This window comes from Girardinichthys multiradiatus, chromosome 18 (assembly GCF_021462225.1).
Source record: "Girardinichthys multiradiatus isolate DD_20200921_A chromosome 18, DD_fGirMul_XY1, whole genome shotgun sequence".
Classification (NCBI taxonomy): Eukaryota; Metazoa; Chordata; class Actinopteri; order Cyprinodontiformes; family Goodeidae; genus Girardinichthys; species Girardinichthys multiradiatus.
The window spans coordinates 24,036,314-24,613,029 of NC_061810.1; the positions used below are offsets into that span (position 1 = coordinate 24,036,314).

At 39.3% G+C, this 576,716-nt stretch overlaps 14 protein-coding genes, 3 long non-coding RNA genes, 2 other non-coding genes and 1 pseudogene across 33 annotated transcripts; 14 read left to right on the forward strand and 6 right to left on the reverse strand.

The window, feature by feature from the left end:
* Positions 1 to 7,449: 7,449 nt before the first annotated feature.
* On the forward strand, positions 7,450 to 21,432 carry LOC124883715. 4 transcript variants are annotated; one of them, XM_047390970.1, is made up of 8 exons: positions 7,450 to 7,621; positions 8,001 to 8,136; positions 8,294 to 9,654; positions 17,828 to 17,975; positions 18,089 to 18,274; positions 20,293 to 20,489; positions 20,563 to 20,798; positions 20,857 to 21,432. In XM_047390970.1, exons 3-4 carry the CDS (start codon positions 8,572 to 8,574, stop codon positions 17,861 to 17,863), a joined length of 1,119 nt encoding a protein of 372 aa, XP_047246926.1. In that variant the 5' UTR covers positions 7,450 to 7,621; positions 8,001 to 8,136; positions 8,294 to 8,571; the 3' UTR covers positions 17,864 to 17,975; positions 18,089 to 18,274; positions 20,293 to 20,489; positions 20,563 to 20,798; positions 20,857 to 21,432. The 4 variants fall into 4 exon arrangements, with proteins under 4 accessions (XP_047246926.1, XP_047246925.1, XP_047246924.1 ...); XM_047390969.1 differs by having other exon boundaries at positions 20,293 to 20,798; XM_047390968.1 differs by lacking the exon at positions 20,563 to 20,798.
* Positions 21,433 to 22,745: 1,313 nt separating this feature from the next.
* LOC124883523 (P2Y purinoceptor 3) lies at positions 22,746 to 42,329 on the forward strand. 2 transcript variants are annotated; one of them, XM_047390656.1, is made up of 3 exons: positions 22,746 to 23,492; positions 37,171 to 37,598; positions 38,845 to 42,329. In XM_047390656.1, exons 1-3 carry the CDS (start codon positions 23,481 to 23,483, stop codon positions 39,515 to 39,517), a joined length of 1,113 nt encoding a protein of 370 aa, XP_047246612.1. In that variant the 5' UTR covers positions 22,746 to 23,480; the 3' UTR covers positions 39,518 to 42,329. The 2 variants fall into 2 exon arrangements, with proteins under 2 accessions (XP_047246612.1, XP_047246611.1); XM_047390655.1 differs by lacking the exon at positions 22,746 to 23,492 and adding an exon at positions 31,126 to 31,232.
* Positions 42,330 to 47,029: 4,700 nt separating this feature from the next.
* LOC124883882 (rho guanine nucleotide exchange factor 17-like) lies at positions 47,030 to 129,142 on the forward strand. Its single transcript, XM_047391323.1, has 24 exons — positions 47,030 to 52,515; positions 101,828 to 101,905; positions 106,332 to 106,514; positions 114,432 to 114,548; positions 116,563 to 116,655; positions 116,770 to 116,946; positions 117,160 to 117,210; positions 117,381 to 117,490; positions 117,586 to 117,671; positions 117,824 to 117,942; positions 118,942 to 119,149; positions 119,389 to 119,462; positions 119,632 to 119,715; positions 119,798 to 119,901; positions 121,884 to 121,993; positions 122,621 to 122,740; positions 122,822 to 123,089; positions 123,316 to 123,402; positions 123,546 to 123,613; positions 123,714 to 123,862; positions 123,973 to 124,147; positions 125,202 to 125,297; positions 125,583 to 125,765; positions 125,944 to 129,142. Exons 1-24 carry the CDS (start codon positions 47,503 to 47,505, stop codon positions 126,150 to 126,152), a joined length of 7,962 nt encoding a protein of 2,653 aa, XP_047247279.1. The 5' UTR covers positions 47,030 to 47,502; the 3' UTR covers positions 126,153 to 129,142.
* Positions 112,109 to 112,181, forward strand: trnam-cau. The gene has a single exon. It is a non-coding gene; the product is annotated as a tRNA-Met (tRNA).
* Positions 129,143 to 136,634: 7,492 nt separating the features above from the next.
* On the forward strand, positions 136,635 to 176,519 carry relt (RELT TNF receptor). Of its 3 annotated transcripts, none has more exons than XM_047390910.1 (11): positions 136,635 to 136,807; positions 162,628 to 162,702; positions 162,784 to 162,876; positions 164,098 to 164,282; positions 164,377 to 164,429; positions 164,519 to 164,773; positions 168,558 to 168,638; positions 170,397 to 170,469; positions 173,738 to 174,118; positions 174,325 to 174,453; positions 174,646 to 176,519. In XM_047390910.1, exons 2-11 carry the CDS (start codon positions 162,661 to 162,663, stop codon positions 174,647 to 174,649), a joined length of 1,296 nt encoding a protein of 431 aa, XP_047246866.1. In that variant the 5' UTR covers positions 136,635 to 136,807; positions 162,628 to 162,660; the 3' UTR covers positions 174,650 to 176,519. The 3 variants fall into 3 exon arrangements, with proteins under 3 accessions (XP_047246866.1, XP_047246868.1, XP_047246867.1); XM_047390912.1 differs by having other exon boundaries at positions 164,522 to 164,773; XM_047390911.1 differs by lacking the exon at positions 136,635 to 136,807 and adding an exon at positions 161,250 to 161,459.
* A 5,472-nt stretch (positions 176,520 to 181,991) lies between these two features.
* Positions 181,992 to 198,538, reverse strand: p2ry2.1 (purinergic receptor P2Y2, tandem duplicate 1). 2 transcript variants are annotated; one of them, XM_047391562.1, is made up of 5 exons: positions 198,259 to 198,538; positions 183,928 to 184,278; positions 183,453 to 183,621; positions 182,944 to 183,289; positions 181,992 to 182,862 (listed from the first exon to the last, which is right to left on the reverse strand). In XM_047391562.1, the coding sequence occupies exons 2-5, from the start codon at positions 184,259 to 184,261 to the stop codon at positions 182,671 to 182,673; spliced, it is 1,041 nt and encodes a 346-aa protein (XP_047247518.1). In that variant the 5' UTR covers positions 184,262 to 184,278; positions 198,259 to 198,538; the 3' UTR covers positions 181,992 to 182,670. The 2 variants fall into 2 exon arrangements, with proteins under 2 accessions (XP_047247518.1, XP_047247520.1); XM_047391564.1 differs by lacking the exon at positions 198,259 to 198,538 and adding an exon at positions 195,315 to 195,412.
* Positions 198,539 to 198,678: 140 nt separating this feature from the next.
* On the forward strand, positions 198,679 to 287,877 carry LOC124884000 (F-BAR and double SH3 domains protein 2-like). Of its 2 annotated transcripts, XM_047391560.1 has the most exons (22): positions 198,679 to 198,994; positions 206,639 to 206,736; positions 221,140 to 221,185; positions 238,931 to 239,010; positions 239,681 to 239,825; positions 239,938 to 240,071; positions 240,740 to 240,794; positions 241,217 to 241,345; positions 245,783 to 245,905; positions 247,526 to 247,621; positions 249,454 to 249,528; positions 257,557 to 257,673; positions 257,763 to 257,867; positions 262,675 to 262,764; positions 262,969 to 263,031; positions 270,111 to 270,245; positions 270,333 to 270,416; positions 270,504 to 270,681; positions 278,949 to 279,169; positions 281,648 to 281,840; positions 281,931 to 282,028; positions 283,230 to 287,877. In XM_047391560.1, exons 1-22 carry the CDS (start codon positions 198,974 to 198,976, stop codon positions 283,320 to 283,322), a joined length of 2,379 nt encoding a protein of 792 aa, XP_047247516.1. In that variant the 5' UTR covers positions 198,679 to 198,973; the 3' UTR covers positions 283,323 to 287,877. The 2 variants fall into 2 exon arrangements, with proteins under 2 accessions (XP_047247516.1, XP_047247517.1); XM_047391561.1 differs by lacking the exon at positions 249,454 to 249,528.
* trnam-cau lies at positions 217,704 to 217,776 on the reverse strand. The gene has a single exon. It is a non-coding gene; the product is annotated as a tRNA-Met (tRNA).
* A 3,034-nt stretch (positions 287,878 to 290,911) lies between the features above and the next one.
* LOC124883701 (NACHT and WD repeat domain-containing protein 2) lies at positions 290,912 to 298,907 on the forward strand. Its single transcript, XM_047390940.1, has 6 exons — positions 290,912 to 291,306; positions 291,657 to 291,805; positions 292,018 to 292,374; positions 292,509 to 292,610; positions 292,901 to 293,690; positions 295,362 to 298,907. Exons 1-6 carry the CDS (start codon positions 291,198 to 291,200, stop codon positions 298,457 to 298,459), a joined length of 4,605 nt encoding a protein of 1,534 aa, XP_047246896.1. The 5' UTR covers positions 290,912 to 291,197; the 3' UTR covers positions 298,460 to 298,907.
* A 4,350-nt stretch (positions 298,908 to 303,257) lies between these two features.
* Positions 303,258 to 318,368, forward strand: LOC124884112 (probable E3 ubiquitin-protein ligase HERC6). Of its 2 annotated transcripts, none has more exons than XM_047391770.1 (23): positions 303,258 to 303,486; positions 304,205 to 304,361; positions 304,442 to 304,518; positions 304,594 to 304,821; positions 304,930 to 305,021; positions 305,125 to 305,252; positions 307,994 to 308,148; positions 308,398 to 308,456; positions 308,538 to 308,629; positions 311,906 to 311,965; positions 312,083 to 312,179; positions 312,342 to 312,522; positions 312,714 to 312,865; positions 313,178 to 313,297; positions 313,380 to 313,478; positions 314,690 to 314,866; positions 315,126 to 315,266; positions 315,398 to 315,564; positions 316,291 to 316,357; positions 316,467 to 316,537; positions 316,742 to 316,925; positions 317,183 to 317,285; positions 317,380 to 318,368. In XM_047391770.1, exons 1-23 carry the CDS (start codon positions 303,273 to 303,275, stop codon positions 317,598 to 317,600), a joined length of 3,042 nt encoding a protein of 1,013 aa, XP_047247726.1. In that variant the 5' UTR covers positions 303,258 to 303,272; the 3' UTR covers positions 317,601 to 318,368. The 2 variants fall into 2 exon arrangements, with proteins under 2 accessions (XP_047247726.1, XP_047247728.1); XM_047391772.1 differs by having other exon boundaries at positions 308,401 to 308,456.
* A 2-nt stretch (positions 318,369 to 318,370) lies between these two features.
* Positions 318,371 to 324,994, reverse strand: yif1b (Yip1 interacting factor homolog B (S. cerevisiae)). 3 transcript variants are annotated; one of them, XM_047391775.1, is made up of 8 exons: positions 324,837 to 324,994; positions 322,678 to 322,780; positions 322,415 to 322,544; positions 322,214 to 322,318; positions 321,736 to 321,872; positions 321,065 to 321,220; positions 320,885 to 320,978; positions 318,371 to 319,612 (listed from the first exon to the last, which is right to left on the reverse strand). In XM_047391775.1, the coding sequence occupies exons 1-8, from the start codon at positions 324,871 to 324,873 to the stop codon at positions 319,457 to 319,459; spliced, it is 918 nt and encodes a 305-aa protein (XP_047247731.1). In that variant the 5' UTR covers positions 324,874 to 324,994; the 3' UTR covers positions 318,371 to 319,456. The 3 variants fall into 3 exon arrangements, with proteins under 3 accessions (XP_047247731.1, XP_047247730.1, XP_047247729.1); XM_047391774.1 differs by having other exon boundaries at positions 324,828 to 324,980; XM_047391773.1 differs by having other exon boundaries at positions 322,678 to 322,795; positions 324,828 to 324,955.
* Positions 322,808 to 331,483, forward strand: LOC124884113 (annotated as a pseudogene).
* Positions 331,484 to 357,084: 25,601 nt separating this feature from the next.
* LOC124883669 lies at positions 357,085 to 374,740 on the forward strand. Its single transcript, XR_007042266.1, has 2 exons — positions 357,085 to 357,283; positions 369,091 to 374,740. It is a non-coding gene; the product is annotated as an uncharacterized LOC124883669 (long non-coding RNA).
* Positions 374,741 to 391,487: 16,747 nt separating this feature from the next.
* si:ch211-136a13.1 (HHIP-like protein 1) lies at positions 391,488 to 420,821 on the forward strand. 2 transcript variants are annotated; one of them, XM_047392470.1, is made up of 16 exons: positions 391,488 to 391,797; positions 392,148 to 392,214; positions 394,118 to 394,527; positions 407,374 to 407,638; positions 407,745 to 408,024; positions 408,156 to 408,281; positions 408,355 to 408,498; positions 409,085 to 409,197; positions 409,407 to 409,547; positions 411,020 to 411,094; positions 411,245 to 411,371; positions 412,099 to 412,244; positions 412,809 to 412,890; positions 413,332 to 413,414; positions 414,387 to 414,653; positions 418,701 to 420,821. In XM_047392470.1, exons 3-16 carry the CDS (start codon positions 394,216 to 394,218, stop codon positions 419,420 to 419,422), a joined length of 2,883 nt encoding a protein of 960 aa, XP_047248426.1. In that variant the 5' UTR covers positions 391,488 to 391,797; positions 392,148 to 392,214; positions 394,118 to 394,215; the 3' UTR covers positions 419,423 to 420,821. The 2 variants fall into 2 exon arrangements, with proteins under 2 accessions (XP_047248426.1, XP_047248427.1); XM_047392471.1 differs by lacking the exon at positions 392,148 to 392,214.
* An 8,470-nt stretch (positions 420,822 to 429,291) lies between these two features.
* On the forward strand, positions 429,292 to 430,258 carry LOC124883875. The gene is made up of 3 exons (XR_007042342.1): positions 429,292 to 429,373; positions 429,924 to 430,036; positions 430,146 to 430,258. It is a non-coding gene; the product is annotated as an uncharacterized LOC124883875 (long non-coding RNA).
* Positions 430,259 to 430,329: 71 nt separating this feature from the next.
* Positions 430,330 to 457,110, forward strand: LOC124884746. The gene is made up of 2 exons (XR_007042494.1): positions 430,330 to 431,988; positions 451,861 to 457,110. It is a non-coding gene; the product is annotated as an uncharacterized LOC124884746 (long non-coding RNA).
* An 18,712-nt stretch (positions 457,111 to 475,822) lies between these two features.
* bloc1s3 (biogenesis of lysosomal organelles complex-1, subunit 3) lies at positions 475,823 to 478,380 on the reverse strand. 3 transcript variants are annotated; one of them, XM_047392270.1, is made up of 5 exons: positions 478,265 to 478,380; positions 478,019 to 478,137; positions 477,748 to 477,934; positions 476,968 to 477,068; positions 475,823 to 476,376 (listed from the first exon to the last, which is right to left on the reverse strand). In XM_047392270.1, exons 2-5 carry the CDS (start codon positions 478,133 to 478,135, stop codon positions 476,188 to 476,190), a joined length of 594 nt encoding a protein of 197 aa, XP_047248226.1. In that variant the 5' UTR covers positions 478,136 to 478,137; positions 478,265 to 478,380; the 3' UTR covers positions 475,823 to 476,187. The 3 variants fall into 3 exon arrangements, with proteins under 3 accessions (XP_047248226.1, XP_047248224.1, XP_047248225.1); XM_047392268.1 differs by having other exon boundaries at positions 476,968 to 477,071; positions 478,265 to 478,379; XM_047392269.1 differs by lacking the exon at positions 478,265 to 478,380 and having other exon boundaries at positions 476,968 to 477,071; positions 478,019 to 478,258.
* A 15-nt stretch (positions 478,381 to 478,395) lies between these two features.
* trappc6bl (trafficking protein particle complex subunit 6B, like) lies at positions 478,396 to 484,838 on the forward strand. Its single transcript, XM_047392267.1, has 7 exons — positions 478,396 to 478,658; positions 478,920 to 479,016; positions 480,871 to 480,938; positions 481,030 to 481,147; positions 482,535 to 482,618; positions 482,778 to 482,871; positions 484,373 to 484,838. The coding sequence occupies exons 1-7, from the start codon at positions 478,534 to 478,536 to the stop codon at positions 484,402 to 484,404; spliced, it is 618 nt and encodes a 205-aa protein (XP_047248223.1). The 5' UTR covers positions 478,396 to 478,533; the 3' UTR covers positions 484,405 to 484,838.
* Positions 484,839 to 491,418: 6,580 nt separating this feature from the next.
* zgc:114130 (uncharacterized protein LOC570332 homolog) lies at positions 491,419 to 498,527 on the reverse strand. Its single transcript, XM_047390651.1, has 2 exons — positions 498,205 to 498,527; positions 491,419 to 494,109 (listed from the first exon to the last, which is right to left on the reverse strand). The coding sequence occupies exons 1-2, from the start codon at positions 498,256 to 498,258 to the stop codon at positions 492,907 to 492,909; spliced, it is 1,257 nt and encodes a 418-aa protein (XP_047246607.1). The 5' UTR covers positions 498,259 to 498,527; the 3' UTR covers positions 491,419 to 492,906.
* Positions 498,528 to 527,861: 29,334 nt separating this feature from the next.
* On the reverse strand, positions 527,862 to 530,449 carry zgc:162730 (uncharacterized protein LOC564559 homolog). Its single transcript, XM_047390588.1, has 2 exons — positions 530,304 to 530,449; positions 527,862 to 530,114 (listed from the first exon to the last, which is right to left on the reverse strand). Exons 1-2 carry the CDS (start codon positions 530,334 to 530,336, stop codon positions 528,894 to 528,896), a joined length of 1,254 nt encoding a protein of 417 aa, XP_047246544.1. The 5' UTR covers positions 530,337 to 530,449; the 3' UTR covers positions 527,862 to 528,893.
* Between the last annotated feature and the right edge of the window lie 46,267 nt (positions 530,450 to 576,716).

Here is a 576,716-nt window from a genome sequence, read left to right on the forward strand (position 1 = left end):
GTAAAATAAAGACCCACTTGGAATATACATTCCTGTGTCCACAATGCTTTTACTGCTCGGTCCCTCACAATCATTAACATCAAGTATCCCCCAGTTCTTTACCTAGCTGATCGAGGACCTGTTGCCTTTGAAGTCTTGTGAGGCTCCCTCTGTGTCTACTTCAGTTACCTCTCTTTGTGGACATCCCGAGCTACATATGTTTTTAATCAGTTATAATTAGTCTGCATAATAAAGACGTATTATTGCATTCAGAGTGTTTGAACAATGCAGATGGTTCTGGATTTATTGAATGTCTAGAATCCAGAAAACAGGATGTGGTAATCGTTACAACCCTCTTAATGAAGCTCAGTCGTGGCACATGGGTGTAACAAAAAACAAGGAAATAATCCCTTAAGCAGTTGAAGTCAGTGAGTTAAGATACGATTTATCTTACAATGTTGAAAAGGTAAAATTACAAACATACAAAATTTTAACACACTGAAGCTTTAGGCTTCAGGGTCTCCAAGGCCAAAAATACCTCTAGCTAAGAGTAGACTTAAAAGTACAAAGGCTGAGCTCCCTGCCTGACCACAAAACAGGAGAAAAAGTGTTAGAACAAAAATGGCAGAGAACCCCTACCAGCTTCCACTGTGAGAAGAACAAAAACAAACTTTCCTTTTCAGTTACCCAATAACAAAGTACCCACACAAAACTACTGTACAGCTTTTCAAAATACACCACACAAACAAGATCACACCAGATCATGGCCCAGAGGAAAAGAGGGGCAAGGGACGCTTCATCTTCTTCTTCGTCTTCTTCTCAAAGTTTTACGGCGGTTGGCGACCAACTTAATGGTCGCCACCTACCGTTCCAGAGTATGGGTCAGACACTACCTAAACCCTCCAATAGATCCCTGTATCTTTTAAAAAGGACACCAATACCTGAAATTGTGCTCTACTTCCCAAACCCAAAATACTTTTCAAAGTGAACTCTTTTAATCATAGTTCCTTCAATCTTTCCTTCAAAATCTCCCTATATACAATTTAAAACTACATGTTCAATTTAACCCTCATTTCCACTGTACTTTTTTTTTTTAGAGCTTCTTTTGCCAGTTTATCCACTTTTTTATTCCCATTGATCCCCACATGTGCTGGCACCCACAGAAACTGAACTAAACTCCCCACTGATGAATTCTGAGAATAACAACAAGTATATCATAGAGAATATCATGTCTACTGTTTGAATGGAATGATCTTACACTTCTATATAGAGGACTGAAGTTGAGTCTGAGCATATTAACACCTTGTTTAACTTTGCAAGCTCTACCCATCGTAATGCCACCAGGATTGCCACCATCTCTACAGTAGAAACCCCCAACCCATCTGGAGAGCATCTATTACTCCCAATTCTCCTTGCTGGAACTGACACCCTAAAACCTGTCACTCCTGTCTCTGGATTCTTGGTTCCATCTGGGAAAATGTGAACATAATCACAATATTTGCTTTCCACATAATGGTTAAAGGTGATAACAAGATCTTCTTTTCTTTCCCTATCTCTCTTTTGTCTAAGCGGTACCAATCAACCAAAGGGCATATCATTAACCAGGGGGGCTCATCTGGGTACACCACCGCAGGACAAATCCATAGACCATCTATTTCACATTCCTTAGCCAATCAGTTCCCCACCTTCCCAAAGTGATCCGTCTGACACTTTCCATACTCCCAGCAGTTTTCAAGCACTTGTTTAGTGGGGTGAGATTTGCCATGACTGCTGAGATGAACCCAATAGTTTGCCATGATCTGTTTTCTCCTCAACTTTAATGACATTTCTCCAATCTCCACCTGCAAAGCATTCACTGGGGAAGTTTTAAAAGCACCACAACACACTCAACACCTGTGCTTGGATCACATCAAATTTTTTTAAGAGAGAAGAAGCTGCTGTTCCATATGCTAAACACCATTAATCTAATGCTGACTTAATCATACCATGGCATTTTCTTTTTAGGGCAAGGCAACTTGCTCCCCACTCCCTTCCTGCCAAACACCTCATAACATTTATTATTTTTTTGCATTTTCCCTCCATCCTGTCAATATGATCTCTTCATGTCAAGCGTGCATCAAAAATCACACCCAAATACTTGAACGATCCAATATTTTCCACTTCCTCTCCATATAACTGTAGTTTGAAGTTTTCATTCAATTTCCTCCTTGTAAAGAAGATTGCTTTAGTTTATTCAACTTAAAAGAGAATAAGAAAACTTAAACCCCCAGTCATTCCCCCATTCAATTACATAATTTATAGCTTCTAGGACCTTATTTAATATATGTTCAATGTTTCTCCCTCTCTTCCATAGTACACTGTCATCTGCAAAAAGAGACTGACCAATATACCCTGGAACAGCAGAAAAAATATCATTGATCATGATAATGAAGAGCAAAGGACTGATGCAGCTTCCCGGTGGAGTACCATTATCAACTGTGTATTTGCTAGGCAAACCTGAATTGATTCGAACCTGAATCTGTCTACCAAAAAGAAAGTCTTTGACCCAATTAAAAACCCTGACACCAACCATCAACCTATGCAATTTAATTAAAAGGCCTTCCCTCTAAATCATATCATATGCTTTTTCAATATCAAAGAACACTGCAATTACAGTTTCCTTGTTTACCTGGGCTTTCCTGATTTCATTCTCTAGTCTAATAATGGAATCTGTGGTATTCCATGCCTTCCTGAACCCATTCTGGAAACTGGCTAACACTCCTCTTCTTTCAAGCTCATATGATAGCCTTTCTATGATCATCCGTTTCATTATTTTGCACAAATTTGAGGTAAGTGCTATTGGACGATAGTTATTTGGTTTAGATGGATCTTTTCCTGGTTTCCTAATTGGCACAATTACTGCCTCTTTCCATGTAGCTGGAAGCTTACCCACAATCCAAATTCCATTATACAAAGCCAGCATCTTTGTGAGTGCTTCATTACCCATGTTCTTTAACATTAAATAGCAGATCCAATCCTTTCCAGGAGATGTAGGTTTTAATCTTCTAAGTGTCCTGTTCATTTCCTCTATTGTAAACAATGAATCTAATTGATGGTCTGTTGTTACCTTATTAATTAGGACGTCTTGATATCGAGCCAATGTTTGTTCCTTTCTCATTTTTGGCTCTTCTGACATGTTATCAAAGCTATGAACCTTAGCAAAGTTTTTGGCTATGATCTCTGCTTTCTCACAATCAGATATTGCTACCTCCTGTTCCGATATTAAAAACAGGATAGTCCCATTCCCGCCTTTCTCCTCCGATCCTCTTTATCATTCCCCAGACTTCCTCCACCAGAGTATCCCTCCCTATTCTTGAACAAAAGGCTCTCCAGCTAGACCTCTTTTCCTGTCTCACTGTTCTCCTGACTACTGCCTGTGCCTTTTTATATTGCATAAGATGCTGCATATTATGAGTTCTTTTAAGTAATCTAAACGCTCTGTTTCTGTTTTGAACAGCTTTCTTACACTCATCTGCCCACCAGGGCACTAGTAATCTGTTTCTTTGGAATTTGCTAATCGATATAGATCTTTCTGCTGCCAACAATATTGCTTGCTTTAACTGATTGTTCAAAATAGCTACACTATCTGAAGTATCAACCTCAACCATAGCTTCTTCACACAAACCTCGGAACTTATCCCAATGTTTCTGCTCTTATGTCCACCGACTGACTCCAGCTAGCATATTAAACACCGTAGGTAGGTCTAACACAGATTCCGTACCATTTAATACATTAACTCTGGTCCCACTCCCAACATTAAGGCACACTAAACCTTGGTCCTCCATCAAATCTTCAATTATTCTGCCATTACAATTAGTATGCAAACTCCCCCAAGCTATACCATGGGCATTAAAATCTCCACACCAAACCACTCTGATGTTGTTTTGTTCTTGGATACAAAGAAGGTTCTGTAGCTCTAACCTGTTACATGGATTATAGTAGTTTATGATTACGGTTGCCACTTTGTTGTTCCAAATTTCTATTACTATGTATTCCTGATTATCTCCCTTACCTAAAATCCTGTAAGGAATATCTTATTTGACAAACGTAGCACATTCACCTCCAATCCCATTTTCCCTATCATTTCTAATAACCAAATATGCATAAATCTGAAAATCAAGAGACGATTTAAACCAAGTTTCCGAGACACAAATAACATCAGGCAAAACTGAAAATTCTTTAATGAAATGCTTAAACGTCTGGCCATTGGCCAGTAAACTCCTTGCATTCCACTGAAGAATAAACACCATAATGAGAAAAATCATAATGAATCCTGACTAGACTGATTAGTGAGACTATCCCTCACCTCTTCCCGTGTCAGTCCTGTTACACCAAGATGCCTTTACTATAAGCTGTATTTTCTCATTTTTTGATTTGATTTCTGCAGTACTATTTATTACACCAGCAATAAATGTCACTAATTAAACGTTATCAATGAGAATATCATTCCTTTCTTGATGTTGAGGTATTGGCATATTTAATACATCCTGCCTATTCATCACATTGTCCTTTCTTGTCACTTTCACTGCGTCTGCATAAGAGATTTTCCTCTGAACCCTCATTTTTTGCACCTGCCTTTCCTTTTCCATAATCTCACAACCAGCAAATGCCACACTATGAGCCCCTCCACAGCTACAACACTTAGGTTGTACTCCTGACCCACACTCTCCATAATTATGGTCCCCACCACATCTGGCACATCTCCTCTTATGAGTACAGTTTTTTGCTATATGACCAAAGCGCTGGCAGTTGTAACATCTCAGTGGCTTAGGTACATAAGCTCTGACTGGATAACTCATGAATCCCAGAAATACTTTCTTAGGCAAGATTTCTTCCTGAAACTCTACAATGGTCTCACTATCCCTTTTTACACTGTCCTTGGTGGAAGTCATTCTAACTAGATTGGTCACTTTTCCTCCTTTATGGTATTTTTTAAGTTTCTCCATTCCCACACTGACAGGCACCCCTGTGATAACTCCCTTACTTCTACCACTTTTCTGAACCCCCACCTGCCCTGAGCTATCAACTTTAAATTTTCCCAACTCTCTCATGTTAAGTGCTTTTTTGAGCTGATCTTCGTTTGCACAATGAACAGGTTTCCATCACTAAGAACTTTAGCAGACATTATATCTCCTAACTTATTTGCCAGTTCTGTTGTCAAAGTAAAGGGATTCATCTTTTTAACATTGGCCTGTATCTTTTCCTTGAGTATCAAAATAACAGTTTATCTGCTTTAAATTTTTCCTTCTGAGAAGGTAAGTCAGCTTCACTATCAGATTCACTTTCATTTCTAACCCGCTTGTTGCACTTAGTTTGCCTGTCAACATTCCTTTGCCCATTCTGTTGCCCCAGATTAACTTCCTCATCCACATCAATCATATCCCTCCAACTACCCACCCCTGACCCACTCACAGAACAGTCGCGCTCAACCACCAGAATATGAAGATCAATGTTGATATTTGAATTTCCCACATTCTTTCGATTACTACTTCTTCCAGCTGACGCCGCTGCCATCTTTTCCGCCAGTCCAGCAGGCAAGGGACACATATGAAGTGAAGCTATATATGGATTAGCTGATGAGCTGTAATACATCACACCTGTGGCAGCAAGGTAAACCTGAAACACACACACACAAAAGTAAGGTCTCTCCTGAGTCCCCCTAGAGGCCAGGGACCATAACAGTAATAGAGCAATTGGGTATATTCCAGTAAATCCAGTACAAGGCTAGTTATTAGAATGTACCATTAAGTGAAGTTTGAGTAGTGGCTTTTCACTTCCAGCATAATTAGAAGACAAATGTGAAATGTTCTAAAATAATAGGCACATGGCAAGAGAATTGACTAAAAAATAAAAAAGAGGCACCTTTAAGATGACCTCCCTCAAAGAAAGACTTAGACCCTCCTGCATGAAATAAAAAGATAATGTTTCTTGTAACTGTACATATACAATAATTTTAATACACTTAAAGGTGGAAAGTGGAATCTTATTTTGGGAGACTCCTCAAAATTGGGTCATAACAAGAAAGCCTGCATTTTTCACTGGTGTCAGTCAAACTTTCCATTGAGTAAACTTCTGTAGACATACAGAGGAGCAACAATCCAATATATACACACTTTTCATGAATACCTTTCACAAATCGAAGCTGTGTTTCAAAGAATCCGTTACCAATTCAGAGCAATGCAATCGAGATGTAACTCATTTATATGCTGAGATTTTCTTTCACAAAACATTTTGAAGTGGGATTAAGGCACCTTTAAACTGTCTCTATGTATTCTGTTAAAAGACACATGTGGCAAAGGGGGCTGGAAATCCGCCTGCCTTTGTTTCGTCCCTGACTCGCCAAGCTCTGTAGACACACACTTGCATCAGACGACTTGGATAGAGGCAAGCCGCCTTCCTGGGACTGGTGCAGTGATGACATATGGTTTATGGCCCTCAAAAATCATTTCCAACAAGAAGAGTAAGGAGATGAAATATTAAATAAAAATGTTAACCATTTGCTTGATTAACAACAGAATCACTACTTTGAGATTGCCAGCCATTATTGTTTTGATGAGAATGGTATGGGGCTACTTATGAGTTTATGCGTGGTGCTGATGTCAATGCAGCACAACACCTCCTGTCATCATGCTCTGCAGACTATATTTTTGTAAACTCATGTCTGTGAGTGGCCAGAGGCAGCTCAAAGCTGACTCATCTTTGCAGGTTTATGACAGAAATGTTTTGTGAAAGAGGCTAAAGATGATAGTGATCCTACAAAAGCATCAAAAAATGCGTGTCTTGTGTTTTTTACAAATAGAAGTAAATGTAAGCAAATAGAAAAATGTGTTTCAAAAATTCAAAGTGGTATAGCAAAGAATCTGTGTTCAGTGTAGAATAATACTGTTTAGGTTACACCAGAAAACATATTTTTCTGGAGATTTATACTACAGTTGATCCACAGATGTAGATTTCATTGAATCTTTGAAGTTGCCCATTAGTTATCCATCAACTAGGAATCTTCAAATCACATACCAGCTCAACACAATTAGCCATTTGCAAGGTAAAATGTTTTTTTTCTTACAGTGCAAACACTGTGCAACACAGACAGAACATGTGTAATATGTAATTGCAAACCTGTCAAGAGCACAACTCATTACCTAACTTTTTAGCTTTAATTATTGATGGTGCCACCCCCTGACAAAAGGCAGCCCTGAGTGGTGAGCCATATTAAAAAACACAACTCCTCACACTCCTTTTTTATTTATACATCTTAGTTTTAGTTACATTTTTGCTACATTATAACAGACCTTTGCCTAATGTCTAAAAATAAAGAGGTACACTTGATATCAAAGGGAAAGGGGCAGGTGCACCAGCACCAATTACCACCCCCTTAGCACATTCCTGCTTACTTCAACCGTTGGATGATTAAGATAGGTGCAGCGTGGAAAGCCCACTAACCAGTTTACTAACAGAACAGGCTAGCTTTTAGAGTAGGGCTCCTTGGATCATATGTTTATGTTGACAGACTGTTCGCGCGCTTGTTAAACCGCTACCTTTAGCTGCGTGAAGCTGACACCCCACCAACTTGAAAAATTCCGGCAAAAGTGCTTCATTTGTGCAGGTTTGTGCCGTTGAAATTTTCGTTTGTGCTGTTTTGGTTTCTGAGATATTAAAGATTATTTTTTAGGTCACCATCCCATTTTACCCCGAATTGAACCGGAGTGGGCTCATTTTTTAGTGCTTCGTTTGTGCTGTTTTCTTTTTCTTTTTTGATTTAGTTTATTGATGGTTGGCAAGGTAATTGGTGCATTACCGTCACCGACTGGTATGTTGTGTGAACCAGAATGTCACTCAAGGGTTATATGTGTAACTTTGGATAACAAAATACTCACTGATAATTTTTCATTTTTTTGTATTTTTCCAAATAGATCAACTAAATCTAGTTTTACCTTAATTATATTTTGTGCTGCTCACCGGTCAGTGTTATGTTTTACTTTCAGGCGATAGCATGACTTCACCTAAATAGGAGACAATAAATTTCACCTGCTGCAGGCTGTAATTACTGTTTTGGTTCAGCGTCACCAATTCAGTCAGTGTGAAGTTGTCGGATGTTGTAAACGCAGAAAAGGACATACGGTAAGTCTTTTATTTCTCTTCGTTGAAAAACAGTGACATTACAACTTTTTTTAGTATTTGTTGAGTACAATGTATGCCACTGTTATATTCTTTTGAGTTGGCACTACTTTGTAGAATGGAAGGTTACACACTATGTCTCCTGTGTCTTATGTATCAGAGTAAGTTAGACACCTGAGAAGATGTCTACACAAGCTGGAGATGATGGGGAAGACTCTGTATCTCCAAGGGTGAATAATGAGAGACCCGCTGCAAGAGAGTCAACAGGTTATGGGCCCAGACAAGTTCCAAGTAGAACGATACATGGAAGGGGACTGCCGCCGCGGTTTGACGGAGACGAAGCACGCTATCACATCTGGGAAGCAAGGTTTTTAGCGTACTTGAAAACCATTGGCCTCAAAGATGTCATCCTGGGACGTGAGTTAGCAGCGGAGGCTTATGCACCAGAGGCTGAGGAAATTGGTAGGAAAAATGATATGGCTTACGCAGAATTGTGTGGTTGTTTGGACGCTAATCCTCTATGAAGCACCTGATGACGGCAAGAAAAGCCTAGAAATATTGAGGCGCCATTTTGAGTCAGAAGAAAAGCCGCGTATTGTCGGACTGTACACAGAGCTAACAAATGTGCAAATGGCTGATAGGGAGGCATTAGCAGACAATCTAGCCCGTGTTGAAAAGATAGTGGCCGCATTAAACAGAGCTAAAGAGACCCTCAGTGATGCACCACTGACAGCGATGGTACTAAAAGGACTCGTGGAAGAATACAACCCATTTTCTGTACACGTCAGTCAGACGAAGGAAACGTTGACCTTCAGTGAGTTCAAGGCAAGGCTGAGAAGTTTTGAATGCACCTTGCGCTACTGCAATAAGCCCCGAACAGATGAAATAATGACAGCTAATTACAGAGCATCCAGGCTTAAGTTTAAAGAAAAGGAGAAGAAGTATTTCAATGGAGAATGTTTTATTTGTGAGAAAATGGGACATAAAGCAAAAGACTGCAGAAACAAAGACAAGAAAACTCAGCGGAGAGTGACCAGCACACAAAATGGAAGCAGGGGGGCCACCATTACAGACACTGGACAAAGAAGTTTTCGTGTTAAAGAGAGGCATAGACCCATAAATGAGGAAGAAGTGTTTGTGCTCCGGGTGAGTGAATGGGAACCCCACGGCACACAGCAGCAAGGTCTACTGGTGGACAGCGGTGCCTCTGCCCACATCATGACCAACGAGGATGCCTTCATCAGATTTGACGAGACATTCCTGCCCAAGAACCATGTGATGCAACTGGCAGATGGGACACGGATTACTGGCAGCGTCCTGAGAAAAGGAGACGCACAAATAGAGCTGATCAACTGCAACGGGAAAGTGGTGAGTGTCAAGCTCACGGATGCTCTCCTGATTCCAGAATACCCACAGAACATCCTGTCTGTGGATGCAGCAGTTTCGAAAGGTGCAAGGTTCAACTTCGAGAAGAATAACAACAAAATGGTTCTTCCTGAGGGCACAACATGTAAGATGAAGGTAAAGGACAGAGTGTACTATTTGGACATTGTCACAGAGAAAGATGTAAGCAGTGAGGATTCCTGCAATGTATCTTTTGATCTAAAAACATGGCATGAGATAATGGGTCATTGCAACTATGATAATATTGTAAAACTTGAAACAGTTGTAAATGGGATGGAAATCAAAGATAAATGTGCAGACCCAACCAATGTGAAATTTGTCTAGAGGGTAAATTTTCTCAAAGAAGAAACAGGCAGAGCGATGTGAGGGCCAAGGAGCCTTTAGAGCTAGTACACACAGACCTGGGTGGACCTATTGCACCAGAGTCTCTTGAAGGGCATAAATATGCTATCACTTTCACAGATGATTTTTCAGGTGCCATTTATGTGTACTTCCTTAGGAACAAAAACAAAGCAGTTGAGGCAACTAAGCAGTTCTTGGCAGACACCGCACCTTACGGTAAAGTAAAACGTCTGAGATCAGACAATGGAACAGAATTTGTGTCAGAGGAGTACCAGTCATTGTTGAGGGACAATGCTATAAAGCATGAGAGGTCAGCGCCCTACTCTCCCTATCAAAATGGGACAGCAGAGAGGAATTGGCGCACATTCTTTGAAATGGTCCGATGTATGCTGATTGAGTCAGGTTTACCCAAGAATCTGTGGCCTTACGCAGCCAGGACAGCTGCAGTTATAAGAAATAGGTGTTACTGTAAGAGAACAGGGGAAACCCCCTATTTCCTTTTCACTGGAAAGAAGCCAGATCTGTCCAAAATAAATAAGTTTGGTTCTGAATGTATGGTGTATGAGCAAAACAAGAAGAAGCTTGATCCTAAAGGCAAAAGGGGAATTTTTGTTGGTTTTGATCGTCATTCACCTGCTTACATGGTTTATTTTCCAGAGACAAACAAAGTTCAGAAACACAGATTGGCCCACTTCATTACAAGGGGTTTGACTGAGAAGCATACTCAGACCGACTGGGACCGAACAGAAGACCACTACATAGAGTGGATAACTACACCAAGTCAAACTAGTCAGCCACTAACCAAAGAAACAGAGCTGACAGACACAGAGAGAGACTCAGAGCTGAAGAGTGACACAAATCCAACTAATGACTCCCAGGCTACTCGTACTACTGGTAGAGTCAGAACGAAACCCAAATACTTGGAGGACTATGAATGTGTAGTGCAGAGTAGTGAGTTAACCATTGATTACTGCTACAGAGCTACAGCTGGACTGCCACAGACCTTTAATGAAGCTATGGCATCGCCAGTATCTGATAGGTGGAAAAAGGCGATGAGAGATTAAATGGTTTCATTTAAAGAAAACAACACCTTCTCACTTTTACCATTACCAGAAGGTAGGCAGACAGTGGGGGGAAGGTGGGTATATGCTCTCAAAGAAGATAATAAAGGGAACGAGACATATAAAGCCAGGTATGTAGCAAAGGGATACAGTCAGGTAGAGGGACTTGACTATTCAGAGACGTTCTCTCCGACTGCAAACTTAACATCACTACGTATGCTGATGCAACTAGCAGCACAGCATGACCTTACACTAAACCAGATGGACGTTAAGGCTGCATACTTACATGCGCCCCTTGACTGTGAAATATACATGGACCAACCCGAAGGTTTCCAGGTTAAACCAAAGAACGGTGTGCAACTCGTGTGCAAGTTGAATAAATCTATTTATGGGCTCAAACAATCCGGGAGGAATTGGAATATGACGTTGCATGAATTTCTGATTATGAATAAGTTTGTACAGAGCCAGGTTGATCATTGTATCTATACAAAGTTGTCTGATAAAGAAAAAGTTATTTTATTAGTATAGGTCGATGATATAGTTTTGGCTGCAAGCAATGAGATGTGTCTAAGAGAGGTCAAGGAGAAACTGAAAAGTAAGTTTAAAATGAAAGACCTTGGGAATCTCACCCATTTTATTGGGATTGATTTCACACAAAAAGAAGGTTCTATCAAAATGAACCAGTCCAGGTACATAAAGAGAATACTGGAAAGGTTTGGTATGGCTGAGTGTAAACCCAGAGCCACCCCTAGTGAAATCAAATGTGACCTAATGCCTGATGGGGAACAAACTGATCAAAGAAAGTACAGAGAAATGTTGGGCAGCCTCATCTATATAATGACTTGTACTAGGCCCGATATCAGCTGGATTGTGAGTAAACTGTCACAGCATATGTCAGATCCAAGGGAGAAACATATGACAGCTTTAAAGCATGTGTACAGGTATTTACAAGGAACCAAAGCCTATGAGTTGTGTTATGAGAAGTGTGACACCAAATTAGAGCTCATAGGATACTCCAACGCAGACTGGGCCAATGATGTCATTGACAGAAAAAGCACAACTGGCTACTGCTTCAGCCTAAGTCATAGCGGTGCTATTGTTTCATGGAAAACAAGAAAACAGCAAAAGGTCTCATTGTCAACATGTGAAGCTGAGTATTTAGCATTGGCAGCTACTATTCAAGAAGCGCTCTATCTATCTAACTACTACAGGACATGGACCACAGTTTTGAACAAACAGCTAAAGTGTTTGAGGACAACCAAGGGACTATACGCCTTGCAAAGAATCCTGTGAATCGTCAGAGGAGCAAGCATGTGGACATTAAGTATCACTTCATAAGGTCAAACGTTTTACAGGGTAAAATTGTTTTGGTGTACTGTCCTACAGACAACATGGTCGCAGATGTGTTCACAAAATCTGCCACAAGGGCCAAGATTGAAAAGTTTTGTTCATATATGTTTGGAAACTAGTGTCATGGCTGAAGTGAGTGGCACCATTGAGTGGGGGTGTTGAGTACAATGTATTCCACTGTTGTATTCTTTTGAGTTGGTACTACTTTGTAGAATGGAAGGTTACACACTATTGTAAAAGGTAATAATGGCGGAGCCTCCCCGGCGTTCGAGTGTCAGTGCGTGTTCGAACCAGAACGGGGCAGTGTGGTTACCATTTCAACAACAGAAAATGTCTCCTGTGTCTTAAGTAAGTTAGACACCTGAGAAGATGTCTACACAAGCTGGAGATGATGGGGAAGACTCTGTATCTCCAAGGGTGAATAATGAGAGACCCGCTGCAAGAGAGTCAACAGTATTTTACGGATCCAGTCCACCCTCCCACAGCATTTTTTTTTTTTGGGTGAAATTAACCACCACTCAACTTTATTGATATAGATTTTTTCGGTGAAATGTTTCTTATATAATACGTTTCAAGTGTTATGAGTAGCCTATGCCTTTTCTAAGCAATGGACGTTTCCACATTCGTGTAGATAAAGGAACATTCCACAACTGCAAGGCATGAGGTGGGCACATGACCAATATATTCATAGTTGGACAGTATTTCCCATCCCATGCATGAAGCTAGTAAAGACATGGAGAGGTCCTTTAGCCTAAGTGAAGCTTTACCTTAAGTGGACAAAAGTACTTTTTTCATGCCAATATTGAAGTTTTTATCTGATCAAGTGTTTACATAAATGCTGTCACCACTGTCACCTGATTGTTCTGCACGTCAAATTTAATATATATAACCTATACCTTACTGATAACTGCACAGTATTGTATTTTTCCTCTCCTTTACTGTAATTCCTATTCAGCTTTTTGTGATTGTTTTTTGCATTTGTTTCTTATAGCTTTTAGTTTGGGTAAGTCTTCTACTTTTTTAGGTAAATATGAACTTTCATTGCCTTATGGTTTGGTGCTGACACACTCAAATGTTCCTATTGTGGAACAATAAAGGTTATCTATTCTAATTAATTGAGAGAGGTAACCATGACTTCTGAGATCACGCATAACCAAGTTACTGTTTGAAAATGTAATCTACATTATACTTTCAAAGAAGAATAAACACTTCTGATTTGGAAAATTAACTTTATGTTATAAATCACCACAGGTAAAATATGGCATATTTAACCATCTAGGAACTTGTAACAAAGAACATTAAAATAGAACCTATTTCTGGTCAGGAATATAAAACCATGGCAAAATGTATTTGCCTTTTGATCTGGGCTTCTCAGAAATTTTCCCCCAAAATGTGTTGATTCACAGCATTCGGTCTGCTGTGTATAACACTGCATGTGGTTGTATTGTCTTCTTTTCAGACACAGTCTTCACTATACAGGTCCTTCTCAAAATATTAGCATATTGTGATGAAGTTCATTATTTTCCATAATGTCATGATGAAAATTTTACATTCATATATTTTAGATTCATTGCACACTAACTGAAATATTTCAGGTCTTTTATTGTCTTAAAACGGATGATTTTGGCATACAGCTCATGAAAACCCAAAATTCCTATCTCAAACAATTAGCATATTATAAAAAGGGTCTCTAAACAAGCTATGAACCTAATAATCTGAATCAACGAGTTAACTCTAAACACCTGCAAAAGATTCCTGAGGCCTTTAAAACTCCCAGCCTGGTTCATCACTCAAAACTCCAATCATGGGTAAGACTGCCGACCTGACTGCTGTCCAGAAGGCCATTATTGACACCCTCAAGCAAGAGGGTAAGACACAGAAAGAAATTTCTGAATGAATAGGCTGTTCCCAGAGTGCTGTATCAAGGCACCTCAGTGGGAAGTCTGTGGGAAGGAAAAAGTGTGGCAGAAAACGCTGCACAACGAGAAGAGGTGACCGGACCCTGAGGAAGATTGTGGAGAAGGGCCGATTCCAGACCTTGGGGGACCTGAGGAAGCATTGGACTGAGTCTGGAGTAGAAACATCCAGAGCCACCGTGCACAGGCGTGTGCAGGAAATGGGCTACAGGTGCCGCATTGCCCAGGTCATGCCACTTTTGAACCAGAAACAGCGGCAGAAGCGCCTGACCTGGGCTACAGAGAAGCAGCACTGGACTGTTGCTCAGTGGTCCAAAGTACTTTTATCGGATGAAAGCAAATTCTGCATGTCATTCGGAAATCAAGGTGCCAGAGTCTGGAGGAAGACTGGGGAGAAGGAAATGCCAAAATGCCAGAAGTCCAGTGTCAAGTACCCACAGTCAGTGATGGTCTGGGGTACCGTGTCAGCTGCTGGTGTTGGTCTACTGTGTTTTATCAAGGGCAGGGTCAATGCAGCTAGCTATCAGGAGATTTTGGAGCAATTCATGCTTCCATCTGCTGAAAAGCTTTATGGAGATGAAGATTTCATTTTTCAGCACGACCTGGCACCTGCTCACAGTGCCAAAACCACTGGTAAATGGTTTACTGATCATGGTATCACTGTGCTCATTTGGCCTGCCAACTCTCCTGACCTGAACCCCATAGAGAATCTGTGGGATATTGTGAAGACAACGTTGAGAGACTCAAGACCCAACACTCTGGATGAGCTAAAGGCCGCTATCGAAGCATCCTGGGCCTCCATAAGACCTCAGCAGTGCCACAGGCTGATTGCCTCCATGCCACGCCGCATTGAAGCAGTCATTTCTGCAAAAGGATTCCCGACCAAGTATTGAGTGCATAACTGTACATGATTATTTGAAGGTTGACGTTTTTTGTATTAAAAACACTTTTCTTTTATTGGTCGGATGAAATATGCTAATTTTGTGAGATAGGAATTTTGGGTTTTCATGAGCTGTATGCCACAATCATCCATATTAAGACAATAAAAGACCTGAAATATTTCAGTTAGTGTGCAATGAATCTAAAATATATGAATGTTAAATTTTCATCATGACATTATGGAAAATAATGAACTTTATCACAATATGCTAATATTTTGAGAAGGACCTGTATTTGCTCTTCGGCAGTATGCAATGTAATGTCCCAGACCCTCTTTAGTCAAGCTTCCCTTGAAAGCGATGACTCCTCTCAAAGTGAATGTCTTTCTTTGGAAAGCCACAATGAAGGGAAATTGACTCAAAGGAAACTGAGTTGTGTTTGCAAGGTCACTGTCAATCCATGCTATTTCTCCAATGCTGTAGCTATGAGTAACAGTTCCAGCACAGAGCATTTTTCCTGAGGTGCTGGCTCCTGCTTTGAATTCAACTGGACATTCTGATTCCTTCGGTAGTGGGCGAAGGCAGGGAGACTCCGGAAGGAAGAGTCTGTTTTCTACTGAAATGTCAAGCTGAGCCATGCCAGAGTCCATCAGCACAGAAATGTCAGGAGAAACAAATGGTACTTCCCTTGTTGTTCCTTTGTTTAGCTGGCAGAACTGTGAAGAGCAGTGTTTTGAGACGTAAATGCTGGATATACAGTACAGACCAAAAGTTTGGACACACCTCATTCAAAGAGGTTTCTTTATTTTCATGATTATGAATATTGTAGCTTCACACTGAAAGCATCAAAACTATGAATTAACACACGTGGAATTATATACTGAACAAAAAAGTGTGAAACAACTGAAAATATGTCTTATATTCTAGGTTCCTCAAAGTAGCCACCTTTTGCTTTGATTACTGCTCCGCACACTCTTGGCATTCTGTTGATGAGCTTCAAGAGGTAGTCACCTGAAATGGTTTTCCAACAGTCTTGAAGGAGTTCCCAGAGATGCTTGACACTTGTTGGCCCTTTTGCCTTCACTCCGCGGTCCAGCTCACCCCAAACCATTTCGATTGGGTTCAGGTCCGGTGACTGTGGAGGCCAGGTCATCTGGAGCAGCACCCCATCACTCTCCTTCTTGGTCAAATAGCCAATACACAGCCTGGAGTTGTTTGGGGTCATTGTCCTGTTGAAAAATAAATGATGGTCCAACTAAACAAAAATCGAATGGTAATAGCATGCTGCTGCAAGATGCTGTGGTAGCCATGCTGGTTCAGTATGCCTTCAATTTTGAATAAATCCACAACAGTGTCACCAGCAAAGCAACCCCACACCATCACACCTCCTCCATGCTTCACGGTGGGAACCAGGCATGTAGAGTCCATCCATTCACCTCTTCTGCGCCACACAAAGACACGGTGGTTGGAACCAAAGATCTCAAACTTGGACTCATCAGACCAAAGCACAGATTTCCACTGGTCTAATGACCATTCCTTGTGTTCTTTAGCCTAAAACAAGTCTCTTCTGCTTGTTGCCTGCCCTCAGCAGTGGTTTACTAGCAGCTATTTTACCATGAAGGCCTGATTCACACAGTCTCCTCTTAACAGTTGTTCTAGAGGTGTGTCTGCTGCTAAAACTCTGTGTGGCATTGACCTGTTTTCTAATCTGAGCTGCTGTTAACCTGCAATTTCTGAGGCTGGTGACTCGGATGAACTTATCGTCTGCAGCAGAGTTGACTCTTGGTCGTCCTTTCCTGGGGCGGTCCTCATGTGATCCAGTTTCTTTGTAGCGCTTGATGGTTTTTGCGACTGCACTTGGGGACACTTTCAAAGTTTTCCCAATTGTTCGGACTGACTGACCTTCATTTCTTAAAGTAATGATGGCCACTTGTTTTTCTTTACTTAGCTGCTTTTTTCTCGCCATAATACAAATTCTAACAGTCTATTCAGTAGGACTATCAGCTGTGTACTGTATCCACCTTCTGCACAACACAACTGATGGTCCCAACCTCATTTATAAGGCTTGAAATCCCACTTATTAAACCTGACAGGGTACACCTGTGAAGTGAAAACCATTTCAGGTGACTACCTCTTGAAGCTCATCAACAGAATGCCAAGAGTGTGCGGAGCAGTAATCAAAGCAAAAGGTGGCTACTTTGAAGAACCTAGAATATAAGACATATTTTCAGTTGTTTCACACTTTTTTGTTCAGTATATAATTCCACATGTGTTAATTCATAGTTTTGATGCCGTCAGTGTGAAGCTACAATATTCATAGTCATGAAAATAAAGAAAACTCTTTGAATGAGAAGGTGTGTCCAAACTTTTGGTCTGTATTGTATTTCTCATTATTTTTCCAATGACTGTGGAGATATTGCACTGGGCATCGATTTGATGGGCACCAAACCTCAACTGGATTTTTTTCAAACATTGCACTTAGCAGCTCTGCCCTCTGTGAATAGATCTTTGGGGTCACACCATCTGTAGCAATGGCTTTTACCAGCAGTAAGATGGGGTTGTCACTGTTGTTCCTGACAACATTTTGAAATGGTGAGCTGTCACAGAAAGCACAGCATAAGCACTGACAAAACGCATCAAATGCACGTGTTCAGAGCAGAGATTGTTGATGTCCCAACTCTAATCGGTTGATGCAGGTTTCCATTTTTTAATAGTCCCACTTTCACTCTTTTTGCCCCAAAAGATGGATCTGCATGGAGCCATTCAGTGCAGGAAGTGAGATAAGAAGTTCTCTTCCTTTTTTTGGGTGGAAGAATTGGTCCCCTCCAGTTTTCAACCACGTCTTCATCTGTTGGAGGAATGTTTGTGGTTTCATCGGATTCCACAGAATGGTGAGAATCCATTCTTCTCTTGGCTTCAGCACTGTGGGTAGTCATGGATACAGAGTTTGTGTCGGAAACTTTTGCTAATCCAGATGTTTCCTCATCATTTTTCGCTTTTGCAGAACAAATCCGCATATTTCCTTCAATAAAGGAAAGATGATGAGAAATAAAGCGATCAGCTCGAATGGGTAAGTTCTCGTGTTTAAAAAGGCCATGCTTTACATTTTTGAATTCTGCTTCAACAGTGGCTGAGCTTGCTGTGAGGTTGGTGCTTTTGAAAAGGGGGACCATTACTCCTGTCCAAAGTGGTAAGTAACTTGCTAGTCTTATTATGAGTGGAACAATATCAGGGAGGAAATGGATTTTATCCGTATCCCCATTGGCTGCAGCGAGTGACCTGCTCTCCTCGCATATACAGGTCCTTCTCAAAATATTAGCATATTGTGATAAAGTTCATTATTTTCCATAATGTCATGATGAAAATTTTACATTCATATATTTTAGATTCATTGCACACTAACTGAAATATTTCAGGTCTTTTATTGTCTTAAAACGGATGATTTTGGCATACAGCTCATGAAAACCCAAAATTTATATCTCACAAAATTAGCATATCATTAAAAGGGTCTGTAAACGAGCTATGAACCTAATCATCTGAATCAACGAGTTAACTCTAAACACCTGCAAAAGATTCCTGAGGCCTTTAAAACTCCCAGCCTGGTTCATCACTCAAAACCCCAATCATGGGTAAGACTGCCGACCTGACTGCTGTGCAGAAGGCCACTATTGACACCCTCAAGCAAGAGGGTAAGACACAGAAAGACATTTCTGAATGAATAGGCTGTTCCCAGAGTGCTGTATCAAGGCACCTCAGTGGGAAGTCTGTGGGAAGGAAAAAGTGTGGCAGAAAACGCTGCACAACGAGAAGAGGTGACCGGACCCTGAGGAAGATTGTGGAGAAGGGCCGATTCCAGACCTTGGGGGACCTGCGGAAGCAGTGGACTGAGTCTGGAGTAGAAACATCCAGAGCCACCGTGCACAGGCGTGTGCAGGAAATGGGCTACAGGTGCCGCATTCCCCAGGTCAAGCCACTTTTGAACCAGAAACAGCGGCAGAAGCACCTGACCTGGGCTACAGAGAAGCAGCACTGGACTGTTGCTCAGTGGTCCAAAGTACTTTTTTCGGATGAAAGCAAATTCTGCATGTCATTCGGAAACCAAGGTGCCAGAGTCTGGAGGAAGACTGGGGAGAAGGAAATGCCAAAATGCCAGAAGTCCAGTGTCAAGTACCCACAGTCAGTGATGGTCTGGGGTGCCCTGTCAGCTGCTGGTGTTGGTCCACTGTGTTTTATCAAGGGCAGGGTCAATGCAGCTAGCTATCAGGAGATTTTGGAGCACTTCATGCTTCCATCTGCTGAAAAGCTTTATGGAGATGAAGATTTCATTTTTCAGCACGACCTGGCACCTGCTCACAGTGCCAAAACCACTGGTAAATGGTTTACTGACCATGGTATCACTGTGCTCAATTGGCCTACCAACTCTCCTGACCTGAACCCCATAGAGAATCTGTGGGATATTGTGAAGAGAACGTTGAGAGACTCAAGACCCAACACTCTGGATGAGCTAAAGGCCGCTATCGAAGCATCCTGGGCCTCCATAAGACCTCAGCAGTGCCACAGGCTGATTGCCTCCATGCCACGCCGCATTGAAGCAGTCATTTCTGCAAAAGGATTCCCGACCAAGTATTGAGTGCATAACTGTACATGATCATTTGAAGGTTGACGTTTTTTGTATTAAAAACACTTTTCTTTTATTGGTCGGATGAAATATGCTAATTTTGTGAGATAGGAATTTTGGGTTTTCATGAGCTGTATGCCAAAATCATCCATATTAAGACAATAAAAGACCTGAAATATTTCAGTTAGTGTGCAATGAATCTAAAATATATGAATGTTAAATTTTCATCATGACATTATGGAAAATAATGAACTTTATCACAATATGCTAATATTTTGAGAAGGACCTGTATTTGATACCCAGCCACGTAGGTCAGTCTGGATCTTGTCAAAAGGATCCACTTGATGCATTTCATTTGGATCTTCATCTGGAATGATGATGGAGTCTTCTGTGATCTGGGTTTTTAGATATTTTTTGCACATCTCTGATTCGAGAGGGACTCCAGAACTATCATTACCCTCTGCCTCACCGAGGGCCACAACAGTGATGGCATGTATTAGCTGTTTTGCATGGTCCAAGCACTGTGATTGAAGAAGCTTTGCTATTGCCCTGACAAAGAAATCTTTGACACGTTGTGACTTGTTTTTCAGGCAGTCCCACTGACAGATCATCTTTATGCAATGTGCCACATCAACCCTGATAAAACAAGGAGGAAGTTTTGTAGACTGGTTTCCAAGTAGCACACGGAAGCATTCGTTAATGTATGTCTTCAGATCGGGATAAGGAGTGAAGGCCTTCACCAGAGCACCAAGAATAGCCAGAGAAAAGTCACTCACGGCTTCCTTTGGTATAGCAGCACCTGTACAAAGCCATTCTGTCAGCCATGTTGCAGTTGCATTAATGTCGTGTCTCTCTGACAGCATTTGCACAACTGGGACTGAGCAGTTGTCCCCTGTCAGAACACCTTGATATAAGAAGATGTGTCTAGATGTACCATTTGGTCTCACCAGTCTTCTCACAACTGAGCCAGTTGCGTCAAAGCAAACTACTGAGGGGCATTTTTTGGACAATGCCTTATACACATGTAGCTGTGTTTGACTCCAATAGTGGCAGAAGAACTTGTCTAGATCAATGTCTCTTATACTACCACTGTGAGGTGTGCTATATTTTAATAACTGCAAAGACAAAATGGGATCTTTGTCTCTCCTGCTTAGCTTTTCATAGGGTGGCCAAATTTGGAAGGTGACTTGGCTCAGCATCTCCAATATCCATCAAATCTGATGCCTTCGCTGACCTCCATACAGTCGGCTCCATCCTGCCCTCACACAGCTCTTTTGAAGTCTGTGCACGAAGGTTTCCAGACATGAACCTCTTGGATTGCCCAGTGTGCAGGGAGATATCAGTGTCTTCGATGGAACACTGAAGCAGCATTGGGCTGTTTACCGTTGGCTCTCTAGCACAAGTCATTTTAATATGGCCTTGACACTCTTTACTGAAGCCTTTGATATCTATGTAGTTACTTGTGACAGTTGGATAAACTTTTGCTCTCTAGACCACAAATGTACATGTGCTTTTGATCTTTTTCCAAATCAGATGGTTAATTACATGACTCCAAGTGCCAGGCTTCAAAATCATGTATTCCCTTTTGCCAGATGATGAAAACTTGTCATTATATTCCACTTTCTCAGGTACAAATTTGATCCATTCCTCAAAAGGAACTTCAAGCTGAAAACCTGAGCAGTTGTCTTGTCCAGGAGAAATGGAGCCAGAGTCAAACTCTGTGCCCACACTGCTCTCACGATCACTTTCCTGCTCACTGATCTCCAAACATGACCAGATGTTGTGTCTGTTAGACTTTATAAAAGTGTACAGGGCTTTTGGAGACATCTTGTTTTCCAGCTGCTGACTTAATTCTGTCCAAATAGTGGCAGCTGGTGTGGCTATTTTGCCATTTAGGATAGCCTCTTTTGAACTGCAGAGAACTGCAATAAGGGAATCCCTGTCTATTGATGGCTGTCGAGGAATCTAGTTAAAGAATGAAAAGGCTTTGATTAGCATTAATCAAAATATTATTCTGGCCTATATAATCTCCCAAAGTCATAAAACATTGATATTTCAGCATTCTATCACAACTCAAAAACTTAATTTGAATTGTTTTCTCAAATCTGTAAGCCATTTATGCTGTGTTGTAATTATAGTATGTTTTTATTTTATTTTAAATGTTGAATTTTTTACTACTACTTGTCTTGTGAATTTTCAATTGAAGTATATGTTCAACTTTAAAAATGTGTCTTAGTTCTGTGGAGTCTACTGATGTGCCTAAACATCGATGACTGAATATGAATGGAAAAGCTGCAAGACAAAGCCTTGCAGAATCTTTGTTTCAACATTTTTTAAAAGTCTGGACTTAAAATGTAATTGAATTGTGGGTTTACAGAAATATGTATGCAAGGCATGCAACCATGAATCCCTCTCTGCTAATCGGGGCCTGGATTGCAGTAGCAACAGTGTTTTATCTAAAACCTAAACATTATTAGTTTACTTACCTTGTACAAGTGTAGTAAAAATTCTAAGGATGTAGCCTACATTTTTCATAAAAACACACTAATCGAGGTTTTTAAAAGATATTGTTAAGTGAAAAATTTTGAACAGGAAGTTTAAATTACCGCCAAAACAAGATCAGTGGTGGGAGTCAATACGTGGGGGGAGCCAATCCCTGTGACATTGCGTGAGAACTTCATATATCAAAGTTGCCAAGCGCTCAATGCTGTTTTAAAAATTCTTACATTTAATGTCAGAAATTAGAAATTAATGCTTGACACATTTTTTTATTTTATTTAAACAAAAGTAAATTACTTGGTTGTGAACTTTGAGCCAATGACCTACTCGCACTTCCGCTTTTGTCCAGCGCACAGCTGAATTAGATTATTAAAACCACCTTAAAAAATACTGTTATAACACAGAACAGTTAATGAAATTATAAACATTACATCATAGCAGTGGCAGACCATGTGTTTTGGGCAAGGAATGTATAGCCTGCAGCTGGTGGTTTTTTTCCCCATTTGTGAGAGGATAATATTGAATTACTGTGTAGAAAGCTAAATATATTGTTGACTTAGTAGACATATTTAAAGCAAATTTCTTTGAGACCAAAAAAGCTTCATAATCTTTAAGGAATAAAGTGCAAAACAATATAACAAGGCATACATTTTACAACATCGGATAAAAACACAATTTAACTTGCATGATGAAAGAAAAACACGAAATTAATAACTGCTTGCTTTGCGGTGATGATGTTCAGCGCAGGCCATAAACGTCATCGATTTAAGTCGTCAGTGATCGCCTGAAAAAAAATTATATAGCTCGTACATAAAAGCGGCACAAACATTAAAAAGGCAGACCACTCCGGTTCAATTTGGAGCAAAATGGGGGGATGGTGACCTCTGGATGACCTAAAAAAATATTCTTTAATATCTCAGAAACCAAAGCAGCACAAAGGACAAATTTCAACGGCACAGACGAAGCACTAACCATTCTGTCTATTTGCCGGAATTTTTCAAGTGGGTGGGGTGTCAGCTTCACGCAGCTGCTGCAGCTTTTGTGTCGTAAAGCTCAGAAAGCGCGCGCGCTGCCTCACGCGCTGGTGCAGGAACAACAAAGCGTGCACCGTGCAGTCGGTAGATCCGGGACGGACAGGGGATCTGCTCACACCCCACTACAGCTTCCAGTGTGCTCACACGGGCTTGTCTTCAGCGTCGGGTTTTCTCCACGCTGTGATACAGCAGAAAGGTCAGGACGAAGAAACCGTGCCCTCATGGCCAGATCGAGTACTTGTTAAATGCTGTTCAGGGTAAGTTCTGCTTGTTTATGAGTTACTTACATGTTTTTCTTGCTTAAATCAAATAAAAACTGCCTGGTTGTTAACACTCCTTTGTTGACTTTTTAATATTGTGGTTAAATATTATGTATTTTATAGCAGATTGTTTTAATTATTATGGCATTAGAAACTGATAGTAAAAGTAATATGTACTTGAAGGAACAAGGTTTCACTGGGATCAGCTCAAGTTTTGTTTTCCTGTTATGACAGACAATCTATTGCACACGACAAGTGTCTCGTGAGAGTATTCATACCCCTTGAACTTACATATTTTCTCACATTACAAGCACTGATTTAAATGTGTTTTCTAGGAATTTGTGGTAGATCAACACAAAGTAGTGCAATGGAAGGAATGGATACATTTTCAACCATTTTTCCAGATAAAAATCTAAAAAGCCTGACATGCATTTGCATTCAGCACGAATGACTAAATACTTTGTAGAACAACATTTTGCTTCAGTTACAGTTGTAGGTCTTTTGGGGTACTGTTTAACAGTTTTGCACATTTAAAGACTAAGAATTTTGCCCATTCTTTACTCAAGCTCGGTCAGGTTGCATAGAGAGCATGTGTGCACATAATTTTTCATGTCTTGACAGTTTCTCATTTAGATTTAGGTCTGGACCTTAACTGGGTTACTCTAACATGAAAATGCTTTGATCTAAACCAGGGGTCTCGAGCTCCAGTCTTTGGGGCTGCTGTCCTGCAATGTTTAGATGCTTCCCTGGTCCAAAGCAACTAAATCACATGGCTGAATTATCGCTTCAACATGCATCCAGGTTCAAATTATTTCATCATGTTGTGCTGAAGTCAGATACACATGTCCCATAGGACTGTTGTCCTCTATAGGCTGAACCTTAGTATTTTGTAGCTGCTAAAAAGTTTTGTTTAAAAAAAAAGGCCCACAGCATGATGCTGCCACCATCATGTTTCTCTGTGTGGATGGTGTATTTAAGATGTGGCGCAGTGTTAATTTTACATAGAGGCCAAAAAGTTGCATATTTGTCTTTATCTGACTGTCTCACCCTCTTCCACATATTTGCTGTGTCCTCGTCATGGCTTTGGGAAAATGAAAGCAAGATCTCATACATCTTTCTTTTAAAAATAGCTTTTCTGCCACTCCACCATAAAGGCTAGATTTGTAGTTTGCATTACTAATAGCTGTCCTGTTGACAGATTCTCCCACCTAAGCAGTGGATCTCTACAGGTCCCCCAGAGTCACCATGGGCCTCAGCCGCTTCTCTTATTAGTGCTCTCCTTGCCTGGCCTGTGAGTTTAGCTCGAGGGCCAGTCCCTTCTGTTGTTTTTTTTTTTTTTTTGTGCCATATTTTTTATAATTCTATTTTGAGATGTTCAAAACTTGGGATGTTGTTTTATGTCCTAACCCTGCTTTAAACTTCTCCATAGCTTTCTCTCTGTTGTGTTCCTTGGTCTTCATAAAGCTCTTTGTTCTCTAATGTTCTCTTACAAACCTCTGAGGCCTTCACTGAACAGCTGCATTTATACTGAAACTAAATTTGTCACGATTCGCCTGTGTTAGGTGTTTGAGTTTCTTTGTGGTTCACCCTGCCTCTGTATTTAAACTCACTGGTTTTCATTGCTTCTCACACTGGATGCTCCTGTTTGTCATGCCGAGCCTGTCCACGACTGTCTGTCTGCCTGCCTGCTTCATGCCAGTTGCTACTCATGCTACATGTCCTGTGTTTCCATGTAAGATATCAGTTCCGTGATTAAACATCTTTCTACTTACCAAGCGGCTCCGACGCTCCTGCTTGCGGTTTGGTCCCGCAACACCTCAGCACATCATGACAAATTACACCCAGATAGACTCTATTTACTAATTAGTTGACCTCTGAATGCAGTTGGTAGCACTGGATTTTATTTAGGGGCATCGGAGTAAAAGGCGTGTGTGCAAATGCAGATGACACACGTAATTTTCCTGTACTCTGCGTTGGTCTATGGCCTAAAATCCCAGCAAAGTACTTTGAAGCTTGTGATTGCAATGTGATTTATCGATACTTTTGCTAAACATAACAGATTTATATGAATGCATCAGATTTACTGAGAACCCAAGCCACTGTAACGTCAGGCTAAACAGGCTCCATTCTTTCAGTGAGCGCTGCATGTTGGTGCACAACAAGATCTGACGTAAAATGATATCAAGTTTTCAAGGTCATTCTTTAAAACCAAGCCAAAAATTTAAACAGGAATGTGGCCATGAAATTATCACGGGTATTTGCCACAGTGGTTTTTTTTGTTCATTTTCATGTTGCATGACGACATGGAAGTTTACGCTTTTAAATATTTAAACCAGTTTTTTTAAATACAATAACTAATCTGTACTCACTAATAGGGAATGGACGTATATAGCACTTTCCTAGTCATACTGACCTCATAGGGCATTTAACACTATAGCCATATTTACCCATTCACTGTTATGATTTGGGGTTGTTTGGTTTTTGGTTTCGGGGTTTTTCCTTATGTTTTTCACAGTTCAAGTTTTGAATCATGTTTCTGTTTATTTTCCTGGTCATGCTTTTGTTTTGTCGTCTTGTTCATGTTTTGTCAAGTTTGGTTTTCGGGTCTGGTTATGCTTTTGCTTCATGTTTTTCTAGTTTGTGTTCAAGAGTCTCTGTTTTGCTCCATCCACGTTTTGTTAATTAAGTTTATTTGGTTCACCTGCTTCAAGTTAATCTGTCTCCTTGCTCCACCTGGTTTTCACTCCATATATACACACCTGTTCAGTTAGTCATCGCGGAAACATTTTTCTCAGATCATGTCTTGTTTTTTGCTCATGCCATGCCTGTCTCGCCTGCCCGTTTGTTGTTTTGTTCCTGCCTCCTGCTGTGAGTGAGTTTTTTTGTTATTAAACCTTTTTGCACTTACCATCCTGCTGCCTGCTCGTCTGCATTCTGGGGTCCTATATCTTGCAAGCCATAACATTCACACTCATTTACATTTTCATACACCGATAAGCAGATTGGTGGGCAGCTTGGGGTTGTGACGGGATGTGGCAAAGGAGGAAGCTGGAATTAAACCCGCAACCCTTCAACTGCAAGACGACTACCCTTCCCATTAGGCCACATTCCTTATGAATGACTTAACTGCAATGCAGGAAAAAAGAACCTACCATGGAGATTATGAATTTTCACAGCCTTCACGAGTGACTTATTTTTTGTATGGAAAATGTCCAAAAAAACAACCATATCTTTGTGTAAATGAGGAAAGAATTCAGAGTACAGAGCTACACATAAATTCACTCACATTGGCACATCAAGTGTCTGGTAGAGTAATGGCACAAGTGAATACAAACATTCACAGGGATTCAAGAGAGTGTTATGGAATTTGAAATAGACATTCTAAAATAACTTGATGTTTTCAAACACTATTTGTTCTTTTTTTTTAGAAATAACTTGATAATTTAGTTTTTAATTACGTTCTTAATTCTTTCTGATTAAGATTTTTACATTATAGTGTCCGCCTATAACTTTTTAGGTGTTGTCTTGTAGCAATGAGAGGCTGAGTAATTTTATACTTAACAAGCCATCTGGAGGACCTGCCAACTGTGATTGTATTGAAGATTACTTTCTGCTTGGCAGTGGTTGGGCTCATGTGGGCATTTTGTCTGGCTGACTTGGATGAGTAGAATGCAGCTCCGGTTTGGTGCTAAAGTACTGTGAAGGTGAGAACAAAGATTCAGAGTTAAATTTGGTGCGTAAATAGTCCTAAGTTCTGCACTTAAACTTACATGTCAAATCAGGTATGTTAATGTCTGAAGATAAATTGTGCCTCTCTAGTGGGTGGTGATTTACGAAGACCGCTGTTATTCCCCAGGACTGTCTGTCAAAGATGAATTGAGGAAGCAGTCAGTGTCAAAACTGAAGACATTTCTTTTGTTTGTTTTTTTTCACTTTACGCACTCTGCTTTCACCAGGCTTGCATTTTTCTGCTGCCTCTGCAGCAGTCTCATGACAACATCAACCACACAGCATCTATCTGGAAGCCTGTAAAGCCTCTGATAAGCTGCGTGTCTGGCCAAATGTGTTTGTAGAAAGGTTACAGCAATCCGCAGCAGCAGAAGTTAGGCAAAACATGTTTTTTTATGACTAGATTACATCTGAACAATAATAATTAAGACAGAAAAAAAACAAGTTCCCAGAGGATGGTGAAGGTTGAAAATATTTGTGGATTATCATCAGCAAGCCAGTAACGTATCTTTATATTTCTAGAGATGCACTCACTCAGCTACAGTTCAGATCACCCAAATTGGCCTTGAAAAATCAGATTTATTTCCCCCTATTCATCAAATGAATTAAGTGTAAGAAGTCAAAGCATTTTTAGTCTATAAACGGATCAACCAATAGGGTGCACTTTTAAACAGTTTTTATGGATCAGATCAGATTTAATACCTAAATCCTTAATTATTTGTTGGATTGAATCTCTATCAAGCAAGCTGTAGCACACTTTTTTTTCCTGTCATGTGTTTTAGTCCTTAGAGGGGAAAACAACCAGTAAAAAGCTTGTGAAAATCGGCATCGCCCATGAAAGCCAGATTGGTGCATATCTGCTTAGTTTAAACATGTTTTTGTGAACAGTTGTTTTTGTACATTTATCATGGAGATCAGAATCAGAATCAGCTTTATTGCCAAGTTCGTGCATACAAACAAGGAATTTGCCTCCGGTACACTTTGCTCTTTTATTCTGTTTTTGCATTACAGAATATACAAATTTACAATTTACAATGTACAATATACACATATCTAATAGAAAAGGTGCATTTGCAACATCTGTATGCTGTTGTTCTGTACTCTATTGAATGTTCAACAGAGAAACAGCCTGGGGGAAAAAACTGTCTCTGTGGCGGCTGGTTTTAGTAAACAGTGCTCTGTAGCGACAGCCTGAAGGTAAAACTCTAAACAGTTTATGTGCAGGGTGTGTGGGGTCGGCAGAGATTTTAGCAGCTCTTTTCTTGACCCTAGACCTGCATAAGTCCTGGATGGAGGGAAGGTCAGCTCTGATTATTCTCTCTGCAGTCTTGATTATTCGTTGCAGTCTGGACCTGTCCTGTTTTGTGGATGAGCCAAACCACACTGAGATGGATGAAGACAGGACAGACTGAATGATCTGTAAGAACTTAGCAGTGCAAATAGCCAATCCAGCTTTGTGTTGCTGTTGTCCGTTAAGTTTGTCATTTGAGATAATGTTTTTCAGAGAAAGAAACCAATTTTCTTGTAAATAATTCTTGAGTAGTAAAAATTGTGCCTCTGGGTTATTACTGTGTGTGAGTCATCAGATTAAAAAGAATAGGTGTGTGTTCTCAGCTGAGTGATGTTTTCGTGAAGAACTTTTATTATCACGCCAGCACCACACTTACTAAAACCACATGGCCGAACACATTTCAAATGTGTGTTGCAATTCAGAGCGCTGCCTATAATTGCAAACTATAAACATACATAAAAGACAAAAATATGTAAAATATGATAGAAGAACACTGAGGTAAGTTATTCTACAGTACAGAAGCAGTAATAGAGAGCGTGCTGCTACATCAGAGCTTCCTCCTAGACCTTGGTATCTGCAGTAGCTGCTGTTTGGCTTAGAGAGGCACGGCCGGGCAAGGTCGTTCAAACACTTAATAGCAAAAATAAGAATTTTAAAATTAACTCTAAAATGCACAGTGTTCAGGTTTTTGAGCACCGGTTGCCTAAAGATGAAGAGGTACACGTTCCTGGTTATTTCAACCATTGAATGGACGTTCTGGGGAAACCACTTAAGATATGTGCAGCGTAGAAAGCCCACTAACCAGTTTACCAACAGAACAGGCTAGCTCTTAAAGCACGGCTCCTCGGGTCATTTGTTTATGTTGACAGACGCTTGTTAAACCGCTGCCTTTGTGTCGTAAAGCTCAGGAAGCGTGCTCGTGCTGCTGCACGCACTGGTGCAGGAACAACAAAGCGTGCACCACGGAGTAGGTAGATCTGGGACGGACACACCCCGCTACAGCTTCCAGTGTGTTTACACAGTTTAAAATATGCTGTAAGGGGTCCCAAATTAACAGTGGTGAACTCACTTTGGACACTTGGTCCAAACACTATCACCTGTTTTCTTTTCATTAGAACTGAAAACGTTTAGGTCCAGCCAAGCTTAAATATCCTTCAGCAATCCAATAGTGCTTTGATTAAGAAGCCGTCATTCTGTTTTAAGGGCAGATAGACCTGACCATCGTCAGCATAAAAATGGAACGCAATTCCATATCTTCTAAGTATGGAACCTAGAGACAATAGATACTATAATAGTATTGAAAAAAGAAAACTGAGTTTCACGTGTAGATACTTGATTTTACTTTTTAATTATCCAAAGAATGAAAGTGATAGTCTCTGAAAAACAGGAAACTTTGAAATAAAGCCAATATAAATTTGTACACATTAGGTCATAAGCTAACATTAGCATAGTGCTGTATCTTGATTTCTGCCACATACAGAAAAACAAAACCTATAATTGTTTTGCACCCAAATGTTCTAGAATATTATTAAATCTTACAAAATGTAGAAATTCAAGTCTAGACAAAGAAGGAATTTTTGAGAATTTTAAATTTGTAGAAAAAACTAACTTCTTTCTTTGATAATGATCTTCATCATGTGTGAAATGTTTCTGTAGTGTTTAGTTACAGACTCGTTTATTCTGCTTTTCAAGATAGCCATGCTGAGAGAAGGCTGTTTTTTTCCGTGCAGATTGAAATTTTCAGTCCATCTACTTAAATACAACACCAAACCTTTGCTTTCCCTAGACGTTTCTTAGGGCTGCTGGCTTTAAATAGAGACACAATGCACTGTTCTCGTGTACTTATTTTAATGTAACCCGAAGTTAAAATAAAATGTTACATTATTCCAAAGACAGCCTCCTGTTGCCAGGTAAAACTGATTTGGGGGGGAGAAGCGTGTTAACAAGCAATTAGGGCACATGATTACAATTTAATCTCATTTCTCCCAAGCTCAGCAGGAAATTATCTAAAATGAGCACAATATCCTGCTGAAAATAAAACCAGAGGTGCAGATGTTTGATTATTGTGCCAGAGGCATCATTGTGACCTGTCCACATGCAGTGTGCAGACTTAAAAACCTGAAAGGGGTTTTTAGAAGAACGGCTGAGCTGCTGCTTGTTAGTCTTCCTGTGCCTAATAAATCCATCCAGATTCTCACAGTGACAGGCATCAACATGTTATGACAAGTCACAGCAGAGTGCAGCGGGTTGTCAAAGCATTTTAAAAGTGATTTAAAGACAGCATTTTCTGCACAATGTTTGTATTTCAGAAATGCACATTTTTACTCTTCAGGTATCTGCATTTTGTCATGCAAACTCAGTCTGACTAGAGCAGGAAGAGCAGGTGTGCCTTGCCTGGACAGATGGTTGCCAGCATTTTTTTTACAAACCTAAGGGTGTTTTTATTACCTTGATGCCATATGGTAAGCATCGTGCTCATGTCAGCACCCCAGCCCTCTTCATCACCTGTCTATCTATTTATGGAGCTGCTGATTTAGTTTAAAAAGTTCTGTGCAAAGGCCCGTCCTCACCGCTACCGACAGAGTGTTCGCTTGGATAATCAGAGTGTCTGTTGATCCTGATTGAAACAAGAAGTGGAGCCATGTGCAGCGTATAGTCGTGTGTCTGCTTTGATTTGCTTGCTTGATCATTGCAGATTCATGTATGATTCTGCAGATGTAAGTGAATCTTTTATGCATTCTCTAAAGTGGGATTTTTTTTTCTTGCATGTCAGCTTTATTCTAGATTAAGAAAAGACTAAACATGGGTGCCACAGAGTGCAATAGTGGCCAAGGTCAATAGAGATCTCGAGAAGGAACATTAGCAGAGCTGAATAATTCCCAGCTTACCCCCATGAACTCTTTATTTTCTTCTGGTCATTTACATTTCCTGCTCTGTGAGGAGTCTGTGAGCTCAACGTCATTATTCGTAGCCTTACGTGACCTTTCTTTGTTAGATAATGCAAACTGCTTCTGGTTAGAGGGATGAGGAGTGGCTGCTGAAGTCTTTCAGTGTTGTGTGACGTGTACCATGCTGATATGTTGGTTTACACTGGCTGAAAAGTTTACAAATTGAATATTTGTTGCTTCAGACGTACCTTTCTATTATACATCAGCAACTCTGCTGGTTATCCTCATTTCTGCTGCACACATTACAATTTTTTTTTTTTTTACACTCACTTTCCAGTAATCAGAGTTGAAAGTCCTGATGTTAACATAACCACATGCTTAGCAATCAAAACAGTATCAAGCTCTAAATTTACAACCTATTTATGTTTAATCTTCATTCTGCCATATTTGTACTGAGTTGCTCCCACAGACGTGTGACTTTAGTTTAAAAATAAACTTGTGTCACTTTTAGCCGTGCCTGCTGGCAGACCTCAAAGTGAACAGTATACACTGCAGCAGCATGACTCCGGTGGGAGCACGCATGTGTGGATGGAAGAGATCAGCAGAGTGCAGAGAGAGGAAGCGACCCTGGCTTCGATTTGTAATATTACCCCTACAGACAGGACTAATGCGGGTCCCCCCCCAAAACCCCGTATGATCAAGTGTTTTCTCGACCGTGCTGTGAGTGGTGGAATTGGCTCAAATATTAAAACATATCTACAAATATCTGAACATATGATCCTTGATCAAATTATTTGCACGATTTTTGTTTTTGTGGAAACCGACAACAGCTGCTCCTGCTTTAATAATTTTTTTATGCGTTTTCTCATAATGACAGAAAAAATAACTCTTTATGCAAGTTGTTTTTGCTCTGGTAGTTTGCTCAGCATTTGCTTGGGGTAGAAATGCTTTGTTTTTTAGCTGACAAGATAAATATGGTTTAAAGATCATCGTTCTTGTTTTCCATTCAGTTTAATCATTCAGTATTGCTGTGCTTCAGACTAGTTATTCAAAATTTGTGCTTCTTTTGATTCTTTTTATGGATTCTCATGTTTACATGCTTCATACTGTATTAAAGATTCATCCTTGCTCTGTTATTGTTAGAGTTTATCTGTTTTAACTATTTTGTTGTTTTTTTACTATAATGAATAAATGTCAGCACTATTGAACACAAGGGTTCTCCCTTAGTGGGTTTACCAAGGATTAAATAGCAATAAATGAATGAATGAGTAATCTATACTAACCTGCCTGGGAGAGACTCATCTCTTATCAGAAAATTACTTTCAGTCAAGCTCCTAAAACATTTCAGGTTCTTCTTACTGTGTTTTAGTTTTATTAAATTATGAAATCTGGTCAAAACATTAAGCTGTTTATATTGATAATAGCTTAACATGTACTATAATCATAAAGAAAATAAGAAAACTGTTACTGGGAAGAAAATCTAGAAGCTTGCAAATTCAAACCTTTCAAACTGGTAACCAGATCAACATGACCAGCAGGATTATGGGCAGCAAATCTTGAGTGGTAAATGCTTAGTCTAAACCCAGCCAAATAAATGAATTTCTGTTTGGAATGTTGTCTGATATTTCTTATCTGTATATCTACGTCAGTCCAGGTTGATTTCACTTTTTACCTCCATGATATTAAAGTAGCCAAACACTGATGAAGAAGGGCCACCCTATCTGATGAAGATGTAGGTTGAAACTTATAAGCCTAACTTATTTTGCATCCCTTTACTTTTTCTGCTTGAAATCTGTCATGAAACGTTATTAAACTCTTCATGCTGACGCCATATTGAACAGACGGTTTAATATTCCTTGTGCATTTGCATAAAAAACATCTGCTAAATGATTATATGTAGAAGTAAACAAAAAGTGAATAGTAGTAAGTTGGGTACGTATTTTACTGCAAGTTTGTAGAAAAGTAAATAAATCGTCAAGAGCTTTCAAACTGGCTGACTGAATCCCTAGTGTAGTTGATTTTAGCTGTCATCTACAACTGAATATGTTCATATATCTGGAATGCAGCAATAAATAAGTGGCGATTAAACATCTACACTTCACAAGATTTGGAAATTGTCCCATTGGATTCATAATCAGCTGAAAAGGCAGATTGATACAGCCAGCATAAATCAGCGTAGTAGTGTTTAACCGCTCAAAAAATCCAGAGATTCTCATCTTCCAAAGTGTTTAAAAACAGAAGTATGACAACATAAATCAAACAAGCACGCTGCCAGTTTCAGAAGCACATGGTTCGGCGTAGACCAGGTCATCACACAGAAATAACACAGTGCCGTCACTGGCAGGGTAACAAGAGTTTCTTTCCTGTGTCTGTTTCTTCCAGTAAACTTTTCCATTTGAACACATCTGCGTTAGTTGTTTGTCTCTAAGCTGTAATTTAAAAACAAACTAAATTTCAAGTCATAGGCATTGCTCTTCAACTTTAACAATGAATGAGAAAGATAATCACCACCTTGTTCCTGTCTTTGACGTGTAACCTTCATTTATAGGCCGATCTTTTTTTTTTTCTCCTTTCTTGTTTTCTACTGTAGATTAAAACATTTCCTGCTTTTGTACTCAACACGCCTGACCTAGCGGTGACCTTCGCTTTAGAGATGAAAATATTGCACTAGGTGTTACCTTTGTTTGACTCCCTTTGTTTTAAAGCACATGCATGCAAACTTCACTGCTGCGTAAAAGTTTCGCAAATAGAAGGGAGTGTATTTAGATGCTTTTCGATGATAAGAAAATTTGCTAATTAACGTTGGTCAAATTGGGTGTTTGAGGGAGTTTTGCGCTATGTTTTATTTTTTCGTAATAATTGAGGTGAACATTTATGGTGAACTCTTATCTCCTCCCCCACCAGGAAATCTGACATTATACGTCAGTGTTCCTGCACCCACTCAGTGGGATGGGTCTGAGGAATTCACAAACTCTTAAAAAAAGTTGTAAAACACACAAACCTGGGCAGTTTTTAAGCAAACCTCTCACTTGTCCTTACAAATACCCTGTTGTGAAATGCCGTGAGTCATGCTTTTATGCATGTGGAGGTAGCAGCTTAAGCAAATCACTTGCTCAACTCGATGCGACTGATGTCGGAGGGGTTTCATTATTCAGGATTGTTGCATTAATCTCTGTCTGTTCCAGACGGTGTGCGGTCTGAGTAGGAGTCCAGACTGTCTGCAGTGGTCTTTATTCCAAGAGTTTTGACACAGATTAAAGCATCATATTTTATACACCCAGGCTCCCGGTTGACTGTGTTTATACTTGATTTCGGTTTTTTTCTGTGACAATAGTTAGGGTGCTTACAAAAGATCTTTTATACTCCTCGAACGTTTTCTCATTTTTAACATTACAACCATAAATTGTAGTGTATGTTGCTGGGATTTTGAGTGATAGACCAACGCAATGCAGTGCTTAATTGTGAAGAGGAAGAAAAATTATATAGGATCTCTCTTAAAACATCTGTTAAAAAGCCTAAAAAGTGTATTGTGCATTTGGAATAACCCCCTATAAGCCAATTCTTTGTAGAACCACATTTTACTGCAGTTAAAGCTTCCAAGTCTTTCTGGATAAATGTATTTACCAGCTTTGCACATCTATGTAATCTATATAATAATAGATAATACAGCATAGGTGGTGCATAGTGAATTTACTCTGTTCATTTCAGTTTGGTTTATTTTTTGTGGGATTTCATTTTTAGCACCAAATGTACATTTTCTGTATTCTGGAGATAAATTAGGACCATGCACATCGTCATCATCTTTTAAATCCCTAAAAGAAAGACATATTACACAAATGAATCTTCCACATTTAACTCCCTTATTCAACTAATTTTGATGTCAAACTGCATGCGGCATCATTTCAGTTCACTGTATTTTGCTATGTATTTTTTCCCTTTAATGTAGAAATTGTCTGCCCTCTGGTGGCAAGTTGTTGCATCTTGAATGTGGAGTCATCATTAGCTCATATACAGGTCCTTCTCAAAATATTAGCATATTGTGATGAAGTTCATTATTTTCCATAATGTAATGATGAAACTTTAACATTCTTATATTTTAGATTCATTGCACACTAACTGAAATATTTCAGGTCTTTTATTGTCTTAATACGGATGATTGTGGCATACAGCTCATGAAAACCCAAAATTCCTATCTCACAAAATTAGCATATTTCATTCGACCAATAAAAGAAAAATGTTTTTAATACAAAAAACGTCAACCTTCAAATAATCATGTACAGTTATGCACTCAATACTTGGTCGGGAATCCTCTTGCAGAAATGACTGCTTCAATGCGGCGTGGCATGGAGGCAATCAGCCTGTGGCACTGCTGAGGTCTTATGGAGGCCCAGGATGCTTCGATAGCGGCCTTTAGCTCATCCAGAGTGTTGGGTCTTGAGTCTCTCAACGTTCTCTTCACAATATCCCACAGATTCTCTATGGGGTTCAAGTCAGGAGAGTTGGCAGGCCAATTGAGCACAGTGATACCATGGTCAGTAAACCATTTACCAGTGGTTTTGGCACTGTGAGCAGGTGCCAGGTCGTGCTGAAAAATGAAATCTTCATCTCCATAAAGCTTTTCAGCAGATGGAAGCATGAAGTGCTCCAAAATCTCCTGATAGCTAGCTGCATTGACCCTGCCCTTGATAAAACACAGTGGACCAACACCAGCAGCTGACACGGCACCCCAGACCATCACTGACTGTGGGTACTTGACACTGGACTTCTGGCATTTTGGCATTTCCTTCTCCCCAGTCTTCCTCCAGACTCTGGCACCTTGATTTCCGAATGACATGCAGAATTTGCTTTCATCCGAAAAAAGTACTTTGGACCACTGAGCAACAGTCCAATGCTGCTTCTCTGTAGCCCAGGTCAGGCGCTTCTGCCGCTGTTTCTGGTTCAAAAGTGGCTTGACCTGGGGAATGCGGCACCTGTAGCCCATTTCCTGCACACGCCTGTGCACGGTGGCTCTGGATGTTTCTACTCCAGACTCAGTCCACTGCTTCCACAGGTCCCCCAAGGTCTGGAATCGGCCCTTCTCCACAATCTTCCTCAGGGTCCGGTCACCTCTTCTCGTTGTGCAGCGTTTTCTGCCACACTTTTTCCTTCCCACAGACTTCCCACTGAGGTGCCTTGATACAGCACTCTGGGAACAGCCTATTCGTTCAGAAATTTCTTTCTGTGTCTTACCCTCTTGCTTGAGGGTGTCAATAGTGGCCTTCTGGACAGCAGTCAGGTCGGCAGTCTTACCCATGATTGGGGTTATGAGTGATGAACCAGGCTGGGAGTTTTAAAGGCCTCAGGAATCTTTTGCAGGTGTTTAGAGTTAACTCGTTGATTCAGATGATTAGGTTCATAGCTCGTTTAGAGACCCTTTTAATGATATGCTAATTTTGTGAGATAGGAATTTTGAGTTTTCATGAGCTGTATGCCAAAATCATCCGTATTAAGACAATAAAAGACCTGAAATATTTCAGTTAGTGTGCAATGAATCTAAAATATATGAATGTTAAATTTTCATCATGATATTATGGAAAATAATGAACTTTATCACAATATGCTAATATTTTTAGAAGGACCTGTACAGTTTGTTGATTGTGTGTTTACGCTGGAAGAGAAACCCACAGGCCACTCCTGACTGTTTTTATCACCAGCATCTTAATGTCCTCTTGTATAAAAGTAAATATTAAGTCTTATTCTAACATTTCATTCTGTGTCTGTCCTGCAGGATGTGAAGATGCAACATTTCTTCAACTCCCCCCCTACTGAGTCGCTAATCTCAAGACAGTTCCCTTTGGACCTGCTCTCCACCAGTTTAGAACCCACAGAACCAAACACCGCAGGCATCTCAGTCAGTAACTTCAGCAACTCCAGCTCTTTACGCTGCACCTATAAAGAAGATTTTAAGCGCATCTTGCTCCCTGCGGTGTACAGTGTCGTCTTTGTGCTCGGCATTCCTCTCAACGCGGTAGTCATATTGAAGATATGGAGGACGAGGCCCCACGTCTCCCGGAACAACGTCTATATGCTCAACTTGGCCATAGCTGATTTTCTGTACGTGATGTCACTTCCTTTACTCATCTACAACTACGCCAGTTATGACTACTGGCCCTTCGGGGAGTTTGCTTGTAAACTGGTCAGGTTTCAGTTTTACAGGTAAGTTATCTGCTGTGTTTTGGCTGATTTTTACTCAGAATAGGGACTTAATGTGGTGCCACAACAAGAATGGTTGATTTTATTAAATTACTAAATACTAACCTGTTAATTTATCAAGCATAAACATATCAGGCTCCTATATTAAAAACTTTTTTTTTTTTTTGGGCTACTTAACCTTGGCCTGTTAACCATAGAGATACAAAAATGGTTTTCTACTGAAATGAACTAGTCTTAATCTATGAAAAGTACCAGAGATAACACAGTTTGACAGACAGGAAATAGTATTTTGTCTCCAGCAAGATGATTCTCACAGAACCATGGTAGATGATCCTCAGGAGGCTGATGCCTCTCTCAGGTCCTGTGCTGATTTTTTTTTTTTTGCCTTTTCAGCTTCTTACATTCTTTACAGATATGACATTTCATGAATTTAGGAATTGGTGCAGATTTTCACAGAAGTGTTAAATTTTCTTAAAATGGAAATTGTTAGATGGCACACAAAGATTTTGTCTTTTATTAGCCGTGTTTATGTTTTGCTTATTTTTTTACTTCATAGAAAGAGGGATGAAAAACATCCAACGATTTTTACCAAAGAACAGACTTAAACACGTCTATTCATCAAACATGCCAAATTACAGCTACCTTTTCAAAGAAAAAGTTACTCGTATTCCATTTATGTTGATAGAATATACTGAAAACCTTTGTAGGCCAAAACATGCTTGGTTTGTTTTGTAACTGGGCTGAAACATTGTGGGCTAAAGCAGTGCTTATTTCACTTATCCTTTATCAGTTAGCTTTTTTAAACCAATCCTATGCACTAGGTGTTTTCAGAGCCAGGAAATCAAAAGTGCTTCTGTTGCTGTTTGCAAAGTAACAATGTGATTCAAGCACTGACATAGTCAACACAATAAAACAACAACATTTATAATATTTATCCAACTTCTTTTGAGAAATGAAGACAGTTTTTTGGGGCTTGACATGCCTTGTTTGGTCTATTATTTTCTTCATTTTTTAAGCACAAAGTGAACAACATACTGACAAAATCAAACACAAAGACTGCACAGAAAAGTTGTTAAAAAGCAGCCAAAGTCTCGAAAACACGATTAAAACAAGTAGAAGAATGTCTGGCTTCTTGGAAGGTTGTAGAAATAAGGTCTGGTTGAACATTTTAGCACAGTTCTGATTATTTATGAAAATGCACAAATCTGCACAGTCTAATGGTTCTGACGCATTTATTCTCCTATTTCAGTAATCTGCATGGCAGCATCCTCTTCCTCACCTGCATCAGTGTGCATCGCTACATTGGGATTTGCCACCCCTTCGCCATGTGGCATAAAGTAGGTGGCCGCAGGATGGCGTGGGGAATCTGCGCAGGAGTGTGGGTGGTGGTTGTCTTCCTTTGCGCACCAACCTTTAACTTTGCCGCGACAGGAATCCAGCGCAACCGCACAGTGTGCTATGATCTGAGCACACCAAAGCGCTCGATGGACTACTATCCCTACGGCATGGCTCTGACCTTCCTCGGCTTTTTGCTGCCCTTTCTGGGTCTGATGGTCTGCTACTGCAGGATGGCCCACGTCCTCTGCCGTCCCGTGTCCTACCACGGGGTCTCGGTAGCTACGGGGGAGAAGCGGGACAGGGCCGTGAGGATGATCCTCGTCGTGGCGGCTGTGTTCTGCGTTAGCTTCCTGCCCTTCCACCTGACTAAAACCATGTACCTGGTGGTGCGCACACTGCCCGCTGCCCCCTGCGAGATGAGGAACTTGTTCGCAATTATCTATAAGAGCACAAGGCCATTTGCCAGCATGAACAGTTTCCTGGATCCTATCTTGTTTTACTTCACCCAACCACGTTACCGCAGGAGCACCAGGAGGTTTATGCTCAGAGTGACCACCCTCAGGGACAAGGGAACCACTGTGTGAGCAAGTCCCGTTTGGTCCTGTTGTTCTTTTAGCATTTTAAAAAACCATTAAGTAAGGAAGCCCTTAAATATGCAACATAAAGGCTAAAATGGAGTGAAATGAATGGTAAACTTTAACCAAATTCTCAACTACACCCAACCGACCCTGATTTTCAGATAACCTGTGACTGATCAGCTGTGGATGATCAGATCATTAATGGTCAGCATTGTCCCTGTGAGATGTTTGCTTCACTTGCCACTATGTAAATTTAAAGGAGACATTCTCTTTTTGAACCCACATGGCGCCACTGTGAAGCTTTGTAAATAGTTTTCCATTTTAGTTCTTCCATTAAACGAAGGCACACGGCAAATGCTGCAGATATGGTAGAAGTCGTTGTCTAATATGATTTAAACCCCACACAAAATAATATGATTGTTTGCATTAAGTGGTTATTGTGTCATTGCACTCGCAGTAGTAATAGAGACTAAAATTGTAAAGTGTTTTTGACGCTTAGATCATTTTCTTATGAAGATCTGTACATTTATTTAGCTCTGAGTAATGTTGAAACTGTAACAGATGCTGTTTCATATTTTCACCACTGGAGGGTGTGTGTACTCCACTGCACTGAAACACTGGCTCTGCAATGAATGTAATCCATATGATTTATTCAGGATGGATCACATTTTCTGTGCTGCAGTTAACTATGAACTGATTACAATCAAAGTCCAGAATACAGCACACTGAAGTTGGGTTTGGAAAATATTTAATGGAACGTGCATTTTAATGTTGAAGGTAACATTAATACATCACATATTTGTTAATCTAGTAAAAGTTGTTCACATGTAACAAAAAGGGCCATTTATGGACCTAAACGTAAGTCTAAACTATCTGGTTCTCTTCTTGCTGTGAAAGTAAAATCCCTTCCTGTTAAAATGGGGTTTCAGTTCTGAGAACTGGAGGAAGCTTGTTGGAGATTGGAGACTAAAATAGTGAGGGTTTGTCAGTCAGTCAGTCATTTTCTACCGCTTATTCCATAGTGGGTCACGGGGGAGCTGGTGCCAATCTCCAGCAGTCTATGGGCGAAAGGCGGGGTTCACCCTGGACAGGTTGCCAGTTCATCGCAGGGCAACACACATACAACCATGCACACACTCATTCATACACCTAAGGGCAATTTAGAGAGACCAATTAACCTAACAGGCATGTCTTTGGACTGTGGGAGGAAGCTGGAGTTAGTGAGGGTTTGTTCATTTATATTATCTGGTAGAGATGTGTACTGCGCTTTAAAATAAATTAATTCAGACACTCTTCCAGCTCTTCAACACTAAGCCTTGATCATTTTTTAAAACCTCCCTGTAGCCTTGTTTGTCACAGGTAGTAATTTTAAACCTTTTCAGTACCTGTTTTACCAGAGGTATGGTCAGGTTTGGGTCTTCATGTAGTCATTTTATCACTAATAAAGTTTAGCACACTTCTGTCTACCTTTTTGAATGGCATGATTTCTTGTCTTACCCATTTTGAAGAGTTTGTATGAAAAAAGTACCTCTGTACCATTTTATATTTGCACTTAAACAAAACAGGAAGTTATGAGTTATAGAGACTGTTATCAACTTGAAGAAAGTATGGTATAGATTAAAAAATGCTTCGGTTAGATATGTTTTATTGGAATTATTAGGTGTTTCATTCATTGTGGCACCAGAGATTTTCTAACAATACATTCGTTTCTTCACTGAACAAATGTTCTCAAATTAAAAATTGGATTTTTTTACATTTTTTGCGTGAGATAATCCTACTTCAATAAAATCTGAAATCATTTGAAGGGGCTGTTTTTCAACGCGGTTGGTCATGTATCACTAAGAGCTCTTAACTCTACCAGAGATAGTCTGGAGAAGGAATGCACTGCTTAGCATATCACTGTTTTAATAGCTCTTCTTAAGAGCTTGCTGGATACAGTCTAAATTCTGTACTATATTTAAATTTGAAACATTTGTAAATTCCTTTCATACAGCGGATTAAATTTTGTGTTTTTGCTTGTTTTTGAACTGTGTGATTTTCGATCGTCAGACGCTTTTTGTTTTACCATGCCAAAAGTTAAACAAATGCTTTTTATGATGTTTTGTTGGAAAATGTATTTTGAAATGCAGAAACTGTGAATCCGTGTGTCACAATGAACAGTATAAATCAATGATAAACCAACAATGAATTTGCTGCACATCCATTCTCCCAACAGGTTTTTTGTTTTGTGCTAACTCCCTATTTTGAGATTCCCATTGAGGTAGCTTGTGTTTTTATTTCATCTAAACTGTGTGCTTTGTATGTGTTTAGCTGAGATGATAATAGAGCTCCAGTTGACATTGATTTATCTGTGTTACACTGAATGTGAAATGTGTATGCATTTGAAATGCAAGGTATATTTTAAACACAAATATGAAGTCATTTGCTTGAAAGTTTTGTGTTTGGACAAAGTGCTTTTTTTTAGTTATATAATAACATAAGTTATAATGGGCCCCCTTCTATGCACTAAATGCGAGGCCTTATCATTTGTGTGATGTGATGGTGGAAACCTACATTAAATCTTTACTGTGCCAATATTATTGTGCCTGTTCGTATTGTTTTGAAGAGTTTTGTAAATTTTTTGGAGAAATACTGTAACACAGATGTGTGTCAAGAAAAAGCTTCTGTATTAAAAATGTTTTTGTGTTCTAAATGTTGCCTTTATTGTCTTAGACTCCGTTTGGTAGTTTTCTGTGACCAGGTGTTGGAATGTTACTGTCATAATGTAAAACTAACTAAACAAAAAAAAGTAAATAAAGACGCCATGCAAACAACTGAACTTTTATGGGGTATGGTTTAAAATGCTCCCATCATGGGCATGAATGTCAGAGCAATTTGGAATCGAAAGATTACAAAACAACAACGAACAGGAATTTAGTGCATGCGAGCTGGAATTAATTGGAAATTGTCTCTAATCCTCACAGGGTCAACCTCCAATATTTGCATGTCCCCCTACTAATACAAAGACAAAGCCACACAGTCTTTATAGCTATCAGCAAGATCCAGCCATGATTCTAGTTGGGTGTTTCAACACTCTTCTTGACAGAATATGTAGAGTCCATTTAAATTGGTTGGTTTCCTGACACTGATGTGGCTGTAAAGCATTGCTGATATACAGGTCCTTCTCAAAATATTAGCATATTGTGATAAAGTTCATTATTTTCCATAATGTCATGATGAAAATTTAACATTCATATATTTTAGATTCATTGCACACTAACTGAAATATTTCAGGTCTTTTATTGTCTTAATACGGATGATTTTGGCATACAGCTCATGAAAACCCAAAATTCCTATCTCACAAAATTAGCATATTTCATCCGACCAATAAAAGAAAAGTGTTTTTAATACAAAAAACGTCAACCTTCAAATAATCATGTACAGTTATGCACTCAATACTTGGTCGGGAATCCTTTTTCAGAAATGACTGCTTCAATGCGGCATGGCATGGAGGCAATCAGCCTGTGGCACTGCTGAGGTCTTATGGAGGCCCAGGATGCTTCGATAGCGGCCTTTAGCTCATCCAGAGTGTTGGGTCTTGAGTCTCTCAACGTTCTCTTCACAATATCCCACAGATTCTCTATGGGGTTCAGGTCAGGAGAGTTGGCAGGCCAATTGAGCACAGTGATACCATGGTCAGTAAACCATTTACCAGTGGTTTTGGCACTGTGAGCAGGTGCCAGGTCGTGCTGAAAAATGAAATCTTCATCTCCATAATGCTTTTCAGCAGATGGAAGCATGAAGTGCTCCAAAATCTCCTGATAGCTAGCTGCATTGACCCTGCCCTTGATAAAACACAGTGGATCAACACCAGCAGCTGACACGGCACCCCAGACCATCACTGACTGTGGGTACTTGACACTGGACTTCTGGCATTTTGGCATTTCCTTCTCCCCAGTCTTCCTCCAGGCACCTTGATTTCCGAATGACATGCAGAATTTGCTTTCATCCGAAAAAAGTACTTTGGACCACTGAGCAACAGTCCAGTGCTGCTTCTTTGTAGCCCAGGTCAGGCGCTTCTGCCGCTGTTTCTGGTTCAAAAGTGTCTTGACCTGGGGAATGCGGCACCTGTAGCCCATTTCCTGCACACGCCTGTGCACGGTGGCTCTGGATGTTTCTACTCCAGACTCAGTCCACTGCTTCTGCAGGTCCCCCAAGGTCTGGAATCGGCCCTTCTCCACAATCTTCCTCAGGGTCCGGTCACCTCTTCTCGTTGTGCAGCGTTTTCTGCCACACTTCTTCCTTCCCACAGACTTCCCACTGAGGTGCCTTGATACAGCACTCTGGGAACAGCCTATTCGTTCAGAAATTTCTTTCTGTGTCTTACCCTCTTGCTTGAGGGTGTCAATAGTGGCCTTCTGGACAGCAGTCCGGTCGGCAGTCTTACCCATGATTGGGGTTTTGAGTGATGAACCAGGCTGGGAGTTTTAAAGGCCTCAGGAATCTTTTGCAGGTGTTTAGAGTTAACTCGTTGATTCAGATGATTAGGTTCATAGCTCGTTTAGAGACCCTTTTAATGATATGCTAATTTTGTGAGATAGGAATTTTGAGTTTTCATGAGCTGTATGCCAAAATCATCCGTTTTAAGACAATAAAAGATCTGAAATATTTCAGTTAGTGTGCAATGAATCTAAAATATATGAATGTTAAATTTTCATCATGACATTATGGAAAATAATGAACTTTATCACAATATGCTAATATTTTGAGAAGGACCTGTATATTTTAATATCAGGTTGAGGTCAGGGCTGTTTTAGAAGGTTAATGTTAGCCGGCTTTATCCATTCCAAAGCCAGAGATCATTATCCTGCTGGAGCACCCTGCTGTGTCCAAGTTTCAAACGTCTTGTTGGTTTGAGGGGAAGTAAGAAAATAAATAGGTAGTCCTCCTCCTATATGCTCCACCTGGTCTGTGCAATGCGCCAGCACGACTTACGGGTAAAACATTCCCACACGATAATGTCCATGTTGGACAGTCTGCACAGTATTCTGAATTTTGACAGCCTCACCATGACTCTTCCAGATGTACTGTGTTATTTTGGTCAAACAGCTCAACCTTTTGTCTCATCTAACCACAAAAATGTTCTCTAGAAGCATTTGTTTTCTCCATGTGGGCAGCTACAGGTTGTTAAACAGCATCTCTGTGTTGGTGTTCAACTTGTCATTGAGGACAGTGACACTGGTGTTGAAGCATGTTCCAGTTTACAATTGGCTTGAACCTCAGTGGTTCCTGGATTGATTCTCAACATTCTAACATATTATCTTTCCTCTGAGGTAGACAGTTTGGGTCCGATGTGTAAAACCTGGACCCAACTGGGTGATCCAATAGGACAATGATCCCAAGCATGCATAAAATCTGGAATAAATAAAGCAGACAATCATAAAGCCCTTTATATTGAAAAATGTATTGACTATACTTAAGAATCAGACAAGGAATCCAACCAATTTTAATGTTCTCTTTTAATTTTGGATAATATCTGTCCAGAATTAAGCCAGAAACTTGTTGGTGTCTACATAAAAGATTTCTCTGCAACTTAAGGAACATTTAGCCAAATAACAGTTGGGGTTGAATGTATTTTTTCAAGCTTGTATGTATAATGTTGAGCCTTTGAGGATTATAGGACACCCATGGGGTGCCCTTTTATCCTTACAGAGCCTCAGGGGGGCTCATGACTGTCTCCATCGGTCAAAAATCCATCACAGACACTCAGGACAAACAATGATGCACGCACACACACTCAATCTTAGGGGTAATTTATAGTAACCAAATGGCCTTACAGTCATGTTGTTTGGAATGTGGGAGGAAGCCAGAGTACCTGGAGAGAACTCACACATGTCCCAGGAGAACATGCAAATTCCATGCAGAAAGAACCTAGGCTAGAATTTAAACCCAAGTCTTTCTTGCTGCAAGGCAAATGTTCTACTGTGCGAACCGGTTTGGAGGGCACTCACAATAAATTCAAACTTGTGTGCACCTAATTGTTGTTTTTAAGAATCATTGAAGATGTTTCTTGAAGAAAACCCCATTCTTGAAAAAAGCCTATTCACATTTTCTTTTTCTGTCTGCTGCAGCTTTTTTTTAATTCCTTTTTTTTTTTTTTTTTTATCTTTTGCCTCAGGATATGCAAAGGTCTGGATTTAGAATGATGTGGGCCCCTGGGCTACAGCCAGTTTTGGTTCCTCTACACACACAATTGTTTTTGCTCTAAATTTTTAATAATAATCATCTTTATTGGTTATTGCACATGTACATTACAACAAAATTTGTCCTCTGCATTTAACCCATCCCTTACAGGGAGAAGTGGGCTGCCTTTGTGCAGCACCTGGGGAGCATTCTGGGGCTGAGGGTCTTGCTCAGGGACCCAGAGTGGCAATCAGTGGGATACGAACCTGGACCCTTGTGTCCCCTCTGGAACACAAACCTCCTGTTCTAACCACTAGGCCACCACTCCCCTTTGATAGGAAGACCTGAACATCATCGGGCATAAATAGACACTAGTCTGTTTAAAACATCCTGTGGAAGATGGCTCCATTTTATTCCTTAAAAGGTGTACCATTACTTCATAACATTCAAATACTTTAGCATTGTTTGTATTCGTGAAAATCCAACAATATTAAAACCATCTACCTGATATGTGCTAATGATTTTTACATAACGGACACTGTTTGCAAACATGCATTTATAAAAATTATTTAAAAAAAACATTTGGGGCCCCCTAAAAACTCAAGGCCCTGGGTTACTGCCCTTGTAAGCCCCTTCTAAAGTCTGCCTCAGGACATGCATACTCTACCTTGTTAAAGGGCATTTAACTTTTATTTTAAAACTGTGAAGAACAGTTGCATATGTTAAAATGACAAACCAAACTCAGCACGGGTCCTACCAAACCAGTGGCATTTCACCAAGTTCTGTCCTCCAACTCAGATCCGAAGATGTAGGGAGCCGACCGGTGGGGGGCGCTGCAACAACAACCCTCCCCTTCCCTTTGTGAGGGATTGGTGCACAGAAATCCCCTCTGGAACAAAAGGACCTGTTAAGCAGACAGCCACATGGGAAGCACCACAGAGAGGTTATTGTGCAGGAGTGAAAACTTTTATCTTTGCCCCCCTTCCTACAAATGCTGACACGCAGCTCCTTACTGTGCCATGACTGTTGTGAAGTATGCTATGATCTGTTGTTTTTTTTTTTTTCTTTCTAGTTTAGCTCCAGTCAGTATAATGTTAGAAATCTGTTCCGTTTAATAAAGGCTGCTTCTTTGAAAACTTTTTCTGAGTTCTGACAGTCCTGTTGTGTTTTTCACAAGGGAAGAGGCTATAATTACATCCAGTTAGTCCACTGTATCTCCCTTCTATCAACAAGAAAAAAAGCCTTTCCTCTCAGTCCCCCAGGGGGGTTATGACAGCCCAAGTACCCCCCTAGTCCCGCCCACCCCCTCTGCCCTATCTCAAGCATTAACATGCACACGCAAAAAACACAACATAAGTCAAGGGAAAGCAAATGATGCCAAAATAAGGAATCCACAAACAGTAAAAAGTGGCCTGTGTGCTGGACCCGTGCAGGAGGATGTGCGCAGAGTTACAAACAGCAGGAATAACAATGGACAAGTTGTGTTTGTGAGGAGGCTGGTTGGGGAGGTTTTTGGCCAAAAAACCCCCTCTGTTTCGCATTTCTTTCTTGCACGGATGCGGTTTCGGCAATCGATCAAGTATGTAAGTTTTTGATCAAGAGGCCTGCCCTCACCTTTTTCCCATTGTATGATCGTTTTTGGGTTTTTTTTTTGTTGTTGTTTTTTTAAATCACAGAGCAGCTTGGTGTTTTACAAACAGTTTAAATGAAAAAGTGGTTGCCGTTTGGGGCTGGTTGCGGTTGGATTGTAAGAAGGGGGGGGGGGAGAAGAAGAATGGAGCCAGAACTAGAAAAGGTGCTTTGAACTGAAACAAAGAAAGACAAGAACAATGGCAGAAAGAAAAGAAAAGAATGCGGCCGTGTATAGCAGCGCCTCTTTCAAAAAGTTGGGCTCCAGTAGGGGTGAGGAGCAACACAAATCAGAAGGTTCGGAGGTTGTCGGCATCGCCCTCCCCCCGGAGCCCAGCCGAGCAGAACAGTCCTGGGCAACGCGTAATGTCAGTGTGTCAAGAAAAGTTTCCAAAATCTCCGCCACCGCAACCGCAGAGCCAAAGAGAGGCTCCTCTATTTCTCCATCCATCCGCCAGCTCACGGAGAAGTTCAGCAGCAGCAGCAGCAGCAAGAGGAGCGGCGGATCCACCAGGACGCACCACGCTTCACCGGGAGATGGTGCAGCCCTGACGCGGGGGAGCAGCACTCTACCCCAGGCCCGAGGAGACAGCAGAAACGGATCTCCGTGTCGTAAATCTTTCCACGAAGACAGCGGTGAGAGGAGTTTCCTGGAGAGCGATCCGACCAGCGCGGAGTCTACCTCGGACAGTAAAACGCCGAAGTTTCTCTCTGGCACCGATTCTGTATCGGGTTCAGATTCGGAGAGAAAAAGCGATAAGTGGATTTTTCGGCGTTTATCAGCGGAGAGCAGCAGCAAGTCTGGTAAGAGAGATTATTCTCACATCAATGCCGCTGATGTGAGAAAGAGTTTGACTACAGACGAGGAAGAGGATGTTAACAGTAAAGAGGCTCCCCCGCCTTGTAAATCTCACAGAGGTTACCTCCACATCCCCACACATTCTGAAAGGTGGCCCAGTGTTACCAAAATCCGACAACTTTTCGACGAGAAGGCTTCGCCGCCACTCAAGACTGACACATGTGAGGGTTTAAAAGCAGCTGCCAGAGGGTATTTACATGAGCCCAGCTGCAGTGAAAGTGACCAGCAGCCAGCATGCATTTCTGTTTTTCATAAATGCATATCTGGAGCACACAGCAGGGAAACCTGCTCCTTTAAAGAAACTTTATGTTATGGTGCAGACTTTTATTCCAAAACTGAACATCCTCAGAACTCGAATGACAAGGAAGGGGAAATAGAAAAAGCTGAAGTATCTTCCAGAAGTCGTTTTCACACTGGGTCTAATTACCACAGGATTAACTCATCTACATGCAGATCTCAAAGTGCCAGTGCTGACCCAGAAGCTGCATGTAAGTTCCCCGGAACAACTGGATTGACACCTGACCCTAAACCTGACCTTCAACCCTGTGCTGCTCCATCTTCCAGGCAATCGGTGGGCTTAGACACCTCCTCCTGCTCCTCCTCTCAACCACAGCCGACAGAGAGGGAGAGAAAGGATAGACAGGGGGTCGGGCTGCCCAAGGATAGTTTACATTCCTCACATAGCTCCTCTAGAGCACCAGCCCCCACCACCTCCTCCATCTCCTCTGCTCCAGATAAAGCTGTTACCTTCTGTTCCTCTGCTATAGCTCTTCCCTCTGAGTCAGGAGCCCTTACAAAAGTTAGTTCTCCCCTTGGCTTCAATTGGAAATTAAGCTCTGGAGACGAAGAAGAGGTGCACATCAGGAGAAGGAGGGGAGGGGCTTTGGGTTATCCCTCCTGTCCTGCTCCCTCTGGCACTTGCAGGGGAGGGGAAAGGAGTGCCACTGAGCGAGGGGGCAGCTATTTATCCCGCAATAAAAATGGCCGTTGGGGTGCAAAGGTCATTGGCAGGTCCTCGGGCAGCGAGGAGGACAGCCCTGCTTCTTTAGGCCCCCACTGTCGAGAGGCAGTGCGCCGTCGGTCTCTAAGAAAGAAGAAGAAGTTCAGCGGGGCTGCTCCAGCAGCTGGCCGAGATGATTACAACGATCAGTATGGTGAATCAGAAGACAGTGACAGTGACCCAGCCCTGACCATGGATCACACAGAGAGACATCACCAGCAGCAGAACACTGGAGAAGTTATATTCACGATACATCAGAGCCACTCAACACGAGAACCTAGTGGTCGTAGCAACAGAGCCAGGGTGCAGCACTGGGAGCGCCTCTCCTCACCTGTGATGTCCACCACACTTCCTGCTTTATCACGAGTGTCAAAGGTAAAGATACCCCCTTTTGTTTCTAGTCCTGATGATACATGCTGCAGTAGCAGATACTCCAGTACTGAGACACTAAAAGAGGAAGACCAGGGGAATGGTGGCAGCTCCAGAGACGATATGCTCTTTAACACAGGTGGAGCAGAAGGCCATACAAGCAGAACTGCTTCGTCTTCTGTGTTGAGTAAAACTTACCACGGGAATTTCACCATGTACAGGTTCCCTAGCTTTGGACATGGAGACAACTTTTCCAGGGCCCCTGTCCAAGTGCGCCCCAAGATCTTGCCGACAGTAACCTTCATACCAAGTTTAATGTCCAGAGAGCGTGGGGGATCTTCAGGAGTAAGAGGTCCTGACACTGTTGTATTAAGGAAAACAACGGGGAGGGAGGCTGCAAATAAGGATAACAAAATTTCTATGTCCAACCCAGATATCACATCGGAAACTATGACTCTGTTAAACTCATTAAAAAAAGATGTGCCAAAGCTCAAAATGCGAAGACCAAGTGGGGGGGACCGAAGTGTGGCTGGGGAGGGGTTGTCGGAGTACAGTAGGGACCCTCATGGTGGGATAAATCTGCCTTTGGCTCGCCGCCCTTCGCTGAAAGACCTAACAGCCACCCTAAGGCGCACAAAATCCTTCTCTTATTCAGACAAACCTTCAACAGGTGCAAGGTCTTATTTGACAGGTGGTACAACAAAGAGGAGTTCCTCTGAGCAGCAGCTTGACTTGGATGATGAGAAGATTGAGGGTAGGGTGGTGGTGTCAGACAGAGAAGTAGAAAGTGATGGTGGGGATTTTAGGTTTGGACAACAAAATCTGAGGACTTGTGGACTGGAGGATGACGATGATGAAGTGATGCCAACTCCACTAGAGGAGAGGTGCTTGCAGGAAGCCAGACAGGTTATTCAAGATATCTGCCAGATGTGCACTAGGGACGATGATGATGTAGGCATAATTTCATCTGATAGTATTTTAGGGAATAAAGGTTTTCGGGTCAAGCAAACAGATGAAGGGAAGGAAGAAGCAGGAGGCATTATAGATGAGACAAGAACAGCTCAGGAGTCTGAGAACACAAAAGACAAAGATAAACATGAGCAGGAGAGAGAGAGCAGGGAGAGGAGTGAACCAAGTATGCAGCTGGAGAAACTAAACAGTAGGGGTACAGACTGCTGGGAGAGGTCCAATAGACAAAGCAGAGAGCTGGAGAGAGCATTACTGAAGGGCGATTCGGAGGAAAGCATGCACTATGACCGCTCCATGGATGAACTTTCAGGCCATGACTCCAGCTTAACAGATGAGGGGATTGTGACAGAGCCCGAGACTGGTCCCAGTGACCCCTCAGAGAGATCCTTCCTAGGATCAGCTGGTGTTCATTTAGGATCAAGAATAGCAAGAGATGTTCTAGGGCAGCCAGTGACTGAATGGAAGCAGTCAGCTATCCATGAGGTGGAGGGCTTCAAACAGGAGGAAAAAGCAATGCTAGAGAGCGGCACGAACTGTACAAACCGTCTGAATGAGGCTCGTTTTCTTCACCCTTTGACTCATTCTGTATGTACGGCTCAGACTGACAACCATATTATGGATATGAGTGCTGCTGCTTTTATAAACAAACACAACTCTGAGGGAATCCACACCAACAGTGCTGTGTCAACAGGGTCCACGTCAGCTGCAGGATCAGGCGGAGGATTTGAGGCTCCTGCAACCCCAAGTGCAGTCCGTCGAAGGCGCAAGTTCTCCCCCTCTGGTAACAACAACACAGGGTCCGATTCCAGTAATGGCAGTCATGCAGAGTCAACAATAGCAACTGTAGGAAATGGGGAGTCCACTGTCTACCGTTCTCTTAGCGACCCCATGCCTCAGCGGTGCTGTTCTGTAGCGGAAGAAGGGAGCAATAATTTTTCTTCAGTCGACAGCAACCTTTTGGGATCCCTGTCTGTCAAAGGGGGAGGCCCTCCTGAGTCCTCTGTAGGATCTACACAATCAGAATACAAAGGCAGCGTGGCAAGTGACCTGTCTGTTTACAGTGATGGCGGTTTACGTGATGACAGCATTCAGGATTACAGTAGGGTCATCAGAAACATTGTAGCTGAGCCTGGTGCAATGGACAGGATGATCACAGATGATCATGGCAATGGCAAGGCCCCCAAGAAGAAGTCTTTTAGTGACCCTAGTCGCCGTAGTGAGGCCCCTCCATTGTCCCAAACTGACCCTCAAACTGGCAGCATGCATCAAATCAGTGAGTTGGATCAATCTGGACAGATTCCACCTTCCAGCAGCGAGCCAATTCTCAGTGAGCAGAGAGAGGAATTGTGGGAATCAGAGTCTAAGCCGACAAAACTGCTTCAGGCTGAGATGGCAGCCTCCCAGCCAGAATGCAGTGCTTTCTCTGATAACCCAGAGAATGAAGATGATTTGATAGATCATGATGCAAAGGAGAAGTTTAAATTGGATCTCACGCTTGCTGAGGTTCTGTCTCCTAGAATAACACGTCGGCTGGGTAAAAAACGTCCTAACAGGTTGCAATCTTTTCCTGACAATGGCCAATTTCAACCCATTGAACTGGGTTCAGAGGACCAGGAGGAACACACCAACCAAAATAAGCTCATCTCCTCTCCTCCAGCATCACCGCTGAAATCCAAATCCAAAACCAAACCCAAGCACATTCGCCACACCAGCGAGCCCACCATGTTCTTGCCCATCTCCCCACCCACACAGCTGCAGCCCCTGGAGGAAGTGGACTTTCAAGCAGTGCCTCCAGGAGATGAGGCCCCATCTTTGGAGGATGTGACACAGAAATATAATCTTGACACTGAGGCCAGGCCTGTTCCTACAGCAAGTAACGGAGCTCAGGGTTTAATTTCTAGTGCAGAGGGCTCCGGTGGGACCAGCAATGTTGGACTTACTGAAGTTGGACCTCAGAAGGTTGGCACAGAGGACACGTTATCTGTATCTGCTCTACAGAAGAGCAAACCCAAAGTGGTGAGTTCAGATTTTTTCCCCCTCCTTCAGTGTGCTGTTATTGTGTTTACTACTGTGTGCTCTGTGTTTAGGTTCAGATGGTATAAGTTGAAGTATGCATACACAGTACAAAACACACATTTGGTATGTGTATTGTGGTTTTATTCAGTCTTTATTGTAGAGAAAGAAACTATAAAATATCCTGATACCGCCTTAATGTAATAAATTAAAAATTAAAAAAACAGCAAACCTAATTGTTATGGTTTCACAGTACCATTCAGTGATTGTGTTTACTCCCTACATAAACTTGCATGGTTATTTTCAGAGGCCGTTTGTGTCTCGGAATTACAGGGCAGAAGCTATTAAAAGGCTGAGCGGTGTTAAAAAACAGTAGAGGATGTTATTAGTTTGATTAAACAAAACTCACACAAAAGACATTAAGGGATGGTCAAAGGCCTGCTGTTTGTTTTGGTTTGTTTTGCCCATCATTGATTGTGACTGTGCCAGGGTTACAGTCATGGAGAGGGGATAAAATAAACAGTTCATCCAGTCAGAGTGTCTCAGTTTTTAAACATGTTATGCCATGTTTAAAAACAGAGAGATTTATTTTGTCTTATTTGCTAAAGCAGATATTAGGGTGGCGCAAGGCGTAACCCAATATTTGTAGTCTGTAATATAAATATAGAGGTGCTCTGTTTTGTCATGTTTTTTTAACAGTAGCTTATGTTGAGTAGTGGCTTGTTTAATAGTGCAATAACAATAACTTTGACCTGAGTCAGGTCAAAGTTATTATAATTTCCAGTCATGGATGTGACTGCTGGGTATGAAGAAAGTAAAAACAACCCTGGGAGCTTATTCAGGAAGGCTGCACCGAGCACCCTGTGCTTACGGTTATCTGGTGGTGAGGCTTGCTGTTGGCAAACGGGTAATATTAGCGTGTTTTGTCTGTCATTTTTTAACTTTGGCACTATCATAACATGCTTAGCTGCTAAAGTCACTCCCTTCCATTGCTCTGGTGTTCATTAGCTTTCCCTGCCAATTGCTGCAGTGACTGAAGCAGTGGCTGCCGAGTGACCTTTCTGAGCAGGAAATGGGTTAAGGGAAATGGGAAGTTGTTGCGGTAACTGGAGGGTTTGATGATGTCCAGCACCACTGGCACTTATTGCTCTGTGTGTATGTGTGTGTTTGTGCCATAAACTAGTTTCCCTTTTCTTCTGCTTTGTGTGTGTGCATGAACCTTTGTGCATACGGTTTGCCTGGAACATGTCATTGTTATGTTCGGACGTTTGGAGCCAGCACATTCGGTTTAGAGCGGTTCCCTGCAGGTCTGGTGAACTCTGACAGCCTGTGTGATTTGGACCGAGTGTAATAATGACTGTGCCAGGCTAAAATTATCCACCGGAGGCTGGGGAGCATAGAAACAAAAGGGAAAGACAAAATTAAATGTAAGACAGATGAGGGATGGATTTCTATCCTTCTCTAAGGTCTTTCACCTTTACTTTACATACTTTTACCAATTCTTTTTTTTTTTCTACTCCAGTGTTATCTTTTTAATCTAGATCCAATCTCCCTCCCTCTTCCAGATGTTTTTGCCAGTCAGTCTTTATTGTTTCCGTGCCTGTAAACCGTGCCAGCGGGTTGCCTTTTCACATCTCCTTTTGTCTTTTCCAGTCTAATTCCCCCCATATACCACCTCAAGTTATCTTATTCTCTCTGCTGTGTCTTTGGAGCATTGCAGTGAAGTGAGGTCATATCTTTTAGGGTAGACCATCCTGACAAGCAAAAAAAAAAGAGGGAGTTGGATGGAGGAAGCGTTCTGGCTTAAAAAAGTAACAGGATTAAAATAGACCGGAGACGGAGTTAAAGAGTGAAAGAGAAATGAAAGAAGGGGAGCACATGGAAAAGGAGTCTGGCCTTTAATAGAAAAGTAAAGGAAAACTGTTTAATTGTTGGTCTGTTTTTGTGGTTCATTCAAGGAGCGCAATACTTCTCAAATATCTGCTCCCCCATTTACAAGCAAGTTTATTAAATTCAGGTCTTTACTGTATGAACGTGTTCACGATATGTGCTTCTTAGGGACTGAACAGGCAGGTTTGAACCAATAGTACCATAAGGTGTTGCTGTAGCCAGTGGTGTCTGTCATTTGTTCAAGAAATGTCAGCACACACATGCTGTTTTGGCCCCTTGTTGTGATGGATGGAGCTTTCTCTTGAAGCGTGTTTGTATGTGCATGTCTTCTGCTCATATAAGCAGTCTTCACTTTAACAGGCAGCAGGAATGTGGTCCATCTTCATTTTCATCCTCTCATTTTGTGGCATAACAGCTCTCAACTTCCCAAAAGAGATAAAGATTAACAGTGTGTGTGTGCCATGTCATAACGACCTTATTCTGTTATTGAACATTTCATGAGTTAGTATTATAACATATCGTTCTAATTCTAAAAATAAAATGTTCTTTTTTTTAATAGTTTACTACTCATAATCGTATCAGGGTGCTCTACAGACATGATTTCTTGCATACTTTTTGCGATCTCTTTCTTAAGACCAGGCATAACTATGTACCCCATTGTTCATTATCATTTGATTGATGAGGCCAGGACATGTTGACAGAAGGTATGAGTTGTAGTGTTTAAGGAAGATGGATGGCTGTAAATGGGAGAGAAAAGCTGGTTTAGATCAACTCCTCATGGATTAGGTTTTAAAGCAAAGTGTTTATAACTATAGATTTATGGCTGACTTTGCTTCATCTGACCACCCACATTAAATCAAATACTTTCTATCTACTTCTTTTTTTTTTTTTTTTTTACAACCACTTTCTGGTTATACTAACCAGATTTAAAAGAATGAAAAGGTAACAGACTGTAAGCTCATTTAAAGTTGAGTTCATAGTGTATGTCATTAAGATGATTTTTCCTGACTAATGTGATGTACTTTGTGTTTAGTTTAGAAAATGCTTTGATTCAAAAACGGAATAATTGTTATTCTTCATTCTTGAATGTTGGATTAAAAAATACTACCTTAACGTGCAACTAAACTCTAAATCGACTTTTTTTGAAGATAAATTGGGTGCTACCTTAATGTTATTGAGCTATTCTTTTACATTTTTATGTAAACTTGTTTAATTCTTCTATATTTATCCTAAAACTGTCTTAGTGCTGCCCTCTTTGGGTTGAACAATGGCTACTGCTGTTTAATTTTCCTATTGGTTCAAATGGTGCAGCTTGGTACATGTCTGTCACAGGTGTAAATCCATCTCACTCAGACACACCCTCGTAGCGAGTCAGGAGTTGGAATTGCAAGCATTGTTCATAGCGTTTTCTGCTTTATACCTTCAGTCACTTTTACTCAAGATAATATAAATTTACATTTTAATTTAAACTTTATGAAAGTTTGTTACTGCTTTGAACATTAGCCCATGTTAGCAATGATGCTGCTAACATGACTTTACCATTTAGAAACTGGACTTGTTCTGTCCTCCACTGCCTCGGCAGCACTGGCTTCGGGCATTGCCGAGTCAACGCCTTGAGCCAGCGGCTCGAAGTGATAAGGCTCAGGGCTACTGGGCTCCACAAAGCCTCCCTCAGCCTCCTGTGACAAGGGGGGTTGAGAAATCCTCCACCTCAAAAGAGCGTCGCTTTGCTCACTCTTCATGTTTCAATATGTCAAACTAAGCTAGCTGCCACTTTCACAGGCTGTTTGTGATAACCAGTCAGCTCTGCTTCTGCTTCTTCTTTATCGGTGTGACCCGTTGCCATAGCTGCATCAGTCTTTTTTATTGAAGAAGGCTCCCTTAATTTTGTTTTAGCTTTGTTTAGCCTCTACATCATCATTAGCCTCTATACTGATGGCTGCTGCGCTATTTTTGAAGCTCAAGTTGGTTGATACATTTGGCAGAATGTTAGCTCTTCATGGACAAAGATTGCTACACAGTTTCATCTTGGTAAACATTAACTCTGCATGAGAGGTATAAATGACAGTAGCCAGTTTAAGATACTGTCATTTATTATATTAGACTATTATCTTAATTATTAGATAGAAAATAGTTTTTTCTTTATTGTTGTATTATAATATATAAAAACCTATGAAAAACATCAAAAGGAAATGAAAAAACAAATCCATTAATCAACTTTCTTTAAAAGCCAACTTGAAAGTTGAATGAAAGGCCACATCACACAGTGAATACTGAGCTGGTGCAGGGAGCTCTTTCTTTACATGCAAAGGTCAGCCGAGGTTTGTGGTCGTCTAAAACGTTGTGCAGCTGAGAGAGGTTAAAATGTGCTGGAGAGATGAAAGGTTTAGGATATGGTTTGTTCTTGCTCTGCAGATGAGTGGGAGGAGGTGGGATGAATCATAAGATAAAAGATGATACTGCAGATATCTGTGGTATCTGTGACACATAGGTGGTGTCTGCTGGGGGACTTTTTACGCTGAAAACGGTTCCAGAAGGTTCTAACCTGGGAGAATGAATCACCAGATTGGCTTTTGGCTGGTATTTGCAATTACCCAAGGCACCTAGACAGGCACCTACAAATCCTTGAGGTCTGATTACAATGTTCTATCTTTAGTTGTGGTTCAGACTTTCTGATGAAATCTAAGACGTATGCAGTTGTGTTCAAAAATAATAGCAGTGTGTTTAAAAATGTGAGTAAAGCTCATAATCATTACAGTAATTTTTATTTCCATGCACTGGGAATACCGCAGATAATATTCTAAATCAAACCATGAAGAAGAATGGATCAATCTTTTAATCACTTTACAGAAGAGGAAAAATAAACATTGGGCTGTTCAGAAACTAGCAGTGTCTGCATTTTTCTTTACAAACTTAAATATTTACTGTACAAATTAAAAAAATATTTTGGATATATCCTTGCTGTGAATTATTGTTTCCTCTGTTTTTCTAGGTTTTGCCTAAGAAACAGCATTTTTGATGTCACCCCACAAGTTTTTAATCGGATTAATGACCAGGGATTGGGCTGGCCACTCCATACCTGATTTTGTTGGTTTGGAACCAAGATGCTGCTCGCTTACTGGTGTGTTTTGGGTCGCTGTCTTGTTGAAACACCCATTTTAAGGGCATTTCCTCTTCCTGATAGATTAGCTTCAACTAAATGTTACACTACTCACCCTTAACTCCTGACCTTTTTGATCATCCTGGAGCTGATCATCGGCTGAGACTTCGCCATTCTGGCTATTCTTCGATCCATTCAAATTGTAGTCTTTTGCTTTCTTCCACATCTGGAGCAACCTATCATTATCTGCACTTCCTTATATGTTTTCCGCTCTCCAGTCAAGGTCTTAATCAAAGTGTGCTGTTCTTCTAAACAATGCCAGTAATTACCCGTTTTTGTCAGGTTTTTAGAGAGAAATGCATGTACAACATCTGGTGGCATCATCCTTAAATAAGTACCACTTGATTGACACCTGTTTCTTCTGAGAATAAATGACCTCAGTAATTGAACTCCACACAGCTATTATTTTGAACACCCCTCTTTCAATCAAATATTCAATTACACACACACACATAAAATGAATTTTGGTTCTATTGGTTTTCTATGGCTGTACTACACCTACTAGTAAATTATTTGCCATGTAATATGATTTCTACCAAAAAAAAAGTGATCAGTCTGGTTAGTCTAGTTGGATTGCTATTATTTTGAACACAATTATATGTACATAATTTTTGTTCAAAAGCTCTCAAAGCTTTAGTTGTCCTTTCAGGAATCAACCGATTCTGTACCGAAAGGACCCCACATTCTTCTAAGTTTAAAGTTTAAAACCCAAACAGACAAAATGCAATAATCTTTTAGAATTGAAGTGTGATCCCATAGTCACTAAGTTTGTGGGTATTAATTTATGCACAGCTCTTGAAAGTCATTCCACATCATAACAACCAAGTTCAGGTCTGGATTTTGCCCCCGGGACATTGATTCTTTTCTTTTTCCACTAGTTGGTAGATTTACTGCTGCGTTTGGGATCATCCTCCAGTTTCACTGTTTGGACCAACCTTAAGCTGTCAGACAGATGACTTCACACCTGACGCTAAAATGTCAAAGGGGGAGGCTAAAATGACAAACAGAGGAGGTAATGGTCGACTCAAAAACTGCAAGGTGCCTAGATCCTGTGGCGGTAACACGAGCCAGGATCATGACCCCTCCGCCTCCATGCTCGACAGTTAGAATGAGGTATTTGTGCTATGTTTTATGGTTGATCATCTCTACTTTGGTCTCATCTGTTTAAGGGACAGTGTTCTAGAAGAGTTATTGTTCATTTTAATACAGCTTGTGCCATGTTTTATTTAGTAAGAAGAGGCTTTTTTCATGACAGATCTTACAAACAAGACCTATCTTTTTCTGAATATGTTGTTACAAAACAAGCCTGGGGCCCAGAGAGTCTGACATGGGGAGCTTGGGTATTTTTTTAAATCTTAGGTCCACTCCTGAGATGATGGGCAATTGTTTTAGATTCTTTTTGCCTTACACTCCCTTTCAGATTGATTTGTTGCATACTTCAGACAAGCAAACTGCCAAAAATCTCCTGCTGATACAGTAGTGGTCACACCAGTGGATCAAAGAGGCGTGGAAACAGCAAAGGTGGACTTATTTGTTTTATGCACAGCTTTTCTGGGGATGCACCTTCTTTTTCAGTCTGGGAGTTTTCCAGCTTGACTTAAAGGCTTCTCTATCCTTGAATCTTCTCCAGTTCGGGCATCCCACACAGCCTCTTCATCTCTGTCCTGCAGCTCTGTTCTTTAGTGCGGCTCAGTTTTCTTCATGCTGAAGTGGTGTGCAACAGGAACTCGTGTATCATGTGAAAAAGATTTAGATAATTGTTCTTTTCTTAATACATGAAGGCCTAATATTTCATACTGAAAGTCAGCTGTTTTTGCAGAAAATTTACAAGTAGTAGCCAATGCAGTAATTGTTTTGATGTTTTTGTGGACTGATTTTTATTTATTTATTTTTTTAATTTACCACCCAATATGGCAGCAACAATACTCTTGGCCACGCTCACTGCACTGACATCCTGCACATCAGAAAGCAGGTATAGGAGTACATTACAGTTAGGTTTTTTTTAGACTATTGGCTGTATTAAGCTTTCTGTTACTTGTTATGATAAAACCTTTGGAGCTACTTTTTATTATTCTGATTATGTTCTTCTAATCCCTGGTGGTAATTTTGAATGGTTTTCAGCCATGTTTGGCTTATCTTTAGAGAAATGTAGCAAAGTTCAAGCACTAACAATTGACTGATTAAAGTTTGTCTGTAGAAGCCATAAAAATGGACGTGTAGTGTCTCTCCAGCAGTAGTGAGGCTCCATCTGGTTTCTCACAGTGAACATGTGTATATAAAAAACATCTGTGGGAAAACAGTGCTGAATGTCCTTCCTGGGGTAGTGACAGTCGCACTACGCTTTGAAAATCTTTAGCATCTCCTTTTAAGGAAAGCCTCCCTTGGTTTTTGTTTTGTTTTCAGTATTTCAGATTTTTTTTATTTACCGTTGCCCATGTGAAAAAATGAATCTGTTTCAGTGTGGTTGCTGGTCTCTGTCTGTCTTCGTTTTCCTGACTGCTGTCCCTTTCTAGCTCTCCTCGCTCGGTTGATGTGGATCCACCCAGTGTAATTACAGAGCAGTTTGCTTGTGTAAGAAAAGCCTCTCCTGAAACAGCACTTTCTAACAGACTTGCCATTTCAGCTGTTTTGTGTTCACAGAAAGATTTTGGCACACTTTTTATATGCAACTCAAGAAAAAAAAGGGAACTTTCACCTGATTCTAATAAACAGGTTATGCTTTGCAAGACTGCTTCTTCTTGGGTACGCAGGACATTATGAATATCTGTCGCATGCCAAGTGAAATGTTAGTCTTCCTTTTTGGTTTCTCTCTGAATCGGACATTTGATGACCTTGTGGCTGCAAATTATGTCAACGTGAGAAACATAGTATTCAGTCACTGGATGACTGACGTAATGCTCACTAACTTGTGCCAGCTGCTGTAGATTAATTTTTCCAACCTATTCATAAAAAATGCACAATGCTGATTTTTTTTCTCCTTCTAAAACTATTCCTTATATAATAAAACAGCAGGTAGTCAATGCCCTCTTGTTAGAAACGCCAAAGATTGCAAATTAACTCAGTTAAGCATTTACAGATAAAATGGTTGTTTTAACTTCTCTCTTTTTTTCCCTCAGTTTATCTTTCTTTACTGTAACAAAACCCTGTATGCAGCTGAGATTAATGATGTTAACCTAGTTTTATCTATTACAAAGTTGCACTGGAAAGCTCCACCAAGTTAGTCATTTCTATACTGTTACAATGTTGGATACTCGTCCAGGTTTCAATGAATGACTTAAAAAGTGGGGTTGCACTGGTCACCATGGGCAAGTGCAGCATGCATTTGTGTTCACCACCCTTTACTTTGATACCTCTAAATAAAATACAGATTCTACCAACTGCTAAATAGTGTAAAAGTGTGTAATTTTGTACGTGGAGACCTCAGAGGTTTGTAAGAGAACTTTAGAAGGTGACTATGGCGAAGTGAGAAGAGTGGTCGTCTTGCAATCCAAGGGTTGTGGGTTCGATTGCGCGTTAGTGAGTGTGTCTGGGTGAATGTGGCTCTAGTGTAAATCGCTTGGAGTGGTCAGTAGGACTGGAAAGGCACTATATCAGTTCAGTCCATTTACTATTTAGGGAACAAACAGCATATTAAATGCCAAGGAATGCAACACATAGGTCAGTGATAAGGTTGTTTCAAAGTTTAAAGCAGGGTTGGGTTTTAAAACAACATTGCATGGATTAGACATGTACCGGTATAAGAATCTCACGGTATATTTGTGCCGTTAAAAATATATAAAACAATATAATTGCTTTTATTTGGAAAAGGAAACGCTTTAACTGTTTGTACTGCTGCTAGATAATATATTGCTTATAGTAGTATTTTGATATATAAAATCTATTTATTTTGCAGGATTAGTCATATTTGCCACTCTAAAGCCAATAAAAGACTGACGATTAATGAATTGGTCTATCTGCTCAGGAAGCTAGCCTGCAGTCAGCTGCTTGTCATATCTTGCAAACAGTTGATTAAAAACACCCTTACCTTAATCAGAGCGATGGGGGCTCTAGTTTGGCTTTTGTACCATCACTGTCCACATTTTTCATGACCAGAAATATTTCAAAGTAGCCAAATTTGTCCTTCTTGTCAGTGAGAGAAAAGTGTTGGAACCTTCTTCCAGCCAGCTGGCATGCAGTGTGCAGCAGCAGGTTTGTTTGGCATCTACTTAAAAACAAAACAGTTTTAACCGTAGGAACAGTATGATGTGAAATTTGTTTTGTTTTATTAAATAAATGACATAAGCATTCAGAACGTGGGTGGCTGCAGTCACATCACCATGCATCTGTCTTATTTCTACAGGAACTCATTGTTAAAGACTTGGTGCCCATGTCTTTCACACAGTGCTACCACTGTGCCCTCCTTGCATCATACTGCATATTACATAGCGTGTTTCAAAGCGTGGTTGGAGCCAGGCACAGCACAAAACACTCATACATAGACGTCAGGCCTTGATCTAACTGTGGGTTGATTTGGCCATTGAGAGTTCCCTCATAGCTTTGTCAGCCAGAGAAATATGAAAGATGCGGGTCTACTCCTCGTTTCTTTGTCTCTTTATCGTTCACTCACCTTGTCCTTCGTCTGTCTTATGGCATCTCTCCGCCGGTTTGGCTCGTGCTCTAGCTGCAAGTTAAGAAACGCACACAAAAACAGGAATGAGAGGCACCGGAAGTGTCGTAGTGCTGTTCCCGAATGGCTGCTGGGCTCACGGATTAAAGCTCAGGGAGAGGGAGATGAAGATGGCTGCAGAGGAAAGGTGGGAACACCTAAGACCAAAGATACCCCGCAGGCAGGTGGTGTTTGTTCTTTGTGTTTCCAGAACATATTTAGTTTACAACTTAATTGCCAGTTTCAGTCTCACTTTTTGTTTTCTTGATATTTTTTACTGAAGATAAAATTTGGATCAACATGAAAAGTGGACTTTGACATTTTATTAGTAAAATATCTTGTAATATTTGCTGTCATCTTATTACTTCATCAACACTGTCGTGTGGATTTCACGTACTGTCATAACATCATTCACAGCATGTGAAGCAGTGACATTGAACACTTCATTTTAACAATATTTCTTTGAACATTCACTCAACTTTGGCCTCTGCCAGCCAGTTTACATTTGCTACCAGCTTATCGACTGTAAATACACCAGTCACAATCCTTGTTTGGATCTTAAACTTTTTACAGTTTTAAAGTCGGATTTAAATATGAATAGATGAAGGTCCTATTTCTTTTTTATGTTAAATTGCAGAAGTTCTTTATTATTATTATTATTATTCAGACTACATAAATTTGTCTATAAAAATATACCAGGCACAAATCTGCTTAATATTTGTCTTAAACACTTTAAATGACATTCTAGGTGTAGATAGTCATGTGGAGAAAACAAATAACGCACCGTATGCCTGTTTGTGTTTCGTTTTTTTCCAAATACTTAATCGTATGGATATTTAATTTCAATTTTTGTAATATTGAAAAATTAAAATGGTTTACATAAACTACAAAAACTGAAGGAAATACTTTATTATTCTTTGGGAAATGTAATAAGAAATTCAAAGCTCAGTTTATACGTGGTGTCACACAATAAACTGCTTGGTGGGAAAAAGGCTTCACATCGAACTGTTTCATTGAGCAAAAATAGAAAAAAAAAAAACATTGTAATTTAAGATTTATTAAAGGAGGTAATTAGTTCTACACATAGGGTAAAATTTAGGCATATTTGTTTCCGTAATAAATATTAATCCTGATTTGAAAAATGCTTTTTATATTTACTCAGGTTATCTTTGTCTAATATCCAAATTTGTTGACGATTTGAAACATGTAAATGTCACAAAAAGCAAAAACAGGAGAAATCTGACATTTCTTTCACAAATTATTATTATTATTATTTTTTTAATGTTTTTTGAGTCCATTGCATCTGTGCTGTTACTTTGTCCCTGGCTGTCACTCACACCCATTCAGCAAAGTGGATATCTGGCCAAAAATAACAGTCGTAATCGCTATGTCAATGATGATGGTTAATGATGATGACTGCCATTTATCTGACTACAGGAATGTGCTTATGGTTGCATCCCCCCCCCCCAAGACATGCTGGAAGGGTTCACACGAGGCTCCCATTGCCCGGTGACAGCAGTCAGGGGCTTGTCGCCAATCGGCTCAGTTTTTCCTGAAACAATGTAGTCCTTCTTCAATGCTCAATGGGCTTCTTATTTTCAAGAAGGCCTCAGCATTTTCCCTCTTGAAGTATTTTATATGGATTATCAGCTTGGCAGTTCTGTCTATGTTGAGGATGGAGAGAAATGATCTAGGTGTATGTCAATCACAATTAAACTTTACTTGAAAGCAAGGTTTCCAGTGAATGTCACACAAACACTGTAATATGGTTACTTGTGTCAAGTGTAAAGCAAATGGACGATTTTTAACATGTAGGGATGTAGAGAACAATTTGTGGAGCAAAATCAATTGTCTGGATGACAGTTCAAACACGCCGGAGACAAGAATGAGGAAAACTGCTGTTTTTTCATTTGTGGTTTATGACTAATTTTACTGTGATGCTTGGTTTTCTGTTCATTGTATCGCTGTTATCTCATTCATAATACTTGTGCATCTACATTTTTCGCTGAAATGTTACAAGACTCTGGATAAATGCTGAGCAGGCAAAAAGTTATGATAAAAAGATGCCAAAATCCTAAAAATAGTTCAGAATCTAAATTTGCAGTTATTTTTTTTTCTTCAGGAAAAGTCAGAGGGAAGTTGTGTGCGCTTCTATATCTAGTTTTCTTTCAGCTTTCAGCTTTTTATTTATAATTTTTGTTTTTATTCGCCCGTAGACTGCTGGAGATAGGCACCAGCTTCCCCGCGACCCACTATGGAATAAGCGGTAGACTTAAATGACTGACTGACTGACTGTTTTTTTTTGTCTGAAATTGTGAGATTGACTCTTTTTGGGGTTTTTGGGCCTACCTCCACTATGAATTAAGCGTAATCAGATTATTTAACTCACAAATGTTTTTTGACAAGAACCCAAGAAAGTTTTGGCTATATAAATTCATTTATTTCATTGTTCATTATAATAGAGAGTATGTGAAAGTTATAGTTTTAAAGTAAAATATATCTTTACTTGTAAACTGCCTTCAAATAAACATCACATTTCTAACTGTAGCTACACATTGGGAGAGGAAAATAAACTAAATGTCAATGATGAACCAGTATTAACAGAGAATACGAGGCATAGGCTGGTATAAGATTCTTTTGGTAGGATAATCGTAAATTAGAAATACCATCGAGCATTCACATAAAAATTTTAAATGTATTACATGATCTAAAACGGATACATCTAATGCGGCAAAAGTAACATAGCAGCGATTGTTATAGTTTTAATACTGTTACCCATGACATGTTTTTGGTATTTTATTTCTGATTATATAGATTTAAGCACTTGTGAAACTTAGTATTGTGCAGAATATTTTTGACTTTATGCCACTCTGCTCTTTATAGAGTAACGATTTCAGCTTTTTATTTAGAGTGCCTGTCTGGTCCCCTAACTAGCCTGCTGTCTGCTGCTTAACAGACATGACTGCAAGAAGTGGTGTTGTGGGAGTGCTGCTGTACTACCTGTCCCATACAGCCAAAGAACTCTTCCGTCAGTCTAGTACCATCTCTGGATCTTATTAAAAGGACTGAATTACTTGTTTCGTAGACTTCTTTAAACCCTTTAAACCCTTTAAACCAGACAAATGAGCGGCATCAGACAACCTGTTTTATCTCACTGTGATGTTCACCCTTTTCAACAGAGAAGCAAACTAAACTAAATTTGTGAGATTTAAACAGGGCAAACCTGCCTTAAATGCTGATTAACAAATTTCTAATCACATGCACCTGACTTGATCCACCTGTGTATAATTTTTAGCCATTTTGAATGGTAACAAATATAAAGGGGTCAAAATTTACACCACACCAGAAATAGCAACATTATAACAATTTAAAAAAGATATTTTTCGAGATTGTTAAAATCGACATTAGATTTGTTAGAAAAACAAACAGCCTGTCCAAGGATGTTCCAGTATTTTTACATGACTGTAAATTAAGTTTATGACGGCCTTTTTATGCCAGAGTGTTGATAATGGAGACATGCATGATGTGAAGAGACAGCAGAAAAGCAAATGTAAAACAGGATCTGGCTTGTTAATAATAGAGCAATTTCATGTAACCAGAGTTTGTGTTGCTTTGGTGGTTTTGCAGCTGGCAACGTTTCACAAACGGCTTAAATCTGTATCTACTGGATAAATCAATCTGTTGTAGCCTCTGTGTTTATTCTTTCTAATCTGGTTTCTAATCTGGCGCATTTTGATCTGTGCACACTGTAGTTCACTTTGCACTAATTTATTTCAGTTCCAAGTAAAGTTGCATTTAGATTTATTGTAGTGAAAACACATATTTTAATTAAACTGAACACTGTGCTTTAGTCTTTTTAAATCCAGTCATAGATCCACATTACCACCAAGCCTTCAAAACCGTTTTACACTCTTCTCAAGCATCTGCAAAAACAAAGAATTTTATATTCGAAAACTTGCTGTATTGGCTTTTAATTTGAAAAATGTGTGCGGAGGTGAAAACACCATGAATCCTGCCTTTTAAGGAGCTATTTCTTGCAAAAACCATAATTGTCTTCATTGAGAGGGCAGGGCAGGAAGTGGGTTTGGGGGAGGCATTTTCAGAGCATCGTGGACACACTCATGCACACACGCATAAATGCACACCAAACGGGTTGTGTATCTGGCGAGAGGAAAAAGAGAAAAAGGAGATGTGGGGAACTTTTTCAAACAGCTAATACGGAAAAAGGTCTCTTGGAGAGTTGTGAGCTTTATTTGGCTTGTGAAAGTTGATGGTCCCTCTTTTGTGTATTTTTTTATTTATCATCCATGGCATCAATATGTGTATGTTTCCTTAGGAATGTGGTGACATCAGAGAGGCTAAAGTTTCACCTTAAGTCAGAGAAGTTTAGCAGAAAGGAAGGAAACCTTTTCTATTCACCTGTACTTCCCTCCCAGATTTATCCTCTAATATCATTGTTACTGTTTTGCTTACTTTATACCTTGTTTTGGTCTTTTTCGTTTTCCCTCCACTTTCACCCCTCTTCCTCTATTTTTAACTCCTCTCCCACCAAGTACACATCTGGATCTTATATACAGAGGGAACAGACTTTCAGCCATAAAAGACTGTGTGTGCATGTGCCTTACAAACATGTAGTGCTCCTAACATGAGTTATGTACCACAACATGGACAACCATATTTAAGCAGAAGCTTAAAGTTGTTCATCACATCAAGGAAAATGAAAACCGCCTCTTCTACCTTCTCGCGAAACTTTCTTCTGTCCCTTACTGAGACGATTTGCTACTAAATAAATTACAGTTGGTGATCAAGCAAGTTAAATTTTAGTTGTAGGCATTCTTTTTACTTATTTTTTGTTTTGCTTTAGGGTCGTCAGTCCCTTTTTCTGTAATTTCATTGTGTATAGATGACAAATTTAGCACTAAAACGTCCTTGCTGTAGTTATGAAGGTTTTCTCTGGATTTCCTCCAAATTAAAATTAAACCTAGTATTGACTATGACTCCACAAATGAGCAGGTTAGGTTGAGCAGCATGCATGAAGGCATATGTAAATTTCTGAATTTTTATGTAACAAATTTCCAGGAATGGATTATTATGGAAAACGAAATACAATATGAAAAATTGTTGGTATTAAGATTTTCTCCCTGTTTCAAAAATGTTAAAATTTCTAAAAATCAATGCTCTTTCTTCACTGCACATATCCGTCCGTCCATCCATCCATCTATTCCTGTCCCTCCAGAAATTCTGCATTTTTCTCTAACCTATGAGGTTCCACAAGGTCCACTTCTGGGTTCATTGGCATTTTCTTTTTACATCCTTTAAGTGGCACCATTCACACTTTCTCTAATATTTCCTACCCCACCACAAATGACATCTGTTATGTCTTCCTTATTCCTATAGCCCATGATGCTTTGCGTAACTTGTGTTTGTGACTTACCAGCAATCTTACATGTACACAAATAGTCTCTGGAAGAGCAAATATAAATAAAAAAGATGTGGGATTAAGAACCTATATGGTTAAAATGTCATAACAGAATCATCGTTGCAGGATTGGAAGGATGACATGAAGAAATGGACTCTGATTATTTACATTAGCATATCTAGCTGTGCTGTCAAGTCCAAAGGAGGTCAAAATATAATTTTAGTATGTAATTTAAGCCGCACCAGTTGGATAGGAGTTTCACCATTTTAGATTGTTTAACCTGGATTTGTGACTGGATCTGCTGCAAGCTTCTTTTTTCAAATACCAACAAGACCGAGACCCTGATTGAAGCTTCTGCTGATTTACATTCTATAATCAACCAGGCAGTTATTTCTTTTGCTAAACAACTGAGTCCAGGGTATAAAATGTAAGAAGTATGTTTCATTCCTCCTTTGGTTCTCATGTTAGATTAGTCCTTCCTATTTGAAACAGTTCTGAATTCTGTTATATGGTTTCCCCTACATACCTAGAGAAAATAATTGAAGCATTTTTGTCTCCTCACTGAGATTGTCATAATGCCCTGTTTACAGATCTGGAAAAATGTTTAATGTTATGCCTGCAGGTCTTTCAGAATGCAGCAGCCAGATCTCTCGCTAAATCCAGTAAACATGTTATATTATGCCCTTACAACTGGCTCCCAGAAGATTTTAGATTTTGGTTATTAAGTACTCGCCTCAGATCCTGAGTATCTGCATCAGCTTTTTACCAGACATACTGCTGCTCACACCCTTCAACCCCAGGCCCAGAATCTGTTTGTTGTTCATCATACTAGGCTGAAAACTGCCTTTCAGTCTATGGATCCAAAGTTGGAGAGTAGACTCTGGGGACACTTTTACAGGCCAGTTAAAAACCTTTTTGTTTCATCAGGCTTTTAATAATGATTTTGTGCTGTGGATCCTTTTTATTTGGTTTACACTGTGCCTAATGTTTGCTTTGTGGTGCTTTATAAATGAACTCTGAAAAACCCAGTTTCACCAAGGCTAATGTCTTATTTAGCAGCTTCAATAAAAGCACCCTCAGTCTAAAGTAAAATTTAATGGGTTTATTCTTTGTCCATGTTTTAGCTCTTCACCTTCAAAGGCAAGTTTTATAAAACTTGCCTTCGAAGGTTTTGTGTAACAAGTTTTTATTTGAGCTTTAGACTTGTCATCATACTGTTGTCTTTTAAAATCATCTTTGTCGACATTACAGCCTGGCCTTCAGTTTAGTGGTCCACAGAACATCATTAAGCTCTCATTCACCTCAGATGCTGAGCTCTGAAAAACTCTTCTCATTGCCATCAGAGTGTAGTATGGTCCACCAGATCTTTTAACCTCTCAATTCTGACACAGCAAAACACTGTTCCTACCCAAACTATGATGAAATAGTCGTTGACACAATGACCTCTAATATTCCTAACAGTAGGCTGTATTTCTCACAATAGAAAAATACACCTAGTACAGGCAGAAGGGGAACTGAAAACGCCCTGACCAACTGACTTTGTTAATTAAACAACTTGAGAAGGCTTTCAGTGTTGGACCTGGTCTGTGTAGAAAATAAATCAGTTTAGTAAAAAGCTGACCTGCCAATTCTGATTAGTTAATCTTTTATCACCTTTTTTCTCTGTGCGGGTACAGATTTTCTGGGTGTGAAGAACTAGATTACCTTCTTGGCATTCAGAACACCACCAATGCAACTTTACCTACTTTAGTCAAAAGGTCCTGTTTATTTGACAAACTGTATTGTGAAAGCAAATTTCGACCGTCAAAAAGTGACAACCCCAGTCGAGCTAAGTGGCCAATCATAATTGGTCTTTCGGACATTTTAGTTTTTGCCTGGACAATCACCAGTCAGGGTTAAAATACGTGTTTTGTTCGCTGAAAACAAATATAACTATGTTTGTTTTCATCTGCTGTGTACAAGATAACGATATGAAATTTGGCTTTCAGGTTCTGTAGTAATTCCAGTGATTGAGTGAGGAGCTGTTGTTTGCGTTGGGTGTGTGTGTGTGCTCTAATAATAGAGAAAGGAATGGTGTAAGCCTGGGAATGTTGTCCCCTCTGAAAAAACAAACGTTTCTTTCCTCCCTTTTTGTCCCCCTTTCTGTCTGTTGCTCTCCATGTGAGATAGGGATGACATGATGGGGAGATAAGGAACAATGACAAGATGGAGAAAGATTGCTTGAGAGAAGATAAAAATGGACACGGGTTGTATAAAAAACAGTGATAATGGGTAGCTTTGTTATTGCTTAAATGGGTACTATTTTTTGTTTTATATGTTTAAAAAGGGTATTGGGTCTAAAATACTGTCACCAGTTAGGTAATCGGAGGAAATAAGGAATTTCAATATGTCAGAATCCAGAATCCTTAAGCAAAAATGTTTTCTCATACTAAAGTAAATTCATATAAATTAGCTTAGCTTAACTTAGTTAAAAATTACATTCTGGATCCTGTATCTTCTGAGCTGCAAGAAACAACGTTTCTCTAGAAAAGGACAAGGAACGTGTTACTGCTTAAATTACCAGATGATGTTTTACAGTACGTCCTGTCATAACAGTGTTTCCTCTGACTTAGATGAAAAGTGTACTCAGTGTTTACTCATACAAATGCGGCATCTAAAATGAACCACTCCATCCTTCCACAAAGGTCCTGAGAGTGTTGAGAAAGTGTAAATGCTTTCTTTGTATAATAAAGAAATGCAATCTAAATTACCATTAGTTTTGCAGAGTTATATACTGAAGCACAAACAAGCTTCACAAAAAAGTGCAAAATGTGTATAGATCTGTTTAGATCTGAACCTTGAAGCTGTTCTAACACATAAAATGTGTTGGAAGATTGAATCTGTCTCTAGTATTTAGTAGACAGTCAGTGGTATTGTTCCAGGATTACCCTATTTTGGCTCCATTCACTTTCTCATCAACTCTGACCAGCTCTCCTGGTAAAAAAAAAAAAAAAGCAGCCACACAGCATGACGCCACCACCGCCATGTTTTACAGTGGGGTTAATCTGTTCGAGATGATCAACAGGCTTGGTTTTCCAACCCTTTTTCCACTTGTTTGCTGCCATGTCTTGTGGCAAAGTTGTAGCAAGACTTCTCGTGGCTTTCTTTCAGCAACAGCTTTCTTCTTGCCACTCCTCTGTAAATGCATACTTGTGGAGCGAACAACTTTTAGTGTTTCTGTTGATTGATTCTACCTACTGAGCTGTGAAGAGAAGTAAAAAAGCAATAGCACAAATGGATGTTGTGTGATTTAAAGTAATGAACAGAAGGACATAAAGATGAGCAGGTAGGATTTCCTATTAATCTCAAATTCAAGCATATGGTTATTTTGAGCAGGATACATTCATCCCTGGTCCAGAGTGCCTCTGTGCCTCCACCTGAAACTCTTTGAGTGGAAGAACGTTATTCTGATTGATGGTGAAGGAGCAAGGGTTTGTAAGAGTTGCTTAAAGAGAAGTAAAAGCATACAGGATCATAAAATTTATAGTGTATCTCCAGCTGTGAGTCTCCCTGTTTTTGTTCCCACTTATGGAAATCTGACTCTGAAGTAACATCGATCATCCTGTTTGCTCAGGTTTTATGTCAGAGTTGGGACAACGCATGCAACGCATTCCTTTTTGTGGAGTATGTGTGGATGGATGCATTGTTTGTGAATGTGTTTATGCAGACATGCTACCTGGATTCCTGCATTCCAGTCCAGCATTTGGGCTCAGGCTACAACATTCTGGGGAGCATGGAGGAGGGAGGGGTTGAATTGAAACTATAAGGGAGGAGAAGGAGTGAGAGGAGTTGAGTTTCTTCCATTCTGAGGCAGAGATCCCAAGGAATACTTCTGTCCCTTAAACAGACTGATTGTGATGTAACTTTCATAGTTTTTGTAGTTTTACTTTCTAGTCTACTAGACCATATGCATGTTTTGTTGAATTTTGTCGAGTTTAATTTGGTTACAATACTAAAATTCTAATCCTGATTAGGTTGCCTAGTTTAAAAATAATGAATTTAAATGTTTTTTCTTCATCTCAAATCTCTGAATTTCCTGCAGCAGTGATGAGGAGAGCAGCTTCGGTTTGAGTTTAGTTAGCATGTGTTTGCTGATCTAATCGCTCATTTTGAGAGCAACGCTGAGACGCGCGCACACACGCACACACACACACACACACACGTAACACTGCCTTATAAGGAGAGAGCAAGAGGGAATAGGATAAGTTTCTTTTCTTTACTTTACTCCCCCCAGCACTTTTTTTTAATGCTGTCCTGCAGTCGTTTTGGCTCCTCTCTGCATTTAAACTTTTATTTTGACTTGTTTTTCTCTTATATACTCTTTTATTCTTATAATTTCTAGTGCGAATCAGTTTGTCTCTTTCTCTTATCAGACGGTGGATGCACATCCAGTTTTATTGGAAAGTTCTTTCACTGCCATTGAAATTTTTTTCTGCCCTCAGCCTTTGCACAACCTTACACATTAACTAAATATTCCTCATTGATACCAGCCGAGTTCAAAGAGAGGGTTTGCCTAAAAAGAAATTCCTCTTCCACAAATGGTGTTACTGTTTGTATTGACAATGCAGCATTAGACTGAGCTATGCCGGAAGCCTGATGTGAATTTGACATTTCATGTTTTAAGTGGCAATTTGTATATCACTTTGTGCTTTTTAGTTCTTGGCATAAATACTAAAATTTACCATTGTTTTGTTTTTAAGGACCTCATAAGACTTTTTTCCCAGTGTAAAAATGAACATTGGTCATTTCCCCACTTTGATTTTTCTTGCCTTTGTTATTTTGGTTGCTTCTTACCTATAAAAATCAGAACCGGAAATGTCTACTATGGGACAAGTTTCATGTTTTCTTTGACAACCAACAATTTCAAGTGATTTTCTATGATTTTTATGATCTATGATTGATTTAATGTCAGTGGCATTAAATCAAACCATTGGAGGGTTTGTTCTAAATCAGTGTGTTTTTAATGCATAACATTATGTGCAATGTTTTCACTTCTGGACCCCACGGTGTGTTGAGGAGGAGTCAGAAAGTGGAGTGTGACACATTTGGTAAATATTTTAACAAAGCAGTAGTTAATGTGTACAGTTCAGGTGATTCAGCGCAACCCCCTGCGGATTATATGTATTCTCTGTGTGTGTGTTTGGAATGCAAGTGTTTCATTCTCGGTTATAAATGGATCCTTTTTCCTGGGAGTATCCGGTGTGTGTGTGTGTGTGTGTTGGTAGTTGAGATAAAGAACACGTTTCCTTTTTTTACTTAAGAAGGCAGGACAGAGGTATTTGGTAAGATCCTCCTCTGTCTCATACGACAGCACGCTTCCAGATGCTTATGTAAATCTAGTGCTTGTTTAGCAAGTGATGCAATTGCTGCACTTAAAGAATGAGCCAAAGCAAAGTTAATTACCTTAGCAATCATATTTATTGGTGCCTGTTACCTCTATACCTACCAAATCATTGTATTTGGTCAGTCGATGTGGACATATAATAAAAACCTTGTGTTGTCCAATGCACATCCCATCCCCAATCAATGACCAATCTTTGTGCCATTTATCATAATTTTTTTCAAATGCTAAAAGATTTTTCTAATTCTAACCAAGCATTCAGAGGTCCTTGATAATTAAGTAAAGCAAAACCGACAATGTTTTTAAGGTTGGATGTCTTGCAGATTTCATCCACTGTTACCAATCAGAGTGAGAGTGTATGTCACCAGAGCACTTTTCCCTTAAATCAAATAAATCGATGTTGAAGAAGACTAACTAACAACCTTGAAAACCACGTTGTCTAACCAGCATATTGGTGGAGATGAATCAACATCGCATATGATGCACTTGTTTTCAGAGCCACACTAATTCATACTTGGTTTTTATTATCTTCTGACCTTATTTCTCACACACTGTTGCTGCATTTAATGACCTAGATCCTTGTAAAAGGCTTCCCCCAGGTATCTGTTTCCATCCATTTACTGTACTGTATCTTTTGTGTGTATCAGAGCCAGTTATTGGGGTACAATGGGGCACATGTTGTCCCTTGCCGGTTTGTGATGCAGCTGCATTGCCTCTAATGTGGCGCTGCAGTGTTGTATTGTTCGGGACCCCATGGTAATAACAGGGGTCCTTCTTGTTTTGCTGTTTTCTGTCTCATTCATGCTTTTTGTACCAATCAGTTGTTTCTGTGGTAACCAGAGTTACTTAGTTACTGACCAGCCTGTGACAGATGTTGATCACTCTGATTTTCTTCTTTGTGAGTGTTGTCTTCCTGTATGACATTCAAAAAATCTCTTCTGCAGTTGCCATGGCTTGGCTTTTTAAAAGGAAACATGCCAACTAGCTGTATTTTACACCAACTCCAACAGCATCGGTATAGGTAAAATGTACATTTTCTGAGCATGCTAACATGAGAAGTGACTCTCTCTCACATCCAGGCGCTGCTTCCAGGTTGTCCGCCAAAACAGTATTCAGGATTTTTGATAAAATGAGAAAGGCAGCATCTTTATCTCTAAAGCCCTAACATTTTTCATGTTGCTAAAATGAGACTATTCATCTGGCAGCACTTCCTCTTCTTGTGGTGTGGAGGAGCAGGCTTATGAAAGGACTTTATGCGTTTTCTAAGACAATCTTTGTGAACTCTGCAGCTTTTCATTCACTTCCACACAACATGAAGCTTCTGCTGCTGTGCTGCTCAGATTCAAATGGGTGATGGTTTGAGGGCAAAGCAGAAAAAGTCGATGACTCACAGATGCAGTTAGCATTACTGAGAGGTTAAGACTGAGTGGATATGTAACAACAAATGTATTTCTAAAAAAAATCTGTCCCTCAAATCAATCAGATAATTTCTAAATGTTTGGTTCCTGCCTTAACTACTGTAAAGGGAACTATGACGTTATTAGTGGATATCTAATCTACAAAGTAGATGAAAACTCAAGGTGTTTATGACCTATTTCTTATCATTGTATTTGGGTTTGTTTTGCTCTCACCTGTGCTAGTAACATCATCCCAGCTATTTTTTCTGAAGTAAATCTAGTTGCTACCTCTTTAAATGAGCTTATTAAAACTTGAGTAGCTCGAACTTAAAAACTCAAACACAAAAAGAGGCTGGCCTAATATTATACTATACTGATCTATTAAAATGGCTCAGACTATATTAGTCCATTGGGGTGTTGAATCTCACTGTTTTTCCAAATTTGGAAACATTTCCCCTACAGCACTGTTGCCTTGCAGCTAGAATGTCCTGGGTTCGACTCTTGGCCGGGGGTCCTTCTGCATGGAGTTTGCATGTTCTCCCCATGCATTCATGGGTTCTCTCCAGATACCCCGGCTTCCTCCCACTGTCCAAAAACATGACTGTAAGGTTAATTGGTCTCTCTAAAGTGTCCTTAGGTATAAATGGGTGTGTGGAAGGTGGTTTGTCCTTTGTTTCTCTGTGTTGCCCTGCGATAGACCAGTGACCTCTCCAGGGTGTACCCTTCCTCTCACATATAGACTGCTCATACACAGCTGCTCATGCACCAGACCCTGTATGGAAGAAGTGTATATAGAAAATGATTGGATGTATGGATGTTCCTCTATTTTAAAATACGTGTTTTGTTTAACTCTAACTGACCTGAAACAATACGTTTTGCTGGATTTACAAGTGAAGAGGAGTTTAAATATTTTAAAAATATTGTTGCAGCAGACAGAAACCCCATTTCATCAAAAATTTGACTTTTCAGGAAATGGAGAAAAAAAATCGTCTTACCCCTAAATGTAAAATCACCCTGTTTAGTCAAAGTTAATGTGCTATTTGTGATGTCTACATCACTCAAGATGTATCAATAGAACCAAAGGAAAACATAAAAGGTGATCAGCTGAGTGGATTCTTACAAGAATAACTAAAAAAAAAAAAATCGAGATACAAGGTTTTTGTCCAACATAGACCACATTTTGAGGTTCCAAGCACATTAGTGTTCTTAAGGCTTTTATTTTGAATGTTTTTAAGACGTTGTTCCTCAGTTCAGCTGCTGTATTGACACTAATAATGTATGCGGGCGTAGTACTGGTGTGTAAAGTCTTATCATTTTGGCTTTTCCCCTAACTACAAGCTGGTAACTAGATAAACAGACATGGTAGACCAAGATGATGACAAAGAATATGTTTCTAACAGAGCCGTCCCACAGTCTGGTTTTCCTAGTAATTCCATTTTAAAATGGGAATACTAATCGTCAGACATTTTTTCATGGTAATCCTTAAGCTGTTTCATTCCTTAGAAATACTGGCCATAATTTGCACTTTTAACTCAACAGGTGCTTGCAAGGAACAGCACACTAATATTTTTTTTCTAATATTTTCAAGATGCACAAAACTAAATCACAAGCTAAACTCTTTTCAACAGATGCACACGCCTTATTCCTCAGGCACTTTATTTCACAACATTACAAACAACAACTACATATGTGAAATGGAAAACAAGCTGACAACAAGACATAAAAGACTCTATGCTAGTTTTTACAAATGCTTGATGGCACTTTTATATTAATAAATGTCATCATAATTTGAAAAGTTTTTTGTGTTTATTCTGGGTATCTTTATAAAATTAACATTTATTTTGATGATCTAAAACAGTTGTGTGACAAAGGAAGCAAAAAGAGAAGAAATCTGTTATCTTTCCTCGACACTGCAGATTATAAGATTCAAAATACCATGTAATATTAGATTGAAAAACATTCTTCTCGTGTGGTGTTTCATGTCTAGTTCCCCTGGTTTGTTCTGACAGTGAGGTGTCTGTTTACACTGCTTTTAAATATTTTTCTCTGGATTAAACTGAGGAAACCCCCTCATCACTCACTCTTCTGATTCTTCCTGTCCACCCAGAGACATCTTCTGGTTTAATCTTTCTTTGATTTGTCACAGGCTTACTCCCATTCTGTCTGATTGTTTATGGTACACCAAAGCTCTGTTTAAGCCTTTTTAGAACTTGCATGTGCAGAGACGTGATAAGAGAATGAGGTTCTTTGATAGATGCACAGAGATGATAGGACACAAGGGGTCAGGAATGTTGTGGAAAGTGGGATAATGATGGATAAATGGAGATAACAAGGGAAATGGGTGAGGAATGGGCAAAAAAGGGGAACAAAGAGTGAAACGTAGGGCATGAAGGTAGAAAATAGAAAGTGACTATAATGGACTGAATTTAAATAGCTCCCTTTCCAGTCATTTTGACCACTTAAAGTGCTTTATACCAGAGCAACATTCACCCAGTCGCACTCACATTCATATAGCGATACTTAGAGCGGTAGGCAACCTGGGGTTAGGTGCCTTGCCCAGGGACACATCGACATGTGACAGGAGGAAGCTGGAATCGAAGCCACAACGTTTTAGTTGGAAGACATCTACTCCTCTCCCTACTGTCGCCCGGAATCACCGTACAGTTATGTAAAATCACCTACTTTATTAGGCTAACTCTTTGTTTTGCTTCTATTAACTGGATTGATGACTCATTCGTCACCATCTCCTCCTTTTTCATCTCATCTCATTCCTATTTCTCCGTTTTAGTTTTGTATAAATATTGCTGTCCTTGTGGGAGGACATGTTTAAGTGGTGCTGAAGAGCCAATTCGTCAATGAAAAATCCAGCTGATGGTGCCCTTTTAAAATTTGTTTGCATCACTTGGATTTTCAAAAATAACTCAACAGACAGGATGGAGATTTAGTTGTGTGGGAAGAACTGCGACAGACACAAGGGGAGTTCTAGAAAGTTCAAGTCAAAGGAAAAAGAGATGGCAGAGGGCATCAGAAAGGACAAACTGGGTGGGAAAGACAGACACAGTGAAGGTATTTCCGGAGCGCTGTTGGGCTTAAAAATGCTTTGTGTCACCGATGGCTATCACTGGAGCCCGTTAAACTGAAGGACCGGGTGCTGCACAGGAAGTGGAAGGGATGTCAGATTACAGCTTGCAGTAAACCTAGAAACTGAGGAAGAAGATGCTGCTGGGTGGATTAAAGGCTCCTCCTGGTGTATAACAGCAATGCTGTCCTCTTCAGAGGAACTTTATCAGCATCTTTGCACCCACATTCAAGTGAGACAAAAACAGTAAACTTTCATGCAAATTATGTTTGTGATTTATTTTGATCTGAAACCAGCTCCATTAAACATTTGTTTTTTAAAAGGTGCTGATTGGTTTGAAAATATTTTGACGTTTTGGTGATGGATTTTAGTCCAACTTTAACTCCCTGTTTATATGTTCCACGTTAAATTTTTCTTCCTACGAAACTGGGCTTAAGTTCCAGTAACAAATTAACAAGATATTGATTTATTGTTAACAGGAAAGTGGCATTCTGTTAAGAGGTTATGAGTAGTCAGTATCTGCAGTAGAATCTAATTTCTTTGTATTAACACAACTCCTAGGAATTTTAAACGATGTGTGTTGAGTAAAGATGACTTAATATGCTCATATATGTTATATAACCAGTTATCAATCCTGCATGAGACATCAGCATGCTTATACATGTTAAAGAAGAACAAAACATGTCAAATGTACCCTGTTTCGAATTATGTTACAATGTTTGTAAAACCTTTTTCTTTTGATTTTGTTTTCATAATGTGATGCCATTGAACAGAAAAGTACTACTTGACATATAGCTGTTCCAAACAACAAATATACAACATTTTACATATTCTTGGAAAGTACTGGCGATTAATCTGACTCAGATATTTCATTATTGTACAAAGTACAATAATGTTTCACTATAGTGCAGTTGATTAGAATACATTTTCTTTTGGTGACTGTGGTAAGACACCTCCCCTGCCTTGCCTGCAGATTGTGGCCTGGTAGCCACCGATTGTATGGCAGCCCCACTTCTGCCAGTCTGGCCAGAAGTGGGTTTGTCCCCCGGGCTTGATAAAGCGCTATACAGTCGCAAGCCGTTTACCATTTGCTCCGAAGAAAAACACTGGAATGTGTAATTTTAATGCATAGCACTTTTTGCTGGTATGATAAAATACTTTGAATAGGTTATATCAGATGTTTGCTAACCTGCTTTGTGCTGGGCAGTCTTGCTGCCGGTGCCGGGGGTCAGCTGGGTTCATGGTGTGTCTTTGGCATGGGGGCTGCTGCTCCTGTGCTGCCCTGACGACCTACCTCTGGGGTGATACCTCGTGTCTGCCTGGGGCTGTTGCGGCTTTCTGGAGCCGAGTCTATTTTTGCTGCTCTTAGGTGCTGTGTGTTGCAGGCTTTCTGTCGTTCTCACCACTCTAACAACTGTGCGCGTACAGGTCAACAACTCGCTTACATACTCCCACTTAACACAAATACACTCATTTCTATGTTCACTCACCTGTGGGCATGTGAGTGGACATAGAAAGGTCCAAGCAGTTCTTTACAAAAGAACTGCTTGGACTGCTATAAATATCAGCTAATTATATGCATTTAGGCTCTCAATGCCAGTAATATATTTGATGATGTTTGTTGTTTAGTGCACCAGAACATGTTTTAGAATGTCTTTTAGATGCTCTGATAATAGTCTTTAAGAAACTAAATAATGAATTTAATTTTTTCCAGCAGTTGTAAAGACGTCCCACTATCCTGTATTATTTATTTATTCCAAGTCATATCGTTTTTTGCGACATTCACCAACAATATCACACATTGTATTTTCTTCTAGTATGGTATACCTCTATCATATAGATATATGCACCTATTAGCAAATAACACTCCAACATTGTGTTTCAACACATTTTATACTGTAGCATATGTAATTTGATCATCAGCTAAGCAAGCAGATGATTTTGTGGCACCATATATACCTCACACTTCTGTAAAATCATGAATGCTACTGCAATGTCTCAGTAATGACCAAATAATAGATTTACATAATCACATGGTAAACCAGGCAGATACTTTGTCTGTGCCAAGTTCACTTACCTTAGTATGCCACATGCTTGAAGTGGCTGACATGGTTTACTGATTAATTCATCTAATAATTGTTTAATCCTTTGGGGGGAACTTAAAGCATTGAACTTTCATTCCCAGATGGTCAGACAAGGACAACTAGCAATGATACCGAATGTAATGTATATACAACAACATAGATGTAACAATTGTTAGCAATATTTTAAACAGAGAAATTCAACTTTGTTATTTTACGTTTAAAAAAGATCAACAGTCATACCAGACCTAATTTATGTATTATATTAAATAAGGTATTACATTGGTTGCTGGCAATATATTACTTTTAATTCAAAAATACTTTAGTTCCTTTGCTAGCGCATCTAAGTGTATAATTCCCTTTGCCTTCTTCCCCTAGCACATAAATGAGGATTCACAAAAGGGATAAAAGACTAAATTGCAAAGACAAGAGGCAAGAAATGAGTCGCCTCATAGCAATACACAGAGCGGCTTAATTGCAATGAGAAGTTATTTACAATTTTACTTTGTGGTTCGGTAAATTTTCAGGTCATTAAAAGCCTGACAGTGTTCGAGTTTCCTGAACATTTACTCAGAAACCTAATAACCAAAACAATACCAAAACTACCATCATAACAATAACTACTAGGAACTAAGCAGAAGGCAAGTCTTTGCTTTGATATCATCCCGGTTTACTGCTTTATTGAAACGTAATATCAGGTGTTTTCACATGTTTGGACGGGAGCAGGGGAGAGTCCTCGGTCTGTCTGTCTGTCTGTCTGTCGCTAGTGCTGTCCTTGTTTAAGCCTCACCTCTCAGGGACAAAAGACTCTTTTCACCACATCTCTCTCAGCCACACACACTTTGATGCACGCCATCCCATAAGGGTGTATTTGGAGCGCAGGAAGATCTAGTTACCTGTGAATTCTCTGTAATATACAGAATACAAACAATGCTTTCTGTATTGGTAGAAGCTACGTTTTGTGGCTAAGCTCTGTTCCTCTTGTGTATTCTTCTCCCAGTGACTAATTTGCAGACTTTGTGTTTTATATTACCCTTATTATCGAACAGAAACTTGCAGAAATGTTTCCAGATTACAGTGGGTTTATCTTAGTATTTTTTTTTCTAAATTACCTTTGTAATAAATTTGAGTGAGACTGGTTGGCACACTGAAGAAAAGAAAACTTTGTTAATTAAAAACAACTGCTTCTTTTTATGAATGCTGCCCCCTTGTGCTTAAGAGCTAAAATAGATTACGGTTGAAGCCCATTGCTTAAGGTTAGTCCTACTCCTATTCCCTTTGGCACTTTATTCAGGTAGTGGTTAAAATATTCCACAGAGAAATACGACACTCTTTCCAGGAGCCGATGTATCATCAGTTCACTTGTGCTACATAAACATGTGTGACTTAATGTGTTTGGACGTGTGGAGTAAACGGTTATCAATCCTAGAGCAGATGTTAGCATTCATTATCTTAAATGCTTGTTAATGAAGAACAAAAATGCCATGTGCAACATGTAGTCAGATCTACTTTAATCTGCAGTATTTAAAATTAGTTTAGATTTTTGAAAATGCATGTTACACTACACTAGGAATATATGCTGTATTTGACAGGAAAAGCCTTGGTCTGCAGAGAGCTTCCATATTATGAGAGGGATCTGATCATCAAACGGGATCAGTCACAGTTAAGACAGTCATCATCACATGGGGGAAATATGGTGCAACAAATACATCACTAAGAGATGTCTTCCATCAAAATTTATTAAAGGTTTATCATTCACCATGACAACCACCCAAAGCATACGTCCAAATCAACAAAGGATTGGTTCACCAGACGAAGATTCAAGTTTTGAATGACCCGACCAGAGCCCAGAGTCTGATGGAAAAACCTTTGAGGTGATCTGAGGACTGTGCACAAGGGCTGTCCTCGCAATCTGACAGATTAAAGCTATTTTTAGAAGCTGCTAATCTAAAACTGATGTCTGAGATGTGAAAAAGCTGTGGTTGCAGTCAAAATGAGGGTGCAAATGACGAGACACAGTTGGGAAAAAAGTAGTTTTTTTTTCTAATGCTGAAATCATCTGCCGAGTATTTCTGTTTCGTAGCACCAACATTTAGAGAAAAATGGCCACGACACACCAACAAGCTCACACGGTACAAGCTGTTCGTCTGCGCAGGTGTGGGATGAAAAATCTGTTTTGATCTGCTAGGTCAACCCTGCGTTGAGCTCTCCTGAGGTGACGCTCAGTGTCTCACAATCACACACACAAGCACATGTTGACCATTATGTCTGCTGACATGTGTCACCATTGCTGTCACGTTTATCAATGACTCCCCTTCAGAACGACGCAGTTTTGGGGTGGTGGCAGATCAGGGGCTGTCACTTAGCAGCTCTGGGTAACACTGACGGACACCATAAGGCAGGGCGGCCTTGCAGGAATTAAATCACACACAGATTTCCAAACAGGGTGAGGAGGAAATATGAGGTCACACCATAATTCTTTCAGGTGGTTGACTATTTCCAACTGCTGTTGAATTTGCTCTCTGTCCGTAACGAACCACCAACGCAGTTTCCTCAATGAATCTTTTTCTTATGAATGTGTTAACTGAAAACGAAGCCAGCGCCTCTAACTCACCTGCCTTTTCTATGTTCCTATAAATCTCCTCCCTGCCCTCTAGCATTCAGCTGAAATAATCAGAACATCCTGTTCACTTTTTGAAAAGGATGCAGTAATCTTCAGTCAGCCATGTAGTTGCAGCCTGCGTGAAGGATGAGTGTGCGAGAGAGAAAGTTAAAGATGGTGAATACACACCACAAGGAAATCTGGGTCAGCTCGCCACGAGCAAGTAACACAGACTGTCTTCTCTGTCTTTATCTTAGCTTATTCACAATCTCTCACTCAAACACACACACACTCACTTACTCACACACACACACACCTGCATGCCTTTTTTTCTCTCCATCCTCCATGACCCAGCAAATACATTAGTCCCAAACTAAACAGGAAATGTTGATGAGTTGCTATAGAAACCAGACACCACTGACGCTGATGGAAACAGGTTTTGGCAGTGAGCATTTCTTAACAAAATCTGAACACCAGGCAAGTAATATTATTTTAAGACAAGCATCAAAATGTAAAAAGAGAGAAAATAAAAAAAAGAATATTCCCCTTTCTGAACACTGCAATGAAACTAAACCAGACTGTTCATCATTTGATCAAAAACAATTAGCCTTTAAAAGTCCATATCTGCACATAAATCTGACTTTCATGTCATTTTCTTGGCATTCCCATTTCTCTGACCCCTGTGACAGCAATGGAAAAGACGCTTTCTGTCTTTGAATGTGGAGTGATTGTTGAGCTGCACAAGGAGGAATTCTAGCAATGTGTCAACGCTGTTAAGGTTGGATGCAGCAAAATGTCTTAAAAAAATCTTTTAAATTTCCTAAAAGATCCTAAGGGTTGTGGGATTAAAAAGTCTCAAAGTAAACCCAAAATATTGTCAGCAGTGCAAAGCCAGAGGAACCAGCGGTTGTCTATGAAGACACAGGCAGATCCTCGATCCAAATCTATGCCCTTACTAATGCTGACTGCAGTTCAATAACAATAACACGGCATATGCACGAGAAAAAAAGCTTAAAGTACAAAAAATGCAGTCAAAGGCCACTTCTCCTTGCACTCTACAAACTTGGACATTTTAACTTTTTGCATGGGACCAACAACTTGACTTGACAAGGACGTGTGTAGTGAAGATGTTTCCAGTGGGGCACAAAGAAAAAGCATCTTTGTGATCTGGGAGCTTTTTCTTTCTACAGGGCCGTCAAACTGCAGCTGGCCATGTGACGTTACAACTGTTAACTGATCCTGTGAAATCTTGCTAGGGTTAGGGTTGCAAAACTAGTGGCTTCCGGGGGTTTTTGTGGACACTTTCCTGTTGCACTGTAGTTATATGGTTGTGCAGAGTGATCAGATTTCTCATGATTTATAGCAAAGAACTTCATTAACTTTAACATATGTATCGTTCTAAATCAGGGGTGAATCAGGGGTGAATGTGTTGGCAATCAGTCTTCTTGTGTTAGCAAGAAGACTGATTCATCAAAATGTTCTCACATGTAAGAAACCTACTAGAAATGTTGCTGTTTTACAAAACCTCATGAATGTCAAAGAGACAGTCCATCAAACGGATTGGACCGTCTCCTATTCAGAATTGTGCTACAGAATTTTGTTTCCACCGCTGCAGAGCTTGTTAATGTTTGCATCGGATGGTGGCGAGAGCAACAATGATGACACCTCTGTCCGACTGGATCATGGAACGTGCCGCTGCAGCTGTCTTTGCATGAGTCCAGATCACAAGCAGAGCTCCACCACTTGTTGTTCTCCCCAGATCAGCCTGTATGATGTCAATGGTAAAGGGAGATTTGCGGTTATGATTAGGGAGTTCGACTCTTTACACCGATTTGATATTTTTTGTTAGCCTTTTTTTTATTGTGCTCCAATACTCAATAAAAAAAACAAATGTCTGTTTTCAAGCCACATCACAGGATTTGTGTTGCTTAAAAAAATTATACCATTGCTGTACACATAATGGAAGAGTAGAAGAAGCTGACATCAGAAGGGGGTGATCAGTGAGTATTTACATCTGGAAATATTTAAGCTGGTTGGCATAGTTTCACGTTACATGTAGTTTGTTTAGGCAGTCTCAACCATGAGCTAAATCTGTGTGTTAGACCAGTACAAAAAGATTGTCGCCAGACCTTAAAAGCTGCTGTGATGTCCCTGTGGCTCCAGGGATTAAAGGCCATTTTTCCTGTCATGAACTTCACCTTTATATGTCTCTCTGTGACCTTTTTGTTTATTCACCGTCTGATCTCAGCTGGAGGAAAGAGTCCTTTTTCATATTAAAGCCGCTTGAAGCACACCAGAAAAGTTACTTATTTTACTGTTTTTGCTAAATTATAAATAAACTGATTATATACATTTGTGCACTTGAGTTTACCAGTAGTGCAGTGATCAAAAGCACACCATCTGGTCCACCTCTCAGAACAAAAGAAGGTAGAGTAGCCTAGTCAACGCTAATATATAGTAAAAGACTGATTAATTGCGAAGGCTTGGTTGCACTTGTTGCCTCTAAAGGACAGCACAACCAGTTAATAGGTTTAGGGAGCCATTTTCCAGTTTTTTTTTTTTTTGTCTTGATAAATTAAATCGTCATTTGAAAACAGTGTGACAAAAATGCAAAAACAAAAGAAAACGGAAGGGGGAAAACCCCTTCATACTTTTTAGTATGAAGGAAGGGTAATACTATTGGATAATTTTCCGATGATGATATCAGTTAAATATCCATATTTTTAGCCCTCATTTCTTTCTCATCTGTGTTTCCAACACTGTGACCTTTAGCATCTCAGGCACCATCATCTCTTCTTGGTGTGGGCATCTACAGCAATGAGATGTCATCCAATAGACTGAATATTATATTAGCATGTAGAGTTTTAGCTCCAGACACTTGGGATATAATAGCCAACAATTATTGCATCCCAAATAGCCACACACTGATATTGTAAGGTGATATTTTTGGTATATATTGCATATATATTGAGGCGACTGTGGCTCACTAGGAAGAGTAGTTGTCTTGCAATCGGAAGGTTGTGGGTTCAATTCCAGCTTCCTCCTGCCATGGGCAAGGCACTTAACCTCAAGTTGCCTACTGATTTGCATATCAGTGTATGAATGTGTGAGTGTTAGTGAGTGCAATTGGGTGAATGTGGCTCTAGTGTAAAGCGCTTTGAGTGGTCTGTATGACTGGAAAAGTGCTATACAAGTTCAGTCCATTTACCATACTTCTATTGTTTATTTTCAAGGTCTTATGTATTAAGCAGATGGACAAAAACAAATCTTGCAGCCATGATGCTGGACTCTAGCTTAGTCCTAAACATTCAAAATATATCATTTATATTGCTTAAGTTAATTCTATGCAATTTTATCCCTTTATTATTCACCTTTTTTCCAATTTCACTGCCAAATGTGTTTTATAAAACTGAAATGTGATATAAAATTGTCTTCTCAGAGCCAGTTGAAAGTACAATATTAGTTTTTATGACCATGAGTGTATGTAAACGTGTGACTGGTCCTGTTAGATGCCAGCTGGATGGATCAAACTGAAACTCTTCTCACTCTAGAGTTTGCTGTTGGCTTCCAGTAACTTAACTAGCATGAAAACAAAAGAAACAGATAAACATGCTATACTAAATGTTTTTCAAAATGAAAAGTCACCTGAGCTAGAAGAGGGGGATCTTAGACAGTACAATCACTAATATTCTGTGTGTGTGTGTGTGTATGTATGATATAAGGGCATTAGGGGGATTTCTTAAGCTCCTCCTCACCTTTCCCTTTCCCGATTCAGCAGATCCATTACTTTTCTGATGATTGGTTGGGTCTGGCTGGTGTGAAGTGGAGCTAAGCGCTGTGAGCGTCTGCCCTGCTTGCTGCCTCTCATTATACACACACCAAGAGAGAGGGCTGTGACACACACTCACACACATCCACACACAGACACACATGCTGGGCGTCTCGCCTGTGGCACACACACACAGACAGACACCTCGACGTGTGCTCCGATTCTGCTTACATCACCCATGCAGTAGAAACAGTCTGAATGTTTGCTGTTGTATTTGCTTTTATTCATGAGGATTGTGTTCTTGTATCAGTCTGTCATCCTACTGAAGCGGCAAGGTTTTCTTTCTTTTTTTGCTGAAGTGCGCTCCTTCGCCTGGCATTTGGGATGCGTTTGTGGAGCAGGACACATGCTTTGTTTTGAGAAGAGAAAACAAAATCAGGGAACATGCATGGTGCGTGTAAGTACGAGGAGAGGTGTTAGTTCCTTCTACCCTCTGTGTCAGTGTCTGATTTTTAGTTTCGCTGCCTTTTATAGACACAATGGCTGGATCTGTGTGCATAAACAGTTAGATTAAAACCTCATTACCTTGAGTTTGTTTTAAAGTCTGTGTGCCAACCCAAGGGTGCCTTGGGACACACGGAACGGTCCGTATGCTGCAGATGGTTCGGACCCTAGCCCAGTTCAGCATCGCTCTGGAAGAAATGAACGAGAGCGGGGAGAACACAGGAGATGAAGGAGGTGGTGGTGGCGGAGGAGGAGAAGAAATGGTGGACAGAGATGCAGCGGATCAGTTCAGAAACAACAGCAGCAGCGGCAGTTTGAATGGAAACGGACTTTGCTCCTGGAGCACTGGTGGAGAGGTAAACCAGATCACCCATTAGGATTTTTTTTTCTGCGTGTGACATCCTCCTTTGGTTATCTGGGAAACCACTACCTGCCTGTCCAGTTCAATTTAGATTTTACTAAGTCTAGCCTTCTCCTCCCATTAGGTCCAATTTTCTCTTCTCTCTCGCTTCCCTCATCCTTTTGACTCTCTCATTTTCACCTTCCTCCTTCTATTTACATGCCTGTCTTGACCAGGTAATGTCTCTCTTTCAGGTGTTCTGTTTCTTTTCCTGATGCCTGTTCTTTATATAATTAGCGCTGAGTAAATCAGATGATAATCTCCAGCTCCTAAATGCTGAGTCCTCAGTAGCCTCATAGTTGGTCCTTCCACGCTCCTTCATAAATCTTTTAGTTAGCCTTCACAAAGTTCTGTAATTTGTCTTGGATGCTTTTTCTTTTTATATCAAGGTTGGGTTAAGTGTTCCTGTGATTAATCCACATTTTGATCACTTTTCGCTTAATTTTTTTTTTTGTCATCAAGAGCTTCAGTGAGCTTCATTATCTTGGTCAACAATATCTATATCAGGTGTGGGTATCAAGGGCAGTATACAGTTAAGCCCAAAATTATTAATACCCCTGGAATATTTTGATTTAAAATGATTTTTATTCAACCAAGACGTTTTTGACAGGAAATGAGCCAGCCGCTGCTTAAAAGATATATAAAAAATATAAAAGAATATTAAGTTCTGAAAAAAACCGCAATTTTTCTTATTAAATTGTGTTTCGTTACAAAAGTGGCATGTCAAATAATTTATACCATTCTCAATGGTTGGTGGAAAAATCTTTATTGGGATTATAGCAGTTAAACGCCGCTAATAACTGTTGGTTAGGATTTTGACAATTTATCTTTGAGGTTGGATGACCTCCTTGCCATCACCCTAATCTATAGCTCCCTCCATCAGATTCTTTGTCAGATTAAAGTCGGGAACCTGACTGGGCTGCTTCAAAATGTTGATATTACTTTTAGTCCGAAGAAACGTTATGGTAAAATGTAAGGATTATTGCAAACCTAAATGTCCCAAAAGGACACTGTATGTCCATCCAAATATCCAATTTCTTTATATCAGTTGAGCATAAATACATGTCAATACATGCCATGCAAACGCTGCATCTAGGCAGTCCCTTGTTCTGATATTGACGATAACGACTGGGATTCGATATATTGTGCAGCTCTTGTGTGGCTTAAGAGTTTGTAGGTAGAACCGAAGATTCATTATTTTACACAGTTCATTTTATTAAAAAAAACATCTTTGTTTATTCATGTGTCTTTTGACAGTTTAAATATCCTATTAAATTATCAGACTATTTGTATCATAATCAAGAAGAACTGGAAAATAATGTGCAAAAGATTCAGATGTTTGTTTGGGGCAAGATGGACAACATCTGAGCTATGCTAAATCTAAAAAAAAAAAACAGCATTTAAATGACTGATACCTGAAAATGGAAAAATGTTATTTCGTGTAAAGACAAAAAGATGAATTTGGTGAAAGTGAGATTAATATCGATATGGTTTTGTAATATTATGAAAAGGTTTGGAGATTAATGGAAACAAAATATTCTGCAGGGTTTGTGGTGTGAGTTTGAACTGATTAGTAGTTTGGGTTCACGACTGTTTGTAAAACTATTGATCAGTACAAGCTGCAGCTAGGAAGTTCGTGTATTTCAAGACAAATATTTTTCCCCATCTTGCATATGCCAGTCAAAAACTCAAGATGGAGTTAAAGATTAGGATTCTAACCATCAGCCACGGCCGCCTCAAACAGTCTGGGTGTGAGTTTTCCAGAGGTGGAGGGGTGAATAGAGAAAGCTGTGGGTGATGTGTTTCTCGTTGGACTAAGAGGCAGCCTGTTGCTGCTTTCGCCAAGCTGTTGCCAGGGGATACAGTCGCCAGTAAGGGGAGGAGAGAGGAGAGGGTGAAGGCGGAGGTGGGAGAGGTGTGACAAGAGCAGCGACAGGAGGATGGAGCATTGTTTTAGTCACTGATGCTTTTGGTAAAACGTTAGCCAAAGTCTGTATTCCTTAGAGGATGCCTCAGTGAGTATTACCTGCTTTACTCACACCTTTATGTGACGCTGTTTGTGGTGTGATCTGCCAGAATGGTGTTTGTAGTCCTATAACAAGATATAGTCCAAATATTTCAGCAAATATTTAACAAAACTAGTACAACTGTAAAAAAAAAAAAAAAAAAATATTCGCTTTAAGAGATTTTTGCAGGAAAAAAAACCAAAACATATTTGTAAGGCTCTTTATAGCAGTGTTTTTGTAAGCGAATGACTTAAAGTGAGAGTATTTATAATTTTTTACAGTGTTCTGTTGATCAATTACAAAACAAATGTTAAGTTCCAAAATTTGTCAAAAGAGAAAAATATTGTTCAAAGTGCCCCAACACTCCAATAATAATTGCTTGATCGAGAGAAAAATAATTGATCCAATTTCAAAAAAAATAATCCACAATGATTCTTGAGGGTTAAAAATGTTAAATGGGAGTAAAAGCAACATCTGTTCGAGCCAGCAACAGCTTTGTTGTACATCGCTTCGCCTCTGACACCGGATGCCCATCTTCATTTTATAAGCACATATAATATCATACCTTTACACGTAGTTTGGTGGCTTTTGAGCTGTATTTCTGAGTCAGAGTGGCTGCTCCTCTGTTTGAATATTTTAGAGTGATTTTGGTAACTCAAAGACAGACAAAATGAAGCCTGAATCTTAACCTTGAATGTCTACGACTGTTTTGGAGAGATTGTGTACACACAGCTGTCTCCTATAAAGGCACATGCAATTCATGGATCTTTTATGCTTTAATACAACTATAAAGGGAAGTCTGATGGGGGAAAATGATGCTTTGGTACCAATTACAGTCCATCATAAGTGCCATTTGGTTTTTCTTTATTAATTTTATGCAGAAATTGCGAAGCTTCAAACATTAAGTACAACAACACTACAATATTAAATGTTTGCATAAAGTTGAAGATTTTTTAATTTTTTTTAATATTGACAAATTAAATGCATCTTAAACCAAATATTTACATACACTGTATAAAAAGACACTTTATTCTTCATTGTCTACCATTAAATGAGACTAAATCGTTTTTTTTTGTTCAGTTATGTTTACCAAAATTATTTCTATTTGATGTCAGGACTTTGTAATCTTTACCACAGTAGAGTTAAGCGAAGGCACACCTGTGGATCAATTTTAAAGCAACACTTCAAGCACACTTTTCCCTTGTGTAGCGCAATGGACAAATCTAAAGAAATCAGCCAAGATAGGAGGAAGAGAGTTGTGGATCTACACAAGTCTGGTTCAGCCTTGGATACAGGTTCTTGAAGAGTGAAGGTGCCACCTTCATCTGTTCAGACAGTGTGCAAGGACTAACAACATGGAATGTCCAGCCACAATGCAGTTGTGGAAAGGCAAAGATTAATACTAATCAATTTTATTTTTATAATGCACTTTTCATTCCAAGGAATCTGAGTGCTACAATAAAAACACAAGAAAAAAACACCACTAGATTCTTTGTCCCAGAGATGAATGTGTTTTGGTGCCAAACCCCAGAACAAAGACAAAGGCTTTAGAAATATGTTGGTTGCAGAGTGTCTATGCATAGTAAAACAAGTCCTGTACAACATGTGGCAACAATACCAATTTTTACATTCGGAGGAAAACTGAAGAAGCTTGCCAGTCTTTAAAAAACATCCCAACTGTGAAGTACAGGAGTAGCAGCATCATGTTGTGTGAGTGTTTTGCAGCTGGAGGATCTAGTATTTTCTCCAAAAACAAAGTGGCATCATTGGAACAGATAATTATATAAATACTTTAAAGCAAGGGTGCAAATGGGTCTTCAGAATTAAGAATGACTCCAAGTATACCAGCAAATTAGTTGCAATGCTGTAAAGGTGTGTGTATAAGGTAGCCTCCGAACCTGACTCGGTTACACCAGTTCTATCAGGAGGAATGGGCCAAAATCCAAGTGAGCTATGGTGAGAAACTTGTGGAACGATACCCAAAATGTTTGACCCAAGTCAGTTTAAAGGCCAGTTCTACCAAATACTAAACAAATGAATGTGAACCTCTGCATGCGAAGAAAGTAAAAAAACAACTCATTATTCTGGCATCCAGGAAATATGAATAATTTAGGTTACCCTAGCTTACCTAAAACAGGTTAAGTATGATTAGATGTCAGCAAAAAACGTAAAATGTTTTTTTTATTTTTATAACATCTATGTAAATATCAGGTTTAAACTGTAGAAGCTGTTTGAGATTGCTCTCCTATGTTGGCCATCCAATGTTCACACATTCTCAGAGTATTTGAGGGTAAAATTCTATGTCCTCTATGTTCACAACATCGTTAAAGCTCATAAGAGGATATGGGTAACCTTCAGAGTACATGCTGGTCTAATACACACACACAGACTGTGGAATGAGCTTAATGTCAGTCATTGTGGCCGTGTTGGAGAAAAGAAAAATCCAATGTGTATCGTTTCACTGCTTTACTCGTGCATGTGAATCCCCTCTCAGATGAACAGACAGTGATGTACGGACTTGCCTTTCCAAAATGATCACCGCTCCTCTGTTTGTGGGGAGATTGAATTACACAAACAGAATCTGTCTTTAAAGCCACACCATTCCTGAGATGTGCAGTGTTGAGATGATGAAGGTTCTCCGATTTCACTTTTAAATTGAAGATGACTCATTAGTCCTGTTGGGTGTGTTTTAATTTAGATGATGCTGAATGTGACACACCTATCTATTTTGTGTTCAACTTTAAATAGGATATCAGAGAATTTAAATAATACTTTTTTAAATGTGTTTATGTTGGGCATTTAGAGGAAAAGAAATTGCCTAAAAGTAAACAGTATGGAAGACGGTGTGAGCTTTTTTATATGCTCTTAGTTCTTTTCGAAGCTGAGAAAATAAAGGACTCAGTGAATGATTTCAGGTTTTAGTGTTATAAAACATTTTTCTAACTGATCATTTATCAGGAATACTTACTTGGGTGAAGTAAAGCATTTACTCGTACTCGTACTCGTCGTCTTCCGCTTATCCGGGACCGGGTCGCGGGGGCAGCAGACTCAGCAGAGACGCCCAGATGTCCCTCTCCCCAGACACCTCCTCCAACTCCTCCGGGTGGAGCCCAAGGCGTTCCCAGGCCAGCCGAGAGACATAGTCCCTCCAGCGTGTCCTGGGCCGTCCCCTGGGCCTCCTCCCGGTGGGACGTGCCTGGAACACCTCCCGAGGAAGGCGTCCAGGAGGCATCCGGTATAGATGCCCGAGCCACCTCAACTGGCTCCTCTCGATGTGGAGGAGCAGCGGCTCTACTCCGAGCCCCTCCTGGATGGCCGAGCTCCTCACCCTATCTCTAAGGGAGTGCCCAGCCACCCTACGGAGGAAGCTCATTTCAGCCTCTTGTATCCGGGATCTCGTTCTTTCGGTCATGACCCAAAGTTCATGGCCATAGGTGAGGGTAGGAACGTAGACCGACCGGTAAATCGAGAGCTTCGCTTTTCGGCTCAGCTCTCTTTTCACCACAACAGACCGGCACAGCGCCCCCATTACTGTGGCAGCCGCACCGATCCGTCTGTCGATCTCCCACTCCATTCTTCCCTCACTCGTGAACAAGGAGGAGCTGATCTTCATCCCAGCCGCTTCACACTCGGCTGCGAACCGCCCCAGTGCATGCTGTAGGTCTTGGCTAGATGGGGCCAGCAGGACCACGTCATCTGCAAAAAGAAGAGATGAAATCCTCTGGTCCCCAAACCAGACCCCCTCTGGCCCTTGGCTGCGCCTAGAAATCCTGTCCATAAAAGTTATGAACAGGACCAGTGACAAAGGGCAGCCCTGCCGGAGTCCAACATACACCGGGAACAAGTCCGACTTAGTGGTTGGATCCGGCAATGCGAACCAAACTCCTGCTCCGCTTGTACAGAGACCGGATGGCCCATAGTAAAGAGCCACCGATTCCATACTCCTGGAGCACCCCCCACAGGGCATCACGAGGGACACAGTCAAATGCCTTCTCCAGGTCCACAAAACACATGTGGACCGGTTGGGCAAACTCCCATGAACCCTCGAGTACCATGTAGAGGGTATAGAGCTGGTCCAGTGTCCCACGGCCGGGACGAAAACCACACTGCTCCTCCTGAAGCCGGGGTTCCACTATCGGCCGGACTCTCCTCTCCAATACCCTGGCGTAGGCCTTACCAGGGAGGCTGAGGAGTGTGATCCCCCTGTAGTTGGAACACACCCTCCCCACCCCAGTCTGCCCCAGTCTGCCAATCCAAAGGCACTGTCCCCGTCCGCCACGCAATGTTGAAGAGGCGTGTCAACCATGACAGCCGCACAACATCCGTAGACTTGAGGTACTCAGGGCGGATCTCATCCAACCCCGAAGCCTTGCCACCGTGGAGCTTTTTAACCACCTCGGTGATTTCAGCGTGGGTGATGAAAGAGTCCAACCCCGAGTCCCCAGCCTCTGTTTCGACCAGGGAATGCGTGATGGCAGGATTGAGGAGATCCTCGAAGTACTCCTTCCACCGCCCGATAATGTCCTCAGTCGAGGTCAGCAGCTCCCCACCCACACTGTAAACAGTGTTGGCGAAGCACTGCTTCCCCCTCCTGAGGCGCCGGACGGTTTGCCAGAATTGCTTCGGGGCCAACCGGTAGTCCTTCTCCATGGCCTCACTGAACTCCTCCCAGGTCCGAGTCTTTGCCTCTGCCACCGCCCGGGCCGTGGCACGCTTGGCCCCACGGTACCCGTCAGCCGCCTCAGGAGTCCCACAAGCCAACCACAGTCGATAGGACTCCCTCTTCAGCCCGACAGCATCCCTTACTTCCGGTGTCCACCACCGGGTTCGGGTATTGCTGCCGCGACAGGCACCGCAGACCTCACGGCCGCAGCTACGGGCAGCAGCATCGACAATGGATGTGGAGAACATGGTCCATTCGGACTCTATGTCTCCAACATCCTTCGGAATCTCCCAGAAGTGAGAGTTGAATACATCCCTGGCCAAGGGGTCCGCCAGACGCTCCCAGCAGACCCTCACTATGCGCTTGGGCCTGCCAAGTCGGTCCGGCTTTCTCCTCCTCCAGCGGATCCAACTCACCACCAGGTGGTGATCAGTGGACAGCTCAGCCCCTCTCTTCACCCGAGTGTCCAAAACATGCAGCCGAAGGTCTGATGATACGACAACAAAGTCGATCATTGACCTCCTGCCAAGGGTATCCTGGTGCCAAGTGCACTGATGGACACCCTTATGTTTGAACATGGTGTTCATTATGGACAATCCGTGACTAGAACAGAAGTCCAATAACAAAACACCGCTTGGATTCAGATCGGGGAGGCCATTCCTCCCAATCACGCCTTTCCAGGTGTCACTGTGGTTTCCCACGTGGGCGTTGAAGTCCCCCAGCAGAATAATGGAGTCCCCAGGAGGGGCACTATCCAGCACCCCCGACAGGGATGCCAATAAGGCCAGGTACTCCACACTACCACTCGGCCCGTAGGCCGAAATGATAGTCAGAGACCTCTCCCCAACCCGAAGGCGCAAAGATGCGACCCTCTCATCTACTGGGGTAAACCCCAACACGAGACGGCTGAGCTGGGGGGCAACAAGCAAACCCACCCCAGCCCGCCGCCTCTCCCCGCGGGCTACTCCAGAGTAGAAGAGAGTCCAGCCCCTCTCGAGGAGATGGGTTCCAGAGCCCACGTTGTGCGTGGAGGCGAGCCCGACTATTTCTAGTCGATATCTCTCGAACTCCCGCACAATCTCAGGCTCCTTCCCCCCCAGCGAGGTAACATTCCACATCCCTAGAGCCAGCCTAAGCATCCGGGGATCGGGCCGCCGAGGTCTCCACCTTCGTCTGCCGCCCAATCCTCTTTGCACCGGTCCCTCACGGTTCCCCCTGCAGGTGGTGGGCCCACTTTATATTTTGCTAAATCCAAGTCTTTGTTACTGTTCAAGCCAATCTAGGTACAAAAAACAGACATGATTTGTTAGAAAAGTTTCTTTCAGTTTACGCCAATTATTGCAATTTGTTGTGGTGGTCTTGATCAAATTTTTTTTAGGCTTTCTGAAGGCATTTTAATGTTTTATTTGGACTTTTGCTGCTTTTTTATTTTATTGTCAGTCCAAAGCTTTTTGTTAAGGATCTCTGACCAATACATTTATGGATACAAAGGACTCAACCAGACTTAACCAGCACTGTGGTACATTTGTGTGAAAGAACATATTTTAAACAGGATCTTTAGACTATTTCTTACTAAAAGTATATTCTTAAGTGAAACCTGTAAAAGGTAAAGATGGATATATGTGTCCCGATCTGAACTTTTGTCCTCTGAACCAATTATTTGAGGAAAGGTATTCACTGAAATTGAACCCAAGTCTGTTACGTTAAAATAAATGGCACATATATGATTGAAGTAACATTAAAATGCAGTGAAATAAGATCAAATGCTCTACATTAGTATCGTGATTATGCTCAAATTCATTCATCAATGGTTATCCGGACAATGTCGCAGTTTTCTGGAAAGCTAGGCCAACTTTAGCATGGTCATTCTCTGTTTTAATTCAACTTGTTGATAATTTGGCTCATAACTTATTCAGAAACTTGCATTTTGCTTTGAATGCCATTGAATTTAACTATAACTGCTCGGAAAACTGTGTCAAAAGACTCAGTGCTCCGCATTATAGGGAAAGAAAAACACTTTTGTTAGATACAGCGCTGGAGAGGGTTTTGGTTGGATCCATACATAACTTTCCATGGCTGATGGATCACTGATGTATTGATAGATGGACATGGCCCGCAATAACTAGAAGTTCCCTAATATTTTTGTCCTTCATTTATTTACTGGCTTCATTTCTTCAAGTACACGCTAGATACTGCTCAGCTCTGTTTGTTACCCTCCTGGCTTCTTCACAGTGGTTCTGTACTTTTCTTTGTGCTTACCAAAAAAACGTGTCAAGTTGTGATGAATCAATGTAGAAATCGAAATGTTCAAATATTAGAAAATTAAATAATGTTGTTCAACCGCCTGTCACAAATATTCTCTCTCCTCCTTTTCTATTTCGGTATTTTCTTTTTCTTTGCCTCCTCAGCTCCGTCAGCTGAACAGTGAACGTTGACTCTCCCAGTGTAATGATGGTTCCAGTGTTTTTTGCTGAAGTTTGACAGAAACTGGGCTAAGCGTAGGTTTACTTTGGTCCCACACTGCTGACAACTTCACTGCGAAACTTGCCGTCGTGTGATTCTTCAGCCTCTCAGCTGGGGCTGCTATGGTAACTTGGCTTATGAAATTAAAAGTGACATTCCAAGCATTATTTCACAATGTTCCTTGTTCTGATGTTCGTGTGTGTGTGTGTGTGTGTGTGTGTGTGTGTGTGTGTGTGTGTGTGTGTGTGTGTGTAATCTAATAAAGACAACCAAGGGAAAATCGTAGAACATTCCTGTCTTTGGAGAAGTTCCCCTCTTTTTTTCTTCATAGGTAAACATATCTTACTGTATTGCTTGTCTTGTTTTTGGGTCATTCAGTCAGCAATATTATCACCTTAGCACTTCTTAGAAGACATCAGCAAATCCTACAGCTGCATGTGTGAATTACTGTTAATATATGCCGGCCCTGAATAAACAGCAAGTAATCTAAATTTCAGTTTAGCTTCCATGAGAAAATAAGCTGTGGATTTGTTGATGTAATCATTGTAATTTAGGCTTAATTCAAATTAGAAATTCACACAGAGGCAACTGTGTTCCTATGAGGTGTGTAATTTGTCCATTTGCATTTTGTGTGTGTGTGTGTGTGTGTGTGTGTGTGTGTGTTCCTGTCTTGGCATCACAGTGAGAACCAATTTCCTGATTTCACCATCAAATTGAGGACCATTTGTACCAAAGTGAGGACATTTTGCTGGTCCTCACGACCTATTTTGCTAACGGTTAGGTTTAGGACTAAGGTGTGAATTGAGTTTAGGTTAAGGTTAGGGTTAGGCATGCACTGGTAATGGTTAGGTTTAGGGTTATTGTCAGGGTTAGGGCATAGAAAGGGTTGAAAATGACTGAAAATCAATGGAAGTCAATGGGAGTCAACACATGGTCCTCACTACATATAGCAAAACAAGAGTGTGTGTGTGTGTCGTACATACATTTAACCAACTGTTAAATCGGAAGACTCAGAAACATGATTTTAACTGGTTTCGCTCCCACTAATCTCTATAATGTCCCCTTACATGTTGCTCCCCTGCCACATTTCCACTAGCTGTATTAAAGCTGCTGTCATAATTCCCACTGGGTATTCGACTGCTCTTCCTGGCGGAATTGGTTGGTTTTCTTGTGGTCTGATCCAAGCCCACTTTTTATCACTGTCCAGAAATTATGCAGATGCTTTCATATAAACTTGTCATATCCATTATAAAACAGGTTCTGATGTGTCCAAACACTGAAAGCCTAAAATTAATTAGCGCTGCAATTATTTATGAAGGTATCTGAGTTTTTAATTTTCAGTTTTCAAGTTGTTGATCTGCTGGGCATATAGAGGACACTTGTGCTCCAGATAAAGTTGAAATCTCTACTTTGTGGGATTCAATCTTGGTTTGTAACGGTGTGATAGACATGGAGCCTAGTTTGGTCTGATTTGGTGAACCTTAATTTCTGCAAAAAGCTTAAAAAATAAGCCCCTTATTCAAATTACACAAATAAAAGTTACTTTTTTGAGATCGAAGCCAAAAATATGTACAATGCCGTGAAAAGGAATTTTCCCCATATACTTAATACCACATTATCCCATCTGTTGATGGCAAGAGCTGATTTCAAGCCCTTGTGATAAATGACAATTAGTGTTTTACATTACTGTGGGGGAATTTTGACCTACTCTTGTTGGCAGAATGTTTTCATTTAGTCACACTGAAGGGTTTTCAAGCATGAACAGGACCTCAAGCAGACCTCAGTTTAGAGTTTGACACTCCATAACCTTCATTTTAAGACATTCATAAGCAGATATTGTGGGGATCTTTAGATCATTGTTCCAATGCATGACCTAAATGCGCTTGGGCTTAAGGTCATGAACTGATGGGTGAACACTCTCCTTCAGGATTTTCTGCTAGAGAGCAGAATTCATGGCTCCATCTACTACAGCAAGCAAAGCATTCCCCGATCTTCACACTACCCCAGACACGTTTGTCTGGCACCATGATGTTGTTTTTATGAGAGGATGTGTTAGTTTTTACACCAGTTGTAACAGGAAGTACACCTTCCGACAAGTTCCACTTTTTTCTCACCAGTCCACAGAATATTTTCCCTAAAGTCTTGGGGATCATCCAAATTTTATTTTATTTTTTTGAAAACTGCTTAATGAATTACTTAGATTGAAATATTTAAGAGTAAAATAAAAAATCCAAAAAATATCAGTGATGGGGAAAATTCTATTTCACGACCAGATTGTGACCAGTTGAGTAATTCTCGAGGGAACTGATTAGGGTAGACACCTAACATTAGTCCTTCTGCATGATATAATGGGGTATTTAAGCATGAATTATTCTGAATAACTCCCCACTTGCACTACAATTATGGAAAAAAAAGAGTTGATGATTACTGTGTATTGTGTGCTTTGCTCTGTAGCCTTGTTTAGTCCTGTTGTTTTTTTCCTTCACCATATGTTTGTGTTCATATGACAGTTATTAGTGGACTGGAACAGTAATATTGAGCTAAAGAAAAATTATTTTGATAAAAGGGATAAGTGGGTGCAACTTACTCAACAATAAAAATTGAAACACCACCTTTCAGCCTCCTTTGGATCCCAACAGCGCCCCTGGGACCTCTTCAGATGCCAAACACTAAACATACCCTTTCTGGGAAGTTATTGTTAAGGTTATTTATAGGGCACAGTGCTGCTGGCAGAGCAAAGCAGGCTAAGACGGGGAAAAAAAAAACAAACTCCTCCTCTGTGTATTTTTATGTGACCTCTCAATCTAAGATGGCAAGAGGGAGAAAGAGCTGCTGTGGTTGTAGAAGCACAACAGGATTCTGCCTGTGGCTTGCTCTGATATTTATGTCCTGTTTGGTACCAGAATATTTTGGGAACCTCCCCTGAGACCCCCATCGAGATTAAACACCCGACATGTTCCTGAGCCCCCCCTTGTTGTTCTCACAAATCTGTTTTTGCCTGCTGTAGTCAAACCAACACAAACAGCATCAGAATCAGCTTCATCAAAGCAGATTAAGGGATGGATTGAACTGTTTTTCATAAGGAGCAAATGAAAACTGATTAAACCGCTAGTGATTCTCTTACATTCAACAAACCTTTCTATGATTTAGATTATTCTCACGTTATCTATGATTGTGAAACACAAGTACAATTCCTTTTAGTTTTAAATTTGTACAGTTTATGTGATAAACCTATCTAATCACATTGTTCTTACCGGGTCTTTAATGTAGGTATCTACCTACCATAATGCATAAACGCCTAAATTGTTTAGAGACCTCTAGCCTTAAATTGGGCTGATGTTCAGTAAATGTCTAATAGATGTTGAAATTTAGCAAATTATGTTCAGCCAAGGATTACCTGAATACATTAACTGTTAAAAGTACAAGTTGATTCTGCTGTTATGAATATCTTATTATGAATATCTTAGCATTATGAGTTATATGGAGCTCCTTGCAATAATATTTCAAACCCCTGAAAATGTTCACATTTTGTCAGGTTACAGGAACACAAACCTGTGTGTTTTAATGGGGTTTTACATGATACCAACAAAAAGTAGTGTCTAATTTTAAAAAGCTTATTCAGATTTGATTCAGAACATCTTAACAGCAATTTCTTTGATCTTGGCACACATTCTCTATCAGATTAGGGTCTGGACTTTGACGACAGCAGTTTTAGCACATAAACAAGCTTTGGTCTAAATCATTTATTTGTAGCTCTGGCTTTATGCTTACGGTCGCTGCCCTAATGGAAGGTAAATCTGTGCCCTTAGTCTCAAGTGGTTTGCAGGACGTAACAAGTTTTCTTCCAGGGTTGCCATGTATTTAACTACATCCATACTCCAATCATCTCTGGCCGACATCATTCTGATTGCTGGTGAAAAGCATCCCCCAAGCATGATGGTGCCACCACCATGTTTCACAGTGGGAATTGTGTGTTCAAGGTGATTTATGGGCTGCACAGTGGCACAGTTGGTAGCACTGTTGCCTTGCAGCAAGAAGGTCCTGGGTTTGATTCCCGGCCGGGGGTCTTTCTGCATGGAGTTTGCATGTTCTCCCCGTGCATGCGTGGGTTCTCACTGGGTACTCTGGCTTCCTCCCACAGTCCAAAGACATGCCTGTTAGGTTAATTGGTCTCTCTAAATTGCCCTTAGGTGTGTGACAATAGAAATTTAACAACATATTAATTGATTAGTTTTAAATACAAAAGGCTTAATAAAGATAATATAATATATTATGTAATATACATAATATACTGCCATCTTGATGTTTCTTGTTTTGTGGCAGAATTTCCTGCATTCCTTTCTTAATCTTTTCGATTTCCTTTCTCTTTGTTCTCATTTCCTTCCTGATGTCATTGTGTTGGAGCAGGTTGCATCCAAATATCACGTTGAGGCACATTAAAGGTGTTTACCTGAGTCAGATTTTTCGCCATTAATCTTTTTTTTTTTTTTGTGTTAAAGTCTTTAATCTATGGCAAACTATTCATCACTATTTGACTTGAATAGATATTTAGCAGGAAGAAGATAAAATGCTGGCTTTTCCCCTAAACTCTTTACGTAGATGTAATTTGAACTTATATTTTGTAAAAAAAAAAAAACACTTTTTTTTGTTTGTGAGGATGAGCATGAAATAACAGCTGGGATTTGTTAAATTTTTCTTTTTGTTGTCTGATTTTATAGAGGGACCTACAGAAGTAGAGAGAGGAGATTTGGCTTAATATAAGAAGAATTACCATGTAAATTAAACTTTTAATAACCTTGATGCGGTCCTTTACAATGCAGACTACAGAATTAGTTTTCTAAATGTCAAAATTGGTAAATGGCATTTTCACCTCTTTCAAAACATGAACACTTCGCAACCAGTGATGTCTTGTTGTTAATTTCATTGTCTCTGTCTTGTTTTCTTTCATACTCCCAAATGTGCCACATATTTTCATGTGTTTATTTTTATCTCATATAATGATTTTACAAAGACACGTGAGATCCCCATGGTATGACTTCCTTTAGTAAAATACCAGTTTAACAACATTTAAAATTTTAAACAAAAAATGTAAAACCTGATCTAATTCTTTTTATTTAAAGCAGAAAAGAAACAATTTTTGAGCAGCTGCTCAAATAAATTATTCATTAATTCAGTTATGCTAATGTAATAAGATTTATTGTTATTTTTATTTTGATAAAAAGACTTATGTATCAAAACACAGATAGACTTATATGTAGAACAAACACATCCTCAATTTAGTGGTAGTTTTCAAATGCATATTACTTGGAATGTTATACCATAATATTTAAATGGGCTGCACTTCATAAAGTAAAAAGACATATCAAGCCTATATTAGGTAATTAATAAGTCGAGCTGCCTGCTTAGGCCACCCACTTCGAACTTGCTGCTTTACATAGTTTGCAAAATGGTGGTATCTGAAAAAAGTGATGGATGGCTCTACTCTTTTTCAAATAGTTGGATATTTAAGAGTTCCCTCACAGTTTTTAGGTTATATTTTACAAATGCTTTTATGTTTTCTTATCACTGAGAGATCTTGTTCTGTATATGTAAAAAAAAAAAAAAAGAAAAGAAATTGTAAATCTGACATAGGCGATAAATACCTTGTGAAAAAATTCAGATATTATAGAAATAATCTAACAAGAATTTCCTGTGAGCTGGAAAAATGTGTCTGCATGCCATGGTTTAATGTGTTTACCTACGTTTTATATTCTAAGTAGTAGGTTACCGTTACATGAATCAGCATTAATAATTGTTTGTGAGAAATTAATTCAATGGTTAATTTGTATTTATTCATCTTGTTCCTTTGCCTTTGTAGGACATGAGAAAACATGTAATGATGACCCTCCTGGACACAGAGCAGTCATACGTGGAGTCTCTACGCACTCTTATTCAGGTGACAGTCTCAAACACTCCCTCATCTGCAGATATTTCTCACCTCATAAACAAGGATTGTTCTCACAAGCACATTATCTGTACACACATTTGGCAAAAACTAACAACCAGTTTGTAAACTCAGAGCACTGAGACAATGAATAACAAAGTAGGTAGAAAAGGTATTATGTAATCCACTTACTGTCATTCATCGGGCCAGGATTATCTGCTAACCTTATCACAACTCGCTGTCATCAGCAGTATCTGCCCCCACACACACACACACACACACACACACACACACACACACACTAACATAAACACACTCTCCTGTATATCCCACACCTGTCTGTGCTCTAATAACTAACCTTTACCCCAAATCTTCAGCAGTAGGATTCCTCTGTCCCTCTAGCACAGTTACACACACAGATTCACTTGTTAACTCGATCACCTGGTTGTGCAGCCTGTCACTGTCCGTTGTGCATGTGTGCGCAACCAGCCTGAAACGTGTGTGAGAATTGTTTTTTTTACATCCCACATGCACAGTGACTGCCCTCTTCTTGCTCATCTATTTCTGAGTTTGTGTGTGGCCACAAAGTGAATAATCCTCAGCTGTGTTCCCATGACGACACTGGGAAAAAGAAGCGTTACCACGGAGACTGCAGAGACGGTGCAGATCCTTGAGGGAGGGTGTCTGATGTGGTTCACTTTAGGCCGCACTGCAGCAGCGCTGGCCAGGGCTGAAATCTGACCCACTGGACTTTCTTTATTAGGGACTTTTTGGAAAACGTTTTGTGAATAACATGTTCATTTTGAATATTGTTCTTAGCCATGATTGGATCAGATGTCTGTCCTGACATGAGCTGTAACCAGGGGGTTTTATTTAAGCCTCTCCTCTTAAATTTAGTAAATTTTGATTTTAATGTTTTTTGGTAAAATTGGGTAGAAGGTTTGCACTTTCAAAAGATCCAATAGAATGTGTCAGACTTAGATCCATCATTTATATAACACCATTATAATGGTAGGTTGCAGATTGCTAAAAGGCTTTAAAGCTAATAACTGTTGCATTTTTTCAGCCTAACTTAGCTTGTACTTGCATTTTTATTGAGAAATAGAAAGATATCTGTATAAGACAGAATAGAACAGAGAAGTACAACTGTTGGTTCGAGAGGGAACTGAGAGACAATTGAGAGATAATGGCAGAGAGAAAGAACACAGTCTATCCTAGTGATGCAGAGGCAATAACCATATTCCACTGCCATTACATCCCGACTCCCATTTCTTCCCAGATTTCTAATTAGATAAACTTCATCATCTAACCAGTTGTCTAACCATATGTCAGCACTTCTTGGCCAGCCTGTAATATTGTCCAACATTTCTCTATGTTCCAAAGCTGTGGCATTTTATTGGCTTTTCTAGTTTTTTTCAGACATAAAAAAAACAAAACACCAGAGAGACCTGATCCAAAGGTTTAATAAACTCTTAGTTGTCTCCATGCCATATAATGACAAATCTTAGCTTATGAGGAGGACTGATACAACCACCTACCTCAGCACATGACGTTTGGATGGTGTTCAGTTAAAAATAAAAAATTGTCAAACTAAACAGCATTCTAGTGCACTAATATAATGTTGTATTTCACTATTTTAATTTGAGTTGTTTCAGGAGGACATCTGTTTAGCTGGATGCCCTATACCAACTACCTGCCAACCTTATTGCAGGAAGTGAATTTTAATGTCTTTCTAAAAACTGACTGAAACAAATTCTGTCTATTGGAGGTAAAGTATCGTCTATAGATAATGTAATGCCTGATGACATATAACTTTAGCTGCAGTCATGATTGTAGAAGGTGATGCGGCACAACTTAAAAACAAAAAATAAAACATGTAAACAGAGATTTGTGTAATAAAATGTTAGGTCCATGTTAAGGAGACAGATGATGGTATTTACATTACGATTCATAATTATGAATATTTAGAGGAAATTTCGCCAATATTAATTTCTATCATTATATGTTGCAGTCAAATTCAATATGTATTACTGTATGTATTAATTGTCATCTATGTTTCATCACACAAAAACAGGATGCATAGTGCTCAAATATAGTATTGGACTATAATTGAAGTGTTTGCATCTGCATTTGTTTAGTACTGTTTGCATCCTATATGAAGAAGGTTAGCAGATAGTGTGTGCAACAAATGGGTTAAAACGTTTAGTGAATTGCATGAATTTTGGTACATTTAAAATGCTGTCGAGAAGAAAAGTTAAAAGGAATCAAATTATGTTGAGCCAATCTTCACAGTCTGAGTTTTATAAACAGTTAAATTATCCATAATTATCCATTAGATGTATGTGATTCATAACATGATTCATTACAAGCTAGTTAAATGCAACACTTCTTTTTTTTTTCTCATTAAAATGCCTGGAAATTCCAGCAAAACGCAGAAATCATATGTTACACATAGTAAAAAAGTGCAAGCTGAATCTGTTCTGCATAGAAAAGAAGTTCAACCCTGTCTTTGTTTTACCCATCTTCATTTCAAATGGCGTAAACTGCAGATTGAATTAGTCATAAGCTGTCATAAGGCACAAGCAGCAGCTCCTGTTTCTGGGGCCTGGGGATCATATCCAGCTGAGTCCACTTAAACTAAACTCCCTAATTTCCAAATTTTTGCTGCAGTTCTCTGACAGTTCCCAATATTTGTCTCGCTTCAGCCATTAGAGTGTCTGACTCAAGCTCATTATGACTGTGCAATCACTAAAAGTGGGAGAGAAAAGAAGGCATATTAAAGGAGGTTCAAACATAGTTCAGGTTAGTTTAGTTGTGGAGAAGGGACTCTCAGTCGACAACTCAGACTCCGATTATTAGCAATCCAGACCACAAAAATCAGAACTACTGACAATGTGGCTGTTAAAGATTTTATTGCTTATCCTGACAACAAAGTGCAACCCAGTATGTAGTACAGTAAACCTTCCCAACAGTAATCAATTTGAGTCGGTAAAACCACATAATATTAATGTTGATTTTTAACGCTTCTCAACATTTAGTAAAATTCATAATGAGAGAAAAGGAGAGAAAAGACATGCATTAGTTTATATGTGGATGCGGGCTCCCCTGAATAATCCCCTAGTCTAAGAAACAACTGATTTAGCCCATTGATCTGTTAAAAGAGAATGAAAGCACCCTGTAGTTTATGCATAGCTCTACTGTGCTTTTAGGAAAACAAAACATATCTGCAACCTATGTCTTTACAAAAGATTTAACAGATATTTGGTATAACATAATTAATGGCGATAATGACAGAAGTACATGCAGTGTTTATTTGTGATCTTGCAGATGAGCTGATTTTCTACCTCTGAACCGAGTTAGTCTTTATTGCTGCCTCAGACCAGGAGAATTTTGGAGAATTTATCAACCTTCAGCTGTATGTTAGTCCCGTAATCAAGACTTTTCTCTTTAGTCATAAAACATCTGTCATCGAACAAACGTCCCATACATTGAGATACATTTCCACATTTTGTCATATTGCAGCCACAACATTCGATGTGTTTTGTTGGGGTTTTATATGATAGATCAACAAAAAGTACCATATAACTGAGGAGATACATGGTTTTCAAATGTTGCTACAAATACTAAATGGAAACATGTGACGTGCATTTATAGTCGGCCCCCTTTACTCTTAAATACCCTTAAATAAAATCCAATGCAACTTATTGATCATCTAATTATTAAATAAAATCCACCTGTGTGTAATTTAATCTCTGCATAAAAACAGTGGTTCCCTGGTGGCTCTATGGAATGGTCGAAAGAAGAAAGCCATGGTTGAAAGAAAGTATAGCAACAATCTATGATTGAATTCCCAAAAATGTGGCCAAAATCTGGCTATTTTGCCTCTAAGAGACTCATCTGATCTTTTTGTGGCTACCTGAATGCAAATCTTATTTCTTTTTTTTTTCTAGTCAGACCCAGGTCACTTTGATATGAGGTTCTGAATTGGATGCATGTCGGATCTTTTTCAAAGCCATTTTAGTCTAAACGGTCATGTTACGTTTGATCCTATGTTTACATTATTGCGTGTGACACACTTACAGTTTTGTGAGGACACGGAAGGAAGAGGCTAGATCAAATGTAAAAAAAAAATAAATAGGCAAGAACAAGCCTGGCAGACACATTGATGGAGATGGTCATAATGAAAGAGATCATTTTGTCTGTTTCGATTCCATAACAGCTTCAGAAATTAAAAACACACTCTGACATGTATGCTGACATATGTTCAATAAAAGTACAGACCTAATGCCATGATTGAAGATGGTGTAATTGGTTAAAAAATAAATATTATAAAAAAACAAGCTTTTCAAATTGCCAAAAACATTTTAAAACTTTCCTCCAATCCTCCTCATATTATCTAAATTCTTCAGTTATTCAGTTTTTCCTTTTCTTTTATCAGGGCTACATGCGTCCTTTAAAACAACCAGATGGCAGCTCTATTGTGGACCCTCTGCTGGTGGACGAGATGTTTTATCAGATCCCAGAGATCCTGGAGCACCATGAACAGTTCTTGGAGCAGGTTGCAGGCTGTGTCAGCCAGTGGCACGACAGGCAAACGGTTGGACACCTCCTCATCTATTCAGTAAGTTGGATTGTTAAGGTTAAGAAATGTAAGAAGCTAGGTACAAAGACACAGAAAAATAGCTGATACAACAATTTCCAGTATCACAGGTGAAATTTTACAAATGTCAACAAGTGAAAAATGTGAAGGATCAAGACTAACCTTTGGTTTTCACTAGTGCTAGGAGCCTTGCTACAAATCTGAGATGCACTGTGTAAATCTACACAATGAACTTATAGTATCTTTCAACATTTCTTGCTCCTCTGAGCAAGTAGTTCCCAAAGTTGGGGTTGGGACCCCGCTTGGGGTCACAAAGATGTGTGGGGTCTTGGGATGCTCTTGGGAAAAAAATCCTAAATACCAAAAATAGCAATCAGAAAGCATATGCATGTTTAAATGTTGTAAAAGAAAAAAAACAAGACTTGAATCAATAAAAGCAACATATTGGTCACTATATTGGCTGTTGCTCAACCGAGAGTGCACCAAATAATCAACGGTGGCGGAAACTTCCCGGTTTTCAGTTTGAATGATCTGACTCTTGATCAGAGTGTTATTGCGCCCTACTAGCATTACAAGTGGCCTGCTGATGTAGTTCAATGCAGTCCTTTCTTTACAAGAAGATTGATTTGCGCTGATTAATTATCAAGGACCTGTAAATGTGGTGCTATAGGACGATCCAAATGCAAGCTTCTCATGAAAAATGACTCACGGTTTAAAGGGCTGAGCAAAGCCTTGGCCCACATGATGCCACTTTCTGATTGGATGCAGGTTGATCACAAACAGTAGGGGTAAAAAGACCAGCATGAACTGTTCATTCTGTTGGACTCACAAAATACACATTCCTGCTGAAGATTAAAAAAAAAAAAAGAAAAAGTCACATTGAAGTGATTGCAGCCTGGAGTCCTTACAATTATGTTTAAATCTGAGTGCCTTTGTGTCCATGTCAGCTGTTAGTGAGGGAGGAGCTGCGTCCTGTTTGCAATGCAGCTTTGTGAGAAGAGGCATTAATAAAAATGATGTTTTAATAGTGATTAGTAACCTTTTTAGAGAGCCATTATGAAGTTTTTGTGTTTCTGTTGCCATATTTTGTATTTTATATAAAATGTGGCGGCAGACATTTTTTAAATATTATATTTTATTAAGTAGAAAAGAGGTTTAGATGGTGTCCACTATGTTACTATAAAATGATTTATTGTTGTCACTGATTGCAGCCTGACTAATACACCTGGGAAACACAGATTTTTCTTTTTTAAACAATTGATAAAGTGATCAACCACGGCTTGATTTTTACTTACATAAGTAACTTTTAAAGCCCAGTGCCACTTTTGCCTAAATCCCCTGTTGGCCTGTGCTGCTGGAATTCATTGTCCGAATCTTAACCCGGTTAGCTGCTGTATGTAGAATGTGGACTGACAGTGTGAGACTAAAACCCCTTCCTACCTCTTTCTATTTCGCTTAAGAGCTTGGGAAGCAGAAAGGATGCAAAGTGTGCACTCATTTAATCTGCAGATTCTTATCAACAATGCCCAGTTACATTTCTCCATTCATCCTGCCATTATACGAGGTCTGCCTGTTCCATACTTTGTGAGACACTTTTTTGTTTTTTGGGTGATGTGCAGAACCATTTTTCGTCCAATCATAGTGCGTGCAATGACATCCAAAGAGTTCTGCTTTGGCCCCATCTGACCGAAATACATGTCAACTGGGTTTTTCTGCAGCAGTGGAGTGCATTGTGACTGTGCATAGAGGTCATTAAGGTTGGGTGCATTGCTTATTGTTTTCATACGACAAACTGGACCTGCTTCTCCGGAGTTTTTTTTGTTGTTGTGCTTTTTGGCATTTAAAGAAATGCTTTGATTATTATTTTGATTCCTCGGTCAGAGATCTTACAGCACCTGGCCGTGGCTGGTTTACACTGAAATAATGTTCTTTCCACTTCTAGATTATGGCCCCACTGCTCTCACTGTAACATTGAGAAGTTTAGAAATGCAGCTTTAACCACTGTCATTAGTATGTTTTGCAACAGTAAGGCTTCTTTGATTTTACCAGTTGTACTACTCTGTGCCATACTTTAGGAACATATTCAAATGTATTTAAATTTTTTCCTATAATTATTCCTCGCGTCATTTCAATTATTTACCCATAACTTCATTTATGAACCAATTTCCTTTGACTTCTTTATATGTGTGGTGTGGGTTGTTGCCGACATCTGTTGTAAATTTTATGTCAGTGGCCCCATTAAATTTATTTAAAGTGAGAAAAACGTTGATACGTCCAATATATATTTTACCCACTGCATTTATGGAGGTTGAACTATATGTTATGCTAGTTTGAGTGATTTTCAGACATACTCTGGCCAGCTTGTTAAACCTAAAATACCACTATCTGTTGCAGTTCTCTTACAGAGAGCTTTGGGGATGTTTTACTTTTCTTACTATACTCCTGATTGTGTGCAGTGGCAAGACAAACTCGGGCTCAGCAGTTGTTTTAGACAAGTTTAGGGGAGAAGCTATTTTCTTGTTGAAGATCCACACAGAATGCAAATATTAGCTTAAAAACATTATTGTCCATGCATGTCAAAATGTCTCTTTGGCTTCACCCACTCAAATTACACACAACGTTTTTGGTCATCATCCTTCCTCGCACATTATCACATAAAATATAAAAAACAAACACTATTAAATTTTTGTGCAAAAAGATAAGGATAAAAACAATATAAACTGTATAGTTTAAGGGGACCTGTTGAAGGGGAACAAACAGGCAGTTGATGGGATCAAATGTAGTAACATCATTTAGCACAAAAGAGCTTTTATACACAATATGTTTCTAATTGCTGCTTTATTTCTCTAATTTTTCCTTGACAGTAATCATGCAAACTTTCTGTGCAATAGGTGGAAATGATCCTTAGTAATTCTCTTCCTAACATGAATAGTAGTTTTTTTTTGTCTTTCCAACATTGAGGTGCATTTCTCTTAGATATTTATCAGTTATATTTTACTCACTGAATTCCCACTGAATACAAGTTTTTCAATGTGAGACTGTGTTAATTCAATAAAAGCTGACTTTTACTAGGGATGCCAATAAATATGCAGGACACTGTAGATTCGTGTGTTGCCCTGTGATGGACTGGCGACCTGTCCAGGGTGTACCCAGCCTCCTGCCCATAGACTGCTGGAGATAGGCACCAGCTTCCCCGCGACCCACTATGGAATAAGCGGTAGAAAATGACTGACTGACTGTAGATGACTGACTGTAGATTTGTTTATTTAGAAAAGCTATTTAAAAAAAATAGTTTAACTTGGTTTCTAAAGACCTTGCTGTCTAAATTTATAGTGTTTAATATCTGTTATGAATATTTTGATCTTAGTGACTAGGACAAATGTAATATGCATACATCGGCTGTACCTCTGAAACAACTGTTTAAGGGATGAGAAGCTGGAACAGAGAGGGACTGCCAACATGTGGCAACATATCAGCACTTATTTTTCCAGTGGCCGCTCTGTGCCCCTTTTTAAAATTTCCCATGACCTAAGGATGGCTCTAAACCTAGATGTTAAACAAACACTGGTCCAAAAGGATCGACGTCAGTCTAAATGTTAGGTTAGATCTTTGAGAAAGGCAGTTAAGAAAAAAAAACTGAGCCAGCATGCAGGCAGATGTTTATTGTGTTATAGACGGATCTGAACGTTGTGCTGTAGATTTCTTTTTTCCTTTTTTAAGCCTTTGAGTAAAATGATAACCCACAGCCTTGATGAATTCAAATAAAATCAGCCTGTTGTTTACAGGTGTAATTCCAACACTGTACCTCAGTTGTTATTTCTTTTAATAGATTTTGTTTTAGACTTTTTGATGCAAAAATTGAGCTACATACAGAAACAGTTTCCACAGTACAGGTCCTTCTCAAAATATTAGCATATTGTGATAAAGTTCATTATTTTCCATAATGTCATGATGAAAATTTAACATTCATATATTTTAGATTCATTGCACACTAACTGAAATATTTCAGGTCTTTTATTGTCTTAATACGGATGATTGTGGCATACAGCTCATGAAAACCCAAAATTCCTATCTCACAAAATTAGCATATTTCATCCGACCAATAAAATAAAAGTGTTTTTAATACAAAAAACGTCAACCTTCAAATAATCATGTAAAGTTATGCACTCAATACTTGGTCGGGAATCCTTTGGCAGAAATGACTGCTTCAATGCGGCGTGGCATGGAGGCAATCAGCCTGTGGCACTGCTGAGGTCTTATGGAGGCCCAGGATGCTTCGATAGCGGCCTTTAGCTCATCCAGAGTGTTGGGTCTTGAGTCTCTCAACGTTCTCTTCACAATATCCCACAGATTCTCTATGGGGTTCAGGTCAGGAGAGTTGGCAGGCCAATTGAGCACAGTGATACCATGGTCAGTAAACCATTTACCAGTGGTTTTGGCACTGTGAGCAGGTGCTAGGTCGTGCTGAAAAATGAAATCTTCATCTCCATAAAGTTTTTCAGTAGATGGAAGCATGAAGTGCTCCAAAATCTCCTGATAGCTAGCTGCATTGACCCTGCCCTTGATAAAACACAGTGGACCAACACCAGCAGCTGACACGGCACCCCAGACCATCACTGACTGTGGGTACTTGATACTGGACTTCTGGCATTTTGGTATTTCCTTTTCCCCAGTCTTCCTCCAGACTCTGGCACCTTGATTTCCGAATGACATGCAGAATTTGCTTTCATCCGAAAAAAGTACTTTGGACCACTGAGCAACAGTCCAGTGCTGCTTCTCTGTAGCCCAGGTCAGGCGCTTCTGCCGCTGTTTCTGGTTCAAAAGTGGCTTGACCTGGGGAATGCGGCACCTGTAGCCCATTTCCTGCACACGCCTGTGCACGGTGGCTCTGGATGTTTCTACTCCAGACTCAGTCCACTGCTTCCGCAGGTCCCCCAAGGTCTGGAATCGGCCCTTCTCCACAATCTTCCTCAGGGTCCTGTCACCTCTTCTTGTTGTGCAGCGTTTTCTGCCACACTTTTTCCTTCCCACAGACTTCCCACTGAGGTGCCTTGATACAGCAGTCTGGGAACAGCCTATTCGTTCAGAAATTTCTTTCTGTGTCTTACCCTCTTGCTTGAGGGTGTCAATAGTGGCCTTCTGGACAGCAGTCAGGTCAGCAGTCTTACCCATGATTGGGGTTTTGAGTGATGAACCAGGCTGGGAGTTTTAAAGGCCTCAGGAATCTTTTGCAGGTGTTTAGAGTTAACTCGTTGATTCAGATGATTAGGTTCATAGCTCGTTTAGAGACCCTTTTAATGATATGCTAATTTTGTGAGATAGGAATTTTGGGTTTTCATGAGCTGTATGCCAAAATCATCCGTATTAAGACAATAAAAGACCTGAAATATTTCAGTTAGTGTGCAATGAATCTAAAATATATGAATGTTAAATTTTCATCATGACATTATGGAAAATAATGAACTTTATCACAATATGCTAATATTTTGAGAAGGACCTGTAGGTGGTTAGCGGTGGTATTTCTCCCTGTCCAGCATGAGCTGTTGCATCACTCTTCCCAGTATGCACCGCCCTCCCCCGACTATCTAAACGGCAGCAGCTGCATTGTGCTGCAGGCCTCGTTGGCGCAGTAGGCAGCGCGTCAGTCTCATAATCTGAAGGTCGTGAGTTCGAGCCTCACACGGGGCAGAGCTTTTTTTTCTCCCCCAGTTATTTCGAATAGCACAACAGTCATTTTTATGTTGTTGGTTTCATCTTTGTCATTCTGTTAGAAGCAGACTTGTCTCATCTCATAGTCCTTTATGAAATCTCAATACATAGTGTGACAGAGTAATCCTTTAGTTGATTCTGACTGTTAATTACAATATGAATCCTTAGAAATATTGACACATATTGTGTTTTAATGTGTTTAAGTAATCTAAATTCCCTTTCAGACCTGGATTCGCTGTGATAGCTAATAGATTAGCGAGCACAGTGGTATTTTATTAATGATTTAAATACTTTGATGACATCAAAATGAACCCTAATTTGGAAAGAGGTATTGTTTTATTCAGAATCAAAGTGACAAATGCGATAAAATTTGGGTTCATTTCCCTAAATATTTTTCAAATTATGACTTAGGGATACACTTGCAGCACTATTATTTAGTTTGGGTTTAACTTCTCCATCCTCCACCTGTATCACTCAACACAATGTGACTTCTCGTCTTTTTGCCTTATCGTTCACCATTTCTATTATGATTCTGCACAGGGGAATTATGCCGAGAACTGTTCTATAATTTGTAATGTTACAAGCTTCAATGTATTTTATTGGGAATTTCTGGGATAGACCAACACACACACACACACACACACACACAATAGTGCAGAAATGTGAAGACGGAAGAAAATATTATGACTTCAAATATTTTTTTTTTTGACAAAATCACCTTGAAAATGTATTCTCACTGTAGCTTTAATTGCAAAACTATATTGCATAGAGTTTATGCAAGAAAAAATAAGGAATAAATGAATGAATCAGAATTTTTAACAATCAAATTTGTAGTGGAAGTAACTCCTAAATGAAACCCTAAAGCAGCAAAAAAAAAAAAACATTTTACTTTCCCTATTATACAATTTAAAACTGAAAATTATTCAGGAGTAGAAATAGCATTTTCAAAAGCTAGAACTTGCATATTAACAAGATAAAAGCCCACAGCTCAAACACGTTTTGAATCTGAAAGTTAGTGCTTAAAGAGATTTCTTTTCTTTTTTTACCGTATTAAGGGTGCAAACATCAGGGGGATTAAAAAGTTGAACACAATTGTGTTATCAACTCTCTGGCAGCACACAGTTTAATCTTCCTGTTAACGTTTAGACAAGTGGACACTCTTAATTAAAGCTAAGTAAAGATCAGAGTGAACTATATTTAGAAGAAAAAATCTGCTGGAAAAGAACTTTTTACCTCGTGTGTCCTCCACAACTCAGGCTTTTGTTTTGACGTTGCCTGTGAGTTCTCAATGTCTGAGAATGGCCAAAGTAAAGAAGGGAGGGCAGTGAGCATGAAGGCTGGGAACAGAGAAAGCAGAAAATCTGAGATAATTAGGAAAAGGTCAACTCATATTTGATCGGATGACAGAAATCTGTTTACTCTGTAATCATGTTAAATAACAGCCACCCCCCACCCTCCCGTTCTGTTTGGATCCGTGCTACAAGTTCAGCTCTCTCTGTCTCCCTGTTGGTCTTCTACCCTCTGAGGCAAAATCAAGTCAGGCTGAGTCATCTGGGTTTATGTCTGTGATTGATGGAGGCAGAAAATACAAGGTAAATAGACAAAAGGATTTGTTTTTTATTTTTCTCAGAAGCCTGGCACATTTGGCCTTGTGAGAATGTGGCATATGTCAGATGTTGTTTATTTGCTCTAGTTAGTGTTCTTGGAACTGGTTGGAAGTCTTTTTTTTTTTATTAGCATAAAGGGAAATTAAAATAATCTTTACATTTTTTAGTAATAATAAAAAACAGCTTTAACGCTTCTTATACCAGTTTTTCTGATGATGCAATGACAAGCCACAAACAGCTACATTTCAGGTGCAATATTTGGAATTTTCTTTTGGTTTACAAAATATTTACCCTAATTTTCTTATAGTTTGAGATCTTGAGATCAATGTGTTTTGTTCTTGAAAAAATAGAATGTTAACCTGTTGTTTGTGGCTTTATAATTGCATTTTGAATATGATTTATATATTTTGAAGCAAGGCATATTGTTTTTTAATTTTTTTAACCAATTTACCTCATGAATATTCATTTTCTAATTGCAAATATATAATCACTATTGGTGCTTTTTCTGTGTGTGTGTTTTTAAACACCCTTTGGTCCACAGGAACTCATATCAGATTTATGTTACCTCATAGTAGATAAAGCTGTTCTCAGTATGTCATCAGGGATCTTTCTCTTCCTGTAGTTCTCCAAAGATGCTCTCGCTGATATGTATTCAGCGTACATCGACAACTTCCTCAACGCTAAAGACGCCGTGAGGATCGCCAAGGAGGCAAAACCAGCGTTTCACAAGTTTCTGGAGGTGACTGTTTGACCAAGTTTCTGGTGGTTCTTTTGTGTGTTTCACCAACTGCTCTTGTTTGTGTAATTGCTGGGTAAATTAACACAAGGTTTATATTCTCTGCTTAGCTTTTTTAAGTCAAACCTCTCATCTGAAGCATGCTTTAATGATAAATGTTTTTTGCAGATACGTTAACAAGATACACTGCTCAACAAAAATTAAAGGAACATTTTGAAAACACAATTAGATCTCTATGGGAAAAAAAACCCATCATACTGGATAATCTATACTGACATGGAATGGGTAATGTGTTGAGAACAAAAGAATGACAGATAATTTCATGAAAGTTAAAATTATCAACCCACAGAGAACTTAATCCAAAGTCACGAAGAAGTTTAAACTGAAAACTAAATTGCTGAGAACTTAAAATGGTACTCTGTAGTTTGTATGGCTCCCAGTTGGTTGTATGCATCCCTGACAACATTGGGGCATGTTTCTAAAGAGATTGATGGATGGTGTCCTGGGTTATATCCTCCCAGATCCTGATTAGGACATCACTGAGCTCCTGGACAGTTGAAGGTGCAACCTGGTGGCGTCAGATGGACCTAAAGATGATGTCCCAAAGATGTTCTATTGGCTTTATGTCAGGGGAACATGGAGGCCTGTCAGTTCCTTCATCCTCCAGGAACTGCTTACATACTCATGAAGCCATACCACATGAAGCTGGGGATTATCATTGTTGTCTCATTGTTTTCCCCTTAGTGCACTTGTTGTTTTCATTAACACCAAAACAGCTGACACTGATCAACAACCCCCTTTACTACTGAACTGACCAGAGAGATACTCCAGAAGTTTAACTGACTAGATATTATACTGATTATAAAACGTTCCTTTGATTTTTCTGAGCAATGTGTTTTACCTTGTCTAGCGTTGACTCAGCACTGCTGTCAATTGTTTTGACAATAGAACCAGTTCGCCATCTTGTGGTGAACTTCTGAACTTCACCAAGGATCCGACCTTTTAGTAATTATATGTCACCTGCAATAGAAAACCATCAGAGGATCTGAGTTTGCAGTCAGGCCATTGTTCTCACATGGGAGTTAATCTGGTAGCTACTCAGAGGTAGGGCCCTTCCTAACAACAAATTTTACTATCAAAAACTAGTTCTAGGTCGTTCTCCCGTTTTGCACCATTAAACAATCCATTCACCCATATAGCCACTTAAATTATTGCAGGCCAGTTTTTTTTTCTTTGTGGTTAAGGATTTCCAAGTTAATTATTGTAACTAATTATTTAAAAATTCAAAAATTCACACATGATGAAAACCAAACCTAAAACCATTTATTCATTCATTCGTCCATTCATTCAATAGGCAAGCCCTGCCAATAAATCTTTATTTTTATAATCCTACAGACCAGAAAAGGCCATTTATTTACACAATTACTGTCATTTATTTTACAGCTTAGTGTCTGTCACATGTAGACTGACAGACCTTTACCTCGAGTGCTGGATTTTTAGCAACCGCTGTGCAATCATTTTAGCAACAAGGATGGTTCAGGAAATAGTCGCAATGTAAACAGCTGTCTCATACAAAAGTGACAGGGTGTAAAAAATTATTTAAATGGATTCCCCTGAGCTGCCATTAAAGTTTTGATTTAAGCTTTTTAGTCTTAAATGGTCCTGCTTTCATTACAGGTTAACTAAACTCCCCTATCAGTCAATCAATTGAACAATTATTCAATCAAACTTTGTTTGCGGTGCAGTTTTCAGACAGACAAGTGCTTTACAGATGCTACAAAGGTTAAAAGCCCATATAAAAACACATTAGTAATGTTTACTTGTTAAACTAAGTAAGCAAAATGAACTGAGATGACTCTGATGGCTGTTTACTGCAGGTAGGACACTGAACTCACATAATTACCCCAAACAACCCCAATAAAATCTTTTAAAGCAGACCAGTCCTCCTTTCAAATATATTTTCAATGTTCTTTATTGTGTCTGTGTGTCGTTCATCTCTCTCCCTCCGATCCAAAAGCAAAACATGCGTGAGAACAAGGAGAAGCAGGCTCTGGGTGATCTAATGATCAAACCGGTGCAGAGGATTCCTCGATATGAGCTGCTAGTTAAGGTGACTTCTTCAAAGCACGTTTGTTTTTTCTTCTTCGTTGTACAGCTAGAGGTGAACGTTTAGCTACACTAGGGTAGAATGAAGAGAGGTTCACGTATCTGATGCTTGTTTAAGGACCTGTTGAAACACACACCGGAGGATCATCCAGATCACTCGTTTTTGCTGGACGCTCAGAGGGACATCAAGCGACTGGCGGAGAAAATCAACAAGGGGCGCCGCTCCGCTGAGGAGGCAGAGAGGGAGGCCAGGGTTATCCAGGAGATTGAGGCACACATAGAGGGAGTTGAACATGTAAGACGCTTTAGTCACTTGAAGTTAAATATGATTAGAATCCCTTTTTTGCGACTGTGTTGCCGTGTATGCGATTACAAACATAGACTAGTACTGGTTTGATATAGCTGATTTTAAGAGAGTGTTTCTTTTAGTGGAGTGGATTTCTAACTTATAACTCGGTATCATGTATTGATATTGCATAAATTAATTACTGTATGTTGTTTGTGTCAGATTCTGAATCCACAGAGGAAGTTCTTGAGACAGGAAATAGTCATGGAGGCGGTAAGAAGCATATGTGAAATCAGTCACAGCATTACAAATAATGAAAGCAAAACTCTTTTCTAAGCAGTCTTCGAGTTATAATTAATTCAATAACATCAAACAAACACTATGCAAGGTATGTCCAATCTGGTATGGTCCAGATTATCTGAGCTTCTCCTGTCTTTCTGTAGAAGACTGTAGGGGGTAAGAAAGACCGATCCCTCTTCCTCTTCAGCGATCTGATCATCTGCACCACTCTCAAGAGGAAGTCTGGCTCATTAAGGCGCAGCTCCATGAGCTTGTATGCAACCAACCATGTACACCATCAGAGCACTGCCCCCTGGTGTTGAAAGAAATTATTTAACTTCTCTGTGTTGCTCTCATTTCCCCTTGCAGATACTCTGCTGCAAGTGTGATTGACACCTCTAGTAAATACAAGTTTTTGTGGAAACTTCCTCTAGAGGATGTGGAGGTGGTAAAAAGTAAGACTTTTGTTTTTATTTATATCATTACATTAAGTTGCTGCATGTATGATGAGGAAATGTATACCACATGAATATTGCTCATGTCTTGAAATTTAAACTTTATTTTTACCTACCTAAGCTTTTTGACTCTTTCTTCTCCTCTCCCAAAGGTTCTTCTCAGGCAACCAACAAAGAGAGCATCCAGAAGATGATTGCCCGGTTGGATGAGGATCTCAGCACTTTGGGTCAGATCAGCAAACTATCAGAAACCCTCAGCTTTCCACATCAGGTACTGTCCACGAACACATGTGGGTACGCAGAGTCTGCACGTTGTCTTGAAAAGTGTGGAATTTGCTTTTAGTTATTTTTCAGCTCTGGAAATAAAAGTTGAGAATCTAAAAACATCAGTTTTATTTTCTTTTGCTTTTTCTTAAAGAAAAAATGAATCTTAAAGGGCTTTTTGCGTGCTGTTGTTGAATAGGCTATTTTTGTAAGCAAAGGGGTACAAATGCACAACTGAATAATTGTAATAATTATGGTCATTATTGTGATTATTTTGTCAGCTTTTATAAGAATAAGGAGAAAATAATCAATACATAATACATACAAAATGCAGAATTTCTTAAAAACTGCTCATACATGCTGAGCGCTTTTTAGATTCTCCAGATAGAAAACGTGGATATTAATAGCTTTAGTCATAGTTTTAATTAATTTCATAAATATCTTCATACAGATAAACCATTTCCTTTTTTTTTTTAATAAACCTGTTAACCTCAGCTTATTATTGTTCCAAGGCATGAGTAATTGTGGTGTTGTATTTAAGAAGATCACATATAAGACCATAAACTCATTAAAAAAAATTAGAGATAGTATGAATAAACATTCTTAGCTGTTGTGTTTTTTGCATTAAAAGTTGCATGTAAAAAATGGCTGAAATATATTTGAAATGTGAGTCTGGAATTCATCTAAAGCAAAGATGAATGTTTCAACATTACTAGTTTCTTCTAACAGGAGCTGCACAGTCATCATAGTATCAATGTTTGCAGTCTCAGTCGATTCCCTGGATGCATTTTTTTGTAGTATATTTGAGATACCATGCATTCACCCTCTTCATGCAGCTAACATATTTGGCCAGCTGGATGGTCTCTAACTGCCCTTGATGTCCACACCTGATGGACATTCTTACGTGTGTGACCCAAAATTGGTGTTTTCTGTAGTTTATTAATTTTAATCTTTAACTTTTTTAACTACAGTCATCTTCTTCCATCTTTTCATTTGCTTGTTTCAGTCCCTAGATGAGGTCATAAAAGATCTGATGGCATCAGTGCACAAAGAGCTCTCAGAAAAGCAGTCTTTGGCCTTCAGCATGACTTTCCTGCCCACAAAACTAGAGTTCACCACGGCCTCCGCTGAGAGCACTTTTGTCTTTGAGTTCAGCTCGCCTGACGCTTGCTCAAGTTTCGAGCAGGCCTTTGAGGATGCCAAGAAGAAGTTGGGTCAGTGAGGAAAACGTATAATGTGACATAAAAAGCCATCCTGACAGAAACAAGTTAAAGGGGATGTGATTGTTCCAGTTAACGTGTATGCATACCTATATTTAGAAGCCTTTTTTCCTTTGAGTTTTATAAAGTCTAATAAAAATAGTTTCTTGTATTTCATGGTTTAAATGAATCAGACTAGCCTAGATCTACTAGCATCAAAAAAACCTTCCTGATTATTTTTTATGTGCTTTTAGCTATGAACAAGGACCAGTGGGACCCAGAATTCCTAAAGGCCATCCCTATTATGAAGACCCGCAGTGGGATGCAGGTGAGCTTCTTTTTTACACTTAAATCAGACTACTGGTGTGTTTGTCCATGGTTGGATTTTCCAAATTTTGTTTATCCTTAATGGTCAAATAATAAAAAAACACTTCATACATATCAAAATCATATTAACAGTTATATAAAAATATTTTTTCTGTCTTGTTTGTCTCCAGTTTTCATGTGCCTCGCCCAGCCACAGCTGTCCTGACAGTGGCTGTGAAGTTTGGGTGTGTAACAGTGATGGATATGTGGGACAGGTGAGAAGACGTAGAAAATGCTTATTTTACAATACTTCAGGATTTTGCGGCCAATTTGAGTGACGTGATGTCTTCACTCCAGGTTTGCTTGTTAAATATCAGAGATGAGCCCACGGTGGAGGCATGCATCGCTGTCTGCTCAGCCAGGATCATTTGTATTGCTGCAGTTCCAGGACTCAAGGGAAGGTTGGTGTGCTCACACAACTACTAACACCGAAAGGAACCTTGAAACAGTTAGTTGTTTCTCCTTGCAGTCTTATACAATGGATTAAAATGTTTTATTATGTCCAATTTGTTTTCAAAACTTCAATTTACCTAAATGCAGGTGGGTGATTACCCTACAGGCAAAAAAAATACATCATCTATCAATGATTAAATCTGACACTGAACATGTTGGAAAGATCCACCTTTTAATCTGAGTGCATTTATTCAGCAAGGAAGAACATCCCATGTTTAGAATTAAATGTTTTTTAACAAACCACCTCACACAGTGAGCAGGATGTAAGGGAGGTAAAAGCTTACTGTTACAGACCTGCAGCAATGAGAGAAGCCTTAGGGACTCTGCAACAACCATTAGATCTACATTAGATCTATTATCTTCATGCTAACCACAATGGGTCCTGTCATCGCTATCAGAAACATTTGGTGTTTGCGATTGAGGCATTTTAAAAAGAGGATCCATTAAGATCCATTAATCATAGAAGTTACATTAGTGAATTATGATTTCTGTCCTAATCTTTACATGTTAGGTCGGCCTAACCCATGGATCACATTGTAAGACCGCTATCCAGCTAGGAATAGACAAGTAAACTTAATGTGAAATATGTAATAATGAGAGAGAGGAAACATGCAGAAGGTCCAGCATTCTTAGATTGACTACAGAGCGAGATAAAGTTGCAGCATTTAAAAGAATCTTGTACAAATTGATAAATGAGACTGAAAAACATGAGATGCGGGGTCCATTTTTGAGATCATATTCTCTTGAGAGTAACTGAAATGTTCATGTTCACTTTAATCAATTTGATTTGCTCATTACTGATTGACACAATGATGAGAACAGAGGTGGTCTTGCTTGTTTACTGGAAATGTATCTATGGACATGTAATCTCACAAGGGACTTTGAATGGACAATGGGTGGCAATGTCGTATTATGGCCAATATGTATTAGCTGTCATGGACTGATGTTTTGCTATTACATTTGATATTTTCAGCTCAGCTTATAAGATTTAACATTTTAATTGTGACCTGTTAGAGTGGGATGCTCTGCCTTTTCTACCACCCTCTTATAATTGGTGTAAATGTTAAAAAGTTCAGAACTAAATAAAGTTTGGTACATACAAAATATATGGCTTTAACTGGAGACATGTTCTACAGTTAGAGGGCACTAAGATTGAGCTTTTTGGCAATAAACACTCCAGGTGGACCTGGTGTAAAACAAGAAATAAATATAATAAAAAGGGTCTAATTTCCACTGTTAAGTATGGTAGAGTGTATGTTATGCTGTGGGCCAGATTCTCTTTTTCAAAGCTGCTGGGAAATGTGGTAAATGTCTATGGCATTCTGAAATCTTTGAAATACCAGGACATTTAAATAAAAAAAATTGGATTAACTCTAAATTGAAAATGGGTCATAATTGGGTATTTTAACAGGACAATTATAAAAAATATCAAATTAAGGCAGAAATTCAAAAACAAAATCAACCTTTTTCTTTCACCTAAGCTCACAGGGTAAAATCCCATTGTAAACCTGTGGGACAAGCTGAACAGAAAACAGATTAAGAGACTGATGTTGTGAAGAAGAACGACTACTCAACATCGGATGTTTTTATATGTCTTGAGGCCAATGTTTCTGGCAAAAGAGGAGCTTATTTTCTTTTGGAGCAATGGGCAGAAATGTGCCCAAACAGTCTCATTCCAGTTTAAAACAACAGAACAGGTTTTAAATTCAAAACGTGTCAGATCAGAAAACAGAGGCGCGTTCTTATAGACTATACGTGTATAGAGGTATATTTTCTTATAGATGGCTCCAAGTTTAAGCTGTGAAATAATTCTGAAAATTAACTGCATTTACTACAGGTATAGAGTCCCAGGATTCATTTCTTGATAAAGCAGAAACATTTGAGTACAGATCTGGGTGATTGTAAAGCTTTAACTATGTTGGCTTCTCAGGGATCGTGTATCAGAACCCACTCCGACCTCTGGACCTCCGGGTCACCCCCAGCAGCAGCTCAACATCTTGATCTCACCTTCGACTCTGGAGCTAATAGAGCAGCCTACAGGTCAGCTCCTGCCACAAAACCCTCTTGCAAGTTGCTTAAAGCCTGTTTGAATTGTACTCCCAGTTTGTGTGGGGGATGGGACAACTTTAAGGTTGATAGCAACCACAAATTTTAGTTAAGATAAATAAAATAAATGCATGATTGCTAACGGGTTTATTTGTTTGTTGTTTAGATGTTAAGAAATGCAATTGCTTTGCTAATTTATTGACCCACTTACCCTATAATGTGTTCTAAATATTTTTTATACCCTTTTTAACAAAAAGGGCTCTGAAATCTTTGAGAGGATTTTCCGTAAACATTGACCAACAGGCCGAGCGGAGTAGAGTAGCGCAGAGCTGGAACCGTCAATGGCAAAGGGGCTTTAGATAATCTTTCAAGCCTCCTCAGCATCCTGGTGTGCTGATAGATTTCAAAGAACCAAAAATTATGTTTTCACACATTATCTCAAGACAAATGAGAAATTAAAGATACTAAACCTTAGATCTGACCTGATCTTATCTGCTTGAATTTGACCTTTGAGAGTCTGTAATAGTCGTGCGAACTCAGCTTGAATTTTCATAGTATGTGGTCAAACCTTCAGTTGTGAAAAACATACATTAATTTAGACTGTTGGTTTATAATTTCCAGGACCAGGGACGGAGCTTGTGCCATTTGACAGCGATGACTCGGATGATGAGGATTCACCTAGTCCTTCTTCCACTTTGCAGAGTCAGGCCAGTCATTCCACCATATCATCCAGCTATGGCAGTGAGTAATTGTTTCAGGTTAGGCCAGTTAAACTGTCAGTTTTACCAGTTCATTAAGCTGTCTTCCCTTCATATCTTAAAGTTGACGAGGGTCTGAGCTCCAAGGACATGGCCACGGAGACCACCAGCAGCGAAGAGGAGCAGGAGTTCCCTATTCCAAGCTCCTTTGGTGCTCCAGGGGTTCTAGGAGTAGGTAGAGGAAGTCGCCCCCACACAGAGAGCACCATGGACGGCCGGGCCATGCGGCGATCTTCCAGAGGGTCGTTCACCCGAGCGAGTCTGGAAGATCTGTTGAGTATCGACCCGGAGGCCTATCAGAGCTCAGTGTGGCTCGGCACAGAAGATGGGTGGTAGGAAAAGAAACTATTCACTTATTCCTTATCCCAGTGTCTAAATGTGATTTTCTTTCTTTCTTTCTTTCTTTCTTTCTTGCTTTCTTTCTTTCTTGCTTGCTTTCTTGCTTCCTTCCTTCCTTCCTTCCTTCCTTCTCCAGTGACCATTGGGCAAGATGCAGGGTACAATCCTGGAGAGGTTGTTTGACTCCTTGATTAATTGTTATATCTCCGTTTCTTTCAGCATCCATGTGTACCAGTCCTCAGACAACATCCGAAACCGTAAGAATAGCATGAAGATGCAGCACTCAGCCTCCATCCTCTGTGTACTGTAAGTCTGCCTTTTCAGTTACAGCTTATGAATCTTTAAATACAAAAGTCTGATGTTTGATTGTTAGTTTAGAAATACAACTTGAGTCACTTTGAAGCTAACTTACGTTTCTTGTCAACTTTGGTTTTTTCCTCTAACATCAGGTATTTAGACAACAAAGTGTTTGTTTCATTAGCAAATGGAGAGGTGATCGTCTATCAGAGAGAAGCGGGTGAGATAAAAAATTAAAAATAACTGGTGTAAAAATTTATTAAAAAAGTTCTGAATTGAGATTTTCATATTGCATCTTTCATTTTAAACTGAATCTCCAGGTAGTTTCTGGGATCCTCAGTCTTCCCAGACGTTAGTTCTTGGTACATCAAGTAGTCCAGTTACCAAAATGGTTCCCGTTGGAGGGAAACTGTGGTGTGGCTCACAAAACAGGGTTCTTATCATCAACACTACTACACTGGTACAGGAGGTGAGTTTAGCAAAGCTTTCGATAAAGTCTTTACAGAAATAACACAATAGCAAACAAGAGTAAAGTGATGGTCCACTGGTATTACCATTGCCATTCCCCCTCCTTTCCAGCACTGGTTCCAGGTCGGCACCGACAGCAGCCGCTGTGTTACGTGCATGGTGGCGTATGGTCAGGGTGTGTGGTTGGCGCTGCAGGGCAGTGCGCAGGTCAGGCTGTACCACGCTCAGACCTTGGAGAGTCTGACGGAGGTGGATGTGGCCCCGGCTGTGCACAAAATGCTTGCAGGTGAGAACAGACAGAGGGTTTCAGTTGTACACAGGGCCTTGCAAAAAGTATTCATTCCCCTTGAGCTTGGTAAATGAAAGAAAAATGAGGTATTGTTTTCTGCAAAGTCTGCAAACAAAAACGCTGGAAAAGTAATACACCATACCTATGGTAGATTGTGGTGGTGGTGATGGCATCATGCTGTGGGGAGGCTTCTCTTCAGCAGGTACAGGGAAGCTAGTCAGAGTTGGAATTTGTCCATCCATTCATTTTTTTATACCCACTTAAGCCTTGCAATGTCACAGGGGTGGCTGCTGCTCTCTCCAGTGATTAGTGGGTGAGAGGTGGGGAACACCCTGGGCTGGTCAGCAGTTGATCACACGACAGAAAACCATACACACAGTCACACCTAAGAGCACTTTAGAGTGACCAATTAACCTAACCTTGATATGGACTCTGAGACAGTCAGACCTAGAACTCTGATAACATGGTTTAGTTCAATATACTCATGTCTTTTAAGGGTTCAGTCAAAGTCCAGACCTAAATCCAATTTTGAATTTGTGTCAGGTATTGAAAATGTCTGTTTACAGATGCTCTCCATCAAATGTAACGGAGCTTGAGCTTATTATTATAGAATGTAAATACCTACCTGATAATGACTTGCAGCTTTAATTGCTAAAAAGAGGCTTCTACTAAGTATTGACTTAGTGGGCAAATGCACCCAACAATACTCGGATGTTTACTTTAAAAAGCTATCATTTTCCTTCCATTTGACATTTATGCATTACTTAGTCTTTGTCTATTACATACAATTTCAAAAAATCCAAGTAAAATACATTGAGGTTTATGGCTATAACCTGACAAAATGTGTTAAAGTTCAATGAGTATGAATAATTTCTGCAAGGCACTGTATGTATGACCAAAATATTAACTGAACATGACTTCCTGTTATTATGAAAAGCACAGAATAAATGCATTTCAGGTGTTTAGATTTTTGGTCCTATTCACCCCAAAAGGCTATAAGTTTGGCCCTCCAACCCGTATCTTATTTAAATTTTTTTTTACCCTTATTCAGGTGCAGATGCAATCATTAGACAGCACAAAGCTGCCTGCCTCAGGATCACAGCCTTGTTGGCCTGTAAGGATCTGCTTTGGATCGGCACCAGTGCAGGTAGCACAACACTAAAAATACAATAAAGAAATAAATAAAGCAGGAATTTGAAGAATAGAAAAACAACAAATTAAACAACTGATAAAAAAACACAATAATAACCACAAAATAACCAAATACTGCAGAAAGGAAAAATTGGATTGTTTTTCATATTGTGTTGTGTTTTGCAAGTTTACGTTGTGGTTTTAAATTGTGATTCTACAATCAGCCAACATTTGTAGCATACATTCACAAATCAAAATATAAAACTTAAAGAGAAACATACATTTAAATATTCTTCTACAGGGGTGGTCCTGACACTGGCGATCCCAATGGTGAGCACAGGAACTGGTGCTGGTACTCTGAAGTCACCTCTGGTTCCAATGGGATCGGCTCATGGACACACAGGGCACGTTCGGTTCCTGACGTCAATTGAACTACCAGAAGGGTTTGATATGAACTTCCCTCCAACAACAACGGACTCCGCAGGTTCTGACATTATGTCCTGTTTTAGCAAAAGATTCCTCCACTTTTACAGTGCAGTGAAAAAGTATTTGCTTCCTGTACATTTTTTTCGGTTTTTACTTTTTGTTGCACTTAAGTGTTTCAAATCATAAAACAAAGCCTAAAATCAAACAAAGTTAACCCTGTTCCTTCTGAACTCTAGGCAATCAGTCTCAGAGCAGCAGCATAGATGGTGGGAGCCTCCAGAGGCGTGACTCCACACAGCGCAGAGCCTCCACCCACATCCCTGCAAAGACCAATCATCTCGTCATTTCTGGCGGAGATGGCTATGAGGACTTCAGACTGACCAACAGCAGTGAAACCGTTGGTCGAGACGATAGCACCAACCACCTTTTGCTTTGGAGAGTCTGAGACAATCAAACTCCCAGTCCGACCAATCTCCGTCTAGCACTTTTTGGCATTGTTGTTTTGGTGTTGTGCTCGGTCCACCAGTCTCTATGTGCGTGACACGGCTGTAAGTTCGCTCCTGGATTTATGAATGAATATGACCACATCAAACTGACCGCTATTGTTGTGTTCCTGATGGTGTGCACATCTTTGCCTGTTTTATTTTAATCTGAGTGTTTTCCAGTTTTTGTTGAAAGAGACCAAAAAAAAAAATAGAAGTTCTTAATTAAATTTGCAAAGATGGACTCATTTTCAAACTGAGGACCAATAAAGAACTTAAACAGGCGGATCTGGATTCTTTAGAGGGTTAAAAGGTTTGAGTAATGTGAGGTGATTATTGAGGCATTGCATGTTCTGTTTTATGGAACTTTAAACACTTCAGTCCATCATTATTTTATCTTAACTTAAATCAGGAAGCCCTCAGATGAAGATCAGAGGTAACAATGTACAATAAATGTAACATAACTCAAAACGGTAGTTTTAAATTCTTAGCTATATATATATATATTTTTTTTTATTTTTAGTCTTATTTTTCAGCTAAAATTCAAAGCTAGCCTTAAGATCAGATAAGGTGAGATTTTTCTGATTCCAGTAAGGTGGTGATCTGTTGCACAATGGCTGATCATAGCTGTGAAACTGCCAATGTCACCGTTCCTCCAGCAGAGGGAGCAAAAGTAAGAGCATATTTTTTTTACAGTGCAACATTGCACATATATGATGCACGGCCTTATTAAACAATAGAAAAAAAATATATGATCTCTGTAGAAAATCACATTCAGTTAGCTCCTTCAGATTTAGTTTTGCTGTCAGTTTAAGTTTAAACTATGTCCCACTTCTGGTTGGGAAGGAAAAAGAAGTGCATTCCTCCTTAACACAGTCATGCCAAAGCCTTGTAGATGTTAAAGATATTATTTTGCCATGAAAAGTCAGTTAGTTGAGGATCTGCCTCTGGACGGAGCCTCTTCATAGAAGACGCTAAACTGCGGTTGCAGAACAAGATAGTCGTGTACAGTATTTATGCTTTTAATATTAGCGCCTTCTTTTACTGCACTTAATTTATAGAAGATGTAGCTTTCACTTATTCTGTTGGAAATGATGAAAACCGTGTCCCTCACTTGATTATGAGAGTAAATTAAAGTATGTGGTTTAGCTCAGGCCATTCACTCTTGGTTCATAACAGTTCACAACACAGGGTTCTTGTTGTTTGGACTAGACCAAACTTATCATCACTGTAGGATATATGTCCAACGGTTTTGCCTTGTATAGTATCTGGAAGCAGATTTTGGATTGTCAGAGCACAGTCACTCCAAGGCCTGTATGTGTGCCAAGTTTGCTTCATATTTGAGTTTTGCATCAGCTCTGTGTCATGTGTTGGGTCTTATTAGCTTACAAAAAACACCATATTCAGATGGAATTTAACACCTGGTATTTACAGGTGGTATTTAGTATTTAGTATGGTATTTAGTATGTCAGTAGGACAAATGCGTAGTGTCTACACCTGCCTTCAGAAGGCTAAAGGTTAAGCTACTTCACACAAGTAAAAGTCAGTTGACCTTCATTTCCTGTCCTTCCACACACACTCGTAGGAGTTAACCTCGGGCTTTGGCGGTTAAGCGGTGATTTTCTTTGATCCCTCAAAGCCTTGTAAACCTCATTGCACTTTATCAGCCATCTGGGGTCTTCACCTCAGTATTCCCACTTCTAAATACATCGCCATTAAGCTGTTTCTCCCTGTAAAATAACTAAGAGGATCAGCTATCTGCTGTGATAGTCGCTAACTAGCTAGTGAGCGTCTGTTAACTTAGTGTTGGATTATTTTCCTCAAGTCCATTTGTTATTAGGGTAAAATGAACACAAGGAAATGCCTTTTTTTTCTCATTCCTAGCACAAACATTTGCTTTCAGAACAATCCATACAGCATCCTTAATTGGTAATGTAGACAAAACGTGTTCATAAATTGCATGATCAATCTAAACTTTGACTTTTGTGTTTTCTGTGCAAAAAAGCTGCCACTTCAAAAAAAACAAAAAAAAAAGCTGTACATTTATGCTGTAGGACATTCACATACTGTTCTTTTAAATGAACTTCTCCACAAACTGGGAGCTTGGTAGCAGAAAAGCCCTCAAAGGTGGTATTGGGTTTTCTAATGTTCTCTGATGAGAACCGTCGTTTTGGCTGATTATGCATTGAAGTCGTAATGAATAGTTTCAGCTGAATGGTTTCAATAGGTTTAAATGTTTTAAAAGAATTTGTCAGAAGTAACACAACTATAAAAGATGTATTTTCCAAAGAAGCATATCGAACCGAGTGAAATGGACATACTCGGACTCTTTATTAAACTTTAGAGCTTAAATATGAAGGTATGAAGCATTTTCTATATTACTTTAAACATGATCAAGAGAAGGAGGAAAGTGGTAATCGGTATCATCCCAACATCTCCATCACTCTCACTGACTAGTAGGAAACTACATGTGAACTAAATCTTATTGATGTAAATATTGGTATATACGGCTTTATTTCTGTAAATAGTACACTCACATTCCTCAACTGTTGATATAAATCATATGGCATATTTTTATATGTTTGTGTAAGGTTTGTCTCTATATTTTGCCCCCTTTCCCACTCTGCATGTGCTTTCAGTCATAAAGAAAGTGTGACCTGTCACAAAGTAAGAAATATATTGCCCCTGACGAAATAAGGGTGATAGTTTTTTGTTTTTTTATTCATGCAGTTGCATTTACAGTACCTTCAAAATGTACTTGTGTTTACTTTGCTGCTAATTTCAACAGGAAAAAATGGACAATTAGTTTTTGCTCTGCCAACTTTCTGTTTTTCTCTGCCTCTGGTTGACATCTCGTCATGGCTGCAATCTATCAGAGTTACCTCCTGTATTTAGCTGTTCTTGTTTTGTCACTGTGGGTTCCTCTTTGTAAAATAAAATCATTTCACTGGGACCAGTTTTTGCTTGTTTTTTATTCTTTGTTTATTTGTTTATTTAAGGATCCCCATTAGTCTGTACCATAGTAATGACTGTTCTTCCTCGGGTCCACACCACAAACATTACAATGAAATCATGCTTTTACAAACATTATAAAACACATAATAAAATACCTTAAAACACAAGCAAAATCAAAAACACAAAAATTCTAATAAACTGCCTAAACATTTTACAAACATTACAAAATGATATTACAGAATACCTTGATACACACAAATAGAATAAAAAATACAAAAGATTTTTACAATTTCACAGATTAATTAAAAGCAGAGCATAAATTCACCAATTCAATTTATTCAATAATATTTCATTATTTTATTTTTTTAGATTCTTTTAAAAATTTGCATGATCAGCAATTAATGTAATTATAGAAGGCAGCATGTTCCAAATTGCTCTGTACACAGCTGTTTTTTGAGAGCGTTAGTTCTAGGTAGAGGTGATATAAAAGTAATAGAGGCTCGTCTAGTATTAAAAGCATGTCTATTGTAGGTGGGTAAGAATTGTGAGACAAGGCCAAACGGTTTATGTAATGTCCAGGTATGGTGTAAAGAGAGAAGTCTGCATGGTAGACTTTCATCCATGATAGGTATTGATGCATGAAATTGACATCTGTTCTAGAATGATATCCGATTGCTAGTCGTGCAGCTTTATTTTGAACTACCTGCAGTTTATCAAAATGTTTTTTGAGGCACTAGACCAAATAACTGAACAATATTCAAATTGAAAAGTACCTAAAGACTGCATGCGACAGTCTCCCCCTCACTAGGGGCATTTCATCTCTAATCCCATTCACTTTTCCTAAGTAATCATCATTAAAGTAATTTCAAATTTCACATGGCTAAGTAAGAACTGTTTCATTCACTTGAATGTAGGGGGACCTATAATTTACTTTACCTCTACTCATTAGTTCATACAGGGGTTGGACAATGAAACTGAAACACCTGTCATTTTAGTGTGGGAGGTTTCAAGGCTAAATTGGACCAGCCTGGTAGCCAGTCTTCATTGATTGCACATTGCACCAGTAAGAGCAGAGTGTGAAGGTTCAATTAGCAGGGTAAGAGCACAGTTTTGCTCAAAATATTGAAATGCACACAACATTATGGGTGACATACCAGAGTTCAAAAGAGGACAAATTGTTGGTGCACGTCTTGCTGGCGCATCTGTGAACAAGACAGCAAGTCTTTGTGATGTATCAAGAGCCACGGTATCCAGGGTAATGTCAGCATACCACCAAGAAGGACGAAACACATCCAACAGGATTAACTGTGGACGCAAGAGGAAGCTGTCTGAAAGGGATGTTCGGGTGCTAACCCGGATTGTATCCAAAAAACATAAAACCACGGCTGCCCAAATCACGGCAGAATTAAATGTGCACCTCAACTCTCCTGTTTCCACCAGAACTGTCCGTCGGGAGCTCCACAGGGTCAATATACACGGCCGGGCTGCTATAGCCAAACCTTTGGTCACTCATGCCAATGCCAAACATCGGTTTCAATGGTGCAAGGAGCGCAAATCTTGGGCTGTGGACAATGTGAAACATGTATTGTTCTCTGATAAGTCCACCTTTACTGTTTTCCCCACATCCAGGAGAGTTACGTTGTGGAGAAGCCCCAAAGAAGCGTACCACCCAGACTGTTGCATGCCCAGAGTGAAGCATGGGGGTGGATCAGTGATGGTTTGGGCTGCCATATCATGGCATTCCCTTGGCCCAATACTTGTGCTAGATGGGCACTGCCAAGGACTACTGAACCATTCTTGAGGACCATGTGCATCCAATGGTTCAAACATTGTATCCTGAAGGCGGTGCTGTGTATCAGGATGACAATGCACCAATACACACAGCAAGACTGGTGAAAGATTGGTTTGATGAACATGAAAGTGAAGTTGAACATCTCCCATGGCCTACACAGTCACCAGATCTAAATATTATTGAGCCACTTTGGGGTGTTTTGGAGGAGCGAGTCAGGAAACGTTTTCCTCCACCAGTATCACGTAGTGACCTGGCCACTATCCTGCAAGAAGAATGGCTTAAAATCCCTCTGACCACTGTGCAGGACTTGTATATGTCATTCCCAAGACGAACTGACGCTGTATTGGCCGCAAAAGGAGGCCCTACACCATACTAATAAATTATTGTGGTCTAAAACCAGGCATTTCAGTTTCATTGTCCAACGCCTGTATATGTTTGGGCATTATTACTACACTGCTCAAATTTTGTTTGATAATATTGCTTTTTCTTTTTCTGGTTTATTTAATTTTGTTACTTTATTTCTAAGTGAACAATAAATTTTCCAATCTGCACCATTTCCTGTTATAACGACAATCCTTTTCATTTCATTACTATTTCTCATACAGTTTCTTAAGTGATCATCTAACCAAGGAGACCTTGAGGATCTTACAGACAATCTTCTAATTGGAGTATGTTTATCACAAACAGCAGAAAATAAATTGCAAAAGAAAGTTAATGCTGGTTCTGCATGTGTTATCTGTAATATATCATCCCATTTTACACATCTCAGGTCATTTATAAAACTTTGTCAGCACAATTTGAATACACAAATACATGTAAAACTTTGTACACCATTTCTATTAATACAAATTCTAGTTTGTACATTTATTACTTTAGAAAGATTGCAAATAGAAGTCATATCTATCAAACACTATTGACAGTTACTGAAAAACCAATCTATGTTCATATCTGCTAAAATGAACCATTTGTTATCGGTATCCGTGGCTCTCTCGATCATTGTGGATATATTATTCAAGAATTCAGTATGTGAATTTGGTGGTCTATAGCAACAACAGCTTTGTGAGGCTTTCTCTTGGTACTTGGTTAGAATTGAGAGAAGTACTGAGTACAGGATCATGAGTATTTTCCTTTTGTAAATTATTTATATTTTTAATTCTGAAGATGCTCTTGTTATTTCAAAGATGATACACACCATTTGTCAATTCTGCCAGGACATAAACTTCTGATCATCTGTGAAAAAGCCCTCTGCTCTGTAATAATTTGTAAAGCCCCCATAAGTAATAGTAACTTGATCTTATCAGTCTTTCACGTCAATTTGTGAGAATTCAGTAATACTTTCCATGTTGTTTCATTTCTATTCAGTTATTTGAGTTTTTGCAGCATTTGCTTTTGCACAGATCTGTTAATTTCAATTTAAAGCATTCTGAGCAGGTTGAGCTCTAGACTTTGACTAGGTCATAAAAACAATCAGGTTCTTTTCTTTGTCTATTTTTCTGCTACAGATTTGCTGCTGTGCTTGGACAAATTGTCCTGTTGCATGACAGTTTTGGGGGCCATCAGTTCTCCAGATGTTTTTGAGTACAGTGGATGCTGGGCTGGCCCGATGACTTTAAGGTGCTCAAGTGATGTTAAAAAAAGCCCAAATCATCCACCTTCCCCCACCATGCTTGTGTTTGCACTGCTATGAATCATATTTATACAGCTCTATATTTGGCTTGTTTTACTTGTAGATATTCAAAAGGTCTTAAGGTCTTAAGGTATGTTCAAATGTAACTTTAAAAAGTGTATCCAAATAAGGTATATACATTTCAGATCAGGAATCTAGTTTAAAAATAAAGCTACTGTTTTTGGTCAGCCCTCGGTTTGTATATTTTCTACTAATTAATTTAATTATTTTCAAGATAAAGTGATGGGCACCTAACTCTTTCTGGATTCAAATGCTTTAACAACATGATGTCTTTCCTTCATGGCATTGTGTTAAGAGACATCTGAATGCTCAAGAACAGCAAACTGACAAAACATCACTTTTTAACTGTTAAAGGGAAAAAATCACAATGCCTATGATACACAGATATTGCTATCATTGCAGAAAACATGATAGCAAAATTTGTTTTCATGCATGTGAACTTTCTGTTTAATGGAAGTTTTAAAGAGCCTGGTATGATAACTTTGTTTTTTTCTGGTGAATCTAATTTCTAATATGCCCGAACATTGCAATTAAAAGAGGAAGTAATTATTTTCTAGCAGTAATATATACTGAAACTAGACATACTTAAAAAAGAAAACTATTAAGTTGATCAGGTTTGCTGCTTGTAAGACCTCTTTCTTATTCCTTACCAAAATCCATCCTCACATTTATCAAGAGGCAACTTGCACCTGCACACAAAGTTACTTCTGTGGCTTTTTCCTTCAAAATTACTCAGCAAAACCTTTTACTTAAGCCCACTGACCCACAATGAATTTCTTTGTAATATGACAGTCCCTCAGTGTATGTCTGAAAACAAGCCCAACAGACGACATGCAGGCACAAACACAACCATTCCTTCATGAAGACTCACACATGCTCACAGTGAAGATCTGTATGATGGCTAAATGAGGCAGGAAAAACACCAGCACAAAGCTTCATCTGTGTCTCACCAGAATGACCGACTGGTATTGTAAATCACTCACTGGGAGTGGGAATCTTGATCAACACTGAAATGTGAAGGGGTCCTCTTCATCTATGCTTCATCTCAGTAGTAGAAACTTTTATATTTTCGATAGAAAGACCAAATTACTGAACGTACAGGTCGCCCCTGCCAAAGTAAGGGGTGATGAAAACTTCAATTAGTTTGAAGTGAATTAAAACATTTATTTCAAAGATTTTTAAAGGTCAGTGCAGGTATACCTGAATAATTCGCAACATCATAAAGTAATGATGTCAGTAATGCAATTCAAAAAGGAAATTCTTGTATATTTATAAGTTATGTTGGCTACATCTAAACCTTCAAATGTATGTTAGACCTTATTCCAACCAAATTATTCAAAAGTGTTCCCTTTGATTACCAACCCAATTTTGCATTTGATTAATTCATCCTTAGCAGACATGTACCACAGGTGTAAGGTTGCTAATTAATTTCTGACATAATTATTATATTACATCTTTGTTGTTTCTCTTTATTAAGGGTAAATCCGGCCCCGTGTTTTTTTTTTAGCTGTTACTTGTTCCAGATAGGGGCCATCAGGTGAGTTATTCCTGCCAATAACTTCATGTTCTCTTTCTACCGATGACAAGCATGACCCTGTCTCTCTGTGTTTGACCCTGCCTTTCTCCTAGTCAAGGTATTAAAGGAGCTATCGATGTGACTATCTCAGTTATGTTCTCTGTTTTTAATGGCATAGATTTTCCTATTAACTTAAAGCTTATATATTTAGCTGTGTTTCTCTACAGATGAAGCCACTAAAGGAGCTGCTGCTTCCATTAACTTCATACTTTTCCTTTAGTATAGGAAGTACCTCTGTGTTTTTGTGTATCTGCTCTGTCTTGTCAAACCCCTGTTGGTTGATGCAGATGTCCATTGAGCAAAGTGCTGCTGAAGGTGTCTTCTGGTAAAGGGGAGTTCTCCTCTTTATAAAAGACAGCGGATTAGCACCAACAGATGACATGGCTCCTCAAATCATCACTGAGGCAAAATTTCTCACAGGATCTTAACAAACTCCACTCTTGCTCAAGACTCTGGGATCTTGCTTTCTACATGAAATGCAACATTTACTTTCTTTTGACAAGGACTTTGGACCACTAATTAACAGTTCCTTCCAAGTCCAGGTCAGACACCTCTGACCTCTCTGTTTCAGTACCGAATTAGAGGAACGTTACAGCTGTAGCTTATGTCTTGTAAACATTTGCTCTGGACGCCCAGCTCCAGTTTTTGCATGTGATTCTCCTCCAAACACTTGAATCTTTATCATTGTTACTTGTGCGCCTTTTTCTCCCGTACTTTTTCCTTCCACTTAACTTTGTATTAATATGCTTGGATACAGTGCACTGTTAATAGCCCAATTTGTTATGAATATGTATAGTGGTGATAGAACATACCTTTATAGTCTGATAATTGTAAACCACAATAAATAAGAGCCATGGACATTTGAATAAACACACACACTTTTTAAGCCAGTTTTTAGGTCTCTTTAAATTCTATTCTTTGTGTATGAAACATTTAGAGCACATGAGGAATTAATATGATTTTGACCAGTTAAAAAAGATGCCAACAACAGAGGGGGATTCATCTAGCTTTATAATAAAGATTTTACAGATCAAATAAAGGTTTCACAAATCACAAACTGGTTTAGAAATACTGTACTCTTAGTGTAGAGTAGAATAATCTAGTCCAGGTCTGTAGAGTCTGGATTGTAGTTTTTAAGAGCGGATTAAAAAATGCTTATGGTAGTAAAAAATGAGGTGGAAATCCCCTTAAAGCCACTATTTCACACTGATCAGGAATAACGCGAATTGCCAAGAATTGCTAAGATTTGTACGGAGCACAGCAACTGTCAGTAAAAAAAAAAGCGTGCATGGTAAAAAAAAAAAAAGATCAGATCTCAGATCAGATGTCACGGGGTCATCTGCGTGCATAGATTGCAAAACGGAGCACACAGTTTAAATACAACCATGATGGTGCAGAAACTGAGAACACCGTCTTGTAATCCATGCGCGAAGATTGCAAAACTGACAGCACAGCTTAGTAAAGCGTCGGCACGGATTTCCACCTACTTTGTTTTCTTTAACCTGCTGACACTTGCCAGGCTCTGTAGATTTGAGAGGATTCTTTGAATTTTGCAAATATTCAGGTCAAATTTGTGAAGCTGTAAGATTCAGTTATTACACAGGTACAATAAATTAAGACAAATCGTTAGATTCGGCTTGATTCACACAAATATGTCAAGAATTCAGTACGATTTACAAGAATCTGTGAAGAATACTGCATGAGGTTGGGAATCACTTAGGAACCAGTTAATATGCCTCAAGCATCTAAGAATCAGATATGACTGAATTTAAATTCTGTACTTTTCTGGGCAATTCGTGAGAATGTCAATCAAGATATAATAAAAAGTAATGAGTGACCATAGCAGGAGGGAATGTCATTTGTCCAACATGTTTCAAGTGAATTGATTGTTTTTGCCAATAAAATGTAAAAATGTAAATGTTTGTTTTGGACCTAAAATGTCAGCTTAATTAGAAAATTGTTTTAAAAAGAATTATACTTTGTTTTATATATTTTATTTATTAAAAAAATATTATTTCGTTTTTTTAATATTTTTTTATTAATTATTTTCCTTCCTTAATTGCTACATCATTTCCATAAAATGTATTTCTTTTCTTTTTTTACTTTTTGAATATACTCCAATTGTAATTATATGCATGCTATCTGAATCTCAAACTTTGGCTAAATTTGAATATTTTGTTGATATTGAGCTTCTGCGTCTGTGTGACAAATACAAGCTGTCTCTATGCGACAGACTGTGACCCGCAGCCACCTTGCCTGGGAAAGATCCCGACCATCAGGGAAGCTTTACGCACAGTTGACGGGGGTTTCAGCTTGCAACTGTGACGCACTGTGAGCTCGCTGACTGTGAGCCAGCTCAGCGTTTGTGTCCTCTCTTTCTTCTACACACACACACACACACACACACACACACACACACACACACACACACACACACCAATAGCAGAGAGAGAGAAAGGGAGGGGGTATCCTAGCTTACACCGGCTTTGTGGTTTTCATCCCTATCAAGCGTTTTAAACGCATCTGCCAGCTCAGCCCGGTGGAGCAGACGACCATGATTATGCTCGTTTTTAACTGTTAATTTCAGCTACATTCATTCACCGAACCGGTAAGTTTCCTCGAAGTTCTCTTTAAACATAGGAGGAAGCAGCTAAAGGGCTGCTGAAACCGGTGGGTTAAGTTTTCTCCTGTGGGATGTAACTCTCCACAGAGTCTGCGCTGCAAAACCGGCGTCACCGCTTTTACGCACGGTGGTGGTGTGATTTTTCTTTAGATTGCACGGCTGTAACGTAGCTAGTTGTAACAGTGATAGTAATGGCAAAAGGCTGATATTTGCCTTTTGACACAGAGGCAGCAAAATGTTATTTGAGGCCTTGAGCAGCTCCTTTTTTGGGGTGGAATGGGGTTCTGCATGGGGTTGGGGGCTGTCCATGCTTGATCATTTTTGCATTCTGCATTTAACAACTTGTTTTACAGTTAAGTAGTAACCCACTAATTACTTAAAATGACTATATAAGAGAATGTGTTTGTGCGTCGCATCAGTTCTTTCATATTATTTTTAGAAAAATAGAACTTGGGATGAAACTCTAATTTTAAACGTTTTTTATCTTTCTTTGTTCAATTTTCTATCTAATTTTGGAAAGCTTTCATGACTCTCCATCATTTCAGCCTTTTTCTTTAAATCGTTGTTTTTAAAACCGTTCATTTTAAATTGTGTTCAGGCACATTTCTTTCCATAACTGAAATTGATAAATATATTAAGCAAAAAAATGTGTGATAAATGAGTGATTAGGCAACCAAAAACATAACCAATAGTTGCAGAAGAAGGATGATGTTACATCTAGGATGTCGGCAGCAATGCATAACAGCAGGGTCACCCAATACAAAAGTAATGATGGTGAACTTTAATGCTGAAACTAGCATTGTTACTCTTATCCCCTCTGATTTCTCCAAAAAAACCATACCACTAAAAATACTTTATATTAGGAAATCTTGGAGTAGTTATGTCAGTCTCACTTTTCTCCACATAACCAGTCAGTGTTTTATTCATAATAGCTTAATTTCACCACAGTAATATGTCAGATAAAACATGATTCTGAGGCCAACCAGTCAAACTCTAAGTTCATTTCTGGCTAGTGGAAGGAACGGAAGTTAAATACATGTTTTATCCTTCATTTGGTGAAGACACAGAATAAATGCTGATGTTAAAGCTAATTGTTAGTAAAAGAAAGTCGTTTCTTACCCTCTAAATGTTTCTTAACTTTAAGTTGGTGATTCAATTAAATAAAAATGTTTTTAAAGTGTTTTCTTGTAGAGGGCTTTGGTGGATGAGGAGAAATCTATCCTTCCTTCCACAGAGCTCACCCACTTTTCCATTTCAAGATGATTAGAATTCAGCTCATTCGAAGAATTTATGCCCTGCTTGTGTGTTGTGCTTGTTTTACCTGCTTTTGACAGTTTTCATTTGTTTAATCTTACTTCTACTCCTTAGTTCAACAAAATAAGTTAAAAGCAGAAACATTGAATAGTTTACTTACATTAACAGTATGTGAAGAAACACATTTTTAAACTTAATACTTTCAAAATAAAAATAAATTCAACAGGGATCTAAAAAGATTTTTTTTAAGTGAAAGAGATTCTGAGATTCCAGAGTAGCAAGGGGTGTACTAAATTATTACAACCTGACAATAGCGTCTGAAAATCACAAACATTTAACTTCTTGCTGATCTCATAATAAACAGTTAGATTGTATGAAATGTTTACCTTGCTCAGATACATGCAGCAGACAACATTACAATAATACACAAATACATTCTTTGTGATATAATAATTGTTTCTCCAGTAGTTCTTTACCACGAGTGCACTCCCCACGAGGTACTCTCCAATGGTACATTGATATGGCCAGTCTATGTGAGGACCTCACAAGCCATGTGATCCTCCTCCTCATTTTTTAATGATGGTGTAGTCTAGTCCAAACTTTAGCACTGACTGTATTGTCAAGTTTCATTGGCTTAAGTGCGTCTAATCAGTTTAGTGAGGCCAGCTGTTCCAAAAATTTTTTATTGTTTTAAAAATATAATAAAAAAGAATCGTTAGCTAGTTTTTTTCCAAAACATTTTAAACTCTTGGAGTTAATAACTTACTTGTGTCTCATCATTCGTCATTTCATTCTGTAGTGGTTTTGGGATGATAAACCACTGACTTTATGAGTGTCCTCACACTCATAAATCCATCAGCACCCCAGATGAGATTGTCATCTTTAGCGGAGGGCATCCATTGTCTGAGTCCAAATTCCAACACGCTGGTTTCAATGAGATGCTTTGACCTCTTTATTTCACACATGCACACATCTGTAGGTACACACACAATTCACACGCATCCATCAGCAGAGCTTCAGTGACATACTGGATTTTTATCCTGATGTAGCCATAAGATTTCTATTGGATTGTTTTGGCTTGAGGATAAAACAATCATCACAAAATTTCCAATTTGACCATGTGTGAGATGGTTGATTGCAGTAAAAGCTCTTTTGAAATAGCCAGCTTAATCTGAAAGGATTTAATTTCATGCTATTACAATAGTTTTTGGCTTATAAATGTGTTTTTGGTAAATATTTGGAAAGTAGTAAAACAGGACAATGGTATCATAGTAGCTTTGTAGTAAAATAATTAAGGATTTGTAAGTTATGATTAAGTCCAAACAATGTGAGAAAGGTGGGTAGAAGCCTTTTTGCTAGCTGCAAGTTAACAAATTTAGTCTCATATGTATCTCATTTATTGTGCTGATGATGGCAGAAATCTATCCATCAATCGTCTGTCTGTCCATTACCTTTTGATAAATTTCTCGGGGATAGCCAAGGATTCCTAGGCTAGAAGGGATAGTTCTCTTCAGGGTCTTTCCAAGGGTTTTCTCCTAGTGAGATGTGCTAAGAAAACCTCCAAATTAGGACCCCGGCAGGCATCCTGATTGGATGCCCAAACCACTGCAACCGACTTGAGCTTTGGCTGTTTTTCAAGCTCCCCCATCTCTCATTGTGAGCCCAGCAACTAAGGAAGCTGAATTCTGCAATTTGCATAAGTGTACTTGTTCTCTCGGTGACCATGACTATAGGTGAGTGTTTGGACTAGATGGACCAGCAAATCAAAAGCTTCACGTTTTGGCTCAACTTTTTCTTCACCCCTATCGAGCGAGGCATTGCCCCCATTACTGCAAAGTACCAAATCCTTCTATTCATTTCTTGCATCTGTCATATTGTTTTTAACGGATTTGACCCACATGCAGAAAGCAATTCAGGAGACAGAGTTTTACGGTAAAGTGTTTGTTTACAGTGTAGTGAAATGGGCAGGGGAACTGGAACCGGGAAACCAAATGTAAAATAAACAGGATGGTAAGCAGGGAATACTCAGGGTCAAAACTCAAGAATAATTCAGCCATACTGGGTTGGTGGAATGATCAGCCAGAGGGTGAAGCGGAGAGACCAAATAGTTGTTTACCCGTGAGACAGATGATGGTAGAATAATGGTGTGCCAGGATGATAAGATGGTCCAGGGTTTTCAGAAGTTGGTGCAGTGGAAGGAGGAGGGTGGACAGGGTTCTTGAAGGGTTATCCAAGGAGCGAAGAATTCAGGAGGCTGCCAACCGGTGTGGTCCAATGAAGTAACGAAAGGCTAGAGTCTTTGAACATGGAGCTGGATAGCTTCTTTCCAGAAGTGGTTAATCCAGGCTGAGTTCCACACAAAAAGGCAAGGTCAGGTTCAGGTAATCCACTAAGGGACTCTGGCAGTGAGTAGCTGGCAGCCTCCTCCTCAGCAGGTAATCAAGGGAATGATGAACACCTGTCACCTCTCCTCCAGGTTCCATGCCATCCAGGGGCTAAGCACAGTAAAAGCACCAAACAAACAGACAAAGCACAGATCCTGACAGCATCGTCCTACCATCAATTGTTAACAAGACACCAAGATACTTGAACTCCTCCACTTAAGACAAAATTTGACCTCCAGCCTTGTGGGAGGATTCCCATTATTTTCCTGCCTCAGATTCAGAGGAGCTGGCTGATGGAAACAAAGATTCACTTGATGAAGGAGCATTTAATGTGTTTTGGTATGTTCAGTAGATGTACAATATAAGTTTAAGTTGGAAAAAAATGTTGTTTCCTCACTGCTCAATAGTTATTTTTTGAAAAAAAATAAGAAAGGATGTGAAAAAAACCAAGAAAGAAAGTTAAAGATTGTTTGAGTAATATACACAAAATAAAACAAATAAATCAGTGACTCATAATAAGGAAGCCCCTGAAAATGCATTTAAAAAAAGTAGTGCAAATCCAGTAAAAGTGAATTGGGTTATTTATTGATGAGACTTTATATTAGCTCTCTCTGATAATCTGTGCTATCCCTAACTGAAGAAAAAGAGTTTGTGAGGTTGGAGATGATCATTAACTTAGGCGGGCCTGTATGCACTGCCTCACCTCTGTCTGAACGTGTGCGAGGGCATGTATGAGTCAAAGACTTGAGCTTTAATTAAGCCATCAATCCTGTCATTCGTCTGTACAATCTTTTGACCAGTGTGGTTTGGAATTATCCCCGACGTCCTCCCATTTCCGTGCCTCAGCTGCCTGCCTCTCCTCTGTGCCAAAAGACATTCCTTCTACACTACTAGTTAACAGATCCTGATCCAAGCTTGCCCAGTCAGCATCCATGCATGGAGAAGGGTTGTATAATTACAGCAGGACAACCTGAACAGTCGCTGCCATGAGCATGCAGACAAGTTCAACTCCTGATTTTCAACCTCATAGCACACATGCAGAAAACACACGGGCTTAATTATAACTGTGATAAACCTCTGGCGCAAATTGGGATCGTGCATTTACATTCTTCTTCACAGGGCCTTACAGAGGCACCACTTTTATTTACTGTATGCATGTGATTTTCCTTTACAGTAGGTGGGGAAACTGCAAGTCATTCAGCAGAGGGTTTTCGCCATTGGCTGTGAAAAATGAGTAACTTCCAGGATGTCTGTTTACCCACACTGAGCCTGTTGTGTTTTGACACATTTCACCGCATGTTTTCTTGAGAAAAACATAACAGCAGCTGCATTCAAAGGAAGATGTTTGCTCTTCTCATATACTCAAAATAATACAAATCATACAAAACAATTCCTTCTAAATTCTGAATCAAATTCCATAAGTTGAAATGTACAACCCCTTATGCTTTTTGTACCCATCAACAAGTCTCTGGCATAAATCCTCATGGATATTTGACCACTCTGGTTTACTGGCACATATCTAACTTTAAGCATATTCATACGTCTATGCATTTTCAATAGGGTTAAAATGAGGGCCATTAAAAAGTTAAATGTTTGTCTGCTTAATTCATTCTAAAATCAGGTTTGATGTGTGTTTGGGATTGTTGTCCTGTTGGTAGAGCCAATAATCTCCATCTATTGCCCTGTTTATGGGGGTAGTTGAAGAATTAATCTATCCTCTTAATGTACCACCAGCGGCAAACTAGACCCTCGGCATGATGCTGCCATGACTATGCTTGATTGTCAGTGCAATCTTTTTAGGTTTGAAATCCTTACCTTGACTGCTCCAAACATGCTTTTTGTGATTGCGTCCAAATAGCCCAATCCTTGTTTCATTTGATACTGAAACCTTTCTCCAAAAGGCATGTAGCTCGTTCACGTGGGCCACAGCCATTGTCAGTCCAGCTTGAAGATGTCAGTTTTGTAACAAGGCCTTTCTTCTTTGTTATCCTCTCAGTCCATGGTGTTATAAACTTACTATATTGTGGGCCATAACACTGGTGTTCCAGCATCTTCCAGTTTTTGGTAGGTTTGAGCCTTGGTTCATCCTAAGCTATTTCCCCTTCTCTTAGAGTGACAGTTAAATGTTGTTTTAAAACAGATACAGCAGAAGCTTTTGGAAAGGTGCCTGCCTTATCCTTGTTGAAAATGTATGGACTATACTTAAAAGTTAGGTCCTTCGCACTGCAAAAGATCATTTTAAATAAGCACTACAATGTCTGATAAGAAGAGTGGTCAGATACCCAGCCTAAAAACCTAGCTAGGTGGCAATATATATATATATATATATATATATATATATATATATATTTTAATCATTCAGCAGTTCAGATGCATCATGAAAAGCTCAGAACCAATACAGCAATAATATATATGATGACAGCATTTCATTTTCAGGAAAAGTTTATTTTATTCACTTAAGAAATAATGTGAATAATGTGTACACAAAAGCCATTTACGACTCAAGGAAGCATTGATTATTTTTCTGCTTGTTACCTCCGGCAAGGAGGTTATGTGTTTGTTGGCTTCTATCTGTCTGTCTGCAAAATATCTCAAAAGGTTATTAACGGATTTGGATGAAATGTTCAGACAAGATACGTATTAAGACAGCTGACAAAAGGTGGCCCGAAGACCTTCAGAGTATAGCTCATCAAAAGGCTGAGTTGCATCAATGTCTCTATTGCCTTGGCTCTGTGTTCTGAGTGCTTTTCTAAATTTTTCTTGTTTTTTGTTTTGTAAAAAGAAAAGAAAGATTATATTTCCTAATTAAATTTGGCAAAAAAACATGAGGATTCCTCCCACATAAACAACTGTCAAAAATGAGTTATAGGCTTTTTAACATATCTAATATTTTAAAGATCTGTAATTACAAAACCCAAAGTAAAGTCGCAAAGTAAAACTTTAGGGTTGGGAGGAGAGGAAGAGAGTTTCTGCAGCAGTTTATACACAGTGAGGAAAAATGTGTGGTTAATTTTCCTTTTGGTAATAAACTCTGATTAGTTGCACCAGACTGCTCTATAGAAGGAAATACCCCCCATACTTTTAAAATTATACATAATTTTTTTTAGCATAAGGGTTTTATTTTTTTAGACTGCATTACTATTTCTGATGTAGTTCATAAGTTGTGAAGTAGTTCTGAAACCTCTGTAACCAATTCCTTCAGAGTGAAAGCAGAACTTGCTTGGCCTTATGACCTCTCCTTTCTTTTTGATCCATCTTCCCTGTCATGGTCTACTGATGCTCTTGACTAACACAGTTATTTAAAAAAAGAAGAAAACGCAGACTCTGGTAAACAGCAGGCAGTTCTGGGAATAACCCCAATATCCCAAATGACCTGCTAGTGATCTGCTGCCGACTTTTAGCTGCCAGAGCAAATCATATAGCATATCCAGACCAGGCTCTTTGACAAGACACAAGTGAGTGACAAAGCCAAGATGTGTGTGTGTATGTGTCATTTTTTGATGAGTATGCAGTCCCTTATATGTGAAGTGTCCCAGATAGCCCACGAAGTAATGGCAGTGTAGCAGAGCAATGCAGGAAACAAAACCTCTCATTTGTGTTCGCTAAAATTATTGGATCAAATTCAAAGTAGTCCATTTAAAGAACTTTCAGTATATTTTAATATAAATGTTGTGTTTGTCTGTGGTTGTTTTTTGCATTTTGGGGACAAATAACAGGGTTGTAAAATTATATTGCTTTGCCTCTGTCAATATTATTTAAATCAGATACATTTGCTTTTGATAGTTCTTCTTTTTTTGAGGACCATTGGCTGTCTTATCAAAAACAGCAGATTTATCACAGAGGAAGAAGTTACTAATTGAGGTACACTGATAAAGGTTTAAATTCTGTTGGTTTGATGACTAGAACAGAACAGCAAGTCTTGTGGTATTTTTCAGCAGTTGGTGCCTAAAAAATGGCCCAGTGGAGTGCAACTGATTGGCAAGACTGCATTAGGAAAATCCAGGGTGCTCCTCTGAAAGGATTTTCTGACCTATATGGTGATTGGCTCAGTAGCTGCTTTAGGTTTCCAAGAGCAGTCTCGTTGGAACTCTGGTTGGTGCTGGTGCCTTCTTTGAGTGGGGCAGGGTGAGAAACTTTGCACTGCCCGTACACATACTGCTGCTGACCGTACTGGAGTTGATAGCAACAGAAGCATTATAGAGGTAGCATTGCTGGGGTGACTGTGGCTCATGTAGTAGGTTCTGTAACCAGTGGGTAGTTGGTTCGAACCTCCCTCCGTCCGTTCACCCGCCTTGCCTGCTGATGGTGGTCAGATGGCCCGGTGGTGCCAATTGAATGGCAGTCCCACTTCTGTGTGTTTCCCCCAGGGCTGCTGTGGATACAGTGTAGCCTACCACTGTCAGTGTGTAAATGTGTGCATGAATGAGTGGATGACTGATTGTAGTGTAAAGTGTTTTGGAGTCCTCAGACTTGGTTTATCACGTTCCTATACAATGCAGTTGAACAAGCCAACATTAAAGCGCAATTTACAGCAAGAGCTGTGTTTCCTGATGCACTGGATCAACTAACTGCACCAACATTTTATATATAACCAGTATCATAGGATGAATATCTTGATGTTCACAGAAGGCATGTTCATTCAAAGTTCATTCATTGTGATGAAATCTATGTTTTCGTATAGACTAGAAGCCAACATGATGCAGGAGAGAGGTTTCTGGACGACTGTGGCTCAGTGGAAAGAGTAGTCATCTTGCAGTTGGGGAGAGAAATGTGCATTCAGTTCCACCTCTTCCTCCGCCACATGGTAATGTGCCTCTGTTCAAGGCACTTGTTCCCAAATAATCTACTTGTGTGCATATAGGTGTATACATTTGTATGTGGGTCTAGTGTGAAGTACTTTGAGTGGTCAGTATGACTAAAAAAGCACTGTATAAATCCATTCCATTTACAATTTAAGTGCATTAATTTGTCCCAATATTATTCCTCATGGCAAGACTCATACCCTTTTACACCCAGAAAAGATTAGCAGTTGAGTAATAGTTTGGTAATTATCTCCTATTTTTCTGCACTTGACTAGAAATAAATGGAATTTAAAACCTTTAACTCTGCAGATCTTGTTCCCATATTTATTTTGCTTCTCCTTTGTAGTTCTGTTTCAACCACATGTCTGTTTTCAGTCTTTTAAAACTTACAGAAGATTCAGAGATCGATGACTAATGGAGATGACATAGTAAAAGTCCATGTGTTTTCTTCACCTGAGGTCAACTTCTTAAAAAGATTTCTCTCATGACTAAAACAATCATTAACTATATCCTTCATGTTTGTTTCACAAACTGAGACAACAGGCTTAAAAGTCTGTTTTCACATGTTTTGCATGTAGGAAAACAAGATTTGTTTTGTGAACGTGTCTTGACATATGCTGTAATTGTGGACTGTGAAGGTCAACAAGAGGAGAGCTGATTTACATCTTCATTATTTACATTGATAACAATGGTGTTGATGGAGGGTAAAATACCAAACCGTGAAAAAAGTTGGTTATAGAGAATAATATTCAGTCTCTCAGGCAGAGATTAGTTTTTTATTTTATTTTATTATTTAACATTTGCCTCTCTTCATTTCAGTCATTATTTGGGTATATTCATTAAACAATCTAATTTGCAATCCACTTCTTTGTATATTGCCTTTTATTAATTCTAATTCACTTAAAGAGCAAAAAACATATTATTTTAATTAGTAAGGTTAAAAAGTGACAGTTTTACACCTATTTAAAATAAAATTTGAAACAGGACATGCACACTATGCAGTATATTATGTACGTCAATGTCATCAATGTAATTAAAAATAAATTAAATGAAACTGATTTCCCCACATTTCATGGTAAATAAAAATTTCTGTGCAGACCAGGACTAAATGACACAAAGCAGCACAGATTACTGACCTTAAGATTATGACATTTATTCATTCATTCATCTTCTATACCACTTCTTCCATAGTGAGTCACGGGGGAGCTGGTGCCTATCTCCAGCAGTGTACGACGAGAGGAGGGGTACACCCTGGACAGGTTGCCAGTCCATCGCAGGGCATTAGGGCAGGGCAACACAGAGACATACAGGACAAACAACCATGCACACACTCATTCACACCTAAGGGCAATTTAGAGAGAAGCCAGAGTACCCGGTGAGAACCCACGCATGCATGGGGAGAACATGCAAACTCCATGCAGAAAGACCCCAGGGCAGGAGTTGAACCAGGACCTTTTTGCTGCAAGGCAACACTTCTAACAACTGCACCACCGTGCAGCCGATTATGACATTTATACAAGTGTAAACTTATAACATCTAATATAATGTAGAATCTGCTTTATTAATATTATTATTATTTATAATTATGAAAAGTCAGGAAATTTTTTGTTAGTGTTGTTTGTTTAGTTGGCATGGTGCATGTTACAATTTGAACAATGGAAACCAAGGCATCTCTTTTTCTGCAGTATTATGTCTCCAATGTATGTTCTACCCTTACCTGCTCCACTACTCTCTCCGATCAAATCCACCTCTTTTGTTACAGCTGGTGATACAAGGCAATATGAGCCAACAACACTAGAGAAGGCCCATTTATCAGTTTATACTGGTGCATAGTTGCACTGGAAATCGTGACTGATGCCACACAGGCCTAGGGACAGAGATGAAGACTAGCAGTGAGTGATGACACCAGCCCGTTTATCAGACATGCTTCCCATAATGAGACATTGTCTAAGCACCAACGTACAGAGTGTTGGCGTAAATCAGCCTTTCTTTTGCCAATAATGGGCACCTCCATGAAGTCAAACAGAGGGTATGGTTCTCCCAATCACGTCGTTGTCATACATGTGCATATTATCTTCACGCCCACCAAATGTCTGATGAATGGCGGAGTATAATTACCTTAAACCTTTCTGTTGCCACCTCAGTTCTTTTCCATTGTACTTTAGCACTTTGGAGAATAAGATCATTATCATGTGCATCACAAGGAGGTGTTCCCCAAGGTTATGACATTGTATGTGAGTGAGCTGATAGGTGAATTAGGTAGCCTTCACCGGCGTGGTCTGACCTACATACATCATAGGTAAGAAGGAAAACTTTCTGATGACATGAAAGGTCAGATAAATGATAGTTCAGCATTAATCTTCTTCCTCTTTCTTAGCTTAGCTAACACTAGCCATTAGCATAGCTGCATACATATGTGCATTTATTTGCTTAATATAAAGGATTTTGTGACCCTTTTTGCATGTTTTAAGTGTAAATCTGTGTTGAGGCCTAGGTGGCATGAGGGTTTGAAGTTTACCTGCTACCTTGGAACCCTAAATTATTGTAATAAATGTTGTCTAAATGCAGCCTGAAAACAGCTGGGCATTGTGATTTCTCTGTCATGGGTCCAAATCTATGGAATAGTCTACCATTGTTGACTCTATTGTTTAAGTCCTCCTTGAAAACTTGCATTTTCTTCTAAGGTTTTCTGTTTAACGGAACTATGATTAGCTTTTTATTCACTGTCATGCTTAACTCACCACTATTTATATTTTATATTAGTAAGTCCTTTTCAGTTGCTCCCTTATTCAGCCACAGCAAGTCCTACAACTTGCACACATACGCGGTAGAGTTTTGACACTGGATGCCCTTCCTGATGCAACCAGGATTCAAACCCGGGTCTCCCGTATCACAGATGTGAATTTAGCCCACTAAACCCCCACTGAGAGTCCATGTTATATTTTATATTGCTTCTGTATTTCCAGTAAAGCACTTTGTGATATACAGTGGTCCCCAAAAGTACACACTCCTTTTAAATACTACATTTTTATAGTAAATGATACCCAGGATAAATTATGTCGTATTGTACAAAGGCCAAGATAGGAGCAAAAAAGAAAATGTATAGTTTTATATATGAACCATAGCACAGTAAAGGTATTTGTTTTATGCCAAGCAACTAAATCCAGTGTAAAAAATATAGTTATATTTGGCTCCTCGCTAGGCTTTGACTCACATATTAGATGATTTTATTTTTTTTTTTAAATTAAGAAACATTTCTAAAATTGACTCCCGGCCGGGGGTCTTTCTGCATGGAGTTTGCACGTTCTCCCCGTGCATGCGTGGGTTCTCACCAGGTACTCCCACAGTCCAAAAACATGCCTGTTAGGTTAATTGGTCTTTCTAAATTGCCCTTAGGTGTGTGAATGAGTGTGTGCTTGGTTGTTTGTGTGTTTCCCTGTGATGGACTGGCGACCTGTCCAGGGTGTACCCTGCCTCCTGCCCATAGACTGCTGGAGATAGGCACCAGCTTCCCCACGACCCACTATGGAAGAAGCGGTCTAGAAAATGACTGACTGACTGATTTCTAAAATTTGAGACATGTTCTCTCAAGCAGATCTGGAGAACATAATTCATGCATTTAAAAATGCATGAATTATGCATTGCATTTAGAATACTGTAATGCTCCTTTTACCAGTCTGGACAGATCATCAGTTTCTTACTAAATCCAGAAAGCACTCTCGTATTACCCCAGTCTTATATGCACTATACTGGCTCCCAGTGGATTTTAGAATTTGGTTCAAGGAATTGATCTAAATGGGCTCTAAATGGCCAGGCTCCTGATAATTTGTCTTTTATTCAGCTTTTAACCAAACACTCTGCTGGTCGTAGCCATCAATCTCTTGACCAGAATCTCCTGACAAGGCTAAAAACTAAGGCTTTTCAGTCTGTGGCTGCTATACTGTGGAACATTTTGCCCCTGCAACTTACCTTTACTGACTCTGTGGGCATTTTTAAAAACCAATTGAAACTTGTTTTATTCTACCAGACTTTTATGTCATGATTTTATTGTGCTTTTTATGCTTGATTTTCTATTATGTATTTGTAGAAAATCAATGGGGGTCGTGGTAGCCTAGTGGTTATAGAGCACGGCATTTGCATCCAGGAGATGCCATAAGTTCCCTGGTTCGAATCACACAGCCTGCCACTCTGGGTCCCTGACCCTTAGCCCTTGAATCCTCCCCGGGCGCCGCACAATAGCACCCCACTGCTCCCTAAGGGATGGGTTAAATGCAGTGGACAGTTTCTCCATTGATAGGTCAATAAAGTCCAAATTATTATTATTATGTAAAACCCAAATGTGATTTATATTGTACAGCCCTTTGTGACTTTGCCACTGTAAAATGTGCTTCATAGATAAACATGTTACTTACTTCCTTACTGAAGTAAGTAAAAGACACTCAGAGGCGTTACCGATAGTAACACTAAAGAAACCTGCAGGGGTTTCTGATTAGGGCTGTTCTGCATGGATCTAGAACAAACGTCTGCAATATTTACAGTCCGAAGAGCCATTTTAGTGCTAAGTTCAGCTAAAAGAATTTGTATAGAGCTATGAATATCTATTATAGAAAATTTGTTGTCATTTTTAAAGAACCTCCATTTTATTTATATTTTTAGGTTTTAAAAGTAAAAAAAAACTTTTGCAAACAGAGGATGGGCATACACACGTGGACAAAATTGTTGGTACCTCTCGGTTAATGGAAGAAAAACCCACAATGGTCACAGAAATAACTTGAATCTGACAAAGATAATAATGAATAAAAATCCTATGAAAATGAACGAATGAAAGTCAGATATTGCTTTTCAAACATGCTTCAACAGAATTATTAAAAAAAATAAAGTCATGAAACAGGACTGGACAATAATGATGGTACTCTTAACTTAATATTTTGTTGCACAACCTTTTGAGGCAATCACTGCAATCAAACGATTCCTATAACTGTCAATGAGACTTCTGCTCCTCTCAGCAGATATTTTGGCCCACTCCTCATGAGCAAACTGCTCCAGTTGTCTCATGTTTGAAGGGTGCCTTTTCCAGACGGCATGTTTCAGGTCCTTCCAAAGATACTCAATAGGATTTACGTCAGGGCTCATAGAAGGCCACTTCAGAATAGTTCAATGTTTTCCTCTTAGCCATTCTTGGGTGTTTTTAGCTGTGTGTTTTGGGTCATTATCCTTTTGCAAGACCCATGACCTGCGACTGAGACCAAGCTTATAGGACACTGAGCAGCACATTTCTCTCTAGAATCCCTTGCTAGTCTTGAGATTTCATTATACCTTCACAGAATCAAGACACCCTGTGCCAGATGCAACAAAGCAGCCCCAGAACATGACAGAGTCTCCTCCATGTTTCATATTAGGGACAGTGTTTTTTTCTTCATATGCTTCATCTTTCCGTCTGCGAACATAGAGTTGATGTGCCTTGCCAAAAAGTTACATTTTTCTCTCATCTGTCCATTGGACATTCTCCCAGAAGCTTTGTGGCTTGTCAACATGTAGTTCGGCAAATTCCAGTCTGGCTTTTTTATGATTTGTTTTCAACAATGGTGTTCTCCTTGGTCGTCTCCCATTAAGTCCACTTTGCCTTAAACAACGTTGGTGGTGCGATCTGACACTGATGTTCCTTGAGCTTGAAGTTCAACTTTAATCCCTTTAGAAGTTTTTCTGGGCTCTTTTGTAACCGTTCGTATTATCCGTCGCTTTGTTTTGTCATCAATTTTCCTCCTGCGGCCAGGTCCAGGGAGGTTGGCTACAGTCCCATGGATCTTAAATTTCTGAATATGTGCAACCGTAATCACAGGAACATGAAGCTGCTTGGAGGTGATCTTATAACCTTTACCTTTAACATGTTTGTCTATAACTTTCTTTCTAATCTGAGACAACTCTTTCCTTCGCTTCCTCTGGTCCATGTTGAGTGTGGTACAAACCATGTCACCAAACAGCACAGTGACTACCTGTAGCCCTATATACAGGTCCTTCTCAAAAAATTAGCATATTGTGATAAAGTTAATTATTTTCTATAATGTAATGATGAAAATTTAACATTCATATATTTTAGATTCATTGCACACTAACTGAAATATTTCAGGTCTTTTATTGTCTTAATACGGATGATTTTGGCATACAGCTCATGAAAACCCAAAATTCCTATCTCACAAAATTAGCATATTTCATCCGACCAATAAAAGAAAAGTGTTTTTAATACAAAAAACGTCAACCTTCAAATAATCATGTACAGTTATGCACTCAATACTTGGTCGGGAATCCTTTTGCAGAAATGACTGCTTCAATGCGGCGTGGCATGGAGGCAATCAGCCTGTGGCACTGCTGAGGTCTTATGGAGGCCCAGGATGCTTCGATAGCGGCCTTTAGCTCATCCAGAGTGTTGGGTCTTGAGTCTCTTAACGTTCTCTTCACAATATCCCACAGATTCTCTGCGGGGTTCAGGTCAGGGGAGTTGGCAGGCCAATTGAGCACAGTGATTCCATGGTCAGTAAACCATTTACCAGTGGTTTTGGCACTGTGAGCAAGTGCCAGGTCGTGCTGAAAAATGAAATCTTCATCTCCATAAAGCTTTTCAGCAGATGGAAGCATGAAGTGCTCCAAAATCTCCTGATAGCTAGCTGCATTGACCTTGCCCTTGATAAAACACAGTGGACCAACACCAGCAGCTGACACGGCACCCCAGACCATCACTGACTGTGGGTACTTGACACTGGACTTCTGGCATTTTGGCATTTCCTTCTCCCCTGTCTTCCTCCAGACTCTGGCACCTTGATTTCCGAATGACATGCAGAATTTGCTTTCATCCGAAAAAAGTACTTTGGAACACTGAGCAACAGTCCAGTGCTGCTTCTCTGTAGCCCAGGACTGGGGAATGCGGCACCTGTAGCCCATTTCCTGCACACGCCTGTGCACGGTGGCTCTGGATGTTTCTACTCCAGACTCAGTCCACTGCTTCCGCAGGTCCCCCAAGGTCTGGAATCGGCCCTTCTCCACAATCTTCCTCAGGGTCCGGTCACCTCTTCTCATTGTGCAGCGTTTTCTGCCACACTTTTTCCTTCCCACAGACTTCCCACTGAGGTGCCTTGATACAGCACTCTGGGAACAGCCTATTCGTTCAGAAATTTCTTTCTGTGTCTTACCCTCTTGCTTGAGGGTGTCAATAGTGGCCTTCTGGACAGCAGTCAGGTCGGCAGTCTTACCCATGATTGGGGTTTTGAGTGATGAACCAGGCTGGGAGTTTTAAAGGCCTCAGGAATCTTTTGCAGGTGTTTAGAGTTAACTCGTTGATTCAGATGATTAGGTTCATAGCTCGTTTAGAGACCCTTTTAATGATATGCTAATTTTGTGAGATAGGAATTTTGGGTTTTCATGAGCTGTATGCCAAAATCATCCGTATTAAGACCATAAAATACCTGAAATATTTCAGTTAGTGTGCAATGAATCTAAAATATATGAATGTTAAATTTTCATCATGACATTATGAAAAATAATGAACTTTATCACAATATGCTAATTTTTTGAGAAGGACCTGTATAGGCCCACTGACTGATTACAAGAATGTAGACACCTGTGATGCTAGTTAATGGACACACCTTGATTTAACGTGTCCCTTTGATCACATTATTTTCAGGGGTACCATCATTTTTGTCCAGGCCTGTTTCATGAGTTTATTTTTTTAAATAATTCTGTTTAAACATGTTTGAAAAGCAATGTCTGACTTTCATTTGTTCATATTCATAAAATTTTTATTCATTATTATCTTTGTCAGATTCAAGTTATTTCTGTGACCATTGTGGGTTTTTCTTTCATTAACCGAGGGGTACCAACAATTTTATCCACGTGTGTATTTCTACAATGGGATGTTGATATTTGAGTTCAGAATCTGAGAGAAAGGCTATCTGCTCATGTGAAGAGGACTGTGGACAAGAGATGTCCTCACAATTAGATGGACTTGCCACGTCTAGTTTTGGAATGCTGTTGGACTCCTACTGTAAGTGAGTCTAAAGTATTAGTTTAATGGTGTGCACAGTGATACAAGTTACTACAACTTTTTTACATTTTTTATGTCATTTCTTTAACATATTTGTGTTTTTAGTTAGATCATATTGACATTATATTTGGAAAAAGTTTAGAAATTTTCTTTCATGTTCTTATTGTTTCATGTTCTCACAAACACCTGGCATTTTACACAGGGGGTGTGTAAACTTTTGAGATCCACTGTTTGTTTTTAAATGTGCTCTAGAAATAAAGCTTTACTTACAGGCTTTACTTACCTTTTCTTTATCGAATTACAAGTGATCTGTTTAGACATACTCATTTTATTAGCTCAGACGCATTTCAGTGTTATAGCTTCAAGAAAAAGTCCCAAACAGACATAACTAAGATAAGTGGCAAATGCAACTCTGCTCTATAACTGTCATCTTTAAATTTCCTCGCAAGGTATCAACAACCTAACTGATATCTTCTGGTGTATAATTGGAAAGTAGGAGGAGTTGTTTTTGTATTACTGGGCACTTTTGTTTGTGTTTGTCAGTGTTAGGTAAGCTGATTCACCAATCCAAGGTAAAATATAGGCTCTAAATTGGGTTCTCACTAGACTCCTCACCTAACAGATGTTGTTAGACATAACCTTTTTGGAAATATCTTCTGGTATGCCTAGAGTTGACACCAAAAAGTAAAACAGTGTGTCCAACCAGTCGTCTTGTCTGCCTGACAAAGACAGCTCAGTGCTTTGGAAGCCAGCAGGGTTTTAGCCTGACCCATTGATCTTCCCCTGCTACTCTGTCACCTCAGACTCAAAGGTCTGGAAGTTCCACTCATTCTTGTGTTTCCTCTTCTGTGGTTTCTTCCCTCCTTCACAGCTTCATCCAGGAGGATTTCTCAGCTCATCTACGACATGACATCAAGGAGCCAGAAAAAGCTTCCAAACACATTTGGCTTGTCCTCGCCTCCAAAGCCACCACAGAATGGAATAATGTTCCTGTTTTTGTCATCCTGTTGACCAGTGCTTCTTTATTAGTGATATATTTAGCTCTCATGAACAAAACAGAAAATTTGACATGTCATCTGACGTTGTAGTGGCTTGTTTGGGTCAAACAACAGAGCAGAAGGTGTCAGGTAATTACTATTTTAACTTTAGGAAAATTCATCACACTCTGCTCTTCCTCCTTAAATGTGTTTTTTGGAATTTTGAATCCTGTTTTGCTGTTTTTGTCCCGTCTCATAAAGTGACTAGACCCATGAGGGTGTTCTTGTCTTTTGGCATTTTTGTTGTGTTTGCTGAGATATTCTGAGAGGTGCTAATGCCCTTGTCGCATCCCTCTTCTCCGCCTCCTCTCACATTGTTTCCGTCGCTTTTGTTTGCCCACTCTTCCCTTTCCTTCGTCTGTACCCCCAACCACATACCCATATGACTGCGCCCTTCAAACCAAAGCACATGGCAGACCCGGGTGTAACTGTCATCAAAGGCATTGCAAAGAGAAACGTGCAAACAATAAATTGCAATTACAGGACTGACAGCACATCCTGGCCAGTAGGGACTGAAAAGGCACGTGGAAGACGAGTAAACCAGTTCAAAGATGTCAGACGATGCTATAAGAACCAGAAAAAGAAGTTTAACCTCTTTGATTATGTAAGGTCTGTGCAGAAAGCTGTTGAAAGTTGGTTCTTTTAGTCATACTTCTATTCATATTTTACCTGCAATAATAGCCATTTGTTTTATTTGGACAGTATCTTTCAATAGGTGGACCTGTGAAGGCCTCAGAGGTCTGGTGAACAAATAGTATCACAAAATACCAGGAAACACACATTTGTGGAGAAGCATAAAGCAGAGTTAGGCTATAAAACAACATCCAAAGAAGAATATTTATCAAAGAAGCAGCCAAGTGGCTGAAGATAACTGAAGGAGTTACTGAAATCGACCGCTCTACCTATTAGTTATGCCCTCCACAAGTCTGTACTTTAGGGAAGAGTGGCAGAAAGAAAGCCATTTATGAAAAAAAAAAACTTAAGAAGTCCTGTTTGCAGCTTGCCACAAGCCATGTAGAAGACACAGCAAATACGTGGAGGGTCCTCTGGTAAGATGAGACCAAGATTGAAGTTTTTGGACTATTTGCAAAACTCAATACGTGGAAGAATACTGCACAGTACAATGAGTATACCATCTTCACCTTGAAACAAGGTGGTGGCAGCATCATCATGCTGTCATGATGCTTTTCTTGAGCAGGAACAGGGAACCAGGTCACATTTTGGTGTCACGGAAAACAACAGATACTAAGTACAGGTCTTTCTGCAGCTTCACCTTCCTGTTGGAGAACAACTCTAAACATTCAGCCAGGGCTACAATGTCATGTACTACAGTGGCTCAGTTAAACTCCAGACATAAGTTCAATTAAAAATCTGTGGAAAGGCTTGGCAACTGATGTTCACATATGCTCTCCATCCAATCTGACCAATTTTGAGGCATTTTAAAAAGAAGAATGCGCAAGTATGCAAAGCTGGTACAGACATACTCCAAAACACTTGAAGCTGTAATTGCTGTGAATGGTGGGTCAACAAAGTATTTACTCTACCGAGAAGGACTCTACCGAGAAGGAGGCCTTGTATGTATCTCAGAGATGATGCTGGCTTTGATGAAACCATCAGTTCCGATGATAGAAACGTTAAATCATACTTCTATTTTGGTTTCAGCAAATATTACATGACACAATATATGCAAGTTTCTAATGTGGAATACTTGTTTCATTTGAATGAAGCATGAAACGTACAGGGTTGGACAATGAAACCGAAACACCTGGTTTTAGACCATAATAATTTATTAATATGGTGTAGGGCCTCCTTTTGCGGTCAATACAGCATCAATTCGTCTTGGGAATGACATATACAAGTCCTGCACAGTGGTCAGAGGGATTTTAAGCCATTCTTCTTGCAGGATAGTGGCCAGGTCACTACGTGATACTGGTGGAGGAAAACGTTTCCTGACTCGCTCCTCAAAAACACCCCAAAGTGGCTCAATAATATTTAGATCTGGCGGTACGCTTCTTTGGGGCTTCTCCACAACGTAACTCTCCCGGATGTGGGGAAAACAGTAAAGGTGGACTCATCAGAGAACAATACATGTTTCACATTGTCCACAGCCCAAGATTTGCGCTCCTTGCACCATTGAAACCGACGTTTGCATTGGAATGAGTGACCAAAGGTTTGGCTATAGCAGCCCGGCCGTGTATATTGACCCTGTGGAGCTCCTGACGGACAGTTCTGGTGAAAACAGGAGAGTTGAGCTGCACATTTAATTCTGTCGTGATTTGGGCAGCCGTGGATTTATGTTTTTTGGATACAATCCGGGTTAGCACCCGAACATCCCTTTCAGACAGCTTCCTCTTGCGTCCACAGTTAATCCTGTTGGATGTGGTTCGTCCTTCTTGGTGGTATGCTGACATTATCCTGGATACCGTGGCTCTTGATACATCACAAAGACTTGCTGTCTTGGTCACAGATGCGCCAGCAAGACGTGCACCAACAATTTTTCCTCTTTTGAACTCTGGTATGTCACCCATAATGTGTGCATTTCAATATTTTGAGCAAAACTGTGCTCTTACCCTGCTAATTGAACCTTCACACTCTGCTCTTACTGGTGCAATGTGCAATCAATGAAGACTGGCTACCAGGCTGGTCCAATTTAGCCATGAAACCTCCCACACTAAAATTACAGGTGTTTCAGTTTCATTGTCCAACCCCTGTAGTTGCTCCATGTAAATTATTTTACTTACACATGTGATGGCAGTTCCAACCTTATTATCCATCTCTCATCAACCTCTGAGGAAGTGTACTCGCAAAGTGTTATTATGTTTTACATGTTAAGGATTTCTGCTGTTTTACATCTGAGAGGTGATAGTTTGTGAAAGTAAAGAACGATGGTTTTATGAAGGCATACGAGGACACGAGAGCCCTCACGTGCCCTTGAGGCCAACTGTAGTCCACATGTGGCAGTCCTTTGTAGTGGGTTTGTTGGGAAAACCTCAGGCAAACTGGTTTGTAAATGCATCACATTTACAGACACTGGAGGCAAGAAATGCCTCCAGTGTTACAGTGGTTGAAAAAGTTGACTTTCAAAGACAGTTTTTGGGCATCTCTGTACATTTTTGGGGTTTAAATATGCTTTAACTGGATGTGTTTTTATTGCATTCACCTTCTGACACCTGAATGACTAGCAAGCGCTGTAACTCACTGTATTCAATCACTAGGTTGCAGTTTAACTTCAGCTCCCTTGGTGCTCTGTTGGAGGCCAAGTGGGGCTCTTAAGGGAAAGCCAGCATTCCTCAACCCCTGTAACAATGTCCAATTTGTTACTTGACACTTTCCAAAAACAGAGGCATTTAATTGTGGGTCCCATTTTTGTTTTGCTCTCTCTATCATTGTCGTTTTATTGATCCGTTTTTTTTTTTAATTTTCAGCTGTGTGTGAAGTGGCATGCATGGAGTTGTGGGTAAGCAGATGTTGATGTATGTGCACATGTCTGACTTGTAATTAGGCTCGTGCTCTGGTCTGTATGGCATTTTAACAAATGCTTCTATATTTATTTATATGCCCATGCTATCAGACTGATGTTTTAGCAGAGTAACTTCTTGCCAGCCTCTATCTCTCCATCCACCTCCTTCGCTTTCTGTCTCTTTGGATTTGGGCTATGTTTTTTTTAAGCTCTGTGGTTTCTTTGTTCTTCATTTATCTTTATTCAGTTCTTAAAATTTTTTTAATTATATCTCAGAAACATTTCACTGGCACAAGGATCTTGTTTTCCAGACTGAAATCATAAAGTCATTATAATTTTTATTTTGTTGTTTGTGTAAGACAGTTTGGCGTTGGTGGACGGCATAGCATTCAGATGTTCAAGTGTGTCTGCATATGTCTTTCTCCTTTATTAACAAGTCACATCAAAATCTAATGTGGTGAAGACCTAGATACAGACTAGTTACATGTATACAACACTGTGACAAGTTTTAAACCACTCCTTTTTTTCCAAGGGGCCTCACTTTCTTGTAATCTTCATAAGGTGGTCCCTAATCAATATATGTCCATAGTTTCTTTGGACTTTGACTTTTTTTAGGTTGGTTTCTCTTCAGTTTTTATACCAAACCATTATAGCATCTTCCTGTAGTTTTTGCTTAAAATATGAGGAAAATTGACTATTTACAGCAGAAAAACACATAAAGTCAAGTTTAAAAGAAACAGGACCATGCTTATGCTTTAGTTTACCGACTACTGTATGCCAAGTATTCAGGTAGTTCATATTCTGTAAGAATCAATTTTTAGGTGCTAAAATATTGGTTTATATCTTGAAAATTGTGTATTATTTGTTGTTTGTCATTAATTTAACTAACACAGTAAGAAAAATCAATTTAGGAGCATATTTATTCCTGAATGATTCACAGATTTTATTTAGGGAGAAAACATTATGTTTTTATCACCCCCCAATGTGGTGCCTGCAGAACCGGCTGGTTTGACAGATCTCTAGGACTTGGGCTGCCGGCGGTGGGGTCGCTTTTCTTTGCTGGCCAGGGTCTTCCCGGACTGCTCCCTCTGGGGTCGGAGGCTGCTCTGTGGGGGCTCCCTTGTAGTGTCTTTGGGGATCTCTGGGGGGTACCTGGCTGTGATTAGCACTGGACTGGTTTGGGCGCTGCCAGGACAAGGGGTAGCCAGCTGGGGAGCTGGCACCAAGTGGGGATTTATGCTGCTGCCTTGGTGCCCACCCCTTCATTCCTCACACATGCAATACCACACAGCAATACACCTTAGCCACAACTCAAATTTTAATGTACTTTAGACATACATCTCTGGATTCAACACAGCACTTCACTTTACCCCAGACACACACACAAACACAATGTTCTCGGGGGGGAGGACTATGTGGTCCCCTGGCTTTTGCCATGGAGTTCCTCGCGTTGAACTGGCATAGGATGTGATAATGGCCTGGGTGCCTTTGATTGCACCTTGGGGGCCCCAGGAGTGGGCTGCCCACCTTGGTAGAGTGTCTTTGTAGGTTCCCCCATCTGTGGCCTATGGCTCCTGGAGGTGTATTGGGCTGGTTGAGGGCCACAGGGGCGGTGCTAGGCACTGGTGGTCCCGAGGGTGAAATACAATGAGCCCCTTATACCTTGGTCCCTCTGGGTTCCGGCCTGTCATGCTGGGGGCTCTGGGGTGGCTCTCCTGCTTGCTGCCAGGTGGTCTTCCTGCCGGGGATTGGTGTGGGCCCTGTGCCGCCTAGGGCATTGGTTCCTGGGCTTGGCCTGCGCAGCTGGGGTTGGCGGTGTGCTTAGGTCTAGGGGGGCTAAGTGCCATACATCTTGTTTTGTGATTCTTTAGTCTATGGGCTGCTGCTCAAGTGCCTTGCTGGCGGCCAGAGCCGGATCTTCCGGTCCTTTGCTGCTCTTCGGTGCCTTCTACTGATCTCGCCACACTTACAAATGTACACTTCCAGGTGACAAATTCACATCTACAAACACCCTGTCAACACAAACACACTTATTTCTACACATATGCTCAGCCAACCTACCCACACACACACACACACACACACACACACACACACACACTCTTGTTTTGCTATATGTAGTGAGGACCATCTGTTGACTCCCATTGACTTCCATTGATTTTTAGTCATTTTCAACCCTTTCTATGCCCTAACCCTGACAATAACCCTAAACCTAACTATTACCAGTGCATGCCTAACCCTAACCTTAACCTAAACTCAATTCACACCTTAGTCCTAAACCTAACCGTTAGCAAAATAGGTCGTGAGGACCAGCAAAATATCCTCACTTTGGTACAAACGGTCCTCAATTTGATGGTGAAATCGGGAAAATGGTTCTCACTGTGATGTCACAGGAACACACATACACACACACATACACAAACATACACACATCGACTCTGTTGAAAGTCATACAAACACAGGTTACTATAACATTAATGTGGCCTGCCTACTTTGATGCTGGATTGAATCTGGAATTAAAGTTAATCATGCAATGAGGATACTCTGTTGAGATATCCTTTTTGTAGAGCAAATCTGCCGTGGCACATGTAGGCAAACATCTGCTCTAAAATATTCACCCGCCTTGTTTTATATTTTATTTAAAATAATACAAAACATAAAACATTGCCCCCAAGATAACTGGGGTACTAAAATGCCTCCACCACGTTAATGTGGCAATTCTACAGAAACCAGAACCAGACATGGGTGCATTGCTTTCTCAAGGTTGGGACCCTTTCTCAGCCTCAAGCGAAGGACCTGGAGTATCATGGGGTCTTGTTCATGAGTCATAGTAGGATGGAGCTGGAGATGGATTAATGAATTGGGGCTACATCTGCAGTAATCAAGGTGCTGGTTCATTCTGTTGTGGTAAGAAAGAGATGGGCTTTCTGGTCACCAACTAATTTCTTGCTAAATAATTGAAAAAGGAGCTAAGTCCACAGAACACTTTGAAAGATCTCCAGAAAGACTGAAGGACTATTGATGAAGAACACTTTTAGAGATAACAAAACAGTAGGGCTCCTTGGAGCATGACTCAAGACTTTTGCCCAGAACTGTAGCTTTAAAAATAAAGTATAGGTTAATGAGCCTGCCAGTCTGATATATGTGTGTGTTTCCAACAAAGAAAAACAGAATAAATAGATTAAAGTACAGTGTTGATTTGTTGAGTTTTGTGTTAAGTAACACAATGCGTTTTTCTGCTTGCTCAAAGGTGAAGAGCATCATTAAACAAGCATCGCCCACACACATGACCAATGTGCATGCAGGTTGAGTTTTTTAGCAGTCACAGAAGGGGCATGTCCTGTGGGTGTGAGGGGTGTGTCTGTGGGCAGACTGACTGTATAAGACACATCTAGGTATGCCAATATTTTCATTCAGCTACACTGAAAACAGTGGAACTCAGCTCATTTCTGTAAATGTTCAAGTTTTATTTCTTTCATTTGTTCAGTTTAAGTTAAAGTTAAGGTTTTATTTTCAGTGTCACTCAGAACCTTATTTAATCAAGTGATTATGTCAGAGAGAAAGCTACAGCATATTTAAGTTTAGTTGTAATTCAGCATTTGTAGGGAGTCAAGGATCCTTTCTGAGTTGCCTCAGCAACTGTTTGGGTCAGCTGCAAGTCTGGGGTAAGTATCCTGCTCAGTTGGATCTTTCTGCTCTCCTTCCTCTGCATTATCTCTTCAGTTTTTTTGTCTAAACTTGGCTTTTGTAAGAGTATTATTTTGGGACCTACTACTCTGTCATTTTCAGATATTTTGGGAAAGTGCAAATAGAGAAACATGCTTCTATATTTATCTCAGTCTTGACCGAAACCCGTATTATTTTTCAAATTGCTTGTGCAAAAAAAATCTAATAAAAATGTAGAAATCAGTTTGCATGTCTTTTGGAGTAACAAACCACAAACTACCTAGCTGTTCTGTGGCAAGTTCAGGTCCACCATGATAATGCTAGGGTTGTGCAAAGTCACAGTCCTGTAATTGTGGCTATAAAGGAGAGTGCTATGCGGAGGAAATTCCTGCGGCAAACCCTCATTTTTTCTCTTGACATTTTTCCAAATGATTGATGTTTTAGTGCACAGTATGGAACTACAATAAAAATCACATTGAGCAATTCCATCACTATGACATTCTAATATCAGCATGTCATCATTTAACAATAAAGTTTGTTATGTGATTAACCAATGGCGGTATATGTATATGAATCACTAAAGACAATGCTTTTGTAAGACATTTTCCAGCTTTAATCATCACTGGTTTGCTTATTAGTACTTAAAATAAACACACATATTGCTTTTTTCCATTAATCTGTCAGAAATCTCTGAATCTCAAATGTCTATGTCTGCAGCTTAATGTCAGAAAACACTGTTTTCAGTGTCAGCTGATGTCACGTGTTGAGAAAGTCAGCATGTTTTGGCAAATGAATGTGTTGTAGCATGAGTCATTGCATGAACTTTATGTGTGTGTATTTACCGTCCAAATATAGCTGCAGAAAATCCCACGTTCATTTACAGGTGAACACATAAAGCTCCTGAATCATAGTAAATGTTATTTACAGCTCTCAGAAGTGCATTCTTAACTCTCTGATGCCAGAGTCACTTCACTTTTGATTACTCGCAAAAATGACTCAACTGTTTTTTTGTGAGAATACATAAACGTGTGCTGTTCTTGTATGCATGTTTGCATTGATGGGGCAGTTGTGTTTCACTGTGTCTTGTCAACTTTATTCAATTCTTCATTTCATATATGGAGTTTGCAAAATGGCACATTTAGATTTACTTTGTTTGCTCTCCTGTAGATCATATGCACATAGAAGAATACATTGAAGAAGATGAGGAACCACCTTTGCTGCTCAGCTCTTGTCCTCCTCGCGGTAGATTACATGACATGCATGTGTTTTAATGTGGGCAAATGTGTTTGCAGGTCCACTGACTTTGATTTGTCCATCTTCCAGGTGTTTGGCTGTGGTGGGACTGCAGTGGTGCAGTGTCGGTGGGGAGAAGGTTGTGTGTGTTTGCAATGCCCACCAGGCCAGGAGCCATCCAAGGTGAGCAAATGAACCAAAACAGTTATCAAGCCTTCTTTTTTTGAAAAAATGCTTTTAATTTCCAAAATAACTGTGACAAAATGTGCAGCTGACCTGTGGATGTTCACGTTGTTATCCTCAACATTTATTGAAAAAGCAATGGTTTATTCACAATAAATCAGAAAACTATTTATTTAAGAAACATATTTTATGAAAACCTTACATTAATAGTTATGTTATCTAACCAATCAACAATAATTAAAGTAATGCCTCTAAAAGTCAAAGAATAAATGCCAGTATGTAAGCTTGCTTTGTGGTAAATGTATTGGCACAGTATCATTCAAAGGTATTAATACCACTTTAACGTTTCCACAGCTTGTGATGTCACAGCCTTAAACTTCACTAGCCACCCTCACCCACCACCACTCTCAGAATCAATACTTTGTCAAACTACCTATCACTGCAGTTACAGCTGCCAAGTCTTTTAGGGGTTGTCTCCATCAGGTTTGTACAGAGACTTATATTTTTAGCCATTCTAACAAAATAAGAAGAATACTTTGATTTGAACCATCCCATCATAGCACCAGTTTTATGTTTGGAATGTGGTCCTTTGCTCTAGTTGCAAGTCTTTTGCAGGCTCTACCAGTTTTTCTTTCAGGATTGCCATGTATTTAGCTTCATCCAACTTCCCATAAACTTTGACCAGCCTTGCTCCTGCTAAAGAAAAGCCTCATCACAGCACCATGCTGCCACCATTATGCTTAACCATAGGGATGGTGAATGGGTCATAGTTTTCCTCTACTCGTGGTGTTTTGCACATAGTCTAAAAAAGTTAATTTTTGGTCTAATCCAACCAGAGCACCATCTTCCACATATTTGCTGGGTCTGCTACATGGCTTTTGACTAACTTTAAACTTGAGTTCTTATTGCATTCTTTAAACAATAGTTTTCTTATTGCAACTTCTTAAAATAAAATATATTAAAGGTGGGGTGTATAAAATGTGTCTCCATAATATTACAAGATATTGTATGTTTAAAAATGATCAACTGTTGATGCCATAAAATACATGTTAAGTGCTTCTAAGCATTGCCAAAAAAATCTATAAGGTTCACTAAGTAATATAAAAAATATAAAACAAAACCTTTTATAGCTTATCTTGACTTTAGACAGCACAAGAACGGGGATTATTGTGTCTTTTTCAGTTCTCTCTCAGAATGTTGAAGTGTTTTCTTTCTCCTCAGCCTTGTGGGCAGATCCAGAGTCCAGCTGAAGAAGTGAAATGTCAGTCCTGCACACCTGGAAGCTTTTCAGATGCAGTCGGCTCTGAGCTCTGCCATCCACACACATCCTGCGAGGTCCTGGGAAGAAACGTTGCAGACTCTGGCACTCTGACCTCAGATGCTGTCTGTGGCAACTGTCTGTCTGGGTGGGCTCTGCTGCTTCGGCCTCTCACTGCTCCGTCTGCACCTACAGTTTAAACCTGTATGACGTTTCTCATGTTTTTGTTCTTTCTCATCCAGATTTCACTGCCCTGATGAAGGACAAATTAACACTCAAAGTCCCTGCATGAAAAGTGAGATTCTGCACTGCTTCATTTGCTTCCAATGATTCGATGCATCTGTTCCTCTAATCTGTTTTGCTGTTCTCCTCTTCGTTCTTCAGCAGAACTGCATGTCAGAAAGATTCGCACAGTGGTAAAAGGTTCATCCAGTGGGGCAGGAGGGCCGGCCAACAGCACTGTGGTTCGGAGCGCGGAGGAAAAGACGGCAGAATATGCTGTTTTTGCCTTGGTGCCCATCTTCTGTGTAATGGGCTTGTTGGGCATCCTGATCTGCAACATCCTGAAGAAGAAGGGATACAACTGCACTGCCGAGAAGGATGGAAGAGATGAAGAGACTGCTACACATCAGAAAGAAGGTGAGAAAGACAGAAAGTGCAACTTTCACCACATTAATGCCATATAATATAGAAATGCATTTGGTGCTGTAAAGTGCCCTAAAGGTCAGAGGTAGTGGAGGCTTTTTTTATTCATAGACAGGAGTCAGTTCAAGAGTCAGCAGAGCGGAAAAGCAGAGGAGAAAAGTCAAACAAGAGTTAGATATAAATCAATAAAAAGCTATTAAAAGTTTAGTTTGAGAAGGATTGAAAAAATGATAAACAAAGGGAGACCAAGCTCTAAAACAAATATTTATTCATCACACCCACTCTCTGCACGTTGTACTGTCTACTTTTCAAAGACCAACCACTTTGAGACCCACACTGCGTTGCACATAATGTTGCAAATAACATCCACTTTTTTACTCTCCTTTTATATTTGGCGTACAGAACATGTAAGGACAAATGCTGAAAATTTTATTAAGAGTTGATTTTATGCCAGTTTTATCTTACCTAAGCAACAATGAAAAGGTTTGGATTTTGTACAAACTGACTCATGTCAGAGTTAAGATACGTTCAGCAGCCTTTTTAATAACAGAAATCACATGACAAAGTTAATCAATCACCAATGGTTTTTACTAATTCTATATGTTTCCCAGAAAGAAAGAGAGGACATTTAAAATGTAAGCCTAAACCGATTTAAAGCCGGCTAAGCTGGCTTGTTCTGCTCTCACCTGATGGGGCAAAGCAGTGCCAAAGAAGCATTGTGTGCTACCAGGAGCATCACCTGGGAACTCAACAGGCCCTGTTAAAATGCTGCTTATGTCTGTGCTACATCTGTTGCTTCAGGTTTCTTACATCTGTCTCACCTTTGCAAACTTATCTGCCTTTCGTTTCTATGGACTGTGAATATAGACTGCTTTAAGTAAATAACTTAAGAGAAAACTTTCTGCATCTTGTAGTGTAGCATTTTCAGTTAGATCTCCAGCTAGGGCAAGTTGCTTCAGGATTTTTGCTAAAAAAGATATGAATTTCACAAATTGATACATGATGCACATATGCAACACTGTTATGGAATTTACTTGAAGTAGGAGGAGTAGGATCCCCACAAACTGTTCCCACAAAGTTGGGATCGCCATATTGTTCGACAATGTCTTGATATGCTGAAGCGTTAAGTGCTCCTTTCATTGGAACCAGAGAAATCTGAAGGCCACATGAAGTTTGGAGCTTCTTATTCTGCAAAAGGTTGTCAACTTTTGTGCACTATTCCCCTCAGCATCTACTAACCCTCCACAGGGAAGTTATGAGGCTTCCTGGCTGAGTTTCCGTCATTCCCAATCACTTCAACTTGTTATAGTAGCACTAACATCTGGCTGTGGGTTTGGTATTGGGTCGTGGAGTTTCATGACTAGACTTATTGCACATCTAGTGTCCCATTACATGCTAGAATTTAATGATCTCCTGAAGGGAGGCCTATCTTTTCACTAATATTCGTAGAAGCAGTCTGCATGCCTGGATACCGGATATTTGTAGCCATGGGCGTGGTTGGAACTTCTAAATTCAATGTCAATTTGTGTCTTTTATGTGTTCTGCTATGTGACAGACCCAACTATAAGCTTTCTTGTTCCCTACAAACTTTGACAAAACTGTTTACTTAGTTAGCTCACTGTCTGATAAATGTGGTTGAAGGGTGTCATCAAATAATAAGTGCTTCAGGTATTAATAATGTCTTATTTTCGTGTTTGTGTTGCTGGTGCCTCAAAATGTTAATTGTTCTTCTTGCTCCAAGGGAAACTCCCTGAGCTTTGTTCTCTCTGCAGCTCCCTTAATCCCTCCGTCTCCACTTCATTGATCCAGTTTTCTGACTCTCATAAGGTTCTGCTCCCCTCTCATGTGGACATGAACATGATACCGCCCGGCCATCTCTCCTTTCTCAGCCAGATCAATTATTCAATCAACTACTTTACGTCATTGTTAATGTCCTCAGTTTCACTCTCCTCGCCCAGCACTCTTTTAATTGCTTTCTGTTCTCAATTCTAAGACTATTTCTATTGGCTTTTCAGTAACAAAAAAAGCTGCTAACCTGGATAACTGGATATTTGAGTGACACAATGGAAAGTGGGAGCAATAACTTGCCTATTTATTCCTTGAATGAACTAAAATCAGGCTTGTATTCGATAAAACAAGGATGTTATAAATGATTTTAAACCTCCTATTGCATTTGTTGCTCTTCCTTTTTCCCTTTCTGCACCCCTAGATAAGCTTACGGTGCAGTTGTGTATGAATACACCGAATTAATGTGCTCATCCTAGTGAGATAAAGTGCTGGAGGGGGGTGCCTATGCAGGGTGTCAGGTGAAGATGATGGAAAATGGGAAAGGCGAGAAAGTGATTGACTGATGCTGGAGAAATTCAGAGCATGAAACAGAATGTCTCAACAACAAAACTTGTTCCTGCCTGTTTCTTTTCCACTACCACTGCATTATGCACTTGTTGTGATACTCTGTCTGTCTAGTGCTGTTATTTCTTAACTAAAGTTAGAGAAATGTCTTACTCCTGCACTTTTCTGATCAACTTCTCCAGGGAGAACACCCCAGAGGCTAAATTACAGCAAGTCAGTTGCCTTGCAGGACTGAAATGGACCTGCTGTGGCAGCTCTGACTACCTAGATGTACAGGGAGGGAACAGTTTCAGGTGTAGTGAAATAATGGAAGTCATGTCTCTAACTCAGTGTTCAGGCAGAGGAAGAGCGCTTTAAAATCTCGTGTTCGGGCAGTTCTCAGTCAGATGCTACAGTTAAACTTTACAGAGGAATCTTGCCGTTAAAAGCAGATAAAGATTTGCACTCTGTTATTGTCCCATAGCAACAGCATTTGTAGAGACTGAGCTATTGTTATGTTCCAACAAGAGTCTAATGTTGCTGATGCAAGAGCCAGAAATGAAACACACTCATACACACTTCCAATCAATACAGTTGCAGTTCACACTAGGCTCAGTATCACCTGGCATTTCACACTACAGTCCTGCAATAGTACCAACACACTGAGCTCTGTGTGCTCCAGCAGTGCTGAATGGAGGATAGCTGCTGAGTGGGTCTGTTTTGTTACCCCCAGGCCCTCATTGCCTTCTCTCAGCTGCCTCACTGTCCTCATCTATTCTGGGATGATGGGGGGTTGCCATGGAGTTATTTCTATTCTATGCTCTTAATTCATCCTGGTCCATCCTCATCAGTTGCTGCTGTTGTTAATACTGAATTCACAGACATAGCAAATGAACATCTTAATCTATGTGAATCTGTGCATTTTGGTTTTCCTCTTCAACTATGTATACATTTGCTTACTGTTATCCTTCCTGTATGGGAAAACTTTTTATACATGATGCAAAAATGACAAACGTTATTCAGATTATAAATACTTCAGAAGGGTTTACATGTGATTTTATTATGTTAACTGCTGGTTATAATGGTTGCAATCGTCAGTGTGGAAAGTGGATGGGTTGCCAAAGCTGCAGGACCCTCTGGTGGTCGGTGAAGGTCATAGCAACTTTACTCAGCTAATTTTACACAATAAGCAGGAGCATGAAGACTATTGTTTCTTTTATGTATAGATTATCTATAGCACTGTTGTAGTGAAAGAAATAAATGAAAAAAAAAATAATGCTGCTGAAACTGATTGTCCACTTGTCTTGTTTACATTCAGGATAGCTGTGGAACTGCAGCTGTGCTAGCAAGAAGAACATTATTTTAGATCAAAATAAATAAGTAATAAACACTGTGTGCTTACAATTGTAAGTATGGCCTAGTTACTTGTATTTCCCCTTTCCTGTAGGCAACAACTGCCCCTATATATCTGATGACCTGAATGAAGACACAATCAGTGTTCTGGTTCGCCTCATAACAGAGAAGAAAGGTACGTCTTGCAGTCCTGTAACATAGCTGATGTGGTCTGAGCTATTGTCATCTCTTTAGGCCCATGTGGAGGAGTTTCACAGCAAAAATGCCACAGATATAAAAATATGTCTGTTCTGACTGGTGCAGCAGCTCCTCTTTTACATTTTATGTTCATACTTTCTGTTAAACTCTGTGTGCAATTTGTTTCAACCATTTTTTAGATATTAAAAAGCTTACTAAGCAAATACCAAAACATGGCAGATTTCTTTAGTTTGTTTTTTTTTGTCACACCTAAATATTCCAGATCTAACAAATGTGTAATATCAGACAAAAAACCTGACTAAATTCAAAATACAGTTTTCAGATGATGATTTCATTTATTAAGGGAGAAAAGGTCAGCCTGCAGGCTCTCTGTGAAAAAGTAGCTGGCCTAATAACTCATTGTGTTCCCCTTGGCGGTAACAGCTGCAATTAGTCGTTTACACAATTGTGGAGGACTTTTCTGGCCGACTTTCTTTTCAGGATTGCTTTAATTCAGCCACACTGGAATATTTCTGAGCATAAATTACCTATTTAAAGCCATGCCACAGCACCTGAATCAAATTAAAGTCCTAACTTTGACTAGGCCACTCCAAAACCTTCATTTGGTTATTTTTTAACCATTGTTGATCATTTTCCTGCTCACATAACACAGCTGTAGCTTCAGGTCACAAACTGATGGTCAAACATTTTTTGCTAAAGAGCAGAATTTATGGTTTCATCAGTAACAATAAATTGTCCAGAACCTGAAGCATCATAGCAGCCCCACATCATCACACTGCCACTACCGTGTTTTATTGTCAGCATGATGTTCTTTTTTTAAATTACAGATAACAGGACAATCACCTTCCATATTGTTCTTCCAAATGTTTTTAAAATTGTACCTTCCACTTTTGTCTTGACAGTCCAATGAATATTTTCCCCAACGTGTTGAAGATCATCAAGATGTCCTCAAAACATTTGTGATTACTATTTTGCATAGAACTGGGCTCATTTCCTTAGCTTTTTCCTAAATATATAAGATTGCCATTGAAAAACATCTTTCTTTATCTACTTCAATTAAATTTGTCTGATATTAAATTATTCTGATGATTTGAAACATATGAGTGTGACAGAAAAAACAAAACAGAAATAAATCTTTAAGGGGGCAAATAATTTTTTGCAGCAATTCATACTTGTAATTCACTTTTTTTTTTAAACGTTAAAATAATTTAATTTGTACGAACCCCGGCAGGTGTCAGCGCGTGAAAAAAAAAACAAAGCCGGTGGAAAGCATGTGCACGGATTACTAAACTGTGCTCCATTTTGCAATCCATACGCATAGATTACTCAGTGACATCTATCCAGATTTTGAATTCAAGTTCAGTGGATCTGTTGTCATATATAAACTTAAAGCAATGCCATGTTTTAATTAGCACACTTCACAGCTTGTAATGTGACTTTATTTTTGTTACACTGAGATATCTCAATAGATGTCTCTGAGTAATCTGCATGCACAGATTGCAAAACGGATCACACAGTTTATCAAACCATGCAGACAGATTGCAGAAACTGAGCGCTCAGTTTAGTAAAGCGTGTGCACAGATTTCCACCGTTTTTTGTTTTTTTTTCACCTGCTGACACCTGCTGGGCTCCATAAATTTGCTTTCAAGCAGAGTGTCATAACTCCAGCTTCTGCTACCAAAAACATGAAGGGGTGGTGTTATAATAATAAAGTGGTATTGTGTATGTATTTTAGAAAATGCTGCTGCATTGGAGGAACTGCTGCTGGAGTACGAGAGCAAACAGATGAGCAAAGGCTCGTCAATCAAGTACGTAAAACACACTCTATCACACACCTACACATCATTGCATGCTTTCACTAAGTCATACTCCTTGAGATCAGATTTAACAAGGCAACTTCACTGCTGTAATTCTGTCTCTGCAGCCTTGGAAAGGATAATTTATACCTTGCACTGAGGGCACATTAACATGGCGCTATACTATAATCTTTCTCTATCGGACTGTGAATCCTCATTTAGGTCTAGCACAACTTAATGCTATAAGAATGCAATTTGTAATTTGCAGTTTTCTTAAACCTTTTTCAACAAAAGCAAAAAGTTTTCAAAAGCAGTCTCCATACATCAGACTGCGGCGGATGCATTTTTTGAGCTGTGGTAGGGATCAGTTTGACTCTTGGCGGTGACTCACTCCCACAGGTCTGCAGTGAACTTCCTACACACTTATAAAAACTGTCCACTTATGAGACTTCAACAGTCAGTGGGTCACTGAGCTCACTGGTGGTCACATAATTTATCAACGTCTCAACATTTACACAACTGAAGGTGGTTGTGGTTGATAGGTTGGTTGGAAGCTGTGGCTTTAAAAATTGCTCAAGTGGTCAGAATTGAATTTAACCTGTTAGTTTGCACCACTGTGCCTCTTCTCTTACATGAGATATATTGTTTATCTTTTTATATATATGTTAACATTTAAGCTACGAACAATTTTCTAAAAGATCTAAAAGGTATGAACGTAATTTAGCTCTGAGCAAAATAATCACGGTACTCTTTTAGTACAGAATGTTGGATATTGTTCTGCTGAAAGACCCAAGCCCTTTCTGGCCTATGTTGGTCTAAATTCTGCATACATTTTTAAACATTACTGATTCCAAGTTCACCCAAGTCACGAGTTAACCTTCTACTTTTATGCATAGAATATAGTTTAATTTCAAAACAACATTTTTTAATCATTTGGTTACATTCAGATTTGTTTTTACTGCAGCAATGTTGCATTTATGAAATTATATTTCCTGTTGCTGCCATTGACAGCTTTGATGTAGCGTTTATGAAAGCTGCAATTCATTTGTAGAGCACATTTCAAATAATTTCAGTTGCAACAAAGTGCTGTTCAGACTGTTTGTAAATAAACCTAACAGAATAAATTAAGAGGATGGATAACAATAAAAAAGAGATAATAAAAAAACTGTCAGCAAAACAATGTGCAAACCATTGACCTAAATAAAAACATGTGTATTTTACTCATCTCTGAATTTTGACCTACCCCACATTGATTGTGCACTGATTTTTATCCAATTCCTTTCAGTGTGTAAAACCATGTGGTCTCAGGGGCCGGTGCCAGTGTGCTGTTCCTCAATGGGACCGCAGAAACACAGTAGCTATAGGTTCAGGAACATTCTGACACACTCACCAACTCACACAATTTCCACACACACTTTTGGAAACCTTTCAGATAAGCGGCTCAGCATGGGGCGGGGGTTACCTGGGGTCAACTACTTGCTGTAATAACAGAGACAAACAACTGCATTCATCTCATTATCAGCGCTGTATAACAAGGAAGACATCTTACCTTCTTGTTTCAGCTTTCACATTGCTTTATGTCAACATAGTTAGCATATAGAAACTGAGATTGTTACTGGAGGAACTACTTGACACTTTTAAATGTTGCATTTATTTTATGCCTTGTTGTTATGCAAGCAGTGATTAATGTTTTTGCATCCAGCATCTGTAGATAGGGCAGGCTTTTGTCTGTTTTTACCTACATAGGCAAATACCACAAGGAAGAAAGAAAGGTAAATCTGCATCAGAATTGCATTATATCACAAAATGTATTGGGTCACCTGTCCAAATCATTGAATTCAGGAGCCAAATCACCTCCATGGTCACAGGTGAGGGAATCTAGCATCTTGCCATGCAGACTGCTTCAACAAACATCTGTAAATTAATAGGTTGCTCTCAGCAGCTCAATGAACTCCAGCATGATAGTGTAATAGGATGGCACCTGCATATGCAGAAAGTCCGGTTATGTAATTTCCATGCTCTAAATTTTCCAGTCAACTGTCCTATCAAAACAAAATGGACGCAGTTTGAAATGGCTGCCACTCAGCCATGGAAAATCACAAAGTGTTGGACAAATAATGCTGAGGTGCACAGTTTGCAGAATTCAACACCTTTCTGCAGAGTCAATAGCTGCAGATCTCCAAACTTTCTGTGGCCTGCAGATTAACTAAATACTGCTGCCTAGAGAGATTCGTGGAATGGGTTTTCATGACTAAGCAGTTGTATTCAAGCCTTACAACAACATAGACAATGCAAAGTTTTGAACCACTCGGATGCAGTGGTGTAAATTGCGCATACATATTCTCCGGCATGAAGAATCATTCCTCCTTGTCTTCCAATCCAATGGACTACACTTGGTCCATTGTTTGGTGGAGAGAGTATTATGGTCTGGGTCACTCTTTAAAGAGTTAGACTCAGTCCTTTGGATCCAGTAAAAAGAAACGCTTAATGCAATAGCATACCAGGACAGTTCCATGCTCCCAACCTTGAGGGAACAACTGGAAGATGACCCCTTCTGTTCCAATGTGACTGCCCACTGGTGCACACAACAAGGTTCATAAAGACATAGATGAGCGGGTTTGGTGTAGAAAAACTTGACTGGTCAGCAACCCGATGAAACACCTTTGGCGTAAATAAGGGGCAGAGACTGTGAGCCATCACTTCTGTTCAACATCATTGTCTGACCTCACAAGTGCTCTTCAAGAAGAATGGTCAAATATTCTCAAAAACACATTCATAAACCTTCTGGAAAGCCTTTCCAAAAGAGTTGAAGCTCTTGTATCTGCAAAGGGTGGGCTAACACCATATTAATTTCTTCTGTCATTAAGATTGGGATGCTATTACAGTTCATGGGTGTGTAAAGACAAATTACCCATTTGTTTAGGCAATAATGTGTTTTATTGTCTCCTACATTATTTGGACTTTATAGGTGTTTTAGGGATGTTAGCAAAACAGAAGTTAAACAAAAAAGGTCTGTCTATAATCACCCCCCTGAGCAAAATCAGCTGATTGACCAAAGGCGACAAAATTTTGCTGAGACGGAGAATAAAAGGAGTTGACCCTTCATAAGATGGAAATTTGTATTTAGGATCACTAAAAACAAAGCCAATGTGTAAAAACTCAAACATGGAGCTAAAAATTAAAGATGTAACAGTAGGTGATTATGATTATAGCTTTCTTGTGGTTAGACCTATGTTCATATAAGTTGCCTGACTGTTTTTCTGTCCTTTTTCGCCTACAGGTTTCCGATGCTGTCCCCCTTGTCCACCTTCCGCTCCATCCCCAAGTCTTGCCCCCATCAGTCCCACCTGCACACAATCTCCGGGCTCTCCGGTCTGGCCCCCAAACATGGCTACCGCTGCTCCCGCTGCGCCCAAAGAAAGTGGCCCCCCGTTCTCATCCCTCCTTTGGATTCTTTTAAAGACCCGCTGAAGCCCCCGCAGAGCCTCATACTGCCCTCCTTGGACACACCTGTTGACCAGCAGATGAACCCCCTACCACGGCGGGTTTGTGTGGACACACACCGCACACAAGCTGCTGTTGTGCCAAAAACTGTTCAGAGCAAAGTGGACAGCAATGATGGGAGGGAGAAGAAGGAGGGAGAGGTGTTGTCTGTAGGAAGGTGAGCCCAGCTAATCAGTGTTACTAAAATAATGTGGTTAAAGTGACGTTCTGAACCAATGCTAGTTTTTGCACTTGATTTCTTTTAAACTGTTTCTAATTTAAGATTAAAGTCTTCCTTAATATGCATGTGAAGGTTTCTTTTGGTGGATTTCCATTGGTCTTTCTGACGCTAATCATGGATAATTTTCTGCTATTGATTTACAGATTTCAAGTTGCTCAAATACCCGAGTACAGGCCCATTGCCATAGAAACAAAAGCATCCTCCCAGGAGCAGAGGAACTCCCTGTTTGGTGGGAAACATTTTCCCTCCTGTTCATCATCTGGCTTCAAGAGGTACGGAAAAAAACCAACTTCTGATTCTCTCTTTAACCTATGTTTCTACTGTTTCTTCATACTTGCACACTTGAATAATGGTGAACGTGTGGTGAAGTAATTGAAAGCTCTTCTGATCATCAGTTGAATGAGTTTGAAATAAATTAAATGTTTATATACACTGGATAAAAAGACACATAAACCTCTTCCTAGATGAAGAAATACAGTGATGCTGCATGATCATGCTACCTCGTGGAAGAAGACCTCGTCATCTGATGGCAGCCTAAACGCCAGGATGGAGATGTTCTTCAGAAAATCTAACCTCCACCTGCTGGCAGAAGAAGGAATGGCTTCTCATTAGACGATAAGATAATCTCATGACAGCTTGATCTTAATTCTACTTAAAGTTCTGGATCCAATCAGCAGCAGAGCTGGAAAGCTAATGAGATTAATGCAGGAGGAGGATTAGTTGAAACCAAATATCACTGACGCTAAAGATGCTAAATCACTTATGGTTACTGATCAGAAAATTGTGGTTCTGCCTCTTTGGCAAAACTTTTTTGTCCTGTTTCTCCCATTAACCTTGGAGGAAACAGGGCATCAAGTCAAAGAAACATAAATCATCTTTGCAACTGAGTGCCACATCCATTGGAAATATGAATGTGTTTAACAATGGATTGGTTCTTCTCTTTGGCATATATAGAAATTACAGATGAGGTAAAGTTTTAGACTTTTAATCTGTTGAATGTATTAACAGAAACTCATTTTATGCACTGAAGTAAGTTATTTAGGTTGGAAGGTTAAAACCTGAGCTCTGATTTTTACAGCTTTTAGGCTCAATATTTTCTCATTGCCTAAACTGTGTGAAATCTGTTACAATCCTAAGGAGAACTGTTTCTTGTGCTATGTAATTATGTATGCCAATGCCAGATCAACAAAATCATTTCAGTCTTCCAGAATATAACTAAGTGTTCAGCATGTTCCAGAGCTCCTAAGGTAGCCTGTGAATGTATTTTGAAATTTTATATAATGTCTAGAGACACATTTTTTCCTTATAAGATCTAATTTATATTGTAGTCAGACACAGAGCTATCTCAGCCTGAAAAACAAGCACAGCCACGCAAACTTTATATCGGATCACATCGAAGCAGCTTTTGTTATTTCAATCACTGATCAAAGCCCAGATTTTTATAAAAGATTCATTTTCTATTTAACCCTTGTATATTTGAGATGTTTAGAGGTATCATTTCAACAGTTTCTGGTATACTGTAGCTTTTAGAATAGAGTCCATTGTGGACCCAGCTCTAGGTTTAAAGTGGCTTCTTGTATATTTTCTCTATATTTGAATGATATTGCAGCGCAAATGCTTATTGCAGGCAACAAATATCATTTAGGACCACAGGTGAAAAGCTAAACATTGAAAAAGATCGCAAAAAAAAAACAACCATTGTATTTAGGTGTAAATATGTAAAGAAGGCTGAGAGTATAAGGACGAAAACTCTTGCTTTGTTTTATACTCTAACACACAGTATGTATGAGGTGATTCGGGGGTGAATAGCTGCACTGCACCAGTGACAGGACTCTGTCATTCTTATAAGCTGAACTGCTGTCTGAAATGATTTTCTACCCTTACTGTAGGGTTAAACATATCAGTGTTCTTCCTCTGATCATGAGCTACACCAACTCACATATTATCCTTTGTAGTTCTTAACTAGATAAACTAACAAACAACTGATTTTTCAAACCCTCATGTAGGCTGTAGTTTATATTCTTATATGTTTCTAAGTGTGCACTATTATCAGATTTACTTACTTTATTAAGTTCATATTATGCTGTTAAGAGAAATAACACAACATATTTAGAAGACAGGACATTAATTACCCCAAGCTGATGATTACTTGTTTTTGTTTCAGCTGCTTTTATGCTACGGTATTGTCAGCATTAAATATTTTCAAGCTAGGCAGGAAGGAAGAACAAGATCTCATCAGATTTTTTGTATTTATTTATATCGTGCTACATTTTATTATATCACATCTATTTCTGTATGCTGTTTTTACTTATGAAATAAAGATGAGTTGTATTTTTAACTGTCTTTTATTGTTATTGCAGATATATGTTTTTACATCTATGCATGTGAAACATGTTTGTTATTAGTGTGTGTGAGAGAGACAAATCTGGAAGAAAAAACCCACTTGTTGTCATCTTGTTTGCTGCCAATCTTACCCACATGCAGAGAACACAGAGAAACTGGATCAGTTTAAGAGTTTATTGCTTGATCACAGGAACAAGGTGGAATAGAGCCAGGACAGGAACCACTCAGTATTCTGGGTTCAATGATCGGTCAGGGGAACTTGATGCGGTGTCTGGGGATGGCTCAATGTGAATCTGGAGCTCGGTCTAGGCGGAGGTTCTTCTGGTTCTCCCTCCGGAGTAAAACCAGATTCTGGTCCCGCTCTTTTCCTTAGGACTAGTAGGCAGTCTTGTTGGAGGGTGGACAGGGTTCGCTCAGTGGTCGCTGGAGGATGGAGGATCAGTGGCTGCCAACCGGAATTTGGCTTGAAGATCTTTACTGAAGTCTTGGTTCGAAGAACAGAGTAGATTGGTTCTTCAGTGGAACTTGATCTCAGTCTTGGCAAAATACCTGGAGAAAGAGCAAGGACAAAACGTGTTAGACTTGGTCTTTCTTCACAGATAAATGATCAGGGAACCCAAGAGCAGTCCTCCGGACTGTAGTCTTCCCAGTCGACGAGGTACTGCCAGCCTCTACCCCACCGACGGGAGTCCACGATCTCTCGGACCGCATAGACGGGGTGCCCCTGAAAGTCCTGGGCGGGTACACATTGCAAGAACTAAGAGTATACTCAATTTAGTCTTTGGTGCAAGTACTGCTGCTGGTACTTGGGTTGCCTATAGAGGTAGCCAGAATAAATGTAGTAAATGTATTAATTATTTACACATGTGCAGATTAACTGAGATATTGAGCAAATAAGCACCAACAGCCAAAAATATTTAGGTACACTGACAGTCATCAGGAATTCAAACAGAAAGAAAATATCGACAATACCCAGTTTCACCATGATCATGTTCCAGGATCAAAACCAGTAGGATTTCCTAGTTGACTATATACAGTACAGACCAAAAGTTTGGACACACCTTCTCATTCAAAGAGTTTTCTTTATTTTCATGACTATGAATATTGTAGCTTCAAACTGAAGGCATCAAAACTATGAATTAACGCATGGAATTATATACTGAACAAAAAAGTGTGAAACAACTGAAAATATGTCTTATATTCTAGGTTCTTCAAAGTAGCCACCTTATGCTTTGATTACTGCTCCGCACACTCTTGGCATTCTGTTGATGAGCTTCAAGAAGTAGTCACCTGAAATGGTTTTCCAAGTCTTGAAGGAGTTCCCAGAGATGCTTAGCACTTGTTGGCCATTTTGCCTTCACCCTGCGGTCCAGCTCACCCCAAACCATCTCGATTGGGTTCAGGTCCGGTGACTGTGGAGGCCAGGTCATCTGGCGCAGCAACCCATCACTCTCCTTCTTGGTCAAATAGCCCTTACACAGCCTGGAGGTGTGTTTGAGGTCATTGTTCTGTTGAAAAATAAATGATGGTCCAACTAAACGCAAACCGGATGGAATAGCATGCCGCTGCAAGATGCTGTAATAGCCATGCTGGTTCAGTATGCCTTCAATTTTGAATAAATCCCCAACAGTGTCACCAGCAAAGCACCCCCACACCATCACACCCCCTCCTCCATGCTTCACGGTGGGAACCAGGCATGTAGAGTCCATCCGTTCACCTCTTCTGCGCCGCACAAAGACACGGTGGTTGGAACCAAAGATCTCAAACTTGGACTCATCAGACCAAAGCACAGATTTCCACTGGTCTAATGACCATTCCTTGTGTTCTTTAGCCTAAAACAAGTCTCTTCTGCTTGTTGCCTGTCCTCAGCAGTGGTTTCCTAGCAGCTATTTTACCATGAAGGCCTGATTCACACAGTCTCCTCTTAACAGTTGTTCTAGAGATGTGTCTGCTGCTAGAACTCTGTGTGGCATTGACCTGTTCTCTAATCTGAGCTGCTGTTAACCTGCGATTTCTGAGGCAGGTGACTCTGATTAACTTATCGTCCGCAGCAGAGGTGACTCTTGGTCTTCCTTTCCTGGGGCGGTCCTCATGTGAGCCAGCTTCTTTGTAGCGCTTGATGGTTTTTGCGACTGCACTTGGGGACACTTTCAAAGTTTTCCCAATTGTTCGGACTGACTGGCCTTCATTTCTTAAAGTAATGATGGCCACTCGTTTTTCTTTACTTAGCTGCTTTTTTCTTGCCATAATACAAATTCTAACAGTCTATTCAGTAGGACTACCAGCTGTGTACTGTATCCACCTCCTGCACAACACAACTGATGGTCCCAACCCCATTTATAAGGTTTGAAATCCCACTTATTAAACCTGACAGGGCACACCTGTGAAGTGAAAACCATTTCAGGTGACTACCTCTTGAAGCTCATCAACAGAATGCCAAGAGTGTGCGGCGCAGTAATCAAAGCAAAGTATGGCTACTTTGAAGAACCTAGAATATAAGACATATTTTCAGTTGTTTCACACTTTTTTGTTCAGTATATAATTCCACATGCGTTAATTCATAGTTTTGATGCCTTCAGTGTGAAGCTACAATATTCATAGTCATGAAAATAAAGACAACTCTTTGAATGAGAAGGTGTGTCCAAACGTTTGGTCTCTACTGTATATTTCTCTAGATATTGTACTTTCAAACACTGTAGCAACATGTTCATTGAAGGTGGTATGTGAGGATACAATAAATTACAAATCCAAGTGCTGTTGTTATTATGAATATATTATTTAATATTTTCATATTTTATTAAATAATATTTCGGTCTGTTAAGGGTTGTCCTGTGAATACCAGCCCAATAAGGCAGTGGTATTAGGATAAAATTGAAAGGGATGAACCAAGCTCTGGCATTGTTGAACAGCAAAACTCTGCACACACATGGAATAAATTCACACAATTTCTTAAATACAAGAATTTATTAGCCAAAATAAGTCAACTCAAAGTCAAACATATTTCAATCAACAAACTCTTTACTATGCTAAAACAATCCAACTAAACTACCAAGCAGAATGAAAGAATAAGGAAGACTAATGGGCTACGTACAATATAAACAAGTTGATCAAAGATGGTTGAAAACCATGACCAAAAGAGTGATGCAACATTACCATGCAATGTTTATGTTTGAGAACCAAGGATTATCTTGAAGAATCTGGAATTGAAATTAATTTAGTCTTGGGACTAACTTAGGCAATAATTGGCATACCTTTCAATACAATTAAATTCAGTTTTATTTATATAGCGCTAATCCACAACTTTCGACAACCATTCACAATGCAAGATCGGATAAAATATTATTTAAATAAGATAATATTTTAAAGAATGATTTGCTAACTGAAACCAACCTTCTGGATGATAAATTCTCAACAGTGTTTAATTAGCTCCCTTTATTTATTAAAATAATATTTAAAGAAATATTATTTTGAATAAGAACCAAATCTTTGAGAAATGGGCTTAATTGTGTTACTTAGTTATCAGGTTTAGTAAAATAATATTTAATGAAATATTATTTTACTAGATTGACAACTAAAAACCTTTTTGGGTAAATAATCTTAGCAGGCAAACACGTGTTCTTAGCTGTTAGTAGTTAAAGCTAAAAAAAGAAGCTTAAAGCTTATCATCCGAATCAAACACATACCTTTAAAATAGCATTAATAAAAGGGTTAAAATGCATAAGCATGGACGGCGCGTTATGGCCAATCTTCTGTTTAAAATCACCCTTTAAATAAAGTTTGTCTCAACTTAAAAAAAAAAGAAAAACAAAACACACAAACTGAGCACATGTGCTGAGCAGATAATCTGCTAGCACTAAAATGGCTGAGTTTCAACAAAAACAAAAACAAACGTCATAAAACAAAAACTGTTTAGATTATTTCATTCTAAACTACTTCTCTCTGCCCAAAACACAACCTCTTACATGAACCGTGCTGAGGAAAAGTGGTCTGGGTGACGAAGTTGAAGAAAACATCCACAGAGAACAAAGGGTTAGTTTGCAGCTAACCTCTGTAGCTGTGGGGAGGGGCGGCTCGCTCTGTCGGCCGGCCAAACTGCACGTTGCTGCTGTAACCATGATGATGTGGTCCCGTTGTCCTTCCTTCAGAACGGGAAAACCGCTCCACTCAGCGTCGTAGAGACAGGGTCTCTGCTGGGAACTCTCTGGAACACAGTTTGCTTCTGTAGACCTCAGAAAGAAAGTCTAGCAATGCTTCTACCTTAATTACCCCCGTTCATGAATGAATATCGAATACACAAACACCAATTCATTCCTACTGAACTTAGTGCATATGATCGTATGACACTCTTGGATCCAGTTTGAAGAGTTATGTCTGTTTGCCAGCAAAGAGATATTAGCGCGCTGTGTCCCTCCGTCCAGTTCGCTGGAGACCTGCGTGGAAGAGGTCCGTTTGTTGCAAACTGGGTTTTTATTCGGACAATGACGTCACGGGAAGTCCACTGTTACCCTTTTTCCTGGCTCTGCTGGAAGTAGATTAATGCTATTTATTTTGAAAGTTCCAGGAAAGTCCATACAGGCCTTTCATTTTGTAGCCATGGCTGGGGTCCCAACATTGCAAATAAGCAGTTCTTTGCTGCAGCTGTTACTAAGTTGTGCATATAATACAGCCATAATTGATTTTGAGGTTTGACTCAGGAGGGAAACCCTTCTAGTGACTGTTTAACAATCTGGACAAGCCAACCCCTGTTGCCAAAGGCACCCTCCGCCATTCAACACATGCAGGCAGAGGGAGGCAAGCCAAGATTATTTGTATGGCACATTTTGACAAGACAATTGAAAGTGCTTCACATGATGAAAAATTATACATTGCAGTGGCATGATAAAGGAAAGTAATGAAAAGTTAAAAAAAACTTGGACTATAGACTGAAATTGATTAATTCACTCTTTCTTAACACTTTCTTAACATAAAATCATGCGTCATGCATCATGAGTCAACTCCTTAGAACTGTTCTGACCCATTATGTGTTTCAAAAACTAAATATTCCTTTAAAATCTCACCCACGTCTGGCCCCAGGTTTAGAGAATTCCTGATGCTCTTTACCTTGCTCCTAACTTCTTCTAGGAGAGCCCAGCTTAGCCACGGACTCTCAGGGAGGGATCTTTTACAGTGAACTGCTTCTCACTGTGGGCATCAGGGTCCTTTATGCTGTCTGTTCCAAGGTGGAAAATACTTATTGACCTTTATCCTTAACTTGCTAAGTTGCAGCCAAGTACTGGAAATCAGTTGCATTTGACCTACCCATTGTCAACATTTTGTTCATTGGGTGTTGATCTGAGCTATTTAATTCTGCAGAGGAAACACATCAGCTGAGCTCATATATGCAATTGTTTCTGCTCATCAGTACATAATTAATAATAAAGCCATTGGTAACCTGTTATAATACCCAATAAATAAACTCATTTAGAAATAGAGTCCAGGTGAGTGTAATTTATTCCGAGTGTAAATCTAAAAGTTCTCAAAGGTTTGTTAGAGAACATTAGTGAACAAACAACATCATGAGGACCAAGGAACACAGCAGACAGGTCAGGGAGGAAGATGTGGAGAAGTTTAAAGCAGGAAAATAATATTTCAAGCTTTAAACATCTAACAGAGCTCCACTAATCCATCATCTGCAATATGTTAAAATGGGAAGACCAAACCTATCAAGACATGACTGTCCACCTAAACTGACAGGCAAGGAGAGCATCAACCAGAGAAGCAACCAAGGGACCCATTGTAACCCTGCAGAGGTTACCTTGGAAAGACCTAAGAGAAAATTGATATTCATAGATGCTCTCCATCTAAACTTTCTGAGCTTAAGCTATTTTGCAAAAAAGAATTTGGAAAATGTCAGTGTCTAGATGTGCAAAGTTGTTAGAGACGTAATTCAAAAGACCTTATACTGTAATTGCAAAGAAAAGTAGTTCTACTAAGTGTGGACTCCACAAACACCACACTTTTCCGATTTTTATTTGAAGTAAATCAATGGTGATTCAAACCAGGGAAAATATACCGGTAATTCTTCATGAAGATGTTCCAGTTCTCAGAGCTGCTTAACAGGCTATTTAAGATTTAGAGGTAAATCCACTCAAGTCTTTGACAGGAGATCAGAGTTTTGTTGCCAAGCACCGGCTCATTGTGGGTTTCTGTGAGGACAGTTGTTTCTTCTTGGTGAGGTTGCTGCGAGCATCCCGCCCTGCCAAAAAGTAAAGAATGGGGTCCACACAGCTGTTGGCACTGGCTAAGGGTCGCGTCACCTTGTAGGCCATGCTGGCAGTCTCCAGCAAACTGCAGCTGATCTGATGAACACATATTGCATATCTAAGGAGCATTAAAGACAATGTAACGGAGTAAATATCTGAAACGTATTTGGGGCTTACCTTTGATGGATTGACCTGTCTCAGGTATCTAAATGAGTAGTAAAAACTCCTGGTGAGGTGGAAAGGAAGGAAGCACAGCATGAACGCTGCCAGCACAATAATGATCATCTTCACCGACTTCTGCTTTGACCGTTGGGCCGTTGGACCACCTCCTTCACCTTCAGCTCCCTGGAAAGACCCCCAGCCGGGCTCCAAAAGCTTCCGTACCATGAGGCCGTAGCAAACCATCACCACAATGAAGGGCAAGACAAACATGAGCACTGACACAACTGAGCTGTACACCAGGAAGTCATCAAAATGCTCCGGGCTGGTGGTGTCATAGCAGATTCGTTCTGTCTTTACATCCCTGGTAGAGGACATACAAAAATACATATAAAGCTGCAGAAACAGAAAGGCAGGCTGTCAAATTGTGGGTGAGTAGGCTGTCAGTTCGTCCAGTTTTGACCCATTTAGGCATCATAAGATGAGAAGCCAGGCAGGAATTGCAAAATAAACAACAGTTTAATCACCTTGTTCTTGAAAAGTAGAGAATCGGAGCCTGGCATAATAAAACACAGGCCCACACCCCCACAGACACCAGCCTGGCCCGACGAGCACTGACCCAGCTCAGCGAGCGGACAGGATGGCAGATACCAACAAACCGATGGAGACTGATGCAGCACAGGAACAGAATAGAACCTGCCCAACAGTTAAATAGTTTAAATTCTTCATTTATATTTGCATGGGCAAAATTCATCTCCTAAAATTTATAAAGAAGAAAATTCTAAAGACAAAGAACACAAGAAGGTTTGATCAATGGAAGGCAAACATAAAGAAATCAGAGTAGCATTGAAGCTTCTCTCTTGTGTTGAATCTTTTGCGGTGGTGTTTAAGACTAATATTCCCTTTTATATGATTTTCCTTTGCACCACCACCTACTCTGTGCATTACATTTCAGATTCATGTGTTATGCTGTATCATAGGTGTGTGTAGCTTGTCCAGTACCATACAAGTTGGCATAAAACAGGAATCGTATCAGCTTGCAGAACGGTTCACTAAAGGGCCAGTCGTTCTCGTCGGCATAGTAATAGATGAGGAAGGGCAGAGTAAAGATGTAAAGCGTGTCGCACATCGTCAGGTTGAACATGTAGATGGTGAAAGGCTTCCAGCGCTTTGTACGGAAAACGATCACATAGAGAGCCATGGCGTTCATTGCCAGGCCAATGACGAAGACCAGGGCATAGCTGACAGGAAGGAGGATGAATTTAAAGTCTTCATTAAATACACAGATGGAGCTGGAGTTGGTGCGGTTATTCATGTTGATGTCAGAGAAGTCCATGTTGATGGTGAGAGCACCTGAGGGGAAGATTTACAAAATGCATGAGTTCACTTTAATATTTAGGCATTATTCAGACAGGAAATGTGCCGTCATTTTCTAGACAGCGTAGACACAGGAAATGTGCCGTCATTTTCTAGACAATATAGTTCACAGGAAATGTGCCGTCATTTTCTAGACAGTGTTTCAGGATGCTCATTTTGTCATTCTTCAGCTGCGCAGTTCAGAACAAATCATGCAGAAGCATGGTCAAAGTTACTCAGTAGAGCTTAAGTCATTTGATTGCCTACTTCCTTTGAGCTAGAATTAATGAGAGAAAAAAAATTGAAAGTCATATAGAATGGGGAAACAGAACAATATAATAATGTTGAATATGAATGATAAATCTGCACTTAATTAAATTCCATTATTGTTTTTTCCTGAATAAGTACAAGCATTGGTAGATTGTAAGATGTGGGTTTTATAGAACAGTTTTAGACAACATGTAAAACCTTTCTCTTCTTATTGATTCACGCTGTTTATAGTGTTGCAACACAATGTTTACTGGAGCTGTATTCATGTGCAAATAATCAGCCCTCATCCTCACAAACTTAATGCCTAAGTCTTCTGAAAACTCACAGCTGTGAGCAGAACAGAGGAATGACTTTCTAACTCAAACCAGACTCTCAAAGCTGTTTGTAGATTTTCTCTCTTGCAAGTTGTCCCATTGCCTCACTCAGCCTCAGTTGGTATTTCTACTCACTGACAAGCTCAAATCAGTCACGCATTAACAAAAACACAACTTTTTTAATGCAAATTTAGGGGCAAGCCTAACTAGATTCTCGGATTAACAAAAACTTTAAATTTTCTTTGTCTCTTTCTATTTACTTTGTAAAACCTGTGGCTCCTGTTATATATTAGCACTCACCTCTTGCAGTTTCCTCTTTGGAACTGCTGCAGGTCAACTTTCAGAGATAACAGTTGAGAAGTATGGGGTTCCATTTGTGTCAAAATTAAGTACATGTAATATGTGCAGATGCTGTTGGTCTATGTTGTTGCTGTGTCTTTGGTTGATGTCTATTGTCTTGATGTTTTTGCCACGTGATGTTGCTGCATGCATATGTCCATCTTGCATATGTGTTTGATGTATATGTCCATCTTGCATATGTGTTTGATGCATATGTCTATGATGCATATGTGTTTGATGAATATGTTGCACATAGGTGTTGCATATGTCTGTAGCTGCTGCTGTGGTTATTACTCACTGCAATCTTGCCAATTCATTTCCAGTTAACTAGAGTACATCTTGCATTTGTTTTATGACGCTGTGGCCCCCTGTGGTTGGTTGATGTAGTTGTTTGCATGTCTGTAACTTCTGTGATTGGTCAATGTCATTGCTCTCTGCTGTTGGTCCATGCTGTTGGTTCATGTCGTTGGTCCTTGTCGTTGGTCAGTGGGGTTGTTGCCTGTTCCCCTCGTCATTAATAACTGTTGTAGTGCGCCATGTCTGATCTATGTATTTAGATATTACAAAAATATTGTTTTTTCAACATCAGTGGTTTCAAAATCTTTATATTTTGCCCTTGCTCTATTTACTTCTGGCATTAAATAGGCCAGCACAGCGAGAAGATGGCGTTCTGGCGCAAATAGCCTCAGGATAATGATGGAGGGTCATTTTATAGGCCTAAAACTTTTAAATAACACCATGGAGTTCAGTCTAGTTAATGTGTATAAATGTGTGCCCACATTAGCAGTACTCAGGAGTATAGATCGGGCTCAGTGAATCCAGCTCGACCCGACCCGGGCCGGGCCCGAGGGTGTAAAAAGCCCGAACCGAGTTCGATCAGCAGATTTTAATTATGGGCGCAAGCCTGAAGGAAACCCAGTGCTACTGGATGCAGTCAGTCCATGCGGTGCCCACCACCGACTGATAGCGGTGTAACCGAGCGTTCCTTCAGAGTGCAGTGGGCTCCAAAAATAGTTTGAAGCCCAGTCCTGTAATGATCTATAGTTTAAAATATAGATCATTACAGGACTGGGCTTCAAACTATTTTTGGAGCCCATCAAGTGTTGAAAATGGGACTATGTTGGCCCTTTTAAAATAAGGCTTACTGAAACTTTCAAAATAAAAGCCTCAGTCTTCCAGAGTTACTCGTAATGTTTAAGCTGATAATAGCATACATAATGATTTTAGAATAGCCAGCAGATATATATAACTAACGGAACTAACCCAGACTTGAAAGGACAACCATGCAGGACTTCAAAAGATGACCTAGACATACTTTACAAAATAAAAGTATTCAAATTTCACACAGTGATAATTGCAGCATTAGTCTTAACATTACTGCTGGGACTCAGTAATGGAAATTGTTCTTCTTTATCCTTTCAAAATAAAATTTACTGATCTTTACAAAATTAAAGCCTCAACATTCCTTAGTTGGGGCTTGCCATAGCAACAGAGGGAGAGAAGTGAATGGGCTTGCTTCACTGCCTCCAATGTTATTGTAAAGAGTCACCTATTATTATCCACGTCTAAACTGGATTGTTTATTATGTATATTTATTGGGACCTACCATGGCATTTCTTCTTCATTGATAATACAAAAGTTTAATTTTGTCTATAAAATCTTGCCTGTTTTGTTTTACAGGAACAATTTGGATTTAAAATGTACTGTCATATTTAGCTAAATATCACACTGACTGTATTAATCAAAGTGAAGGGGAAATTTACTTTGTGCCTGTCATGACCCCTGGCCCTTATGCTACTTAAACATTTGAATGTATGAAATCAGATCTGATTTAGCCCAAAACTTTGTAGTGACTACCCAGAGCCTCTGATCAAAGACACGAGTGGCATTTTCATAATTTTTAATCTTAGAGTCTTCCAAGGATAACTGTGTATTTTCAATCGATATTAAAATAAGTGGCTTTCATAAAAAAGGGAAAATAAAGGTTAGCATCCATTGGCCTATTAAGCCCCCTAGTGTCAGAATAAAATTTCAATTGGTTGAACTATGATTAAACAATCCAGTGGTCCAGACACTAGATACTGGAGTTAGATTTTAAGCCTGGTCGGGTCGTGCCTTGATGTCACGCAAGACAGTCGGGTCGGATCAGGCTCAAAGCTTAGTCTATTTAGTTGTACTGGATACAAAATGTGGTTAAACGTAGTATAAAATAGAGGACTCGTATTTTAGTTGTTGTCTACTCTTTTGTGAAAAGAGAGGGACAAATAGCACATCTGTCTGCTCTGCCCCGACCTGCACGACACGCCTGTTTGGGCCGGACCTGTGTGTGATGGGCCTATTTAATGCCTGAAGTAAATATAGCGAGGGCAAAATATAAAGATTTTGAAACCACTGATATTGAAAAACCGATATTTTTGTAATATCTAAATACATACAGGTCCTTCTCAAAATATTAGCATATTGTGATAAAGTTCATTATTTTCCATAATGTCATGATGAAAATTTAACATTCATATATTTTAGATTCATTGCACACTAACTGAAATATTTCAGGTATTTTATTGTCTTAATATGGATGATTTTGGCATACAGCTCATGAAAACCCAAAATTACTATCTCACAAAATTAGCATATCATTAAAAGGGTCTCTAAACGAGCTATGAACCTAATCATCTGAATCAACGAGTTAACTCTAAACACCTGCAAAAGATTCCTGAGGCCTTTAAAACTCCCAGCCTGGTTCATCACTCAAAACCCCAATCATGGGTAAGACTGCCGACTTGACTGCTGTCCAGAAGGCCACTATTGACACCCTCAAGCAAGAGGGTAAGACACAGAAAGAAATTTCTGAACGAATAGGCTGTTCCCAGAGTGCTGTATCAAGGCACCTCAGTGGGAAGTCTGTGGGAAGGAAAAAGTGTGGCAGAAAACGCTGCACAACGAGAATAGGTGACCGGACCCTGAGGAAGATTGTGGAGAAGGGCCGATTCCAGACCTTGGGGGACCTGTGGAAGCAGTGGACTGAGTCTGGAGTAGAAACATCCAGAGCCACCGTGCACAGGCGTGTGCAGGAAATGGGCTACAGGTGCTGCATTCCCCAGGTCAAGCCACTTTTGAACCAGAAACAGCGGCAGAAGCGCCTGACCTGGGCTACAGAGAAGCAGCACTGGACTGTTGCTCAGTGGTCCAAAGTACTTTTTTCGGATGAAAGCAAATTCTGCATGTCATTCGGAAATCAAGGTGCCAGAGTCTGGAGGAAGACTGGGGAGAAGGAAATGCCAAAATGCCAGAAGTCCAGTGTCAAGTACCCACAGTCAGTGATGGTCTGGGGTGCCGTGTCAGCTGCTGGTGTTGGTCCACTGTGTTTTATCAAGGGCAGGGTCAATGCAGCTAGCTATCAGGAGATTTTGGAGCACTTCATGCTTCCATCTGCTGAAAAGCTTTATGGAGATGAAGATTTCATTTTTCAGCACGACCTGGCACCTGCTCACAGTGCCAAAACCACTGGTAAATGGTTTACTGACCATGGTATCACTGTGCTCAATTGGCCTGCCAACTCTCCTGACCTGAACCCCATAGAGAATCTGTGGGATATTGTGAAGAGAACGTTGAGACGCTCAAGACCCAACACTCTGGATGAGCTAAAGGCCGCTATCGAAGCATCCTGGGCCTCCATAAGACCTCAGCAGTGCCACAGGCTGATTGCTTCCATGCCACGCCACATTGAAGCAGTCATTTCTGCAAAAGGATTCCCGACCAAGTATTGAGTGCATAACTGTACATGATTATTTGAAGGTTGACGTTTTTTGTATTAAAAACACTTTTCTTTTATTGGTCGGATGAAATATGCTAATTTTGTGAGATAGGAATTTTTCATGAGCTGTATGCCAAAATCATCCGTATTAAGACAATAAAAGACCTGAAATATTTCAGTTAGTGTGCAATGAATCTAAAATATATGAATGTTAAATTTTCATCATGACATTATGGAAAATAATGAACTTTATCACAATATGCTAATATTTTGAGAAGGACCTGTAGATCAGACATGGCATACTTCAACAGTTATTAATGACGAGGGGAACAGGCAACAACCACACTGACCAACAACAAGGACCAACGACATGAACCAACAACATGGACCAACAGCAGAGAGCAATGACATTGACCAATCACAGAAGTTACAGACGTGCAAACAACTACGTCAACCAACAACAGGGGGCAACAGCGTCATAAAACAAATGCAAGATGTACTCTAGTTAACTGGAAATGAATTGGCAATATTGCAGTGAGTAATAACCACAGCAGCAGCTACAGACATATGCAACACCTATGTGCAACATATTCATCAAACACATATGCAAGATGGACATATGCATGCAGCAACAACACGTGGCAAAAACATCAAGACAATAGACATCAACCAAAGACACATAGCAACAACATAGATCAACAGCATCTGCACATATTACATGTACTTAATTTTGACACAAATGGAACCCCATAGAGAATCAGACATTTTTTTAAAGTCCGTCATGTCCTCCTAACCATCAGTGTGAAAAGCAGGACAAACTGAACACATGTAGCTATACAGCAACATCCTGTAATTTTCTGCTGAAGTGGCTCTTCACAAAGATCCATAAAACTGATCAAACGTTGAAAGATACTCACATCAAATGAGTGTTTTAATGCAGCCGCTCCTAAGCGGTGTATCCTCAGTGCTCTGTTTTTGGCTGAGTGCACACATAGGAACTTTGGGTTGGTTAAGAACTTCGAGGTGTGTGCTAGTCCGACAAGCTGCAGCCTGCATTCTTTATCCTGAGGGCTCAGATACTACTGTATTTGTCAAATGAACAGCCACCTTAAACTGTTCAAATGTTTAATCTTTCTGGCATAAAATTTCACAAAATTATCAAATTCAAAGTCAGCTTTATTGTTCATTCCGCCATTTGCCGAAGACACAGGTAGGCCCCTCCTTGAACCGTCACCTTAACGTGGTGGAGGGGTTTGAGTGCTCAAATGATCCTAGAGGCTATGTTGTCTGGGGCCTAAATGCCCCTGGTAGGGTCTCCCATGGCAAACAGGCTCTAGGTGATGGGTCAGACAACGAGTGGTTCAAGAATCCCTCATGAAGAACAAAATATCGAGGCACGTACCGGGGTCCCACCCTGGAGCCAGGCCTGGGGTCGGGACTCGTCGGAGAGCGCCTGGTAGCCAGGTTGCTCCTCGCGGGACCCGGCCGGGCCAAGCCCGAACGAGAGACGCGAGGCCATCCCCCAGTGGGCCCACCACCTGCAGGGGGAACCGTGAGGGACCGGTGCAAAGAGGATTGGGTGGCAGATGAAGGTGGAGACCTCAGCGGCCCGATCCCCGGATGCTTAGGCTGGCTCTAGGGACGTGGAATGTCACCTCGCTGGGGAGGAATGAGCTGAGCCTGAGCTTGTGCGGGAGGTCGAGAGATATCGACTAGAAATAGTTGGGCTCGCCTCCACGCACAGCGTGGGCTCTGGAACCCATCTCCTTGAGAGGGGTTGGACTCTCTTCTACTCTGGAGTGGCCCACGGGGAGAGGCGGCGGGCTAGTGTGGGTTTGCTTGTTGCCCCCCAGCTCAGCCGTCTCGTGTTGGGGTTTACCCCAGTGGATGAGAGGGTCGTATCCCTGCGCCTTCGGGTTGGGGAGAGGTCTCTGACTATCATTTCAGCCTACGGGCCGAGTGGTAGTGCAGAGTACCTGGCCTTCTTGGCGTCCCTGTCGGGGGTGCTGGATAGTGCCCCTCCCGAGGACTCCATTATTCTGCTGGGGGACTTCAACGCCCACATGGGGAACGACAGTGACAACTGGAGAGGCGTGATCGGGAGGAATGGCCTACCCGATCTGAATCCGAGTGGTGTTTTGTTATTGGACTTCTGTGCTAGTCACGGATTGTCCATAACGAACACCATGTTCAAACATAAGGATGTCCATCAGTGCACTTGGCACCAGGACACCCTAGGCAGGAGGTCGATGATCGACTTTGTTGTCGTATCATCAGACCTTCGGCCGCATGTTTTGGACACTCGGGTGAAGAGAGGGGCTGAGCTGTCCACTGATCATCACCTGGTGGTGAGTTGGATCCGCTGGAGGAGGAGATTGCCAGACAGACTTGGCAGGCCCAAGCGCATAGTGAGGGTCTGCTGGGAACGCCTGGCGGAGCCCTCGGCCAGGGATGTATTCAACTCCCACCTCCGGGAGAGCTTCGACCAGATCCTGGGGGATGTTGGAGACATAGAGTCCGAGTGGACCATGTTCTCCGCATTTATTGTCGATGCTGCTGCCCATAGCTGCGGCCGTAAGGTCTGCGGTGCCTGTCGTGGTGGCAATCCCAGAACCCTGTGGTGGACACCGGCAGTAAGGGATGCTGTTAAGCTGAAGAAGGAGTCCTATCGGCTGTGGTTGGCTTGTGGGACTCCTGAGGCAGCTGACGGGTACCGTGAGGCCAAGCGTGCTGTGGCCCGGGCTATGGCAGAGGCAAAAACTCGGGCCTGGGAAGAGTTCGGTGAGGCCATGGAGAAGGACTACCGGTTGGCCTCGAAGCGATTCTGGCAAACCGTCCGGCACCTCAGGAGGGGGAAGCAGTGCTTCGCCAACATTGTTTATAGTGGGGGCAGGAGACTGCTGACCTCGACTGAGGACATTATCGGGCGGTGGAAGGAGTACTTCGAGGATCTCCTCAATCCTGCCATCACGCATTCCGTGGTGGAAACAGAAGCTGGGGACTCGGGGTTGGACTCTTTCATCACCCAGGCTGAAGTCACCGAGGTGGTTAAAAAGCTCCACGGTGGCAAGGCTTCGGGGGTGGATGAGATCCGCCCTGAGTACCTCAAGTCTCTGGATGTTGTAGGGCTGTTATGGTTGACACGCCTCTTCAACATTGTGTGGCGGTCGGGGACAGTGCCTCTGGACTGGCAGACTGGGGTGGTGGTCCCCCTTTATAAGAAGGGGGACCGGAGAGTGTGTTCCAACTACAGGGGGATCACACTCCTCAGCCTCCCTGGTAAGGCCTACGCCAGGGTATTGGAGAGGAGAGTCTGACCGATAGTCGAACCTCGGCTTCAGTAGGAGCAGTGTGGTTTTCGTCCCGGCCGTGGAACACTGGACCAGCTCTATACCCTCTACAGGGTGCTCGAGGGTTCATGGGAGTTTGCCCAACCGGTTCACATGTGTTTTGTGGACCTGGAGAAGGCATTCGACTGTGTCCCTCGTGATGCCCTGTGGGGGGTCCTCCAGGAGTATGGAATCGGGGGCCCTTTATTAGGGGCCATCCGGTCCCTGTACGAGCGGAGCAGGAGTTTGTTCCGCATTGCCGGCACTAAGTCGGACCTGTTCCCAGTGCATGTTGGACTCCGGCAGGGCTGCCCTTTGTCACCGGTCCTGTTCATAACTTTTATGGACAGGATTTCTAGACGCAGACAAGGGCCGGAGGGGGTCTGGTTTGGGGACCAGAGGATTTCGTCTCTTCTTTTTGCAGATGACGTGGTCCTGCTGGCCCCCTCTAGCCAAGACCTACAACATGCGCTGTGGCGGTTCGCAGCCGAGTGTGAAGCGGCTCGGATGAGGATCAGCTCCTCCAAGTCCGAGGCCATGGTACTCGACCGGAAAAGGGTGGCTTGTCCTCTTCAGGTTGGAGGGGAGTTCCTGCCTCAAATGGAGGAGTTTAAGTATCTCGGGGTCTTGTTCACGAGTGAGGGAAGAATGGAGCGGGAGATCGACAGACGGATCTGTGCGGCTGCAACAGTAATGGGAGCGCTGTGCCGGTCCATTGTGGTGAAGAGAGAGCTGAGCCGAAAAGCAAAGCTCTCAATTTACTGGTCGGTCTACGTTCCTACCCTCACCTATGGCCATGAACTTTGGGTCATGACCGAAAGAACGAGATCCCGGATACAAGCGGCTGAAATGAGCTTCCTCCGTAGGGTGGCCGGGCACTCTCTTAGAGATAGGATGAGGAGCTCGGCCATCCGGGAGGGGCTCGGAGTAGAGCCGCTGCTCCTCCACATCGAGAGGAGCCGGTTGAGGTGGCTCGGGCATCTATACCGGATGCCTCCTGGACGCTTTCCTCGGGAGGTGTTCCAGGCACGTCCCACCGGGAGGAGGCCCAGGGGACGGCCCAGGACACGCTGGAGGGACTATGTCTCTCGGCTGGCCTGGGAACGCCTTGGGCTCCCCCTGGAGGAACTGGAGGAGGTGTCTGGAGAGAGGGACGTCTGGGCATCTCTGCTGAGTCTGCTGCCCCCGCGACCCGGTCCCGGATAAGCGGAAGACAACGAGTACGAGTACGAGTACATGTAGGAATTTAAATTATTCCTACTCAGCCTCATGGTGTTAAAAAAGGGACAAATGAAGACCTGCAAGAATTGCATGAATATGGATGAGTGGCGATGAGTGGCATGCACAAAATATAACAAATTAAGGTTATCTTAAAAAAATTTAAATGTGGACATTTATTTTAATTTTTGTCATACCACAATTCAGCTACTCTGTAACGGATCTTTTCAGTTTTTGCTTCTTTGTTATAATATTTTTTCATCCAGGGATAGATTGTTTGTTTGTATATTTCTCCTTAAAAAGTAAAGTATCAAATAGTTTGTATTTGTACTCGTACTTGTCGTCTTCCGCTTATCCGGGACCAGGTCGCGGGGGCAGCACACTCAGCAGAGACACCCAGACGTCCCTCTCCCCAGACACCTCCTCCAGTTCCTCCAGGGGGAGCCCAAGGCGTTCCCAGGCCATCCAAGAGACATAGTTCCTCCAGCGTGTCCTGGGCCGTCCCCTCGGCCTCCTCCTGGTGGGACGTGCCTGGAACACCTCCCGAGGAAGGCGTCCAGGAGGCATCCGGTATAGATGCCCAAGCCACCTCAACTGACTCCTCTTGATGTGGAGGAGCAGTGGCTCTAGTCCGAGCCCATCCCGGATGGCCGAGCTCCTCACCCTATCTCTAAGGGAGTGCCCGGCCACCTCATGTATTGGGGATCTCATTCTTTCAGTCATGACCCAAAAGTTTGTATGTGAGACTTTTATTAAGACAATTAAAAAAAATTTAGTTATAGACATCAAATCTTATTTGTTAGGAATTTGGCATTAGGTTCCTCAACCAGCATTTGTTACAATTCAGGTAGTGTCGTTGTGTTGGTAATTCAAAAACAAACGTTACACCCAAGTTGATCCCGCAAATGTTTGATGGGGCTAAGGGTAGGACAGCCGGCAGGTCATTCTATCTTCTCCGCTCCCAAAGTCTGTAGGGGGTCTCTAATACACCCTGCTCTGTGGGTGGATGTATGAAAACTTTGGAGGGTTTAATTTAGTCCCTGAGAGTAAACATATGGGACTGCCCTATTTGCAGAATCTCATCTTGATATCTCTCTGCGTTGAGATTGCCTCCAATGATAAAGAGACTTGTTTTTTAAGTAGGCTTTGGTGGAACCCCACATCCACATACTGCCCCATCCAAACGTTATTTGGCATTGGTAGAGAGAGTTTGGTAAAGTTTTCCATGGGAACAACTCACATACCCATGGCATTTTCTTACAAATATTCGTATTATTTCACAGGCAATAAATAGCCTTGTCAACAGTAAAGATTTTTTTTTGCCAAGAAGCATTGTTACAACAGAGATAAAATCCACCAAACAAACATTTCTTTACTGTTGGGCTACATTTATATATATTTATTAGCGTTATCATTGCAGATTTGTTGCTTATATATTGCATTCTATCTTCTTTTTTGTGTAAACTTGACAAAGTACAGTGAATGTGTTTATAGTCAAATGAAGGAACTCCAATCAAAGCCAGAACTGCTTTTTCTTATATGAGCCCTGATGGCAAAAAGATGATTATTCCTGACTTAGGCTTCTGAAGTCAAATCATTTCAATATTTCCCACATTTATAATACAGAACGTTGTTGTCAAATATCAAAACATTTTAACCAACACAACAAGATGTTTCATTTAATGTTTTATAAAATGGATAAATCTTTGGCAGGCAGGTCAGACTTTTATTGCTAACTGTCTGGAGAATGACAGGTTTGAAGTAAGAGAAACTATGCCGAAATGTACCTTAAAGAATCTGTTTTCTTACCTTAATTTAGGCAAAACAACACAAACCATGCATCAAACTAATCCTCTCAGTATCCTTGTGAAATACAATATCATCAAGAAATGAATGTCATCCAGTTTCTTCCCTGCCTTAAGCACTAACTGTGAATGTGTTCGGCTTCAATACGTTGCCTTGTGTGGGTGCATGTGAGGTGTTATATTAACAGGAAAGGTGAGAAGAGTCGTTTAATGTCTTACCTGCTCCACAAACTCTGTGTATTAATCATTAGCTGTCCCTTCGACTTACATATAGGGAACAAGAAAGAGCGTTCTTGCCCTTCCAGACACCGTGCCTTCTCCTCGGTTCGCCAGCATTATCAATGGAGTCATACTAACTGTTTAAGTAATTTGATATGTACTTTTCTGAGTATTCTTTAACCACATCTGCTCTAAAAACTTTGAAATTAAAGCAATTTGCTTTGGTAGGGGTGGAGTGTTTCTCAGAAGCAGTTATACATGCGAGTTCCTTCCATTATTACCAATGTGTGTTAACTTTGAGATGTTTAGACCATTTCCTTTGCCAAACTTACAAATTTCCCTTCTTAAGGCGGAGAAAAAAGGACGGGATGGGAAGATAGGTTCAAACTGTACTGGGGCAGAATAACCAAGTAATCCCAACTATGTGGATTATATACGAGAGACAATTTCTTAAATAAAAAACTTGCTTTAGATGTACTTTTACATGTATTAGCTGTATTTTTATTGCCTTTTTGATTATTTGTAAAATAACAACTTGCATCCATCCATCATCCTTTTGGGGTCGCAGGGGGGCTCCAGCGGTCATTGGGTGAGGTGGGGTACACTATGGACAGCTCGCCAGTCTATCACAGGGCAACACAAACACACACACACACACACACACACTTCTATCGGAAATTTAGAGAGACCAAATAATCTAACAGTCATGTTTTTGGACGGTGGGAGGTGGCCAGTGACCTATTTATTTGACCCATACGTTCTTCTGACCGGAAGTACAGGTCCTTCTCAAAAAATTAGCATATTGTGATAAAGTTCATTATTTTCCATAATGTAATGATGAAAATTTAATATTCATATATTTTAGATTCATTGCACACTAACTGAAATATTTCAGGTCCTTTATTGTCTTAATACGGATGATTTTGGCATACAGCTCATGAAAAACCAAAATTCCTATCTCACAAAATTAGCATATTTCATCCGACCAATAAAAGAAAAGCGTTTTTAATACAAAAAACGTCAACCTTCAAATAATCATGTACAGTTATGCACTCAATACTTGGTCGGGAATCCTTTTGCAGAAATGACTGCTTCAATGCGGCGTGGCATGGAGGCAATCAGCCTGTGGCACTGCTGAGGTCTTATGGAGGCCCAGGATGCTTCGATAGCGGCCTTTAGCTCATCCAGAGTGTTGGGTCTTGAGTCTCTCAACGTTCTCTTCACAATATCCCACAGATTCTCTATGGGGTTCAGGTCAGGAGAGTTGGCAGGCCAATTGAGCACAGTGATACCATGGTCAGTAAACCATTTACCAGTGGTTTTGGCACTGTGAGCAGGTGCCAGGTCGTGCTGAAAAATGAAATCTTCATCTCCATAAAGCTTTTCAGCAGATGGAAGCATAAAGTGCTCCAAAATCTCCTGATAGCTAGCTGCATCTTCCTCCAGGCACCTTGATTTCCGAATGACATGCAGAATTTGCTTTCATCCGAAAAAAGTACTTTGGACCACTGAGCAACAGTCCAGTGCTGCTTCTCTGTAGCCCAGGTCTGGGGAATGCGGCACCTGTAGCCCATTTCCTGCACACGCCTGTGCACGGTGGCTCTGGATGTTTCTACTCCAGACTCAGTCCACTGCTTCCGCAGGTCCCCCAAAGTCTGGAATCGGCCCTTCTCCACAATCTTCCTCAGGGTCCGGTCACCTCTTCTCGTTGTGCAGCGTTTTCTGCCACACTTTTTCCTTCCCACAGACTTCCCACTGAGGTACCTTGATACAGCACTCTGGGAACAGCCTATTTATTCAGAAATTTCTTTCTGTGTCTTACCCTCTTGCTTGAGGGTGTCAATAGTGGCCTTCTGGACAGCAGTCAGGTCGGCAGTCTTACCCATGATTGGGGTTTTGAGTGATGAACCAGGCTGGGAGTTTTAAAGGCCTCAGGAATCTTTTGCAGGTGTTTAGAGTTAACTCGTTGATTCAGATGATTAGGTTCATAGCTCATTTAGAGACCCTTTTAATGATATGCTAATTTTGTGAGATAGGAATTTTGGGTTTTCATGAGCTGTATGCCAAAATCATCCGTATTAAGACAATAAAAGACCTGAAATATTTCAGTTAGTGTGCAATGAATCTAAAATATATGAATGTTAAATTTTCATCATTACATTATGGAAAATAATGAACTTCATCACAATATGCTAATTTTTTGAGAAGGACCTGTATATTAACATTTCCGAGTGCCCCAGCCTGAGTCCAGGCCCAATTTTGATAGAGAATCTGTGGGGCAAGCTAAAGGTTAGGGTGATGGCACAGAGGTCTTCCAACATCAAAAGATTTGGAGCTCACCATCAAATACGCAAAAAGCTGGTCAGCAATTATAAAAAGGGTTCATTATTGGAATGCCAATAAAGATTTTTACACCAATTGTTTTGTTTTTTTCTCAATAAACTATAGGCCCTTTGCAGGCCTATTGCATTTACATGTTTCCATTATCTTTAACAATTACTGCACACTTGTCTAAAACCCGAGGTATCTTTACTTTCCAAAAATTTTATTTAAATTGGAAAATGTTCTAAATTACCTGTGTAAAGGTGAACAAACAGACACATTTCTTTACTCAGATAATGCTTCGTCTTAATAGAGTAAGCTTAAGGAATTTCAGCCCTATATTATATTATATTATATTATATTATATTATATTATATTATATTATATTAAAAAGAGAAGGTAAGCACCCTTTTCATTGTGCTTTTAAAGACGATCGATTTTTCCTTGATCGACTGCGGTTTCTTGTTGCTATGCGGTTATGGTCTGTAGCCTTTTCTTTTTGCTGGTGGCACTTCGGGAAAAGAATACTTTCGTTGGATGACCCCGACAAAATTTCAGCCATCTCCATCAGTCGCCTTGTCTCCGTATTTGCTTTCAAAGACCTCAGCGGGCGTATTAATAAAACCATGTCGACACTGGTGAAGAGACATAAAGATGATCCTCTGCTTTCTTCCCCCCCCCTCCTCATCGGATACCATCCTTGTCCACATGGTGGCGCCGTTGAACTTAATTTGCTGCGCGGGCTCCCCTTTAACACCCCCCCCCCCCCCCCCTCTCTCTCCTTTCCTCTGCTCTTTCTTTCTCTGCTGCCTATAACAGTACAGTAAACGCTCTCGTAGTGGCAGCAACCAGCACCAAGCGTGTGCAGTGCCTCCTCGTAGCTTCGGCTCTCAATAAAACTGGCTATTTATCATCAATCATGGCCGCCGGAGTACAGATTTAACTCCCCGTCTTCTACTCCCTGACGACTTTTGAAAGGAGAAAGGGGAGGGGAAGGGCGGGAGGGGATTTCTGTTTGCGGAGAAGAGGAAATATTATTATTAGTCCCACACGGATTTGGATTTCCTCCTGGAATTGCAGTGCATCTCGCAAGGGAAATACCATTCATGTCAAATCTCCAAAATGCAGCCGCCGCCGAGGAAGGTGAGTGATTTCCAGGGTCCGTTATGTTTTTTAGCTGGCTGCACACACAATGACATAACGGTGTCGTTAACCTCAGATGGAGGTATTTTAATGACCACACACAAAAAGCATTGGACAACGCACACAGTGGTGCTAGCATGGCGAGTTAGGAACCTTTATTGACATGAACGGGCATCTGTCCAGCCGTTAAAACGCCAAACAGCGTTAGCTAAAAGGCGCTAGGTGGGCTGCTCGAAGACGTTTTAAACAAAGCATCAGTATGTTGTACTTACTGTAATACCGATGCTGTCATTTTGACGCGCGTTGTTGCAGAAATAACTTTAATTTGGGTGTTTATTTATCTGGCAACGCGTTGCGTTTAGGTTCACAGTTCAAGCTAAACCCAGTGTTGTTATTTCGCTAATTTATGTATGCTGTCAGATTTGTGACAGCTTTTGTTTTCAGACAACAACAACAACAACACAAATAGCTGTTAATTGTTCAATGTGAGGCATCATCTTTTTACGTCAGTGAAAGAGCTTAAATCTAACGAGGTTGACATTGTTTCATCTGTAAGGAAGCTGAGCTGGCAGGAACTAAAAATCACACGCCAGAGCCAGGTCTGATGCTGGCTTATTGATTTGTGTTTGGCTCTAGAGTAGAGCAGCCTCTACAGTCTCTACAGCACAGCTGTCTGGGAGCGTCACATTCAATCTGAAAACTAACGGGAGGTGCAGCTATAAGTTCAATAAGGAGCTTAAATCCACGCGTTTGAGTGGAATATGTTTTTTTTTTTTTTTTTTTTACAAGTTATGAGGTCCTCTCTTCATCTAAGAAAACAGGACCTTCAGTTCAATGTATTTACATAGCACTAATTCACCAAAAAAATCTTTCAAAAGATACAATCCAGTGCATCCCAATGCAGTCAGATTGAAATTCAGATTTAATTACAGATAATTCAGTTGCATCTGATTATAATATAGCACTGTTAGATTTTATTTATCATATCTTGCCAGCTAGAAAACAGTCTGTATTGAACTTTCACTAATATGCCCTCCCAGGCCCTGAGAAGGCACAGGGAGACAGTGGAGGGGAAGGATTCCCTTTTAACAGAAATAAAGAGAAGGAGAACCAGGCTTTGGATGGGCAGCCATCACCTTGACCGGCTGGGAGTTGAGAGGAGGGGAAGGAGACCCCTCCTGTTCCAGGAGTACTTTATATGGGAAAGAAAAATATGGAGTTGGTATCATCAGTAAAAACTTTGTCAAAGGCTTTGGCCATGAATGAAACACAGAAATACTGGACAAGGCATACTTTCTATAGGAAATAAAAATAGAGGTGTTAATAGTTCATCAATGACTTTTTCAGACAAAGAACCTCTGCCAAACAATGAAAGCACTGGGCTAGGAGTGGGGAAAAAAAGCCTAGAAGGATACACATAGTTAATGGCATCTACAGCTTTATTGAAGGGTTGTCCAATAATCAAAGACAGTTAAATACAGAATAACTGGGCCTATGAGTAGGTTCTGTAGAAAAGAAGAAATAAAGAGTATACAGAGAGTTAATGTGCAGCAATAAATGAACAACTCGTAAATGGAGAAAGAGTAAAGACAGCAGAGGGGAGAAAGGGTCAGTAGTAACTGCCTAACTATAGATATAACTTTAAGCTTTACCAAAAAAGAAAATTTTAGGCCCAGTTGTGAAGTTAGACGGGGTGTCTGACCTAAACAAAGACAAACAGCTGGTTCTACTAAAAAACAGCGTGATAACTGAAAGATCATCCTCCAGATTCTGGTTTTCAGTTCTCAAGGGTTTCTTGTTTCGGTAGTCTCTGTTGGCATTATATACAGCCTTCTCAGTTCGTTGTATACTGTCCAAACTGTGTTTTCTGTAACAAACGTAAAGGTGGAAATGTTGAATAAATCGCAGAGGTTCACTCTTTCTCCTGGACCGAATAAAACTAAGCAATCATTATCAGTTTGTTTGGGTAAAAGCTATTGTGAGGCAGTTTTAAATATCATAACAAGCGTGATCATACTTGTTGCAGTGATGCAATAATGCATCTAACTGGGAATTTCACTATCCACCTTTTTTGCTTTCGAAAGAGAATTGTTTTATTTTTTTAAAACGCAGAGAAGCCCACTTTGACCTTTTACTAGAAGTTAAGAAGTAAATATCTGGTGTAGATGAGAGACAGTGTGTGGAAGTGTGTGTCTCACTCCTTCTTGATTTGTGGAGTCCTAAAACAGATGCTTGGGAAGCAGCGCTGCCCTGTAAGCCTCTGTGCAGATGTCTTTTAATGATCACATATCTCCCCCCTGTGCTTTTGACGTGCTAGCTTTCTACATGTCACGTCATGTCCTTAAAACTCACCCACTTTTCAAGCTTCCTTCAGAACTGAGGCTACGGCGAGCAGAGGCCATTCCTCGCTGTCTTTTTCATCAGTTTCAATGTTACAATGCTACACAGAATCAACACAAATTAGTCAAAATCCTGATGTTTTTTTTTTTAAACGTTCTGCCAAGGTGGCTGACACACTCGATGCACTCGGCCTGCAGCGCCACAGCCAGTGTATCAGTGTTTGGCTGTTAGATACAAGTATTTTCTCCCACCCACAGCGACACATCCAGCCCCTTAAGCGTTTTGTCTGTGTCTCAGCCCGTCTGCTAACAAGCAGCTCGTTTGAGCCCCATATATTAGTTTGATGGGGCCTAAATTATACATGCCGCTCCTGGGTTAACACAGACTTAATAGATTAAGGCTGAACTCCACTGCTTTTTTTCTTGAAGATATGTTGTATTGATTATATCTTGTTTTGCATGTTCTGTTCCAAGCGATTTTAGCAACACATATTTATACATTTTTCAAAAACGTCCAGTTTTGAGAAATAAAAATAAGGAAGCAAATACTTGCGTAGTACCTAAGATATGCATCTGGCTTCCTTCAACCGAAAGCTCCTTGGAAATCACCATCTGTGGTATTTTTCATACTGTGCCCTGCAGAAGGCGCGGTGTTTACTCCCGTTTCAATTGCAAACTTTGATGAACACTTTAGTGCTTAATACTGAAGTGGAAGGAAAATAGTTCTCTGATTCAAAAACACGAATAAAACCTACCATTATTACCATTATTGTCATTTGACTGTGGGAGTTATCTGCTTATAACATGGAAACCCAGAAAAACTACTTGTTTATTTCACTTCATGTTTAAAACTGCTGCTCAGTTCTACACCAGTTTTGTGTAAAGATATTAGCAGCTGCTGAGGAGGAACTGAAGGGCTACATGTGTTGAAGTTTATTGGACAGTCCGGACACAGTGAGACAGATGTGGAAACATTTTCTAGTGCAGAGATTGAGTGAGCGCCTTCATAAAGTGGTGTCAACGTCATTGTTTCTAATAATCTTAGGATGTCCAGCCCTCATGGATTCAAAAATGTCAGCAGTCTCACTCAAAACTCTGTTTTGCATGGGAAGTAGAAGTGGACCGGGCCTAGCTAGTATTGGTTTATCAGTGTGGTTCAGAAGTTTACATATAAACGGCATAAATGTCATAATAATTTGTGGTTTTTAATGGCGCATTTGAACCATTGTTTGGGTTGGCCTGATGATCCAACAAACAACTTCACAGATTTTTTCAAACAAAGACATAATTGCAAAAGTGTGTATTTATTGTCCGCTCTCTCTTATACACATGGAGTAGAAAATATACATAAAGGCTCAAATACCTACATATACCCCCACTAACACCTGCTTCATCCATATCAAAAACCACCTTTGATGTATGGGATCATCCTCTTGATGATTTACCCTTTAAGCTATTTGGCTTCTCTGGTAAAATTAGTCCACAAACTATCACAGTTGCTTCTTCCTCATCGGCCTTGTTGACGTACCCTGAACTCACACTGGATCTCGAGAGGTTTTGCGAGATTTCCCGTCTGACATCTGAATGTTCGTCAGTGAAATTTGTCCATGTGTGGTGTGTTTGCTTGTCATGCGGCTGTGCACCACGCACTGTAGAACCAAACCTGTTATGTCTGCTTTTTTATATCATCATGTGTGGGCTCTCGGGTTTTGAAAATCAACCGCCAATTTTAAAATCTTGCCGTTTGAACCAGACATTAGACACTGATCCCAAACACACATTAAGACAGACTCTGGAACAGATAAAGAAGGCTAAGATTAGCCCCAACTTCAACTCTTTGTAAATTGATGCTCAAAAGCCGGGTCTTATCAAAAATTTAATTACGTTTCTTTTTTATAAATTTTATTTTATTAAAGTGGTCAAATAGGCACCCCTAATTATGGCTGTTAATGGTTTCTCTGTAACGTATCCATGTATCAGTGGGGGTTTACATATGTATTTGAGCCTGTATGTATCATTTTGTTTGTTTTACTTACTTTCCACCCTGGAAAAATAACTGAGCAAAATGAATACAACATCATCACAGATGACGAGTGTATGTAAACCTCTGAGCACCACTATATATACACCAATGTGGATGTTAGGTTGGATCAGTGGTTATGTTGCAAGACTGCAGAGTAAATAGACGTGCTTCACCGAGTGCTGCTTCTCCTATAGCTTACATCCTTCACATTAGTCCCTTCTAAAAGTATACATACTAAAATAAGCAGGTATTCAAACTATTAAGCAACTTTTTACACATTCTTACTCCAGTGTCAGTGACATTTATTTTAAACCAGGTGGGGGAAAGAAGAGTAAAATAAATAAATCATTTAATAACAAGAAAAACACTGTGTTTTTCTAAGCTAAAGAGCACGTTTTGCTTTTAGGAGCATTAAAAGCAAAGAAGCTAACATGGAGGAATCAATGTGTTGGAAATTGTGCTCCTATTTATTTTCCCAATACGACTGCCAGCTCCGTTAAGATCATCTTTAATGCACACATCACCTTCTTCCGGACCACCACCCATCGCTTTTAGCCTCGCCATCTCATTCTCTCTTTTTCTGTTCTCACTCTCATTTCCTTCCTCGCTCTTCATGGTTCACCTCCTTGTCCTCTCACACCCAGCTCTCCTCCCCCTGGCCTCCTGATCCCCATATAGCCCTGTGCCCATCCCTCTTTACGCCTCAGTCCTCCTGTGGTTCCCTCTGAGTGAAAGGAGGTGAAATCAAGTGTTTTTACCCTGATAATGTATTGAACTACTCTCTCCTTATCTTCAGAGGGGCAGCTAATGAAAGAAAGGAAGTATCCGCTCTCTCTCTCTCTCTCTCTCTCTCTCTCTCTCTCTCTCTCTCTCTGTGTGTGTGTGTGTTTGTGTGGATGTCGCTGATTGTTTTGTCTAGAATCGTCATGAATTTGCCCACTGTTGCCCCCTTGAATGGATGATGATATACAGACCACAATGCCCGGTGACCTTCTCTGTTTGGCAGGAGATGCGTGGATGTATGTAAGGGTCTGTCTCTGTGGCAGTTTTTAGCACAGAACAGTGTGAATGAATCCAGCTTAATCAGCGAAGCTCATTTGTGTGTGAGATGAAACTTAATTTTTTATCTTTTTATAACACAAGGGTCGGTCTGTTTCTCAGTGCAACCAGCCGAGTAGCCTCAGTCACATCTAATGGCAAATAAACTGCGATTACATTTGTAAACCAGATTTTGTTGTTGCTTCATTCAGCAACAAAATGACTTAACAATGCAATGTACCGAGCTTTTCCGTCATGAACAAGCATTACTGTATTTTCTTGATTATAAATATTAGAGGTGTCCCCATATGGGGCCGCACAATGTCAGGAAAACGTATTGATTTCTACTAACCCAAAATCTCCTGATGTCTTTGGTTGCCAGCAGACTGTCCACTGACAGCAGGTTTCCTTAACAAGCTCTACACATGTCTTTAAACTTCTCTTAATCTGGCAAACTAGACAAATACATCAAGTTATATGAAAGATCTGATCATCTCAGTTTATGAGATTACTACATATATTTTATTATAAAGGGTGCAACATTTTTCTTTTTGTGGCAGCTTTAACTTTCAGGCAAAACATCACCTGTAGCAACACAGGAGCACAGAGTCTGGATCGGTGGCCTCCGTCTGATCCCAGAATCACGTCAGAATCTGGTTTGATCCCAATATCAGATTGGACAGTTTCCCTAATTATGTTTCTGTTGGAAGATTTGTACATGAATTATTATTGCTTAGTTTAAAAAGGTTCTTTATCTTTATGATTTACCATTAAATAAATGAAAATGTCTTTTAGTTTGGTGAACGTTGATAGAATTGGTTTGAATACTTTTTACATTGATCTTTGAAGTACTTTTATGAAGTATTAACAGAATTGTCATCTTGTCTTAAGAGTTGCATTTGGGTGGTTGCTATGCAGACTGAGCAGGAACTTGTGTGTGTGTGGAGGAGTTTGGGAAGCAGTCTGTTCGCACCCCAGCCAATCTCCTTGTCCTTGAATGCCAGACGTGTGTGCCGTATCAGCATCTGGCCAGAACCAGTTTTATTCAGCAGGACTTGTTTTTGTGAAACTGTGTGTAGCCACACCCATGATGCTGTGACATGAGTGTTTTTTCCTTTCTTCAATAAAAGGCTGTGTCACAGGGCAGCTCCTCTGAGAGAATGGACTGTCTCTCCCTGGCCATTCGAAGATAACTTTGACTCGCTTGTGTCTTCATTGGATACGTTCTCTGAGTTTATCAGTATATCTAACTCTGACAGTTTCTATGTTTCTAGGTAAAAAAGGACAGCTTACTGATATCAAGGTATACAGAGGTTTTAAGAAATGAGAGTCAAAACCCCTGAAGTTTAATGAGATTTCAGAGAAAGTGTGGGACTGAATTACCCAGCGCTGCCCCTCCCCCACATACTGCTGCGTACTGCCGGGTCAGCTGGTTGAGACAAAACTGCTACACTTTTACCTTGCAAACGAGAATGACGAATTTTCCAGTCTGGAAATATTTCCACAGACAGTAATGCTATGGAAACTGAGAGATCCTTATCTGTCGATCATGTTAAGGTAACGCAGTTTTAAAGCTAAAGTCGGCAAGCTAGGATGAGTGTATCTGCTGAGGAGCTGACTGCAGGCTAGCCAGCGGAGGAGATAGCCCAACTAATTAACCAGCTGAGAGCAGCTTTTTATACTTTGTTACTCTAAGATGCAGAACAGCAACAAGATAAAACATCCTGCGCAGTAACTACTGCTACAGCATTTTACTGGCATTTCTTCAATATTTTTGCTTTAATCTGTGTGAAAATCAAAACAATGATAAACCTTTTGTAGATAAAAACTAAACAAGCATATTTAGTATGTTGAACTGTTTTGCTTTTGTGTTTTTAATGAAAGAAATGTGTGCATCTAATAGCAGTCCATGCCTTGATTCCTCTCGAATGTGAGGCTATGCTCTTTTTACATGCTTAATTTTCTGACAACCCTCCGTCTAAGAAGGTGTAATAAAAGAATGGTGAATAGTGAATTGATATTGATCAGTAAGTAATTAGGTCCTTATACCAAGAAATAAGTAAAAAAATCCAGTTTCATATCTTGTTAATGACATTCTACTAATAAAGTAAACGGTTGTTTTCCAGAAGGGTTATCTGTTGGTGAAGATGAGATAAGATGCCTGCAGGTTAGTGAGATGAAGAAATTATTAATCTCTCGGTTGATGATGTGTGTTTTGTTTTTTTTTTTGTTTTTTTTCTTCAGGTCAAAGTGACGCAGGAGCTAAAAAACACCCACACAGAGCAGATGACAAGGCTACACTTTAAACATCAGACCGAATGTGACCTGCTGGAAGACATGAGGTATGAGAGATCTTTGCTCCGCATGATTCGCTCTAACAGGATCATTTTCCCATTCATTGTGTATGAAAATTGAAAACCTCAAGCCAAATGGCAGATGTTTTGAAATCTTGTCATCCTCGGTGGATGTGGTTTGCGTGGAAACAGCAGTGAACAAAACATAAAAAGGAAAGGAAGCAGCTAAAGAGCTTCTTTTCGCAATGTCAATCTATAGCTCCCGGATTTTTCGCTTTTCCATGTTTTTTTTTTAGCGTGAACGGATGCTTTTCCAATCAGTTTTTCTTTCTGTTTCTTCATGACCCATGTGAGTCCCGTATGGATTCGGCCGTGGGTTAAAGCATCAGGTCCGTTTCTTGGTTTCATTTTCTCTGTTGACTAAACTTCGATTATTTATAACAGAAAAAAAAAAAAAAATTAATAAATAGAAGAAATACTATCTGCCTTTCTGCTCCCGTTGCTGTCCTGTGCTCTGCTTCTCGTTTTCAGCCTGTCTCAACTCTTCTCTCGGCACTCTCAGGAGGCAGCTCCAGCTGTTTGTGACCAGATTGGCCTGTTGCTGCAGGGGTTTTGGAGAGTGAACAAGGCTCAGGTCTCACTCGTGGGACATTGTGTGAGCCAGTTAAACACATGCGACCACAATGTGTCGGTTGTGTCAGTCGGTGAGAGGTAAAACCGCATGCCACAGGCTAAAGATCTCCAAATTGTCCTTGTCATCCTCATCAGTGGGGATAAAAAAAGCTGCCTGCAGTGTTTTCTCAGTATGTTACTCAAGCTTTTAATGTTTTGAGAATGTTTGTGATGACACATTTTAAAGGTAAAGTAGAGAGCAGCAGAGTTTTGCAGTGATTTGTAGGGATCGGTACCTTTCACATTTGAACTGATATGGCACCGATGCCCGGTATCTGGGAATCCGTATCGATACTTAACAGTGTTCGGTACATCATTTATTTAATAATAAAATCTCAAAATTTTTCAATTTGACATATTTATTTGCCAATATATAAACTTTAACAAATATATTAAAACAACATCCAGCTGTTTGTATTGTAACATCGCAGTTGTTTCACAGATTTCTTCTATAAAACCCATCTTTAATTATTCCTATTTCTGTCATTTCCACTCTGGAAAAATTGTGTGATGAGGGTCCATGGAGGGCAAATAAGTTTTATAACAAATGAGCAATAGAGGATGGAGTAAAAATAAATAAAGGTATACCATTTTACAAACTACTAATGAAAGTGAAGCTAACTTCTTTGCTGTGAACTACATTTACTGTTCTTTACTTTTCTTCGTTACTTGTGCAGTTTTTCAAAAAACGCTAACATGACAAGTTTCTCGGACAAGATCCGAGCCCGCTCCACACTGGCCTTGCACGTTGTGCCACAAAATGTAATCTGCATCGCATTTTGTCTTTATACAGCAGCTAAACAACAGTTTATTGAGATTTTATGTCCTAGAGCAAAGCAGAACAGTGCATACTTTTGAAGTGATATGTGATTTGTAGTTTTTTGTATTAGAAAGTGTGGCGTGCATTTGTTTTCAGCCCCCTGAGTCAGTACTCTGTAGAACCACATTTTGCTGCAATTACAATGCCTTTTGGGGACCAGTCCAGAGACTACAATTGTTGCCCATTGTTCTGGACTTTGACTAGGCCATTTTAACAATTGAAATGGCTTTGATTTAAACCATTCAATTTTAGCTCTGGAATGTGAACCTGCGACACCAATCTCAAGTCATTGGCAGCCTCCAAATGGTAAACGGACTGAATTTATACACCGTTTTTCCAGTCATTTTGATCATCCATCCAGCTTCATCCAGCTACCCTTCAACTCGAACATCCCTTCCCCATGATGCTGCCTCCTCCATGTTCCATGCTGATGGTGGTATGTTCAGGGTGATATGCATTACAATTGTTACCATGACAGTAAATTTACTGTCATGGCAACAATAAAGTAGACCCTCTTCAAATAACAAATGGTTTTACATACTTTGTATATAAGATTTTATTTTTGGTAATACGTTTTGACAGTATTGAATCGTTTTTTTTTTTTTCATAGAATTGTTTGTTTTTACCATGAGTGTATTTAGAAATAAAGGCTCATATTTGCTTGAAATCTGTAAAATTCATCCAGTAAAGAATGGCGGCTGACCCATCTTTGAAATGATTGAAGCCTACAGGAGGGCACAGAAAGTCTGGCCTCACGAGACATTTTTCAAAGTTAAAAAGTCCGTATTTTTCCACATGAAGACAACATTAAATGTAGCGCCTTAATCCCAAAAGCTGCTCTGAGGTTTTTCTGAGGTTATTTACTCTAATCAGACCACTGGGGAACTTGAATAAGAGCACTCGCCGCTCTTGCCCACAATCACGTGTTTTGTGCGCGCAGATTCTATAAGGTTCAGGGTGACAGTAGAAGAAAAAGTAATGCAAGTAAGAAGAAAGATGAGAGAGGAAGGGTGGTGGATTTAATCCTTTGGATTGGTGTGTTTGCTAGACCAGGCTTGGGTAGGGATGGCCAGAAAAAGACAGGGAAAGAGAAAATGATGAGTAGTCGGTGGGCTCAGGGAGTCAACTTGCTGTCCTCAATCCAACTAAATCCCTGTATACCCTTATATCTGGCTCAACAGAGACACACGCATCACCCACCCCTGCTGACTGTTAATGTCGGCTCACACAGAAAACACATATGTTTGTATTCCTCCCATTTTGGTAACGCCGAAGTCCATCATGTATTTAAAGATGTTCTTAACTTGCTTTTTGCAGATTCAGTGTGTATTTTTATAAATGCTTGGGATTATGTTTTTGTGTCTTTACCTCTTTCAGCTCTAAGAATACATTTTTAACAACTGTTGTATTAAGTAATCTAGTGATTTATTAAGACTTGAATAATAATGAAATAATTAGTGAAAGAGCCAATGTTGTAGCTGATGGTCTGGACCAGATGGCACAGGATTAGACTGGGATTTTGATGGAATTCCCTTCCTGTTCTGCCGGCGCCCTGTTCACAAAACGATAATTGAAGTTTGCGATTCTCACAGATTTATTGACCGATTGCTGGGAATTATCTGTGAATATCATTAAAACATAATGGCTCTCCATGCTGAGTAGCGAGATGAAGCTCACCAGTTTGAACCCAGATCGCTCTCAGAGTCCTGATGAGTGCACGTCGCTGCAGCCTCCATAATTTAAAAGCACAGGGAACAGAAAATCAAAGCCTCAGATTAATGCAAAACTATTCTGCAAGTTGGCAATAGCAATTAGGCAGGGGTGTCTCTGTATTTCACAGAAATATACTGCAGAAAACCTCAAGTACTACTCCAAACAGCAGAGAACTTGTAAGTAATAAAGTGCTATTAATGCTAATCAACATTAACACAGCAACACTTTTCCCATTTCACATTTAGCCCCTGTAAGAGCAGTGATTGATCATCTTTGGCTTTGTTCTAAGCAGCTTTTTAATGTACAAGTATTATTACTCATCAGATCTAAGTGTTGTCCTTCAGCCTATCTGGAACCGCACCAGTGACGGTCTCTGAAAGTTGCTTTTGAGATGAACAGTGACTCCATGTTCCACAGAGATCCGTTTGACAGCTTACGTTTCAGCAGCCGTGACTGATCATAGCCGTCGTTGGCTGTGATGTTGTTATCCTGTGGGTGAATGGAGCAGGAACGACTTCATCTGTTACTTATCCTATTCAGTTTTCTTGTTGTTCATCATATAATCATAATAATCATTTATTAAAGTTTATTAAAGCTTTTGAGTTTTAGTCAACGGATTTCTTTTAATTGAACTTATTATTTTAACCCTATGTTGTTTCCACCTCCAATATGTCCAGTAAATGGAGTCCCGAAGATGAGTTTCCATAAAGTTATCATGGGCATAAAATATAGAAGAATATCAATAATCAATAACAGTTTGAGTTTGAATTTATTCTAATCAACACAGCGTTAAAACTATGCACAGAGGCTCAAACGTGCATACGCCCCGCCCCCACTGATATATGGTGCAAAGAAACCAGATGCCTTTTACAGCCTTCATCAAGGTCCTGTCGTAATTCTGGATGAATATTTGACCCGTTCTTAAAAGAGTTGTTCTTAGCAAAGCTTATTTTAATTTGTTTTCCTGGCATGGTCGAGGCTTTTATGCAATAGTTTATAAATTAATAAATAAAGGTTTGGTGTTGGGGCTATTCCAGAAGCTGAGTGGCTGTTTTATCTATTCTTAAAGCACTCTTGCTTTATGTCTGGGACTCTTGTCCACATGGAAGCAATTGTTGTTCAGGCCCATCATCTCAAATAGAAGTTAAAATTCTAATTTACGTAAACTTTGAGTTTGTAGAAAGGTTATTGGGTTACTTTCTGATGGAATTAGAAAGTTGTGTCAGTTATTTGTTTAAGAGTAGAGCCGTTACTAATTAATTTTGTTTTTGTTTTATCCTATTAAATTAATTTTCTATTAATCAAATAATCTAAATAAAAAATCTGTAAATATTTTTCTAAGAGCCAAATTTTGCATTTATTGCAAACCACTAAATAAAAGGCGAACATTGACTTAAGACACATTTCCTTAAAAAATATCAATCCCCCATAGCATGAAAAAATAAATAAAACAAAACCCTTCATATTTATGTATTACAAAAATAAAAAGCCAGAATATTCAGCACATTGTGAATGTGATATAGGCTGAGTGGATACGTGATATGGAGCTAAAAAAGAAGCACTATTTTAGTCATTAGTCAAACTTCAAAGTAAATGTAATCAGTTTTTATTAGACCAGTTATTTAACATGGACTAATAGAGACTGAAATTTTCATGTAAAAATATAGGATTTGTTTTCTTTAACTGTTTGACGTTTTGTTGCAGCTCACTAGGGACAGACATTACAAATGAACTTAGGTTACAACCAGTGTTAAAGTTGTACAAGAACAATTCAATCCAATTCAATTCAGTTTTATTTATATAGCACCAATTCACAACACATGTCGCCTGAAGGCACTTCACAAAGTCAGTTCAATCGAATCATACAGATTTCAAGTCAGGTACATACATTCCAATTAATTCTAACTCTCAAACAGTGCAGTCAGATAAGAGTTATTTATTCAAATTGGATAAAAAGTTTTTCTATCTAAGGAAACCCAGCAGATTTCATTGAGTCAGAGATTTGCAGCATTCACTCCTCCTGGATGAGCATGTAGAGACAGTGGACAGTCACCGGCGTTGACTTTGCAGCAATCCCTCATACTGAGCATGCATGTAGCAACAGTGGAGAGGAAAAGCTCCCTTTTAACAGGAAGAAACCTCCAGCAGAACCAGGCTCTGTGTGAGCGGCCATCTGCCACGACCGACTGGGCAGATTGTTAGTTTATGTCAATAGAGAACACTTCTCTCTATTGAAATAAACTAACAAATAAATAAAACCAAATTTCATAGAGAGCATTCAGCAGCTTAAAAAAACGTTTGCTCATTTGTAGCCCCTGGGTATGTCGTCTCATTACATTCTCATACATGTTGCCGCTAACTGTGTTGAACCAGTAAACCTGTGCAAGCATCCAGATGCTTTGTCTGCCATGATTGTTTTTAAAGTACATATTGAACAAAGCTGACCAATGAATGGGATCCAACTGTGAGACCCTAACAAACACGTTAGCTGTAAAACTGTTATAGGCGAGAACAAAAGACCCATCACAGCTGAAACTGAATTTCTTCTTGTTCCTCTTTATATACAAGCAAACGTTACCGCAGTTGCACAAGTTACTAAAGGAAGTTAGAAAAGTAGCAGGCTGCCTCTCCCATAAGCCATTGGTTTAACAGTTATAAAATAGATCATGATCTGTTTAGGGATTTGTGCAGCAGCCATTTAGGCAGATAATTATTATAGACAGTGTTTTCTTTAGTTTCAGACTACATTAGTAACATTTGTTTGATCTTTCCATTGTATTAAACCTATAGGTTTCAGAGTTTTACCAAATAAGATCAAACCCTTACACGTACAGGGGTTGGACAATGAAACTGAAACACCTGTCATTTTAGTGTGGGAGGTTTCATGGCTAAATTGGACCAGCCTGGTAGCCAGTCTTCATTGATTGCACATTGCACCAGTAAGAGCAGAGTGTGAAGGTTCAATTAGCAGGGTAAGAGCACAGTTTTGCTCAAAATATTGAAATGCACACAACATTGTGGGTGACATACCAGAGTTCAAAAGAGGACAAATTGTTGGTGCACGTCTGGCTGGCGCATCTGTGACCAAGATAGCAAGTCTTTGTGATGTATCAAGAGCCACAGTATCCAGGGTAATGTCAGCATACCAGCAAGAAGGACGAACCACATCCAACAGGATTAACTGTGGACGCAAGAGGAAGCTGTCTGAAAGGGATGTTCGGGTGCTAACCTGGATTGTATCCAAAAAACATAAAACCACGGCTGCCCAAATCACGGCAGAATTAAATCTGCACCTCAACTCTCCTGTTTCCACCAGAACTGTCTGTCAGGAGCTCCACAGGGTCAATATACACTGCCGGGCTGCTATAGCCAAACCTTTGGTCACTCATGCCAATGCCAAATGTCGGTTTCAATGGTGCACGGAGCACAAATCTTGGGCTGTGGACAATGTGAAACATGTATTGTTCTCTGATGAGTCCACCTTTACTGTTTTCCCCACATCCGGGAGAGTTACGGTGTGGAGAAGCCCCGAAGAAGCGTACCACCCAGACTGTTGCATGCCCAGAGTGAAGCATGGGGGTGGATCAGTGATGGTTTGGGCTGCCATATCATGGCATTCCCTTGGCCCAATACTTGTGCTAGATGGGCGCGTCACTGCAAAGGACTACCGAACCATTCTTGAGGACCATGTGCATCCAATGGTTCAAACATTGTATCTTGAAGGCGTTGCCGTGTATCAGGATGACAATGCACCAATACACACATCAAGACTGGTGAAAGATTGGTTTGATGAACACGAAAGTGAAGTTGAACATCTCCCATGGGCTGCACAGTCACCAGATCTAAATATTATTGAGCCACTTTGGTGTGTTTTGGAGGAGCAAGTCAGGAAACGTTTTCCTCCACCAGGATCACATAGTGACCTGGCCACTATCCTGCAAGAAGAATGGCTTAAAATCCCTCTGACCACTGTGCAGGACTTGTATATGTCATTCCCAAGACGAATTGATGCTGTATTGACCGCAAAATGAGGCCCTACACCATACTAATAAATTATTGTGGTCTAAAATCAGGTGTTTCAGTTTCATTGTCCAACCCCTGTATGTTCTGGCAAAGTGTCTGGATGATCTAAAGAACCTCCCCAGTTATTTCTTGTGGTGATCATGCACTGTGAAAACATAACAGCCTTCCTCTGTCTCTATTTCCGTCTGTGACTCAAGCGACTGATCTCAGTTAGTGGGCCGTTAACCAGTGATGTCCTCTTTTTTAAATCCGTAAACCCTTTCCCGTCATTAAACTAAATACTCTTGCATCTTTAAAAACACGCACATAGAGACACACTTAAACAGTATATCAACTTCTTGCCCACTCTTTAAGGACTTCAGTATTTCTTGTCAGGCAGGTTCTCTGTTTTCTCTTCTTGTTTTCTACTTCACGCACAGCTGATGCTGACCGGATTCCTGACTCATACACCATTCAGTTAAAATTATAAATTCGTCATAAGCAGGGGGTAGCCGAAAGAGTGATGGGAGAGAACAATAGGAGCAGTGGGGGAAGAATTACAAAAGCAGAATGGGAGAGGGAGAAAAGACGTACTGCAGAGATTAGTGAACAGTGTGAGCAGGTTTTAGATGGCAGAATAAAACTGACAAGTACATTGTATTGTTGCTCACAATTGTTACAATTTTGACACAGCTGGAATAAATAAGTAGTGTCCCATAAACATGCAAAATGAATCTAAGACATGTCTTCACCTGATGACTGGATTCCCTTATTTACATATGCAATCTCTGCTGTAATGTCACCATGACATCATGAAAGGTCTAGACATGCCCAGGGATCCCAGCGTGATTTGTGTTTGTTGATGTGCTTATTGGCTCTGTGCTGGTGTTGATTTCACCTCTGTTTACAAAGTGCCTAACTAACACGCAGACACATAGTAATAAGACATAAAAAGTCTGCAAAGAGCAGAAGGAAGAAAAACAGCCAGCATCAATCATTCACTTACACTGCTGTTTGTCATCTTACAGGTTTTCCTGTTTTTTTGCTTTTTGTTTTTTGTCACATTTTTAGGATCATCAAACTAATTTTCATATCAGACAAAAGTAATGTGAATGAACACGAGGCAGTTTTTAAGTTATGATTTTTGCATCCAGGCCTGATTATCGCCAGACTAAAATCAACATATCTCTTACATGTAGAACCTATCGGACGTCATGAAGTACGATTAAAGGTCTCAAAAAGCAACACATCGTGACCTGATTTTAAGACATTCAAGAACAAAGGAGAAACAAAGTAATTGACATCTGTCAGTCTGGAAAGTGTCACAAAGCCATTTCTGAGGCTTTGGGTCCCCACGGAACCACAGTGGGAGCTCTCAGAAATGCCCAATCTACCAAAGTTACTGCAGGAGTGCCGGTTATGCTTAATCGCAGTTGTAGCTGCCAAGCGTGGCACAATCAGTGATTAGGGTTTGGGCGCAATGACCTTTTCACATGGCATATGCCAAGATGCATGTCAGTCTCATACACTTTTCTGTATAGGAACAAAAGTTTTATTGGTCCTATGTACTAGTCAAAGTTTATGTGAACCAGAAGTTTGGGTTGACATTAGCTATAAGTCAGAATCATTATAATTAACAGAAAATGTGGTTGGAATATATTGCTCTGTGTGTAATAAATAAATGTTTTCCCCTACTTTTTCAGCAATGATTTAATCTATCTGTTCTCTGCAGCCAAAAATGAACGTCTCTGATGTCTACTTGTTTTAATAAGATTGGAAAGATGTGGTGAAGCCTAAAAACAAGTCTGACGAAGGTGTTTGTTATTCTTGCTTTGAGTAAACACATCGGTGTTACAGTGTAGGTAAGAACTGCTGTTGTCTGCTGAAGAACTCTCAATATAAATAGATTATCAGGAAATGAACACAATTATCACTTTAAGTGTGAATCACATGTATTTCTGGTCAACTGCTTAATGCTAATCGCTGATTAGACACACCATAAATAAAAGCTAAATATAGACGGAGTGTAGAAAATGCTGGGTTAGGCTGCAGGTTCTGTGTTTAGATAATACAGTGCAACTGTCTAGTAAACATGATATTGTAAGCATTTTATAAAACATAAGTTACAATTTGGATATAAATACTTTTTGTTTTCCTGCACTCCTATGGCATAATCATTTGGAGATATTTGTCTTTATAATGACAATGCCTTGTCAACGTTTGACACATTAAAGCATTTTTTAATCGTCATTGTGACGCAACTATAATATGTATGGATTTGTGTTCCGATTGGGACAATGTTATTGTCAGTTATGGCTGTACAATGTTAGAAAACCTCGCTCTGGAGATAATATTGGTAAATATTGCGATGATGGTATATCGTGCCACCCTGTTGTGAGTGGAAATTCACACTATTGAAGCAGAGCCATAGTCATGGGGGGCATAAAGAAGACTTAGGTCTGTCACATGTGGTCTGATCCCACATAGTTATTATTCAGATAAGATTTAACGTAATCTTTTGATTTAATCAACATGTTTCTTATCACTGGCCAAGCCAGAGTTCAATCGCTACTCTGTGGAGAGAGTTAAAGATGAATTGTCCAAAATAACAGAGGAAAAGCATCTCAGTCTGTATAAGAAACATTTAATTGCTATAAAAGCAATTTTTTGTTCCATTAATTATTTTATTAGTATAATTTTATTTGCAAATTTTTTTTTATTAAAATCTAAACAAATTTACATTTCTACATAAATTTAAATGATAATTTTTCAGCATATAGCCTCCTTTTACATGTATCTTTATCTTTTCAAGAGATGCATGTCTCATATCCTATCAGAATCAGACTTTTTCATTGAATGAAAAAATGTTTAAATCAAAATCTGCCAGCGGTATGAATAACTGTGGGCTTAACTGTAAAAGCTCACCAAGAAAAAAAACCTAAATAATCTGGTTAGCAGACTCTTTCCTGTGTGTTGCTGTGTAGTTCATTGCACAAAAACACTTTCTTGTCTTTGTCATTTAGTAGTGTAATAAATATGACGGTAGTTTTAAAAAGTAGGACCAGTCTTTCCTGCCCCAACCATATAAATCTAACAGAGTGGGTCAGAGGCAGCTTATTCTGTATTTTAAAAGATGATAAGTCTTTGTCTTCTTTTAACTATCACTGTTTAGTGGAAATACCTAAAAGGAATATTTTATTATTTGATTTATCAGATATGTTTTCTTCCTAACGTCATTCTTTTTATCTTTGATCAAAATCTTGCCAGTTTCTTTGAGTGCTGATTATTTTTCAATCAGAAAGGACTTCTAAAGCCACAGTTATGCTGGGAAATTGCCTTTTATACTGCCACTTTAGATGCTTGACACTTGCAGTTCTCAAGTGCAGTTCTCCTTCTAAACAGTAGGTGTCGCTGTGGAGAATATCTGCCTTGTTTCACCAAGTGTTTGCAGTAGAAGAATCTATAGGAAAGATGTTTCTTTTATACAACTATAACTACCTACTTTGCTTTTGTGATTACTGATTTTAGATTGTATTCTATAGGTTTCACCCTGCCACCTCACCTCTATGTGTGAATGTTAGCATTCCAATCAGTAACATCTATATCAGGTTTGGGCAACACCATCAAGCCAAGTGCTTTGGATCAGTTGATCAGGGTGTTCCTCTTTGAAACCTCAGGGGTTATTTTATTTTACTGCTGAAGGTAGCATTTTATGTCTGTTGCTTCTGGTTAATAAATGCTTCTAAATCTACCAATTTGACTGAAGTATTTAACGTCTAAGCTTTCGTTGATGTCATAACAAAAGACCTGCCCCGTGTGAGGCTCGAACTCACGACCTTCAGATTATGAGACTGACGCGCTGCCTACTGCGCCAACGAGGCCTGTAAAATGACCTCCGCAGGACTGAAACCCACAGGCGGATGTGCCTGTGGTCTGTGGGGTGTCTCATATTTCAGCTGATAGAGAGAGAAGGGGGGCTGAACATTAACGACTACTGCGGCCTACTGTGATAGACTGGAAGCAGAAGCTGCTTCTTCTGTGTTGTATCTCTCCTTGATCATTTCCATCTGTTTTCGACTTTTATCTGATGATTCTAGAAATCTAAAGCAGTCTGTTTGACAAATAGCTTTAACATGCTGAGGGAAAGGTTTGAGAGGAAAGGCTGCCTTATTTGTTTGCTCTGTAATCTGCACAGAAAATTGACTGTAAGTATGCTGTCTGCAGTGTTGTTTCGTGTTTTTATGTGTCTTATTCCACTGTTTGAATTCTCTCTTGGGTTTGGTTCTACGTGTTAGCATTTATTGTATAGCATAACATTTAAAGAGTATTATAACATCTTCAAAAAATCTTTGGATTGCTGTTAATTGTTATCTTAAACTTATAGACCATGAGTCATTACATTATGATGAATGACTCATTATGAATACGTTTAAAGACGGCTTGCCTTTAATCTTTAAACTTTGTATTATATTGTATTGTACTATGTTACAACCCCAATTTGAATGAAGTTGGGACACTGTGTAAAATGTAAATGAAAGAGAATAGAATTATTTTCAAATCCTGTTCAACCTATATGCAATTGACAAGATATTTAATGTTCAAATTGATAAACTTTATTGTTTTGTTGTTTTCAAATATTCACTCTTGGTATATTTGATGCTTGCATCTTGTTCCATTAAATGCTGGTACAGGGGCATGTTGACCACTATGTTACATCACATCTCCTTTCAACAGCACTCAATTATTGTTTGGGAACTCAGGACACTATTTGTTGAAGTTTTGTTGGTGGAAGTCTTTCCCATTTTTCCTGATGTACAACTTCAGTTGCTCAACAGTCCTTTTCTACGAAGCCATGCTGTTGTAACACGCGCAGAATGTGGCTTGGCATCGTCTTGCTGGAATAATCAGGGACTCCGCTGAAAAAGACGTTGCTTGGATGGCAGCATATGCTGCTCCATAACCTTTCAGCATTAATGGTGCCTTCACAGATGTGCAAGTTACCCATGCCACGGGCACTAAACACATCCCCATAATATCACAGATCCTGGCTTTTGAACTTTGCGCTGATAACATTTCGGATAGTCCTTTCCCTCTTTGGTGCGGAGGGCACGTCCATGGTTTCCAAAAAGAATCTGAAATGTGGACCTGTCAGACCATAGCCCACTTTTCCACTTTGCTTCAGTCCATTTCAGATGAGCTCGGGCCCAGAGAAGCCAACATATCTACGACACTCAGCTTTTCTGGTTGTTGTTTATATGTGGCTTTGGCTTTGCATGGTAGAGTTTTAACTTGCACTTGTAGATGTGGTGATGAACTACCAATGGTTTTCTGAAGAGTTCCTGAGCCCATGTGGTAATATCCGTCACTGAATGATGTTGGTTTTTAATGCAGTTCTTCCTGAGGGATTGAAGGTCACAGGCATACAGTGTTGGTTTTCGGCCTTGCTCCTTACCTGCAGAGATTTCTCCAGATTCTCTGAATCTTTTGATGATATTATGGACTGTAGATGATAAAATTCCTAAATGCCTTGCAATTGTGCGTAGAGAAACGCTGTTCTTAAACTGTTGGACTTTTTGCAAATCATTATATTCTGTTTTGTCCCAACTTCATTGGTATTGGGGTTGCATTTTTTTATTGTTTTCAACATATTTGGATTTTTCAATTTTAATTCTAGTTAAAAAGCTGCTCACAAGTGATTGAAAGGGGATTTTCCAAGAAGGTTGAGGAGTTCCTTGTGTCTGCATGTGAAAAACAAAAAGAAAGCTAACAATGCTATCTCTCCTCCCCCACATTCACATGTGAAAACAGCTGTTGGCACATTGATCATCACTTAACATCTCCATACTTGCAGAAGAGCAAATCTTTTCCGCTCACCCTTATCTTGTTGCTCCCAAACAAAACTGATGGTTTTTAGTTTAAATAAATTATGTCTTAGTTAGACCCAGCCTCCAAACTTATCTGTTTTTTTTTTTTTTATGTAGAGTTTCGGGACAGTTTCTTTGTTTAGCCGTTTTTATCCTTTTTTTTTTTTTTTACCAGCTAAGATCAGATTTCAGGTTCTTTTTTTAGGTAAAAACTAGATGTAGAAAATCTCCCGCTTAAAGGCTGAGGCTTTGTAGCTTTTTAGCTTCTAATGTTGACTCCTTTTGGGACTGTAACATTTAAACAGGATTCTGACATTTTCCCAGGACCTTCAAGCATCCACTTGCATGCTTAGGCAGTTGGTAACCCTGACTATTATGAGCTGTATGAACTCCAAATGAGCACTCAGATTTTGAGGAGTGTAAGACATTTGTCAGCACAAGTTCAAATATACAAATAAATATCAGCAACTATGCAGCATTCCAATGGTTCTGTGGCTTAGTAGTCTGAAGTTCTTGCCCGCCATGTAAACAGCCAGTCATAAATGCAGGCATTTTTGTCTTCACTTGTGAAGTCATTACAAGCAGCTGGTAAAACATAAAGAGATGGCTTATATGTAGTGCGCATATGTAGTCAATGTCTGGCCCGCCTTGACAGATCAGCGAGCTCTCCGTTTTGTAATACAGGGGGATTCCTGGTCTGTGCTTGCATTAGTAAGGGAGGATAATTCTGGCCTGAGAAGATGCTTTTACATACTCATAAGGAATATGAGATAGGCTCCACATACTTCGGGAAGTCAGTAAGTAATAAGTTTGCTTGTGAAGCAAATGTGATGAGACATTCAAGTTGTTTGTTGAATTCACTGGGACTGAGTGGCAACTATATTTCAATTGTAAAGGGTTATTTTCTTGCAGTGAGGAATGGTCTTCTTCAATGTACGAACAGTTTTTTTTTCACCCTAGTAGTTAGCAATTATTTTTAACTTTATGTTCTATCACAAACTGCAATATTGCTCTTCTCATCGTGAACATTCCTGAGTTTTGATAAGAGCTTCCATCGTCTCTGATGCCAGGATGTTGTGTATAACGGAGAGGTCATGGGGATAGCTTGTATGGGTTGCTGCTTTGCTTTTTGGAGGTTAGAAATGTTAAGATCTGCTTAAAACACTGGTGACATAGAAATGTGTTAAGCTGTAAAAATACCAGTAATTCATTTCTTGCTTATCAGTCTAAAATCCAATGTTTCCGCTGCAGTGTCCAGTGAAATCAAATTAAAAACTTTTTAATGGCAAGGTTGCGTGTCAGCATCGTCCAAATTGGTTTTAGTTTTTGTTCAACTCTCTGTTGCCAGTTGCTTAAACGAGTCTGCTTCTCTCTCTGCAGGAGCTACAGTTTGAAGAAAGGACAGCTGGAGCGTGACTATGCACAGGTAAGACTTTCTGGACTCCTGTTGGATGGAGATATCTAATGTATTTGCTGTTAATAAATCATGCCGTCTGCAGTATCTTAAGGTCTCTAAATAATAGAAACACATGACCCCAATACTTACATTACCAACACTGGTCAGATTATCTTTAATATTTGATATTAATGCTGTTGGAAAATATTGCTAATTTGTGATGGATAGAGGAACTGTAGAGGGAGCCACAGATCAGGGTGATAGCAAGGAGGCCTTCCAACCTCGGAGACTCACCAAACATAACTCCTCAAAAGTAGACCTGTAACAATTAATCGGATTGATCGTTATTAATTGATTAATGAAATAAGCTAATTTAGTAATTGAATAATCATTAACCTGAGTATACAGACTCTGAAACATGCCGTTTGCTGAAAGAACAACCCACCCATTAGGCAATCATTAGGCCAAAATTATAAAAAAAAATATATAGATTATGCATTTAAGATGAATAACTTTCTTGGTCTGTAAATATACTCTGTCCAGAACTTCTGAAATGGCACAGTCTTAGCTTCATCTGCTTCAAATTGTGCAAAAAATCTCCTATGTTGTGATTATTATTATGATTATATAATTTAATATTTTATATTAATATTATAATATAGTATTAGGACAATAGTGAGACTTGAGGTATTTTATTATATAATTATTCGGTCTGTTAAGTGTTGTCCTGTGAATACCATCCCAATAAGGCGGTGGTATTAGGACAATAGTGAAAGGGATGAGCAAAGCTCTGGCATTATTGAACAGCAAAACTCTGCACACACATGGAATAAATTCACACAATGTCTTAATGTACAAGAATTTATTAACCAAAATAAGTCAACTCAAAGTCAAACATATTTCAAACAACTTTTTCCTATTCTAGAACAATCCAACTAAACTACCCAGCAAAATCAAAGAACAAGGAAGACCAATGAACGCTATATACAGTATGTATACAGTACAAATGAATCAAAGATGGTTAACCATGACCAAAAGAGTGATGCCACATTACCATTCAATGATACTTTTTGTTTGAGAACCATGGGTTATCTTGAGGAATCTGGAAATTAGGTTAAATTGGTCTTGGAACTAACTTAGGTAATAATTGGTATACCTTTAAACCAACAATTTATTCAGCTGGCCGAACTGCAGTCCCGATACCTCTCCCTTAGGTTGTGGGGGAAAACCGCTTTAATTAGAGCTGCAGTGGGGAATTCTCTGGTGCACAAGTTGCTCGTGCTCGGCGCATTATGTCCCTCTATCCGGTTTTCCTGCTGGAAATCCGTGTGCTCGAGGCTGCCATGTTGGAACACGGTGTTTTTGTTCAAATAGTGACGTCACGGGGAGTCAGCTATGACTCCTCCTTTTCCTGGGCTGGGTTATTCGCAAATTAGTGTGACACTGAAAGGTGTAGAAAGGTTCATACTGGACCTCGTTGTACAGTTCAGAGTCCATGTTCATCCATATTGTAACCCATGGCTGGGGTCCCAATTTCTATTAAGCATATTCTGCTATGCGATTATTAATCAATTAATTCGAAAAAAAATGACAGATTAATTGATTATCAAAATAATCGTTAGTTGCAGCCCTACTCAAAAGGGCAGTGGAAACATGGAAACGGCTGGTCAGCAAATAAGTAGGGTTTTTTCGCTTTAACGCCAGTAAAGAATACTCTATTGATTGTTGAGTAGGGTAAAAATCAGTTTTCATCTGGCATTTTTTATTTGCATAAATTATACTCTGATACATTGTTTTAGCTATATACTGTAAATAGTTTTTTATTTTTTCTGCTCTATCTTAGACACGTTCACTCCTTTACTTGTTTTAAATTAACCAACCTGACATCTGCGTTGCCCGTGTTGCTCATTGGCCTTTGTACTTTGTATGTTTACACAAAGTGATATAGGTCTGTGTGTGATGCTTTCTACCAAATGTAGTGTGCACTTTAACTGAGTTTCAGATGTACAAAAACATGCTAAAAGCAAAAACTGTTTCACTTAGGTCATGGTTAAGCTGATATAAAACCTAATCTATTCTATAATACAGTGGTAATTTTTGGAATAGTAGTTACATTATAAAAAGTAAAATGGTCCAAACAAATTTGATTTGATCATCTTTGTTTTACTGGCACATGGTTGTAATGTACTACTACTTAAGGCGGTGGGGAGAGCCCAAATCCCCTGAGGCAGTTGAGTGAGATGGCTTGTACTGGGATTTTTTAAAAAGGTTTTGTGGCACTAGTTGCCTTTTATTAATTAGCACCTGAACAGAAAGAAGGGCAGAGAGAGAAGGGCGGTAAATGGCCCAGATATGGGTCTTGAACCCAGGACAGCTGCATTTAGGACGGTAGCCTCTGCATATGGTGCGTCCGTGCTACCACTGAGCAACTTGGCACCTGGGCTTGTACCTTTTAAGCTCTGGGTAAAACATCTCATTTTATACTTCGATGTCAATGGTCAGAAAAAACAATAACAGCAGGTCAAGAAGATCTGCATTCATGTTTTGTACAAAAGAAAATAAAATGTCAGGTATACTTTCCACATTTACAACCGTTTGCACACATTCACAGTTGAAATATGATGGTGGAGCTGAGAAAAATATTTCTAATGAAAAATTCACATAAAACATCAAAAAGTGTAGTAACGTACAGTATTTCCATATCTATTCATGTGCCTTGAAAACTGTATTTCTGTGTGCCTGTGTCTGGTATGTGGCTTCATTTGCATGGTTCCTGAATGATTTGGTTTCCTGTGGTCAAACTGACAGATTTTAGGCACATATTATCTCCTCCCTCTGCCCACATTGCCTTGCCTGTCCTCCGCCTCTCGATGCTCTCCCTAAGCACTGTCTGCTCCACCTTAGGGATTGAGGCTGCCTAGCAACAAGCCCTCTAATCAGGAAGACAATGGAGGTCCTGCTAATTGTAGGTGTGTGTTTGTGTGGGAATGTCCGAGCACAAAGGACTTAAAAAAAAAAAAAAAGATTTCTGAGGGGAATCCATAAGAAAAACCTATGATTTAACCTCTATTGTCATCGAAAATAGTAATTTACTCCAAGGATATCTTTGCCTTTTGTTGCTATTTCCCATAGACACTTAGATAACCAACAGCTCAAGATAATCATGACTATTGGTTGTTCCAGTGAAGAATGGGGGAAGCATTAGGAAGAAAGGGGCTTAGAAAAAAAACAACACATACAGTAAAGAAAACAATCCTAGGGAAATAAGCCAGGGCATTTGAGTGGGAGGACATCAAAATGTCAAAGAAATTGAAGGCGCTGCCATTTAACCACTGTCTTTCAGTTTGTTAAAGCAGGCGTCTCCCTGTGAGGGAGTTGGCTGCAATTACCCGCAGCCAATCAAGGGATTCACCTCCTCTGTGTGTGTGTTTGTGTTTTGCATGTAAGACATAGCTGCTTGTCTCGTGTTCCCCTCCTACGACATCAACATTGCAGGAATAGTTTCAGGCTGAGGTCACACTTCACTGTTCAGCCCAAAAAGGCCTGCCTGTCCGCTTTCTGTTTCTCTGCTTCTGCAGACGCACAGTTCACTGTGACATATATCAGAATTAATGTCATGGGGATTTAAGGTTTTAAGAATTGAAATAGCTATTTATGGTGGATGATTTACAGGATGACCTTTTTTTTTTTTAGAATTTGTGGTCTCTTTTTCTGTGTCTCGGTTCCTCTTACCAGCTTTTCACATATGCTATATAACAAAAGTTCATGCAAACATGCACACATCGTTTTCTGATCATGGATTTTGGCCAAAGTTTGCTTGTTCTCATCACAGCTTTGGTCTTTGTACTTTGTTTTCCTACCACCACCCGAAAACAGACATGTTAGGTCAATCAGCCAGTCTAAAGCGCCTGTTTCGTGCACTGGTTGGATGCACTTTCCATAAATGTGTCCACAGTCACTGTTGACTTTAAATGGTCATTACTAATTGTTTATCATATACTAAACACAAGCATCCATTTTCATCTATTCTCTGAATTCTTAATATATGGTTATTTGCTATTTTTATTTATTTGACTTTGTTTTTCCATAGATATATAAGTTATTAAATGGTAAAAGGGGTTACGCCAGCTGCACCATCCATATTTATTTGCACCTCTGAATACAATGTGTGAAATGCCTTAAAGTAAATTTATGTTTTATTGCCTAATAACAATCTCACACTAATTTTATTTTTATTTTTAGAATCTGGTCCTTAATTAGAGTGTGTTTATTTAACGAGGAGAGAATCCTGCATAAAGAAGTAATTGTTTTTGTTTTTCAACATTCCTGATGACACACGTGGCATACATTCTGTTAGTTCCAGATTTAATTCCTCTAAGTTATCGTGTTATAAATTGTTTTTACTGCCTTAGAAGTTAAAATGAGTCACTCTGATCCATCATTAAAGGAATGCTACTCTGACCACATTAACACCAGTCGCTAAAATGCATCCTGATTGATCCAATTGTGTCCAGACTGCACTAAATACAGGTGTGAACCCACTCAAGGAGGTATTGAGGGCAGTTTTCTTAAGACCATCTTCAGAAGTTGCTTTGGGCACTTGTTTTAGCCATCTGAACACATTCTCTCATTCAGCACACCGAGAAACCAGCCCTTCTGGAGGGAGGGCCTAGAATCATCACCGCCTTCAGATGTTCTAAAGATATTAATCAGCTATCAGAAGTACACTAAAGATATAATTTTTTTAATTTAAAAGTTCAGAATCTTTCACAAGTTATCACAGATTCTTTCACAAGTCAGGATTTTATTGATCAGGATGTCGTACAAGTAATTTATCTCTCCGCTATGTTGTTTATTTTTATCTTATTTGGAGGTGATTAAACCCACCACAGTCAGCAGGGGATATAGGGATTCATGCAAAGTACAAAGTACTAATTATAAGCACACATGTGGCTGTATTAGTGTGGTGCTGTTTTATGGCTTAAAATCAGAATCAGAATCAGAATCAGAATCAGAAAAGCTTTATTGCCAAGTACGTTTTTGGACATACAAGGAATTTGTTTTGGCGTAGTTGGTGCAATACAGTACAAGTTAAACAGTACAAACATATCTACAATATAATATAAATATAAGTGCACAGTTTTAAGTGAGTGAGAGTAAATATAGAGCAGTATAAGATGCAAGAGCAATACAACAGTGCAGGTGATCATTGTGCAAGTAAAGCAGGAGTCCAAGCTGAGCGTTAATGTAACGCATAGAGTTACAGGTTACAGGTGTCCTGTCAGCAAAAAAAGGGGGGGTGTGGGGGAAAGGGGGAATGTCAGGGTGGTTTCCGGGCTTTGTTAACCAGGCTGGTGGCAGATGGGAAAAAACTGTTCTTGTGGCGTGAGGTTTTGGTCCGGATGGACCGCAGCCTCCTGCCAGAGGGGAGAGTCTCAAAGAGTCTGTGACCGGGGTGGGAGGGATCAGCCAGAATCTTCCCTGCCCGCTTCAGGGTCCTGGAGGTGTACAGTTCCTGGAGCGACAGTAGACTGCAGCCAATCACCTTCTCAGCAGACCGAATGACACGCTGCAGCCTGCCCTTATCCTTGGCTGTAGCAGCGGCGTACCAGATGGTGATGGAGGAGGTGAGGATGGACTCAATGATGGCTGTGTAGAAGTGCACCATCATAGTCTTTGGCAGGTTGAATTTCTTCAGCTGCCGCAGGAAGAACATCCTCTGCTGGGCTTTCTTGATGAGGGAGCTGATGTTTGGCTCCCACTTGAGATCCTGGGAGATGATGGTTCCCAGGAAGCGGAAAGATTCCACAGTGTCAATTGTGGAGTCACAGAGGGTGATGGGGGCAGGTGGGGCTGGGTTCTGCCTGAAGTTCACAACCATCTCCACTGTCTTTAGAGCGTTGAGCTCAAGGCTGTTCTGGTTGCACCAGTCCAACAGATGGTCCACTTCCCATCTGTACGCGGACTCGTCACCATCAGAGATGAGTCCGATCAGGGTGGTGTCGTCCGCAAACTTCAGAAGCTTGACAGACTGGTGACTGGAGGTGCAGCTGTTGGTGTACAGGGAGAAGAGAACACAGCCTTGGGGGGAACCGGTGCTGATGGTCAGGGAGTCAGAGACATGCTTCCCCAGCCTCACGCGCTGCTTCCTGTCAGACAGGAAGTCAGTGATCCACCTGCAGGTGGAGTCGGGCACACTCAGCTGGGAGAGCTTCTCCTGGAGCAGAGCTGGGACGATGGTGTTGAAGGCAGAGCTGAAATCCACAAACAGGATCCTGGCGTAGGTTCCTGTGGAGTCCAGGTGCCGGAGGATGAAGTGAAGGGCTAGGTTGACTGCATCATCTACAGACCTGTTGGCTCTGTAGGCAAACTGCAGGGGGTCCAGGAGGGGGTCGGTGATGTCTTTTAGGTGTGAGAGCACAAGGCGCTCAAAGGACTTCATCACCACAGAGGTCAGGGCGACGGGTCTGAAGTCATTAAGCCCTGTGGTCCTTGGCTTCTTGGGAACAGGGACGATGGTGGAGGACTTGAAGCAGGCTGGCACATGACATGTCTCCAGTGAGGTGTTAAAAATGTCTGTGAAGACTGGAGACAGCTGATCAGCGCAGTGCTTCAGGCTGGCTGGTGAGACAGAATCCGGACCAGCAGCTTTCCGGGGGTTCTGTCTCCTGAAGAGTTTGTTGACGTCCCTCTCCTGGATGGAAAGAGCCGTCCTCGGCGTGGGTAGGGGGCTGGTGGGGGTTGGAGGTGCCAAGGCCCCTCTTGAGGTTGGGGAGGTGGGGGTGGTGGATTGTGGCTGCAGCTGTTGGGGGGCGTCGTGGGAGATGGTTGCAGGACTGTCCCTTTGTCTTTCAAAGCGGCAGTAGAACTCGTTCAGGTCGTTGGCGAGGCGTCGGTCGTTGATGGAGTGGGGGGCTTTCGGCTTGTAGTTGGTGATTTGCTTGAGCCCTTTCCAGACAGACGCAGAGTCGTTGGCTGAGAACTGGATTTGGAGCTTCTCAGAGTACAGTCGTTTGGCCTCTTTCACTGCCTTGCCAAACTTGTACTTGGCCTCTCTGTATATGTCTTTGTCCCCACTCCTGAAGGCCTCTTCCTTATCCAGTCTTAACCTTCTGAGTTTAGCTGTGAACCAGGGTTTGTCGTTGTTGTAACTCACCCTGGTGCATGATGGTACACAGCTGTCCTCACAGAAGCTGATGTAGGAAGTCACAGCCTCTGTGTACTCGTCCAGACTGTTGGTAGTAGTCCTGAACACATCCCAGTCTGTACAGCCTAAACACGCCTGGAGATTCTCCACAGCCTCACTGCTCCACTTCCTTGACGTCCTCACAACAGGTTTGCAGAGCTTTAGTTTCTGCCTGTATGCAGGAATCAGGTGGACCATGATGTGGTCGGATTGGCCCAGTGCAGCACGTGGGACGGCGTGATAAGCGTCTCTGATGGTGGTGTAACAGTGATCCAGAATGTTGTCCTCTCTGGTCGGACATTTTATAAACTGTCTGTATTTGGGAAGTTCGTGGGTCAGATTACCTTTGTTAAAGTCACCAGCGATGATAACTAAGGAGTCCGGGTTGGTCCGCTCCACACTCAGTATCTGGTCGGCGAGCATGCGCTGTGCGACCTGCACGTTAGCTTGCGGTGGGATGTAAACACCGACCAGGATGAACGAAGCGAACTCACGGGGGGAATAGAAAGGCTTACAGTTTATGATGAAGGATTCCAGGTCTGGAGAACAGTGCTGTTGAATCACTGTCACGTCGTTGCACCAACCACTGTTGAGGTAAAAACAGATTCCTCCACCTTTCGCTTTGCCGGAGAGTTCCGTGTCTCTGTCCGCTCTGTAGAGCTGGAATCCTGCCAGCTGCAGCGCGGAGTCCGGTATTAATCCACACAGCCACGTCTCCGTGAAGCACAAAACTGCCGATGAATAAAAGTCCCTGTTTTTCCCCAACAACAGTTGTAGTTCCTCCATTTTGTTGGGAAGTGAGCGCACGTTAGAGAGAAATATTCCAGGTAACGGTGTTCGTAGTCCACGCTGACGAAGACGTACCAGCACCCCAGCCCGTTTCCCTCTCTTCCGGCGTTTCACCGCGTGAACAAAGGTGAGCGCACCTTTGACCAGAATGTCCAAATATTCCAGAGCAGTAGGTAGAAATGTTGGAAATAACTCCTCTGGTGTAGTAGCCCTGATGTTCATGAGTTCTTCTCTGGTGAGAGAGCTCCGGGTACCATCACAGAAGACCGTTTTAAAGCAAAAAACAAAACAAAACAATGCGCACCAACACGCCGAGGCGACCATCTGCGGCGCCATCTTTAGTGTCTGTGAGCTGACACTAAGTTTGGAGAAGTCACACATTATTTTCTTCTCTTTCTCCTTCATATTGCATCTTTTAATCTACATTGGTATGGTCGTCTTGTCTATAGCCAAAATAGCTCCTCAAAATGAGCTACATTACGATTCACGCTGAATAGTACTGTAGCTCATGTCACTGAATTTATATGTGATGCCACAGAAACATTAGTAGACCTGATGTCCTGTTTATTGTGCAGCTGATAGCCCAATCTGTGATTTGTTTGCATGTAATGTGTGTAGCTGAGATCACGCTGGATGGTTTGAATGGTCACGGTTAGGCTTGTCTACTATATCGTGACTCTTGATCTTCTTAATAGATTGGACTAACGTTTAAAACAAGAAAATCAATCGCGAGAAAGTTCACACGACAATATGAAGACGCAATACCTTCTATACAGAATTAGGGAATTAGGCAGCAGGATTCTTTACCTAAATGAATCACCCCTCGTCTTTCTCACTCTGTGCGAGTCCTTCTCCATTCATCACCGCCTACTTTACCTCAGCTCTTACACAGCCGATGAAGAGGTCGTAGTCGAATGAGCAGAAAAATGCAGACAGAAAGAAAATCAAGCTTGTTGATTGAGGAGGAAATTGACAAAGTGAAGAAAGTTGAACAGACACACTATTAGCAAGTAGAAATCAGAGAGACTGAGAAGAAATTAGTGGAGCAGTAAGAGTAAACACAATGCAGAGATATCAAGCTGACTTTAGATTGTTCATTAGCATAAAAAGAAACATTTTTCATGGATTGAGTAAACCACACAAAGTAAAACTGAGAGTTTTAACAATAGCATAATGTAACCATTTCAATCTAAAAGACTTTCCTTTTTATGCCTCACTTATGTGGAAGGAAAAAACCTCTTGATACAAGTTGTAGGTTTTGTTTATTAACACCTGTGGACATTTTGTTGTGATTTTTTTTATTTTTGTATCTTGCGTAAATACAAACTGCATTACATTGACTAGTTTGTGTATTTTGGGATTAGATCTTATTTTTTTTTTTTCAATTTTTATAGGTCTTTTTTGCCTTTTAAACTAAGTAACAGAACCTATTCACCTTCAGCATTTCTTTGTTTTGTTTTTCATGAAAAACAGACATTAATCGCTAAAGCTGGCAGTTAACTGTTTTCTGTTCTGTGTGGAACTGGAAAAATGTTGATACCTAATATTTCTATCGGAGTCATTACAAATTCTGTATTTTGGAATAAATTTGAAACATTCCCAATTTTTTTTTACATGTTTTTCATATTCATTTTAAACCACATGAAGCAATCTGATGCCTACTGCTTTTCTGTCATTAATGGGCTTAAAAGCTGCATGTTGATACATAAATGTCTATGGCAATCCTTAAAACTGCCCAATTAGTGCCAGCTGGCGTGATTTTGCACAAAAAAAAAAAAAAAGAAATAATCAAAATCAGTGTTGCTCCCAGTTTTTGGTTATGCACTTCTGCATAATACAAAAATCAAGTAACTGTACTTTACAAGATTTAATGTGTGTATAACGACCAAAATAATTACAGGATGTAACTGACCTGCTCAAACTCCTAAAAGTCAACCTCTCCTCCTCTTTTGTTCTCTTTTCCTTTGTATGGCAACCTTTCCCTCTAGCACACACACACACACACACACACACACACACACACACACACACATACACACACAGGTCCAGTCAGGACATCCTGCTGTCGGGGCACCATGTTTAACACCATGACCACGAAACAGGATGTGTGTTAACTTTGTATCATTGTTTAACTGTACATGTTTATTAAAAAAAAAAGTCATTTGTACCTCAGCTCAGACGCATAGGAAGGACTGAGGAGTTGCTATAGCAATGTGCCATTTAAGTGGCTGTCAAGTAATGACAGAAAGAAAGGAGAACGGAGGGAGGGAAAAAAAGTAAAACAAAAATGTGCGTGAGAGAGAAGAGCAAGAAAAATGGCCATCTGGATGAAAAATGTAGAAGATCTGAGGAAACACCCGGAATGAGACTAAAAATGAAAGCAGAGGTAGCAAATAAAAGGCAGAATGCAGGAGAATGAGCAAGCACTGAGTTATTAAACGCTCAGGCTGTCAGCGGTCTGTCTTTCCCCAGATTTTCAGTCTTTGCTCTCACTTGCAGTAGAAAACAAGTCTGTCATCATCGGATTTGAGCTGTCTGCTGGGCTACAAAAAGATTCTGTCATAGTGTAATTTCTGTGACTCTGGACGTGACACAATCATGAAGACAAAAAGAGCGTTTTAACAGTTTGTTTGGAAAACATGGGTTGAAATGAATCAGAGCCTGGACTGGATCTGCTGGAGGGATCTGGATTGCCAATGAGGAAAGACAGGAGAGAGGTTACTGAGGCTCCAGGGAAGAAATGGCGAATAGAGCAGAGAGGTTCTGAGGCTGACTTACAGATGACGAGGCTGGAGACTTGCTGGAGAAGAATAAGTCTGTTCCACGGTGGCTGAGGTTGGCAGAGAGGGAGGAACGGAGTTGTGAGATTCTTCACTTTCCGCTATGTTTGGGTAGGCGGTGTTGGAGGGTGGACAAGCAGGTAAGCGAGAGTCAGGTGTTCCCATGAGGAGGCTCTTGAGCAGCTGAGCTGGAGCGAACAGGCGACAGGGAGGACCTCTTCCTGGATTGGGCTTGTCCTGTTGTGCTTGGCCGATACGGTTCTCCAGGTCCGAGGACAGAGTGCCCACAACACAGGACGGAGGGACGATAGGGTCTGGCTTTGTCTTCTCTTCGTAGCAGAAAACAGTCTGGAAAGGGCGTCAGGTTTTAAGTTTTTGGAGCCTGGGCGATAAGTGATAGTGAAGTTGAAACGGGAGAAAAATAGTGACCAGCGTGATTGGCGAGGATTGAGTCATTTAGTTCTTCTAATGTAAGCAAGATTTTTATGGTCGATCTAGATGATAATAGGTTGAGATGTACCCTCCAGCCAGTATCTCCACTAGTCCAGTACAATTTTGATGGCAAGAAGCTCCCGGTTTCCAATGTCATAATTTATTTCTGCGGCAGAAAAACGTTTTGAAAAGAATGCACAGGGATGGAGCTTACCATCAGTGGAAGAGTGCTGGGACAGTACAGCTCAGACCCCTGTGTTAGAAGCGTCAACCTCTATGGTAAATTGTTCCTTGGGATCAGGGTGGTTGAGGATAGGTACTGTGGAAAACTTATGTTTGAGATCAGAGAATGCTTTATCGGCTTTAGGGACCATATAAATGGTTGCTTGACTGAAGTGAGTGTTGTGAGGCGAGAAGCAAGGAGACTGTAGTCACGGATAAAACAACGGTAGAAGTTAGCAAAACCAAGGAAACATTGAAGCCGTTTCCAGTGAGTGGGTATGGGCCAGTCCACCACTGCTGAGATTTTTTTGGGATCCGGCCTTACCTGTCCACCCTCAAAGATGAATCCCAGGAAGGTCACTGAAGGAACATGAAATTCGCATTTTCAGCCTTGACAACAGGCGGTTTTCTTGAAGTCGTTGGAGGAGTGATCGAACATGTCTTGAGTGCTCGGTTGGGTTCTTGGGGAAGATCAAGATGTCATCTAGGTAAAACACAAGTACATTAATGAAATCCCTGAGAACGTCGGTCAACAGGGCCTGGAAATCAGCGGGGGCATTAGTCAAGCCAAACGGCATCATTAAATATTTGAAATGTCCGATGGGTGTTTTGAAGACAGTCTACCACTCATCTCCCTTCCGAATCCGAACCAGGTGATAGGCGTTTCGCCGAACCAATTTGGAGAAGATGGTAGCTCCTTGGACTGATTCGAAAGCAGATGACAGATGAGGGAGAGAGTACATGTTTTTAATGGTTATATCATTTAGGCTCCGTCCCTCTTGGAGACAAAAAAAAAATCAGCTCCAACAGGTGACGAGGAAGAGTGGATAATACCTGCTTTGAGTAAATCATTAATGTATTGTTCCATGGCCACTTGTTCTGATTCAGACAAGTGAAAAAGCTGGCCTGAAGGTAATGGTGCTCCTGGAAGGAGATCTATGGCACAGTCATAAGGGCGATGATGGGGAAGGGACAAAGCTAGATCCTTGCTGAACACCCTCTGAAGATCATGAAATTCTGTGGGAACGTTGGAGAGGTCAGGAATGGCTTGTGAGTCAGCAGGGGGACACGAAGTAGGAGCAGCTGAGCGAAGGCAAGATGCATGACAGCCTAAGCTCCAGGCCTCAATGCGTGAATAAGCCCAATTAATGTGTGGGCTATGAAGTTTGAGCCACGGGTGTCCTAACACCAAAGGTATTTCTTTAGTAGGAAATAACAGAAAGGAAATGGTCTCGTGGTGATTAACCTGATGTTACTATTTCAATAGGCTGGGTTTTCTGGGAAACTGGGTTGAGAGCTCACCCATCTAATGCAATAACGTTTATGGGGGAATCTATGGGTTCTTCCAACCTGCATAGGTTCAGATGGCAGGGTTTCCTAAGACTTGGGCTTCTTGGACATTGATGACATCACACAAGGTGAAACACCAGGCTGTCTGGAAAATGACGTTCTATTGGAACTTTCAACTCTGGCTCTTTCCCTTATGCGATTGTCAATGTGGATTGCTAGATTTATAAGCTCCTCTGAAGTGCTAGTCTCATCTTTGTATGCTAACTCGTCTTTTAATAACTCGTCTATGGAATTAAGAAAAGGCCTTTTAAGGACGGGTGAGTTCCACCCTGATTCAGCTGCTAAAGTGCGGAACTCTATGGCCATAACAGCAACTGGTCTAGTACCCTGTTTTAGTGCCCACAGCCTTTTTGTAGCATCTTCACAACTCTGGTTAAGAGAAAAGGTTAACTTAAATAGGTTAATAAAGTCCTGAAATGAATAATATTGTATTGTAGATTCATCAATGATAGCCTCTGCCCATCTTAATCCCTGATCCCTGAGCAACCCAATACTGTAAGAGATCTTGTGTCTTCAGGAAAAAACTGTGGGGAACGGCAAAAAACAAGAGTACATTGTAGGAGAAAACCCCTACTTTTCTCGAGATCCCGTGAAAATGAGTCTGGAGGTGGAGAAATAATTTCTCGGCTCACGGGTCGGGCCTGGACCGGGCTAGACGTGGTCTGAATGGGAGGAAGAGCAGAGGGAACAGGATTAGAAGGCGGAGGAGGAAAAGGAAGTCTGGAGATGATCTCTTGAAAATGGTGAGCCATAACGTTAACAGTTTGTTGGATCTGGGTTTGTTGCTAAGCCAGTGAGTGGAGCAGGGATTCATGCTGCCCTAATAGAATGCCTTGATGGGAAATGGCGCCTCGTAATTGTGCCCCAGAGTCACTTTGGTCAGCTCATTCTGTCATAGTGTAATTTCTGTGACTCTGGACGTGACACAACCATGAAGACAAAAAGAGCGTTTTAACTATTTGTTTGGAAAACACGGGTTGAAATGAATCAGAGCCTGGACTGGATCTGCTGGAGGGATCTGGATTGCCACTGAGGAAGGACAGGGGAGAGGTTACTGAGTCTCCAGGGAAGAAATGGCAAATAGAGCAGAAAGGTTCTGAAGCTGACTTACAGATGACGAGGCTTGGGACTTGCTGGTTGCGAATACGTTTTTTCCATGGTGGCTGAGGTTGGCAGAGAGTGAGGAACGGAGTGGTGAGATTCTTTAGTTCCTGCTGTGTGTTTCTTGGGTAGCTCTGTTGTGTTCGGGTAGGCGGTGTTGGAGGGTGGACAAGCAGGTGAGCGAGAGTCAGGTGTTCCCACGAGGAGGCTCTTGAGCAGCTGGGTTGGAGGTTGGAGTGGAATGGAGACTCATGGCTGGATTGACAGGGCTTCAGATACGCATATGAGCATGACACAAAGAAAACAGGAACTCAGGAATCCAAAACTGTCTCCACAGAAAAATCAATTAATCCCACAGTTGGGAAAATAATATAGTAGTTAGAAGTAGTCAGGCCCGGGTGTGGCTTTTAAAATGACTGTTTTTAATCACAGTAAATTCATTTTTACACGTGCCCACATTGCTTTAGATAGATTTATTTATCTGAAAGTGCAATATTAGAAAATTGCTTTTTATATTTAGTCAGTTTCTTTATTTGATATTTGTTTGCAATAAAGTGTGACAAAAAAAAGAAATCTATTGGGGAGTAAATATGTCTTCATAGAACTGCTTGGGTATGTTTGCACATAAACCCTGGATTACCTCAATCAAACACATGTTTATGCATTAGGAAGGACTTTACTGTTTTCTCTGGTTCTTTAGACTCTAACAAACTTGCTCAGAGTCTGAGACTTTCATCACCACCGTTCACACCCACACCACCCTCCAAGGCCAGAGAGAGGAAGCAATGGTGACTATTCTTAAAGCAAACATGTTTTCTCATGCACAGGACAGAGCCGCTTCTGTGCAATGGATTTTGCTTTTTTTGTGTCTTAATTCAGTTTGTGTAATGTTTTCTCTTCTCTTTGGCACTGACCAGCTCTAAGTCTTGCTTTTTAAAATACATTTTGGCTGGGCAAATGTGAAGGCAACACATTCTTTCCATTTTTCATCTAAAATGAGTCAACTTTAAGTGTTATTTCAATCATCTTTGAGAAAAAATGCAGTCCTACTCTGACTTTGACAGGGAAGTTGTACTTCATATAGCTGAAAGCTGTTTTATATGGTCAGTATTAGAATTTTCAAATAGAAATTACTCATTAAAAATCAAAAGACAAAGAAATAGAAGCTTTAAATATGTGTTGCAACAGAAACAGCAGTGATCATTTGATGCTTGGTTGATAGCACACAGAGAAAGAGAGAAGAGGGGATACCCAGAAAGCAATGGGGCATGGATAATTGAGAGGAAGGCAGCAACGCTATAGCACCTGATAAAAGTGCCTTTGAGAAACATCGTTGCTGAGACAGACTGGAATGATGGGGGAAATGTGTAAATGGGAACTGAGACCAGATTTACAAGAAGGTATGAGCACTGAATGCTGCTTAAGGTGTCACTTCTTCCGTAATCTGCTTTTTCCTGGATTGGGTTGTTGTGCTAGCTCCTTCTAGTTTGGTAACAACTGCTTTATTAATGAGGCTTTAGCTCACCCAAGTAGCCATATACAGATTAGAGCTGTAACAATTAATCGGATTAATTGTAATCAATTGATTATTGAAATAATCGTCAACGAATTTAGTGATCGAATAATCGTTAACCTGAGCATACAGACTCTGAAACATGCCATTTGCGGAAACTAGAAGCCACTCAAAGCAGTAATTAGGCCAAAATTGTACAAAAAATATATACATTTTGCATTTAAGATGAAAACCTTTCTTTGTCTGTTACTATTCTCTGTCCATAACTCCTCAAGTGGCATAGTTTTAGCTTAACAAGGTTCAAATTCTTTAAAAAATCTCCTATTAAGCACATTTTGTTATCTGATCATTAATCGATTAGTCAAAAAAAATAATCGACAGATTAATCGATTGTCAAAAGTAATTGTTAGTTGCAGCCATAATACAGATACACACAGAGACACAACTGCAGTGTCTCTGTGTCGCTGTGCTGACACACTGACCCAATCTGCGACCTGTAGGCTAGCCTTTCTTCCTGCCCTCAACTTTCTGCTCGCACACTCAGGAGCCGATGTTACACTGACACAGATTAGATCATCTATCATCTATTACACTTTAAATTTGACACAGAAATGTTTAGTTGTTTTTCTGAGTTGATCCAGTCAGAGTTAAGTGTAGGTCAGATTAAATTAGAAATGTTTGACATTTCTTTAGCCCTTTACTGAAGACATTCCTGTCACAACTCTGGGATGTTTTTTCTTTTATATTTTTCTTGCGGCACTAGAGGCATTTATGTTTTCATTTTTCCGACAGTAGGCAGACAGGAAAGAGGGGAAAGATGTTTTTTCATCTGTCCTAGGTGCTGTAACCCTGGACCTCTGTGTGTACGACTTGTTTTAATAGGAACTTTGGCAGCGAGGTCAACAAATTTACTATGTGGTCATTTTGAACAGTTTGAAGGCATTGTTAAGAGTGATCCACTCAATCTGTCAGTAGGTTTAATGCTTTGGCTGACGTCCTTAATTGAGGAAAACACACTCTTTTATTTGCTTGTGTAAACTTTGCTGTCTATAATAACATATCTGTCAAAGAGCAATGTCTTTAAGGTGTATTCAAGATTTGTTTTAGGTATAAAAAAGTCATTTTAATTTGTAAAGACAAAAGCTGTCAATCACTTTTTTACCTCGAATACCTTAATAACAATGAGATTTTAACTCTCAAAGTAATTATTAGTTTCCTCTGGGGCTGCATGATATCAGGAAAACATGTAATTGAAATTCTATTGATGATATCAATCACAATTAATCCACATTTTCGTCCTTTCCTTCATCAAAACATACCCACCCCTCTCTGTGAGCCTTAGCATCTCTGTTGTTAAATACAGACATCAAATGTGGGCATTAAAAGGCAGTGAAAGACTAACAGGCCAAATGTAATATTGCAAACAGAATCAGTTTACATAGCAAAATATAATATCCCACCAAATCCCAGATTGCCAAGCCATTACCCATCTCAGTGCCTCCTTTTTTTTATCACATTTATTTATTTATTGACTCATTTATTGAATTATTTGTTTATGTGACACAGAAATCAAATGTCATACAATCTGATATACTGCTGGCCGTAAACAAGCAACAATATTGACCCACACTAGTTTTACTACAATACAAGGTATGGGATCAGAATCTATTTGCCATTTAATGATTATGTAATTATATAATAAAGGGAAATTGGGGTTTTCTTGTCCAGAGGATATCAGTGATTTATTATATTTGTTCAGAAATATAATAAATACTGCTTCCAGTTAAGCTTCAAACTTTATGTCAAATATGCTCTAAAGTATCAGAATATAGGTTCTGACTCAGACCCAACACTTTATCCAATGAACAGAAAGATGTTGGCTACCAGTACTACATCAAGCTTGATTCATAGAGGCTGCTATGGATGGGGTCAGTAACAAAAACACTGCATGCTCTTTCTTGCATGTGTACATCCAACTATAAGAAGTCCATCCCTGTAAGAACATTAGGGCGTGTCATAATTGTTCATACAGGTCAGATGTAAGCGGTGGTTGGTTGGCTGTTTTGGGACCCAGCCCCCATCTCCAAACATTGCATTTGGTGTGTCCTCACTCAGCAGCTGACTGCCTCCTCAGCAGTCAACCATGTAGTTCCTCCTCCATAAAAGTCATCTATTGTCTTTCATACAGCGCTGGAGAATATGCTTTAAAAAATCTGCATTGTGGTGCATTAAGTCAAAAATGGACTTACTTTTCCATGAACGAGCTTGTAGCCTGCAGTTCTTCGAACTACTATTGTGTCCTTATTTGCATTATTGACTGCTGAATTATTAGGTATTATAATATAAGTATTGTGTTATCCAGCTTTTTATAAAGTTCCCTGTTGCTGTGCTTGTGCTTTCAGGCTCTGCAGAAGTTAGCAAGTCAGTACTTAAAGAGAGACTGGCCTGGAATCAGCCCCGATGACCAGAGAACAGATTATAGGTAGGTTTGCATGTATTTTGTTCTTTACACAGCAAGAAAGGGGATCTACATAATTCACAGTCGAGCTGTTTTAACCTAGACAGGGTATTTACAACTTTATGCAGAGTGATCCTGTTTTAATAGTAATGTTAAAAGGCAATGAAACATTCTGCAGACAAGCAGTTATGACCTCAGCTATAAACGGTGTTGATTATTAATCACTCTGGCACTAAGTTGTGTTAAATTAACTCTAGTCGCTGAGTAAATTTTACACCTCACCTGAATGGCACCAAATCTTAGTAGACTTAAATGTAACTCTCTAAGAGAGAGACAGATTTTTACTGTTTCAAAAACAGAAAATGCATTCATAAAAGCTCAGGCCTACAAGTCACCATTTTAGTGATCTTGCGTCATTATTATTTAAATGTTGCTCATTCATCTTCTATTCAGCTGAGAACCCAAATCTAAGCTCTGTTAGATAAAAGAAAATCTTTGTCTGATCTTCACCACACCTATTAGCCACCATAACAGAAGCACAAAAATATGAAACTCTTTTTTTAAGTTACATCTGATTAATAAAAAAAGAAATGTCAGTAACTGCAACTATTTGCCCTTCACACTGTGCCAAATCAAGCCCTCTTCATACCAAATGCTCTTGAAAATGTCCACTCTTCTTTGTATCTCCAACCAGGAATGTGTATGCAGTGTGGAGGGCCTACTTAGAGGGGACAGTTCAGGTGAGCCAGTCGAGATTGAATGTGTGTGACAACTACAAGAGTCAAATATCAGAACCTGCCAAGACTGTTAGACTCTATAAGGAACAGCAGCTCAAGAAGGTGAGTGGATATGTAGAAGTGCAAATCAGTCTTTGTTCTTAATTTAGCATTAATCATATTGTTTAAGCTCTTTCTTTGGAAACTCAACTCTTCCCCCATTTACTTTTCACAGACTATTGATCAGTTGAGTGGCATCCAAGCAGAGCTGCAGGAGTCGGTGAAGGAACTGGCGAAAGCAAAGAAAAAATACTACGACTGTGAGCAGGTTGCACACGCCGTACGAGAGAAGGCTGACATAGAGGCCAAGTAAGTTCACAGAGGCATTGCTTCGCTCAGGAGAGGTTTTAAAATACAAAACAAGAATGATGCAAACAATAATATGTACATATCTTTTATTTTTCTTGCCTTGCCAACTTGACATGAGTTCTCAGCACATAATCAAATGAGTAGAAGAGCATCTGCTGTAAGAAATAAACATCTGAGTCTTTGCAGTCTCGCAATTAGTTCCAGATTTTAACTCAGTGCTGATGATTGTTGTTTTCCTGCCACCCCTAGGTAGCAGTAGTTCACTATAATAGTGAGAAATTGATGTTTCATAATCAAAGTGAAAAGTTGAGGAAAGATTAGTGTACAATGGGGAACTGACAAACTTAAAAACATGAAATGTTCACTTTTATAATGGAAGTCTCTTTTCTACATCACCAGTGATAAACATCATAATGACTGTTACAGGTGGAAACGAGGCATCTGATTCCTAAAGCATGAGTTTAATGCAGAGGTTACTGATTAAACTTTAAAAAGGTCAAACATAAAGCTGTAGGAATAGTTTTAGCTTAACTTCCTGCCTCAGGGAATGAGCCATATGGCAGTTGTTAATGGACAGAATATCACACTGACTTACTTAAAATCAGATTATTTTCATGATTAGATGAGATCGACTCTCTGTATCTGTCCTGTTTTTTTTTTTTTTCCAGATCCAAACTTGGTCTTTTTCAGTCAAGAATTAGCTTACAGAAGGCAAGTGTAAAGGTAAGAGGACCTCACCATGAATGTTATCCCTCTCCACCGAGACAGATATTTGACTGTGCTTCTTTGTGAACCCATATATTGTAACACTTAAATGTTTCTCATTGGAAATCCACCGAAGTGGTTGAAATGAAACAATTCTCCAAAGAACAGTGGGTCAAAATTCCTCCTAAGAGGTATAAAAGACCAGCACAAGGATGGCAGCAGAAGTTGTTTTTTACACACGGCCAAGTTGGCTGTGATAGCTTTTTTCTCTTAGTAAGTGATAGCATAATTTTAAAACTGTATTATGCATTTATACAGCCTATCTCTGTCAGATATAAAAATTAGTTTGATGATCTGAAACATTTAAGTGTAACAAAATTTGAAGCGAAAGAAATCTATGAGGGGACAAAAACGTTTCTACTTTCCTTGTTTCATTTTAGTTGAAAGCCAAGAGAAGTGATTGTAACTCCAAAGCGACGCAGGCCAGGAATGACTACCTGCTAACGCTAGCTGCTGCAAATGCCCATCACGACCGCTACTATCACACAGACCTGCTGCACTGCATACAGGTACTTACGATAGATAAATAATGGGTTGAAATTTGAGATGGGGGATAAAATGTTATTAGATCGTGAAGCATTAGAATATATTGATGATCTGCCAACGCAGAGACGTGTTTTCCAAAGTTAGGGTTGGGACTTCACTGCGGTTCAAGAACCAACAAAGTCTTAAGTCCTTTTTTACAAATCAAAATAAACAACAGTTATGATAATGGTAAACACATACTTTATTTATGCTGACAATTTTGAATATACATGTAATAAACAGTTGTGGATGTTGTTTGTTTCTCTTTCACTGTTGTTTAGTATGTGTGAACCTGAAAAACTGGGAACCACTAATTTATTTGACACATTCTGTTTATTGTTGTTCTATGTTGTTGCATAGACTCATCGGTTTTATTTTGCTTCCCTTTCCTTAGCTTTACAAACTAGGTTTTATGTAGCAAGAGCTCACAACTGTTGATGTTGTTGTTTACAATTGAAATTAAAATACTTTTATTAAATTCAACCAATTTTGAGATGGAGTGTTGGTGTATTTAATCTTGATTGTTTTTGACAAAGTTTAACAAAAGTTGACAAAATTACATAAATAGATGAAAAATTAGTTCAACAAAGCATTTTGGCCTAAATGCACAGTTGTTTGTTTATTGGCAAAACTGTGAGAAAATAATTTTTTTTCTGTAAAAGAAAAATAAAGGAATATTATTGCCATATCACCCACCCCTAGGCTTGTGAGATGAAATCCTAACGGAAACAAACAAAACAGTCAAGTTTGCTTTGGCCGCATTGACATCTCTACTGCCGACTTTCTCATTTGGATAAAACCCCAAAGTGAATTTTTCAGCGGGAACATTTCTAGGTTCCAAACTCAAAATTGGACATTTTTATTTTCTAGGAAAGCATTTTCGTTGTAAATCTGCAAACTGCCAGACAACCATTTCATATGAATGAAATAGTCTGAAAGGAAATATTGTCCCGGAAAAAGTGATGATTTAAGAGTTATTGAGTCTCCGGAGAGAGTTGCAGCCTTCCGTTATGATTTGAAATTCATATGTGGGGAAAGATTCTGCAAAATAAGGAATTTTGATGCCCACTCTTTTAGGATCACTGGTTGATTGGAGGTTAGAATCTTCCTATAATCAGACAAAAATATAGACCAACTAGTATTCTTAGTTAGATTTTTGGTAGTTTAATGAAGGCTGAAACACTTTTCCCTGCTAGTTTCTGAACAAACATGTAACTTACATGACAGATGAAGTTCTGTTTCCCTAACCAGAACATTTCTGAGGACCCATTTCTAGTTTTCAAGTAATCGTTTGGCCTTGCTGCAGTTTCTCTCTGACATACTGGCCCTCAGGCATGTACAGTGTGAGCATCGATACTGTGAGGCCTTCCTGAATAATAGATCCTCAGTTCCCTCTGACAGAAGGACAGAACTGCAGGGAAATATGCGTGCACACAAATATGTGCATGCAAACGCGCAAGGAGAATAGGAGGACACCGCTAGGAGGGAGCAAGCTGTTCCTGCTCTCTGCTTATTTAATTTCATTTGTGTGGTTTTGAGACAGCTTTATAAGAAAATCTGTAATAAGTGGATTTCTGAAAAGCAGTACCAAAAACTTTCATCTCCTGTTTGTGCAGTGAGGTCAGTCAAGCGCCATAAATGCTTTTCATTCCCTAAAAGCTGTTTCAAATTTTGTCCCATTGCAACCAAAATTTCAATGCATTTTGGTGGGATTTTAGGTGATAGACCACCACAAAGTTATAGTTGTAAAAGTGGAAGGGGAAAGATACATGGTTTTTAAAATTATATTCAACACCCTTTACTCAATTATAATGTAGCTTTAGAATAAATCCAGCTGTTCTGTGAAGGCCTCACTGTGAAGGATCGCAAAGACCAAGGAGTACAGCAGGTTAGGGAGAAAGTTGTGGAGACGTTTTAAGAAAACCTGGGTTATGAATATCCTAAGCTTTTATCATCTCACAGAGCACTGTTCATTCTGTCAAACAATAATAGAAAGAGTATGGCACAACTGCCAAGCTATAGCCTTCTACCTAAAATAATAAGCTAGGCAAGGAGAGCATAAATCAGTGAAGCAACCACGAGAGTAAATATAGAATATAGAGGAATTGACTCAGGGGAGCTAAATACAAAGGCATCCAACACTTTTCAGCTTCTTTTTTAAGAAATATTCACAACCTTTGTCTTCACAATTATGCACTACTATGTGTTTTTCTATCACATAAAATCACAATAAAACATTGATGATTAAAAAAAATTACACAAGGCGCAAGCCTCTTGAATACTTTTTTTCAGGGCATTGTTTTGGTTATAATTCTTCTATTTATTTTATTTTAATATACATTTGTAACTATTTTGTGTTATGCAATGTTTTGTCACCACTGTTGGGGGTCACTATCATAGATGTGGCAGTGGGAGATTAATGCAGATTTAGGAGGAACAAAAATCTTTCAGAGCTGAGCTCTTTTCAGGCAACTAACTTGGCAGCAGTGGAAATAGATTCAGTCTCTTCGCCAAAATAAACCTGCATCATGTCTCATTGATTTTTACAATGAGTTGCATGTGGGACAGAAAATAAGGGTTTTAGGTAGAAGATATATGATTATATTAAAAATGTACATCATAAACGGTGACTGCTCTGGCATCTGGCTGCAGCAATAACATATATCTTAAACATGAACTCTGTTGTCCTTGTCAATGCGACAGCTGGAGTAAGAAGTCAGGAACTGCTCCACGTCTCCCTCTGCTGGTAGAAACTGATACTGATAGTTACATTTTGCACCTCTGCTCTCCTGTGTGCTCTGCTTTGTTCGGACCCATGCAGTCATTCGCCTGAAACCGCACATACAGTCCAATTGGCCGCAGTACAGGGCTTGGGCTTTTTCTGGAAGCTGACTCACTTTGTTTCAACAGTACCGTAAATGGATAAAAAGAGGTCGGGAAGAAAGAGAGGGAAGGAAATGACCACACTGATGAGGGAACAAGCAGAATTAAGTCAGCCAGCTGCCCACCCTTAATGACATAATTTCCTTGTCAATATCCTATTGTTTTATGAAGCTGTGGTATGTGTGTGCCAAATACCATACATGTTTTTGTCTGATTGAATACCTATTATTCTGTACAGCACATCTTGACAAAAGCACAAAGTGCTCAACAAAGATATCAGGAACACCACATCAAATAAAAGGGAAAATGAACATAAAATAATGCGCGAGCCATAATTTAAAACAGATCAAATAAAATATTTTAGTTTTTTTTATTAAAGAGGGAGTGGCACTTCACTCGGTTTAAAAGATTCAGGCTTATGAGGATGCTTGGGAGAGCGTTTGGCTGGATGAGTTTATTTGTGCCTGAATACTTAAAAGATGAAGTGTGTGAGTGTGTGGTCAATCTGTTGTTGAACTCTGTTACCTTCCTCTGTAGCTGTGTGAACTATTTCCAACAAAAACTCACATCTTGTACAAAAACTATTTTGCTCTTTTTTTTTTTACCACACCAAATAATGCTATTAATACTTCTTTAATTGCTTTTCTTCATAGGTTTCCCTCTGTCTGATATGTGTGTTTGGCAGTGTGGCCTTCTCCTTGGCTGTTTGGTTGAGCCTCATACCTCATTAAAATGTCCTTCTGTCTGTGTACCCAAACGTCTAATGATTGATGTCGAGTGAAAACATCTGCTTGGATTTAGTCTTTTCTTCTACTTCACGCTTACTCCACATTGTTTGTCTCACTCTTTTCTTGACTCAAATCTCATTTTGTTCTCTGAAAGCATACAAAACATGCCGAGCCACCGTTGTTTATAAAACACTTTAAAATCAACCAAGATACACAAAGTGGTGTACATATGCAAATGACATATAGAACAAAACCAAAGAACCTGCAGACACCTGATAGACGCTAGATCTTACAACAACAGCCAAAGAACCAAGATCTCCGGTGGAGAGCAGCATCACTTCTGTTTTTGCCTCGTTAAAATGTAAAAAGTTCAAAGCTATTCATGCCTTTTATGTCATTAAGACATTTGAACAGTGAGTCTACTGAGAAACCGTTTGTCTTTTTATTAGGGAGATAACTCTGGGAGTCATCTGCATAGCAGTGAACAGAAACTCCTGAAAATAACATTGAATAAGGCCTATAAAATAATAGTTATATCCGTCAAAGATCTAGCATTTACCATTTATGCTTCAAACCTTTTTTGCCGTCAAGTTTTTTAGGGATGCAACCCACATAAATGGCTGCTAAATCAACCAATGGCTTTAGCTTACAAATGCAGCACCATTTAAAGAGAAATCAACAAGCTTCAAGTGTATATGAATAATCATCATAATAATATTCAGGTGTATAATATAAAATATTATGAAACTATACTGAATGAACTCTTCTGTCCTTGTTACCCTGTTGTCCTTATCTCCGTCTGTCTTCCAGGCCTTAGATGGGAGAATCTATGAGCACGTGAAGGACTACCTGGTGGCTCTGTGCCGCACTGAGCTGGAGGCATCGCAAGCTACTCACAGCACCTTCCAGTTCCTTTTAGAAAAATCCTCCAGGGTGAGTTTACAGCTTTACTTCAGGATGAAGGAAATCTGATATAACCTTGTAACTGTACCAGAAAAGCTTATTGTGTCTAAAATATATGTACTTGTGGAATTAATGACAGTATATTTGTATATTTCGACTAACGTTGGTGGATTTTATCAGTGTATTTGAATGCAAACTCTATAAAAGTGTTATATATGGGTGCCTGGATTTAAATGCTGTTTTCAAAGAAAAATATTGGCCTCCTGTCTTTTAATTTAAAGTTAGCAGAAAAGATGAACAGCAAAGAAGGATAAACTGGGAGATGCCTCAAATAAAATGCTGTGGATCTTAAACAATGAGAAATGTTTAGTGTCCTCCCACCACTAAGCTCCACCTTTAATTCAGGGTCCATCCAAAAGGTCCTGCCCCCCTACCAGGGCTGTTTTGGGGGTAGATTTCTACCAGTTTATGTCTGATCTGGCCCCTGGCAGTGGAAATGCAGTTAAGGACAACCTAAATGCATCTGTAGTAACACAGTATGTGTAAAATCTAACGCTTCTCATTATTTTTTGTCATAGTTTTAGCTTGCTGCTAAGTCAGTTTATGGTGTGTACACATTGACCCAGTAATTTGATTTCATCAGCACAAGGTTCCCTTGCTAAATACGTTTTGGTGGGAAAGGCCATGCAGATTCGAGCTATGCAGGCTAAAGCTAACCAGCCAATATGCAGAAGTTGACGCCTGAAGACACAGTCCCTCCTCAAATGTAAAAAGCATGAGTATAAAACAAATTGAACAAATAAATAGAGGAAAAGATTAAATGGAAAAATAAAACTGAAAATACAGAAAATAGTACAACATACAAATAAATACATTTGTTTAAAAAAGAGTCATTCATAAATAAAATAATTGATAATAAATAATTAAGGTAATTATTACAAAGGTGAATATTTAAAGAAGCAGTTTAAATTAGGTATATACATTTATGTCTTCTTGAATTATTTAATTACTGCCTACATTCATTTATTTACTATAGTTTTCGTGTATTTCATCAAATTATTTATTTATTGAACTTTTATTTATTGATGTATATATTCGTAATTATGGCAGGATTGGTCCTCCATAATGACACCCTGAGTTTCTAAAATGTAACTTTTCCACAACATTCTAATTTTCTGAGACACTGTTTTCATTATCTGTATGCCATAATCATGAAAATTAGAAGAACAAAATTCTTGAAATATTTCACTATGTGTAATGAATCTATATAATATATGAGTTTCACTTTCTGAGATGAGTGACAAAGAATATTGAGCTTTTTCACTATTATAATTTTTTTTAGATCTGCTTGTACATTCATAATCTTTTTGTCCTGAACATGCATCAAATTGAACTGACATGCTTCGTTACATGAACACGTTGATCATCAAAACTGTCCAACTCAGACTCGAAGTGTAATTGTGAAGCACTCACCTTGTGTAATCTTGAACTGCTGATCTTCTGTAAAACGTTTGTCATTTCCTCTCCCGCTGAAAACCAACAGCTGCAGGTTATGCAGATTTACTGAAGTTACATCAGATTGCAGCGTAGTCTGTTGTGAGCTTGTGTACAAATGAAAGCATTATTAATCACCTCGTGTTTCTTTCTCAGATAATACAGGAGTTCAACCAGCAGTTGTTCATGCAAGAAAACCCCGTGTTTCACAAAGCGCACGACTTCCAGTTTCAGGCCAGCGAATATGACACGGTGAGAGTCGTAAAGCTGCTCACACTTATGATGTTATAATATCTGTTCCCATGATGTGTTGTTCTTGTATTGTTTGTATATGAACCAGTTTGCAGCAGGATAGTAACTCAATATTGTGTCAAACAATAAACTCTGACTCTTCTTAGACAGACACAAATCAGCCACATAATTTACCAAATGTGGCATGTCTCATATTTTTGTCCCCTCTATTATTGTGTTTTTTCTCTACTCTGATGATTAGTGAGAAATGCATTAGTATGAAAGGGGCTGGGAAGCGACTCTGATCAATCTCACTTGGGCCTTCTTTAAACAATTATTTTAAGATGGGCGCGATCCAGTTAACTAGTGTCTGGTGACAGCATGACAGGATAATGAATCATCTCTTTGTTTTAATTTTAATATTAAATAATATGTGCCCACTGGGATCTTATGTTTTTTTGGTTCTTTAATTAATTTTTTATAAATGCAGGCTAAAGGTCTGATTGTTGAGCTTAAAAATGTTTAGGAATTTTGTCAAACGATTAGAGACTTTGTGAATAAATCATCTGGAACTGTGCCGTCTCGCTCCTCTGGGGTCTTGTTAAGTGTTTCATGGTAACTATGAAAAATGTTTCTGTGGACAAAGTTTCCTCATATCTATGTTGCACAGTTCCAATATGTATTTTTCTTGTGTATGAGTCACTTTGTGCTCCCGTGTTTCTCATCTACTTGTTGTGCCTCTGCTGCCTTCTGCCAGTTTCTGAGTCCTTGTGTAAACTTATTCTACACTGCCATGCCAAAATAATCATACCCCTAGATCTTTTTCACAATATTCCATGTTACAAGCACAAACTTTATTGTCTTTTATTGGGAGTTTGGACCAACAGAAAGTAGTGCATAATTGAGAAGGGGAAGGAAATGTTTTGAAAAATCAGCATTTCAAGACTGTGGTGTGAGATTGTATTCAGCCAAATTAGACCCCCTGATTTATGTGTTATGTCTTTACCAACTTTGGACATCTGAAGATTACAATTATTGCCCATTCTTCATTGCAAAATGGGTCAGTCAGATTGGATGGAGAACATATGTAAACACTACTTTTTAAGTCTTGCTGCAGATTCTCAATTGAATTGAGGTCTAGACTTTGACTGGGCCGTTCATACACATGAATATGCTTTAATCTAGACCATTCCATTGTACCTCTGGCTGTATGTTTAGGGTTGATGTCCAGCCTGTAATAAGTTTTCTTTCAGGGATGCCTTTAATTTAGCTCCCATCATCTTTCCACAAACTCTTCCCTTTCCAAGCTAAAGAAAAAATTCCCCACAGTATGATACTGCCACGGTTTGTTCACTAATGTTCTCCGAGGCCTTCATATATCAGCTGTATTTAAACTGAGGTGAACTATTTACTAATTTGATTATTTTTGAAGGCAATGTGTTGCAGCGGGTTTTATTTAAAGATGTGAAATTGGGGTAAATACAAATTACCTTAAGTTTTTGAAAACCATGAATCATATTCCTTCCACTTCTCAGTTATGTTCTACTGTGATCAAACAAATAAAATCCCAAATAAAATATTTGTGGTTGTGACGTAAATAAATAATAAAAAGTTCAGGAGGTATAAAAACCTTGGCAAGGAGTTGTATTTCTAGGTAACAATGCTCTAATCCTGCCTTGTATCTCCCTGTTTCTCAACATTTTCTAACACTTTTCCCTGATTTTTTTTCCCATATTGACCCTTCCCTGTCTTTATATGCTGGTGTGCTTTCACTGCTGCTCTTGTGTGTTTGTGTGTGGGTTTGTGGATGCCTCCCATCTATGTGCGTGCATCTGTGTGGGAGCGTGCTCCAGACTCTGAGCTTGGTGCAGCAGTTGGTGGACATTGAGCCGTCGCCCGTCAGTGCCATGAGAATGACCCTGGCACAGGTAGCCTTAACAGTTGCTAGCATTCCCATCCTCATTCCTGACACAAACCATCCACTCCATCCTGATAATATCTGTCTGCTGTATTAATATTTACTTGAACAATTATTTAAAGGAACCTGTAGTCATCAACCAAAGCTTTGATAAAAGCTTATTTATCAATTTAAAGTGGTGCTGCTTCTGGGCACAGATTTTTTTGCACACAACAAAGCACATTAATGCCCTAACAAAAATGCCCACCAAGGTTTTTGCTCAGAAAATCTTGTTTTCCAACTTGTTTTTACCACCAGAAAAGGTTTTGATGTATCTGCTATATAGTTAGAATGAAACAGAGTTCAATAGACAACTTGTGTTTAAGCATCCAGCGTTTTTAGGGATTTTATTTGATAATTGCTGATTTTGCTGCAGACATTTCTACTTGTGATCTTGATGGCTTGATGGTTAGGTGATATTTTACTTATAACATCCTGCAGGTCTACAAAAAGTTTAGTCGCTGGAGTCTTTGAGCAGTTTTGCCATATATTATAAATTGCACCCCAGGAGAAGACGCATTTTGTGATTTCCGGTGCCTGTTTTAACTACATAAATAATTAATAAATTCATTTCACCTGTCCTGGATGGATGAAACCAAAGTTGCTGTTACAACACATATTGACAGCTTCAGCACAGAGGGGACTATTAGTGTTGTAATGTAATACATTAGTATTTGAAATTAGTTAGAAGCATTATTTTTTTAACGTAAGGCTGCACGATATCAGGAAATCAAGCAATTGCGATAAAACCAGTTTTTTAGTCTCTTTCTCCTTTGCCATTACGATGCTTCTACTCTTACCGATGTTCAGTATCTAAAGGCAAACTCCAATTATAAAACCCAGGACGCTTTTTGTTGAAACTCATCTTTCTGGAATTTTAATTGACCCTGTTTGCCTTATTGCAAGCTTTTCCAACGTGACATCCAAAACAGGGTCATAATGTCTGCAGACATGCTACACCCTCTACGGGAGGTTGTAACCTTAACAAATTTGAAAGAGATTTTACTGATTCAAACTTTTCTGTCCTGTTACTTTGGAGGTGAGAGAAGAAGAGAAGCAGCTGCAGTCGGGATTAAATCCAGGTGTTCTAGCCATAAACTTGTGATTGTTTCACAACGTTTACACTATGAAACTGCATTATATTCACTTTCAAATTAGACCCAACATTCATCGATTTTAATTTTTTTTAATTTATGTATTTCTTTTTTTGCTGAACAAAGTCTGACAGATGTGTTACAAACAGCTTGGAACTCTCCCCAACTAGCTTTTAATTGAGAAACCTCTTCCTGGGGTGGGTTTGCTTGTTGCCCCCCAGCTCAGCCGCCTCGTGTTTGGGTTTACCCATGTGGATGAGAGGGTCGTATCCCTGCGCTTTCGGGTTGGGGACAGGTCTCTGACTGTCGTTTCAGCCTACGGGCCTAGCGGTAGTGCGGAGTACCCGGCCCTCTTGGCATCCCTGTCGGGGGTGCTGGATAGTGGCCCTCCCGGGGACTCCATTATTCTGCTGGGGGACTTCAATGCCCACGTGGGAAACGACAGTGACACCTGGAGAGGCATGATCAGGTGGAATGGCCTCCCCGATCTGAATCCAAGTGGTGTTTCGTTATTGGACTTCTGTGCTAGTCACGGATTGTCCATAATGAACACCATGTTCAAGCATAAGGGTGTCCATCAGTGCACTTGGCACCAGGACACCCTAGGCAGGAGGTCGATGATCGACTTTGTTGTCGTGACGTCAGACCTTCGGCTGCATGTTTTGGACACTCGGGTGAAGAGAGGGGCTGAGCTGTCCACTGATCACCACCTGGTGGTGAGTTGGATCCGCTGGAAGAGGAGAAAGCCGGACAGACTTGGAAGGCCCAAACGCCTGGGAACGTCTGGCAGAGCCCTTGGCCAGTGATGTATTCCACTCCCACCTCCAGGAGAGCTTTGACCAGATTCCAGGAGATGTCGGAGACATAGAGTCTGAGTGGACCATGTTCTCCGCATCTATTTTCAATGCTGCTGCCAGTAGCTGCAGCCATAAAGGTCTGCGGTGTCTGTCGCGGCAGCAATCCCCGAACCCGGTGGTGGACACCGGCAGTAAGGGACGCTGCCAAGCTGAAGAAGGAGTCCTATCGGCTGTTCCGCGGCCCGGGCTGTGGCAAACTTGGGCCTGGGAGGAGTTCGGTAAAACCATGGAGAAGGACTACCGGTTGGCCTCGAAGCGATTCTGGCAAACCGTCCGACGCCTCAGGAGGGGGAAGCAGTGCTTCGCTAACACTGTTTACAGTGGGGGTGGGAGTCTGCTGACCTTGACTAGGGACCTTATCGGGCGGTGGAAGGAGTACTTCAAGGATCTCCTCAATCCTGCTGTCACACATTCCCTGGTGGAAGCAGAGGCTGGGGACTTGGGGTTAGATTCTTTCATCACCCAGGCTGAAGTCACCGAGGTGGTTAAAAAGCCTCGCGGTGGCAGGGCTTCGGGCGTGGATGAGTTCTGCCCTGAGTACCTCAAGTTTCTGGATGTTGTGAGGCTGTCATTGTTGACATGCCTCTTCAACATTGCGTGGCGGTTCATGGGAGTTTGCCCAACCGGTCCATATGTGTTTTGTGGACCTGGAGAAGGCATTCGACTGTGTCCCTTGTGGTGCCCTGTAGGGGGTGCTCCATGAGTATGGAATCGGGGGCCCTTTATTAGGGGCCATCCGGTCTCTGTACAGGCGGAGCAGGAGTTTGGTCCGCATTGCCGGCACTAAGTCGGACCTGTTCCCAGTGCATGTTGGATTCCAGCAGGGCTGCCCTTTGTCGCCAGTTCTGTTCATAACTTTTATGGACAGGATTTCTAGGCGCAGCCAAGGCCCGGAAGGGGTCTGGTGTTTGGACCAGTGGATTTCATCTCCTCTTTTTGCAGATGATGTGGTCCTGCTGGCCCCCTCTAGCCAAGACCTTCAGCATGCGTTGGGGCGGTTCGCAGCCGAGTGTACAATGGCTGGGATGAAGATCAGCTCCTCCAAGTCCGAGGCCATGGTTCTCGACCGGAAAAGGGCGGCTTGTCCTCTTCAGGGCGAAGGGAAGTTCCTGCCTCAAGTGGAGGAGTTCAAGTATCTCGGGTCTTGTTCACAAGTGAGGGAAGAATGGAGCGGGACATCGACAGTCGGATCGGTGCGGCTGCTGCAGTAATGGGGGCGCTGTGCCGGTCCGTTGTGGTGAAGAGAGAGCTGAGCCGAAAAGCGAAGCTCTCGATTTACTGGTCGGTCTACGTTCCTACCCTCACCTATGGCGATGAACCTTGGGTCATGACCGAAAAAATTAGGTCCCGGATACAAGTGGCTGAAATGAGCTTCCTCTGTAGGGTGGCCGGGCAATATCTTAGAGATAGGGTGAGGAGCTCGGCCATCCGGGAGGGGCTTGGAGTAGAGCCGCTGCTCCTCCACATCGAGAGGAGCCAGTTGAGGCTACTCGGGCATCTATATTGGATGCCTTCCTCGGGAGGTTTTCCAGGCACATCCCACCGGGAGGAGGCCCAGGGGACGGCCCAGGACACGCTGGAGGGACTATGTCTCTCGGGTGGCCTGGGAGCGCCTTGGGCTCCCCCCGGAGGAGCTGGAGGAGGTCTCTAGGGATAGGGACGTCTGGGTGTCTCTGCTAAGTCTGCTGCCCCCACGACCCGGCCCAAATAACGCGGAAGACGACGACAACGACCTCTTCTAACGAAAACCGAAACTTCTCCAACTAGAAGAACCAAAGTCCTTTTTTTTTATTTTCCACCCTGGTTATTAATTTCTTTCCCTGGTAAATGCTATGAAAGTTATTTATACAAAGATCCTCTGTTATCATTCAAATCTGTCTGTATGTGTAGGCAGCCTAATTTTACCATCATGGCATCATGGCTTTTCATGATTTAAGAAAACATAAACATTTATTGATTTAATGTAGTAGTTGTGATGTAGTAGGTCTTGATAGCACAAAATATGACTTTAATAGAAAATTCCAGTTTGTTTATTTATACATTTAATAAAACAATAATGCCAGAGTGTCTCTGATTGTGAGATTCTTGTTATTCTATCCTTTCTACTCTAACCCTTTTTGCTGCGATAGTGTTGTTTCACAATGCAAACAAGATCCTCTCTCACTGGATCACTTGCACGGCCATTGATTCTCACAACTATAATGTTGCCATGCAGGCTGTGATAAATAGCTTTGCCCTATGACCATGATTATCTGCTGCTTTCATTTTAATTATGACCATACCAGAGTGTAGCTGATCAGATTTTCTATGCATTTTTATTGCATATTCTTTTAAAAAATAGTCATAAGAAAAATGATCTCTGTGTGTGTTTGTATTCCTTTCTGTTCTTCCTCGGGGTGTTAGACTCTGTATTGAACCTCCTTAAAATCCATCCAAATGCTGCATCTGAAAAGGGGAAGCTGTTGTTATTGTGATGAGTTTACTGCTAAGTGTATTTTTTACTTGTCTTTGTGTTCAAAGCAGAGACAGAAGGATTCAGAACACGTTAGCTGCAGTCTGTACCAAAGGTTGTGTAATGTCCAATACCAAATGGTCAGTTTAATGTTCTCAAATACAAAACTGGAAGCAAGAGCTTAAGAATAACTACATATTTTAAACATATCACACTCGGCTGCATGCAGGCGACACGCCTACAAGTGATATTTGCCACATTCCCTTCATACATATGTAGATGCACATAAGCATTCACATACATATTTAAATCTATTATAGAATAATTGCAGAATATAATTGACTACATGAAATATACTCTTAAAGTAACGACATAATTCAAAAAGTATGCTTTCGTTGACCCAGAGTTCTATTTTTGTTGTTGCTTTGTTCCAGAAAGATAAAGAACAGTCTGTATAAAACTGCTTTTTACTCTACTGCAGACACTCTGGAGTCTCGGGCCCCATTTGCTTTAAAAAGAATCCATTAAAACAGCTCTTATAGAAATGATGCTGCCCTGACTTAAGCGTGATGCATGTCTTGCATGATGAATTATATTTGTCTGCGCTACATCTCCACCAAAGAGGAGAAGACTGTACACTGTAAATGTTGCAGTTAAAAAAGGGTGTAATTGCTTATTGCTGCAGCAAGTCCACAATCTGGGTTTATTCTGTTTGGGGCTGCTGTTGACCCAGATTGGGATTGAAAACTAAAGTAACACATGTTCAGGATGAGAGGATGACATGCAACACGATTAAACACTAATGAATGTTTATACTTTTAAATTGAAGCCTGAGTCAACAGATTCTGTACTGCCCATTAACACATAACTACCATTTGACCCAGAGCATTTATTTCTCTGCAGCCACTGTTATTTCTACACAGTAATCCAAATGACTGTTATCATGAAAACATTTACTCTGTTTTCCCAGGGTTGCCAATAAATGTGGAAGTTGATGTATGTTTTTGTGTCTTATTCAGTTTACTTTTATTTTATTTTTACTTATTGGGAGCATTTAGAATATGTGTTTGACATTAGTTCATGGATCATTTAGTATCCAAATAGAAAGCTAGTAGGAGGGTGCCACCTCTCCTGAGAAGTTATTCTAAAACCGGCACCGAATAAGGCCTTTAAACAGCGCTGTCATCAAGGAGGGCCCTTAAATGTTTTCTACGCTGGCATAAAGTTTTGTTTTACTGCATTCAGAAAGCTTATAGAATTGCCCTGTTATTTCAGTACTCTGGCAAGCAACAAATTAGCTGACCTCCTTTCCGCGGCATTTTATCTCTCAGCCTCTGTCTTAATCTAGAGATCTGCTTCGCTCCCTTAACTCCCTGTGAATCTCCAGCGCCTAAATGTAATTAAGCTGTAAATTTCTTGTGTAATACTTTCAGCTTCACACCTGTACTTGGCTAGATGAATGCCCCAGTGTTACTGAATCAGCACTTAATTAATAGGTATGACTCGCATGACAAGACGCAGTTAAAATATTCTGTACAAGAGCCTGACACATGTTTATTATTAAATTATGGGAACCTCGTCTTATGTGGTTTATGAACACATAGCAATTATAAATGTGTGTGTGCATCCTGACGCTCAGTTTGGTTTGGTTGGCTGTATTTTCAGAGCTAATTTCATATTTCGTTTCTGTTTTTGACACATAGAGATGACAGTTTTTTTAAATATATGTGTGGATGTAAGAGGCTCTTAGTAATGACTGGTTTTACTGATTTTGTCAATGGTAAGCGAAGACAGATGGCTTTAGTTAGGCATTTATATTTTATTATTTTGTTTGGTAAAAGCAGATCAAAGCAGCATATAAACAGAACTGAACTGTTTCTATTCACTTCCTGCTCTCTTTCATTGTTGTTGTGTCGTTATGCATTTTTCACACACTGTCAGTCATCCACATGCGGTTCTAATAGCATTATTTTGATCTGCGAGGATAACAACCTAGCTTTGCAACACATGTTGTATTAATTATTCGAGAATTTCGCTCTCACGTTTAATTACCAGCCTCAACATATTCACAAGCCTTGAGCATCTACAGTGGAAATTGCAAAGCTCAAACCTGTTGACATTCTTCGCATCTTATCATGTATGGCCTTAAATGTACTGAATGTGTTTTATTGAGGTTTTGTGAGATGGATCAACACAAAGTAGTGCATAATTGTGAATTGGAGAGTAAAATGATAGATAATTTTCAATGTTTTTGTAATAATAAATCTGAAAGGTTTCGTGTGCATATTTATTCAGACTCCCCTAAACTAAAACTTAGTAAACCCCCTTTAGCTATATGTCTCTACCAGCGTAGTAGCACATCAGGAGACAAATAGCCCAAGCAAAGTCAGAATGCAGCTCAAATCTAGCCACAGATTCTCAATTAGATTTAAGCCTGGAATTTGACTGGGCCATTCTAACACATAAATATGCTTTGATCCAAACCGCTTTATTGCAGTACTGACCATGTGTTCAGGTTTGATGTCCTACCTGGAGGTGAACCTCTGTCCCAGTCTCAAGTCTTGTGCAACCTCTAACAGGATTGCCCTGAATTTAGCTCCAACCATCTTCCAACACCTCTGACAGGCTTCCCTGTCCCTGCAGGAGAAAAGGGTCAATACAGCATGATTCATTCATTTATTCATAGCATTTATTTATACGGGGGCGTCCACTTGAGGCCACAAGGTCTAATTTTCAAGAAAGACCAGTTTCATCCATCACACACAATAAAATACAGTTTGTAAACAGAAACCATTCAGATGGAAAAGAATACAATACTTTGAATCAGTAAAGTTTCAAGGTGGGGTGAGCACCTTCTTCCACAGGTTTGGTGTGGCTTATGGCAAACTTCAGATATAACTTGTTATTTTTTATGTTGTGGTTCTGGTTATAGTTTTTGTTTTTTGTCTCTTCCACGAAAGCTGAATTTTTATTTTTTATTACTATTAACATAGAATTATGTTTTTCGTTTTATTGTTAAATTTAACTTGGCAAGTTATACTTAGTTTTCTTCTTCCTTAAGTATTAGGCTTCTTAGCCAGAACCTGAGTCTGAATTTCGCACCTTAACATGTAAATGTGAGCTGGTATAACAGTAAAAATCCTTGAATATTTCATCACCTGAGCTGTTAATCTCTGCAGCTCTTCCAGATGTAACATGGGCCTCTTGACTGCTTCTGAATAATTATTTCCTTGCCTGGCTTTCCTTCACATGTCACCTAAACCTTGGAATTATGGGATCTTGTGATTGCCATTACTTCCACTGGATTTTATTAAAGGGTTTGAATCTCAATGCATGCCACACTTTTCAGATTTTTGTTTGTAAGATATCCTGAAAACCATATATATAATTTTTTCCACTTCACATTTATTCACTAGTGTGTTGTATAACATCCCAATGAAACACTCGTTTGTGACGTTTGTGGTTATAATGTGGGTATAAGTTATTTTCCCAGGAACTGTAACATTGACTTTGTACTTATCTGTGTTTACATGTCTGGGGCTGGATACGTGTGTGTTTACCATTGCCTCTTTTTTGTGTGTGGTTGTGTATATCAGAGCCGTCAGCTGGAGTCGGAGTCGGGAACGACTGAGGAGCACAGTCTGAACAAAGAGGCCAGAAAATGGGCAACCAGAGTGGCCAGAGAGCACAAGAATATCATTCACTGCAAGCGAGTAAGGGCAGAACATTATTAAACACAGCCAAGTTTGTTTCGATGTAATCGCACAAACACACACTTCTAATGAAGATGTCTTGCTTTTAGTCTCTGGAGGAGTGCGAGACTCATGGCCTGCCTCCCAGTGAGCAGGGCAGACTAGATCTGGAGCTGAAGATCGAAGACACCAAAGAGATAATGCGCAAAGCTGAGGTCAGATTATTTTCTGCCTATTCAGGATTTGTCTTTTACCTTTCTATTGTGTATAGTTGTTGTGCTCTAATGGCTCCAAACATATGAAATGTGAAATGAACTGAAAACACTAAAGCAGGACTTGGCATAACTATTGTGTTTTATTGGACCATTTATTCTGAACTGGCCTGTCACAAAGGGTTTGATCTGCTCAATACCTACATGCATGTAATCAACAGATTTTACCCTTCCTTAAGGAGGATAAGTTGGTCAATGACCACTGGAGACATTCTTTAAATAATTAAAAACACAATTTAGATGTTTTTATTTTATTTTAATTTACAAGCTGTTAAAATTATGCAAAAGGACTAAATGATGCAAAAATTCACAAATTATCTTGGTTGATCCAACTCTGGTTGCAAATAATCATTCTGCTCAAGTGTTCCCACCACCTGCTAACTAGTCTTTGAACATATGGATGTAAACATGGTTGCATCCTTCATAACAGTTGACAAATTACTTTAATCCTCCTAATCACCCAGACAAAAAACAAAACTGTGGTCCATGATATTTTCTTGCTGCACATTTTCAGTTCCTTTGGAGAAATGTAAACATGAAAAGAAATCAATGCCTAACTAAAGAACTTAGATTGTCATATCTGAACATTTAGGGTCATAATCTTTTTGTCAGACTTGTATGTTTTCCCTCTGCAGGAAAATCTTTTATTTATGCATTAATCCTCTCAGATGAGAGATTTCTAACTGTTAATGAGGACAGTGTGCCATCTCCTATCTTCTCAACTAGATTATATCTGCTTTTTTTCCCCCAACTCTTTAAGGTCTAAATGTCTGTATTCGGTCTTATTTTCAGCCTCATAGAGCCTATTGTTTGCCTCCTTCTCTGCATATTCAAAAAAATCCCCCTTGATGCCTAAGTTTACTCTTATTTATTTGTTCATAGTGAGAACTTTGGAGTTAGTGATCTTACCTTACTGTAAAATTGTTCAACCTATTTATTACAAAGTACGAAAATACATAACATTCCTTACACCCTTTGTCCTCCAATATGCATGTTTAGAGTCAAATTTAAGGCTCTTTTGCTCTTGCAGGCGGTCATTCCTTCCTTGACTAAGTTGCTGAATATTTTATGTGCTCATTTCATACAGATGAGCTAATAGCAGAGTTTGTATTTTATAATTATGAATACAGGACAAAAGACATTACTTCAATTGCAGCATTATCTGGATAGTAATTGTACCACCCTGCCTTTAACTGAGGTCTTGTATTAATATCTCTAAGGTTCTTCCAGAGCTGATGTTGGCCCTTTGTCGGAAACCGATACATACAGTTCCAGTCAGAAGATTATATGTACTATCTTCTATTAATTTGCAGCTTTAATGGATTCATTTCAATGATTTTGTCTAGGATGAAATGTCTGTATGCGCCATAAAATGCCAGTGGAGTTTAAAATAAGGATTAGGTGCACAGGTTTGGATTTTAAATAAGGATTAAAAAATGTTTCCAGGCTTTTTTAATTCTCTTAAATATTCTAAAGGACAAAAATCTAATCCGTTGATTTACATTAATTCATTAAACAAAATACACTGATTCAAATGATATTCTTTTAATGGATGGCCCTTGAAAATTAGACCCTGCGTCTCAATTATCTGCCTATATAAACAAATCTGAAATAAATAAGAATAAATATCTCTGATTTGCCCCTTGACTTGAACAGTTTACTCCTCGGGGTTTTGGTTTTTGATCTACTGACTGAATGCACAATCATTCAGAAATCATAAAAGAGACATTTCACTCTGTTTTGTCTCTGTACAAGGTTAAATTCAAGTTGAACTGGACCTCGGTTCCTTAAACTGGGTCTGGTTAAAATGCCAAACTGCATACCCTTAGAGTTTGAACAATCTATTTAAACTGAAAAGACTCCTGCTGCACTTTGCATTTCATGCGCTGCTTCCAGCTTCTGCTTGGAAGCAGCTGCTCTCTTCAGCCCCTCCACCACCTCCACTCTGTTGTGTCTGATTCAAATCAAGTTAGGTACCAGCTCTAACTAATCATGCTTTTAAAAGGCTATTATTTACAATAAGTTTACTTTGACAAATGCAGATTTTGAGCTGGTCTAAGTTAGTCCAGATGCTAACAAATGCAGTGAAATGGTGCTATACCACACTGAAAATCTGAAGCCATTTTCAGCATTGTGTTGTTTTGTGATTTGTGGACAGACAGAGCTCCTATTTAAGCAGTTGTAGGCGATTATGTTGCCCTCAAATGTTCAGACTGTTATAAAAACTGCAGAAAGACATTTGAAATTTGAGTCTGGAAAAGTATTGGAATTATTTATTTATTTTTAATGAAACATGTGTAGGAAACCTTCTAAACTGGTTGGTTTCTTGGCATGGATCTATAACACACTCCATGAATTTGCAATAGGGTATACTTTTAGGGCCATTCCACAAGCTTAAAGTTAGCTTGCTTTATCCAATAAAAAGCCAAATTTAATGTCTGTTTTGTGATCATTGTACTGTTGTGTCCAAGCTTCAACCATCGAACTGTAAATTTTAGGTGAAGTTGAATAAATGTAAGTTTTTCCTCCATCTTTTACATTCCATCTTTTTTGTGCAATGTAGCAGTACTACTAACAGTAAAACAGTCCCACAGCATGATGCCATCACCACCATGCTTGACAGCTAGTATAGTGTTCTTAGGTGCTAAAGCGTCGTCTTTACTCTTCTACACAGTCTTCTTGTCATAGTGGTCAAATAGCTTTTGGAATGGAGAAAGGGAATATATATCTTCTGTACACCTGTTTATTTTAAAACTTTAAAAAACAGCCAATAACCGAGGAAGCCAAAAGGTAAATTTAGATTTGCAGTCAATTATTAAATATAAAGGATTTTGTGTAATTGCTGGAAATGGGTCACTCAGATTGGAGTAAATATTCTCATGTAAATATTTTTACAACAGAAAAATCTCCTGCACCAAGGCCCTCTTCACACTGGGTTCAGACCACCCTGTGGCCTTGAGGATCTCCACCCACACCCAAACATTGTTATAATGTGTCAAATTTAACCATCCATTGGAAGGCAACCAAGGAATAACTGCACACTTAGTACACACCTAAAAGGTTTTTGCCTTCTGCTTTCTTGGGCATCCTAGCACAATGCTACCACTGTGGGTTTTACATCCAGGATGTTTCCTCCCCAGAAATATGGGAGGTTTCTGCACCTCCACAATCAATTTGAGCCTTACTTTAAAGAACCGAGCCCTATCACTATTTTTATCAATTTATCATCCACTATTTGGAAGCTCACTGCAGTCGTGATGGACCCCAGAAGACCTCTTAAAGACCCAGCAGAGTCTATCCATTGTCTGGCTTATTTTTGTCATAGTGTTGTCTCAATCTGGTTTAAATGGGGTCTAAATTAAACTAACCTGACACTGATGATTTATATGCAGATTTGATGCTTTTATCCCTTTTGAAGCTTATAGAGATTGGGTAAGTAGGAGAATCTGAGGAAAGAAATGCCTCCATGGTGATTCTTTGTGACTTATGGCACCCACCAAACAATATATTAATTTAATATTTATGCCTAGCAGGGTCAGGCTCTGAAATCCCAGAAATTGTAGCCCATGCAAACTGAACCGATACCTGGAGAGCTGATTAAAAGTATCTATATAATGAAGTTGCATTAGGCCTTCATCGACACTTTGGAGAATGGGACATAAGCACAGTCATAAAAAATACAACATGTTTTCGTCATTTTGACCAAAGATACGACAGTACCTCTTTCCATTTGAAGTTACAAAGCTACTTCTTTATATGGTAAGATCCCAGTGCCTTCATGTATAAACTTCATTACTCACAAAACGCCTCTGTCATTTTCTAGGTTAATGTAGCTAAAGCATTTATAAAGTTTCTGAGATTTTCCCTGCAGGTTTTGAAATCCCCTGCTTGCTGCACTCTTTTTCAGTCCTTTTTCCTGATGTCACTGTCCCTTAAGCTGGATTGTTTTCAGTGATTTTCTTCCTGCAGCCACTCTCTGTTGGTCTATCTTTCCATCTAGCTTTCCACTTTCTTTCAGTGATAATTGTATCGATTACAACTCCTCAGCCAGACTGATTGTCTGAGTTGATACTGTCTGCCCACCAGCGATCACTCCCACCACTGGCTGCTTCTATTGACCTGTGCCAATGATGCCCTCCTGGTAGCTCTTTAAAGCAGCAGTGTAAAAGCCAGTGTTTCAACGTTTCTTATTAATTTTGTGTGTTTGGGGTCCTGTAGAGTGAGCCAGGTTTGGTCTTTTCATCTGGTATGCATTACTTCTAACAGGAAAAAGTAAGGCATGTTTGATGAAAGTAAGCATGTCTGACTCAAGTCCCCTGTGCAACAGACCTATCAGCTATCAGTCTGTTCTGTCAGCACTGCTGGGAGAGGAAAAAAGCTGGAAACAAAAACTAATTTGATTGAAACAAGTGAGAGAAACTCAAACTAAGGACAATGGATTAGAGACGGAAGAACCTCCCGCATGAATATCAGAGATCACCCAGCTCCATATTATAGCTTTATCACATTCTCTTATTTAGAGAGCTCATTGTGTTTACAGCGCGTTAAAATAAACTATAGCAAGTTTTAATGATGTCACAACATTGGACAGATTTATCACTTCTGATGTGTAAAATTAATTCACAGCTTCCACTCACGAGTTATTCTACTGCTGACAGGACTAAAAATAAATGTTTGAACCAAGAATGGAAAATAAATGAGCAGAAAAGGAAATATGTTTTAATTCTTCTTATCCTCTTTCTCTCCAAAGACAATAAAGTTGAAAGCCGAGGCTCGACTGGATCTTTTACGGCAAGTTGGCGTGGCTGTAGATACCTGGCTGAAGAGTGCCATGAACCAGGTTTGTGATTTCTGTCAGAGGTGGGAAAAACATGTACAATGTCTGTGTGTGCATGTGCATCACCTTCTAACTGCCTGAGTGATTATGTTAGGTCTGAAATATTGGGTGCTGTATACAATATATGTGTGTTCATAAATATCTCAAGTGAGTATATCTGCCCCTGTTTGCAATATAAACCTGGCCTTCTCTCTGTGCATGCTGTAGGTGATGGAGGAGCTGGAAAATGAACGCTGGGCCACCTACACTACCCACGATCCCTCACTGTCGGTGAGACCCCCCATAATGCAGGAAGTTTGTTCCTAAAATATAAAAACAAGGAAAGGACTTGGCAGATGCAACCACTCTATGACAAAAAAGATGTTAATAATAATTTATAATTAATAACACAGTTTATCAACACCTTTTCAGAACACCACTTGAAACTATAAATTGCCTTTTATAAGAAGATATGTTGTATTTCTTTTTGTTTAGTGTTGCAAAGTACAACTTCCTGGTCCAATTTACTGTGTGGGCAGATTTCCAATGATAAAGAGAGACACAGCAATGTAACTTAAGCCTGTTTGGAGAAAGGCATTATTTCATTTTACTCTTTTACTTATAAATATATGTTTTACGTTAATTGAATTTCAATTTATCCAAAAACTAGGGGAAAATATGTTGAATGGTATTATTTATGGATTTTCAAGACAAACTGATAAGATTTTTAGAGAATTAGAGCTTGGAAATTGGCTACAAAATCTCTGAGTGCATCTCTAATTAAAAGTCATCAAATTCAATTCAATTCAAAAATACTTTATTAATCCCAAAGGGAAATTAAATGTTGTTATAGTTCATATTATGAAGGTCTCCTCAAAGAGCCGTTGTACATGCTGATGGCTGTGGGCAGGAAGGATCTCCTGTAGCGCTCCGTCTTACAGCAGATCTGAAGAAGCCTCTGACTGAAGACACTCTGTTGTTGTAGGACAGTCTCATGAAGAAGATCCTCAGAGTTCTCCATAATGTTCTTCATTTTATGAAGAATCCGTCTTTCCACAATGATCTCCAGAGGTTCCAGAGGAGTCCCCAGAACAGAGCCACCCTTTTTTACCAGCTTGTTGAGCTTTTTTAAGACCCTGGCTCTGATGCTGCTTCCCCAGCAGATGATGGTAGAAGAGATCACACTTTCCACAACAGACTTATAGAAGATATGCAGCATCTTGCTGCAAACACCAAAGGACCTAAGCTTCCTCAAGAAGTACAGTCTGCTCTGTCCCTTCTTGTAGATGGCTTCACAGTTGCATCTCCACTCTGGTCTGTTGTCCAGGTGAACACCGAGGTATTTATACTCCTCCACCACCTCCACTTCTTCTCCCATGATAGAAATAGTTTTTGACTTATTCCTGTTTCTCTTAAAATCATGGCCCATACATAGTTGGATCTTTTCATTCTGTTGTGTAAAGAAAAGTTATCCTATCAATTCATCTGCCTGAAAGATGTCAATTATAAGATAATGGTCTTCACCCCTACATCCAAATAATCTATCACTCCATCTGGAGCATCTTCAAACAACTCACTTTACTAGTAGAATAATGATGGTGATCTTACATATATTTCTGGGTTTTTTCATGACCCTTAACTTTGAAAGCATGTTATCCTTATATAGAAAAATATGTATATAAATTCCATGTATTATTGACACCTAAGCATCCCAAAGGGCTTAAAGTGAGTGAAGAGTCTTAGATTTTATAGAATTTTGTAGAATTCATTTTATTTAAGTGGACGTTTTTGGCTGCATATCCTTTAGCACAATTTTAGTTAACAACAACCAGAATAAATCCTATAAGTTCAATCAAAACTAAACTAGATTTTAAAAGAATCATTGTCAAAGTTTAACAATGTACAATCTGCAGAGGAGTTTAGTTTTTCATTGCATATTTAAGACTCTTTGTGTCTCCACGCTAGCTTTACTTCGAGGTTAGTGCTTCTCCCTGCCTTGAAGAATTATCCATCACAGGGTTTTTTGTTCAGTAGACGTGTTTGTGCCTGTCAGTCACGGTGACTAAGCATAGTCTGCCTGCTATGTGCGACTCATTTGGCATTCTGCTCACATGATATTGCAGAGGGTGAGATATTGGGGCGTAAGGAGAAGAGAGAAAACAGAGGGAGGAAGAAATCTTGCAGATAAATGAAAAGAAAATGGGTATAACAGGTGGAGTTGTGAGCTGCGATGGAGAGACAATTTCTAAAGCATGAGAAGAAAAAATGAGAGAAGTAGTGTGATGAGGGGAAGAGAGGGAGAGGTGAGGTGAAGGTAGCAACAAATTGATAACGCTGAAGTGAAATTGGATGCAAGGTTGAGAGAAACAAGAGATCAGAAAAAGGCCATCCTATACTGCAGCATCTATACTGTCTTACCTGAAATACTGCACTAGCTTACAGTCTAAATGTCTGAATAATTCTGGGTACCTGTGCAATTTTTAATGCTCTTTTAACTGTTTTGTAAAATACAGTGCAAACAGTGTCTGGCAACCATTCATCTTATCAACAGTGTCTTGCTAAAGTATTCATACCTCTTGGACTTTTTCACAGCTTCCATGTCCCTGCTGACAGAAAGCATCACCACAGGATGATCTGACCACTGCCATGTTTCACTGCTGGAATAGTGTGTTCGGGGTGATGTGCAGTGTTAGTTTTCCACCTCACATTGTTCTTTGCACGTGGGCCAGAAACGTACATTTTGTTCCCATCTGATCAGCGAACTTCTTACGTATGCCCTCCATGTGTCTTTTGACAAACTGCAAACCTGACATTCTATGACTTTTTTTCCACAATAACTTTCGTCCTGCAACTTTCTGTAAAGACTAAACAGATTTCCCCACCTGAGCTGTGGATCTCTGCAGCTCTTCTAAAGTTACCCTTTTATCCTGACTGTATCTCTAATTTATGCTCTCCTTGGCCAGCCTAGCTGTTTTGGTGGGCAGCCATGTATTGGTAGGTTTACGGTTGCGTCATTCTTTCTGTTTTTGTGATGATGGACTCAACAGTGATCTGTGCAATAATTAAAGTTTTGGGCATTATTTAGTTAAACAACTTAATCTCTGACCTGTCTGCTGTGTTCCTTGGTCTTCCTAACCTCGGAGGCCTTTACATATCTTCTGGATTTATACTGAGATTGAATTACACACAGGTGGCTTTTTACTAGTTAGATGTTTTGTGAGGGCTATTCAAAAACTATTTAGCATTTTCTTTTCTTTTACTAATTATGCACTACTTTTTGCTGGTTCATCATATGAATTCACAATAAAATATATTTAATTTTGTTATGATGTGAAATTGGGAAAGAACCAAGCAGTGTTGGGGATAGGTGAAACAGATTCAGGAATGTAATTGCCACTCCGAAACAAAGAGGATGTTGTTATTATTAATACGGTGCAATGAAGAAAACAATGGAATGCATGTTAATGACTTTAAACTGTGGCTTTCTAATTATAAGGAGGCAAAGGAGTTACTACACATAGAGAGAAAGGGAGGGATAAACTGTGAATAGTAATAAGATGAAGAGATTAAAAGTATTACTTTGGCCCTTTCCTTATTCTCATCTTTATTAATGCTAAAAGGGAAAGATTGGCACAAACCCACAAGTCTCTCAGGCAGCCGCCGCCTTCATTAACACATAACTTTCACAGTTATTACCTCCAAGACCAATACAATTTGGCATTGGTCATAGTTTCAGCCGCACCGCTTCAAACACTGATCTATGCTTGGCGATTTTTTTTTGGGTTATTACTGAAATGCATGCTGGGTTTTTCGCTTCAGCAACGGAATCGAATCTTTCTCAGAAATAGTGTTTTTTAAAATCCTCTCGGCACAGTGAATAAAAGTAATCAAACACAGCAAGCAGGTTGACCCCAAAATATGGCCTCTACAATAACTGGACATGAGGTTATGCTACATCACAGTCAGAGCATCCCTCCCTCCTCTTTGTTCTTCTGCAACCATGTCTGAACCATGTCACTGCCTCTTTAAAGTGTAGTGTCTGTCACTGGATCAAAAAGTGCTCCACAGGGATTTGCCCCATCCAAGGAGAATTGGTTTCCTCTAAATGTTGTGACTTGTTAGGGAAAGACCACAACACTCATTCAAAGTTCAGTCATACTGCTTGAATTAAAACAGCAGACTGCTTGCTTCAAAAGAGAATGCTGCTATAAATTCTTCTTCTGTTAACCAGGATTACCCCCAAATAAATAAATTCCATCATCATCGCTTTATATCAAAAGGGCTTCACTGCATACATGTTGCTGCTAGTAAGACTGAATCCAAGTCAACCATTTATTGAGCCATCAAGAACGTCAAGGACAGAGAGAGGTTCAATTACTGTGAAGAAATCTTCAAGGTATCTAAGCGAGTCCAACAAGGGCCAGGATCATCTCCTAAAGGGGTTACCACCAGTGCAGAGCTTTCTCACTCACTTAAAACTGTGCACATATATTTATATTATATTGTAGATATGTTTATACTGTTTAATTTGTACTGTATTGCACCGACTACGTCAAAATAAATTCCTTGTATGTCCAAAAACGTACTTGGCAATAAAGCTTTTCTGATTCTGATTCTGATTAGGCAACTGTGAGTGTTTCTGCATATACAGTAAGGTGGAGATTTTTGGAAGCTGACTTGCATTCAGGAAGGGCACGAAATGTGGCGCTTCTGCCCAAGAAAAGCATTAACAACAGATTGGCATTCTGCCGGAAGTGCCATGATTAGACGGCAGAGGTCGGGGTAAAATTATTGTCTCTCATGACGCCCCATTCCAACTGTTTCGGACATTTAGAAAGAGGACTCTCTGGAGAAGAAAACATGAACGTTTTTATGAGTCCAGAATGCTAATAGTGAAGCATTCTAGAATATTCAAGGGAGTGGACTCCCCTACATCTGAACTTAAAAACACTTCCATGAATAAAGAATCGGATCAAAACATCATCCAAGTGCTACTTTGTCCAATGATCTTGGACCTATTTGGTGACAAACAATACCTTTTCTAGCATGGAGCACTATGTCATGTTAAGGGTGACAATGAAGTAGCTCGAGAATCCAACGATGGAAATTTAGGTCTATGGCCAAGAAATATTCCACATCTTAATCCCATTGAGAACCTGTTGATAAGCATGGGTCATCTCTAGTCAGACTAGGCAGATCACAAAAAGTATTAATAAGAAAGGTCAACACTGTCAATATTTGCATTTTGCTTAAACTGAATGTATTTCTCTATCAAAGCTTTTAAAACTTTGGAATGAACAACAATGACCATGTCTCAGAAACATCTCCCTACATTGAATTAGTAATATGTTTCTATCATATTAGATATAAACATCTGTTTACCTAAACATACAATTTATTATACTGCTCTGATATAAAATGTACCTTCTAATCTTGTTAATATGTTCCTGAGCTCTTTTATGTATGTCCTAGAAGATGGATGATGAACAAGACTAGCCATCAGTACTACAGTTAGGAATTTCTCTTTCATAGCTGCTTAGCACCACTAACCTTCTCAGAGAGGTGAGATCAGGCAGCCTGTGTGATCTACGCACAACACAAAAATAACCAACTCCCCCTATCTGTTGGATAGAGCTGTGCAGTCAATTTTCATGCTCAAATAATAATATGAGAAACATATCAAACTTGTAAAACATCACTAACTAGTAGAAGAAACAGGCAGGCCTGTGGATAACTGCTGGAGTTTGCCTTTTTACAATACCTATTAGGGATGTATCAGAGACCCACTACTGATAATTGTTGTTTGTGTAGGGTCTGTGATTTTGTGTCAGCTGCACCTATAGAATTAGCAATTGCATGCAGCTGTTTTTTTTTTTTTATCGCAGCCTTTGTTACGTGCAGGGCTTGTAAAACAGTTTTTCAAGCTGTGCGCATTAAGTTAATCGGATGAATCAGGGTTTTCCCTGAAAAAACAAGTGTTATTCATCCTTTATAATGATCTTCACTGTGAAAGAGAGATTGTATCAGCTGCTGCAGCTACTAATACTGTCTGTGTGTGTCAAGGTTAGGGTTCTCACACCCACCCCCTGTTGTCCTGGGCGGGGTGGGTGGCTGTCCAGCTCTGGTCCTACTAGAGGCCTGGGAGCTTGACGGTCCTTCATTTGACTGTGATTTTGCTGTTCCTTGGACTGGGCTCTTCTGAACTGATATCTTCGATGTTTCTCCAGGTATCTGGTTGAGCAATTTCTCCAGTTTGGTGGTCTCTGACCCAAGGGCTTCAATGACCAAGGGCACTATTGTCATCTTTACCTGCCAGGCTCTGTCTAGTTCTTCTCTGAGCCCTTGGTATTTCTTCACTTGCTCGTGTTCCTTTTTCCGAATGTTTCCATTGTTTGGGATGGCCACATCGATCACAGCGGGTATCCACTGCTTCCAATCTGATCACAATCCGGCTGTTTGGCTTTTACCATTACATCTGTTCTTCTAAGCTAGGTTATTTTCCACCACCTTGGGAGGTGATTCCCACTTTGACCTTGGGGTCTTCAGTTCATCTATATGGGAGACTGCAGTGTCCATTACACTGATACATGGCATTATTTTCTTAACATTAATGTTGGATGTTGCACATGTTTTATGCTGAAGAACAAAAGAAGTAAACAAGCATCTGTGGAATTATGTAGCTTTTTCAGTGCAAGTCATTTTCCTAACCATCCTCAGTGGAAAGCTTTGGTGAATGTGCTTTGTGACGTTTGAGTCATTCCTTTAGACCACACCATAGGGTTTGAATTTCCCTAGGAACTGACTCCTCTGTTCAGGAGATCAACTCTGGAGATTATTCCATGTACAAAACACACATTTGTTTTGTTCTGCTCTGGTACAGAGTTTATGGTGTCAACAGAAATCTGATGTCTAAACACAACCAAAGAACAAACACAATCTAATATTACTGAATAAGTTGGCTATCTGTGTGTGTGATGGGTCTTTACATAAACTAGGATCATGTGACGTTCATGAAGGCTGGGGAAATTCGCATGAAGCAAAATGGGGAGGAGCTGCATGATATGAGACAGCGGTGGCTGAGAACCTGTTTCTAAAAGCTCCAGAGAACACACAGCAGAACCTGGACAGGAGTAAACGGTGAAGCATCATCTGTGTAGAGTGATGTCTTAGACTAAAACAGGTCAAAAACTTATTTACTGATCCATTACAGACTTAATATTCAATTATTGTTTTACACTTTGATACCTGTGTTTAATTGGGAGTGCTTATCTCTTTTAAGTATGAGAGGAACTTTTTTTTTGTCATCTTCACCCTGGTTTTGTCCCAGGTTTTCATGCTGTCTTGCTGTGCCTCTCTTTGTGTGTAAAAAGGGCACGGTGGACTTGGAGCGAGAAGAGGGAGAGGAGTGTGAAGAGAATATGGAGGTGTTTGACGACAGCAGTTCCAGTCCCTCGGGTACCCTGCGTAACTACCCACTAACCTGCAAAGTGCTCTACTCATACAAGGTATAATACAGCACAGACACATACTAGAGTCTGCTTTTCTTTTACCTTTATACCTTATATCTATCTCTTGTTTGGTCTTTCCTGCAGGCGTCTCAGCCGGATGAGTTAACCATTGATGAACAGGAGATGTTGGAGGTCATCGAGGATGGAGACATGGAGGACTGGGTCAAGGTGCTCACATACATATATTAGTTACATAGATAATCTGAAGCAGGGTCTGTCTCCCCAGATGGGCTCTTATCCTGTGTTTTGTCCTAGGCACGCAACAAGACAGGTCACGTGGGTTACGTCCCAGAAAAATACCTCCAATTCCCGACTTCCAATAGTCTGCTAAGCATGCTCCAGTCCCTGGCCACGCTGGATGCTCGATCATACACCTCCTCTAACTCAACCGAACCGGAGCTGCACTATGGCTGCATCAATGGAGACACAAACAGTACGTAATGTCAGATCATTGACATGAGTTAGTTCTGCTTGTATCACTTTAGATTAGTTCGTGATTTTGTTTTTTTAGAATGAAGTTGTTACCTGGGTATCTTATCTGGAATCCAGCTGAAGAAAAAACAAACTCTGCTAAATAAAAAACAAAATAGAGCAGAACTAGTAAACATTTAGCTAAAAAAAATATAATCTGATTGAACAAATGTTAGCGCAGCCTTATTAACAGGGTTACATTTTTTGACATCTCATAAAACATGGTTCAGTCAATCGCCTTAAAAATGGAATCGCAAAACTGCAAACCTCCCAGGACCTGGCCGTCTACCTAAACCAGGGGTGTCCAAACTTTTTGGGCCAAAATCGCAAAGTTGAAAGTACCGAGGGCGCATCTTTTTTCCAATTAAAAAAACTAAATATTTTATAGTGAATTGTTTATTTTTACTGGCTTAGCAATGACTTAAACCTACAATATTTTAATGAAACAATGTAGAAAAGCACTAATTATTTCAGGTCTGAAAAATAGTCTAAGATGCCTGAAAAGAAACTTTTTGGGTCAAATGTTTTCTATTTTGGGCTGCACTGTGGCGCAGTTGGTAGCACTGTTGCCTTGCAGCAAGATGGTCCTGGGTTCGACTCATGGCCGGGGGTCTTTCTGCATGGAGTTTGCATGTTCTCCCTGTACATGCATGGCTTCTCTCCGTGTACTCCGGCTTCCTCCCGCAGTCCAAAGACATGCCCGTTAGGTTGATTGGTCACTCTAAATTGCCCTTATGTGTGACTGTTTTCTATTTTGTTGGTCTAGAAAATGTTTTTTAGTTTATTCCCAGCAACAAAAATGAGAACTCTCTTTGAAAACACTTGATGTGTTTAGCCAAGGTTAATGAAAGGGTGTGCCCAAATCTGTTTTTGAGTTAAAATTAGCTAGATGTTTCTGGTCCTACTTACTATGACAGCAAACAAAACATGCCTAATAGAATAAAAAAAAAACTTTGTGTTGTACTTAGCATTTTCCATTTAAAAAGATACAAATTTGTACTTCATAATCTCATCCTAAAAATCAACAAAATGTCCATCTGCATCAGCACCATTTGCCAAATTTCAACAGACAAATTTGAGCTGAAGTCGTGGGCTTCACAAAGTTCTTCTTAGGGCTGCAAATGGGCACCCCTGACCTAAACTGACAGGCCAGACAGGAAAAGCATCAGTCAGAGAGGCAGGCAAGAGGACCATGGTACTTCTGGAGGAGCTGCAGAGATCTAACGCTCGGGTGTGAAAAAGTAATGACAAGACAACAATTAGTCGTGCTCTAATGGAAAAATGCCAAGAAGAAGGCTTTTGTTGTGAAGCCGTAAGAAGTCTCATTTAAAGTTTGTGCACATGTGGAAGAAGGGGTTCGAGTTAGATGAGACCAAAATGTAACTTTTTGGCCTACATTAAAAACACCATATTTGGTGCAAAGCGAGCATAGCACTTCACCCTGAACACACTATCACCATGGTGAAACATGGTTGTGGCAGCATCGTGCTATGGGGATTCTTTTTATCAGCAAGGACAGGGATGCTGGTCAGAGCTAATTGAACGATGGTTGAGCTACAGGTGGATTCAGGAAGAAGACCTGTCCAAGGCTGCAAAAACACTTAAGACTGGGGCAGAGGTTCACTTTACAGCAGGGCAACAATGCATATACAACAACATACAGCCGGAGCTACAATGGAATGGTTTATATTAAACCATATTCATACGTTAGAATGACCCAGTCACTTTTTAGAAACAGGCCCAGACTTTGTACCTCCAATTTTGTACCTGAGGCAAGACTCAAAAATGGCTGTTCACAGGTGCTCTCAGTCCAATTTGACTAAACTTGAGCCTTTTTTCAAATAAGAATGGACAAATCTCAGTTTTTAGATGTACAAAGCAGGCAATAAAAATCGGTTCAAATAAGTATCGAATCAGGACGTAAATGCAGGCCACAATTTTAACATTTTTATGTATAAAACAAATTTTAAAAACCATGTTTCCTTTTTCCTTCCACTAAACACAAATAGGGGCTGCACGGTGGCGCAGTTCGTAGCACTATTGCCTTGCAGCAAGAAGGTCCTGGGTTCGATTCCCAGCCTGGGGTCTTTTTGCATGGAGTTTGCATGTTCTCCCTGTGCATGCGTGGGTTCTCACCGGGTACTCTGGCTTCCTCCCACAGTCCAAAAACATGCCTGTTAGGTTAATTGGTCACTCTAAATTGCCCTTAGGTGTATGTATGAATGAGTGTGTGCATGGTTGTTTGTGTGTTGCCCTGCGATGGACTGGCGACCTGTCCAGGGTGTACCCTGCCTCTCGCCCATAGACTGCTGGAGATAGGCACCAGCTCCCCCGCGACCCACTATGGAATAAGCGGTAGAAAATGACTGACTGACTGACTAAACACAAATAAACTACTTTGTCCTTCAAAGTTTATGGTTGTAATAAGACAAAATGAGGAAAAGTTCAAGAGGTCTGAATACTTTTGCAGGGCACTGTAACTGGTTATAGAAAACTGCAATGTCAGAGGTTAAAACTGCAGCAACTTTAATGGGCCACTTATCCCTTTACCTAACCTTCATGTGTAATTCGCAGTCTCTCAAACTCTGTCCAAACGGACAACGATGTTGTAAACTAACCTGGAGCGAGCACAACGAAAGGATGAAATGTGGGTCACAAATTTAAAGCTGTTGGATAGTTTGAATCTGACAAGCCTGTGCCACTAAGTTGACTTGATGATTCAAACAATAAAGGTCTCATTCTATATAGATGGTCCTTTTTTGGTTGCAGCTTCAAAGCAAACACAGAAAAACAGCTCTGGTTATGATTCTCTATCTGCTGTACAGGTCCTTCTCAAAATATTAACATATTGTGATAAAGTTAATTATTTTCCATAATGTCATGATGAAAATTTAACATTCATATATTTTAGATTCATTGCACACTAACTGAAATATTTCAGATCTTTTATTGTCATAATACGGATGATTGTGGCATACAGCTCATGAAAATCCAAAATTCCTATCTCACAAAATTAGCATATTTCATCCGACCAATAAAAGAAAAGTGTTTTTAATACAAAAAACGTCAACCTTCAAATAATCATGTACAGTTATGCACTCAATACTTGGTCGGGAATCCTTTTGCAGAAATGACTGCTTCAATGCGGCGTGGCATGGAGGCAATCAACCTGTGGCACTGCTGAGGTCTTATGGAGGCCCAGGATGCTTCGATAGCGGCCTTTAGCTCATCCAGAGTGTTGGGTCTTGAGTCTCTCAACGTTCTCTTCACAATATCCCACAGATTCTCTATGGGGTTCAGGTCAGGAGAGTTGGCAGGCCAATTGAGCACAGTGATACCATGGTCAGTAAACCATTTACCAGTGGTTTTGGCACTGTGAGCAGGTGCCAGGTCATGCTGAAAAATGAAATCTTCATCTCCATAAAGCTTTTCAGCAGATGGAAGCATGAAGTGCTCCAAAATTTCGTGATAGCTAGCTGCATTGACCCTGCCCTTGATAAAACACAGTGGACCAACACCAGCAGCTGACACGGCACCCCAGACCATCACTGACTGTGGGTACTTGACACTGGACTTCTGGAATTTTGGCATTTCCTTCTCCCCAGTCTTCCTCCAGACTCTGGCACCTTGATTTCCGAATGACATGCAGAATTTGCTTTCATCCGAAAAAAGTACTTTGGACCACTGAGCAACAGTCCAGTGCTGCTTCTCTGTAGGCCAGGTCAGGCGCTTCTGCCGCTGTTTCTGGTTCAAAAGTGGCTTGACCTGGGGAATGCGGCACCTGTAGCCCATTTCCTGCACACGCCTGTGCACGGTGGCTCTGGATGTTTCTACTCCAGACTCAGTCCACTGCTTCCGCAGGTCCCCCAAAGTCTGGAATCGGCCCTTCTCCACAATCTTCCTCAGGGTCCGGTCACCTCTTCTTGTTGTGCAGCGTTTTCTGCCACACTTTTTCCTTCCCACAGACTGCCCACTGAGGTGCCTTGATACAGCACTCTGGGAACAGCCTATTCGTTCAGAAATTTCTTTCTGTGTCTTACCCTCTTGCTTGAGGGTGTCAATAGTGGCCTTCTGGACAGCAGTCAGGTCGGCAGTCTTACCCATGATTGGGGTTTTGAGTGATGAACCAGGCTGGGAGTTTTAAAGGCCTCAGGAATCTTTTGCAGGTGTTTAGAGTTAACTCGTTGATTCAGATGATTAGGTTCATAGCTCGTTTAGAGACCCTTTTAATAATATGCTGATAGTGACTTGATTTGTGACAATCAGATTGATTTACTTTGCCTCACAGAAACCTGGCTGCAGCAAGAGGATTATGTTACTATAAATGAGTCAACTCCTACTAATTATTAACTTTTCACATTCCTCGAATTACTGGGCGAGGAGGAGGAGTAGCAACCATCTTTCAGTCTGATTTATTGATTAGTCCCAGACCAATCAATAGCTACAACTCTTTTGAATATTTAATCCTTAGTTTTCCTCATCCAAATTGCAAAGCACTAAAACCTCTTCTGTTTGTTGTTTTGTACCGTCCACCAGACCCTTACTCTCAATTTTTAGATCAGTTTTCAGACCTTTTATCAGATTTAATGTTAAATACAGATAAAGTTATTATAGTGGGGGATTTTATCATTCATGTAGACGCTGAAAGTGATAGCCTAAATATAGCGTTTAATGCTATCTTAGACTCAATTGGCTTTGATCAAAACATTAACAAACCTACCCACCTTTGTCTTCATTCTCTGGACCTTGTGCTGACATATGGCATTGACTGTAGAGACATAACAATATTCTCTCATAACCCTGTCCTGTCTGACCATTTCTTAATAACCTTTGAGTTTAATTTAACCGAGTATGCCACACCTGAAAGAAAATTTCATTATAGTAGATCATTATCAGGCGATGCTGTAACAACCTTTAAAGAATCTGTTCCACTTTTAATTTCCTCATTATCACTGAAAAACACAGTGGAGGGCAATAATTCTGTTTCTGCCCCTTCACAAATTGATTCTTTTGTTCATAGTGTTTCTTCATCATTGCGTGATGCATTAGACAATGCAGCCCCCTTGAAAAAGAAGGTAATCATTAATAGGAGGCTAGTTCATTGGTTTAATTCAGAGCTGCGTACTTTAAAGCACAATGTTAGAAAATTGGAGAGAAATGGCGCTCTACACACCTAGAGGATTCCTACTTAATCTGGAAAAATAGCCTACTGTTGTACAAAAAGACACTTCGCCAAGCTAGAACAGTTTATTTCTCATCATTAATAGAAGAGAACAAGAATAATCCTAGGTTTCTCTTTAGTACAGTTGCTAAACTTACACAGAGTCATAGCTCTGTTGAGCCGTCCATTCCCTTAGCTCTTAGCAGCCATTACTTTATGGGATTTTTCTTAAATAAAATTGATTCTATTAAAAATAAAATCTTTGACATACTCCCGAAGATGATTACGTTATCCTCAGCAAGTGAGACAACATTGGAGGTAACTGTAGAACCTGATCTGTGTTTGGACTGTTTTGATCCTGTGGAGCTTCCTGAGTTATCAGAAATATTAGCTTCATCTAAACCTTCAACTTGTATGTTAGACCCAATCCCAACCAAATTATTTAAGGAAGTGTTCCCTCTGATTACCAGCCCATTTTTGATATGATTAATCTATCTTTTGTACCACAGGCTTTTAAGTTAGCTGTAATTAAACCTTTACTTAAGAAACCTTCGCTTGATTGAGAGGACTTGAAAAATTACAGACCTATATCCAATCTTCCATTCTTACCTAAAATTCTTGAGAAAATAGTTGCTAATCAAATGTGTGAGCATTTATACAGCAATGACCTGTTTGAAGAGTTTCAGTCAGGCTTCAGAGCTCATCATAGCACTGAAACAGCTCTGCTGAAAGTCACTAATGATATTCTTATGGCCTCAGATAATGGACTTGTGTCTGTTCTGGTTCTGTTAGATCTCAGTGCTGCATTTGATACAGTCAATCACAAAATTATCTTAGAAAGGCTGGAATATGCTGTAGGGATCAGGGGAACAGCGCTAGGCTGGTTTAAATCGTATCTGTCTGACAGATTCCAGTTTGTTCATGTAAATGATAAATCATCTTTAAACTCCAGGGTTAATTGTGGAGTACCACAGGGCTCAGTACCTGGGCCAATTCTCTTTATTATATATATGCTTCCAATAGGTCAAATTATTAGGCAGCATGGGATACATTTTCACTGTTACGCTGATGATACTCAGCTTTACTTATCCATAAATCCTGATGAACCCAACCAGTTAGATAGACTACAAGCATGTCTTGAAGATATAAAAACTTGGATGACGTTACATTTTTTGCTTCTAAATTCAGACAAGACAGAAGTTGTCGTCTTTGGACCGGAGTCTTTAAAAAAGAAACTGCTTAGTCAATCACTTAACCTGGATGGCATTAAATTGACCTCTGATAATAAAGTAAAAAACCTTGGCGTTATTTTCGACCAGGACATGTCATTTAAATCCCATATTAAACAGGTTTCTAGGATTTCCTTCTTTCATCTCCGGAACATTGCCAAAATTAGAAATATCCTGTCTAGGAGTGACGCTGAAAAACTAGTCCATGCATTTGTTACTTCAAGGCTGGACTATTGTAATTCGTTACTATCAGGATGTCCACAAAATGCAGTTAAAAAACTTCAGCTGATTCAAAATGCTGCAGCAAGAGTTCTGATGAAAATTAAAAAGAGAGATCACATTTCTCCTATTTTAGCTTCCCTTCATTGGTTCCCTTCTAAGTCCAGAATAGAATTTAAAATTCTCCTCCTCACATATAAAGCCCTTAATGATCTAGCTCCATCATACATCAGAGATTTGATTGTTCCATATGTTCCTAACAGAGCACTTTGTTCTCAGACTGCAGGTTTACTGGTGGTTCCTAGTTTCTAGAAGTAGAATGGGAGGCAGATCCTTTAGTTATCAGGCTCCTCTCCTGTGGAACCAGCTCCCAGTTTTAGTCCGTGAGGCAGACACCCTGTCTACTTTTAAGACTAGGCTTAAAACTTTCCTTTTTTATAAAGCTTATAGTTAGAGTGGCTTAGGTTATCCTGAGCTATCTTCCTTATTTTTTACCTCCGTCTTCTTCCCTCCCTGTTGGTTGGAGTAAGGGGGAGTCAGGTTTAGCCTAAACCGGCTCAGTTATGGTTGAGGTGCAAACACACCCTCCATTTCTGCTACCTGTATGACCCCCTCTCTTTTCCAATGGTTATAATCAGTCTGACAGAGAGAGATTTTGCATTATTTGCTGTTATTTCAACTTTTAACCTTGTTCTCTCTTTTCTCTTCCTAGAAGCTACACCTGGCCAGGCTCTGTGTCTGCCTGTGACACCTTTCTGGAGAGGGGAATCGCCCGAGCTTCTGCTGGCAACAACTTTATGCTCACCCTCTACCAATGATCCACGTGGCCCTGTCTTTTAGTGTTTAACCCTTTCTCTCTCCTAGACATGGAAATTGACTGAGCTTTTACTGTGACTAACTCTATGTGCTCTCTTTCAGACTCTAACCTTGAAAACTGGCTCAGAGTTTATCTGTTCTTTCTTTCTAGGTGAAACGACTAAAGGAGCTACATCCATTAACATTTACTTTTCCTTCCCATAGAAAGGACTCCTGGATCAGTGCTTCTTTGTTCTCTCAAACCCCCAGTCGGTCGTGGCAGATGGCCGCTCACACTGAGCCTGGTTCTGCTGGAGGTTTCTTCCTGTTAAAAGGGAGTTTTTCCTCTCCACTGTCGCTACATGCATCCTCAGTATGAGGGATTGCTGCAAAGTCAACGCCAGTAACTGTCCACTGTCTCTACATGCTCATCCGGGAGGAGGGAATGCTGCAAGTCACTGACTGGATGCAATCTGCTGGGTTTCCTTAGATAGAAAATCTTTTTATCCAATTTGAATAAAAAGCTAACTCCGACTGCACTGTTCAATGGTTAGGATTCATTGGAATGTATGTACCTGACTGTTGTGAAGTGCCTTGAGACAACATGTGTTGTGAATTGGCGCTTTATAAATAAAACTGAATTGAATTGAATTGAACTGCTGCTCGTGTCTTTTATCTCCCTCTCTCCAGCTGGGTGTACAGTTTTTTTAACAATGAGAGCAAAGCATAGAGGGAAATGGGTTTTGTTGAGAATAATTACTCCCTCGGAGTAACACTGATTGCTTTCCTCCCTGTCTTTGTTGCCTTGTTTCTCTCTCTGTGCAGCCGTGTACGTCCGTGCGCTTTACGACTATGAAGGCCAGGCGGACGAGGAGCTCTCGTTTTCCGAGGGCGCAGTCATCCGCCTACTGAACCGCGACACTCAGACAGACGACGGCTTCTGGGAGGGCGAGCTGAATGGACGGGTCGGGGTTTTCCCCTCCGTTCTGGTGGAGGACCTCACGGAGAATGGGGAGACGAGCGGGGGAGGGCTGAATGACACACAGGTACAGTGACACCTGCACGCACAAGAAGTCTTCTCACGGATGACAGAGGCTGTCTGTGAATAGCTGGAGGAATCTCAGAGGGAAAACTCAGGAAGCAGAGATGGAGATAAGCTTCATAGGTAACAGATTATCAGCGCTTAACCCTTGAACTGAACTGCACAATTAGCGCTATCAGGCAAGTAAGGAGTGTTGTATGCTGGGCCACTTTGTACCAGGACCCCCCTCCCTTCCTGTCTGTTCTCCAGCTAATCCATCAGCAGATTTTAGAAACAGTGAGTCAGAAAAGTTGCGTTCCTGCTACATCAAAATCCAGCATCGCAATCAGAGAAAAATGTCCTTATCTGTGGCACCGAGTGCCGCCCTATTAGAGGTTTGGCAACAGGAAGGATACAGCCTCTCCCTTCCTTTGAGCCTGTAGACCAAACACAACATCTTATTTTTAAGTGTTATATGGGGTAAAAGGGGTATAATTACAGGTAATTATAGTAACCTTTTTGTAATCAATAAACAAAAGACATCAACAAAAATGTATTTTCTAGCTGTGGAAAAAGAAACACCTTACCCCTTAATAGCTCATCTTACCCCTTTTGACTTAGATAATTTCAATGAGATGCTTCTTGTAGCCATCTCCCTGTTCTGAGAGCCGTCTGAGGAAAGTTTGCCCCACTCCTCATTTTCACCTGTAAGATCTTTGAGGGGTTTCACCCCACAGCATATCAGTGAGATCAAGATCAGAGATTTTATTTGTGGATTTACAGATACATTTCGGGTCATTGTAATGTTTTAGAGTCCAGTACTGCTTTAACTTTAATGTTTTTTTTACAGATGGTCTCACATATTCCTCAAACACCCTCTGATTTACTGTATAATTCATAATAGATTCCATGATGTCGAGCAGGTCCTGCTGCAGCACAGCATCTCCAAATCATGACACCTCCAACTCCATGCTTCACAGCTAGTAGGAGGTTATTTTCCTCAGTGGTGTATAGGGTTAATGCCAAACATGTCCTCTGTTCTGGTGTACAAATAATGTAACTCTAGACTTATTTTTCCATTGAGAATTATTTCAAAATTCCAGGTCTTCTTCTCACTGGTAAACATTAGTCGGGCCTTTGTGTTTTTCCTGTAGAGCGAAGGTTTCCTCCTTGAACATCTCCCCTGACAGTTAAACCTGTGCAGTCTCTTTCTGCTTGTACAGGCATTCCCCTTCATATCAAGGGTCGCAATGACCTCCTCTAGGTCCTGTGATGACATGCAAGACTTTATGGAGACCTCTTTCACCTCTTTGTGGTCTGCTCTCAGGTTGATCTTGGACAGCCCGATCTGTGAGAAGCACACCAAAACAGAGCAAATCTCTTTCAACAAACTGAGTAGCTATGTTATAATGTGACACACCTGTGTGTGTTTTTAAGTTTTTAACATTTTAAATTTAAATCTTGGGGTGTCCTAATTTATTCCTTGACAGAAATCACATTTTTTATTACATTTTACTGACCGTTTTATTGTTTATTTATATTACTTAAATTTCTGCCTATTGTTAAAACCTATATTAAATTTCCATATGTCCAAACACGTTAGAAAAACAGATTTTGTTCGTATGACGGAAAATGTCGAAAGCCAGCAATAAATCTGTGGGTTACTCCTTAAATTGCTTCCTTTTGGATAATTTTTACACTCTTAATAAATGATACCTACTGAATATTTCTCCAGCTTCTTCATTTATCAATACTTTAACAACAATGGATAACATTATTTAATGTTGTATCACCTTTAGTTTGGCTCTCTACAGTTACAGTGTCCACTAAGGTTTTCCCAGCCCATCCTATAATGTTGTTGTTTCATTGCAGACCTTACTGCACTGTTTTGTTTCTGTTGCAATCCAATGAATCTACAGGTTATGTTTCAATGTGTTTACCTTCATTTATCTTGTTAGTGTTCTGTTTGGATAAAATACTTTAAGCATTTGGGTTGCTGTTAAAATTGCTGTTACCACAGGCGCAGCGCTGATGGTGTAGGGCTTAAGCGCGCGACCATATACGGAGGCTACAGTCCTCAAAGCGGCCGTCCCGGGTTCGTGTCCCGGACCCGGCGACATTTGCTGAATGTCTCCCCCTCTCTCTACCCCTCTTTCCTGTCTGCCTACTGTCAAAAAAAATAAAATAAAATAAAGGCCACTAGTGCCGAAAAAATATCTTTAAAAATTGCTGTTACCACCGCTACTTTTTTCTTAATCGACATTAATTTGAAGGCAGGCCAGAATGAGCTTCAACTACTTTTGAAAATTATTTATGTATTTATTTTCATTTGTTTGAAGTAAATCATTTGTACTTATGCCTGTTTTTGTTTTCTCTTGTCTGTCTCTTTCATACATAAGATCCTGCCCTATAATTTCTGTTGCTGCTTTGATGATCAGTGCTCACCATCTGGTCACCCCTTTGGAGGTGACCCCCTGAACTTCACTTCTGTCATTTTTTCCAGATTTCTCCTTCTTCAAAGTTGCCGTGTTCCCTGCCGCCTTTGCCTCTGTACGACCAGCCTCCCATCAGCCCTTTCACCAGCCCGGAGACCTCCACGCCTCCTCCTCTTCCGCGCTCCCCCTCCACCGCACTTAACGGGGAGCACAAGCTTCCGCTGCCAGCCTCCTCACACAAGGGACAGCTGTCCTCTCACAGTGAGATAGGAACTTTCTTTAAACACCCTATCGATCGAGAGAGGTGTCTGGGTGGGTTTTCTAATGCCTTTTCTGTCTGTCCCTCTGTAGATCAAAGCTCTGGCAGAAGTCCAGTGTCTCCAGGATTTCCTCAGACTCAGCCACTGCGATTCACAGTTGAAGGAGGCGGACCAGGCAAACTACGACCGGTTGGTATCAGTTATTCAGAATATCATCAACATGATAATAAATCTTTAAAGTACTCTCTTTAATAATGATTTCCTCGCAGTTTTAATTTTACAACCAAATAAACAGAAATGATCTGCTGTCTACATATTTGGGATGTATTCTGCAAGACAGACTTCAGATGTTACAGCAAGTGTAGTACATTGTATAGTGTGACACCATCACTTGTTATAGAGTTAATATAAAACAAATATTTTACTTGTTCTCTGACAGCTTAGTACCTTTTGCATGGGAATTTAGCTACAATAAAACCAAACATTTTCTGGAGACAGAAGGAAACAGTATTTTGAGGTTGTTGGATAAAGTGGGGAAAATGTAAGATTGACCAACTACAAAAAAATGACAAGTCTTTAATCTTCAAGCAAGTTTCACTTTACTAGAAAAAGGCAGATTATTAACCAAGAATCCAGAAATAAACATCGACTGACATGCATGTTAGTAATGGAAACAAGTGTTAGATTAGGTTGAAAGTCCATCACAGGGCAAACGATCATTTGCATATATACTCAGATTAGGCTATTTTTCTTACATGCATGTTTTTGGACTGCCAGAGAGAACACACACATGAACCGCGAGAACATACAGACTGTATATAGAAGGGACACTGACTGAGATTTGAACCCAGGGATCAGGATGCATGCAATTTTGGACCAAAGTCATAGTTGATAACATACTAAGCTTCAATGGATTGAGCTGTTGCAGCCCCCTGGTATAGACCCCCATGGACAGCCGATTTTCAGGCTGCCAGTAAACATCTCAATGACATTGTCAAGTTCTAGGTCATGTTTCGTTAGAAGAGCTGATATTTACCAAATGACTTACAAATCAAACTTTACATTTTATACAATGTGTTTTGGGGTTTTTTGGTATAAATTAAAAAAACTTTAGTAAATTAGAGACTGTTATTTGTTTAGAAGGAAATTAATAAAATCAGCAGCGGGTCATGTAATTATTAACCCCACTGTTAGTGGATCTTTTTGATTTCTAAATTAAGTCAAGAGCTTGATAAGTTTGGGTAAAGTTAAATCACATTCATAAACAATGTAAAAGAAGAAAGGAAGAAAAATAGAAAAATATGCTTGTTGGAAAAGTCACCCATCTGTGTGATTGCCTCGGTATTAATTTAGCATTTATCTTAACTTTAATTTGTTTTGTGTGCTGCAGGTGCGAGCCGCTCCGCCTCCACCCAAACAACAACCTCGCAGGCCGCATGAGAAGAGCGAGAAGACGGAGGAGGTGGAGATCACGCTGGTGTGACGGACAAGCTTGGCAGGATGATGCTGTTGAACAAAAGTCGGAAGCAGACCTTGTTGCAGTGAGCTGCTCTGAACTGATGCGAGCATAAATGAAGCGATGAGAAGTTCATTTAATCAAACCACACTGACACTGCCGGATGCTCTGCATCTTCTCTCATTCCCGAAGCGAGGAAAAGGAGGGCAGAGAGGCGGGTTAATGGTTGGCATGTCCAATTAAATAATCTCCATTTTAGCCTCCTAATGAAGTGCAGCATTAAGTTCTCCAAGCTCCTGCTAAGTCTGGCCTTAGAATGTCACCTCACTGAGCAGCAAACTGGAGCGAGGAGGAATACTTCAAGATGGGGAATATTTATTGATGGGTTCGTTAGACTTGTTAAGCTTACAAGATATGTAAGGCAGTTTTTCTCTGCACTCTTTAAACTCCTTCAGAACATTAATGAAGCATCAGTAACATCTCAGAACCCCACTATGACAAACTTGCAGTACCAGTGAAAGGTTTCTGGTTTACCGCGGACATAAACATTTTGTTAGTTTTTGGCTTTTCATAATAAGTTTCAACTGCTCTTTTTTTCATAGGTGGAGTAATCATACAGGTTACAACTTCAGTGATGTTTTAAGACAAGAACTGGGTGCACAAGTTTGAGTTTATTGTGGATTTACTCTTATTCATAGATGCTTAAAATTATGCACTGTTGCCCAAAAAGCTGGATTCAATATTTAGTTACATCTTCTCATGAAATAGTTGTGACAAGGTGATTTATTCTTGCCAGGTAAAGTACATACAGGAAATATTAAACTTAAAGAAAATCAGGAATGTGTTTAAAAAAACAATTTATTCTGTTTTTATGGCCAACAGTGGACATACGAGCTCAAATATTTACATATATCCCTACAAATATTTGGTTAAATATCCCTTAGAGAGATTAACTGCGTGCCTTTTGTTGCCATCAACAAACATTTGTCATAATTGGCAATTGACATTAAACCACTCGTCTTGGTAGAATGGCTAGTTATTTGAAATTGATTTGGTCCCTGGCTCGGATCCAGCTTTGAAAAATATCCCATGCATTCTCAGTCGGGTCGAGGTCAGCACTTTGGAGGAGAAATTCCAGATGCTTAATTCTAGCCTTTTGTTACCCATTTTTAGTCATAATTATCCTGTTGGAAAACCTGATTGTGTCCATACTTCAACCATTTCACTCTAGCTTTTAGCCTTAGAATATTTGTTAGAATGTTTAAGAACCACTGAAGTTCAGGGGTGGGTCTAACTCCAGTCCTCGAGGGCTGGTGTCCTCAACTTTTAGAATCGTCATTGCCTTAACACACCTAAATCAAATGTATGGCTCATTACCAGGCCTGTGCAGAACTTGACTGCATACTGAGAAGGTAATTTAGCCATTTGATTAAGGTGTGTTGGACCAAGGACACATCTAAAAGTTGTAGGACTCTGGCTCTTGATGATTGGAGTTGCCAAGTCCTGGTCTAGAAACTGCTGGGACACCAGCATCATTGCCATGGACTAGGAGGGTGCCTCTTCTATTAAAAGCAACACCTTCAGGCTTGACTGTAGAAAGGTTTAATAGTCAGACGTGACAAATACAAATGCATGTCTACCCAAAGAAGTGTCAAGATGAGGCTTTTGCATGGTGGTGGCAGCATCATGGTCTGTTTAGATGCCAGTTGCACAGACAAATTGCATAATGGGATTAGAAAAATGCTGAACTGCTGCAAATAATAAGTGGTTTCTCTACAACTCACACAGGGACATGTAACCAAATATTTGGGGGAAAATGTCTATAAATTTGAGTCTGTATGTATACTTTTGACTCTCTGATGGTTCAATAAAATCCAACTTGTGGGCAGCCAATTCTTGCTTCTGAAACATATTCACCATTAGTTGTAGTATAATTGGTCCACGATGAACAAAAAAACCATTTGAATTTGTCGTTAAAGGCCCAAAATGAACACAATATGTTACATGTATGCAAACCTTTCACAGGGAAGTATGTGTCTGATGTTTTTAGCTACATTTTGTAAGTGTTGAGGCGCCGTAAAGGAGAAGATGTGGGGGTTGGGTAAAAGAAATCTACTTTTGTTGGGGGTGTTTCAGAGTGCAGAGCAGGGCTGAGGGAAGTGGACAGAAAACCTACAGGGTGTGTTTGCTTCCAGCCCCTCCCTCGCCATATATAGTCATTATCATTATACGTATTTAATGTGTATTAGTACAGTACATTACTGTTGTCATAGGAATGTTTATGCACATGATTTCATATAGACTATATGAGCTGAATGGAATACCCTGTCTGATATGTAGTGGAAGTTTTACCTTCATCATGTACAGAAAAGGGTGTTGTAAATACAGCAGGGAGGAGAGGTGGAAGGAGAGAAAGGAGGAGATGGAAGAAGAAACAAAAGCGGAAGGAGGCTGGATCCTCACTGTTCTTGTGCTCACTTCTCCTCCCATCTCTGCTTCACATCTCTCCTCCTAACGTTCATTCTGTCTTTGGACAGTTGGTGTGAATCAGTGGCTATAATATACATACATACAGTTACAATATATTACACAAGTTGTTATATCTTCTCTCATTATGTGCGCTGCGTGGTTTTTATCTCCGACTGAGGAAGGCTACTGGTGCTTTGAAATGCACCGAATCTTGTTGGTATTCACTATGTGGTATCAAAAACAACATTTGTTTGAAATAATGGAAACAAATCATTTAGGGCCAGAAACAAAGACTGAAGATCATCAGATCCTTGAAGATCATATTTTGCATTGATTTCATTCATCTGTTCAGCTTCAACATTCATCCATGTTTATTCACATGATTTTATTCGCAGAACTAAAAATAAGGCTCAAATGGAGCTGAGTACTAATCTGTGGTGGGTTTCTTTTTTACTCAAAGTAAATAAATACCCTTCATCATGTACTATTCAAGCCTTTAAAAGTCCTTCCCTAAAGGGCGTTGTAGCACTTTTATTTATTTGTACTTCCCTGGAAAGTAGCAGTACCCTCTCGTAGCATCAGCATGGACAGAAATAACTCCTATAGGCTATTGTAGCGACACATGCAGAGATGTGAGTTTTATCTTTTCATATTGACTCTACAGATGCTCTTTAAGGATGGTTGATGCGTTAAACAATGATACACTCTTCAAAAGAGATGAGAGATGACTTTGTGTAATGTTATTTCGGGTTTTGCTTAAATTATGAAAGAAAATTTTGAGATTGATGTCTTTTTGCTTTTTTTTTTTACTCTTGGGACAGCAGGAGCTGGTCATATTGCCCCTTTGCCCTTTAATATACTGGCAGTTTCTATTGTTTTGCACCCAACCTTTTTGGACCTTCTACCACGGGGCGTTTCACATTGAACATGTGCCATTTGATACCCAACTTCTGGTAATTTCGTGCCCACTTCAACAACCGCTGATTTAAAATCATTTTTTAATGTCCTTGATCAAGGACATTAAACATCAATCTATCATCAGCCTTTCTAAACAGGCATTATCAGAACCACAATTAGTAGAAATAGGATGTAATGTAAAATATAAAAAAATAACATTCAATAACTTTAAATTCCATACAGTATGAGCATATTAAAGATATTTTTTTACTCATTAAGTCATCAGATTAAATAAACTCAATGGTTTGGTACATGGATGCAAAACGGGGCACCGTAGAGGCAAACTGACCCGAAGCCCGGAAAGCCCTGGCTGTTTGTGCGGATGACTCTAACGGCTCAAAGAACATTACTGCTGATAAAGTTCCTATGTGAAACACACACTGACTGCGATAATATATGTTCAATTTGCTTTAATGGGTTTACTGCACTGTAAAGCTCCACAATCCAACAGCACAGGAAATTGCTGCAAAGTAAACTTAGTTTTCTGTCCTGTGTGGTTCCAGAAACCGAAAAAAACTGAAAATTGGCAGTATATGTGTATTTATTCCTGTTTTTGAAAATTATTGATAGTTGTCCTCCAAAGATGTTGCTAAAACTGTAAAGTAAATTTTTATGCTACTTTAAGCTGTACTGAGAAATGGCTTTAGACCTCAAGTAAGTTTGGGGTTCAGCTAACTGGTTACCTCTTTACAAAGTAGAAAAATGTGATGCGAGGGATGTACTAAAACATTTGTACAGCAGCCACGCTTGCAGCAGACTCTCCTTCATCTCTTTGACATCTCTTTTACAATTTTTTCCAGAGCTGTTTTTGAAACTTTAAGATTTAGAGTGGTGTCACAAGTGCAACATTTATGACTTTTATTTGCCAGTTGCCACTTTAAACATGCTAATTTCCTCCTTTTTTGACCGCCTCTTTTATCTGCTCCAGTGTTGAGATATTTGTTACTTTGGTTTTTATGTTTTTATATGATTCTATATTTCTCATGTATCAATGATGCGGTGAAACAAACTGGCCTTCTTCCTTCATAGACTGTTGCCATTGTGACAATAATGAAAACAGGCGCAAAAGTCTTTCAGCGTATTAATATTGGCTGTACAAAAATAGAGTTTGTATTTATTGTGTACAAAAGTTAATTAATAAAAAATGTTTAAAAGATTTTTGACCTAATTTGACTTAATGTGTTCAATATGTGTGAGTACAGTGCCTTGCAAAAGTTTTCAAAATATCAACGCAGAGTTATGCACAATGTTGGTGTAAATAAAAATGTTTTTTCAGTGTATTTTACAAGTTAGATCTGAAACGTGTGGTGAGTATTTGTTTTTAGCCCTCTAGTGTAGACACAGAAAACTTTGTGTGGAGGAAAACTGACTGTTTACAGGGAAGTTGGTTAGAATGATGGGAGGATGGATGAAGCTAAACACAGGTCAAACCTGCAAGAAAACCTGTTAGACGTTGTAAAAAAATTTAAATGGGGCGGAAGTCCTTATTCCATCAGGACAAAGACCTAAAACAAACAGCCAGAGCTACAAGAGAGCAGAGCATTTTCTCGTGCTAGAATGGCCCAAAGTCCAGACCCAAATCCAGGAATATGTGTCAAAACTTCAAAATTGCTGGTCACAAACTCTCTCCATCCAATCTGACTCAGTTTGAGCTGTCCTGCCAGACGAATGGGCGAACATTTCTGTCTAAATGTGCAACGCTGATACTGGCAGAGATGTACTCCAAAATATTTGCAGCTAACTGCAGCAAAAGGTGATTCTACAATGTACTGACTTGAGGTGGCTGGATATTCATGCACACCTCTCATATATACTCCCTCCAAAAAAATGCATGGATTTTTGTGGTTGTAACCTGACAAAATGGGAAAATTGGGTGTGAATACTTTTGCAAGGCACTGTAAAAATTAAATGTCGACTGTACTTAACACAAGTTGGCTAAAGTGGATGATACTGCATACATAAAGAGAGTAATTGTGAGTCTACTGTGTTCCAGTCACTAGAAGTGGGTGTGGTCAGGTTATCGGAGTCTGTAAACAAAATCTGAGGCCAGAGTTTCCTGACTGGTGGAGATAGGGGACCACCAGCTCAGAGGAGAGTCATTCACTTGTTGGTTATGTTCTTGCAAAACGTTTTATTCCTACATTTATTTTATTTGAAGGTCATAGACTAGGCATGCCCTCTAAAGGAAAAGGTCGTCCCTCTTCACATTCCTGCTGCAGCTCATCCTGTGTCAAAATCTATGTGTGCTCCAACCCAGAAGGTATTGTATATCCAAACATTTCTAAAACTGCTCTAAAGTGTCGGCTGACAATCGGAGCGTCTCGTCTATTGTTCCATTTTTGTATTTTGTTGTTTCTTATTTTTTGCATGTCAGACAGCGTGATCGAGCGGAGAGCTCTCAGAGACAAAGTGTTTCCCAGGTTTAGAGAGCACTGTAGGAACTTACTAGCACTAGATGTCAGGGTGAGTACAGTTTACTGCTCTTAATCCCTCTGCACTGAAAACACAGTGGCTACGTCCATGTTATCTGTTTTGCATCTATACAAACCCATCTACTGACCTTTCCACATTCAAATCAAATCTCAAAACTCACCTTTTCAGAACAGCTTTTAATGTCTGATTAATGTCCTGTTTTATGCTTGTGTTTTTTTAATGTCCACTGCTATGTATTTACTGTTTTTTTCTTCATTTGTATGATGTTCTTAACTGCTCTTGTTGTAATTTTGCTTGATTCTTGTAAAGTGTCTTTGAGTTTTTAGAAAAGCGTTATACAAATAAAATGTATTATTATTACTATTCAAGGAAATAACTCCTTCAAGCCAGAGCACATGCCCTGGCTAAGGACACAAACATATTTGCTCATAAATTATGTTGTAAACGGGATTATTTATAAAACAAAATGCAACATTTTACGTCAGTGGCTTCTATTTTTTCCATTTCATATTTTGCTGAAGTGTGCATCTATCTATTCCTTTAATATTCTAGGGTGAAATTAAAGCTGTTGCCAGTAATTAATTTTCTGACAATCAACTAAAAAGCATGGTTATTTAGGTGTGAACCTTTATGTAGTAAATGGGCTGCATTTGATTATTATCAGCTTTATGATTGTATATGGTTTTTTTTTAATACTCCTTGCCTGAAGCCACTCCTGCAAAGGTACAATCAATTATGCTGAACTTCGCTTAATCACATATGACAACAAAGACGGCAAGCAGCTGCAACACAACTGCACTGCTGTGTGCTCTCAAACGTGTGCATGTTTAATCCCCCCGGACAAGTCGATCAGCCCATTGTGTAGCACGCTCTGTTCAGTAGCTTGTATAATTAGATGCAAACACAAACATCATACATCATTCAGCCATTTCTTGGTTGTTTGGCGGTTGGCGCTACTAAGTTTTTCCGCATTAGCTCTCAGTTATGTTTGTCCTAAGTTGTTTTACTGTGTGGGTGTGGGTGTGTGTTTCTTCAGATGATTGACCCATTTGAGTCCAGTGATCCTAATTGCTGGCCAGATACAAACAGCAGACAGCAGCTAATTGAAGAATGCAGAAAGAACTCAGCTGGACCTTTTTTACTGGTAACTAAAGCAACACTACAGAGAAAAAAATGTGCACTAAATATAGAAATCTAAGCTTGCTCCTGCACTCATTGCACAAGCGTTAGGTTTAAGTCTAAGGACCACTATAATTTGGATACACAAGCTTCATTACTTTGACTAAAACCTGCCGTTTCATCGAAGCTTCAGATTGCATAGTTTAAAAAAAAGTTGAGACAAATGCAACTCGGTATTTTGCATCTACTATAAATGATTCTACAAAAATAAAAAATGTCTTATCTGAACTTCACAGTATCATCAGTGAAAGAGACTTAACACCTTTGGCTGTTATTTGTTTGTATCCACATGGTGGTGCTGCAGGCTTTGGTTGGACACCAGTATGGAGCAGCCGTTCTGCCCACCCAGGTGGAGGTGTCAGAGTACCAGCTGCTGCTCCAGGAGAGCCAGCAGGCAGGCGTCTGCACCCGGCAGCTGGAGAGGGCGTACCAGAGAGACGAGAACGTCCTTCCTCCCTCCTACCGCCTGAGGCCTTCTGTAAAGTCCATCTGCAGTCCTCTTTATTTTGTTGTTCATTTTATTTAAATTAATATTGATTTTATTAACATGGTGGGTTTTTTGTCTTATCTATTCTTATTAGGAAAATATTTAGATACCAATCACTTAACAGGTGTGAAAAAAAGTTTCATTTGTATTAAATGACAAAACATTTGAAAAAGATTAATGATTTTGGTGTACGTAAGATAACATAGCATAGTGTAGGATATGAGATATAACACCCTGCTGCAAAATGTATAACAGTTTAAGATAGCATTTAAAATACATTGTTTAATAATTTAGTGGTGTTACAAAAAAAGAATAAAAGGTTTACAAACATTTTTGCTCAGCAGGGAGAAGAGAAGGAAGAAGAAGAAGAGAATAACATGATGCATAACAAAGAGGATTTAAGGACGGTGTTGCAGACAGCTGTGAGTCTGTGTGTCCAGAACAGACTTATGTCTGCAGAGAGAGCAAATATCTTCTACAGATCAGGTAAAAACTCTTATCGTAAAATATTTATCATAAAATAGTGTTTTACATAATCTAAATTTATTTTGACACACCCGATGCAGTTTTGTTTTTTCCACATGTTGGTCCAGGTACATACTGTGGAATAACCCTTTAGCAACCTGCTGATTCAGAAAGCCAAGTTCAGTGTTGTGTTTGTTAATGATTTATGGGCGAAGCAGATAATAAATCATGACTGCTCCACAAGAATGTAGCCCCTCAAAAATCAAGAAATTTGACTCTGCAAAGGGATTTCATTTTGAAATTTAAAAATGCAGGTTTCCTGAACCTCTCAGCTGAACACACCTGATTCTGGGTTTTCTTGTTGTCTCTAGCCCTTGATGCAGATCTGCGATTTGCTCTGGAAAACTGCCCTGTTCAGGACATCATCAACAGATGTATGATCTATGTCCACAAGGTCATCAATGCAGACGGAGAGAGAGGAAAACAACAGAGAAATTCAGAGCTGCAGTCAGAGTTGAAGGTGAAAGTTCTCCTAGAAGGAGACCTTACAAAAAACACCAAATGTATTTTTCAAAGGAAGTATCATTATACGATTGTTTAGATTTAATTAAACACATAACCACGTAAAACATATCTAAAATGTAGACCGATGTAAATGTGATAGTTGTTTTAGTTCAAGATCATGCTGGATAGAGCTGAATAACGTTTAATTTAAATTTCTTAAATCTGCAGGCTGAAACCTCTCAGCAGACCCTTCTGAAGACAGTACCCACTCCTTCCGAGTTATTATCACAGCTCTGTGACAGCTACCTTGCTCTCCTCGCTTCCCGCCAACTTCTCCTCTACACCACAACCACCGAGTGCGACCGCCGCCACGGCTACACCACAGCCAGGAGGCGAGCCTACGCAGACTCCCTGTGCCAGCAGGTTTTCTCAGACCTCATGGCATTGACTGACAGTTCCAACATTCCCCAGCTCAGAGGAACTGCTCATATTGTTGATGCCCAATCCAGAGAGTGGGCCGAGCAAGAGCAGCTGTGCAGCATCCTCGCTCAGTTTTATAGCATTATTCAGCCAGAGGAGGAAAAGGTCAGGATTGAGCTTTTCATTGGGTGTTTAATTTATATGTCTTATTATTTTTTTTGTATTATTGTTGTTATTATGTTTCTATTGCAAAATGTAACTTGATGCCAGAAGATGCTTTTTGCTCTTGCTGGTTGTAGATCAGAGCTTATGTCAAACAGATAGATCAGCAGCGCCCACTAGTGCTGACTGGAGGACCATGCAAAGGGAAGACTGTGTTGGTCGCACACTGCGCTGAGCAGGTCAGTATTCAAATTAGTATTAATATCAATTTATATATATATATATATATATATATATATATATATCTTAAGACATTTGTCTTTTCAGATAAAACTATTTAGTAATTTTCAGACAAACTGATTAAGAAAGAAAATGTAGCTGCAACTTTTAGATCTCAAACTGAGTCCTAACATTGTAGTTTTATATGTTAAAAATGAGGTTTCAAACAATTCACATGAAAACTGGTAAACCAACCAGAAAGAGAGTATTGCTAGTTTTTTATAATAACAAACAAATTGTCTGTCCACAGATCAAGGCCTGGCTAGCAGACTGTGATCCAGTGGTGATCAGTTGTTTTTGCAGCCTTTCATTCAAAACATCTCCCAACCATCTGCTCTCCAGACTCTGTCATCAGATAGCTCGCAGATATGAAGAGCTGTCGCTCACTAAGCTAGAGCCTGAGTCCTGCCTCTGCAGGAACCCAGATGAGTGCAGCTGCAACATTAACTGCAGCTCAGATCCTCACAATGACTCCTGCCACAGAGAACGGGTCTGTGATGGTGACCCAAATTTCTGCAAAATACCAGATTCTGGTCCTCGAGAACTGCATTCTAGCATCATAAAAGTGGATTTTTCTCTGTTTGAGCTTAAAGAACATCTTGCATCCCTTCTTATCCAACTTCCTTCCACCAAACATCCTCTTGTTCTCATCCTCGATGGCTTGGATCAGCTGGAAAACTGCTTTGGTGCTCAGATCATCAACAGCCTCCCGTCCCCCCTCCCTGACTCTGTCAAACTCGTTGTTACAGTCTCCTCACACAGAACAGGCCTCTTGCAGGCCATCAAACTACACTACCCCCAACAAGTAAGACTTCCTCACTCTGTATCAGCAGACAGTGAGGAGAAGACCGGCTATGCTTGTGTACAGCTCCAATCAAAGGACAGGAGACAGTGTGTGAAGCTTTTGGAATCGCTGCTGAACAGTTCAGGGAGGAAGGTGACGTCAGGACAACAAGCGCTGGTGAACCAGGCACTAACCTCCTGCTGTCTGCCTCTTTATACTCGACTCCTGCATGCACATGCTTCGCTGTGGCACTCTGGTATGACTTAAATAAAAACTACTTATTCCTACAGAAAATGACGGTTTTCCGGATAAGACACAAAGAAAGGTTTTAGTATTATTTTAGCTCATTCTCTTTAGTTTCTGAGGCTGCCTCATGTCAATCGTGTGTTTAACACAGATAATTCTTCATATCTTATAGAATAACTTTCAGTGACGAGACTCAATGTGAAAAGGTCAAAAAGTTGAGAAAACATATCAAGATATAAACAAATTTGTCCAAACTGTATAGTGTGAAACCGCTGATACAATAACAGTGAATGGTAGAACATCCTCTTTAACCAGGAAATGTATGACACCTCTAAAGATGGCCTTCAGTATCAATTATTATTTTAAACATATTTAAACATAATGCGTACTATTAAAATTCAGACGTAAACATTCTTTTAATTTTGTGTTGGTTTTGGTTACTAAAACTAAATAACGATACCATGTTAAGTAAAATTAAATTCAGTTGAGTTTTACTTTACCTATTTAATTTCAGTATGCATACTCAACATTGCCAAAAGTATTAGTTCCCTTTCATTTACACACAAACTTTATTGGCATCCCATTGTAACGCAAAGGCTTTAATGGTGTTGGCCCAATCTTTTGCAATTGAAACAGCTTCAGCTCCTCTGGGGAGGCTCTCTACGATGTTTATGTGTGTGTTTATGGGAATATTTCACCATTCTCCCAGGAGAGCATTTATCTGGTCAGACACTAAGGTTGGACGGGAAAGCCTGGCTCACAGTCTCCCTTACAATTTATCTCAAAGGTGTCTGCCCAGACCAGCCCAGCCAAGTTTTTCCTCAACCATTAATGTCCTTTCGGGCCTTGCTTTGTGCACTGGTGCACAGTGATGTTTGAACTGAGGATGTCATCTTCAAATTGTTTCCACAGAGATGGTAGTGTGACATTGTCTACAGTGTCTTGGTAAGCTGAAGCCGTGAGAGTTTGTTTTAACTGGAACTCTGACAAGTCCATCTTCTAAACAATGGATAAATTCCTCAGCCCTTCAGCATCCGTTGACATCCCCTCTTCTTATAATAGCACTAACAGTTGAATGAGGGATATTTACTGAATTTACTGAACAGGGGGCATCTCATCATGGCTCCATCAAGCTCCTGAGAGCGACCCTATTTTTCACAAATGTTTGCAAAGGCATTTTAGATTTTTTACACCTGTGTGAGTGGATCACCTGATATCAGTTATTTAGATGGGTGACCCGACATATTTGCCAAAATAAAGCTTAATAAATCCAGTTGGACATCCCTATTTAGAAGCATTTTCAAAACAAAACCATAACAAAACAACTACATACAACGTAATCAGTCTACAGTAATATTTCAAGTTCCTAATGTCTCAGTACTTTTTTCTTGACACGATTTTTTTAATTGGAAAACTGAACATTTTAAACATTATCATAATTATATAAACAGAAATGTGCATTAGTTCTAGTGTATTTGGTGCAAATGCATTTTTAAAATATTTTTTTCTCTCAATGATCATAGATCTTAATATAAAACGCGTCTGCAAATTATTTGGCAATAATTAAATGTAGGCTTTGCACATTTCAACATATGTGATGTAAAAAATAGACTTGCACCTACATTATTACCAGGAGTTAAAAAGTTTTAGATCTCATATTTTGTTTTCCTTTTCTTGTCAGATTCAGATGTGACTGAGTCGTCTCTCCCTGACGGCGTTCATTCGTCTATTTCCGCTCTCTTGGATCACTTGGAACAGAAGCACGGCTCGTCCTTGATGGCTCGTACGGTCTCTTACGTCTCCCTCTCCAGGACCGGGCTCTGCGAGTTTGAACTTGTGGATCTGCTGTGCTCAGACAATGGGATTCCAGCTGAATGTGAAAGAACAGTTTCACAAGTTGATGTAGAGAGGCTGCTAATGGATTTAAAAAACTTCCTCATCAGACGGTCGGTTGCTGATTCACAGGTGCTGTTTTGGGTGAGCCAACATTTCCAGCTGGTCGTGACTAAAAAGTATCTGGGCACTCATGGGGTGAGGAGCAAGATCCATTCAGAGATGGTGGACTATTTCAGTGGGAGGCGGGTTAATGGAAATGAAAAGGCACTTTTTGTAAACCCTAAATCTGAATCAGACAGTCAGCCATTTATTTTCTCTGTTTCTGAAGATGCTTGTAGGGTAAACATGAGAAAGATCCTAGAGTTGCCTCATCATTTGCAACAAAGTGGCAGGTTGGAAGAAATGGAACATGAGTTGTTGATGTCTTCAGAGTTTCACCAAGCAATGGTTCAAGCTGGCAAGCTAGATGATCTGGTAGCCATGTTGGAGGCTGATGAAGGCTCAACAAAGTTTTTAAGAGAAAGATGGCTGCTTGCAAGCACATTGAAGTCCTCTGCTTGCTTCCTGCAGAACTCACCCCTACAGTTGCCTACAGTGATGGAGATGAGCCTCCTCCCTTACTTGGACATCTTTCCTGCCCTTGAAGGATATGTCAGAGACATCAGACAGGACAGGAGGAAAAGGGGGAAAGGAGCAGGACTGGTCATTTGTTTCAGTCCCTGCTCTGTTCTCCCTATTTGCAAATTAGGACTCAATCTTAACACCAGAACAATTAGTGTTGCAGAAGCTGCATGTACAGAATGTGGGGTTGTGGCAGAGATCATGGATGATGGTTCTGCCTGGATTTGGAAAGGTTCAGTTTGTGATTTTGACAAGCTATCACTTAGCCAGGAGCAGCAGGAGTTGAAGTTTGCAGGAGTGAAAAGTAGCTGTACTTTCCTACTGCTTTCAACACAATCCAACAAGCTCTTTGTGTGGGATGTGGCAGATCCAGAGAGGCTTATTGAGGTGAAGGAATCACCGGATACAGAGTCTAAGTCAAGCCAAACTGAGAGTACAATTAAAGGCTTTGTCTCATGTCAGGAAAAGTTATGGATGTGGTGGAAAAAGGAGAGTTTTGTCAGCATGTTTGATATCTCCAGCAATACCTCTATTCGTCTTCGGTGTCAGAGCTCTGTGATGTGTCTCGTTGCCTCCTTCCAGAGTTGCAGCATTTACTGTGGACAGGAGGACGGCACAGTGTCGATATTTGATCTCACAACCAGCAGTCTTCTTGGCACTTGTTTAAACTCAACCCACAGGGCAGTTATGCAGATAATCCTCTGTGAAGAGGAGCAAGAAATTGCATGTGTGGACATGTGTGGGAACGTAGCCCTATGGGATGTTGCGGACCAAAAACAACCACCCAGACTTGTCAAAGAAAACTTCAATCAGGGTAAATCTTCCAGCATTTTCAACACAGATTATTCCAAAGCCATCACCACTCTTTTGGTGTGTCAAACTCACCAGGTAACATTGTGGAATACATGTAACTGGGAGATGTGGGACCAGTTCCTTGTGCCGCACGGGAAAGCCTTCGCTCAAGCAGTGCTCTCCCTGGATGGACATCTCTTCCTGGCTTTGTTGGACAATTTCCCGCTCGTCTTGGTGTGGAGGGTGAACACTGGTGAGTGTGTCCTCTCCTTAGAAACAAACACACAGCCCCTCGCGCTCCTCAAAACAGCCTCAGATATCATTTGTGTGAGTCACGATGGAAGCCTGACAGTCTGGAACTCAGAGATGATAAATGCTGCAGGTACGGCAACAAAAATGAAGAGTGGAGTGAAAGGCGTGGCGGTGGAGCAAACAGGAAAGTACTTCTACACATCAGATGGGTCAGAGAATGTGTGGAGATGGAATTTAGATTCTGGACTTCCACAATTTACCTTCCTGCATGATGGTCCTGTGGAAAAGATGCAGCTTTCTCCGAACAACAGCCATCTTCTCTCCCTCTCAGCAGGGGAAATTTATGTCTGGCAGACAGAAACAGGTGAGAATATCGGCCGGATCAGCGGCGGCAGTGCTGCAGATGTGCTGATCACTCCCAATAGTAAGTTTGGAGTGAGCATATCTAAACATGGCCTCTCCCACGTTTGGAAGCTGCCACACGGAGGTATTGTGTGCAGAATTCACCTGTATCTATCGAACGCTCAGGTATCGCCTGAGGGGACGTTTCTTGTTGGCCTTCGTTATGGAGACCTGCTGGCTGCCAGCCTATGGTCCGGTTCAATCAGCAAGCGCTTCTCCTGCGTGGAAAACTCAGAGCGCGTTGTTGCTTTTCAAACTCTTTTAGACCACCCGGACTTTGTGGTGGTGCTGACCGTCTCTGGAGCGGTGTACACCTGGAAGCTGTCAGAGGAGACCGTGTGCCGGCACATTCAGCTGCCACATATGTTTGACTGTCAGCCACAAGACTTCCAAATGTCCCCTGATGGGAGCTACGCACTGCTGTCCACTGATAATAACTCCATCAATATCTTAGACTTATCTTGTGTAAGGCTGTACTCCTTGAAAGCTGAAGGTCCTGTTATCAAGGCCTGCTTGGATAAAACTGGATGCTATGTTGTGTATGTTTGCAACCCGAGCAGCCAGGACAAGAGCTGTGCTTGTTACCTGCACTCAAAGCTCATCCTCACAGTCGTACGCCTCTCAGACAGGGAGAGAATAGGAAGCGTACATCTTCATAAGAATCCGACGACTCTGACTGTCAGCGAGCAGCAGGGCGTGTTTGTGGGCTTTGATGACGGGTCTGTGGGTGTGTTCTCTGTTTCAGATGCTACGGCTGATGGGGAGAAGTTAAAATGGAACAGGGAGAATTTAAAAAGAGACCTGAAAACATGTCCCTTTGACAGGGAACCTTTGAGCTGTTTTTTTCAGTCCAAACCCAATGTTACATGGTCTTGAACTTAATGCATCTGCTCAAGTATAGTGCAACCAAAATGACTTCTGGTCTTTTTATCTCTACGCCTTTTCATACTTATTAAAATGTATGTAATATGTAATGTAATTTTGTCATGTTACCACACCCAACTTTTTCAGCAGGAAGCCGTCTGAATGTGTTCATTTTTCCCCCTCAGGGGAATGTTTTGCTCCCACTTTAAAAACTGATGACTTTAACGTTTTTTTTTAGTTTCTTTTGACAGTCTCCTTTTAGGAAATGCTATTTTGTGACTTAGATTAAGAACACACATTCTTAGTTTGGATTCAGCATGGGTCCTAATCTGTCATATCTCATTACACCGAGCTTTGCAGAAAGGAGAAAAAGAGCCAAAATAAATTGAAATATGGTGTAAAACCAACTTTCAGATAATAGTAAGCAGTTGAATCAAATTAAATGTGAGATTTTACCCTTTTTATGACTATGTCTTTTCATGCTTCATCAAAATATAAAAAATTTCAACTGATACGTAACGGGTTAAACACAATGGTTGATTACTTGTGCATAGCTGAACCATACCCCCACTTCTAACCTTCCTACAAAGGTTAGAAGTGGGGGTATAAATGGGCAAAGGGGCAAATTGACATTGAGTCAATTAAAATATACACAGATAATTAATTTAATTAACACAATGTCTATATATCTTAAAACAGGACATTAAATCAGAAAAAAACGTTGCCTGTTTTAGGTCAGTTAGGATTAGCTATTTTTTTCTTTTCCTAAATGCCAAAAATAATGAGAGATATTTTGTAGAAATTTATTTTAACCCCCTTTAAATTCAGAGGTTTATATGCCTTTCCTTAGTATTTAGTAGAATTGCATTTTAAACTCTGACATTTCTTAATAGTTTGCTGGAGTGTTGGCCCATTCCTCTTTACAGAACTGGTTTAACTGAGCCAGGTTTGTAGGCCATTTACTCACACACACACCTTTTCAGCTCTGCTCACAACGTTTCTATGGGACTGAGATATGGGCTTTGTGATGGCCACTCAAAAATATTGACTTTGTTGCCCTTAAGTTGCAGTATGATTTGTCTTATTCTCCATTTGGAAAACCTGCTTGGACCCAAGCTTTAACTGGCAGATTTCTTGAGATGTTGCATCAATATTTCCACAAATTGGTGGATCTATTGGTAGCATCTATTTTAGGAAGTGCACCTGTCCATCCTGCTGCAAAACAACCCCACAACATGATGGATGTCGTTGTCATGGGTGAACCCTTGAATTACCCAATTAAAATAGAAGGGCGTACTTTAGTGTTTTTGTTTTGGTTTTTGAGATGAGTATCCAGTGAAAGCATATAATTTCTGTTAAGGTTAATGACTTAGGCTTGCAGCTAATGAAAAACCCCAAATTCTGTTTTTCACCAAATTAAAACATTGGATGAAAACTATTTTAATAAAAGGCATTTATGCAGATATCTAGGCCAACACTATAATGGGGACAAACTGATTTTCACAGAGTGCTGCAAACATCTCAACATTCTCCCTGACTTGTCTGCTATGAACTTTATGCTGCTGTTTGTTCATTAATATCCTCTTACAAACCTCAGTCCTCCACTGAACTGCTAGATTTATTGTAGAATACATTATTCGCTGGGGACTCTGTTTAATAATTAGAAAACTTCTGAAAGCAATTAGTTAGATTAGATTTTATTTGGGCATTTCAGGAGTAAAGGAGGTTTAATTGAATTCATGCCACATTTTTTCAGTATGTTAATACATTCAAAAAACATGCAACCTTCCCACTTTACGCTGATCTTAGTGTTAGCCTGTCACATGAAATCCTGATAAAATTAATTAGGTGGATGTAATCTGACAGAATCTTAAGTTCGTTTTGGTTTATGCGTCTGAAAAGCAGCAATAAAGTAATTAGAGCATCCCCCTTCTCCAGACCCAAAGTGTCAAGTCAGAGGTCTGTGAACAGATGACGTTAGGGGGGGAGGGTCATGTGTAGTGTTAAGTCAGAGGTTTTTCAAAAAGAGTATCCATTGAAAGCATGAAAATAATGGTGACTTTAAATTAGTGTAGTTTTTAGAGGAAAGCTATCAACATTTGAGGATCATAGGGGTATGAGGTAGGGTGGTGAATAAAATAGTTTCACAGCTTCTGTGAACACCAGTCTTGTGGGGGTGAGTTATCTACGGCTTCTACCCAACTCATCTACTTGGGGCCATTAAAGGTCAAGACGTTTACGATAGGCAAACAGAGGGTATTATTTTGTAGTAAACAGAAGCCCAGTCTTTATTTTAATGCTCTCCGAGTACAACAGATGTTTGCCTTATGTTCCTCGCTAGATCAAGAGGATCATCAAAAACTTGGTTTTGGAAGTAATAGGCAAGGCTTGTAAACTTTGTGGGACAATAAATATTTTGTCTTTTAGTGAGTGAGATGGATCTAGTGAGTTTGCCACATGTTGAACTTTTTCCCATCAGTTAAAGTGGTCATGGTCTATGAAGTTATGAAAATCTTGTAGGTTTTGAGTAAGGTCAAATAGAATATCTATAACATGACCTTTGGACCATAAAAACTAAAGACCTCCCAACAGGTCTCAAAATGAGGTAAAAGTGAACATCCATCAATTTCATAATTTCTTGTCTAACATCTTTTTTCTTAACAAATCAACCACTCTTTTACACTAAATTGGGTTATTTAGTTTGGGAAACCCTTATTTCTAGTCTTTTACAGACATCTGCATTTATTTTCCAGACTTTTCTCATACCAAAGAGCCACAAAAGTATTTACTTAGATAAAAGCTGTCCTTAGTAGGACAGTACTATCACAGATCTAACAGTTTAACAGAGAAATAAGGCCAACTAAGGGAAGGAAAAAGGTGGGTTTTGACAACAGGCTTATCAGTTTACCATGTAGATAAGGTAGCCAATGGAATAAAGTGTAGCATCCAGTCTATATTGAGAAGGCCAGAACTGGTGGTTCAATGATTTATTAAATCCATCCGTGTCATCAACCAACGTAAGAGCTACACAAGAGCAAATAACAATAATTTTAAACATTTCACCATTAATTGTCATGCATATCCCATTAAATTAGTACATTTCTTTCCATTAACACTACCTTTTACATCTTTTTGCATAAACATTTGAAGTTACTCAAATACACTTTATCACATTTACAAACCTTGTCCCTCTATCGACTGAAGATAAGCTTAAGTTGCCTTTTAACTCTTTCCGTTGTCCTTTCTCTGTGTTGCCGAACTCATTGCAGTTTTACCTTTTTGTCCAACTGAGCTGGTTCCGTTACCCTACTTCCGCTCATTAGGAAGTTATCAAAATAAAGGCATGTGGTCTTAAACGTAGTTACTATAAACAGCGGTAACTTTACTCTGCTGGTCCTTACATAAAGGGTCTCACATTTCTCTTGATTAAGCAAACTGAACAGTAAAACACATTCGTGCAACATTATTTATTGTTGACTAAACCAAATATGAGTTAAATGAATCAAATCTATTCATCGTTTAACTGCTAAATAAAATACAAGTGCAATATTAGAAATGCCTAACTTTTCTTTACGGTTCATCAATATAACACTTTAAGTCACATGTAACTGTGTAGGAGTGATCATTCAGCTTTTTCCTGATTAGTACGATATTCGGTTGTAAACAACTAAAACCAAACACATTTTTTAAAAGCAGTACAGATTTCATTTTCTTCGTTTTTTTATTTTTATTTTTTATTGTATTGTTCTTGTAAGAAATGTTAATACCTGCTAATTTATTAACTCTATTAGACCTATCTATTGGTCACCTACATGCTTTTTACTTTACAAGATAGTTATCTACAAAGGATTGAGTAACATCTTGAATACTATGGTTTTTGTTTCTGTTTATTTTATTTCTGGATTTAGTATGTATAGTATGTATTTGCAGTAAAGTCAGACAAATATTATGCATTAAGCTAAAGAAGTGTTTTACAAATAAACCACGAGTTAAAAATCACAACTACCCAGCATTCCACAAAGACTATATGTCTGAGTTTCGTTTCTACCTAAATACAAATGTATTTGATGTGTTTATACTTTTTAGAATATATACTTTTTCTTAAAAAGTCTCATACAAAATTCAGTCTGTCTTTTTTATTTAATTATTTGATTAATTATTTCTCGTACATTGTTCCAGTATTACTTTCATAAATTTCTGTACATTTTTCATATTAACAACAACCTGCACGTTTGTTAACAACCTACATCAATGAAATGTACACTGTCTCTTTAAAAATAAATACGGTCATCGTCATCATTTAATTGTAGCTGAATAGTTCCTTTATTTTTACGTCTAAATATCGGCAGACATTGTTGAGAATCTTACCTCTTATTTTGAAAGGTTCTCTTCAGATAATGTTTTGATTGCAGTAACACTTAGCCTTTAGGGTGGGACATTTTGTGCGAATATAATTATTTCAAGTAATTCAAGTAATAATAATTTGGGTGATGTTGAGAGTAACTTTCTACAGTATGAGAGAAATATTAATGTACAGAAATTCTTCTATGCGCTAATGCTGCCTTCACGTACCTTCGTAAGCTCGTAGATTTGCGTGTAAAGTAATTACACATTGCAAATAAACTGTGTAGCTGAAAACGTATCATATGAGATATTTTAACAAATCCAGTGAGCCTTAAGTGTTCTTATGCGCTACAGTCGCGAAAGAATTTGTTTCTTTCGCAGCTCGCAAGGGGAGTTTCATATTTCCCACAGCAGGTGAAAGCAGCACCTGCAGCTCAATAGGATCGCCGCTCTAGATGCTGTGGTTAGTCAACCTGCAGACATGCAGCTGTACTGTTGGGGAGACAGCTCCAGTGGACAGTTTGGGGTCCAGGCGGCCCTGAGCCCGGTGAGTTGGACCGCACCCGGGGTTGTAACCAGCATCTGTTGCGGTGAGCAGCACACTTTATTCCTCAAAGCAGACGGTAAAGTTTTATCATGTGGACACAACTCAAAGGGCCAACTCGGACGAAGGAGCCAAAGTGGAAAGATGCTTGGTAAGTAATTATATCTATCTATATATATTTGTTTTTTATGGTAAATAGAATAACTTATTAATTATAAATTATTTACCATACGTATCCAAATGACTTAATGTGACCATATTTATTTTGTTAAAGAATATTGTTCTCCTAAATTATTTTCTTCAGCTTGTTGCTTAATTGTATGTTGCTTCAGTATCATGAATCATCTGTGACAGGCATATAATGCAGACTAATTTGCTGAGGTGACTTTCAGTTTCGTTTCATCCCAGTTCTTTCATGCAACGAAACTTAACTAAGCCTTTATGTTGAGTTCAGTGGGAGTTGGGAAGTTTGAAGGATTGTTTATTTATTTTTATTTTTTTTATTTGTAGCAACCACTTAAAAGGCTAACAGCAGCACCTGTCATATATTTCATAATGCACTGGCTCGTTGTACTGGAGTTATATTACAAGGTGTCCTTGTATCAATTATACTGAAACTTTTGTTTCCTAATCTTAAATGTAATGGGTCATTGGCAGTGTATCTATATATATATATATATATCAGATACAAAGCAGAAACACTCAACCCTACTTGTCTTAGTTAATTTAATTAATATTTTTATTTTATTTTATTGCTTTCTTCTGTAATATTGTAAAAGTGCTGTTTTGACATCACGAGTTAGGTTTTAGATTCAGCTGACTTTTCTAATGTGTTTGTGTGTCGTCACTCTCCTTTCTCCCCGCTTTAGGATGTGTGGAGGGACTCGGTGATGTTGTCGCCATGGCTTGTGGTCAAGACCATTGTCTGGCTTTATGTGCATCTGGACAAGTGTTTTCTTGGGGGGCAGGAGATGATGGACAGCTTGGGCAGGTACCAGGGCAGCAGTGCAACAATCAGAGACCAAGGCAAGAACTGAAAGTGATGAGTAAACATGCACTCTTTATTGTAAATATGTCTAACCCATTATTGCCTCATCAACTTACAGCCGAGTACCCATCCCAATGCCCATTAAGATAATCCAGGTTACTTGTGGAAACTCCCATTCCCTCGCATTGACTAGAGGTAAGACAATAAACCTGCTGAGGAAAGCTTTGTGTATTTAATTGCAAAACACATTTTGTTTTTGCCTCTTTTTAGGAGGAGACGTCTTCTCCTGGGGTTCAAACAGTCATGGTCAGCTGGGCCTGGGGAAGGATTTTGCTCATCAGCACAAACCTATCTTGGTGTGCTCCCTGACCGGAGTCGCAGTGACCCAGATTTCAGCCGGAGGGAGCCACACCCTGTTCCTCACGCTCTCCGGCTTGGTGTACTGCTGTGGAGCCAATAAATCTGGCCAGCTGGGGCTCAACAGAGTGGATGAGAAAGGTAGATTAGGTTAATCTTTTTTCATCTTGAAGTTGGAGCTCACAGGTAACTCTCACACTCCTCCATAAAAAACATTCATTCTTTTTGATATTTTCTGATCCTAAACAGGCAGGTTCAACATCTGTCTGGTACCTGCTCTCAGACCTCTGGGCATCTCTTTCATCAGCTGTGGAGAGGCACACACTGCTGTGTTAACTAAGGTACTAACATTGCTGATTGAGATTATTTACACAAAGTGAATGAGACCCTCTGACTTTAGGCTTTTTGAAAGTAATTAGTCTGATGTGATTCTGGGTTTGGTAGGAAGGGAAAGTTTTTACTTTTGGAGATGGGAGCCACGGCCAGCTCGGTCACAACTCCACCACCAGTGAGATTCGGCCCAAGCTGGTTGATGGTCTCGGAGGGCCAGCATCTCAGATTGCATGTGGGAGGTAATTATATTCAATTCAGTTCAATTCAGTTTATTTATAAAGCGCCAATTCACAACACATGTTGTCTCAAGGCATTTCACAAAGTCAGGTACATACATTCCAATTAATCCTAATCATTGAACAGTGCAGTCAGATTCAGTTATTTATTCAAATTGGATAAAAAGTTTTTCTGTCTAAGGAAACCCAGCAGATTGCATCCAGTCAGTGACTTGCAGCATTCCCTCCTCCCGGATGAGCATGTAGAGACAGTGGACAGTCCCTGGCGTTGACTTTGCAGCAATCCCTCATACTGAGCATGCATGTAGCGACAGTGGAGAGGAAAAACTCCCTTTTAACAGGAAGAAACCTCCAGCAGAACCAGGCTCAGTGTGAGCGGCAATCTGCCACGACCGACTGGGGGTTCGAGAGAACAAAGAAGCACTGATCCACGAGTACTTTCTATGTATGGGAAGGAAAAGTAAATGTTAATGGATGTAACTCCTTTAGTCGTTTCATCTAGAAAGAAAGAACAGATAAACTCTGAGCCAGTTTTCAAGGTTAGAGTCTGAAAGAGACCATATAGAGTTAGTCACAGTAAAAGCTCAGTCAGCAGCTATGTCTAGGAGAGAGAAAGGGTTAAACACTGAAAGACAGGGCTATGTGGATCATCGGTAGAGGGTGAGCATTAAGTTGCTGCCAGCAGAAGCTTGGACGATGCCCCTCTCCAGAAAGGTGTCACAGGTAGACACAGAGTCAGGCCAGGTGTAGCTTCTAGGAAGAGAAATGAGAGAGAACATAAAGTTAAAAGTTGAAATAACAATAAATAATGCAAGATTGGAGAGTAGTGTGAGAATGTAGCGAAGAGAGTGAAAGTGGTCATTATGTCTTCCAGCAGCCTACGCCTATAGCAGCATAACTACAGAGGCAGCTCAGGATAACATAAGCCACTATATAAGCTTTATCAAAAAGGAAAGTTTTAAGCCTAGCCTTAAAAGTAGACAGGGTGTCTGCCTCACAGACTAAAACTGGGAGCTGGTTCCACAGGATAGGAGCCTGATAACTAAAGGATCTGCCTCCCATTCTACTTCTAGAGACTCTAGGAACCACCAGTAAACCTGCAGTCTGAGAACGAAGTTCTCTGTTAGGAACATATGGAACAATCAAATCTCTGATGTATGATGGAGCTAGATCATTAAGGGCTTTATATGTGAGGAGGAGAATTTTAAATTCTATTCTAAATTTAACAGGGAGCCAATGAAGGGAAGCTAAAATAGGAGAAATATGATCTCTCTTTTTAATTTTCATCAGAACTCTTGCTGCAGCATTTTGAATCAGCTGAAGGCTTTTAACTGCATTTTGTGGACATCCTCATAGTAAACAATTACATTATATTTGCAGCGTCACTCCTGGATAGGATATTTCTAATTTTGGCAATGTTCCGGAGGTGAAAGAAGGAAATCCTTGAAACCTGTTTAATATGGGATTTAAATGACATGTCCTGGTCAAAAATAACACCAAGGTTGGGGGCGGCGCTGGTGGCGTAGGGGTTAGCTAGTGGTGTAGTTGTTTCAATCATACATCTTTTAACTTGATAATCAAAGATTATTAATTTCATTTAATACTTGTAAATGAATGGAAACTCATCATACATCATTTCTTTGGATACACTTTATTTATATTTGTGTTTATATTTCTGCAAAAGATAAAACAGATAATATGTGGCTCCACACAGGCCCCTCCAGTCTCTCAGTCCCAGATTATGAGAATATGCTTGTTTTCACTCTCTACCGCTCCAACTGTGTATTTTAATAATTATTGCATGGATTACACATAAGGATATAAGGATATTTAGTGTAACCTTTATGGAGTTAACTGTGAGCAGTTACTGCATGTTGCATGGAGTACATGGAAAGATCTCACCTTATTTTGACAAAAGGTTGTTACAGCCTTGTCTGATAATGATCTACTATAATGACATTTTCTTTCAGGTGTGGAGTACTCGGTTAAATTAAACTCAAAGGTTATTAAAAAATGGTCAGACAGGACAGGGTTATGAGAGAATATTGTTATGTCTTTATACTCAATGCCATATGTCAGCACAAGGTCCAGAGAATGAAGACAAAGGTGGGTAGGTTTGTTAATGTTTTGAGCAAAGCCAATTGAGTCTAAGATAGCATCAAAGGCTATATTTAAGCTATCACTTTCAGTGTCAACATGAATGTTAAAATCCCCCACTATAATAACCTGATCTGTATTTAACACTAAATCTGATAAAAGGTCTGAAAACTGATCTAAAAATTGAGAGTAGGGGCCTGGTGGACAGTATAAGACAACAAACAGAAGTGGTTTTAGTGCTTTGCAATTTGGATGGGGAAAACTAAGGATTAAATATTCAAAAGAGTTGTAGCTATTATTTGGTCTGGGAATAATCAATAAATCGGACTGAAAGATGGTTGCTACTCCTCCTCGCCCAGTATTTCGAGAAATGTGAAAATTTAAATAATTAGTAGGAGTTGACTCATTTATAGTAACATAATCCTCTTGCTGCAGCCAGGTTTCTGTGAGGCAAAATAAATCAATCTGATTGTCACAAATCAGGTCACTAACTACCAAAGTCTTTGAAGAGAGATCTTATGTTCAGTATATGTATATATATATATATATCAAGTTGTTCTTTACGTACAAGATCACTTCATAAAACTAGGCCAAAACACCTTGTGCCATTAAATACTTTCTATTTAAATTCCTATTTGGCCTTCCAGGTGTCACACTCTGGTGTTGACTTCCTCTGGACAGCTGTTTGCTTTTGGTAATGGGGACAAAGGCCAGTTGGGGACTGGACAGCAAGACAGCAGCCTGTCCCCCTCCCTGGTTCAGCTTCCATGGATCTCTGACAGGGCAGCAGCCATACCTAGTGGTACGTATGCAGTCGCCCTGGATGGCAGGTTGATGGATTAAATGATTTATATGGTGTGCATGTGTGTTCAATTGCTTGTCAAATAATCATATTTGGTGAGACATTTAATCTTTTTCTAGCTTTTTGGAACAATTTTTAGATTTGAAACAAACTAAAATGAAGTTATTCTCTAGACTCTAAAAAATAGGTTTAGGATTTTAAAAACAAGATTTTCAAAGACTAATTTTGATTATTCTTTATGTCCTCAAGCAGACTTGACGTTATCAGCTGGATGGAACACAAACTTAATTTACTCTTCACCTGCAAAGGTAACGTGTACCAAAGTAGGAATACTTTTCAATGAACATAAAAAAGGAAACATCAAATCTTGTCTACCTTTAACTTTTAAGACCTCCGATCACGGACAAATAATTGGGCGGCTGGATGACACAAAACTGCAAAAATGGTTGGCAATGAATTGCAGCAACGTCGATGTTAAAAGGTAACCCAATAATGTAACTTTGGATTTTCATGTTGCAATGCTGTGACAACGTTTTTGCCTGCCTATAGTTTTCTTCTGTCTCTGCTCTTTTGTCACACCTAAAAATGTCAAATCATCTAACACATTTTATTTTCTGCCAACAATGACCAGAGTAAATATAAAATGAGTTTTTTAAATGTTGATTTCCTTTGTTGAAAAAAAAGAAAAGATATCCAAACCAATGTGACCTAACGGCTGAAAGATCTTATAAAGTAAAATATCATCTAATTCAATTCAATTCAATTCAGTTTTATTTATATAGCGCCAATTCACAACACATGTCATCTCAAGGCACTTCACAACAGTCAGGTACATACATTCCAGTTAATCCTAACCATTGAACAGTGCAGTCAGATTCAGTTATTTATTCAAATTGGATAAACAGTTTTTCTGTCTAAGGAAACCCAGCAGATTGCATCCAGTCAGTGACTTGCAGCAATCACTCCTCCCAGATGAGCATGTAGAGACAGTGGACAGTCACTGGCGTTGACTTTGCAGCAATCCCTCATACTGAGCATGCATGTAGCGACAGTGGAAAGGAAAAACTCCCTTTTAACAGGAAGAAACCTCCAGCAGAACCAGGCTCAGTGTGAGCGGCCATCTGCCACAACCGACTGGGGGTTTGAGAGAACAGAGCAGAGACACAAAGAGAACAAAGAAGCACTGATCCAGGAGTACTTTCTATGGGAAGGAAAAGTAAATGTTAATGGATGTAGCTCCTTTAATCGTTTCACCAAGAAAGAAAGAACAGATAAACTCTGAGCCAGTTTTCAAGGTTAGAGCCTGAAAGAGACCATATAGAGTTAGTCACAGTAAAAGCTCAGTCAGTAGCTATGTCTAGGAGAGAGAAAGGGTTAAACACTAAAAGACAGGGCTATTTGGATCATCGGTAGAGGGTGAGCATTAAGTTGTTGCCAGCAGAAGCTCGGGCGATTCCCCTCTCCAGAAAGGTGTCAGGCAGACACAGAGCCTGGCCAGGTGTAGCTTCTAGGAAGAGAAAAGAGAGAGAACATAAAGTTAAAAGTTGAAATAACAGCAAATAATGCAAAATTGGAGAGTAGTGTGAGAATGTAGCAAAGAGGGTGAAAGTGGTCATTATGTCCTCCAGCAGCCTAAGCCTATAGCAGCATAACTACACAGATAGTTTCAGTTCAGATTATTTAGTTAAACGGCGCTTATTTACAACAATGTCGTCTCAAGGAACCCCACAAAGGGTCCCACTGATGGTCATTGTTATACTAAAAACCACAATGATTGGGATACCTCCCTCTGTCAGACTGATTATAACCATTGGAAAAGAGAAGGGGTCATACAGGTAGCAGAAATGGAGGGTGTGTTTGCACCTCATAACTGAGCCAGTTTAGGCTAAACCTGACTCCCCCTTACTCCATCCAACAGGGAGGGAAGAAGACGGAGGTAAAAAAATAAGGAAGATAGCTCAGGATAAACTAAGCCACTCTAACTATAAGCTTTATCAAAAAGGAAAGTTTTAAGCCTAGCCTTAAAAGTAGACAGGGTGTCTGCCTCACAGACTAAAACTGGGAGCTGGTTCCACAGGAGAGGAGCCTGATAACTAAAGGATCTGCCTCCCATTCTACTTCTAGAGACTCTAGGAACCACCAGTAAACCTGCAGTCTGAGAACGAAGTGCCCTGTTAGGAACATATGGAACAATCAGATCTCTGATGTATGATGGAGCTAGATCATTAAGGACTTTATATCTGAGGAGGAGAATTTTAAATTCTATTCTGGATTTAACAGGGAGCCAATGAAGGGAAGCTAAAATAGGAGAAATATGATCTCTCTTTTTAATTTTCATCAAAACTCTTGCTGCAGCATTTTGAATCAGCTGAAGGCTTTTAACTGCATTTTGTGGACATCCTGATAGTAAAGAATTACAATAGTACAGCCTTGAAGTAACAAATGCATGGACTAGTTTTTCAGCGTCACTCCTAGACAGGATATTTCTAATTTTGGCAATTTTCCAGAGGTAAAAGATGGAAATCCTAGAAACCTGTTTAATATGGGATTTAAATGACATGTCCTGGTCAAAAATAACACCAAGGTTTTTTACTTTATTATCAGAGGTCTATTTAATGCCATCCAGGTTAAGTGATTGACTAAGCAGTTTCTTTTTTAAAGACTCCGGTCCAAAGACAACAACTTCTGTCTTGTCTGAATTTAGAAGCAAAAAAAGCTCAGTCAATTGCTATGTCTAGGAGAGAGAAAGGGTTAAACACTAAAAGACAGGGCCATGTGGATCATCGGTAGAGGGTGAGCATTAAGTTGTTGCCAGCAGAAGCTCGGACGATTCCCCTCTCCAGAAAGGTGTCACAGGTAGACACAGAGCCAGGCCAGGTGTAGCTTCTAGGAAGAGAAAAGAGAGAACAAGGTTAAAAGCTGAAATAACAGCAAATAATGCAAAAGAAATTCATAAACATAAAACAAAGTCACTAACAATCAATCAGTCTGGAAATGGTTAAAGTTATTTCTAATGTTTCGGGGCTCCAACAAACTACAGTGAGAGCCATTAATTAATTAACAGTGGTTAACCTTCCCAGGAATGGCCAGCTTACCAAAATTACTCCAACAGCTCATTGAGGATTCATCCGGGAGGTCAATTGGGCGAATTGGGCAACAATTATATCCATGGAAGGGACCCAAGGCTCTAACCACTACTGACCAAACATGGTGATGACGGTCGCCTTAAGGCCCTGGACGACTTGCCATAATTGATAAACCATGAATCCTGTTCTCTAGCTGAACATCCTGAAGGACCCTGTCTGGCCATCAGTTTATGACCTTGGTTATACAGCAGGACAAAGATTCAAAACTAATCAGCAAGTCCAGCTCTGAATTACAAAAATAAGTTTTGGAGAGTCCTAGTCTTACAGTCTAAAGTCCTAATCTGCAATAAAATCCGACTGGGATGCTGTGGGATGAATTTAAACATTTCTACCTTTTCACATTGGGCCAGGTTAGCTTCGATAGCTTTCTTTACCTAATAAGGAAAATCATTACTTAAAGACAGATTTTTGAATTTTATATGGTTATTTTTTATTTTAAAATCTGTTTCATAATCTGAAGCATTAAATGTTTTTAAAAAAAGCAAAAATAGAAGAAATCTGTAAGGGAGCAAATTTCACAATGCTTTATTGTCTTTTGTGCATGGCTAATCTAAAATATACATTTAGTGTTTACAAGTCCCTTCTGAAACTTTCTTCTTTTTGTGGTACAGAGAAATCGAGTCAATGTTTTTCACAAGTTCAAGTCTTGTTGCAAGTTTCACTAAACCAGAGTGAGTATGACTTTCCATCAGCGTTACTGCGGTTGTGTTTGGATTAGAGAAATACGTCTTACCAATAAATGATTCCTACAAGTCACATTTCTAATGCGGCTGTGGCCTTGATACCAGTGGAGCTCCGCTGGAAGCTGGTGCGTTAACAGTGGACCTCGAAGCCGCTCGCCAGGCTTTCGACCAGATGTTGGCAGTCCCATGGATCAAACAAACAGTTAAGGACAAAAATTTAAAGGCATTTACCTACAATAGCTGAGAAATGTTGAAGTTTTATGTCCATATAAAACCAGTTCAGGTACAAGAGTTCAAAGTTGGATGCACTGCACATTATATTAGTTATGCATAGCTTTTTTTATTGATTTTGTTTTCCATGCAGGTGAATCTGAAGGGGCTTGTAGAATTGCTCATTGTCTCAAGACGTCATATAAAATCTCCAGAGATCCTCCTGATTTTGCTGACATGCCCCCTGCTACAAGAGGACTCGAATGTCATGAATGGAGCTTTACATCTGGCAGTTGTCATTGAGGATCTGAGCGAGAAGACTCTGACCACACTAAGTAAGAAACTGCTGCACTGCCTTTAGATGTTTTATTCATTTAGATGTTTTATTGTAAGGTTTAAGAAGTTCTGCTATCCCCGAGTTTAATATTAGTATATGTATATATATATTATGTGCAAACCCTTGTCATAATAGATGTACAGCTCTTGAAGGTTTATTTATTTTTGTCTTTCCTTTTTAAATCTGCAGGAAGCTTTTGGTCTTCTCTGTCAGCCAGTATTTTGATCAGGCACATCATGGTCTTCAAAAATGCCCTGGGTTTCATGCTGAAGAACAACCTGTTAGAAACCCATTACCCAGGAATCAAATTACTGCTGAAAGCCCTGAAGCTGCTTTACAAAGTCAGTACTGAATGCTTCTTTTCAGTCATCTTTGTGTTTATTTGAAATTGGGTAAAATTAGACTTTCATAATCTTCTAGTCAGCTGCTTGGCCTTTAACCTTTGAGAGATATTTACCTCTGCCAGCGATTCGTAAGCAAATTATAAATTAATGCTTTGAAATTTCAGATTTTCTCAGCATGACCCCATTCTGATAGTTTGATATGCAGTCCTTTATAGGGTGGAAATTTATATGGGACTACAAAACTCTTAATTTCTTTCATTATTAGTAAAATAAAAGATTGTTTCTGATGATGCATTTATTTTTTTTCAGGCAAACAAAGTTGGGAAGTCCCACAAAGTCCCACTGAGCACCTTTTATGTTGAAGAAATTGGTAGTACTCATCATCTACATGTGGATGTCACTCTCTGGTTGACGTTCTCCAAACAAGAGGTGAAAACAGTGTTACGTGGTGTTCGATCTGCTTTTTGGTTCTCAGAGACTCTCCTTGTTAATTTATTTTCTTTTCTCGAAGGACAATGAGCAAACGCCTGCCATTTTCTGCCGCTACCCTTTTGTTTTCCCCCTGGTTTGTAAGGTTGCTGTCTTTAACATCTTGGCACGCGTGATGAAGGTAAAGTGCTTTATCAGTTTATCAGGCATCATCTAGAGGTACATCTAAAAAAAAGGTATTAATATTGTGTAAAAGCGCAATATTGTTTGCCAGTCATTTCAAATAGATAAACGGTTGTTTTATAGAGATTCATTCAGAATATCACATTAGGCCAATCAAAAAAGGATGTTTTAAGCATGAAGTGCTCTATAGTTTTCCAGTAGATAGCTGCATTGACTGTGGACTTCAGAAAACCCAGTGGACCAACACCAGCAGATGATATGGCACCCCAAATTATCACTGACTATGGCAACTTCACACTGGACTTCAAGCAACGTGGATTCTGTGCCTCTCCACTCTTCCTCCAGACTCTGGGACCTTGATTTCCAGATAAAATGCATAATTTTAATCTGAAAACAGGACTTTGGACCGTTAACAATCCATTTCCTTTTCTCCTTAGCCCAGGTAAGATGCTTCTGACGTTGTCTCTGGTTCAGGAGTGGCTTGACACGAGGAATGCCACATTTGTAGCCCATGTCTAGTATTCATCTGTGTATGGTGGCCCTTGATGCACTGACTCCAGCCTCGGTCCACTCCTTGTGAAGTTACCCCAAATTCTTGTATGGATTTTGCTTGACAATCCTCTCAAGGCTGCGGTTCTCCCTGTTGCACCTTTTCCTACCACACCTCTTCCTTCCACTCAATTTTCTGTTAATATGCTTGGATACAGAACTCTTGTGAACAACCAGCTTTTTCAGCAATGACCTTTTGTGGCTTACCCTTCTTGTGAAGGGTGTCAATGACTGTCTTCTGGACATCTGTCCAGTCAGCAGTCTTCCCCATGATTGTGTAACCTATGACCCAGACTGAGAGACAATTTAGAGGGTCAGGAAACCTTTTCAGGTGTTTTGAGTTAATTAGCTGATTAGGGTGTGACACCTGGAGTGTCCAATAATGAACTTTTTCACAGTATTCTAATTTTCTGAGACACTTAATTTTTGATATTCTTTACTTGTAAGCAATAATCATCAAAATGACACAAAACAAAGGCTTGGAATATATCACTCTATGTGTAAGACCTCTATATAATACATGAGTTTCAGCTTCTGAGATGACTGGCAAAAAATATTGCACTTTTACACAATATTCAAAATATTTCAGATGTACCTCTATATGGCTGCAAACATTTGTGCTCCGGGACTTTTTATGGGAAGAGAGTTTTGTAACTGCAGGAAGCTTATCATGTTGTTCATGGAATGGGTTTTCCATGGCCTCAAGATTTCCTGGGAGACGCCCTGCACTCCCCTGTCCCGGTCTTCCAGCTGAATCTGAGACGAACTCACCTGGTGGAGGACACCTTCAGACATCTCGCTGCAGCTGATCACTCTCTATTCAAAAGGGAGCTTGTGGTAAACACACAATTTAAAAAATGTCCCTAGTTACATGTTTAGGTTGAATAGAGTCTGTGAAATTAAAGACCAAAAGCTAACAAAGAATTTAAAACTGCAGAACCTTTAATGATCTTTATTTTCACCTTGTTCATATGTGCAGCTTAAGAGAAAGGGTGAGTTAAATTAAAATCCTAATGTTGGAGAACCGGTTTTTGCAGATGCAGCTTGGATGTATGTTTATTGGTATTTTAAAAAGTTTTTTAAATCTTTCCACCAGGTGCAGTTTGTAGATGACAGGAAGATCATGAACGTCAACAAAAATGATTTTTTTCTGCACGTGTTTGATAAGCTAATGGATCCTGAATCTGAAATGTTCATGTACAACGAGAGTCGGACCCTGGCCTGGTTCCCACCCAAGGTAACACCTGTTCATCAAAGAAGAAACTATATATTAACCAGGCTTATTAGTTTGTTGTTTAAAGGCTAAACTTGTCTGTACAGGAACAGGTGCCATTTTCTTGTTTGTTTTTTCCTTTTCCAAACAAATAGCTTAAAGTGGAGGAGAAGAGGTACTTCCTGTTTGGCGTTCTGTGTGGCCTGGCTCTTTACAACCACAACATTATACACCTGCCGTTCCCGCTGGCGCTCTTCAAGAAGCTGCTCCGAGTCAAAACATCACTGGAGGACATGAGGGAGTTTGAACCTGTCCTGGCAGAGTGAGAAACATTTAAAAATCTATGACTGAACAGGTCTCTAAGCAGGCTCTAGAAACATAAAAAGGCACTTGTGTTTGAACATAGACACATTTTCATCTCAGAGGAAAAGTCACAAATATATTTTTCTTTTTCATATTTGGTATGGTCCAACTCAAACATTTATTGGTGTTGAATGCAGGGTCATTATTGTTCCCATGACATCTGTATAAGTATGAAACTAGCCTTTCTAGGTCTGGATAAGTATGGAAAAAATAAAAACAGTCTGGACAAATGTTTCCAGAGTTTTCCTTATTCTGTTGTCTAAAACACAAAAAAACAGGAATTTTTAAATAAGAAAATGATTTTTTATGTTGATTTCTATCAAAAAGATCACTGAAATTCCCAATTGTTCGGACTTTTACAAACAAAATATAGATATTAAAATGTGCTAAAAACTATGCTAAAAACTGTTTTAGTATAAAGTAATTTAATGTTCTAGATTTTAAAATAAAATAAATTTAATTTAACAAACTAAAAAAATAAACAAAAGACTTACTAAAACCCTGAATTGGGAGCTAGTCTCAGCATTGTGTTGTTTCATAATTTATAGAACATTCAGATAATAAAATCAACTGAATGCCCAGAAATCTTTGAAATTTGACTTTGAAAATGTTAAGAATTTTGTGTTGGCGGTGTGGCTCATTGTTGTATTAAATTAGCTTTCCTCACTGTTGATTGTGTGTTAAGGTCATGGAGGTGCATTTTGGAGGACTTTTCTCCTGATGAAGTCGAAGCCCTGGAGACAACTTTCACTGTAGGTTTTTTAAACACAAACTGAGCATCCAGTTCAGTTTCACCCTCTTCAAAAGATAAATGTGGGTGCAGGTTCTTAACTAGCCGTTCATCTGTGATGGTAAAAACAGGTCTCCTGGGGTGATGAGGAAGCTGAACTTGATCCAGACGAGCCTGGAAAACTGGTCACTGGATCTAATAGGTTGGTTTGAACTTTCATTTCCATTTCTACCTGTTTGCATCTCATGTTTGTGTAAAAGTCTGTTTTTTCTGCCATCTGTCTGTGGAAATGTTGCAGATTCCAGTTAAAAATGTGTAGTTTATGCAAGAACCTTCAGAGTTGTAATAATCTACAAATCATTATATTATCATCAGGGACTGTTTGTGTTATTTTTCTTGTCTACAGGAAAGAATTTGTTGATGCCTGCGTCAACCACGCCTTTAACAAGTCAGTGGAACGAGTTTTTGAACTCTTCAAACGTGGGTTTTTTAAAGTGTGCAACATGGATGTTGTGGAGTTCTTCCAGTCTGAGGAATTACAGACGGTCATGGTGGGCCAAGAAAACTATGACTGGGAGGTCTTCAAGGAGGTAGCCTGAAATCCACTGATTTTATCCTTTTAGTTTTACATATTACCAACACATTTTATACATTTATTTTTAAACATTTGTTCTAAGGCAACATAACTGAAATAAATGAAAAATTCAGGTTGTTGCAGCATCAGTGATGTTGGTTGAGTTGTTGCTGCAGTTAAAAATTATTCAAATGGATGTATTAATACGTGGTTAACTGTAGGTAAATGAGACATGCAGTACATTATGTTTTGTTTTTATTCTTAAATTTACAGAACACACTTTATGAGGGAGACTATCATGCTGGCCATCCGACCATCATTACCTTTTGGCAGGTGTTTGAAAATCTCTCTGCAGAAAACAAGAGAAAGTTCCTCCGTATGTTTTTCACTTTTCTGTTCAGTTTGTATCAGTTGTAGATCTTACTGCAGGTCTGTTACATTCATTGGTTTGTTTTCCTGTTTGTGGTCAGTGTTCCTCACAGGCTGTGACAGAGTCCCCTTCCTGGGGATGGATGTTGTCAGGATGACAGTGGCCGTGTTGCCTGATGCCACAGAGATCCATTTGCCTGAATCTCTCACCTGCCATTTCCGGTTGCTGCTGCCCATGTACAGGAGATACCCGGTGGAGAGGACGATGGAAACCAGGCTCCTTCAGGCTATTAACCACAACAGAGGCTTCTGGAAAGACTAGAAATCTTTCTTAAAACCCACCTTATTGCTTACTGGGTTTTCCACTGTTTGCAGCATCTCCATATTATCTGAGATATTATGTATCTATAATATTTATAATTTACAGAGGATTCCTATGGATTTGTCTTGTGAAATGCCAAACGTTTCCAAGCTCAGTTTTCCAGAGGTCTCACTCCTTCAGATATACATATGGGTTCATGGCAGATATTTATATAGGTGACAGAGTTTAGATGGGGAACCTCCGAACCAGAATCAATGGAAGAAAGAAAGAGAGGTTGGACACAAGAAAGGAATGAAGGGAGGGCACAAAAGACTGAAGTAAGAAGGGAGACAACAAAAGTTGGACAAAAGAAGATAGTGGGGAGGACAAAAAGTCTGGAAATACCAATATTTTTCCATACTCTTGTTTTCCAGACCGTGTAGAAACCACATCTCAATAATGCCACCTGATTTTGTTTATGAATGTGACTTTGTGATTATTGATGTGATAGTTTAATGTTATTTGATTATATATTCAATTCAGAGCTCACTGTTATGTAGCAATGAAGCAGCGCCACACTGAGCATTAAACGTGAAACAGAATCAGTGTTTCCGAGTAAATGTTCAGCTTTGTTCAATTACAAGCAAAAATGCTCCACAATTAAATATTAATTGCTTCATCTCAGAAAACATTTTGGACTTATAAGCTGTTTGAGGCTTTATATGAATTTGTTCTTTGCATTATTTCTCTTCAGGTTGCACATACAAATAAACATTATTTTCCACAGCAGCAACGTCTTACAGTTCTTTATTTTGAAAAAAATAAAAAGAAAAGAGTTGAAACATGTCCAACCTGGTTGTGTGTGTGAATTATGTTTTGTTTTACAGATAAATGTCTTATTTCTTCTTTGCAGTCAGAGTAATTCTGTTTTTGTGATACAAATTCAGCTACAAACATTTTAGTAAACAAGCAAATTTTGACACGAGTCACTTTATCAGTCAAATGTTTCAGTGGCTTCATTTCATCACTTTCAGTAAACATCGACTTCAATTCAGCATCAAAGCTGTGTATAGTGGTAAAATAACCCGTGGTTTCTAGACTAAATGCTTTCTATTTAAATAAGTGTTCATCAAACATAGCTTCAGTAGCACTTTCAAGAGCTCATTAGCAAAGAACGTTTCCTGAAATCGTTTACGCCAATCTGAAATATACCCTGGTTGGAAATAAGACTTAATATCGCAAACATCAAAACGACAATATCTGATATTAAATTACATTTACTGAGCAGTAAACTTGATTTTGCAACTAAATGTTTTCCTTCCAGCAAATCTTTCTCCCCAGAGCCTGACATCTCTCATTAAACAGGCGAAAGAAAAAGTCACATGAAACATTCAGCTTTGCCTAAATGTTTCATGTGACTTTTGTAAGCAGCAGATCAATTAAACACCTGAATTTGAGTTTCTTCACGATATCAGAGAAAGGTTTGTGTGAGACTGATTTGCTTTCCTTGTGCTGGCTTAAAAATACCACCTGTGATGACCAGACCAGAGCTAAATCTGCAACATAACAGCTTAAACAATTCACAAACATACATAAATATTCATTAAAACATAGTTAACATGCAATTACCCAGTAAGGACGCAGAGAAATTAAAGCCACCTGTTCTTGCTCCAAAATCTAAAGACTTTAAATATAAAAAATGCAAAACTAACAACGTGGCTGTGCTCCGAGGAGGGGTCACCTCTTTACTCTTCGGTAGCTCGTGTTCTGCTCAGTGTGTTTAGCGATGTGGTTCTTAATGGAAAGTTTGGTTTTGTTTCTGAGAGGATGTCATGCAGGCAGCAGAGTTTCTTCTACAAAAGTGAGCGTTGAAGCTTTTATCTGATCAGATGGTAGGTGAGCCAGTACATGAAGATGGGCTGTGCCGCTGCGATAGACATGGTGAGGTACATCCTCAGTTGGTTCCTGGTTCCTCTTACTAGCTTCCCTTCAGCCGCCGCCTCGGATAAGAGCTTCAGACGCAGCGTGCGGATCTGCTCGGAAACATGCAAAAGCATTAATTAAAGAAGAGGACGGCTGCTCGGTCTTGGTGAAAAATGATGTTTCTACGATGCTGGAGGGATTAGCTTTGTGTGTTAATCTTTAACTGAGGTTTAAGCTGTGAACTAACTTGGAGTTGTGAGGGTCTAACCTCCAGTAGTGGCTGAAACCAATGCTGATCAAAAACAACACCAAGACCAGCCTCATATTTAGCAAAAGACATCTTGATGATCTCCAAGGCTTTCTGGAAAATGCTCTGTGGCCTGATAAAACCAAGCTGAAAGTTTTTGGAAGGTGTGTTTCCTGTTATATCTGGCATAAAACCCAACAACGTTTCAGAAATAGATCACACCAAGAGTCGAACGATGGTGGTAGTATGATAGTCAGGACTGCTTCACTGCTTCAGGGCTGGTAGGAATACATAGAACCTTCAGGGTTTTCTCTAGCAGAAAACCCTGAAGGAGAAGTCTAGTCATGAGTTTGTGACCTTAAGATTCACCTCTGATTAATAGCTCAGGTGGCCTAATCAAAGTCTGGACTTAAATCTGATTGAAATGCTGTGGCATGACCCAAAAAAGGTGGTTCTTGTTCAGAAACCCTCCGATGTGGCTGAATTAAAACAATTTTACAACGAAAAGTGGCCAAGGTTTTTTCCACAGTGATGTAAACAACTCATTGCCAGCTATTGCAAACACTTGAAGGCAGTTGTTGCCACCAAGAGTGGGACAACAACAACTTTAGGAGCTATTATGTTTTCATATAGAGTCAGGTTGATTCAGATCCCTTTTTTATCTTAATAAATTATATTATAATTTAAAAACAGATTTTCTGCATTTACTCAGGTCATATCTTTTTCATACACAGTATTTGTCATATCAAAAATGCTTCTGAAACATTTAGTTGTGACAAAAAAAAGGAATAACAACTCTATAAGGGGTGTAAATACTTTTTTAACACACTGTATAAATAAATGTCATTAGTTTGGCTAATAAAGCTGGATGAGGAAAACATGACGTAAAAGCTGAGAAAAGCACCAAGCCAATATAAGTTCTGGGTGAACATTAACAAGGTTTATTGAAGGGGGCAATAGGGGTCAGAATCAGGAAAACAGTCCTGCACAGGTCGTAACATCGTATTACCTCCGTTTGTCATACATGTGCATATAGACATACTTGTAACAATGTGTAAGGAAGAGGTACAAGCATTCTGAATAATAGTGTGCAAAGGTTTATTAGATTAAAAGTTGAAGAATGTGTCATACTCACCATAAAGACAAAGATGGCAGCACAACACCACATCAAAGAGAGATAATAAGCTGGCCTTCCAAACAGAAGACCTGAGACTATGCCTACAATCATTCTGGAGAGACAGAGATGGTCTGAGGGTCAACAAAAGATATTGCAGAAAAAACGATGATGTTGACAGTGACATACACCAGTACATACCCAACATATTTGTACCCTGAAAAGGCTAAAAGGTCTATGGTGGTGAGGTCTGTGTTCACGGTGACGAGGTAAAGTGAAAGCAGGACCGCCAGGACCTCCATGATCAACCACACCAATGCTGAGCTGGCCTGAACTCCCAGAAGCTCTGGAGAAAACCTGAGGAACACGAGATTTATTTAACTGGGAACTACGTTGTTATCACAGTGTTATCATCAGTCAACATTAATTCTTTGTTTACCATTTATTCCCAGTTTCTCTACTCACCACAATAAGTCATATTTGTGGTTTTGGCTACTAAAACTGTTACTGTTCTATTAAACTAATCAACTATAACAGTTACTATCTAGACCGGTCTTTGAATGGAAAACATTTGAATTGACCAGATGCTAGAATCCATCTATTGAATGTTTAAGACGAGGATCCGGTATATCGAGGGTCGATGTGGCTCATTTGGCTCAGGTTGGTGATCTTCAGGGTGTAAAATTAAAACCCAGCCCTTTCAGCACATAGATCGAACTGAAGCAGTAAAAACCTGAACAAATATCAGCCTCAGAAATGCGACACGTATTGTTGACGTCTTTGAATGTGAATAAAAGGCACAAATGCCTGTTCTGTATTTGTTTTACAAAAACAAAACTGCAGCGTGGAAAGAAAAACGACTCTAACTGTACCTGTTCTGTGTGCCGAGAGCCAGTCCAGCCACCAGGATGTATGTGATGAAGCCCATAGTAGGAATGTAAAGGTCAGGAGCGTTTACATCAAAGCGCGGGGCAACAGGAATGTCCTGCTGGTAATTCACCTCCCAATTCTACAGAAAAGACAAATTTTACACAATTATCAGACCTGTACTGTTCAAATTTGGCCTAAATACTTTATGGCTTATTTTAAATGTTTGTAACAACAGCAAGAATCTTGATGCAGAGATTAAAACATAAAAAAAAGAGATCATCTGGTTTATATCATTCAAGACAAAGGTACACGGATGTGTCAGATTGTTTCAAATCAGAGAAGATCTAAAAGTAATGCATTTATTAAATTCCATTTTCACACTTCTTGATTTAAATCATTTATTTTTAACAGTGCAAGCCCATCATAAATACATAGAATAACTTCCTAGCAAGGGCGTCTTAGTAGTAAACCCAAGGGTACCTTGTGCATGTAAGGGAAAACTAAAATCCCAAGCTTCTTTCCCACGTACACCGTGTCAACAGCAAAGTAGTATTTCAGCTTGGATATTGGAATAAACCTGTCCAGCTAAAATAAACAAACACAAAGAAAACACTTATTTTGATGTTGCTGTTATCACTACTGTAGATGCTGCTGATCAGCTGAATCTGTAGGCACTCTTACATTTTTGTCCACCATTTCCCTCCCCTGGGATGCCAGTGAGCTGCCGTATGCCACTGCCAGGTTGGACATGGGGTCTGAAAGGAAGGAGTGACCAGGGAGTCCTGCTGCTTGAGGGCCAGCCTGCTGATTTCTGTCAAGAAATTATTGAAATAATATAAAAACCAGGATTCAAAATGCTGTTGTAAAAATGCTTGTTTTCGTGCTGATTCAACCACTGGTCAACATTCATTCTAGTATGAGGCCAATCCAAAGACAGCTCCCACCTGTAGGCTCCTTCAGGTCCAGGCACGGCTGCACTTGTGTCATCAAACAACTGGCTGCCATCGGGCCTGTCCACAGAACTGTTCCTCAGACGCATATTATGCTCTATGCAGAAGAAAACTGCATTTAAATAGGTAGACATGGCAAACAGAGATGAATTAAATTTCTTTCCTAACAGACAACTGATCGAGCAGAATTAGCAACTCAAGCATCAGTCAGCCAAGAGAAATGAAACAGACCAGCATGAATTTCTTCCCACTGTTTATGTGCTTCAGAACAAGGGTGTCAAACTCCAGTCATGAGGGGCCAATGTCCTGCAATTTTTAAATCTGTCTCTCCCCTAACACACCTAATATGAAGCCACCGCAGAGCCTCAGTAGACAGTCTACCTGCTGATACCACATTGGCAATTTGAACTTAACTGTACATAGTAAAGAGAAATGGACCCAGTACAGACACCTGTGGGACGCCAGCAGGTAAACATAGCAATTTATTTTTGCAATTTTCCATTTTAAAAGCTTGTGAATGGGACAAAAGATAAGTCTAGAGAAAAATTAAAACCAATAAATTTGTCCAGAAGAATGATATGGTTAACTTGAGATGATTGTGCAAAGAAGGTGCATCATAAAATGAAGAACATTGTGGTCAACCCTGAGCATCCTCTTCATGAAACTGTCACACAACAACACAGCGTCTTTTAGTTAGAGACTTCTTTAGATCTGCTGCGGCAGACCACTACAGGAGATCCCTTTTTGTAGGTCATGAAACAGCCCATACAATCCAACATTTATATTGAGATCTTATAACCTTTTCAGAGAAATAACATGTAGCATTTTCTGTAAAATGGTCAGCGGTAAAAACAAGTTGCATTGGAAGCAGCAAAAAGATATTCATTTTAAAATGATCGTTAATTTGACAAGCAAGAAGTTTTCTTAATTCCTTTGACATTAGAGTCAAGACCCTAATTGGTCTGTAGTTACAAGTCAACAAAGGATCACCATCTATTAAAATAGGGTTGACAACAGCAGGTTTCGATTATTTACGAAAGAATCATTCACACAGACATTACTAACAAAATATGGTAAAGGACAAATGGCTGAGGAACTAAGCTCTTTAAATATGATTGTGTCCAATAAAATTAATGAGCCCTTGAATATTTAAACGACACAATTTAGCCACTTCTGTTTCACGCAATGGTCTTAGTGCTCATTAGAGCTGAGCGATATATTAAATCGCAGTCGTCCTCGCTATATCAATATCTGCAATATTGTAATTGCAAAGAACTACTTGTACGCAGTATTTAGTAGTATACAATATCTCATGTATCATGCATCCACACTCCGCATATACGTCATATATTGGGCCAGCTGAATGATCTAAGCTCCCACACCTGATATGAGTTTTTACTGACTGGGAGCTAAAGATCACAGACAGTGGAAGGGACATTGTGTGAATAATAAAAGAATTGTTAGCTCAATTATAAGCCATTGTATTGTCAATTACATCGTAATATTGCGCGTATGGTGTTTTGATGGGTTTTACATGTGGTACAATACTGTGTCAACCTCTAAGTTTTTGCTACTGAACAAAATAGATATTAAGGACTTCTGTCTCTTCAGTTTAATTCAGGCAACTTGGCAACACAAAAACATCTTGAGCCCATATCAATTTAGGATTATCTTGATTATTTTGTATAACTGCAATGAAAAAGTGGCGCACAAGTGCTGCCATTGTTGATAAAAATATTATTTCAATTCATTCAAGCACTCTGAATACGGACAGAATCTTTATTTTTAGCAGAAATAAAAGCAAAATGAAACAAAACAAAACCATATTTGCTTTTCAGTTGTTAAACTATAAAAGAAATTGAAATGCTAACCCACATCACAACACTCCCCAGATAAATGTTAGCTAGCTTAGCCGGTTTTAAAGATAAATTAGCTGGTTAGTAGCGTTGGCAACGATAAGTTTGTTAGTGAAGCCGCAGACAAAAAAGACAGGAAAATACTACGTTTGTCTATTAAAAGCTCAACTTATTGTTAGCTTCAGCCGGGACAACACAGAGTTACGCGTAGAAAGCTAGCAGCAGCTTCCAGTGAGAGTACTGCAATCTTCTTCTTCACACTTGTCGATTGGAGTCGAAATCACGTACGTAACTTACGCTGTCTGAACCCGCTCTGTGCGGCGGTGTAATCCATCTGAACTGACTTTACAGAAGCAGCAGCTATCAACTCTCCAACTGAAATCAGATGGAGTCAGCGAGCTGAAAGGGAAGTTAAACTCATTCATGACATTCACACGGAAGTGAACGTTACGTTTTCCAAGGACGACTCTAATGGTCAAGCCTGGTAAAAAAAATATACCGCCCTCTAGTGTTCGAAAGGGTAATCTTCGACTCAGTCTGTTTTACCTAATTTGTCAATAAAAATGGCATCTTTTTGTATAAATTGTATTGAAAGATAAATGAAGAAGAAACCCATTTTATTTCAAGAACTTATATATATGCAGACATATATATATATACATACATATATATCAATATATATATATATATATATATATATACACACATACATCTCTGCATAAATACATACATACATACATACTCATACAAAAAGTTAATAAGTGTGTGTAGGTAAATAGATAAACAAATATAAATGAATAAATATTAATAAATATTAATTAAATTCATTTTCAACTTTAGAATGTATTTCTAGTATCCATGAAGTTTAGCCACAGTTTCCAACATTTTTCAAAATGATCTTGTTTTAATTTCAATGTGAATGTAAGTCTCCCCATCTGAAAAATCTTGGATCATGGATCACGTTTATCCAGTTGCAGACTTGATAAAAGTATGTGCAATTAAGCAATTTTTCATGTATTTTCTTTTTTTCAATTATGGTTATTAGATTATGATATTTTTGTCCAGTAAAAATTGGAAGCATTCCTTAACAAGTGGCAGAAAGCATGCCCAGAAGTAAGGATGAGTAGTAAGGGAGGATCTTTCCTCAATACAGGGCAAACCATTAGGTGGCAAGCAGAAGTGTCGACCTAAATGACAATTTGTCAGTCCAAGGAAGTTTAGAACCTCATTGGCATTAGAAAACATAGATTAAGGTGGACCTTGAGCTATCCAGGATTACTTGCTGTTTAATGAACAGCAAGTAATACAGTGCATTGCAATATATATTTATATCTCTTGAACTTTACCGCGGTCACATTACAGTAACAAACTTCAATTTTATTGTGATTTTAGGTGATAGACCAACACAAAGCAAAACCAGCTCTGAGCATTTCAGAGAGCACTGTAAATAGTGATGGGTGATTGCCATACCAATTGTCTTTGTCGTGAAAGTTTTTCAAGGAAGCCAATAGAAGTTTTTGGGAAGATGGAAGGAGAAAAATATGAAGCTTCCTAGAAGAAAAGCTGATGAAACTGCCAGAGACTTAAAACTGGGGCAGAAGTTCCCCTTCCAGCAGGACAACATTAAACATTCAGCCAGAGCAATGGAATAGCTTACATCAAATTACATCATATTCATTTTTAGAACTGAATCAAAGTTAGACCTTAATACATTTAAGAATCTGTGAAAGATTCACAGACACTCCCCATTCAATCTGTTTAAGACTGAGGTATTTTGCGAAGAAGAATGAGCAAAGGCTTTAGTCTCTAGATGTGAAAAGCTGCTGGACACAGATCCCCAAAAAACCTGCTGCTGCAATAACAGTGAAAGATGGTTCTACAAAGTACTGGGGGTGAATACAAATGAACAACATATTTTCCATATTTTTACTACAACCTCAATCCCAATGAAGTTGTGGTGTCATGTAAAACATAAATGGACATAAAACATGTTGCAAGCATCAAATTTGAAATGAGGGAATATTTGCAAAAATACACAAAGTTTGTCAGTTTGGACATTAAAAATCACTTCAGTGTTACAACCTCCTAAAGAGCAAAGATGTTGTCTGGCACAAGGTGTAACACAAAGTAAAGAAAAAAGTTAATGTCAGTAGAAAACAATTTTACAATTAAGTCAAGCAAAAAAGAACGAAACACAGGGAAGCTTTAAGCTTCGGGTTCTCAAGGGGCAAAACAACAAACATACCCCCCCTGCTAAATAAAAAAAAGGCAGTCTATATAAAAGAAAACAAAAAGTTACAATAGCTGAGCTCCCTGTCTAACTACAAAACGGGAGAAAAAAGGTCAGGAATGAAAATGACCCCTGCTACCTTCCACTGTGAACCAATATGCTTGACTTTTAAAAGTACACTTTTAGTCACATAGTAATCAGTCCAAGCAGCATAAGTCTACAACAGTTACAGACCAGATCTCTGCAGATCAAGGCCCAGGGAAGATTATTTCAGCAGATGTGACAGCTATTAGATTCACAAGTGTGACTGTATCATGGTATCATTTCTTCTCAAATGGGAATCCTATGAATGGCCAAGTACCTCAGCTGCTTTCAAAGATAAAAAGCATAAATAGTGATAATGGAGGAAAGTTTTGGCGCTTTGAGATGGCCCTCTTTATGCAGTGGCCAACAAACTGCAACACATCTCAGCTGTGGCAGTAAGGCCGACCCGAAACAAAAGGGGAGGAAGCTCTCCCTCATTTCCTAATCGGACACAAATAATTCTATAGATTTGATGAATGCAGCAAATAAAAACAAATCTCAAACATAATCATGACCTTAACGTTAAGGATGTCCATTGATATTATCATATATCTTAAGAAGCATGTACTAAAAACTTTTCATCAGGAAAAATTCAAATGTTACAGTATTTCCAACAACATATGTTATGATTTAGGTACTAAAAATCAAAGGCAAAGGAAATATATCTTATTGGCAACATTATTGTTCATTAAACTTTGTTAAATAAAACCACTTGCAGAGGTTAGAGACGGGTAAAGCACCAAAATGTATTTTGTCTAAGCAGGTTTCCAGGTAACAAGATTTCCAGGTAACAGAAATCAGGAACTGATATAACCTGTTGTCTCTGTATGAATGTAGAGTGATAGGTATAAAGACAGTGGGTTTAACACTTTTCCAAAACAGACACAGCAACATTCCAGTGTCAGTGGTGACAGTAAATCTGATGGGAACCTGGTCTTTAACTTAAGAAACAACAACAAACATCTTTAGATTCTTTGGAAAAACTAATTTAAAAGTGGTATTAACATTATATTACACATAAACCAGTAGTACAAAAGATGTGCATGCACAATAAGCTTTTTCATGTATGTACATTTGGTAATTGGTCAATAACATGATTTTTCTTTCATTTGTTTTAACGTTAGGTTATAGTAGATTGGGCCAAGTGAAATATTAGCCCACATATTAAAATTTAACATAAGGACATGTAGCAAAAATTGATCAAATGTAGCATCAGAATCAGCACACAACTCACCGAATCAGAAACTGTTGCCTGTATAAAGGAAACAACCACATGTTCTGTACCACATAATCATATAGCAAATAATTGCTAAGTAGAAGGAACACAACACATCATTTTCAGCTTCTTTCGGAAACATAAATCCGAAACGTCTGGTGCTGCAGATTCCCAGTGCCAGAGGAAGCAAAGCTTCCATGCTCAAGTTACAGTATGCTGATTATGCCTAAATAATAGTGCCCAATAATAATCATGATTTGTGTTTTTATTGATGTGGTTTACCATTTTTTCTGTAGCTTTCACATCAGGGAATCAGTTTCAAAGTGAGATAAATAAAAAAAAGCGTCATCTTTGTTGAAATCTGCAGACTTCTGCACCAGGATTTTGTAAAATCCCCGTTTACTGATGCTGGGTTTCCATCATTACTCAGACGTCCAAGTCAGAAAGATCTAATGAATTGTTGCTAAAGTCAGAATTCCAACTATGAAAATTTAGGTTTCCTATCAGCCTCCAAACTCAACATTGCTGCCACATATTGATGGCTGATTTAATCAGCCATTATTCTGCATTTTATTCCATCACAACAATTAAGATACTCTGAGTCATATTTATTGCTTTTTCATCTTTTTTCTAATTGTTCACAGGAAAGTGAAAAGGTTCCTGATTTAAGGTAAAACTATATTACTTTACTTTCTCTTTCTATGGACATATTGACGTCAGACTGTTGGGAAATAAAAGTGTTGGAATGTAATCCAGCTGGAGTTCTGACTGTAAAAAACCATGAGACTTCTTGAAGATATCAGAGCTGCATAAGATGTTTTACGGGCAAAGCCATGGAGGACGGTGCTCAGATACAAAGCCAGCCAGCTATCACTGAGAGCCCAACTACTACAGATCAGGAGACAGGTAAGTGACTGTTTTTCACAATTCATATACATGCAAACAGTGTTATTTTGCAGATGGTTCTGTAACGATTCATGACATTAAAACAAGTCAACAAAAGGATCCTTCCAGCAATTAAAGTTCAAACATACTCGGTTGGTTTGCAGAGTGTCAGTGAAACAATACCGGCTGTGAAAAGTCGTATAAAAGTTATTTCAATTGCAACGTTTAGCCAAGGTCCTGTTTGTTTGAAAAAAATATTCATGCACAGCCAAATTAGACAGCTGAAACTCTTTCTACAAGGACATCAACCAGTCTTCTCCTCATCGTCATCAATTTGTACAGAATCCTGCTGCGTACCTTCAACACAAACCAGGAGCACATCTCTCCAGTGTTGGCCTCATTCCACTGATTTTAAGATTAGATTTTGTTGCTCTATCCTTTCTGCAGGATCTTTCACACCAAGTTTCATTTAGACCACTGAGGTAAAATATGTGGATGTTTCTAGATGTTCCAAGCTCTAAACTAAAAAGAAAAGTGTGATTGCACCTTTGGGGTGAAGGGCTTGCCTTCCCACATAAGAACTGCACAGAGTTTAGCAATTTAAAAGTTCTTTTAAACACATACTTACACCATGTGGATTTGAACTTGGCTGCTCTTTGACGTCACAATTTGATATTTTATATTTGATATCTATTTTATGTCTATTCCATTTGATTTTAAATCTTCATTACTGTATATTATTGTTTTTTTATTCATTGTTTTGTGACTTGATTTTTATTTGATTCTATCTATTTCTCATGGTGTGGTTTTATTGATTTACAAAGTTACAAACTCATTTTAGATTGTCCAGTACTTCAGTGTAACTCTTATGAATACAGCCGACCTTGACACTGGCAATTTAACTTAATCTCGTTACGTGTTTAAAACAATGTTCAAACAAGCCAATAAATACCTGCGTTTTCTCTTTTATTCAGTAGATCTGGGTCCACTTGAAGATATCCGTGTAGTCCTGATTGGAAAGACAGGAAACGGAAAAAGTTCCAGTGGGAACACCATCCTGAATCAAGTAGTATTCAAAACTGCTCTCTCTCCCAATTCTGTGACGTCTGAGTGCAGAAAGGCCCGAGGTGTGCTGAACACATGCAGAGTTGCGGTGATCGATACACCAGGAATTTATGATACAAAGTACAAAGAGGAAGAAGTACTAAGAAAACTGACACAGTGCATCTCTCTCTCAGCCCCCGGCCCTCACGCTTTCCTGATTGTGATCAGGCTGGGTAGATTCACACAGGAAGAACAGAACACCATTGAACTGCTGGGGCAGGTGTTTGGTGAAAAAGCTGCAAAGTACTCAATAGTTCTTTTCACACACGGTGAGCAGCTGAGAGATAACACAATAGAAGATTATTTCAGCAGATGTGGTAGGCTTAGCTATTTGATTGAGAAGTGTAACTGGAGGTATCATGTTTTCTCAAATACAAATCCTATGAGTGGCCAGGTACCTCAGCTGCTTTCAAAGATAAAAAGCATGATCAGTGATAATGGAGGAACCTTTTACACAAACTTAATGTACCAGGAGGCTGGAGAAAGCGATCCGAGAGGAAGCATTGAAGATTCTGAAAGCCAGGGCCGAGAAAAAACAGAGACAAGAAGAGCAACTGAGGGCTAGGCTGAGAGGTGAGGCGTTACAGGAAAAGATGAAGTGGCTTGAAGAAGAACATAAAAGAGTATCAAGAGAGAAGGCAGAGAAGAAAAATAAATTCATTCAAGAAGGTCTGGTTGTTACATTGGCTCAAGTGGGCGTTACTATCGGTGCTGGTGTAGCTGTTGCTGCAGCTCCACTGTTTATAGCTATTGCAGCAGGGGCAGGGGGACTCATTGGGGCTGCGGTGGGAGTTTTAGGACCAGCTGCAGTACGTGCTTTGAAAAATAAATCTTCTGTACAATAAAACTTAACACCATGTTTAATGAAAGTGACTCATATGCAATCTCAAGAATAAAACAATATTATCTTCAAACTTTATCTGCATCTTGAGAGACAAAATGTCTGGCATGAATAAACATACTGTTAGTGGGTAGTGCTGCAGATTCCTTTGATGGATTTTGTACATACTGTCGAAGCGGCAGCAATGCTGATCAACAAGTTCGGGAATAAGTTGCAAACTTTTGAAATGTGGTGGCACACAGAGTAAATCTTTGTATGTTGAAAGAATTACATCTTTTTTTGGTCAGATCTCATTTACCATCCTTGTTAAATAAGTAAATGAGGTTTTTATGCTCATTATATCAATAATTTGTAGTTCCATACATGTCATAATGTCCAGTGGGTTAGGGAAATGCATACAAATATTTGTAAATCCAATTTTCTTCTTTCAAAATTAAAACCAGTGTTTGTGAAAAAAGTGTTTGCGTTGAGAAAATGATTTGATGAATTAAAACCGTGCAAAATATTGCAGAGATTCAAATTACTTTTAAATAATAAGTAATTCCACTGTAAGCAAGGCATACATTTAAATCACAGTGTTTTTATTTTTCCTTCTTGTTATGGAGAATTATAAACTTGCAAAAGTATTGTTAACTTTCTTGTTATCTTAATATGTGATTAATAGGATCTGTTTAAACTGATAATGGATTAAGGTTTGGTCTAATAAGCAATGCTTCAATCTACATCTTTTCTGTAACTCTGTTTTTGAAATGACAAATAATATAAAAAAAGGAAAAAGAAATAAATTATCTTATCAAATGTTTTGATCTCTCATTTTCATTAATTTCCGTGACTAAATTGAAACAATATACATTTACACAGAGATTGATGTTTTCAAGGCTTTACAATTCTTAATTATTATTCTTTTCAGCTTACAGCTAAGGAAAACACATTAAAGATTTAAGATTAGCCCATTACATCAGACCAAGGAAGAAAAATAAAATTTATACAAAAATGTGGGCTTAATGAAAAGTCAGTTTATTATTTTCAAAAGGTCCCTTTAATCTGACAAACAAGCCTCATCGGTTTGTAGCGGCTGAAAGTGATATAAAAACTGTATTAGTATACGTGGTGGGTAATTGCAAGAACTAGAATATTAAATACATTTCCACTGGAAACGTTTGACATTTTATGTTAATGTCATATTTGGCTGGGGTTTGGCAGGACCAATGTGCAGACCAGAGTGTGGGAGACACATGGTGAGTTTGAATATTTAATAATGAACCTGGTAGACCTACAGACAGAGGCAGGACATGGAACACAGGCAGGTTATCAGAAATGGAGAAAGGTAGTAAACAGTCTTGGCATGACAAACAGTAGGATCCAGTGGAGAGCAATGAAAACCAGAGTATAAATATGGAGACAGGATGGAGAACAGACCAATGAACTAGAAGAGCTAATTAGATGGAATGAGGAGTAGCTGGTGGCAGGAAAATGCAGAGCAACTGAATGAGGGAGGCTAATTAACACAGATGTGCAGGGACATGGAGAAATCCAGGGAAATAACATGAATATCTAAACGCAAGAATGAACCATAAACCTAATTTAATAGGAATCACAGCAAATAATCAAGGAAGTGCAGAGGAACAGACAAGAAACACAAACATGGGAGGATCATGACAAATAGGTATTATATAAACTTACAATATGAATTAATTTTATTGGTCTTCCTAACAATTTATTGGCATAGATTAATTGTAATACAAATATTTGTATACAGTACCCCTGAATGATCAAACAGAGCCCCTAAGATAGGCTTTTTATGTAAACCTAAATTGCTGGAGTATGAACTCTTTCTTATTTTAAATTTTTTATAGTTTTATGCTCTGCAGAAGGAGAGTTCTATGTTTGAATATCTGTCATGAGGTTACCTGATATTTGAAAAATAAGTTTCTTAATTGGTGTTTGGTAGTTATTTTAAATAAAACATGCAGTTGCAAAGCAATAACTCTGGCCAGATCATTAAGGAGTACTAAACATAAAACCCACTCCAAAAACGGCTGTTTCATTAAACTTTGTTAAATAAAACCACTTGCAGAGGTTAGAGACGGGTAAAGCACCAATATTTATTTTGTCTAAGCAGGTTTCCAGGTAACAAGATTTCCTGGTAACAGAAATGAGAAACTGATATAACCTGTTATCTCTGTATGAATGTATAGTGACAGGTATAAAGACAGTGGGTTTAACATTCAGAGAAAAACACTTTTCCAAAACAGAGACAGCAACATTCCAGTTTCAGTGGTGACAGTAAATCTGCACCTGCTGATTGGAACCTGGTCTTTAACTTAAGAAACAACAACAAACATCTTTAGACTCTTCAGTATGAAGGTAAATCTGGTGCAAAATTATCTGTGCATTGCAACCGCTGCCTGCTCCAGATTCACTAAGTATGCACCAACCTCAAATACAAATACCGCCATGTTGAGAACTATGAGGACTCAAAAGTTGCGTTGGGACTCTGATGCTGGATGTCAGCCATTTAGCATTTAATATTGACAGAGGAAGCGCTGTTTCTGAAAATGATTTGAACTCATGTAGGTTGTTGGGCCTATGGAGAGGTGAGGCCGATGTTTTTGCAGCAAACTGCTTTAGATGTTTTTACGATGGTAACATGCTAGAGTTGAGGGCACAACCACCAATGTCCTCCAGGTGAGTGTGTTTGGCGTTTTTCAGATGAACACATATGAGTAACGTATTGACTGAAAGTGGTGATTAAAATAATACTATCACATGAAAAACATTGTTCACTAGGTAGAAACAAATGGCATTGTACACAGTGCCAAACATGGGCTATCACTAGCTGGACTGACTGGCACTGGGCTCTGCATTGTTTTTGTCAGAATCTGTCTGTTAGGGTTGTTTTTGTTTACTTGTGTTCTGGTCATCTCCATGCTCATTTGTGTTAATTAGTCACTTTCCTATAGTTCCCCTGCATGCAGGTGTTTCTTATCCCTCCTGATTAGTTCCTCTCATAGCTCAGCAGTGTTTAAGTTATCTGGTTTTTATTGTTCACTATTGGATTCTCTGCATTTGCTGCCTCTGCTTTTGCTACTGCTCACATCCCTACTTCTACATCTCTGTGTACTTGCCTGTTACCCTGCCTGCGTTCCCCATGTAAGTGTTTTTTAGTTATAATTAAATCTTGTCTACTCACCATGCGGCTCCTGTTCTCCTGTCTGCGTTTTGGTACTGCTCAACCACACATTATGACAGCTACAGTGTAATGCTCTGCTTCCATTGAAACGTACTATGCCCAATGATACATTTTAGACTAAATAAATTGTGATAGATGACAGCTGTCTTTGCTGTTTTTTACACTCTGTTAAGCACAGGTGGTTGTAGGAACCATGTGAACCGCCTCTCCTTCCTGTTCCAGAAGGGTTCGAGGACGAACCGCCGCCGTCTTTAGAGCCCTAAGGGTTCCGCCGCAGATCTTCAGAACACCACTGTGGTGCAACTGGCTTCCATGCCATTCACCAGAGCCCCTCCGAGGGTTCTCTATGCTGCTCGGCCGTCCTCCAGACCACCTGCTCATTTGTCGCAGGCCTCCTAGACTCCTTCTCAGTTGTCGGCAGCTGCTTAGGTCTCAACGTCCTGGTCGTCCACCTGAACTCTGGCCCTGTCCCAATACTCGCACTTCCACCCTTGTGTCCCTGAATTGCGCGTTCCCGTTGATGGGTTCGAGTGCGTAGTGTGTCCCAATTCTCCAGAGTGGTCCTTAGCCCCGCCCCCTTTGTGCCCTCAATCCACACTTTGGCGAAGCCCGCATCGAAGCGGACTTCGCCGAAGTATATTACCCACAATTCACTGCTGGAGATGACGTTCTGAGCAAAAACCAATCACAACCTTCAACGTAATCAACCATCAAATCAGAATAATAAGAACTGCGTAAACTTTAGACAGAAAGCCGACAAATATGTTTTTTTAATGGTTTTCCAGGCTCAACATTGTAAGAAACCACTGGGTTCGGAGTGAGTCTGGGCAGTCAGTAGGCCATAACACTGAAGTTATCTTTCAAACAAACACTGGCTCGGCGAGAGTCTGGTGTATAAACCTCCTTCGCTTCCTGCACTTTCTTCTCCTCAAAACAATTGCTTGTTGCAGTTTTAAATAGTTTTTTTTAGCAGCAAGACTGTGAAAACAGCGCTGGTTCCCGCCCTTTTTGATGTTGCAGTTAGTGCAAGATGCAGAGGTGCAAGTCGATGACGTAAATCCCTACTGTCCCAATTCTCCAATTTTGCACGCTTGTAACCTCCGCACTTCAACCCCTACATGCACTTGTACAAAGTAAACACTTCATAGAGGGGCGTAGGGTGTAGTGTGGGTATTGGGACAGGGCCTCTGTTTCTGTTTTTGTTTTGTTTTGCAGGTCTTTCTTTGAGTCCAGGTGGTACAATGCAGATGAGGTTTGTGGACAGAAAGAATGTATTCATTACTGGGAGAAAATAAGATTTACCCTTATATAAAACTGTTCAGATTATGCTAACTATCACAGGTTACAAGAGGTCTGCCATTTTGTTAAATAGACAAAAAATAATATTAATCACAGAAGGCTTTAACTTTTGCATCTTTTATTTGTATTTCCAGGTTGGTGCATACTTAGTGAGTCTGGAGAAGAGGGTGACACGGGAGTGGATTTTCTCTCCTGTCCCATCCCGTTCCCACAGAAAAATGTCTTGTCCCATCCCAATCCCAGGCCAGCATAACGAAAAAAATCCTGTCCCGTCCCACTCCTGGTAAATTGACTCCCACTCCCATCCCGCTCCCATTCAGAACAACTCCCACTCCTGTGCTACTCCCATTTTTGTTTTCTTCATTTAGTCTTTTGTAAATTTCTTTCTTTGAAGGACCAATTAGGACCCTGTTTTTAGCTGTAGTAAAGGCCAGTTAAAGTAAAAAGAATAATAATGAAGAAATAATAAAATATCAAACAAGGAAACAGACCATGCCTATCTTAGTTGAATAAACAAAATGTACATAGTTGTATTTTACTTATTTATTAAGTGATCGTTTCATTTGAACAATGACATTACTTTTATGTTTCAAGTTGCTGGAACGAAAGAAAAATGCACCTAGTAAGAGAACTGTACTTGTTGAACAAAAGGTCAAAAAGGCATTACTTTCATAATTTAGAAACTGTACCTCAATGGTTCACAGCCCTGGTCCTCAGGGACCCCTTCCCTGCAGGTTTTAGATGTGTGTCTGCTCCAGAACACCTGATTCAAATTCTGACATGACCTCCTATACAGGCATCAAGAATGGAGGGTCAAACTGGACAAAATTAATACAATAAAATCATCATTAAATAAATAAATGTTGTGAATGTCCCATAAGCAAAGTAAATGTAACATGAAAGAAATGTAACATTAAATGTGCCATTAAATTAAAGGTACCATTTATTTATTTAATACATCATTAGAAACAATAAATGTACCATTATATCATGAAATGGACTATTATGCAATTAAATGTGCCACTGAATAATTAAATATAAATTTAAAGACGACATGACGTAATTAGTGGTACACTTAATATTTAATGATGTATTAAATAAATTGTACATTTAATGGTACATTCAATTTTTTTTATTTCACAACATATTTATTTAATATCTTCCCTTGATGAAGCTTTTCTACGAGGTCCGCGATGGGACAAGGGGGGAATTTTTTCTTTTTTGTGTCCCCACGCAATAGTCTTTGCGTTATTTCGCAATACTTTGTGGGATAGTTTCCAAACCAGATAACTACAAAAATGAAACAAACACTACACCCGTTTTGAGATTTATTGAGTTTTATTTTGAAATCAGCCTTAAATAAAATTATCTTCAAATCAGACTAAAAGACAGTTTTTATCCACAAGCTGTCAAACTGCTGAACTCTGGACCATAAAACTGCACGAAACCACATCTGTGACACTTTATTTCCTTATTACTGCTGCATGATGTGTACTTTTTTTTTGCACGCCATTAGTGTTTTTGTTTTCATCGTGATTTGAACGGTTCTTCTTATCCTAAGCATTTCATCGCATTGTTTACTGCATGTTAACCTCCATATGACAAATAAACCATATCAATGACATATCAGTGTTTGTTTTATGAGCAGTTTATCATCTGTGCTGTTGTTCCAAAATGCCGAATGCAAAAGTATTGCGTGGGGACGCAAAATAAATAAATTTCCCCATGTCCCCTCACGGGCTTCCGTACCTTACCTCTTAAATCTTTAGTGCACATGCAGCAATTTTGTTAGTCAGATGAGACTTGACACATGTTGGTACTTTTGGTTTGATGAATGAAGAGATGCAGGGTTGATTTAATCCAGAATCTGTCTTACAAGTGTCCCTTAATCACTGGTGAACTTGATTACGACTAAACACGTTTTACAAGCAGCAGACTGCGTGTTAAAACCGCTACATTCAACTCTCTTAATGTTCTATAATATTTGCGACTTTCCTGTCAGCTCTATGAGTTTAATAGATAAGTCCTTATTTCTGACTTTACGTTACAAATCCAATTTTACCACGTCCTGTTCTCCACCTGCGTTTGCTCCCTCCATCCTGAACGCAGGTGGAAAACATCGATCAGAAGCACTGTTGGCTTGTGGGTCGTGTAGTTCGTTTGACTCGCATTATAGTATAGACTTCTTGGAAAAAAGCTACACAATGGCGGCGTCGATCCAAGTTTTTTTTTCTTAAAGTTTATAACAAAGTCTCAGTTTTACATTTCCAAAGACAATTGATCCTAGTTTATTTTCCCTCCTATTAGTTAGCTCCCGGTCCCGTCTGCTCCCGTTCATTTTTTATCCTGTACCGTCCCAATCACGTGATCTTTACTGATGCTGTCTCCCACCCCGCGGGATTCCGTGGGATTCCCGAAAAAATGTCAGCCTCTAGTCTGGAGCAGGCAGCGCCCTCTGCTGTACGGCCATACAAATTACCTTCAAGTCACAAATCATTTGGCTCCACCATCTGCTGAGTGTTTGGGGCAAAAGTGAAAGCATGCCAGAAAGAAGGGGGGAATAAATTTCTCTCCATAGGGTTATGAGGTTAACTAATGTTATTGTGCAGTAAACAGAGGCAATAGCAACCATATGTACCTTCATATTCAACAAATTAGAATATGCGTTCACAGGTAGTATAAAATGACCGAGTGACTGGCCGAGATCACACTGCACCCATTCAACTGCCCACTAAGCCTGTAGCCACTGCAGCCTGTCAGTGGAGCTCTGCTGCTCTGAAAACTCCAGTTCATCTTTTGATAAGCGTTATTTGCTTGCAATAACTTTGGAACAAATTTCTCTCCATATAACCTTCTTAAACCTATACAATTCAGATTTATATATTCACATCTTGGTGTAAATGTCAACAATCTATCTTTGGATGTCTACAGACTTATTTTTTGCCCATTCTTCTCTCTAAAATGGTTCAAGCTCACACAGACTGGATGGAGAACATCTGTGAATGGCGATGGCGGAACGCAAACCTCTACCCAAGTCTCAAGTCATTTGCAGGTTTTCTTAAATGATTGCCATGTCTTGAATTTAGCTTTATTAGTCTTCTCATCAATTATGACCAGCTTGTGTTTCTGCTAAAAAAAAAAAAACATCCCCTCAGCATGATACCGCCATCACCAGGAGTCACAGTGGTATGGTATGCAGGGCTCCACCTTTCACATAGTATTTTGCATGTAAGCCAAAAGGTTCAGGACAAATTTCTGGAGTGCACAACAAACCATTCTCCCATCCACAATTCTCCTATGTAAGCAGTGAATCTCTGCAGCTTCACCAAAGTTACCATGGGACTTTTTGTGGTTTTTCTTACTAATATCATAATGGTCTTGCCTGTCAATTTAGGTGGATAGCCTTGTCTTTGTAGTTTTGCAGTTGTACTTACCTTTTCCATCCATTATCAGATTATATTTTTAAGTTCTTTAACAAACCTGTGACGCCTTTACAGAGGCAACCTCTACTTACGAATTAGGTACAAAATATAAAGCCAAGCGATGTACTGTCAACAATTATGAAGCTTTCATAAGCATATTAAGGCTAATCTACATTTTGTTGTTGGTTGGGACACAATATCTGCCACTTACATTGAACAGAAGAATAGGAAAAACGGTAAACAAGACCACAGCTTCGAGAATATCATTGCTGATTGAGTTAAGCGTAAAACGGATCAAATGTATTGTGTTATTCTTACTGCACTTTACTGCACCCTACTGATGCTACGGAGTTTGCCATGTTAATGGCATTGATTTCAATCATTTTAATGAAATGCCAAACTGGGACTTGTTTTAAGCCAAGGCCTATTCTTAAATATATCTGAGTGAAAGGGGAATATTGGGAGGATTATTGGAAAAGCATGCCACACCTTTCTGTTTTTTATTTGTAAAAAATGAAAATCAGGTCCCATTTTCCTCCAACTTTACAAGTTAACGTTGTGAAGGTCTTGCATGCAAAATCCATATAAAACACATGAAGTTTGTGGTTGTAGCGTGACAAAGTGGAAAGGTTCAAGGGAAATTACTACTTTTGCAAGAAAATGTAGATGCGTTTTTATCAAATGAAGATAAATAATCCAAAGGGTCCGCTATGAGGATTATGAGATCAAACGGAGTGGTAAGAGGGTGAGGGGGTACTTTCATGTCAAAACCAAAACTACAGGCATCAATAATTTTGCATTTTGCGTTGCATGCTACACATTAAAAATCCCTGCAGAGAGAGAAGGAGGGAGTGAGAGATATGCTGAGTGAAGCATGAAAGACATTCATTGTGTCATTGTGAATCACTACCACAACAACATTCAGTGAAGCACAGTAGTACAGCTTTAAAGACTTTCTTGGTCCAGTTCTTTAACTTTTCATATTGCAAGCATTAATCTTTTGTGGCCAAAGCTGTGTTTTGTTCATGCTTTGGGTGGAAACCGTTGGATAATGGAGCTATCCCTGATGCCAACTCAGGTAAGAAATTTCAGCAAATACTTTGCTGCAATATTGGTTCTCCTCATTTTTAGGTTTTTGTGTCTTATAGGGTTATATCAGAACATTGTTACACACTGATTCACTGGAGAATAGATGGTTTAATGAATATATCAGGAACAGATCAAATATTTAATACACAATCTCAGTGTGTGTTTACACAGATGACTCAAAAGTCATTCAATTCAATTCAGTTTTATTTATATAGCGCCAAATCACAACACATGTTGTCTCAAGGCACTTCACAACAGTCAGGTACATACATTCCAATTAATCCTAATCATTGAACAGTGCAGTCAGATTCAATTGTTTTTTCAAATTGGATAAAAAGTTTTTCTGTCTAAGGAAACCCAGCAGATTGCATCCAGTCAGTGACTTGCAGCATTCCCTCCTCCCGGATGAGCATGTAGAGACATTGGACAGTCACTGGCGTTGACTTTGCAGCAATCCCTCATACTGAGCATGCATGTAGCGACAGTGGAGAGGAAAAACTCCCTTTTAACAGGAAGAAACCTCCAGCAGAACCAGGCTCAGTGTGAGTGGCCATCTGCCACGACCGACTGGAGGTTTGAGAGAACAGAGCAGAGACACAAAAAGAACAAAGAAGCACTGATCCAGGAGTACTTTCTATAGGAAGGAAAAGTAAATGTTAATGGATGTAGCTCCTTTAGTCGTTTCATCTAGAAAGAAAGAACAGATGAACTCTGAGCCAGTTTTCAAGGTTAGAGTCTGAAAGAGAGCACATATAATTAGTTGCAGTAAAAGCTCAGTCAATCGCCATGTCTAGGAGAGAGAAAGTGTGTGGATCATTGGTAGAGGGTGAGCATTAAGTTGTTGCCAGCAGAAGCTCGGACAATGCCCCTCTCCAGAAAGGTGTCACAGGTAGACACAGAGCCAGGCCAGGTGTAGCTTCTAGGAAGAGAAAAGAGAGAACAAGGTTAAAAGCTGAAATAACAGCAAATAATGCAAAATTGGAGAGTAGTGTGAGAATGTAGCAAAGAGGGTGAAAGTGGTCGTTATGTCCTCCAGCAGCCTAAGCCTATAGCAGCATAACTACACAGATAGTTTCAGTTCAGATTATTTAGTTAAACGGCGCTTATTTACAACAATGTCGTCTCAAGGCACCCCACAAAGGGTCCCACTGATGGTCATTGTTATACTAAAAACCACAATGATTGGGATACCTCCCTCTGTCAGACTGATTATAACCATTGGAAAAGAGAAGGGGTCATACAGGTAGCAGAAATGGAGGGTGTGTTTGCACCTCAACCATAACTGAGCCGATTTAGGCTAAACCTGACTTCCCCTTACTCCAACCAACAGGGAGGGAAGAAGATGGAGGTAAAAAATAAGGAAGATAGCTCAGGATAACCTAAGCCACTCTAACTATAAGCTTCATTAACAAGAAAAGTTTTAAGCCTAGCCTTAAAAGTAGACAGGGTGTCTGCCTCATGGACTAAAACAGGGAGCTGGTTCCACAGGAGAGGAGCCTGATAACTAAAGGATCTGCCTCCCATTCTACTTCTAGAGACTCTAGGAACCACCAGTAAACCTGCAGTCTGAGAACGAAGTGCTCTGTTAGGAACATATGGAACAATCAGATCTCTGATGTATGATGGAGCTAGATCATTAAGGGCTTTATATGTGAGGAGGAGAATTTTAAATTCTATTCTGGATTTAACAGGGAGCCAATGAAGGGAAGCTAAAATAGGAGGAATATGATCTATCTTTTTAGTTTTTATCAGAACTCTTGCTGCAGCATTTTGAATCAGCTGAAGGCTTTTAACTGCATTTTGTGGACATCCTGATAGTAAAGAATTACAATAGTCCAGCCTTGAAGTAACAAATGCATGGACTAGTTTTTCAGCGTCACTCCTAGACAGGATATTTCTAATTTTGGCAATGTTCCGGAGATGAAAGGTAGGAAATCATCTGTGCACCTTCAAGTGAAAACACGCAAACTAAGATAAATGCTTTGTTCAGATGTATAAGTTAAAGCTGCAATTTTGTTCTTTAAACGGATCATTTTAGATGAACAAAGCAACTAAGCTGTAGTCTTGCACAAGGAAATTGCAGGTAAAACAGAATTGCAACTGTTGATCTTATTTTCAGGGCTTGTTCATGAATAAAGTAAAAATGTACAGAAAGACACATTAACACAGAGCCTCGTGTAAGCCTTTTATTTACAATGTACGCCTAATAATCCCCAATTCTGAAGCAGTCAGACATGCCAAACAAACACCTTAAATGGAAAATCAAGGACTGGAGACAGAAAGTTTAAGTATTCACTACATAGCTATGTAAAAAATACTTAAACATACTCCTTCAAATATAAAATATGAGGATATTATTTACATACCACCAAGCTACTAATATCCTAAATAAAGAAACACAAGATTTGAAAGATTGTGAACTTTCCGTTCACCATCTGGTGTGGGCCTGCTTTGCTTCATTATCTTTAGCATCTAATGAGTCCTCAGCATCAGGATGCAGAAATTGTACCACAGTGGTATATTTTTGTTTTAGTAATTGGACGTTCTTATCAGAAACCAGTGATGTGTTATAAAGAACAAGGAAATAAAAGATAATCAAGGCAGAATGTAGGCTGAAGTCCTGCTGGGGAAAATGAGGTGAGAAGCTAAGAGGTGAGTAATCAGCAACAAGGAGCAAGTGACGACATGATGAGTAACTGGGGACATCTAGTGACAGTGATGGGAAACATTTCCAAATCAAGACTGAAGCACATGCCAGAGATCCCTAAAAAACCAAGACCTGCATAATTTAAGAAAATATATTAAATCACATTTATTATAATACATGCACATCATTTAATTCTCTACATTCAAAAGTGTCCTTTATGCATCAATTTAAAATGATTCTTCATTAAACTAAAAGGCCAATAATGCAATGTTTCATAGCAACAGTTATTTCATATTTCTAAACCTTATCCCGCCTCTTATATGTTAACTCTTTTTGTAATTTTGGACTGAAGCAAATTCATTTTAAGAGCATTTTTTTAACTAGACTGCTGACGACATCTGCCAGGCAGCAGAAGCTTTTCGTTTTTTAGAATTGAAACCCTGCTGTCTGACTCAGTAATTTGCCTGCTTATGTGTGAAATTACAGCATCTGCTTGTTTACATTGTGAAAAATGTTTTTCTCACTGGCCAACTTTAAACCTTTAGGATACAAATAGTTTGACCCAAACATGCAGAACTGGAGACATAAATTAGCCTCACTTGTGGCCTCGTAGATAAAGAGTCAGTTCCAGGATACTATCAAGATTTTATGGCATATTGTGTTTTATAACAGGCAAAATGAGTATTAACTGATAAGTAAAGCTTTTCTGTAAAATGAATCAAACTTGTGTTAGATGTAATTTTTCAATCATATTGCCAGTGTTTCTATTTGTTTTGCTATTTTGTTTTAAATCATTTTAAAAACAGGTTTCCACCTATATCTGGTGACATCACAAAAGGCATACAGCTGATCAGAGTTCTGTCGAGTACACCTATTTATACTGTACTGTTTTGTTTTCCTCTTAACATGCATGTTTTCATTTTAATTTCTCAAACATGTTTACTTGCATTCCTTACGGATGCAGGAAAAATGTTCTGCATGGATTTCAGGAAAGTTTTACAACACAAGGAAGCAGTTTGTAAAGAGGACTGGTCAGATATCAATATCAGCAAATAATTAGTAATTAGTAATAATTAGAAATAATAATTTCTTTAGCAATAATTATTGCTAAAGAAAAAAACAAAACCAAAACATGTGGTCTGGACAATTCATTTTATTATGACTTTTTAAGTCCTGACAATGTTTTCTGCAGAGCTGCCTCATCAGCAATTGCTTCTGTTCAAAATGACAACTAGGCAGACAGACGTGTATGAGCATAACCCTCCCAATTAGTCACACCCTGCATGCACCTCTAGCACAACCTATAGCATCACCATCGTTCTGGTTAACATCTGAGGGAAGAAGCAAGAAAAGAATCCAATTTCTCAGCTGTCAGAAACCCAGCTGTTGTTTGAGTAAATTTGGACCTCATATATCACTAGCTGGCAAATCATGTATCTATTAAAGGTCATACACGCAATATACAGGATTTACTAGTTTTACAACAATACACAGAAACCAATTAAATTGAGAAATTCAAAGAGGAATTTAAACAGTTTTTAGGGTTGAAATTCTGAAAACAACCATGGTCATTGTTACTGTTTTCTGCAGCTTCCCCATCCACAGAAATATCCCTTATAGCTTTGCGACCATCAGAGCCAAACATGCGAGGCTGAACTCCTTGCAACAAAAAATATGACCTGAAGGCTTCAGAATCTATGCCAAAATCTTTAAAAAATAGCCTCTCTCTCATCCCCTTTACTAATAAAAGCTGATCAGCTTGATCCTTTTGTCTCTGTGATCTCATTGACCTGATTACATACAAAGCGGAATAAACATTTTTTTTGTTAATGTGGTCTTTTAAAAACGTTGTATTTTGTGATATCCAGCACAAAAAAAATACACACTTTATAACATACCTGTTTTAACTGTCAGTTTACACTTGTTAGTGAAAGAAAATAGCATGAGAAAATATCTTTAAAATCTTGAAGTTTAAATATTTAGATAAAAACCGAGAAGTAAAGAGCAGATAACATGTTCAAACTGAGAGGCACTGGTCTTTCATTTTCTCTTTTCAACCCAGTGCTTGAAGTGTGAACCCTGCCCGACTGAAAAAGTTTGATGAAGAGCCTCTCATCTGATAGCCATCTGTTCCAAGACAGTTAATCAGATGTGTCCAATGTGTCTTTAATCACCCTGAACTATCAGTCTCTGAGCAATCTGAGGTTAGCACTGTAACTCTGTTACTTCTTTAAAAATTAAAGTAAAGCATCAACTTGTGCTATGATTTTTTTAAGTTGAGGTGCTCTGAGTCATTCTTGAGCTGATGATGGATGTCATGTTTTGTTGACATGAAATGAGCCGTAAAAAATATAGTCAGCATCTTTATGATGTGCATATGTACACGAAGTGCACTCATTTTCGATTCAATTTCTGTTCTTATTATGGTAATGACCATAGATACTGATGCTAATTCTGTAGCTCCTTATTATCTTCGGTCAGTTCTTTTTCTTTTTAACCCCAAGCCTCCTGTGAATGCAATCGTGGCCTTAATTAAGAAATGTCTGTCAAAGTCTGTGTAATGTAATCTTTGTTCACATTACCATCTGATAAAGAGTTTATTGAGTTCTTCAGATGGACATCTGCTAAAGAGCAAACCAGGTAAACTTAGAGCAGCTTTTTCTTTCCAAGTTAATCCAAGAATTTGTTTTGTTAGAATCTTGGACTTTTGCAGTTTAAACTGTGAATTTTGGATTCATGGTGGGTTTACATGTTTAATGGTAGAGAGAAGTTACCCAAGTTTTGTTGATAAACTCAATGGTAACACAATCTTGTGATAAAGGCTTTTTTTTTTGTATTCACTTCTAAAGTCATAGAGCTGGGTTGAGTGCAGTCCATTCTATCTATATATTATGCATGTATAATGTATGTCTGTATAATTAAAATAGTGGTTCCCCAGCTACCCAGCCTTTGACTCGTAAACTAATAACTTAGAAAAAAGAGAACTAAGAAACTAAAAATGCTAGCTTAGAAATACCCCTTCAATTTTACACTTTTATCTGTATGAAGTGTGAGGTACATTAATGGAATAGTGACCAGTAGGGTTTTCAAAATAATCCACATCTTGATATAATCCCAAAAAATGAAACGAAATTTGTGAAGATACAAACTGGGCTGTTTTCATTTTCTCAAGTCGGCACACAACTTTGCACAGCAGCACTGAAGACACATACACTTAGCTCCTTGCAGAAGCTCACCTGATGACTGAGAATTAAAACAGTCAGCTGCTGTTGGATATTTAAACCTCCCATAACATGGTATGTACATCCAAGATCCTTTGCAACCATCTTTGTATGTATAGGCAGAAGAGGAAGACAAAAATAAAAAGCCAAAGCGTGTCAAAAAGCCTTATTGCTTGCTGTCCTGATGAGTGGAGGCTGAGTAAAACTAAAACCATGCATCTGAATATCCTGAATAAGCCTCTATATCCTTTGTGCAGTAGCAAAGGAGTTAGGGACATTAATGAAAACGTTGTACATGTCAGATATACATGTTCAGTATTACTAATAAACGTCAAATCAAGAACTTATGTGTCTTTAAATAGTTTCTTAAACACAAATTAGTCAGAGCTGGATGGCAACCCATCCTGCTGGCTCTTACTGGTTACCAGAGATTAACTAGAGTCAGCAGCTGATCTGTTTTGTAAAAGATACGGTTATGTGTAATAAGCTGTTTCTTACCTAGACAAATAAAGAATATAAAAAGAACAAAACAAGCAAAATAGACAGAAACATTGAAATAAACCCGGGGTGTTGCTGAATATATTTTCATGGATCAGTTCCTTGTTTACACTGTTAAAAAACAGTTTTCCAATTACTTGTTCAACTGAATCCATGGTACATACTTCCATCAAGTTTACAGGGCTTCTAAAAACTGCTATCTTGTTTACTGTTTTGGCAAGCAACACTTACAAGCTTTTTTTATTTAAAAGGCTTCTGAATTTTCTACTACTTAATTGTTTAGCACTTACTTAGATAAATTTACTCACACACTACCAACAGTTTCCAAATATTGCTTAGAAAGAATCCTATGTCCTTAAATGATACAAAAACTCAACTATCGACACTGAGGTTAAAATTTATTATCTTTTACATAATTTATACAGATGCAACTTATGTTTTGGCTGCTGAGTTGCTTGGTGGTAACACTGCCAGGATTCATGAAACCATCATGAATGTTGGCTGTTAAGAAAAGCAGCGAGTTATGCAAATGGTTCCTTTTTGAAAATAAATCACAGGCAATATTTGGTACTGTTAGATCAGAGGTTTTGAAATGAGCTGCATGAGTTTCAACAATATCATCCTTTAGTTGCATTTATTCCTTGAGTGGTTTGTTTGCAAGTTTGCTCTCCCTGAAAATCATTATATATGAATAAGACAACACTAAATGTTTCATACCTACAATTTTGTGTTAAAAGGGTTATTTTTGGAACAGTTTTTTGCTGAATGAATAGAGCTAAAGCAATTACACAACTTTGGAGTTTTACGCTGTTTTGTTTTGCTGGTATTGTAGTGCTGGGATACTGCCCTGGCACATGTCGGCAACCATCTGCTCCATATGGTATGCCTGAAACACTACCACAGGACTTATAAAAAAAAAAAGACAATATTTTTAGCTGTCAGGATGTTTCTGAATGCCATGGTGTCTGTAAATGCAAAACTCAGTCTAGTTTGAACATGAGAGTAGTCTGACTCATGACTAAACAGAATAGGATGTATACTCTTTCTTCTGCTTTTCTGCCTCAATAAACTAAGTCTCTCTAAATCCACAGTTTGATTTTAGACCCCATAATCATTGGGAATTTAACACAATAATTGATGTGTGCACAGTTAATCAGACCTCTGATCTTTGCTCGTTAGCTTTCATTTGAACATATGTGCTGATCCAGGATTTCTGGGTTCTAATTTGATTACATTATGATACCTGAATTAAAAACCTGTCAGTACTGATACTTTCTGATCCAGAATGCTTTTACTTGAACAATTTGTATAGTTTTTACCCTGGTGTAAAAAATATGAAAATGAAAACAAACAGACCTAGAAAACACACACACACACACACACACACACACACACACACACACACACACACACACACACACACACACACTCAGACTGACAGATTCCTCTCTCCTGAAAGCTACAGACCTATCTGTAAGAGCTACCATGTGTATCAAAGATCCTTAAGAAGGCTGTGGCAGAACAACTTAGCCGCTTTTTGGAGAAAAAGGGCATCATCGATACCTTTCAATCTGGCTTTTGAAAATTGCACTCTACAGAGACTGCGTTATTTCAAGCGATTTGCTGATGGCAGCTGAATGTGGCCACTATTTTGTCCTGGTTTTATTGAACTTGACATCAGCCTTTGACACTGTTCTAAATAACAGACTAAGGGACTTGTTTGGCTTTTCTGGCAATGTATTAAACTGATTCACTTCTTACTTATCAAAAAGCTCTTTTACTGTTTTTATGAACCAGGTTTGCTCAGATAGTGCACTGCTGTCTTGTAGTGTACCTCGAGGTTCAGTTTAGGGCCCGATCCTCTTTTTATTGAATCTATGTACTTTGGGGGTCATCCTAAAACACTATAAAATGTGTCATATCATCTGTATACTGATGATATACAATTGTACTGCTCTTTTTGAGCATCCAAGATGTACAAACCTGAACTCAGTAATTGTCTGTCAGAAGTGAAATCATGGCTGTATGACAATTATCTGCAGTTAAATGCAAACAAAACGGAAACCTATTATTTCCCCTGATGATAAAGTCCCTTTAATCTGGCAACATCTTAATTCTTTAGCTCCTACTGTGAAAAGTAGTCTCAGAAATCTGGGTATCATCTTTGACGGTTCTTTGTCTTTTGACAATCACTGTAAAACGATAGTAACTGCTTTTATCATTTAAGGAACATTTCTAAGTTAAGTTCATTTGTGTCACAGACTGAACTAGAGATGGTTGTTCATGCTTGTATTTCCTCCAATTTGGACTATTGTAATAGTCTATTTACTTGTTAGAATAAAACCTCCTTAGCTTCCCTTCTGTCTGTGCAGAATGCTGCATTGAGGCTGTTGACAAAAACTAACAGAAGAGCACACTTAATACCTGTTCTGGCCTCCCTGCACTGGCTCCCTGTTCACCTCAGGATTAATTTTGGTTTTAACTTTCAGGAAAATGGATGGCCAGGTCCCTAAATATATTCTGGACCTTTTGGATCCTCTATCTCCATCTAGGACTCTGAGGTCCTCAAGTCAAATGTTGTTGGTGGTACCACAAACCCGTTTTAAAACCTGTGGAGACCGGGCTTTTGAGGCGGCAGCTACAAGGCTCTGGAACGCTCTCCCACTGCCCCTATGCTGCACAGACTGTGTTAAGAAATAACTAAAAACATTTTTATTCAGAAAGGGCTTTGCTTAATGTGCTTTAATTGCTTTGCCCTTGTGAAGCACTTTGTGACGTATATGTCTGTGAAAGGTGCTATGGAAATAAAATGTTACATACCTACTTACTTACTTAGCCATTGTAGCCACTAGGCAGTTGTTAGTTTGCTTCCGAATCAAGCGGAAAATAGCAAACATTGTAGTGGAGGAAATCTTGATAATGTACATACTCAGAAAAAGAGTAAGAGGCAAGAAGGAAGATGGGAATGGTCTGTGTCGCAATTATTTATATAACTGCACGTGGATAGAAAAGATTACCGGTGCTCCATTTGTTGTTTTTGGGTATGCATCTGCAAACTCCCTGATAACTGAAACTTAAATATGCAAAGCAGAAGATAAACAGAAGACTGTCACAATGGACTTCAAAAAATAATAGTGGGTTAAAGAAGCTACTGCTCTCAACTTCTGAGCTTTATATGGGTATTGGTAAAATGATCTGAAAAGCTTCTGTATCCAGCAGCAGAACCCCAGTAGTGAGCTGTTTTACTGTGAACTATCATTAATTATTCATGAGCTATAAATATGTGTGTACATGAGAGATAGAGAGAAATCACCCAAAACAGCTCAATAAAATATCTGTTTCTTATTTAAGTCAAACAAAGCAAAGAGCATGTGATGGTGACATTTTAGAACTGTTTTTAGCAACTTTACTAAGCGATTGGCAGGGTTAGCATTATTAGCTTCGGTACATGTAAAGGAAAGAAAACAAAATAACGCAATTGTCTATAATCTGATAAAGAATATGTTGAGGGAACTAAAGATTAGGGTGATGGCAAGAAGACCCTCCGACTTCAAAGATTTCGGGCTCATCACCAAAGATAAGTCATCAAAATACCAGTGGAAACATGCAAAAAGCTGCTCAGCAATTATAAAAAGGGTTTGATTGCTGTAATATCAATCCAGGTTTTTCAACTGATTATTGACAAAGGTATATATGTTTTTTTTTTTAATATATGATTTTATTTTTAATATATGATTTTTGACATTTTTAATAAAATGCTAAGAAAACCGATTTTTTTAAAAAACTGATAGTCCACGTACAGGGATTGGACAATGAAACTGAAACACCTGGTTTTTGACCACAATAATTTATTAGTATGGTGTAGGGCCTCCTTTTGCGGCCAATACAGCATCAATTCGTCTTGGGAATGACATATACAAGTCCTGCACAGTGGTCAGAGGGATTTTAAGCCATTCTTCTTGCAGGATAGTGGTCAGGTCACTACGTGATACTGGTGGAGGAAAACGTTTCCTGACTCGCTCCTCCAAAACACCCCAAAGTGGCTCAATAATATTTAGATCTGGTGACTGTGCAGGCCATGGGAGATGTTCAACTTCACTTTCATGTTCATCAAACCAATCTTTCACCAGTCTTGCTGTGTGTATTGGTGCATTGTCATCCTGATACACGGCACCGCCTTCAAGATACAATGTCTGAACCATTGGATGCACATGGTCCTCAAGAATGGTTCGGTAGTCCTTGGCAGTGACGCGCCCATCTAGCACAAGTATTGGGCCAAGGGAATGCCATGAAATGGCAGCCCAAACTATCACTGATCCACCCCCATGCTTCACTCTGGGCATGCAACAGTCTGGGTGGTACGCTTCTTTGGGGCTTCTCCACACCGTAACTCTCCCGGATGTGGGGAAAACAGTAAAGGTGGACTCATCAGAGAACAATACATGTTTCACGTTGTCCACAGCCCAAGATTTGCGCTCCTTGCACCATTGAAACCGACGTTTGGCATTGGCATGAGTGACCAAAGGTTTGGCTATAGCAGCCAAGCCGTGTATATTGACCCTGTGGAGCTCCTGACGGACAGTTCTGGTGGAAACAGGAGAGTTGAGGTGCACATTTAATTCTGCCGTGATTTGGGCAGCCGTGGTTTTATGTTTTTTGGATACAATCCGGATTAGCACCCGAACATCCCTTTCAGACAGCTTCCTCTTGCGTCCACAATTAATCCTGTTGGATGTGGTTCGTCCTTCTTGGTGGTATGCTGACATTACCCTGGATACCGTGGCTCTTGATACATCACAAAGACTTGCTGTCTTGGTCACAGATGCACCAGCAAGACGTGCACCAACAATTTGTCCTCTTTTGAACTCTGGTATGTCACCCATAATGTTGTGTGCATTTCAATATTTTGAGCAAAACTGTGCTCTTACCCTGCTAATTGAACCTTTACACTCTGCTCTTACTGGTGCAATGTGCAATCAATGAAGACTGGCTACCAGACTGGTCCAATTTAGCCATGAAACCTCCCACACTAAAATGACAGGTGTTTCAGTTTCATTGTCCAACCCCTGTATATTTTATTTCATTTTAGATTGTTTTGAGAGATGCCTTTCTCATTTCCTGTCAAAACAACTTTTAGGTTGAATGAAAGTTATTTTAAACCTCAATTTGCCATGGGTATGAAAAATGTTTGGCGGACAGCTTAGACACCCAGAGTAAAATCTGTCAAAATATGACCTCCAGCAACACAGGACCAAGATGGCTGGATCAGTGTATGGACGAGTAGCTTCAGCCCAGTATATGATCCACTGTATCCGATACTGACAAAGGATTGCCATCTCCGGTCCTTGGGGATTTGAAAACTGTCATTGGTTGGTTAAAATCTGATACTTTGTTTACAAGTCCATTGTCTCTCTCTGTACTATAAGTAAAAATATCACTAGACCAACTTATTAAGTCTTAATAAGTCTTATTAAGTCTGCCTGTGCAAAGATGCTTGTCTTTCTTTACCCTAAGCTGGATTCATGCAACTCGTATCCTTCCCTCTTTTTGAACTCATTTGCCTCTCTTTTCCCTGTAAAGTTTGCTCCCTCCACCCCTGACATAAAGCAAGTCAGCTGAAATTCCTCGAGGACATACAGTATTTGTGCACCAGCATTTTCTCTTCAACACACGGCTCAATAACTTAGAAGTTATGAAGATCACTTTAAGCTGCTACTACTTTTTGATTTAATTTGCCTGGTGTCCAGTATTTCAGGGCAAATGCCCATCTACTGAGACTCATTTGAATTTAATCAAATCAGATATTATGCATCACAAATGTGGACTATAAGCAGGAGAGACGTCTTTAAAAAAGAAACTCTGTTGATAAAACATTTACATTTTCTTTTTTAATCAGATGACCATTTAGATTAAACTAAATATTAAGAAGAAAATGAAAACTGTGCATTATGGTATTGACTTGCTCAGGCTATATTTTGATTTTGATTAAATAGTTAGTATTTTTTCGTTTAGTATATTCTCATTATATTATAATTGCATTTATCAAATGTACTTGCCTATTTCTTTTGACAAGATCATCTGTTTTGACAGTGGCTGGGGGCTATTGGTCCAGTTTCACTGAAGCAGAATAAACATATTTGTCACAGGTCATGCATGATCTGTCACACAAGGGATGTTTCTGTACATTTAAATAAGCAATTGTACCCTTAGTCATACAATGTATTTTTTTTTATTGATCAAATCTAGCATGCATAGATATTAAGTTTTCAAAACTATGTTTATTAAAGCAAATACATTTCCTTTATTGAAATAGCTGATCAGGGGTCATATGCAGTTCAGATGTAACAAACAAACAAATAAACATATGTTCTACTAAAGAACAAAGTAAGCTTGGCATAATTATGAATGTTTTACCATCTTCATCTTTTTTGCCTTCCACATATGTGTTTTTATTCTCTTTATCTGCATTCTCGCTGCATCATTCTGTGTGTCCATTTTTACAACAGATGTTGCACAAAGAAGAGGAACATCTGGCTGCTGGAAGGCTGCTTATTCACCCTTTCATTTCTTTCCTTCCTGTCCTGATTTTTACCATTCTCTCATTTTGTTTAAAATAGTTATTAAGGGAGGACCTGGACACCTTTGGAGACTTATGTTCATAAGGACACAACAGAAACATTCAGCATGTTGTCTTCTTGAGTAGCAGTGTTATTAACAGCATGCTTCTTAACTTTGTCCTTCATGATAACAAATCTAGCGGGATTATTATCCTTTGTTGTTTATTATAATAGGACGAATGAACGGAGTGTAAACTAATTTACTCGATAACATCACAGTTGGCCAGTCAGTTAGGAGCACCGTACTGCTTTTTTCCGGTTATTGCAGCTCTGTCACTCACTGAATACAAAAATGAAAATTTTTAAGCAGATGTTTTTGCATTGTTCACAGAGGACCATGTACATAAACATACAGAAACACACATGATCACTCATGCCTATGATGCCTTCTCACATGCACACACAACAAAACTAATATGAGCCTACTCTTTACACACACATATATACACATAAATGTAATGCAGAAGAACAATTATATATCCAGTGAGCATCTCATGTTCAAATTCAGAAAGGCAGACCATTTTTGTGACTGGTGCCTTCTTTGGATATGACTTTCTGGGGCTTGATGTTTGCATCTCCACTCACCAATGTCATTGTGGATCACTCGGTCACATAAAAATCATGTTCAGCACTATGCATGTTGTGACTCGAAGTGATTCACTCATGACAGCATGCAGCTGAACAACTCCCTTTCTTAATACTAGCACGAGTGTTTGCTTTTATAACTGTTTTCCTTCCACTGATTAACTTGATCTAGAGAACCCACTCCTCTCATGCTGTCTAATGTTTCTGACAAAATATTAAAGGTAATGTAACACCACAAAATAATGGAGAGCGATGTTATTCAGAATTAAATAGCTGTTCCAGCAATATATGAATGAACATGATAAAAACATTGATATTTGAATGTAAAACACATTTTAAAATAACGAAAATGAACATGCATATTTTAAAATGATTTGGTTAATAAAGATGTTTGTAATAGTTTGTTAAAGATTCATCATTTAATTCTGTATTTATTTATCATTGATGGAGTAGATTTTGATTCTCAGCTTGCCAAAATTAAGGTGTTATGCCCCAGCCATAGATAACAACATGGACTCTGAGCTGTATACCAACAAAGACGCTGGTAGGAAACCGTTAAATACAACACTAACATACTTCTAGCTCAGCCCAGGGAGGAGGAGTCACAGCTGGAATCATGTCATGGAGCCATTAACAAAAAGACTCTTTCTGCTCCACCTCTTTCGTACCCATTCGACTCTCCCAGAGAGGCGGACAGGGTAGGAAATGCGTGTGAATGTCCGACTTGCTGGCAAGGTGGACTAATTCTTCAAACTTGGATCCAGAGTGATTGCGATCTGGTGTTCTGAATACCTGTTGATCGAGAACAACCACAAAGTTAAGTATGATCTGCTGTTAGAGTACCCAATGATTATGCAAAAGGGGAATTAAAACAACTGTTAGGAATAAATCTTTGTTATTATTACTTAAAGATGAGCTTTCACATAAACACCATTATGATAAAGTATAAAAGCTAATGTTTTCACTTTTGTTAGGATATGGATAAGACTCACCACTGATGCACATTGTAAGGACAAATGACCTAAGGTTTGACAAAAGGTTTAGTACAGTGGGTTTGATTTTGGAACTGTCCATAGACAGAAGGAACTGATCCCTTAATCAGATGAAGTTTTTCAGCAAATCCTTCTAGATACTGGCGGAGGTTGTTGAAGGCACTCATCCTTGAAGTGGGGGAAATAGGAATTTCCCCATTGATGTGGGAACATGTGCATGAAAAATAAAATTTAACCAGGCACTTCGAAGAGGTTCTAAAGCTGGGAGACGGTGTAATGATTTGTTTGGGTTAATACACCCAACAACTGACCCGAATTTATCCTCTTGTTGCATATGCATACATGAACTTGGACTACAAAATCGCAGCAAGAAATAAATGTGGAGGAAATTGATCATGACCTTATTTAGCTGTTCTGCAACAAATACTGTGACGTAACGGTTCAAAAAACGTAACAGATGATAGAGAAAACTGAACGAACTTAAAACTATGACCCAAACAGAATATAAAGATATCTCTGCATATTACACTTTTCTGCACTCCTACACAACAAAATGTATTTAACCCTCCCGCAGTCCTGGAGGGGTTGCACGGACCCTGACTGCGCTACTCAAGTTCCACACACTGGGCTACAGGGAGCCCTCCACACCACATTTCCGACCACTGCTCTAGATTTTTGGTCCTGCGGGGGTGAGAGCAACCCTGCGTGAAGTTCTTTCTGGCCCCTCCCATGACATCTGCCTCGCTCTGTACTCTTAACCAGGACTGCGGGAGGGTCAAAGGCTAGAAAAGTGGATTTTGCATGATGTGTCGCCTTTAAAGTTACAACAAACTTTATTTTAATGCGTGGCTTCAAACACAGGTCGACCATAATGTGCCACCAGTGCTCATGCGCACAATAATAATTATATTAATGGTTGTCTAATGTACATGTTTGACTTTAAAGAAGCGGTGAAGAGGCTACAGGCTTTCCTTTGTTAGCTAAAACTGCTAACTGCTAATGCAAGCGCCATTTTAGTAGTACATTACGCCATGTGTTGGCTAGTTAAAACATTAATATCAATTGTCCAAAAGATTATTGATTTTTGATTCAGCCAATAATATTCCCTTAAATACTATTTCACTAAGATAAGGACAGAATGGCAAATTAAACAATATTAGAAATCAGTGATTCAAAAAGGTTCATTTCTAATTTGGCAATAATTCTTTAAAATAGTATTTTATTAAAATAATGTTTTATATTGTCTTTTGATTTTTCATTTTGACTGGTTGTTTGAAGACTTACCAATTATTGTTCTTAATTAGTTGTAAAACTAATTTCACCTAATTTTCAAGTTCCTAAAGATAAACCTTAGTCCTTAAACATAATTCCACATTGAACTTTTACATCATTGCATCCTTTTTATTGGTTCCCTTGTTCCTTTATTTGTACATAGCTCATTAGTTTTCATTTTTTTCATTTTGCTTGTTCTAGCCTATTAAATAGTTTGTGAACTAAAATATGTTTAACTTGGGGTTGAATTGTTTTTTGTTAATAATTTCCAATATTTTAAGTAGAAGTTGTGAATTTATTCCATGTGTGTGCAGAGTTTGTTGTTCAGTAATGCAAATGCTCAAATCACTCTTCCATCAATTGCGCTAAAACCACTCCCATACTGAGCTAGTATTCCCAGGACAATACTTGACAGACTGAATGGTGATTTAATTAAATAGCAAATAACGTAAGCATCCTGATTGCACAGCACAAGGTGAACTGAACTTTCCCATTGTCCAGATAAGCTTATCAGTGTAAAAAGTGCTGCCTATGTAGTGTGTGTGTGTGTGAATAAGTGACAGAAAAACATTTGTGCCTTTTGAATATACCTAATATATCATCTTCATAAATGCAGATTATTTACTCTTCGTTATATTTTTATATTTAGTTAAATGGTGATTTACAATCATCTAATTATATTCAAAACATTTAATGTCTTTTCAGTTACCTTGTGCTTTCACTTAACCATTTTGTGAAATGCCGGTAACCCTTTGCTAAAAACAGGTCTGCTGGAACCTTGCGAAGCGTAGCAGTAGAGCGAGTGCCATAATCTGTGGATGCTCCACTAGAATATCTCACAGGTCAATTTCCAGCCATTGTTCTTAAATCATAGTCTTTTATGCCATAGGTCACATTACATGCCAACACTGCTAAAATTAGATGTCATGCCTCCTCTGATTACACAAAAACATAATGTTGGGTGAACACATATGAGCAAGGTTACTTCAGGTTGACTGGTTCATTGTAAATTAAATAAACATCTTTCGCCATATGGGGAAACCTTTTGCACCTGTTCTTAATGTAAATAACACTTGATCAGTTCAGACGAGACATGTTTTTTATTTAGACGAGCTGTACACAAGCTATAATCTATAATCTGGCATTGTAGCTAACACGATTCAAGCTACACATTCAATTTTAAGGAACACTTCACTAAAAAATAGGCAGAGGAGCTGTAGTCCTATTTGTGTAACATTACCGATGGCCGTCTAAGCTGTTTTAAACCTCCCCTCAAACACATGCAGTAAAACAGGACTGTCTCACAGCAGGATCTTTCACACACACTCAATCTCACAGTGCACACTCTGGCTATGACTGGAAGCGATGTCTCTCCCTCTTAGTGTACACTCCAGCTATCTCTCTCTGTCTCTCGGATGGAGTTATGCCTCTCACTCTTATGAAGCGCTGCGCTATCCCTGTCTGTAGATGCTCCCTTTCCAAGTCAAAGAGTAGGACTGGAAACGCTGCACCGAAACAACTCATCTTTTTCTTCTAACAGCTTCTGACAGTAGGTGGAACTCTTTTCACTTATTTCTTGCTTTTTATTATCAATATCTTTCTCATGTTTTAACATATGTAGCATGAAGTGAGGAGAAAGTGTAATTAACACTTAAAAGTAGAAGGCAATCTATGTAGATACCTTTTTTTTTTTTAGCTCTAATTGCATATCTGTTAAGAATGAAATTTTTTTTTAAAGAACCTCAAGTGATTGCAGTTCACAATAAGGCATGCTAAGAGGACACAACGCCCTTCTGCTTTGAATGCAGAGTTTATCCTGACAGAAACAAGCAGTCAGAGCTACCTTCTAAGGAGCACTTTTGAATGTCAAATGCAAAAATGTGTATTGTGTGTCCTTAAAATTTGTTTTTTATTTCTGTTAGTTTGTACTGCAAAACTTCATTGTTTTTTGCTTTAAATGAAATGCAGTGTTATTTGCATAGTTTCCTTTCTTTGCGTCCAGAAGTGACTGACTTGCAGGGTCTGTATTTATAGTTTTTATCTTTTGTTGTTCTGACGACTTATATTTGTTATAAAGTATACATTACCTTACTTAATTTCCATACCCTATATTTATGTTTCATTTTTATTTTTAAGCAATAAAACAAATTTTCGAAGAACAAAAAAGAAAAGTAAACATTTTTATTGCCACTTTTGGTGTTTCCTAATATATTTATTGGGTCTCATAAACACAGAGCAAGTTTACTTGAGTGATAAGTGTTTTAAGTCGAAAAACAATATATATATATATATATATATATATATATATATATATATATATATATATATATATATATATTTATATATATATGTTTGAAAATGTTGAGTGTCTAAAACCACTAAAAAGGATTTACTAGTCAGCTGCTGCTGTATTGTAAAGAGGTTGTGAACTCTGTTTCTATGTAAAAATGAAGCAGTGGCAAAAGAGGTCATTTACTTACATAACGAACTTAGGTCTGTGTGAACAGATTGCTGCACAGCTTAGTGTTGATACTGGGTGGAGTGAATTTAAACGTGGTTTAATGTGTGCCTGTCTGGAAGAGCTCCTGTTCCCACCACATATCTTCTATTGACACTCCTCTGGCTTTGACAAAATGCAGAACTGAAGCTTCTTTGGATAAGATTTGGGAACCAAAAGGATGAATTGGCATTATTTGTTAGGTCATACATATGAATGGCAACCAGCTATTCACCTGCATTTCAATAATTATTTTATCATTCAGATTCTTCTTTAATATAAAAATCATATATAAAACAATAAATCCAGACTTCTGGAGATTTGTTTTGAGTGAGGTCATGGGGGTGGGGGGAACGATGACCTTTTATAGTAACAATTTTAAACTAATGACCTTCAATTCATTGCTAAGCTGCACCACAGATAGCTCTATTCCAATCTATGAAATTATTTGGATTTAAAGTAATGAGATAGTCCTAACATAGCGCGGATACTTTGAAATACCTTGAAATCGGCTATATTTCACCGTATTTTTAAATACAAGCTGATAAAACTCTACGCACAAAGGGAAAACGTTTTAGGTAATATACTTGTACTGAAAACCCATTATTGATGCATGAATCTGCAAAGACATGTACATCTGCCTCTTGACAAAAAAAAAAAAAAACTATGGTGCAAAACATTGGGTCAAGCTGTAAATACATGAGTAAAAATAGATTACTTAAGACCAATGCATGAAATTGTTTGTTCAAATTTTCATCTTTTAGGAGCTGCAATATGCAGTAATGGAAGAGGAATGAGAGCGATTGTGTATTTAGACTTTTAAAAGCAGATAGTGACTAAAACCTGTAGCTTGCATTCCAGACGTGTGATTTAATATGCTTGTACATGCCCACTGGTGGTTCTGTTAATGACCTTTGTTGTCCTGTTTCAAAACATGACTCTACCCTTAGGCAGAGACTTTTAAATACATAATAATTGTAAAGTTCAGTGCTTCCACTTTTACAACAGGTTTCCTCTTGCACTAATTTTCTGTGTGAGGCAGCAGCATGTGCGTTGAACTCTTCCAAATTATAATTTGAGGAAAGAAATTCTTTGCCTTCCTCACTATGTAAAAAATAAAGTGAAGCATTTTTTAATAGGGATAAAATATTTTATAAGTGAATCTAAATAGAGCTCTTCAATTCGTATCACAGGAGCACAAACAGAGCTTAACAATGAAATACAGGTTTTCCCCAACAGGGTTTTACAAAAATGCATTGTTTTTACAAAGCGTACTACAAGTTTTGCAGTGTGTGAATTTGGGTCGATGAGGTCACAGATGGCAGTAAGGATCAACGGTGAGCAATTTCAAGATGCTCAGCTGGCATTAGTTTAAATTATGATAGATAAGCAGCTTTAGTCGATTTCTGAGGAACACAACTAAGATGGACCTGTCCAGGGTGTACCCCACCTCCTGCCTGTAGACTGCTGGAGATAGGCATCAGATTCCGGCTCACTATGGAAGAAGCGGTATAGAAAATGACTGACTGACTGACTGACAACTAAGATGAAAATAAATATTAGCAAGATCAGACAGAATAAGAGCTGCAAAGGGATCAACCTTTTGTTTGTCCCAGAGTTTGACTCTGGTAACATAGGGAATGATTGTGTTCAGAACATACACTGGTACAAGTATATCATTTTCATCATGTTTTCATCTAATTGGGTATGCCTGCCAATTATAAATGCCAAATTCTTTTTGTACCACCTGAGTAAGTCACATTATATGCCAGGACAGTGACAGTTTAGGCAGTTTTGGAACACAAACAAATATAATGAAGTCGACTGAATGGACAAAATTATGACATCCTACCTCTGGCATTGACTGGAGTGATGGCGATGGCACAGGCTTTAATGCAGGTGCAGTCATTTTGGGGTTAAATGGTAGGATTAGGCTTATTGCAAGTTTGTATGGCTGGCAATTTATCTTAGTCGCAGGTTTCAGATTGCAAGAAAAGAAAATGGCTGCATCACTGCTTGAAAACTCTGGTTTACCTTTGATCAGCTTGCTTTTATGAATTTATAATACTTGCAACGGTCAAATATGTACGAAATCATTTGCTGGTTTGCATTTTATACCATTATCTCATTATTGCATGTCTACTTAGTGTTTCAATGGCATAGAAAGATGTGTAGCGTTGAGAAAAAAATTCCCCATAAGCATCGGTTTTGTATGCATCTGATGTTTGAATGGTTGACTACCACAACTCTGAGAATTCCAACAGCTAAAATCAGATATTTGCATACACTGCATACACTGTATTAATGAGAACTATATATATATATATATATATATATATATATATATATATATTTTTTTTTTTATTAATAATTTTTTTCAAATCCAGACATTTACACAAAGAATATGCATTTAAACAAGTTCATCATCTGGGATTTACAGATGATGAACTTGTTTGAGCTTGTGTGAAATTTTACAGAAGATTAAATTCACACATCTGTGTTTCAACTAAACACCTGTATATACCGGTATCATAGGCCCAAAGAGCTGAGAGCAACACAAACAAGACGAACCGTTTACTATTAATGTGTGAGTCTGTAAGAAATAAACACATGAATAAGCTTGTATGCACACTTATTTCTTTCATGTAGATTTGTTTGCACCATAAATATTGATGGCTTGTCTTTTCTGTTTTTTAAGTGTTATGGAAGCCCTGCAGCACAAGACAAAGCTGGATTATTCGATTGTTCATATTTGTTTGTTTTCTGATTGTGTCTGTCTCTGCGGCTTTAAGTATACCATTGGTGAAGCATATAGCACACTTTGATTATCTTTTAGAGATGTTTCCCTCCACTCACTGTGGTACAGAGTAGAGGGTGACACGGGAGTGGATTTTCTCTCCTGTCCCATCCAGCTCCCACAGAAAAATCTCTTGTCCCATCCCAATCCCAGGACAGCATAAAAAAAAAAATCCTGTCCCATCCTACTTCTGGTAAATTGACTCACACTTCCATCCAGCTCCCATTTAGGATGACTCCCACTCCTGTGCCACTCCCATTTTTGTTTTCTTCATTTAGTCTTTTGGCAATTTCTTTGAAGGACCAGTTAGGTCCCTGTTTTTAGCTGTAGTAAAGGTCAGTTAAAGTAAAAAGAATAATAATGAAGAAATAATAAAATATCAAACAAGGAAACAGACCATGCCTATCTTAGCTGAATAAACAAAATGTACATAGTTGTATTTTACTCATTTATTAAGTGATTGTTTCCTTTGAACAATGACATTACTTTTATGTTTCAAATTGCTGAAACGAAAGAAAAATGCACCTAGCAAAAGAACTGTACTTGGGGAACAAAAGTGCAAAAAGGCATTACCTTCATAATTTAGAAACTGTACCTTAATGGTTCACAGCCCTGGTCCTCAGGGACCCCTTCCCTGCAAGTTTTAGATGTGTGTCTGCTCCAGAACACCTGATTCAAATTCTGACATGACCTCCTATACAGGCATCAAGAATGGAGGGTCAAACTGGACAAAATTAATACAATAAAATCATCATTAAATAAATAAATGTTGTGAATGTCCCATAAGTGAAGTAAATGTAACATGAAAGAAATGTAACATTAAATGTGCCATTAAATTAAAGGTATCATTTATTTATTTAATACATCATTAGAAACAATAAATGTACCATTATATCATGAAATGGACTATAATGCAATTAAATGTGCCACTGAATAATTAAGTATAATTTTAAAGACGACATGACGTAATTAGTGGTACACTTAATATTTAATGATGTATTAAATAAATTGTACACTTTAATGGTACATTAAATTTTTTCTATTTCACAACGTATTTACTTAATATCTTCTCTTGATGAAGCCTTTCCCCTCTACTGTGGCAAAGGCTCTTAAATCTTTAGTGCACATGGAGCAGTTTTGTTGGTCAGATGAGACGTGACACATGATGGTACTTTTGGTTTGACGAAGAGATGCAGGGCTGATTCATTCCAGAATCTGTCTTACAAGTGTCCCTTAATCACTGGTGAACTTGATTACGACTAAACACGTTTTACACGCAGCATACTGCGTGTTAACACCGCTACATTCAACTCTCCTGAAATTCGGTAATATTTGAGACTTTCCTGTCAGCTCTATGAGTTTAATAGATAAGTCCTTCCGTCTGACTTTAAGTTGCAAATCCAATTTTACCACGTCCAGTTCTCCACCTGCGTTTGCTCCATCCATTGCTGTGTTCTGAACGCAGGTGAAAAACATCAATCAGAAGCACTGTTGGCTTGTGGGTCGTGTAGTTCGTTTGACTCGCATCATAGTATAGGCTTCTTGGAAAAAAAACTACACAATGGCGGCGGCGATCAAAGTTTTTTTTTTCTTAAAGTTTATAATAAAGTCTCAGTTTTACATTTCCAAAGACAATTGATCGTAGTTTATTTTCCCTCCTATTGGTTAGCTCCCGCTCCCGTCCGCTCCCATTCATTTTTTATCCTCTACCGTCCCAATCACGTGATCTTTACTAATGCCGTCTCCCATCCCGCGGGATTCCCATGGGAATCCAGTGACCCGTGGGAATCCCGAAAAAATGTCAGCCTCTACTACACAGCTCTCCTGACAACAGACACAGCTGTGGGGTTAGCCCTCTAAACACAATATGTTATTATCTAGACATTATACTGTTTCCCTAAAATGTATGTACAAAGAGAAGGAGTGTTTAAATTCCGTATCTAAAGATGTAGTCAGTAAAAGCAGGAATCATTTTTCACTATAAACTATAAAAGTTTCTTTACTTCTAAAGATACAAATTCATGTCTAATGGTACATTTCTCTCCACAGGGAGTCATGGGGTGTATGGCGGTGTAGTGGTTTTGTCTGTCTCCTCTGTTTATATCACAGCTGGGGTTTTTATGAGTAGAGGTTGTATGGTGTGTCTGTGGCTCCGTGGTTTGTGTCTGGGTAGTTTGGATCTGTGCAAAACATCCACGGTTGGTTAGCTGGCAATGCTAAATGAATTGTTGGTCTATGTTGCATATTTTATTCTGGTGTTTTAGTAGCACATAAAGTAAAGTGGTACATAAATGGCCGTTTTGTGCAGAATGGTTCCTACTGAATAGGTAGTTATCAGTGGGTGCCTCAGTTTTATAGTCATGGCTCAGAACATTTCATTCAAGAGAAACAAAAGCTGGGAGTCATCTCTGGTTTGTTTTGGTGTTGCTTTTTAAAATTGTGCTGTGCAACGTAGAATTACGCACTTTAGTTCCACACATAAATGTTCTGCATGTGTATAGGCTTCAAACAGCCCTGTATCACTAAAGACATCAGCGACCATAGTCAAATGTCTGCCAGGGGCCAGAACGGGCGACATCAAATCCTACCTGAAACTGCTGGCTAAGGATAAGCATAAATACAGTAAGATTGTTATTCACGCTGGCGGTAATGACACCCGGTTACGTCAATCGGAGGTCACCAAAGTTAGTGTTGCTTCGGTGTGTAAGTTTGCCAAAACAATGTCAGACTCCGTAATTTTCTCTGGTTCCCTCCAGGATCTGACCAGTGACGACATGTTTAGCCACATGCTGTCATTCAACCGCTGGCTGTCTAGGTGGTGTCCAGAAAACGATGTGGGCTACATTGATAATTGGCGAACATTTTGGAGAAAGCCTGGTCTGATCCGGAGAGAGGGCATCCATCCCCCTTTGGATGGAGCAGCTCTTCTTTCTAGGAATCTGGCCGAATTAATTAGTTCTCCAAAACTCTGACAACCCAGGGTTGGCAGACCAGGAAACAGGGTCGTAGTTTATCACTCCTCTCTGCAGCTTACCCTATTAAGACAGTGTCTTAATAGACACGGCCAAAATTGAATAGATTAAAAAATAATCTAAAAAGAGGAAATCAGGAAAATCTAATAAAAATAAACACAACTCAGACTAAAAAGAAAAATAAAACAATTAAATGTGGCTTACTGAACATAAGATCTCTCTCTTCAAAGACTTTGCTAGTTAATGACTTGATTTGTGACAATCAGATTGATTTATTTTGCCTCACAGAAACCTGGCTGCAGCAAGAGGATTATGTTACTATAAATGAGTCAACTCCTACTAATTATTTAAAATTTCACATTCCTCGAAATACTGGGCGAGGAGGAGGAGTAGCAACCATCTTTCAGTTCGATTTATTGATTAGTCCTAGACCAATCAATAGTTACAACTCTTTTGAATATGTATTCCTTAGTTTTCCTCATCCAAATTGCAAAGCACTACAACCACTTCTGTTTGTTGTTTTGTACCGTCCACCAGGCCCTTACTCTCAATTGTTAGATCCGTTTTCAGACCTTTTATCTGATTTAGTGTTAAATACAGATAAAGTTATTATAGTGGGGGATTTTAACTTTCATATCCACACTGAAAGTGATAACCTAAATATAGCGTTTAATGCTATCTTAGACTCAATTGGCTTTGCTCAAAACATTAACAAACCTACCCACCTTTATCTTCATTCTCTGGACCTTGTGCTGAACTTATGGCATTGAGTGTAAATACATAACAATATTCTCTCATAACCCTGTCCTGTCTGACCATTTCTTAATAACCTTTGAGTTTAATTTAACCGAGTACTCCACACCTGAAAGAAAATTTCATTATAGTGGATCATTATCAGACAATGCTGTAACAACCTTTAAAGAATCTGTTCCACTTTTGATTTCCTCATTATCACAGAAAAACACAGTGGAGGACAATAATTTTGTTTCTTCCCCTTCACAAATTGATTCTTTTGTTCATAGTGTTACTTCATCATTGCGTGATGCATTAGACAATGCAGCCCCCTTGAAAAAGAAGGTAATTATTCATAGGAGGCTAGCTCCTTGTTTTAATTCAGAGCTGCGTACTTTAAAGCACAATGTTAGAAAATTGGAGAGAAAATGGCGCTCTACACACCTAGAGGATTCCTACTTAATCTGGAAAAATAGCCTACTGGGATCAGGGGAACAGCGCTAGGCTGGTTTAAATCTTATCTGTCTGACAGATTCCAGTTTGTTCATGTAAATGATAAATCATCTTTAAACTCCAGGGTTAATTGTGGAGTACCACAGGGTTCAGTACTTAGGCCAATTCTCTTTACTATATATATGCTTCCAAAAGGTAAAATTATCAGGCAGCATAGAATAAATTTTCACTGTTACGCTGATGATACTCAGCTTTACTTATCCATTAATCCTGATGAGCCCAATCAGTTAGATAGATTACAAGCATGTCTTGAAGACATAAAAACTTGGATGACTTTAAATTTTCTGCTTCTAAATTCAGACAAGACAGAAGTTGTCGTCTTTGGACCAGAGTCTTTAAAAAAAAAACTGCTTAGTCAATCACTTAACCTGGATGCCATTAAATTGACCTCCGATAATAATGTAAAAAACCTTGGAGTTATTTTTGACCAGGACATGTCATTTAAATCCCATATTAAACAGGTTTCTAGAGTTTCCTTCTTTCATCTCCGGAACTGTTAGAGTTATAAAGCTGATAATTAGAGACAAGTGTAAAATAAGACACAAGGTGAACCAAGTAAGTTTGACTTGCAAGGGAGAGACAGTCCTCTGCAGAACTGCGACTTCTATCTCACAAAGTGTAAGTCCTTGCACCAGCCTTTTTATTTACAACTCACATTCCAACAAGCAAAAAGTGGGAATTGGTTCAGCCAATTCTTACAGAGATTAAAACATAAAAAGCAGTCATTCCCATATACGGTATGAGCATGTCATGTCCTGAGAGTGATCACTCCAGACCACATTCCTTAACTTTCCACTCCCTTTGTCCACACTAAAACCAATCACAGGAATCATCTTCACTATGGTAGAAAGTCAAACATAAACCTTGTTTAAACTAAACATTGATAATTTTTTATAAATTTTTCCAACAGGAACATTGCCAAAATTAGAAATATCCTGTTCAGGAGTGACGCTGAAAAACTAGTCCATGCATTTGTTACTTCAAGGCTGGACTATTGTAATTTGTTACTATCAGGATGTCCACAAAATGCAGTTAAAAGCCTTCAGCTGATTCAAAATGCTCCAAGAGTTCTGATGAAAATTAAAAAGAGAGATCATATTTCTCCTATTTTAGCTTCCCTTCATTGGCTCCCTGTGAAATCCAGAATAGAATTTAAAATTCTCCTCCTCACATATAAAGCCCTTAATGATTTGCTCCATCATACATCAGAGATCTGATTGTTCCATATGTTCCTAACAGAGCACTTCGTTCTCAGACTGCAGGTTTACTGGTGGTTCCTAGAGTCTCTAGAAGTAGAATGGGAGGCAGATCCTTTAGTTATCAGGCTCCTCTCCTGTGGAACCAGCTCCCAGTTTTAATCCGTGAGGCAGACACCCTGTCTACTTTTAAGGCTAGGCTTAAAACTTTCCTTTTTGATAAAGCTTACAGTTAGAGTGGCTTAGGTTATCCTGAGCTATCTTCCTTATTTTTTTTAAGGTGGAGTCAGGTTTAGCCTAAACCGGCTCAGTTATGGTTGAGGTGCAAACACACCCTCCATTTCTGCTACCTGTATGACCCCTTCTCTTTTCCAATGGTTATAATCAGTCTGACAGAGAGAGGTATCCCAATCGTTGTGGTTTTTAGTATAACAATGACCATCAGTGGGCTCTACATGGACAAACTTTATCAGTTTATTATTTTACTTAGTGCCCCTACACGTGGCCCGTTCTGGGGTGGCCAGGCTCTGGCACTCGGTGGTTTGGTCTGGCCTCACCGGCGGCCCCGCGCCGTTCCGGACCCTTTGTGGGGTGCCTTGAGACGACATTGTTGTAAATAAGCGCTATATAAATTAATACACTGAAACTATCTCTGTAATTATGCTGCTATAGGCTTAGGCTGCTGGAGGACATAATGACCACTTTCACTCTCTTCGCTACATTCTCACACTACTCTCCAATATTGCATTATTTGCTGTTATTTCAGTTTTTAACTTTATGTTCTCTCTCTTTTCTCTTCCTAGAAGCTACACCTGGCCTGACTCTGTGTCTACCTGTGACACCTTTCTGGAGAGGGGCATCGTCCAAGCTTCTGCTGGCAACAACTTAATGCTCACCCTCTACCGATGATCCACATGGCCCTGTCTTTCAGTGTTTAACCCTTTCTCTCTCCTAGATATAGCAATTGACTGAGCTTTTACTGTGACTAATTATATGTGCTCTCTTTCAGACTCTAACCTTAAAAACTGGCTCAGTTTATCTGTTCTTTCTTTCTAGATGAAACGACTAAAGGAGCTACATCCATTAACATTTACTTTTCCTTCCCATAGAAAGTACCCCTGGATCAGTGCTTCTTTGTTCTTTTTGTATCTCTGCTCTGTTCTCTCATACCCCAGATGGCCGCTCACACTGAGCCTGGTTCTGCTGGAGGTTTCTTCCTGTTAAAAGGGAGTTTTTCCTCTCCAGTGTTGCTACATGCATGCTCAGTATGAGGGATTGCTGCAAAGTCAACGCCAGTGACTGTCCACTGTCTCTACATGTCTCTGCAAGTCACTGACTCGATGCAATCTGCTGGGTTTCCTTAGACAGAAAAACTTTTTATCCAATTTGAATAAATAACTAACTCTGACTGCACCGTTCAATGATTAAAATTAATTGGAATGTATGTACCAGACTTTTAAGAAGTGCCCTGAGACAACATGTGTTGTGAATTGGCGCTATATAAATAAACTGAATTGAATTGAATTGAAATTTGTTTGGTACATGTGTCCCGTGATGAAAAGACTGTACTGAAAATATTTGGTATAGACCAGAGTTATTTAAGATTAGGCATTTGCTAATAAAGAGTCCCAATTCAGTTCTGCATTCTGACCGTATCAGAAATCCAAGCAATAGTTTCTGCAGAACAGCTGTAATAACCTGCTAAAACATGGGGTCAAGAAACCTGCTATAATGTTCTGACAAGTCACCTAAAACAGGCATAACTTTAGCACTTGTTTCTGAAGATACAGTCATAAATTAGAAAATTACTAAAACATGCATAATTTTCAGTAATACTAAGCCGAACACATTATATAGATTAATTAAAGCCAAACTAATGTGTTTAAGCCTTTATTTCTGCTTGCAGCTGATGAAAATAAGGCACTTAAGTTAAAAAATATGACATCATCAGGCCAATGAAAAACATTTTTATTTCAGAAATGTGGGCTTAATGAAAAATATATTTGATACCTGCTCAAAGATATTTTTCAATGTAGTTCCGGTTAATTGTGTGTGGACAAAACGTCAAGAAAAAGTTGTTCCCCTGCTTTGTTAATAGCTCTTTGAAAGCAGTGTGCAGATTATTTCACATGCCACAGACAGACTGGGAGCTGTAGCAACCCATACAGTCTTTCTTTCACTGCCAACATCATTTTAAAGGACAAATCCCAGACTCATTTGATCAACAAAATAATGTGCATGGCCTGTGATACAGTTTACAAGTTGCACACAGGAAAACACTGGTTGTGCAAAATGTGGTTACGTGGCTCACTGGTTAACACTTTGGTGTGACTGACATAAAATCACAGCCAATAGACCAACAACAGGAATCAGGAGTTACTGATAGGACAGATTTTTACTAATTTGATCTACTTTTGTTTCTGCAGATTGTGGTCTGTACTGTAAAATGCAATATTTACTGTGTAAGAAATTGAGGAATTATTTTCTGTCCTTTTTCAATATTATTTCTCAACCATTTTAAATGACTTCCTTTCTAATTATAAATTTAACCCAAAGAACAATTATTTACTCTAACATAAATAGGTGAATTCACACTGAAAAGGAAACATTTTCTGTCTCATTGTCCTCTTCCGTCTCTTTTTTCTGCAGCATTTTCCGGCTGTGAGCGGGGCTTTCATGGATTCCCCATACAATGGCAATGCGTCCTTGCAGACGTCCACATCCAACCTCAACGCCAGTTACTCACGACCCTCAGAAGTTGAGGATGATGGGAAAGTGTCCAGTGACACCATTTGGCTGTGGATTGCTGTGCTGGCGACCATTGGCAATATAGTGGTGGTGGCTGTGGTGTGTGCCTGTGCCTTCTGATACAGAAGAGGAGCTGGGCAGGAACATGACTGCCATCAGACTTTGGTTTTCCCTTTTTTTCCTGGGTTAAAATGAAAAACAAAAACTCTATTGATAAATCAACACAATCATTGATTAGTTTAATGGTTATTTTTTAGATATGTAGGGAAGCTTTTCATGACAATATCAATCCCTTTTAAAACAAACTGCAAAGTAGGAAACTCAAGCAAGGAGATGAAAATGAAATATTGTCTTATTTAAATAAGCTATGAAGTAAAAATGGCTAAGGTACACCTTCTACAAAGCTATAAAGTGCAATAACTAGAAATATACAAAATTAAGCAGAAAACATCAACACAATCAACAATTGCCTTTTATGTTTACAGAATTTTTTTAATCTTCATATAAATTGCTTTAAATGTATGCTTTAAATTCTCACATTGACTTCTTCTGTGACCCAAACTATCTTCTTCATTTGCTTCTAATTTGTGACTTTCATCCTTTCAGTTTCAAGAATGTAGAAGTACATTAACATTAGCTGCTATGATTAGCTATGTAGACATTGGTTAGTTTGTGTATAACCTATTACATTCATTTTTAAAGAACAATAAAATAAACTCAGTTGAAAGTATGTGTTTCTCTACAAATGGTTTAGACTGTATTCAGAAGAACATGTCTCTAGGTCTGCCCTTTAAAAACGTTAACTGGGTTGCTTAAATGTCTCTTCCAGTTTCCACATGAACTGTGTATTAACTTTTTTTAATGAGCAAAAGGCCCAGAGCAAATACCTGCATGTGTTTCACTTTGTTTTAGATACCAGGCTGAAACCAAAATACGACCTCAGAATAAAAGCATCATGCCTGCTGTTGATAATGTAAACTGGGCCACAATCATATAAACCTATGGTGTATAAGCTCAATACATTGCTGATTACAAGCTTAGCAGTTGACAGGATTAGACCAGTTCATAACTTGATCTCTTAGTGGATTCAGAAAACAAGGGCATCAGCCAGTCCCTACAATTAAATACAGTTTTAAAAGCAGGGGTTAAAAATTCAGTTAGTGACAATGCTTCATCACAACTTTAAAGTATAAACTGCTTTTTCCATGCAGTTGTTTTACTTCCTTTTGTTTTGTTTTGCACACTTGGGTTGGTTGAGTTTAAAATGATTGCTGCTCGTCATTTTCCTGCAGTGGCACAATGACCTTACATTGCAGAAAATCCTGATCCCATCAGCCGCACAGCTTGAGTATCTGTCATGTTTCTGTTTCCTGCAGTGTTGCATGCCATTTATTTTATAATGTCATTGTTGCTGCAATGAGCTCTGCTGTATTTTCCCCAACTGGACTGGAGCTGCTTGTTGTTTTTGGGGTTTTGAGTAAGAATTACATTGCTGTTTAAAAAGAAAAATCAGAAAAATATGACATTTGAAATCTATGTGGTATGTTTGATGTTAGTAAAGGAGCAACTGAACAATTCCACTGGGATCTCTATAATGTTAAAAGAATTACAGTGATTTGGAAAAACATGTGCTCCCTTACACATTAAGTCACATATAAATGTTTCAGATCTTTAAAAAAGAAAAAAAACACCGAGGGCAAAAATTCCTACACAGTGATCTATACTCATTGCCAGACATTGCAAAGGCTTGATGGCCATTGTGGCTGAGATGGTGCATGCAGTTTTTAGGTTTAGGGAGCAATAACCTTTTCAGACATTGATTTGGACATATTTTTGCCTAAATAAATTAATTCATCTTTTGTATTTACTCATTTTATCTTTGTATGATTTTAAAATTTGTTTTATCTAAAACAGGTTTCACAATAAAGGCAAAAACAGACAAAATATGCAAGGGAAGAATATTTTGTTACAATATTAAACATCCAACAATAAAGAAAAATAACTTATTCCCTTTTCCATAATTTTAACTAAGAGCTGATAATTTAATTTCAGTACTTCACAAGTCAATGTTGCTTTATTCAATATAATCATTGAACAATGGTTGCAAAAGTCAGTTTTTCCAATGATTTGCTGTAGCTGCAGCCTATTTTATTTTCTATTACTCAGTGCCTCAGTAAAGTAAAATTTTTTTCCAGTAGCCATTATCTTCCAGACTAACTTAAAAGTTCAGCTGACACACCTTGCCTAAAAGGAAACTAAGGTCCAATTTAAAAAGCCCAAATTATCCAAAAGCATTTTCCAAAGACACAGGGCTCAATTGAGCAGTGACTTGTTGAAATTTAACAAGCAAGAGAAGGGTCACACCAGGGGCGGTTCTCTTTGTAAGGGTTACTTTATCCTTCCTTATTAGAATAAACGGATCATTAAAACTTGTGTTATTACTTGCATTCAGTTTCTGTCCAGATCATTGAGATTATTAATGAGGACATTCATTTTCAAACAGCCAATGGGGAAGAATAAATGGAAGAAGACACCGAAGCAGAGAGAGGTGGTGGTGACATGAGAATAATGAGGCAAGATTAAGTCAGAGGATATCTAAATGCAATAGGAGATCATTTAAAACTCTGCTCTGGTAATCAGATGAACTATTGTTTCAAGAAGAACTTTGTCTCCAGTAAGCCAGGGAAACCATCAGAGGTACATGAATGTTGCCGGATCATTTGCTTAGAGACACTAAGATGAGCCAAGCCAGTGGTTACACGAATCTGATTTAATATAAAATGTTCCCAGAGAAACAAAATCATGACATTTAACTCAGATCTGATCCAAATGTTCTGTTCAAGCCATCAGCAGTGAACTGGGACCACCACTGAAAAAACAACACAACAATTTATTTCATTATTGTAAAAAGTTTGTGCTAGAAAGAAAAGGAAAGGCATACACTTTTTACACTTTTTCTGTCAAACATTACCAAAATATTTAAACTGAGTACCTTTAACAAGGATGTATATTTGTTTTATTTAACACATCAAAGTATTTCCCCTTCACTGTGAACAGCTTTCTGTTGCTCATCTGGGACTAATGAGCTGTAAACTACCACTAGAGAATCCCATCCATATTTTGTCACGTCCTCATATGAATGTGCAATACAAACAAGAAGTTTATAGACTGCATTGTGGTTAACGACTTTAAAGAGAAATATAATGTTTTTTAATCATTCCTTTTCACACTAAAACCATTCAGTTGTGGTCTATATAAAGTGGAACTGCAATGCTTTGGTCCGAATTTCTTGGTATTGTATCTCCACAGGCCCTTTTTTAACCCTGTTCTGAGGTGAGTCTGAGAGCAACTTGTTTTGGTGCCATCTCTTTAAATGCTGTTGAGCCAGTTCACCTCCCACACCCCTCAAAGAGTGCTCCACTCCACCCTGTTCGGCCATTTTTGTAGCTTGATAGCATAGATACAATTATCTAGCACCACAGAAACAAGACAAAATTGGCAAAAACAATGCAAAACTGTTGATGTAAGAATAATATTCAAAACACGCAGTACGTTATGTCCTCAAAGAGCTAAAAGCACTAAGTTTGTTGTCATTTTAGCTTTATTTGAAGCTTACCGCTTTGCTGTGTTTGTCGTTTCTATAGACAGAAGGAATTGACCCCTTAATCAGATGACGTCTTTCGGCAAATAATTGATGATACTGGTGGAGGTAACTGAAGAACACATCCTTGAAGTGCTTATTGCAGACGAAGAGCAATTTCCCCACTGTTGTAGGTGCATTTCAAAGAAAAATAAAATTTAACCAGGCACTTTGAAGAAATTCTGATGCTGGGGGATGGTGTATTGAATTGTGTGGGTTAATACACCCCAAAACTGAATATTTTAACTAATCCACTTGTGATGTGTGAACTATTACACTGTGATGTAATAGTTCAAAAAATGTTTTAGAGAATAGAGAAAACTGAAAAATATGAGTCAAACAGCATAAAAAGATATCTACGCAGCACCTGGAGGGACTAAGTTAAACCTTTCTGCACTCCTACAGACTCCAAGTATGCAACAAAATGTATTTAAGGACTAAAAAAGTGGATTTTGCATGATATGTCCCCTTCAAGAGGAGAAATTTAGAAGTACAATTTTGTTATAGGAGTCAAAACCCAAGTACAACAGAACAGAAGCACACTAATCAGTGCCACTGAGAACATTAATAATTGGAGGCAAAGGATATGATTAATGTCCACCCTATAACAAAAAGAGTTGGAAAAAACAGAAAACTACCAAAACAGGAGGCATTCATCCTATCTGCACAATGAGCGGTGTGTGAAAGACATCAGATGAAAGGGGAAAAACAATTCTCAAGAAAGATGATGAATTAGAAGAGACAGGAAGAATAAAAGAGGTGGTGTGAGGTGGAGGATGTCTGAAGGAAATTTGTCATCGCAGAGCACTGTTCGTCGGGATGACAGGGAAGGAAATTGAAACAGTTGTAATTTGAACTTTTAATAGACAATGTGCAAAACAAGGAGGGAAGAAAAGGACACAAACAGACATAAAAAAGCAAAGAGTAAATAATGTTGCATATAATGAGTGCCAACTGGCTGTCGGCCTTTTTTCATGTAGGTCATTTTAATTGTTCTGTCAACACGAGTGAGCAAATGGTTATTTAGGGTTTCAAAATATAGTTGAATCCTTAATTCCTCAACATTTTCACAAAATGTTGATAACATAAGAAATTATGTAAAGCATCGAGGGTTCGTTATTACTCTGTAAATCAAATATATATTGTAACACTTTATAAACAGGTTAGAAGGAGAACATCTGTGGACAGTTGCATTGCCACAGATTCTCAATTGGATTAAGATCTGGACTTTGACTGGGCCATTCTAATACATGCATATGTTTTGACATAAACCATTTAATTTCATAGCTCTTTCTGTATGTTTAGAGTTGTTGTCCTGCTGAAAGATGAACCTCCACCCCTAGCTCAAGTATTTTGCCTTTAACAGGTTTTCTTCGAGGACTGCCCTTAGCTTCATCCATCTTTAAATTAACTCCTACCATGTTCTCTGTCTCTGCTGAGGTAAAGCATTGTGCTGCATGATGATCTTTCTTTTATGTTTGCCTTTTCCTTTACATGATTTCTTGCAAATTGTAAATTAATAGGAAAACAATGTCATTTTCCTGTCACTCATTCATAAAGTCTAGATGTGTTTATAGCAGGACTACAGTTTTTCTGTCCTCATAGCTGTGGATTTCTGCTGCTCCTCCAGAGTTAGTCTTAGCTACTTATCTGATTAATGCTTCCCTTGACTGGTCATTTAGTACAGGTGGACAGCCATATCTTGGTAGGTTTGTTGTGCCATAGTCTTCCTATATTTACATGATGGATTTAACAGAGCACCATGACATACTCAATATTTGTGGTATTCTTTTCTAACCCAACCCTGCTTTAAACTTCTCCAAAACTTCCCCCCTAATCTGTCTGCTGTGGTTCTCATTTTTCTGTGCTATTTGTTCTGTAATGTTCTCTAATAAACCTTAGAAGCTTTCACAGAGCAGAGGTATTCATCATTCTGAAGGGCACTGGTTACACAAGGTTTTTTTCAGAGGTGTCAAAATAATATTAGGGAAACTTTGGGCTGGATGGTGGAGCAGTTGGTAGTACTGCTGCTTTGGAGCAAGAAGTTCCTGGATTCAAATCTCAGCCCGGGGTGTTCCTGCATGAAGTTTGCATGTTCTCATACATGTGTGGGTTCACCCTTGATACTTAGCTTCTTCCTGCAGTGAAGAACATGAATGTTAGACTAATGGGTCTATCTAAATCTCTCTTGGGTCTGAGTGTGTGCAAGCATGATTGTCTGTCCTACTTGTCTCTGTGTTGCCCTATAATGGACTGGCTACCTGATCAGGATGTACCCGTCTTCCAGCCCATTCACCGCTAAAGATAGACACCAGCCCCACTCCCCACCCCCACCCCATATATCCATATATGAATGGTTTTATTATTTAAATCTAAATAAAACACATTGAGGTTTATAGTTGAAACGTAGCATAAAGTCAAAAGAGTTTCCCACATATGTATACTTTTGCAAAACAGTTAATGTGTTTGGTCTGTCAAGGCTCTGGTGACCACAGTTTTACCAGTACTTGTAGTTTACCTGAAACAGCTACATGCTTTAATTAGTTTCTGCATGTTTTCTGTACAGATTCCCATCATTTACTTCATAAGAGGAAAAACAAAAACCTTTTTTACCTCAGTCGTTTGCAGCTGTAGGTGATGTTCACTCTTTAAATGATATGATAAGCTCCTAGATGACTCAGACAGACAAATTAGCTCAAACATCGAATAAAAGGTCCTTTTCATGAATAACAAGAGGTTCCTCTTCCTCCATGACAGTTTGGAGGAAGATGACATGGATATCATCAATGATTTCTTAATGACATGAAACAGTCATGCTAAACAGAAATATTTATTTAGTTTTTGCTTTGCTGCAATCTGTTGTGGGAGAACAAGGATGAATTTTTCATGACATAATTTTACTTTCAAAATCCACCTAAATAATAGAGTGGGTGAACGACTTCCTGGAGTGTACTTATGCAAACATGGACATGCAGCATAAGATATAAGATATTGCACAAAATCTTCATAGTAAATTTATCCCTGTGGAAAAAGGGGAATAGTGTGATGAAAAGAAAACACAGAAGCACAGGAGGAAATAACTGGAATAGCCCACCTTCAGTCTTTAAATTGCTAATGTTGCAGCATCATCTCAGCTGTGCATATTTTTGTGTGCCTTTTTCCACATGCGAGGCTGTCCTCAGATTTATCTCTCTGTCTTTTCACTTTAATGGGTGAACTTATCCTCTACTCCAGCTGTTTTTCTTACTTGAAATGCATTTCTGGGTTGAGGTTTGCCTTTTTGGTACATTTATTAAGAAGAGTTTAGCATTTTCTCTTTCCAAAGAACAGCTCCATCCAGGCTTTCATTTTGAGATAATAAAGCCTTATAAGATGACCAAGAATCTTAGTCAACATGACACATCGGATTTGGTCATTAACTGACTTTGACAACCAATACCCTACTATCCTGATATAGTCTTTTGCATTTTCAAAACAGTCAATATATCTTCACTATATCTAAACAAGCCTTTAAAAACTTCAAGTGTGTATCCAGACGTCTTGCGTTTTCATGCATGTGAATATCATAACTTATAATATTATCTTAGCAAATAATGACTTTTCTTAACCTCATTTTGCAACTGCAGAGACAGTTAGTATGCCAACCCATGGTTTTTGAAAAGTTGTTAGTCGGGCAAGAGACATTTTTACTCACCCTCTGAAAGGATTCCAGTTTCTGCTTTCTGGAGAGAAGTCAGAGTACAATATGACTCAACTAAATTCCAGCTGACAGCATAGTGAGTTATTAGTGCTAATCATGAGCACAGTTTGAAAGGACTAATTCATAGTGAATTCTTTTCATATATGTAAAATGACAGGATTTAATTCTGATGTCACCCAAATATTAGGCAGTAATGTGATTAAATAATCATTATAACCACTGTTATGAACTCATGAAGCTACTGCAGGATAATATTTCACATAAAAACACATAAGTAATTTTGAGTTTTTTATTGACAGTAGCAGTGTAATGAAATACTTATTCTGTGACACAATGATAATGGTGCACTGTATAAGCAGCTTTGTTTAAAAACACGTTGTGTTTAGTCCACATCTTCCCAAGTATTGTGGACAGCTATGCATTCACATTATGGACATTTTTTGGGCCTCTTTCTTACGTTTGTTCAGTCCTATGCATTCAGCACTTGGTTTTATCTTAAAGGGTCTGCTACAATTAGCAACAAGAGACTCTAGGGTCAATGTGGGGCTGAGAATCTTGCCAATGGAGAATTTATTGTTTGAGCAGTATGGGTCAAAGTTCAATTTATCAACTGCCTTATGGATAGAAATCTTTATCTTTCTTTTCAGTCAAAGCCACCTAAACTCCTTATGTATACCATTGTGCCTATAGGGGTAAAAGGCAAGTCCCCAGAAAAATAGTAAAATAAAAATAATGTATATATTTTGGGTGAAGACATTTAAAAAAATGTTCTCAGGTTGCAGTGGGGTTTAAATGAAATGCCCATAACCTTGTGAGAATGTGGCTCACATTTTTGGGTTATGCAATAAGTGGTGTTAGCGAGTCTGAAATAACATGACAGTGTACGTGTGTGTGTTAATGTTAACACTTCAGGCTATCCTAGACACTCCATCTGGAGTACTGCCAGGCACGGTTGTCTTTGGGGGAATGAGACATCCTCAGATACACAGACAAATGGGTCATTCAAACACACAAACACAACATATTTCTGTCCACTAATGTACAAACACACGCCTCAGACACAAACATACGCGCTCACACACACACACACACACATGGTTAGTGACTAGTTGGTAAACTGACAGAGATACAACCGTCAGACAGTTGTTATTCCATTTTGTTTCTAACTGCAAAAACAAACATTGTCAATTGTCATCAGTATCAGGTTCACCTTCAGTATTTATTCATGATTGTGTTGGCATTATGCAAAACCAATTATTTAAGATCTAGTCAATCGCTAACAAGACATTACAGATCCAGTCTCAAAGCTTTTAAGCCCATTGATTTATTTGACCTTGAGGGTTTCTTTCATGATTTTAAGGTGTTTGAATTTTAAGGTTTTTTTTCAGATCATGAATGTTTTTCAGGTGGTGCTTTAGTTCATTCCTCAGGTTTAGTCCCTTAATAATTCTTGTACTGTGTTTGTCATGGATTTAGTTTATGTTCTGTAAGAGCTTCCTTTTGTTGGATTGTTTTCTTGAATCTCTATTCAGCTCATTCATGTTTTTGTTACCACTCTCTGCTACAGTGAGCTTCGAATCAGTTTCAGCCCACCTGCACCACGCCAATCAATCACCCTGTTTCACCTGTGCCATGTTCTATTTATATGCTTCTGTACTTTTTTACTCCTCGCTGGTGTGTACTATTATCATGCCAAACCTGTCTGCCATGTCAAAGTCCATCCATGACCTCATCTATTTACTAATGCCAAGCCTGTCCATGTTCATGTCTGCTTCTGCAGCCACCTGTTTGCTGGTAGTTTTCCTTTTTGTTATATAGTACATATTTTTGCACTTACCACGCTGCCTCTGCTTGCTTGTCTGCATTTGGCTCCAACTCCAAGAACTACACTCTTCGACGGTTTCCTTTTCAGTATTTTATCTTTTCATGAAATTTAAAAATATTGCACTTATCATAGTTTGGGATTTTGAAGGACCATAGTGGCAACAGGACATCGGCAGGCGCATGGTGGATGGATACATTTACTAAAACAAAGACTAAACTTACAGAATAACGAGCACCAACTCAGGAAGACTAATAGGCAAATGGAAGAACAGCATAACAGGCGGATTAACAGACGACCCAACAATGATGGGAAAACACGGACTGAGTGCAATCAAACGGAAACACAAAACAGATGCAGATCATGACAGCATCTTTAGGAGAATGAATAAAAAAAATAATAAAATCTCTTTTCTCCATCAAAAGTAAATACTTATGTGAACATCATCACTTTTTTTTTTTTTTTAAGTTTGATAAACTGATGCAGTTTAATTAGAAATCCGTAAGATGGATTAGTACTGTGCATATATCTGGCATAAAGACTTTTGTGTGAGTATAAACATCATGCCACCATCTTTTTCTCATTATTGTAGAGTCTTCTTTCAGGCCAGAGAGTATCTGCTGGCTGGCTGGCGACCAGACAGCAGTTTGTCACTCAAAACTCGTAGGTACAAACATCATCTGCAGCATCTTTACTAAACGGATTATTCTGTATTTTATCAAATAAGTCGTTTATTAATTTGTTCTTATAGCAAAATACAGTAACAAAGTAATAAAGCATACTCAAAGTAAAAAAAATGATTTCAGGGTTCTACACTGTAAATATATCTTATAAATATATCTTATATTTTTGTTCAACAAATGAGAAGGTTGATATTTTGTTGCAATGAACTGTACAGTTTGCCCAACTGAAATATTCCTTATATTCCCACTTTTATTATTCCCATTAATATCCCCACTGCAGTGCGTTAACCTTAAACTAACTGGCTACTAGAGGTGTGACAATACATCCAGTCAATAATATAACGCGACACAAAAAATTGGTTTCACAAGAATAAGAGACAGGATTTTAGCTGTATTTTGAGGATTCTTTTGTTTGATTGTTTTCATGATTAGAGTAAATTTTCACAATCAGAAAATGTATGTTCTATAGATCTGTAATCAGTGTAGAATAACTTAGTTTGGGTTTGAGTTGTCCATACATTGAGATTTTCGCTTCCTTCAGGCTAAGGTGGTTCTAATGCAAAAAATTAAAAAATAAATCTATTTTTGAGAAAAGTCATGGATGTTAGACACATGTTGCTCCAGCAGGTGGCGACAACATCGACATTGTAGAGATCAAAATTCAAAAGAAGATCCTGAGTACCTAAGGAAAGTAAAGCTAAGATTCTCCCAAAATAAGTTGTAGTTTGTGTTTTCTTTGACACAGTCTAACCATCTTCAGTTAATATTTGATGTTTAATGGAGACTGATTCAGGAGAAAGTCAAACAGATGTGAGAATTCCCCCATAAAAACTGCTCTATTATTCTTGTGGTTTCTTTCTAGCACCAAAAGTGATTTTTGTTCATCAGCAGATATCCAGTCCACAAGTAAATGTAAAAAGAAGCTCTTTGGTAAATGTTTTTAAAAATAAAAACATTATTCAAAGCTGATGGGTTTATTTTCTCACCAATACGCATGTTTGGCATATAAATTAGAAGTGCAAAAGCAGCAGAAAATATAAATTTAGCTAAAGATTAATGTGTACAGGCCCTAAGTATTTCAGATTTTTAAACAAAGAGGGACAAATGTGAAGCAGTGAAACAGCTCTTTACAGAAATGCTTTCAAGAAGCTGTGAAGCGGATGCCACTTCTAGTACCGTTAGCTGTTAGATAAATGTTAACCAGTCACAATATTCTCTCCGTGATTACAAATCATTTTGATTTTGTCTGTTACTTGATCACCAATAGTTTTTTCTACCAGGAAGCCGAAATGCTGCCACAAAATTGATTTAAAAGTGATGAGGCCTTCTTTGGTGGTTCTGCAACTGTGTTTTGTTTGCAGAGCAGTTCAATAACTACTTCCTTTCTAACTATAAATAACATCAATACAAAATGGTGTCAGGATAAGGACTCAGCTTTATATGCAGTACTTAGAACAATAGCTTACATTTGAGATCACCTGGACAGGGCTATCGTGAGATGTCTTGTCCTGAGGTCTCATTACACCCCTACTGGCTGTACACTTTTGCTGTGCATCTCACAACTAGCTTACAATTATACAGCTTTTTTCATGAAAATGCATTTTCCCTTAACACAAAATTTTGTTGAAGATAGTGTGCAACCAGCACTACAGTAAAAAAGTTTGGGAGCAAGGTTAACAAAGATCATACATTTGGAGGAAAATACAAGCTTCAAGCATGTCTTTTTAGAAACCAGTATGAGTTCTGAGGATTTTGGGACATGCTAACTGCATGATCAGACTTTCCTATAATTGATATGCACCATTTTTCAGAATTCACCATTAGTTATGGATTATTCTTACAAGACTGTTGCAGAATAAATGTTAACAAATGGAAACACTGGCTTAGTTTATGGGTTATGAAAGGTGCTTTTCAATAAAATTTATTATTATTTTTATCATTATCATTAAATATAGGGGCTGCATGGTGGTGCAGTTGGTAGCACTGTTGCCTTGCAGCAAGAAGGTCCTGGGTTTGATTCCTGCCCTGGGGTCTTTCTGCATGGAGTTTGCATGTTCTCCCCATGCATGCGTGGGTTCTCACCGGGTACTCTGGCTTCCTCCCACAGTCCAAAGACATGCCTGTTAGGTTAATTGGTCACTCTAAATTGCCCCTTAGGTGTATGAATGAGTGTGTGCATGGTTGTTTGTGTGTTGCCCTGCAATGGACTGGCGACCTGTCCAGGGTGTACCCTGCCTCTCGCCCATAGACTGCTGGAGATAGGCACCAGCTCCCCCGTGACCCACTATGGAATAAGCGGTAGAAAATGACTGACTGACAATAAATATAGTAAAATGCATTCTGCCAAGAAAATGTTTAATAATCATGTTTATTTTGTTGCAAATTATTCCATTGACATTGATTTTGGTAAACATTTGGCTGTGCTTTCAAACCTTTGGTCTACAGCATGAGGATTAATTACAAGACATGGAACTGGACTAAGTTTTTGAGGTATGAAGTTAAAACGTGGCTCTGCAGGTTTTTCAGGATAAACACACAGCTCAGAGAATGAGATTATGTTTGGAGGATTAAAGGGCCAAAAACTGGTCTGTACCACAGTGTTTCATGCCACGTAGCCTGTTTGTTCCAGATATACACCCTGGATTACTGTTATCATTCCCTCAACTAATACACTTTGTAGTGCGACAAAGTTTCTGCAGTCGTATTAAATTATATCTTGCAGATTTATCATCCCTCACAAGAGAAAGGCATACATATAAATTTTTTTATCTTATAGGAGAACACATGCATAATCTCTCTTACTAAGACTTTAAAGACAACAGGTTTCCATTAAATCAGCTAAAGCGAGTTTAGGGTGTTTTTGTTGTTGTTGTCCAAGTCCAAACCCAAACTAGTATCTGCTACTGTTCAGTTTGTGTTTTCCCAAATCCTAGGTCTTTCCTGAAACTGTAAATAGTTTACATCTACAGACTTGATTAGAGCTTTGGCATGAAACACAGACGTATTTTCTGCAGACAGCATTTAAACTTGGCTTTTAAAGTGTGCTAATCTTTAAATCCTTAGAATGAGTAAGGGTGACTCATTCTTTACTGGAAGGACACACACACACACACACACACACACACACACACACCTGGGCTGTCTTAGTCTTTTTTTCTTTACTCTCTACTGACCTACACATACACACACACAGACACACACACACACACAGGCAAATTCTTATTACAATTAAATATTTAGAAGCTATACGTTTGATTGTACAATGTGCCACAAACACAGGTTTTCTTTCCTTAGTCAGCGATGATGACATTGTGATGGGGTGAATTCTGTGAGTTCAATGCTGGCTCAGAGTAGAGTCAGAGTGGACTGAGAAACACACATTACTAACGCCAAGAGGCTCCAGGCCAAGCTGGAATCAAAGACAAGTCTGATCACCTTGTTCTAAGAGTCGGTCGCATAAATATTCTCTCTTTTTCATCCCCTGATCTTTAAGATTCCAGCGAGCTTTGTGTTATTTTGCTTTTACGCACCTGAGGAAAAGACGAAAACAAACCTTTTTAAGATAGATTGTGGCTTTTTTATTACTTTTACCAACTCTGTTTTTAATTCTAAAGAAAGAAACCACCAAATATCCAACGTCTGCTCCTCTATGGAGAGATGATCTTGAGACTGGGTTCAACATTTGTGCTGAGATTCCTCGACCCACTGAGATGAGAAGCCACAGGTCCAGGGAGCCAGTTCGGCTCATTGAAAAGTGACACAAGCCCCAGGCTGAAATTCAGATGTTTTCGGGAACTTTCTTAAGCTAAAAGGCCTTTCTTCATTTAGCGTTCTCCTTTTTCCTCTTTAAACTCTACTTTTAAAGGTATGTCAGGTGTATTGTACTCCATATTTTGTACAAATAAACCTTGTTTTAATTTCAGAGATGCACACTGATACAGTTTTGATAAAGTTGGACTTTGAATCAGCTATTGATATGCTAAATATTGATTCCCATTTAACTTCTGGATTTCTCTGTAAATAGTTAGATGTCATGTTTGTTTGTTTCTTTATTTACTTATGAAAATATATAAGTGTGATTATTAATAGGCCAATTTTTCATTCTATAAGTGGTTTTATGTTTACAATTTATAAATCTCATAGATTCCTGTAAAATACTCAACAAAATGGCTCCATGATTAGGGAATGAATTCCCTTTTTTAGATTGATGATTCATAAATACAAGACTGATCAATTTAATTTACTAGATTAAGATTTTTTGATGCATTGATATAATTTCATATACACACTGCTCAATAAAAATAAAGGGAACACTTAAACAACACAATATAACTCCAAGTAAATCAAACTTCTGTGAAATCAAACTGTCCACTTAGGAAGCAACACTGATTGACAATCAATTTCACATGATGTTGTGTAAATGAAATAGACAACAGGGGGAAATCTTTGGCGATTAGCAAGAGACACTCAATAAAGGAGTGGTTCTGCAGGTGGGGACCACAGACCACTTCTCAGTACCTATGCTTTCTGGCTGATGTTTTGGTCACTTTTGAATATTGGTGGTGCTTTCACACTGGTGGTAGCATGAGACGGACTCTACAACCCACACAAGTGGCTCAGGTAGTGCAGCTCATCCAGGATGGCACATCAATGCGAGTTGTGGCAAGAAGGTTTGCTGTGTCTGCCAGCGTAGTGTCCAGAGCCTGGAGGCCACAAATGTGCATGTGTCTGCACAAACGGTTAGAAACCGACTCCATGAGGATGGTATGAGGGCCCGACGTCCACAAATGGGGGTTGCGCTCACAGCCCAACACCGTGCAGGACGCTTGGCATTTGCCGGAGAACACCAGGATTGGCCAATTCGCCACTGGCATCCTGTGCTCTTCACAGATGAAAGCAGGTTCACTCTGAGCACATGTCACAGATGTGACAGAGTCTGGAGACACCATGGAGAGAGATCTGCTGCCTGCAACATCCTTCAGCATGACCGGTTTGGCAGTGGGTCAGTAATGGTGTGGGGTGACATTTCTTTGGAGGGCCGCAAGGCCCTCCATGTGCTCGCCAGAGGTAGCCTGACTGCCAATAGGTACCGAGATGAGATCCTCAGACCCCTTGTGAGACCATATGCTGGTGAGGTTGGCCCTGGGTTCCTCCTAATACAGGACAATGCTAGACCTCATGTGGCTGGAGTGTGTCAGCAGTTCCTGCAAGATGAAGACATTTAAGCTATGGACTGGCCCGCCCGTTCCCCAGACCTGAATCCGATTGAGCACATCTGGGACATCATGTCTCGCTCCATCTACCAACGTCACGTTGCACCACAGACTGTCCAGGAGTTGGCGGATGTTTTAGTCCAGGTCTGGGAGGAGATCCCTCAGGAGACCATCCGCCGTCTCATCAGGAGCATGCCCAGGTGTTGTAGGGAGGTCATACAGGCACTTGGAGGCCACACACAATACTGAGCCTCATTTTGACTGGTTTTAAGGACATTACATCAAAGTTGGATAAGCCTGTAGTGTGTTTTTCAACTTTAATTTTGTGTGTGACTCCAAATCCAGGCCTCCATTGGTTAATAAATTTGATTTCCATTGATGATTTTTGTCTGATTTTGTTGTCAGCACATTCTACATTGTACAGAACAAAATATTCAATGAGAATATTTCATTCATTCAGATCTAGGAGGTGTTATTTGAGTGTTCCCTTTATTTTTTTGAGCAGTGTAGGTTATCAACCATATTAAAGGTCCTGGTTCAATATGGCTGTTTTGCCTAATAGGGGTACTTTGGGTTTTGTGGACAATTTGCAGCAAAGTTGAGCCCTTACTTTAGGCAAATTTAATGCCACAACATCCTGGTAGTCACCTGAAATGGTTTTCCAACAGTCTTGAATGAGTTCCCAGAGATGCTTAGCACTTGTTGGCCCCTTTGCCTTCACCCTGCAGTCCAGCTCACCCCAAACCATCTCGATTGGGTTCAGGTCCGGTGACTGTGGAGGCCAGGTCATCTGGCGCAGCACCCCATCACTCTCCTTCTTGGTCAAATAGCCCTTACACAGCCTGGAGGTGTGTTTGAGGTCATTGTCCTGTTGAAAAATAAATGATGGTCCAACTAAATACAAACCGGATGGAATAGCATGCCGCTGCAAGATGCTGTGGTAGCCATGCTGGTTCAGTATGCCTTCAATTTTGAATAAATTGCCAACAGTGTCACCAGCAAAGCACCCCCACACCATCAGACCTCCTCCTCCATGCTTCACGGTGGGAACCAGGCATGTAGAGTCCATCCGTTCACCTCTTCTGCGCCGCACAAAGAGAGGGTGGTTGGAACCAAAGATCTCAAACTTGGACTCATCAGACCAAAGCACAGATTTCCACTGGTCTAATGTCCATTCCTTGTGTTCTTCAGCCCAAACAAGTCTCTTCTCCTTGTTGCCTGTCCTCAGCAGTGGTTTCCCAGCAGCTTTTTTACCATGAAGGCCTGATTCACACAGTCTTCTCTTAACAGTTGTTCTAGAGATGTGTCTGCTGCTAGAACTCTGTGTGGCATTGACCTGTTCTCTAATCTGAGCTGCTGTTAACCTGCGATTTCTGAGGCTGGTGACTCGGATGAACTTATCGTCCGCAGCAGAGGTAACTCTTGGTCTTCCTTTCCTGGGGCGGTCCTCAGGTGACTTCCTCTTGAAGCTCATCAACAGAATGCCAAGAGTGTGCGGAGCAGTAATCAAAGCAAAAGGTGGCTACTTTAAAGAACCTAGAATATAAGACATATTTTCTGTTGTTTCACACGTTTTTGTTCAGTATATAATTACACATGTGTTAATTAATAGTTTTGATGCCTTCAGTGTGAAGCTACAATATTCATAGTCATGAGAATAAAGACAACTCTTTGAATGAGAAGATGTGTCCAAGGTGTGTCTGTACTATATATATATATATATATATATATATATATATATATATAGAGAGAGAGAGAACTGGTGAGACAAGGAACTAAAATGAGGCAGAACTAATGATAAATAACTAAGTTGGATAAGTGAACGGCTTACTAAGTTGATGCAGTCAGGTCGCCAGGGGTTGAGGGATTCAGGGTCTCGGTTTACGGAGCAGAGTTCGTTCTGTTGTTTCCTCTGGTGCTGTTTGAGGGAGACTGGAAAAACCATGTAGTTATCCAAGATGCAGATGCTCACGTTTGAGGGTAGACAGGGTACGTTTAATGTCTTGATCCAAGAAACGGAGGAATCAGGAAGGCTGCCAGCCAGAGCAAAATCCAGTTGAAGTCAGTAGTTCAGAAAACGAAGTCCTCAAAAACGTAGGAAGTCTTAACCCACAGAACTTCTGAGACTGAAGTCTGTGTTCAGCGAGGTAAATCCAAGAATCAGCGTTTCAGCCTGCGAAGGAGCATAAACAAAGTTACTTAGAGCACGAAAACGAAGCTTAGACTAGAGGTGGCTGAGTTCGTCAGCACTGTAGGCAAACACTCTTGCGTCGAAGTGCTGGCAGCCTCCTGCTTAAATACTCCTCATGCAATCAGCAGAATAAGACGCACCTGTCCCCCAGCACACCTGAGAACTCCAGCACCATTTGGGAAACTGAACATAATGTTGCAAGCACAATATACACAAAACACAACCCAAAACTCTGACATCTTGGACCACGGAATCCCAAAATATTGTACTTTTACACAACTGGCACAATGTGAAAAAAAGTAATTTGACATCTGCTGTTTTTTTTTATTGTACTCACGCTAAAATTGGACAACAGCATTGTGGCACTGAATAATTTTCACTTTAAATCAATCAAATAAAATGGCTGAGGGATGAAAATTCACCCCATTCAAATAAAATAGAAGGGGATCTGAGAAAAGATGAACTTGTGCCTAATTGTATTAAATCTTAACTAAATTGATTAAAAATAAATATATAAAACTGTACACACAGTTTCCCACTCAAAGTTTAGGACAAAAGGGTCTCTTTCTCAGTTGTGGTAAAACTACTTTTTAGCTAATGTATAGTGAACTATTCAGCTGCTGAGGTTACTTAAGTGGATCTTTATGATTTTACGTTTATCAAAACCATGTCCTTACGTTCGTGGTTGCTGTCCCTTAATGTGGTGCACATGGAAAGGAGGCAGCTAACTAATAATAAACATCACCTAGAGTTTATGTGCGATCATATGATACTCAATACAAAACATTACAATAAACTGGAACCATATAAAAGAGATTTTAAAAAGTCAAACCTGCAGTGGAGCTGTATTCATTAAGTTCTACTAAGAATGAAGAAAAAAACCTTAAACTGACAATGTGGTTGAGGTTTGCTACATCTGGGGATTAGGACTATTGTAGCATACATGCACAGTTAGAAAACTGCAAAGTTCATGCATTCACATGTATTCACAGTTCATGCATTCTTGTACTCGTACTCTTGTACTCGTACTCATTGTCTTCCGCTTTATCCGGGACCGGGTCGCGGGGGCAGCAGACTCAGCAGAGACGCCCAGACGTCCCTCTCCCCAGACACCTCTTCCAGCTCCTCCGGGGGAGCCCAAGGCGTTCCCAGGCCAGCCGAGAGACATAGTCCCTCCAGCGTGTCCTGGGCCGTCCCCTGGGCCTCCTCCCGGTGGGACGTGCCTGGAACACTTCCCGAGGAAGGCGTCCAGGAGGCATCTGGTATAGATGCCCGAGCCACCTCAACTGGCTCCTCTCGATGTGGAGAAGCAGCGGCTCTACTCCGAGCCCCTCCCGGATGGCTGAGCTCCTCACCCTATCTCTAAGGGAGTGCCTGGCCACCCTACGGAGGAAGCTCATTTCAGCCGCTTGTATCCGGGATCTCGTTCTTTCTGTCATGACCCAAAGTTCATGACCATAGGTGAGGGTAGGAACGTAGACGGACCGGTAAATCGAGAGCTTCGCTTTTCGGCTCAGCTCTCTCTTCACCACAACGGACCGGCACAGCACCCCCATTACTGTGGCAGCCGCACCGATCCATCTGTCGATCTCCCGCTCTATTCTTCCCTCACTCGTGAACAAGACCCCGAGATACTTAAACTCCTCCACTTGAAGCAGGAACTCCCCTCCAACCGGAAGAGGACAAGCCACCCTTTTCCGGTCGAGAACCATGGCCTCGGACTTGGAGGAGCTGATCTTTATCCCAGCTGCTTCACACTCAGCTGTGAACTGCCCCAGTGCATGCTGTAGGTCTTGGCTAGATGGGGCCAGCAGGACCACGTCATCTGTAAAAAGAAGAGACGAAATCCTCTGGTCCCCAAACCAGACCCCCTCCGGCCCTTGGCTGTGCCTAGAAATCCTGTCCATAAAAGTTATGAACAGGACCGGTGACAAAGGGCAGCCCTGCCGGAGTCCAACATGCACCGGGAACAGGTCCGACTTAGTGCCGGCAATGCGAACCAAACTCCTGCTCCGCTTGTGCAGAGACTGGATGGCCCCTAGTAAAGAGCCACCGATTCCATACTCCAGGTGCACCCCCCACAGGGCATCACGAGGGACACAGTCGAATACTTTCTCCAGGTCCACAGAACATATGTGGACCGGTTGGGCAAACTCCCATGAACCCTCGAGTACCCTGTAGAGGGTATAGAGCTGGTCCAGTGTCCCACGGCCGGGACGAAAACCACACTGCTCCTCCTGAAGCCGGGGTTCGACTATCGGTCGGACTCTCCTCTCCAATACCCTGGCGTAGGCCTTACCAGGGAGGCTGAGGAGTGTGATCCCCCTGTAGTTGGAACACACCCTCCGGTCCCCCTTCTTATGAAGGGGGACCACCACCCCAGTCTGCCAATCCAAAGGCACTGTCCCCGACCGCCACGCAATGTTGAAGAGGTGTGTCAACCATGACAGCCCCACAACATCCAAAGACCCGAGGTACTCAGGGCGGATCTCATCCAACCTCGAAGGCTTGCCACCGCGGAGCTTTTTAACCACCTCGGTGACTTCAGCCTGGGTGATGAAAGAGTCCAACCCCGAGTCCCCAGCTTCTGTTTCCACCAGGGAATGCGTGATGGCAGGATTGAGGAGATCCTCAAAGTACTCCTTCCACCGGCCGATAATGTCCCCAGTCGAGGTCAGCAGCTCCCCACCCCCACTGTAAACTGTGTTGGCGAAGCACTGCTTCCCCCTTCCCCCATCGACAATAGATGTGGAGAACATGGTCCATTCGGACTCTATGTCTCCAACATCCCTCGGAATCTGGTCAAAGCTCTCCCGGAGGTGAGAGTTTAATACATCCCTGGCCGAGGGCTCGGCCAGACATTCCCAGCAGACCCTCACTATGCGCTTGGGCCTGCCAAGTCTGTCCGGCTTTCTCCTCCTCCAGCGGATCCAACTCACCACCAGGTGGTGATCAGTGGACAGCTCAGCCCCTCTCTTCACCCGAGTGTCCAAAACATGCGGCCGAAGGTCTGATGATACAACAACAAAGTCGATCATTGACCTCCTGCCTAGGGTATCCTGGTGCCAAGTGCACTGCTGGACACCCTTATGTTTGAACATGGTGTTCATTATGGACAATCCGTAACTAGCACAGAAGTCCAATAACAAAACACCGCTTGGATTCAGATCGGGGAGGCCATTCCTCCCAATCACGCCTCTCCAGGTGTCACTGTCATTTCCCACGTGGGCGTTGAAGTCCCCCAGCAGAATAATGGAGTCCCCAGGTGGGGCACTATCCAGCACCCCCAACAGGGACACCAAGAAGGCCGGGTACTCCGCACTACCACTCGGCCCGTAGGCCGAAATGATAGTCAGAGACCTCTCCCCAACCCGAAGGCGCAGAGATGCGACCCTCTCATCCACTGGGGTAAACTCCAACACGAGACGGCTGAGCTGGGGGGCAACAAGCAAACCCACACCAGCCCGCCGCCTCTCCCCGTGGGCCACTCCAGAGTAGAAGAGAGTCCAACCCCTCTCAAGGAGATGGGTTCCAGAGCCCACGCTGTGCGTGGAGGCGAGCCCGACTATTTCTAGTCGATATCTCTCGACCTCCTGCACCAGCTAAGGCTCCTCCCCCCCCAGCGAGATGACATTCCACGTCCCTAGAGCCAGCCTAAGCATCCGAGGATCGGGCCGCTGAGGTCTCCACCTTCGTCCGCTGCCCAATCCTCTTTGCACCGGTCCCTCACGGTTCCCCCTGCAGGTGGTGGGCCCACTGGGGGTCATGCATTCTCTTTCCCCCTAATTTAAAAAAAACAATGTTATGAATGGTTAATTGGCCATTCTGTTGCTTAGGAAAACACACACAACTTTATGTAGAAAACAGTAGTTAGCTTGTGTCACCTGTCCCCTGTTGTGTCAATGCAGGAAGAAAGATCCAGGTAAACTCCCTGCTACCTTTAATAAACTCCCCTCCTGCAGAATCTATGCTTCTCACTCATCTATATAACTATGACAGTGAAAATTGTATTTTCACTGTCCACATCCAAATTGTCAGCAATCTGGTTGCAATTTGGAAAACAGTAGGATTTATGATTTGTTTTGGTGCTACTATTAGTAACATAAGCCACAGATTTTTCTTAGACACTCTTCAAAATGGGAAAGGCAAGATAACATTCCATTTTAGTGGGGTGTATGTGTGCTGATCTTAATCAGTCAAGTAACAGCTTCAAAAAATAGCTACTTGTTTAACTTGGCCAAATAAAGAAATAATCAAAATGTTTAAAACAACTGCAACTGTGACAAACAAGGCTGAGTTGATCTTGCCACCAGACACGGGGGATCATTAACATCAGAAGGATAAATTAAGAAATCTTTCAAGCTCACCATACCGGTTCTGCAGTAATCTTTTGGTAATATTTCCAATTGCAGTCAAAAATAGATGCATTTGATGACTTTTTACAAATCTTTACCAGGGATGCCAATAATTGTGGATGGCACTATATCCATTATGAATCTTCTCACTCTCTTCGGTCTGCTTGAGGTCAGCAATTGCTTGTTGTGGCCAAGCCCTTTGAGTTTCGATAAATTAGCAGCTTCCTCTTGTTATTCAACAGCGGTTAAAATCCCTCAACAGCTTGCTACTATTTATGTGTCTGTGTCTGTGTGTTTCAGCCTGTAAAGTTACCTATTTCTGTTGCAAACATGGCCATTTAATGTGGCTTCCACACTAATCCACTGGAAGAGCTAATAGGAGATACAAAAGTAGTGCGAAAATCCGTCTGAATGCAAATGTTGGCTATCTGTGCTGAGATTCAGGTTTAGAATAATGCCTGGAGAATCCATTGGACTTTACTTCCAGCGCACGTCCTTGCTCATCTGACCACACACATACACTTAGAGCAGCACCCACACACACACACACACACACACACACACACACACACACACACACACACACACACACACACAAACATGCACTGTCTGGAGGTGGCACAGACAGAGAGGAGGTGTGGGAATGCTGAAGCTTGTGGGGGGGTAGGTGCTCAGGGGGAGGAGAGATGAAAAGTTGCAACTCCATGGCTATATGTGCCACATACTACAGAAGGAAATGGCTTTGTGAGGGCCGTTAAAAAGCCAACGAAGACAGAGAAAGTAGGAGAAGGAGGAGGAGTGAAGACATAGAGTGGGAGGGCTCTTGGCCAAGACTGCAGCGTGGCTCCATGTGGAAATGAAAGAACCTCTCTCACACTTTTTCTGCTGTCTCTCTCTGGCTTTCACTTACTGCAGCAAGTGAGCCCATCCAGAGCAAACACAGGGGAGTGTCTCAAGGTGACCTCAGTCTGGAAGTAAATATTTTTCTAAAGCCTTGGATGAAGGTGAAACTATTTATTTTTAAATGCTTTCCTTGAAGTTTTGTAACCGTTTAAAAATTTTAGCTTTATTCAGTGGTTTCAGTATGTAAAAACAGATATGCAATGGACTCTTAAATTTAGTTTCTGCATGACATTTTTCTCTTGGGGATTTGTGTTGTGATCCACAAGTGTTTTTCCTGTCTGGACTGAATCACAAAAGCCTTCGAGACAATGAATATCCACTGCATCTAAGTCAAATTGAGAACATTTAATGACATTTGCACATGCAATGGAGAAACTGTATGGGGGTGTTTTGTGAGCTGATGATGTAACCCGTCGTGTGAACTCTAAAGGTCTCTCTGGTCAACTTGCAGACAGGTGTGATGCTGGGCTAGTGTGTTTGATACACACTTTCACGCATTTGGAGATCAGTGGTGTTGTGTAAGTTCACATTTTTCCACATCTATCAATATTAACTATTTTGTATCTATAATTTTTAATTTGAAATTTCGAACATGCCTACAGTCTTGAATTCAACTAGTCTGGTTAATTTCTCACCTTTAATGCCTTAGTTGGTAAAGAGTACTAAAATTGTTTTAATATCAGACAAAGTTAACTGGAGTAAATAGAAAATGCAGTTTTTAAAGAATGATTTGAATCATTTATTACAGGAAAAGAAAGTTCTCCAAACCAGTCTTGCGCTGTGTGATAGATTAACTGCCCCCTAAACCCAAATGGCTGTGCCACCTTTAGCAGCAACAACCATCAAATGTTTGAGATAATTGGCAATTTGTCTTTTACATCCCTGTGAAGAAATTGAAGCCATGCCTCGTTGCAGAAACAGGAGGTTTTTCAAGGATGAACAGCCTGTTTCAGGTTATGGTACGTGAGCTCAGTTAGTTTAAGTCTGGGCTTTGACTATGCCACTCACACAGCTACTTCATTCTGTTTTTTTAAGTCATTCAAAGGTGGACTTGCTGGTGTGCTTAGGATCATTATCTTTCAGTATATGTACGCTTGAGCTTAAACACACAATCTGATGGTCAAACATTCTCTTACAGGATTGTCTGGTAAAGAGGGGGATTTATGGTTTCATCAGTAGCTGCAAACTGTCCAGGTCCTGTTTGCCTGACAATATGTTGTTTTTCTGAAATGCTGTTCAATGCTAGTTTTACACCAGATGTAACAGAATGCAAGCCTTCTGCAAAACATCCACTTTTGTGTCATCAGTCAACAGAATATTTTTCCATTAGCCTTGCGGATGGTTAAGATGCTTTCTAGTGAATGTAAAACTGACTTTTGTGATGCCATTTTATCCAGTCTCTTCCTTCTTTTTGTATCATGAACAATGACTTACTTGAGGTAAGTGAGGCCTGCGGTGCTTCAGATGTTGTCCTGGTTTGTTTTGTAACCTATATGAGTCATCAATGTGCTCCTGGAGTAATTTTGGTAGAATGGCCACTCCAGGGAAGTTTCACCACTGTTCCATTTTTTCCTCATTTGTGGGTCATGGCTCCCATTGTGGTTCACTTGTATCCCAGAGCTTTAGAAATGGCTTTGTAATCCTTTCCAGCCTGATAAATGTCACTGACTTTGTTTCTCATCTGTTTTTGCATTTTTCAGATTTGGGCATGAATGCTTGTTTTTTACAGTATTTTAGTGTTGTCAGACAGTTTCTATTTACATGATTTCTCGATATTATAGGTTGGGCAGTACACTTACCTGGTTGTGGCTAGGACAAGTGAAGTTAAGTTCAAGCTCAATAAAGATTAATTCATGATTTATTAGGGAGTGGGTTGACTTTTGACATTGGGCTACATTGGTTTGAAAAGTTTTGTTTTTCTCTTAAAAATCTTAATTTGAAGTCTGCATTTAAATTATTCCAGTTACCTGTGTTTGATATTAAAACTGTTTGATAACTGTTTTTGAAATATGCATATTTAATTAATTTCCAATGACGTTTTTGATATTGTGACAGAGAAGGGGCCATCTGGAATTTTGTGTTTATTCCTGGTTACTTTCAGATAACTAACAGACAATTTTGTGTGTGAGACCACTTGGCCACAAAACTAGAGTAACCTAACTTTTATCATTTGTATCAGATCACAAGGGTCCTCCAGGTTTCTCCTTGGATGACAATGTGCAGCACAAATTTCTGTGGCTTTAAAAGTTTAAAACAAGCTCCTTTATTTAATTTTTTTTTTTATAGAATTAGGAAAGTCAATACATAAAACAAATATTCACAAAATCAGACACGGCCACAGAATGTGAAGGCACTAGAGACAGAACCAGTAAATAAAAGCAATTACAAACTAACTTTTAGTGTCTTATCTGTGTTTCATAGGCGCTGCTGGACACTGGTGAATTTTCACATCGAAACTGCATTGGCTGTTCTTTTATTTTCTGGGTGAAGGGACAGACTATCGTGAACTGAGTGACAGAATGACTCTACATCCCAATGATTTGGTCCCTCAGAAGATCTTGCAGCATACTGTTTTCCCTAAACCATTTCCACTAATCCTGCTGCTGCTCCACCAGGCCTGGAGGAGTTACTGTCACCCCCAGTGCTTGGATTACAAACCTCCCTTTGGGCCTCAGCAGCCATTGGTCTTCTGCAAGGAGTATACCAAGTTTGGATGCTGTGATCTGCAAAAGGATGAAAAGATATCAAGCAGATTCCACGCAATCATGGAAAACTTTGACCATTCGGGCTCTAAAACCTGTGGCAAATACATACACAGCATCCTCTGTCAGGTAAGAGAACAGTACCTTTATGTATCTTTGCAGTTATTTTGCATGTCTTTATGATCATTATGTGTGTCATTCTTTTATATATCTGGGGTTATTGTGTTCCACATATGTGTGACTTTTGCTTGCCCTATAAAAGTGCCAGAAATGCTAAAATGTCATTAAAAGTGAACCTTCATAAGCTCTCAAACCTGTGCACACCACCCCCATCCACTTCTCATGACAAATCTTCCCAAAATATTGTACCCTCAATAAGGTAAGGTAAGGTAAGGTAAGTTTATTTATATAGCGCTTTTCAGTAACGAGACACTCAAAGCGCTGTACATACAATTACAATATCATCACAAAGAACACAGAATAACAAATCAAATTCTAAGAAATCTAAAAATCTATTAATCCTTCTGAGAAATCTAAAAATCTGGTCAATATTACAATGATACAGATAACATTAATAATCCTTTGGGTTTTACTGGTAAGAGCTGGTTCTAAACCAGTCTTTCTAAAGAGGTCATTATATCATTAAGTCCTCTATGTAGGGGAAAGCATCTTGTGCTAAGAAGTCTCATCATTCCACTGAATTCTAACTAGTGAAGCTGAGTCACTGGTACAAAACAGCTTTAACCCACATTTTCAGGTGCGAATAATATATGCTAATAATGCTAATAATAAACAGGTTTACTATCTGTACATGTTATATATTTAGTAACATATGTTTCTAAAATCCAGTGTATCACACGTATTTCATCTTAAAAATCCTAAAAGTCATAACAAACTTAGGTCGGGGGATTAAGAAATTACAAAAGACCTAAAGGGTGTTGGGTATGGAAGCAAATCGTTACCATATTTCAAATGAAAAAGCATTTTCAGAAATGCTTTTCATTTTAAGAATGTGGCTGCATTGATTGACTCATAAATGAAATTAGTAATCAATAATCCTATTTGCATTTTAATTTTCTTCTTCGAGACTGCTCATTCTTTCACTTACAGGTCCTTCTCAAAAAATTAGCATATTGTGATAAAGTTCATTATTTTCCATAATGTCATGATGAAAATTTAACATTCATATATTTTAGATTCATTGCACACTAACTGAAATATTTCAGGTCTTTTATTGTCTTAATAAGGAGGATTTTGGCATACAGCTCATGAAAACACAAAATTCCTATCTCACAAAATTAGCATATCATTAAAAGGGTCTCTAAACGAGCTATGAACCTAATCATCTGAATCAACGAGTTAACTTTAAACACCTGCAAAAGATTCCTGAGGCCTTTAAAACTCCCAGCCTGGTTCATCACTCAAAACCCCAATCATGGGTAAGACTGCCGACCTGACTGCTGTCCAGAAGGCCACTATTGACACCCTCAAGCAAGAGGGTAAGACACAGAAAGAAATTTCTGAACGAATAGGCTGTTCCCAGAGTGCTGTATCAAGGCACCTCAGTGGAAAGTCTGTGGGAAGGAAAAAGTGTGGCAGAAAACGCTGCACAACGAGAAGAGGTGACCGGACCCTGAGGAAGATTGTGGAGAAGGGCCGATTCCAGACCTTGGGGGACCTGCGGAAGCAGTGGACTGAGTCTGGAGTAGAAACATCCAGAGCCACCGTGCACAGGCGTGAGCAGGAAATGGGCTACAGGTGCCGCATTCCCCAGACCTGGGCTACAGAGAAGCAGCACTGGACTGTTGCTCAGTGGTCCAAAGTACTTTTTTCGGATGAAATCAAATTCTGCATGTCATTCGGAAATCAAGGTGCCAGAGTTTGGAGGAAGACTGGGGAGAAGGAAATGCCAAAATGCCAGAAGTCCAGTGTCAAGTACCCACAGTCAGTGATGGTCTGGGGTGCCGTGTCAGCTGCTGGTGTTGGTCCACTGTGTTTTATCAAGGGCAGGGTCAATGCAGCTAGCTATCAGGAGATTTTGGAGCACTTCATGCTTCCATCTGCTGAAAAGCTTTATGGAGATGAAGATTTCATTTTTCAGCACGACCTGGCACCTGCTCACAGTGCCAAAACCACTGGTAAATGGTTTACTGACCATGGTATCACTGTGCTCAATTGGCCTGCCAACTCTCCTGACCTGAACCCCATAGAGAATCTGTGGGATATTGTGAAGAGAACGTTGAGAGACTCAAGACCCAACACTCTGGATGAGCTAAAGGCCGCTATCGAAGCATCCTGGGCCTCCATAAGACCTCAGCAGTGCCACAGGCTGATTGCCTCCATGCCACGCCGCATTGAAGCAGTCATTTCTGCAAAAGGATTCCCGACCAAGTATTGAGTGCATAACTGTACATGATTATTTGAAGGTTGACGTTTTTTGTATTAAAAACACTTTTCTTTTATTGGTCGGATGAAATATGCTAATTTTGTGAGATAGGAATTTTGTGTTTTCATGAGCTGTATGCCAAAATCATCCGTATTAAGATAATAAAAGACCTGAAATATTTCAGTTAATGTGCAATGAATCTAAAATATATGAATATTAAATTTTCATCATTACATTATAGAAAATAATTAACTTTATCACAATATGCTAATTTTTTGAGAAGGACCTGTAATTAAAATGAAAAATACATTTGAGATTTATTTTTCAAAATGTACCCCAGCAAATAGATACCAAAATTAAATTTGAAATGTAATATTTGAAAATGAAAAAGCATTTCCAGAAATGCTTTTTCATTTTAAGAATGTGGCTGCATTATTTGACCCCGAAGTTACCCCACCTTCGGTGAAGTGGTTGAATAAACAGTGACAGTTTGTGGTTTGGTTAATAATTTGTAATTATTAAAGACCTTTGAGCCCATAATCACAACACCAGAGGACATCTCTGATTTCTATTCGTAAGTAATGATTTTTGGTTAAGAAATAAAAATTTTTTTCAAAGTATGATTTTAAATTATAATTCTTGATGAATATGAATTAATCAATAATCATAATCCTTACAAGGGGTTTCAGGATGTATTTGCTTTTCTTAATTAGGAACTGAAATGTGTTACTCAGCAGTTTCTCACTCTGGTTATATCAAAACTGCCTTAATACTTTGTGTTAAGGGCGTTTGTCTTGTGCACAGGACAGTTTGTTTTTTAATATTTGTTTTTTCTTCACTGTCCCTTTGGCTTCGTGATGGTTTTCTGGTCTCTGGTGGCTGTTAATGTTCAGTTTTCTTTGCTAAATAACATGGCACAACATTTTTGCGTGCCAGTTTGCACCTGTTTTTCAAACATGCTAAATATAGATGCAAAACAGCACCCGCAATCCGTTTCAGGTTTGATAAATCCCAGTGTGGGTGGTAATTAATTACATTTGCATATCCTCCTCCTATCAATTGGCACACTTGGGTCGTTAGCATATGTTTAGCATATTCATGAAGGCAAATACACTAAAAAGCTTGGGCCCACTGTTCCGCTTATTTTATACATGGAATTCCATTTGCACCTGGTTTGTAGATCAGCTTTGCACACACAATCCAGTGTGCACATATTTTTATACATGCAAACCTTTTGAAGATCAGGCACTTGATGAAGTTTTAGGTCATGGTTAGTTGGAGGAAATCCCTTCTAAATAACATTTTTTAAATATACACCTACTGGCCACTGTATTAGGCACACCTTACTGGTACTGAATTGGACTCAATTCTCCCTTAAGAACTGCCCTAATTCTTCATGGCATGGATTCAACAAGGCGTCTGAAACATCTCTAACAGATTGTGGTATACGGTAGATTTGTCGGCTTTACACCCATGATGCAAATCTCCCATTCCACTACATCCCAGAAGCGCTATGGTGGATTGATTGGTGAGACTGTAAAGGCCATTGGAGTATGGTGAACTCATGTTCAGTGTTCATTTTCAGGTTCAAGAAAACAGTTTGGGATTAAACAATGCTCAGTTGGTCCCACACCACCCACTACCACCAGCCTGAAGCCGCACCCAGTGTGGTCTTCTGAAGAGAATGATGAGGGTTGTCCACAATTCAATTTAATTCAATTCAGTTTTATTTATATAGCGCCAATTCACAACACATGTTGTCTCAAGGTACTTCACAACAGTCAGGTTCATACATTCCAATTAGTCCTAATCATTGAACAGTGCAGTCAGATTCAGTTATTTATTCAAATTGGATAAAAAGTTTTTCTGTCTAAGGAAACCCAGCAGATTGCATCCAGTCAGTGACTTGCAGCATTCCCTCCTCCCGGATGAGCGTGTAGAGACAGTGGACAGTCACTGGTGTTGGCTTTGCAGCAATCCCTCATACTGAGCATACATGTAGCGACAGTGGAGAGGAAAAACTCCCTTTTAACAGGAAGAAACCTCCAGCAGAACCAGGCCCAGTGTGAGCAGCCATCTGCCACGACCGACTGGGGGTTTGAGAGAACAGAGCAGAGACACAAAAAGAACAAAGAAGCACTGATCCAGGAGTACTTTCTATGGGAAGGAAAAGTAAATGTTAATGGATGTAGCTCCTTTAGTCATTTCACCTAGAAAGAAAGAACAGATAAACTCTGAGCCAGTTTTCAAGGTTAGAAAATGTTCTTAATTTTATAAAATCTCCTTTGCACAATCATCTCCAGAAGTTTCAGAGTAGTCCCCAGATCAGAGCCAATATTCTTTATCAGCTTGTTGAGCTTTTTAAGTAACTGGGTTTGATGCAGCTAGCTCAACAGATGATGGGAGATAAGATTGCAAATATAATACCTTAATTTTATCATCTTAACCAATCTCTCCATTGTTGTCTGACCCTGACATCAACATGGCAGTTTCTGAAATTGCAGAAACAAACGTGTTTGCCAACAACCGTGCCACATTCAGTCACTTCACCTCCCTTTCTTCCCCATTCTTATGCCTGGTTTGAACTTCAACAAGTTATTCTTACCACGGTGAGTGTACTGAGTTTCTGCCAAGTGTTCTGCTGCTTCATTATTTGTGTTAGCAAGCAATTAAACCCAATAAAGTAGCCAGTGAGGAAGTAGACAATACAGTACTATTATCTCATAACCCATAAATACAACATGGAAAATTCAAAAAAGGAAATGGCAGATGTTAATAATTACATGGTGTTTTCTAAGGTGCTCATTTGTTTTGTTTTAATTTTCTTGACAAAGTAAATAATACACATGTACATGGCCTCCTGCACTTATTCTGCTTGCATTTCATTACAGTTATGACTCACTCAGTTTCAGTCTGAATGGGTCTCTAAATATAGAGGTTATTGTGATAATCTCGCTCCTGCCACAGTCTTTGTTTGGAAAATTATTTAATCTACTCATTATTTCTATTTTAGTATGTTTTACTTTCCAAATCTTGAACAGATCCTGGTGCCAAAGCCCCAGCTCCCCTTCGCTTAGATGAGATTTGAAGTCAGTTTCACTGACTGATTACATAATTACGTGCTGACTTTGCAGCCCAGACACCAGCTACGTGCAGCTCATGTGTGAAAATTTAATCATTGTGGTACTAATTTGGCATGGGCTTCATAGTTAAACTAAATAGGCTAACATATTTCCCTTAAATACCATGTGTAACATAAACAAAATGATTTACGCTTTTAGCTACCACAATACTATAAAAATACTAAATACATGTCTGTCTTGAAGTTCAATGCATCATATTCTATGTAACGGCAGTGACAAATCACCAGATCCTAAAATGTAGGTTCTATCATGGTAATTATAGTCCACAGCAGTTTTTTCCATGCAGTGCAGCCTGGGTAATGTGCATAATAACAGTACTGCAAAGTGTTTATGAATTTACTGCTGTTAGTTAGATTTCTGATTGTTGGCTAACTTCTGAGCATTGTAAATATATTTTTCAGCACTAGAGGCCTTTATTTTTCATTTTATGACAGTAGGCATACAGGAAAAAGGTGGAGACATGGACTATAGCCTCTATATATGTTAGTGCGCTTAACCCCTACACCACCAGTACCGCGACCACAATGTAAATATTTAAGATTAAGAAGGGGTGTTAAAACTCCCTTTGGAGAAATGGTGAGAAATGAGAACTGAATTGAGTTTGATCAGGCCAAAAAAAGCAATGTGATATGTTGCTTTAAATTTGGTTTCACTTTTAATGTATCTTCATTTTCTTTGTTTAAGCAATTTTATGATTGTATTTGCAATAATAATAATCATCTTTGGTGGTTTGAGATAAAAAAGAAAGGCCCAAAGGTGGTTAATTGACCTCACTGACCCGAGTCTTGTGCTACATAAACCCACCACACAGAGGTCCTCTGTTTGAACCAGGAGAAACTTGGCATTAATATCAGTCCCAGGATGAGATGGGCAGTCAAAGACAAAGAAAGAGAGCGGAAAGAAGGTTGCGTTCATGTGGGCTTTTTGTCAGCGAAACAGAAGGGACTCAGCTCAATGTCTCTGAGCTTGACTGACTAAACCATCAACAATGTCCGCCTCTGGGAGATTTATCAGGCTGTCGTTAGAGCAGGGCCAGGTCAGAGAAGCTAAAGCCGTAAAAACATTTTATTAGCCATTTTATTAACTGTCAAGATGGTGGCAGTACGAAATATACTATATCTGGTCGAAGTCAGCATGCTTTCTATCAATTTCTTTCACAGCACTAAAGTGTTCACTGGTACATGCTTTTAAGTGTGGATTAAAATCTGTTGCCTTGCTCTTGCTGTAAGAAAATACATATTAAAGCAGTACAGTTTTATTTAGGCTAATTATAGTTTTGGCTGTAGTCATACACAGGCTTATCTATTAATGTCAACAATTTAATAGTAGCTCTTTCTAGAGATACACAGATCAGAATTTTGTGGCCAGTGTCCAATCTCTAGTTTTTAAAAAGCTTTAAAATGCTGATACAAATTTTGGCTAATATGGATCTGCCTTGCGGAACTTTAAAATAAGAAGATATTAAAGAACAGTGTCTCACTGCAAAATATTTACAAAGTTTTAAACTGTCTTTAGCACATCTTTACAGTTAGGGCAGTTAGCAATAATAAAACATATTTTTTTAAACATTAAAGTTTCTGTGTGTGCATGGAAGAGAATGATGATCCTTACCTGAAATTTCCAAAAGACTACCAACACAGAGAGGCTGAGCCTTACCGTTATCTGCCTACTCTCTCTCGCAGTGTAAATTAGCCACCGATGTGGCTCACTTTCTGTGATTCTTCATACAAATACTGCAAAAAACCTTTAAGTCTTCCTTACTCAGTAACAGTATCCTCACTAAAGATGTTGTTGTCAGTGTCACCTGGTAGTGCTTACGTCTGATGGCTTCACTGATCACCAGTCCCTGGTCACTAGTAATGGGCAGATCAAATTGATACTCACTGATTCTGCTCACCATTTCTTGTTGAATCAAGTTGTGTTGTTTAGGGTAGTTATCAGCAGTCAGTATCTCATCTGTGGTACACAGCAGACAAAGCAATCTTAGTTTGGAGAATCAGAAGGAAATTCGCATGGTGGAGTAAAACTAAGAGCTACCCAACAAGCAGCTTTTCAAAATTGAAATAAGACAGTCTAATTAAAACAAAAACAAATAAATCAAAAGCAGCAAATTAAACATAAAGAATAACAATCCCATGCAAAATATAACAAAAAAGTAGAGAATGTATTGAATAAAAATAAGAAAAACCTGACTGAATGCATTCTTTATGTGTTCGCAACGACTTCTGTTTCTTTGCAAACTATTATAATACACAAGCATTCAAACCACTTACTGAAGGAGGTAGAAAGAGACAAAGTTAAAAATTCAAAATTATACTCTGATGTGCCTCCATTGTTTGAATGCAGCTGTCTATAGCTGCATGTATTTATTCAACCCAGTTATAAAAGGACAAAAAATCTGTCTGGCCCAGCTGCAATGTTTGGTTTATTCAAGTGGTTGAAACACAGGACAATATTAAACAAAGTCAAACTGCATAATTAAAATGCAGCAAGTAAAAAGAAAAATGTGTTAATCAAGCTTGCAACTGGTCAAGAAACATCAATCTCCTGCAGTCCATTATTTCTGCAGCTGTCACACAATGTTTCTTTTGTATTGAAAAGCTAAAACGTTTTATTGCCTCCTCTATCTAGAAATTACTAACATACCACAATGACCAAAGCAGAGAAAGAAATACCTAAATAACGCTAGATGATAAAGATGGGTATAAATCAATTCTTTGTTTCTTTGTACTGGACCTTGGATGAGCAGTTTGTTTTGTAGACAGAGTTGTGGGCAGCAGCTTTAACATTCTATAGATTAAGTATATTGTTTTGTAAAACTAATGCAGTTAAGGCCTTATAAATATTGATCATGTGCTGGAAACAACAATTTGCACAGTTTACAGTACTTCAGGATAATTGTTTACCTTGCCCAAATTTTTTTCCCCTGTATTCTGATGCGTCATATCCGTGGGCATGTTACAAAGATGAGTTACTTCATCTTTCCTTAAAAATCCCCCTATTCCACTGGTCTCCACTCATTATAGTTCAGTGCAGCTCTACATGTTTTTTAAGCTTTTCCATTAGTAATGGTTAAATTACTTTTGGAAATTACTTTTGGAAATTATTTTTGCTTGCTTGTTGTTCCAAGCGAGCCAACCTGTGCTGAAAACGCAACATTTGAAGACTTTCAGTCACCGACTGCGTAAGGCATGGTGTCACTGGTCACAGCATACGTATTGTAATAAGTAACTAATATCTTTGACTATTAAATCGTTGTATGGTGGGCATCTTGTGTATATGACCACTATAGCAAACTAGCTATTAGGTAGAGCTAGCTTACCCTCAAATGTCTCCTAGCTCGTGCCCTTCAGTTTGATACCGCTTCCATTTATTCTCTACTATGCATCGTCTTGCTGCTAACAGCTTTCTCTGGCTCTCTTCTTTCACTCTGTCTGATGGCAGCCAAAGACTGAACAGCAGTCATGGCTGTCGTTGTGTTTGTATCACTACAAATCGCATCACGTTACTTTTTCAGACTGTGAAAAGCCTTGCTGTTGATGATCTCGCTCACATTGAAATGGTCCTCAATTGTAATGGAAGATGCACCAAACTGTGTAGAGCCAACCCGACCCGACCCGACCCGATCAAAACAAAGTCGAATAGAGTAGGTCCTAATGAAAAAGGGGCAAAAGACAACAATCCCACTTCTTTTCCAATTGCATTTGTGTTTGCAGTCTGTCTGGCAGCATGGCATGAAAGCCTGTCAGATGGATATTGTAGTCGGCAACAATGTGTCAGTAAACAAAATAATGCATTCCTGACATTTTCTCTTCAGTGTTCCATGTTAGTCGACCTCATTTGCTCCAACTGAAAGCCCTTTTGGGTGAAAATATTTTTTTCAGTCTGGTTTTCAAATGTATTCCTAGCCCAGAATCAGAATTGTTCAGGGTTTTCCATTACATTTTTCTAGGCACAGATACAGCAAACTGTATAATCCTTGTTCTCCTCGATGTACCACCTGGCTTTGGATTGTAACATTCTAGTATACCACTAAGGGCATTGTGTCAGCATTTGTGGTACCACACTGGAGTCATTTAAATTGTACCTGGCTCCAATAACTTTTTGTGTTTGTCTAAATGATCTTCCTACTCTGCTGTATTGTTATGTGGGGTCCCACAGGGCTTGATGTTTGGGTCTCTGTTTTTTTCTTTCCATCTGGGCAGCCTCTTTTTTCCATTCTTAGAAAACACAAAATTGCATTCAGTTGTTATGCAGAGGTTTTGTGCCCCTAAAACAGAAGGATAACAAATGCATGCACTTAATGATTGTCTTGAAGAACTGAAAACTGGGATGACACTTACATTTCTTCAAATTTTAATGAAAAGAAGTGAGCGGCTTCTTTTCCTGTGGACATGAGCCGTCTGGCACATGGCAACAAACATGTGTGCATGGTTGTTTGTATTGTGTGTCTCTGTGTTGCCATTTGATGAACTGGCAAACTGTCCAGGGTGAATTTTCACAAGGAAAACAAACAAGAATGCAAACCAAAATTATAACTCATTTTAATTTATCATGCAATAAATTTTATTTATGCGATTAATTGATTTATTGCTTATTGTGACAGGCCTACTTTGGTCATTAATTACATGCTTTCCAGCATCACCTGGGTTCCAGTAAATGCCATCAAATTTATTTAGCACCACTACATGTATAATAAACGCCAGTAGATTCCTTTTAGGTGCCACCTAGAGTTCAAATACAGGTCCTTCTCAAAATATTAGCATATTGTGATAAAGTTCATTATTTTCCATAATGTCATGATGAAAATTTTACATTCATATATTTTAGATTCATTGCACACTTACTGAAATATTTCAGGTCTTTTATTGTCTTAATACGGATGATTTTGGCATACAGCTCATGAAAACCCAAAATTCCTATCTCACAAAATTAGCATATCATTAAAAGGGTCTCTAAACGAGCTATGAACCTAATCATCTGAATCAACGAGTTAACTTTAAACACCTGCAAAAGATTCCTGAGGCCTTTAAAAATCCCAGCCTGGTTCATCACTCAAAACCCCAATCATGGGTAAGACTGCCGACCTGACTGCTGTCCAGAAGGCCACTATTGACACCCTCAAGCAAGAGGGTAAGACACAGAAAGAAATTTCTGAACAAATAGGCTGTTTCCAGAGTGCTGTATCAAGGCACCTCAGTGGGAAGTCTGTGGGAAGGAAAAAGTGTGTCAGAAAACGCTGCACAACGAGAAGAGGTGACCGGACCCTGAGGAAGATTGTGGAGAAGGGCCGATTCCAGACCTTGGGGGACCTGCGGAAGCAGTGGACTGAGTCTGGAGTAGAAACATCCAGAGCCACCGTGCACAGGCGTGTGCAGGAAATGGGTTACAGGTGCCGCATTCCCCAGGTCAAGCCACGTTTGAACCAGAAACAGCGGAAGAAGCGCCTGACCTGGGCTACAGAGAAGCAGCACTGGACTGTTGCTCAGTGGTCCAAAGTACTTTTTTTGGATGAAAGCAAATTCTGCATGTCATTCGGAAATCAAGGTGCCAGAGTCTGGAGGAAGACTGGGGAGAAGGAAATGCCAAAATGCCAGAAGTCCAGTGTCAAGTACCCACAGTCAGTGATGGTCTGCTGCTGGTGTTGGTCCACTGTGTTTTATCAAGGGCAGGGTCAATGCAGCTAGCTATCAGGAGATTTTGGAGCACTTCATGCTTCCATCTGCTGAAAAGCTTTATGGAGATGAAGATTTCATTTTTCAGCACGACCTGGCACCTGCTCACAGTGCCAAAACCACTGGTAAATGGTTTACTGACCATGGTATCACTGTGCTCAATTGGCCTGCCAACTCTCCTGACCTGAACCCCATAGAGAATCTGTGGGATATTGTGAAGAGAACGTTGAGAGACTCAAGACCCAACACTCTGGATGAGCTAAAGGCCGCTATCGAAGCATCCTGGGCCTCCATAAGACCTCAGCAGTGCCAAAGGCTGATTGCCTCCATGCCACGCCGCATTGAAGCAGACATTTCTGCAAAAGGATTCCCGACCAAGTATTGAGTGCATAACTGTACATGATTATTTGAAGGTTGACGTTTTTTGTATTAAAAACACTTTTCTTTTATTGGTCGGATGAAATATGCTAATTTTGTGAGATAGGAATTTTGGGTTTTCATGAGCTGTTTGCCAAAATCATCCGTATTAAGACAATAAAAGACCTGAAATATTTCAGTTAGTGTGCAATGAATCTAAAATATATGAATGTTAAATTTTCATCATGACATTATGGAAAATAATGAACTTTATCACAATATGCTAATATTTTGAGAGGGGCCTGTATGTGTAGGGCCACAAGGCATTTATTAAACACATGGTGTCACTTAACAAAAGCCAGGGTGCCCAGGAGACACCCTGATCAGATTCCCAGACCCCCTCAATTGACTCCATTGTAAGCAGAGGAGCAGTGGATGAAATACCTCTGCATCCTGTTTCTGAGGCTGACCTTGACCACCTTGCAGAATAAACCAATTTCAATCTTGTATCTGTATCTACAGCTACTGTAGCTAGAGAAGGGAACTGGACTTTTTATCTTGTTTCTTGGAGATGTTTTGCCTCTCATCCAACAGCTGATAAATAATATAATCTATTCCGCTACAATATCAAAATCCTCTTAGAAAATTTTTTTTTTATTTGCTCTTAAGACCCATCTTTTTTGGTTGCCTTTCAGCATGGTAGAGGAAGGGCCGTTTTTTATTTATTTAATTGTTTTTTACCTCATGTCTGGTATTCTTACTGATGTTTCATTTTTACTGTATTCTATTTGTACGCTTTTCTTTATTTAGTTTAATTTAAATTTAGTACATAATATTTGCTTGTTTTAAAGTTTAACTTGCCTCAACTAATGATACATTCAGCAATTATCAAGGAATAGATGGTTTAATATTTTCTACTACTGTCACTACATTGCTATTGGCTTAAATCTGCAACCTTTCATTGTCAATGTTCCTAGATTTGTTGTCCTGTTGTTTAGTTTCCTTTTTGGGCTCTGTGACAGTCTCAACTGAGGGAAAATGCCCATGTTGACCACATGATGGTTTGGGTGTCGTACCTCCCTCTGCATCTGCTCACCATTCTGGGTGTGGACAGTGTGGTTGTGACTTAATAACTGAGTGGACCTGCTTTGCATCCATTTATACTGTAGCTGTATATAACCCTGACCTGACCAGTAAAAAGTAAGGCAGGAATGAGCTGTGGCAGTGTTTCTACAAAAATCACTTACCAGTTTATGGTATTCATAAAGCTTATCATGTCCACTTCTGAGATAAAACAAATGATACTGGACGTTTCATGATTTTAAAAATTACCTTTGAATAAAAACAATGTGCTGATAATAAACTTTGCAAGCTTGGATTTCCACATTTAATGAGTGCTTATTTCCCTTTTCAGGAGTGTTCTCCATATGCTGCCCACCTATATGATGCTGAGGATGCCAACACACCAATGAGGGTTCTGCCTGGACTCTGTGGAGATTACTGCTCAGACTACTGGCTGCACTGTCGATACACGCTGAGCCTGCTCCTGGAGGATTTGGGGAGCCCACAGCACTTTGCCAACTTGACTGCCACAATAGAAGAGGACCGCAGAAGGTTCTGTGACTTTCTGGAACTCAAGGACAAGCAGTATTGCTACCCAAATGTTTTAACAGATGCGGGTAAGGGTTCACCTAATAGTCTTAACAGTAAATAAAGAATGTTTGCTGCTAATTATTCCTAAATATATAAATCTGGTTAACGAGTGCTGTGTTATTCTGACTCCAGAACTAAATGCCAACCTCGGCTTAGTACGTGAAGATCCTAAAGGCTGTCTGGAGGTGTGCTTGCAGGAAGTTGCCAATGGTCTCCGTAACCCCGTGGCCATGATCCATGCAGATGATGGAAGCCATCGCTTCTTTGTTGCAGAACAGCTGGGTTATGTCTGGGTGTATTTGGCTAACGGCTCCAGGATCGACCGTCCTTTCCTCAACCTCACCCAGGCTGTACTCTCATCTCCATGGACTGGAGATGAGAGGGGATTCCTCTGCATAGCCTTGCATCCAAGGTCCTTACTTCTAGCTCTTCATGAAGGTTATGTCCATAGTTAAAGAGTGCCATTTTTAGATAAAAATGCAACTATGACTACATGAGAAGTAGAAATAAGACCTTCACGTTGAGCTTTGCTTCTGTTCTTAGGTTCACCACAGTCAGAAAAGCCTACGTTTACTACTCAGTGTCTGTCAAGAAAGAGGAGAGAATAAGAATCAGCGAGTTTTCCCTCTCAGAACATGATGATAACCAGCTAGATCATTCCTCTGAGAGGTAAGAACTTTACCAACATGCTTGTTTCAATAACAGATGGATTTTCATAATTTTCATATGTTACTTTTTACAGAACCATTCTGGAGGTGGTTGAGCCAGCATCAAATCATAATGGTGGACAGCTGCTTTTTGGCCATGATGGATATCTCTACATCTTTACTGGAGATGGCGGACGAGCCGGGGACCCATTTGGAAAGTTTGGCAATTCACAGAACAAGTCAGTGAAATTTAACTAAGGCTTTTTCACTTTTGTTACATAACTGATATCTGAACAGTTGCATTTGAAGACTTGCACTGACTGCATAAAAAAGTTATTTTTATTTCCCTTTTACCCATAAAGGTTTCAACACAATTTTGATTTTCTGACAATTAAAAGTAACCATTAGACTCCTTTTTTCTGGGTTCGAATAGAACCCAGAAAAAAGGTTGATCATATTTGAACTCCTTTGAGAACAGGGTATAAAGTACCTTGAAAAGTAAAATATTGACTCTACACATTGTGGAGTACAAAGCACTGGTATGAGGAGAGGAAAAGAGATGTAGACAGAGAGCAAAGGAGAGAGAGTCCAGTGTGTGGCAAAAAACAAAAACTGGAAAGTGGTGATCAGGAAAAAAACTACTAATAAGCATGAAAGAGTAGAGAAAAACAAAAACAATGGAGAAGAGAATTTAAAACAGGAAAAAGATTGTCACCCTGATGGGAAAAAAACTTTTACATGAATTACAGAAAGAAACAGGCATCACCTGTCAAGAGTCAAGAGTATATTTATCTCAACCTGTTGTGCTATCTTTGTAATTAACAGATCAGCACTTCTTGGCAAAGTGCTGCGCATTGATGTTGACAACAATGATGAAGGTGTTCCCTACGGCATTCCCTCTGACAATCCATTCATAGGGGAGCTGGGAGCAAGGCCTGGTAAATCCTTTCAATTCTGAGATGAAGAGAAGATTACCTATATATCTGAATATCAGATATAGATTTCAGCTCAAATATGCAACATCCTATATTGTGTGAAGAAGCAGCTCCCGGTTTTTCCACAGATGCATAGTTTGGCTTTCTGTATACATTTCTTTTTTACCCAGCCCATACAAAGTGTGTAACGATCCTGTCGCCTTTCTTTGCAGAGATTTATGCCTATGGAGTTCGTAACATGTGGCGATGCTCCATTGACCGCGGTGATCCTGCTACAGGTGCAGGCAGAGGCAGGATGTTTTGTGGTGATGTTGGCCAGAACAAATACGAGGAGATAGACCTAATTGTTAAAGGTAGGAGGTTACAGGATATTTGCCTTTTCTTTTTTTCACCTTGAACTCCTTTGTGGTAAATGTTGAAAGTCCTTTGTGTCAGAAATTGAAAATAGGAATCCTCTATTATTCCCAAGAGAATAACAAAGCTTTGTTTAATGTCAGAACTATCTGAATATTTTACAGTCCAGAGGAAGCAAAAGGTTTCCCTCATGTTATCATAAAATAGATGCAACACATTTCAGTCTCTCCATAATCATTTTATGATCTCAACAAGCATCAGAACGGGGAAGAAAGGTGATTTAAGTGACTTTGAACGTGGAATGGTTGTTGGTGCCAGACAGGCTGGTCTGAGTATTTCAGAAACTGCTGATCTACTGGGATTTTCACGCACTACCATCTCTAGGGTTTACAGAGAATGGTCAGAAAAAGAGAAAATATCCAGTGAGCGGCAGTTCTGTGGGCGCAAATGCCTTGTTGATGCCAGAGGTCAGAGGAGAATGGCCAGACTGCTTCGAGCTGATAGAAAGGCAACAGAAACTCAAATAACCACTCATTACAACCAAGGCATGCAGAAGAGCATCTCTGAACGCACAACACGTCGAACCTTGAGGCGGATGGGCTATAGCAGCAGAAGACTACACCAGGTGCCACTCCTGTTAGCTAAGAACAGAAAACTGAGGCTACAATTCGCACAGGCTCACCAAAATTGGACAATAGAAGATTGGAAAAACGTTGCCTGGTTTGATGGGTCTCGATTTCTACTGCAACATTTGGATGGTAGGGTCAGAATTTGGAATCAACAACATGAAAGCATGGATCCATCCTGCCTTGCATCAACGGTTCAGGCTGGTGGTGGTTGTGTAATCGTGTGGGGGATATTTTCTTGGCACACTTTGGCCCCCTTAGAACCAACTGATCATCGCGTCAATGCCACAGCGTACCTGAGTATTGTTGTTGACCATGTCCATCCCTTTATGACCACAGTGTACCCATCTTATGATGGTTACTTCCAGCAGGATATCGCGCCATGTCATAAAGCACGAATCATCTCAGACTTGAACATGACAATGAGTTCACTGTACTCAAATGGCCTCCGCAGTCACCAGATCTCAATCCAATAGAGCACCTTTGGGATGTGACAGGAGATTCGCATCATGGATGTGCAGCCGACAAATCTGCAGCATCTGTGTGATGCCATCATGTCAATATGGACCAAACTCTCTGAGGAAAGTTTCCAGTACCTTGTTGAATCTATGCCACAAAGGATAAAGGCAGTTCTGAAGGCAAGAGGGGGTCCAATCCAGTACTAGCAAGGTGTACCTAATAAAGTGACCAGTGAGTGTATATAATAGTTGTGTGTGTGTTTGATTGTCCAAAGTTACTTTTATTATTATATTTACTGAATAATTAAGTAGAGAAGTAAAAAAAAATTAAAAGACAAAATGACTTTTGCCTGTGAAGCTTCACTTTGTTTACACTTTCATTTAAAGGAGGTAACTATGGTTGGAGGGCCAAAGAAGGATTCAGCTGCTATGATCGCAAACTCTGCCAAAACTCATCTCTGGGTGAGTTACTCTGCATTGTTCAAAGATCACATTATCGTTAAAATATTCCCAGCATTGAAGAACATTGTCCGGACCATTGATAAGGACTAAAAACTAAAAATGTGTTGTGTTGATGAGTTATGTTGTTGTTCTGTGTCTCTCAATTTGCAGATGACATTTTGCCAATCTTTGACTACCCCCATAAGCTGGGAAAATCAGTGACTGGTGGATACATCTACAGAGGTTGCGAGATGCCAAACCTAAATGGACTTTACGTCTTTGGGGATTTCATGAGCGGGTATATCTCAACATCATTCATTAAAATGTTTGAAAGTGGAAACAAATATACTGACGTTTTTGCCATTTTAAATCAGTGCAGTCAGAATGTACAAACCTTAAGAAAATTGCAACCCTCCCCCTCCCCTCTCATTACGAATACTTAGAAGGTTTGTCATTAGACAGACTCTTGGCAGCACAGCATAGTTTAGTTTTAACTGCATTTGAATGAACAGCAAGCTATGTCATTTGTACACATGGGACAAAAGTAGGTGGAGAAAGTATATGGCCACCATGAACACCACCATTTTTTGTGGAAACAAAAACCCCTCCTGAGCACATTGCAGTCACTGAGCCAAACATGAACCCTTCTGTGTACCAATGTCTTCTAGGGTTAAAACAGCAAATCTGCAACAGAATGGCAGAAAGAAAATGATTTGAAGGTGCAGCAAAGATGTAATCAAAGTCCATACCTGAACTAAAACTCTAAAAGAGCTGTGCATCAATAAATCCCCACATCTCTGAAGTATTGCTGGCAGGAAGAATGGAACAAACTTTCCCCACAATGTTATGTCAAACTGATAAGGACAAATAGACGTGAACTAGTTCAAAATACTGCTGTTCAAGATGGTTCTAACACTTACAGAACTGTAGAGTGTACTTTTTGTTGGTTTTCTTAGCCTCTATTGATAGTCATGGCAACATTTGTGTTTTTATGACTTTATCAAAGTGAATCCCTTTCTGTTTAGGCGTCTAATGTCTTTAAAGGAGAATGAGGCTACAGGTGAATGGCAGTATAATGAGATCTGCATGGGAAGAGACCAGACTTGCAAATTTCCTAAACTCATCAACAGTTATTACAGATACGTCATCTCCTTTGCTGAAGACGAAGCAGGTAATGACTGTGCATGTGAACATTCACAATGTTACCAGGCTCTCCAGTAATTAATGGATTTATTTATGATCAGTACAAGGAAAAGGTACCCTTATATCCAGAAAAAAATCCTTGTAACCCACACATAGCGTAGAACATACTGTACAATTAAATAACTTTGTTTCTGATGGGTAAGGAGAGGTTTATTGTAAAATCTGGTTTGAATTATCAGCTGCCGAATCATGAGGTAAGGTGATAAATGCATGCTTCTACTTTTTCCGGTTTTCTTTTTCATTAAACTGTTTATAGTAATGAGCGTAAACAAATTATGAATGCCTTTGTTAAATATATTCCCATTTATAATGTTATTTATGTTTCAATTAACTTTTTCAGCTTTAATGTCCCTTTTTTTACTTATTTCACCATCTGTTTTTATGATCTTGGTTTTTCATATGTCTGTACTTAATGTATATGACTTCTTTATTCTGTCTTCCTATGTTCTTGCTTTGTTTCATTCTTTCGTCTTCCCTTGGTATGCCTGTCAATGCACCACCCATCCCCACCTTTCCTCTGTAAATCTTCCAGGAGAACTGTATTTCTTAGCCACAGGAGTCCCGAGTGCCACAGCCAGATCTGGAGTCATCTATAAAATAGTGGATCCTTCCAGGTAGCAAACTACTGCAGCTACACTTCCAGTATTCCTCTTTTGACAATTTAGTTAGTGTGTAAATTAAGATACTTGTCATTATGTATATGCCTCTAGTGGAGACAATAAAACAAAAAACTCAGTTCAGGATTAATAAGAGTATGCATTTTACAGAGGGATTAGTGAAAACTGTCATGAATAGGAAGTCAGAAATATGTTGCAGGTTAGCTCACCTCAACAAGGTTAAAATTATTGTTGCATACTGTGTGGATGTTTGACTTAGCAGGTATGGAAATTATGTTGCACCAACGTACAGTGGCATCTCTGGACAGCAAAAAAAAAACAACCCCCCCCCCCCCAAAAAAAAGAACAAAAAAAAGAAAATTGTAAATGATGTAAACTTTAAAAACAGGTAATCCCATATAATGGACGTGTAATATTTTGTTTCCTTTTGTTTTACAGACGTGCACCACCAGGAAAATGCAGCATCAAGCCTCTGCCTGTTAAGATAAAGGGAAAACTCATTCATTTCTACCCCAAAGAGGGTAAGGAATGGAGGGACTGGGGATTTATCTGTAACATTTTTTAAATTTTTCCAGATGCAGATTGAAGCTATTTTAAACAAGCAAATAAAGAATTTTACACAAGCTAGTTACATATATGCTGCTATTAAATAGTGCAGCTGCCATCTTTGCGCTCCAAACTGAAATTGCAAAGTATAGTCTCACGGAGGGAAATATTCAAATTTTTCCGTATGTGTTATAACTCATTTGGTACATTAGAAATACTAATGTGCAATGTAAGCTCACTATTTTATTAATTGATATCTGGTTGCCACACGGAACATAGTACATAATATGCTTCTGCAGCCCTCATTCTGTTAATTCATTATCTTGTTCATTTGTAAAGACTTTCTTTCCATTTTGGGACTCGACATGACTTTTAACATCATTTGATGCCCTCTGTCCACTCCATGTCTGTCTTTTTCTTCTAGGACCCGGACAAACAAAAAATTTTAAATGAATTGTAGCCTGGCATAAGTTGTAACATTCTGATGGTTGTTACAACTAACCCAGACTTAACACAGCTAACACATCAGAAAAAAGAACAATATAGAAAATAGAAAAATAGCTTACGTTTTTGCCTGAAAAACTGTTTTGTAGTCTGTTCCTGATTGGATGTATTAGAAGTGTTACAACTGTCCTCAGTCTGTCTTCCTATTATTTATGGTTACCTATGAACAAAATAAAAGGCTCCCTTTCAAACCCTTATATATTATGAGTGTTATTTTTTGCTTGCTATCTAATACAGATACAGGTGATTAAAGAAATACCTTCATTTTGAATGGGCATGTCTCAGATTGGTCTACCAAAATAGAGTAGTCTGTTCTCTCTCAGCATAGAAAATCAGTTCTTTGTATATTCATTCTTGTGTTGAAGATAGAATAAAATGGCCTCTATCATTTATAAGGTTTGTGTTTTTTTATAATAATATAACCACTTTGTCTCCGTTTGCAGAGTTTGTAATCAACAAGAAACCAACCACGACACCTGTTCCCACCACGACCACTCCAAAAACTACAACTACAAAGAAACAGACAATACGGAGACCAATAATTATAAGAAAACCTCCGATTCCAACAAGAAAAATAGCACGACCACAGCCCACAACAGCAACACCAAGAAAGACGACGAGAAAGACGACACAACTTGCACCAATAAAAACAACGTCAGCCACAACAGTAAAACCAACAACTGTCCAGAGGGGCACAACTCCGTCCACTGGTAGGCCCACTGGTGCACCTGTTTATCATCCTAGCTCAACTGCCTATTCACATTCTGGTTCAGCTGTTCACAAATCTACTAAACCCACACATAGACCATTTCACACCGAGGTGCGGGGAGAGGCAACCCACATTAACTGTGGTATTTTCCTATATTGCGCTCTGTTCTTACTTTTTGCTATATCAGTTTAATGACTGAGTGGTTCCTTTCAATAAACAACCACATTGTGATTAGCTTACCGTCCTGTTGAAAAAACAACCCGTTAAAGGAGACGGATGCTATGTTAGACAACACTGTGCTTTTGGTCCCATAACTTTCAGCTTCAGGGTTCCAAAAGACTGAACATATTTGCTTTCTTTTGCGTGATAGGATTGAGTCAAATAAGAATTGTTTCATTGTTTAGTATCTTAGTCTAAGAATATATGCGCTTATGTGGCTTTGTGAAAGTTTTCACAAGATTTTGATTTTGCACTTTTTTACTTTATTTAGGACTTTTTGTATAGGCAATAGATTTAGTAGATATTTTTAAGATACAGAAAGCAAAACTCAATGCCATACAGTCCATGCAGCTTATATCACAGAATCCAGTCTTTTTTGTCTCCCTGGTGAAGGCGAATCAATCACCACCTTCTGTAGTTCTGGTTAAAAGTAAGAAATTCCTAAATAAAATCCTATAAACAGTTTTCTTGTGTCGGCAAAAAGGTGTGCAAATTGTCAAAGGAAAACAAAACCTGCCGTTTTTATAGATTTCTGAACAAAAAGTACAAAATGATTAAGGCAATCCAAAGGGAACGTTTTTCCAGGATTTGCAGTTATCATTCTGTCCAGGTACATCTTTGCTAAAATTGTTGTTTATGCCGATGTGTTTGCATGTTAAGTCATAATACTAACGTTATTTCTTTCCTGTGTAAATTAGATTTTGTTTTGTTTCAGACAAACGTTTCCAAGCAATTGCAAAATTTCATACTAAAAAAACAACTTGAGTAAATAAAATACTGCTAATTTCGGCTACAAACATCACTTCTAATTCACCATACTACACCATCTACGCACGTATCCTTGGCTAGACTAAGCCTAGCTTGATTGCTGATGCACGCATTCGACTCACTTTTAGAGTAGTAAACAGTTGGCTAAAACCTTGGAAATATAAACAGTTAACTATCTGCCAACTTGTATGACGTTGCTGTATGTCTCCTGGATAGGGGGAAATTTTAGGAATTAAGAACGTGCTAAGATCCAGGAATGTAAAATTCAGGTAAATCCTCTTATGTGTAGGAACAGCATTTGAAGACCTTGGCAGGATCTTTGCCATTGTTGTCTGAAAATGTTTTAAAATATTGACACTTTATTTTCCCCTCTAGATATTGAGGATGACTAGAAAGGTTGGCAGAAAAATAAATCTAATTTTATAAAATAGTCTAGAGGGTTTTTTTCATTAAAAATGCAATAAACATTATACTACTAAATAGTAGTATACTATAGTAGTATACTACTAAACCTTTATTCATTTGTTTTTTCTATATTTGTTTTATATGAATAATTTCCTATTAGGTATTGTGGCAGGTTAGCTTAATTTACCCCTGCTGTGATTTTTTTGAAACAATAGACACTCTCATAAGTATACTCTTCGATGCAGTTTATGTTTGCACTTTGCATGTTTTTCAAGGGGTTAACAGATTATCTTAGTATTTGTAAGTCTAAATGTCGAAAAAAGTAGGTTTAATTAAGGTAAATCAATCAAAATAATCACAAATGCCTTCATTGTCTCTACGATCGTGTTGATCTCTGATCTTATTTTAATATGGATATGTAAACGAAACTAACTTGAAACATGCCAGTTGCACAAAGTTATGTCAGACTCAGGTGGAAAGACGATAAATTCCTGCTTCGAACCTGCTAACATGCTTTTCTTTGGCTGGTACAAGAATGTTTGTTGCAGGACAAATTCTTATTTATATGTCAGATGTTTACACTACTTTAAATCAAGTACTGCGGGCTAATTTATTTTTGAATAAATGTTTCTTCTTCAGCTTCAGCTCGGACAATCATCCTTGTGTGTCTGTGTCTGTGTTTCCTGTTTATGATTCTTCACAATAACATCTCTCTCAAAACCTTGAAATTAATAATTTGGTTTAATAGGTAAAACAGTTGTGTAGGGATTATTCTCCAATGTGGTTGAATTAAAACAATTCTGCAAAGGAAGAGTGGGCCAAAATTATCCCATATTTACTGAGGGTCACTTTGATGCTAAAATGTGTTTGATGATTTGCATAACTTAAGTGTGTCAGAAAAGCAAACACAGAGAACTCTATAAGGGGGTCAATACTTTTTCTCGGCACTGTAAATAAAATCACAATTACTTACAAATTACTCACATATTTCTTTGTACTGTGTGTAGTTTATCTTGCAATCCAGTCATTTCATTTTAGTCCCACAATCTATGAAAACTGTGAACTTCTTGTTTAAATCTGCTCTTGGACTTTGCCGAAACACCATGATAACAAATGAGCAAAAAGACAAACTTCATATTAAACATATCACAAAATTTTAAACACATTTATGGAGTTAAACACCCCAATAAACCAGTAATATAAGTGCATGCACAATCGATTAGGTACCTGGATGTCTGTCACATAACTGATGACACACATGAACAAATAAACCCATAACTTACCTTTTCTCTTCACTTATAATTTTGTTGCTCATTAACAAGCTGCTGTAAACTGGATGTAAATACTCCTGAGTGTAGCCTTAATCTCAATGCTGCAGTGCACCTACCATTTATTAAAAAAAATATATAAATAAATAAATAAAAAATTAGATTTCGTTGCTTTACAATGACGGATTAGGACCAATGTAAAAAAATAAAAGGTCAGAGGAAGGCTAAAATTCAGAGAGACATCTTAGGTTAATACAATATATTTTACATAATAAAATCTGAATATTGTAAACTCAAGTTTAAAAAGAAAAAAAGTCTGAAATTCACCAGAAAACAATTTGATTTTATCCTTCCATCAATCCGCTGACCACTTATGTAATAGTGGTGAACAGAGAGTTAAATCCCTGGATCAGGAAGAAAAGCTTGTATGATAATAAATGTTAAAATAACTTGTAAGTTTCCCAAAGTTTTCCCAAATGATTTTTTTAATATATATTTTTCAAAACTGAATTAAGTAACATACATATGAAACTCTTCTAATGGGCATTGGTCAATCTCAAGTGATTTTATACAATTTTTTATAGGGTTTTTAGGCCAAAGATAATTGCATTTTAAGATAGCCAATAGGTAAGATGCTGTTACCACACTCAAGCTAACTCTTAGCGCTAACAAGCTAGCTCACTGCTAAAGGTGAACGCACATCGGGAGTGCTGTAGTGCATTATGTGAAATGATACGCGTCAGTTTGCACCTTTTAATACCGATTGAATGCACCGTGCTGAACACACCCTGAAAGATCCAAGGAATCTGTTCTCCCTGCAAGAATGTTCCTGCAGCCCTGTTGGAGAGTTCTAGCAGCTTGTTTCTGACACATCATCTGGGCAGAAGGTTTTCCTTGAGTTGTGTCCAACAATTTAGATTGGTCAGAAATTTGAAATGGATGTGGTTACTACACAGATGAATGTTGAAGTAGGAGGCAGCTATGAGGACTTCACTTGAGTTCTTGTGAAGTATGACATGTTATGCCAAGAGAGCTTCGCCTGTATTCCTGCCACTTTAGAACAAATTTCTTCAAGATTCTCATTGGCCTCAAGTGGGCAGAGCCAAAACATATTTCTGGACTGCAGCTGAGAATAGTTTTATCAGAGGCTCTTATGCTTTGGAAAGGAGCAGTGCTTGCCACCAACCCGGCATTGCTGGTGTGATGTATTTAATGGAAAGTAATTGGGTGTATTTTGCCTTTTTCCCTCAATGTGTGTTGCCCTTATCAGTGGCTTTGTATCAATCATTGAGATAAGATAATAAAATTTCCCTGCATGTCTAACTGTCAGCTTTAGCACAAGACTAAAATATATTCAAATAAAGAGGGTGATTCTGTCTTTCCCTCAGGTTATCGTGCAACCATCATGACTGCAGTCTACTCTAGGATTGCTCAAACCTCAATCAACAGCACAACCTCAACAAAAAGATATTGGAGACCACCTCCATACCCTGCTGGTACCACCTCCCTACCTTTAAACTCACCACCGTCCCCATCTCCTACTCCCTCACTGTCTCTGAAAAGGCCTCAAGGTGCTTTGCTGACAACAACATGGGCACCTTATGCAAGCCAGAAACCCAACAAGCTCCAGAAAACACCAGTCAGCACCACATTACCTAAAGTCCGGGACGAGAAATTGTTACCTCGAGAGAAGCAGCAAAGTGCTGGGGAGAGCAACCAAGTCAACAAAGGGCTGAGAGGTCAAGGACGTGGCTCTAAGAGGGGAAGAGGAGGGAAAAGGCTTACTTCTGGCTCTGTGCGGCTTGTGAGTGCTGACGGTTTGTCAGATCGAGGCAGGGTGGAGATCTTCATCCGGGGAGAGTGGGGAACGGTGTGCGACGACCTGTTCACAAGGAAGGCGGGTACAGTTGTGTGTCGACAGCTTGGCTTCACAACTGCGGTGGCGGTGATGAAGAGGGCCGCACTGGGTGAGGCCAGCAGCAGGGTTAGGATCCTGCTGGATGATGTGGAGTGTGAGGGTGGGGAAAGATCCCTGCTGGAATGCAAGAGGTCAAAGGTGGGGAAACACAACTGTTCTCATGAAGAAGATGTGGGGGTGATCTGCGTTTAGCAAACATTAAGAAGAAGGAGAAGACTGGAATAATGTGCTATGACACACACAAAGTTTTACTTTCAATTTTCTGGAAAGTTAACTGTCCTTTCTGTTTCTGAAAACTAGAAATGACCTGATGTGTTTAAGAAGGTTTCCCAACAGGCAAGTGTTATTTCCTGTATCTTTTTCTTTTACACTAACCAGAACACCAGAAGCTACTTCAAAATAAGGCTATGTTTGCACATGATTCACCAATATGAGATGTGTGTGTGTGTTGTTAAAAATGGTCAAACACATTATAGAAAACATATGTAAATCTGGGTTCCAGAAACTTGGCAAGTTCTGTCAAAATACTTTTCTGCTTACTGGTTTGGACGTTTTTCCGGATTACTGAGAGATAAAAAACAACAACAAGCAAACCAGTCAGAGAAGCTAATATGAAAACACAGCGGTGATAAAATGCTCCATTATTCTCCACAAGATTACATGATTTCCATAGTTATTGTTTTTCACATTCCATTGCTCACATACAGTTTTCTTTTTCCAATTACCACCAGTTTTTTTATATTCAGCTTTTCTGTTGGCCTCCTTTGAATTGTGGAATAGATTTGCTGTTCACCAAGCTAACTACTTGTCAAAGGAACAACAAACATACATACACTGCTGCAGAATCTGCAGATTTTTTTTGCACCATTCAGCTCCATTCCTTACCCCTGATTAATGAAGGAGCCAACCAACCAAATTAGTATTTTAAATAGAAGATGAGAATGAATAAAATTGTTTTGTTATTCAAAATCACATCTATGTGTTGCAAAATATGTATTTTTATGTTTTCAGACTTTTTTTTAAACTCAAGTTGTAAATCATTTTAATAAACATTTTGAATGTAATTTTAACCCAGAAATGCTGGACATTTTGTACAGTGAATGGAATAATGGTAATGGAATAATGATTTGAATAATTATTGCCACCTCTCGTGAAGATGTGAAAAAAATTATTTTATTTCAGTCGCATAATCTCACAGTGAAGAAAAACCCAACTATTTTCAGTGGAGAGAAAAACAATCATTACAAAATAATGGTTTCTGTCACAAAATCACTGGTGGGTGTTCTAACACTTAAAACTAATTTTACTGAAACATTTCTGTTTTAAATGTATACTTGTACTCAGTAATCAATAACAGTATACTTTCCTGGGGTCAGACGGGAAAGAGAAAAATGGAGATTTTGTTTTCCACACTAATTAAATAAAGTCTAACTAATTATTTTCTTTGAAAGTTTATGCATCTGCAATAAAAGATGCATTTACTCTTAGGGCTTTTTCACATCTTTACCTGAAATGTCAGTAGTTACAGGAGTCAGATTTCCTAAAGTGGGCACAGGATGCCTATTGTATGAATAAAGGTTTTTGCAAAACATTATCTTCTCATTCTCCTTTTTTAAATAAATACATAAATGTGTTTTTATAAAGGGAAACAAAGATTGAAACAGACTGTTTGCTGTTGCTTCTCTTGCACACAGTAGTGTCTCAGGGTCTGTTCTTATGCTATTAAGGTCTGCGGTTAATTTTGTATCAGTCTCAACAGGAAGTAAAAGGAATGCTTTCAGTGTCCATTAATCATAAAATGTGAACTATCAATGTGGCTTCCAGACTTATCTTCTGGATCGAGACAGGCCCAGTCACCCATTCAAACGTGTTGTGGTAAGAATCAAAGGAAAGTCACACATTCTTTCAGGACGCAGCTTTTAGGTCTTTAGGACCGTTAAAGGTTCTTGATGATTTAAAAAAAACAAGATTTGAATGATTGCGTTTGTTTTTCCTTAGCTGTCCAGTTTATGATCAATGCTTTTTATAGTTATCCAGACAATACGACTATAAATGTGTCAGCACTAAATGTAGTTCAAAAGGAGTCTCAGTTCAGTGGAAACCAATAATATATTGTTTGTCAGCAGGCATAATGTTATTTTTTCATATGTGTCATTAAAAGGTCTAGTGAAATAGTCATTTCATTGTTAGTCTATTATGTTTTTTATTACAGAATAATTTTACCTTATTTGTTTCAGGTTTAGTATGAAACATTACATAAATGTACAAAATGAATCGAAATTAAATGCATTTTGTTTTCTTTCCAGCCACAAGGAGGCAGTCATGTATCTCCTCATAACAAGTGAAAGTTGGGAAGAGAAAACTTGGCAGGAAAGTTTAAATCAGTTTGACACAATTTTATTGCTGTAAAGAAAATCTAGTTAAGCGTTTGGTTCTTTTCCTAGGTAATTAAACCGTATTCTGTTTGCTGCCTCGTACTCTAACTGGATGAAAAACAGTTATTTTCCTGCTTGACAAGGCTTGTTGCTTTGTTAGGTTTACAAAAGGTATTTGATACTTTCGATCATAATATTTTCTTATCCTAACTGACACATTTTAGCTTTTCTGAAAACGCTATGCTTAAACCCCTTTAGGGGTCCCACAGGGCTCTATTGTTATACCAATGTTGTTTACACTTTGCAGCAATGATTTACCAGATGTCCAAATATATCCGGGCAACACATTTTTATTCACACAATTACTCTTAAGTTAAGCTTTGGCTTTTTGTTCTCGTCAACATTTATCCCAAAAAAATTATAATGATGTTTTTTAAACAACCAGGAAATATTCTGCATTACAATTTAAAAATGTTGTTAAATTTCATTTATTATATATATATATATATATGTCTGTCAGTTTGAATGTACAGTCATAATCAATAAATTAGAGTAACTACAAGGTTGATATTAATGTATATAATGTGTTCATGTAGTGAATTGAGTGACCGAAATAAATGAGCTTGTCAAAAATATTTTAATTTGTTGAATTTGACTGTGTGTGTTAATATGTCTTCTTTAATATTGTGCGTCTGTCTAGGCTAAGGCACTGTTGTAAAGGAAATTTTGAAATTCATTGAGGCTTTTGCTGGTTAAATAAAGGTCACATAAAATAAAATAAAAATCTAATTTTCATAACAAATAAGGCCTCTTGTTACATTGAATGTTTCTTAATTCTGTATTTCTTAATTTTTATATTAAATATTTTAACACTGCTTTGTCATTCACAAATTGGTGAAATTGTGATATCACAACCACTTTAAAAAAGCTTGACAAAAAGCTTTTTTTTTTCATTTAAGAGATAATGAAAATACATTTTTGATTTATATATAGGATATTAAAAAAACTCTTCTTTCACCCACCCCTGTTCTCCTGGGTTGGGTAGGTGGCTGCTCAGCTCAGGTCCTCTACCACAGGCCTTGTCAAATACAAAACTACTGAAAAACAGTCAAAAAAATGAGGAGGGAAAAACCTGTCTGTGGACACCACCTGCAAAACTATTCCTGTTTATAGGGGGCATCTCATTGTTGCCCCTTCAGTGCACCTATTGTTAATTTCATTAACACCAAGACAGCAAACACTGATTAACAACCCCCTCTACTGAACTGACCAGATTCCAGAGATTTCCCTGACTTGATACTCTGATTAAAAATTGTCCTTTAATTATTTTTGAGCAGTGTATAATGTATATTGGAAAATACAATACAGTATATTGTAATTATATGGTGGAGGGGGGACATTAGTAACCAAGAGATAAGGGCTATGGTGAAGCTGAAAGAAATTGTTTTCATTCTATCTTAAAGGCTGAATATCAGCAAATTGTATTATTTTTCATAGATTTGTCTTTTTACAAGATTGCAGTGTAAACAAGCTGTTGGCTTTCTTAGCTTATCGGCTTGCTATGTTGTGCTGATAAAAGCCTCAGGGAAACATTTTATGCATTTGTTTATTCAAGCAAAGCTACTGAGCACACTTTTATCTAGGGCCTTGAGATGGATTTTCCTTGTTGCACAGTTGTTCACAGCCGTTTACACCTGACGAGCTTCATTCAACTGCATCCATTGAGCTCAATGTTGCCTTTCAGGCCTTATAAACATGCGTTATCCCCACAGCCAGCTTTTGGCACATAAGCCATTTAGGTGGTTGCCTAGTGCGCCACCTGCTGGACGTACTAAATTTAGCCTCAACTACTTCCCTTTGTGCTGGCTCTGTCTTGAAAATAATGATAAATGAATATACAGCATGAATACAGCAAATCATATGCACATTGTGGGTAAAATTCTGTCACATATTTACAAAACTCTAATACAACATTCCTACAATTACATTTGAAACTCAGTCTTGTCTCTTCATCTGGAATGATTTGGTTCATTCATCCAAGCAACAAATGAATAAATTTACACCCAAAAATATTTTCAAACATTATTTTCAAAAACATTACTGAAATTCCATAACAAAAATGTGAAATGTGGTTTGCACATAGAATTTCTCATTTAAATGCAGTATCGCCACATATTTCCCATATTGTTAAAGTAGACCAATAATGAATTATAATCTTATAGTCTATATTAGCATAGTAAAAATAATAAATATTTGATACCAAATTCAATTTACATGTGGAATATAGACTGCAATCATTAACACAGGACATTTTATAGCAAGAAAAGCTTGCTGGCTCTGGTTATTTCAAAGGCACATCTAAGAGATAAACTGAGTGGAAAAAATAGAGCACTCAGACTTAAGCTCATTGCAATGTATTTATTGAACCAGAGCCGTTTCAAAGTTCTATGAGGTCTTGAGCAGAATTTCTACCTCAAGTTAGGTCCACAAGGCACCTCAGCACCACTGACCTCCCTCTAATATTTTTCACGCACCCAGCTTTAACAAAGCTGTTTTACAGCAGTTACAAACAAAGAGACAACAATTAATTAAACTGCATTCATGGCAGATTGGGTTGTGCTTGACTATCACACCAGTCACTATAGTTTGTAACATGCATAGCACTTTAGATATTTAACATCTTTTTTTTATTTTTTTTTCAATATTTAATTAAAGAAAGGGTAATATTTGCTGATCAATTTACAAATAGGTTAAAATGTGCCTGGAATATTGTGTCAGCTTAAACAAAAGCAGCAGAAATTATAAGTTTACCTTATGAATGAATGTTTCCCTCTATATGAGTTCCATTGCTGCATTTATCGACATTTCCTTGGTGATTTTAAGTTCTCTTGGGTCTACTAAGCCAACAAAAGGCTGCAAACAGCTGCAGATTGGGCATTTAGTGTACATTAGGCCTGTCCTGCATGCAGCAAAGCACACAAGCATATCTGCTTTGTAGACCATCCTGCAATTCCTGAAATCAACACAAGAGAGTCACATGCTCATGTGGAGGTTATTTACCACATGGTTAGCCGTGATCTGAAGAGGGAAAATAGTACAGTATATATGTTAAAATATTTTTTTCATCTAAAATTTCTTTATATGTCACTAGGAGTATAAATTAGTAGGATTGCTTGACGGCAAGATCTAGTTAATTTGTGTCAGAAAAGCTGCATTGTTAATTAAAAAGTCATTAATGTCAGGAAGTGAATTAGAAACTGCGGAAGTAAGAGCAGCAAATGATGGAGCAGAAGTGACAATAATCTTTGCAGAAGATGATTTAAATGTGACCTTAATTATCTCTAATGTATGTCTGTCTGTTTAAGACAGTAGATATCCCTGATCTCCATGAGACTAAATATAAAGAATCATAGGCATGGATAAATGAACGGAATGGATGTCTTTATAGATCTACCTCATCACTCATAGAGACAGACTCAAGATGAAAAGGAAAACTTTTTACAGACAATTTTTACACTGGGATAACCAACATTTTTGTACTTCTTTATAATCTTAAAATCCGCTCATTAATCCAATTATCCTACTTTCTCATGTTGCTTTAGAATGTGATGTTTTTGTGTTGTTGCATGCATGAATGCACACATATACACATACACATCCTGCGTCCCTTAGTTACCATCACTTTGAAGTTTCTAATCTGATATAATCCATATTCCTAATTGTCTTTATTAGAATAGTGGTATGCAGACTTGTGCATCTTCTGGGTGTGTTTCTCTCCTCATTTGGCTCAACCACTTTCTTCTCTTTTCTATCACTCACTCCACGTCTCCTCTTTTTGTGTTTCACTGTCCTGCTGTGTACAGTGGATCCTTATTAATAAGGGAAGGTTGGGTTTGTAAAATCAGTGTGAAAATAGAAGACAGATGGAATCAAGACAACAAAGTCAGATCAGAGATGCAGCACAAAAATAGGCAAAATAAGTGTGATCGTGCTTTATGCCTGTCTGTATGTCTGATCTGAGAAAGAATAAACATTTTGTTCCTTTATCTGTCTGTGGTTAACCTGTTAGTCTAGCTCTCTTTTTTTCCAAGTAAAATCTTAAAAAGCACAGTAAAAGGACTTCTGCATTAGACTGGCCGCATGTTTTAAAGTATTTAGTAGGATTACCCACAGTGTTAGTTATGCCCTCCTAAACTTCACTCAGTAGGTTCAAATGTACACCGTGGATTAAATATAATAGAAATAAATGTTCTGATGAAAATTAAAAAGAGAGATCATATTTCTCCTATTTTAGCTTCCTTTCATTGGCTCCCTGTTAAATCCAGAATATAATTAAAAATTCTCCTCCTCACATATAAAGCCCTTAATGATTTAGCTCCATCATACATCAGAGATCTGATTGTTCCATATGTTCCTAACAGAGCACTTCGTTCTCAGACTGCAGGTTTACTGGTGGTTCCTAGAGTCTCTAGAAGTAGAATGGGAGGCAGATCTTTTAGTTATCAGGCTCCTCTCCTGTGGAACCAGCTCCCAGTTTTAGTCCGTGAGGCAGACACCCTGTCTACTTTTAAGGCTAGGCTTAAAACTTTCCTTTTTGAGAAAGCTTATAGTTAGAGTGGCTTAGGTTATCCTGTGCTATCTTCTATAGGCTCAGACTGCTGGAGGACATAATGACCACTTTCACTCTCTCTGCTAAATTCTCATACTAATTTACAATTTTGTATTATTTGCTGTTTTCAACTTTTAACTTTATGTTCTCTCTCTGTTTTTTCTCTTTCTAGAAGCTACATCTGACCTGGCTCTGTGTTTAGCTGTGGCACCTTTCTGGAGGGGGACATTGGCCAAGCTGCTACTGCCAACAGCTTAATGCTCACCTTTTACAAATGATCCACTTGGCCCTGTCTTTCAGTGTTTAACTCTGTCTCTCCTAGACATAGCTACTGGCTGAGCTTCAACTGTGACTAACTGTATGTGTTCTCTTTCATACTCCTGGCTTGAAAACTGCCTCAAAGTTAATCTGCTTAGCTGTGTTTCTATCCTAGATGAAGCCACTAAAGGAGCTGTAACCATTAATGTTTCTCTTTTCTTTCCAATAGAAAGTACTACTGGATCAGTGCTTCTGTGTTCTTTTTGTGTCTCTGCTCTGTTCTCAGTCGGTCATGGCAGATGGCCGCTCACACTGCGCCTGGTTCTGCTGGAGGTCTCTTCCTGTTAAAAGGGAGTTTTTCCTCTCCACTGTCGCTACATGCATGCTCAGTATGAGGAATTGCTGCAAAGTCAATGCAAGCGACTGTCCACTGTCTCCACATGCTCATCCAGGAGGAGTGAATGCCGGAAGTCACTGACTCGATGAATCTGCTTTGTTCCCTTAGATAGAAAATTTTTTAACCAATTTGAATAATAAACTAAACCCGACTGCACTCTTTGATAGTTAGGATTAATTTGAATGTATGTGCCTGACTTGAAATGGTTTTGATTCAATTGAATTGACTTTGAAAAGTACCTTGAGATGACATGTGTTGTGAATTGGCACTGTATAAATAAAACTGAATTGAATTGAATTGAATTGAACTGAATTGAATTGAAATAGAAGAGAAAAATGATTTTCTGTTTGTTGTTTTAATTCCTGTGTTCATATTTCCAGATTGCTTGTGTCTAATTTGGACCTACGGGGTGGCTTGAAGGCCTACTTTGCCAGCCCATTTTCTGTTGTTGTGCCTTTGTAATTATCTTTTTTCTTTAAAACATCCTTAATAATAATTAGGATTTTTTTTCTATTTAGGACAAGGTTCTTGTTCTCTCAACTCTTGGTTCTTTAATTTATGCTAACAAATTATTGTGTGTGTGTTTTACATGGAGGGCTGCATGGTGGCACAGTTGGTAGCACTGTTGTCTTGCAGCAAGAAGGTCCTGGGTTTGACTCCCGGCCGGGGATCTTTCTGCATGGATTTTGCATGTTCTCCCCGTGCATGCGTGGGTTCTCACCAGGTACTCTGGTTTCCTCCCACGGTCCAACGACAAGCCTGTTAGGTTAATTGGTCTCTCTAAATTGCCCTTAGGTGTGTGAATGAGTATGTGTGTGGTTGTTTGTGTGTTACCCTGCAATACACTGGCTACCTGTCTGGGGTGTACCTCGCCTCCCACCCACAGACTGCTGGAGATAGGCACCAGCTTCACTGACCCATTATGGAAAAAACGGAATGCCACCACATGAAACAAGCTCATAAAAACAAGTTGTTGTTTGTTTACTTGTTATAGGCCAAGCCCCAATGGTCAGTGTGCGGAGACCTCCCATAAAAATAAGCTTTGGCGCTAGTGTAGAGGAGAAAAGAGGAGAAAGAAGCGAGTGGAAAAGCACAAGAAGCAGTAGATAAGGTTTATAATATAATTTTAAAATAGTCACAGCACAACGTATAAAAACAAAATGGAGCTTCAGAATCTCTACACAGAAAACCCCTCACCTACATCCTCTCATGCAGCTGATAAAAATACAAGGATGATACTAATGGTCAGTATGCAGAGACCTCCAATAAAAATAAGAAAATTCTGCATATAATGAAAAGGTCATCAAAACATCCTACAGCAGACATAGTACCCGTGGCTGTAAAATAGTTGCATGATTCTTTGAGAACAGCACAATTTGGCAAACAGTAAGATTGTTGCAACATCATAATTGCCATTTATCCAGTTTTTAATCCTTGAAGATCATGGGGGACGGGTGCTTGTTGTAATTTCATCACTCAGCAAACACTCACACACATATGCAATTTAGAGAATAATTCACCTAACATGCATGTTTTCGAGATTGTGATAGGTAACCAGAGTCCCCAAAAGAATATGCATACTACACAGAAATGCTTCTGTCAAATGCAGGAACCTCTTGGTAGAAGACAACAGAAACTGCTCCACCATGCAGCCCTGGCTTGAAATTGAAGTGAGGTTTGCAAATGTTTTGTGACCAAACCATGTTGAAATGGGTGGCAACAGAAAAAGTTTTATGGAAACTGACAGAGATCTTTCATAAGCACACATTCTTTTTCCAGCATCAACTGTGAGGGAAACTGTAAGCTTCATTGGCTTAATCCGACTGTGATTCCCTGATAACTCATAAAAAGCCCTCGGAATTCAAAGGATTTAAAATGTCTCTTTTAAATAGACATCAGAACGTCTACAGATGTCATTTTTTTGTGAACATTATTGAAATCTATTTCTATTAAATATTCCATTTATATTCAGGGGAAAAATCCACTGAGCATGTGAAGCTGCGCCACAGTAATAGCTCAGGTATACATGCATCACAAAACCTGTGCTTCACTTCTCAGGATGTTCAACCCGATGAAGACAGGAATGCATATGAGAAGACATTAATGTATTTGTGTGTGTTTTATTCATAAGACAGAGTTGTGAATGCTGTTTCACAGGTCCTGAGAGTCTCTCCAAGTCTGTCCACTGTGTTCTCGAAGCTTCCCTCAGAGAGAGGTGGTGTAACAGCCAGAGTAGAATTGAAGACTAGATGAGAGGGAGGTGGAGAGGCACTGATGGAATATGGGTTGGGGGGTGGGTTGAGCATACGAGATGTGGAGACAGAGGTGCAGGCAGAGGAGGACAAATACAGAGGGAAGAGGAACATGGAGGGAAAAGAAGGGAGGGAAATGAGAGAGACAGAGAGGAGGGGGAGAGAGGGAAGGGGGACGCTGCGTTTCAGTGACGTAGCACGGGCAGCAGAGGATGGAGCAGCTGTCAAAGAGAGGACAGGGATCCCACACAGGTAAAACATCAACCAGCAACCAATAAATCTAATATTTCTTAAACATATTTTCATTACAGTATTGATGCATATAATGTCAAAAGGGCCTCTTCAGAACAGGTGCATGAAAGATTCCATAGTTGAGGAGCAAGCCACCCACAATCTCATGCATATGCCTGTGTTTCCCTACCTCTATTCATATATTCATCTCTCCTTTCATTTTGCCCATGTACCTCTGTCAACTCATCCTCTCATCTCCTCATTACCCTGCAAAGTTCCATGTTCCCTTAACTCTCCATCTATCCACAATCTTGTCTCCATTCCACCCACACAGAAGCTCCGTCCTCCTCCACCCTCTTCCTTGTCTCCTTCCTCAGCCACCTCCTCAACTTCCCTCTTTCCTCTCTCCGTTTGTATCTCCTTTGCTGTCACTTCCACACTTCCTGAGGGCACCTTTTTTTATGTACATCCTTCTTCTCCAGTTCCTATGTTTTCCTTCCAGAGCACCTCTCTGCAATCTTGTTGTTTTTTCAGGCAATATTTCCTTTTCTGAATTATTTTCCCCTGACAGCCACTTGAAGAGCTATCAGCAGGCTTTAAACAGATAGGAGGAAATCAAAAACAAACCTGCACCAGAGACCACAACACACAAAAGACATTTCTCCAACAAGAGGAGGAATCAAAGTAAGACAATTAGCAACATCAAAGACAGAAAAAATATTAATTCAAACTCCCGCTTCTTCTGGCTGAAGATTTTTGTATTTTGTCTTTCTGCTTTATTGTCTGTCTACAGGCAACCCTCAGCCGGATGATGCAAGGGCATTCCTCTGGTGTCAGGGATGGAAATACATGCTGAACGAATCCTGATGGGTTCTTAGAGAGATGAGGCACCACCATAAAAACAAGACAAAAAAGGAGGGTAGGGGAGGTGATTCTGGGGTTTGGGGGAGGGTGGTGGGGGATATTTGCAAGCTTCTGGAAGGAAAAGGGTGGAGAGTGAGCTGTATGACTCAGAGCTCAGCAGCGAGGAGACGCTGTATTCTGCATGCAAGAGGAGCAGCAGAAGCAGTGCTGGAAGAACACTGAGAAGGAATATGGAGCAAATACAGTCGAGCAGTAGTGAGCTGTCACCGGGCATGCAAAGGACGGGATGAGGCAGGAGGCTGCCACACTGGCAGGCAGTGAGAAATAGGCCGACTGAATCAGCTTGCTGGAGGGCCAGTTTAGGAACTTAGGTGTTTAGTATGACGGAAGGTGGCTGAGGGAAGGTTAAGTGAAGGTTTGCTGCAAAGACTGTGGAAGGGGAGCTTCAACGGTCAGAAGTCTGCATTATTGGACAATCGCTCCATTACCTACTGGAGAAAAAAAGTCCTGAGTGACTGTCTCTTAGCTTTAAGGAGAGGGCAAAACGGAGGTCTGCAAATGAGAGAGAAAGCTTGAACAGGGTTGACCACTGAAGACAAAGGTATAGAGCAGAAAAAGTGACATATGTGACACCAAACTTAATAATTCAAGCAAGGATACAGAAACTGTGGAGAAAAAATAGGAAGGAGGATAATTCATTGTATAAAGATTGGAAACCTCAACTGTGATACAAACACATCACAAGGTACCTGTTAAAGATTTGTGCTGAAAACCCACTCTGGAAAGAACTTGTGCGACTGATTTTCTATTCTACAGGATTTTCACATCTCAACAGACAACCTGCGTCACATAAGGGCCACAAGGGATGCTGCTGCCTCACATTGACACAAGATGCCAAAAAAGTAGCCAGAGCTGGCTTCCTGGATGACCTTTGGCCAGCTATGAAACCACTTGGAGACACTGGAATGACTAAAAGGAGAAAAGCTGGACGTTGAAGTGGACCAACAAAAACGAAAGGAGGAATCCATTTTAATGAGATTATGTGATTATCTTTTTTCTTCGAGAACAATAGTGAGGAATGTGCTGGACTGAAACATTACTCTGAATCTCTGTCGGGTGAGATTAACCAACATCCCTGAGGCTTATATAATAATATCTTGTCTTGGACTCGTGGAGCAGTTCCTGGTGTCCGAAAATGGTCTCATTACAGAAATTTGGCCAGTGTTGGACCTCTTGAGAAAGCACGCGAGGAGATTCTTTAATGAGCCTTGGCACATAGGGTCGCTGGACTGGTGGCAAATATGCTCTCTTTGCTTCTGTTTCTAAGGCAGTTAACATCATCGGGGCATTAAGTTAGAAACTGCCTTCTCTCTGACTTGAATCACTCTCATCTCAAGACGACTGCGCAGGACAACACAGTGCCACACTCTCCATCCAGCTGTGGAAGGACCAGCTGTGTGTTAATGTGGGGGAGCCGTCATGGTTCCTTTTTGCACATATGTGGGTGTGACTATCGATTAGTGTGTTCGCACTGAGCTTTGAAGCCACTGTGTCAGATTGTGTGAACGTGTGCATGGATTCTCCTCACCAGTGACAGAGCTGGACCTGAACAGCAGCAGTGGGAAAGGGGAAAGGGAGGTGAGGGAAAAGGGGAAGGAGGAGGAGGAGGTGACAGGAACACGCAGGACAAAGAGGGGGGAAACACTAAAAAGATGCTTGGATAAAGAGAAGAAGCAAAGGAGTCTTTGGCTGCCACTGCGGTGCAATGTGTGGTGAGTATGCATTACTACCTGAATGCCACACTTTGATATCAGTGTCCTTCATTGGTGTCAATCTGAATTATTTTCCATCAGGCCTGTTAGAGACCACAGAGCTCAGGGGGGTTTTTGAATGGAGGTCAGGTGATCCTGCAGAGACCCGCAGGATGTCAGGGTCTGGAGTGTGACACAATCTGTTTCCACCTTGTGATTCAAACTGTTTAATCTAGGTCACATGACGGTTGTGTCCGTGGGTCACATGACTCATTCCTGGGAGCAAAATGAAGACCAAACATTAGAGAGTCAGAGCAGGAGGATTCCTGGAAGTATTCACTAATGAATGCAGAAATACATAGCAAGATGGTGGCAAAACCTTAAAATTCAGTTTTTACCTCAAATATGTACTTTCTCCTTTCTCAGTCCATTGGGAAATTACTTGATCTTACGCTAGACACATTTTCCACCCTTTACTGCCCCTTTCCGACTCACAGGCTCTTAGAAATGCAACAAAACACACACACATGCACTGACATGGAGCATGCATAAGTGTGGCTGAAGAGAAGTGACAGTTGCTTGATGGCCGCTGGCCCTAAGATGCTCATAGAGCTGGCCAGCCGAGCTCGTAATGAGGATGTGGAACATTCTAGTATCATAAGGATCTGGCTGCCACACCATCACTATCTAAATCAATTCAGTGTGTGCTTCTATGTGTTTTTGAGGAAGATGAACATAAAAGCTGCTATCTCTCTGCTGAAGAAGCTGAGGGTTACTGGATCTTAGACATGGCTTGTTGCAGTGATCTCTGTGAAGACTCCACTGTATTGTCGAGACTTTCTGTGAACTCAATAACAGTAGCAATCAATGACTGCAGACAGTACGTCCTCTCCCGGATCATTGACTCATGTACAACTTAATAAGCAGCTCACTGGGACTCAGTTTGTTTGTGTTCGACCTTAACATTCGGTCTTCTGGCAGAGCTGTAGTGGCATTGTGTACCCTGGAGCGTGGCCAGGGTTGACGAGGTCAGGGTTCTTTATAGAAAAAGTCAGACAGTGAATATGGGCATACATTGCCTTGCACTTGTATTCTCACTCTTTGAACTTTTTATTTTACATTTCATGATGTTAAAACCACAAACTACGGCATATTTCATTCAAAATTGGCAGTAGTGGCCTTTATTTTTCTCAGATTGTCTTTCGAAAGTGACCCGACAGGAAATGGGGCAGAGAGAGGGGAAAGAAGTGTGAAACATCAGCGGGCTGGAACTCGAACCTGCAACAGTTAGGTCGAGGACCAAAGCCTGCATACATAAGTCGCAAGCCTAACCCCTGCGCCACCACCGTGCCCTTTAATGTACATTTGTTTGGTGAAGATTTGTCTTAGTGTGGTGACATGTATATTTTCTGTGTTACTTTTTTCATGTAACCAGATGTGCTTATGTGCACATGTGGAGCTTTTTTTTCTACTTCTGTAAGTAGAAATCTGGGATCTGGGCAAGGGTGATAGCACTTTCTATTTAACCAAGAGAGCATACAAGTTCCCTTTTACATTCACAGATTCAGGTTTTACAGGCCAGTATACGCTCTGCAAAAACAGAGAAATACATTTGCTCTTCCTGATGTGAAGAAACAAAACTGTTCCCACAACTCTTTTTTGGGAATTCCTTCTGTTGGTTCTTCATGCATATTCTGTGTGGTGTCCAAGAATTATGAAATGGGTCTGCTGCAGTGGGAAAGGTGTCCTGGCTAGAAAGATCTCTGCAGCCCCGTTTGACTGAACAAATAGTTTTGTTCCTGCAGAGTATGTTCAGGCCTCTAGCAAAGGTGCCATTAGTAGTTTCTGTAAATGTTGTCTCTATGTTTTTGCAACAAACTGTCATACAACCAACATACCCTGCGTGCTATAAAAAGCTGGGAGAAGGTCCTTTGAGTCTCATGGCAGAGTACAGCACACACCCTGGTGACACTCCCTGTGGTTTCAATAAACTTCAGAATGGAATATGATTGTCTCTTGATTATTTTCTTGAAAAAACAATATTTCCTTCCTATTCACCCCCTCTGGGTCAATACTAGAGCCAGCCTTTACTGTGATTATGGCTGCTAGTCCTTTGGGGTATGTTTCTACCAGCTTAGTACATCTAAGCTCTTTCAGATGGGATGAAGAGTGTCTACTTTTAACTCTTTTAAGCCTTACCACTGATTCTCAGTTTAATTTAGATTCATACTTTGTGCCACACAGAAATATGCATAAAGTTAAGGCACACCATTGCAGCTCTGGTTGTATGAGAAGGTTGTCCTGATGGAAGGTGAACCTCTGCCCGAGGCACAAGTCTGTTGCAGGTTTTTGTCCCGGATTTTCCATTGTTTTTTTTTTTTAGCTCCATCCATCTTCTGTTCTTCAGTTTACCTGAAAAACATTTCCACAGCATAATGCTATCACCACTATGTTTCACAGTGGGGGATAGTAAATACCAGATGATGTGCTCCCTCACCACACAGCATTCTACATGTTGGCCTTAGCTGTCCTTTTTGGTCTTATCTGACCAGAGCACATTCTTCTGGTATGTTTGTTGTGTCCTCTATGACTTTTGGCAAACTTTAAACAGAACTTCTTATGACCTCTTTTCTATTAATAGATTTTCTTTTTGCCAGTAGTTGGAGAATCCATTGACAGAAACTGAGCTATGCAACTCATCCAGAGTAACAATGGGCCTCTCGGCTGTTTTCCACTATTTGATGATGGTTTGAACAGTTCTGTATGAGATGTGGGGGTGGGCTCTTTTGATTTTGTATGCTCTGATGGCAATTAGTTGCACTGTATTTTAGTCAGGTGTATCAGAGAGAGGGAGGTGTTAGATTTAAACTTCTAGATATTGTTAAAAATTATATATCCTTTTCCTTCCTATTCACAATCGCACATTATTTTAGCTCTATCAAATAAAATACACTGAAGTTTGTGGTTTGTTTGTATACTAAACATGGAAATGTTCAAGAGACAGGGATATTTTTAAAAGGCAGTGTATGTTTTTGTAATTTATTTTAATTCCAGAACTTGGTGTCTGCAGTAATGGAGACCATTATTTCAAGACTTCAGTTTCAGGAACCCTGAATCAAGACCAGCAGCAGCAGACTGTAATAGATTAGATGTCTAGTACAAGCGCTGGGCTAGCTGCTGGATTCAGTGTTGGTCAAAGTTGGTCAGGGTGTACAGCAAAAATAGGGCGGAGTTCTAAAAATACATTCAGCAAATAGTTTTGTTTGTCAGTGTTGATAAAGGTCTCAGTTTCTGTACTTTGTTGCCAGTTACAAACATGGCTCTGTCTTGTGCTAAAAGAAATGTTATTGCTTGCCTTGCCAATGGGAACAAAAGGAAGCAAGGATCATTTGCCGAAACACTCTGAAATTGTTGTAATATTGCATCTAAGTCATAAATAATGGATAACAAAGTCACCATAAAGAAAAAAAACATAAAAAAACACCGTTCTTCTAATTCTTCCAAAGAACTGATTTTGGCTGTCGTGTTGATTGAAATGAAAGAAAGACCTGAAAACATTTGTACACATGGAAGCACCCCCTACCATCACAGGTGTTGCATCCATTGCCGCTGCTGCAGATAATTCTGACTTGCAGCCTTCAGCGCAACCAGACGTGCACGTGTCCAGTTAAAGTCAGTTTCTTCTTAAAAGTTCAAATAAGTGAGCAGGCAGAGCAACCAGTATTTGTTGAAAAATGGTAGCAGTAACATCAAGAACAGCACTGATTAGAGAGTGGATCTTCCCAGTAGAATATGAGGCAACACACACAAAGTGGCTCATTACAACTTTAAAGGCAGACTGACTTGACAGACTTGCAGCAAACATGGAGCTTTGAAGATTTCATAATTAGCTTAAATGTCAGCAGCTCCCCCTTTGCTGAAACTCCTAGAAAACAATATTTCTTTTAGCATTTGATTAAATGCTAAACGTTAACAAGCAAATCAATTTATTTATACCACACATTTTATCAGTGTGTGGTAATACTGGACTTGTTTCAGATGACACTATTATGCAATATTTTTAAGTTACCACTTACTTCTGTTAGGCTACGGGACATTATCTATTCAAAAGTATTTAGGGCATGGGTCCAACTAGCCACTCTGCTTGTGCAGAAAAATGTCACCTTCAGCTCTATGGAGAGTAGTTAGCAGTGTGTCTACTACTTGGTCAGGTATTTGCAAAAGTTGTGATCTGACTTTTTAAAATTGTGATCTCACCATGCCACTCTTAGGAGGAATGCATTGCTTCAAGATGAAGACAATGTAGGATTCCTGAAACAGCCAAGGTCTAATACTGCAGGGATCTGTCCTGAGATATTTTTATTTATCTGGAAAAACTATAAACTAACAAGGAGTAAAGAGATTAGCGTAATTAATTTTTAGATTGTTTTTAGATGATGATTTTAATAATTTGTTTTTGTGAAAATCAAATATGTATTGTTTTGGTTAAACAATTTATTTCAGCCTTTAAATACTTATTTACTCCAACACTGACTTGAATTATTGAAAAAAATTTAAATTAAGCTTATGTTTATGTTTATTTTATTTTCTGATGACAAATGGCAAGAACATGGACACACATATACAACAGGACATAACATTTACCAAAGATAACAAGGTTAGTTAACATTAAACCAGGTTAGCAATTATAAGAAGATTGTATAAACTCCAAACAACATCAGATCCACAAAAACAGAACAAATACAAGTAGAATTTAGATACAACATTTGTTAATTCATTAAACACACAGTGTCTTGCGAAAGTATTCGGACCCCTTGAACTATTCAACCTCTTGACACATTTCAGGCTTCAAACATAAAGATATAAAATTCAAATTTTTTGTTAAGAATCAACAACAAGTGGGACACAATCGTGAAGTGGAATGAAATTTATTGGATGTGTCAAACTTTTTTAACAAATAAAAAACTGAAAAGTGGGGCGTGTAATATTATTCGGCCCCTTAACTTTCAGTGCAGCAAACTCACTCCAGACGTTCAGTGAGGATCTCTGAACGATCCAATGTTGTCCCAAATGACTGATGATGATAAATAGAATCCACCTGTGTGTAATCAAGTCTCCGTATAAATGCACCTGCTCTGTGATAGTCTCAGGGTTCTGTTCAAAGCGCAGAGAGCATCATGAAGACCAAGGAACACACCAGGCAGGTCCGAGATACTGTTGTGGAGAAGTTAAAAGCTGGATGTGGATACAAAAAGATTTCCCAAGCTTTAAACATCCAAAGGAGCACTGTGCAAGCAATCATATTGAAATGGAAGGAGTATCAGACCACTGCAAATCTACCAAGACCCGGCCGTCCCTCTAAACTTTCATCTCGAACAAGGAGAAGACTGATCAGAGATGCAGCCAAGAGGCCCATGATCTCTCTGGATGAACTGCAGAGATCTACAGCTGAGGTGGGAGAGTCTGTCCATAGGACAACAATCAGTCATACACTGCACAAATCTGGCCTTTACGGAAGAGTGGCAAGAAGAAAGCCATTTCTCAAAGATATCCAAAAGTCTCGTTTAAAGTTTGCCACAAGCCACCTGGGAGACACACCAAACATGTGGAAGAAGGTGCTCTGGTCAGATGAAACCAAAATCAAACTGTTTGACCACAATGCAAAACGATATGTTTGGTGTAAAAGCAACACAGCTCATCACCCTGAACACACCATCCCCACTGTCAAACATGGTGGTGGCAGCATCATGGTTTGGGCCTGCTTTTCATCAGCAGGGACAGGGAAGATGGTCAAAATTGATGGGAAGATGGATGGGGCCAAATACAGGACCATTCTGGAAGAAAACCTGTTGGAGTCTGCAAGAGACCTGAGACTGGGACGGAGATTTATCTTCCAACAAGACAATGATCCAAAACATAAAGCCAAATCTACAATGGAATAGTTCACAAATAAACGTATCCAGGTGTTGGAATGGCCAAGTCAAAGTCCAGACCTGAATCCAATCGAGAATCTGTGGAAAGAGCTGAAGACTGCTGTTCATGAACGCTCTCCATCCAACCTCACTGAGCTTGAGCTGTTTTGCAAGGAAGAATGGGCAAGAATTTCAGTCTCTCGATGTGCAAAACTGATAGAGACATACCCCAAGCAACTTGCAGCTGTAATTGCAGCAAAGGGTGGCGCTACAAAGTATTAACACAAGGGGGCCGAATAATATTGCATGCCCCACTTTTCAGTTTTTTATTTGTTAAAAACGTTTGACACACCCAATAAATTTCATTCCACTTCACGATTGTGTCCCACTTGTTGTTGATTCTTCACAAAAAATTTGAATTTTATATCTTTATATTTGAAGCCTGAAATGTTGCAAGAGGTTGAAAAGTTCAAGGGGGCCGAATACTTTCGCAAGGCACTGTATTAATTATTCAAAAGCCACTGTTTAAGGGTTTTACTGAAAATGTACAGTGATAAAATGTTCCTCAGTTCCAATGGTACTGTGTTCCAAGGGTGCGATGCCTGAACTGAAAAGGCTGACTGACCAACAGAGATCTTCTTAAATGGTATCTTACAGTCTCCTCTATTATCTGCTCTTGTATTTCTATTTGACTTTAATTGAATGAAGTCTTGTAAGGGTGGAGAAGCCTGTCCATGTAGCACATCAGACACGAATATGGTACCTCATATTGTCCCAATTCAGAAACTTATATTTACTTAATATTTTACAGTGATAATATGAATTTTATTTTTTATCCAAAGTTTCAAGGTCTGCTTGTAGAGTCTTTCTATTTGCTGTGTTGTGGTCCTACTCGTTTTGGTCCAGCTCATCGTGTAATAATTTATGTGAGAGAGAATTGTAGCGCTTAGGCATAATTTTGAAGCTTCTGCTGTCAGATTATTTTTAATAAGTTCAAAATTCCATAAATTATATTTGATTTTGTTACTTTTTTTTTTACATGTGTTTTAAATGAGTTGTGAGTCCAGGTATTACCCAGCAACCATGGAGGGGCTGAGGGTAATGTGGTTAAAGTCCTCTCAATGTGTGATGCTGTGACACAGAAAAGATGAGACACACGTTGAGCTTCTGTTAGCATTCAACAGGAAGATTTATTCTTCTTCTGTGTAGTGAACATAATTCAATTCAATTCAGTTTATTTATATAGCGCCAATTCACAACACATGTCGTCTCAAGGCACTTCACAAAAGTCAGGTTCATACATTCCAATTAATCCTAACCATTGAACAGTGCAGTCAGATTCAGTTATTTATTCAAATTGGATTAAAGGTTTTTCTATCTAAGGAAACCCAGCAGATTGCATCAAGTCAGAGATTTGTAGCAGTCACTCCTCCTGGATGAGCATGTAGAGACAATGGACAGTCACTGGCGTTGACTTTGCAGCAATCCCTCTTACTGAGCATGCATGTAGCGACAGTGGAGAGGAAAAACTCCCTTTTAACAGGAAGGAACCTCCAGCAGAACCAGGCTCAGTGTGAGCAGCCATCTGCCACGACCGACTGGGGGTTTGAGAGAACATAGCAGAGACACAAAAAGAACACAGAAGCACTGATCCAGGAGTACTTTCTATGGGAAGGAAAAGTAAATGTTAATGGATGTAGCTCCTTTAGTCGTTTCATCTAGAAAGAAAGAACAGATAAACTCTGAGCCAGTTTTCAAGGTTAGAGTCTGAAAGAATGCACATATAATTAGTTACAGTAAAAGCTCATTCAGTAGCTATGTCTAGGAGAGAGAAAGGGTTAAACACTGAAAGACAGGGCCATGTGGATCATCTGTAGAAGGTGAGCATTAAGTTGTTATACGATGCCTTGTCTCTTTTTCACAGACCTTTTGTATTTTAAACTAACAAGATAAAATATGAATTTCTTTTAACTCTTTGATAGCTTTTACTATTTTTATTTTGCACAAGTCAAATGAACTTTGAAGTTTTTAACTGTTTCCATTGCTCAAACAGAATGCCAACAGTTTGTCTCTTAACACACACAAAAAAAACCAAAATAAAAACTACTATAAAACTGAAAGGTGTAATGCTCCTCTAATGTTGTGTCCTTTTACTAAGCTTCACACACAGGCAGCCATTACTTGTTCCCTTAATCCCACAACAATATAATGTCTCTAGTTTTGGCCATAAACCATAAATGCATTTTACAAAAAAACAATGTTACTAGTGTGAGAACCCAAAAGTGCATAGTACAGTAAATTCAAAGTGAATTCTCCAGTCTTTTAGTTGTTTCTCAGTTAGCTTAACACATATGTTCAAAGTCCGCTAGCATTAGCATTTGTTAGCATACAGAAATATGTCCGGTTTTCTATTAAATACTCATCCGAAACCACAGAACGTGACTAACAGGTTGACTTGTGATTTAATAATCTCTTCAACTCTTAAAAGTCAACAATACATACAATACCTCTTCACTGACCGGTGACACAGAAAAGATGAGACACACACGTTGAGCTTCTGTTAGCATTCAACAGGAAGATTTATTCTTCTGTGTGCCCATAAACCTTCTCTATCAGAATCAGAATCAGCTTTATTACCAAGTTCGTACATACAACAAACAAGGAATTTGACTCCGGTACACTTTGCTCTCTGGGTTTCTTTTTTGTTTTTTTGTGTTATAAGATATATTCTGCATATATCCTTATGTCCATAAATACATGTATACAATATACACATATACAAAGGTGGATTTGTAACTTTAGTATGAGGATGTTTGGTAGTCTATTAAATGTTCATAAGAGAGACAGCCTGGGGGAAGAAACTCTCTGTGGCGGCTGGTTTTTGTAAACAGTGCTCTGTAACGACGGCCTGAGGGTAGTACTTTAAACAGATTATGTACAGGGTGTGTGGGGTCTGCAGAGATTTTTCCAGCTCTTTTCCTGACCCTTGACCTGTATAAGTCCTGGATGGAGGGAAGGTCAGCCCTGAATATTCTCTCTGCATTCCTGATTATTCATTGCAGTCTGGACCTGTCCTGTTTGGTGGATGAACCAAACTACAATGAGATGGATGAGGACAGGACAGACTGAATGATGGCAGTGTAGAAGATGACCAGTAGCTCCTGTGGAAGGTTGAACTTCTTGAGTTGCCTCAGGATGTACAGTCTCTGCTAGGCCTTCTTCCGAACATTGTCTATGTGTGAGGACCATCTCAAGTCCTCAGAGATGGTGGTTCCTAGGAACCTGAAGTGGTCCACAGCTGACACGGTGTTGTTGAGGATGGTGAAGGTGGTGTTCTCCAAAAGTCCACCACCATTTCCACAGTCTTGAGTGGGTTGAGCTCCAGGTAGTTCTGACCGCACCAGTGTACCAGCCGATCCACCTCCTGTCTGTATGCAGACTCATCACCGTCCTGGATCAGACCAATGACAGTGGTGTTATCTGCAAACTTCAGGAATTTCACGGACGAGTCCGGTGAGGTGCAGTCATTTGTGTACAGGGAGAAGAGGAGTGGAGATAGAACACACCCCTGGGGGGCCCCAGTACTTATTGATCTGCTGCGGGAGAATATGCTCCCCAGTCTCACCTGCTGCTGTCTGTCCGTCAGGAAGCTGTTGATCCACTGACAGGTGGAGACTGGGACATTGAGCTGGGTGAGCGTCTGGTGGAAGATGTCTGGTATGATGGTGTTGAAGGCCGAGCCGAAGTCTACAAACCGGATCCTGGCGTATGTCCCTGGACGGTCGAGGTGTTGCAGGATGAAGTGTAGACCTAAGTTGACAGCATCATCTGCCGACCTGTTTGCTCGGTAAGCAAATTGCAGGGGGTCCAGCAGGGGGCCTGTGATGTCTTTCAGGTGCTTCAACACCTGCCGCTCAAAGGATTTCATAACCACAGACGTCAGGGCTACAGGCCTGTAGTCATTTAATCTTAGGATGGTGGGTTTCTTGGGCATTGGGATGATGGTGGATCGTTTGAAGCAGGAGGGGACCTCACACATCTCCAGTGACTTGTTGAAGATCCGGGTGAAGATCGAGGCAAATTGATGTGCACAGGCTTTCAGACATGATGGGGAGACGTTGCCACCAATGCGGCAGATGCCTCCTAGTGGCTGGATGTGGAATAGTGCAAACTAACTGAAATAACACTAAAGGATGTACTACTAGAGAAATTCAGGATAGAAAAAGAAAAAAATAAAGTTGGGGTGTCTATTTTCCCACTATAGATTTAATTGGTCTTTTCATTCACTTATAACTACATGTTTTCAACCCTCTACACAGGCAAAGTTGTGAGTCCATTATAATGCCTAAATATTTATACCACGGGTGTTAAAGTTTGCCCAGCACCTGTAATGATAGAGCCAGGCTCTATACTTGCACAGAATACAAAAGAATATGCAGACTACTATTTTAACCAATGGTAAACTGACACCATTACTGATGCAACCTGTTGCTTGGTTTTTGCATTTAAATAAATTACTGTGTCATCTACATATAACTGGCATGTGACATCAGGAGGGCAGGTCATTTATTTATATTCAGACTAAACAACAAAATGTAACTTTGTTTCTTGGGTGTTCTTGATTTTCTTTAGCCTACTTCCTGTTGTCAGACAGGTTCTGTTTAGGTGATTTATTGATTCTGCCCTCTGTGTGGCTAATGAAATTGAACTTAGGTTTCCAAAAAATGTGGTCAATCACAGTTAATTTAAGATTTGATAAGAGGGGCGAATAGTTTTTCCACATAGATTCAGGTTGGTTTCCCTTAGTCAATGAAATCACCATTTAGAAAATGCATTTTGAAATAACTCAGGATATCTTAGTCTAATGTGAAAAGTAGTTTTGATAATTTGAACCATTTACGTATTACGAAAAACAAAAAGAGAAGAAATATGTAAGTGGACAAATATTATTATTTATTTGTTATTTATTTCTGACACAAGATGTGGTGCATAGAAAGACAAAAAACACAGAAACACAGACAATTAAAAAGCCTTTGTAAAAAGGCTCAAACGCCAATGATCCATAAAATAGAAAACTATCGCACTGAGGTCAGTTCAGGGTTGGTCAGTGTGGCAATGATGGAATGTACAGATTCAGACAGCCTACACATCCACCTGTACATGAGGTTACGCAGTACTGCAGGGCAGGTAGGCACACCTGCGTCTACAAACATTTTGCCTGCACTACTCCATCATGGGACCCTGAGCAGCATCCGCATGTCATCACAATATGCCATTATTAGCCTTTGTATTCTGCTCATTTTATAGCGCCTCCACAGGTGAGCCGTAAACACTGGAGTGCAGAAGGCCTTGAAGAGTTTAGACTTGACAGGTGCTAAGCACATCCCAAATCAACAGATCAGCATATTGGCTATACCATAGAGTGTGCGACATTGTCTGTCGATGTCTCTATCATCTGACAGGTCTGCAGTTACGTAGTGCCCCAAATATTTACGTATGTCACTAACATTCAGCCTGTTGCCTGACAGAAAGAAATCACAAAACATCAGCTTGGAGTCCTCTCTGCTCAGCACAATCATTATGGTGCTTTTGTTGGAATTATATTTTACATCAAACTCACTTTCATAACCACAGCACACCTGCAGCAGCTCCTGTAGGTCAGCACTTTAAGGACAGAAAATGACTTAAGTCATCAGCATACATTAAGTGGTTGATGTTCCTGTTGTCATTTAAAAGCCCTGACTAAGTATACATTGAATAAAAAGGGAGACAAAATACTGTCCTGTCTCACACCATTTGAAACACTGAAATTGATAGAGTTTTCCATTTTACATACATTGACTGTTTAACGTAGCAAAAAGCAAGAATCCTCACCAAACATTTGGGAACACCCCTCTAATACAACTTATAAAATTGTTTTTCATGGTTAACATAATCAACATCCTTTGACGCATCAATAAAACACTTAAAAATTGTGGTATTGTATATAGATCTAAAATTTATTTGAAAGCAAAAATGCACATGTCAATTTCATGTTTACGTCTAAAACCAAACTGATGGTCAGTAGTTGTCAAAAACCTTTCCAGTTTGTTCAAAATGGCCCTCTCTCTCTCTATGCATTTCAGGCAGTGTTGGCCAGATCTGAAGGTCTATAGTTGTGTTTGCTGTTAATTGTACCAGCCTTATCTGTCACAATTGGTACTAAAACAACAGACAATAATGTGTCAGGTGACGAACCATGAATTAAGAAAAACAAATGGCAAGCAAAGGGTTCAGTTTCCTGCTCGCATATTTTAAGTCGATTTCAGCGAATACCCTATCTGGACCACATGCCTTGTTGTTATCTAGCTTAATCACAAGCTCATAGACTTCTTGTGGAGAGACAATCACATTTTCATCCTTATCAATAATGCCAACAAAAAACAAATTACTTTTAACAGCATTGAAAATGTCACGGTGCTGTTTCTGCCACAACTGCATAATCTGCTCGGCTCTGTTCACACTATCAATATGTGATATGGGAGTTTTATTACCATTCAATGTTTTCATTTATTTCCAAAAGTCTGTAGGACTATTGCTTTGTAATTTCCTTGCCAGAGAATCAGCCCTAAGGGTATTCTCATTTCTCTTAATAAACCGTGGAGCATATTTAAAGCTTGAATTTGCTTTTTTCCTATCCACAATAAAAGGGCCACACCTGGGTGTGCCTGATTTAATCTAGGCTTTGAAGGCCCTTCTTGCCACTGCATGAGTCTCCTCCATATACTCTTTCCAACCTGATGCTTTGTACTTCTTGTTCTTTCACAGAGGTCTACCCGAGACAAATAAAGAGTCCACAATTTTGTCATAAAATAAGCACAATTCAGCTCTTTGCTGCAAATTCTGACAGGATCATTGCAAGTTACAGCATTTATAGGCAGTTCAATGTTACTCAGCCTGGTCTCACACTGAGTGAAATATGTACAAATATTGTCTTTTATCAAGGTGGAGCACCTAATTCTTTCTTCAGGCATATCATATTTTACAGATGTAAAAGATGGCACATTGCCCATATTTATAGAAAATGAAAGGGGCACATGATCATATGTGAAAAACTCAATTAATTCTAATACCATCAAAGGCATTATGAGCATCCCCGGTACAGATGCAATGATCTAACCAGAAGGTGGTGTTCCACGCCTCAATAATGTAGGCATAGCTGTCCTTTGGTGGGAGTATTTCACTGGAGAGTGAGAGACCATTATTTGAACAAACGTACTTTAAATGATTAGCAAATCTAGACCTATGATCTAAGAGATCAGCATTCAAATCAATGTAAACAATGTAAATGCTACTGAATACATGGTCCTGTATATAGGCCATATTATAGGCCAGTCTGCTGAGGTACTCAAATTCATTCTCATGATGAGTATATATGTTCATTATGGTGACTGTTTTATCCTGACAACAGAAATCAAGTCCTATATCCCAGTCAACATTCAGAATACTTTAATTTGCTGGTCAAGCTTCTTCTGCCATAGCCCCCAACACCACCAGGAATTCTTCCACGGAGTATCCTAGTAGAGCAGTCAGTGGTCCCCTGCTGCATAGAATCCTGCTTAGAAAAAAAGTCTCCTGCACACACAGGATACCGCAGGTTTCCAAACGTTTGTTTACAACAAGGCAGCAGGCTTTATCAGCTTCATCATGCCCAACACGTAATCCCTTTACATTATATGAGCCGATTTTAAGGGCCATGATGACTAATGGGATTTACCACGAGCGCTTGCCTCGCTGCTAGCCTCAAGTGCTGCATGCACAGCAGGTGTAATGCCAGATACAGAGATGCTTTCCACCTCCCCTTCCATTCTTTGGGTATGCTGCCACACACTCTCTATTTGCGAGCCTCGTAATACTGGCGGACATAAATTCCTGCTGGTCAGAGTTGTGCATCATACAATTCAGCTACTGTATCTCACACTGCCATCACATGGAACAATCCAAATCTGCTATGGGATGCAACTATTGCAGGTCACTGATTTCCCCAGTTTCTCAGAGAGATAAGCGTGCAGGTTATCAGCATTGACTGCATAGTCAACTGTCATAAATTGTATTAAATTTATTGAATTGTTTATAATTAAATTATTTATATAACATTAAATCACAACAGAAATAATCTCAGGAAATAATCCATAAAAATAAAAAGGCCCAGGTCAGGTCCAATTAAAATGAAATTCCAAACAATCAGATTTAGATCAATAAGTAAAAAGATTTCAAAGGAAACCCGAAGATTTTATTGAATCTCCGTTCCAATGCAATAACTCATCCTGAGCAGGCATGGGGAGATAGTTGAGAGGAAACCCTCCCTGTTGACCAAAATGCTCCAGCTTAACTAGGTTCAGCTTGAGCAGCCATCTGTGCCAACCAGACGTGGGCTAAGAGCAAGGGAGGGAGCCAGACATACACTAACGCTATTAGCAAAGATGACCAAGACACGAAGAAATGCAACACAAACACATCAGAGATGGGAATGTGGTTAAAGATTTGGAAGTAAGAGTGCGGTTCACGTTTTAATGGTACTTGATGAAGCAGAAAGGTGCAGGATTCCAGAGGATCCAAAATCTTTTATAGCTGTCTGAAAGGGCTATTTTATTAAGACTTTCTATCAAGTAACTATGTTTTTGTAAGGTTTCCTGTAGTATTTCTAATTGTTACAAACGACAATCACAAACAAAAGAAAAAATAAATCTCCAAACATGATAGTTCAAAAGTTCTTGTCTGAAATGTTATGCTTCTCAGAGATTCTGTTGACACATTTGGTACCTCAGGACAATTGTAGATATTTCAGCAAAGGCAGATCTTAAAACCTGTTTACTGCTGCAGGCAAAACTAACTTTTAGCACGAATCTCCATTAAACTGCCTGTGCGTCAGTATTTTTTATAAAGCCATTTAAAATAAAAAAAAACATCAAACAAAATGAAACGTATATGAAATATTTAGACAGCAATTAATAGTTCAGTCCAAATCTCATAGAAAGCCCAAACTCCCCACTAAAAAGCTGCATTTCTATAGAAATATATTTAAGCCTGTGAAGTTTTCTTTACCCTGAGGCAGACTTATCATGCCTCACTTACTATACTACTGTAGATTTGCATCACGCTGCGAGTAGATCCACAAACTTAAGACTCAGTATGCCATCACTAATAATACATAAAGCCAACTGCTTTATTCGTGAAGCTTGTTGAGATCATTTTACAACTTCAGATGATTGATTGCACCTGCACAAAATGTGATTTAAAATAATACAACTTCCTGTTTTATCTGTATGATCATAAATTAAACAATTATATAGTAATAACAGATATGCGTTGGACAAGCTGCAAGACTTGCATTCATGATGTTTCACAGTTCCACACACACTGCACCACAACTAGATGATGTTGGGGAAATCATATTAGGCATAATGCAATCTGACAGGAAGAAGAGGCAGAGTGGCTATCTGCACCAACCATGATGAATAACATGCATGCGTTTCATGGGGCAGAATGCTTTGCTTTGCTTAGTCAGTGTGAAAGCTAATCGGGAATTCCCTCGTCTACTGCACTGCACACTGCTCTAATGTTTAGTTCAAAACTAAACATGAGAGCAAATAATATTTCTAGTTTGTCATAAACAGGCAAAATTATGCAGCAGTAGATCCTAATAAGCAATCTTGTGATAGCTCCGCTTATATGTTGTCCTGAAGGAACATTATTTCAGTAGAAAACATCCTGAACTCAGATAACCGTTGGTCTTTATGTTTTTAGTCATACTGGAAGGAATTCATGTAAACCAACACCTCAGGACAAAAGGCACACCCGATATCTGCTTACAAATGCTTCAGTCTATTTGTAGAAAAACCTCTTAAAAGTCTGCCATTTTTTGTTTTATAGTAGATTTTAATAATTAAAAAAGAACAAAAAGAAAGTAGGTTGGAGCTGAATTATCACATGTGACTGTTCCTAATTACAGTAATGAAGATGAGTCGTAGAGGCTTGACTATATGGGATGTCTTCAAATATTAATTAGAACTGACTTAACGCTCGAGTTGCTTCAATTCATTATGATGTCTATCCCTTAAAAGGAGCGAGAGGGGAGAAAGTAAGAGAGGAAAGACAGTGTGTTCATCCGATATCGTGATACATATTTGATGCAGCAGCGGTCCAGTCTTGTAGCTTGTAGAAGTCAAGATGTATGCACATTATGCAGTCTATGTGTCGTAGATTTGCATTAAAATTTTAAAATAGTGTGTTTTTCAAAGGAATGTAAAGAAATCCTTGCACATGAATGACCTAAGTGAGGCAAAGACAACTCATTCAAAAAATGAGACAAAAACAGCAAGTGAAGGTAATTAAAGAATTTCATTTCTAAAACAATATTATTACAGGTCATGTAATCATTTAATCTACAAAAGCAAAACCTTGATTGAAGCTGAAGGATCAAGTCTAATGGGCAGGAGATAGAAAGTTCTGACTGTCTACTGGTTATGGGTCAGTGTGCCTCTTCACTAATTTGAACCCCTATTTCATACCCACATATTGTCATTCCCTCCCATCTTACTCCCATTGTGTACCCATGTTCTTAAGCTGTAGCATATGAGTTTATTTTTCATAGTTTTTCACAGTTTTATTACAAATTATGGAGATGGATTTTCATGAAAAGGCTGAGATCTCACGGTAAAATTTATTTCAATGGTACATTATTATCTCACAACTTTATATTACACTCCGTTCCCATTTATTATGGATCTGATCCCCATTTAACCTGGTTAAGTCTCATAGGGTTTGACAGATTAGGACCCTAATCAAACCAACATAACTCCTCCTGCTGGTAGATATTATTTATTAGACTTGTAGAAAATTTCCTTTTCCAGGTGGGCTATGAGCTGAAAATAGAAAATAGAAAAGTACTTTAAACTGTCAGGGCATGTCGTGTGGAGATGGGGTGGAGTGTGTGACCCATATACAGATTCAGTCCTCGATGCAGCTGTCCCAGGTTTGGGTCCTGGCCCCGGCAACCTGTGCTGCATGTCAGTTTAGAATGTTTTTGCGAAGGACGCAATGTGAGAGGTGCCATTAGGGCAAATAGAGCAAAGCGAAAGTGAAGCGAAACCCGCGATTGATGCGATGTTGAGCACCCGTTTGGAAAAAAAACTAAAAACAGTTATTTTTCTGTATCGTAAAACAACAGACAGTCAGACACTTTTCTATACTTTACAACTGTGATTCTTGAGTTGTGCTGAGAAATCCTTCTAAGTGGGTTGGAAATAATAATTGTTATACTGCTGAATGACTAATCTGCATCAAAGGATTGTGTCATGTTTCCTACTACATTCAAATGAACACACTGACAAAGACACACACAGACACACAACCCCAGAGTCAGAGAACAGCTGCTGGGTGCTGAGATGGTTTCCATAAGGACCGACAAGAGGAAAATATATATCAGGATCGATGTGAAGAGGGAAGAAAAAAACAGAGTAAGAGAAAGGATTTGGAGAATAAATCTATAAAATTTACAGTCAGTGGATGGACTTAATAATAAATGACTTAAATTTATAAAGTGCTTTTCGAGTTATCCTGACAACTCAAAACACTTTAAAATGGAGCCACATTCGCCCAATCAATACTTAAGTTGTGAATAAGATATTACGATAAAACATGGTCAGATACACATAATGTACAGATGGGCAGATGCCCCCTTACACTGATCCAGGTTCTGCTGGAGGTTTCTTCCTGTTAAAGGGGAGTTCTCTCTTCTTTTGTTTGTAGATTGCCTTGTGACGATTTGTGTTTCGAATTGGTCCTTTTTAAACAAACTGAAAAATAATGGAATAGACTGGGCATGCAAATAAGCAACAGAAAACTCAAACCGTGTGTTTTTTCATTGCGGCCCCCTGTGGTGTGGGCAGAAAGCCACAGTGACCATATTATAAAATATGTGATCGATTGTTTTGTTTCTATCCACACACACAAAAAATCTTTGCCAATTAGTCCACAAATGAAGTTATAGGTAAAAAAAGGTTTTATGAAACCAAAAATAAATATTGAACACTACAGAAATGAATGTTAAAACTTTGTCAAAAGCCTTGTTTATTGATTACAACGTTAAGGTGTCTCCTGTATGATGAAACTAGCCACATGCACTGCTTTGATGTGAATTTGACCCATTCTTTGCACAAACTATCTACAAATCTGCAATGTCCTGGGGGACTTTTCTATGCTCTCTGATCATTAGTTCTTTCAATAGTTTTTGAATTGGATGCAAATCAGATGACTGTCTGGGCCATTTTAGTAGTTTTACTTTTGTTCTCTGAAACCAATTTGGTTTCCTTGGTTGTATGTTGGGGAGTATTGTCTTGCTTTGAAATCGACAGTCATTTCATCTAAATACTGACTGATTTCAGCTGATTACCTACCTTTCTCTGCCTTCTTGTACATCTTTTTCGTCATGTGTTCAGTACCTTTTTCCTGTGTCAGTCAAATGTCCTACAAATACATTAATTTGCTTTGATTTGCTTTGATTTCTTTTTTGATTACTTGGGTTGCTGAAAACTCAGATGTGTTCAACACTTATTTTAACAACACAATATCCTTCTAGCTGATTAGTATCTTATATCAATGATTTAGTATATAATTTCTATTGGCGCCTGATTAGTTGTCAAATAGAATAGCAGATTTTTTGAAAATTATGAAGCCTGCAATCAATACTTACACAATTGTTTTTGCTGTATTTTATCAGATTTATGCTGAATGAGACAGTGTCAGCAATGTTACAACATTAAAATGTTAACATAGTCTGTTCATTTTACGTTTCTTCCCCATCACCATAAACTACACTGCATTGAGACAAAGCAACATTTATGCAATGAGTTGAATCAAACCTACTTTGAGGTGAAGGAGGGCAGAAAAATTATACAGCATTGTTTCTATTTGTTTTTCCAGGCTAATTAAAAAAACACATTGAGAAGTGATGAGACTTTGCCAGTTTGTCTGACTGCACGGAGTGATCAGATTTTTTTGAGGTCAAAAAACAACATAAACATAAGTTTGCATGGAGTGGTGTTTGTAGAGATACACAGTCAAAAATTGACAGCAATATTTTGAGTTACTTAGCCTGTCATAAGAGAAAAAGAAATGAGGGTTTATTTTTCAAAGTCATATTTTCACCACGTCACTCATATGTTTATAAATGTCACAGTTCCTGCCTAAATATTTAATTAGCCAGTCAAATATTTAGTTTACTGACTAAATATTTAACTGGCTAATTAAATATTTAGTTGGCAACTAAATATTTGGCTCCACACTACATATTTAGTTAGCAAGCTAAATATTTTGCTTGGACCTAAATATTTAGTTTGTATTTGTTAGTTTATAAACTAAATATTTACCACCCCATAGGTTTGCACCCCCACTCTGCTGCTCCACTTGCCCCATTGTTCTACCAGCTATGGATGAGGTCAACTGCGGTGCTGCATCATAAACAAAACCTTCAAAAGTCAAACAATTGTCAACACTCCTCCAGAGTGTATAACTTCTTTAAAAAAAAAAGTTACATGTATATTCAGTATTTGTTCACGGTATTACTTAACTTGGCTCTCATAGCCAAAATAAGCTGAACAGCTGAAAATACTGAATCAAGATAGTAGAATTCAGTTGGTACAGTGTCTCTTAAAGGCTGAAACCTGAGAGAATCATGACGATGACACATGAAGAAATTTTTATTTAAGCTTTTTTTCCAGATCAGAAGTGTCCACCTACAAAGGCAATAGTTTCAGGGGTTAATGATTTCAGATGGATATGTCTGTTAATGAAAGCCATTTTTTCTCAGAAATATTTAACCTGATTTCTCCTTCTCCCTCTTTTCTCATCACTTTGCTTCTCTTTATTCCATCTACATCCTCCACTTTCTTTGCTGCCCACTATCCCTTCTTTTAAACCCTCCATTCCACTGTCCCCACAGGCACTGTGCCCTCTGGTGGTGGGATTCTGTGATGGTAACCATGATCCCCGGCAGCCACTATGTCTGCAGCGCTCACTCCAGAGAGGATGACTCAACTAATGACCGCGAAGAGCGAATTTTAGCTGTGCTAGGCATCATTGGGACCGTCCTAAATCTGTTAGTGGTCATATTCGTCTACATATACACCACCGTCACCTGAGGTTTCCCACAAGACTGCAATGAGAGATGCTGGTGCCAATACATGCTTATACTGCCACCCCTTGAAGTGGTCACATACTTTAAGGGGTTTGTTCCACTGGATGTTGACCTGCAATGTTCAGTTGTCTGCAGGAATGTAAATTCTTCTGCAACATGTAGAGGAACTAGTCTGTCTTTCTGTGCTGCTCATACTCAACTGTGTTTTCACATTTTATAAATATTCACTTCTCTAACAATACCCCAATAATTAAGACTCTCTGTGATTTGTGATTATTGAAAATTGTTGACTTCAAAGATTTTTATTCTTATATTTTTGAGTGTAAAGCTTAAACCTTGCTGTTAAAATGCTAGTTTTGTGTTCTTTTGTTATTTGTGTTTGTTTTTACAAAATTTAAGATTGTCACTGCCACTAGCACTGCCAGCCGATGTTACAAGCCCATATGAGCAACAGGAGAGCTTTTAGCTAACTGGAGAAAATTAGTGGATAAAAGCAAAACTAACACCATCACTTCTAACCAAAAAGTAAACTGGTAGCAGAACACTTTGAGTCAAATAGCACCTATATATGTTCTTGAAATCTACATTTGTGTATTTAAAAAAGCATAACCATTCCTTATTAACCATTTCTTTTTATTTTGTGGTGTTCCTAAAAAAGGTTTTACATGGAACTGACATGTCCACACCTGAGCATACCTGAGGAGAGATTCCTGGCTGTGCTGGGAATTATTGGTATCATCCTAAACTTACTGCTGCTTGTCTTTGTGTATATATACACCTCCATCTGATGGAGCTTTTTGTTATATACTCCAGTTCTTCCCAATATGTTGGGTAATGAGATAACTGGGCATCTTGGTAACTCTAATTTTCATATTGTTAACACATTTGTAAATATTAAAATTTGGTTCCTTAAATATATAAAGTAAACTTTAGGTGGGCTTGTGTGTAAGATAAAATGAAAGTATTGGGCATTTGAAGGAAAAAGCAATGATATACAGAGTTTAAGTAAGGGTGTAAAGCTGTTCACCTGTGTTTGCATTGCCTCAGTGAAATATTGTTTCACACAATTTGGAACAAAATCAAAGTAAATGCTGCCGGTCCTGTTGGCTTTCTATTTCTGATACATGCTTACTTACATTGAAAACATTAAAGAAATGGAACAGGGTTCTGAACGTGGTTTGATCCGTGCAGAAATCCTGCGTTTCAGCAACGATCCCTCTGTTAAAGTTTGGTGCCACCGAGTAATGGTTTCTTTTATGCTGTCATGTTTGTTTGATTGGATATTGGAGCCAGACACAGAGGAGCAGCTTCAGAGAGAGCAGACCCTGAAATTGAGACAAAGCCGCTTGGATTTAGACAGTAGACTTTTGCAGCTGAGCTCAAATAGCAGCTATAACGAAATCGAAGAGGAGCGCCGTGTTATGTCTAAAAATGGAGGACAGAATAACGTTCTAAAGAGGTTCACCATCTGTTGCAAAACTAATGAGGGGGCACAGAACCCTCTTCAATATACTGGAGCTGCATATCTAAACGGATGTGAGTTTAGGTTTAGGCAGCGTAAACCTTATGTTGGAGTAGACCAAAATACAGCTGACAGGAGAGAAGCACAGACCGGGCTTAATCTGCATTTCATCCTGGTCATTCTTTTCTCCACCAACAAACTAAAACCAGAGAAGACATAGTAGCCCATCAGTCCCAGCTGCAGCTTTACAAACTGTTGTAAAGGAAACAGCCCAGGTGTCTATGTGTAATTTAACATGTTGGCCCATATGGAAAAGTGTTAAGATTTTTGGTTAATTCTGTTAAATTGTTGTTCCACAGTGTACTGTATATCTTTAATTTCTTCTTTGGGTTTCTTTGGTTTGTGAACAAAGCCAGAAACCAGAACACCAGTGTTGGACAATGTTTCAACTGAAACTAAGCTGATGTGTTTCTGGCGACCACAATATATTTTTATAAGATGTTAAAGGTTCAGATGAGAATGCCATGGATGAAGAACACTACAAATATTCATGTGAAAGATCAGAAAATATACATTCAGTAGTTTAATTTTGTTTAAAAAACTAAAGAAATGCATCCATTTTTATAGATTAAAACTTTCAGAATATTCACAGGAAAATTTCTAAAGATTTCTTCCACGTTTTCAAATTCTGGGAGACCCTCACAGATAAACTGCCTATGCCTCATTTAATCAACTTGAGGCATGTTTACTATTTGTATATTTACCGCTGTTTACTGCTCTGTTCAGTGTTAAATCTGTAGCGGCAGATTCATGGCTGTGATGATAAACATAAATTACAGAAAGATACAAATGTTTTCATTTTACTCTTTTGTTTTTAAAGCTGAGAAATGCCTAAAAAACTTAAATCATACAGTTTCATTTAGATGTTTACATTTACTAATAATCGGCATGAATGTCCTCGTAATTTCAGGCTTTTACTGATAACTTAAACCACTCTTTAACCAACCTAAAGTTATTATACATACAAAATCAATTATTTTATAAAACTAAAGATTGGATGTACATTTTTGAATTTAAAAATGTACTTTAGTAACGCACACACACTTTGTAGCCATGGCCTGTGGCATCATTCTTGCCAGATATTTGACCACTCTTCTTGGTAAAATTAGGAAAGCTGATTTAAATTAGTTGGTTTTTTAGCATAGTCCAGAAATGTTCAACAGTGTTGATGTAAGGACTTTTGGGGATTACCATTCAGGAAGCTAAATGATGAGGATAGCCTCACACTGAGGGTCTGTTTAGCTGAAAATGGTACCAATGCACTGCACAAAGTCTGTGGAGCAATAAAAAAGGAGGACTACCACAGATTTTTTTTTTACTTCACCTGAAACCTACAGAAAAACACTTGAAACTCTGCAAACAGGATGATGATCCCAAACACACAATCAAAACGTTCTTTGTTATGTTTGTTTGGGATCATCATCCCTACTATCCTACTATCAAGCAAACATTAACCATTTTGAATTGCCCAGATCTCAACACTATTGACAGTTTGTGGACCTCAAAACTGGATCCATGCCAGGAAACAAAATACTTTAAATCCACTCTACAAATTCTTCAAATTCCTCTTCATAGTTAAAAGGTCAAACAATCCGCCAGTTATGCTAGAAGTTTGTTTTTGAATACAAAGAAACGTGTTTTTGTTCTGCAACTTTCTAGGGGAAATTTGCCCAAATGTGTGTGTGTGGGTGTGTATGTTCATTTAAGCTATTATGTGTCATTTTGACCTTATGTGGATTACAGAAAATCAACAACAACTTCAGACTTCAGACCTCAGCAGTTCACCATCGTTTTACATTATGGGTTTTATTTTTATGCAGTCTTTCAATATAACTGAGGTCAAACTGGTTCACACTATGAGATTATCAGCTTTATTTGGTCAATATACTGCCTTTAAAGATAAGCTAATAGTTCATCCCTTATTTACTAATGTTTTAGAGTTCAATTAGAAACCATTATCAATTTTATCTTAGGTTAACTGTTTATCTTTTTGGATCCCTTTGTAACAAAGCACTTTTTTCAAAATGTCATAACCATAACACAACCTATTCATGAGTAGGAACAGCACACTTCCAATAATATTTCTATATGATACATAAAGCAATAGTAAATGACTAGATTTAAGATCTTCCAAGGGACTTAAAAACATTAAGTCTCCTTAAGTTATTGCATTACATATCAGCTAACACAATATTGATGTTTCACCTTGAGCACTTTGAACCCTCTGTACTTGATTTATCAGAAGCGCAGAACAATTCAGCTTAAAACACTGATAGCAGCACAGTAATGGATAAAAATAAATCCAGCAAAAATTCCATGTTATATTTATTGAGACTAATTAAAAAAGAATCCTTGCACATATTGAGTGTGGACTAATACTGCAAACATTCGGTATATTGATCACTTTTGATAAGCTGATGTATTGCCATGGTCACATCCAAGCTGTATCTAAATGCAATGAAGTTTTTGCTTGGGACCAGTTTAATGTGAGCTGTGTGAACCAATAACAGAACAGAGAGCCCTGAGGGTGAATCCTGACCATCTGCTGTCCAAATAGACTGTGTGTGAAAACACACGCAATCACACACATGAACACACGTGCTTATACGCACACACACACACACACACACACACACACACACACACACACACAGCATGTTTTTGTTTTTTTTATTAGCTTAAACCTTCACTCGTCAGTGATTTTTTTCTATGCATGAAACATTTCCTCATGTAGCTGAATTTTAGACGTGAAAAGAAATCTGGAACCAAAAAGGATTCTGAATTTCTTTGGCTAAGCAAGCTTTCTCTTGATGCACGAGCTGATTTTCATTTTCAGAGCACTCTGTTCATGAGAGAATTCAGACAACAAGGTTTTATAATATGTATTCAAGTTAGAATCTGGCCAAAATAAGTGCCTGGTGGAAGAAACAGCAGAGGAGGATTAACTTTTTTCCTCTATTTGGCCATAGCAGAGTCCTTTTTAAAATAAATAGTATTTTCTGCATTTAGCAGCACATCTCCACCGAGAGGAAAAGCCTGTGAAAAGCCTTGATATGAATGATAGCTTTTAGGGATTTGTTTCTTATGATATGGATGATAGGGATTTGTTTCATATTTGTAATTTTTCATTTAAATTCAAATTAATAAAACTTTTGTTAGTTTACCAGAAATTATTAACAAATGGAGGCAGAGAAAATGATTCATTTGTCAAAATTTTGTATAATAATCTGATTTTCAGAAAGAAACTTTTGCTGGTGAAGCAAAGGATGAAAGATGAAAGTAAAAATGAAAGATGTCTGAAATGACTACCAGATTGTTCATGTTTGCTTCTATGAATAAGTGATAAAAGCTATATTATCAAACAAAAGATGAATCTATCAGAAGACATGACAACATGATGCTGTTTTAAGATGAAGCTAAAAAAGAACAAATATGTTTTATTATCTGATGTACTTTCATATGCAGAGGTGTAAATACATACATGTAGAGTTATAGAGATGTCCATGAAAAATAAAAAATCTTTTGTCAAAACAGCTCGTTTTAATACATCAAATTTATTGCTATTTCATTTTCCTTTCTCTGACATATTTCATTATTTCTCTGACAATATTTAGCTGACATGACAACTCGAGAACGATTGAACCACCTCACATTTGGGGCTCATTACAGAATAAAAAAAAAATATCTAACCTCAAACTATTTTAGCTGCTTAAACAGTGCAGGATGATACTCAGACCAGACACTTTCGTCATTCTTGTGTACCAAGATGGACTCGGGACAACTTGTGTATAATCTGAATTAGAAGTTCACCCAGTTTTGATTTAATTTGAAACATGTATACTAGTTGGTGTTATACTGTTCAGAAAGTGGCAGATACGGTGACATGGGTTCAAGACTTGGATTCGAGTTGCAAAAGCAAAGACTTAAGACTTGACTTGTGCTTTAAAGAATTTTGCTTGCACTCGAGACTTTAGTCTCATATATGTAGGCTACAGACTGCAGTTCTGACAGGCTGAATAGACATTTTTTCCTGTAAAAGTGCTTAATGTGTTAGCTGTTGATAATCATGGACAATATGTTATTATAAGTTTACAACAATTTGTTTACGTTAGCTGTAGTTTCATAATATTCACTACATTAAATGACTTCAGGTTGTTTTTTTAGAACAAAATAAAGTCAACTTACCTCTAACATCTTGCTCTCTGACTGTTAAGCTAGCTACAAATACACTTCCTGCTTTTTTAAATATGTTTTCTAAGATAAAAAGGGGTTATATTTCTATTGGGGTAAATATTACGTTTTATAAATTATCAAAATAAATCAACACAGCTCCTAATAGTCATTTGCATGATGAATTACATCTTAAAAGATTAATAGATAATTGCTGAATAATGTTAAAAGATTAAAAGGCTTGATTTGTGTATTGAGTTGGACCTAAAGACAAACAGAATACATTTGGATTCATAACCTACAGCATTAAGGGTTTTAGGCAGACTAGATGTCTGTCATGTTTTTTTTTTTTTTTGAGGACACAACTGACAGAATGAGAGAGGCAGGCACTTGGCTGAGACGAGGTTTAATGAAAAAACGGAATAACTTATTAATCACGAGAAAACTCTCCCACGGGAACCAGGGTGAAAGCAACGGTACAATCCAGTAGTGAGACAAAGAAACCAATAAACAGTTTAGGTACTGAGAAGAAGCGGTGAGTAACATGAGAATACAATCAACAGAACGCAGAACAGCTGAGGGGGAATGTAAGGGAACTAAAGTTAGGGACTAATACCAGCCAAAGAGTCTAAGCCAAATGTGCAGAACAGGACACAAGAAAGAACTAAGAAATTTAACACAAAGGAATGAACAATTGTGGAATGGCCCTCAGGACAGTAACATTTAAAATGATCTAAATACAATCAAGTGAAAACCTAAAACTCAGACACCTGTGGATCATGGCAATGTCATGCATTCAAGAGAATGTGATTTTAGAGAGTTAGCATCTAGCTTAGGGGGCAATGGAATTGAGAACTGGCTTGGATCTTTCTCTTAAAGACTTGAGATTTAATGTGGACCTGCTTCTTAAAGCTTGAGACGTGACTTGGACTTTGTTATGTTATGTAATGCAACCAGTCTTAAATGAGTCTAAACCAAAACGCACAGTAACTGTTGTATGACCGTTTACAGATAAAAGGTTATTTGGCCATAAAGTGTTTAGTAGAATTTCTCCTCTGAAATTAGAATTTTCCACAGATTGACCTTTAAAACACTTGAGGCTTCACTTGGACTTAGGAAAAATAACTTGTGAACATAAGTGTTTTGCAAAATACCAACCAGATAGACTCATATGCCATCTAAGAGCACATACAGGGGTTGGACGATAAAACTGAAACACTTGGTTTTAGACCACAATAATTTATTAGTATGGTGTAGGGCTTCCTTTTGCGGCCAATACAGCGTCAATTCGTCTTGGGAATAACATATACAAGTCCTGCACAGTGGTCAGAGGGATTTTAAGCCATTCTTCTTGCAGGATAGTGGCCAGGTCACTACGTGATACTGGTGGAGGAAAACGTTTCCTGACTCGCTCCTCCAAAACACCCCAAAGTGGCTCAATAATATTTAGATCTTGTGACTGTGCAGGCCATGGGAGATGTTCAACTTCACTTTCATGTTCATCAAACCAATCTTTCACCAGTCTTGCTGTGTGTATTGGTGCATTGTCATCCGGATACAGGCACCGCATTCAGGATACAATGTTTGAACCATTGGATGCACATGGTCCTCAAGAATGGTTCGGTAGTCCTTGGCAGTGACGCGCCCATCTAGCACAAGTAGTGGGCCAAGGGAATGCCATGATATGGCAGCTCAAACCATCACTGATCCACCCCCATGCTTCACTCTGGGCATGCAACAGTCTGGGTGGTACGCTTCTTTGGGGCTTCTCCACAGCGTAACTCTCCTGGATGTGGGGAAAACAGTAAAGGTGGACTCATCAGAGATCAATACATGTTTCACATTGTCCACAGCCCAAGATTTGTGCTCTGTGCACCATTGAAACTGACGTTTGGCATTGGCATAAGTGACCAAAGGTTTGGCTATAGCAGTCCGGCCATGTATATTGACCCTGTGGAGCTCCCAACGGACAGTTCTGGTGGAAACAGGAGAGTTGAGATGCACGTTTAATTGTGCCGTGATTTGGGCAGCCGTGGTTTCAAGTTTTTTGGATACAATCCGGGTTAGCACCCGAACATCCCTTTCAGACAGCTTCCTCTCGCGTCCACAATTAATCCTGTTGGATGTGGTTCGTCCTTCTTGGTGGTATGCTGACATTACCCTGGATACCGTGGCTCTTGATAAATCACAAAGACTTGCTGTCTTGGTCACAGATGCGCCAGCAAGATGTGCACCAACAATTTGTCCTCTTTTGAACTCTGGTATGTCACCCATAATGTTGTGTGCATTTCAATATTTTGAGCAAAACTGTGCTCTTACCCTGCTAATTGAACCTTCACACTCTGCTCTTACTGGTGCAATGTGCAATCAATGAAGACTGGCTACCAGGCTGGTCCAATTTAGCCTTGAAACCTCCCACACTAAAATGACAGCTGTTTCAGTTTCATTGTCCAACCCTTGTACGTCACTCAGTGTTTTTAGTTCTATTTACATCCTTTTAGTTTAAAGAAATCTTCATTTTTTCAGTGCTTACTGTACTTTTGTGTAGGCGGCTGCCCTTAAACAGGTTAACTTAGTAGTCTCCCTGTCTGGCCTTCAAGGGTAGGTGTCCTACAGGTTTCAGCTGTGTCCCTACTCTAACACAGTTGAGTCGCTGACTTAAGTCCTAAACAGGTCATTAAGGTTTGCAAGGGCCTGGTTATGATACACCTCTTAATCAAAGATATTCAACCAGGGAAACGTCTAAAACATATAAGACACCAAGATCCGAGGACTGGAATTGGACATCAGTGAAAGAAAGGGTGCAGTTTGTCCATATCCAGAGTTTCCTGGAATGGTCACCTTCCACTTGTTACTCTGAAAACAGAACAGTTTGAGCTTCAGACTGTTCAGTTTTTGGAGCAGACAGTATAAATAAAAAATGCTAAGGCTAGTCTGAATCAATTCCTGCATGTTGCTGTCACAACTATGTAAACACCTTCCCAAGCATGGCCTGTTATCTCCTCCATTCTATCACAGTCAGGCTGCAGACACTGCACTTTCAAGCATACCGATATTCCCTCTGGGGACTGTAGTCATGCATCTCTTCTGCTCACACTCACCCAGTATGACATGTGCCACAATAGAGACAGTTCCAACGCTTATGGCATCACCACTTCCAGCCCTGGGAGGTTTAGGTCAAACCCTAAATCATCTCAGATGTGTGTAAAAGCCCTTGTGCAAAGAAACCCAACTGTAAGCAGTGGTGAGGTGGTCTGTGGAGAAAGAAGAAGCTCAGAGGGGCTGTTACGACAAATGTGAAGAACAATGACACCACCCACAGCTACATTCTATTCTGTGAGAAAAGTCCACCGGGACTGTGTTGGATTTCTCTTTCAGTTTCAAGAGAGAGAACCATTTTTCCCATGTCAAAAACCAAAACTGTTTTGTAACAACAAATAATGACTTTCCTAAAAAAAGAAAACGGAAAACCTCCAAAGCATGAAACAGGGATGAATGGAATGAAACAGTAGACCGATTGAGAATAATGATCATAGGAAGAAAACCAAAGAAAATAGAAAACAGATTTGGCTGCATAAGGATATTTTAAACCAACTAACCAAAAGTTGACAAAATTGATGATAAAACTAAAAACACCCAAAATAGTCTCTCTGCCTAGCAGTTTTAAAACGCTTTTTTTGTCAGACTGCTCTGCCTCAAATGTGAAGTCTTTGCAGACGTTTTTGTATCTGGAGCAGAAAGGCTCCAAATAGAAAAGACCTGCAATAACTTTCCACCTGAAATTTCAAAAGGAGGGTCATTTTAGGTCTTTCCTTTTTGGAGCTGTCAGGTTTTACACTCATCATTTTTCAGCTACTTTATTTCATAAAGTGTTACATCAACCCATACTTCCATTCTTATAGTTTACATTCATTGTTCAAGGCTCCTTTTATGTTCCTTTTTTAGTTTTCATGAAGATTTCTTTTTTTTTATATATATATTTGTTTTGAACCAAATTACAAATACTTTAAATACTACAGTAGGCCCTGGTCAATGGTAACACCGACTGTAGAACTTCAGTGTACATTTTTCTAAAAAGACATACAATATTAAGAGACCTGACTTCAGTTCTACATCAAGATTTAAAAAGAAAGAAAATCACATTAAAAGAACACAAGTTGTTTTCATCAGTTTCCATCTATTTAGTCACTTTTCTCACCTTTTTAATCTTATCTAAATTCTAGAAATTGCTTTACAATGTACTTCATTCAAACATGCACTCATAGCTTCATTATATGTATATTCACACTCCTTATACAGCTGTATCTAAAGGTAATGTGTCTTCTCAAAGTTATGCAACCTCAGTAATTTAAATAAAAACTCAAACTTAAAGATCACTGACACATATTTTATCTTATGTTCAACACAATATATGGTTAAGCAGCCGACTTAATAGTGCAATCAGCAGATAATCATTAACACCCTCGAAAGGTAAGCCACTAAAAGGTAATTGAAAAAGAAGCTGCAAGTTCACAAAGCAGTCTGTCCAAGCACATTAATGGAAAGTTAACTGGAAGGAAAACATGACTTTTGGTGGAACTTCAAAAGGTGTAGACAATGGTGGGATTCACCAAGACTCAGTTTCAGTCCAGACTTGGACTGAAACTGATTCTTTGTGTTTATACTCTACTGAAACAGATGTCAGAAGCAGTAGGGCTTAGGAGAAAAGACTGGACTTTTGCTAAATTGCAGAGTCCTTTTTTTCCAGATGAAAGTTTTGCATTTCATTTGGAAAAGAATGTCCCAGAGTCTGGATGAAGAGCAGAATCCAAATGGCTTGAGGTTCGGTGTGAAGTTCTTCAGTCAGGGATGATTTTGGGAGCCATGTCAACTGTAGCTGGTGCTCCATTGTGTTTTACCAAGAACAAAAATCATACTTCCCTGTCCATGTCAGCAGAGGTGAGTGAATATACTGTAGACTGACACACTTTTCAGTAGGTCAACATTTGTTTAAAAAAAACAAAACAAAAAACACTTTATTGGTTTAATGCAATATTCTGAGAAATTTAATTTTGGGTTTTCATTAGCTGCAAGTCTTGATCTCCAAAATTAACAGAAATAAATGCTTGAAATACATCTGTGTCTAACGAATCTACATGAGTCTTTTTATTAAATTTAAATAAATTAGCATTGCTGTCATTTTGTTTGCAATAGATCTGACCCACATACAGAGAATATTCCGGAGAACAGAATATGTAGAGGATGTTTATTGTGACAAAGATCATCAGAAACGTAACAGATGATTCTCCAACTGTATGGGAAAAATAGGGGACTGAATAATAACGAACTAAGAACAAGGAATGAATGCCAACAAGAGAACAGCTTACTAAATAGGTGTGGTCAGGTCGCCAGGGAAAGAGGCATTCAGGATCCAGGTTTGTAGAAGGTTCTTTAGGTGCTGTTCAGTGTGAGCTCGGAGCAAAACAGGAATGAGTTCGGTGTGCAGATGTTTACGTTGGAGGGTGGACAGGGTACGCTTGCGGCTTGGTCCAGGAGGCGAAGGTAGCACGAAACTGCCAGTTAGATGCAAAATCCAAACGAAGACAGTAGATAGGAAATGAAATCCTCAGAACGTAGATAGCCTTAATCATCCAGAAAGACTTCCGGACGCGTAGTCACTATTCAGTGACATAAACCCAGGGTTCAGGTTTACTTAGCCTGCGAAGGAGAATAAACAGAGTTACTACGAGGTTGAAGAACAAAGCATAGATTTAATGTTTGGCTTGAGCTTGTTACCACTGTGGGCAAAACACTCTGGCATTAAAGTGCTGGGAGCCTCATGCTTAAGTACTCCTCAAAGTAATCAGTAGAATAAGTCGCACCTGTCACCCAGCACACCTGAGAACTCCAGCACCGTCTGAAAACACTGAACACATGTAGCAAGCACAAAACACAAACACAATCCAGATCCTGACATTTTCAACAAGCAAATAATACATGGAGATGATCTCATAAAATGGAGACATTGGAATAAAATCTGTTTCATATTGTCTGTTCTTTATTTCATAGGTATAGCCATCCAAAGGCTACTGCCTGAACATTTCTAACGTGAGATGTATCTTGGGTGAAGTTCATAGCACAGAGAAAGCTCAAAGAGCTGTGAATCTCCTAGATGGAGATAGGACTACAATTTATTATTTTCTCTGCTGTTGAGGCCATACAGAGACAATTTAGCACTTGGACTGTCATAGCATAGGTCTTTTTTTGTTTAAAATACATCCTACTCACAGATGATTTGCCTGCAAACTTGATTATAGCATAGTGAGAGTAGGTGGAGCAGCAGTGATGTGTGTAAAAGGTGTTGAGGAGAGGTCTCAGCACAAAGCCCTGCAGGAGAACAGCTGCTCAGTCAGAGAAAAGATGTGGGCCAATTTTAGCTGTTTAAAAATAAGAAATCAGAAGGGCTGTGATCCACTGACAGATTTGTTGCACAAGACATGCTTTGGCTTAAAACAGAATGATTGTCGACAAAAATCATCCTCTCATTTTTGTCAGCTTGATTTGTTAATAAATGTTCCCTCAGCTCAACCAGGTTGATCCCTGCTTCATTGTTCTTCTTGTTTGTTAAATCCCCATTTTACCTTTGCTTTCTGTATTCAAGACAGACAGCAGAAAACAAGATTCTAACCCAAAGTGGAAACATAGCTTAAAGAAGTTGCTTTGGTAAACCTGAGTTGTTGTTTGCAGCCATGTTCAGCCAGCCATATAGACTAACAGTGTGTCCTAAGGATCCCCATGAGAGGGACACTGACCTGGCTAATATGGAGGCCGCCCTCAGTGCACCATAAACACACACAGACCTATAGACATCATACTAGGCTCTCAAGAAAAGACCTGAATCAAACATAATCCAGTCTGATTTGACAACTTGGTGTCCTCCCTATCTGCTCTGTGTTGGCCTCCTATGACTATGTACCACAAACATTTATGTTTCCTCCTCTATGCCCTGGTGCATTTGCTCTGTTACTATTTTAGACTTTGGTTAAATTGCCATCTCAAGCATGAACTCCATCCTTATCTGTGTGCCTAAAGCCACTGTCAACAAAACAAGACAAGATGTTTTATATAAACAGTAAGATGTTATGTCCTACTTGCCTGTTGAGTGTAAGAATTTAGCCCGGAAGTGCAGCCAGCCTTAAAAGAACAAACAAACCCTTTTATTTGTTCATTCTTTCAAACTTTAAGAAGACTGAACTTTATGCTACAATACTTAATGTTTGACTTTACATTTTCATTAAAAAAATTTATTAAACAAACAGAACTGGTATGCGTGCCTCATTTCAATTCAATTCAATTAAATTCAGTTTTATTTATATAGCACCAATTCACAACACATGTCGTCTCAAGGCACTTCACAACAGTCAGGTACATACGATTCAATTAATCCTAACCATTGAACAGTGCAGTCGGAGTTAGCTTTTTATTCAAATTGGATAAAAAGTTTTTCTGTCTAAGGAAACCCAGCAGATTGCATCCAGTCAGTGACTTGCAGCATTCCCTCCTCCCGGATGAGCATGTAGAGACAGTGGACAGTCACTGGCGTTGACTTTGCAGCAATCCGTCATACTGAGCATGCATGCAGCGACAGTGGAGAGGAAAAACTCCCTTTTAACAGGAAGAAACCTCCAGCAGAACCAGGCTCAGTGTGAGCGGCCATCTGTCACGACCGACTGGGGGTTTGAGAGAACAGAGCAGAGACACAAAGAGAACAAAGAAGCACTGATCCAGGAGTACTTTCTATGGGAAGGAAAAGTAAATGTTAATGGATGTAGCTCCTTTAGTCGTTTCACCTAGAAAGAAAGAACAGATAAACTCTGAGCCAGTTTTTAAGGTTAGAGTCTGAAAGAGAGCACATAGAGTTAGTCACAGTTAAGCTCAGTCAATTGCCATGTCTAGGAGAGAGAAAGGGTTAAACACTAAAAGACAGGGCCATGTGGATCATCGGTAGAGGGTGAGCATTAAGTTGTTGCCAGCAGAAGCTCGGACGATTCCCCTCTCCAGAAAGGTGTCACAGGTAGACACAGAGTCAGACCAGGTGTAGCTTCTAGGAAGAGAATAGAGAGAACAAAGTTAAAAGCTGAAATAACAGCAAATAATGCAAAATTGGAGAGTAGTGTGAGAATGTAGCAAAGAGGGTGAAAGTGGTCGTTATGTCCTCCAGCAGCCTAAGCCTATAGCAGCATAACTACACAGATAGTTTCAGTTCAGATTATTTAGTTAAACGGCGCTTATTTACAACAATGTCGTCTCAAGGCACCTCACAAAGGGTCCCACTGATGGTCATTGTTATACTAAAAACCACAATGATTGGGATACCTCCCTCTGTCAGACTGATTATAACCATTGGAAAAGAGAAGGGGTCATACAGGTAGCAGAAATGGAGGGTGTGTTTGCACCTCAACCATAACTGAGCCGGTTTAGGCTAAACCTGACTCCCCCTTACTCCATCCAACAGGGAGGGAGGAAGGCTCCCTCACTGATAACCTAAGCCACTCTAACTATTAGCTTTATCAAAAAGGAAAGTTTTAAGCCTAGCCTTAAAAGTAGACAGGGTGTCTGCCTCACGGACTAAAACTGGGAGCTGGTTCCACAGGAGAGGAGCCTGATAACTAAAGGATCTGCCTCCCATTCTACTTCTAGAGACTCTAGGAACCACCAGTAAACCTGCAGTCTGAGAATGAAGTGCTCTGTTAGGAACATATGGAACAATCAGATCTCTGATGTATGATGGAGCTAAATCATTAAGGACTTTATATGTGAGGAGGAGAATTTTAAATTCTATTCTGGATTTAACAGGGAGCCAATGAAGGGAAGCTAAAATAGGAGAAATATGATCTATCTTTTTAATTTTCATCAGAACTCTTGCTGCAGCATTTTGAATCAGCTGAAGGCTTTTAACTGCATTTTGTGGACATCCTGATAGTAAAGAATTACAATAGTCCAGCCTTGAAATAACAAATGCATGGACTAGTTTTTCAGCGTCACTCCTGGATAGGATGTTTCTAATTCTGGCAATGTTCCGGAGGTGAAAAACATGTTTAAAACATTAACAAACAGTTTAGTAGTGATGCGGAGTTTATTTCACTTGTGCTGATGAAAATCAGTCAGATGTGACTCAAGCAGCAACAAGGTCTGATCCTGTAGCATTTCATATTGGTTGCTCATTAGTTTTATGACTTATGTCGGCTGGAAAGCATTAATCTTCTCATTCTTATCATTATAGGTCATTCCCTGGGTTGTGCCCTCATTTCTTTACTCTGAGGTTGCCAATTTCTATGTTTACCTACATCACAAATCTAGCCAAATATGGCCCATTTTACACTACCTTAATACAGTGCAAGAACGTACAGCATTGTTCGATCTCATAGTCACCCCTGTTAAAAATGTGTAGAAAGCATTAAATAAATTCATCTTACAATGCAAGCTTAATCTTTGTAAGAAAAAAATTGGCATATTGCTATATTAAATACCCTTGTCATGCTATTGCTATCAGCCTTTTGTTTCAGTGGCACTGGAAAGAGAAAATGACGCTCCGACATCATCTTGCTTCACATTAAACTATTGTACAATAGTACAATACAATGCAATTTTATCACCATATAAAACAGCCTTCCAAAGATATTTTAAACATTTCCAGAAATTGAGCCACATGAGCACCACAGCTCTCATATGCCACGTAAACCCAACATATGCACCAATGCTACAGAAACAACTGCTACTTAAATGTTACTTACCTTAGAAGTGCCGTGAATGAAATTGAATGTGAAAGTTAAGCCATCACTAATAATTATCAGACTATTTAAGGTGACTCATATAGCACTTACATTTAATTTCCATGTTGATTCTTTATAATAAAAAAAAATAAAATGGGACGTTGACATCACAGTAAAAATTTATGTACCAGTCATAACGCAACTGCCCACTGTGAATGTGACCCCACTGATCCCTATAAGTATTTATTTTCACAATAAAAGAAAAAAAGCAACAACACAAGACAGTCCTCAATGTCCCAAAAGGGGCTTGGGGGCGAGGGAGAGCTCATCAGTGTGTGCCAGGTGGTCAAGCTTTAGCTCTTGGGGGTCGTCTGAAAAGGCAACAGGAAGACACCTCCACTTGAGCCCACTATCTGAGAGAACAGAAGTCCAGGTTGGGTGTATTGAACTCTGGGTGGCAGGTGGGGGCAAGGATCTTGGCATGCTTATTCCTACATTCACAATATGTTATATCTAACATTTTCTGTGAAAAGAAAAAAAACACATTAGATTACTATTTTTACATGTTTTCAGTTTATCACAGAAATGGGATTTACCCCACTGCGCAAAGAGACGTCGAAACGGCATCCCTCCCAAGTCATTTTTGCATGTCTAATTTTGGTCCCCTGAACGACGACGTCTTTCTCCGACATTTACCAAACGTGTAGTTTTGACGTCCCTAGGACCGCCAATTGTAGTGCAAATGTGGTCGCTGTAATAAGTCTTTTCTACGTCAAATTTAAATGCGCTTCAGACTGTGCGATGCTACTTCTATGCTCATAATTCCATTTCATTAAGGTGCATAGGGTTCTATATAATTTACCCATAGCTTTATTTAATTATCCCATCGGCAGATAACTGGAAACACATACTAAAGGTGTAAGGCGTTTCCAGTTTAAACCTGCTGCTGAGCCAAGCAAAGCTAGGAAAATAGTATCCATTTGACCATTGTGGAAACTGGTTCTCCACCCTCTAGAAACATATGGACTTAGAGGTTTACAAATAAATCACCTCTCACTTAAAGTTGTCACCATCATTTTTGTTATTGCTATAACAGTTAGCTTACAAAACAAGATGTACTACAAAAAATCTATAAATAATACATTACACATTTACCTCACATCAAATATAAAAAAAACATCACTTTTCAACTTTTTTTATTGGATTCACAGCTGAACACGTAGAATATTAACACTGGTGTTACAACAAAAATATTTACAAGAAAATATATAAAATTCCAAAGCTCGACAACCCTCATCAGTCCTGAGTGATGGCTTTGTGTTCTCCATCTCCACTTCTTTGTGGTGCATGTTTGAGATGCTCTGCAGCATGTATCCTAATGAAGTCTTCTGTGGCTGCTTCATCACCATCCATGATTCCATCTGCATTTGTAGAAAAACAAATTTGTAATATGCAAAACGCAATCTGGAAAGTACCCAAAAATATGTTGCTGTGGCCTCCCCTAGCAATACTGGATTAATGCAGTTGTTAAGAGGCTTTGATTTTTAGGCTTTGATTTTTCAGTTTTGCCAATCATTTTCACACTTGTCTTTGAAAACTCTTTGTTTGCTTTACCAACACATCTGAGCACATAAGCTTACCTTTTATTGCTTTGTAAACCTTTGTCTTCTCGAAAGATTTTGATTTCCCTTTCCCTTCATATTGAATTTAGCCATCAGTGCATTGGTGAAGAGCCTGAAGAATAATAAATTACAATTATAAAACATATAATATTATACATGTCAGACAACAATTTTACTACCTTGATGGGAGGAATGGGACTAAAGTGCACAGAATGTTATGCTAGTGGGGAAGGGCTTGCTAATGGTTAGTAAGTTGGGGGAATTGTGAGGACTGCGTGTATGTGTGTAGAGGCATAGCGTACCTATCAAGAACTTTTTGGACACAGTCCTTTGTGTTCTTATCTCCGACTCTGGCAATTTGCAGCACCTGTTGGAATAATTCCATGAAACAGTTGACTGACAATCCCAAGAGGACCTAACAGTGTGTGAGTGCACTGTACATCGTTATGATAGGCTTTCCATTTTTTCAAGACTTCTAAAACCTACCAAGGCATCAAAGACTTTTGGATCACAAAGACATTCCTTCTCTCTCTAAATCCTCCATGGTCTCTATTCTCTCAACATGTTCGGCTGAAGAGGTGGGTTGTGGATGTTTATGCTGATTGCGGAGATCAATCAGTAAGTTTAACATCTTTTTCTGGAACAGTGAAATAAAACACATTTGTTGATTAAGATGGCTATCACTACCTAAAATAGCAAGGCTACCAAGCTGGTCAATTGTTATTGTGTTTTGTAATCAGCTTCTGTATTTTTTATTAATACAGCAGATAAGATAAAAATGCCAATTGATCAATACTTACCATCTGGAGGCAATGGGAGGGCCCACATTACGTTGCCTGATCTGAAGGTGTCATCGTGGCACATGGACATGGAGGTGTCATGGAGGACATGACAAGGAGGACCTTGTGTGTGCATCTGAAAAAAAGGAGTGGCTGGCCCAGGCGACTTGGCTCCTTCCTGTTTTCCTTAGATATTGGATTAATCAGGGGTCGCGTTAACTGAATATTTTCCGTTTTTGACTTTTTGTTTTTTTTAAACAGTCATGGAAAAAACGTATTTCCATCTGTCATGTTGACATAAATATGCCTTTTTTTAGGCCTTTTTTTTCTAAGCCACTCTTCAAAATGGGAAAGACGAGAACATATTCAAGTAGAGTAGAGGTGTGTTGATCTTCACAATGAAGGAAATGGCTCCAAAAACAGCTAATTGTCTAAACTTTCCTATATCTATAGTCAGAACAGCAATTAAAGAAAAAAAAAAAAAACAATGGCAAACAAGGATGGATAAAGGTCATCCTTGTAAAATTAGTCCTGACACAACACACAGTGGGGAGGGTGTAAGGGAAAAATAAATCTACAAAGCTCATGCATAGAGAGCTGCAGTATTTTTTGTTTTTTTGTTTAAGACTTTGGTACTATAATAACTGATTTATTTATATTAAGGTTCTTACATATCCTCGCCAGGGATGGCAATAATCGAAGAGAGTGCTGTATAGCAATTAAATTGCAACTTTTGGATTACTGGATTAAAAAAGGGCTTACGGTCAAAAAAAGCAATTATGCTTATTTTAATGTCCAGGCTCTCCAAGAAGTTTTCTGAGGACCACAGTCTGATTGTGTCTCTCTGTTTACAAAAACAAAATTGTTATAGCATAGACTGTCCTCAGTGCTTTACTTTGTTTTTGTTCATTCCATGCTGGAATTGAGCTGTAGATAAATTTGAATTATATTGAGTTATACACTTACCTGGAAATGAAGTGTATTTTTATATTTCACTTTATTTATTTATTTTAAGCATTTATTTTAAATATTCACATTAAAACTGAGAAAATGTAATATCAGATTTGAAATGAAAGGTGAAAAATTACTTGTGATTTATCACGGCATGTCTCCCTTAAATCTGAATTTCAGGTAAGAGTCACATTTTTTATTTCATCACCACACAGCAAAAAAATTACAGTGTGGTGTTTTTCTCTGTCAGTCATTAGTTTAGTTTTTCTCTGAATGTTTTTCTTAGTCACTCATAAAGCTGTTAAAGCCTGAAGCTCCATCAGTACAGCTGGGACTGATGTATAAACACACACAAACACACACATTGGAGTGAGATTTTAAAAATATGATGCCAGGGTTGTGGTGGTGCAGGGGTAAAGAGTGGGCCCCATACATGGAGGCTACAGTCCTCGGTGCAGCAATCACGGGTTCGAGCCCCAGCCAGTTGACCTTTGCAGCATGTCTTCCCCTCTCTCTCTCTCTCTCTCCACCCGTTTCCTGTTGGTCAACTATCAAAATAAAGGCCACTAGTGTCACACAATTTAAAATATATATGATGCAATATATGCTTATTTTGCTAAACTTTATTCATAAAAAAGGATAGATGATCTTCAGTCATGTCTACAGTATCCGGTAATGTGGATTTCGAATGACGAACCAACACGATGTAGTTCATGACTGTAAAGAGAAAGATAATAGGTGCATGGCTTTTTTTTGTTACAAATACAATTCTGAAAAGTGTAGCATGCATTTGTAACCAATGCAACCTTCTGAGTAGTAGAGGTAGTGGTAAAACGAGCCCACTTCGATGTTATTTAATCACAATAGAAATAAAGCTGTTCTGTGAAGGCCTCAGGAGTTTTTTTTTGGAGAACATTAGAGAACAAACAGCATCATAAAAACCAAGTGCCATCCTTCCAAGACATGGCCGCCCCCTATCTCTGACAGGCAATGCAAAGAGATGATTAATCAGCAAAGCGCCCAAGAGCCCCAGAGTACCTCAGCAGAAGCAGAGGAAATCCACAGCTCAGGTAGGAGAATTTAATATTTATAAATTCAGCAAACTTGGCCTCAATAGAAGAGTATCAACAAGGTAAGCATTTGTTGAAAGAAAGCCATGAGAACTCCCATTTGCACAACTCAAACAAGGGATCCATTGTAGAAAAGTGATTTTTAGCCTACATCCAAAACACTCTGTGTGTGTGGGGAGACATATCACCCTGAGCACACCATTCTCACAGTGAAACATGGTGATGACAGTATCATGCTGTGGGATGCTTTCCTTCACCAGGGTAGAGAAGCTGATCCATCCATCCCTCCCTCCCTCCCTCCCTTCGTCTTTGTGCTTTAAACATGATAGATGTGAATCAAAGAATTCCCACTAAATTCCCTTGCAGATTTTCAAATATGTTTCTATGCCCTCAGAGACAAATTGACTCATCATATTCTTTAGTAACTATTAAACATAAACACACACATCCAGAAGAGTCCTTGTGAATCTGGAGGCCTTTTGACCCCCTTCTATAACACCATCCATACACAGATGTGCACAGGCAATTATGAGCCAACATTTATGTGACCTTATGCCAAAACTGTTGGAGGGCAGCTGAGAAGTGCCTTTGCACTGTGCAACACTCTGTGCAGTTAGCTGCACAGTAAAACAAACCAGCATCCCTTTATAACACTCATTTATCACAGACCTGTGAGCCTCCTTAGCCCCGGGAGGAGAGAAAACAGAAGAAATAAACTCCAACATCTACGAGAGGTGCACTCACTCTAGCCCAGCACAATCTGCATGAACAATCATACCTTTTTCTATTAGGAATTGCAGGATTCTTTGTTTCACTGCTTTCAAGCTGGAAAGGTTTGCAGACAAACAAATGGACCCCACAGCGGCGCCAAGAGATGACAGAAGACAGAAAAACACCACTCAGGTAAACTTAAAATGTTAAATCTCACAAAAAAAAAGAAAATTTAAACAGTACTAGATACATTTTTTGTAACACTAGAGGGCTTTACTTTTCAACAGTAGGTAGACAGGAAAGAGAGGGAGAGACATTTGGCAGAGGTCGCCAGATCCGGGACTCAAACCCGGGAGAACCGCATCAAGGACTACAGCCTCTGCACATGGTCGTGCGCTTAACCCCTACACCACCAGCACCACGCCACTACATACATTTTTTAAAGAATGTATTTCCCCTTTAAAGTTTATTGGCCAGAAAAAATGCGAGTAAATTATTTTTTCTTACATATTTGCTCTCCATGAAGATTTTTCTTTTAATATAAATATGAACAGGACCGGTGACAAAGGGCAGCCCAAGGTGTGTGGGGTCTTCAGAGATTTTAACTGCCCTTTTCCTGACCCTAGACCTGAAGGTCAGCCCTGATGATTCTCTCTGCAGCCCTGATCATTTGTTGCTGTCTGGACCTTTCCTATTTTGTGGATGTGCCAAACCACACTGAGATGGACAAAGACAAAGTGGACATCACGCACCACTGCTTATATTCTACCTACATTTTTCTTTTCTTTTTTATTTACCAATGCTGAAAATGTGCTTTCCTGGAAAATACTTCAATGCAAGTAAAACAATAGATTTTTTTCAAATGAGTTCAATTGTCAAAGAAGCATTCTTCTATTCATATTTTGTAAGCCTGAAGTGCAGAACATGAGATAAGACTTGTTGGTACTGAAGTGGTGCAAACATCTTGTTCGATGAGTTTGAAGAAATGGAAAATGAAAGTCTCCCAGAAAGGGAGGCATTTGGAGGAAGCTGAGGATTTGCCACTTGATTATTCAAGAAAAAATGTAAGCAGATTATATCTGAATCAGGTGTGGGCAGTTATTTTCCTGAAGGGCCACATTAGCAACTGTGCCTGATTTTGAGGGCCTGGCGGAGCACAACATTTCAAAGTATATTTGATAATCACCTGCAAGTATAAGTTAACCGTCTTCTGGCACCAGCAGAAGGTAATCTAACCTGAGTGTAAAACATTGGTAGCAATATTCATTTCTTTTTTTTTTGTCCAAAGTAATCAAAGAGCAGTTGTTTTTTTCCCAATCACTTGTTTTGAAATTGGTAGATTTCCATTGTATGAAAAATCAAAACAACATTAAGATTTAAAAGGACACCTCCAGGGAATGCAAGCAGATGCAACGGCAGTGTATTAAAATGAGTGTTGAGTCAATGGCACAAAAATTGCCATAGTGACACAGATTGCTCTATTTAGTTTGAAAGGCATATTTTAGCATTTGGATGAAACTAAATTTCCCCCTCATACACAGAACCTGGTGACATTTTATTTAATTTGCATCAACATAGCCAAAGTGAAACAAAAATACATTTTAAAAAGCCTGAAAATGTTCACCCACCCTAAGTATCTTTTAGAAATACAATTGTCAAAAATGTCTCATATTTTCACTGTATATTTGGCTTCACTGTATATGCCTTGATAAAAGCTCTAAATTTTGTATCATCTTTAGATTTTTGTTTGGCATTTTTGCCTTGAAGCAAGAAGGTATAGGCTTTGAGTCCCAGCTTGGGTCTTTTCTGCAATTGTATGCAATAAGAATAAATGGGTTCTCTCTGGATACTTCAGCTTCCTGTCAGAGTAGAAAAGCATGACTGGCATGGTTAATTAGTCTCTCTAAATTGGCCTTAGGTGTGTGTGTATGTGCACATGGTTGTTTGTCTGTGTGTCTGTGTTGCCCTGTGATAGGCTGGCAATCTTTCCAGGGTGTACCCTACCTCTTGCCCAATGAGGGCACCAGCCCTCCAATGACCCTTAAGCAGGTATAGACAACTGATAGGTGAATAGATGGAAATTGTTTTAACCTTTACCTTCAAGTCAGAGCTACAGACCGCCATTCACAAAACCAGCCACAACAGAGTCAGGAGTCAGTTTCTTCACCCAGGCTGTCTCTCTGATGAACACAATGAACACCTCACAGCATGAGTGGTCAGCTATGTTGTGAGACAAAATAAGCATATTTGCTGTTAAAACCTGCCTTTAAGAAAACAGTTTTGGGAGTACATACACATATATGTACTTATTTGTTGTCTAAAGTTTATATATTTATATTTAATGTCTGGATGATGTGAGTAAAGTCAAATTCATTGTGCATACAAACTTTGCCAATGAAGCTGATTCTGATCCATGGCACCACAACATTTAAAATGTTCATCTATATTCTCTCTTTTTCAGGCAGCTGAAGCTCAGAGTCTGCATCACAAACTGGAGAAGTGCAGAGTTGACCCTGACCATTTACTTGGGATTGTGGGTATTGTAGGCACCGTTCTCAACCTGCTGGTAGTGGTGTTGGTGTATATCTACACTCCTGTTTAAAGTGTACAAGGAGATGTTTGAATAAATACCCTGATCGCTTGTGGTATTATCTGAAAGTCAACAATAGTTTGTTCTGCAGCTGACCTTTATTGATGTTTTTAGTTGTGACTGGTCCTTTTATTACATTGTATTTCATTCCAACAGCAGTTTAACATATTTTTGAGATGTATTGTTAATTTTATGTAGATTCAAAAGCCATGAACATGGCATTATGCTGCAGTAATGGCTAATAATGTATATAATAATCTTTGCAAGAGCACTGTTTTGTAAGAAGTTTGTTCTACAAACTGATTAATTTGTACTGAGTTTTACTTTAATGTGTCATTTTGTATGGATGTTTCCTGCTCATTTACTGTAATTTTGTACAATGACAACACTTCTTGTGGTCAATAAATTTCAAATGTTTTGTCTGTTTTATGGTATTCACTCAAACAGTAGGAAACTATTTAGTAAGGAAGCCCCTTCCTAAAAACAATAAAAATAAATAATTGATTCACTAAAACTATAAACAAAAACATAGACACCAACCACAGTGATCAAAGGCTAACATTTCAATTATAGACAGAACTTCACACAAGCAGCGAAGCATTCAGGTTTTAAATATACAATTTATTTTTAAAATGTTGGATTTTACTTGTTAAACTAATAAGATACATGTAAACAAATGATATAATTACAATGCATAAACTCGTTGACCCATTATATTGTTGACCAGCGGAGGAAGATGTTCAGTTAAATTTTTATTAACAGAAAGTTACACTTAAATCACTGACAGTCAAAAACAATAGGTGGCAACTTACAAATATACATTTTATTTTTATGCATAAGGAAAGTTTGTATCCATTTAAGAAGAGCAATATGCGATTCATCCTTAAGTCTTGCTCTGCAATTAATAAATGTATACATATGATGCTGTTAAAATATTCTGTTTATTTCAGTCAGTTTTAATATCTTCACTGGTGTTTAGAGGAAGTTAAAGAACCAGAATTATTGATGTTAATATCAGGCAGTATTTGACAGCTGGTGATGATGTCGATCTTCTCGGACACGGCCTTCAGATCGTCCAGGATTAATCTGATGTTGTGGGAAGCATTGATGATGGCGGTCTGGGATGTATTCAGCTGAGACGTTACACTGTGGACCTTATTCACAAACACAGAAAATATTTCTTACTGTACTTTTACTTACATAAGCCCAACATATTCCTACACCTGGGAGAACTAGGTTGACAGAGTCCCGACATGAATCTGATCTAAGCTAAAGATTAAGGTAATGGCAAGGAGACCTTCCATCCCACTTTTTGAGCTTATCACGTAAGAATAGTGATCAAAATACCACTGGAAACATGAAAAAGCTGGTCAGCAATTTTAAGAAAGGTGTAGTTGTTGTAATGCCAATAAAATATTTTTCCAGTAATTTTTGAGATGATAAATAACTTTTGATAGGCCATTTTTAAATGTAACATAAAACAGGATTTCCTTTAAACTGATATTCCTTTTGAGAGGTGTGTCACATTTCCTATCAGAAACAAATGTCTTGGTTAAATAAAAATAATTTTACACTTAAGTCTACAAGGGTATGAAAAATGTTGGGCTTAATTATATATGTCCAGAACCATTTCACTTAAATTAGATCCCTGAGTTCTCCAGAAGTGGTGCAGTAGTGAGAGAACACTAGATACCTAATAACTCATATATTGACAGAGTAATTGTTCAGAGTGAAACACAGCATACCTCCTTACTGGCACTGCTGTAAACCTGCCGAACCATCTGCCCCACATCGGTATACAGCCGGCTATTGGACTCCTGCAGCTTCTGCTGTAGAAGGGTGTCACCTACTAACAGAATTATAAACAGACTGAGCTGGTACTAAAACTGGACAGGTTGCCCTATCGATAAAAACAACCAAACACGAAACTTTAGCTCATAATAAATCTGATATTTATGTCTTTTTAAATTGGCCTTCTCTATACAATGCCACCTATATGGTGGTATCAGATCAAAATATTGTCTTTAGGATACATTTCATATTTCACCTTCTTCAATAAGTGTAGTGAGATTTCTTTCATTTTGGAGTTGTGTACAAACCCAAAAAATCACTGGATCAGCACCATTACAGAAGGTAGCACATGCCATCAGTGCACATGAAAATGTTTTCTTTTAATGCAAGGCAACAATCTAATACTAAATGTTGCACTGACAATTGTCAGATTGACCAGCCCAAACCCGTGACCTGGCCAGCTGGAAATTCAAAAAAGTTTTCTTTTCTGATAACTGAACTGAAAATAATTATTTCACAAAGGCATGTTTTTATAATATTGTGCAAAATGACTGTTTATAATAGAATTTTGCTACAAATAGCATCAGCAACAAAACCCAGAGATCGGATTGGTGGATATCTACTAAACAGATTAGCAAAGATGCTAAGTGAGCTATATATGTTATATTTTAGCTTCTGTGTCAATTAGTAGGTTTATCTAGCCGATCATCCGTACTGTTTCTGTGTGTCCTCACCATGGGGCTTGTGTGAAGGGCTCGGCCTGTCCTCCACTATGGACTGAACATCAGGATTGTCTTTGACCACAATAAGAGGGGGCAACTCTCTCCTGAGTATGTGAGCACTCTCCTGAGCCACTACCGAGGCTCTAACCGCCTGCTGCGGATCATCCTCACTGTCCGTCTCAGAGGCTTCCCCAGGAACCTGACAGCGTCCAGAAACGCATTTCGAAAGATTGATTCAGAGCTCAACGTTTATTTATTTTCATATTCACATCAATTTGCTAACCTTGATTCCTCTTGTGGCCGTTTGGTGAGAAGTCAGAGAGGTGATGTAGACTTCATCATCAGAGTCGGTTTCAGACGCCTCCCCCTGCACCACTATCGGGTATCTGCTGCTGGACATGACTGAAAACACAACACAACAAAACAAGGACCCGACTAGAAACTATCACCAAACTGTGAATTAAAAGAAGAAGCGTTTTACATTATAAAATGGACATAGGAGCTCAACTGAAAGCAGAAAATATAAAACCTTTTCTGTCGAAAACAAATCACATGAGCGAGGAAGTAGCTTGCTTTCCAAGATCCAATCAAAATGGACCTGTGAAGCCACATGATAAATACGTTATGCATCTTGATTGGTTCCCTGTTGTATGAGTTTGTGTATGTACGCCGGCGTACATCGAAGATACAGCTAGCTGTAAAACCCCTGTTTATCTGATATCAGGGAGGCTGTTTAGCTTATTGATTGTAGACGCTTGCGTTTACTTTGCATTTGGCAGCGCAAGCAGGGTCCTTCTCATGTTAATCATCCATCCAAGTATCTTTAACTTTGCCTACAGTCATATTACGGGGTGCCCTCGCGTCAATATCGAGTGCAACCGGACAAGCAGAAGTAGGCTAGTAGTGTACGGGAGGTTTGACAGGTAGGCTAATGTTGTGCTAAAATGAACTTTAGGCGAATTTCTGTGGTTAATCTCAATAATTGCTAGTTTTATTGTTTTCTTTTCTCTACAAAGTTTTCTTATAGCTCATTGTGCTTTGCTAAAAACCAAGTAACAACAGGATGCCAACCATATCTTGCTTGCTAATGCTAAACACAGGAACAGAGTTTTAATGTTTACAGCTGATTTCCAACCTGTCCTCAACCTCTGTAGAGCTTTATGATATTTTGTAATGTTTTACAGAATGGCAGACGAGTCCTTGTTTGAGTTTCTGCATATGGAGATTGTTTCGCACATTTTCAACGAGCAACAGTCGAGTAAAGGAGAGATGGACAACAAGGTTTGTACATTATAAGCTTAAATTAATCAATTTGCACCTTTGCTGAAATCTTTAAATCATATCAGGTTTCTAATTGCAATACTATTGGTTTGCATACAACGGCCAACAGTTTCCATGGTGACATATTTTATGACTGATTGTTTATTTATTTATTTGCTTATTACAAATGTATTCTCTGTGACAATAAAACCAAGGTTCCTACAGTCTGGAAAGGTGTGGAACTGAAGTATCTTCCCCAACTCTCGCTCCTCGAGTTTGGCTCAATTTTTTAATCTTTTTCTCACACTCTCAATCCACCCACATAAATCTCTCTACAAAAAAGTAAAACACATCCGCTGAAAGGAAAACACATTTTCCACACACTACTCTTTAGTTAGTAATTTAAAACAATTGTAGACAACTGATGCTTTGAAAATACCGAAATGCAAGGTGTGCATATGCACAATGTATGTACCAGATGCTACTTATTTAGAGCCTGTTCTCCACAATTATATGATCTAATTTACCTTACCTTTCAAGCAAAAGTATCTTTAAGGTTAGCATATTAAACAGTAAAACATTTACCCTTTATTTAAACAGACTAATGACTAATTTCATTATAGCTACAATATCTATATATTCATAAATGATTGTGTGTTGTGTATTTCTTCCAGGGACATAAATTAACAGTTAAAGTTTGAATTCAGATTTTAAAAGTAGGGGAAAGGACAGAGGGTGGGACATTTCGGGCTAATAAAAAATGGGGTTTTAAAATTGACGAAAATGGGTATTATCCCTGTTAAAAAGTATTTAATTGGTTTCAAAACGGGGTTAGGTTTATCTTTCAATTCAAATAGAAGGTGTTCTGTGTAACTTTTGCAATTTAATCTGATATGCTGACATCAACTTCTAAGCCAAATCCTGATTGATTGTCACCCATTCTTATATTTTAGTGCTTGGAGTTATTCACAAGTTGCTGGGTTTTGTTTATCAACCTGTTTTTTTCAAGTTTTTAACTTGTTCAAGATCTGGCCACATGTTTGAAAATTCATAATATTTTTTTCTTGTTACTCCCTCACATGGAAAAGGCTCTGCAAATCGCGCCTCAGTCGTTGTAATACCTGCCTGTCGTAGATGGTTTTTCTTGGGACATAGGCAGATATTTGTCTGCAGCTCTTGTCATCAGGTCTTTTGGTCCAAAGTCTAATTGAGTGTACATTTAGCCTCATACCCACCAATGCTAAGCAAGCTCAGCAGTGTGGGCAACACAATAGGAGATGGTCTTGCTGAACATTCCTGGCAAACCTGAAGCCTTCTTCACATCAGCTGAACCTCTTGTCTTGACTTATTTTGTGATTTAGGACAACTGTTCTTCATGGAGCAGTTTTCCTACCATAAAACACCCTAGATGTGAGGCAAATTGTAATGCAAGGGGTAGATGGCTACACACCCTTTTTTAAAGGTAACCGGTGCTAACACACGAAGATAGTGATTTTAAGTGTCTTATATTAATCACTTTGCTTGTCAAGTTAATAGAACATTTAAAGCTGGACCCTCTTGCCTCTTCAGTGCTTTTTGTTTAGTATGATATTGAAACTTGGTTGTTAAATTTGTTCTTTGATACGAAGAAAGCCTTTAAGCAATTGCATATCCCTTATTTATTAACATACATAAAATATCCTGTCAAAAAAACAAATACAGCTGCAAAATTAGCAAAACACAACAATTGTGTTACTTCAAAAACTTCTGGGCATATTCGAGACAAAACTGTTGCCAGGTGCTTAGTAGCTGTTTTAGCATTTATACAACCACATTACAGTACATTCTGTGCCTGAATATGATGTTACGGTTTTGTTGCATGTTTTTGTACCCAAGGACAGAGCGGCATGCATTTCTCTCTTAGAAGCCATGGGCTTCAGGGTGGGACAGGGACTCATCGAAAGGTAGGTGATGTTCGCCGATGTTTAATAGCAGATGCATATCTGACTGTCAGTGTCCCTTCAAATGTGAATCTGATTTGATGTTTGTTTGCAGGTTGACACGGGACACCCCCAGCTTTAAGGATGAGTTGGATATAATGAAGTTTATTTGTAAGGACTTCTGGACCAAGGTGTTCAGGAGACAAGTGGACAACCTCCGAACAAACCATCAGGTAAAATATTAGTGGAAAAATGTGGTTGACAGAGAAGTGCAATGATTGATGTATGAAAAAGTGCATTTGATTTATGGTGCTGTGAAAATGTTGAAGAGGCAGCCACCAGAGTTCTCTGGTGTTACCGTGAGTGCATCCTTATACATAGTTTTAATCTGGAGCAATATAAGGAGTGATTTAACATACTGGCAAATGAAGGTCAGTTTCCTTTACATTGTTGACACATTCTTAACAAAGGTGTGTGTAGCACTGGACTGCTGCAGTCCCAGCTGCGGTGCAACAACACACCATTTTAATGTTACCAGTCAGTGTCAAAGAAATAAACGTATATCAGATTAAATAAGCATATAACTGAAACATAAATTTATATAAGTAATTCAATGTAAAAAGGGAAACTCATATAGAGAGTCATTACACACAAAGTAATATATATTAGGCTTTTATTTATGTACATTTTGGTAATTATGTTTACAGTTCATGAAAACTTCACATAAGATCGTTGAAAAAATAGTATTTTTTACAACAGAAATGTCAACATACTGAAAAATATCCATGTACTGTTCAGTAAGTGCTCCAGAATTTCCTGGGAGACAACTGTGCTGACTTTGGAGAAAAAAAAGTGGCCCAACACCAGCAGATGACATTCCTCCTCCCCCCCAAATCATCACTGACTGGAAACGTCCCACTGGATCTCAGGCACCTTTTAATTCTGCACTTTTTCCACTCTTCCTCCTCACCCTCTCTAGGCTGCAGTTACATTTTCTACTACTCAGCTTTTTGTTAATATTCTTGGATACAGCCCTCTGTGAACAGCCAGCTTATTAAGTAATATCTTTTTGTGGCTTCCCCTCCTTGTGGAGGGTATCACTGACTGTTTACTGAACAATTGTGAGGGCAGCATTTTCCCCCTATGAATTAATTTACTAATTTTTTGATGATATTCTGAGTTATTTACATGTATTATCCGGGAGGAATAAATAACATTTTGCGCCCAAATTGATAAACCTTGTGCAACTTTAAGGGAAAGCTACCAATTCTGACCAAGGTTCCTATAAATTACAGCATTTAAACTGAAACCAAAACCCTATAACAGCCTCTGCAAATGTTGCTCCTGACTGACTTCTCATCTCTAGGCAGTCTGTTACAGGAAGTCAAAAACTCTACAGTTAAATTGCAACAATTCTAGAAATGTGTGTACTTTAGCAAACATTATTGTCTGGAATTAAATGCGGCACAATCTAAACATGGATTGGGGACCTGTCCAAGGTGTACCCCGCCTCTCGCCCATAGACTGCTGGAGATAGGCTCCATGCTCCCCCGTGACCCACTATGGAAGAAGCGGTATAGAAGATGAATGAAAAATCTAAACATGTATTTTGCTCCACAGGGGACCTATGTACTACAGGATAACAAGTTTTCTTTACTGACTCAGTTCTCCGGTGGCAAACAGTATTTGGATCAGGCCCCAAAGGTACAGAATTATCATCCAAAACACTCAAGTAGATGTATGCACAGCTGTTAGCTTTAGATCTGAAATAGTCAGTCAGATAAAATGTTTCGAACATACAGCCTAAGAAATCCGAGTTTGTCTGAAAAAAGCTGTAGCTGATTTGTCTTTTCTTTTTCCCAGTATCTTGCTTTTTCTTGTGGTGTGGTAAGAGGAGCTCTGTCTAACCTTGGTCTGGAGAGTGTGGTGACTGCTGAGGTCTCCATTATGCCGTCTTGTAAGTGCCACCGGAGTACCAATACATGATTTCTTCTCCTATATGTAGGACTTGGGTATAACATGTTCACAGGTTTATAATAGTAACAAATATTTTACTTGTACCCTGTGAGGTTTTACTTGGATGGGCTAATTTTAAGCTAGCAATCAAGTAACATTTGTAAGGCAACTATCTCAGCTACAAGTCATAAAGTGATGTAAAACAGAGGTAAAATCAAAATACAAACTGTATAAAACTAAATAAAAGTTTTACATGGAAAAATTATTACATAAAAACCTGATATAACAAAAAGGTTATAAAGTGTCCAGAGAGTTAGCAAACCAGTCAACTGCTTTAGCCTAAAAGGCTGTCTGCCCATTAGGTTTCAGCCTTGCATGAGGAACACCCAGCAGATCCTGGGCCAGGGATCGAAGGCAACGAGCAGCAGTATGTTTATTTATAAGATGACATAGACATTCATGAGCCTGTTCATTTAGAGCTCTATAGGTGAGCATGACTTTAAAACCAGTTCTAAAATCTGCTGGGAGTCAGTTTAAAGTGTAAAATTAGTTTGTGTGTTAGCTAGGTGTAGTCAGGAGTCTGGTTGCTGTATTTTAAATGGCTGGAAAGTGAGAAATTGATGATTTGTCCATACCAGTCGACAGGTCATTATAGCAATCCAAGCACAATGGCACAAATGTAGATTTGCAAGGAAAACCATATGTTAAAATTTATAAATCTAATATGCACATCAAAACCTAAAGCAAAAGAAAACATAACCTCTAGAATTTGTACACTGGATTTGGCGTCTAGGCAACAAAAAAAACAATTGCGTGGTTGAATGAAATTCAGTAGGAGGTATGATCAGGGTCTCTGTTTTGACATTTAAAATAAGAACATTACGGGAGAGGCGGTCATTAACTGTATGATTAACAATGGACTAGGTTAATAGACTGATATAACTAAATGTCAAAAACGTAAATATCTGATAAAAGTTTGTATGACCCCAGTTAAAAAAGTGATGTAAAAAGAATATATTAATGGACCAAGAACTGAATCTTGTTGAACACCACAGGTTATAGAAATAGATTTAGAAGAGACTGTTTTGTTTATGGAGAATGCAGATGCAGAGAAACTAGCCAGAATGTTCAGCCTGTTCAGTAGAACCTTGAGGTCAACAGTATCAGATGCTGCACTGAGATCAACTAGTAACTATCCCAGAACATTCTCCTGCATTAGCAGCCATAAACGGATCATTGTCCACTAAAGCAGTCTCAGTGGAGTGCTTCTTTTACAAGGCCTGACTGAAAAGGCTCAGAATCTGCAACCTACATAACCAGGATACATAAATATAACAGTTTTAATGAGCCACTGGTGTTTGGGTATGTGTATCAATGAAAAAAATAATACCTTGACCGATCATTCAGACCAGAACATCTAATGAAATATGCTGTCTATTTTACACTTTATTTTGTGTGATTTATAGTAATGGTTCCCTTCTTTCTGCCTCTTGTTTTGCCAGGTAAGTTTCAGGTGGTCATCCAGAAGCTGTGACCCGGTTGTCTTGGTTTGCCTGGTACACATAAATGGTGCCAACATATGGGAGGGTTGTACCTGAATTTCCAAGGAGTATAGTGGACACAGAAAGAGTAAAACATCACAGATGGATGAACTCGAACTACGGGACTAACAAGGCTTTTTTTAGTTCACTTGTTTGTTTTTTGCAGCTTTTTTTTGTTTTATTTTTAATTGTGATCAAGATACTTGCTCATTTATACTGTGTAAAACATGAAGTTATCTGTTCTTGTCTAAAGTATGTTAGAGGTGGCTGTCCCTGATTGAGCTCCCTCGGCTTAATGTTGGAAACATTTATCCAATGTAAACATCTAAGTAAACTTGTTAAAAACACGTGGGTATTTTTCATAATTTGTTATTTAAGTCCGCTGGATGTTTGGTAAGAAAATAAATCTTTAGTGTGGAAAACGTCAGACTCAGTGGAGGCTTTTTATAAAGGAACTGAGAAACAAACAAATACAAACAAAAAATTAAGCAAATGCCATAACTGGAGTGTAAGAAATTCTTGTGAACAAACAAGCAAAAGGGTGAAGTATTCTGCTCCCTGATTGTCAAAATAAATGCAAACCTGATGCCAGTTTGGGGCATCACTTGAATTTAGAGCTTGAAAAGCAAACTGCCACCTTTTTGATGCCGTAGTGTTTGCAGGCAGTGATCTTGAAGTTTGTGAACAGAACGGGTAGTAAAAAAAAAAAAAAAGTTTTGATTACTGAAAAAGCTAGAACGGAGGAATTGTGTCAAGTTCTAGTGTTTTGTTCTAACTTTCACTGCTGTCATTTAGTGGTTACGCAGATGTTGTTCCCAAGCCCAGCTTGCATGCAAATGTCAAATCAGAATTTAAACTTCATGGGTCACCGTGGCCCTTTAAGAAGAATGACCATTATTATACAAGTACTAGTTTTACAAAACTGACATGATACACTTTTGTTTCTACTGTTCTGATCAGTAAATCTTTACTCACAGTAGGCAGTTCATTCAAATGCCTTTTTGAGGTGGATTAGATTTAATAAATATATTCTTTGTACAAAATAGGGTCTTAAGACTTTTCTTAGTTTAATTTTCGTTATGTACATTTAATAAACTGGGAGGTCATAAATAATGCTACACTCCATCATTAAAATCTTGTCATGTTTGACAGAGCAACTTAAACTTAATTCAAAAAAGACCCTCCCACTCCAGAAGGCAGTTGCCTCCTGAAACCACCAGGAGGAACACATGAGGCAATTATTACTTGTTTAAAGCATTACTAGTGCATATGTTTGTTTTATTTTAACAGTGATCTTTTATTGAAAGACTTTGATAAACACCATGTGTTCTTATGTCAGGTTTTTGGTCAACAACATAAACATTCCCTAAAGGAAATTCAGTTAGTTGTAGAAGGAATAACATCTAGAAACCCATTTACAGTGCTTTAGTGAACAGTTATCTATTATTTATAGTTATAACTTGTACAATAATATTTTACTATTTCTTCACAATAAAAATAACTTGTGAAACAGTGGTCTTCATTTGAATTAATATATTTGATTTTGATTTGATATTGATTTTATTATTCACATTTCTCTCAGGATTTCAAATTTATACTTTCTCTTACTAGATATTTAAAACAAATCTTTACCTGTAAGGTTTTTATCCTCACCCAGCGTCCACTAACAGTATTATTTAATTTCAACTATATAATAGTTGAAATTTGCATTAATAATATACCTATAGGAGATAGATGGTAGCAATAATATTTATTATTTGTTTTCATCTCATAATGAAGCCCATAAAACTAATTTCATGACCAAGACAGCATACCCTATTGTTGGCGCACCTAGTAAAGGTTTTCTAGTTGTTTTTTTGCTGTAGCATAATCTAACAATGAAAATCCTTATTTACCAGAGGAAATGATAATTCCCTGTTAAATAAGCAATCTATTTCTTTAATAAAATCAATTCCTAGGGCAGTTCGTGGCAACCCTAATTGTTATAAAATCAATGTAAATTAAATATTTCTACTTTCTAAACAGAAAAGACAGGAGAACATGGCATTCAAATAAGGCTAATTTGAAATGGTTACAGGATAATATCTACTCCCATAAACGTGTGCATCTCTACAGTCAGAGCTAGAAATAAAAAACTAATGAAAATGTTGCTTTAAACACAGTGAGGAAACTAAAGGAGGTTAAATAATGTCCCCCCAAAAAGGGAATTGTGATCTTTTAAAGTGGTCTTCCACAGTAAGTTCCCAGGGCAAAATAAATAGTTTCAGGCCTGAAAATTGATGGCCTCACCAAACTGATAAAAAAGATGCATCCAGGAAATACCCTGCCCTTCTGTGCATCCACATATCATTTGCAAACTGTATTACATACTGGGAAATCTTTGTATGTTAGGTAGACCTTCCAAAATTGTAAAAACCACATTTAGAAGCATCTGGTGTAAGTTTTTTTTTTCTGTTTTATCTTTACATCAGGTGTCAGCCCCCATGATTCAGAGTTTTGAAAGCCACTCTAGTGACTGAATTTAGGATATTTTGACCAGGGGTCTTCATGGTCTGCATGGGTTCTCTGGCTTCCTCCCACAGTCTAGAAACATGACTGTTAGGTTAATTGGTTTCTCTAAATTGCCCTTAGGTGTGAATGAGTGCGTGCATGGTTGTTTGTCCTGTATGTTGCCCTGCGATGGACTGGCGACCTGTCCAGGGTGTACCCCGTCTCTCACCCGTAGACCACTGGAGATAGGCACAAGCTCCCCCGCGACCCAGTAAGGAAGAAGTGGGTATAGAAAATGGATGGACGGATAGTTATTTTTTTTACCTGTCAATCTGCACAATGGAAAGCTGTCCTTTTAAAACTTGTATCCAACCATAGGAGTGCTAAGGAAGAAGAAAAACAGTCTAGGAAAGTTAGGCATCTGTATAACCATGCAGATAGGCTCACTCTTTTCCTGTTTGTTGTAACCCATTAAACAACCTAAATCCTCTCTTGAGAGGAGGGATTAGAGAAAGACTGAGTGGGGGTTGAGTTTTTAGAAAGTTGGTGGAGGAGGAGATTAGGAGAGTGGGCAAAAAAGAAAATTAGATGGAGAGAATGGAGAGCCTGGAAAGGAGGCTGTAGGAAGAAGAAAAGAGAGTTTCACTGGAGGTTCTTGAAAGCAGAGGGTTACGAGGAAGTGGTCTTCAGGGGGTGTTCCCTTTCACCTACAAGCAAATTCTTCTGTTAAGAAGTAGGGTTATATGGAGGCTGATTCTTCCAGTGAAGCACAGGGACAATAGTTACAGTTCAGCAGGGGCATTTTGTCTCCTTTTCTACACGTCTTTGCTCCCCTCCACTGTGACATCCAATAGAGTGGAGCATGAACAGAGGGCGGGAGGTGGAGGCCCAAGAGCTGCTCTCAGAACCGGTCATGTTTCTGCAACCAAAACATACAGTTGACAAGACGTGCAGAAAAATATATGGTCTTTTGACTACAGATTACTGTTTAACTGTAAAAGCCCCACATTATTTGGAACAACAAAGGGCACATAACTGTCTCTTTAAAACATTTGTTGTTTTTTGACTGCATCAAGGCAGTAAGAATTTTAGGTTACATCTTAGCTGAGAACCTTATACTGAGTAGAGGTTTCTCCTCATGGGTTCTCTTAAACTTTCTTAAATCTCTTGTTTGATAAATTTAGATCAGAAATTATGTAATGACTGGCTATTGAGTACATTAAAGGAGAATTATGAAAGAATTTCCCCACTAAGAAGAAAGGCTTTGCTGTGATAGCTTCTGAGTGCCAAATTTTTCAAGAATTAAGAGGAGGTTTGGCAATATGAGAAAGATTGTAAAATCGTTAGCCTCATACCATAATTACCTAACTCATATGACTTAGGTAATTATACACCGAGGCTAACAAAATAAAGTCTAAAGCCCGGAATTGGTCGGTCCAAGGTACAAGTGAACTTAACTTTTGCCAGGCCAGCAGGGGGCATCCAAGAGTGCTGGGTTTCTCACAGAAATTACAAATTTTTAAAATTCAACATTGCGTTAACCAGAGTGCCGTTAAACAGTAAGCATACCCTAAAATGAGACAATGATAAAAAAAAAAAATGATTTCTGCAAAAAATATGTTTTTCCTGTGCAATTCAATAAAAAACAAATAATCTATTAAAAGAAAGAAAAAACAAAACCTTGTTGCACGAGTGTACTTACACTTAGTACTCTGTTGTACCACCTAATTAAATCATGTTTAGCATTCAGATTTTTTGTGTTAATACCTACCATCAATTATAGTGATAATGAAGCTGAAGTCAAACTACTTTATGTATTCTCCAAATATCTGGACTAAGGAGTATAACTGCAAGACAGAAGCCTTGCCTTCAAACAAAACATCCAAGCCAGGCTAAAATCTCCCCCAAAACCTTATGGGAAAGTGTTATTGGACTGATAATATGAAACCTGGGCACCATATCCAAAAGACAAGTTTGACACAAAACAACTGTGAACATTACCAAAAGCGCACAGTGAACTAGGCTGGTGGCAGTATCATGATCTGGGATTACTTTTCTTCATATGGAACTGTGGTTTGTGTCAAGGTGTGTAAAATCATGAACAGGTCTAAACACAAATAAGCTTTGACAAAAACAACAAAAAGAAAACCTTCAGGTGTCTTCTAGAAAGCTGAAAATGAAGACACATTTAGCTTCTAAAACACTAACAAGCACACATTTGTTTAATTTGCAGTATCCCATGGGAAGACCCAACATTTCTTCCTCTCAAATTCTCCCACAACTCTTTTCATTTTCCCCACCCTTACCTTTTTTTCCCTACTTCATTCATTCAGCTTCTTTCACTCATGCATGGCAGGATGCTCAGTCTCAAAGACACAAACACAAACTTTGTCTCCACGGCCCATATGTTGACCTGCGGTGGACCTGAATGCAGCCATCTGCCTGCTTTTCCCATGTCCAGCAGGGCCAGGGTGTGGGATAATGTCCCTAGGAAACAATGCCACATACCCATACAAGCACACACATGCCTCTAAAGCCTGCACAGCTAACCAATCAGTCCCCAAAGAGCCTGCCCTTCTTGTGTTGTAGAGACAAGATAACTGGGCTCGTGTGTGTGCATTTATCAGGAACAAATTAAAAGATATCTTGAATCAGTAATGAGGATCCTTAAGAAGACCAGGCTTCTATTTTAACCGCAAAACAGGCAATTTAACATTTTATACATTTTGTGCAGACACTGAGGCGTCATACAGGGTAAATATGTTATGTTATTAGCAATAAAAACTTGAAAACTAAAGAAAAACATGCCTTTACAACCATGTTTTCACCCCTCGACTACAGAAGACTAAACTAGGTCACACCTCAGTCTGCTAAGCACAGGAAGAAGGTAGAAGCTGACTAACACCTTTGTTCTGTTTTATCTTTACATAAGGTGTCAGTAGCATTAATACTAGAAAGACATTCTGAGCCTTCAAAAAGTATCAATACCCATTTTATAACGACACAACTACAAGCTTCAGTGTGTTATATTGGGATGTTAGAAACCAGCAGAAAGTAATGCATAAGTGTAAACTGTAAGGACCATATTACATAGCTCTCCAAAGTTTTTACAAGTACAAATCTGAAAGGTGTGGCATGCATTCATATTGAGCCCCTTTTATTCTGATACCCCTATATAAAATCAGTGCATTCAGAAGTTAACTAATTAATATATAGTCCATATAGTCTGTGTGTAATTTAACTCAGTATAAAAACAGCTGCCTGATGCTCAAGTCTCGGTTTCCGGTGCTTCTTGCTGATTAAAGCAATTTATTTTATTCTCATTTAATTTTCCTTGGCAATAATGTCTAAGCTAATGCTGATTTAGAAATTATTCTGCAGTGGTTTAGTCTAGTTTTCTTTTAATGTACTTTAATCAAAACAAATCATATATGTATCTAAAAATACAAAAAGTACTATACATTCAGTTCTCTCTATATTGCAAAGAATTCAATATCAAAAGGTCTCATTCACAACTTTTCTGGTGTTTTGACAAAAAATAAAGTTGGAAAAAAAAAAAAATCATATTTTATTTCAAACAAAATATCCAGATTATTGGGATCATTAGTATGTTTCATAGCTTAGTTTATGGGTAATAACCTTTAACTATAAATTTATCCATATATGATTTTGTTTTTCTTCAGGCATACGATGTAAAGAAGCTGGTTGCCTACATGAGCCAGGACAGATTTGCTCTACAAGGATATCTCAAGACAGAATCCCAACAGCAGGGATCAAAAGTCAAGACTGGATCCAGCATCATTGTAGGCAGGCCAAACTGATGTAATTGTAACCTGTTAACCTGTTTATGTTGAGCAGGTGTCCTCCGACTTATTAATACCTACAACTTAACAGTGGACACCAAGATTGTGTACTTAGTTTTTCTTTTAAAATTACCAGTCATCCTTTCCACCAGTTGTCCTTGATGGATTAAACATGCATATTTTCTCTTAATGTATTAATCTTGAGAGAAATATATCCATCTATATAAAAATTAAGAAATCTTTCAATTTAAAAAAGGGACAGCTTTTTAATAAACAGCCCGGTTCTGTGCTAGACATCTTCTGATTACTCTTAAAAACGAACTCCTATTGCAAGAGTGAAAAGTGCTGCAACTATATATTTTTAATAAATAAAAAAAAAGCTCAACTTTAAATGTAAAATTTGTAATCAGACATAAGGTTGGTGTTAAAATAATTTTCATGTGTATACTGTTAACCTAAACCGTTCTCGGTCACTGGGGAAATGCAGTCAACAGTAAACCAGATATGACGGTTCACTCATTTCCTGTTTCCTTCCTTCCTGCACCCTAAACCCTGTGAATGGCAACTGTTGCATACAGGCTGCAGCAAAGCCAACACCTGCAAAAACTATGCAAAAAGATGAAGCAAAAGGAAATCACATATTCTGCCTCATTAACTGAGGTCGGTTAACTGAGAAGGCACCAAAAAAAAAAAAAAAAAAAAAAAGTCACAACCTATGTTTAAAAAAGAAAAACTTTATTTTCAGTACAAAAAAAAAGGCAGCAGAAATCCAAATATATTAAACTCAATACAAGCATCAACTGAGAAGTCCTCTATAAATACGTTAAAATAAATTAAAGAAATTAATTTACTAAAGATGATCACCTTTATCTCTAAACAGGTCTCGAACTTGTCGACGAAAAAGGCAATTCTTAAACAGACCAGGAACATCATGACTCCCGTTCGTCTAACAAACTACACTGTAAACACGCACACAAAATAAACAGCCGAGTAATGTATCTAGAACACTAAGCATACGTACCCTAAACCTCTACAGTATGCCAGATCTAATTCAGTAAGGCAACGGACACATTTCGAGTGGATCTTATCAGAACAGTAGGAGCCGTAACAACAAGGATTAATGCTGAATGACAGAGAAATGCAACAAGGCGAATATAAATAAAACATCTGATGAAGATGTAATGGTACACCTGTGGATGGGAGAGAGTAAAACCAAAAAAAAAACTATTTAAATACACCGTTATCACCTAAAATGGGGGCGAAAAAAGCTGTTAAGGATTCACTTGAAACTTTCAAAGCCAAGTGCCAATAATTGGCATCTCATATATGCTTGAAAGTGTAGCTTACATTTGCTGATTAGACATGTTACCAGTGCCTACTGGCTGGTGCCCAGAAAACACCAAGATAGTTTAAATTAATGCTTGATAGGAGAAAAAAAAAAAAAAGCTGAGCCTCGCCTCCATTTCCATCTCTCCAAACACATTAGAATCTTGGCTCAACAATGTAACAGGACCCGATAAAAACAACGCTATAGGCACATTGTTTAAAAGAAAAAAAAAAACCTCCAACGTTCAGGCTTGAAGCCAGTAATCTAAACATCACCTCAGACTGCACATTTACAACAAAAAAAAGAAAACATCGACCAAAAACTATTTCACAAGCTTATAAACAACACTGAACAAACTCCTGAACGCTGGCTGCTCTGCATTTGTTCCACCGTAATCAAGAGGTCTGAACTACAAAAACATGTCATCTTTGGCTTCGTCTCGTACTACAAACCGTTCATAAGACATTTAAACAAGTAAATGAAGGATTTTATGGTTGCGCTCGAATCAAGCTGGTCACACTGATCACAATTCTTTTTTGGCAGTTTGCCTTTATGCCACATAAACTATTTAGATAAAGAATAAAAGCCTATTTTTCAATGTAAAAAAACTTCTGTGATATGTATTCTCTAGTTTAGGCATCAGTGTGGCTCGTGTGCGCTGGAGTGATAATTTAGCCACATAAATCTACACAGAGAAAGCTGTAAAGTGTTTTGAGTCTGCCGTAAAGTCCTCGTTTTGCTTTATGCCACACAGGGTGCAAAGAATGTCTTATGTGTCGGTCAGGTTGAAATACACTGAGGTTAAAAAGGTGAGAACAGGCGCGTGTTTTCATTTTAAAGCGCTCCGAGGCTTATAGGCAGCAAGTAGCTGCATCTTAAGGAACAGACAGCTGGCTGAACACTGCCAAGCGTTTCCCGTTGCTGTCGTTACTCCCACCGCAGGATTCGGATCCACTGAGCGAGCTTGTGGAGCTGCCTCCGTCCTGGTCTGACAGAGAGGTGTAGGAGAGGGAGCGGGTGCCCAACGACTCCAAGAGGACATCGTTGGCGCTGGGGCTCTGTCGAAGGGGGGGCGAACTGGTAGGAGACAGTCCGCTGGGGGAGTAGCCGGAGTCAGGGGAAGGCAGGAAGGGAGATCGCAGGTGGGCCTGGGTGACGTGAGCTGCGGAGGGCTGGCACTGTTGAACACCGGACGCCTCAAAGGCAGAATCCATCTCCAGAAAGGCGCTAGAGAGGTCAGTGCAGGATGTAGGAGAACCGAATGAGCTGGATGGAAAAGTGCCTCCAGCAGGAGGGGGAGGAGTGTGGTCGCTCAAGACAGACTGGAGGACATACTGAGGAGCTGAAGGAAATCCAGCAAAGCTAAAGCTCTGCCTGACGAGAGGAGGCCTGTGTGAGCGCAAGGTAGAGGAGGAACCTGCTGGTTGGTGAGGAATGTTGAGGGAGGAGGAGAATGATGAGGAAGAACGAGAGAACGTGGGTTTCTTTTCCTCCTCACTGTTGTGGATAAAGTGACAGCGGATCCCGTATGGGCAGAAGCCGATGGTGTGAAAGGTGCGACAAGGCTCAGTCTTGTATTTTGGGTGTCTGTTAAGATCGCGCAGCTCTTGTGGGCCGTGAGCGAACTGACACTTCCCGCCGTACTTGCACAGGCCGTTCTCTGTAAAAGATCTGCAGAGTTCGGTTTTGTAGCGTGATGAGGAGCTGGATGAAGATGTGGCAGCCTGTAAAGTGGGGCTCATCTCACTTTGTGGCGTCTTCAGTTCAGCCCTGGACCAGTCTAGACTTGCTCCCAGTATGTTCCTCGTCTCCACCAGGCTGATGGAGCGCTGAGAGAGAAAACCAAACTTTCCCCACTGGTTAGAATTAGCAGCAAGCTGGGAGGGGACAGGGCTTTCTGATGGCTGTCCCCACTGGCTGGAGGTCGGAACCGGGTCCTCTGAACAATCAGCAAGCAGGCAGGACAGAGAAAACGAGGCGCCTCTGGACAGCTCGCTGACGTAGCCTGGAGGACTCATGGCCAGATTCAGAGGGGGAGGCGGTCTGTTCTGCTCTCCGAGGTCAAGACTGAGAAAATTCTGTAAAAAGGAAAAAAAAAAAAAAAACTTGTTTAACTTGAACCACAACATGACTTCTTTCACCCTCTTTAGAATAGAAATGTTTCAGTTTTTGGTCACAATCAGCATGCTAACGGACCTGAGATCCTTACAACTGTGTTTTATGTGACACTTTTGTATCATAATAGCACCTTTTAACCCAAAGTGGTTTTGCGCTACTAAAGAAGTCGGACCTAAACTTAAAATCGAACGATTTATTCTGAACCAATAATATTCTGAACTGTTTGAGTTACTTTGAAAGTCAGCATTAGATTTGTGCAACATTATTCTATTATCCTGTTGGGATCTGCCAGTCGTTTTGATCAGTAACCAGGCTAACTACTACTAACAACGAAGTTAAAAATGTGTTTCCTTTCATTTTGTGCAAAACAGAAAGATAAAAGTATGCATTTGACATAACACCACAGAAAACATACAACAGCTGTGGGCACTAAGGGCAGTTCGAGCCCATCCAGCTAGGCAAATGCAGAGTGTGAATGCATGACACTTGAAATATACAACATCCTAGAAAATAATGTGTATTTGCTTATCACATAAAATATGAGATTCTGTCTTGATGTAAAAGGTATCTAACCCTTTGGCTACTACACTTTTCCCTTCCACTTAACTTTCCATTATTATGCTTGCATCCAGTACTCTTAACAGCCAGTATGCTTAGCAATGACCTTTCAGTGCTTACCTTCTTTGCTTCGGTGCACATGTTAAAAATCTCTATTGGTCATAGATCCTTTTCTAATTTTTGGAGAAACTGAAGTTTGGCTTTTCGTTAGCTGTAAGCCACAAAGAGCAAAATAAACAGGAACAAATGTATCACCATGTACTTTTTAATTGAAATGCTAAAAATCAACATTGCATTTGTCAAGATGCGCCGGTACTTTAATCTAAAAACTCATACAGTTAAATATTAACAGTTCTCACTTGAATTTTAGGGGCTGGACATCTTTTATTTAGAAACAAAGCTATTAATTGCTGTAGATTTGAAGAGTTTTAGAAAGCTTTACATATATCACTGTGTAGAGCGAGCAGCATAGTGCTGCTGTGACAGGGTAGATGTTAGACATGAAAAGGCACCACAGCCACATGAATTATGCAGCTAATAGCTAGTGTCCCGTCATCTGAAATTTAGTGCACAATAATTTACAACTAACAATAGGAGAGCACGTAGCTCTGCTGTAACTATCCGTCTAAGGATCTCTCACCTTTAGAGGATGTAAAGTATGAGATGTGTAAAGAATACATGGGTGCGAGCTAAAAAGGCTCCACCTCCAGATCTCCAAAAAAAGTTTTTTTTTTTTCTCCAACACAGCCGTTCCAGTGACTAACTAGGGCTGATGGTAGAGCCAGTTCCCCACTAGTTCAATTATTTCAGTTTTGTACAGCAAGGGAGTTGGCTTGGAGCAACCATATCCATGCCTCGTCTAATAGATGTTTGATCATGCATTTTATATTTTTCATGAAGGATCACAGTGCAGGCAGTTAGTTTACCCAACACATCACAATTTATCTCTGCATTCTTGCAGATGGATGCCCTAATATCAAGCACCTCAATGTATTGATGGCGTTTTAAACACAAGTGAGCAGCTTTAAGAACGGAGTTAAAAATGGCGTCTCTGGAGAAAATAACCACTGCAGGTGCAGCTCAAAGCAGTGGATACACTCAAACTCTGTAATGGTTGATACCAAACTTAACTCCTCCAAGATGAGCGACAATGAGCTAATGTTTTCCTACATTAAGCTTTATATTTTTACCGTCTTTCGTCTTAAATTATGCAGCACCAAGTTGGTATTTTAAACATGTCACTCAAACATTTTTATTGGTTGCTTGTCTCCATGAGCCCATCCCCCAGCTTCTGATGAAAAGTTATTTCCTCTTTCCTGGAGCCAAACAATCACCAGTTTACTGGTGCTTGCCAACTTGGAAACACCAAAAATTGCCCCAGTTTAATGCTACCGAGTATTAGAGCTATTTTAGAAAAAAAAAAAAAAAGAAATAGATATACATAATGTGGCCAAAGAGGAGTAAATTTACACCAACAAAACTTTCACATATTTACAAGAAAAAAAGGATAGTTTTCAGTGATTAAAGGCATCATTTTATAACATTAAAACTAGGGATATTCTGACATTATGAAGTCGGAAATTTGCATGAAAAAAACTCATAAGTTTACTAAGATTATAAAGTCAGACAATTAAGGCAAAAAAATGCTAGATGTTCACTAAGGTTGAAGTGGTAATTTTATCAGATGCTCATGTGGATATTTTTCCAGAGTTAGCGGTACTTTCGGGCTCTTCCTTTATCAGACTGACTTCTCTCAGGTGCAGACTCTGTGTGGCCATGTTGTAGCTTCTCGGTCAAAAGTGTCAGGCGTGTATTCCAGATCCCGGTCGAGGCGCTTATTGCGATCTTCCCCCTAGTAGATGTTCTGATACAGGGAAAGAGCCCAGATGTCCATGTACACTTTGGAAAATATCCAGATGCACAGATTATAAATTTACCACTTCTTTTTAATGCAAACTTATGACTTCACAATGTCAGAATATCATAGTTTTAAAAAGGCTAAATTTATGCCTTTAAAATCATAGAAAATTGTCCTTTTTTTCTTGTGAATTTACTATTTTGTGACAGCATATTCAAGTTGTTTCTTGTAAATATGTAAAATAAATGCAGAAATGTCTACGTTTTTTGTGGAAATCTACTCCTCAGTGGCCACACTACTTGTATGCTTTGACTTACAATGGCCCCAATACAGTAGTTTAATGCAAAGGGGAGCAGAAAATGAGAAAGAAACTACAGCAGGTTGATTTCAGTTTGTTAGTAAGAAAATAGTAAAATGTTGATACCAGACCAAAAACATTGACAATTGTTTGAGAGAGAGAAAAAATAAATAAATGAAATCGCAGCCAAATAAACTTTAATACCTGTGACATATCAACCATAGATGGCTCATTTGTTTAAAAGGTTAGCATAAAGAAAACCCCTTATTGGGCTCACACTGATTTTACTTAAGTCATTTGCTGAGATGCACCAAGAAACTGGCTCATGTCCTGAAGTGGATGATTTTCGGCTTGATCCATGCTGACCAGTGACTGGCTGGTTGGATCCTAAGAAATCTGATCTTTTTTCTCATCAATGAAAACACTTTATGGAAAATGCTGTAAATATACCTCTTTTTAATGAGAAATCAGAATCGGTCAAAGCTACACTAAACCTGAAAATCAAAAATTAGCCACACAATCCTGATTAGTGCTTCTCTAGTGTTTTGCTGATCCCAGTTATGTCAACATAAAATAAATGTACATGGGAGAACTATAACGGGTACTTTTGTTTTCATAATCACAAACAAACAAACAAAGCTAGTACAAGCAACTAATGCCAAACAAAAAAGCACGTTTAGAGTCCAGTGTCATCCACATGGATAACAGCTGCTGCTCTCCAAAGAAGTTTAAACCTAAACCAACCTGGGTATAAAGCTAAAACAAGCTACAGTATAAAGCAACAGAAATAGGAGCTGTCACATAATGACTGTAGCCTAAACTAGGAGAAAATGAAGGGAAAATCCTTAGGAACAACCTATATTGACTTTGCCTCTTAAACCACAGTCAGCCGTTTTGATTCAACTTTGCTTCTTCAAGTCGGCCACTTAGATCAAATGTAGCACGAAAAGGCAGGAAATAGTAGTTCGGCCGCTGTAATAGGCAACTTTTTACACTCGGAGGGTAAAAAGTTGTAAGAATGTTGCCCAAATAGTTTGCAGATAGGCCGCTGTTATGAAGAAGTTGGTCAACAGGCGCCACACCGCTCCGAGTTACAAATTAGCTTTAAATTAGCAGGCAAAACACAGTAGCAACAGAAATAAAACTGGGCCTCGAACCTGAAAGACGACCTTATTCGTAACACAAGGCTATAAAACGTGAAAACAACAAGACCGTAAACTATTTGTAGAGTTCAGGGAACAGCTAACAAGCTAACGTTAACACCTTCCAGAGCTGTAGCTAACCAACTTGTCCCTCCGCTCAACTTTTCTTTTGCGCTTTTCCGCCCCCGGTTCCGTTTACCTTGCTCATTAGGTCTTCCAGTTCGGAAAACTGGTTGAGAGGATGAGATGGCATTTTTGCCGAGTAATCAGAGCCTCGGACTGGTCCAGTTTACCCCTGCCGCGGCAGACGTGTGCAGTGCGCTGGCATGAGTTTGGTCAGAAGTTTCTGGCCGTGCAGGAGCTGCTGCTAAACAAGCGCTGAGACGCAGACCACGTGTGGATTTAAAACCTAACATGGCTCCTCCCACAGAAATCTGAAAGTATGCACAGCTCCAAAACAACTCACTTCACGAAACTTATACGAACATTACTTTAACACAGAGTGAAATAGCTCATTTGAAGGAGATCAGCCTATGGCACTGCGTAGGTGTTAAAGAAGCACGTTTTGCTTTAATACGAACCTTCGGCTCATCTGCATTGTTAGGTTTGGTGTCTCTCATCTTCGTCTTGACAAGGAGGGTAAGCCATATGATCATTGATAAAGAAGCTAGCAAGAATATTAACTGAAAGTTGGGTGGAAGGAAAAAATGTGGATGAAAAGGGTCACAAGCAACAGCGATATCAGCAGCGATATCTTCAAATGATTTTGAAGAAAAGGCCATTTGAGAGATTCACAAGGCGAGGAATGTGGCTAGAGTCAGTGCTTCAAGAGCCACCACAAAATAGATGTATCCAGCACATGGGCTACAACTTTTGCATTCCCTGTGTTTAAGCCGCTCCTGAACCAGACAACAGAAGTGTCTTACCCAAGCTAATGAGAACTAGGACGTAGATGTTGCTTATTTTAGATATAATACAATTTAGCATTTGGAAATCAAGATCTCAGATTGTGTAGGTATGAGTGGAGGGGGACAATCCAAGTCGTTTGACGTCCATTGTGCAGCCATCAACCAGGGAAATTTGATTGCACTTTATGCTTTCTGCTAATGACAAGTATTATGGAGATGCTGATTTCATCTTCCAGTAGGACTTGTTCACACGACTAAAGGTACCAATGGCACGATGTCACGAAGCTTGTTTGGCCAGATTATCTCCTTGTTGAGAGTTTAATTGACTGTCGAGTTGGTGGTCCTTCCTATGATTCTGTTTGCATAACAAAACCAAAGATTTGTGCTGTCAAAATCAGGTTTTTTTTTTCAAATTGTCTAAAAATATTTGTGAAAATTCCAACTTTTTGAAGTTTTTCTCTTAAAGTCTGTGCCCTATACAGGTAACAGTATTGACACCCCAAGAAACAGCCTGAACACAAAGAGCTACACGAAACAGACTAAACAAATGTAGAAGTGTGTAGTATTACACCAGAAACAGAGGAAAACAGGTAGATAAGAGGATGCCTGGACAAATGGTTAAGAAGAACAGTCTCTGGAGAGAGAAACTGAGAAAAAAGAGGAGAAATTGCTTCAATTTCAAATGTAAAGGCAGGTGTGTGAAAATTTCCACTTTCACTCACAGACGAGTGTGTTTCTCTATCTTGCAAAGTCGCTAGAGGAAAAATGTATTATCGCAAGCTGTAACTTTACAAGATCACTGTATGTAGTAGCTGCAGCTGGCTATAAACCTACCATCCAGGCTAGAAAAAACAGCACAGGACCCTGAAAAGAAAATTAAATCCTCCCACCAATGTTTTAAGATTTTGGTTTAAATTTTTTTAGGCATTGGAAAAGGAAAAAAAAGTGTTTAAATGCTCTCTCTCCTGAAAAAGTCTGTAAGTACTTGAATCCAACTCAAAGCTCTGCCACCTCAGAAAGATGTGATCAGCTGAGAACAAAGCCAGCCAAAAAGCTTTCTTTTGACCCAGCCAACTGGTTCTTGTTGAGTGTGTGTGTTTCTGTGAGTGTACTTGGGTTTGTGAGTGTATGAGTTTAACCCTCCCGTAGGCCAGTGTGTGTGATGCAATTGGTCAAATCTACACAGCCTGTAGATTGTGTGCCATCTTTCTTTTGACTTTGGAAGCTTAACAGGCTTTATAACTTTATTTTGAAATGGAAAACAAGTTAAGGGGTATTTTAGTGTCAAAAATCGAAGACTAGTTTATTATGCAGTGGGTAAAATAAGTGATGAACACATCAACATTTGTCCGTAAATATATTTCTGATATTTCTATTGACAAGAAATTCATATCCGATGAAAAATGTAGCAGTAAATTCTTGATAAGAATTTGAAAATTGAATAGGTGTGGATTTCCAAGCAAGACCTTATTCTGAAACATTCAGCCAATTGAACTCTTATTTGGTTTAAGAGAAAGAAAGTAAAACTGCTAGTTTCAGTTGTGAGATCAACGTACCTTATTTGCAATCTGCTTGACTCCTAGAACAAAATAACTTTTTTTTAAAATATAAGTGTAAATAAATTCCGGCAGTAAGGGGGTCAAAGGTCGCTAATAAACCATACGTTTACTAGTTAGTGGGTTAGTTTTGTTGTGTGTTCTATGAACAATGCTTAATCATATCACAAATAATGTTTAATTGCCTTCCCACATTAGCAATTAGAGTTTACCTTTTAAAGAGGATGATTTTAGTTGTAGAGTTTTGTGAATACTTTTTTTAAACTGTCATTCTACTCAACATGCTATTAGTTCCTTATAAAAATCTGTCCCATGTGTTAATTTGGTTGGATCAACAAACTTTGGCTGCAAACAAGGTAAGTGGGTTTACGTTTGTAGGAGAAAAGTTGGGTGAGTTGGGGATTACTTGGAGTAGAGTGGAGAGGAACAATAAGGGGGAGGGGATGAGAGAGGAGGTGAGAGATTTGAAAGAGAGTTCTTGCTTCTTGTTGAGTCCAGCTGGGCTGGAGGGCCTTTGGAGCACAATGCAATGAGCTGCTGAATCAACTAACAAACCACTGGCCCGCCTTCTGAGACTCTGTCCCTTTGCACACACACCCACACACACAGTATAAATGACAGGAGGTGGGTGGGATGGTTGGGCTTGTTAGGAGGACAGAGATTGGGGCTATTTAGGAGAATGAGAGAAAGATAAAGAGAAAGGTATTGAATTATTATTATAGGAATGAGTGAGGTTTCTTTAGAACCTGATCGGAAAAAAGGTTTCTGCCATTATTTCAAATGATTAAACCAAATGCTTAGGTCTGTACCCTGGAACACATTTAGTTATTTAAACATACAACCTGAAATGAGTGACCAAGTCATTAGAGAAGGGATGTGCTGATACATGTTTGTTGTTTGGTAAGCCTTAAAGATCAAAATTCTGCAAATAAGCACAACAATAGAATCTTGTAGGAATTGGATTTTATTGTAGAAACATAATTTTTTTAAACACATTTGACTAAACTTTTAATAATGAATAAATTCCCCATGTTAGACCAAGTAGCGTGTTAGTCAAAGCCCTTTGGAACAACATTTATCAAATGAAGTCATTCCTTCACAGCCAAGCACATCGTTCTTCAGATAAGTGGCTGTTAGTACCAGTGAAATAATGGAAAGGATGAAGGAGGGGGTGGTCGACCTGTTGAACATCTGCTTCTTTGCTCCCCACCCCTCTCTACTTTCTACACTATTCACCACTTGCTCACTTGTTGCTATGTATACAGATTTCTCCTGTTTTTGCTATTTGCCACACTATGTTTCAGGTCATCAAATAATATTTTATGTGAATACAAAATTCAGTTTTTAGATGTTTTTTCCATTTACAACGGGGAAAGAGCTGGCCCTAGGTAAAAATGTAATTACCCCCTAAATAATAATAACTGGTTGTGTGGCGCTGGCTGGAAAAACTGACATCAAGTGTTTGCAATAACTGTAAGAAATCAGAAAAATTTTGGACCACTCTTTTTTTTATAGAATTGATGTAATTCTGCCCCTTTAAATGGTTTTCTAGCAAAAATGACCTGTTGAAGGTCATGCCATCTGAATTAGATTTTAATCCAGACTTTGTCTAGGCCTTTTTTAAGTTAGTTTTTGTTTTGAACCATTAAGAGGTGGAATTGCTGGTGTGGTTCTGATCGTTGTTTGGCTGCATAACCCAAGTGCACTTGAGCTTAAGGTCCCCTTATGATGGTCCAGATTCAGATCCTCCAGAACTTTCTGCTATAGAGCAGAACACTTACACCCAAAAATATTTTTTATTTATATGCATCTATATGAAGCCAAATACCTTCTTGTTTTTTCATCTAGTATACACTGCCCTCTGTCCCAAATACACATGAACCTCCAAAAGCCACACACAGTAGGATTCTGCTCCAAGGTCGAAGGTCAGAAACCAACCTTAGACCTCTGACATAACCTCTTTGCTCTTCTGGTTTCCTGCTGTTGGAATTCAGTCCTGTGGATTCAATTAAGAAGCAAAAGAAGCGAGACACCTTAGAAAGTGAAATAACAGTGACAAATGTCTGTTAAAAGGTTGCCATTGAGGCCGAGTTAATGTTTTGATGGTAAAGAGAAAGGCAGTTGATTCTGTATCCTGCACAGCCAATCAGAATGAACTTTCTCAATAAGGGACCTGATGCAGATTCAGTTGAATCATCGTGTTTTGGATGTGCTCCAGGCTTGCTTTAAATTAATGGCTTAAACAAACAAAAAACAAAAACAGACACTGCAGCGATTCTAGACTACTACCTGCTTTATTTGTAAGAGACAAAAAAACATCAAATCTTTAAGAGAATTTCTATCAGGTGAAACAAGTTTTATATTCTCACAGCCTCAGATAATGGACTTGTGTCTGTAGTTGTTCTGTTAGATCTCAGTGCTGCATTTGACACAGTCAGCCACTCTGGATCATATTGTAGGGATCATGGGAACAGCGCTGCTGGTTTAAATCTTATTTGTCTGACAGATTCCAGTTTGTTCGTGTAAATGATAAATCATCTCCAAACTCCAGGGTTACTTTTGGAGTACCACAGGGTTCAGTGCTTGAGCCGGTTCTCTTTACTATATATATCTATATATAGATATATAGGTATATAAATCTATATATATGCTTCCAGTTGGTAAAATTATCAGGCAACATGGGATCAAGTTCCACTGTTATGCTTATGATACTCAGCTTTATTTATCCATACATCTTGATGAGTAACAAGTTAGACTACAGGCATGTCTTGAAGACATAAAATCCTGGATGACTTAAAAATTTCTGCTTCTAAATTCAGACAAGACAGAAGTTGTCATCTTTGGTCCAGTGTCTTTGAAAAAAGAAAGAAGGCTTAGTGTGGATGGCATTAAGCTGGCCTCCAGCAATAAAGTAAAAAACCTCGGTGTTATTTTTGACCAGGACATGTAATTTAAATACCATATTAAACAATTTCCTATGCTTTCCTCATTTCACCTTCGCAGTATTGCCAAAATTGGAAATATTCTATCCAGGAGTGACACTGAAAAACTAGACCATGCATATGTTACTTCAAGGCTGGACTACACTTTGCCCTGTCTGTCAGTGTTTTACCCTGTTTCTTTGCTATACATAGCTACTGGCTGAGCTTTTACTATGACTTGTGAGATTTTCCTTTAGGAAGGCAGCCCGAGATAACCACCGCCCAATCACTGCTGTGTTAGTATTGCGTCAGATGAAACATGAAACACACTTTCCAAAAAGTTCCACTTTTCTTTCATCAGTTTACAGAATATTTTCAAAAGTCTTGGGGATCATCATGAGGATTTTGGCAAATGTGAAACAGCTTTTTATTATTTTTGGTAGCAGTGGTTTCGGCCTTGAAACCATGGATGCAATTTTGCCCAATCGCTTCTTACTTGTTGAATCACTGACCTCAGCTGAGGCAAGCAAGGTCTGAAGTGCTTTAGATTTTGTTCTGGGTTCTTTTTTGTGACCTCTTGGATGGACTGTTGATGTGCTTCTAGAGTAATTTTGGTAGTTTTGCCAGTTATTTCTGAGAAGGTCCACCACTGTTTTCTCCATTTGTGTATAATGACTCTCACTGTGGTTCCTTGGGGTCCAGTTGCTTGAGAAGTTTTTTTTAAAAAACCTTTTAAGGGTGATAAATGCCATGTACTGTATTTCTAATCTGTTCTTGAATTTCTTGAAATCATAATCATCATAATCTTATAATAATAGGGGGCAGCTACTTCCCCATGAGGTTTGGATAGTTTCATCCCTTATTAAATAAATCATTAGTTGAAAACTATACTTTCTTTTATCACATTATCTTTGTTTGATAATATAATTTGTATGATGATCTGAAACATAAGTGTGACAAAAAAAGCACACACAGAAGAAATCTGCCAGGGGCTAACACTATTTCACTACACTGTATATCACATCTGAAGGATCTTTTAATTTATACATTATTATTTTTAACACATATTTCCTCATTTTAATGTTTTGCATTGGGCTCTAGCTGACGTTTACTCTTTATCAAACTCCTTCACCACTCTTCTTCAGTCCTGTATTTGTCTTTAAGATGGTTTGCCTGATGTATTTTTAAAATATGTTCCTCACACATTTAATCTTTGTGGCACTAAAACACACACCATTTTCCTTTATTGAATACCTTAGTTAATGTGGTGATATTTATGATGTAAATATGCAAATACTAACACACAATTTAGTGTAAGATTAGGCAGAAAACCTGACCTGCTTTTGTGACCTGACCAACTGTACCAACCTGTTACAGTAAGATGCTGTTTGAGGCCATAGCTCCGAGGTTGTAATGAATAAATTTAACATGTAAACAATAAAGGCCAATGTTAAGAATAAATGAATGCTTTTAGATGTTAAACTGTAATATGCAAATTATAATTTGCATATTGCAACGCATCCTTGTCTTCTATAATGACGGTGTGAGCTTTCTGGTACTTGCTGTGCATTTCTGCCCTCTGCTGGATTAAAGTGGATTTGAAACTCAACAAATCAGATCTGAATCAGAGTGAAAATATTTTAATCCTTTTGCTTTTCTATTTTGTTTTTGTCTCATGTGAAATAAATTGAATTCAACCTGAAGTAAATAGTTGCATTCTTAAATTATTTTACAAAACATAAAAATATATATATTTTAAATCTTATTTGTGTTTTTGTTTACTAATTATTTTGCTTTTATGTGCTGTTTATAATGCAAGGTGACCATAAGAGTTTTTAAAGGCGCCTATAAATAAAATTATTATTATTATTGTCAAAATGATCTTAATCCAATATGTCAGACTTTCCTTTTATGTTGTATATGTCTTATTTTGGGATGATCATGCATGTTTGGCTAAATCTTTCTCTGAATGTCTAACCATAATTGGTCACTATTAGCCTGATTTAAATGCAGCATAGTTATTCAAAGTCAATCAGCGCTTAGCTCCAGTGCCTCGCAAAAGTATCCATACCCCATGAACATTTTGAAATTGTATCTTCAAACAACTACAAAATACAAAATATATTGAATATATATATATATATTTTTTGATAGACCAACAAAATGTTACATAGCTTTTAAAATGTGTACAAAGTATAACCTGTAGAGTGAGCTGCATATTTGTATTCAGAACCCTAGCATCAACACCCTTTACAACCAGCATTTGTTGTAATTACAGCTGCATGTCTGCCCAAGACCGGTTTATGTCTCTGCCAGTTTTGCATATCTTGAGGTTTTGCCCATTCTATTTTGTAAAATAGTTCAAGCAAAGTCAGATTAGATGCACATCTTATGTTGACATCAATTTTCAAGTCATGCTACTGATTCTCAAATCAGTTTAGGTCTTGACTTTGACTGGGCCATTCTAACACATGAATATGCTTTAATCTTAACCATCCTATTGTTGTGGCTGTAAAATTAGGGTTGTTGTCTTTCTGTAAGATAAATCATCACCCAAGTCTCAAGTCTTTTGAAGGACCTTGACAAGATTGCCCTGTCTTTAACTCCATCCATCTGCTAATCAATCTGAACATTTCCCTGCCCCCTGAAGAGAAGCATCCCCATAACATGATTTTGCTACCGCCATGTTTTATAGTTTGTTAAGGGAAATATTCAAGCTAGTGTTCCTAGGTAGGTTAAATAATCTGTTTTAGTCTCATCTGACCAGAACACCTCCTACCACATGTTTGCAGTGTCCCCTACATAAATTGTTACAAACTGTAACTGGGATTTCTTATGACTTTCTTCATGCAACTTTTACACAAAGGCCAGATTTGTGGAGAGCACAACTGATCATCATTTTGTCAACAAATTCTTCCACCTGAGCTTTTGATCTCTGCAGCTCCTCCAGAGTTACCATATTAATATTGCTATCCTTGTCCAACCTTTCAATTTAAGTAGACAGCCATGTTTGCAGTTGTGCCATGCTATTTCCAGATTTAAAAGACGGATTGAACATTGCTCCATCAGATGTCCAAACTTCTCCTCTATTCCAGACTTTTCTGCAGCTTTCCTTGGTCTTAATGACTCTGTTTGTTCATTATGTTCTATAACAAACCTCGGAGGCCTTCACGGAACAGCTGGATTTATACTGAGGTAAAATTACACCAATGTGAACTTTATAAACTAACTAAATCTGAATGCATGAATTTTATTTATGGGTATCAGAGTAAATGCTGCTAAATACAAATGCACACCATACTTTTAAGTTTTTTTACATTTAAAATATTTCATTTTTCCTTTACTTTAAAGTTATGTTCAACTATGTGTTAGTTTATTACGTCTTACTGAAATACACTGAAGTTTGTGGTTGTAACGTGACAAAATGTGAAAAAGTTTAAGAGGTTTAAATACTTTTCCAAGGAAATGTGACAGTCTGCTACTTTATCACTTCTTAAAAAGGTTTTCGAGAATCTAGTTTCTTTTATGTCTTTATAATTCAGGATTCTATTCTCTTTGTGTATTTTTGCCTGCATTTCTCTTCATCCACTTTCCCATCTACCATGACTGGCCTTGTCCCCTTTGCAGAAGAATATCACTGCAATGTAATACTGTGACATCCAGGTTTGACCACAGAGTTGTTTTAATCCAGTTAGAGTATAGTCTCAGGTTTCTTTAACACAGTCCATTGGAATTTGAGGTAAAATATTTTATTAGTGAAACTGTGAGTGGGCTGTTATTTGCCTTCAGGAGGGTAATAAATTATGTCTAGCTTGTGTACAATACATTTCTAAAGGTGACTTTCTTAGCTCCACAAAGAAATGTTGAACCTAAATCGTTGGCCTGTTAAACCAAGGTCATTTGTTCCTGCTGATTTACTGTGGCTTTGGAGCCATTTAATTTTTGCTTTACAAAGGGCTTCTCTGCTTTTATATTCTTTTTAGAGGTTGCTGTATTTTGAGAACACCCTGTTGCACAGATATATGGTCAATTCTCCCAGTTACATCTTTCACTCAGATATACACTGTAAACTATGAACGGGTGATGTGTGTGTCTAATTAAAACCATGAACCTAGAAAGCCATATCTGTAAAAAAAATCTTACACCTCAATCTTGACTAAGTTTCCAGCAGAGGGAGCTGCTGCTCCATTACCACTGTATCACTTTGGTGGGACTCAGTAAAACTGATTAGGTCAGTTTGGTTTCCCTTAAGAGTATCATTTAGCTACAGGTGCTTCACCACTTCATGCCTATACCCATTCTTTGTCACCTAACAGACCAACCTTTATTGGCTCACTTTATGTAAAATCGACGGAGCTTCAGGCTGACAGCCAGAGTTGCAAAGGAAACTCTGGCATATATGGGGGACTTGTGCAACTTTAGAAGCTGGAAGGCTGCCAGCTAATGTTTGAAGTTCTTAGAGATCCAGTTAAAGTCACAACAAAACAGACAATGCAGGAATGAATTATTACATTACGTTGTCATCTTCCCAGAATGCAACGCTCGGGAAACAAAGAAACATACAGACACCATGTAACCAAACTGTAGTTTACTTCCATTTGATTTTTCTGAAAAAGTGGGATACACTGAAAATCTGTGCGATAACAATGGAAGACCAATTTAAGCAGAGGAAAGAGGGAAAATGTGGAAAGAGGGATGCAAAAAATAAGAAGCTTAGAATTGATCAAATAATAGCTGTGTGTGTTATGAAACTTCAGTCAAAAACTGAGGCTGTATGCGTGAGAGAACCTTAAGGGTGTTATGAAAGACAAAAGGAATGTAGCATGAGCTGTTTGTCTCCATGTTCTCCTGGCAAATGTATATAAAAACATCTTGAACTTTCTGCTATGAAACTGCAAAATGTATCCCCGTAAAGTCCAAGATCTATTTTTTTTTATCAGTAGTTCGCATCTTTGGCAGAATGAGAGAGGAAATTATCATTAATGTATAAAGAGTGAGAAGTGATGTAAGGCATTTGCATATCAAGGAGTGGCCAAATGTAGAACAAGCGTCACAAGAAGCCATGTTGCAATGCTTGTATTTAAAGAAGAGGAAAACAGATGAGAAAATAATACCATCACTGTGCAAATCTGCACTGTCAATCATTTTTATGTGGGATGCTTTCCAAAACATTTTACTGCTGGTTTACTGATTTCTTGTCAGGACTGTTGCAGATGAGGAAAAGACTAACTCACATCATCAGTCAAGAAAAATTGCCAAATATGGACGACAGTTAGTGCACACAACAATTTTTACAAGATACATTTAAGTTTTTTATATATTTTTTTAATTTTGTAGTTTTTTATTGTTGTATATTCTTCATTTTGCCAATGCTTAACTATGTTGTTAAACAGGGTTACAGTTAATGCAACAGTGTACAGTTTAACACTGTAGCCAAGAATCTGCAAGTTATGCCAGAGTGCTGTTTTTAAATTTAACACCTGTCTATGACTTTATGAAACTACATGTTTAAGCTATAGAGACTTGAGGATGTAGGTGTATCTCCTTAAATAAGATGCTTTGAATAGGCTATCCTCAAAAAGGTTTCTTAGAACTATTTTGTTAAATGTGGAAGTACCACAGCGTAAGGTATTAGCACCACGGCTCTATTTATATGAATCAGTTTAAGAGCCATCATAATTACTTTAGATTATGTACGAACAGTGGAAATGAAAAATCATCACACCCCTGTTAAAATGCCAGGTTATGTGATGTAAAATAATTAGGCAACTAAAAACAACCAAACAATCAGAAAACTCAAACATAAATGTGAATACATTGTAACTGTGTTCACAATTAACCACCACATTCAAACTCGCGTCAAATAGGTCTCAGTACATACCTGCCCTATTTAAAATGCCTCTGATTAATCCCAAATAAAGTTAAGCTGTCCTAGTCGCCTTTTTCTTGTATTTTCTTACTCGCATCTAAAAGCAAATACCATTGTTCGCTCAGAGCTTCCAAAACACCTGTGGCATTTCCTTCTCAAAAAGAATCAATAAGGAGAAGGGTGTGAAAAAATGTCCAAGGCATTACATATACCACAAAGCATCATGGAGACAGACCATAGCAAGCAAAGAAAATATTATGAAACAGAGATATTATGAACAACTGGCTCTCCCTCCAAAAGTGATGAGAAGAGAAGAAAAATGGCTAGGGAGGATAACAAAAGCCCTTTAGCAACTTTAAAGGAACTGCAGAAATTTCCAACAAGAAATGGCAGTGTGGTCCATGTGATGGTCTCCCATGCGCTTAATTTGTCTGGACTACTGAGTAGGGTGGCAAGACACAATCCATTTCGTTCGAACTAAAACATTACCACGTGTGCATATTCGGCTTAAAAACATTTGAAGTCTCCCTAAAACATGTGGGAAAAGATATTATGGTCTGATGAAACCAAGGTTGAACGTTTTGGCCATTATTCCAAAAGATATTATAGTCTGATGAAACCAAGGTTGAACGTTTTGGCCATTATTCCAAAAGATATTATAGTCTGATGAAACCAAGGTTGAACGTTTTGGCCATTATTCCAAAAGATATTATAGTCTGATGAAACCAAGGTTGAACGTTTTGGCCATTATTCCAAAAGATATTATTTACACAAAAAGCACACAATACCTACATTGAAGCATGGTCATGCGAGCAACATGGTTTGTGGCTATTTGTTTTAGCTGCAACTGACCCCTTTGTCAAGACGGAGGAAACTAAAAACAGTTTCAAATTCCAGCCAATGTAAGCTCAAAAACATTTAGGCCTCTGTTCTAAATCTTCAGCGTCTCAAATCAAACATCAAATCAAAAAAAGAATGGCTTCACAAGAAGAAGAATGGCCCAGCCAGAAACCGGACCTGAATCAGATTGACAATATGCAGGCTTGTGGGAAGCATTTTATCTTTTGACAAGATTATGTGGTATGGTGATCTGATTATCTAGACCAGAAATAAAAAAAGAAGATAGTGAACCTATGCTCAAAGTTAGTGTATCCACAAAGAAACTTAAACCACACATATAACTAATTACAGTATATTATCTAGTATAGAATTTCTTTTACATGAAATGTATTGTGGGCTGTTCAATTCAATTCAATTCAAAAATACGTTATTAATCCCAAGGGGAAATTAAATGTTGTTGTAGCTCATATTATGAAGGTTTCCTCAAAGAGCTGTTGTAGATGCTGATGGCTGTGGGCAGGAAGGATCTCCTGTAGCGCTCCGTCTTACAGCAGATCTGAAGAAGCCTCTGACTGAAGACACTGTTGTTGTAGGACAGTCTCATGAAGAGGATTCTCAGGGTTCTCCATAATGTTCTTCATTTTATGAAGAATCCGTCTTTCCACAATGATCTCCAGAGGTTCCAGAGGAGTCCCCAGAACAGAGCCACCCTTTTTTATCAACTTGTTGAGCTTTTTTAAGTCCCTGGCTCTGATGTTGCTTCCCCAGCAGATGATGATAGAAGAGATCACACTTTCCACTACAGACTTATAGAAGATATGCAGCATCTTGCTGCAAACACCAAAGGACCTAAGCTTCCTCAAGAAGTACAGTCTGCTCTGTCCCTTCTTGTAGATGGCTTCACAGTTGCATCTCCACTCTAGTCTGTTGTCCAGGTGAACACCGAGGTATTTATACTCCTCCACCACCTCCACTTCTTCTCCCATGATAGAAATAGTTTTTGACTTATTCCTGTTTCTCTTAAAATCTACAATCATCTCCTTTGTTTTAGTCACGTTCAAAATGAGATGATTGTTTCCACACCATGCCACAAAGAGGTCCACCACCTTCCTGTACTCAGCTTCTTGTCCATCTCTGATTCACCCCACGACTGCAGAATCATCTGAGTATTTCTGCAGATGACAGGAGTCTGTCTTGTACTGGAAGTCTGAGGTGTACAGAGTGAAAAGGAATGGTGAGAGTACAGTCCCCTGTGGTGCTCTTGTGCTGCTGACTACCTGGTTAGACTCACAACCCTTCAGTCTCACAAACTGTGGTCTGTTTGTCAGGTAGTCTTTGATCCAGGAGATTGTTGAGGCTCCACCTGAGTCTTCTGAAGTTTCTGACAAAGCAAATCAGGTTGGATTGTATTAAATGCACTGGAGAAATCAAAGAACATGATCTTCACAATGCTACTGGCTTTGTCCAGATGACAGTGGGTTTGTTGAAGCAGGTGAATGATGGCATCTTCAACTCCAACTCCACAGCGATAAGCAAACTGAAGGGTGTCCTGATGGTTTATTGTTTGTTTACTCAGGTGGGCCAACAGGAGTCTCTCTAGGACCTTCATGATGTGGGATGTCAGGGCAACAGGTCTATAGTCATTGAGGACTGATGGGTGAGTTTTCTTTGGTACCGGAACAACTTTCTTTGGTAATATTATGAGAATAAACTGCAATAGTTTCTGGGGATGAAATGAAGCACCTTTCAACAGATAAAAGTCAGCATTGAATGAACAAAGATATCTTAGTACATAAGTCAATGTTCTTTCTATTATCTGAACACTGTTTTTCTGCTGTTGTGTGCTCATTTTATAAGTTTAACGGATACACATCAAAAGGGACAAGCTAGTGCATTACAAAGCTTTTTATGTTAGAATAAAATTTATGGATGAAGTGTGAGAACACCATATGTTCTATTTTTGTTTGTTTGCTGCATATTTTTGTAATTTTAACAGTTTTGTCCATAGGTGGCTTTTCTTAATGTTTTTAGAGTATTTCCCCATATCTGACCCTGTTTCTGTATCCATACTGAAATACGACCTCTGAAATATTACCTCTTATTCATGATTCATCTTTAGTCTAGTGTCAGCTGTAAGGAGCTTAAGTCTGCTGCTTGTCCGACGTTTGAAGTCAGGTAATCCTGCAGAGCGAGCAAGTGTCTCCATGAAGCTGAAAATGTCCCTCAAAGATGAGACCTGGACTGTGTATCCTCACATCCTCAGATCTAGAGCCAAAGTGATCTGCTTGCTTATTTTTGTACACTGGTATCAAGACAACTTGTTGAAAAAATGCATGAGCTGTGTGCATCTGTGTCTGTTTTGCATATGCATTTTGGAGAAATTCTATTTCACTTCCTTGGGCTCTCTCTTGGATATGAATCTATATAGGAGTCAGATGGTACAAACCAGTCTGTATGGGTGGATTCAAAATGTATTGAATGTGTTATAGGAAGTGTTGCTGCTACACTGTTTCCTGTGGCAACTTCCTTCAGTAGTTTCCATACTGTGTACTAGCCTACGAGTCTGTTATTGTGTGCCTAAATTATTGGAATGACTTTGTTTCTTAATTTCAGTCTTAAAGTGTTTTAAAATGTAGAAAATTGCCTGGTTGAAAAAGGGTGATTCATAAATACTGACTATATGCTTTTACAAAACAAAACAAAAACATGGTTAAGCCATGGAAACACAGAGTGATAAGCCAATCATGATTTTGTAAAATCTGTCTTGCATTAAATTTAATAAAATCAATGCTATGCCTGAAAACTAAACAGCTATAAAGTGCAGAAAAATAACACACTACATTTCATTAGCATTACATGTTTAGCATTAGTATTGTGACTATGTCCAAATTAACTCATTCACCAATGACATTCAGGAAGCTGCAGCCTTTCCAACCACATTTTCCTGAGGCTGAAACACATCTAACTCAGCTACAGTAAAGATCTGACATGTTACCTAAAACATGCATAGCTTTATGATTAGTTTCTTTAGTGACACTTGCATAGCTTTATGATTTGTTTCTAAGAATATTTCTCACGACACACGAGGCTACAATGTTGAATAAATTGAGGTCTTGCCCCTGCTTACATATTTTGACATGTAACAGTTTGTTGAATGCTTTGCTAATGCCATCCTGTTTTGCCATCATCTCAGTTTTACATGATTTTTTGATAATTCAGGTGGTTACATATTTTAGTGAGGTTCCAGTTAACTGTATACTGACAGCACTTAAATGAAAAGACATTCTCCTGTTACATAAATGTTGAACATCAAAAAGTTATAGAGAGGCAGGAACCTGCAGCTGCCTGTTCTTTAACAGTTTTTAGTTGTTATACTTTACAATGGTTTTTCATCATTGTAAAGTATTAAAAACACATAATCAAAAACAACAGGTATCAAGAGTTGAGTTTAGTCAGGGACTGATACTTATCAGTTAGTCGTTACTGGACTCTAGAGCAGCGGAGGCACATTCTCTGGGATCACGCTTCTTCAGCTGGCAAACTGATGGACGAGGCTGGGTTTGGAGGTTGCCAGGTGAACAATACTTGTCTGGCAAAATTGTGCCAAGTGTAAAGTTTGGTGGAGGGGGAATTATTCTGTGGGGTTGTATTTTAGTAGCTGGGAATGGGAAGGAACTCTGAATGCTTCAGCATATCAAGGGATTTTGGACAGTTCCATGGACCCAACTTTGTGAGAACAGTTTGGAGATGGTCTTTTCCTCTTTCAACATAACTGTGCAAAAGTGGTCAATAAAGGTCTATAAAGACATGAATGAGGGAGTTTGATGTGAATGAGCTCGAGTAGTCTGCACAGAGTCCGATAGAACCTTTGGGAGGAATTAGAGCAGAGACTGAGAGCCAGGCCTTCTTGTCCAACATCAGTCTATGACCTCACAAATGTGCTTCTGGAAGAATAGTCAAAAAGTCCCATGAATACAGTCCTAGACCTTATGGACAGCTTTCCCAGAAGAGTTGAAGATGTTATAGCTGCAAATGGTGGACCAATCTCATATTGAACCCTATTGACCAAGAATGGGATGTCACTTAAGTTCATATGTGAGTCAAGGCAGGTAAGGGAATACGTTTGGCAATATAGTATAACAATTACAATGTTTCTCATCTGTTCTTATTTTTTTAACAACTTCATGTTGTCAGGTTCTGTTTAAGTGATTTTTTAATTTATTGTACAGGTCGGAAACAGGCCTGGGTGTAGCTAGTGAAACTAAACCAATAAATTGGTTAACCACAATTAATTGATTTGGATTGCTGTTTTTTCCTTATTAAGTAAGATCATTATTTGAAAATTGCCTATTATACTTACAAAATTATCTTTAATGTTAACATTTGAGTCTGATACAAAAGTACAAACAAAAGAGACCTGTAAGGGCCAAAAAGTCTTTTACATGTAGTCTGAACATAGAGTTAGAGATCCAGAATTTACCTTCTGCTTGCACTAAAACAGTCAAACAATGTAAATTTTGTAATGAACGCATCTTCATTTTACCTTACTGAAGCTTTTGAGTGACCTTAGAGTAATTAAAAGTCTGGTGTGACCTCCAAACATGATTAATTGACCACAACCACACAAAAGGATTCCCGCTAGCAGAGGATTTGTTCCTAATGGCCCCATTTCAAGTCAGATTTTTGGAATCAGTACTCTAAATATATTCAGTGAGGTCAAGGCCCAGGGATGCTCAACAAAACTTTGGAATATAACTCAGACAGCCATTAGTTAGCCTTTGGTAATGTATGCAATTCCCCCATTTTTATAATGAAACCTGCCTTTATTTTCTTTTACTGAAAAATGAAGTCAGATGTCGAGGTCTTACTTCTTTAGCGACACTTGTACTCATTTATTTACTTTATTGTGACCACAATGACTAAACCCTTTTCTAATTTCTGAGTTTGTACATGGGATGTGTCTGTCTGTTGCTTTTAGAACAACAATAAGGAGAGTAGCAAACAGAAGTCATGCTGAATTGTGTGAGCTGTGAAAATGTGAAGCTGCATTAAAAGTGTACTGAAAGACCCACGCAAAGGCAACATTTTGCTGATGGCAAACAGAAAGATGGGTCCACCCGGGAAACAACTGTCATGAAAAGCCCCATCTATCCCATTAGCCTTTTTTGCTGTGAACAGGCACCCTGCTACATTGTGGTTGGGCTCGGCCCAGCGTCATAAAATCCATTGCTTCCTCTTTTTACAGCCGTCACAACCTGTAATTGTGATCCACCTCTCTCAGCCAGTCACTTCCCAAAAGATCAGCCCATGTTTGTCCGTATATGTGTCTAGCAGTAGATGTAAAGTTCCCGATGTGGAATGTGACAGATCAGAAACACGTTTGGTCAATACCTGCAACAAGAGCTTGGGTTTGCACAAAACTGTAATTTCTTGACCACTGTTGTCTTGTGATCAAAGAGATTGTAAATACCAGTTGGAAACCAGTGGTCGAAGGTAGGAAACTATGAATAGGACTTTAATCAGCAGAGCATGTTTAGCAATTGAGGAGTTTCTAACAATGAAGCTGACCTAACAATAACATCAAATCAGTAAAGGTTGATAACAGTGGGGAGGAGGAAAATTATGAGGCTTGTGCAGACTGGCAACTTAGAAAATTGTCTTCATCAAATACGTTTATCAGATACGTGACGATCCTGTTTTGGCATCTGATGACAAACTCTGGCCTCATAAAAATACTGTGGTCTTATTGAGAGTCCAGCTAGTACATCATGTTTTTTTTTTTTGCATACATGCATAACAATTCATTGTTTCATGTCCGTCTTATTTGCTCACCATTTCCTCCATGTTTGTCTCCTTTCCTGTTTTTTTTTTTTCGTCCTCTCTTCTCCGTTTTCACGATGCTTATTTTCATAAGAAGGAAATTCTGCTGGTGTCAGCACTGCTAGTGTCACTGTGGTATGTAATCCTGGGAGGTCAGCCGAGGCTAAATACACACATGCTGTATTCATTCCTTATAACCAAACCCCCCAGGAACACACTTGTACACACACACACATGCGCACACACACACACACACACACACACACACACACACACACGCACACACACAGGGCTCGCCACTCACTTTTTTCTGCCCACCTGTTTAAACATAGCACTGGGTTTATGTCCATACACGTGTAAGCTTACAAGAGGCCTATTGTGCTCCTGTCTTCGATGTTCATGCTGCGTCATGAATTGAGTGGGCAGCCACAAGCCCTTGCTGATTTTAGCCGAAATATAAAATACGGGACTAAAATAACATAGCCCTGGACAAAAAAAGCAACTGAGACAAACTTCTGCCCCATCAGCATTCTGTCTTAAAGAAAGGACTTAAATTATGAAGCTTGAGATCTTAATGGTAAAGAAAGAAACAAGAAAAAGGAAAGCTTTACGTCAAAGGGGCACTGAAAGTCTAATCTATTTTAGATGTTAGCAACATGACTATATACAAAATATGTGACTTTCTAAATAATTTTGTGTGGATATTTCACAGCTGTTGCTATCTCTGTTGTTCCTAAGATGATATAACTGGGCAAATTCAAGAAACAGCAAGTGCTAATTATACGACTGCAGAGTGCATCTCATCATGTGCTGTGGGATTTCATCTTACACCGATAATGTCATGTGAGTGGCCATTTAGGGACACTCTCTGGCGCTCGTGTGTAAAACATGTACCTCTTTGGGGCATAGATTATTAAAGTAAAAAGTAACTTACTCCTCTTCTATTTTGCCACTGTACATTCTTCATCCCTACACTGGTGCAAAATACTTCATACATACTTCATAGCAGTCACGAGACTTAATGTGTCACAAAATGCAGTACATTTCTCTGTATTTAGACTATATAAGACCTGGCTCTTTTAGACATGCCAATATGCACAGGGAGATAAAAACAGTGTGACAGTGGCGTGTGTTGCACGCATTAGTGGTGTATAGTTGTGGCACATTTACATGTAATGAACATGGCAAGATTCTATAGCATAACAAACTTGCCAAAACTGATACAGTGGTCTGTTGGAGGAAGCAGACCTGAAATTACTTTTAAGGTGTTAAACAGTTACATGTGCTTTCCGAATATTTAATCTTCAGGGTATTTTTACAATCTCTATGGCTTTATGTATTGTAAATTCTTTGTCTTTCCCCATATTTCTGTATACTCTCGTTTAACCACTGGTTCTGATTTGCTAACCACCATGGCTGAGCTGTGTGTAAATGTTTCATTCCCTTGGTAAATATGCAGCCCAGTTTCCTTTGTTTAGTACCAAACAATTGAGCTTGTGAGACTACTTATTGTTCCTGGTTTTCAGTTCTCCATTTTTTCCTAGCTGTTTGACCTAAATAGCTTTTTAGGTGAATGCTGGTTTTTCCTGCTTCTTCAGCCATTTTGAAGTTTAGCTTGTACTTGAGGGTTAAACATTCAGGTATTATTTTCCTTCTGTTTTCTGCCAACTCATTCTATAGTTGGATCCTCCTCCTTCACCAAACCAGTTTAGTGACCGATCTGGGAAAACAAAACATTTATTTGAATTGAAATTCGAAGTCAACGGGTACATTTTGGGATATTTATCAACCCATTCAAATTGAAATCCTCCATCTGCTCATTTTCAGACTTAAATTGATTACAAATGTTATCTCTTACAAGCTTTATTGTTTTCAATGTTTTATTATCAACTCTCTCTGTGCTGCTTAGGGTTATCAAGAAGCCAATACAGCTCAAGTCGACACGTCACAAGAATCCTACCCATAACCTTACACATCTATGCATGGATGAATGGATGGATAAACGGATTGATAGTTTTTATGCTTGTCTAAATCTAAGGGGGTCCTAATGCCAAACAAGCATGGATAATTTTCCTTTTCATGTTTTGCCTCATAAAGTAAATGTTTCTTAAATCTCAAACCGACTTTTTAAGAAAATGATCATCCCAATGATCAGTTTAAGTATTATAGAGGTTTGAGCTAAAGATGATGAAATGCAGTCCAGAAATATTAAAAAAACTGTTTCTGAAGGAATAATAACCTTTAATGACTTAAAATATTCTGCCACTGAATAACGAATAAGATAGAAGTTGTTGTCTTCTTACCAGAGTCTTTGAAAAAGAAACAGCTTAGTCAATCACTTAAGCTGAATGGCATTAAATTGACCTCCGGTAATAAAGTGAAGAACCTTGACATTATTATTGACCAGGACATGTCATTTAAATCCCATAATAAACAGTTGTCTATGTTTTTATTATTTCACCTCCAGAACATTGCCAAAATTAAAAATATCCTGTCCAGGAGTGACACTGAAAAACTAGTCCATGCATTTGTTACTTCAAAGCTGGACTATTGTAATTCTTTACTATTAGGATGTTCACAAAATGCAGTTAAAATGGGATGAGTGGTTGTCTAGAAATTTGTGGGTTTGATTCCAGCTTCCTCCTGCTACATGTCGATGTTCCCCTAGGCAAGGCACTTAACCTCAAGTTACCTACTGTTCTGCGTATTGGGGTATGAATCTGTGCATGTTTGCGAGTGCAGCTGGGTGAATGTGGCTCTAGTGTAAAGCGCTATGAGTGGTCGGCAAGACTGGAAAAGTGCTTTATGAATTTAGTTCATTAACCATTTAACCTGTTGCTCTTGTGACTCAATCTTGGATAAATGGAAGACGATGGAAGGATTGATTGAGTTTATTTAGGCATAAAAATAGATGACTAAACCGTTCCAAAGTCTTTCCTTCAATTTTCTCTCCTGTTTTCAAGCCGAGATCAGGAGTAGAGTGTGTTCATGTGAGTTGGTAAGTAGGCACTGCTCAACATATCCTTTCAACTTCCAAGGTTAGGTCTTGGGCCTTAACCATGCAAGGAGAAAGGCATACCTTTTATTAACAATGGGTCCTCAGTATGAGAGGAACTATGCTCAGAAAAACAAATAGTTCCCACCATATAGCAACCTTTTAGAAAAAACAAGTTTGTCCAAAATATCTAATTTTAAGGAAGGTGTCACTCCCAAAAATAACTTCTTTTATGTGTTGCCTGCATAAGCAGATCTCAGTTCACATTCCTCAGCTGAAATACTGCCTTCTTAATTTAAAGTTTACAAGAAACATTTATGCTATTCATAAAAATGCACATTTAAAAGTGGTAGTGCACTGCACTGAAGATAACAAATGAGAATAGAATGCTTTCCATGGAAACTAAAGTGAACATGTTAAGATTGTTAGGACATTGAAAGGGGCCACCATGCATGCTATAATGTAAAAAATTAGAATATGGACAGTCTATTTAGGGTCTAGGCAAGGTGTTCTGGGACATGTTGCAGAATGCAGAGGGTAAATTCCCTTGACAGATCATGAGAGTTCCCTGAGTGCTTTTAGTAATAACCAAACTCCAAAGGCTGATTGGTGGCCAAGGTGTCCATGAGGTGTGGACTGCTTGCTCCGGCCTGCCTTGGTTGGTAACAGTATACGTGTAGTGGTAACATGGTGCCGGTGTGGTATGAACTTCTAGGGCCGATTTGTAACCTCAATGGGTCCAGAAGAGTCATGCCAATGCGGGGCCTTGTACTTGTTTAACATAGGCATATGTGGTAGGATCAACATGGTAAGGTACTGATGATTTCATAAGGCTGGGGCCCAGGAAAGTGTCTCAGGGATGTTGAACATTGCATGGAGAAACCTTTTTAGTAAGGACTAACATGTTTGATTTCACACAAAAAGATTTTCTAAATTTACTGCAATTCAGCCATGCTCTGATAGACTAAGTAGGATGTAGCTGGACAAATGGTAATTGATTCAAAACTATCTTCTTTTAAATAAAAAAAATAATAATAATCAATATTGTTAAAAAAAATCCTTTCTTTACACATTGTCCATCTTTGTAACATTGTTTCCATTCTAGATTTACATTGAAAAATATTTAAAATCTTAAATTTCAGGTCTTCAAACCACAAACCTGTGACAAAAAAGCACACTATATTCTATGATCAAAACAGGCCTGTCCTCCACTAATGTTTATAGCATTTAGTCATGTCCTCTTTAACACAGAAAGCTGTTTTTAATTCTGGTGTGTCACACATCTGCTGTCTATAAACCCACCAAAACGGTTCTAATTTATTTTCATGTGCTCTTATGAAAAGGAAATAAAAACAGGAAGCGTGAGTCTAAAAAGAGAAGCGGCTGCTGAGGCTGTAGCATGAACAGGAAGTGTACTGTGAACATGTATGGGCTGGAGTGTTTTGAAAGAGCCGTTTTAATTACAGAAATAGATGTGAAACTGGCTGACGGGACTTTCTTTATCTGCCCAACACCTAGAAGAAACACAGGCTCAGAAAGGCTAAACATTGAAAAGACAGAGGAGATTCTGGGGGTGGAGGTGGGGGGAGGGGAGGGGAGGGGGGGTAATAAACAGAGACATAAACCTATTAAATAAGTGTAATAATTTTCCTACTCTACTTAGAATCTACTTAGAGTCTCTACCCTGCTAAGTTTGTAGAAAACAGAGGTAATTCTCTGAGTGCTGGAAGGCTAAAAGCTAGTCAGACAGACAGACCTATGACGTCCTGGCCATTGTTTTGATAGCAGCAGCATAATGCTTTCTGCTTATGTTAGTGCTGTGTGCTGCTTTTAGCTCCTTGAGGACCGACCCATACTGTGTGTTTTGAATAGTATTAATACATAAAAAGTTTTGCAATGTTTTTCTGTTTTTGTTTTGTTTCTGCGCCGCTAGATAATTGTATCTCTGCTATCAAACTACAAAAATGGCCACGGGAGAGCTGGTGCCTATCTCCAGCAGTCTAAGGGCAAGAGGCAGGGTACACCCTGGACACGTCGCCAGTCCATCACAGGGCAACACACAAACAACCAAGCACACACTCATTCATACACCTAAGGTCAATTTAGAGTGACCAATTAACCTAACAGGCATGTCTTTGGACTGTGGGAGGAAGCTGGAGTACCCGGTGAGAACCCATGCATGCATGGGGAGAACATGCAAACTCTATGCAGAAAGACTCCAGGCTGGGAATTGAACCCAGGACCTTCTTGCTGTAAGGCAACAGTGCTACCAACTGCACCACCGTGCAGCCCAATATCCAAACCATCCCTTTAAATTCATAGATTCCTAATCTTTTTGTCAAAGTCAACGGTATGACATCAAACTTATCTTGGCATTGGGTTCAGGGTCAATTTATCACAAAGGACTTTATGATTATGAGTCTATTAAGCCTGAGCAAGGATTAACCCACATTTCTGATTTACAGGGAATAAACTCATAGAGGAGTGGAATAAAACCTGTTCTTGATTATATGATCTCCATAAAACCCATCCATTTATAACCCAGCAGGCCACTGTAAGGTTGTAACTCAAGGTACAAATCTGGGTTTTTAAGTTTCCTCCAAAGCCCACAAAAGTATTGTTGGCTGCTTTTCACAGTGCCTCAAGCAAACGTTTTAGATTTACTTCTGCTTCTTTTAAAATAGGGAAGCAACTTAAGTCAAGTACACCATGTACAGTTAATGCTGGTGCTTATAACTTTCTACTTTTACACGTTTTGTTGTTTTTTTTTAGCCTACCTGTATGTGATCATTGACCCATCATCCTGTACGGTAAAAGCAAAGCGCAGCAGTGAGCCTTCAGCAAAGTGATACGTTATCATTAACATGTCAAAATATTTCCCGAGGCCATGCTTTAAGACACATTTAATGCGTTAAAAAAACATGTTACTGGGAATGGGCGGTTGTCACAAATTCCTCCAAGGCTACCTTTAGTGCCAAAGAGACCCACTAGTGAAAGTAACGTTTGAGAGAGGAAGAGTGGATTATCAGGAAAGGAGAAGTAATGAAGAAAGTCAGGAAGGCAGGGGGAGTTAGGGGATTTTTGCTCTGCCTTATCCCTCACAAACTACTCTCCCCCTCCTCTGTCTTCTTCCTTCTTCCACCTCCTCCTCTGTCTGCTCTCTGTTGTGTTTGCGTCACAGAAGTGGAGCTGGAGGACAGCACAGGAGGAGGAGTGGACTGAAAGCCTGTAGCTGAGGAATGTGGCTAAGTAAGAGAACATGGCTATAAAAGGATTGCACTTCCCCTAGGTTGCTGTGATGTCACAACACAAACATTTCCTCCTTCCTTCTCCAGTTCTCAGTTATTGACATTGCCACCTGTTATCCCCAACTTCCCACATGCAGTCCCTCTCCCTTTCTTGCTAAATAGGTCAGGATTTATTATAAGGGAAAAAGGTTTTGTTGTTTGCTAAATTACATTTGCAGAATACGGTCTATGTATTGTGTCCACGTCATTTGACATAGTGCTTAAAGCGTCATGCCTTTCATCAGGGGTTCTGAAGCTTATAGGCTTCAACATAACGTGGACCTTTGGTATGGCTGTTATCATTGACGTTTCTGCAATATACACGACAGAATCACATAAGTGGTGCAAAAGTGGGGCAAAACCGTGCTCTGCAAATCTCAAAGTAGGTTAGTCTTTGTATTTATTTATGTTTACATATGAGTTGTGAAAAAATGTCTAAAACAATTTCCTAGACTTTCCCAGAGTTTCTTACAATGTTTGAAGTGGTCCTGATGAAAGACCTGGACTTTGGCAACTTTTTTCACTCATTTTATGAATATTTTCATCACAATTCGACCATATCAACCATTCAGGCAAAAAAAGACCCTTTACGATAAAAACATTAACCAGTTTTAATTACATTAAACAATTTTAGGAAGTGATTTCCAAACAGTTGTTAGGGCATTCAGTATTACATATATTACAAATTAATTCATTCTAAATTTCTCCTTTTTTGCTTAAGAATTGCAGAATTTTAACTACGAACTGAAAGCTATGATTCAGCTAATTACAGTGACCTTAGACAGTCTCTATGTATGACAGTATTTTCTTGAAGTGCTTACAAACTGTTCTTATCATGTGTGTCACCATTTAATTACATGTATTTTTATATGCTGAAACCATTGTTGCCACATGAATGAATTAAAAGTAATTTAATTGTGCACACAATCTAAAGCTTACCATTGCTCACTGTGTGATGATTTCCGCTGCCGCTTTCTGATTATAGCAGATTGAACTGATAAAAAACATTAAACTAGAACATTAGAGGTTTTTGAGTCAGGATTCCTTTTCATAAATCGGCAGATTGAGGAGATTCAGGCCTGGGACCTAGTTGTTACACTCCCGAATGCTGATGCTGATCTTTCTACCTTTATCTGTTCCCCTCTCTTTTATAAACGTTGACCCACTTATTGACACGTCTTAACCCAACCTGTTTTAGTGACTCAACACTTGCCACTACTTGCATTTGTTTTACTGAGGCACAACAAAGCAGTAAAACAGGATTAAATTCTAACATCAAAACTAAAGAAATAACGTGACCCGATCACATGTCAGATTCTGTCATTTCTGCCACATTTCCATCTGACAAAATAGCATGGTTTCTCCTTCCTGTGGTAATGTTTTATATTAGTTTATCACTCTTAAAAATTGCTGTTTTATCCTGACCGAAAAGTGCCCTTACAAACTGAACAGTTTCTTAGTATTTTAGCATGCTTTGACCGCTTCAGTGTTTTTCTTTTCTAAGAAAAATTGTGGTGTTTTCCAATGACCTAGATAGCGAGGGCTAAAACTTACATAACGGACTCCGTCACACTCTGAATGGCTGACGAAGTTTTAGGGTTAAAGGATTTCTTAACCACAATGTTTAATCCGCAGGTTGTGACAGACATGGTGGGAGGACTGGAGAGGAAGTAAATGCTAGGAAAACGCTGCATGTACACAGACACAAACATGCTTGGTTACTAGGTTCTAACCTGGAACCAATAAACAACAAAGCCTGAAAAAAACTGCTGATTGAAAATCTCCTCTTTATCCCTTGGGAGAAGAAAAAAATGTTAATCCCTCACAATTTAGAGATTTTATGCCTCATGAAACCTGTGTTTAACCTCTCAGGTCGCTGGTTTTAAATTCAAGTGTATCAATGCCCTTTCTGTTTGTTTCAAACTTTTGCTTTTGCCTGTAATGTAGTAAAATTTTTAACATTAGACTCCATAAAAGCCAATTGCTTTGACAGGCCTGTCTGAGAGCGTGTACAGTGCTTAAGATCAGGTGACTTGGGTAAAGACTGTTTTGACAGAAGCAGCTTTGTGGTTGATTATTAACAGTTTCTCAGAGGGAGGTGATAAAAGGTTTGTGTTAAAAAAATTATATGGTACAAAAATTGATACGGAAAAAGCTGAAGTCAATCAATAGTTAAAACACTTTTAGGGGGAAAATATTCATGTTGTGGACATGGATACACTTTGAGAAAGAGTGCTTCTTTTGACCAGTTTGCTGTCATCAGTTTCCAGCTTTGTGGAGCTTTCAGACATTTGCTCTTTGTTCCACAGGGCTTTTAACCAGTCTGGTCCCGTGAACTGGCTGGTAAGTTAATGTTTGCGAACAAACAAACACATGCCAGTTTTTTTTCTTTCTGGCTTTGCTGTTTACACTATGTGGTCATTGTCCATCACCATGGTAACACATCCTGCTATTGCTCGAAGGGAAACTGGGTTTAAAGACACAATGCGCAATTGTGGCTCAAGCTGAGGTTTACTCAGGGTCCACTTTCAATCGGTTTCTTCGGAAAATCTGCTTTCCTCATGTATTTGAGACGTGTAGACGATGGAAAAAAATCAATTTAGACTCATAACCTGTCTCAGCATTGTTCAGAGGATGATGCAGCTTCAGTCAGATGTGCTTAAAGGTTTTATTTAACTTAATGTTATTATTCCCTTTGCTAGCAAAGAGCAACAGAGTAAAGAGACAAGTTGGAGCAAGTGCAATGACAGAATGGAAATTTGTGGTTTGTGTAAATAAAAGCACTAATGGAATCATTCAAATATAATTAGATTGCTTTGCACATTTAATTTACTTTACCTCACTGTTTATCTTGTTTATCCACTGTTATATGTTTTTAGGAGTTCTTTGTTTTACTTTCTTGCAAAGCACATTAACCTCTTTATACCATCAATGCTGGGCAAAACTTTCACATGTTCACATGTTTTCCAGCGTTCATGTGACAATATATTTATGTAGGAACTTGGTCATTCTCACACATGCATGTATGTGGATATCATCCATTCCACTTTAGCTCTGAATGTATGTTCAGGGTCATTGTTCTGGTGGAAGAAAGACCTCTACCCCAGTCTAGGGTCATTTGCAGTTTCTAACAGGCTTTCTTCCAGGATTTCTCTGAGTTTAACTCATTCCGTCTTCCCATGAGTTCTGTCCAGCTTCCCTGTCCCTATTAAAAAAACAGATCCACGCAGCATGATACTGGTACCACAATGTTTCATATTAGAGATAGTGTATTCAGGGTGATGTGTAGTGTTAGTTTGCAACCACACAGCACATTGCATGGCTGTGTTTTTATAGCTTTCCTTCAACAATGGCCTTCTTCTTGACACTTTACCATGCAGCCCAGATTCATGGTGGTAGGTTCTCTCATCTGAGCTGTGGATCTTTGCAGCTGCTCCGGAGTAATCATGGACTTCTTCTCTGATAAATGCTCTCCTTGTCCAACCTGTCAGTTTTGGTGGTGGGCCAGTCTGGATAGTTTTGTTGTTGTGCCAGACTCTATTTTTTTCAGATAATGGACTGATCAGTGCTCTATGTTCAAAGCTTAGGGACATTGTTTTATGACCTAAACCTGCTTAAAACTTCATCACGTTTATCCCTGACCCTTCTTCCATGTTATTTGGTCTTCATAATGTGGCCTTCCTAGAGACCTTCAGAGAACTGCTGTAGTTATAATGAGATTAATTTATGCACAGGTGGTCTCTATTTACTTCTGAAGACAACCGGTTGCACAGCATGTTATGAAGGGTATCCAGATAAAGGAGTAAAACAAGTACAAACCAAACATCTGAGGCTTCATCTGTTAAAAATCTGGAAAACCTTGTAACCATTTCCTTCCTATAAAAACTACTTGGTGTTGGTCTATGACCTAAAATCCTAACAAACAATCCTAAATGGGAGATTGTAGTAACAACATAATAAAATGTCAGTCAGTCAGTCATTTTCTACCGCTTATTCCATAGTGGGTCGCGGGGGAGCTAGTGCCTATCTCCAGCAGTCTATGGGCGAGAGGCGGGGTACACCCTGGACAGGTCGCCAGTCCATCGCAGGGCATATAATAAAATGTGAAAAGGTTCAATGTTATGAATACATTCTCAAGGCTCTGTTTTGTTATAACAATGTGTAAAAGTGAGCACTGACTAGCCTAAATTGAGCATTAAAAGGTAATTGAACTGTAAAAATGGCTGAACCATAGTAAAATAACTCTCTTGACAGGTGTGGAATAAGGTTACATAATAGGATTAGAAGAATTCACATTACAAAGGTGATTTCCTTGACCTCCTAAAAGAAAATCGTCTTTTATTTTCTTTAGAAAAATTCAGAAAATATCCACGGAAACGACTTATCTGTCCACACTGTATCATACAAAAGTTATCCTCAAATCTCTGTCAAGAATATATCTCCCGGGGATAGATAAATGCGCATACATTACATATCTTATACGCTGTGCACACAACACTGTGACTTCTAAGTGCAACACAGAAAATCTTAGACCATTTCAAAAATGGTGTAATGTCATCTGCCCACTTTCCAAAGTGTTTTGGTGCCTAATCTTTCCAGCTCACAGCCTTTGTTTCGTTGACCAGCTGCCCAAACTCTGCAATGGAGGTGGCGTGTTTGTTGCACAACACAGCATCTCACATGGATTATAAAGTGGAAGTTGCAACAGGGTACTTTTGTGAACTTCTGCTTAACATCTGAATGAGTCTTGCACAATCCAGAGAACATTCTGCTCATGAGGCAAAACAGATCAATCAAGGTTGGAAGCTGGAAATGGCAGCAGCTAACTTGTTTCCTGGGAAAACAGCATGTTGTGTAATCCAGATACTTTCTCAGTATGTTGTTTAAGATATTAAAACTAGGTTTAAGGACATTTCTAAGCATTAAAACAAATAGGTGTTTTGCTGCTGCATTTAGTGTGTTTGATAAATCACCTTTATATGCAGTTAGGAAATTTCTTCAGTTTCCTGAATAATTTTTGTCAAAAGGAACAGTTCCTGCCTCATGGGTGGAGGGCGGTTGCTGCTGCTTTCCTTGACAAGTGCAGTGTTGCACAACTACTGAATATGAACAGAAAGGTCAGCAGTTAAACACCTTTTTTAAAATGTACACCCTAATTTCCCCCATCAGAGCTTGTTAAACCTGACCATGAGTTTTAGTGTCAGTTGCATTTGCAAAATTTTGCAAACCTTTACTAAATCTTGTGATAGGAAACCAACAAAAAACCTAATAGTTATACAAGGTTTTCAAATGTTTTTATGAAAAGATCATGTTGTAAACTTTCTTGAAATAACCCTAAGCTTTATTAAAGTGGTGTAAAAACTTTAAAGATGGATTCTGACAAAAAAGCACAATATTTCTTGAAAGACAAACTTTATTGCTTTTCTTTGACATAGTTTGGATCAGGTGTTTTTATCTATAAAAAGTCTACTTAATTTCAGGACATTTAATGGAACTGGTCCAGAAAAACTGGTCCAGAAAAAAACTGGTTCAGAAAAATTCACCTATGTTTTCCTTCTGTCTGTATCTTATCTAAATTCTTTGGTTTATGTATGTATTTAATTGTCAGGTGCAACAGAGATACATCTAAAAATAAAATGTAATAAAAACTCAACAGAAAGTTTTCATTTATTTAGGAATTTATTGTTTTCTTTTCAGGAAATTAAAAATATAGTATTCTCTTTTTAAATTTTTTTTCTCACATTGGTATTTCACAGAGTTGGAAATATCTCTCCATAAATAAATGTACAAAACATATGGTTTCTTTTTAAACCATGAATAAATACAATAAATACATTAGTTTAAGTTAAACAACAAGAGCCAACCAATAACCAAATGGAATACTGTGGTGTTCCCTGAACCAGGCTGTCAAACAAACAGGGGAGAAAAAAAAAAAAAACAATAGATGGTGTGCAATTAAAAAATGAGCAAATACAACAGATGTTTTACAGAATCAAACACCATGAAAGAATGTCAGGATACAGATACTCAGTTCACAACTCAACAATCTATTAGCACACTTTGATCCTTCAGCATTCTGCAATATTTACTTGCACACCAAGTTTTGATAAAAGAAAAATAAACCTAAACATCCTCACATGCATTCTTGTACAGTCACTCTTTTTCCATTCACACTAAGCAGATTTACGAACGAAGCTTTGGTTGAATGCTACTGGGACTTTTTCCCCATCTGAATTAGCTGTAAAGTGCATACAATAGACACATGTCAGGTCTAGCTGATTAAGGCTACTGAATCAAACATACTGCTTGCGGCACAAAGATGACAAAGTCTTTAAGGCACAGGCGTTAATGATTATCACTAAAAGATAAGCCACTTATATTCACTACTGATTGTAGTGAGCCAAGATATGTGCTGGTACGGTCAAGACCTGCAGAGGTAATTCTCATGGAAGACCACATACAAAGGCCTAATAAACTAATCCATGTTTCTGAGTATAAAAATAAAGTCTGATAACATTTGAGTTCTAAAATCATCTTAGTATGTGTAGTTTGTAAAGGATACATTATATTTCTACAAGTGTTATTAAGTTGTCTTGTTCTGAACAGTTTTAGAAATAGTCAGAAAATAGAAAAGCTATTTAAGTGTCACAGTTCTTTCTCTTTGGATTGTTTCGTCCCATCTGACACTCTCTTTAATCAGACAGGGATAAACGCTCAAACACAGTGAGCCGCTTGGTGGCTGACCCATCAAAGGTTGGAGACTCAGTCCCACTGGAGCTGCTGCTGCTGTAGCTGTCCTCCAGGGAGTCCTCGGAGGAAAAGCGCTGCAGTCCGGTGGGTCTTGTGAAAACCCCAGTACTGCTGAGACTAGGACACAGCATGCTGCTGTCCTGGTCCACAGTGTTGGGGAAGGGTCTAGTTTTGTTGCTGGTAAAGTTATTTCCGTGGCCGCACACACAGCGTGTGGGTTTTGGCTCCAGGATTAGAGGAATGTCTCCGGTGCTAGTGCAGGTCTGATGACTGCCAAACTGGAATGCTGATGTTTCCCTCTGCATGGAGTCTCCAAACACGGGTGAGAGGAGATCTGCAGGAGGAGGGGAAACTGAAGGAGCGCGGGTGAATGCCATGTTGGGATCATTGAAGAGTGCAGTGAATGATGGAGGAGAGGTGCTGCGGGAAGGGCCCATGAAGCCAGCGAAGCTGACACTCTGGCGGAGCTGGTGGCGTGGGTTGTGGTCGCCAGATGCAGAGGGATTTAGTTGCTTCTGGAATTTGGCAGATGGTAAGGGACCACCAGTGATTTTCTCCTCATGGATGAAGTGACAGCGTGAGCCATATGGACAGTAGCCAAAGTTGTAGAAGGTTCTGCAGGGCTCGGTCTTATACTTAGGGTGGCGGTACAGTCCTCTCAGTTCGGCTTCGCCGTGGGCAAACTGACACTTGCTGCCATACTTGCAAGTGCCGCTTTCCTGGTAGCCACGACACAACTCAGTCTTGTAACGGTTAGAGGAAAGCATTGGTGGTACCTGAGGTGGGAGATTAGATGAGGGAGGAAACCCTGGTGGGGGGGCTACTGTAGTAGCAGGGCTCGGGGGAAAAGGCTCCAGGCCTTTAAAGTGTCCGATTGAAGGAAGCAGGCTGCTGGGCTCGGTCAGGCTCATGGAGCGGTCAGGCCGGAAGGAGAATTGTTTTTTGTTGGAAACCGGTGCTTGACTCCATATGTTGGATGACCAGATAGAGCTGCCATTGTCATCGTTGTTAACATGCTCAGAACTTGAATTGAGGATTGAGGAGGCAGCTTGGGAGGAGGGGGAGAAGAAGGAGGCAGATCGGCTCAGTCGGTTTTGCCCTGGGATTTTAAGCTGTGACTGTGACAGCTGCGGGTCCTCATTCAAGGCCAGGTTCAGAAAGTTCTGTAACAGATAGTTTAAATAATTACTGCAAAGAATATAGACAGCCTGTGAAGCAAAAAAAAATTTATATTTGGCTGTGTCTCACATAGAGGCTGGTAGAAATAAACAAACTTATAGATATACTTTTAGAACTTCAGAAGGACTACCAAAAATAAAGAAAAGAAAAAAACAACTTGTGCTTTTACTTACTTTTGCCAAAATGTCGTCAAGCATATCGGACATGCTGTATCCCTTTGGCTACACCAAGAAAACTGAGCTCTGATCCTCGGTTCAGTGTTAAATGCCTGCGTGTAGACTTGGCTTAACTCTGAATCATAGCCTTTTATAAACCAGTGCCCCTCCCTTGGCTTTGGGAGGGGTTTCCATCGGCCATGTTCCCGGATGATCCTCCTTCTGACAACCCCCTTCTCCTCCCCTTCCAGAAAAAAAACAAGAAAAGAGAGAGAGAGAAAGTCGAAAGAAAACTGAGTATTTTTAGCCAGCTGTGTGAAAAGTTTCAGTTTTGTAGGCATGTGACGGCAAAGTGGCTTATTTACATAGCTCTCGTAGAGACTCTCCTTCAAGGCATAGAGCAAACCAAATGTGTTTATGCTCTCATGCATAAAGTGAATGACCACAAACGTCCTGTAGGAAGATAAATACTCCCAACTCTTGTCAGATATTTAGCAATCTGAAGCATTCAAACTTCAGGAAAGTGCCAAAAAAAGACTGTTAAGAACCTTTCTATTCTGAGCATATCTAAACCTCTATACATGCACTCAATCATATGTGTACAGTATGTGACCCCGTATATTCCAGTGACTAATACTACACTTGCGGGAAGTGTGGTAAATGATCGCAGAATGTATGGTTTCTAAGCATCTTTTACTCACATAGTGAGCAGAACCTATTACTGTACATTTGTGTTTACCAGAATTTGTTCCCCCCACTTTATTTTCTGGTTTCAGTGATGATTACATCAGAAGTACAAATTACGGTATTGATTGGTCGAAAGGAGAAACCTTTGGATGCAAACAAGATACAAGTGAGGTTAAAATAGCAGCAAAGACCAGGGTAGAAAAAGAAAAATCTAATTAGAGCTTTCTTGAAGACTGATGTCTAAAAATGTTTACATTTTAGACTGTTTAGTGGTATTGTAAGCCTTTTTATTACAATGCTTGTAAAAATTTAAAAATAATTTTGATTTAAAATCAAATTTAATAAAAAAGGTCAATACTAATCATATTTTTTCCAGCCTTCTCATGTCAGATCAGTTTCTTAGTTGTTAATACGGAACAAGTCCCGCTTTGAAGCTCAGGGCCCACACTGGAAACGTGTTAGTCTTTGTGTTTAGCTGTCACAAAAAAGATAATGTATTCACCACAAACATTGTGTTTGGAGGTGTTGTTTTAAACTTATTTTTACATTTAAAATGACAACTGTCCAAAAGCTTTTTTGAATTTTTTCTTTTATATATACAGTGAAACCTAAAATTATTCACACCGCTGGTAGATTAATTTTATCTTAGTTTTTATTCAGTGAATAAGTTTATTTCTGAAACGAAATGTGACATATCTCAAAAGACAATATAAAAGGTAATTATATAGGTTTTGGTAAACAAAAAATATCTATACTTTATTAAATAATGTAAATGTAAATGTTTTTTATATACTTCTCAATAATCAATGGAAAACTCTTCAATGACATTACAGCAATCAAATCCCTGTTCTTATATTTGACAATTTATATTTTGTGCTTAGCTTCAAGTCTTTGAGATTTTAAAGCCTCCTTGCCATCACCCTAATCTTTAGATGTCTCCAAACGTTTTCTCTGAGATTCATTACTCTGGCTGGGCCACTCCAGAAATTAATATCACTTCCAGTCAGGAGAAAGATGTTGTTAAGTTTAAAGGATTACTTTAAATCTAAATCTAGCATGAGTATAAATAATGTTGGGCTTTACTCTACAGTGTTACCTGATGTTGTAGTCAATGTCATTTTCTTGAAGCCTTTCAGAATTCTTGATCAGCTAATTTATCTCTAATTATCTGAGTTTTCCTTTTATAAAATGTGATGATAAGAAACGCAGACAGTTTTGCCATGGGTTCTGCTACAATACTTGAGTAATCAAATATACGTTAGCCCTTTTACTGTTGCGAAAGGGCACAACAGGAACAGAATCAAATATGATAACTTTTAGTGGAGCTGTCAGTTTTCTCTAATTTTCATGAAGTTCATATCAGATAATTATGACACTTTGTTTTCTCCCTGCACTGCTGGTGCTGCTCTTGGATGTGTCACCCACTCGAATTAGTCATCCTGAGTACTGGCAATGACGGCACGTATATTCTAATCATTGTTGTGTAAGTGTAGAAGTCTCAATAATATTGGTGGGGGCAAGTCAGTCAAAACAATAAAAAAAACACACAGGTTACTCAAATATTGAGATTTCTTAAGCTTGAGTCAAACGTTCCTCATAGTTTCACATACACACATCGTCTCAATAGAGTTTGCAATAAGGATCTTAGGTGTAAGCTAGTCAAGTTTCACACAACTTTTAAAAACTCAAACTGACTGGTAGTACATTAGCAAATAAATAGTGTATGTTTACCAAATAAATGGTAACCATTCAAATAGTTATTGAAGACGTTTTGCTATTAGTCAAGACTCATCATTCAATTTATGAAATGGATCAACCAGAAACGGCACATGAAGCATTTTATCCTTATCCATTGTGTACGCAGAATAAAATTATTATACAGTGCTTTCTGGCAGTCTACTTCAAGTGGCCAACCAATTCTGATACAGAAGTTTTGGTTCAAAAGCAACCTGGTTTTAATTTTGTACACCTGCAGAGCATTTATGTTAGGAACAAAACTGCAGAAGTGTAGGTTCCACCTTGCAACGTCTAAAATGTAAAATGTACCACAAACAGTAACTCCACAGTGAAATAGAATGAAAAGCACAGGCAAAAACCAGGGCTTGAAGACCTCCCTTACTCTCCACCCAACAATCTTTAAAGTCTACGGTTTGGTAACATTGTGAGTTCTCAGTCAACTACAGTGACAACGGAGAATGAACGGTAGATTGAAAGAAAGCTTTGCATGTTTATATTGCCATTGTTCAACGAGGATAAGCCATGTATCAGGCTTTACATCAAACTTAATTACCCACCTAAAACAATATCTGAATGTAAACAAACCTTGTACTAAGCAAAAGCCAAACAGCTGAAGTGGAAACCCAGCTGCCTGTAGAATTCAGGCAGCCATAACAAACATCTTCAGGGTATTTATAGCAGCAGGCATGCCACCATATTGTTGTTGAAAACACTGGTTTTAAACACATGCTGAAAGTAACAGAGCCCCACTACAAAATTCACTCTGATCACCTTTTTTAGCTTGCAAATTATGCAAGTTGTACTTAAAGAAGGCACAAGCTTTAGTTGTCTGCTACCTATCCAGACCTTGAACTGATGCCTTCACTGCTGATAGTAATGCTAATTGAAATATAAGAACAGTATTAATCAGGAGCAGTTCATGTTTTAAATGCGCACTTCAAGGACTTTTATTTTTATTCCATTTATAGAGATTTATTTTTACTAGAGAGATTGTTTTATTTGCGACAGTTTATGCGTAGTTAAATTAATAAATATAATGACGTCACATGCTCTTTACACTGACATGATAATGTACTGAGATCATGGCCGAGGCCAGACTAGCTTCTCATGTTCAGCTAATTATATCTTCAGCTAGATATAAATAATGCTGTTTATTATAAACTTGACGGATTATTTGGGCCTGTCAACAGTGTGTGGAAAAATCTGACCCATTCTTTAGACATTTTACATTCCCTAATCACTAGACAAGAAAATTGGCATGGATACTTGGGAAGCAAAATGACATTCATATGCATGTATGTGTATTTACATGGTTGTGTGGTTACTGTAATCTGCTTGGATATACTCTGTCTCTTGCTGCAGTTGCAGGGAGTATCTCCAAAATAGGGAGTGGCACACGCATATGCATAGAAACGCAAGCTTAAGAGAGTGTTTTTGCTGACGGTGACTTGCAGGTTGCTCAGTGTGTATGTGTGTGTTTTTCTTTCATCTGTGACTAAGCAAGTGAGTGCTCAGTTTCCAAATTTCCCACAGGGCTTTTTCTTAGGACGTCTCAGTTTATACACTAAGAAGTGTTGGGTCATGACGACAGAAACGAACTGATGTGTAATGTGAGATATGGTCTTTTATTTATTTATAGTAAATATGTAAATATATTTTAAGGTCTACTTTTCTTCTCAACCAAAAGCTTATTATTTGATGAGATGAAATACCAAACAAACCATATTTTTTAATGTATAGTTTTTTTTTTACTTCTACATTTGATTGAATGAAGGAAAAAATATACGTAATTTCCAGAAAAGCTGATTGAAATTAAATTTGTATGCCTATTTGCCCTAATAAATATTTAAGTAAAATAATAAGAATAAACATTATCATAGGCTGTCTAGACATTCTAATTGTGTTTCAGAATGTACCCAATTTTCATGCACCTTTATCAGTGTACTCTGACTGTGTACTTTGATAAAGCTGTATGGTTGGATCATTAACCAGAAGGCCTTTGTTCAGCCTCGTCAATCACGTGGTATCTGCTCTTACACAGAATTGAGTCAAATGTCTAAAAATCCGTGGTTAAAAATGTACAGTGCCTTGCGAAAGTACTCGGCCCCCTTGAACTTTTCAACCTCTTGCCACATTTCAGGCTTCAAACATAAAGATATAAAATTCTAAGTTTTTGTGAAGAATCAACAACAAGTGGGACACAATCGTGAAGTGGAATTAAATTTATTGGATGTGTCAAACTTCTTTAACAAATAAAAAAACTGAAAAGTGGGGCGTGCAATATTATTCGGCTCCTTTACTTTCAGTGCAGCAAACTCACTCCAGAAGTTCAGTGAGGATCTCTGAATGATCCAATGTTGTCCCAAATGACCGATGATGATAAATAGAATCCACCTGTGTGTAATCAAGTCTCCGTATGAATGCACCTGCTCTGTGATAGTCTCAGGGTTCTATTCAAAGTGCAGAGAGCATCATGAAGACCAAGGAACACACCAGGCAGGTCCGAGATACTGTTGTGGAGAAGTTTAAAGCCGGATTTGGATACAAAAAAGATTTCCCAAGCTTTAAACATCCCAAGGAGCACTGTGCAAGCAATCATATTGAAATGGAAGGAGTATCAGACCACTGCAAATCTACCAAGACCCGGCCGTCCCTCTAAACTTTCATCTCGAACAAGGAGAAGACTGATCAGAGATGCAGCCAAGAGGCCCATGATCACTCTGGATGAACTGCAGAGATCTACAGCTGAGGTGGGAGAGTCTGTCCATAGGACAACAATCAGTGGTACAATGCACAAATCTGGCCTTTATGGAAGAGTGGCAAGAAGAAAGCCATTTCTCAAAGATATCTATAAAATGTCTCGTTTAAAGTTTGCCACAAGCCACCTGGGAGACACACCAAACATGTGGAAGAAGGTGCTCTGGTCAGATGAAACCAAAATCCAACTGTTTGGCCACAATGCAAAACGATATGTTTGGTGTAAAAGCAACACAGCTCATCACCCTGAACACACCATCCCCACTGTCAAACATGGCGGTGGCAGCATCATGGTTTGGGCCTTCTTTTCATCAGGAGGGACAGGGAAGATGGTCAAAATTGATGGGAAGATGGATGGGGCCAAATACAGGACCATTCTGGAAGAAAACCTGTTGGAGTCTGCAAGAGACCTGAGACTGGGACAGAGATTTATCTTCCAACAAGACAATAATCCAAAACATAAAGCCAAATCTACAATGGAATGGTTCACAAATAAACGTATCCAGGTGTTGGAATGGCCAAGTCAAAGTCCAGACCTGAATCCAATCGAGAATCTGTGGAAAGAGCTGAAGACTGCTGTTCACGAACGCTCTCCATCCAACCTCACTGAGCTCCAGCTGTTTTGCAAGGAAGAATGGGCAAGAATTTCAGTCTCTCGATGTGCAAAACTGATAGAGACATACCCCAAGTGACTTGCAGCTGTAATTGCAGCAAAGGGTGGTGCTACAAAGTATTAATGCAAGGGGGCCAAATAATATTGCACGCCCCACTTTTCAGTGTTTTATTTGTTAAAAAGGTTTGACACATCCAATAAATTTCATTCCACTTCACGATTGTGTCCCACTTGTTGATTCTTCACAAAAAATTTGAATTTTATATCTTTATGTTTGAAGCCTGAAATGTTGCAAGAGGTTGAAAAGTTCAAGGGGCCGGATACAAGGCACTGTACCTGGGGCAGTTCAGTACACATTCAACTCATCTCTAGTTAGATCACTAACCAACCACTAACTTGTGATTTAAACTTCTAATTAGGTTTAAGGTCTTTGTATTTGTGGTAAGTGGTACAATATACTTTGCATTTAACAGCCATTTACCAGCAGTATGAGGTCTATACATTATACAGAAAGCTATGATGCTATCCCCCAGCTCATTCCTGCCATCTGATCCCAGAGCCAGTGAAGGTAAGTGGTTATTTAGATGTTGTGCTTCTGCTTAAAGGACTTAACACACAATGCTACACTAGAGCCACATTCACCCAAATGCAGTCACTAACGCACACACATTCATACACCAATATTCAAATCTGTAAGCAACCTGGGGTTAAGTGGCTTGCCCAGGAGCACATCCACTTGTGACAGAGGGAAGCTGCAATCGAACCCACGACCTTCTGATTGCAAGAGGACTACTCTACCAACAGTAATCCCACTATGAAACACTACATCATACTGCACATTCAAAAAAAGCAGCTGTTAACTAAATTTATTGTATATTGTGCTATAGTGTGTTTTACAGCAAAGGAAATGATCCCACTGAATGGATTTTAATGAATCAAATGGCCTGGGTTAAAAGCGCAAGTTGATCAATACAGTTTGCTAAAATATTGATCAGAGGTGTATCTGATCGCAACTTGCTTTGGTGAGTTTGCAATTTGTTTATTTTTTAGTAAAAATTTAGTCACTTTGAACCATTTATATCTAACAATCATCTTGAATATTTGTGGGGATGATTTTTTTGACATTTTAATGAAATAAGATAAAATAGTAAAGGCAATGAACAAACTTTGATAAGGCATTTAGTATTATTTTCTAATATATACAAACTTCTTTGATGAATGAACATAACTAAATCTAAATCTGCCAGAGCTGTAGATAGCATCGGGCTTAACTGTTAGTATCTCAAAGCTAAACTGCAGTTAATACAGGTCCTTCTCAAAATATTAGCATATTGTGATAAAGTTCATTATTTTCCATAATGTCATGATGAAAATTTAACATTCATATATTTTAGATTCATTGCACACTAACTGAAATATTTCAGGTCTTTTATTGTCTTAATACGGATGATTTTGGCATACAGCTCATGAAAACCCAAAATTCCTATCTCACAAAATTAGCATATCATTAAAAGGGTCTCTAAACGAGCTATGAACCTAATCATCTGAATCAACGAGTTAACTCTAAACACCTGCAAAAGATTCCTGAGGCCTTTAAAACTCCCAGCCTGGTTCATCACTCAAAACCCCAATCATGGGTAAGACTGCCAACCTGACTGCTGTCCAGAAGGCCACTATTGACACCCTCAAGCAAGAGGGTAAGACACAGAAAGAAATTTCTGAACGAATAGGCTGTTCCCAGAGTGCTGTATCAAGGCACCTCAGTGGGAAGTTTGTGGGAAAGAAAAAGTGTGGCAGAAAACGCTGCACAACGAGAAGAGGTGACCGGACCCTGAGGAAGATTGTGGAGAAGGGCCGATTCCAGACCTTGGGGGACCTGCGGAAGCAGTGGACTGAGTCTGGAGTAGAAACATCCAGAGCCACCGTGCACAGGCGTGTGCAGGAAATGGGCTACAGGTGCCGCATTCCCCAGGTCAAGCCACTTTTGAACCAGAAACAGCGGCAGAAGCGCCTGACCTGGGCTACAGAGAAGCAGCACTGGACTGTTGCTCAGTGGTCCAAAGTACTTTTTTCGGATGAAATCAAATTCTGCATGTCATTCGGAAATCAAGGTGCCAGAGTCTGGAGTAAGACTGGGGAGAAGGAAATGCCAAAATGCCAGAAGTCCAGTGTCAAGTACCCACAGTCAGTTATGGTCTGGGGTGCTGTGTCAGCTGCTGATGTTGGTCCACTGTGTTTTATCAAGGGCAGGGTCCATGCAGCTAGCTATCAGGAGATTTTGGAGCACTTCATGCTTCCATCTGCTGAAAAGCTTTATGGAGATGAAGATTTCATTTTTCAGCACGACCTGGCACCTGCTCACAGTGCCAAAACCACTGGTAAATGGTTTACTGACCATGGTATCACTGTGCTCAATTGGCCTGCCAACTCTCCTGACCTGAACCCCATAGAGAATCTGTGGGATATTGTGAAGAGAACGTTGAGAGACTCAAGACCCAACACTCTGGATGAGCTAAAGGCTGCTATCGAAGCATCCTGGGCCTCCATAAGACCTCAGCAGTGCCACAGGCTGATTGCCTCCATGCCACGCTGCATTGAAGCAGTCATTTCTGCAAAAGGATTCCCGACCAAGTATTGAGTGCATAACTGTACATGATTATTTGAAGGTTGACGTTTTTTGTATTAAAAACACTTTTCTTTTATTGGACGGATGAAACATGCTAATTTTGTGAGATAGGAATTTTGGGTTTTCATGAGCTGTATGCCAAAATCATCCGTATTAAGACAATAAAAGACCTGAAATATTTCAGTTAGTGTGCAATGAATCTAAAATATATGAATGTTAAATTTTCATCACGACATTATGGAAAATAATGAACTTTATCACAATATGCTAATATTTTGAGAAGGACCTGTATGCATTTATAATAGAGCTCAAGTGAAACAAACTATTTTGATATATTTTCATCCCTAGTCTCTTCTGCAAACATGTAAGATGTGCACTTATATAAGGGGAACTCAGGGAAACATTTTAGGACTCTGACTCACCATTACATGGTCTAAACTGCCAAGTCATCATCACATGACACTTGATGACAGGCAGGTGTAGTCAACATTGAAGAAAACGTTTAATAGTCACTGAGGTTCCTTTCCTGTCAAAGCAAAATGGTGCTGCTGATAATTTTTTGCATTGCAGCTTAAAGATATTATTTTACCTATCGTATCATATTTTTTACAGAACAAATCAATCATCCTGGTTTTAGACTTATTAACAGTTTTAAGGTTGACTTTTAGGATTTCTTTTGGTTTGTCGTCTCCTTCAAATCTCTAACCTAAAGACCCTGATAATACAGTTGGGCCAGCCGGTACCTACATTAACTAATACTTTGCAAATATTTAACCACACACTGCATAGCATTGCTATGGTGACATGCCAAACACCGAACACCTAAATGAGCACAGGTTAAACAGTTACTTAGCAACCCCTGTGGAGCAGGTTTGTCCAGCTAATAAAGATGTCAGAAATATGATTAGCCTGAGTTGCTAATACACTTGAATTTACAGGATGATTCAGCAAAAGAAACAGAGGGAAGGTTGAAGGATAGTTTTTATTCTTACTGCCAAATAGGGTAAGTGAGTCAGTGGTGAACAGCCTGTGTTGACATTAGAAGTGGGGGAAAGTACCTTCCTCCCCAGACTTCTGGCAAACTTAAATGAGACGAAACCGATATGGAGGCTTCTATGTGGAATAATTTAACAGGTGGGCTGCAATGGGATCCAATTTTCATTTTGTATGTTCAAAATATCCACACTTACATGTTTGATTTTATAAAAAACTGTTTTGTTCTTACTACATGAAAAAACTCAATAAATACAAGATTGTTTTTTATTTCTGCACATAAATGAAAGAATTTAATATTTCTAAAGACATCAGTGTTGAGAAGCTTCCACAAAACTGATTAAATGCAATTTTTTTTAACAATACAATGGTAGAGCCATAGATTAGTAGTATTATGTGTACACATAAAAGTATATTAATATTCAATAAATTAGAATATATGTTCCAATGAGGCTCTTTTGTCAAAGGAACTTTACTGTAACAATGGTTTTATGTTTTGACTGGAAACATGCTAACAAACAAACACCATCAACGGTAGTGTTTAAAGTTTATCAACCTTTAGGCTGTCAGTTGCAGCCAGATAAACCAGATATTTACATACTCTGTAAAAATAATTCATTAGCATTTTTTTCCTTAAAGTCTGACACTAAATCTCATGCAATCTTTAATGCTCTGGGTCATTCAGGGTGAGCAAAATACTTTTTATGCAATAAATGCCAGAATAATAAGATAAATTATTTTTTAGAAAACTTTTTTATTTCAGAAGTTTTCTCAATATTTAGTAAAATTGCCTTTAAACCGTATGATTTAGATCACACCTTTTAGGTATCCTCCCACAAGATTTTCATAATAGTTTGCCATTTCTTCTGACAGAATTAAGTCAGACTTGTAAGTCGCCATGCTCATGCAACTTTTCAGCTCTGCCTACAAATTTTCCATGGGCTTGAGTTCAGGGCTTCGAAATATCCAAGATCATGCTGTCCGGGGCTTAAATGCCCCTGGTAGGGTCTCTTATGGCAAACAGGCTCTGGGTGACGGGTCAGACAAAGAGCGGTTCAGACGCCTTCAAGAGGACCACAAGGACGTGGTACGTGACGTCGCCTGGTACGGTGGAGCCGGGGTCCCACCCTAGAGCTGGGCCAAGCCCGGCTGTACCAAGCCAAAATGAGAGACGTGTGGCCATCCTCGAGCAGGCCCACCACCTGCAGCGGGGAACCGTGAGGGACCGGTGCAAAGAGGATCAGGCAGCGGACGAAGGTGGAGACCTTGACGACCCTATCTATGGAATGTCACCTCCCTGGGTGGGAAGGAGCCTGAACCTGTGCGGGAGGTCGAGAGATATCGTCTAGAAATAGTCTGGCTCACCTCCAAGAACAGTGTGGGCTCTGGAACCCAGCTCATTGAGAGAGGTTGGACTCTTTTCTACTCTGAAGTGGCCCACGGGGAAGGGTTGTGGGCTGGGGTGTGTTTGCTTGTCACCCCTCAGCTCAGCCGTCTCGTGTTGGGGTTTACCCCGCTGGATGAGAGGGTCGCATTCCTGCGCCTTTGTGTCGGGGACAGGGGTCTGACTGTCGTTTCAGCCTACGGGACGAGCGGTGGTGCAGAGTCCTCCTGACCCCTGACAGGGGGTGCTGGATAATGCCCCTCTCTGGGACTTCGTCATTCTGCTGGGGGACTTCAACGTCCACTTGGTAAATGAGATGTGACACTGAGAGGGGTGTGACTGGGAGGAATGGCCTACCTGATCTCAACCCAAACGGTGTATTATTTTGGGGATGAGGATCAGCTCCTCCAAGTTGGCCATGGTTCTCGACTGTAAAAGGGTGGCTTTGTTCATGACCGTAAGAACAAGATCCCGGATACAACAGGCTGAAATGAGCTTCCTCCGCAGGACGGCAGGGCATTCCTTTAGACATAGGGTGAGGAGCTCAGCCATCCGGAAGGAGCTCGGGAGTAGAGCCCCTGCTCCTCCACATCAAGAGGAGTCAATTGAGGTGACTTGGGCATCCAGATCAGATGCCTCCTAGACGCCTCCCTCAGTAGGTGTTCCAGGCATGTCTCACCAGGAGGAGGTCCAGGGGCTGGCCCAGGACATGCTCGAGGGACTTTGTCTCTCAGCTTGCCTGGGAACGGTTTGGGCTCCCCCTAGAGGAGATGGAGGAGGTGTCTGGGGAAGAGGGGAGTCTGAGCTTCTCTACTGAGTCTGCTGCAACCTGAGACCCAGTCCCGGATGAAATGAAGACAACAAGTATGAGTGTTAGGTCATTGTTCATTTCGAAGACCCATTTGCGCCCAAGCTTTGACTTCCTGGCTGATGTTTGAAATGCTGCTTCAGTAATTCCACAATGATGTCTTCTATTTTGTGAAGAGCTCCAGTCCACCCTGCAGCAAAAGACTCATACAACATGATGCTGCCACATTCATACTCACAGTTAGGATGGTGTTATGGCCACATACATTTTTATTTTGAGAGACAACAGGACATCTCTTCAAAGATTGAGGTCTATAAGTGTATTTGTAATCTATAATCTGACTTTTTTGCGTTGCTTTTGGATTAACGTCTTCTTCCTAGTAGAGGCCTTCCAGCCCATGCCAGTACAGGATTCATTTATTATAATGGTACCTTCTCACCAGATTCAGCCAGCATCTTCACAAGGTCTTTTGTTTTTGTATTGGGTTTAATTCACATATTCTGAACCAAAACATGCTCACATCTGGGACACAAAACCATCTACTTTCTAAATTAGACAATGGCTGGACAGTCTTATGGAGTGTATACTTCAGGATAATTGTTTAAACATGGCATCTTCAGTTATCCTATGGATGAACCAGACTTGTGTCATGAGCCACACCTGTTTGTGTTTCTGTTGATTACACTCTGATTACCTGATTTCTGTTTCTTCTTGTTTGTATTTAAGTTCCTGTTTTCTGTTTCTGTGTCGGAAACAGAAATGTAACTGTTGGTCTGTTCCCTGGTTTGTGTTTGTAAGTTCATCATCCTTTTTATTAAAATATCTACACTACGCACCTTCATCGCTCCAGGCTGCGTCTGAACTTATTGAGGTTCAGAATTCTCTTGCAAATACCTTGGCTGATTCTTTTCTATGATCTCAAACAAGGAACCAATGTGTTTGAGCTGTTGCCTAAAATAAATTCAAAAGGTTTACCTCAAATTAATTTAAATGTTATAGATCAACCAATCAGATGCTTATAAAGCCATACCATCATCTGGGCCTTCCCTAATTGTTTAAAGGTGTTGTAACCTTACCGTATGCAAACTTCTGACAATGAAAGTAAAGTAGGGATAATGTTGTTATCCTAAATGCCCAATAAGAGGCAAAATTGAGTTGGATTAAATGTCAGTAAAAACAGATTATTTATCTTTTTATACATTGTGCGTAAACAGCTTGTTTCATCTATGAAGCTTTGTACTTTTGAAAAAAATAAATCGGTCCTTAGCTCTTCAGTCCAACCTTTGATCTTTTGCCATGCATTTTTCCATTTTCAAGTCCTTTGTCATCAAATTGTATGCAATAAAATTCCGGTATGTTATGATTGGTGGCAATGCAGTTCAATGCGTGTTCAAAAAGGTATTGAAAGCAAACAAATCAGCCAAAATCATCATTTAGAAATAATTCCTGCTACTATGTGCAGTTTTAATAACTGATGGTCTATAAAAAGGTTTCCTATAATGAAAGTATTGTACAGATTGGTATGATTGGTGAAAGCAAAGAGACTTTCACAAAAATGTTCTGCAAAATAGTTGCAAATTGCAATGGTTATAGCTGCATTTCTAATCATCTGAACTGTCCAGTGAGCTAGTTGACACCATAATCCAGCAGTGGAAATTACATAATTTCAGCATAAACCTGCAAAAGTAAGGTGACCAACATACAATTTCTGACAGAGGAGTCAAAATAGTTGTTTAAGAACCATGAAGAACTCACTGAGTGTTTAAGAAAAATCTGGAAATAACAGTTACAGCTTCTCTTATGAAAATAATTAGTAATGCACTTGTACACAATCACCTCTATGTATTCTTACAGCACAAAATTCCACTGCTGGAAAAAAGCATGTTGAGATTTGCTTAAAGTTTGCTGCAGAAGATTTGGACAAGCCTGTAAAACATTCTTAGAATGTAGGCTGGTCAGGTAAGGCCAAAGCTGTTGTCTACATGATTAGACAACAGAGGACAACAATAACTGCTAACTTCAACTTTTTCTCTCTCCCACTGGTTTGGGGGACACATATATATGACTATTGATCATTTTTTATCTTTCAAAACCATGTTTCAAAGTAATCTTTAATCCATTAGTATAATATGATGGGTTCAGAAAGTTCAGAAGATGGGCAAAGTAGGGAAGGATGACAGAAAGAAAGTATTAGCAGCGGAAAATGGGAACAAAAAAATCACTAATTTCTTTTAAAAACATTTCTGAAAATTAACCCAGTCATAATTTCATCCTTCAATAATAGGCCAGTGAAAATGTCAAACCTTTCCATAAAGAAAAGAAAGGTTAGAGAGGTCACTTAGCATGTGACTGAGATTAGTGTGCGGCCCGAGTGGTTAAACTTGCTTCTCCAGCTTTTGTTCACAAGGCATCAAGGTGATAAGAGCTCAAAAGCAAAATTTTAAGAGACCAAAATAAGAGATGGTTGTTCAGTCGTTTGTCAGTTGCAGAAATAAAATTTTAAGGCCAAGAACAGAACTTCAAGTTTAAAAATAGTGCCAAAGCAGTTTTATTTGTGTATTCTGGAAGCACAAAGGCCTTTCTGCCATGCTTCCTGTATCAGCTACGAAGAGTGGTTTTGGAGGAATTTCTTCTGTGTGCAAAATAGCAGTAATTATATTACTGAAACAGCTTTGACTGTAATCTTGGTTGATACCACACACAATTAATGCTGAGGTTTTCCAGCGTGTAGCTTAAGAGTTGTTTATCTGACTTCTTTTTTTTTTTGCCAGTGAGAAGTTGTGGTTTTCCATAAAAGAGCTAAACCCATAACATATGCGTTTGTGCCTCTGTTCCGAACTAGATTTGATACATGTCCCACATAAATTTCCACTAATGAATGTTTTTATCACCCTAAAAAACAAACTGTCACATACCCAATAATGGCTCTTTCACTCACTTTAAACCAAAGTAGCTCAATGGGAGTAGTTGCTGCACAGTATGTCTACTCTATAGCAAAGATTGTGAGGTTTTAAACACACTAAAATAAAAAATAAAAACTGACAATGGGCAATAGAGCCTCTTGGGTTTTTTGATATGAAACTGGGAGGGACAGAGAAATCATAGTCAAGCACTTCTGCAGGAGAAAATTATGAGTTTTGTTAAAATGCATGCAATTGTTAGACAACATAGTATGTTTAGAGTGACTGAAAAGGACCTACAGTAGCTCTGGATTAAATGCAATTTTATGTTCCATATTCTGTGACCGGTGACCTAAATTATTACGTAGAAGTTATTTCCCTTTTGATAACGAGTTGAATTTGGCATTTTCTACAACCAAGGCAAACCCACAGTGCTAAGAAATACTTGGAAATTAGAAATCTATGCAATTTTAAACTCTACAAAGTGATATCAAATGTGTACTCAGATATGCAGAGCTCATAAGCTGCTTTGACTGTACAAGTACAGTGCCTAGAAAAAGTAGTCAAATTGCTTAAATCTTTTGTTTTGTTGCAACCACAAACTTCATAGGTTTTTTTTGAGATTTTATTAGATAGACATAAACCAACAAAAATGTAAAGTATAATTATAAAGTAAAACTAAAATAATACATGCTTTTAAGAATTTATAAAATGTTTTATTCGTTTTTACATTTTATGTAGCTCCCATATTCTGACACCAGCTGATAAAAGCCAGTGCAAAAAAATCCCAAAAACATTTAGAAATGACCAAATGAGTAAAATTAGAGAATCAGCCAAAATGCCTGTGGTACTCTGGAGGATTCGCAGAGTTCCACAGCTTAGGTGAGAGAAACTATGGAAATGACAAATAGTGATGTATTTCACAAATCTGGACTTTATAGAAGCATGGCAAGAAGAATGCCATTTCTAACAGAACTGACAGAGGACACAGCAAATGTGTGGAATAATCCGGTCACATGAGACCCTAATGGAATTCAATTTAATTCAATTCAATTCAATTCAGTTTATTTATATACCGCCAATTCATAACACATCGTCTCAAGGCTTAGATCAAATCCTTTTCATGTGTTAGAATGACACAAAGTAAAGACTTAAATATATGAGTCAAATGTTTCAAACCTTACCACAGATTCTCACAGTTTTATTTAATTTGCAAAGAAAAATGGGCAATAATTTCAGAAACATACCTCCAAAACTGAAATGTGGGTTAATCCTTGCTCAGGCTTAATAGACTCATAATCATAAAGTCCTTTGTGATAAATTGACCCTGAACCCAATGCTAAGATAAGTTTGATGTCATACCGTTGACTTTGACAAAAAGATTAGGAATCTATGATTTTAAAGGGATGGTTTGGATATTGGGCTGCACGGTGGCACAGTTGGTAGCACTGTTGCCTTGCAGCAAGAAGGTCCTGGGTTCAATTCCCAGCCAGGGGTCTTTCTGCATGGAGTTTGCATGTTCTCCCCGTGCATGTGTGGGTTCTCACCAGGTACTCTGGCTTCCTCCCACAGTCCAAAGACATGCCTGTTAGGTTAATTGGTAACTCTAAATTGCCCTTAGGTGTATGAATGAGTGTGTGCATGGTTGTTTGTGTGTTGCCCTGTGATGGACTGGTGACCTGTCCAGGGTGTACCCCACCTCTTGCCCATAGACTGCTGGAGATAGGCACCAGCTCCCCCGCGACCCACTATGGAAGAAGCGGTAGAAAATGACTGACTGACTGACTGACCTCCAAAACTGTAATTGTGTGGAAAAGTGGTTCTGTTGTTGAAAACCATGTATGCTTGTTCTTCTGCTAAACACTGTAAACTATTCTGTGTTGATCTATTACATAAAACTCAAAAAATATAGATTTTACCTTGTGGTTTAATAGTGATAAAATGTGAAAAGGGTTCAATGGGTATGTTCTGTCAAAGGGACTGTATGTGTTCCAAAAGTGCTTCCTCACATGTACTCTAGTTAAACAAATGAACAGTCTAGACTTTCTGTCAGGTCAGTGAATATTCCTTTAATACTCACCCATCCTGGTAAAACATTGAAATGGGCAGTGTAAGTGCTTCCTCAGCAAGTTCTGGACCCAGTCCCCCTTTTGTGCATATTTGTGTATCAGCTGGGTGTTCTCCTGTGGTTCAAGGTCACTGGTGTGGGTTTTTAAGGTGTTGTGTACCTTTGCTGCTACATTACCATGGGGCAGTGACTAAGGAATCTCAGTGTCCACTGAGCACGTCATTTTGCTCCAAAAGTCGAACAGCTGTTTTGGATTTCAACTTTTGGGTTGGTTGAAGTGCTGTGCATTTTTGGTTTCTACAAAGCTAAAAGAGCATTTCAGATTTCCAAATCTCTTACTTACAGGAAATCACTGGCTTACAGTTTGTTTGTGTAAATAGTCAGAGTTGAGCTCTCACACACCTTGATATTTTAAGAAATGTGGAGGAATACAGTAGATGGGAGTATAATAAACAAGAAAGATAGAGCTAAGCATGTTTTTTTTTCTTTTCAGTGCATCTCTTTTCTTTATTTAGTTGCTTACAGTAAATCTCTTAATAGCTTGAATTCTAAGAAAAACATCTGTTTCTCAAAACCTCTTTTCTCCCTATATTTCCCTTTGGGTTTTTCAAGAGTAGAGCAACCCTCTTCCTTCTCACACGGAAATCGGGAGTGTATCAGGGTGTAGAAAGCCAGAAGAATGAGGGTGGGAGGGAATGACGGGAAGCCACAGTAGGAAAATGAAACATAATGTTCTCAACTGCAGGCTGGAGTGGCTGCCAGGAAATGAGCTTGGAGTAGTGGCGAAACTTACCCCGAAAGTCAGTGAAAAACATTTCTAAAATCATAAATAACGCCCCAGTTGTGTATTCAGAAATGGCATACTGGTTATATTCTGGATGGTGTTTTAACTTTAATGGAAGTACACCAACAATGCAGATGTGCTCTGTGAGCTATAAAAAGATGATAAGTGAAGAATAGCAGCGATGGAGGAGATAGAAGAAACTCAAAGCCTGGAGAAAAAAAATATATTTCTGGCTACAGACTGTTGGTGGTCCATTCAAACTTAATATTTCTTCTAGAGACAAATTTTGTAGCTACAGCAACAACAAATAACTGTAATTATGTCTGAAAATTAGGTTGTAAGGATAACAATGACGAGAGACAAAGTTGTGATAATCCCACACGGAAAACCACAGAAATGTAACAAAAAAAGTAATTTTCCATAATTGTGCTAAAAAGCAGATCAACACAAATTTTTATTTGTAATGCAACAGCTACTTTTACTCTGGCATAGAAACACTATGGAAATAATAACATCACATGATATATTATATAGTTGCTGTTATTAGAATCAGAAGAGCAAAGATTATTTCTACTAAAACAATATAACATATTTATTACAGTTATAATTACTGCTGTCTATAACATTTATTTACTGTTATTTTGATTTTGCTGCACAGACTAGAATCTATAAACAGAAAAAAATTTAATGTGTTTACTTAAAAGAATAATAGCGGCATTCTGTTCTAAACATTAGCTAGTTAATTAGTCAGGCTATCTAGAGTTGGCTGCATGATAAAAAAGATATGAGACACTTCTTTAGGTTTTACATCAAGAATGTCAGTAATTTGTGCGGCTGAAAATATTTCCTAACAGTCAAATATGTATTTCCTGTAAGTAAGTGAGAAGTGAAATGCTGATACTGCACAGTAACAAGTGGGGGACAGGCAGCAGTTGTGCTCTATTCACCTGCAAACTTTGGTTACTCTGCCACATTGTCTGGCAACTTATTAAAAGGACTTTACACCATAGAAAATGTATGAGGGAAAACTTTAGGAGGTTAAACTTTTGGTACACCTTGGTACCAGTAGCTGGTTCATGCTAAAATATAACTGTTTTCTAATTTTATTTTAACGTTCCTTTCTAATACCTTTTGTAAATATGTCTTCAGAAAGCTCTGTGATTCTAATTCACTGAAAATAAGTACGTTCAGACAATAACACCGACATTGCGCATGAACAGATGGGGAAAGGAAACCACTGCATTACTTCATACAGCTGGTGAAAGCACTTTCTTTGAAATCTCATAAAAAAGACCTGTCAGAATAGTATGTTGGAAGGTTTTTTTCGGTTTAAACATTACTTCTCAGAAACTAGTTAAGCGTTGAACCTAAATATAATAAGCTTCTTTTTTCTAATAAGCATTTAATGTGCTAATATCTGTTTTGGAAAATGCTTTTTCAGTGTAATTCCATAATAATCATGTTCTGGTAAAGTAAGTTCATACAATAAATCGGCACTAATCAACTACACCATTCATCTTTATTATATTTAAACATCTTTTGTTATCATTTAAACACATCTCAGATTCGGAGAATTTGTAACTGAAGGACTAAATTTACAACTTTGGTCTTAAATATTAAGCTGAAAAGCTTGTGGAGATAAAGTCCTACTGTAATGGTTTGACTTAGACCCTTGCACTTTACACTGTAGGAAGTCATAATAGAATTTTGAAAGTCATTTATTACTTTTAAAATGTTGTTTTTTTTATTTTTTATCAATTATTAACTTATTCTTTTGTATGCTTGTCAAAAGCCTCTTCAGGAAAGCCATTGAAAAATGCAAACCTTTTACACTACTGCAAAAAATCAGTGTAGTTGTTTTGTTGGGGTTGTAGTTTGAAATACAAAAGGTAATGCATGTATTCCATTGAAACTCAGATAATTCAAGTAACTCCACTTGATACTTTATAATCCTCTTTGATGTCATAAAAAACCGGCTCCGTTCATCTTGATCTCATATCTTTTATCTTCCTGCATAAAACCCATTACGTTTCTAACCTTTAACCAGGCCCTGCCCCTCTAAGCTTGTGCCAAAGAAAGCACTCTGCCCTACACGTTCCCTGACTCTGCTGCCTCTTTCCTTTTTCTTTAAAAGGAAAAGTATGTTCCTGGCTGGAACAGCACACACACACTCACGCAAAGACGTGCCAAAATAGAGAAAAGGGGAGTTTTGCAGGCGTACATCAGACACAGAAGTAGTAATATGCAGAAGTTAACAAAGTTAGAATGTTTGTCTATTTGCGTCACTCAAGCAATTTTTTTCCTCAGAGTACATGCATGCACAGCAGCTTGCTGAGACTGGATTTGATTTAGATCCTGGTTTAGATTGTTAACATTTTTGCTGTAATAGATAAAAAAATAAAAATATCAGTTGCTACTTGTCGGTCACCATAGTTACAAGTTAGCAGGCATCATCTTGTTAGGTTGCTAAACACCCCAGATGTTTCACAATCTCTACATTTAAGTTACATTAAAGCTATGTTTCCAGCTGTTCTGTAAATAACTGGTTTACTTTCTGTAGCTGTGGCATCCAAAGTTTCTGCCATGCAAGCCAAAATCAACAAGTCATGGGCCACAAAAATTTAAATTTGTTTAAAAATTAAAAACACAAAAGCATTGTTATTTATAATTTTTACCGGGCTGGACTATGGCACAGTTGGTGGCACTGTTGCTTTGCAGCGAAAAGGTCCTGGGTTCGAACATGCAAACTCCTTGCAGAGATATTCTTTCTGCAGGGAGTTTGCATGTTCTCCCTGTGCAGGCGCGGGCGGTCTCCGGGTACTCCAGCTTTCTGCCACATTTCAAAAACATAACTGTTAGGTCAACTGGTCTCTCTAAATTACCCTTATGTGTCCTGTGTGTCCAGGTTGCACCCCGCCTATCTCTCTGGAGATAGACACCAGCTCCCCTGCAACCCAGTACGGAAGAAACGGGTATAGAATAGGGATGAATGGATGGTATATTTTTACATGCTCAACAAAAAAATACTAAACACATTTCTTTTTTTTTTTTTTTTTTGTAGATGCAAGATCTGGAAATCATTGCTGAACTGAGACATACTGTAGAAAGCATTTTGCATGTCTGCCCATTAAAAGTACAAGGCATATCATGTCCTAAATCTGGATTGGGGTTCTGGATTGGGTTAAAGTTTTCTCAGCAACGAAAAAGTTGGTATGGGTTACTCTTTCTTTGAAAATGCTTTCTTTATTTAACCATGTTTAATGAATGCACCACAGTGGATGTCACTGGAAAACAAAAAAAATACCTATAATTTCCCATTTTTAGAAGATTTGACTGCATATTTTTGAAGGGCTTGCATCAGTGAAAATTTTTCATTCTAAAACGTAATCTCAGAAAGGTAATTAATGGTTTTAGGCCCAACAAAATACTGCCAAGGGCCACCAATGGCTCCTCTGGTTTAGATATTTGAAACACAGAGAGAGGAGTGCAATCTTTCCGGAAATAAATCCCAGTTCTCAGTTGTAGTCTAATTACAAGGTGACAGACCTGCACTAATAGGTTAAACCAATAGAGGTGTAGTTTCTGACCAATTGTTCACAATCATTTTATTTTTTTTCCCAATATGATTGTTCCTCCCATCCCAAGCCATCCCACACACATACAACTTGGGGTTAATGTGCCTTGCCCAGAGGCACATCAACAGTATATCAAACCATAAACTACATATGATGCTAAAATCCACAATGTTAGGATTTTCCCCTTTTAAATTAATTTAGAAAAGCCATAAATAGTGTTTGAACAGATGGAAAGATTCAAACACATTTAACACACAAGCATATGTTTTCACAGAATCACACCTAAATAAATAAGGCTACCAAGGAGATGAAATAAAGGCTGAAACACTGAAACTCCTCTGTCCTCTGTTCAGCTCCCACAGCTGTCTCCGTCTCTGTCAGGTACACTTTGTATTTCCCACTACACCACTACTGACACACACACACACACACACACACACACACACACACACACACACACTCTTGTTTTGCTATATGTAGTGAGGACCATGTGTTGACTTCCATTGACTTCCATTGATTTTCAGTTATTTTCAACCCTTTCTATGCCTTAACCCTGACAATAACCCTAAACCTAACCATTACCAGTTCATGCCTAACCCTGACCTTAACCTAAACTCAATTCACATCTTAGTCCTAAACCTAACCGTTAGCAAAATAGGTCATGAGGACCAGCAAAATGTCCTCACTTTGGTACAAACGGTCCTCAATTTGATGGTGAAATTGGGAAAATGGTTCTCACTGTGATGCCAAGACAGGAACACACACACACACACACACACACACACACACACACACACACACACTTAACCTTGCATGCAACCCTCTCACATAGACTGTGCGCAACACTCATTCCTCATATTTGAAAGATGGTCTTATGAGGTGTGTGAGACAATATAGAAGTGTAAAGATGCGGCAGGAAGGTTGCGTGTGTGTGTGTCTGTGAGTGTGTGATTACAGATGGTTGCTGAAAACACAGGGTCATGTTTGTGCGTTACATTCCAGCTCCTCTGTGTAAACCCACATGGAGCAAACAGGCGATTAGTGAAGATTTCATAGTTTCAAACACTTGAACAGACACTCTGGCTCTTATCTCAACACCCAGGAAGACATATGGATATGCAGATAAAAATAAAAGACAGGTAATTATAGCAAAGATGTTTAATTCACTGTATGTTTAATTTCTTACATGTGTCAGAATCATGGTTACATTTGCCACATTCGGAGCAGACCAAAACTAACACTGTCTGCAACTTTCTATTTAAAAATCCCCTCCACATTTAAATAGTTTGTACCCAGAGTTAAACTTTAGACCAGAGTATGCTTTGAAACAGGTGTGATGGTCAGTGTTTGGACTTTGTTTGTGTTTAGTCACTTTTTATGTTTATATTTAGTATTTTGGTAGTCGTGGTTGTTTTGGTTACTTCCTCTCACTCCTGATTGTTTATTTCCCCCTTAGTGTTGTCACTCTCCTCGTTCATTGCTCCTTTGGTTATTGTTGCTTTCTTAGTTTTGACTTAGTATGGTTTTCTCTGTATTATTATTATTACTATTATTATTATTTATTGTAGTGCTCTGGTTTCCTTGTATTTCCTAGTTCAGTTTCCCATTTAGTATCTTTGTGCTTATTTATGGTTTGGTATTTGTCCTCTTTTATATTCTACTAGGTTACTAATCTTATTTTCTCTGTGTTAGTTTCTTTCCTAGTTGTAGTCCTTTCTCGTTTAGTTCCTCTAGTTTAGCTTTATTCTCTAGCCCCTCTGGTTAGGTTGTGTTTGTTTATTGTTCATATTTTGTTTGTTTACATTCTGGTCCTCATGTTCTCTGCTTCCCTTCCAGTCTATTCAGTCAGTGTGCTTTAGGTTTGTTTACTTTTGTAGTCAGGGCTTCTTTATGGTGTTGCTAGTTCTTAGGTTGTTGTGTTCCCTCCGTTTTCTCAGTTTCCTTTAGTTCATGTTTATTCTTGATTTTTATGCTCTATTTATCTTGGTCTATAATTTTAATTAGGTCTGTTCACTGTTGTGTTAATTAGTCCCTTTCCTCATGCTTAGTTTTATTAGGTTCACCTGCTCCTTCTGCCTCCCTGCCTCCTTGTCTCACCTGTTCTTAGTTCCTTTGATTACCTGCCTTTGTTCTCCCTCAGTATATTAGTTGGTTTTGTTTCATTGTCCTTTGCTGGTTCCTCCCGATCACAATCCCTGATTAAGTTCAGCATTGCTACATTCCTGCAGTGATACTTGAGTAAGTTCTGAACCATTTTCATGCTTGTACCTGCAATGAGTTTTGTTACGTTTTGCTTCGCCCTGAAACCTGTGAATTAAACTGAAGACGATTCACAATGCTGCTGCCAAGGTCTTGTCTGCGCTTCGGTCCACCCGAAAACCACAATTTGACAGTGACACCATATGCACTGATGCTAATTATATTTGCACCACTCGTTGTTGTTATTCACAGTTTAATTATAATGCATTTTTATTGTCATCTCTAAATGATGATGATGACAATAAGCTTTTACTCATTGAGACAAATTAAAAGTCATATGCTCTACAGTTTCAGTGGTAATTAAAAAAAGATAAGTTGATAAGTGCTGCTTATAAAAATAATTAAATGTTCATTAAGTGATCTAAAAGAAGCACCTTTATGGACACCTTTGAAAGTGTTTTGGCAGTTTGCTTGTCTGGAGCATGCTGTTGCTGTTTGTGAAGACACTTTTAGCCAGAAAAAAGCACATACAGAAGGATCTTAGAGGAGCAATTTCTAGCTGAGAAGAGTTACAGTGCTATTTAGATTTTAATTCATGGGATAGAAAGTAAAGATTAATAGAATAAGATTATAAGCTGTTTAAACATGTCTCACAAAAAAGGAAGAAGACGTTAAAAAGTAATAATTGTATACCACAGCAGAAGACAAACAGGTATTTTACTTCTTAGTGAACGTTTTAGAAAGCTCAATCCAACATTAAACTATCTAATGCTCAAATAATTTCTAAAAGGGCACAAGAACAGGGGTAAAGCTTGCGACCCATATAAGGAGGCTACAGTTCTTAACAGAGCTGTCATGTGTTCGCGTCCCGGCTTGTTGACCTTTGCTGTATGTCTTCCCTTCTCTCTCGCCACCCCATTTCCTGTTGATCACCTTACAAAAATAATAGCCACTAGGGACTCAAAAAACAAAACAAACAAAAAAAGGATTTCTAAAACACTCAAGGCTGAGAATCTACAGACCTCGCTTAGTATGTTAAACCCTGAATTCATGACAGTAAAATTTAATTGAGATCAGATAAAGGCTGAACAAATATGTCTTCTGAGTTTAGCAAGGTTGCATCTATCTTCAGAAAATAGGCAATTGTGTGTTCCTTGTGGGAGCAAAGTGGTGATGTTTGAGACGCCTGACCCACTTCTATCAACTGTCAAGCATGATTTTGATTTATGATTTTGACTTGATTTACTTTCACAGTAATTGGACACTTTCCAGTCACTGAGTCAACCTTGAGTCATAAGAGTGGCAAATTTACAATACAAAACATAATCTCAAGCACACAAGTGAATCCATGGCAAAGTTACTTACCAAGAAAAATTAATTAATTGCCAGTTTAATAGCCATATTTTGTCAAAATGCAGTGATTTGGGCTCAAGCAAGCTGAGCAAAAGCAAATCAACTCAAATAAACTTGATACGTGCGAGTAATTTCTCAGAAAGACGTGAAAGACTGACAGGTTATTCAGAATATGATGATTAGTTCACATAATTCACCTTCAAATTAAACTGGAAGCAGTTAGCATGTTTACAAAAAAGGCGCTCAGGTGTGGAGTTCACCTTCACAATCGTCCTCCTTCCAGTTTCTGTGTGAAGCCACATATTTAAGAATTCCAGATAATTTCCTGAGCTCAATTGCTCATGCTTATTTATGATCAGGGTTTTTTCAGATAGAAAGAAAGACAGACAAAACAAGATAAAGTAGGCAACTGCCTGACTGATAATTTTGTCTTAAGAATTGGTGTAGAAAGTCTTGGTCTTATTTTCTGTCAGATGTTTTAAACATTTTTCACCTAGTTTGTTTTTTTATGGGGCTGGACATATTGCTGTATCTTGTGATCTAACCAGTTTTGTAAAACATTGCTTGTGAGACGTTCTCTTTTTATTGTCCAGATTAATTTCCTTTACTTACTTCCTTTTCGTTTTTAGTGTGAATATTAAAAAAAAATGACCTGTAGTGTTTTACATCTTTAGATGCAATTGGTCTAAATATGGAGACACTTTATATTTAAGAATGTTTTTGGTGCCTGACAAATATCTAGTTACAAAAATGTTACCTTTACAATTTTTCTGTGGAAGTTTAACATTGTGAAAGAGTTTCGTTTTTGGGTATTTGAAAAACCAGGTCACTATTGTCAGAGTGACAACCCATTTATTCTGTAAAGTTAGAATAGTCATAACACAACGACTAAACCATTTATATTTCCAAAAAAGTAAACAGAACAGCCATAGATCAAAAATATCGGTTGAATTGTACTGATATCGAGAGATCAGTTCTCATAGACATCTTTGCGTTTGTTTATTAAGCCTGGAAACAGGGTGTGACATGATGTTGCTTAAGTCTGAAAAAAGGTGAGGCAGTATGACATTAGCAGGTGAAACCGGTTTGCTGTTTCTGGCAGGAAGTGATGCAGGTACCAGTGTCTGTTTGTTATGTGGGCACAGAGTCAAAACAATCCCTTTTATGTTCATGAAGGCTTTGCAGGTTAAAACAGTGTATCTACAAGCTGACAAATGCTGCATTAACAAAACACACACACACATGAAAAAAATTACTCATTCTGGATGTAGGCTGAACTTTAACGACACCGTGGTTCTTCCGCCTCATAGGCACCAGATGTGTTTTGAATGGCAGTTAGAGATCAGGCCAGCCTTATATAACACACTCTGACTCAGTCCCTCTTTTATATCACAGGATACACTTGGTTGTGCTTGCCTACACTATGAGAGTGAGGGTATGAGAGCTAAACCAAAAGTTGTGAAGATACACAAACACACACACGTTCAAGCACACACTCTCCAAGCTTGTGAGTCAGTGAGGAATGTGAGCTATGTCGGCCTGAGCAGAGCAGAGCAGCATGAAGACAGCTGTTGGGACCCTTCATGCTGGTGCTTGACGAGCTATAAAGAATCTTCCATTCCTTGCCAATGAAAACTTGCGTATTAAATCCCTTTCATGTACAATGTGGAGCTGACAGACAATTAACCACGTTTAAGCTTTAGAATCTGCCCCCTCTGAGATTTGAAAAATCCGATTCTGAGGTTGCACATGTCAAAATACATGATTTTATGGGTTTGGTTTATTAATGTCTTAGGCAACTGAGCAGAAGTCAGCTGAACTGAGTTGGATAAAATCTTTGCTACTACATTTTAAGTGCAGACGTGAGGAATAAAACTAAAGGTAATTGTAATAAACCTAATACCAGATCGAAGAAAGCTTTTTTTGGGACACTTAAAATGCTTAAAAATGCCACATTCAATTTTTTGATATCTCCATTTTTCCCAAAAAGGGGTATTTATGTACCAATAAAACCAAAATAGTCTCTTACATCTATCAGAACTTAACAGATAGTAAAAATGTAAGCTATATTTCAGTTTGTTCCATGTCATTATTTATGTTTTTATTGCCATTATGTCTGTAAAGGTTTGTGACATTGTTTCGACGTTTGATTAGACTCAGTTTTGCTCAGTAAATGCTGTAATGTTCAAACTCTTCATTATTTTCATTTATACAGCACAGCTGATGCTGGATTTATCATATATATAAAAAGTAAAAAAAATATGACAAGTTAAATATGACTACAAACCTCTATATATTTTTGGGTGACACAATGTTATAAAGCAACACTGATTAGTGCATAATTGTGGAGTGAAAGGATAAGGAAGGTTTTTATAGGTAGTTTTTTTCTTTTTTTAGCAAATAAATATCTGAAAGAGGTGGCATATATCTATGTCCACCCACTTTTGTAGAACCACCTTTTGCTGCATTTAGAGCTGCAAATCTTTTAGGGTATCCCTCTCTACCAGTTTTGAACATCTAGAGACCGAAATCTCTGCCCAGTCTCTTTTAAATGGATTAAGCTCAGTAGATAGATTGGAACGAGTGTGTCTGTGAAAAGTATTGTTCAGTTCTGCAACGCATTTTCAATGTGGATTTAAGTCGACTTTGACTGGAGCTTTGATATAAACCATTTGATTGTAGGTTTGGAGTTGTGCCGTACACTTTCCTACGTGACAGTGGATGCATTGCTCTGTAAGATGTTATAAGGTTGGGTTATTGTTTTAATGTTGTCCTACAAGTCTCTTTGACCTTCACAGAACAGCTGTGTTTATAAAGAAAATAAATTAGACTAATTTCCAAATCAGGTAACTTCTAAAGATAGTTGGTTGCAATGGTATTTAAGGATATTGTAATGAAGGAGGCGGAAGACTGCACCACGATTTTAAGGTTTTTTATTCTGAAAGAAATATCAAAAACCACATCTTTTAATTCTACCCACAATTATGCACTATTGGGTTCTTGGTCTATCAACCAAGAACCCAATAAAATAAGTTGGTTATGGGATGTGAATAATGTGAAAATGTGAACTGGTTTAAGGCTATCAATGCTTTGGCAAGGCAAGTTACACACCACAGCATTCTATAAAGACAAAACAAAAAAACTTGTGACATATTGCTGACTGAACCCTGCTGACAGAAATGAGGCTTATTCATAATGTTATTAGCATTCAAACCCAGAGGTTGTATACTTGTCAGAATTGATCCATCATAAGTAATTCTCTCAAACACGCTGCCTGGACCAGTTTGCAGAACTTGTTGACAAAACGTGAAAGAGTTACAAATGTGCAGGGGAGGATAGTTTTTACCTCTGACTGCATTTTTTTCTTAATTGCAGACGGTGAATCACCAAAAACCTTGACAGATACATAGATAACGTGGAGTAGGCGAGGAGTGCTGGTCAGTAGTTTTAGGAAATTATCTCCTGAGTTTAAAAATATACTCTTACTACTTACTGCTCCTCTCATTATTCTACAAGTCTGTTTCTGCAAATGTTTCAGGGAAAAGTATTGCCGCTATCACACTTCATTACTGCTATACCGCTTCATTACTGCCTAAGCAGAAACATTTAAATGTAAATCTTCAATGAAAACAAGGGTCACAAATGAGTTCTGAGTTAAGACCCAGCCCTACCAAATAACGGTTTATTATATTATATTATATTATATTATATTATATTATATTATATTATATTATATTATATTTGAGGTCAATGCTTCAGGCAAATCTGCAAATGTTATCAACATGATACTCTTACTTTTGTGTTAAATTTACACCTTTACAGTCTACCTTTAATAATCACATGCAAATCAAAAACGTAAAGAACATGGGTGTTCCGTGAGTTACACTGGCAATATTTATAAAGGTGGCACTCATTTCTTTTTCCCATTTTAAAAATTAGTTTCACATCTGAAATGAATCAATGTAAGTCTGTTAACATACCAAAATTGTTTTAATATACTTAACATTCAATATCTTTGTTACAAATGGTCTGTAAGGGAATATAAATTGTATATGTGTGGTGAAAGTCCAAATGACTTTACTTTGGAGTTACATTACTGATGTCTTTAAGGTTGTTCACACCATCTGAACTTCTTCTGATTTGCAATAGAGTTATTTTTAACCAAATCAGCATATCTTGAGATGCATATCACATCACTAATATTTTATCAAAGTCAGAGCACTAAAAACACTAAATTTCACAAACTGTCTTCCCATCATACATAACTTTCTAAAGTCATAATCAGAACATAGGAACCACATCCAGCACTGCTAAGTCCACCACGCCATAAAGCATAAGAGTTTTTTTTTTTAACAGACTTTAAACAGAAAATGTTTGTTACATTCAGACTGTGAAATGATGTCTTAATGACATGTTGTTTTGGAGCCCCCCGGAAAACCATTAATTTATTCTAGCATCACAAGCAACATTTTCCACCCCGACTTTCTTCTGTCATGTCAAAAACAACACCAATTTTAGACGTACACTGTAAGCCGCTTTATTCCAGCTTAAAGACTGTACAAGATAGGAAATTACAGAAAAGTTTCCCACCACTTCATGGTTTATCCCCCCCCACTTGTTGTAATGGTACAAAGAGCCAGTGCGCAAACTCTGCAGCACATAACCACAATGAAACAGGCTCACATGACAAGTGCCATCAAAGAACTAAGTACAATGAGTCATAACCACAAACTTTTCATTTGAGTCTTATTCACATGAGGCTGTGAAGCTTCTCACGTATTCTTGAACAACTTCATATTTTTTCATAAAATAATAGTATGAGAGTATTGTAAGTCACAGCTGCTTAATGTCTTTTTTATTTATTTATTTTTTTTACATTTTTTACTTACTGAGCAAAAAAATAAAATAAAAAAATTCAAAATAACAGAAGGTAAGTTTGCCTGACTGTAACTGGCTTAGAAGCATTATAATTCCTGTGTAGCATTAGTATATATGCATATTTTAATTTTATGAGGTGGATTATAAGATTTTGTTTAGAGTGTTTGGATTATACTTTAACCTAAAAGTTTAATGTTTATTTGCAAGCTAAGGAAAATACTAGCTCAAGAAAATAGGCAAACATTTTGTGCCAAACCACAAAGCCTAAGCACATTAATCTTCAAAAAAATATTGAAAATATAAAGAAAAAAAAACATTAACAAGATTAAAGAGAAGACTTGTGCTCAAAAACAATCACTTATATTTTGGGGGGGACTGGTGGCTGGAGCCTTTGTCAGGATTCAGCGTGCATAATGGAAGAAAGACCCCCAGACAGGTTAGTAGTCTACCACAGTGCCTACTGTACACAAAGGCACAGAGCCAAATAACTGTACACCCACACATACAGCCCCACTTAAACTAGGACAATATACGTTCCCCAGTTATCCTAACATGAATACTTTTGGACTTTAGGAGATCCTGGAGAGAGCCGCTTGCTAAATTTTAACCAGCAGTGAGGGAACAGTACATATCCTTTCTTAAACACTCTGTAAAAATGTTAGCATAAAATGTTAGCATAAATACTTTTTGGGTAACACTTTTCAAGTTTTTCTTTGGAGCTATGTTCACTAGCAAGGACCACACCACAAAGATATAAGTGTATTTAAAAGATTTATCAAAGGAAGAGGTTGAGGTGATGTATGAATTGAGTGTGAGGATGGGTCATGTGGGGAGACTTGCTGATGAAGGTTTGACAGGAGGTGACTCAGTGTGCAGTGGAGTTTTCATGAATGCCTTTTCCTGAGCCCACTTAGGAGCCCCCCAGATGGCGCCGGCAACAAAGGAGTTAATGAAGAATGGAAAGGAGGGTTGAGGGTGATGAGATAAAAGCAGGGAGAGGGATGAAGGTGACGGGATGAGTTGAGGTGATCCGGTTGAGGATAAGGGAGGGTGCGATTTAAAGAATATGACAGACTGTAACGGATGTGTAAACTGGGTAAAAAATAGACTGCTTGGTAATTAGAGGGCGTGGCCCTGCTCCTGAATCTCTGTCAACATATTAACTTCAATATCGTTGAAACAACAGACTTGTTAAAAAAACAGTCCAGCCATACAGCACTAATTACAATGACAGCTTTAAAGTCTTGCCTCCTTTCGTTTACGATTAACAATGAGACAGTCATCTCTCAAAAGATAAAGTACCAGGATAAATGCTAAATCAATTTTGAAAAAAAGATTAATATGTTTTTGTTTTCATTATATTAAAGATTATGTCAAAAATTGATCCTACACATGTCAAACTGGACTTGTGTCTATAAATGCTTTGTGGTTAGAAGAAATGTCTCACAAGTTGCATCTAGAGAAACTGAGACTACATAACAAATATAGAGGCGCAGAGTTTGATATGACATGGGACCCTCTGTTGAAACACCTTAAAGGGGAGGACTTGCGGTCTTCACTATGTGAACCCCCATCTACTAAAGTACTAAGTATCTGCAAATTTTTTATTCTTTTTATAATTATTCCACTTTTATTGTTGTGTCCTTCTAAAGTATTTTATGAATATGGATTATTATAGATATATTAAATGCAGATGTGCTACGTTCAGGTTGTTCATTGTTTGAATGTTTTCCTTTTTCTGCTTTTATATAAACAAAAAACTTAATACACTTATAAGAGATCCATTGAAGCACAGTGCTTATAGAGCCAGTATGAAACAAATGTATAAAACACGTTTTATATAAAAACACATAATTGTATTTTGTTAGTTAAAGCAAAAAAAGATGAGTTAATCTTACTTTACGACGTTATGTTCACTAGAAAAATCTATTTAACCCAACAAACACACTTTTTATGTGTTAACTATTGTGTCACTTCTGCTTACTTACTATCACAATTGGCTGTTATATTTTTTATTTACTGATTCAATGTGTGACTTGCTGATAAAAGATGGACTGGAAACCACCGACCAAATAAAATTGGGAAAATATATGTATTTGAAATATTTATCCACTTTTTTCAGTTTTCTTTTTCACTGTTTTTAGTAAAATAAATATGTATTTCCAGGGTTATGAAATTATATATTTGTTTTGTTAGGGTTTATATCCAAATGTACGTTTGCGCTGAAGGATCTAAAAACAGCCCATTACCCGAAAGGTTTCGATCTGTAAAGGTTCTCATTTACCTTAGAAAAAACAGCTGTTAGCCTGTTTCTTTATGTGATTTTTTATGTTAATTGAGGCTTAAAAAATAGTAATAAACTGTAAAAAAGGTTTCTTACATAGCCTGGTCTGATGCAGCAGCGAGGGTTCTAATAATATTCTTGAAATATACTTGCTGCTTTAGGGTCTAAACTTACAAAAGACAAACATACTGTAGTACTCATTTCTAAGCCCTTTTCTTCAGGTTCCTTAAGACAAAATCACTTATATTTAGATTTCATCTCATGATGATTTCTTTGCCATATACACAGTGTACCCCTGAGGGTTGTAGTGACTGACATACATGTTTCACAGGCAATGCAGCATACCTGACTAACTTCACATGGCAAATAAACTTTAGCTGTCACACACCCTGATTTAGGTATTTGTTAAGCCATCTTGAACAAAATAAAAAGCCTTGAGTTACCAGGATCAAAACACCTCGGTGAATCACAGGAGGAAACCAAGCAGTCAGCAAGCTGTTTGTATACATACTTTGTATTATTATTTTCATTTTTAGGACTGATGACATCACCTGACTCAGCCTCACATGACCGCACACTCATGGAAAAGCTGACAAGACAGATTTTATTAGAGGCTACAGATTAGAGCAGTAAAATGCACACTAATGTAAGTCATACTGAGCCTGTGACATGTTATATAAATTAGGGAGAATTGTTTTTTTTCTTTAAGGAAACAATGTGATTATATTTTGATTTATATCTTTCTTAGTGATTCATGTGTTTTATGATGTTTGAAATTTACTTGAGCCTTTTCTATTAGTATTCGCCAAAGTGCCTAGTCTTCTTATCACTCTAAAAACTCACTTTGTATTTTGGCTTCCACTTTAGGCCAAGTGGCCTCACGTCATCCTTCAGCCTTTACCATAATACACAATTTAACATTAAGTTAGTGACTGAAAGTGGCTCAAGCTATAAGCTGAGCTAACACATAACATTTACTCCTGGCCATTTCTAACTGATATTTTTGACTCTGGCCAACTGAGGACTGAAATACTTTCCAAAATACTGGCGTATCCATGCCCCACCAGTAGGTGGTATTAATGGCACCACAAAAGATGGATGTTCTGAGTAAAGCTAGCTAAAATAAAAATTGTAACTTATTACATTATCAACATTTATAATTTTCTTTCAATAATTTCATATTTAGTACATTCAGTTATCAGTTATCTTAATAATATACTGTGTATCAGTATGTAGGTTCTGTGTTGGGTCCTGCAGTTTTTGTACAATAGATATGACAATCTCCCTGTGTTAGTTTTAGTTTCCTTATTCTCCCGTGTGAGGTGTTTGTAGTTTGAGTTATTTGTCTGTTTTCTCTGCACATCCCTGTTTTACAGTTGCTGTTGTTTTAGTTAATTTAGTGTAGTTTAGATTTGTGATTTATTTTTGTGCTTAGATGTTTCTCCCACTTCCCTGGACTACCTCAGTTGCCTGCATTCTCTCACCCACCAGGTGCTATTGATTCCCCCTTGATTAGCTCAGATTGTTCATTGGTTCATTCTCCACCCTACCTCAGTATTTATACTCCCTGGTTTCATTGTTCCCCACTGGTTCCTCCTGGCAACTACCTGCTCTATGTCCGGTTACCTGTCTGTGTTCCTTGCCTCCTGTAAGTTTCCAGTCTCACTGTTTTTGTTAATAAACTAACTCACTCACCATGCTTCTACCAACCATTTATCTGCACGTTGGTCCAACCCGAAACCCAGCATTATATGACAATATAAATGAAATATGTATATATTTATATAATGTATCATACATACAATTGGTCCAAACAAAACATTATATAAGTCCTGTAAAAGTTTGGAAGAGCTTCTGAATGCACAAAATACTGATATTTAAAAAATATATATTTGACAAACAAATTATGTAATAAAGTTTGTAATAATGTATAAAAGGCAAATAAAAATAGGGCCAGTCTCCCAAACATTAATGTTCAGAGTATGTTGTTGGACCACTTGTTTGCTGAGTATTGGACTATCTGCACGTTGTTGGACGTCACTGTGCCTCTCCAATGGCATCGGCCATTTTAGTATCCAGGACAGCCGCTCCTACATATCCCATCGAGCATTGCGACGGATATGACGAGCGTCCCAAGTCTGACGTCACAAGACGCTATATAGGAAGGCATCCGTTTTGAACACGTCACCTTCTGCTAGAGACCGGACTAGCGACTGAAGCGCGCTCCTTTAAGAGAAGAGCTCCTGGCGGAGTTCATTCATTCTCTCTCGTTGGACAACGAACAATTCATAACTGAGGTTTCTGGACTAGGAAGGCCAGAAATTTCACTTTGCCGACCGAAGACGTGAGCTTAACACGTAACTAAGAACACAGAGTTTCGAGGAGTCGAACCGCTACCGTGCTTCATCCCAAAGTCGACTTTGATGGTCAAATCATATTTTCCCTTTTAGCCAAACGGCCAGAAGACGAAGACTGACTGTTTTTCCTGAAGTTAATTGTGGACGCACAATTAACTCCTTTCCACCTTTCCTCGCTCGACCCCACCCCATCCGCTCAGAAGGAAGACGACGACAAGTAAACCTATCATTTACTTTTATGAACCGAGCAGAAGTTACAGTTGGAGCTGCGCCCCCCACTCTCCACTCACCACCACACCCCCCTTTCCATATTCTCATTCCTTCTTTTGCCATAACTGCTGGTTGATTCAATACACACCCACTGCTGTTTGCTTTATTTTTGCTTAGTTAGATGTGTTACCCTTGTTATGTAGAATTTAGCATGTTGAGTAGGTGAAGATTAATAAATATTCACATAGATAAAAAGAGAGCCTTTTGTGTTCATTGTGTGCAAAAGTGATTCGTCAGTCAAGATAAGGTTAAAAGTTCCACACGTTTCGGTAGAAACGGTCGATTAAACAGTGACATCTCCGGCAATAGTTATTAATTATTACGGAGTATTTGACAGTTGTAATTGTCAAAGGCGTTGAGCCACAATTACAACATTAGAAACATCTCTGGTCTCGATTCATAAATGAGGATTTTGGTTAAGAAGTTAATTGGAGAAGTGATAATTGAAAGTAAATTGTCTTATGTAAATAACGTGAATAGTAAAATTTCCAAAACACCTGCAAAATTTGGTAAAACTAAAGAGTCTTAAAAATTTTTAAAAGTACACGTACCTACAATTACCAATACAGTACTTACAAGTTTATTGCTTGGTATATTGTTACTTATACCTCATTGAACCTAAATCATTACTTATCACTCATTACTAGTTATTGTGCCTTAAATAATGTCAAGTCCACAAATGAAGATTTCTGACAAGTTCAGAGAAGCCAAATAAATCCACTCAATTTGCAATTCTAAAAAGGTACGTCTTATTAAACAGAAGAACAGGCAGTTAACAGCAGGTATAAGACAACAAGTAAAACTTAAACCAATGAAACAGGAGTTTTAAATAAATATAGTTGTTTACTGAAGGAGGACAGGCGTACTGATTACACATGAATGTCAGGTGAGACCAAGAGGCCAAGACATCTGAGAAAATCAAATAGCTAACAGTATCAACAGACACAATTAAGAAAACTACCCCAAATAAAACAAAGATAAATACATAAAATAATCCAAAACAAAAAACTACATTAGGAGAATGCAATTAATACCCAGCCATCCCTCCTTGAACCGCCACCTTAACGTGGTGCAGGGGTTTCCTCCTTGAACCGCCACCTTAACGTGGTGGAGGGGTTTCCTCCTTGAATCGCCACCTTAACGTGGTGGAGGGGTTTGAGTGCTCGAATGATCCTAGAGGCTATGTTGTCTGGGGCTTAAATGCCCCTGGTAGGGTCTCCCATGGCAAACAGGCTCTAGGTGACGGGTCAGACAAAGAGCAGTTCAAGAACCCCTCATGACGACTACAAAATCGAGGCACGTGACGTCGCCCGGTACAACGGAGCCAGGGTCCCACCTTGGAGCCAGGCCTGGGGTCGGGACTTGTCGGAGAGCGCCTAGTGGCTGGGTTGCTCCTCATGGGACCCGGCCGGGCCAAGCCCGAATGAGAGACGCGAGACCATCCCCCAGTGGGCCCACCACCTGCAGGGGGAACCGTAAGGGACTGGTGCAAAGAGGATTGGGCGGCGGATGAAGGTGGAGACCTCGGCGGCCCGATCCCCGGATGCTTAGGCTGGCTCTAGGGACGTGGAATGTCACCTCGCTGGGGGGGAAGGAGCCTGAGCTTGTGCGGGAGGTCGAGAGATATCGACTAGAAATAGTCAGGCTCGCCTCCACGCACAGCGTGGGCTCTGGAACCCATCTCCTCGAGAGGGGCTGGACTCTCTCCTACTCTGGAGTGGTCCGCGGGGAGAGGCGGCGGGCTGGGGTGGGTTTGCTTGTCGCCCCCCAGCTCAGCCGTCTCGTGTTGGGGTTTACCCCAGTGGATGAGAGGGTCGCATCCCTGCACCTTCGGGTTGGGGAGAGGTCTCTGACTATCATTTCAGCCTACGGGCCGAGTGGTAGTGCAGAGTACCCGGCCTTCTTGGCGTCCCTGTCGGGGGTGCTGGATAGTGCCCCTCCTGGGGACTCCATTATTCTGCTGGGGGACTTCAACGCCCACGTGGGAAACGACAGTGACACCTGGAGGGGCGTGATCGGGAGGAATGGCCTCCCCGATCTGAATCCGAGCGGTGTTTTGTTATTGGACTTCTGTGCTAGTCACAGATTGTCCATAATGAACACCATGTTCAAACAAAAGGGTGTCCATCAGTGCACTTGGCACCAGGATATCCTAGGCAGGAGGTCAATGATTGACTTTGTTGTCATATCATCAGACCTTCGGCCGCATGTTTTGGACACTCGGGTGAAGAGAGGGGCTGAGCTGTCCACTGATCACCACCTGGTGGTAAGTTGGATCCGCTGGGGGAGGAGAAAGACGGACAGACTTGGCAGGCCCAAGCGAATAGTGAGGGTCTGCTGGGAACGTCTGGCGGACCCCTTGGCCGGGGATGTATTCTACTCTCACCTCCGGGAGAGCTTTGACCAGATTCCGAGGGATGTTGGAGACATAGAGTCCGAGTGGACCATGTTCTCCGCATCTATTGTCAATGCTGCTGCCCGTAGCTGCGGCCGTAAGGTCTGCGGTGTCTGTCGCGGCGGCAATTCCTGAACCCGGTGGTGGACACCGGCAGTAAGGGACGCTGTCAAGCTGAAGAAGGAGTCCTATCGGCTGTGGTTGGCTTGTGGGACTCGTAAGGCGGCTGGCGGGTACCGTGGAGCCAAGCGTGCCACGGCCCGGGCGGTGGCAGAGGCAAAAACTCTGACCTGGGAGGAGTTCGGTGAGGCCATGGAGAAGGACTACTGATTGGCCCCGAAGCGATTCTGGCAAACCGTCCAGGAGGGGGAAGCAGTGCTTCGCCAACACCGTTTACAGTGGGGGTGGGGAGCTGCTGACCTCGACTGGGGACATTATTGGCCGGTGGAAGGAATACTTCGAGGATCTCCTCAATCCTGCCATCACGCATTCCCTGGTGGAAACAGAGGTTGGGGACTCGGGGTTGGACTCTTTCATCACCCAGGCTGAAATCACCAAGGTGGTTAAAAGGCTCCGCGGTGGCAGGGCTTCAGGGCTGGATGAGATCCGCCCTGAGTACCTCAATTCTTTGGATGTTGTGGGGCTGTCATGGTTGACACGCCTCTTCAACATTGCGTGGCGGACGGGGACAGTGCCTTTGGATTGGCAGACTGGGGTGGTGGTCCCCCTACATAAGAAGGGTGACCGGATGGTGTGTTCCAACTACAGGGGGATCACACTCCTCAGCCTCCCTGGTAAGGCCTACGCTAGGGTATTGGAGAGGAGAGTCCGGCCGATAGTCGAACCCCGACTTCAGGAGGAGCAGCGTGGTTTTCGTCCCGGCCGAGGAACACTGGACCAGCTCTATACCCTCTACAGGGTACTCGAGGGTTCATGGGAGTTTGCCCAACCGGTCCACATGTGTTTTGTGGACCTGGAGAAAGCATTCGACTGTGTCCCTCGTGATGCCCTGTGGGGGTGCTCCAGGAGTATGGAATCAGGGGCCCTTTACTAGGGGCCATCCGATCTCTGTACAAGCGGAGCAGGAGTTTGGTTCGTATTGCCGGCACTAAGTCGGACCTGTTCTCGGTGCATGTTGCACTCCGGCAGGGCTGCCCTTTGTCACCGGTCCTGTTCATAACTTTTATGGACAGGATTTCTAGGTGCAGCCAAGGGCCGGAGGGGGTCTGGTTTGGGGACCAGAGGATTTCGTCTCTTCTTTTTGCAGATGACGTGGTCCTGCTGGCCCCCTCTAGCCAAGACCTACAGCATGCACTGGGGCGGTTCACAGCCGAGTGTGAAGCGGCTGGGATGAAGATCAGCTCCTCCAAGTCCGAAGCCATGGTTCTCGACCGGAAAAGTGTGGCTTGTCCTCTTCAGGTTGCAGGGGAGTTCCTGCCTCAAGTGGAGGTGTTTAAGTATCTCGGGGTCTTGTTCATGAGTGAGGGAAGAATTGAGCGGGAGATCGACAGACGGATCGGTGCGGCTGCCACAGTAATGGGGGCGCTGTGCCGGTCCGTTGTGGTGAAGAGAGAGCTGAGCCGAAAAGCGAAGCTCTCGATTTACCGGTCGGTCTACGTTCCTACCCTCACCTATGGCCATGAACTTTGGGTCAGGACCGAAAGAACGAGATCCCGGATACAAGCGGCGGAAATGAGCTTTCTCCGTAGGGTGGCTGGGCACTCCCTTAGAGATAGGGTGAGGAGCTCGGCCATCCGGGAAGAGCTCGGAGTAGAGCCGCTACTCCTCCACATCGAGAGGAGCCAGTTGAGGTGGCTCGGGCATCTATACCGGATGCCTCCTGGACGCCTTCCTCGGGAGGTGTTCCAGGCACGTCCCACCAGAAGGAGGCCCAGGGGACGGCCCAGGACATGCTGGAGGGACTATGTCTCTCGGCTGGCCTGGGAATGCCCTGGGCTCCCCACGGAGGAGCTGGAGGAGGTGTCTGGGGAGAGGGACGTCTGGGCGTCTCTGCTGAGTCTGCTGCCCCCGCGACCCGGTCCCGGATAAAGAGGAAGACGACGAGTACGAGTACAATGAATACACTGCCTGGCCAGAAAAAAGTCGCCACCAAGAAAAAGCACATCCCAAAGATTCTCAATGGGGTTAACTTGTTAAGCCTTAAGGGGTTTTAGAGCAATTTCCGCCTGAAATTACATACCTTAAATAAATCAAGTATAGCTCCACAACTACAAGGACTACATGCAAACGTTTGGTACCTGTGTAAAGGTAAGACATAAATTAATATAATTCCAGTGGAACCACTGTTACTATGTCTGGTTTATTCATGATTAAACACAGAAACGTTTCTATTTTTTGGACCTTACCTTAATTTTTTTCTAAATAAACATTGTAAAACATTATGAAAATCTTTTGGAAATCCTAGGAGAACCCCCAGGTTGTATTCATCAACATCTTGGCTATAACTGCATCAAATTTGGACTGAATAAGTTGAAGCATTTATGTTTCACAAAGGTTTTAGTGGGCAATGTGACAGGCGGAGCTGGGATTTTGGCACAATTTAGCCAAATGTGCCAAAACTGTGCTGAATGTGTTTTTCACCTCATAAAAGGGAATCTGATCAAATAAAAGTACTGATTACCATTGTAGGAGTCATTCTGCATATGACATAGCCTTTGATCATGACATTTACCCTGTGTATCATCAAAATGTATCATTGTGCACAGCATAATATCAATGTTATGAATACAAAACAAGTTGAATTGTATAGTTTTATCTCCAAACAATGGGATTTTATTGAAAACAAGAATTTTCTATGGAAAACAATGTCAACAAATGTGCAAAAAGCAGTTATGTATAAAAAAACTGTGCAAACAAATGTTGAAAACCCTAACCCTAACACTGTAATGACACATCAGGCTATTTTGTAACTACAATGGTGTGCAGATTAGATGTCTCACCTCAAAGAAGAAGATAAAGGCTCAAGCAAATTGGTGGGAGGCTGGGTCTTTTGAGTTTTAGACAGTCCTGCTTGCTCCTGGCTGTAAAAATCCAGAAATAGGGTTTTTCTTTTTCTGATTACAAGATAATACATTATTTATTATTGTACTGCAAAAATAACTACATAAAAAAAAAAAAAACAAGTCTGTAAGGCTGCAACAGTAAAGTGGTATTAGTAAAGTATCAATTACGTAACAGCTTCATAACATTCCTTGAACCAATTCCACACGCGGGTGTGGGGGTGTAGTGTTGTTGCACGCGGGGGTGGGGGTGTAGTGTTTTCCGATTACAAGATGATAAATTATTGCTTACAGTATGCAAAAATAACCAAATTACATAAAAACCAGGTCTGTAATGCTGTGAGAGTGAAGTGGTCTTGGTAAAGTATCAATGATGTAACAGCTTCATAACATTCCTTGAACCAATTCCACATACAGGTAAATGTTTTCCCTTTGTTCTGCACGCGGGGATGGGGATGTAGTTTTTTGCAAAGTTTTACAGAATAATAAATTGTCTCAGAATTTATTATTTTGTAAGAAATTATTATTTATTATAAAGTAACAGTATAACTTACCCGTGAACTGGGTCCATAAGAAAAGATTCCTCTTCTTCCTCCACTTCAGAAATCTCGCTGCTGTCCGATGATTCTTCTATTTCAACATCTCTGTTGTTCCAAAGTTGTTCTAAGGCTTCAAAAACGGTCACTTTCCTCTTATGTGCCATTAAAAATATTGGCGTTCAAGGTAAAAAAAAATCACCACCGAAAGATATGTAAAAAACAAGTGTTGTCTGAAGCGGTGCGTAAAACACACTGTGCGTAAACCAACTATGAATCCAGATTTTACTACCTGCATTATGCATGGAAATTGCGTCACCAGAAAATGTCTCACAAAGTCACATGATATCCCGTCGGAAAGGGGAGAGTCTGCAGTTTTCAATGATACCAGCCATGGGTGGTGAGGCAACAACATGTGTTTACTATAACGTTTTTCCGGTTTAGTCAGCAACTTCCGGTGGATCTTTAAACTGCATCTTGTGTTTCTAAATTGCTGCAAAACCAAAAGTATTTGTCAAAAACTAAGTTGGCGACTCGTTTTAGAAACATTAAAGACTCATCTTGCAAGGGGTTTAGAAAAAAAAATTTGGCATTTGACCTACTTTTAGAGATGGCGAAAAATGAACGTCATTGTTTTCGGCCCGCCGGTGGGCCGGCCGGGCTTAACAGGTTAAGGTCTGGACTCTGTGGTGGCCAATCCATGTGTGAGAGTGATGTCTCATGCTCCCTGAACCAGTCTTTCACAATTTGAGCCCGATGAATCCTGGCATTGTCATCTTGGAATATACCCGTGCCATCAGGAGAGAAAAAAACCATTGATGGAATAACCTGGTATTTCAGTATATTCAGGTAGTCAGCTGACCTCGTTCTTTGAACACATACTGTTGCTGAACCCAGACCTGACCAACTGCAGCAACCCCAGATTAGAGCACTGCCTCCACAGGCTTGTACAGTAGGCACTAGGCAGGATGGGTGCATCACTTCACCTGCCTCTCTTCTTATCCTGATGCGCCATCACTCTGGAACAGGGTAAATCTGTACTCATCAGACCATATGACCTTCTTCCACTGCTCCAGAGTCCAATCTTTATGGTCCCTAGCAAATTGAAGCCTTTTTGTCTGGTTAGCCTCACTAATTAGTGGTTTTCTTAAGGCTTCACAGCTGTTCAGTCCTAGTCCCTTGAGTTCCCTTCGCATTGTGAGTGTGGAAATGCTCTTACATTCACTATTAATCATAGCCCAGAGTTCTACTGTTGTTTTTCTTCGATTTGATTTCACGAACCGTTTAAGTGATCGCCGATCATGATCCTTCAGGATTTTTTTCCAGCCACATTTCTTCCTCGAAGACGATGTGTCCCCACTATCCTTCCAGTTTTTAATAATGCGTTAGAAAGTTCTTAACCCAATTTTGACAGTTTCTGCATCCTCCTTAGATCTTTTCTTTGCTTGATGCATGCCAATGATTTGACCCTTCTGAAACAGACTGACATATTTTCCACGACCACAGGATGTGTCTTTTGACATGGTTGTTTAAGAATGAGAAGCAACTCATTGCACCAGCTGGAGTTAAATAACTTGTTGCAAGCTGAAACGTAATCGCCCATGAAGTAATTATCCAATGGGAGACTCGTACCTATCTGCTTAGTTAAATCCAGATGGCAACTTTTTTTTTGGCCAGGCAGTGTATTAATGATGTATTCTGAAAAATAAGTCAGAAAGTACTGTTGGAACAACAGAAATTCTAATATTATTGACAAAAATTATGCCTTTTTATCATTGTTTTCCAGTGTCAGTTAAACTGCAAATCATAAAAAGTCACAATTGGACCTTTCCACTATTTCTCTCAAGAGATACAATAAAGCAGATTTATGTTTAAAGTAATCTTGTTATTTGTTTCTTTCTTCGAACTGGATGTAATGTCGACATTTTGGAGTGACCCAGCCAGAATCCCATCTTGCATCTGATAAAGAATCTGGAAAGGGAGCCAACGATTAGGGGATGGCAAAAAGGTCTGTATTATATATGGAGTGAATATATGGTTAACTGAACCACGTGAGGATAATCAACATACTGTATAGTTGAAGTAGTTGATTACAAATAATCAAATGGTTTGGTAGAATGAAAGACCAAACAGAAATAGTTTGACTGGATGCAAATTGACTCTTATTTTAATGGACTTTTCACCGATGGTAAATGACACGTCTTAACCAGAATTTTGAGTTTCAGGTTAGGGACAATGCACAGTTAATGTGATAGTGAGGACAGCACTGGTTACATATCGGTAGCGCGATGATTAAACACAACTGTTGGCGGAAATTTTTCAGGTAAGAACACCTGCAGTCTGCAGATCCCATTAAATAAAATATTAACACCTGTGTCTAAAATTTTCCTTAGTATTGCTTTATGTATGATTAGTTGAAGCATTTATAGACTTTTTGGATGCTGACAGAGTGCGTCATCAGAATAACAGCATGACAACTAGATTATTATCATGCAAATAAACCCCCCCCAGTAAAACATGGATTGAACATGTGGGAAAAGTCAGACTTTCAGCTTCTGCTGTTCACTACGGCTATAGTTTACCCAACACCTTCATGGCTCACTAATAGTGTTTTAATGACACCGTATTAGTGCTGATAAAGTGCTGATCCCATTTTGAATCATAGTAATAATTGTTATAGGATTTAGATGTGAAATTTCCACTCCTATCTGAGTGGTACCACAATTGTATTTTTTAACTGGTACAAACTGGAGGCCATGGTTCTCGACCGGAAAAGGGTGGTTTGCCCTCTTCAGGTTGGAGGGGAGCTCCTGCCTCAAGTGGAGGAGGTAAAGTATCTCGGAGTCTTGTTCACGAGTGAGGGGAGAATGGAGTGGGAAATCAATAGTCGGATCGTGTGGCCAACGCAGTAATGAGGATGCTATACCGGTCCTGTGTGGTGAAGAGAGAGCTGGTCCGAAAAGCGAAGCTCTCGGTGTACTGGTTGGTCTACGTTCCTACGCTCCCCTATGGGCGTAAACTTTAAGTGGCTGAAATGAGCTTCCTCCACAGAGTGGCCAGCAACCCCTTAGAGATAGGGTGAGGAGCCTGGCCATGGAGGAACTTAGAGTAGAGTCGCTGCACCTCCACATCGAGAGGAGTCCGTTGAGGTGGCTTGGGCATATGTTTGGATGCCTCCTGGTCGCCTCCCTTGGGAGGTGTTCATGGGATGCCCACCAGGAGGAGGCCCAGGGGAGGCGCCAGGACATGCTGGAGGTACTATGTCCCTTGGGCTGGCCAGTAAACACCTTGGGCTTCCCCCAGAGGATCTGGAGGAGGTGTCTGGGTAGAGAGAAGTCTGGGCGGTTCTGCTCAGTCTGCTGCCTCTGCAACTCGGTTCCAGATAAGAGAAAGACGGTGAGTAGATTTGAATTGACTTTGTTTTTGGAAAGTGCCTTGAGATTATGTGTTGTGAATTGGTACTATATAAATAAACTGAATTGAATTGAATGTATAAATAAATGATTTTAGGTTTAGGAAGACTGACATCTTCACTCTTCAGCAACTATACTTACACAGGTCAGTCTGTTTTAGGCTTTTGGCTATTGTGTATTGGCCTGATAGTAAAACTGCCTGTGGAAATTATCTCAGAAAGTAGGTTATATGTATCTTTATCTCTGTATGTTTATAGAAGAGTATGAGAACTAATGTATGAATCTGTGCCGTGTTTGAAAGGAACATTTTCACCATTGAATTGCAGAACTGATGTAATGGAAGCTTGGTAAAAGGTTAACTTCCTCCTGGTTGTATTAATTTTTAGCTCACTGGTCAAGGTCATGCTGCATGTGCACTTGAAATGTCTGTTCAAGTGTCATGTGTAGAAAACAAGAAAGCACTATTGTTAATCTTGGAGATACAGCTTTTTAGAATCTATCTTTGAAAATATTACAGTAACTATGAACAACAATAATTCTATAATGGTATTACCATGTCACCATCAATTCAGTTTTTTTCAGTGTTTGATTTGAACTTTGTTTTTTTAATCAAACAAATCAATTTTAAGAATAGTATAAATAGTAATTGAGCTTCAGCTTTATAAGTCAGCTGACATTTCTTAGCAAACAGAGTTCCTAAATGCATTTGAATATTTTAAAAAAAGACTCATGGAACCGAAAGCTGCTGTGTGGGTGGAAACCAGCATCTAGCTTCTTTTTGATAATTATAGGTCACAGGTTCTTCCTCTGTTCTCTGGAACAAAATGACATTAACCATCTACCAAATAGACAAAAAATGGATTAAAACATTGCACAGCTAAAACATTAAAGCACACATGACAGTAAGATACAGAATTACAGAACCTCTATCATAAGAGAATATGTATATTTAAAACAGTCAAATAATGTACAGTAGCTCTCATAGGTGCATACACCCCTGTTAAAATGACAAGTTTTTGTGGTGTAAAAATTGGAGCATGATTGATTATTTTAAAAAAATTTTTTCTATAATATGATATATATCCTGTACAAAGAGAAAAAACAAACAACTCTGTAAGAAAGAAAACAATAAAAATGTGCAATAACCAGGTTGCATAAGTGTGCAAACCCTTAGGCTAACTTTGTTAGCTTCTTCTTTGTTAACTTCTTTGTTGAAGACGCTTGTTCAATTTCAGCACTTAGTCTTTTTGGTATGAGTCTATCATCATCCCAAATCTTGACTTGGCAGTATCTGTAAACCTGGCCCTGCAAAAATTAATTGTGAAAGCATCCCCTTGTCCACAGCCATCTTCAGGTGACCCCACATAATTTCTGTTCAAGTTTACTCTAGGAGTCTGGCTCCACCATTCCAAGACTTTAATTTTCAGTCTCATGAAGCAATTACTTTCTTGATCTGGATGTATATTTTGTCACAGAATGGTGATGTTTTGCAGGACCAAAGTGCAAACAGTAACTCAGGGACCGCATATTCAGTTTATTAATCAAGTTGGTTTAACAGTTTTTCTATCTAAGGAAACCCAGCAGATTGCATTGAGTCAGTGACTTGCAGCATTCACTCCTGGATGAGCATGTGGAAATGGTGGACAGTTGCTTACATTGACTTTGCAACATCCTCTGAGCATGCAAGTAGCAACAGTGGAAAGGAAAACTCCCTTTTAACAAGAAAAAGCCTCCAGCAGAACCAGGCTCAGTGTAAGCAGCCATCAGCCACAACCGACTGGTGGTTTGAGAGAACCGAGCAGATACACAAAAAAAAAAACCACAATCACTGATCCAGGAGTACTTTCTATGGGAAAGAAAAGTAAAATGTTAATTGTTGTAGCTACTTTTGTGGCTTCATCTAGGAGAGAAAGACAGCTAAGTAGATGAACTCTGGGCCAGTTTTCAAGTCTAGAGGATGAAAGAGAACACATTCAATTAACCACAGCAGAAGCTCACCCAGTAGCTATGTCTAGGAGAGGGTTAAACACTGAACGACAGGGCTAAGTGTATCATGTGTAGAAGGTGAGCATTAAGTTGTTGGCAGCAGCAGCTTGGTCGATGCCCCCCTCCTGGAAGGTGTCACAGCTAAACACAGAGTCAGGCCAGGTGTAGCTTCTTGGAAGAGAAAAAATATAAAGTTAAAAGCTCAAATAACAGCAAATAACGCAAAATTGGAGAGTAGTATGAGAATGTAGCAGAGAGAGTGAAAGGGATCATTATGTCCTCCAGCAGCCTAAGTCTATAACGACATAACTACAGGGATAGCTCGGGATAACTTATCTATAAGCTTTATCAAAAAGGAAAGTTTTAAGCCTAGCCTTAAATGTAGACAGGTTGTCTGCCTCATGGACTAAAACTGGCAGCTGGTTCCACAGGAGAGGAGCTCGATAACTAAAGGATCTGCCTCCCATTCTACTTCTAGAGACTCTAGGAACCACCAGTAAACCTGCAGTCTGAGAACGAAGTGCTCTGTTAGGAACATATGGAACAATCAGATATCTGATGTATGATGGAGCTAGATCATTAAGGGCTTTATATGTAAGAAGGAGAATTTTAAATTAAATTCTGGATTTAACAGGAAGCCAATGAAGGGAAACTAAAGTAGGAGAAATATGATCTTTCTTTTTAATTTTCATCAAAACTCTTGCTGCAGCATTTTGGATCAGCTGAATGCTTTTAACTGCATTTGTGGACATCCTGATAGTAAAGAATTACAATAGTCCAGCCTTGAAGTAAGAAATGCATGGAGTAG

Coding starts and splice junctions, on each gene's coding strand:
- LOC124883715 (XM_047390969.1), top strand. CDS start 8,572: ATGCACCAGAGGCTGAGGAAATTGGTAGGAAAAATGATATGGCTTACG. Junction 9,655..17,827: donor GCACAACATGTAAGATGAAG/GTAAAGGACAGA, acceptor TTGCCCCAAAAG/ATGGATCTGCATGGAGCCAT.
- LOC124883523 (XM_047390655.1), top strand. Junction 37,599..38,844: donor GTCAGGTTTCAGTTTTACAG/GTAAGTTATCTG, acceptor CTCCTATTTCAG/TAATCTGCATGGCAGCATCC.
- LOC124883882 (XM_047391323.1), top strand. CDS start 47,503: ATGGCAGAAAGAAAAGAAAAGAATGCGGCCGTGTATAGCAGCGCCTCT. Junction 52,516..101,827: donor AGAAGAGCAAACCCAAAGTG/GTGAGTTCAGAT, acceptor TTGCCTTTGTAG/GACATGAGAAAACATGTAAT. Junction 119,902..121,883: donor GTTCCAGGACTCAAGGGAAG/GTTGGTGTGCTC, acceptor TTGGCTTCTCAG/GGATCGTGTATCAGAACCCA.
- relt (XM_047390910.1), top strand. CDS start 162,661: ATGAGGAACCACCTTTGCTGCTCAGCTCTTGTCCTCCTCGCG. Junction 162,703..162,783: donor CAGCTCTTGTCCTCCTCGCG/GTAGATTACATG, acceptor TCCATCTTCCAG/GTGTTTGGCTGTGGTGGGAC. Junction 174,119..174,324: donor GAGGTGTTGTCTGTAGGAAG/GTGAGCCCAGCT, acceptor ATTGATTTACAG/ATTTCAAGTTGCTCAAATAC.
- p2ry2.1 (XM_047391562.1), bottom strand. CDS start 184,261: ATGGACTTCTCTGACATCAACATGAATAACCGCACCAACTCCAGCTCC. Junction 183,290..183,452: donor CTCTACTTTTCAAGAACAAG/GTGATTAAACTG, acceptor GTCCTCTACCAG/GGATGTAAAGACAGAACGAA. Junction 182,863..182,943: donor GACAGGTCAATCCATCAAAG/GTAAGCCCCAAA, acceptor TGTGTTCATCAG/ATCAGCTGCAGTTTGCTGGA.
- LOC124884000 (XM_047391560.1), top strand. CDS start 198,974: ATGCAGCCGCCGCCGAGGAAG. Junction 245,906..247,525: donor TTTTAGAAAAATCCTCCAGG/GTGAGTTTACAG, acceptor TTTCTTTCTCAG/ATAATACAGGAGTTCAACCA. Junction 270,246..270,332: donor AAGTGCTCTACTCATACAAG/GTATAATACAGC, acceptor TCTTTCCTGCAG/GCGTCTCAGCCGGATGAGTT.
- LOC124883701 (XM_047390940.1), top strand. CDS start 291,198: ATGATGCATAACAAAGAGGATTTAAGGACGGTGTTGCAGACAGCTGTG. Junction 291,806..292,017: donor AGCTGCAGTCAGAGTTGAAG/GTGAAAGTTCTC, acceptor TTAAATCTGCAG/GCTGAAACCTCTCAGCAGAC. Junction 293,691..295,361: donor TGCTTCGCTGTGGCACTCTG/GTATGACTTAAA, acceptor TTTTCTTGTCAG/ATTCAGATGTGACTGAGTCG.
- LOC124884112 (XM_047391770.1), top strand. CDS start 303,273: ATGCAGCTGTACTGTTGGGGAGACAGCTCCAGTGGACAGTTTGGGGTC. Junction 304,519..304,593: donor TTCCCTCGCATTGACTAGAG/GTAAGACAATAA, acceptor GCCTCTTTTTAG/GAGGAGACGTCTTCTCCTGG. Junction 304,822..304,929: donor CAACAGAGTGGATGAGAAAG/GTAGATTAGGTT, acceptor GATCCTAAACAG/GCAGGTTCAACATCTGTCTG.
- yif1b (XM_047391773.1), bottom strand. CDS start 324,873: ATGGATTACACCGCCGCACAGAGCGGGTTCAGACAGCGTAAGTTAC. Junction 321,221..321,735: donor GCTCTCGGCACACAGAACAG/GTACAGTTAGAG, acceptor CGTGTTCCTCAG/GTTTTCTCCAGAGCTTCTGG. Junction 319,613..320,884: donor CTGCCATCTTTGTCTTTATG/GTGAGTATGACA, acceptor GTTTCCGAGCAG/ATCCGCACGCTGCGTCTGAA.
- si:ch211-136a13.1 (XM_047392470.1), top strand. CDS start 394,216: ATGACTCTACATCCCAATGATTTGGTCCCTCAGAAGATCTTGCAGCAT. Junction 412,891..413,331: donor AAAATAGTGGATCCTTCCAG/GTAGCAAACTAC, acceptor TTTGTTTTACAG/ACGTGCACCACCAGGAAAAT. Junction 413,415..414,386: donor TCATTTCTACCCCAAAGAGG/GTAAGGAATGGA, acceptor CTCCGTTTGCAG/AGTTTGTAATCAACAAGAAA.
- bloc1s3 (XM_047392268.1), bottom strand. CDS start 478,135: ATGTCCAGCAGCAGATACCCGATAGTGGTGCAGGGGGAGGCGTCTGAA. Junction 477,935..478,018: donor CGGCCACAAGAGGAATCAAG/GTTAGCAAATTG, acceptor GGACGCTGTCAG/GTTCCTGGGGAAGCCTCTGA. Junction 476,377..476,967: donor ACAGCAGTGCCAGTAAGGAG/GTATGCTGTGTT, acceptor TTTGTGAATAAG/GTCCACAGTGTAACGTCTCA.
- trappc6bl (XM_047392267.1), top strand. CDS start 478,534: ATGTTAATCATCCATCCAAGTATCTTTAACTTTGCCTACAGTCATATT. Junction 481,148..482,534: donor ACCTCCGAACAAACCATCAG/GTAAAATATTAG, acceptor TTTGCTCCACAG/GGGACCTATGTACTACAGGA. Junction 482,872..484,372: donor GGTCTCCATTATGCCGTCTT/GTAAGTGCCACC, acceptor TTGTTTTGCCAG/GTAAGTTTCAGGTGGTCATC.
- zgc:114130 (XM_047390651.1), bottom strand. CDS start 498,258: ATGCCATCTCATCCTCTCAACCAGTTTTCCGAACTGGAAGACCTAATG. Junction 494,110..498,204: donor TGGAAGACCTAATGAGCAAG/GTAAACGGAACC, acceptor TCCTTTTTACAG/AATTTTCTCAGTCTTGACCT.
- zgc:162730 (XM_047390588.1), bottom strand. CDS start 530,336: ATGTCCGATATGCTTGACGACATTTTGGCAAAA. Junction 530,115..530,303: donor TTGACGACATTTTGGCAAAA/GTAAGTAAAAGC, acceptor TATCTGTTACAG/AACTTTCTGAACCTGGCCTT.